General features: G+C 40.1%; 44 protein-coding genes and 1 long non-coding RNA gene across 72 annotated transcripts in view; 32 read left to right on the top strand and 13 right to left on the bottom strand.

Moving 5' to 3' along the window:
- Positions 1 to 49,153, bottom strand: part of pkd1a (polycystic kidney disease 1a) — a 65,253-nt gene extending 16,100 nt beyond the window's left edge. The window contains 35 exon segments of the mRNA XM_063884270.1: positions 15 to 279; positions 461 to 638; positions 1,647 to 1,968; positions 2,176 to 2,264; positions 2,370 to 2,705; positions 2,852 to 2,996; positions 3,136 to 3,288; positions 3,380 to 3,539; positions 4,077 to 4,293; positions 4,525 to 4,843; positions 5,797 to 5,937; positions 8,629 to 8,781; positions 10,219 to 10,369; positions 10,593 to 11,014; positions 11,127 to 11,426; positions 11,516 to 11,713; positions 12,016 to 14,630; positions 14,785 to 14,909; positions 15,971 to 16,146; positions 17,306 to 17,437; positions 18,039 to 18,515; positions 18,684 to 19,043; positions 21,260 to 21,522; positions 22,545 to 22,695; positions 22,780 to 22,901; positions 24,133 to 24,287; positions 25,980 to 26,157; positions 27,501 to 27,669; positions 27,776 to 28,036; positions 28,405 to 28,655; positions 28,912 to 29,075; positions 30,662 to 30,733; positions 31,784 to 31,852; positions 31,973 to 32,044; positions 48,651 to 49,153. Of these exon segments, the coding sequence (XP_063740340.1) occupies positions 15 to 279; positions 461 to 638; positions 1,647 to 1,968; positions 2,176 to 2,264; positions 2,370 to 2,705; positions 2,852 to 2,996; positions 3,136 to 3,288; positions 3,380 to 3,539; positions 4,077 to 4,293; positions 4,525 to 4,843; positions 5,797 to 5,937; positions 8,629 to 8,781; positions 10,219 to 10,369; positions 10,593 to 11,014; positions 11,127 to 11,426; positions 11,516 to 11,713; positions 12,016 to 14,630; positions 14,785 to 14,909; positions 15,971 to 16,146; positions 17,306 to 17,437; positions 18,039 to 18,515; positions 18,684 to 19,043; positions 21,260 to 21,522; positions 22,545 to 22,695; positions 22,780 to 22,901; positions 24,133 to 24,287; positions 25,980 to 26,157; positions 27,501 to 27,669; positions 27,776 to 28,036; positions 28,405 to 28,655; positions 28,912 to 29,075; positions 30,662 to 30,733; positions 31,784 to 31,852; positions 31,973 to 32,044; positions 48,651 to 48,925 (9,636 nt within the window). The 5' untranslated portion in view covers positions 48,926 to 49,153.
- A 10,608-nt stretch (positions 49,154 to 59,761) lies between these two features.
- On the top strand, positions 59,762 to 67,596 carry LOC134864827 (somatostatin-like receptor F_48D10.1). Its single transcript, XM_063884116.1, has 5 exons — positions 59,762 to 60,343; positions 61,961 to 62,101; positions 62,237 to 62,509; positions 63,403 to 63,549; positions 65,565 to 67,596. Exons 1-5 carry the CDS (start codon positions 59,762 to 59,764, stop codon positions 65,796 to 65,798), a joined length of 1,377 nt encoding a protein of 458 aa, XP_063740186.1. The 3' UTR covers positions 65,799 to 67,596.
- A 10,390-nt stretch (positions 67,597 to 77,986) lies between these two features.
- Positions 77,987 to 82,811, top strand: LOC134865250 (LITAF domain-containing protein-like). Of its 2 annotated transcripts, none has more exons than XM_063884731.1 (5): positions 77,987 to 78,087; positions 80,459 to 80,578; positions 80,720 to 80,773; positions 80,896 to 81,043; positions 81,934 to 82,811. In XM_063884731.1, the coding sequence occupies exons 2-5, from the start codon at positions 80,467 to 80,469 to the stop codon at positions 82,037 to 82,039; spliced, it is 420 nt and encodes a 139-aa protein (XP_063740801.1). In that variant the 5' UTR covers positions 77,987 to 78,087; positions 80,459 to 80,466; the 3' UTR covers positions 82,040 to 82,811. The 2 variants fall into 2 exon arrangements, with proteins under 2 accessions (XP_063740801.1, XP_063740802.1); XM_063884732.1 differs by having other exon boundaries at positions 77,992 to 78,087; positions 80,462 to 80,578.
- Positions 82,812 to 85,846: 3,035 nt separating this feature from the next.
- On the top strand, positions 85,847 to 93,247 carry gprc5bb (G protein-coupled receptor, class C, group 5, member Bb). The gene is made up of 4 exons (XM_063883112.1): positions 85,847 to 86,616; positions 87,333 to 88,428; positions 91,170 to 91,282; positions 91,393 to 93,247. Exons 2-4 carry the CDS (start codon positions 87,333 to 87,335, stop codon positions 91,435 to 91,437), a joined length of 1,254 nt encoding a protein of 417 aa, XP_063739182.1. The 5' UTR covers positions 85,847 to 86,616; the 3' UTR covers positions 91,438 to 93,247.
- Positions 93,248 to 95,125: 1,878 nt separating this feature from the next.
- Positions 95,126 to 99,476, top strand: knop1 (lysine-rich nucleolar protein 1). Its single transcript, XM_063883997.1, is given in 9 exon segments — positions 95,126 to 95,233; positions 95,792 to 95,855; positions 95,945 to 96,995; positions 96,998 to 97,122; positions 97,214 to 97,256; positions 97,259 to 97,287; positions 97,452 to 97,514; positions 98,143 to 98,395; positions 98,398 to 99,476. Coding segments are annotated over 7 exon segments (1,614 nt in total). The 5' UTR covers positions 95,126 to 95,233; positions 95,792 to 95,855; the 3' UTR covers positions 98,448 to 99,476.
- exosc1 (exosome component 1) lies at positions 98,962 to 103,532 on the bottom strand. The gene is made up of 8 exons (XM_063883999.1): positions 103,375 to 103,532; positions 102,157 to 102,272; positions 101,862 to 101,936; positions 101,658 to 101,746; positions 100,967 to 101,000; positions 100,817 to 100,867; positions 100,415 to 100,499; positions 98,962 to 99,660 (listed from the first exon to the last, which is right to left on the bottom strand). The coding sequence occupies exons 1-8, from the start codon at positions 103,400 to 103,402 to the stop codon at positions 99,554 to 99,556; spliced, it is 585 nt and encodes a 194-aa protein (XP_063740069.1). The 5' UTR covers positions 103,403 to 103,532; the 3' UTR covers positions 98,962 to 99,553.
- A 630-nt stretch (positions 103,533 to 104,162) lies between these two features.
- Positions 104,163 to 107,622, bottom strand: pgam1b (phosphoglycerate mutase 1b). Its single transcript, XM_063883262.1, has 4 exons — positions 107,239 to 107,622; positions 105,968 to 106,242; positions 105,693 to 105,873; positions 104,163 to 104,806 (listed from the first exon to the last, which is right to left on the bottom strand). Exons 1-4 carry the CDS (start codon positions 107,375 to 107,377, stop codon positions 104,637 to 104,639), a joined length of 765 nt encoding a protein of 254 aa, XP_063739332.1. The 5' UTR covers positions 107,378 to 107,622; the 3' UTR covers positions 104,163 to 104,636.
- A 1,208-nt stretch (positions 107,623 to 108,830) lies between these two features.
- Positions 108,831 to 119,420, top strand: pi4k2a (phosphatidylinositol 4-kinase type 2 alpha). Of its 4 annotated transcripts, none has more exons than XR_010165829.1 (11): positions 108,831 to 109,405; positions 111,010 to 111,210; positions 111,303 to 111,434; positions 111,674 to 111,831; positions 112,033 to 112,090; positions 112,195 to 112,294; positions 112,560 to 112,693; positions 112,855 to 112,914; positions 113,320 to 113,811; positions 118,880 to 119,094; positions 119,211 to 119,420. XR_010165829.1 is itself a non-coding variant. In XM_063883261.1 (9 exons), the coding sequence occupies exons 1-9, from the start codon at positions 109,073 to 109,075 to the stop codon at positions 113,479 to 113,481; spliced, it is 1,338 nt and encodes a 445-aa protein (XP_063739331.1). In that variant the 5' UTR covers positions 108,847 to 109,072; the 3' UTR covers positions 113,482 to 114,509. The 4 variants fall into 4 exon arrangements, 1 of the variants encoding a protein (XP_063739331.1); XR_010165827.1 differs by having other exon boundaries at positions 108,847 to 109,405; positions 111,674 to 111,827; positions 112,029 to 112,090; XR_010165828.1 differs by having other exon boundaries at positions 108,847 to 109,405; positions 111,674 to 111,827; positions 112,029 to 112,090; positions 118,821 to 119,094.
- Positions 119,421 to 146,410: 26,990 nt separating this feature from the next.
- LOC134864262 (zinc finger protein 853-like) lies at positions 146,411 to 150,657 on the top strand. Its single transcript, XM_063883101.1, has 3 exons — positions 146,411 to 147,103; positions 147,677 to 147,997; positions 148,528 to 150,657. Exons 1-3 carry the CDS (start codon positions 146,533 to 146,535, stop codon positions 149,046 to 149,048), a joined length of 1,413 nt encoding a protein of 470 aa, XP_063739171.1. The 5' UTR covers positions 146,411 to 146,532; the 3' UTR covers positions 149,049 to 150,657.
- A 1,204-nt stretch (positions 150,658 to 151,861) lies between these two features.
- On the top strand, positions 151,862 to 154,096 carry LOC134864455 (piggyBac transposable element-derived protein 4-like). Its single transcript, XM_063883432.1, has 2 exons — positions 151,862 to 153,763; positions 154,079 to 154,096. Exons 1-2 carry the CDS (start codon positions 151,862 to 151,864, stop codon positions 154,094 to 154,096), a joined length of 1,920 nt encoding a protein of 639 aa, XP_063739502.1.
- Positions 154,097 to 154,512: 416 nt separating this feature from the next.
- zfyve27 (zinc finger, FYVE domain containing 27) lies at positions 154,513 to 164,764 on the top strand. Of its 6 annotated transcripts, none has more exons than XM_063884189.1 (14): positions 154,513 to 154,784; positions 156,577 to 156,803; positions 156,901 to 156,971; positions 157,080 to 157,266; positions 157,841 to 157,936; positions 159,741 to 159,853; positions 159,934 to 160,046; positions 160,305 to 160,376; positions 160,855 to 160,875; positions 161,099 to 161,119; positions 162,392 to 162,533; positions 162,654 to 162,700; positions 162,804 to 162,885; positions 163,031 to 164,764. In XM_063884189.1, exons 2-14 carry the CDS (start codon positions 156,580 to 156,582, stop codon positions 163,099 to 163,101), a joined length of 1,260 nt encoding a protein of 419 aa, XP_063740259.1. In that variant the 5' UTR covers positions 154,513 to 154,784; positions 156,577 to 156,579; the 3' UTR covers positions 163,102 to 164,764. The 6 variants fall into 6 exon arrangements, with proteins under 6 accessions (XP_063740259.1, XP_063740258.1, XP_063740261.1 ...); XM_063884188.1 differs by having other exon boundaries at positions 162,804 to 162,900; XM_063884191.1 differs by lacking the exon at positions 161,099 to 161,119.
- A 735-nt stretch (positions 164,765 to 165,499) lies between these two features.
- On the top strand, positions 165,500 to 169,805 carry golga7ba (golgin A7 family, member Ba). The gene is made up of 5 exons (XM_063883489.1): positions 165,500 to 165,640; positions 166,691 to 166,816; positions 167,038 to 167,190; positions 167,356 to 167,457; positions 168,739 to 169,805. Exons 1-5 carry the CDS (start codon positions 165,629 to 165,631, stop codon positions 168,820 to 168,822), a joined length of 477 nt encoding a protein of 158 aa, XP_063739559.1. The 5' UTR covers positions 165,500 to 165,628; the 3' UTR covers positions 168,823 to 169,805.
- A 2,274-nt stretch (positions 169,806 to 172,079) lies between these two features.
- On the bottom strand, positions 172,080 to 177,303 carry crtac1a (cartilage acidic protein 1a). The gene is made up of 13 exons (XM_063883485.1): positions 177,096 to 177,303; positions 176,811 to 177,007; positions 176,572 to 176,708; positions 176,328 to 176,484; positions 176,104 to 176,238; positions 175,444 to 175,580; positions 175,232 to 175,368; positions 175,059 to 175,141; positions 174,754 to 174,854; positions 174,504 to 174,672; positions 172,585 to 172,730; positions 172,342 to 172,381; positions 172,080 to 172,253 (listed from the first exon to the last, which is right to left on the bottom strand). Exons 1-13 carry the CDS (start codon positions 177,290 to 177,292, stop codon positions 172,246 to 172,248), a joined length of 1,644 nt encoding a protein of 547 aa, XP_063739555.1. The 5' UTR covers positions 177,293 to 177,303; the 3' UTR covers positions 172,080 to 172,245.
- Positions 177,304 to 178,086: 783 nt separating this feature from the next.
- On the top strand, positions 178,087 to 183,607 carry r3hcc1l (R3H domain and coiled-coil containing 1-like). Of its 3 annotated transcripts, none has more exons than XR_010165841.1 (8): positions 178,087 to 178,330; positions 178,742 to 179,233; positions 179,419 to 179,606; positions 180,616 to 180,686; positions 181,528 to 181,623; positions 181,717 to 181,857; positions 182,328 to 182,444; positions 183,040 to 183,607. XR_010165841.1 is itself a non-coding variant. In XM_063883488.1 (7 exons), the coding sequence occupies exons 2-7, from the start codon at positions 178,763 to 178,765 to the stop codon at positions 183,090 to 183,092; spliced, it is 1,020 nt and encodes a 339-aa protein (XP_063739558.1). In that variant the 5' UTR covers positions 178,092 to 178,330; positions 178,742 to 178,762; the 3' UTR covers positions 183,093 to 183,607. The 3 variants fall into 3 exon arrangements, 1 of the variants encoding a protein (XP_063739558.1); XR_010165842.1 differs by having other exon boundaries at positions 178,329 to 178,497; XM_063883488.1 differs by lacking the exon at positions 182,328 to 182,444 and having other exon boundaries at positions 178,092 to 178,330.
- Positions 183,608 to 187,529: 3,922 nt separating this feature from the next.
- On the bottom strand, positions 187,530 to 205,928 carry LOC134864013 (lysyl oxidase homolog 4-like). Its single transcript, XM_063882739.1, has 15 exons — positions 205,825 to 205,928; positions 204,656 to 204,924; positions 203,962 to 204,560; positions 203,174 to 203,385; positions 198,043 to 198,081; positions 197,729 to 197,936; positions 196,640 to 196,820; positions 194,786 to 194,940; positions 194,193 to 194,360; positions 193,534 to 193,696; positions 192,726 to 192,969; positions 191,827 to 191,942; positions 191,291 to 191,427; positions 188,594 to 188,705; positions 187,530 to 188,491 (listed from the first exon to the last, which is right to left on the bottom strand). Exons 2-15 carry the CDS (start codon positions 204,921 to 204,923, stop codon positions 188,421 to 188,423), a joined length of 2,673 nt encoding a protein of 890 aa, XP_063738809.1. The 5' UTR covers position 204,924; positions 205,825 to 205,928; the 3' UTR covers positions 187,530 to 188,420.
- Positions 205,929 to 207,533: 1,605 nt separating this feature from the next.
- On the bottom strand, positions 207,534 to 210,270 carry tekt4 (tektin 4). The gene is made up of 7 exons (XM_063884492.1): positions 209,641 to 210,270; positions 209,216 to 209,286; positions 208,943 to 209,086; positions 208,746 to 208,832; positions 208,350 to 208,485; positions 208,118 to 208,272; positions 207,534 to 208,028 (listed from the first exon to the last, which is right to left on the bottom strand). Exons 1-7 carry the CDS (start codon positions 210,166 to 210,168, stop codon positions 207,815 to 207,817), a joined length of 1,335 nt encoding a protein of 444 aa, XP_063740562.1. The 5' UTR covers positions 210,169 to 210,270; the 3' UTR covers positions 207,534 to 207,814.
- Positions 210,271 to 221,479: 11,209 nt separating this feature from the next.
- Positions 221,480 to 226,495, bottom strand: metrnlb (meteorin like, glial cell differentiation regulator b). 2 transcript variants are annotated; one of them, XM_063884336.1, is made up of 5 exons: positions 226,126 to 226,493; positions 224,616 to 224,799; positions 224,304 to 224,529; positions 222,908 to 222,967; positions 221,480 to 222,282 (listed from the first exon to the last, which is right to left on the bottom strand). In XM_063884336.1, the coding sequence occupies exons 1-5, from the start codon at positions 226,218 to 226,220 to the stop codon at positions 221,966 to 221,968; spliced, it is 882 nt and encodes a 293-aa protein (XP_063740406.1). In that variant the 5' UTR covers positions 226,221 to 226,493; the 3' UTR covers positions 221,480 to 221,965. The 2 variants fall into 2 exon arrangements, with proteins under 2 accessions (XP_063740406.1, XP_063740407.1); XM_063884337.1 differs by lacking the exon at positions 222,908 to 222,967 and having other exon boundaries at positions 226,126 to 226,495.
- A 5,274-nt stretch (positions 226,496 to 231,769) lies between these two features.
- On the bottom strand, positions 231,770 to 249,795 carry b3gntl1 (UDP-GlcNAc:betaGal beta-1,3-N-acetylglucosaminyltransferase-like 1). 2 transcript variants are annotated; one of them, XM_063884851.1, is made up of 13 exons: positions 249,739 to 249,795; positions 249,349 to 249,492; positions 248,921 to 249,037; positions 248,721 to 248,820; positions 247,439 to 247,503; positions 245,627 to 245,692; positions 244,644 to 244,739; positions 237,014 to 237,109; positions 236,819 to 236,943; positions 234,558 to 234,693; positions 234,343 to 234,411; positions 234,081 to 234,155; positions 231,770 to 233,107 (listed from the first exon to the last, which is right to left on the bottom strand). In XM_063884851.1, the coding sequence occupies exons 2-13, from the start codon at positions 249,436 to 249,438 to the stop codon at positions 233,027 to 233,029; spliced, it is 1,116 nt and encodes a 371-aa protein (XP_063740921.1). In that variant the 5' UTR covers positions 249,439 to 249,492; positions 249,739 to 249,795; the 3' UTR covers positions 231,770 to 233,026. The 2 variants fall into 2 exon arrangements, with proteins under 2 accessions (XP_063740921.1, XP_063740920.1); XM_063884850.1 differs by having other exon boundaries at positions 249,349 to 249,760.
- A 2,884-nt stretch (positions 249,796 to 252,679) lies between these two features.
- Positions 252,680 to 276,042, bottom strand: epn3b (epsin 3b). Of its 6 annotated transcripts, XM_063884171.1 has the most exons (15): positions 275,778 to 276,042; positions 274,661 to 274,715; positions 273,435 to 273,466; positions 273,180 to 273,283; positions 271,136 to 271,368; positions 270,705 to 270,863; positions 269,698 to 269,781; positions 268,869 to 269,166; positions 267,575 to 267,693; positions 266,338 to 266,424; positions 256,710 to 256,833; positions 256,447 to 256,617; positions 256,254 to 256,352; positions 254,966 to 255,259; positions 252,680 to 254,571 (listed from the first exon to the last, which is right to left on the bottom strand). In XM_063884171.1, exons 5-15 carry the CDS (start codon positions 271,202 to 271,204, stop codon positions 254,279 to 254,281), a joined length of 1,797 nt encoding a protein of 598 aa, XP_063740241.1. In that variant the 5' UTR covers positions 271,205 to 271,368; positions 273,180 to 273,283; positions 273,435 to 273,466; positions 274,661 to 274,715; positions 275,778 to 276,042; the 3' UTR covers positions 252,680 to 254,278. The 6 variants fall into 6 exon arrangements, with proteins under 6 accessions (XP_063740241.1, XP_063740240.1, XP_063740239.1 ...); XM_063884170.1 differs by having other exon boundaries at positions 273,180 to 273,466; XM_063884169.1 differs by having other exon boundaries at positions 273,180 to 274,715; positions 275,794 to 276,042.
- LOC134864868 (uncharacterized) lies at positions 257,277 to 265,329 on the top strand. The gene is made up of 2 exons (XM_063884167.1): positions 257,277 to 257,601; positions 257,774 to 265,329. The coding sequence occupies exon 2, from the start codon at positions 258,660 to 258,662 to the stop codon at positions 264,636 to 264,638; it is 5,979 nt and encodes a 1,992-aa protein (XP_063740237.1). The 5' UTR covers positions 257,277 to 257,601; positions 257,774 to 258,659; the 3' UTR covers positions 264,639 to 265,329.
- A 198-nt stretch (positions 276,043 to 276,240) lies between the features above and the next one.
- On the bottom strand, positions 276,241 to 289,768 carry mycbpap (mycbp associated protein). The gene is made up of 19 exons (XM_063884434.1): positions 289,655 to 289,768; positions 288,051 to 288,172; positions 287,759 to 287,915; positions 287,509 to 287,615; positions 287,177 to 287,360; positions 286,753 to 286,868; positions 286,504 to 286,654; positions 285,828 to 285,943; positions 283,593 to 283,717; positions 282,688 to 282,796; positions 282,091 to 282,283; positions 281,763 to 281,950; positions 281,065 to 281,211; positions 279,601 to 279,699; positions 279,297 to 279,424; positions 279,033 to 279,160; positions 278,836 to 278,960; positions 277,070 to 277,249; positions 276,241 to 276,466 (listed from the first exon to the last, which is right to left on the bottom strand). The coding sequence occupies exons 2-19, from the start codon at positions 288,078 to 288,080 to the stop codon at positions 276,344 to 276,346; spliced, it is 2,406 nt and encodes an 801-aa protein (XP_063740504.1). The 5' UTR covers positions 288,081 to 288,172; positions 289,655 to 289,768; the 3' UTR covers positions 276,241 to 276,343.
- A 1,015-nt stretch (positions 289,769 to 290,783) lies between these two features.
- rasd2b (RASD family member 2b) lies at positions 290,784 to 292,265 on the top strand. Its single transcript, XM_063884257.1, has 2 exons — positions 290,784 to 291,466; positions 291,631 to 292,265. Exons 1-2 carry the CDS (start codon positions 290,857 to 290,859, stop codon positions 292,167 to 292,169), a joined length of 1,149 nt encoding a protein of 382 aa, XP_063740327.1. The 5' UTR covers positions 290,784 to 290,856; the 3' UTR covers positions 292,170 to 292,265.
- A 2,990-nt stretch (positions 292,266 to 295,255) lies between these two features.
- On the top strand, positions 295,256 to 297,813 carry LOC134865202 (GTPase IMAP family member 9-like). Its single transcript, XM_063884664.1, has 3 exons — positions 295,256 to 295,300; positions 295,465 to 295,582; positions 296,276 to 297,813. Exons 2-3 carry the CDS (start codon positions 295,495 to 295,497, stop codon positions 297,076 to 297,078), a joined length of 891 nt encoding a protein of 296 aa, XP_063740734.1. The 5' UTR covers positions 295,256 to 295,300; positions 295,465 to 295,494; the 3' UTR covers positions 297,079 to 297,813.
- A 1,243-nt stretch (positions 297,814 to 299,056) lies between these two features.
- On the top strand, positions 299,057 to 301,363 carry LOC134865201 (GTPase IMAP family member 4-like). Its single transcript, XM_063884663.1, has 3 exons — positions 299,057 to 299,205; positions 299,403 to 299,474; positions 300,054 to 301,363. The coding sequence occupies exons 1-3, from the start codon at positions 299,097 to 299,099 to the stop codon at positions 300,983 to 300,985; spliced, it is 1,113 nt and encodes a 370-aa protein (XP_063740733.1). The 5' UTR covers positions 299,057 to 299,096; the 3' UTR covers positions 300,986 to 301,363.
- Positions 301,364 to 302,070: 707 nt separating this feature from the next.
- On the bottom strand, positions 302,071 to 306,154 carry LOC134865160 (GTPase IMAP family member 9-like). The gene is made up of 3 exons (XM_063884607.1): positions 305,943 to 306,154; positions 305,482 to 305,829; positions 302,071 to 303,112 (listed from the first exon to the last, which is right to left on the bottom strand). The coding sequence occupies exons 1-3, from the start codon at positions 305,962 to 305,964 to the stop codon at positions 302,313 to 302,315; spliced, it is 1,170 nt and encodes a 389-aa protein (XP_063740677.1). The 5' UTR covers positions 305,965 to 306,154; the 3' UTR covers positions 302,071 to 302,312.
- A 776-nt stretch (positions 306,155 to 306,930) lies between these two features.
- Positions 306,931 to 309,506, top strand: LOC134864046 (claudin-9-like). Its single transcript, XM_063882788.1, has 2 exons — positions 306,931 to 307,060; positions 307,647 to 309,506. The coding sequence occupies exon 2, from the start codon at positions 307,854 to 307,856 to the stop codon at positions 308,520 to 308,522; it is 669 nt and encodes a 222-aa protein (XP_063738858.1). The 5' UTR covers positions 306,931 to 307,060; positions 307,647 to 307,853; the 3' UTR covers positions 308,523 to 309,506.
- A 2,003-nt stretch (positions 309,507 to 311,509) lies between these two features.
- slc25a10b (solute carrier family 25 member 10b) lies at positions 311,510 to 323,921 on the top strand. Its single transcript, XM_063883598.1, has 11 exons — positions 311,510 to 312,051; positions 315,940 to 316,059; positions 318,197 to 318,311; positions 318,454 to 318,502; positions 318,977 to 319,018; positions 319,107 to 319,150; positions 319,231 to 319,301; positions 320,751 to 320,843; positions 320,929 to 321,006; positions 321,129 to 321,185; positions 322,079 to 323,921. The coding sequence occupies exons 1-11, from the start codon at positions 311,962 to 311,964 to the stop codon at positions 322,178 to 322,180; spliced, it is 861 nt and encodes a 286-aa protein (XP_063739668.1). The 5' UTR covers positions 311,510 to 311,961; the 3' UTR covers positions 322,181 to 323,921.
- Positions 323,922 to 333,965: 10,044 nt separating this feature from the next.
- On the top strand, positions 333,966 to 398,398 carry gcgrb (glucagon receptor b). Its single transcript, XM_063884471.1, has 14 exons — positions 333,966 to 334,275; positions 372,453 to 372,600; positions 372,732 to 372,828; positions 372,935 to 373,042; positions 384,828 to 384,916; positions 385,246 to 385,352; positions 386,387 to 386,543; positions 387,908 to 388,067; positions 391,879 to 391,939; positions 392,165 to 392,234; positions 395,156 to 395,244; positions 395,330 to 395,474; positions 396,188 to 396,229; positions 396,561 to 398,398. The coding sequence occupies exons 2-14, from the start codon at positions 372,547 to 372,549 to the stop codon at positions 396,969 to 396,971; spliced, it is 1,590 nt and encodes a 529-aa protein (XP_063740541.1). The 5' UTR covers positions 333,966 to 334,275; positions 372,453 to 372,546; the 3' UTR covers positions 396,972 to 398,398.
- On the top strand, positions 375,732 to 378,601 carry LOC134865072 (uncharacterized). The gene is made up of 5 exons (XM_063884472.1): positions 375,732 to 377,588; positions 377,672 to 377,842; positions 377,960 to 378,135; positions 378,228 to 378,395; positions 378,488 to 378,601. The coding sequence occupies exons 1-5, from the start codon at positions 377,381 to 377,383 to the stop codon at positions 378,599 to 378,601; spliced, it is 837 nt and encodes a 278-aa protein (XP_063740542.1). The 5' UTR covers positions 375,732 to 377,380.
- Positions 398,399 to 422,474: 24,076 nt separating the features above from the next.
- zgc:65894 (uncharacterized protein LOC335798 homolog) lies at positions 422,475 to 425,802 on the top strand. Its single transcript, XM_063884123.1, has 5 exons — positions 422,475 to 422,718; positions 423,759 to 423,867; positions 423,959 to 424,069; positions 424,254 to 424,498; positions 424,583 to 425,802. Exons 1-5 carry the CDS (start codon positions 422,662 to 422,664, stop codon positions 425,393 to 425,395), a joined length of 1,335 nt encoding a protein of 444 aa, XP_063740193.1. The 5' UTR covers positions 422,475 to 422,661; the 3' UTR covers positions 425,396 to 425,802.
- Positions 425,803 to 426,632: 830 nt separating this feature from the next.
- Positions 426,633 to 436,451, top strand: dennd1c (DENN domain containing 1C). The gene is given in 25 exon segments (XM_063883570.1): positions 426,633 to 426,802; positions 427,407 to 427,471; positions 428,084 to 428,127; positions 428,656 to 428,705; positions 428,782 to 428,901; positions 429,013 to 429,082; positions 429,181 to 429,261; positions 429,351 to 429,416; positions 429,856 to 429,909; positions 430,014 to 430,124; positions 430,272 to 430,372; positions 431,273 to 431,318; positions 431,417 to 431,518; positions 432,131 to 432,256; positions 432,473 to 432,574; positions 432,814 to 432,904; positions 433,304 to 433,344; positions 433,430 to 433,480; positions 433,566 to 433,613; positions 433,702 to 433,809; positions 434,262 to 434,344; positions 434,461 to 434,674; positions 434,927 to 435,152; positions 435,155 to 435,558; positions 435,561 to 436,451. Coding segments are annotated over 25 exon segments (2,745 nt in total). The 5' UTR covers positions 426,633 to 426,785; the 3' UTR covers positions 435,885 to 436,451.
- A 4,891-nt stretch (positions 436,452 to 441,342) lies between these two features.
- LOC134864524 (complement C3-like) lies at positions 441,343 to 461,170 on the top strand. Its single transcript, XM_063883566.1, has 43 exons — positions 441,343 to 441,542; positions 442,423 to 442,618; positions 442,752 to 442,914; positions 443,778 to 443,872; positions 444,238 to 444,326; positions 445,477 to 445,559; positions 445,667 to 445,754; positions 445,936 to 446,038; positions 446,676 to 446,796; positions 446,998 to 447,113; positions 447,518 to 447,658; positions 447,968 to 448,067; positions 448,514 to 448,608; positions 448,734 to 448,925; positions 449,069 to 449,224; positions 449,377 to 449,506; positions 449,946 to 450,014; positions 451,012 to 451,209; positions 451,294 to 451,411; positions 451,527 to 451,615; positions 451,745 to 451,884; positions 452,600 to 452,812; positions 453,252 to 453,315; positions 453,421 to 453,510; positions 453,717 to 453,923; positions 454,052 to 454,127; positions 454,216 to 454,375; positions 454,580 to 454,675; positions 455,344 to 455,494; positions 455,913 to 455,998; positions 456,263 to 456,340; positions 456,438 to 456,593; positions 457,182 to 457,244; positions 457,391 to 457,472; positions 457,591 to 457,639; positions 457,815 to 457,905; positions 458,033 to 458,122; positions 458,208 to 458,310; positions 458,467 to 458,556; positions 459,545 to 459,637; positions 459,788 to 459,871; positions 460,533 to 460,677; positions 460,889 to 461,170. Exons 1-43 carry the CDS (start codon positions 441,466 to 441,468, stop codon positions 461,028 to 461,030), a joined length of 4,968 nt encoding a protein of 1,655 aa, XP_063739636.1. The 5' UTR covers positions 441,343 to 441,465; the 3' UTR covers positions 461,031 to 461,170.
- Positions 461,171 to 462,555: 1,385 nt separating this feature from the next.
- asf1bb (anti-silencing function 1Bb histone chaperone) lies at positions 462,556 to 466,164 on the top strand. The gene is made up of 4 exons (XM_063883569.1): positions 462,556 to 462,926; positions 463,622 to 463,737; positions 463,946 to 464,122; positions 465,098 to 466,164. The coding sequence occupies exons 1-4, from the start codon at positions 462,818 to 462,820 to the stop codon at positions 465,293 to 465,295; spliced, it is 600 nt and encodes a 199-aa protein (XP_063739639.1). The 5' UTR covers positions 462,556 to 462,817; the 3' UTR covers positions 465,296 to 466,164.
- A 1,285-nt stretch (positions 466,165 to 467,449) lies between these two features.
- On the top strand, positions 467,450 to 482,757 carry prkacab (protein kinase, cAMP-dependent, catalytic, alpha, genome duplicate b). Its single transcript, XM_063883567.1, is given in 13 exon segments — positions 467,450 to 468,397; positions 469,903 to 469,964; positions 470,731 to 470,859; positions 472,944 to 473,042; positions 474,347 to 474,429; positions 474,764 to 474,890; positions 477,042 to 477,063; positions 477,066 to 477,111; positions 477,113 to 477,137; positions 477,625 to 477,747; positions 479,133 to 479,192; positions 479,303 to 479,407; positions 479,491 to 482,757. Coding segments are annotated over 13 exon segments (1,053 nt in total). The 5' UTR covers positions 467,450 to 468,351; the 3' UTR covers positions 479,617 to 482,757.
- A 503-nt stretch (positions 482,758 to 483,260) lies between these two features.
- On the top strand, positions 483,261 to 492,647 carry samd1b (sterile alpha motif domain containing 1b). The gene is given in 8 exon segments (XM_063883055.1): positions 483,261 to 483,682; positions 483,685 to 484,502; positions 486,077 to 486,314; positions 486,678 to 486,808; positions 488,349 to 488,385; positions 488,484 to 488,601; positions 489,915 to 490,029; positions 490,155 to 492,647. Coding segments are annotated over 8 exon segments (1,902 nt in total). The 5' UTR covers positions 483,261 to 483,381; the 3' UTR covers positions 490,299 to 492,647.
- A 442-nt stretch (positions 492,648 to 493,089) lies between these two features.
- On the top strand, positions 493,090 to 501,884 carry zgc:136908 (Transitional endoplasmic reticulum ATPase). Its single transcript, XM_063882747.1, has 18 exons — positions 493,090 to 493,335; positions 493,671 to 493,803; positions 493,879 to 494,051; positions 494,808 to 494,950; positions 495,071 to 495,201; positions 495,789 to 495,920; positions 496,024 to 496,126; positions 496,223 to 496,356; positions 496,610 to 496,745; positions 496,860 to 496,972; positions 497,786 to 497,950; positions 498,880 to 499,002; positions 499,103 to 499,315; positions 499,395 to 499,573; positions 499,653 to 499,782; positions 500,114 to 500,272; positions 501,165 to 501,316; positions 501,416 to 501,884. The coding sequence occupies exons 1-18, from the start codon at positions 493,313 to 493,315 to the stop codon at positions 501,516 to 501,518; spliced, it is 2,445 nt and encodes an 814-aa protein (XP_063738817.1). The 5' UTR covers positions 493,090 to 493,312; the 3' UTR covers positions 501,519 to 501,884.
- A 2,493-nt stretch (positions 501,885 to 504,377) lies between these two features.
- Positions 504,378 to 506,765, top strand: ndufb7 (NADH:ubiquinone oxidoreductase subunit B7). Its single transcript, XM_063882767.1, has 4 exons — positions 504,378 to 504,505; positions 504,596 to 504,728; positions 506,131 to 506,299; positions 506,603 to 506,765. The coding sequence occupies exons 1-4, from the start codon at positions 504,431 to 504,433 to the stop codon at positions 506,688 to 506,690; spliced, it is 465 nt and encodes a 154-aa protein (XP_063738837.1). The 5' UTR covers positions 504,378 to 504,430; the 3' UTR covers positions 506,691 to 506,765.
- Positions 506,766 to 507,898: 1,133 nt separating this feature from the next.
- Positions 507,899 to 519,052, bottom strand: tecrb (trans-2,3-enoyl-CoA reductase b). Of its 4 annotated transcripts, none has more exons than XM_063884121.1 (12): positions 518,942 to 519,052; positions 515,390 to 515,440; positions 512,168 to 512,219; positions 511,988 to 512,032; positions 511,207 to 511,310; positions 510,812 to 510,927; positions 509,927 to 510,032; positions 509,713 to 509,785; positions 509,590 to 509,633; positions 509,290 to 509,368; positions 508,756 to 508,844; positions 507,899 to 508,538 (listed from the first exon to the last, which is right to left on the bottom strand). In XM_063884121.1, exons 1-12 carry the CDS (start codon positions 519,035 to 519,037, stop codon positions 508,365 to 508,367), a joined length of 1,029 nt encoding a protein of 342 aa, XP_063740191.1. In that variant the 5' UTR covers positions 519,038 to 519,052; the 3' UTR covers positions 507,899 to 508,364. The 4 variants fall into 4 exon arrangements, with proteins under 4 accessions (XP_063740191.1, XP_063740192.1, XP_063740189.1 ...); XM_063884122.1 differs by having other exon boundaries at positions 509,311 to 509,368; positions 518,942 to 519,032; XM_063884119.1 differs by lacking the exon at positions 518,942 to 519,052 and having other exon boundaries at positions 515,390 to 516,143.
- Positions 519,053 to 521,029: 1,977 nt separating this feature from the next.
- On the top strand, positions 521,030 to 524,860 carry dnajb1b (DnaJ heat shock protein family (Hsp40) member B1b). Its single transcript, XM_063884733.1, has 3 exons — positions 521,030 to 521,344; positions 523,450 to 524,072; positions 524,174 to 524,860. The coding sequence occupies exons 1-3, from the start codon at positions 521,125 to 521,127 to the stop codon at positions 524,405 to 524,407; spliced, it is 1,077 nt and encodes a 358-aa protein (XP_063740803.1). The 5' UTR covers positions 521,030 to 521,124; the 3' UTR covers positions 524,408 to 524,860.
- A 240-nt stretch (positions 524,861 to 525,100) lies between these two features.
- Positions 525,101 to 532,864, top strand: LOC134865255 (hepatitis A virus cellular receptor 1-like). Of its 3 annotated transcripts, none has more exons than XM_063884739.1 (6): positions 525,101 to 526,513; positions 527,437 to 527,775; positions 528,761 to 528,928; positions 529,975 to 530,070; positions 530,530 to 530,549; positions 530,693 to 532,864. In XM_063884739.1, the coding sequence occupies exons 1-6, from the start codon at positions 526,477 to 526,479 to the stop codon at positions 530,693 to 530,695; spliced, it is 663 nt and encodes a 220-aa protein (XP_063740809.1). In that variant the 5' UTR covers positions 525,101 to 526,476; the 3' UTR covers positions 530,696 to 532,864. The 3 variants fall into 3 exon arrangements, with proteins under 3 accessions (XP_063740809.1, XP_063740807.1, XP_063740808.1); XM_063884737.1 differs by having other exon boundaries at positions 530,644 to 532,864; XM_063884738.1 differs by lacking the exon at positions 529,975 to 530,070 and having other exon boundaries at positions 530,644 to 532,864.
- A 205-nt stretch (positions 532,865 to 533,069) lies between these two features.
- LOC134865253 (uncharacterized) lies at positions 533,070 to 536,020 on the top strand. The gene is made up of 6 exons (XM_063884734.1): positions 533,070 to 533,417; positions 533,506 to 533,826; positions 534,105 to 534,230; positions 534,316 to 534,357; positions 534,439 to 534,587; positions 534,991 to 536,020. Exons 1-6 carry the CDS (start codon positions 533,381 to 533,383, stop codon positions 535,384 to 535,386), a joined length of 1,071 nt encoding a protein of 356 aa, XP_063740804.1. The 5' UTR covers positions 533,070 to 533,380; the 3' UTR covers positions 535,387 to 536,020.
- A 2,041-nt stretch (positions 536,021 to 538,061) lies between these two features.
- On the top strand, positions 538,062 to 540,633 carry LOC134865254 (CMRF35-like molecule 8). Its single transcript, XM_063884735.1, has 5 exons — positions 538,062 to 538,236; positions 538,356 to 538,664; positions 539,269 to 539,310; positions 539,405 to 539,532; positions 539,703 to 540,633. The coding sequence occupies exons 1-5, from the start codon at positions 538,170 to 538,172 to the stop codon at positions 540,018 to 540,020; spliced, it is 864 nt and encodes a 287-aa protein (XP_063740805.1). The 5' UTR covers positions 538,062 to 538,169; the 3' UTR covers positions 540,021 to 540,633.
- Positions 540,634 to 541,988: 1,355 nt separating this feature from the next.
- Positions 541,989 to 544,453, top strand: LOC134865110 (uncharacterized). Its single transcript, XR_010165896.1, has 5 exons — positions 541,989 to 542,200; positions 542,867 to 542,905; positions 543,299 to 543,412; positions 543,716 to 543,774; positions 543,980 to 544,453. It is a non-coding gene; the product is annotated as an uncharacterized LOC134865110 (long non-coding RNA).
- A 1,337-nt stretch (positions 544,454 to 545,790) lies between these two features.
- Positions 545,791 to 563,516, top strand: dnm2b (dynamin 2b). Of its 5 annotated transcripts, none has more exons than XM_063884676.1 (20): positions 545,791 to 546,186; positions 549,420 to 549,493; positions 549,922 to 550,071; positions 550,241 to 550,444; positions 551,268 to 551,366; positions 551,797 to 551,957; positions 552,159 to 552,301; positions 552,451 to 552,586; positions 553,049 to 553,116; positions 553,478 to 553,616; positions 555,985 to 556,071; positions 556,153 to 556,223; positions 556,715 to 556,769; positions 558,526 to 558,636; positions 558,873 to 558,982; positions 559,072 to 559,183; positions 560,096 to 560,263; positions 560,391 to 560,617; positions 561,189 to 561,434; positions 563,099 to 563,516. In XM_063884676.1, the coding sequence occupies exons 1-20, from the start codon at positions 546,026 to 546,028 to the stop codon at positions 563,136 to 563,138; spliced, it is 2,562 nt and encodes an 853-aa protein (XP_063740746.1). In that variant the 5' UTR covers positions 545,791 to 546,025; the 3' UTR covers positions 563,139 to 563,516. The 5 variants fall into 5 exon arrangements, with proteins under 5 accessions (XP_063740746.1, XP_063740745.1, XP_063740743.1 ...); XM_063884675.1 differs by lacking the exons at positions 553,478 to 553,616; positions 563,099 to 563,516 and adding exons at positions 554,605 to 554,743; positions 561,719 to 562,644; XM_063884673.1 differs by lacking the exons at positions 553,478 to 553,616; positions 563,099 to 563,516 and adding exons at positions 554,605 to 554,743; positions 561,716 to 562,644.
- A 549-nt stretch (positions 563,517 to 564,065) lies between these two features.
- tmed1b (transmembrane p24 trafficking protein 1b) lies at positions 564,066 to 569,517 on the bottom strand. The gene is made up of 5 exons (XM_063884678.1): positions 569,188 to 569,517; positions 567,397 to 567,494; positions 567,113 to 567,302; positions 565,946 to 566,113; positions 564,066 to 565,140 (listed from the first exon to the last, which is right to left on the bottom strand). The coding sequence occupies exons 1-5, from the start codon at positions 569,500 to 569,502 to the stop codon at positions 565,090 to 565,092; spliced, it is 822 nt and encodes a 273-aa protein (XP_063740748.1). The 5' UTR covers positions 569,503 to 569,517; the 3' UTR covers positions 564,066 to 565,089.
- Between the last annotated feature and the right edge of the window lie 472 nt (positions 569,518 to 569,989).

Here is a 569,989-nt window from a genome sequence, read left to right as displayed (position 1 = left end):
TCCCTGATACTGACTGGCACTTGAAAGCTGATGGCGTTGGCCGGGACAAACAGGCCTGCGGCGAAGGCTGTGAGGTGCCTGGTGCGACAAACTGCTCTGCTGGCAGTGGTCTCTGCCAGAGGCACCATGCCATCTGTCCGCCACTGCTTCTCGCTCTCACTGAAGTACTGACAAAGGGAGGCAAACACCCCGACCTCCAGGCGAACACCCTCAGGCTGCAGGCCGTTGCTGCAGGCCATGCTCACGTTGATAAAATAATCGAGAGTGGTGTCGTACGACCTGAAAACACAAGACACAAGAGGGATTTGGTTTTAATCAAATTGTCCAAAGTCAAAATCCCAAATTAATTGCTTGGTAACCTGTGAGCTCGACCATAAAAGCCCTTGTTTGCTGCCCTAGTTGCCACAAACATAATCAAATAGTATAAAGTCATATAACACGGCAGGGGATGAACTCTTACTCAGGCGACAGGAAGAAGGTGTACTTCCTGTGGTCCAGATCGGGCCCCCTGGTCATGCTGAGTGTGATGCGTTTGCTGTCCGTGCAGTTCAACTGGTTGGGTCTCTCGTGTGAATGAAGGTAGGCTGTGATGTACGGCTCCTTCGCGTTCTCTTCTCTTCTATACCTCTCTCTTGCATCTGGAGATGAAAAAGAAAACCTGGATTTGCGTTTGTTAAGAAATCAAAATGCTGTTTTCCCACTGCCAAACTAAAAATACACTTTCCCCTAAAACAAAATCAAGGATTTGACTACATAACAATATCAAAAGTGTACAACACTACTTTTAGGAACCATGTTGTGCCACAAACCAGGCAGTTATACAATTCATAGAGTGAGTTAAATGATTAGTTTATTTAGTATGTAATTTCCATATTTGTCCAGTACAAAGGCTTTATATTGGAAGGCCCATTGAAAACTCACACAGCCTCTCACTTGCTCTTGCCAAAATGACACAGAGTTATTGATCCCTGAGAGAAAATTGCAGCAGCACAGCTTCGTGAAGTCGATACAATGAAAGGAAACAACACGAGGCCCATCTCTTTCAAGGCCAGCCCAAAAAAACATTAAAGAATGCCATTAAAGCTTTTAAATACCGCATTCTTGTTGTTGTTGCTACTTATATTTTTTATTGAAAGTTTAATTCAATTTATTTTGTAAATATTGAAACCATACACTTTTTTAAGCAACACGTTTATGTATTTTTGCAAATATACCAGCAAAAATTGGAGGAAAAAGTACTCAGGAAAAACAACAAGCATCCCTACAAAGGAGAAAAAAGGGACAAAAATACTTTTAAAGATTTTAAGGAACATCACGATCCTTCATTTCCTTTATATCGCAATAGCAGGGGAATTATTTACTGTATTATTTACAACCCTTAGAAGAAACGTATTGGTTCAAAGGGACTTAAGTTTTGTATTTAATTAGCCCTATATGGTTTCTGCTTACTTGCTGCTTAAATAATAAATCCTCAGTTACATAAATATCCTTCAAAGCTTTTCTACAGCCAATATTGTTTAAACGTTATATAGTGTCTAACTAAAATGTGCAGGTTGTTGTTAACCCTCTTTACACCTATCAATGGGTGTGGTTTCTTTGTTGAATACATTATATAAAGCATTTGTGTGGTGAACGGGAGGACCCACCCTCCTGAGAGGTGAAGTTGAGCTGAACAAACAGCCCCGCCTGTCGGTTGGTGTTTCCCGTGCTGACCCTGACGATGACGGAGTCGCAGTGGCTGATGTTAACAGCCGCAGCTGTGGGTAGGACCCCTCCGCCACCAGAGCCCTCGGGACCCGATTCTGCTCCGCTGCTCCCGTTGTTAACAGCGACGGTGATGGCCAGGCTATCGTCCAGTCCTGAGATGGGAATCTGGGTTCCATTTTCAGTGCGGAACTCCATGGATGCCACCTCGGTGGAGACGGTGTAGTTCGCCACGTAGTTGAAGGGGAAGGGGTTGGAATCCACCTTGTGAGGAGAGAAAGGAAGAGAAAAGGAGAGGTTTGTAATGGAGAGAGTTAGATCTGACGAACCACTTCAGACAACTTGAGTTTCTTTGAGTGTGTTTTGATAAGAGACTCTGGCACCTGCAGCTGTCATGCTGCCAAGTTTTCAAGCAGCAATCCAGAGAAACACAGAATGTTTTAGTCGACTAAGTGGTTTCCCTCCTGTTACCTGAAACAGAAGCTGCATTATGCCGTTTCCTGCAGCAGCTCGGCGCAGACTGTAGTTGAACGCTCTGGGGATGGAGAAGCGCTGGCACTCTGGAAACACAATAGTGGGTTTAAGCACTGGTATTTACTACTATAGTCACCACTTACAGAAACACTTACAGTTTACATAATGATACACCAGATACACAAACCCACCTGGAAAGTTGTTGCCATGGTAGCAGAGCAGACTCTGGGGGTCCGCCAGTTTTCCGGTGGCAATGATCTCTGCTCCCCTCAGCACGAGCGGCTCCTCGTTGAGCACGCGGGCGTGCATGAGAATCCGCATGAGGACCGAGGACAGGCTGTAAGCCTTGGCCGCCACTCGCAGAGGGTGCTGCTCCACTGAGGAGGGGGAGGTTTCCAACGGAGGGCCATTCTGCTCCTCAGAGGAGGAGTGGAAGGGGGAGCTGGAGGGGGTTGAGGGGGAATCCAGGTAGGCAGGCTGGAGGTAAGACTGTGATGTTGACTGGCCGACCTGATGGATCAGATCACCTGGAGGGGGGGCAAAAGATCAGGTTAATGGGACCTATTATGCTTTTGGGTATTTTCCACTTAGCAAAACACATGCATGAATAAAGACTTGTTGCTGGATCCTCATTAATGTTACAGTTGACTTTCATCCAAACATTCTCTCTTACCCATGATGTTCAGAATGTTGTCGGCTATCTCAGTGGGAGTGACGGTGCCCTGCTTGGTGTCAGTTTGCAGGATCTCAAGCATGGACTCCAACTTGTTCAGAGTGCTGTTCTGACACTCCTCGCAAATGAACTCCCGACTCACCGCCTGGAAAACACACATTTGTTTCATGATTTTTTACCGTGATTCTTAACTTTTCAAATTGCCGTTCACCCTTAATTTCCTTTTTAATTTCCTCCCCTTCCCTCTTTCCTTTCCCCTCTAGCCTCCATCTCATCCCGCTCACCGTGCACTGGGCCAGAGCAGCGGAAGTCTGCTGGATGTCGTTTACGGTGGTCAGGTCGAGAGACGTCAGCGCTCTGGTGATGTTGCTGCGGACTCTGACTCGGTAACCGCGCTCGGCGGGGGAAACCCGCACCCCCTCCCTGGACTGCTCATACTGTAACAAGGCAAATACAGGTATGCTGCATCTGATGCACAATTGGATGATGATTCCAATCATCATTGCTGTGTGTCGGGGACTCTCCTACCTCATTCAGAACTGTGATAAGAGCCAATGATAACTCTCGGACTCTCTGGGAGTCTCCCTGCTCCAACAGCTTTTTGAGTCTGATGTCTGACAGCTCATATAGCCAATGGGGAAGGCTTTTGTAGTCAGAGGGCGGGTCTGGCAACACGACTTCGATGGACCTGGAACCAAACAGAAAAAGTTATTTGTGTTTCCAGCGGTGTGATATTTCTCTTTCACTAAACTTGGTGCTTTCGTGATCAAGTTTATCTGTAGATGTTTTATAGTTAGCTAATTTGGCTAATTTTTTTTAGCACTTCTTTGTTTTTTTGTTTTCCACGTACCTTTTATATACAGTATAGGATGTATTGTAATCCCACTGCATCATAATAATCTACATATTTTTCTAGTTCTGCGACTACAACAATCTTTTGCAGGAGCTTACGCAATAAGCCCATCATAACTAAGAAAGTCTAAGAGGGGGTCAATTTATTCTTCACATACTTTTACAGAAACTCCCTACCTGAAAGACAGCACAGATCTAAACTTTAATAAGCTTTGTTGTGAAATAAGAAAGAAAAGTCAGAAGTCAGCAGCACACCAGGGACAATTCTACCTCTAAGAAACCCTTCAGTCATACACAGGCTAAGCGAGCTATGGTAGTGAAGCTGAAGGACTTTTTTAATTGGTCTCACTGCTTCTCAGTAAGATGTAGTTACTTGTTGAGTGCAATGATGGCAGCTCCCTGGTGGTCCTCCACTGTGATGGATACATTCACATGGTGGCGGGCTGAGCCGAATCCTGGGGGCAGGAAGGCCGAGTGCTCAGGGCTGCTGCCTTTGTACACGCAGAAGTCCTCGCAGTAATCCTCTCTGCAGCGCGTCACCAGTAAACTGTAGAGCAGTGGAGTCTCTGAGACCCCGAGATCACTGTAACCTGGAGGCCAGAAAAGACATGAACTTTTTTCTTGATGTATATATCTGTATTTGTAGTGTATTTTAACCCATCAAAAATAGTAAAGGGTTCATGTGTTCTAGAAAAACCAATGAGGTATATGGTAAATTTGGACTAGGAAAAAAGGGAGAAACAGATGATCAATAAATCTTAAAGTATAAAAAGTAATGTTACAAGTTTGGGATTCAGGTGTGTGAGGCCACAACCTCCTACCTGAGCAGCTGAAGTGAACTCGGTCCAACAGCGTGCGTATCGTCCAGCCTGCGCTGTCTTCGTCCCCGTACGCCACACCATCTTCCCCTCCCCCGCTCAGGCGACACTCCCCACCACCCGGGGGATTGTTGTGGTGCAGAGTGATGGACGCGGCGCCCTCTCCGTCTAAACTGCTGTCGGTCACGTGCAGGGTGAAGTTGTAGGAGCAAAGTTGCAGGACGCCCTGCCGCAGCACCAGATTCATGCCGTCACTTCCTGTGGTGGTGGAGGAGGAGTCCAGGACAAGAGTCTCGTTCTGCAGCGTCATGGCACTCCAGCGCTGAAAGCAGAGAGAGATATAGGCATTAATGCATTCATTGAGCAAGATAACGCATCCTAAATGCTTTCAAATAAAAGGAAGGGACAAATTATTTTTCTTTTTGATAATTAGTTTTGAGATTTGCCTTAATGGGTTCATCACGGTGCCAATAATTAGCTTAATTCTTGGCATGTTATGAATGATTAATTTGGTTGAGGAGGACTCTGAGAGGCACAATATGCTTAATAATCAGTTCTAAATTGTTTTATTTTCTGGGTTTATTGCTCAAAATTTATTTTGCTTGGGAATCTTTATATGATTTGCCAGCTGAAAAAAATCAAATCATATTCATGTTCATATACAGAAATAAAACTGGCGGACGCCCAGAGTCTGCTCTGCTACCATGGCAACAACTTTCCAGGTGGGGTTGTGTATCTGGTGTATCATTAAGTAAACGGTGAGTGTTTCTGTAAGTGGTGACTATAGTAGTAAGTACCAGAGCTTAAACCCACTTTTATGTTTCCAGAATGTGAGAACTACATGAAGATAGATGTATGATATATGCAGAGACCCAAACTAAAATCAGAAGTAAAGTACAATTGAAAAAAGTAACCTGGTTTAGAACAGAGCTGAGTCATATGATATGTGCAGTTTGAGGCTCAGGGACTCAATAAGTGTTATGTCTTTCAAGATGTTTCCCTGTGTTAGCAAGGACCAAACATATTGGCCCTAGCTCAAGTTGTATATACAATGACTTCATTCTCATGACCACACAACTGCCTGCATAACAAATCCCAGACAGAGAAAGAAAGTCTGAATAAAGGAAAGATGTGGAGACCAAGGACGAGAAATGATCACGGATGAGGATTTTGCTTTTGCTTCTGCAGTGAGGTCATTCTTTTTGTTAAACATCATACAGGTATGGATTTTGAGTGTGCTTATGCCTATGATTGAGTGTGTTTGTGTGTGTTTACCCCATGGTAAACGCCTTGGCAGTTGGTGCAGGTTCCTCTGAGGTAGACGTACGAGTTTGGGCTGACCTCGTAGATGGACTGGGCCTTACAAGAAACGCACTCCAAGGACACCATGGGGATATGGCCACTCTGGACAAGCACCTGTCATATACACACGAATCATACATGGCAGTCAGTAAATAGCATGTCTTTATCATAGGTATACCTCAACTATGAGGGACAAAATGAGAAAACAAATCCAGAAAATCACATTGTAGGATTTTTAAAGAATTTATTTTCCAATTATTGTGGAAAATAAGTGTTTGGTCAATAAAAAAAGTTCATCTCAATACTTTGTTATATACCCTTTGTTGGCAATGACAGAGGTCTTCACAAGGTTTTCACACACTGTTGCTGGTATTTTGGCCCATTCCTCCATGCAGATCTCCTCTAAAGCAGTGATGTTTTGGGGCTGTCGCTGGGCAACACGGACTTTCAACTCCCTCCAAAGATTTTCTATGGGGTTGAGATCTGGAGACTGGCTAGGCCACTCCAGGACCTTGAAATGCTTCTTACGAAGCCACTCCTTCGTTGCCCTGGTGGTGTGTTTGGGATCATTGTCATGCTGAAAGACCCAGCCACGCTTCATCTTCAGTGCCCTTGCTGATGGAAGGAGGTTTTCACTCAAAATCTCACGATACATGGCCCCATTCATTCTTTCCTTTACACGGATCAGTCGTCCTGGTCCCTTTGCAGAAAAACAGCCCCAAAGCATGATGTTTCCACCCCCATGCTTCACAGTAGGTATGGTGTTCTTTGGATGCAACTCTGCATTCTTTCTCCTCCAAACACGACGAGTTGAGTTTTTACCAAAAAGTTCTATTTTGGTTTCATCTGACCATATGACATTCTCCCAATCCTCTTCTGGATCATCCAAATGCCCTCTAGCAAACTTCAGACGGGCCTGGACATGTACTGGCTTAAGCAGGGGGACACGTCTGGAACTGCAGGATTTAAGTCCCTGGTGGCGTAGTGTGTTACTGATGGTAGCCTCTGTTACTTTGGTCCCAGCTCTCTGCAGGTCATTCACTAGGTCCCCCCGTGTGGTTCTGGGATTTTTGCTCACCATTCTTGTGATCATTTTGACCCCACGGGGTGAGATCTTGCGTGGAGCCCCAGATCGAGGGAGATTAGCAGTGGTCTTGTATGTCTTCCATTTTCTAATAATTGCTCCCACAGTTGATTTCTTCACACCAAGCTGCTTACCTATTGCAGATTCAGTTTTCCCAGCCTGGTGCAGGTCTACAATGTTGTCTCTGGTCTCCTTTGACAGCTCTTTGGTCTTGGCCATAGTGGAGTTTGGAGTATGACTGTTTGAGGTTGTGGACAGGTGTCTTTTATACTGATAACGAGTTCAAAAAGGTGCCATTAATACAGGTAACGAGTGGAGGACAGAGGAGCCTCTTAAAGAAGAAGTTACAGGTCTGTGAGAGCCAGAAATCTTGCTTGTTTGTAGGTGACCAAATACTTATTTTACCGAGGAATTTACCAATTAATTCATTAAAAATCCTACAATGTGATTTCCTGGATTTATTTTCTCATTTTGTCTCTCATAGTTGAGGTATACCTATGATAAAAATTACAGGCATCTCTCATCTTTTTAAATGGGAGAACTTGCACAATTGGTGGCTGACTAAATACTTTTTTGCCCCACTGTATGTCTTTGTAGTTCTATATACTATACTTTACTGATACATCCAGATACAATGCATTATGTGTAATGCCATATTTATATCCAAACACTACTTTGTCTTTATCTATTAATCTTTATTGGTAAATTCTTGTATTTTATCTAGGGCTGAACGATTAATTGCATTTGCGATAATATCGCGATATGACAAAACGAGATTTTCCAACCGCAAAGGCTGCGATTTGACTGGTCACGTGATCTGGTCACATGACTTGCGAGCGAGCCGAGTAGAGCCGAGCGAAGCCGAGCAGGCAGGGAAAGAAGTCAACGCTGCGCTTGAACCTGTTGCACAATGGCCTCAGGCTCGTCAGAAGAGTGCACAGCTGGAAGTTTGGTACCAAAGAGGGGCGGCACGTCAGTTGTGTGGAATTATTTTGGCTTTAAAAAAGAAGATGCTGCGCAACGTCAGGTATTGTGCAGAACGTGCCTCGCTACTGTTGCTACCTCACGAGGTTCACGATTGTAATCACGATTGATTTATTGCTTGTGTTTGTTGAAAAATACATGAGAAGAGGACCTTGAAAAAATAATCGCATATTAAATCGCAATTGCAATATTGAGGAAAAAAATCGCAATTAGATTATTTTCAAAAATCGTTCAGCCCTAATTTTATGTTTTTATTAATGTGTTTTAATAGCAGCAGCTGATCCTGGTTGTTCGACTGCTGATCAAAAAACAAGTTGTGTCATCATTCAATAGACTGGTTGTAAAAATGATGGTGAATTATGTCATTGAGAGTGAAAAAAACCGATGAATGATCTACAGAAACAACAAGTGAAACCTGTTAAATGAGTGTTTAAACTACATCTTCCACAGAGCCACTGTTCTGACAGCATAGTCGCTCCTAGTAGAAGGCAGAGTCAGACAGTAAGAAATCATAGATAAGGAACATAACATTACCCTCTGTGTTACAGTATGTAACAGAGACAAATATAGCAGCTAAAGCTGTTGCCACTTGTTTAAACTAACCATAATTAGGTGTGTATATCCAAGTTAGACAGATAAATAAACCACTTACGATCGTCTTCAGAATTGTTTTGTGTCCCTACGGACTTTGCCACCAACGCCCTAATTAAAGTGTGTAGCAGAGTGTGTGCACTTACAGTCTGTGTGGTGGACTCTGGTGCCATGCAGTCTTTGCAGATGGTCAGTCTGAAGGTGTATTCGACGCCCGCCTCCAGCTCCGAGCCGGAAATTCCCAGCACCGGGCCGTTGGTGCCCAGGCCGAAGGTCAGACTGGAGCAGTGCTGCGTGCCCTGCAAGCAGACGGATGGGAGGAAGAGGTCGGGATTTCAACTGTTTTATACAAGCATGGTATATTTACAAACAGTAAAAAACAGGGTTATGCATAAAACAGCATTGCTGATATTTGAGTAAAGGTAGGCAATATATTGATAGAAGTGGGTTTAGCTGTGAGCTGCATGTCAATACATTACATGTAGAAAAATACACATAAAAGGCCAAGTCAAAACTCTTGTTTGTACAAGCCCTACATAACCTAGCTCCTTCATATGTCTGTTATTTCAGACTTGTCTGTCATATTACAAGAAATGTGGTGAGGCTCTAATAGTAATATTAATGAAATGAATCAAAAAGCCTTCCGATTGTTCACTATAATAACATTGCTAAAGATTTTAAATCTTAAAACCTTGAAAAGATAAAAAAGGTTAGTCATCGACCACTGCTGTGATATTAGCCTTAGTCTACTTCCAAAGAAGCCAAAAGTTAACATTGTATAAGATTGAATGTAATTCTTCTCTATTTTAAGCCTACTCCATCTTCTCAGAAAGTATTTGTATCCAAGGTCATGACAGCGTTAATCATAACTACCAGAGTGCTCTTTTCTCTTTATCAGCAGCGCTACACAGCTGAGAGTGTGTGTGCATGTTGTTTATGTGAGTACTGTAATTGTCAGGGTGGGGCGCAAAGCACCAGCTGTGGAATGCTGAATTATCTCTAAACAGTTACATAAACCTTTAAAAACCTTAGATGCGCACACGCACACACACCCCCCCCCCCCCCCCCCCCCCCCCCCCCCCATTGGGTCAAATAGTGTGGTCTTTTGCTGTACTGGCAGATTGTGTTCCCGCCCAGCAAAGGAAGCGGTGAGTTTGTTAGACGCTGAACAAATTCACACTCGCATACACGTATTCAAGATACACACTCACTCACAAACTGTCCTGAGCTGAGTTCTCCTCCTCACATCGACGCTGCCAAGCTTTTCCGAAGGCCGCTACAGTACTCGGGACCAGATGACTGTTACATAATTTTTCCACAGTCGTCTTTGCAGGATCAAGTCTGTGCTCCAAACTCTTGTCTTGTGAACTCACCATTTAAAATGAGCCAATAAAATGCCTGAGAGTAAAGTTTGGCTTTAACAATTCTCCACTCTGCTATTTCTATTAGACTCAAGCCCCATATAAGGAATATAGCATTATCGAACCACAGAAGCCAAAGCAGAATAGAAAAGAAATGCACCTAAAAACACCACTTATACCTCTGTGTTGGCAAATTAAGAGAGGCCTCTAGGCCATTTTGCTACTGTTTTGTGTCCATTTGTTGTCAGTTTGTCTCTTTCTAGTTTTTTTATTTCTCTTTGTAATCATTGCGTGTCTACCAATTAAACCAGCAAAGCGCCTCTTTACTTCAGGTCTAGTGTGTTAACGGGACTTTTGTCTCATGTCTGCCCTTACCTTCGAAGTGCTTTGACACTCCCAGTTGTAGTTGAGTCTTGACTGGTTCTTTGGGTCCATGTTGGGATCGTAGGACTGCTCCGCACTGAGCCTCAGGTCCTGCGTCCTGGACCACACCCTATAGGTGCCCCCCTCTATGATGGGCATCAGCCTGCCGAGAGAAAAGGGGGAACAAATTAACATAGAGAAAGACAAAGTAGTGCAAATAAAAAATGCAAATTGAATAAAGAGTTTGGGTGAAATGAAATATTGTGTGGACTTCATTGTGCATTGCACTCTGTATCACTCATCGGAGACATGATTAAGAAATTAGAAACAATAAATAAAAGGAGTAAATTTGTGATAGAGAATGAAAATGTAGTTTCTCCACTGACCGGGCAGCCATGACACTGATCTGCAGACAGGCGGCCTTCCTTAGCGGCACGCCCTCGTAGGACATAGAAAACACCAAGGTGTAGTTCCCTGCTGCCAGTGTCATCTTAGGCAACGACAGCTGCAGCCTCCTCACATCCACCTCCATCGGCAGGCGAATTACTGGCACAAGCGAAGACTGAAAAGGAATCTGGTCGTTATCATTATCACAGGAGGGGGTGGAGAGTATCTGCCAGAGGTACTGCGCTCCATAGCGTACACAGCCTTTCAGGTTCACACTGGCTTCCACCAAAGTGGACTGGTAGCGCCAGATTGCCAGGCGGGGAGCTTGAACCACCTGCACCTCTGGCTCCTCGCATTCTAACACGCTGATGTTTACCTCCACCGTAGCCGGCACCCAGCTCACCAGGTTACTGCATTTGACCTGGCAGGGAGAAAAACAAGCTGGTGAAATATCCAAACTGGGAAGCTATCAACAACATTTCACAGATCAACAAACGAATAACAGATCTTTTAGAGTGTTCAAGGTAACTTACTTGCACCAGGTAGTGCCCGGGATGTCTGTACTTGTAACCTGCAGTAGTTTTGTTTGTGTGAACTTGAGACGAGCCGTCGCCAAAGTCCCATAAGCATTCCACATCATTAGATCTGGGTGTGACAATGGCGTTCAGCTTCACCATCTTGTTGATGAAAGTGTCGATGGGCGCTGCGTGTAGGACGGCCTTTTTCAGCAGGTTCTGCACCAGGATTTCCTTGGTGATGTTCTGTTTATGCAGTGCGTTTAAGGCAATCAGGTAGATGGTCAATAAACCTGGTTCTTCTGGCGTGTAGGACACCTGTGAGATTCAATGAGACACATCATCATTTAACAGCCGTTTGCCATACATATGATGTTTACTTATTATTCAAGGTGAACTGATCTGACCTCTTTTCCAATACACGACACCTTGTGGAGGCGGTGCAGATCAAAAGTCCACAGGAAAGATACAGGATTGCCTGTTAGGATGTTGGCGGTAAACATTTTCGTATCGCCTACTGGGATTGCTGTAGCGATCCCCTGGATAGAAAGTCCGCTCACCGGCTGCATCACCTCGACCTGGAGGTGCATCCTCTTAGAACTCACCTGGTTTATCATATTGGCACAAAAAATGTTTAATGCATTAGTTTGATTAAATCATAATTGCTTTAACACCAGCGTTAAAGCCAAAAAAGAGAAATCAAGTTATGATTAAACGCAAAAGTTGTTGTAAATACAATGTAATAAATATTTCTGACGTTCCACAGACTTTACATTTGGAGTGAGCAACTTTTGTCCCCCCCCTCTGGCAGTGACAGTCAGTAATTACCATATGGTAATCAGATACTGTCCGGAGTTCTTATTAGAAAACATCTTTAATGTATGATATGAATCTTCTTTGACTTTACCTGGTTGTGCCCAGTGAGATTCACCATGTACGTATCCACCCTGGTGAATGTGTGGACGTAGGTTTGGCTGAGTTGAGGGTGACGAGTTGTATCTCCGCTGATGCTGAGGATGAGCTGAACGTCTGAACCTGCTGCCATAGAGAATGTGAACTCCACCTTCTCATTGAGAGCTGCGATGGTTTTACTTGCCCTCAGCTCCAACCCCTGAATCTTATCCTGAACAAAGAAATCTCTGGAAATCACTTCCATGCTCACGTCGTTGGTTGCATTCAGAGTAACGGTGGCTGTTTTTGCCTCCTGGAAAATCACAGAAGTGTTCCTTCCTGTTTCTGTTTTTCCTTTCAACAGCCATGTCCACGTCACATTGGTCCCCGTCAGTACCTTGCCCTTGAGCGCCACACTGGCGCCAGTCGCTACGAAACTCTGCTGTGTCACATTGGTTACTGTGAATCCCAGCCCAGAGATGACTTCCTGGACACTGACATTCTTTGACTCAACCTCAAAGCTAACTTCATTGTAGACCTCCACGGTAACCAGCTTCAGGCCAGGAGTGTTGAAAAAGTGGGTCTTCCAGTGCGATTTCCACTTCAAAGGCTCCCCATTCACAAACCAGCGGTACTGCAGGTCCGTGCCTCCAGCACTCAGAACTGTCAGGTTACTTTGAGTATTGACTGCAACTGGGTTTTTGCTGATCTGCAGCTCCACCCCTCCCACTGGCTCCTGGAATTGGATGGTTCTGTTGACGGACAGCTGGCCCAGCAGGTTGGCTGCTCTGAGATAGATGTGACACGGGCCGGGTGTAGAGAAATTCACCTCCACCGCCTTACCGCTAATATTGAAGCTAGAGACGAGGGGTTCTAGGTCTTTAATAATATTCCAAGTGAACGTCATGTTGGTTCCTTCCTTTAATCCTGCGTGAAGGTGGAGAATGCGATTGGTGGCGAAGTAGCCCCCCTCCAATCCTGCTTCTCCTGTCTCCTCCTCTGTTAATATCTGCAGGCCTTCCAGCTCGCGTTGGACGTACAGGAAGATGCTCGCTTGTGCCGTTCCTACGTCGTTCTCCGCTGTCACGATGATGTTGAATGTGGCCACGGAGCGGAAGGTGTAGAACATGGTGTGTGTGCCTGGGATTGGAGTGCAGCGGTCACACAAGATCCAAGAGAAGCGGACATCATCTCCTTCCTCCTTTTGGGCCTCGAAGTGGACGGAGGCATTGAGAGGGACATTTACCAAACTGGCATTGACGGTCAACCCGCGGATTGGCGTGAGCACAGAGACAGGTAAGATAGTGCGATTCCTGCTAACTGTGTTGGCCGCTGTCAGTGAGATATTGTAGTTTGCTGAGATGTTGAACGTGTAGAGGATATTCTGGCCTGTTAGCACATTTCCGTCCCCAAAGTTCCAGACGTAAGTGACATTGGAAGCCATGGAAGAGGTTGTGAAAGCGTAAGGTGCTTTAAGTGTTAAGTTATTGGTCTTTGTTCCATTATGTTGAATAACAACCGGACCCACGGGCATCAGAACCTCAATCACAACACTGGTGTTACTGGCGGAGATGTTATTGAAGACAACCACTGACACATTGTAATGCCCTGGGTGTTTATACATATGCACAGTATTCCCAGAATTCATGATGGGCATGAGCTCTTCCCCTTTACCAAAATCCCACTGGTAGCTGTAGTTAGATTCTGGCTCGGCTCTGGCCTGAAACGAGATTTTCTCCCCAACAGCGTAGTGGGATTTCTCAAGACTGAGGCTGATGTTGGTAAGAGCTGGCTGCACACACACCCAGTTGAAGAAGTTGGCCTTGGTGGCCTTGTTTACCCCGCTGGAAAGATGCAGAAAGAGGCGGTACTTCCCACTCGTCCAGTAGGTGTGGGAGACCGCGGGGTTGCCCTGGTGAGTCTCGTTTGGGCTCCCGTCCCCAAAGCTCCATTCATAAAGATGAGTTGATGCGTTACCAGACACCCAGGCCTGAAAGTTAACCAGGGTCCGCTCTTGGACACACCCTGACGGCTCCATCCTCACAACCTGGAAGACAAACACCTGCACTGCTTCTAGCGTCCAGCCAGAGCTCACAGCGTTGGCAGCCGTCACATTTACTGTGTAGTTGCCCTCTTTGATGTATTTGTGTGACACGTGAGGTGTCGATGTCGTGTAGATTTCCCCGTCTCCCATGGAGAACGTCCATGTGATGTTATTACCAGACCCGAGACGTGCCTGTACTGCGGTGGGACTGTGAAGCTCTGTAGGAGAGGAGCTCTTAGCCGTCAAATCATCAATCTCCTCGTACACAAACACCTTGGCACAAGCCTCCATAGAACTGATGGTGTTGTTTACCGATACGCAGACATTAAAGACGCCGCTCTTAGCGTAGGTGTGTGCCACGCGGCGACCTTGCATCGGGGCCGAAGAGTCTCCAAAACGCCAGTCGTAGTGAATGCCATAGGGCGAGGGCAGAGGGTGAGCCTCGAAATCGGCTGATTTGTCAGTGAGGAGGAGTTGTGGCTCCGTTTGTATATCGACACGAGTGAGGATGCTGTAGACGCTCATGTTGATGCTCTGACTGATGTTCTCATATCGGTTGGACACTGATACCAGCGCTGTGTATATCCCTGTGCAGAAGAAGAAGGGATAAGAAAAAGAGATATGTTAATTGTCATTATCTTGCAGCTTAAAACATTTTGATGTTCTCTAAATTGAAACAAAGTCATCATTGAATTGGCTCCATTGGTCATGCTGCTAATAGGGGGACGGGCGAGGGCTTACCTGGTTGAGAGTAAATATAGGTAACGTTGTTGCTTAGAAGGACCTGAGAGTCTGGACAGCGAAGGGAGGTGGCGTAGGGAGGCTTATATTCAAATTCCTCATATCCTCCATCACCAAAAGACCATCTGCAGTAAAACAGAGACAATTTATAACCATTAAATAAGGAACTTCAGAAAATATATGGGACTGCGAGGAATAAATGCCCGATAACCATTTCCACATGCACACATACACACACACTGGAAATCTTCTGTGACGACGAAATAGAGGGTTTTTGGACAAGGAGAAGTGGAAACTCAAGACTCAAGAAGCCTCTCTGGACAAAGAATGGTGAGTGTGGAGGGAAACTAAGTCAAAGAGTGCGCCATAACTGGGAGGGTGGGAATGTGAAAGAAGGAGGGAGAGAAAAGAGTAAAGGAGAAAGAGTTGAAGAAAAAGTGGGAGAAAAAAGTAGAGGAGAAACAGCCGAGCAGAAGGGAAAATTCTTGTCAGCAATCTGCTCTAACCACACAGTTATAAATCCAACGGCTCTGCATGATTTGCCTGCTGCTGTGCTATTATGGTGCACGGGAAGACGAAACACAGAGGAAGCAGAAAATAAAAAGAACAGATAGAGGAGAAGAAAGGAGCTAAAAACACAAACAGATGCACTGTTCTCACTCAGCCTTAACAAAAAATACAAGTGACAGGAAAGTTTGTGAGTTTTTTTTATTATATTTTTGGTAACAAAACTAAGTACAGATGATAGATCTATCTATCTGTTGTAATATATAGTCCTGCATTGCAAATGTTACTCAAGTATAAGTACAAAAGTATTGGCATCAAAATATACTTACATTACCGAAAGTATTCATACTGTAGATTGGCCTATTTCATTATTATCAATTATTAAGTTAGTTTTAATGACTTTGTATACTGCAGGGTATTTTTTGAATTCACTCCAAGTGTAACTAAAGTCTTATTTAAGTGTTGATTTCATATCATTAATCCAAATCTGTGCGGTAATAAATAAAAGTAGTGGAGTAAAAGTACACAAATTACCTCTGAATTGAAGTGGAATAGAAGTACAAAAGTAGCAAATAATGTTAATTGTGCCATTAAAATCTCTCAAAATGTACTGAAGTACAGTGCTTGAGTAAATCTACTATCAATCATGACTGTCTACCTATCCCCCCTCTGTTCATACCGGAAGGTGGCGGCCACAGACATGTCGACGAGCACAGAGGTAGTGAGAGTCTGGGTGGAGCCCTGAGGGACCACGTCGGGCACTCCCTTCACTGTGAGGTTGGCCATGGGCTGCAGCCGGTCCACGGTCACGTTAAAATGCTCTGTGAGGGAGCTGACATGGTTCAAGGCCGTCACCTGGGAGAGATGCCACATGGAGACAGATGGTAACAATTTTGAAGTCTTGTGTAACATCCCCAGTACGTGAGCTTTAATTGTGAGGCAACACAATAACAATGGAGTGCACTGTTGCCTGTGTAGTGGAGCTGAAACCATTAGTGTATTAATCAATAAGTCTGTCCACCCAAAAATAATCTGCCACTACTTTCATCGTTAGTTAATCCTACGTGCCATTTTTTCAAAGGGCTGCAGTCATTTAAAAATGAACACCTTTAGTTATTGCCTAGGCTAAAATACTAAAAACAGTACTGGTTCTGGCTTTGTGTCTATCATAAGAAGCTGAATTTATTTGGCTTATTGAACTACAAGATGTTTGAGGACCTTTAAGACCTTGAGCTCCTTTCAAAGGCATTTAAAGACCAATAATTATATGAAAAATTACCTGATTACATTATTGACAGTGAAAGTAATTGGTGGATGAACACTTAAGGGACAAATTCACAAATGATTGCTCTGCTTTTGCGGTCGATCTACTTGCAGACACAAAGAAAGTGTTTGTGAGCCAAAGCCCCCGCTACAGCACTGCCAAGCAAGTATGGTCTCTGTACTTCTGTGCTATTTTCGCATATTTAAATAGGGTAATATGAATACACTCGCAGGCTCGAAATGTGCCTATTTTTATGTAAATGAGCCTTCACAAAGATCGCAACACAGAGCTACTCTTCAGAGGGAGTTCTCTCTGTCACATTTTCATGTATTGCCTGAAGCTTTGAGGAAGCCCTTTTCAGCTCTTCAATCAGGACCTGCAGCTTGCAGTCTGAAAATGTTCTCTTTCTTTTCTTTCTCTCTGCCCTTATTCTGACTACTGTGCCCTCCTCCATGCCCTAATGCAACTAGACGCAAAAAAGGGCAAATTGCTGTACATTTTTCCAGGCATGTTTGCGCTGTAATGGACAGGCAGATTCACAGCCTGCTGCTGTCAGTGATGTGCAATTAATGGTACTATTACAGGCTGCTATGCTTATGGCAGGTTTCATAGGGGTTATATATTTTCCACAGGATGATTGTGTGAGGCTGTGAAACTGTCAGGTCAGTAACAGTGTAAGGCACAGAATAAAAGGTTACCTTCCAATCACAAACAGTTCATTAGCATGCATCGATGGCAACAGAAACTCACTGTGAGCTTGTAGATGGCGGCGTGCTGGTAGATGACATTGAGCACAGTGTTGTAGTAGGTGAAGTACGGCTTGTCATCCACTGTCCATTTGAATGTGGGATTGGAGCCTTCAAGCACTGATGCTGTGTAGCTCTGAAACACACAATACATATTAAAGGTTACCTATTATAGAAAATCCGCCTTTTCATTTATATCTTATGTTATCTTATACGTAACTATGTGCCCCCTTGGTATTAAGAAATTCTGAAAGTTTCAGGAAAAAAGATTCTCTCTCTTTTAGTCCTGATCCATCTATATAAAACACTGTCTGAAAATGAGCTGATCAGATTTTGGCCGCTTTGTGATGTCACAACATGTTTTTGGGTTGCGCAACCATTAGCCAATAACCAACCAAGGAAACACCCGCCCACCTATCACCTGAATCTCCTCGTAGAGCACCAATGTGTTTTTAAACCAAACTCTATGCAGCAGCAGCAGCAGCAGCAGCTCATTAGCATTTAAAGCTACGGACACAGAATCAGCACTTTGGAAAACAGGGCTGAAACAGAGGGGTTTATGGTATGCTACAATGCATGATCTGTTTGGTATTTTGAGCCACACACTTGACATGTCTTGTATATATCAGAGACCTAATATATATTGTGGAAAAAGAGAATAATAAGGGACCTTTAAGACGTGATAAAAAGACAAAACTGTCAATGTTTAAACTTGTCAAAAGTCACCACACACTCACCACGACTGACTCCATCAGCACTCTGTGTTCAGGGTCCGGCTGCACCATCAGTCCTCTCAGGGGCTCCTCCAGGTGGATGACTACAGACAGGCTGGCCTCCGTTACATTATTTTGGGCTTCTAGCTCCACCTGCACTGTACTGTGCTGCTCATATATCCCCAGGCTCAGATCAAGCACTGCGTACAGGCTGGGCTCTGCGACCTCCCCCCCAGACTCTGAGCCAGGCTCGGGACGACAGAGCGCAGCGTTAGAGGAAAACTCTTTGGGACAATCGGGCTGGAAAGTCACGCTGCGATTACTGTTGCGCCGAAAGGCCTTTGTTAGGTAGCTGGACCGGACACGGAGCAGCAGCCGGGTGTCGTTGGGCTTCAGGTAGAGTGTGCCATTCTGGGGAGGGGGGTGGAGGATCGTCAAGCCCAGAGGAGGCACCACACGCAACGGGCATGATGCCGAGTATGACGGCTCAACGGAAGTCACCTGAAGTTGATAAAATTCAAAAAGGACTCAAATTAGTGTTCACAGTAAAAAAAATATATTTAAAAAAAGGGAGGACATTTGTACAGGTTAATAAAACTAGAATGTATTCATTAGAATGTGTCAGAATCTGTCTAATGCGTGCTGGGCTTAAGAGTTTTAATGTCTTACCAGCAGGTTGTAAAGTCCGGGCTGAGGGAGACTTGCAGACAGCTGTGTCTCACTGTGCCCCACAGAGAGCACTCTTACGGGGCAAACAACCTCCTCCAACCAGCCTCCCTCTCCGTCCTCCACCAGCGCCCTCAGATCCAGCTCTGGGTCCGGCAGAGGGTCTCCGTCGGCTGAGGTGCCTGTTGACCGTCCGGTGTTGTTGATCCAGAACCACTCTGATTGGTTGAGGGCTAAGACAGGATGCTGCCACAGTGAGAGGGGGGATGATTGGCAGCGGAGAAGGGATGCGGGGCCAGCGTCGTGCTGCAGGGCGATGACGTCACCACGGGAAACCAAGAGGTCCTCCAGCTGCTCTTGAACCTGTGAACAACCGTGATCAGGACGGTATTAGATAGAACTTGTACAACAGAAGCCCAAAAAGTAGAACATATAGCTTTTTTGTGTTAAAATGTCTAAAAATGACTAAACATATGTTAAACCTTTGTTGAGTTGTCTTAAATTATCTCAAATGTATTGAATGATTTTCAAACTTTTCGGAAGGGGTAAGAAAAGGGTCTGTTATGCTTCCTGCTTAAAGTTCTAATTATTCACTTTTTAGACAACGTATTTTTCTATAAACCTTTTAGATGAAAGGTTTAAATCTTCCAAGATCTGCATGTATAGTTTTCTGAGAAACAAGCTGAATAATGCAAGTGCCATCCTTTCAGTGTGAATAAATGCTTTATTTTTTATTTTAGAGAATAGGAGAGCTGCTGGTATACAGTGGGGCAAAAAAGTATTTAGTCAGCCACCAATTGTGCAGGTTCTCCCATTTAAAAAGATGAGAGATGCCTGTAATTTTCATCATAGGTACACGTTAACTATGAGAGACAAAATGAGAAAAAAAATCCAGGAAATCACATTGTAGGATTTTTCATGAATTAATTGGTCAATTCCTCCGTAAAATAAGTATTTGGTCACCTACAAACAAGCAAGATTTCTGGCTCTCACAGACCTGTAACTTCTTCTTTAAGAGGCTCCTCTGTCCTCCACTCGTTACCTGTATTAATGGCACCTTTTTGAACTCGTTATCAGTATAACAGACACCTGTCCACAACCTCAAACAGTCATACTCCAAACTCCACTATGGCCAAGACCAAAGAGCTGTCAAAGGAGACCTGAGACAAAATTGTAGACCTGCACCAGGCTGGGAAAACTGAATCTGCAATAGGTAAGCAGCTTGGTGTGAAGAAATCAACTGTGGGAGCAATTATTAGAAAATGGAAGACATACAAGACCACTGCTAATCTCCCTCGATCTGGGGCTCCACGCAAGATCTCACCCCGTGGGGTCAAAATTATCACAAGAAAGGTGAGCAAAAATCCCAGAACCACACGGGGGGACCTAGTGAATGACCTGCAGAGAGCTGGGACCAAAGTAACAGAGGCTACCATCAGTAACACACTACGCCGCCAGGGACTTAAATCCTGCAGTTCCAGACGTGTCCCCCTGCTTAAGACAGTACATGTCCAGGCCCTTCTGAAGTTTGCTAGAGGGCATTTGGATGATCCAGAAGAGGATTGGGAGAATGTCATATGGTCAGAAGAAACCAAAATAGAACTTTTTGGTAAAAACTCAACTCGTCGTGTTTGGAGGAGAAAGAATGCAGAGTTGCATCCAAAGAACACCATACCTACTGTGAAGCATGGGGGTGGAAACATCATGCTTTGGGGCTGTTTTTCTGCAAAGGGACCAGGACGACTGATCCGTGTAAAGGAAAGAATGAATGGAGCCATGTATCGTGAGATTTTGAGTGAAAACCTCCTTCCATCAGCAAGGGCACTGAAGATGAAGCGTGGCTGGGTCTTTCCGCATGACAATGATCCCAAAAACACCGCCAGGGCAACGAAGGAGTGGCTTCGTAAGAAGCATTTCAAGGTCCTGGAGTGGCCTAGCCAGTCTCCAGATCTCAACCCCATAGAAAATCTTTGGAGGGAGTTGAAAGTCCGTGTTGCCCAGCGACAGCCCCAAAACATCACTGCTTTAGAGGAGATCTGCATGGAGGAATGGGCCAAAATACCAGCAACAGTGTGTGAAACCTTGTGAAGACTTACAGAAAACGTTTGACCTCTGTCATTGCCAACAAAGGGTATATAACAAAGTATTGAGATGAACTTTTGTTATTGACCAAATACTTATTTTCCACAATCATTTGAAAATGAATTCATTAAAAATCCTACAATGTGATTTCTGGATTTCTTTTCTCATTCTGTCTCTCATAGTTGAGGTATACCTATGATAAAAATTACAGGCCTCTCTCATCTTTTGAAATGGGAGAACTTGCACAATTGGTGGCTGACTAAATACTTTTTTGCCCCACTGTAAAAACTCCTGTAGGATGGACACTTAAAGAAATCCTAACCAGGAGAAGCCGACTCCCATGCCTCCATGCTTCTTCAGGCCTTAACCAATCTCTGTCTTTTGATAGAGGGTCACCATAGCGACAAAAATGTACAAATTCAGTTTTTCACTGAAAACAACCTGAAATTAAAAAGCTCTGTTTAAATATGTTTGGAGGCAAAAGTAAATCCTCTCACCTGAACGTGTGCAGCTGGTCCTGCCGGTAGGTTGAAGACCACCTCATTCTGCAGGGTGTATCTGGGCCTCAGCGCCCCAGGGGGCAGGTGGTGAGCCGCGGTACAGTTCAGACACAAGGAAGACGGGCAGGGACTGGCTAGGGGCAGGCAGCGCCGCTGGAAGGGGCACCACTGCTCTAATCGGGGGCAGGGGGGAGAATCGTCAACCCTCGTATCATTGGGAACGCAGATGGCCACTGGGGAACACGCCGGACCTCCACAGCCTGAGACAAAAGATGAATCACTTGCTTTTAATTAAAGTTTAGACACAATACAATTAAAATGTCTTTCAAATATTATACAATGAATTGAACACTTCTATAAATTCTGAGATTTAACTATAACTGGTCAAATAAATATTCTAAAGTATTGTAATGTACTAAAAAACCTTCCTGAAATGTTCTAAAGTTAAACTACAGTCTGCAGTTACAAGAAATGGAAATACTCAATTTATTCTACTAAAGTCATGCTAATTCTTTTCTTTGTTAAATAACAATGGTTTCATTCAAGGAGAAAGTAAACCTAAAGCTGGTTTCCGGTTGTCACTTTTAACCAAACAACCATTATGGAGCAGTTAAAACAATGAATTACTGAATCAAACAAGTAGAATTATCTCTCCAACACAAGCCAAAAAGTCTGAATGTGAATGTGTGTTTAATTGTAATGGGAATGTAATGAGCTGAGCTGGTCTTGGAGAAAGGGAGAGTAAACTTTCTTTCTGTCAACTAATAATCCAGCAATCTCATTATCTCTATTGTCTGCTCCTCAGCGGTTGCGTTCAAATGAAAGAAAAGACAATTGTATCGTGCCTTTAACAAGCCAACTCCTCTCTGTGGAATTCTGTCATCCGCTCCGTCTGTCCCTTCTCTATTGAACCACTCCGCTGCTAGGTCTCAGCGGACACGTTAAAAAAACAACACAAAAAGCATCTCCGATTTTTGTGCATTGTGCCACGCGGTGTAGCAGCTAAGCGTGTGCTCAGGAGCGACCTGACTTTGATTGATCTCGTCTACTTCTTCTCCTGTTTTGTCCCACTTTCTTTCTCAATCCAAACTTTACTTTCATAGTGACCTCCCTTACAACCTCAGACAAAGTGTATGCGAGGATGTTTCTGTGTGACTGGAGGGGTGAGTACAGGCAGAGGTGGCTTATGAGTTTTTTAACACCTGGTGAAAATCTCTACCAATGTGCGGATGGTTTTAGGTGTCAGGTTACAGGGGTGTGTGTGTTTCAGAGCTCGGCTCACCGGGTAGCAGCAGGTGCAGGCCGGGGTAATGACAGTGAGGTCTGTAGATCTGGAATCGGACTTGGATTTGTGAGCCCAGCTGCTGAGTGAGAAACTCCAGGGAGGACAGACGTCCTGCTTGAACAAAGCTCAGAGTCGGGAACAACAGCACCTGAGCATAAAATAAAAGAGACGACTTATTAATAGAATGATTGAGGTATGATACATGAGTAAACAAGCTCAGATTCCTCCTCACCTCTATGCCACCTGTGGGAGGTTGTGGTGCCGAGAGCGGAGAGGGCAGGGCATGGTGCAAGGGATCGTGGGAGGGAAACACAGCCAGACCCAAAGCGTAAATCCCTGCATCTGGAACACGCACTGCAGAGGTAGAAAGAGAATACATGTGACAAAAGACGAGGCAGGTTTGCGGGGTTAGAAAAATATTTTGAGGAGTCAATTTATAAGAAAAAGTGGCGCAACTGAGGTCCAGACACTTTAAATAGCTTTTACAAAGGTGGGGAGAGAAGAAACCTCGGAAGACTAAACAAAACTATCGTTCAAGATGTTAAAAGAAGAGCGCTTCAGTGCACAAACACTGAGGCAGAATCAAAGGTACACTGGAGCCAAGAAACACCAGACAGTCTGGCAGACACACACTCTGACTTTAAGATTGATTTTGAAGCATTTTGCATTTAATTGTTGTACATTTATCAAGAGGACTTCAGTCTCTTTAGGTGTCTTCCTGTGGAGCAAACAAAAATCTACTCCTGCTCAAGCTACGTCCACACTATGTTACATTATGTAAAGCTTTACCGATTTGACACCTACACCCTGAGTTTTACAGCACAACATTTTCTATTTCAAGATAATGACTGGATCAGAAGGTTTTCTACTCAGAGACTCCGCAAAAGGTGACATACAAAAGTAAAATTGTCTCTCATCTCACTGTTGAGTGTCTTTGCTGGGGTAAACACTTGAAAATGGCTCTATTTTCATCAGGTATAGATATCCAGGTGGCACATCTTCCAAAGACCTGTTTATTTACTGCCGTTTTCAGGTTTTTTAAGGTCTGTATATTTTTACATAAATATATTGTCATATTCCTATTCCTATATGTCATAGTCGGGAACATAACTCTGCCATTTATCCTCATGTTTGATCATTGTTTCTGCTATTCCTAACAAGCACAACACTGAACAGCATTTAGAAGTATAGAGATGCTTCTCAATAATATCATGATGCATCATTTAACCTGAAAATGATGGAGAACGTTCTCTGGATGCTCCTCACACAAGAAGCAATTTGTATCAATGCTAAGAGCCCTCAAATAGAATACAAAAGGTGCTTCATGGAGCTTGTGATTTGTCATGAAGGAGACTGTTTGCTTTTACCTTCTACGCTTGTCCGTGCCACAATTTAAATAACATAAATTGATAGTGTGGAAGGTTAAAAGTGTTTGCTTTTTGCCGCAACCACTAAGGCTGCAGAGGGATTTTGGGAAATTGAATTTGAATTGAATTTGTGCTTTTTTGATCAAACTCAAGGGTTTTCAAAAACAAGGGTCTTCAAACGACCTGTATTTTGGTTTGTGTGAATGTTGGCAGCCTACCTTGTGGGCTATACTGGCAAACATAAGCCCCCTTGGCATTGAATTGGTGTGAACTAGTCTGAGCACGTTGATCGTGGGACCCCTCCTGGGCCTCGGAGCTGTTAACCCAGCGCAACTTCGCTGGAGAGTCGACATCCAGACCTGCACCTCGCTCCCTGGGAAAGAAATGGAAAGGTTACACAGAGACTAACACCGTGCCAGCTTGACATCTAGCCAAGTGGCAGATGACAGCTGGAAGATTGACTCGAACACAGAAAGATGCACATACATGATCAAAAAAGGAAAAAGTCTGCAGGAAACGAATCATAGCTGCAGACTGAATTATGAAAAATGTCATATATTTTGTTATGAATGTGAAAGTGAAGTCAGATGGAAAAGTACAAGAAAAGAATCAATAAGTGGGCTCAATGAGTGACATTAACGGGTTATATTGCTTTCAGCAAACAATGATTCACAAGACAGAGAAAAACAACATGTCTTTGAAAACAACATCTAAAAAGTAGTGGACAGGGGTTGTAAATATACAAGCAGAGAGGGAACAAGAAAAAAAGGCTCTTTGAGGCAAAAAAAAAACAGGCCTCCTTATATAAGTGAGGGGGTGGAGGAACAAGCTCCATCTGCAGCAGGTTTTTTTTTCTCTCATCCACTTCGGACGACAAGGGCAGGGCCTCTACCCTCACACACACACACACACACACACACACACACACACACACACACACACACACACACACACACACACACACACACACACACACACACACACACACACACACACACACACACACACACACACACACACACACACACACACACACACACACACACACACACACACACACACACACACTACTACTCCTCCTCCTCCTCCTCCTCCTCCTCCCTTGGAGTAACAATGCAGCTGTGCTTTTACAGATGTGTTTTTCCGCGACCCTCTTCGACCTAAACACGAGCCCAAAACGTTTTCAAGGAAGTAAGACAAATCCATAGCACACATGACGTAAAGTAGAGAAAGTAAACAGCTATAGTCTATTTTTGTAGAAACAACATGACTAATCCTGAGGTCACTTCTCATCTGTATTTAGTTATACCATGTGGGAAAAAACAACAATGAAAGTATTTAAGGCAGCCACGAAACAAATCAAATTAATGAGTACATGTGAAAGAAAACAAGGACAGCTTCAAGGCATTAGTTTGTAAAAAGGTAAGTATTGAAAAATGTAAAATAACTGCCGGTGAAACACACACAAAGAGACACATTTAACTAAAACCCACAGACAGGAGAGGGAAAATCTTTAAAAAAACACTTTTAATTTAAACCTTGTACTTAGAGTGCAATGTGAGGAAGAGGAGGTATTTTTTATTTTACATGTTCAGATGTTTGTGGTTTTATTATTTTTATGGTTTTAGATTAAAACTTGGGTTTAATAAAATGAATAATCTGCTCTAAAAAAATTTTAAATGTTAAGAATTTGGGATAACTTGAGCTGCTCTATACAGCAGTGCCACGGGAAACTGACTCTGTGGATGAAGGGAAGTCATTCAAGCCATAGCGGGAAGTTGTTCATGGCTTATAAGAAAGTGTAGAGGAAACCCTAAATGGTTTGTTTACAGAAGAAGAAACAAAGCAAGAGGAGGAAGCTTCACTTCACTTTTAATTTAAACCTTGTACTTAGAGTGCAATGTCTGTTTTCTGTGTCTATCACAATGATTCTGCTGCGAACTGCAACATGGTGAGGAATATTGAAATGGTCAGGGATGACACTTTGTGTTGCAGAGCCGGCAGTTTCTCTGTTCAGTAACTGACAGTTCTATAGTTCTGCAGCACATCAGACAGAAACACTCACTGTGGGACTTTGGGCGACAGCAGGGTACGCAGCGCATTGGATCGGACTGAGGCCAGATCCCCGCCACGTTCTGAACACTGCTGTCGAGCATCTGTCCAGCTCAACTCCCCTGGAACGATCTGGAAACAGCGAGAGGGTTCAGCGTGGTAACTCCCATCCTTTGGGCAGTGAGGGGAGGCTGGAAATAGACAGAAACATTCACATGATTTCCCAGATTTTAGGAGATCCCAAAGAAAACATCACAGAAAAATACAGAATCTTTATTTTATTGCTAAAAAGATTATATTTGTTAAAGATATCAAAAGTAAGGATACATTCCTGCTTTAACCTTGTGGTACAAATTAATATTGTGTACTTGCCTGGCAAACCAGACCTACATCTTCACACACAATTGGCAGGGCACAATCCGAGGGGCGGGATAAACGGTTGTCTATAAAATTCCCTCTGCACGCAATAGGATAGCGCTACAACCAATCAGAGCAACGAAGAAGGTGAGGTAGTCAGAGCGACGGAAAACAGTCCATGGGCAACTGTTCCGCGTATGGTGTGTTGTGTATGGTGCCGATTCGAAAAACTGCTGGACAGGATGTGATTGGCCAAACCAGAGGTAGGGTTTTGCAGCTCGCGAGCTAACGAGGAGTTTCTAGGCTGAACCCTGGCTGCAAATTAAATTTGCTATCGCTAGGGTAGGCCTACGCCTAGTTTTCTAGGCGGCCAAATGCGGCTATAATGGAATATGGCCCACAAATTAAACTTTTGCTTGTCTTATATTGTACTTCTCAAATATATATGTTAAAATATATGAATATTAAATATATGATAGTGATTAATTTCTGTGGGAAAACATGGGCTGTATGGTGCATGTCTTCTATACACTGTTACATTTTTTGATAAAACCTTGAAATGGACTGAGGTTGAGCTTCTAAAAATATATGGCAAACACAGACTAGACTAGGAGACAGAAAAAAAGATGATAAATAAAAGGAAGCAAAACCAAAAACTTAAAAGACACTTAAAGAGTGGCCTCACATACTGGCTGTACAAGGACACAAATACTCAAAGCCAGACAGAGGAATGTTTTATCTTTCCTATTCCTGATGTTAGTCAAATGATTGAGTCCCTCTCTTTCGGCTAAAGCTAGTCTGCATATTTTTGGCACGCAAATCATATATAATATTAAGATAAAATCATCAAAATCCACATATGAACAAATTCTTATGGCTTATATAAGACATGGTATGAAGGAGGGGTTCTCGAAGATTAATTAAGGAAGGTATTCTGTGTGTGTTTGTTTTTTTATGAGTGTGTTTTATTTAAAACAAGACATTTATCCTGTTTTTGACCATGTTATTTTTCCACATAAAACTGATGAAGACCCCAAGAACTAATGTGGATATTTACAGCAGCAGCAGAGCCTAAAGTAAAGGTTTTCACTATCAAGAACTTTAGAGTCAAACTCAAATTATTGACCGTTGATTAGCAACATTAGCTGCTTTTATCTTGTGTGTTGGTGTATTCTACCTTTGGCAACTTGGACACCATCTTTGGAAATCTTCCAGTCCACATCCACGCCGACAGCCCCCCAACTGACAAGTGTGAACTCTAGGCTCTTATTGGCCACAGCCAGAGGAGGACAGTGCAGCTCTAGCTTGGGAGGAAGTGTCACGGTTACTTCTCCACGTGCAGAGACCTAACAAAAAGTAAACATAAAACACAAAATATTAAAATACATGTCATTGTGTTGACAACAAGGTTTAAAAAGAAATTGCTGTTCTTTGATATCCTTTCTCTCTCACCTCCTTGTGTCCAGCCGAGGCCGTCAAACTGATCACATATTGTCCTGGAAGTCCGTATTTGTGAGTTGCTGCTGTGCCCCCTGTCCCTGATGTTTCCATACGAGAAGAATGGTCACCAAAGTCCCAGGACAGCGTCACTGGAGTGACGGAGGACGCAGCGAAGAAACTGATGCGGTCGTGCACACTTTGCAGTGGGAGAGACTTCAGTGAGACGGTGAAGTCCACCGCAAACACATCATGAGCCAGAGTCCACCCGCATTCCTGCGCAGAGAGGAAACCATGTGAGGAAGAGGAGGTATTTTTTATTTTACATGTTCAGATGTTTGTGGTTTTATTATTTTTATGGTTTTAGATTAAAACTTGGGTTTAATAAAATGAATAATCTGCTCTAAAAAAAATTTAAATGTTAAGAATTTGGGATAACTTGAGCTGCTCTATACAGCAGTGCCACGGGAAACTGACTCTGTGGATGAAGGGAAGTCATTCAAGCCATAGCGGGAAGTTGTTCATGGCTTATAAGAAAGTGTAGAGGAAACCCTAAATGGTTTGTTTACAGAAGAAGAAACAAAGCAAGAGGAGGAAGCTTCACTTCCTTAGTGTTTAATCATGACTCTCTGTGTGCTGGATACCTTCATTACGTGGGGGTTTGTACAGGCAGCAGAACACTGAGACTCGCTGATGAAGTTCGGCTCCGAGTTTGTGCTGCAGAGGCACTCATGCCTCGCCCCCAAGCCCCCGTAGCGGTGGGATGCAGCAAAACACACACTGTTACACTGTTCACGTGTGAAGTTTCCGGGTGTGGATGAAGAGAAGATAACAAGCTCGCTCCGTCCCCCTCCTCCACTGCTGCTGTCCTCAAGACAAGCTGCATAGTTCAGACCTGGAGGAGAAGGAAAGGGTTTCAGCCTACAAAGTAAACATATATTTAGTCTAATGATCAATTATAATCTGTCCAAACCAGCAAACAACAATCAAAAAGCTCAACTAATGAAACAGTTGAACTACTCGATGTCCGTATTTCTCGCAGAAAATGTATTATTAAGTAGCATTTGCATGGATTTCTTTTTTACTTTATTTCCTCGAGAGACTTTATTGTAGGTATAGTTAATGTAGCATCTCTGCAATTTGTTTCGTACCACAGGTGAGCAGGCTGACGTTTAACAGGGGTTGGTGCCGCAGCTCAGGAGGATGGTTGCAGAGCATTGCGTCCGGGCGTCGAACCCGCACCCCTTTCTCCTGGAGCCAGCTGACCAGCCGAAACAGCTTACAGTCACAATCAAAGGGGTTACTGCTCAGGTCACTGGGGGAGAGGAGGATGGGGAGGAAGAGGATCAGTTATGGTGAAACATGAGACGTTTATGTGTTAAGAAAACTGAACGGTATCGGCTCATGGTAAAAATAAAGAGCAATCAAGCTGAAATCCATTCATTCAAATTAATTTTGAATAAGCTACAACAAAGATGGTAGAACATTAGGAGTCTTCTAATGCGATTAGCTAACTAATTAGGCAGTGGGATTTTCAATAATTGGTTACAAAAGTTATATGCTAGTGTTAGCATTACTTGTATAAGAAACAACTTAAAAAAATACAAAAGGTACACAAAATAGTTACACATATGCTTTTGCATTACAATAATAATCCCAGATTTAGAAAATTCACTGGCTTTCTGAATTTATGAAGTTACATGACAAAAGTAATATCACTAAGCTAATGGTTAGCACAACAGCTATCTTATGCTAAAAGCTAAATGAATAAATGTATCTTTTTAACCGTTGCTTCCCGTATGCTGGTACATAAGCCGTTAAAACATTTTGTTCAGAGAAAAGAAAGCCACAACTTCACCATAAGAAAAGGATTTCTGAAAGCTATGCTACTCCTTTCCAAGCTATCTTTCAGCTATCAGTAGCACTTAATGCTAACTATTATTTAAACCATAATAATGACAATATTACACGTTAAAGTTTAGTTAAAAATGCAATATTTCGAGAAATAACGGAAAACATTGGGCCCAGCTAAGAAGCTTTTGTTCCTTTGCTAACAGAAATGGCCGACATTTTGGCATTTAAAGCAGAGATAGCATGAGAGAGTGACACGTGTTTCTAACAACACATACAGTATCTTCGCCCTGCTCTATTGATGTGTTCCCACAAGACATAGCATTTAGTCAGGTTTCACAACACCAACGACCTTGGACATATCAGAATGTCTGCTATCTAAAAGCTGAATACTTTTTAAAAAGAAAACACAATTGAGAATTAATTTAATATGGATAAAAAAAAGCAAATGCTGTAGCTTGTTGTAGGTACTCGAGGCCTTTGTTGTATCAACTGAAATACCCCGGAACCAAGTAGTTTTCAAACTTCAGTCAAAAGATATCTCAATCATCACAACTTATTTTAAACGACATCCAGCCCTTGTATAAAGAGACATCATGGGATTCAAAGAGAAAAGTAAGATGAGAAAGACAGGTGAGAAGGAAAGAAATATTGGGGAGACCAGGGTAAATACATGGAGCAATCGATGGAAGTAGGAGAGAAACAAGAATAAAACAATGAGATTATATAAGTCTATTACCGACTAGTCCATTTGGCTGTGCTGAAATACAATGTGCACAAAAAGGAAACCTATGTCTCTTCTAGGAGTAATTACTACTCACTACCTCCCACTGCAGTCTGAAATAAAGCTTCATTCATCTTGAGCGTAGGCGAGTTAACTGGAAACGTGCTGCTTATTTAAGCATGTGTGATCAGAGGCGTTTGTAAAATAATGCTTTAATACATTAGGTCTAATTATATTTGATTGATCGTCTCATTTTTTTTGTTTTTGGGAAAGACAAGAGAAAGAGATACAGACAAAGAAAGGAAAAAGTAATTGTGATTACTTACATTTGAGTTAAATTGCAAAGATTGTCACATATTCTTTCTTCTATGGTGGTGATGACATTGTTGCTCAAATCGCTGATGGAAGACACAAAGCAGAATTTACATTCAAACAAGTCTTTAGTCACTTATACTGACTTTTTAATTGGTGGCAGTTAATATGGTACTGTCATTATGTGATAAATGATTGGGGTGTGGAGTCTGTCATTGACAAACAAAATAGGGTCATTGGATGATTGAAGATGTGAAACTGCTTCTTCTATGTTATCATCTGATCGTTGCAATCACACAAAATGACTTTTCAGTACGTCGATCAACAAAGAGGGCATTTTCACATCTTCTTTATAAAAAATGCATCTAATATATAACGCCATACAAAACTGATGAAAAATAAACTAAATCCAAAACAACTTTGATGTTTCCATACTTCTCTCTTTCTTTTTCTTAACTCCCTCCCTCTCTTCTCTATCCAGTAGGCTACATAATGGGGCCGTTGTGTGGCGGTTTTGGAAGGAACTGATGGAAACCACCAGTCCTCTCTCAATACACAAACACACACACACACACACACACACACACACACACACACACACACACACACACACACACACACACACACACACACACACACACACACACACACACACACACACACACACACACACACACACACACACACACACACACACACACACACACACACACACACACACACACACACACACACACACACACACACACACACACACACACACACACACACTTAAATGGCCATCCAGTGGGTGGAAGAAATAAGGTAATGGTTGGAGGGAGAGGGAAAAATGAGGCGGGGGATGGTTGGAAGGAGGTAGTAGCAGCCTGGAGCAGTAAGCTGTAATTGAACTTAATCGGGCCTTGATTGTGTGTGTGCGTATATATTTGGGTATGTGTGTTTGCAGTATACAGTGTGTGTATTTTTGTGTGATTGCTCTCCGGTCCAGATAGCTTACTCAAGGGATTTCTGCCTACTTAAATCCAGACTAAACCAGACCTTTCTCCCAACTGCTTTGCTTTACATCTTCCTCATCCTACTCTACTCTCAACCTTGGGTTTGCAAAGGTCCTCATCTTTTCTGGACTTTGTACTCACAGGATTGACAGCGGTCCGCAGCAGAATACTCCCCTCGGGAGAACATTGATCCTGTTCCCTTGGAGATACCTAAAAGATATATATATATATATATATATATATATATATATAGAGAGAGTTAGATATATCAACAGAGAGCAGATATATTGGGTGAAACTATATGACTATTTAAATGCATTGCATACTCACAGCTCTCGGAGGCCAGTGAGACGATCTAGCAGGCTGGTATCAAGGGAGGAGATGTGGTTCCTGGAAAGGTCTCTGCGGGAACAAACCAACATGTCCACATTTAAAATGCATGACAGGGCAAGATGATTGCAGGCACACACAATCCGAAACTCATCTTCAGGCGATACAATTTATTTACCATATAATGTGGCTGTGCATGTGCTGGGAAATTACATTTTAAGATTGCCAAAAAGAAAAATACAGCAGTATATCAGTCTGTAGGGACTCGTCTTCATAACCCGAGGGTTACCAGTTTAAGTCCCAATCAGACTCAACTAATACAGAGTGTAGCCTGGAAAGGTGCCACTTCCATAATGCATGTGCATATGTTGATCTATACATGTATTCCAATGCATGTGTGTATTTATGCTGTACTCTGTGTGTGTGTGTGTGTGTGTGTGTGTGTGTGTGTGTGTGTGTGTGTGTGTGTGTGTGTGTGTGTGTGTGTGTGTGTGTTGATCCCACATATATACAGCTCTGAAAAAAACTAAGAGAACACTGCAAAATTCTCAGTTTCTCTGTTTCACATATGTGTTTGAGTAAAAATGATTTTGTTTTTATATTGTATTCTATTTACTAATGACAACATTTCTCTGTGTTGGAACTCAACAGACAGGAATGGAATAGCTCCAATATATGTAGAGATTGAGATTCAAGAAAAATGTGGAGTGGTCAAACTGAATTTCCCCAAAATCTTTATCTTAGATAACAAACACACTAAATAAAATGTAAAGTACAAATGCTGAAGGACACAATACTATGAACAAGGGGTGTATACCAGTACTGTGAAAAAAAAATATTGGTAGGTTTATAATACACAAGGTATTTATTTAAATATTTCCTGTTGTGCAGTGAATATTAGAGAATTCAGATCCACCTACCAACACTTGGATTTGGATTTTAATTGTTTCGTCAATAAAGAAACAAAACACACAATATGTAAGTCAAAGTCAAGATTTACTGATAGCATTCATATATATATATATATATATATATATATATGAATATATATATAGCATGAGATACCCCAGATACCATGAGAGCCCTACAACAACAATGCAACATTTCTTATGTTTTATTGCACTGCCATCACAATACAGCTTTCACAGATGTCACATATCACTATCTTTCTTTTTGATAAATCAACAAAAAAACGTAGTATTCTTTGATATTGACGACCGTTACGATTTTCAGTTCATATTTAATTTTTATTCATAAAGTAGCACGTACAGTATTTTCCAGCGACTGACAGAAATATTGACCCCAGAACTGGGGTCATGATGGTTGCAAAATAAATAATGTAATTCTTTAGAATCAAACAGGGCACTCTTTTATCAAGTTGGAGGACTCCAAAAAGATTAATTTAAACAATATATATATCAACATCAAAGAAGCTGTTTACACCATGAAGATGCCATGTTTTAAACCTGATATTATTTGCATCTTTATAATAACGTGATTACTGGGTTCGTTTGGCTAATTTATGCTGTGAGTGACGGGAAATCACTTTAATTATTCAGTAGGAAATAAATCCCTGTGAGTCGGGATGTTAAGGCAGCTAAGATGGCAAATGACAATGTAAATGTCACTCTCCCACATACATGTAGCACTTTATTAAACTTCCTTTTTTGTCTCTACTCTTAAACACGTAACAAGATAGTGAAACATTTGTCCTTTTTATCTCCTTTAATTTTGTGTTAGTAGGTAGAATTATTAATATGCACAGTCTTTACAGCAATAAAAAAGGAGGGAAAGTGAGAGAGGAGCAGATCAGTGAGAACCAGCACCACGGGGTTCACTTAGTACTTCACATAGTAAGGAATTCGATGAAAACATTGACATATGTTTATTGTGAATAAAGAATTAAATGCAGAAAAGGCATAGTAAAAATTCCATTTCAGGACAATTGCAAGTGGACATATTCCCTTCTTCTAATGTGGATGGAAATTTCATTTACTTCTATTTTATTTTTTAAAACTTTTATTGAGAAACCTGAGTGAAAGTAGACTGATATCAATAATATATATTTAAATACTGATATACTGCTATTATTTGAGCAGAACGTAAATAAATATACTTGAATAAGAATCATTGGTTATTGAAAGATGTTGACCAACACTGAGACATTTTACAGTTGGAATGCATACAGATCAAATTCTCCATATCATGTATGCATAGTAATTCTGTGTTACTAATCGGCCAAACTATGCAACAATAGCAAAGCAGTACATTTGCGGGCCATTATACGGGCCAATATACTACAAGCCTGGCTGATTTATTTCTCCAGCAAGTATACATGTACATACTGTACTTTGCAGTACATGTACAGTACACAGTAAGAAAACACTACCATACTGATCACTGAGACAGGGGGACACAGGCAGATAGAAGAGTCAGGAAATGAGGAGTTGCCGAGACAAGGGGAGCAGATGAGGAAGCAGGACAGAGTCAAGCGTAGTTAAGTGGCTTCGGTCTCCTGTGTGCCTTCGCAGGAAAGCCTCAGCTGCACTTCAGAATGAGACAGAAGTGAGAGAAGAAAACAAGGAAACAAGAGGTTGAAGGAGGACAAAACGCTTTGTGTGTGAGACGACAAGAAAACACCAGCCTGGAGTGTCTTCAGTGCAATCAATTTCACAGCAACGATTCAAAATCAAAGTCTAAGACAGGAAAATGTGTTTGAGTGTATGGGAAATACACCCCTTTCTCCTCGTTTTCTGTCTTTCTATGTGTGTGTGTGAACAGAGCAGGACGCCCATTCCCAAAAGGAAACATCTGTACATTCCAGACACGCTGTGTAAGAAAGATGGAGACAGAGAGGGAGAGAGAGGGAGAGAGATCTCCTCTGCTAAACCCATCAGCAGATGAAACAGGACAACATTGAGACGCTCCGCCCACAAGCTGATCATTCACACATTAGGCTGACACCTCGCCTTATGTGATGCTCTCTACCTTTTGTGTGTGTGTGTGTGTGTGTGTGTGTGTGTGTGTGTGTGTGTGTGTGTGTGTGTGTGTGTGTGTGTGTGTGTGTGTGTGTGTGTGTGTGTGTGTTTGTGTCTAACATGACCATATAATGTGACCTTCACAATGTCTATTAGCAACAGGCTCCCGTTCTCTCGGCTACCTCTGGACACACATGGTTTTACTTGTTTTTACTTGGTTTGTCACACACACACACACACACACACACACACACACACACACACACACACACACACACACACACACACACATATGGTTCTGTTTTACTAACGGTGTGGCCAATGATCTAACCATTCCTTATAAGGCCTGTCTGGTGCCACTTATTCTGAGCCGGAGGAACACACACACACACACACACACACACACACACACACACACACACACACACACACACACACACACACACACACACACACACACACACACACACACACACACACACACACACACACACACACACACACACACACACACACACACACACACACACACACAGTCCTTATTGAGTACTTTGTGCTCGGGCAGAGGGAATGACAGAGGTGGAGTGGGTATGAGCTCTTGAGAGGCAAAAATAAATCTGAGGTGGGATGGAGGAAATGAAAAAGACAAAAAGAAAGCCACTGAAGTAGATTAGTATCCACTTGACTTCCTTCGGCACAAAAATGAGTTTGGCGATGAAAACTGTGAGGTAGGTCATATCGTGGGACGAATCGGTATCTGCTGCATGGCGCTGGCAGAGTGGTCCAAGTCCCCGTAAGTGAAGGCCAGCGCTCCACTAACCCACTAAACACAGACTGCTCTGTGGTCGCTTTCATCCCCCTCAGCCTCCCTGCCCGATTCCTCCCTCCCTTCCCAAGTCACTTCTCACAATTTCTTTCCCCCTTTATTTTCCTCCCTCTGCTGCTGTGTTTATGTTCAAAAGCTGGGCAGACAGTCTGACGTGAGGGAAAGCAGGACAAAAGCTAAAGATGATGGAGTTGGAAAAGGCAGGTGGTAAAGGTAAGCAGACGATAAAGTGGGAGACCAGCATTGAGCGACAAATGCCAGGTATGGAGAACAATCGCCCCTACTGTGGGCTGCATGTCCCTTGGGCGCCGGTCTTACTGCCTCCATACTACTTAATGTGAGAGTTGCCAGCATGGGTCACAAGTAAGAGCTTACTTTCCCTATACTGCAGGAGGAGAGGGACCATGAAACCAGAGGAATGAGCCAAGGAGTCAGGGAGACGGGGATGTTAAAAGGGGACCATCCACTAAAAAAAGTGTTTCCCTGTTGTTTTTGACATAAGATAGGTCAATATGAGTTTGTGAACTATGGTAGGTTTGAAAACTATGGAACTTGTCTGCTGTATGCAATAGCCAATTAAAGACAATAGGCGGAAGATATGGGCCAATCTGAAGTCTCCGTCAGTGTGTCGTGGCAAAGCTTAATTATTATTCATGGCTCCGCCCACTTGGTTTGTAACCGCCCATAGAATTTTTGACAGAACCAGGCAGAACGAAATCCGGTGACGAGCAGACCGGCTTTTCAGACGCAGATGAATTGTGGAGCTGTTGTGGGAGTTGAGCCGCACAGTTGAGCACACTGCTTGCCTCGGCAAAGCAGCAAGCTAACGCTATAAACGCTACGCTACCAAGCTTTCAGGCTGTATGCCCACCAACTTTACCTGAACTGTGCAGAAACACGGCGATGGTTTTTCATCACAACACGTTAACCTCTTAAACCCAGACGCAGCAACTTGTAAGAAACAGCGTCTCAGGGCATGTTAACATTTAACAATCTATTAATGTGGCATACCCACTTAACGGGAAGAAACTCAGCTACCAGACCATATTAACCATTTTTACCAAAACGAAACATAATTCTAACACCAAGCGTCTAAATCAGCACTGGACGAAAACGAGCTAACGCTACATAGCACCGAGTGAGCTACGGCGATTTTTTTACTTCATGCTATCTGCACAAACCACATATCATATGCAGCCTGAGATTCCACGGATTCCATTGGTATTAGTCTCATCACTGTATGAACACAACTCACTGAACTAGCACCAAGAAAGAGCAAGACTGCTTGACAGAGCCATAGCTATAAACAGTCTTTGCTGTTTGTGATCAAAAGTTGTGTTCAAGGTCATACAGACGCAGCTGAAGGTTAATCTGATGTCTCTGTGTCACTTTGAAATGATCACTGATAATCTATCATTATTTATTTGTAATAAACTGGTACGGCGCAAGAAGCGATGCCATTTTTTCAGTTTTTTTCAGGGGCGGGACATTTGACAAACCTCTAAGCGGTTGACCAATCACAACAGAGTCACCAGCTAACCAATCAGAGCAGAGTGCGCTTCTGCAAAGGTGGGGGCATGGGCTTTTCAGACGGAGTGAAAAGTGGTCATTTATGTACAGGCAGTGTGAGGAAAATAAAGCGCTTTTTCAACATTGAAGCATGAAAACATGTCATAGTGGAGCAACAAAATACACATATGGACCTGAAAAGGAGCATAATAGCGGACCTTTAAATGAACAGGTTTGGTCTAAAAAAACGTTTTGCTTCTTGGACTCTGACTGGGTCACAAACACTCTCCTCTTTAGAACATTCTGTCCATTTTTCCAGCTGCTGCTGCCTGGGTCGTCTGGTGTCCAGCTGGCAAAAGAAGGGCAGCTGTGTGCAGCGGTTTAACACACACAGACAGACACATACACACTATTACATGCTGTCAATGAATGCAGGAAAAACAAAACTCCTGTAACACTGTCTTGCGCTCATTGCTCACTCTTTTTCTGGTAAATGAAACAGTGCGAGTCCAACCTTTCTTGAAGTCATAAAATGTGGGCTTGAAACAGAAATGGTGCTCCGGTCTGCAGTGTTTCTGGTTTGTGAATACGACAGAAAGAAGAAAAAAGCAACTACTTATTATTTTCAACTGTATTTTATTGACATCAACCCATAACTCAAAATCAAATACAAAAGTCCAGTTGGATTTTCTTCTCTTTTAGTTTTTTGTCATTTGGAAACCAAAAGGGAAAAAAATGAATGACGATGCCAGAAATGACAAAACATTTACTAATATTGTTTTTTTCCGACTAACATTTACTTTGTTAGTATAGACCCACCTTCCCCACATGGCTGCAATTTACATGTGTTTAAATGTGTCACCAAATAAATGCAAGAACTTGTCATTGTTATCGATTTCTCTATCATCCATATCTAAACAAAGGATCATTGGAACTTAAGTCAGAAACAAAAATGAAAAGTGAAACAGCAGTGTAAAAATCACATTTACTAAAAATGGATAACATGGATAGAGTAACGATGGATATTGGCTTTTTTTGGTCCCTCACTCCAATCTGAATAATCATAAGGCTGAAATTATGCATTTGTTTGTATATAAAGTCATGACATATGCTCGGTTTTTCCTGAAATTGCATTATTTATTAATCTGACCGCCCGTCTGTTTTGAATTCTAATCAATTGAAATTAGAAAGTGGCTTGAAACTGCATTTGAACTTTGGCAGGATGTATGAAAGGCCAAGATATGTGCTAATTAAAGGTTAGTCGCAATTATAATTCCTTTTAAGTAACATCTTTAGTGACTACATTAATAAAATGCTGTTTCAAATAATGGTTTTCTTTGTCCTTTACTTCATAAGATGGACTCATCAGAAGTAAGAATAATCAATGTTCCACCTAAAGGCAGCACAATTCATGTGTTCATTTCCATAATGGGGACCATTGTAATGCTAATGAGTCTATCCATCAATTCATGTGCTTCCAATAAGACATACATGATAAAGCTCACATTTAGTTTTTACATTTTTTAAAATAATGTATAGCACTTGCAATGCTTGGATGTTGGAAACGTGTGTACAATCACCTCCTCCCGTCGTTCATTACTTACATTACATTACATAAATCCCCCTGTTAATGATAAGTTCATTTAATTTGAGTTTTTAAGAATCAGCAACATTTTGCAAAATGAAGAGCATTGAATTGAAGGATTGTTGTGTTCCATTGTCCAATTTTTGAATGCACTTTACAGAAATCACTCACTCCAATCTGAATAATCATAAGGCTGAAATTATGCATTTGTTTGTATATAAAGTCATGACATATGCTCGGTTTTTCCTGAAATTGCATTATTTATTAATCTGACCGCCCGTCTGTTTTGAATTCTAATCAATTGAAATTAGAAAGTGGCTTGAAACTGCATTTGAACTTTGGCAGGATGTATGAAAGGCCAAGATATGTGCTAATTAAAGGTTAGTCGCAATTATAATTCCTTTTAAGTAACATCTTTAGTGACTACATAAATAAAATGCTGTTTCAAATAATGGTTTTCTTTGTCCTTTACTTCATAAGATGGACTCATCAGAAGTAAGAATAATCAATGTTCCACCTAAAGGCAGCACAATTCATGTGTTCATTTCCATAATGGGGACCATTGTAATGCTAATGAGTCTATCCATCAATTCATGTGCTTCCAATAAGACATACATGATAAAGCTCACATTTAGTTTTTACATTTTTTAAAATAATGTATAGCACTTGCAATGCTTGGATGTTGGAAACGTGTGTACAATCACCTCCTCCCGTCGTTCATTACTTACATTACATTACATAAATCCCCCTGTTAATGATTAGTTCATTTAATTTGAGTTTTTAAGAATCAGCAACATTTTGCAAAATGAAGAGCATTGAATTGAAGGATTGTTGTGTTCCATTGTCCAATTTTTGAATGCACTTTACAGAAATGTCATTATTATCATTATCATTATTATTATTATTATTATTATTATTTGAACGTAAAATGACTTAACCATTTTAGATTTTGCTATTGACATTCACAAAACTTGTTCAGCAAAAATAAAGCAAACAACTTAAAGTCTTCTCAGTATGTTTGTATGAATGACTTTTGAAATGCTAAACAGACATTGTAATGGTCTACTTTTCCTGGTGGTTCTTTTCATTGAAAGGTCTACAGTTCGGGAGATGTGGCAATAGTGCAAACAGCAGATAGGACAAATCTGAGACCTGCATACATTCTTTATGGAAATAAGGCTTAGCACATTGTCCTATTTATATTTGAGATACATTAAACATCTGTATTCTTGCAAGCACTGCTGTGTACACTGACATGAAGAGTAAATATGCATATTTCCATCCTTTGTCCACAATGCATGCATTTGCCCCAAGGTTATTGGGCTGTGTATGCAGCAGGACTGAAGCTTAATTTATTCTATGTGTGTAATAAGAGGGAAAGCTCCACATAAATAGATGCAACAAGTGGAACAGCAAGAGCAGCGTGCATGATAATAAAGCATGTCAAAAGTCCTAACAGCTCAGTGTCGGCATCATTTCCTCCCTATATTAATTCTGATCACAGTGCTATTTCTGATTGTTATGCTTATTGCATCAGTTTCCTATGTGGCTTCCAGAAGCACTGGAATGAAATCAAAAAAAGACTCGAATCAGAGGATGCTTTTGCATAACATTCTTTCACTTGAAAATGAAATTGCCAAACGAGCTTTTCTTGTCAATTTGAATGCTGTGTGGACATTGAATGAAAACAAAACACACTGCAAGCAGCCTGTTATTCTGAGTTATCTTTATCTCTGTCACTCTCTGCGCCCAGTGTGAGCAGACTACAAACAAATAGTGTGTTATCACCAGTGTTGGATGTAACGTGTTACAAAAGTAATGGAGTTACAGTGATGTATTACTTTTTGCTGTATCGCAGTAATATAACGCATTACTTCTGAAATTTGGGTAATATAATACGTTACAATTCTCAGTAACGCAGTTACAACACATTTTAACCCGAAATGATGTGGCGTTTTGTTTTTAAGAAATCACAAACATCGCGAGACATTCTGACACCAGAAAAATAATTGTGCATGTAGAATAGTAACTCAGTAAGCCTGTTTACTATTGGTTAAGAGGGCTGCAGAAACAGAATCGCGATTGAGAGCTGCTTCCTCACAATACAGAGCTGCAGCCTCACAATACAGAGCTGCAGGCTCACAATACAGAGCTGCAGGCTCACAATGCAGAGCTGCAGGCTCGGAGAAAAGAAAAGAAAAAGACAGGAGTGCACGCAGGCCAAAGCACCAGAAGGTAACTTTCTCTGGGTCTGCTATGCTGGTTGAACCCGAGAAGTTCAGAGACTCGTGGCAGAGTGTTGAAGATATGCAGTCTCTGCCCTCTGTGGAATCGCCGGCTTTTAGAAAAAGCTTGTCAGCCAAATCCCCGTTAACACACCAATGACAAGGTGAGCTAACGTTGCCATAGAGACTCGTTCATATACAGCAGGTTACAGGGCCGTGCAGAGGCTCCACTAACATGTTATTAATAACAAACAGCAACGTCATGTTACCGGTATCAAATATTATTCAGCCCACTTAAAATGGAGCATACGTTTAATTTCGGCTTACTGCCATAGATAGATAGCTTTAATTAATGAGCTGCAATAAACTACATTTTAGCATAAAGCCATACTTTTGCGGTTATTTTTCGTGAAAGTAACTCAAAGTAACACAAAAGTAGTGTAACGCATTACAGTTCAGAGACAGTAATAATGTAATGTAACTTATTACTTTAAAAAGACAGTAATAAGTAACATGTACTGTATTACATTTTGGAAGTAACTTGCCCATCACTGGTTTTCACACACTACACACAAACGCACACCAACAGTCACTTTTGCCTTAGGTTTTCAGGTTTGAATGCAGGGAGCAAAATCCAATTATTACTCCACTTCTTCCTGCAGGTGAAGAAGGAGAAAACAGGTCAAGTGCTTTATGAGCTGAAGCAAGAGTCAAATGGTTGACTTCAAAGTAATCACACTATGGCAGGTGTTCACCACAGCAGAGGGCTGTGGTGAACACCTGCCTTAGTGTGATTTCAATTCCCTCCGTGGCACGACCCAATCCAAAGGTAAATTGGATGCATGGATACGGCCTTTGTCTCAATGAGCAATAAATGAATCTCAAATCTTGGTATGTTCTTATTACCATCAACCCTAAAAGACATGACTTTGAGCACAGGCAAATAAAACAGCCATAATGAATTACTTTAAAGAGGCCCTATAATGCTCATTTGGAGTTTCCCTTTCCTGTAGTGTGTTATTTAGGTTTGTGTGCATTTAAATGGTCTACTAAGGGTAAAATCTCAAAGGTCCCTCCAGAGGGAGTTTCTCTCCTACACAATATTGAAGCACTATTACCTCATAATAATCACAGGTTTATGATCAATGGTATGATGCACATACGTTTGTTTAGCCACATATTTATAACCATTTCTACAAATCAAGCATTAAATGTAGTGCCGATTGTTAGACTATGCTGCCAGTGTGATCTGAGCAGGTTCAATGGATATTTTTAACATCGCTGAATGCACTGAACCAGAATTAATGATAGCTTGGATACACAGCTGCTGATTTTTGGCAATGGGCAAATAACAAACATTTTTACAGCCAGTCCACACCAAACCTTTTAAATGGAGTGTTATTTTAAAGAACACAAGTTTATTTTTTAGATCAGTTATCCTATCTTTTAAATTGCAGTGGTTGAGCAATGTAATTGATTTGGCTAAACATTTCATGAGCTAATTGAAGGGCATTTTAACATTTAGTCAATTTCTCAGTGTTTAAAAGAAACTTAGATATACACAATGTGTAATTTCATAACATAACGGATGGGAAATAGTAAACTCAAAGATGACAAGGCCCAAATTATCTGGTGTCTTTCTAGCACAAAACAACTGTTACCCAGTGAGTTTCCAGTCTGTATATCTGTTTCTTTTTCAGGCTTTTTGTCTGTGAACACAACACATCTGGCAGGGATTCAGCGGAAGATTTACAGCCAACTATGTGAGTGATGCCAAGATGTGCACAAGAGGGTTTATGACAAAGCAGTTTATTTTTTGCTAGCTGTCAAATGTGTGGAAAGGTTTGAGGAAGAGGAAAGTGTTTCCGTGCCACAAACTTACAAAGAATAAAGAAAAGGATCAAGACAAACACAAACACAACCCGGACTTCTTGCAAAATGGGTTCCTTCTTCAGTTTATCGAGTAACAACCAGCTTCACAGCTTGAATTAGTTAATAATGAACCAAGACATTTCTGTTACCAACAGTTAAAAATGATTAAGCTCATGGACACACACAGACAGAGGTGGAGAGCATGGGAGCCGCCTCGCCTTCTTCTTCTCTCCCTGTTTCTATCCCTTCGGAATGTCTGTGCTTCTGCGGGTGATGTCATTGGTTACTATTGCCATGGTAACAAAACAAATTCTTCCTCACATATGGCCACTAGATTCAATCTTTCCTTTCCCACTTCATTAAAGCCAGTATGTGTATATCTGTGTCTGGTGTTTAGATGGTTGTATGGATGATAGGAGCAGAGATAGAAAACCCAAGGAAAAGTGGGAGAATTTCAGATTGAGTCTTGTCTCTCTGACAGCTGCGAAGCCTCAGGACTGCAAAAGCCAAAATTGCTCCCTGTAACTACGCTTGTCTCAAAAGAGAATCTCCACCCCTGAAATGTGTCTTTGTGCATCTCAATGCTATGGTGACGCCACACAACCCTCCTGACCTGGAAAGGGTGCACTTGAGAAACAATAAAAAATGGAATAGTTTCGAAACCAGATAAGATACTTAACTTTGCTACTCGCCCTACATACTTCTCAACTCATCTGTTTACAGTGCAACTGCATTTTCCACTCCCGACCAGTGAGTGGAAAAACACTTTATGTAGAAAACAGCATACAACACAAGACATAGGGAAATATTGACCAAATTTAAAGTGGTGTACACATTTCTTTATTGCCCTTCCAACAGCATGGCTACAGCAACTTCCAACCTCACATATTACAGATCACACATCTTGACATCCCAGGTGAATTGGTAACATTAACGAGAGCATATAAAATAATAGTGTGCTAACAAGCCAGTGTTACGGTACACACTAAAGTGCTAGTATATTAAGATGCTGTACAGCTTGTGAAACATTAATTGAGTGTCCCAAAACATCAACGGATGGCAACCAGCGCATATCATCAAAAAAGTAACGTGCTAGCACATATAAGCTACATGCTAGCACATACAGTATATGCTGCATCCAATGCAAGGTCTAAGCATCGTTAGGCATGTTTGCATGGTATCATTGACACTGTTATTGACACAGAGGCCAGACCAACATTAGCATTGGAAAGGTTATGCTAACATGCTAACATATCATCAAAGTTTGTCCTGGAGGGTCATGTTTTTGGCTTCATGCGCCACTGAGAAACTTTCATGGGAATGAACAGTGGCCCATCTCTAACACTGTTTCCAGTTCTCTTAAAACATCCATAACATTAACACGCTATTCTTTCCATTATAATTCAAAGTGTGTTAGCACTAACATTCACATTAAAGCACATCTGCAGTACCTTAAGGTTCAGCGAGACTGTTGGCAGACTCAAGCCAAGTTAAGCCAAACAAATATAGCACATGTTTTGTTCAATGAGCATTTAAAAAAACAAAAAGGACTTCCTGTTAAATGTTTGTTTACCAGCAATTGCAACGAATGTGTGGATGTCTCTTTGCCCTTATGTTAGTATCTTTTTCTCAGCGTGTAGTGTAATGTCAACTTGCATTGGATGACAGCCTTCATCTCTGACATGGCCACTGGATTATTTTCTATTAGGACTGACTGAACTGACTTTAATATAGAAGGTGCTGTACTGTATGTGCGGTACAATGGGTCATATGATACAGCAGATAAAACAAGTCCAATATCGTACGTAGCCTATCCTACACTAAGAAAACTATTGACCAAGGAGCAAAAGCCTTTAAGAGAAAAATAGCAGCATTAAAATGGAAGCTCGAAATACTTAGCAATACATTTAATTGACGGTTGCCAAATAAATGTGTAAAGATGAGTTACAACCAACTCTCGTCTATCACTGTAAACTGATCAGGTTTAATAAACTAAGTATGTTCTGACACATGAGACTGAATTTTTTATATGCTTTCATTTTCTCTTGTCCCAGGGCAGACACAGCTCGGCGATAAAAATGTGTTACAGCAATCTGCATACTCAACGAAGGCTATAGAGACTTTAAAAAGCCGAGAGTAATCCACAATCATTTCCCAGAAGTGACTTCAGAGCTGCATAAACCGTCTCTATGAAGTGCTAAGATATGTGTTGTGTGTGTGGGCAGGAACAGATGGACTGGTGTGTAATGGGAATGCTTTCCTTCAAATACACTCTGCAGTATGTGATGTTAAAATAGTTCGGTACCGATGTATCATTTATCTTATCTTCTCCGTTTTAATATTATTATTTTAATTTGGGGCACAGAGGAGACAAAAAGAAACTGAAGTGCTTCTGCTTTATATTTACGTCCAGTCTCATTGGTGTTCTTGTTTCAGTTATTTATTGCTGTCTGACCTTGAATTTGTAAGATAAAAAATCTGTTGCCTCTCATGAAGGAAAAACTGTGTAAAAGTAGTATTCTGGGTTTGTGACATATCAACATGTGAACGGACTATTTGAATGTACTTCTATAATTGGGAAGCAGAATTTGTATTATAGAAATAATAATTACGAGTGTAATTTAACTTCTAATGAAAGCAATAAGATTACTCTCTTTCTTTGAGCATTGTTGAGAAAAATAATAGTTTCTGGCTAAATAACTACTGCTGTGGTCGCCTTATGCAACTACAAAGCTCATGAAAAATTCAGCCATTAACTTCATCATGCCTTTTCAATTCTTGCACTCTCCACCTCTGTCACACACATTAACAATCAGCAGACATTTGAAAGTCACCTTTCAGACCTGCTTTGTTAGAACTAAATCGTTTTACCACAGTAAAAGCCTCTGAAATTTTAATAAAAACATGCGTGAGCCTCTCCTTAAATTGCCAAGTGCTAGCCCCTGTCTAGCTAATACTTGAACTTAGGTGCAGACCAGAGTGGGTCATCAAAGCAGGTAGCTTTATTCACTACCTGGCCTTCATCAGGATGGTGTTGTATTGTCTATTTATCACCATAGAGAAAAACAAAATATTCTAATCATTGTCTTAAAAAAAATAGTATTGTTCACCATATCCAATAACTAACTGAAGAGTCAACAAATGGATGACGTACCTACAAAATACAAGAAACAAATAGCAGATCAATATATTTATCAGTCAACAGAAAACTAATTGAGCCAATATGTTTCGTAGTCAAATTCTCATTTAAGTCATTTCAAATAAAAAATGCCAACATTCTTTTACATGTGTGATTACTTTTGTGTTTAATTATGACGATGATGGTAAATATGACATCTTTGAGTTCAGTTTTTCAAGTAGGTCACTTTTGGCATAGTAAAAATTGTTGCGGTACTTTTGACTGTAATTTGCTGCTACTTTTGGAAGTTTTAATCACGATTAATGAAAAAATAATCAATATATTAAATTGATAATGAGTTGTAACTTTACGGTGTAAATATGTGCTCAATCTCCCGTTGCTTTCAGCGGTATAATGTAAATACTGACATTGTGAATGAAAACAGGAGTAGCTTAGTGTGGATAAAAAAGGTTGCAGTGGGCTTTGCACATGGCATGCACAGCCATATTGACACACACAGTTTTTTTTTACTGTAATTCATTTATATACTTTTTTGATGAGTAAACTTAGAGAATGAACCACGTGCACATCCAGAGTTTGTTTACCGCTCCAAGGTCTCAATTCAATTCCTAAAGAAAAAGGGCTATACATAAAATACTTTTTTTTCAGGTTCTTGCAGATATTTCAACCCTTGTCTCATTGCTTATGTTGCTTATGTAACTGCTTGACTGTAAACATTTATTTTAGTTTTATCTGCGATGCTGTACAATTGCAGTTGAGCAAGGAAGTCATTCTTAGCAAAGTGGCTTGAATGTTCTGTTTTGATCAGCTTAGTAAAATGAATCAATGCAAACTGTAGCTACCTTTCTGTAGTTTTTGAGAAAATTATTCTCTGCCTTGGATTATGGCAAGTAACTTGACAAGTCCCTGAGAGAAAGTGACCTTTTTATGCAGAAATAGTGAGTGAATATCTTTCACATACCAAGGAGTGTCTACAGCATCATAAAATAAAAATCTTATCCCTCTGCCATTATCGGCCATGAAATCGGAGCTAATGAGAAGATCTGATTTTAATTTCATGCTCCTGCATATACTGTAGGGAGGTGAGCAGCTGTCAAGGGGCCAAATTAGCAAGGACAGTAATGTTCAGTCAGTCACCTACCCATATGGCCTCTGCTGGTATAAGATGAAGGTGGTGTGTATTGGCCGATGCAATTAACACTCCGATAGAGTCTGACATGATTACACACAGATCTTGCAGAAGGGTCTGCCTCTCATTAACGCAGCACCTAACAGAGCACTCTTCCTGTCTCTCACGCAAATACTAACATTAAAAGTCAAGCGTTATTGAGGACGCCATGAAGAGAAAGGTTTAAATCCATTCAAATTAAGCACAGTATGCACACTGCCATAGATGAGAAGATCTTCAGTTGAAACACACTTGCCTCCAAGAACTAATTTAAATTATATGATTATATGCTTTTTTTTAATAGAGCCTCTTGCATATGTTCCTGTACATTGATTACATCCCTGGTATAAAGGTTAACTATCTTAAATATATGAAGGAAGTGTGAGGGGAAATAAATAATTGATAACATATGTCTTCAGTCGGCGCAGAACAGAATGTTCTCGCTGCAGCAGCACAAGAGGCTGAAGACTGATCTGCACCATAAACACCAAGTTCACTTCTCTGGTGACCAACTCCATTTATACTACCTACTAGAGAGACACACAGTGTCACAAGAGGTTGGGCCTTCAATAGAAGCCTGCGTCAGACCAAATAATGTCACCTTTAAGCATATCAAGTTCTGCTTATTTTAAATTATACTTCTGTTTATCCAATGTTGCATGTTTTTTTTGAAACGTTATTAATACATTTCTTTTTTTAACAACCAACATGAGTGAATAGTGTACTATTTTCAAGGCCACATTAATCCAACCACAACATCTGTCAGATTGAATCAAGTGGCTCCAGCTGCAACAAATGATTATTTACTATATTCTCCAATCTGCCAATTATCTTCCCTATAATTTTACTTCTCAAGAAAATTGCCAAAAAAGCAATCAAAAACACAACGATGATACACAGTACAGAAAATATGTAAATACACCAATTTAAGAAGCTGGAACCAGCCAAATGTCTCACTTTTTTGCGTCTCACTAGTGACTTGAATGATAAATCAATTATCAAAAGAGGTGAAGATACGTTGGTCGATTAACGGATCGATAATCGACCAATTATTTTTGGCTTCATGCATTACAACAACAAAAATAACAGCACAAATAAAATGAATAAATCCTTTAGTAGTTTCACAATTCAGGATGATGCAAGACAGTAGTGTGGCGTAAACAAAAACATGGTAAACTAGCCTTTGACCCTAGCTACGGTCACTACATGGCAAACAACCATCAATATACCGAACAAAATTAATTGTGTTGTCAGATAAATTCAAATATAGTTGCAAAATTAAATACAAAGTAACGTAAGACTTTCTTCCTATGTTCAATCTCCCACTTTCCTCCACTGTACATCCCTGTCAACCCCCCAATCTCTGCAGCACTTACAGCACGGTGGTGGCCAGCGGGATGTCAGCCGCTGCTGGGGCCCTCTCCAGCCCGAGGTTGGAGCAGTTGACGACGCAGGACGGCTGGGGCCCCGCCGACGTGCAGCTGCAGTTGACGGGACAGGGGCTGCAGCTCCTGCCGCCGTCCCCTGGAGGCCCGGAGCCCCATGCCCCCAAGCAGCAGAGCGCCACAAGCAGACTGGAAAAGAAGCTAAACCTCGGGACGCAGACGCCATGTTTTCGCTTGGTTAAAGTCTGTCCATTTCCACAAGGCATAGCTCACTCACATCTCATCGCCTCTGATGGTGTAAGTCCTCTCAGTCTAGGAAGGAACAAAAATACTCAGGACAAAGGCTAACACACGCGTCCCTGTTCGCGGCTCTCATGTGAGGGGACAACACGAGAAGAAGGGATTCACTTTTAGACACCGTTAGCTCCACTGCGTTTTTTTCTTTTCTTTTGGTCGGATCCCCCTTCTTCTGAAAATCTAACGGAGCTTCTCAACAATTCTTTCAGGGGAAAAAAAGTTTGGGAGAACTTCCTCTCTCCTCCTCCTTCCACTTGACGCAGTACCCTGAGCCACCGCTGCACCCTGCTTGGTGCCCCCTCATTACTTTCTCAATGTGGAAGCCAAATTCTACTCCAAGACTTGCATTGAACACAATTTATAAAGTCGAAAGAAAATATACATAAATCATTTTCACATTTAAAATGATGTATAGTCTTCTTTCTATTAGCATGGTCATTATTGTTTTAACCTGACAGTGACAAACCAGCCTTTTTGTCAACACTTAATGTGACAATTGTAAATGCAATATAAATGTGTGACAATGACATTTCTATATTATATAGGCTTTGTGCTTCATTGGTAACAGAGACTGCACATCGTCAAAGTAGGTTTTTTTCCTCTTTTCTACAGTAACCAGATATCGTATCTGGGAATATTCACAATTCAATTAAGAATAACACTTTGTATCATATACTTTTGGGAGTTTTCAGTTTTTTCTCTTTCCCTTTCCTGTCCTCAAAAGTTCTTTGGATGTTTTTCAGCTGCCAAATCTCTCCATGTTTTTTAAGATATAAAAGTCAGTCTCTGGGCATGCAGTACCAATAAAAACTCAGCATTACGTTGAGCAAAGCGAAGGTAAAATCAATTCAAATACAGTTCAATCAATAAATGACTTTACACTTGCCAAAACAGCATTAGTTTTGTGCATCATGAGGGTCTGTATGTCATTATCTCTGCAGAAGAAGAGCTGCAGGTGGGTTGATGAAGTTGTACCCCCTATTGTTAAAATCAAAGTATAAATGCATGACTTTTTTAGCACCTCGATGTAGCCACTCTGCATTCCTTCATTTCTAGAGATATGACTGCTGATGACATGGCCTCCATCACCCACTGAGATGTGAAGATTTTTGTCACTGAAGTGTAAAATGTACACCACTCTTCTGTGATTTCATTATGAAAGGATATTTGCAAAACCTCTTTAGAGACATGCGAACCTCCATGTCTCTCTCTGCAGTATTAACTGTAGCAGTGGAGGGCACGTGTTGGAGGTGTTACCTGGGGCCGAGCCATCCTCCCTGCATGCATCTGTTGCTCTGTACAAGGAAAGGAAGAGCCCGCCAATAACTCTCATGCTCTCTTATCCTCATTGGCAGTATTTCACTGCAGACTTCATACTTGAGAAACAAAACATTTCTAAATGTAAGAGTGGGAGGGCCAAAGGTTTTTAGGCCAAAAGTCCTTTAAGAGTGTTGAAATATAAAAGTATAATTTTCCTATCGAAGAAGCAACATTGCTAAGCTCCTGAACCCCAGGTGTATTGTTGAAGTGCATCATCTCTGAAAGAGCTGTTTACACATGGGGAGCCTCCGTTTGCTTTTACAGTGAAGAGGAACAAGGAGGGAGGAAATGACACAAAGGTTGATACAATCATTGTAAACTTTAATTGCCTGACCCATAATTACAGTCACAGTCTACAAGGGCTTCGCAAGCCCACATTATATAAAGACAGAAAATGACTGTCATCACAATCAAGCACAGAGAAAATCCTAGGGTGTTAGGCCGTAGACCAATGAGTGACCAGAGCGATCTGTGAAGAGAATACTCATATGTTCAGGTCGATTAGCTTTTGTTAAAATGAATCAAATAATCTGCAAATGATGTTATTCATTTACAGAATGTGCTCCTAACTGTTAAAGTTGGATTGACACATTGCAATAAACAAACACAGCAGCTATCTGAGGCCATATATTAAAGCTTACATGGTAACAATAACAATGTTAACATGCTCAATTTGCAGATTTTTAGCAGCTACTCATACTGTAATGTAAATGATGTATGTTGCATTTTCCATGTCCACCTTCTTGATAAACCACAAGTGGTATACATAGTAGCCTATATCATAAATAAAGTTTCCTGAAATAACTTCAGTTTCTGACCATAAACCAAAGTATTGGATACATTACACATGTCTTAATGACGCTGCTACATGAAAAGTGAATGGAGTTTTCAGAATCAGAATACCTTTATTCGTCCCACTGAGGGGTACATTTACAATTGTTACAGCAAAGAGCCAAAGATAGCTTAATATTAGTGATGGCGAGATGAAGCCTTATGAATCTTTGAAGCTTTCCAGCCAATTGGTTCACAAAAGGGTTCATCTCATGAGGCTTAAATTGCACACAAACCCCCCTGTTGGTCAAAGTTTGTAAAACAGGCAGATATGACATCTCCACCGTGTGATATCTTTATGCAGAGTTCCCAATGAGGGAAGCTTTAACAATAACCCTTAAAAATGAACATGAAATCATATTTTTTCATGTAATCAATTCGTATTAATATAGTATATATTCCTGTTGAAAGGTTGTGATTGAAAAGCCTAAGGAGGCTGGTAACTTATCCATGTTATAGCTTCAGAAAAGGTAAACAACATCAAAGTATACATTTATTAACTACATTATGACATTAAACTTACGCTTTTATAAACAAAGTAAATATGTATGATCCGGTCGTTGATCCTGCGACCCTACAGTTGATAGTCAGCTGCTTTCCAGCTGAGCCACAGCCTACATGTTGAAATACTCTGTACTCTCACTCGTCGTATCCCGTCTGTAGAGGTCTTCAATAGGGATGTGTCATTTGGTGCAAAACCTTTATTCAAAACCAGGAAAGATAAGCAGGTTAGGAAATCAAACTCAATTATGTGTTGTGACTATCTAGTTCGCCGCGCTTCGCTTCAGCTCCAAAACTGCACATACACCCCCAGCCCGACAAAGTACATTAATAAGTGAAACAAACAATCCTCACAGAGGTTTCAGTGAGGGTTTGAGTCCTCCTAATCCCATCGGCGCACTGGGGCCGGGTACAGGAGGGGGACTATGAGTGTTATAAAACTGTAAAGTGTCACTGGTTCAACCGATCTGAAGCACTATCTGAAGCATTCACGTGGTATTGACGGGCAGCGAGGCTTCGTTTGTCATGACTTCACTGGCCTCAAACGATACAAGCACGCGCTTCACAAAAAACTTCCTGCATTAGTCGACACACGCTCCAAACCCTCGACGCAGTAGGTAACATCACTAGGCCTACTTAATATCTCTCAAGGAGCATGCATAAAAATATTAAAGATAAGATTAAAAAAAACTAGAAATAACACAATTTACAAGATAAACATCCATTACCAATAGCAGTTTAGTAGATATAGCAGCCAGGTGAAAGTATGAAAGGTGATAGAATAAATTGCACAGCTGTTTACGGTATGTACTGTATATATATTGCACATAAGTATTGCACAACAGGAGTGTTATGGTCTTTATTATATGTGTGTGAGGTCTACCAGGGGCCGTGGTGGTTTTAAAGTCTGAACGTGTTAACATTATCATACATTTATTAACACATTTTCTTCACATGATTGTGTGGAACTGATCTATCCATTATTTGTTTAGATATTTCAGTGTGGAACAAAGTATTACTACGACTTTATATAACTGACAAAAAGTGGTTGCATTTTAAATATGGATTTATTATCCATATAATGATAGTAATTGATACGTGTAAAATACTCTTTACTTAGGGATATGGATTTTAGTTAGTTCATCCTAATATGACATATATCAAGCAGTGAGTCCTGCAGATATTCGGCTGAACATTACAGACGAGGGGAGCTGCCCTGCTGAACGACTCCATCCAAACGTATGAAATGTAGTATTTTGTATTTTTCTGGTCCAGTCTGGGCTGGGTGAAGGTAAAACGAGCTTGGCTCCTGTTTGGTTATGGGGAGGGTCCTCTAGCCCGGCCAGGAAAACAGCACTTACTGAGGCCTCTGTCTGTGTTATTGTAGGGCTACAGGAAGAGAGGGGGAGAGTGGGTAGGGCCGGGGAACGGTGAGGGAGTTAGAGGCACGTGGGGGAGTGGAAATGAAAGATTTGGTTTCCAAGGCTCAAATGAGGATGAGAAAGAACACAGAGGATAAAATGTGTTTTTAATAACTATCATCCTTTTTTCACATCATTTTTGCTTGGTTTCTATGGAACCAGGTTAGGGCTGGAAAAAGAAGCCAGCATAGTGACTCATAAGAGATATATGCAGAGAGAATATTAAGAAAATACAATATATGCTGCTGGGTTGCATGTGCATTTTTCCAACGAATCAATCAAGTATTTGAGTATCTTTATACATAAAATGATATCACGTCTTTTCTTCATTACCTTGTTGCACTGTTAATCTAATTCTGCTTAGCTACAAAATGTATCACATAACGGAGGCGGAGATAAGGTACACTACTTAAATTAATACAATAGATGTAGAAAGTAGCAGAACATGAAAATAATCAAGTAAAATATAGATCAAAATTGTACAGGGCTTGAGTAAATGGACCACTGAATGGATTGCATTTTATGAACTGTATTCCAGGCTTTTATCATAAACTAAATAACATATGTTTATCTATTAATAGCAATGAGTGAGTGGATAGAGGGAGAAAGGGTTGATAGCACTTCTCGCAACATACCTGCAAGGGCTCCAATTGCATTCAATCACCTCCACCTCAAATCTAATTCATGTTCTCTTTGGGTGGAAAATGTATCCTCATTATAAGTTCTCCATCTATGACGAGCCAAATGAACGCTATTCATGCTTTTTTTATACTGCGTGTTCACATTTTAGAGTGTTCTCCTTTTCTGTTTTCTTTGCTGCTTTTATTCATATAAGAAATATCTTCTTTTTTTTTTACAACTTCAGTTTTTCAACACATTATTTCGAACATTGATGCCAAACAGTTGTAGACCCCCCAAATCCCCCCCACCCCCTCTAGGTGGCATTCCCCAATGGATAAACAAACATAAGACAGAAAGAAAAACAAATAAATGGTCATACAAATAAAATATACAAATATATATAAATAAAACAAATAGGGAATACACCAAAATAAATACATACAACAAAATAATGATGATAATAGACAGTATACAACTAAATACTCAGACATAATAAAACATCCACACATAACCCAAACAAAACATTTTAGCTTATACTATTCTGATAGCCAGCCTTCTAAACCTTTAGTGTGACAAGTTAGGTTATCCAAGATTGTAAAAGTTGCACCGTGAATCAGGTGAGGGATAAGTCTCAAACATGGGTAATAAATAGCGACCAAGTTTTGTCGTATTTGTGAACTAAACCACGCACTGCATATCTCAATTTTTCCAAGTCCAGGGAAGGAAGGGGGATTCTTTCCTTTCCATTTCAGGAGTATGAGATGGCGGGCATGTAAGGACGCATAGGCAATGGTTGGAACAACACTGGGAAAAATCGTATCTAGTCGGTCGTCGGACTAGTGTAGTCGGTGTACTATCTTAAATTGCATATAATAACTATCTTAAATGTAATGTAATCGAGATTCAGATTTGAGAACATGTGTACAAATTGCATGGTATGGAGTACAAACAGCACAATAAAACAATTCACTATATGACTTAATTTACATTAACTGTTTTTTTGTAAATCACTCAACAGTTTATCTTGGCACTTTAACACAATCAGCATACAGCTAGCCTCAAAATCAAATACACATGTTTTTCCTTTCACCTGTAGTGCTCTTTGTCTAAATTATTTTGGTGTGGGCTGCCATATATTGGAAATATCAAACACAGAGATGTCTGCCTAAAGGAACAAGACGGCCCCTCAGCTGGTGGTGTTCAAAAGGCCAAAAAGTTAAAGTTAATGTACTGTACTTTGGCAAATGCTAATATTTTTATAGACTAAGCTTGCATTCTTCATGAATATAATGCTCATCACCCAGACCCTCTGATTGCGTTCCTCTATCTCCTTTTATTAATTACAACAAGCAGGCTGTGATTGAGATAATTTTCTCCTGTCTTAATTACGATCTATTTTACTAATCAACACAGACACCATTCATATGTGTGCCTGGCAATCAATTCAGTGTTGTCATTTGTCTGAGCAGTAGTAGTGATGCTGAAAACCTTTATGATCTAAACTAAGATGGTTTGATGATTGTAAAATACATTCACTGAACAGAAAATGATTTGTAGGCAGAGCCCTGAAATCGCTTTCCATTTTATTATTGTGATTCCAGTGTCAATGACCTTCTAGTTTAGAATAGCACCCATTTAAAACTCATGATTTGGAGTAATGGAACACTTGAGTCTCCATTTTCGATCATTTGTGTTATTTAACTGTATGTATAAGACTTTTGTCAGTTTACAGTTTACTGCTTTCATCCTATAATTACTGCTGTGTTTTAACACTCCATGTGAGTCACAGAAGGAAATGTTATTTTGAAATATTAAATAATCAAAGAAATCTTTCAAACACAGACATTAATCTGATGTCTTTGTGGACTTTAAATGTAATCTCAAAATCTCCTCTAATGGACTTATCTTAGAATTAACTGTAAAAGTAGTCACCACTACCCAATAGTGAACATACAGAAAAAAAGCAAAAGCAACTGCAATCTGAGGCAACAATCCAAATTTGGAGAAACACGATCTGCTTAAGTACAGCCACGAGAAATATTAAATAAATAGTCCAAGCCAGGAAGCACTCAGAGAGCACATACCTTTGACAATGCTGCACAATCACTTAAATGTGTTAATTTAATAATAGAAAAAGATTTAAGATCTGCACCTGCATCCAAAATGTGAAGCAAAACACACAAAGTGATAAATAAGCACGCAGAATGGTTGATGACAAAGGTCAAATTTAAAATGGGGAAAGTGACGTGTAAGAGAGGTCATTTTCTTGTTTTTTTTTTTGTTATGAACCAAAGAAAGAGAGCAAGCAAACTTACTAGAAGATCTTTTTTTTGACACTGTGTCTATTATTGCCAAGGTAACACCAGCCCCGACCCTCTCTTGATATCATATTGTGGGGCATTTTAATGAGGACGTGCCAAAAAACCATCTAAAGTTTTTCCAACCTGCCTGCTTTTTTCAATCACTTGACGATTTAAATAGCAGTAATAATTAGCTAGACATTTTTTGTTTCATAAAGGCTTTCACACTATGGCTGCACTTGACATCGTATGGTCCCATACTAACACACCGCATACTGCATACTCTACCTGTCTGTACTGCACACTGCGTACTAAATTAGAGGCTATTATATTCTTACTGTTCATCACGATGTTAGTGGCTCAAGAAAATGCAGATTTGAAGTTAAGTTGAGGTTTCTTCATTTCAACATTTATAGATGCAAGTCAGGATATTTAAATCAGCCACAGCCAATGTTATCATTGATTTCCTTGACTTGCAATCAGCTCTCATCAGAAATGTAACATTTCTCTCATTTGTAAATATTTGAAACAGGAGAGGAAAGCTGCTCCCCTTCTGTGTTTCAAAAGACAATTCTCATTCCCCTTTTTTCTCTGGTCAGCCATGTTTTCCAGCTTTTCTTTTATGTTTCTCACATACAGACTGCCCACAGGACAATAATGTCCTGTGACAGGCTGGTAAGGTCAACCCTCGGGTTGTGTGATAGTTTCACTCCAGGGGATTGTTGTGGAGATGGGCATAGACCTTCCCCTCTTTTACACACCTGACACTCAGATATTTACTAAATGCTGTGTGTGTGTGTGTGTGTGTGTGTGTGTGTGTTTGTGTGTTTGTGTGTGTGTGTGTGTGTGTGTGTGTGTGTGTGTGTGTGTGTGTGTGTGTGTGTGTGTGTGTGAGCGGCAGGTGGGGGGCAGGATCGTCTTTCTACCACAGTGTTTTCCATAGAGAAGAAATGAGAAAGAAAAGAGGTAACATGGTAACACAAGTCAAGGATTATTGTTATGATCATGGAAGCATATGAGCATCGTGTATCTGACTATCTGCTGCCACAGTGCTCTACTGTGTGTGTGTGTGTGTGTGTGTGTGTGTGTGTGTGTGTGTGTGTGTGTGTGTGTGTGTGTGTGTGTGTGTGCAAGTCTAACATAAAAATAGTCTGTTTGACATTTTCAAATGACTAACATTTAAAGATGCACATGATGAGACATGCTTGCTTTCATACTCAAAACAAATAGATACTGTGACAAGCAGAAAATGTTTTAAATCCAGAAATTACCTTTATAGAATGCAACAGATATGAATTGGAATATATGACAATGATAAACTGATTATCATGTTCAATGTTCTCTTGTTTGTTTAAGAGCGTGTGTAAGAGAGGCTGGGGACTGAACACTTTCACCTGTTATGAAAGCTGTGTTTCCAGGACTGACTGACTGAGTGCATAGTAAATGTTTTTTATTATTCCTGACCCATCAATCAATGCAAATCTAAGACACCCCAACACCAATTAACTCTTTCGTAGCTTTGAACTGCAAACACTTTATCAAAGTGCTTTACATGCCCACAAATGGACACAGGATAACACAAGAAAAGTTAGCAACCTGTTGCATCACCTAATCCTCCCTGGCAGGGTTTCAGTTTTATGTGACAGTGGGAGTCCTTTGTTATGCCTGAACTGATTTTCTTCTCACTTTGGTTACAACAAACCATAATAGTGCTATGAGACCTTACCAAGCGAAATGAACGAGCTGCTGGAGTGATTTGTTGTTCTCATTTAAGTGTAAAGTCTGTCAGAATGGCCTTTTATTCTAACCAACACAATTTCCATGATTTGTTTCTAAACAAGCCTAGTTTAGTTGTCTCTGCTAATGATTTATTTTTAAAACAGCAATCAAAAACATTTTGAAAAAGACTACTGCATACTAAGATAAATGTATTTAAATGTCATCTAAGATGGCAAACATCCAAACAGGATATCAACAGCAAAATAATTAAGTAAAACATGTATTTGTTAAAATAAAGTGTATTGGTGCTTAGATATCTACCATGTACATTAAAATGTCTGTATTGAACAAATTGAATAAGTAGCTTTTTCAGCGGCTGGAGTCCAAGCTGGAGTCCCAGATTCAGTTATATCTGTTTAATACTTACTGATATATTGTGTGTGATTGGAATGAACCAGCTGTTGTTTCATCTGAAGATGTACTGTATCTTTAGAAAAAGGCTAACCTTGTACTCAAATTACACTTTTCTTTCCAGCAAAGTGCACTGGCCTTTAGTTGGTTTTCAAATAATATATGATGTCATTGGAGTAAACAAAGGAGTCTAACCCAAACAAGCAAACAAACAAACCTATATAACACACTACAGGAGAGTGTATACCCCAAACAGCATAATAGGGTCTCTTTCAGGAACGCTGTGGAGGTTTTCGACCACAAGTAGAGCTTTGGATCAATATTGCTGTGAGTCCCTGTATTGTTGGTTTTCTTCCATGCGTGTTCAAGCTCAGTAAGTGTCACTGAATCTATGAGGCTTTGTTTATAAGAAAGAGAACACCTTATCCCTTTAAATAAGCGTATGTTTAGTGTCTTAGTGTAAAGCACTGCATCATCATTTATACAATGTCAATTGTGAATTTAATATTTTGTATGAATATCGCCGCTATTGCTGAAGCAAACAGAGAAAATCCTATTAGGCTACCTGATGTTGTTAGGACATTTTGACGGGTGACAGCTGGAAATAACTACACCTTGTCGGTCAATGTGATTGAACGCCACATGCCCTCCCCCTCTCTCACTCTCTCAGCAGAGAGATGTGCGGAAAGAAAGTAGAAGAAGGAGCTGCTGCTGACACATTCTGCTCAGCACCACGGACAGCGGACGATTAGGAGCCTGGGCACCAGCTATCCATCGATATTTTTTGAGAATCAGAAGACTGAATGGACAATGAGGAGTTTGGTTTGGGGATTTGCTGATTTTGATTGATCTCAAAAGTATTTTGTGCTGCTTGGCTAATTAAGCGTGTTGATGCGTGAGTTAAAAACGTTGCTTCGCTTGGCAGTAAAAGTCGTTAAGCAAAGTTTAGTTCAGATACCATTCAGGCATAACTTACACCGAAAGTATACCCTAAATTAATTAAGCAGGTGTTATTATATAGCTCTTGGCAGGTCTGCGGTGCGTAAAAGCCGTGCCACTGTTACCAGCGATACTCCCGCTTGACTCGTGTGGCCGCAGATGGATTGCGTGCGTTTGCAGTGTCATGTTGAAAGTCAGTGCTTTGAAAACCGCGAACACCGGTGAGTAATTACGGATATTACTCCTTGTTAAAATACACTGTTGAATGTAAGATACAAGGCAACATGTTAGTGTTTGGATTTGGCTCATGACGCATGGTAAGCATTACAAGGAAATGAAAACACACACTTGATCATTCCAATAAGAGAGTAACAGTTGTCAGTACACGTACATGCTATGGGTCATTTTCCCCATCAGATGCCTACTGAGAGAGTAGGCTAAAGCTATTCCAATAGCAACTTTCCCTTTTAAATTAACATACAAAAATAGGAAAAAGTACAAAAACAAGAAAAACGTCAGCGGAAACAAAACTTGAAATTATACAAAAATGACAAACACTCAATATCTCGATGTGAGACAAGGCTCTGCATTTAAAGGCTTCTACACACTGTGATTTGTTTCTGTTCCAAAGTATACATGGAAACTTACATAGCCAAAGTAATGACATTCTTGTAAATCAGTAAAAGACCTGAGAAAACAAATCTACATCTGGACTTTGGCATCTTCCTCTTTGAAACCTACCATGGAGCCCCTTGAGCAAAGCAACTGGTTTCCCCTGGCATCAGACCTCAACTCCTCCTCTGCAGCCCCCCCATTGCCTTTCCTCTTCTCCAACTTCCACCTCTCCAACATCTCCTCCAATATGTCCACTCAGAGTGTCCCCTTCCAGGGCAGCAGCACCCTGATGACCGCACTCATCTCCCTCACAGTCTTCATGGTGGGTCTGACCGGCAATACTCTGGCCATCTACGTGGTGCTGCGCTACGCAAAAATGAAGACAGTCACCAACATCTACATCTTAAACCTGGCTGTGGCTGATGAGCTCTACATCATCGGGCTCCCCTTCCTCACCACGCAGAACGTGCTCTCTTATTGGCCATTTGGCACGTTCCTGTGCCGCGTGGTCATGACAGCAGACTCCATGAACCAGTTCACATCTATTTTCTGCCTGACAGTAATGTCCATCGACCGTTATCTGGCTGTGGTTCATCCAATCCGCAGCACCAAGTGGAGACACCCCCGCGTGGCCAAGGTGGTGAGCGCAGCTGTGTGGGCCGTGTCCTTTGTGGTGGTCCTGCCTGTGGTCATCTTCTCTGATGTTCAGGTATAAACTTCAGTCCTACATCGGCTCCCCTTTTTCTGTTTAGCTTCAACTAAAGTGTAGGGTCCTTTGAAATCGTTACGGAGAGAGGGTCCCAAAATCCTCCAAGTTGCACCACCATTTTTCTACAGTAGCTTAGAATGGACAAACCAAACTTTGGCTCTAGAGAGAGGCAGTTGAAAGATTGAAAGATTCAGTTTGTGTTTACTAAAGGCCATCACAGGTTATCCAACTTGGTTTGAAAAGGAGGGGTGAAAGTACTGGTTTTCAGTTGGTTTTGAAGTGCAACCTCACAGCTAGAGAGCAGAAACTCATACAGACTTGAACTTTAATAGCTCCCTCTGACAAAAAAAAATCCTTAATGTTCTAGTCTAGTTTAAAGCTCATATAGATTTAGAAAACATAGTTGGGTCATCCCTGCTGTTCCATCCCAAATTGATTTTAAAAGAGGGAATCGATTAAATATTCATAGTCATGTAGTTCAATATTATGTATTACGTTTTTAGATTGATCAAGTTGAATTGAAGCTTTTTATTATCTAGCTAGGCTTATTTTTCTCATACTGCCGGAGCTGCAGCACCTCTTTTAACCCTCTGTCCAATGGAGGCGTTTCAGGCAGGGGGGAGAAAATGCTTGGGAATTTAGCCTTTGCAGACCATTTACTAGCACAAAAACATATATAACACACTACAGGAAAGGGAAAACCCAAAAACGCATAATAGGGCCTCTTTAAGATCATCTCAAGAAATCTCTTACAATATAAGAAAGAACAACCAAAATGATAACATATGATCAAGATCAGACTGCAAGGGATAGTTTGATTTCTGCAAAATACACTGAACTCACTTTCTTTTTGAGAGAAATACAAGGAGATTGATTCCACATTTGTGTCTGTTAGGTTAAATGTGGAGCTACTGTAAGGGCATCACAGACCTGGCCTAGTATTAAAGCTGGACATTATAATATATATGTTCTTGTATATGATAAATACAACTGGACTGAAACATTTGCTGATGGCTAAATCATAGTGGAACATTTCCTGTAGCAGCCAGATATTTCATTAAGGCATAGGTGGAGACCAAAAACAGAGCTAAAAGAGAATGAATGTTAAAAGAACATGGTGACAAGAAATTCAACTCCAACTGAGTAATATGTCTCCTTAGACTTCATTGGAAGAATGCTTTTGTTTTCTTGAACCTTTTGAATATTCAAACTATATACAAGACGTGCTTTGATGGAAAGAACACTAAATTAGTTTTTGAACTAACTTAATATCTGAAGGTATTATATGAAAAAATAATAATGAAGCAAAACTTTTAAACATAAAGGTGGATGGAGAATGTACTGCTGAAGGCTGTTGGTTTGATAACAAAAGTTACTTGCAATGTCGTTTCTGTAAGAAAACACGATATGTAACACAATAAAGTCTGGAATTCTGGAATTCAAGATAGCAGAAAATGTATTTGAATTTCTGCAAACATCGCTTTATGCCTAAAGTATAAGCTTTATAGTTTCACTTGAAGTCTATTGTTATCTTCGCATTTGGCTCCCGGTCTGACTGAGCAGATAATTGCTTAAGTTTGATTTGTTTTACTTAGGTGAATTTAATTTCCCTTATAGGACACATTTAATTCCTGCAACATGAACTGGCCAGAGCCAAAGAACGCTTGGTCAACGGCCTTCATCCTCTACACCGCCACAGTGGGCTTCTTTGGACCCCTGCTCATCATTTGCCTCTGCTACCTGCTTATCGTTATCAAGGTGTGTTAAAATGTGTGTTAGAATGTGCGTTAAAATGTGTGTGGTCTTGTTCTGTTATAAAATATTGATAAATTCAATCATACTCAACATCCTAACCACATTTGTATCCCTTCAATCACCATTATATGGGTGCAGATGAAGTCATCAGGGCTGCGGGCGGGCTTTACCAAGCGTCGGCGTTCGGAGCGCAAGGTGACGCGGATGGTGGTGGTGATCGTGGTGGTGTTTGTGCTATGCTGGCTGCCATTCTTCATCATCAACATAGTCAATCTGGTGGTCATCATCCCAGAGTCCAGCATCACTGCCGGCATCTATTTCTTTGCTGTCATCCTGTCCTACGCCAACTCCTGTGCCAACCCGGTGCTCTACGGTTTCCTGTCGGACAACTTCAGGCAGAGCTTTAGAAAGGTAGGTTAAATATCCTCAAGGCAAGGGTTGACACTTTAGAAAATAGACATATTTGCTTTCTTGCAGAGAGTTGGATGGAAGATACCACTGTCATGTCTTTTCATTTAAATGAAGCTAAAGGAAGTAGCCCAATAGCTTAGCTTAGCATAATGACTGAGAACAGGTGGCAACAACTAGCAGTACTTTCTAAATGCAAAATAATCTTCCTAGGGTTACCTGACATTGACTGGTGGTGCATCAACATGCAAAGTAAACTTCAAAGCAAAATCATTTTTACTACTACATTTGCTTACGATTCTTTCGACTTGGCTACACCGCCTACCTCAGCAGCACATGTGCGTTGTGGAATCTCTTGCTGTTTCAAATTAAAAGCCTTTTTCAATTAAAAACATAAGGCTTTTATTGTGAAATATTTGCAGGAGCTACTTTTGGAATAATGAATTGACTTGCGAGGTTCCATTATTTAGTAGTACAGGATTTGAATTGTTGAATAACGTTATTCATAGGAGAAACCTTTAATCAAAGGTAAACTCAATAGAACTGACAATACCTGGTATATAAGGGTTGGGTTGAAGAGCTTGACATGTTACTGTTTATTTTACTTTCTGTCGACCCAGCTATCAACAACATATTCTTTTAGGGTACCTTAAAGTCATTTTGTGTGGTATTTGTGAGGTGTTTACTTTGGCGCAGTCTGCTCTTAGTATCAAGACTGAGAGCATTACACGGTGCTTTATCAAAGAGATTATGACCCAAGGATCTCATAGATGACACCAAATTTCAATGCAATTGTCAAATAGTTTTAAAAGCCAAAATAGAACAATATGAACGATGCTAAAAGAAAACTATCTTTGAAAATTATGAATTGAATTTCTGTTGTCGTGGTTCTGCAGGTTCTGTGCGTGGGGAGTGTGAGGTGCAAGACCAACGGTGTGGATGACGGCGACCCAAGCGCTCCTCGCACGGAGAAAACCACAGCACACGACTGCGTCCTTTTCTCCCAACGTAACCAGGCCTACCACGACCCCCAGAACAGCCAGGTACTTTGTGCGTTTGTGTGTGAATTTCTTGTTGTTGTTGTGTGTATATATATGTGTTTGTAGGCACATTTTTGGGGAAACAAAATGAGAATTCAAGTGATTAGAAAAAAAAAAAGGAAGACTGGAAGGTTTTGGTATCTAGTCACAATGACATGTTCACACAGCAAAGCATCATTGTCAGTATGTAATGTTGTCCTTGATCTCTTTTGAGTTGTACTAACTCTTCACTAAGTGACTGACTCTGACTCTATACCCACACTCACACTCACCACCAATTAGTGTGATGCATCAGGCTTGGCAGGAATACTTATGCAGGTTTAAACACCATTAAATTAATCAGCAGGTGTGTGTGTGTGTGTGTGTGTGTGTGTGTGTGTGTGTGTGTGTGTGTGTGTGTGTGTGTGTGTGTGTGTGTGTGTGTGTGTGTGTGTGTGTGTGTGTGTGTGTGTGTGTGTGAGTGTGTGTGTGTGAGTACATCAGGGAGAGAGGTTGGGAAGGGAAACAATTTCAACTCCCTGGAGCACTGCACTTGTCCAATTAGATGACTTTTGAGAGTGCTCTGGATATTTTCAGAAATATAGGTTCAATTATGTGGAGAAATGTAGACACTAAGCAGATTGCATTTAGAATATTAGTTTACTTAAACAGTGTCTAGATCAGCGGTTCCCAACCTTTTTCGACTCAGGGCCTACTTAAGAATCAAAAAAATTTCCACAGCCCATGTTCAACCATTAACAATAGGGAAGCTAAATAAAGTTCTCAAACTCTCTATTTCATTTATAAAAGGAGCTGCCCATCAGTAATTATCAGAAACAAGAAACTGAAAAGTGAGGGGCTGTCTGCGGTAGGCAAATTAATAATATAGAAATGCATTCTTATACATAACAATTGCACATATGTTACACGCATCAGATGTAGTGAGGTAAATCACACATACAACGGTGCAGAAAAAACCCAAACATCAAAACTAGCCAAAACAAGTGCATTAAATAAATAGGCCTAAAAAATGCTGTAAATGCAGCATGTAGGCCCAGCCAGAAGCAAGAGATGGCTTCGCGTCGGGCTCCCTGATCAGCCGGTGTTTTTTTCCCCATAATGACCGCCTCGCTGCACATTATCCCTTACTTATACACTTGGATAGTTTTAGCTGTGGATGTTTGTTTGTTTTTACCAATACCGACCAATCAGGTGCATTATCAATGTGGTTCCTGCTATCAACTTTCAATTTAAGTTTTGGAAAAAAAATTACTTAAAATGTTAATGTTTTGCAAATTATTTGGCGACCCACTTGTAATTCCTTTGCGGCCCACAGGTTGGGAACAGCTGGTCTAGATAAGAGAAACTCCATGGATTTCCAAATAACATGAATAACTGACAAAGCAACTTAGACTAACCAAAGACAACTAACTACCCAAACTAATAACTATCCCACCTATTACATAGTATTTTACTAAAGAAATCAATAATTATGGATTCAAAAAATATTTTGTTGCCTTTTCCAGAGCCTGTAATCTGATTGTATTCCATAAACCTTCTTCTGCTTTTATATGCAGTAATTGAACAATCAAAATTGAGTATTTAACAAAGCTGTATATTAACAATGAGATAAATAATACTGGAATACATGCATTGCTGCATTGTTACGAGCGAAACTTTCATGTGGGTGACCTTAATATACACCATGTTATAATGAATGTACATTCAACCCGGCTATTTCCCACAATTCCATTGTGTGTAGTTATATTTCTGCTGCTAAATGCTTAAAGGTGGGGAAAATGGCTTGTCCTGCACACACATACAATCAGGATATTTTCATTGATAGATTCAAATGATCAAGTAATGATCAAAGCCTGCGGCAGGTTCAAAGTAATCATTGCAAAATGGCATGTTATTATTCACATTTATCTTCCTTTCTCTGCCCTAACATAATGAAACCAGATAATCCAAACGTGAATTATCTGACTTCCCACTGCTTTTGCCGCCCTTTTCCTTTATTTCTCTTCCTCTGCCTCCAGATCTCTCCTCACCCTCCAGGTTCGCCTACCTCCCACACAGCAGCAGACCTGCACCGCTCCACCGCGACACCTCAACCTTTCTCCTCTTGCCCAGGAGTCGGACCCCCCACTCTCCCGGTAAACTCCCCAGCGGCCTCCATGGTAACCTCCATGGTAACCCCGGCTGATCTTCCCACCATCACTGCCCTGACTTCGCCGTCCTCCCCCTCATCCATAGCTCTTCCGCAACAGTAGCCAGCAGTCGATGGATATCAGGTGTTGTAGGAAGTGAAAAGAAAGAGGAGGAAATATATAACATGATGTCACATACAGTAAGTGGAAGCATGGGGTGAGAAAGAAACTGAAGAAGTGAATGCTTGAATGCATTTCCAACCTAAAAGGCATTTCCGGGACTATATTCTGACATAAAAACTCCCTCTATGTGCATTTCAACATTTTTGATCCATTACGGTGAACAATATCATCATCATTTACGAGCTACGGTGAATGTCCACCTGTATGAATCGCCCGGCTGTTCAACTTCTTTCCATCTGACACAAGTGCCTTTTCAGACTGCTTTCAGCTATCATCACAGCTCCTAAACAGACAGGAACATTACATCTACAGTATGTTCTTTCACTTTCTGTATATCTGTCACATAACCTGTTAAAAGGTAATTACTTATTAGGAGCAAAAAATGCCTTCAAGGACATATTTCAATGCAGCGGAGTAGATTACCCGCAGGTATATTAAATGCTTATTTAGGGAAACCGGGTATTACAAAGTTCTCTTTTTGCAAACCATATGTTGTGATTAACAATAGTATTATAAAATAAAGCTTTAATGAAACAGCTAAAGTACTAATTTAGTGTTGAGTTTTTCTGTTTTATTGTAAAGATGCATTGTTTCCGTTCTGTTTCAAGCTTCTTCTTACTTTGGTCTCCTCACTTAAAGAAGATGAACACCTAAATTCAAACAGCATTATCTTATTTCAATGGTGCAAAAAAGTTACATCAGTACAATTGTGAACATTAGCTACTCTCTCTCCAAACCAGCTGTCAAATCTGTGACTTCATCAGGTTGAAGTCTGGAGCAGCTCCATGGAAAATGAATTATTGTTTTATTTATTCAAATACCCAAACAGCTTTTTTCCATTGAGGTGTTCTCAGCCCTGAAACAGAACATGTATCCATTTATTTAGACGATTCCCCTGAGCGCTGTGTGTCTCACCTGTAACTCTGCTTTATCGTCTATGGAGCAGTTTTAGACTTTACACTTTGACAATCACAAATTTGAGTTGGAGCAAACGTCGATTTTGGAGAAAACTGTTAATGTTTACAGCACCACAGGAGTAACGCGTATAAGAAGAAGTTTGTACTAAAGTGTCTGTTTGAATTCAAATGAAAATGTGGATAGCTTCGTGTTAAAAAGTCTGCTGTAACACTTTCTGTGACTATTTTTCATAAGATGGCTTGCTTGCTTGCACAGGAAACGTGACTCTATGCCTGCTAAGTGTTTTTCTGTACACGTTGCCAGCATTGAACACAAAACCTCTTACCTCTCTGTAAATATTGTATACCACCTAATGTGTGTCCCTGTGCATTTGCGTGTCATGTACGTGTGTGTGTGTACATTCATTTTGCACATCTAAATTCAAGCTTTCTTTCTGCAGAACATGTGACGCTGGTACATCCAGGGTTGATATAAGCATTACAGTATTGTAGCAAGTGTTATTGTGTGACCATGTTTTGCTCAGCGCCTTGTTAACTGTACAATATATTTTATATATATATATCTATATATACAAACAAAGTGGCTATTTTTGATCAGTCCCACAGCACAGTGGCCTGCAATATTGTAAAAGTGTCTGCCCTTAAGCTTTTATTATGAACATTCTGTGTCGTTTCTTAGACAGATTGGAAAGGATTAAAGGATAAAAGCTGGTCTAACATATAGGAATAAGGATGAGTTCAAGAATTCACAATGATAGATGTTTTTCAGGTATCTTCCCTCCTCATTTAAGAAAACTAATCAAGGGCACACGTTGAAGACAATGGAGGGTGATCAGAATGTAGGGCAAATTGAGACAAATTGTATATATTATCATATTGTGTAAGTTATTGTTCAGATGCTTCAGTGCAGTATGTTTGTTGTGTTTCTCTGTAATAAAATGCTGTGATAAAAAATAGACACTTTTGCACCTAATGTGTCTATATTTCAGCAGGTGATGGTTGATTATTTTACAACCAACATGTCAACAACTCGCAGGGCAACAAGCCTCTCATATCTTTTATTGAGGTGATTTATATGCAAAGATGATCATATCCATAGCAACCAGTTGTCATTCTTGACAGGGAGTCACACACACACACACACACACACACACACACACACACACACACACACACACACACACACACACACACACACACACACACACACACACACACACACTCAAATAAATACTCTAAGATACACTTCAAGGTTAACAGCAAATCTCCATGCTTAAATGATACTTGAATCCTAAATTTATGAATGAATACTTTTCCTCAGAGAAGGCATGAATCAGATCCTTTCTGACTCTTTCTCCTTTTCTCAGAAAGGTCTTTAAAGACGGTCCTTCTCTGTAATGAAGTCAGCCTGGGTGACTCCATTACTTATGTAGCTGCTGCTCAGAGAAACACAGGCAAATGTGCAGGCTCTTACTGTAACAGCATTATAATATTGAATGAAATGTTTTATTATTCAGTCTTTCAAGAATGGCACCACAGATATGCATGTCTGTATGCATGTGCACACTTTCAGATTAGAGGATTCATTTTTTTTGTACACTTCATTATCTCAAACACAGAGCTGTGAGAAGAGAGCAATGAAAGGAAGACGAGCAGCAGGCAACAATCTTTATTCATAAACCTAAGCAAGTATAATGCAAAAACATCCCTGATAATTGGTTTGTTTTACATTCTGTTTTCTTTAAGGTTTTCTTAAACAACACAAAAGATACATATATAAAGACCTACATATACAGAACCATGCTTTAATGTTCAAAAAGCTCTTTATTTTTCTCATACTGCATGTGCTGCAGCACCCCTTTTCACCCTCTGTCTGAAACCCGAGCCCAGTCTGCTCTGATTGGTTAACCGGTGATGTCCGAATCCTTGATCTATCACGCACAATGTGTTGGATAGCTAGCCAATAGAAGCGCTAGTGTTATGTAGTGTTGCCATATGTTACAGAAGTAAACAAAGGAGTCCAATCGAGGCGTTTCAGGAGTGTGGGAGAGAAACTCCGTCTGAAGGAAACACAGGGATTTTAGCCTTTGCAGACCCGATAAAAGGGCCCCTTAAAGTACTGAGCAAACATGTTGCTAGGTGACATTCAAAACATTTTATAAATTGTCAGTGTTTTTCCCTTCGGGGCGTAATTCTGTTTTTCCTTGACTGAACATTGGGAAAGACTTTTAAACCAAAGCTTAAAGTGACCTCTTTATCTGTAATGACAATCTTAATTCACGTGGAAGTAGTCCAGGTATGAATACCAATGGGCAGACAGGCAACCCAATCGAGATCTTTTCAGGTAGAGTTCCCAAGATTTTATTTTTGTGCAGTTGAAAAGGCAGTGGAATAATGCACCGTCTTAAAGGCTACAGTTTATTAAAGGCAGAAGTTTATGCAAAATGTTGTGTTTTTATTTATTACCTGATAAATTTGTTTTTCTATTTTGCACATGACCTTCAGTACGACGCTCTTGTTTCTTCCCTGTAAGACTATGATTCACATAAAATACATGCCCTTCAAAGCTTGCTATATGGTCCCCTGCAGTATAAAGCATTAAGGAAGACTTGAGGTTAATCAATTGGGGTCTGGGCTTCCAGACTGTTTGCTACGCTGAAATGGAGCTTGAGATGCATATATAGCAGGACATTTTTTATGAAATGCAAATTCATTTTGAAGCTTTGAAGCTTTTAGCTCCCAGGGATTTGCAATTAAAATGTTAAGGTGTTGCAACTCAAATGTTCACCCAGCAAAGGTTGGAACTTCATCATGTCCTTTTCATCTAATTGCTTATCCCTACATCTATCCAATAAAATCAGCAATGATTATGTACGAATCATTTCAAATAGGATACTTTTAATATACAGATACTTGTATACAAAAAAACAATATATTTACTATGAATAAAATCAGTCCTAGCACAATGAACTAAAGATATATGTTAAGTTAAAAAAATACTATGAAAAAATTAAAAGTTTACTTTAATTAAATGTATTATGTCAACTCATTTCACATAAACTAACTGGGTTAGTTGAAAGCAATAATATTACATTTAAATAAAAAATATTAGGTTCATCTTAATATTATTTCTTTAAACTAACCCAATACTGTGAAATGTGTTGACATAATACATTTCATTAAAGTCAACGTTTCAGAATTTTCTGAATACAATTTTGATTCAATATTATATAGATTAAATATTTTAAAAATGGCTTGAATAGAGTGCCATTCGAATGCCAGTCGATCTGAACATGTTCAAGGTCTGGCGCTACTTTGATTAAACCAGGGAAATCTGAGACACCTTTTGTAACGTGAAAGTAGCAGGTTCAGAGACTTCGTCCTCCATGCTAACGCTTCGTCATGTAAGTGCACCAAGAATAATCTCAAGGATAGCTATGAAGTGGACTTTGCAGTTATTCTTTCGTTGTTGTGTTCAGGGTTAACAATGACGTTTGTATCTCGTTTCTGAAGCCTCTAAGATACATTTAAACATTGAAAATACTGGGCAAACACCATCTAGTCATGAGTATTGTGCATGCGATGCGATTGAAAGGTCCTGAACAGCTACTAAATGGACCTCCTGGTGACACCATCTTGCCAAAAAAATACCTTAGTGTTTTTCTAAAATGAAGAAACCATTGACAGCATTCAAGCATTGGGCAACTACTGCAAATCAAGCGCTTTCAGTTTGGCAGTTTGTAAAAGCTCCTGAGATAAATACAGCATGGTGTGCACATATGACTTCACACAAAGAAAAGTGCTCATGTAGGAGAGGTAGGTGTGGGAACTGTTCTGTAATGGAGTATTAATAACTTTTGCTATGGATCAACTTTAACCCACTAAAGCCTGTTCTGTTTCTATCTTATATTGTCAATCATTTATCAAGCCACAACCTAACAATGTGTAAAGCTGCAGATTGCATGTTCACACACACTGCTGTGCTATGATGAATTCAAGAAGTTACACATTGTTGGTTGAAAATGTATTTTCTTCCAAGCCGACCAGCAGGCAAGATAAAAGCCTGATATTCAGTTGTTTTGTGGGCTTTATGTTTTGTTTTTAACTAACAAGCTTAAACACCCACACCACAGGAAGAGAAGGCATGCTACACTCGGAGAGCACTACCTCGCTCCATACTTCTCACAGCGCCGCCATAAGTGAGGCTGCATGATGACATGTGGTGACAGATGGACTGAAAGAGAAGGAAAACTGTGAGAGGAATTAGGAGAAGGAGGCTGAACATTTAGATTTTAATATATAAACATGGTGGGACTAATCTTTTTGAACCATGGGTGAAGCAACGCACTGAGAGACCATTAGTCCTGAGCTGATTGCTGGCTGGGAAGATAGACCATTAGTCCTTAGGTGATTGCTGGCTGGGAAGATAGACCATTAGTCCTTAGCTGATTGCTGGCTGGGAAGACAATGACACACAATATAAGATGAACCGACCCAGGCAGGTGCATCTTGAAGAAGAACTTTGTCTTCATATGCACAGTAGCTGCCATGTAGTAATGGCTCCTCTAACAATGCAGCATAAGTTATAAAACAATAAAACACATTTAAAAAACAATTACATGGTGCTAGAAGAAACAGAGTAGGATAAATTAGTGCAACCAATGCAGATGAACTAAACTATATTGTCAAATAATAAGGTAAATGTGGCAGAGATGTGTTGCATGTAAATGCAGGCATCTATACACATGTAAATAAAATAAGATGTACAAGAAAATAACTTAAAATCAAATACTGTACGGTGAAATGAAAAACTGTTTATTGTAGTAATAAAGACAATGTAAGATGCAGACAGATGATAGGCTATGAAGGCACTTGGTAGCTAGTACTGCTTGCTGACTGTCTGAAAGCTTGCAGCTATAGAGCTCGCATTAACCCAATCCAATATCTTCTTTTTGAATCACATTATATTAAACTGAGAAAATAAAATGCCAGGGGGGAGTAAACAGCCCTCTTCATAGAAAATGAGGGATTGAAGAGCTGAAGAGAAGCTTCAAAGAGCCACAGAGGGAAAGTGACACCAATATAATTTCAGTTTTAATCACCTATTCATCATTAGAGCAGTCTTTGCTGCTTCGAGGAGCAACGGAGTGGACCTGAAGGCTCCTAAGAAATCAATCCAGATTGTGTGTGTGTGTGTGTGTGTGTGTGTGTGTGTGTGTGTGTGTGTGTGTGTGTGTGTGTGTGTGTGTGTGTGTGTGTGTGTGTGTGTGTGTGTGTGTGTGTGTGTGTGTGTGTGTGTGTGTGTGATCAGGCAGAATCATGCTGTTTGAAAGGCTGCGGACCCCCTGGCAAGGTTGTGAGATTTTTTGTTTTGGACAGTGAGGTTGGCCCGTGAACGGAATGAGGAGAAGGAGTGTCGAAATATAAAAGGCCACGCTGTTGGAGGTCTCTTTTTAGTGCAGCTCCACAGCACCAGCCTCCATCTTTGTCTCTCCTCTTAACACTCTCTGCTGGTTCCCCCTCTCATCTCCTCACCCCTCTCCTTGGCCTTCTCCGCTGCACTTAGCATCAAACTGCTGCTCTTTTCCTCCTCCTTCATTTAATTGCAAAATCAGTGTGTCCTGCCCTCAATTCCACCATGTAAAAATATCTTAACTTAAGAAGACGTTTATTTCTTATTGTTTTGCTATACAGTTATATACAAATACACTCAGCTAGTTATACAGTAATATGCATACATGCACATGCATTAGGATTATCCAGAGTGGAGAGGCAGCCAGTCTAGCCAGTCTGGCTCCTCTCCAGTACAAGTCCACACTCCGTATTTCTTTGATCCGATTAGGACGTGAACCGGCGACTCTACGGTCCAAAGTCTAATTGATGAAATTAATAAAAACTAGTAACTCAAAGTGGAATGAGTACTATGATCTTTTACTTCAATACTACAGTGTCAAATACTCTGTTAAATAAATGTTTATTTAACAAATTACATAAGTAAGAGTACAAATGTATTTGCTTCAGCATATCCAAATTCATTAGTCAAAGTCCATTTTTAATGACAACATGACTCTTCAGAGAAACTAGTAACTAAAGTTGTCAAATACATTTAGTGAGACAAAAAGTACTTGAGTAAATACTGTTAAATCCTCGTCAAAACTGGTATATGACACTCTGAAACAAACAAAATAACACAAATAACCATCCCCTTTCCACCCAAATGTACAACATAAACTGTAATTTAAAAGAGTCTCAACTGGATATTCTAATTTAAATACTGACTTTTAAGGTTTCTTGAGTTACTTTGAGGTTATTGTACTCTCTCTGAGATTGTTCGTATCAAAATAGCTACATCCACTGTCATTCTGACATCATGGCCTTGAATATAAGCTGAGTCATCGCTTCAGCTCACACATATTTTGTACACCATCATTGTGTGGTCTGAAGAATGCTTTGCATCAATTTCATTGTCTGTAACTTCAGTGTTTAACTTTTTTCTTACTTTCTTTTCCTAGAGCTGATTTAATTTTTTCGCACCCAGAAGACATTTTGATGTAGAAAAGCTCTTGATTCACAAGTTCCCCCTTCACACTCTTTCCACAACGATATGAACTGCAAATTACTTTAATCAGAATAGTGTTCTTTCTCATTTCTGACATAAATAGATCCTGATAACAGATGTCCTCAATCCTGCTCCTTCAGACACTCACTGATTACATGACTTTAAGCTAGATGTTTTATTTAATGTCTTATTATAATACATGTACCTAAACAGGCTGTTCTCATACACTGTTTGTAGCTATACCTAAGAAAAGAAATGCACTGTAAATCATATATATTCCACTGAAACAAAGCAATAGAGAGAGATTACAGGTAACTCCAGACAAACATTCAAAATAATGTTTTATTCGACATTAAAGGTTCCCTATTATACAGTATCTCAACAATATAAGGTCTCAGATTTATACAAAACATGTCTCTGAAGAGTTTGGCTTGAAATATTAAACAGATCGAGCATTGTAGCATGCCATAAACCCGTCGGTTTCAGCCCTGTTTCATAAGTGGTGATTCTGTGTCTGCAGCTTTAAATGCTGCTGGCCACGCCCCTCCGAGAGATGACTGGTTTGAAGAAACCCAATGTTGCTCTAGGACAGGGGTGTCCAAACTTTTTTCACCGAGGGCCACATGCAGAAAAATACACGGAGAGCTGGGCCACTTATAGAGGTGAATATTGCCTCATAAATTAAGTTACAAGTTAGCAAAACAAATCAAATGTAGGCGAATAATGCGCGATAATTTCAAATGGTTTAAGGAAAAAACAGCCTACATCCCATCTCACTTAAGGGTTTCATTAATTTTCCTTAAAACGTGAGAACCAGAGGCGGCTGGCCCATAGGGGGCGCTGGGGCTCTGCCCCACCAGCTGTTGAGGGGAAAAAATATTTTTTGCATATTTTTTTTTAAATCAATGTCAGTTTTACTTAATAATGTGTGTGCCTACATGCAATTTAAATCATTTAAACAACATTTCCACCAACTAACACTCATTAAACAGTGAATTTCCACTGACAGACAGTGTATCATTCTCTCATGGGGCGATCGGCAAAGTGCCCCTGACCGGCAGCTAAACAGCCAATCCGGTTATGGTTGCTAGGGGGAAATTATGAATAATTGGCCTATCAACGTCGCCAAATTTAACGCCGGTGGGGCGCTGGAAATTTAGCCCCAACTGCTACGTAAAATGCGTGAAGGTTTAGGATTGCTGTAGCTACATAAGGAGCCAGCGATAGTTTTTTTTCGTAGTGCGACTCCCAGACTCTGTCCTACGCTGCGTGGGGAAAAAATACGCGCGACGACGCTTTGTTGTTTCTCTCAGGCTGTGACATGCAATGACATGCTGTTTTCTCCAAGTAAATGCATTTTTCCTTGAGAGAGGGTATTAAAATAATCTGTTTATGTAAAAAAAAATTGAAAATAACTTGGTTCTAAATTCTTTGTATATGTTACATTTTAATAGGAAAGTTCTGTTTCATTCTCTCTTCTCAACCCACACTCACTCATTCACTCACTCACTCACTGTTGATTTGTATAGATACAGCTGACATCATACCCTTGTTGTTAATTTATCCCTTGATTGTATTGTATAGTATTTGATAGCATAAAGTCTAATATAGCTGTAAATTGTTACTTTTTCTGTGAAGCTGGAAACTGTGAAATTACATTATTATTGTGGAACTGTAGTCATTTTCCGACTGTTCATTTGAATGCTTATGCTAGATTAGGCAGGGAAATCTGTTGGCACACTAGCCCCACCAAGATTTTTTTTCACCAGCCGCCACTGGTGAGAACCCTCAGATTGTTTATAATAAGAGTAAATGTGAAGGTTAAATTTCAAGCTTGTTATGGAAATAAGTTATTGGGCTTTTTTTTTATCAACTAAGATTTGTTAGAAAATGTTTTACATTCTAAATGACTGAATTTATTTGTAATTTGGCTCATTAATATATGTTAACATATATATTTGAGAAGTACAATATAAGACAAGCAAAAGTTTAATTTGTGGGCCATATTCCATTATACTTTCAGAATTTGCTGAGGGCCAATTCAAAATGGCCTGCGGGCCGCATTTGGCCCCCGGGCCGTAGTTTACACACCCCTGGTCTAGAGGGAGATTCAGGTGATAAGGGGGGTGGGTGTTACCTTGGTTGGTTATTGGCTAGTGGTTGCACAACCCAAAAAAACATTGTGACATCACAAAATGGCCAAAATCTGATCAGCTCATTTTCAGCTCATTTTTTAAAATATAAATGGATCAGGACAAAAAGAGAGAGAATCCTTTCTCCTGAAACTTTCTGAATCCCTTTACACAGAGGGGACACATTGTTATGTATAGATAGCATGAAAGTGGGTGTACAGGTGTGTCTGTTTATATATAGATATATGTATATCTTATTTTTAATAAACAGAGGAAACAGTATTTGGATATCTCTTTCTGTACACACAAACTGAAAGATTGACAATAGTTGACTTTGACTTAAGTTCCCTTTAAAATGTTGTTTTGTTCCAGTTTTGAGAAGTTGATATAACAAGATTTGAATAGTTTTGTGATTAAGTGCTGAACAAATATTGAAATTACTTAATTGGAGAAACAAAACACCTTTGTTTTTGTAATCAGTAGTTGTGAAATTGATTAGTTTCTTTTTGAAAACATAGTTTTAGATTGAGAAAAGGGTTTCTTCTTTTTGGTAACAATAAGTATAAATCTCCTCTTTCTTTCAACTAAGATCAGGTTAGCAATATGCAATGTTGCATTACTGATTTTTGCTGATTTACTAATATTTGTTATCCTCAAATCTATAGAAAGAACCAGGAAAACCAAAAACTACATAGAAAAAGATAACAATTTATTAAATGAGATGACAATATTTGTTATCTTCAGTGTCGATAATCATTATAATGTCTAATGTCCGTTCTTCTCTCTCTTTAAATCCCCCATTTATGTTTTATCCTGTAATCAATGGCTAAAGATGGGATTCACCATGGCAAGGTGTTGGGCAGTATCACAAGACCTGCAAGTCTTTATTCGATTGAAGGAAACTCACAGAGTAATTTTAGGACATAAGCCAGTTAAATGCAAAAGCCACAGATCGAAATCCTTTAGCGAAGGATCATCTTACTGAAACAAATAGAAAGTACTGACTCATGTTGGGTAAAGTGGTTTAGAGTGGTTGCAGAAAAGATCTCTTAAAGATGGATGTCACAGAGGCCACATTTGTCATAAGGAGGTGACTTATTAAAATGAGCCACATTAATTCAAAAGGTGTTTCTCTTGGTAATCTTGGTTGACTAGCTTTTAAATGATGAGGGGAAATAATCATAAAATAACAACATGATTGGAGACAAAACATTCTGTAATGAAAGTGACTTAAAGCTAATATTTATGTGACACACACAAACTGTAAAACATAAGGATTTTAACTGACAACATGAGCCGTAGTCATCTTCAGAAGAGTCTGATAAAGACCTCTAAACCAAAACACACACTTCTTGTTTATTACACTGTCACACTGCCTCCTCTGCTGGTGCCGTTTTGCCGTTACACGTCTCCAAATGTTGTGAATATGTGAATATAGCAGCTTATTAAGGACATTCACAATGTAAAACTGACATGTTTTTCCATTACAATGAACCTGGACATTTTAATTTATGTCAGTTCATCCCACAGACACTCTCCTGCTGCTTCAAATACTCGATAAAGTCCCAAATGTGTATTCATTCACAGTATTACTCTTGTTTGAGTAAGGTTCGGTTTTAAACCCAAGTGCCTAGCAGTTTAAGGATTTTTAAAATCCTTTAAAGAAGTAAATATATATTTGTGACCAATTCTTAGAAATATACACATCCTGAGAAATTATGTCAATATATTTAACTAACAGTTACTATATCATTTACATTTTAAATTTTGTATTATTATTTAAATGTTGAATTGTTATATTTTTAGGTTTTACCTTGTGTGAATCTGTACGGTCCTGTTTTTCGCCCAATCCCTGTTGCTGCTTTAAACTCCTGAATTTCACCATGGAGACGAATAAAGTCTTATCTTATCTTTTTTAATCCTTTCCTAAATAATAAAACATTTCTCCCAAAGTCCAAATGTCCACTCTTGGATTTGCCAACCAGCTGCAATATCAGAAGACAAAATGCTGTTTACTGTATGCAAATTGACACATTTAATAAATGCCCCATATTAACATCTAAAAGGAAGTGGAAATTTTCTTTAATAAATTCCTAGGATCACAGTAAAAGAAAACGGGCCTTTATAGCGTTGGACATGGCACACTTAAACATGTCTGACAGTATAGACAGAATACACCTTTAATATAAACTGTAGCTATAATTATTGACCACTAAGTTGTTTTTGACTTGCTTTTCGTTAGGTTGTTTTATTCTCCCTCTTAAACAATGTCTGTGTTTTATGATGAAAGTGGTACTTATTCTTTATCAAATCTGTGCTGTTCTACTGTGTAAAGACTTATCTTCCACTATAACACAAAATACACAAATAAATACAACAATATAATACTGTCTCTCTAAAAAGTGGCGTTGGAGTTGTTAAGACACTACAGAAACTAGAGAGAATAACATTTATAAAAATAGACTCAAAACCTACAATGACTGCGCCTTTTCACAATATTGCCCCACCTGGTCTTTGACAGAATACAGCCACATCTGTTGGTAGTGTTTTCTCAGTTGCTCGGTCATATCAGAGGAGGAAGCAGTGCTAGGCTCAAACACCCTCCAAACGTCTTTATCAAGGTAAGCAGAATCACATTTGCCCTTAAAATGTATGCACAGGCTCAGAGTGAGGAGAAATACTATCAATAGCGGTATCTGAAAGTTTTTCAGATTTAGTTTTGACTAAACAAATCTGTTCTTTAAAATCAAAGGAGAGCAACTTGAGATCAAATTGAAAATGAGCTCTATGCTTTATTTGTGTTGAATAAAAAGTAAATATTTAAAAACGTTTTATAATGAAGGTCTTGTTCTTTGTGGTGAGGTGAAAAAAATACAGTAAATGTCTTTGAGTTTTGGAATTTGTGTGCTTTGCTTTTTTTTAAATGTGTGTATAAGTTATCAATCAATCAATCAAAGTTTATATATATATATAGCCCAATATCACACATGTTACATGTGTCTCAGGGGACTTTACAGTTTGTACAGAATATGAATACGAATACATTAAAATGTGCGTCAGGTAATTTCATAACCAAGACTCTCAATGCAACAGTATTCATGTGGGGTGTTACTTCCATTTGTTTGATAAGTGGATTGGCAACAATATGTGCCAATCCCTTTTATTTCCAGTAACTCAACTATCAGATTTTGTAGGCCAAGAGAGCTTGTGTCAGGCAGCTTTTGAAAAACGAATGGAAAAAAATAAAACACATTTACATATAGTGTGCAGCATTTTTTTTAAAAGCAAACAATTCACTAACACATTCTGTCAATATATACAAATGCTATACATATGCAGAAACCACACGTTTAGCATGAATCTTCACGAGCCCAACCAAAGAGATTTATACTCAATTTGATGTTCACCACAGTCATTTGTTTTTGCATTGGCAGAGGAGAAACCCATTACATTTATGAGGGATGCAAATCACCAGACAGATCCTTGCATTATTTTAGTCTTTTGTTCACATTGTCTTTAACATTGCAAGATATGTTCTTTGGAGGTCTTTGAGTGGCTTCTAGTTATAAACAATAACAAAATAACACATTCAAAGTCAAAGGATTTTTGAAAATATTGGCTACAATACAGCTTGTTGTATTACTGCCGTGCTACTGTGATACATTTTGAGCGTCCCACAGAAACTTTACTGATGTTATCCACAGCGGGGATTTGACACAGTAGGGAAAGCACAGGTGTTACCGATATCATTAACGATGGTGGCTGCCGGCCACTGAGCTGTCGTTAACACAAATTGCTTTCACCTGTGCTTTCTATGCCAGCTAAAATTACGAACAGCTTTTAGTCTGGCTCAACATTTGAGATGACTGATGCATTGTGGGACATTTTGGTATGTGCTGCAAAATTATATTGTTATTAAAGGTCAGTAGAACCATTTTACATACTTGCACCAGAGGAAAAGCTTATGGAAAACGTATTTGCATGTGTGCTTTCTTAACGCATGGTCTTTTGGTTACACACACACACACACACACACACACACACACACACACACACACACACACACACACACACACACACACACACACACACACACACACACACACACACACACACACATAAATATTCTTGAAGGTTAGGGTAACTTCAATACCTTATATACTCAAAGGTTAAAAGTCAATCTCCATGCTTAATTGGTACTTGTTGCATACTCATCCTCACTTTATGAATTAACAATTTTCCTCAGAGAAGGCAGAAATCAGATGACACACACACACACACACACACACACACACACACACACACACACACACACACACACACACACACACACACACACACACACACACACACATTACATAAGCCTACTTTCACCGTGTTCGTGCATAGAACATATCTAGTTTTCCTAGCATTTCTCTATTGTGAGAAAGAATTGCCACCAAACCAGTTTGCTTGCTTATGGAGAGACAAATGGCCATTCACTGCTTTAAAATGCTCTGAAACTTAATAGCAAGCATTTCAAAAGTAGATAGTTGACATAACAGATTCTATTCTGGATCCAAGTATGCAGCACATTTCAACAACCGAAACTGCCCTGTTTAACACCTTCCCTTTGGCTCATTCAGTCACGACTGATTGTCAGGTTAAGGGCATTACTGAATGGACCAAGGAGCCCAAAGGGTCTGGGAGGCCCCAACCTTCAGCTACAAACTGTTACTCAAAGAGACACATATACTAAGCAGGAAGAGACTCAACACCACAAAGACACAATAATACCTGCCAGAAAAACTCAAAAGAATCACAAAATGAAGCTATACAAACGGGCAAAACTACTTAAAAGAGATAACTATAAAGAAAAGGCAAAACAACTACCGCCAAAAATATACATATAAAGAGACACTAAATCACCACAAAGAGACACAAAAAACACTGATTATAAAGATAACTCCAATTTCATTCTCTTGCTAACAGGCTTTCTGCTTGCTCTTTTAGCAGATATCATGGAAAAGGGTCAGCCACCTTATCCAGCAATGCCAGTAATGCCAGCACCGCCGTACCCTGGTCCTGCGGACATGAACACGGGTTACCAAAGTCAGCCTATGCAACAACCCAGTAAGAGAGAGGCGATTTTCATTTGTGTCATATCACCATTGTTCTTCTCATTTCAGTTCACGTAGTAGGAGCCTTTTGGCAGCTTGTTCATCATTCTGTAATCAACGTTTCACTAGCTAAATGTCTCCTTCTCATATCCAGTTCAACAGCCTGTTTACCAGTACAGCCAACAACCTCCTCAGATGTTTAGTCCTGGTGAGTGTTGGTGTCAGTTTTACAAGAAATAATGACAGCAAAAAAAGAGAGCTTGTAGGTTTAGTGACGGGTTGGTGAGGATTGTGGGTGTCAGTGGGTGATACAGGGTGTCTCCCTCATAGGGAACCAGGTGGTGGTGGTGCAGCAGCTGCCTAGTGACGTTCCTGGACAGATGATGTGCCCGCGCTGCCGATCCAACGTTGTCACTAAAGTGGACTACAAAAATGGCATGCTCACCTGGCTGATCTGTGGCGTACTAGGCGTCTTCCTGTGAGTACAGGAAGTTTACATAATCAACCACCTTTCTTTTTGAATAGTTTCATTAAATCTGACTTCATTCTGCATAGAATGTGTAGGAGCCAAAATGCATGTTTGCTGTAGTTTATTATTTATATTATTATCTTCATTTCAGTCTAACCACGTTTCATTCGCATTGGTTATCTAGGATTTAGGAGAGAGGGTGAATTTGCTTGGACACTTTCTGTTGACCATGTGGTCCGGAGTAAGTGTCTGAGCAAATTCACCCTCTCTCCTCTGTCATCCACCAAAACCGGAATCAAACAGGTGACCTAAATACCAATAACACATACCCATGTGACAATTACCGGAGGTGATAACTAATAGGAATGAAACGTTGGTTAAACTGAAATTCTGAAGTGGTCTTACAATAAGAACAAGACATTCTGCAACTGGTACACTCCGTTCTTTGTCATGACTTGGTTAATTTGGTCTTGACTACAACAATACTGTTGACAGTCCAAAGTCACCTGCCCTTATAAGAAAAAGGTGACAGTATTACATAAATCTGTACAAATCGATGAAAAAAGTCCTTTCACACAAACACACACACATTTTTGACACACTGAATAGTTACTGGCCTTTTAACCGCTTTGAAAACAAATGAAGTATTGACAGAAAGTCTGAATCGTATTGGCACTTATTATTTGTGTTAATGAGTGTAGCAATATGAATACATTATGGTAATATGAATTCTTTGATAATACACTAATGATGTAGAATTCATTAATAGTGTTACCAGCCAAATTTAACTGAACTTTCCTAGGTTTAGTTAAGTCACATTTTATGGCAGCCTGGGAGCTTTTTAACCTAAAGTGAATAATGAAGTATTATTTTGACTTAATTCTGATACTCCACACCAGGTGCTGGCCTTGCTGTTTAATCCCCTTCTGCGTGGATGCATGCAAGGATGTTGAGCACTCCTGCCCCTCCTGTAACAACGTCTTGCACATCCATAAACGCAGGTGAAACAGCAGTACTGTGTCAACCCCGCTGAAGAGGCCAACTGTGACTAAATAAACACCAGGTCGGGAGCCAAACCCATATGCAAACAAGTCAGACGCCATCTTAATAATAAAATCTGTGGAGTGAAACATGGGGTTGTACAAACATTGTTCTGTAAGGTACATATATTATATAAGAGCTATGATATCTTCCTTTCTTTCTGACGATGATTGTAAATGTGCAATCATGTTAAAAGTAATGTGAAATCTAATGAAACCTAATGATTTTGATATATTTTATTTGATCTGAGTGATGTTCTCTCTATAACATATACCTGTGTTACATTTGAACAATGAAGGATGGTAAATATGCCACTTGCATTTAATGTCCTGTGGATTATTTCTTGTAAAAGCTGATAGTAAAGTCATTTATATGTCAAATTATTTGTAAAGCACATATAATATTAATTTCCTTTTGATTAAATGTTGAATGTTGTTTTGATAAGTTTTGATAAGAAATGATTAGTTTTTTGTTTTTACTGAAGAAAACATATTTTTAAAATAACCAGAGATGTACAATTTGTGGAAACATTTTACTACAGAAAAAAAAAAATCTGCAACATTTAATTTAAATAACATGATGCCAAATGAATATACAGTATGTCCCCGAAACACTGACATAAGAAATTATTGGGTGACCATTAATATCTCAAATTAACTCAGCCTTTTATTGCAATACTAATTTAACAAATTAATCTCTTGAAATGATTCAAATAAATAAATTAATGACGTCTGAATTGTAGCTTTTGTGGTTTGTTTTATGTGTGTGTGTGTGTGTGTGTGTGTGTGTGTGTGTGTGTGTGTGTGTGTGTGTGTGTGTGTGTGTGTGTGTGTGTGTGTGTGTGTGTGTGTGTGTGTGTGTGTGTGTGTGTGTGTGGTGTGTGTGTGTTTAGACAAACGTTACACAGTTAGCATACAGTATATTCACAGGCCAGGTTTAACCTACTACAGAAGATCCCTGTCTACACTATAAAATATAAGCCCATAATGTTAACAGCAGGGGTGTCCAAACTTTTGTCACTGAGGGCCACATACTGAAAAATATACGTAGTTTGGACACCGCTGGTTTAAAGCAACTTTTGGTACTTTTTTTGTAGGATTGTGAAAATTGGGACTTAGAGATATACAAACTTCTCAAAGATAATACAGTATAGGTTCTAAAGTTGAATTACAGTGAAGTAATGGTGACATGTGGTAGAGGGGTAGACTCATTAGTTTGCACAGTGCGATTTCCTCCTGGAATGAAAGGGGTGGGATAAAGTATTACAGAGTAAACGTTTCTCCCCTGTTATAATGACGACTGCACACCAGTTAATGGGCCTGCTGGCTCATAGGCTGGGTTAACTGGAATACCTGATTAGAGCAAAGCTATAATTAACCTCCATTGTAATATTACAAACGGTCTGCTGTGAATAATGTTATTCTGAATTATGTCTGCCTTTATTTTAATGTCATGTTGTAACTATTGGGAAGGCAAGGGAAAGAGAGGCCTTTAAATCTTGGTGCTGTCGTTTAGTAGAACATGTGTAAATGTGTATGTTGTTGTGGCCAAACACCTATCAAAGTAAAGTTGCTGTCTTCTCTATGCTGTTTGTCAAGTTGACTAAGGAAAAAGCTGAACTATGCTCTGTTAAATGTGACCTCAGACTTACTGCCATTCTCAAAGTAGACAGTAGATAGAGCCAACTGACTGTGAGCTGAAGCTCTTTATTTGACGCACCCCCACTTACACTTGAAAATTCCTACAGTGCCCTGTTTTATACTTGGACTGAATGAAAATAGGAATAGTGTCTTTTCCTAACCTCTTTTCCTTTACCCAAATGGAAAATGTCCATCTTTGAGGTCAACGTAAGATGAGAAGGAGAATTTATAGGGAGGACTTATTAAAAGAGAATCTAAATGCTCTTACACTAGGGAACGTAATTATGCAGCAGTGGATATAACATTTAGTAAATAAGTATCGTGACTAACTAAGTGATTAAAAAATAATTTCTGTCAAAAAACAATCACACCTCTCTCAGAGTCATGCTTTCAATTTAAGTGGACAGTAAATAAACAGTAAAAGCGCATTTTGTTGACGTCCAAATGGTAGGTAATTTACGATTATGCTACCCTAAAGGAATAAAGGGAAGGCATTTACTCCTTTTTTTATATACCGTATAAGGATGGTCCAGTTTACACTACACTAAGAGACAACAAAGGAAGCATTAAAGCACCTTTCCTTAGCATTGAGTGATTTCAACCAGCTCTTACCATGGCTGCCTCTTAGACACTTTCCTAAGACTATTCGATCTCGAGCAGTAAAAAAAAGTTCAAAAAGACCCTTGCTCTATCCCAAATGAACATCAGCTAACTGTTCAACCATGCGCCTGTATTGACGACCAACAAGCAAGGCACTATCAACAGGAGAAAACTGAGGATCTCCAACAGTGTATGTCTTTACTGTGTGAAGTAGTGTTGCAGAGTCATGACGTGTAGATAGAGCCTCTGTTTGTGCCCTCTGTGGGATCTGTATGAAGAGATGAGGTGGGATAAGGGTGGGATTATGGGATGGGCCATACTTAACAAGGCCCTATTAGACTGTGACCAGAGTAACCACTGGATTACACAGATTAGGAATGATTTCCTGAGTTAGTCAGCACTTCTCTGCCCTGTTGTCTCCCTCCTCCGTCTTCTCAGAGGACACAAACACAACACAGGAAAAAAAACTAGGACAAAAGTACGCCAGACACAAAACTCCAGCTGAGAAGAATCCCCAATTAAAAAAAAACAGTGACAGAGTTCTGCTTCATCAATACCCGAGGTGGGCAGGGATTACATAGATGAATGTCTTTCATTAATCTCTCTTTCTAATACCCAGGTCTATTAAAAAGCCTTGGCCCCTGGGGCCCCACTGTGACCCCATTCCATCTGGCGTCCATTTAAGGTTCTGGAAAGTGAAGCCAATACATAAGTGACTTAAAAAGGTCAGATGTATAGAAGTCTATAAGACACTGACCTACTTTTCACTTAAATTATGATCTCAGTAAACATTTTCCTAATACAGTTATGGTCTCAATTTCTAGTTTCAAGTCTTTTTCAAAACAGTATGATGCTCTTTTTTGTCAATTATGATCCCATGTAGATTGAAATAGATTTGGGCTTGGCTACATTGTGAAGGTTCGCTACCACGCATTTTTTAAAGTTGGGTTGTTGTCCATGCTTTTTTCGTCTGATAACGTTAATCATTTCTAAGTCTTACGGGTTCATAAAAGTTAATTATAACATTTGAGTTGCCTAAAACTATAGTCCACTAATAAAGCGGTGGCGTAAGGATCTACATCCACCTCTTACGTAAAGTCTGCTGTTATCTGTGACGGACAATGGTGAAATGATATCTTTGGTTTGAAGTACAATGCATCATGTCATGTGTTGTATGAGTGATGTATCTACTGTAAACCCATTCATTAAGTAATTCATCTGCTATGACCGACAAAACACTCACTATCACTTACTGTCACACTGTTTCTGTCAGTTTATTTGTGTCACAAAAAACAGCTTTGGCCTTTTTCTGTCACTGAGCCCACTACTGTCTGTCAGCATCAATCTCTCTCACACTGATCCAATGGTTTTTCTTGCATCGTGTCACCAGCATGAAGCCATCTCCAGGGGAGGAGATTACGCCACTCTAAAGAGACTTGGCTGAATCATGTCTTCAAGGGTATTATGTAACACCTCTACAAGGACAGCCATGTGGCCACAGGGCTCACCTGTGTTTAGATTGACCATCTGCCCCACTTCTTCCAAAGCCTTCTTTCCTTCTCCTTCACTCACCATACACAGATATCCCCCTGAAGAGTCCTCCATTGATTTTGGTCCAATCTGCTGGTTAAAGATGAATCTCCAGCTCTGGGTGTGAGGAAGAATTGAATAATGAGGAAGACGTGGGAGCCAGTAGGCAGGAAGTAACACTCTAACATGCTGGTGACTCACACTGGATTGGCTGTGAATTACCACAGTTATGTACTGTACTTATTTCACATTTTCCTTCCTGTTTGGACAGGTGCATCAGCAAATCATATTCCCCATGTGTGGGTGAGCAGGAGTAAAGCTGGGATTGCGTCTCTGTTGACACCTCCGCAGATTCAGCATGAAGCAGGGAGCGAGAAAAGAGACATGCAGACAGAATGACTAGAAAGAGGGGGACAGAGGCAGCGAGAGAGAAGAGTGAAAGAGACACACAAGATATATTTGACTCCGTGGGTGTGTGAAGTATCACGGCATGCATCACAATTGTAGATCTTTCTCGGAGCAGCCGGACGTAACAGTGCAGCAGCAGGACATTATTGATCTCGCTCAAAGTGTGCTTGTTTTTTTACTTTAAAAACAGAGGGAGCTGAGAGAGACATAAGAGACAAAATGGAAACCGTTTTGTTTTTGCTGCCTCAAGGATTTAATTAACTGGGATAATAAAACAAAAATCCTCTCTGGGATGCAGACTGGAAAACAATAATGCCCCCTCACTGTCAATAATCAACATTTCAAGGCAAGAATTTATCTGAGGTGAGTTCTATTAAAGAGTTTTATCATTTGTGTCGTATTTAGTATGTACGTATGTGTGTTTATTTGTGTGTGTGTTTGGATACTTATCCCCTTGTCAGGAGCAGGTTAAGTTTCAGAAATTGACAGTAAAGGATATTATGGGATCACTCATTCACTGGTTGAGGGATAAAACTTACATGAAGATTACAATTACGAATATTATGTATGAGAGTGTGTGCGTGTGTGTATGCGTGTGTGTGCATGCATATTCGTTCATTTCTCTGTGATTTTGGTTACTGAAACTCGACTTCTCAAAAGCCCAGTGTGCAATGTAGTCAGCCCACGCTGTTTCCCGTTCCCATGGAAACTATTGCCCGGTGCTAAAAGCAGTTCTATTCTGTGCTGTGAGTGTGTGTGTGTGTGTGTGTGTGTGTGTGTGTGTGTGTGTGTGTGTGTGTGTGTGTGTGTGTGTGTGTGTGTGTGTGTGTGTGTGTGTGTGTGTGTGTGTGAGAACAACATCTAATCTCTGATGTATAACAGGCTTACTGGGTCTTAATAAATGTTGTCTGCTGTTTCTTCTGAATATTGTGACTCATGAAGAGACAGTATTTATTAAATAGTTATTCATCACGACATTCACCTTCGTGCCCCCCTCCTCTCTGTATCTTCCTCCACAGTATCACTCCTCTACACCTTTCTCCCCATTACTTCACATTTTCTGTTTCTTTATCTCTAAGATGGCCGTCAGCCCAATCATCATCTGCCTCCTGTCCCTGATCGGCTACGGCTCATCCCACCCCTCTCCTCCTCCTCCCCGGGGATGCGGTGTGGATGTGGACACTCCGTACAGAGTGCTGTGCGACCTGGAGGCCGTCTGGGGTGTGGTACTGGAGGCGGTGGCCTGCAGCGGCGGCCTCGCCTCCCTGGTCCTCGCTGTGCTACTGCTAGTCAAGCTGCGCTCCATTTCTGACCCTGCCAGGCGCTCCGGCATGGGACCTCTGCTCCTGCTCCTGGGTACGCTCCTAGGGATTTTCTCCATCTCCCTGGCGTTCCTGGTGGGGAAGAATCAGGCGCTCTGTGTGGTCCGCCGGGCCTTCTGGGGTCCCCTTTTCGCCCTCTGCTTCTCCAGCTTGCTAGTGCAGGGTGTGAGGCTCCGACGGCTGGTGGCCGGCAAGACCAGTCCAACGGGCAGCTCCCTTGCGGCGCTGGGCCTTGCGTTGGCTTTGGTTCAGGGGATCATCTCTGCTGAATGGGTCCTGCTGACTGTCGTTAGAGAGGGTCACCCAGCCTGCGAATACCCGCCTTTAGACTTTGCTCTGACATGCAGCTACACACTGGGGCTGCTCCTCATAGCTATGGGGCTCTCTCTGGGGGTGGTGCTGTGTGGAGGAGAGTTCGGGGCAGAGAGTGAAGAAGATAGAGAAGGAGAGAGTGAAAAGCGGAGATGGAAGTGTAATGCCGTCTGGCTCTTCCTGTCTAGCCTGGCATCAGCATTGCTATGGGTGGCTTGGCTGGGGTTTTATCTTTATGGCAGCCAGGTGAAGGGAAAGGGGAAAGGGGAGCGTTTTGGGGGAGCAGGGAAGAAGGATGTGAGGGTGTTGGATGAGCCTGCACTGGCGGTTGCCCTGGTCATTCAGGGCTGGATCCTGCTGTTGTTTCACGCTATTCCTGAGGCGCACTTGTGTCTCCGGAACCCCCCGCAGTCCATCACGCAAGACTTCTTCGACACCACTCACACATCCCCTCCTCCACACTTTGGAGATGAGCTCCCGGCACACTCACACCGACCCTTCCCTGAGAACCAGGCCTTTTCTATGGAGGAGCATGGTGAAAGTAGGCTTATGTAATGTGTGTGTGTGTGTGTGTGTGTGTGTGTGTGTGTGTGTGTGTGTGTGTGTGTGTGTGTGTGTGTGTGTGTGTGTGTGTGTGTGTGTGTGTGTGTGTGTGTGTGTGTGTGTGTGTGTGTGTGTTTGTGTCCTTGTTCATGTTATTTGGATGGAGATGAAATAATCTAGGTTTTTAATACCACTTTTTTTGTTTTTTCAACCTGGGTCCAATGCTGCCTTCAAATGGGCCTCATTAGGTTGCATTTTCAACATGTAAAGGTTACCAGTGCATAAGTGCATAAGTGCACAGAGTACAAATGTGTTTGGTTTAATGGTAAGTCATGACAAAGCCATAAAAACACTGTTGCCAGGCAACTATCAACAAAAAATGGATGTTGCCACATCTCCTCTTCAGAAACTAAACAAAAAACAACTTTCACCATTTAATGTCATGCTGAGGAATAAAAAAAGAGTATACAACAAAACTAATTAGCTTTAATGGAGTCTGACCTTTTTAAATACATATTGACATCATGTCCCACGGACTTCATTCCACAGTGATTGTTTGACATTGAACTGGTTTGTGTCGGTGAATCAATGAAATATACATTCATATAAAGGAGCATGCAAAGGAACTAGATTGGATAATAAAACCTTGAATACAATTGAATTGACTTAAAATGAGATTAATGGCATTTTCCAAGGTGTCCAGTCTGCCATCTGTCCTCTACAGTGTTATTGGATTCATTTGACTTGTAGGTTGGCTAATTTCATTGTCAGTAACTCGCAAGTCATCCAAATGTGCTTTGAACACTGTGGTATTGTTGCATTTTGCAATGAGGAAGATTTTGACAATACTAGGAGTTTTTAAGTCTTTAGACATTTCTGCTGTTTCTTTAAGCTTACATCTGTGGTTTGAAAAAGGCCTCAGTTCTCTCAGTGGAAAAAATACATCTATAAAAAATATAATAACAAATAAAACATCTCAAACCACTCCTGCAGCATCATAACAAATCCAATTGAACCCTATGAAATGGCTGAGTATCTAACAGGTTACAAGTATGAGTCATTTCACTTTGGTTGCTGTCCATATTTATCTGAAGCCAGATGCACAGATGAAGAGCTAAACCACCATGAACCAGGATAAACAAAGAATGGAGGCAGTGGAAAAATGCAGTCTGTTGTAAGAAAGCACAAAGTGTGACAGCAGTCCAACTTTTCAAAATGGCAGAGTCATGCAGAGAGTTAGTTAAGAAAACATAGAGGGAGGCAAAATAACAAGGAGTCAACAAGTCTCCAGAAGAGTTCATTCTGGTTGAAAGGATGATGAGGTTAAGTCTTTTGTTACCTTCCCTAATGGACACTACACAGACAAATAAGACCCAGGTTGAAAGAAACGATGTTTCCTTTTTTAGTGGGACTTTCGTTAGATATAGTATTGTGTCTATAGGCAGTACCAAATAAAAAAGGCTGAGGACGCTAAATAGGGGAAAATGAACACTTTGAGAAAGTCAAACAACGCTTCACTCCTTCCGTTTCAGGCAAAAAGACAATACATCCAATTACCAATAACCCTAAGTGTGATGATGAAAATTGTTGTAGGACTGCGGAAGAAAATTGCGGTCAACAGAATGTTTGGCCTCCCCTCTCACCCCCTCGCTTTCCATACAAAACCAAACTGAGCAGCTGAGTGCAGCCAGGTTAAACAACCACATACTCTGCCCAAAACCCCAATGCACACCCACCACCAATAATATGCAAAAAGTAACACACAATAAATAAAAACACATAAACTTTACATTTGGCTCCTACAAATAGGATAAACAACATACTAGTGTTTTTTATTGGCTAATTTGAGCAAAGATAAGATAGATATACCTGACTCTATAACTGTCTGTCACATTTAACTGACTTTGGCATAAACAATACAAAGTTAGCACACCTTATCAGAAGAATCCCTTTTGCTTATGACTAAATAGTGTAATCTTTTATTGTACGCCATTGAAGCTGCATTTTCCAAGTTCCGAGAAAAGTATTTGCTAGATAGTGTCCTAAAATCTACCCAAGATGGAGCAAAAAAAGAGAAGCGTCCATGGCTTGTAGGCATCCTTATGCTAACAATCCCCCAAATGAAGTCCTACACATGTAATATGTTTTGTCTGTGTCAAATCAGTAGCACTGTCATCTACTGTATGTCTGTTCTGATTTTCCACTGCATGGTACGGCTCTGCTCAAATCAGCATTTTTGATTCGGCTTATTTAGTTTTTCTCTGGGAATAGTACCCCCTAAGTGTAGGTGGGATGATCAGGTGATTGACGTAGCAACGCTGCATCAGTTGCGCAGCATATTGTGCATTTTAGTTTACACAGTTACAATCTTTTAAAATATTTGGATAGAGCAAATAAAGAAAGGTTGAGGTTTGCGCAAGATAATCCGCTGGTGAATACTCTCATTGATTATTCATTAGTTATAAGTGTCTTAACTTCACCTTCTAGTTTATGCATAGCTTGGTAAGAACTTCCACTGAGATAGTATAAAAACAGCACCAGGTACCATCCACACATTTTGCTAAAGGAAGGCACAAAAGTGTAGAGCCGTGACATAACAAGCAGTGCAAATATGCCATCTAATAGTAGGTAAGCTACCCTTGAAACTGGAGCCATTATGGTCTAGTAGATGTAACATTTGTTAGGATGACAGTCATAACTTGTACCTGTGTATGTTCTTTACCTTTCCTGGTCGGTCAGCACTCCGAACTGGAACATACCACAGCAGCCACGGGAGTATGCGTCCTGGCATTGCCTTCAGAGGTCACGTTTACCAACCCACTGAGATGGCTCTGGTCATGAATGGTGGAACGGTAAGTATGAAAGAAACACACATTGTGAATTGTTGTCTCATCTACATAAAAATAACCAACCATAACAATAGTAAACTTGATTACAACATGATTTTGTTTCTTTCGTCTAGATGCCTACAGCCCCAGTTAACTACACTGGACGACGGTTATGGTAATATGTGACAAGACTTGAAGAAGAAACGCTGGTGTAACACTGGTGTGTGATTATAGAATTTCCTGTTGCCTAAGGAGAAGAAGGAGATGAAAAACAACGCCTATCATACAGGATGGATGTGATAGAACCTTAAAAATGCACCATGCAATGTATCGTACATGTATGAATTTGACATTTTAACAATTAATCCTGATAGTATTGTTGCTCTCCTATTGCGTTCCTTTTTTTTAGCGGACTGGACAGAAAATCACAAAAGAGAGGGTCGAAGGGACTCAGCTTCCATAGCTTAGGAGATATTGTCATAAGTCAACAGGTGTAATGGAGCATTATTCAGGCACAGGTGGTTTTAATTGTAATATGTAAATAAATACATAAACAAGGAGTGCATCATGAGGGCGAATGTAATTAGGCTAATAGCGAACACTAGTGGTATTAACCATAATAAAGTTACGATTAAAGTATGATTTGATTGTATAGAAGTACACATGGTGTGTGAGCTGCTCTACATGATTGCTGTAACTATCTAAAGCCAGCTCATCAGTGATGTTAGCTTCATAAAAACAACACTTTCCTTCTCTTTGTATCTGGTGTAAGAGTACATCTCAGAAAAAAACAAGCCTGTAGGATGTCTATTTAAACGTACGCCCACAGAGCTGGCATGGCCTCTGCATTACATGCTGGGAAGACCCAAAGCACTATCAGGGTTTTTCTCTCCATGTCTCCATTTTATTATCAGTGCTATTGGACATTTCATACACATAACTGTCATGCAGTAACAGAGCTGGTGTAAAGTTCTGAATAATAATCGGATGATTTAAAAGGCTAAAATGAGTCTACAGCGGATGGATTAGTCGTTTTTAATTAGCCTATGATTAAAGCCATTTAATACTGCAATGCTGCAGTGTATACAGTAACGTTTACTGTTTGAGGTTGTGATTTTGCACTATATTATACCTGGGCATTGTGATATTTGAGATGTCTGATCATTTGAGATGCATGTAAAAGCGCAATTTAGAGGTAATGTATTTTGTCAAAATGTATTTTAAATGTTTTATAGAATTTTTATATACATATAGAAAAGAAATACCAGGTTTATTGCAAAGCTTGTTCTTGAAAATGGAAACAGCGGTTGACAAATCCACTTAAAGTGCTCAAAGGAAGAACATGTTGTACAACTGAAGGCTCTGGAATAGCTACCAAATGGACATTGAGGTTGGACTGTTTTCTCAACCAGTTTCATTCATGTTTTCCGAAGCTCACCCTGGGTTCCATTAGGCTATATTGATCATAGAAATTGTATTGCAACTGTCATTTTGTCCCTTCAAATTTAATCTAGAGCAAACATTAACTCATCCATCACTGTGAATATAACTGGAACCGACTTACACACATGTACACAGTTTTTATTAGTAGAAGGGCAAAGTTTGGCACCAAGTCAGATTTCTAATAAGCAGTAGTTTTCATTTCCTTAGAAACAGTCAATTCAACCCAGGACAATTCATCAAGCTATAATTCAATTCACTATGACTATTTTATGACGTTTTCTCTTTGTTATAAAACTAAACTAAAGAATTTGCCTTTCTGTGAGCTCAGATATTGTACAATGCAAATATAACCATTACAAGATCTGTATGTATTAACCCTATATACCTGAGTTTTAATTGTGTAAATAATCCAAATGTTAAAATGGTATTTTCCTTTTTAAAATGCTCTTATAGTGATAGCCCTGTCACTGTCTTATGGCAGCGTAACATGAATGTCTGTAATGTGGTTTGCACAAAGTGGCTAATACATCAGTGCATATATCTGTTAATTATTGTCTGGTCATTGAGCTGGTCTTTTGTCTTTCTCTATGAGTCACTTTCTAGAGATGCAGCTACAGTATACAATCAGCTATAAACACATATGATGAGAGGCATATGCAGTGACAGAGAAAACATATCATGCTCACAAATTTCACAGCACACAAAAAGCTGTGAATAAATCAACAATTAATTAAATAGAATCATGAAATGTAAGGTTTCCAGTTGATACTTCGAACTCATTTTTATATGTGATTCTGAATTTTATTTAAAAAAATCACAAGTGCATCTTTAACACATTAGAAAAGTATTTATTTGTATACACAGTATAGAATGAGGTTGATCTAGTTTTTTATCTCTAGAAATAAGAAGATTTCTGAATGATTTTACCAAGTATATAAAGCTTGCATGAAGTTTTACCCCTGTGCGGTCGGAATCAGAATCAGAAATCCTTTATTCCACAGCGGAGAAATGTACAGTGTTACAGCAAAAAGCGGCATAGCAGTTAAAAAGAAAAGGCATGAAATAATAAAGAGTAAGCTAACTTATTAAACATAGAGAAGAAAAACATGCATTAGTTATACTAGAACAAAAATTAAAGACAAATAAGTACACATCCATAGCTAAAAATGGTGAGCAGCAACTTAGTGACATAGGTAATGTTAGGTGTTAAGACATTATAAAAACTGTTGGGACATTGATTTCAATGTACAGTAGGTTGTGTGTTGAATTGAGACCCAGTACATACAGTATCTCTATTCATCAAGAATAGTAACAAAGCCGATCTAATAATAAATAAAATTTAGGAGTGTTTAAAAAGTGACCTCAAGTCACTGCCCCCTAATGCTTTGGATATTAGAGGCTGCATATAATGGATGGGACTGCAGCTTGCCCAGATTCTATGTTAAAGTCCTCAAGGCAGCTAGAGATAAATGATTGGGAAGTAGCTGGCATAGACGTGGGTGGTATTTAAGCTAGAAGTAGTAGGCAGCGGATGAGGTCTTAAGTGGATAGATACGACTCACCTCCAAAAGCTTTAGTTGTAAGACTCTAAATAGGAGACCATCAAGGTGATTGCTAGATCTTCACTGGCTGGACACCAGGTGATGCAGCAGGATTTTGGGGCAGCAGGTGACTAGAAGTACTGTAGTTGCATATGCAAGCTAGAGCCAATGTTATTCAATAGGCATTCTGGTCAACTGGCCCTTTGGCTTCTGGAGCTGAATGTGAGGCAGATGTTGGGTTTAGTTTAAAGGCAAAATTGTAAGGGTAGAGCAGGCTTGAAACAAACTAGTTTGAAACAGTGTTCTCTGACCACGCCTTAAAACAAAATTGTTCAGAATACTTTTGTGGTTTTGCTTAGGGCAGTCACACTGGGATGCCTTCTTTTCGATTGTATTAGGGATACTGTTGCAAACTATCAGACCATCTCTTCTCATTCATTCATGATTTTGTACTTGTATGTACATACACAAAGTGACAGAAGACGTTATGTGAATAATGAAAAGGGACAGTAGTCAAAACCCTGCCTACCTTCTAAGATAATACACTTTAACCATATTTCATTGTTGTTTATTTACGTTTTTTCCTGTTAATTTCGGTTTGATTTTTTATACTTATTAGTATTATTTATAACTGGGCCATGCCTAGGCCTTTTGCTGACTGACTACAGCAGTATCTTACATTTGTAATAAATACGTAAATATGTTGGTTTGATAAAAGGGCCAAACAACTAACACTGTTTGGACTGGCCGAGCTAGCTTTATTTTGTATCTTATCTAAGTGTTATCTACATAAATGAACATACACACGTTCAGGAGTAACTCACATCATTTATTAAATAGTATATGGTAGTCAGGCTAACATACCTGTTGAATTTAGTAGTGGGCTCTCGTTGCTACGGAAGCCTTGCTCGTCGCTAAGAGGAAACAATGGGAACTACTTCCGGGTGAATAAAGGAAAGCGGTATCCACGTGAATTATCAAAGAGTGCAAAGTAAGTTTACAGATCATCAGCTTAACATTTCAAAACTAACTGTTCAGCTTAAATAAATAGTCTTAACAGCTTGCTGACTCTTTAGTTTGTTTCTTTATTGGTTTAACCTTTTAACTACTTTTAACAAGTACACGTTAGCTGCCGCTGTTAGCTGCCAGCTAACATGGTGTACCAAGAGAGTGCTAAAAATAAACGTGGGCATCTTATTCAAAAAATGAAAGTTGTGTTTTTGCAATGTTATTATTCTAGATTTGTTAAATCGTAACTTGATGTCATGCATCCATTACTGATGTTGTTGACATCGATGTGTTCACTCACTGAAAGCATGTTCATTTCATTGGAGGGCAAAACAGATAAAAACACAACGACCTGTCCATGTTTTACACAACCGGAGAAGTGTACATGGATAAGTAGAACCTGCAAAAAAAGTTGCTCATGTGCAGTGTTTGAATGATCTGCACATACTGACACAAAAATGAGTTTGCTGATAAGTAAGAGTAGTAGTTGTTGTTGCATTCAAATTATAAACCTTTTAACACAATTCCCCTCTGTATCCAGCAGGTAAAGTGACTGGCCCTGCAAAAAGACATTGGGCAGCAGTTCCAGCTCAGCCAAACCCTTGGTTGGTATTTATTTCGCTGTTAGTCACACATAGAGCCTAATGTAAAATCTAAAGGTATTGTCTTACCGTATTTTTGTTTCTTTCACTAGATGAGCAAGTGGTCTGCTGTAGTGGAGTGGAAAGGGGGGAAAATGAAGATGAAGAAAGAGCAGAGTGAGGAGAAATGTGTAAAGGAGAAGAAACACAAGAAAGTAAAAGCCTCTCTGCTGGAAAACAACAACATAACTAATGAAAATGGGAGCCAAGTTGTTATAAAAAAAGAAAAGAAGGAGAAGAGGAGTGCAAAAGTAGATATTGTTATAGATTCAGAAAAGCAGTCTTCGGATGGAGCTGGTGACAAGGTAGAGAAGAAGAAAAAAAAGAAGAAAACTGCTTCTGAATCTCTAAATGGTGTCAATGGTTCTGATGCCAAGAAAGGAAATGACAATCAAATCAGTAAAAAGAAGAAGAACAAGCAGGTGGAAATGGAAGAATTCAGTTCAGTGAAAGAAGACGAAGAAGCAGAAAAGAAACAGAAGAAAAAGAACAAAGCAAAAAACAAGTCTGATCAAATTAAATCAGTAGATGGGGAGGAGGAGGAGGAGGAAGAAAAGCCTGGTGTAAAGGATGGTTTGCAGAAGAAAGCCAAGAAACGAAAAAACACTTTAGTAGAAAGCACAGAGGAGGTTGAGGTGAAAGTTAAAGGGAAGAAAAAGAAAACCATTGAACCTGTAGATGGTGACACAAAAAAGTCGAAAGTGGAAAAGAATGGAGTGATGTTAAAAACACCAGAGGTAAAAGATGTGAAGGTGAAAAATAGAAAGAAGTCAGCTGATAGTAAAAAAGATGGAAGTGAATTAGAAACAATCAAAATCAAATGCAACGCCAAAAAGAGCAAAGAAGCAACAGAAGAAAATATGCTCAAAAAAAAGAAAAAGAAATCTGCAGAGAGTGAGATCAATGTTATAGAGGAGGAAGAAAAGGAGCCAAAGACAAAAGGAAAAATAGAAAAGCGTAAACAAACTTCTGTGGAGGTTAGTGAACTAGAGGACACAGAGCCAAAGAAGAAGAAGAAGAAAAGGGGAAAGGGAGAGGAGAAAGAAGCATCAGAACTCAAATGTGATGAAGTTCAGGAGCAAAGTAGTGAAACTGCTGGCAAGAAGAACAAAAGAAGAAGGAGAAAAATTCCACTGAGGAGGAGAAACCGGTGGAGACTGTTAGGTCTGTAACTGTTGCCAAAAAGAAGAAGAAAGAGAAGAAGATTAAAGAAGAAGTGGAAGACCAACTTGTGAGTGTTTGTTGTTAGAAATGATCAACGCCATGCTTTAATGTTTTATGCTTTTTACATCGGAAGTGAACCTGTTTTTGTCATGTTTCAGGAATCACACAACGTCCTTGACGTGGTCTTCCAGTCGGAGAAAACAGAAACAGTGATGAGGTCAACATCAACCAGGTAAACAGGGTTCTCATGAGTCTGTGTGTTGATATTTATTGCTGTGGATAGAATTTCTGTAAATACTCATATTCAATTTCTTGCTTTTTTTAAATGAACGTGTTAACTACTTGATGCGTCATTTACACATAAAGCTTAATAAAGCGCGTGGTTGTTTGTCACAGGAAAGAAGACAGGCTTTACAAATGGAAGTCGACAGGGCCTCGCAGCCTCCGGCCAAACCAATGGTCAGTATTATTGCTTTTTCTATAGGAATTCAAATCTTGGATTTCCCTTTTTAGATGGATTTCTTTTAAAAGGGTACTCCAGTGTTTTAGGGTTATACATAATAAGGTTTAGGGACCTAAAAAAACCATCCTACTTTGCAAAGTTGGATAGTCCTCATCACACCACAGAGGATGCCACTTGTCGTGGATGACCTAATCACATTATTCTTTGAAAACAGATTTAACAATGATGGAACACTTGAGATTTTAGGCTATAATCACCCACATTTTCATAAGCATCCAGACCTGGAGAAGCCAATTTCGTGGGTCTGGTGGATTTGGAAAAAAAAACATTACTGATTTGGATGAGAAAGGATATCTTATATTATTTAAAGTCCCAACTAAACGTGTGGTTGTGGCCTGTGCTATCATTAGGTTGATTCCGTTTTTTATTCTCCGAGTAAAGTCACTTTTTTTCTTGTGAGTTTCTGAAATTTAACCAATTGAATCTCTTAGAATAACTGAACACAACCAGGGTTATTTTATCAGACTATGGAAAACTCCTGACAAACAATTAAGTGTAAAACCAGCAGAGAACTCCTTAGCACTTTAATTTTTAATATTTACCCCCAATATCTTTCTTTCTCAGGGCCTTGGCCAGTGGAGCACCGCAGAGTTCAACAGCTCTGAGAAGCAGCAGAAGTTCCTTCGGTTGATGGGCGGCTTCAAAAAGGGTTTCCAGCCGGCTACGGGCAGCGGCGGGACAGCAAACATGGCCCTGGGGAAGGGTGGACAGGAACAGTTGCAGCAAGGGCTTCTGGGAGAGTTTGAACGTGCACAGTCACGTCGGATGGACTTCAATAACAGGGGCACAGGACTCGGGTTTACTCCGGCTTCCAATAAGAGTTCTCCATTGACATCAATTCAAGTCGATCGATTCGTTTTGATGATTGATCCAAATGTGTTTGTGTGTCGATGGGTATGATCTTGAAATCATGTGCGTATGGTTGTGAAAACGTTTTCAAAATGCCGGACTATTATTCTTATTGTAGCTGGGCAACAGTTGGACTTAAGAGTTGATGCAATTTCAGTGGGTCACAACAACAGTTAGTATGAATGTTTAAAATATGTTTACCTTAAAAGGTGTTTTTGACAAATGTAATTTGCTTTTTAACTTCCATGAATAGTTCTGTGATTTTTTTTCTGTTATTTGGCATATAGTTTGATTACAAAGTACAAAACATCCTTTGCATCAGTGTGGGTAAAAAGAGGAAACTCGCATCAATGGCTTTTTATTTTGCAAACTTCAAGACAGAATGTAAATATGTCTGCTTATATATTGTCGGCTCATTCATTTAGTTTGGACAAAACATGAGGCTCTCTCAATCATATCACCGCCCTCTTAAACTGCTGCGGACAACACTTTGCAGAAGTGGGAAAGGTGTAAGGACAAATAAGCCTGAGGAAATGGATGTTTTTGTTACTTTATTGTACAAAATAAAAGTTGACAATACATTTCAAAGTGCAGCATTTTTGGTCAAATCAGTTTACTTTCAGACCAATAACAGCCACTTTAAATCATTTCTGGTTACAAATCTGTGTTTGCACCAACTGCTTCATCCTCAGAGTCACCTGATCATCGGCCATAATACTTGCAAAACTGAGTCAATGCTGCCTTTGTGAAACAGAACTTTCTTACACTTTTCAACATAGTGGACACTCACAAAATTGCGCAGCTACAATGTAACTTACTAAGTCAGCCAGGGTTGCCATCAAGCAATTGAAAGGCAACTTTAATAACTAATGTTGCTGATGCGTGCACTGAGCTAAAAATGCCTCTTACAACAGACACTACATTGTTTAGAATATGCCTGACGCTGATTCAGTGTATTCTAGCTGGACCAATCAAATCATGTCCAGAGAGCTATGAAAAAATAGAATTAGCCGACAGTACTCACTAATAAAATCTTTCAGAAAGCAAAACTTGTGAGGCTTTTTGTTCAGTGAGTGAAAGAGAGAGGTGAAGCTGTGTGTTCCTTGTGGAGAAATATGTTGTCTCATCATGCCTGTAGAAACTCCGGCTGCACTCGCGCAACTTTGCGGAATTCTTTGCTGTGCGTCTGCGGGCACTGCATCTCACACCAGCTGATGGGAACCATCTGGGCACCTGATCCACAAAACCAAAACGTGTTAAAATAAGAGACAATATAACTCAACACTGACTATGTTCTGTCACCTGACACTGTTCAATGCATTTAAATGATGGGTTCATACACCTTTTTAAACATCAAATTCAGAACTTTCCAGGCCCAATTGAATCCTTGAATCAAATTTCTCTGTCTTTAGTAGCTGTCTGACAGGCAACACTTCAGTAGATTAAAATGTTTTCAATTCGTTGGAATGAAAGCTCTTCGTCATGTACATTTCTTTCCTACCATTTCTACACAAAACTATAACTGGTTACTATAACGTAAAAAAAATCTTCTGCCAAACTGTAACAGCAAATGCTTGATAAATACGACTCACTTTCCTAATATCTGTCTCAAGGTTATCACACACATAATAACAAAGTCTATAACACCCCTGTTGTGCAATACAACTTATGTGCAATATATATTTACCGTTAATAGCTGTAAAAGAAATACTTCCACCTTTAATATTTTTACCTGGCTGCTATAATTTAAAAACTGATACTGGATGTGTATTTTTTAAATTGTGTAATTTCTAGTTTTCTGTTTACATACTTTTTATGCATGCTTCTTGAGAGATATTAAGCTGTCTTTGACTCTTTACCCCTCTGTGGGAATATAGGTGATTCTGAATCTAATCAGGGCAGTTGTCCTGCACCACCTGGTGTTCAATAGGGCACTTCAATCTGTGCAGTGCTGTGTTGTGTGTTTTGAGTTGTTTCGGAAAGTTACCTGCTTCACTGTGTGCCACCACCACCCCCAGTTCGTTCTCTGCCGTTGTCAACAGGTAGTTAGACTGCACGTCTCCGAGAGAAATCTTACACAGGTCAAGGGTTATCAACAAAGATAGTAAACAGCACACGTCAGAACTAATGCATTGCTCTTTTAACTTGCCTCAGTGAAAATCCAAAGTCACTTTTGATGAGTTTTTAAAAGTAACAAGTAAAAATGTGCATGTGTCACGCCCCCAGAGAGAGCAATAACAGATAACAGGAATTCTTTGTTCACTATCTCGGAGTCATTCAGAGTATAAAGGAATAACACAAAAGGCAAGCTGAATACTTTCCATAGCTGATAAATAGTTTTCATTCTTGAGATTGTTACTTATGCATTTTAAACCCGAGAGAAGGATACAACTTTGGCCAAGACTATGTCGCCAGGTCGGAAGCTTTTGTACGTCTCCACCTGTAACAATAACAACATAAGTTTAGCACTAAGCATCTTGTCTTTAGTTAAATAAGTAAACGTCTAATGATCTGATTCAAATCATGGATTCAAACACACCTTGTCTTTCTCTGTCGCGCGCACATCTTCTTTCCTGTAGAGTCAGAAAGAATTGGCTCAGTTTGGAGAATGACACAGAGAGAAATACAGTCTGATATCTTTAACCTTATTTTGCTAAGTAGACAATTCCAGAATTCCGAATGAGTCAAATAGTAGGTTTTCACACACTAGAAATGTGCAAAGGAAATATAAAAATACAAATAATAAAATATAATAAGTATGCCAAAATACTGTTGAAACATTTTTATAGTATTTCTGAATTAAAAGCCAGAGTCGATAGTCAGAGCAATGTTCAAAGGTTCACTGTTCAAAGTATGAGAAAGGTAGCATAGATTATCTTAAAGAGGCCCAATTATGCTTTCCCTTTCCTGTAGTGCGTTTTTATAGGTTTTTGTGCATGCAAATGGTCTGCAGAGATTAAACTCCCAAAGAACCCTTCAGAGAAAGTTTCTTTCTTTTTGAACATTAAAGCCAGGAAACATGTTTCAGTAGAGGCACAAAATACAAATATGAACCTGAAAATAAGCATACTAGAGCCCCATTAAGGTAACACACAGTGTCAGCGGGAGGAGAAAAGACTGTGTCAGTGAGTGTCCTGGACTTGTTGATGAGGACAGTAGCTGGCTTTGAGAAATTGTTTCTTTAACGTGAGGTTTCGATCGCAGCTTTATGCTATAGAGGGGTAGTTTACCTGATTGTTCCTCTGAAGCGGTCCTTCAGCGGTGTGGAGCCTACATAAAGGATATGGACTTTTGCGAACCTGGGGTTAATGCTGGTCACCTGTCCAAGCAAAAAACAGTTAAGCTTGAGACAAACAACAGATCTTTATCCAAACTATGCATGATCCCAATCAGATCATAATGGTAGCGAAAAAGTATCAGATTCCACTGCATACCTTACAGGTGACTATTGCTCCTACATCTGGTAGTAGTTGTGTTTCTGTTTCCCGCACAACCGAGATCACTGGTAACTTCAAAAGAGACACATTGAAAACAGCATTTCAGTTATTGTTGAAGTGAAAAAACAGCCGGAGGAATAAACCTGTCATTCTAAATATAGTGTATATTTCACCACATGCACTGAACAAACATATTTCTCTTCATTCACATTCATAAATGTTGTGCAACACAACAGCACTCCTCCATGGCTCATTGCTTCTGGAACTTTCACTAACACACACACACACACACCTCCTCGCCTTCGTTTTTCTTAAGCACATAGCCTGTGAGTGAGGAGTAAATGCAGCCGTGTCGCAGATATACTCCTGTGCCGGGAATACAGTCTTCTGTGCTGCAGAGCTTGTCACCTAGGGACAAACAAATAAAGGGGAAAAAGTGTTAGAGAAAAGGTCTTACATACTGTATTTCAGTTTCCTTAAAGTGCAGGTGGAACATTTCTGCTAGAATCTGAATAGGGAGTGAAATACCAAAGAAATGCTTTCACAAAGCAAATACCCAGACTAAAATGAGTGTGGCCTTTATGTAGTATGTTATTTTCTATATAGGCATCAGGATATTGTGTGTATTCCTACTTCAGTATATACATATTCTGCATTCCCAGCCTTCATGCAGATATATATTGGGGATACTTTTAATTCGTGGAACAACAACAACATCGATATTAGGAATAAAAGTAAAAGAAGTCAAGAAACAAAACAAAGTCCTGTCTGCACAGAAAATATGATTTACCTTGTACAACAATATGTCCAAAACAGTCCTTCATCTAAAAAGAAGGACAATTATTCATTTCTAAAAAAAACGTAGGCCTATCTTGTCCCTTTGAGTAACTCCACCTTGGCATAAACATGACATGAAATCCTGTGGGACTGACAACACCACATGCAGCTACTTTATATTTCTGGTGTTCATACGCAAGCTTAAAGCGTCAATAAGGTCAGACCTCAAATAATTGCTGGGTTTGAAACATTTTTGACATTTCCTACTGCACAATACAACTCAGCATGTTACATGGGTGAGTCAAAACAAGTGTGAGAAGGAATGCTGCTGTATGCCCGGGGCGATGGGCAGGGCAGGAGATGAAACGCTGTAGAAAGTAAAAGTCAAGAGCTGACAGATCTGAGCCAGAACAACGGTACATACTGAAATATATTTTCTTAAATATTAGAACCCAATTGACAATATCCGTCTGGTATTCACACGACAAAAAGAGCCACATATTTACAAGTAACTTAAAGTAAGATCACGGTGCTGAATCCAAAACCCAACCAACTCATGGTAGCTGGGAATAATTAACTGAGTTTAACACTGCCAGACTGCATGGTTGACTTTATTTTCTAGGACTATAGCGAAGTTAACTGAAGGCACCATTGACACAGGAGGACACAATGGTCAATAGTTTGGTTTAACTACACCCTAAGTGTTAGTAAAACATACATTTACGGGACTCACCTGGAACACACAGCTTCATGGGCGACATGTTTTCGAGAAGAGCAAATCCTCCAGTCGATTGGCTGTAACGAAGAGCTTGAGTCGATTCTGATTGGTCTGTGTCACGCTGAGCGGAAGAAGAAGCAAGACGGCCCAATCGGCCATTTTTGTTGAGGCAAACATGAGCACATGTCATTGCAAGACATGCAGCAAAGCAGAAACATCCACACATTTCATATATTACATAAGAACTGTTAACTACTTCTACGGCAACAGTTTTGTAACATTATGAATACTAATAATTATAATAAAAAGGAACACCATTGCTTAAACCACTGCATTTCCCCATGGGGATTAATAAAGGTACATTTTATCTTATCTTAAAATTAAAAATACATAGTTTTAGTTACATAAAGTACTGTCTTTTTAATGACAATTGTGAAAGCAATAGCAATATTCTAATTGGGTTGGTTTTATTTATTAATGTGGGGCATGTACTGATGGGGGATTAGGAATAAAACTATTTTAGAGGGAGAAGCATGGTGAAGAACAGCGACAGTTTCAAAAAAGTCTACCCATAACAAAAGGTGAATTTAGCATTTCTCCTAATAGGGGTCTCTAGTACCCTTAATATTAAAAACCATTGCATGTATTACATAAGTAACGTGGTCTTCCTTTAAAACAAAACCCATTGACTATTATTTTTTGAGGGACAAAACCCAACCAACGTCTCTTTAACTATACGATTCATGAAAACATAGGGGACATTTATGCAAGAAGATCATGTTCAACACAGATTAAACATCAAATTATGGTTCACAACATTTATTTATTTTTTCACAATGCCACAGCAAAAACATAACAGCAGTGCAGATCATATCAACCTGCCCTTTTAACAACAGCCAGTGTTTCAATAGGTTATACTGCTCCATCTGAGCTTCACCTACACGGATCAGAAATATGACTGATTACACGGGATGACTCTGCAGGATTAGTCTTTGTTTGTTTATAATTGCTGGTCCCGAAATATGCTTTTTGGTCAATACTTAAACCATATATATATATATATATATATATATATATATATATATATATATACATATATATATATATGTTTCAGTACTTCACAAAGTAAAGACTATTTAGTGTGCCAAAGCTGGGTTTCATCAAAATAAAGTGCACAATGTGTGTTTATGTTGATGGTAACAGTAATTGACCTGGTAATAATTTAATAACTGACACATGATTGATCTGTACTCTATCTCATCCAGAGGAAAGGGGGTCTATTTCTTGGCTTTGCCCTGAGCAGCCACAGCCTCCATGGCCTTCTTGACGGTCTCCTCATCTCCCAGGAACTGCATGGGTCCTAAAGGCTTCAGGTTCTTGTCCAACTCGTACACGATGGGGATACCTGTGGGCAGGTTCAGCTCCATGATGGCCTCCTCTGACATACCTTGGAAGGTAAAAAGTAACAGATATGGAGAGTTTATTATTTAATTGCATTGATATGCATTTTATAAATCTTATCAGACTTAATCATAGATCTATTTCAAGCAGTTGATCCGGTGCTCATGAGTTGAGATTAGCAAAGTACTAATATAGGTTATCTAATTATGAAACCCACTTTTACGCACATCTCTTGCGCATTATTCCTATAGTTTCACTGGTCTGAAGAAGGTTAACGTGATCATTCTTCAATGACCATTAAAAAATTACTGCAACTCAATATCTGTTAAATTCACATTGAAGCATATTTGAATCACTTTACCTTATATTTTGTTATTTTTTTGTTGCATCACAGATAGGTTGCACATCATTTGAAGTGTACATTCTATTTAGTTAAATACAAACAATGAAGCACCCGTACATTAGTTTATCATAAACCTTATGCGCAGTGCTGCCGCTGGCCAAATTGGGGCTCTAATCCATTTTGTCATGAGGCCCCTCTCGCATTTGCGCATAAGATGAGGCCGCCAGCGTAATATGAAGCCCTACGCACTGCGTTTGTACTGCGTATAGGAAGGGGCGGCCCTGACCTTAAGGTTTTCCTGTATAAGTTTGGATTAAAAAACATTTAAAAAAAAACCTTTTTCAATTGTAACATTTTTCAGGAGACAAATTTATTCAATGTTAGATCATTTTAAAGGTATCTTTATGTCTTTGGAATATTGTATGTTCCACTGTTGGAGGAGCCTGGGACTTCCAGTAAGATTTTTAATACCAACAACTACGCTGTAGCTATTGTGGCAAACGATAAGAACTTTGATGCTTGACTTTAACATAGGGTATAAAGTAATTGCACTGGAAAGTGGCTTAAAAGTATCCACTCTGTCTCTTACCCTCAAGGTGCTTGACAATGCCTCGGAGACTGTTGCCATGGGCAGCAATCAGCACCCTCTTTCCTTCTTTGATCTGAGGAACAATCTCTTCGTTCCAGAAAGGCAGAGCCCGGGCGATGGTGTCCTTGAGACTTTCACAGCTGGGAAGCTGGTCCTCTGTCAGGTCAGAGTAACGGCGGTCCTACAACAGAAGAATGTTGTCAAATGTGTTGCCTTACACTGACGGGATAAAGATGTCTGCATGTAAGACAGCACATGTTTTCTGGTGCTCCTACCTTGCTTATGGTCTGATAGAAGTCATGCCCCTCATCCATGGATGGGGGAGGAATGTCAAAGGAGCGCCTCCAGATCTTGACCTGCGCCTCTCCATGTATGGCTGCTGTTTCAGCCTTGTTCAGACCAGTTAGGCCACCGTAGTGGCGCTCATTCAGGCGCCAGGTCCGGTGGACGGGCAGCCACATCTGATCGATGCTGTCCAGAACAAACCACAGGGTGCGGATGGCCCTCTTTAGGACAGAGGTGTAGCAAATATCGAATTCATAGCCGGCGTCTGCAGTGATCAGAGACAAGACAAGAAAAAGAGAGAGGCTTCATTTAAATGTAAGAGCAGGGCAGCATACAAATAAAATATGTCTTTTAACACAAAGGAAACCTCAGCATTGTTTATTGCTTCTCTTGCAACATCTTTTGCTTTTGCTTAGTCAGGGGCAGGGCCACACCAGAGGACACTGGTAGGCTGTGGGCTCTGCAGGATGTGCCTGCAGAGGATCTTAGGGTCATACAAAATGAAATACATTAAATAAAACAGAGTGAAGCTCAGTTAATGGCAAAATGTCACTAAGTAAACAGCAGAAATCTATACTGATAGCAAAGGCTCTGTTGCTCTGCAGTCTGGCATTTTGCTCAATGTTTCCTTAGATCTTAGTGACCGATCTGAAGCAATAATCCTGGTGTCATCAAATGACAACATTTAGATTTGGTTAACATAAATCATTAACACCAATCATTAGAATACATTATTTAGTGAATCTGCTGGCTTGCTCACTTTTCACTCAAGAAATCGAAGACATTATATCCAAATGATGTCTAGGGGCTGTAATTTGAAAATGTACCTAATGTCCAAGTTAAATCATTGAGGATATTTCTCAATAGATGGATGGCATCATGACCTCCCCATGCTTACTTTAAATTCACCACACAGTGGATATTATGCAATTCCTAAAAACTATTGCAAAGGTCTGAGGTACCCTACGAGAAACATAAAGACTCATAAAGTGAGTGTCAGAATGTCTGATCATGCCATTTTGCAGCATCTACTTTCTGTAGTTTGTTATTACTTCAAAGACTAACCATACTGTACAACCAAATCATCACAGCGGTTTGGTCACTATACTCGGTCCCTCTTGCTGCTGGCTAGTCCTTTGTCGCAGTGGGCCCTGCTACCTGTTGTCTCCCTATTCAGCACAGTTGCATAACAAGCCCTGTCTTAATCCAATGACCGAGAGAAAAAGCCCGATTAGGCCCCGTGTCATTTATTATCTGGTACCTTTCAGGGCTTGCCCTCCTCTCTTTGCCTCGTGTTCTCCGGTGTCACTCAGGTCCGCGTCGAACCAGCCGCAGAAGCGGTTCTCCTGGTTCCAGCAGCTCTCTCCATGGCGGATCAACACCAGCTTGTAGGCAGCCATCCTCACACCGATGCCCTCTGCGCTGTATTTCCGGGAAATGTGACTCTGCTTAAGATGAGGCAGCAACGCCCGCAGATGTGTCCTGATTTCGCCGCAACCCAAAAGACGGCGACAAAGAAGAGAGTGCAGTATTTGTGTGTCTAAAGGGATTTTCTGTTGGAATTTAGTGTGAAGAGTATGCTGATCTGTCCGAATTTGACAGATCTCACGACACGAGCGCTCTTCCTGCCGGTTTCCACCAATCAGAAGGCGAGCTGTGTGCGCCGGAGGAGGAGGAGGAGGGAGGAGGATGCGCACAGAAGCACGTCCACACACGCCCAGCACTGCATCCTGCAGGCCGGGAAACTGCCTTCTGTGGTTGTAACCAGTTAGGTTGTAGCAATACTAGAGCAGAATTACTTTTATGGAAATAGCTTCCCTGCATTCATAATGTTACCTAAGAAAAAATACAATATTATCACCAAAGTATAGGATTTGTTAAGATCAAGTAGTAAAACAAATTCAAATAATAACAGGGTGATAATTAGTGATGTTATAATGTGTTTGTCACTTCAATGTTACTGTTGCCAATTTGTAAAGGTTGAGCTAATTTTGTATTACTTCATACCGCCTACACCGTAGGTTAAACAATAATAATACATCCTCCTTAAGTAGTTGACTTATATTTATAGACCCAAACATAGCAAAAGACAATCTAAACAGCTTTGAAAAGAATGTTTTTAATTGTAGTGTAATTTTACGGTATTGTGCAGAGACCTGAATTAATATTTACTCTTAATTTGCAATTTGCTCATGTGACTTTATGAGGACATAATGGACATATGACATGAACTTCCCCAGCTATGACAAACACTGACTGAATTGCTCATTGATTTCCCAAATACGTAGTGTGGTTGAAATATCCTTCAACAACTCTTCCTTCAAACCAGAATCAAAGGGGCAAATCAGTTTGACACTACATTTAGAGATATTGAGATATTAACATTGGTGACACTGGACATTTCAATATGTGTAATTCATGTTTGCCAATTTAATGTGCATTTATCATTTGTGTTTCTCATGAAGAAAGCTGCTCTTGAACATATGATGTAATTGTCCAGGGACACAGACAGAATACAGTTAAAACAATTGAGTTGAGTACTGACCAACCTTCAAAGAAAGTCATAATATCTTTCCATTATAGACTATTAGAATTATTTAAGTTTTTGTATGTAGTGTGTCAACATACTTTGGAATGTAATGTGGCTTTTTAAATGACATCAGGCCAACATAGTTTGTCTAGATTCATCTTAAAAATGGAAAAACAAATATTATTTCTCAACACCATAAAGTCACGGGGATGCATTTTTCACCAATGCTTTTTATTTTTATTGAGGAAATTGATTGAATTAAATGTGATCTCACGTGCCTTCCGTGGGTTGAACGATTGTGACCAATCAGCGGAAGAGAATTGGTTGTTGACAGGACATTCTAAATGATGATTGGTTAAAAATCAAAATACTCAACAGGTCCCGCCTCTCCCCGGAAGCTGACAGTCACCTGACTTTTCTTTTTCTCTCGGTGTTTCCTTGTTAGCCAGCTTCAGAGAGGCCAACAAAACAACGGTCACACTTTCTTGTTCCACTTCTATTTAGTCCTGTTTAATCTTTATCGTCCTTCTCCACGTGTTTAAACTTGTTATCTACCTCCAACATCATGGACGAGACGAGTCCGCTCGTCTCTCCGCTCCGTGACTCGGGTGATTTCAGCTACTGTCCCACAGAGCCCACCAGCCCCCGGGGCGCGTTTGGAAGCACCCCGGGCTCGGTGGTCCGTATCCCGGCAGGCAGTCCGGGGCGCAGCCGGGAGAGACAGCCACTCCTGGACCGGGGCAGCTCGCCGCGAGAGCCGCACAGGAACGAGTTCCCGGAGGATCCCGAGTTTAGAGAGATCATCCGAAAGGCCGAGAGAGCCATAGAGGAGGGCATCTATCCGGAGAGGATCTACCAAGGATCCAGTGGGAGCTATTTTGTCAAAGACTCACAGGGGGTAAGAGGAGAAGCTGCTAGCCTGCGTCAACCGATCACCCACTGTTGCTGTCATGTTAACGGTCCCTGTTGCTGTCTTATGACTGCTTTAAAGTGTGTGTGTGTGTGTGTGTGTGTGTGTGTGTGTGTGTGTGTGTGTGTGTGTGTGTGTGTGTGTGTGTGTGTGTGTGTGTGTGTGTGTGTGTGTGTGTGTGTGTGTGTGTGTGTGTGCTGCATGGCGGCAGGACTGTTTTGAAAAAACTGTTGGCCGCTTCTAGGAAAGGCAAAGGCCTCTTCCAACTAGCCTGGGATGACATGGCAAATAGGCTGTAAACTTGCCAACTTTATATATAAAGCCTGTGATGCCAACTCAAGATTAACCTTTACTACCAAACGACCAATTCTTATAAAAAGTGTATTTATTTCTAAGGGTATTACAACACTTAAAGTATTCAGTTACAATATACCATGTCAAAATAAGCTAAATGAATTGCCTAAAAAATGAGCAAACCAGTTGGATAAATGTATTCTTTGTTGTCAAACTCATCTTGTGTGCTTCAACATGAGTTTGACAACAGAGAACCACAGTTTAGGGTGTGTATACTCTCCAGGTGATGCACATCTTTTTGGAAACATAATCATCATCACATTTGAGTATTCTTTTACTTCCTAATCCTGTTACTTGGCTTCCCTTGAACATATCTTATCATCAACACAACTGTGGCTTTGCTGTTCAGGTCCTTCATGCTAAGGCAAGTAGTATTTTAGTGAAGGTCCACCAGCTGTCACTATGATGTGTCAATAATAGCTCACAGATAAGATGTAGCCTAAGTCTTGCAGGTCTGGACAAAGAGCAAAGTCTTGAGTATCTAATCAAAAATAAGATGCTGATCACAAATGTCTGCTTTGTCTCAGCTCTTATAATAAAGTGTTTCACAAACCGCTTCACGTTTAGGAAGAATTCATTGAATTAACTAATGGAAAACTATAGAGCCTTTCTTTTTTGCTTTTCTTTCTAAGTATTAAGAGTATTCTAGGCTGTGTGGGAGCTTTTTGTTCAATGACCCATGTCCCTTGCCCCTCCCACCTCTTTGGATTTCTTTCTTTAGTCACCAGTGTGCTAAGTAGTCATGTGCTTCTTCTCTGTGAGGATATAATTCTCTTCAATGAACAAGTTTAATGTTGAAATCGAAGTAAGTGTGTGTGTCATAGTAGCGTAATGAAACGTGATTTCTGTGTACATTTTTAAAGTGACACCACAACACAAATCGGTCTAACAATCCTTTGTAGGCTTTAAAGAAAGTTTCTAGCTTCTCTTTTGGCTTGGACAACGTCTATTCATGTCAGCTATATGGACAAGGTTTCACTTTTCAAGAAGTCTAATTTGAAACAACTTTCTGATAAATAATCCACCTATTCAGTGTCCTTCTTGGAACTTTGTATGTTTTACATGTGTTTTCAAGTTTGCAGAGGAGAATGATGACAAGGAATTTAAATATTTAGTTGTTTAATCCCCGACCAAACTTATCTCTAAACTTTCCCTATCTTAATTCTCTTTGGATAGTGATTCTTTGTCGTCTCTCCTGGTTTTCCGTCTCATTGTCCCCACTCTGCCTCCCTCCACAGAAAATCATTGGTGTGTTCAAACCTAAAAATGAAGAGCCCTATGGCCAGCTGAATCCAAAGTGGACCAAGTGGCTCCAGAAACTGTGTTGTCCCTGCTGTTTTGGCCGTGACTGTTTGGTCCTGAACCAGGGTTACCTCTCGGAGGCCGGGGCCAGCCTTGTTGACCAGAAACTGGAACTCAACATAGTTCCAAGGACCAAGGTACGGACACACACAGTGCTGCCTCTGCGTCACCATAACAATTAACCATTTGGAAAAAGACTGCCTCTCTTTATCAATCTTTTGCGGTCTAGGTGGTCTACTTGGCTAGTGAAACATTCAACTACAGTGCCATAGACAGGGTGAAGTCAAGAGGAAAGAGGCTAGCCCTGGAGAAGGTGCCTAAAGTGGGCCAACGTTTCCACAGAATTGGACTACCACCCAAGGTAATATGATAACATGTTGTATTACAAAGGTGATAAGTTATTTATTTATTTGGAGTGTTGTGATTGGTTGGCCTGCTCCGCATGAAAGTGTATTTGTCAGCCTTACATCATCTTTAACATGCTTTTCTCTGCAAGTCCTACATTGACAGATACAGATTGTCCTTGCCCCCATTCACATATGCAGAAAATGTGTGAATGGGACTCACTATTTAATCCATGATCTTTTGCTTTCCCACCAGGTCGGCTCCTTCCAGCTCTTCGTCGACGGATACAAGGATGCAGATTTCTGGCTGCGGAGGTTTGAAGCAGAGCCTCTGCCTGAAAACACCAACCGTCAACTGCAGCTGCAGTTTGAGCGTCTCGTAGTCCTTGATTACATCATCAGAAACACAGGCATGTAGTCACCCTGTGCAGTGCTGTCTGGGCTCTTTCACCATAACAGGCAATGCACTCAGCAAAGTGAACATGTGTTTGAATGGGTTAGTTATTAAGATGTTGTCATACAGAGTCAATTACAGTCTTGAATGTATCCCTGGCTTTTAATATGGTAATTTGGGTTGTTCAAATTTGAATTATTCTTTTTGTGCATTCTAGACAGGGGAAATGATAACTGGCTGCTGAAGTATGACTGTCCCATGGACACTGTTGGGAATAAGGTAAGGACGCACAGAAACAGCTATAGTCTTGACATTCTTTTTTCTACAATGCTGTTGGCCCTAATGACTGAATATGTGTTTGTTTTATACATTTTTCTCTGTAGGACACAGACTGGGTGGTAGTAAAGGATCCCATCATCAAGCTGGCAGCTATAGACAATGGCCTCGCCTTCCCCCTCAAACACCCAGACTCCTGGAGAGCCTGTAAGCACCTACATAGTGATTGTTTTTAACCAATCACTGCTCACCCTCGGCAGGGTGATGAATTCGAACAAACTATCTTTTTAACAGTGTGTCCAGAGAAGGAATTTTATGTACTTGTCACTATTAATATCTTCTTACTGCTCCTTTTTTTTCCATCATACTTTGATTGCAGTTAAAGTTCCTTTTAAGCTATTCCGTCACTGTATCATTAACTCTCCAGCTGGTTCATGATCATTAAGACACAGTTTAATTTTCCAATCACCAGACCCGTTCTACTGGGCGTGGCTATCCCAGGCCAAAGTTCCTTTCTCCCAAGAAATCAGAGAACTGGTCCTGCCCAAGCTCTCTGACCCAAATTTCATCAAAGACCTGGAAGAGGATTTGTACGAGCTTTTTAAGGTATGAAGGGACTCGAATGCCTGTCAGCTTTTTTGCGTAGCATGATGTTAAAATAATCAGAGCGAATGCAGTGTAAGATGCAAGATGGAGAAGAAGATGACACAGTTCTTTGGCTGTAAAATATTATGAATAACATGTTTATTGTCTAATGTGTCTTACAGAAAGACCCTGGTTTCGACAGGGGACAGTTTCACAAACAAGTAGCCGTAATGAGGGGGCAGGTGAGTTTTCTCCTCCCTGTAGGAATCTCACCAGGCATAAATGAGAGATGATATGTTTTAGAAATGTTTTACACCTTGTTTCTACACAGTTCTGTATGTTTCCTTAATCCTGCATAGTAGTACACACCTTTAGTGTTTTTAAAAAAGGGAAATGCATCTCAATAACGGATGGATAAAAACGCCCCAGCAGAGATGGGAGAAAATGTTGTTCAATTGTGGTTTGTTTTTTCGTACCTATTTTTCTTTACGTGGCATGGGCTATGTACATGATTTTAGTTAAAATTACCGATGTCGTTGAATTAGCTTAACTAGTTTATTTTACAGTAAAACAATTACATAAAGATACAATTACCATATTGAAATGTGGCTTTAAACATACTCTTTCCGTCTCTTTTTTATCCCAAGATCCTGAACCTGTGCCAAGCCCTGAAGGACGGTAAAACCCCCCTGCAGTTGGTCCAGATGCCCCCAGTAATCGTTGAAACAGCCAGAGCACCTCAAAGAGCCAACAGTGAGTCGTACACACAGAGTTTCCAGAGCAGAAGACCCTTCTTCACCTGGTGGTAGAAGTGAAAAAGTGTAAATGATGAGGAAGAAAAAAGCGGGGAGCAGGAGCGAGGGAAGGAAGGAGCAAAAAAACTGTCAACGTAATACAGAGCAAATTCTGATCCTGAAAATGGAAATAATGATCGACCGGCCCTCCTCCGATGAGTGAGTGGGTGGAGAGATGAGGCCAAAAGAGGAAGAATTTCACAACATATCTTTCCTGTTTGCCTTGTCTTGTGCCTTGCGTGGATGTCAATGAAGGGTAACGCCTAAATGATAGAGATTCTGTAGATTTCTGCGAGAAAATACCTATTTTCAGTGCGGTGTCAGACTTTTCTTTTGGACTCCTGAGTAAGTGCAAGTAAAGTTTACCCACACACATGCACGCCATTCAGTAGCCTCTCATGCTTTCCTTTTGGATGGGAGGTGTTGCATTCCATGTTGGTTTTGTCTTCATACCTTCGCCTTTTTAATATTCACCTGCATATATCCTCCCACACAGTTAAAAGCCCTGGGCTGGCAGAAGCATGGCTGAGGATTTTTTTAACAAATACGAGAAGTGTTCCTTTTGTTCTAAACATTTAAGGAACTGGGCTTTCAGTGGTGTGCTATGTCTTTACACAATGAACAGTCATGGCTTCACAGTTACTCGTTGCACCTCCTAACTGTTCAGATTGGGATCTGCAAGTCATCTGGAGTGATGTTACAAAGCAGAGGCCCTTTTTGGTGAAAAACAAAAACTGTTTAAGCTAAGATAACTGTGACCTTCTTTCCACCACCTACGCTTGACATAATTTGTGAAAATGAGAAAATGATCCCGTCTGTAAGAGGGAGAATGTGGAGGGGGGGTCGGTGATTCTCTGTCCACAAACTCCTTTTTTAGGACATGTTCATTTTTTGCTAATTTTCTGATTCTAAGAGTGGACCTCAACAACGTAGGTAACTTTCTGCTGTACAGAACTGACATGAAATGTATTGTGACAATGCACTGTATAATTTGTATGTAATATTTAATGATAGATTATAATTAAACATATTCCGCTAATTCAGATGACGTGTGTTTGTGGATAAGAAGAGTTTACAGTCTCACAAATCAAATATGAAAAATACATCTAGACCATACAGATCACCAGTGCTTAATTGTTGATACATGAACTGTTGATATTACAATGGAAATGGTCACATTCGCTGGTCATGGTATCATTTGCTGATGGTTGATGGCTCATGTTTGTGTTAATTTACAGTTTTATATCAACAGCTTATATAAAGACTGTTAAAGGAGTCACTAACTGGGTTTCCAAAACATACTTCCTGAATTTTGAGAAAGGAACAATGTTCGGTATTTCCTCTCAGGCTTTGTGTTTTTATATGGAAATGAGCAAAAGAGTTGAACCCAAAATAATTAGTACTGGACCCAGTTCCCTCCAGCTTATTGTTTTGGTTTAATAGCGAGCAACTTTTCTATTTTGGTCTAGTTTAGCGTTTATCATTACAATTTGCCCTGTTTTTCTGAATTACCAAGACGTCTCAAAATCCAAAGAGAAGCTTTCAAGTAAATGTAAGAGCTGATATAAAGGAAGCAAACGTATACTGTTTAGTTTCATCCAAGTGGCCTCTTACTAGGTGAGTGCAACCTGTGCACAATTGCCTGGTTCTCTCTTGAGTCAACATAGGCAGCCCGAATGCATTTCAGATGAGTCATCTTAAAGCCATGTTCGATGCAACATCAGTTCACATGATCCTGGAGAAACGTTATGTTAACAGTCTGTGGGAGAAACACATTGTCCAGAGGATCAAAAGGGCTTTAAACTAATAAAGTGTCACCAAAGTTATCCTGAAGGGGACTTCAAAGTTAAAGGATTCATAACCCATCTAATAACTGCTAAGATATTTCAGACTGGACCACAGAGTTGTGGGAGACAGAGCCACATTGCAATCTGTATCGCGAAGAAGAAGACATAGTTTATTGATCCCTTACAGGAAAATGTCTTTCCCCACTCTGTTGTGTTTACACACACAGGGAGGATATAGATGCACAAACACAGAGGATATACAGGATATCATGAATCTAATTTGGCAAACAAATAGTTGCACTGCACCATTTTGTTATAGCCACAATGCCCTGTAGACTTGCACCACCATTTTGACACTCTGTGGCACTTCATTTCTCCTCCAACAAATCTAATCACATCTCACTGAGGAATGTTGAAAGCATGACAGTGTGTGTAGGTGGAAAAGGAGAGTCTTGTGAGGTCATGCTGAGTTTGTTAGAACATGACAATTAACACACTGCATTTCATGACATAAAAGGAGTCTGGAATCAATTTACACAGGGCCTGAAACACTATTCAGTTCAACTGGTTGTTTATATAAATGAAAGATGATTAATAAAAATAGAGAACAAAGAGATTGAAAGACTGCATGTCTCCTCCATTTAACTCCTCATCTACCTCTCACTTTTCACATCCTTTCTTTACTTTCCCTGGCCTTGTGCCATTTCACACTGTCGCTAACCTGAGATATGCTGATGGTTTGAGCCCCTTGTTTTCTCTTTTTCTCTCTGAACTGATACCTGCTTCATTCCTTGCTCAAACTCGGAGCCACACCAAGGCCTGGGCAAGCCCTAACTCTTCCCCACCTTCCTCCCTGTCCTTCTCTTTGCTTCCTCTCCCCTCTAAAAATCAGCATCCAACCCTCGCCAAACCAGCTTTAAGGATGTTCGAGCATCCAGACTTCCTGCTTCACCTCAGAGAAGGTGCATGCTCGGCCATGCTGCAAATATGGAGAGCTTCCAGGCCTGATTCTTATTTAAGAACAGGTGGATGTGGTTGAGGTAGGTGAGCTGAAGAGGGGAAGGAGAGACATGAATTTGCTCAAACTAATAAGATCACAGACACAAGCACAGATCAAGCCTTCAACCAGAAGACACATTTCCATGGCTGCAACCAAAGACAATAGTTAGTTTTTTGTCTGAAAAAGTGAGATCTCATTATTACGTTTCTTTAGGTGGTCACACACAACTAAAAAGGTAAGATTTGAGAAGCTTAGCTTTTTGGAGATACTGACAATCATGGAAAAGGGACACCAGATTGTTTCTCTAGCTTATATTGCATACAAGTGGATAGCTATAGAATACATAAGTATGCTAGGCTAAGTAAACCACAAGAAGGGTCATATGGTTTTGCTAATTGTTGGTTTTTATTTGTTATCTAATTTCCTTTTAACATCTCCTTTAATTAACTTTTTTCCCTGAGTCCCAACTATTTTACTTTTTTTTAAACAGTTTTGTATCTTTATCTTTATCTTTATGTAGCCTACCATAGCAAGTCCTATATACATTCATATATATATATTACTTCAAAGTAAACACCTGTACAAATATTTTAAACATCATTAGTGATGATAGCACAAGTGCTTCCCTTCCCTTCTTTCGTTACTTATGAGACAATGTACCACCAGCAGAAAAACAGACATTAAGAACGTCATCAATGCAGCATCCAGGTTATAACCTTCACACGTGCTAATGCTGAGTCGACCCACTTTCAACAGTCACTGGCAAGCGGAGCCGGGTGGAAATGGGAAAGAATAAGTAATCCAAGTAATCCATTGATGACGTCAGTGTTCGCCACATACAAAGTGCCAGTTTGAAAAGACATTAAATATACACAATTAGACATTACTTTCTTGGTTTCTGATATTTTTGTTTTAAGTTTCTACAAAAACTGCGTACTACTGTGTGCCTAACATATGATCAGTGCTGACAACTTTATTTATCCTAAAGAAAAATATGTGGCTTTGAAAACACACAATAAAGATAGCCTTTGTGATAAATAGTATACTGTGTAACAATAGGCCACCAAGAGGTGGTGCCATTTTTACACTCCACTGTTATAGTGATGCCCATGTGTTTCATTTTGGAAGTTGGCTACTCAGACTCCAGCCTGCACGCTGAATATGAATATATTCAAGGCACATGGTGTATTAACAAGTTAAAAATAAATAGTTAAAGGACCCCTATTATTCTACTTTTCAGGTCCATATGTGTATTTTGTTGCTCCATTATGACATGTTTTCATGCTTCAATGTTGAAAAAGCGCTTTATTTTCCTCACACTGCCTGTACATAAATGACCACCTTTGCAGAAGCGCACTCTGCTCTGATTGGTTAGCTGGTGACTCTGTTGTGATTGGTCAACGCTTAGGAGTTTGTCAAATGCCCGCCCCTGAAAAAACTGAAAAAATAGCATCGCTTCTTGTGCCGTACCAGTTTATTACAAATAAATAATGATAGATTATCAGTGATCATTTCAAAGTGACACAGAGACATCAGATTAACCTTCAGCTGCGTTTGTATGACCTTGAACACAACTTTTGATCACAAACAGCAAAGACTGTTTATAGCTATGGCTCTGTGAAGCAGTCTTGCTCTTTCTTGGTGATAGTTCAGTGAGTTGTGTTCATACAGTGGTGAGACTAATACCAATGGAATCCGTGGAATCTCAGGCTGCATATGATATGTGGTTTGTGCAGATAGCATGAAGTAAAAAAATCGCCGTAGCTCACTCGGTGCTATGTAGCGTTAGCTCGTTTCAGTGCTGATTTAGACGCTTGGTGTTAGAATTATGTTTCGTTTTGGTAAAAATGGTTAGGTCTGGTAGCTGAGTTTCTTCCCGTTAAGTGGGTATGGCACATTAATAGGTTGTTAAATGTTAACATGCCCTGAGACGCTGTTTCTTACAAGTTGCTGCGTCTGGGTTTAAGAGGTTAACGTGTTGTGATGAAAAACCATCGCCGTGTTTCTGCACAGTTCAGGTAAAGAGCCGCAAGCAGTGTGCTTGCGGCTCAACTCCCACAACAGCTCCACAATTCATCTGCGTCTGAAAAGCGGGTCTGCTAGTCACCGGATTTCGTTCTGCCTGGTTCTGTCAAAAATTCTATGGGCGGTTACAAGCCAAGTGGGCGGAGCCATGAATAATAATTAAGCTTTGCCACGACACACTGACGGAGACTTCAGATTGGCCCATATCTTCCGCCTATTTTCTTTAATTAGCTATTGCATACAGCAGACAAGTTCCGTAGTTTTCAAACCTACCATGGTTCACAAACTCATATTGACCTATCTTATGTAAAAAACAACAGGGAAACACTTTTTTTTAGTGGAAGGTCCCCTTTAAAAGTGTAGAGGGAGTGTCAGACGTATTTGTATAAAAAATAAAGGTGTAAAGGAAAATAAAGGTGTAAAGGTAGCTTAGCACAAGTATGTTCTTTGTATACAGGCTGTTAAGAAATTGTTGTAAGAACAAGAACCATTTCTGTCACACCCTGAACTTATCATTTATTTTTTCTGTTTTATTCTTATAGAGCCTGAACGCAACCTAATTAAAATCAGACGGTTAACAGGTGTGTATTTGCTACTTCAGGTGCACGTGGACGATTTCTCTTAAAACGTCCAACGGTGGTTTATTTGGTGTCAGAAGCAGAAACAGGCCTGTGTCTTTAAAAGCCAAACATGAGTGGGCTTTTTGCTGGACTACTGCGCACTCGACGGACTCTTGCTAACCGAGCAGGTGTGATGATGAAACAACGAGCAACTTATATCAACTCCAAACCACCTAAAGATAAGATTGGAGCTGCGGTAAGTTTTCAAAATGAGCTCTGGTACGTTTTCCAGCAACATATGAGCTAACTGTCCTCGCTTTAACGTGTTGCTGACTAGACAGTTCTGGAAGTAAAATGGCTCTTTTCTCGCAGGAATCTATGTTCGTGCTGACAGTGATGACTGCGACCATCCTCGGACCTTCTGGTTGGATACTTGCGCATTTGGACTATTATAGAAGCAGGGGCTGATGGACGAAGCCATGAACGCAGCGTTTACCTGTGTTAAAGCCAGACTGCCTGGTGTCAAAAAGGCTATTAACTATTTCTGACATTTTGTGAACATAATAAACTTTAGTTTCTCAATTTCACTTTGTCAGTTTCTATTTTTGTCATTACCTGGCAGCAGAAATGGGAAAAGTACTCCGATCTTGTACTTGAGCAAGAGTAGAAACACTCAGTGTAGGAATACTCTGTTACAAGTAAAAGTCCTGCATATCAAACTTGTACGTAGTTACTTCCCACCTCTGGCTGGCAGGGGTGTAACCCCAACCAGCACATGGTGAAGAGTAGGCTACTTCACTTAAAGTTATTACCCTGAAACTTCCTTAATTGAACCTCTACAGGAAGACCTACCTTTTTTGATGGTAAGTATTTCATTTGTTGAAATGTAAGCTAAGGGCTGTCTGATAGCTCATTGGTTAGAAATGGTGGCCCAAATCTGTCTTGTAAGCCAGTTCAAATCCCGATCTGGCCATTAAAGGCAATGCAGGGGTATCCAAAATATGGGGGCAACTGCAGCTCGTTGTCTATTTTGAATTGGCCCTATGGAAATTCCAAAAGTATAATTGAGTAAATATGGCCCACACCTGAAACTTTCTTTTCTTCTTTTGTACTTTTTAAATAGATTTATGTAAACATACAGACACGGATAAAAGTGTTGGTACCCTTCCATAAAATAAAGAAAAATCCACAATGGTCACTGAAATAACTTGAAACTGACAAAAATAAGAAATACAAATGTATTGAAAAATAACAAATGAAAATCAGAGATTGCTTTTGAATTGTGGTTCAACAGAATCATTTAAAAAAACAAAATAATGAAACTGGCCGGACAAAAATGATGATACCCCTAGAAAAGACTGAAAATAATTTGACCACAGGGTCATGTTACACTAAGGTGTGTCCTGTAATTAGCATCACAGGTGTCTTCAGACTTGTAATCAGTCATTCTGCCTATTTAAAGGGTTGTACCACACTGAACATGGAGCACAGAAAGCTAAGGAGTGAGTTGTCTAGACAAGCATGTTAAAGGTAAAGGCTATAGCCCTTACGCAACAGAAATATATTTCTCAATACATTACGTGACAATATATTTCACATGTATTCATATATTGTGAAATTTAGATGGTAATATATTGTGATGTATTATATAACAATATATTATATCTGTTAGCAATATATTGTGGCATATATGAAAATATGGCAATTATTGCCGTTTTCATATATTGAATAATTACATTGTTATATTATTGAATATACTGTTATATATATTGAAATATATCACACATATGAGATTAAATATTGGAATACATGTGAATATATGTCAAAATGTATTATAAAATATATTTAAAAAATATATGTAGATATATTATGACACATATGTAAAAATATTTGATAAAATATATGTAAAAACCCAGCCTGCCTGCATTGAGCACACTTCAGCTGCCTTTGTTAGTTTGTTTCGAGATGGAAGAACCAGAAACACCACCTTTAACTTCGAGTGATAGTGGTGGTGAGAAAGGTGACCACCCCTGGCCCTACTTAGAGGGTTTTCTTTTGTGGGAGTAAAAGACCATTCATATACATGTAGAATTAAGGGCCTACTCTGCCTCCCGAAAGATTGCGAAATAATGCTGCTACAATCAAAGGGAATTGTGAGTGTCCTTTAGGCGAAACATTGGAAATCATATACACAATGATATTCAAACTTTTGACTGCTGTCTTTAATAACCACATAACAATACTTTTACTCAAGTTTTGGTCTCTAGTACTTTACATGTTAGCAGGCTACAAAATAAAAAATGTTTTCAACATTTGTATGTAATCCAATACATGGAAAAAAAACTATATATGAAAAAAACAGAAAACAATCTTTATTGTTATAAAAACAGAACAATCCCTGAGTGGAAAAAAACAAAACATATCAAGAATCCTTAAGTGCACACATGCCAATTTATCAAGGCCCTGTGCCAGTCCTTCAGCTGTCCATGGACTTCTTCTGCTGGTGCCTTAATTCACAGATGCTTTTGTTTATGGCTGTTCTTATGCAGTGGTGGAAAGTAACGGAGTATTTTTACTTCGTTACTTTACTTAAGTACATTTTTCCGTATTTGTACTTTACTTAAGTAAAAATAATAATGCATACTTTCGACTTTTACTCCATTACATTTTGCAGCTATTATCTATACTTTCTACTCCACTACATTTCTACAATATGTGTTGTTACTCGTTACATTTTATAAATGCAGTTTCTCGCCATAACGTTGCCAATGCCTACACAAAAATATGTTTAAACCAATCAGGTGGCGTGGCTCTGTCAGCTTCGATGATAGCAAAGCGCGCGGTAGACTTGCCTCCTCTGTCATTCAAAGGACAGCCTGACAAACTATCATTCGACATCATGGATCCAGAGCCAACGTTGACTGAAACATCTGCAGTGAGCCGCCACCCTTGGCCATATTTAAAAGACCTTTTTGAATTCAGAGGGCCCAAGGATGATTCCTGGAGGTTTGTGTGCCTTTCCTGTCGGCCTCTGAAAAAGGAGTTGCTTGCCTTCAAAAATTCACCATCAAATTTGAAGAAGCATATCGAGGTAAGCAGAGTTCTTGCTATGCTAAGTTAATGTCTGTGACTTTCGCATATTGTTATATATATTTAATTTGGTTACTGACTTGACATTGTAATGTTGTCTAGCTAAATGCATGTTGACACACAGCAATAGCATCAAAATAATATGATAGTACCGTAGTTATTTATTTAACGTAGCCTAGTGGTTAGATAAAGCTGGTAGATTAGCTATGTCAAGCTAGCGTGCTAGCTTGACATAGCTAATGATTGATGGATTACATCAAGAGATACATGCAGGATGAGCCAGTCCCATCATGTGTTATCCATTCCGGGTCAGAGGAGGAGGACTACTTTGGCCTGATGAAGGGAAATGTCCAGGAAACCACTAAACAACTGGATGCCTACCTGGCAAACTCGGTTACCTCCATGGATGCCCTCAAGTCAGTGCCCACAGTTGCCAATTTGTCCCTCAAGATCAACACGCCGTTGCCTGCCTCTGCGGCATGTGAACGGCTCTTTAGTACGGCAGGGCACATTTTTTCTGCCAAAAGAGGCAGACTAGGCTCAACAAACTTTGAAAACCAGCTCTTGATGAAATTAAACAAAAAGTTCTGTTAATGCAAATTTGGTTCTGTATGGCACTTATACGGCCATGCTCTTGTGACAGCCTTACATTTGTCTGCCTGGCAAATTAGTAACATGCAAGTTTAACATGTTGTTTATGATTGTTGTTGTTTATGATTGTTGTTGTTTATGATTGTTGTTGTTTATGATTGTTTTTTTTATGTGCCAAGAAACTACAGAAAATAGGCAATCAGTTAAATAAATGATTTAAAGGTATATTATGTTGTCTTTATGGGTTTGTCTTAATGGTATTATCTTTGCAGATCATATCCCTGGTAGATAACTTGTAATCAGAAAATTGTTAGTTATAGTGTGAACAGTATTGTAGATGGTGAGCAGCACAGAGGGTATTATAGAGGGTAAGCACAATCAGTACACCAACCTTTCCAATGAACAAATGTTGCTTATAGTTATTACTAACTGACTTCTGTAGAGGCTTAAGTATTACCTGTAGCTATACCTGCATTCTTCATCAAAATGGCCTAGACATTGAAAAACAACCAATAGCGTGAGTACTTTTACTTTTAATACTTAAAGTAAATTTAAAAGTCAGTACTTATGACTTTTACTTAAGTAGGATTTTTGATGCAGTACTTCTACTTTTACTTAAGTATATATTTTGCTGGGTATTTATACTTTTACTTAAGTACTACACTTCAGTACTTCCTCCACCACTGTTCTTATGTCAGGAAGCTTCGCCCCTGGGAGGTGCTGAACAACTGCATCTGTAAAAGATAATAAAATAAGACATCCACAATGTTAGCCACAGATTGTTGCAATAGGAAAAATTAGGTGGATCCTAATCGTGTATGCCTAGTCCTCCTCAGTGGGTTACCTATAAATACTGTAGTTGAGTCTGAAATCAGAATTGGCTTCTCAAGGAACCAAGGAAGTTAGAGTTACAAAGGTTGTCCAAGGGGCTTCAGAGCGAGGAGGTTATAGGTAGGTATTCACTTTGTTTTTCAAGAAGTATTGTGGTCAGTGAGAGCAACTTTAGGTCCAGAAAGACCCCGTCCATCTGCACTGGTATGAACAGGTGATTGTACGCGATAGGGGTGTGTACCGACACATCCGGCAATCCCAAATTCTTTTTTATTTGATCCAAAATCTTCAGGGAATTTCTGAGAATGAAGTTATGACCAAATAATTTATAGGAAGCCTGTGCTCTGGAAAAGAGCAGCACTGGGAGAGAGGTTTCTGTAACTGACATGGATTCGATCTTCAACCAGAGTGGGGAGACAGCACGCCTGTCATCACCAGGGGAACCCCATTGCCAGAAGGAGAGAGCCCTCGCATTTGCAGCCCAGTAATAATGCCTAAATACAGGGAGGCCGAGGCCACCCCTGTTTACAGTCTTCTGTAAGTGTGCTTTAGAGATGCGAGGGGGTTTATTCGCCCAGACAAACGAAAGGATAGCTGAATCCAGTTGTTTAAAGAAATACAATGGTAGATAAATAGGAAGGTTTTGGAAAAGGTACAAAAACCTTGGAAGTGCAACCATTTTTACCACATTGATGCAGCCAATCATTGAGAGGGGGAGCAACTTCCAGTTCCTGATGTTAGCTTTTAATTTGTCTACCATATCCAAGAAATTCAATTTCAGTAAAAGTTTGGGTTTTTTTGAAATCTTAAGTCCAAGATAGGTAATGTGGGTAGTGACCAATTTGAATGGCAGAGATTTCAAGAATGCAGGGCTCAGATCATTTGACAGAGGCATGAATTCACTTTTATCCCAGTTAATTGTATACCCTGACAGTCCACTAAACGATTTAATGTAGCTCAGGAGGTTTGGAACTGAAACTAATGGATCAGACAAACAAATCTGTAAATCATCAGCATATAAATTCACAAGGCTCTCAATATCACCACATTTTACACTATGGATACCTGGGTGGCTCCTGATTCCCATTGCAAGAGGCTCTAAAGCAATATCAAAAAGGAGGGGGGAAAGGGGATCACCCTGCCTCACGCCCCTTTGCAAATCAAAAGATTGAGATTTGTCTGAATTAGTGAGAATAGAAGACACTGGGCCGGAGTAAATTATTTTGATCCAGTCTATTAAAGTCCATCCCAAACCCAAATCGTTTCAGAGTCTCAAACATATAAGGCCATTCGATCTGATTGAATGCCTTTTGGGCATCAAGAGATAGGATGGCAGCTTGTGTGTCCTCTTCATGAACTGAATACAACGTATTTAGGAGCAGACGAACATTACTAAATCAGAACCTTCCAGGGATTAATCCGGTCTGATCGGGATGCACAATTTTTGAGATATGATTAGCCAACTTTGTGACCAGGACTTTAGTTATTACCTTCTGATCACAATTTAGAAGTGCAATAGGCCTGTAACTTGCAGGGTCGGTCTCTTCCTTTCCCTTTTTTAGAAGCAGGCAATTATTCGCATCGTAGAGCGAGCCGGGGAGTCTATTCTTCATTGAATCATTCACCATCCTTAACATGAGAGGGACTATTCTTTCATGAAATGCCTTGTAGAATTCACAGCCAAAGCCATCTAGGACTGCTGCTTTTCCAGAGGGGAAAGCTCGAATAGCATCCAAAAGGTCAGTCTTAGAGATTGGGGTGTCAATATCATCTCTCGAGGTGCCATCTAATTGGGGAATATTTAGGTTAGCAAAAAAGTTATCAAAATCTACTTCAGAGGCTTTTACTTTACTGGAATATAATTCCTTTTAGAAGTCCCTGAAACAAGCATTAATCCCCTTTGGGTCTGTAACCAAATTACCTGAGTTAGATATCATCGTATGGATGGCTTGATTAGCCTGCTCACCTCTGAGTTAACTTGCTAATAACTTCTCTGGTTTATCTCCGAGTTCAAAATATTTTCGTTTGAGTTTCAGTAACAGGCTGCTGACGCGTTTGCTGAGGATAGTGTTATATTCATACTTCAGTTTTAAGATCTTATTGTAGTCGGGCTGTAAGAGGGAGGATCTATAGGCCTCTTCAAGTAGCGGAAGTATTTTTTCAATATCCATAAGACGACCATTAAGTTCCCTTTTTTTAGATGCTTCAAATGAAATAATGTGGCCCCTCGTCACAACCTTAAAGGCCTCCCACAGCGTAGAGTCAGAGACCTCCCCATTATCATTAGTGTTAAGAAACTCATCTATACGTTCAGTCATATACTCAATGAAAGAGTGGTCTTCAAGGAGGAGAGGGTTAAAGCGCCAGCTGTACTTTTGTTTAGACAGGATATTCTTAAACTGAAGAGAGATCGGGCTATGGTCAGATATCAAAATATTATGATAGGTAGAGTTGGTAATGCAGGGTAGTAATTCAGAAGATATCAGGAAATAGTCGATCCTTGTGTAAGAGTTATGAACATGAGAGTAGAAAGAGAAATCTTTGTCGGTAGGATGCTGCAGTCGCCAGATATCAACCATATTCCTTGTTTTAATTAAATCATTCAGAGTTTGCACTGAGGCTAAAGCAGGAGGTGGTTTTGTTGAGAGCCTGTCTAAGATCGGATCCAAATAGCAATTGAAGTCGCCCCCAATGATAACATTATGGCTGGAAGCCGGTGTTCCAGTTTAACTGGATTCCAGTTCAACTGGTGGCGTTTGTTTACCTTTGCCGCCAGATACTGTGGTTGCCAGGTTCGTAATTTTCACTAACTTGTGTGTCTGAAGTGTGACCAGACAATGTAGAAAACCTCGGCGAAACAACGTTAACATCACCAGTTCATGTAAAATGTGCATGTCGAGATCACCTACAGACAACAGAAAATATGCTGGCCAAAAAATAAAAATGAAAATAAACAATATTCATACTCTAGTGACAGAATTCGAACCCGTACATTTGGGTAATATATGTCAACCATGAATGTTACTCATTACGCGACCGACCGGCTCAAACAATGCCCTGCTTGAACCATACAAGTGTTGTCAACTCTTGTCAGCTGTTTACAAATCACCGTTTAACATGGATGAAATAAACCCCACCCATGTTAACTGATGATATTCACAATATGACACAGGCAGACACTGCCAACGCAAGCCTCAAAAATGAATGCAAAAGCCATGTGTTATGGACAATAGACAAGCATGGCCATCTGAAAGGATATTGCTTTGTTTTTTTGCCAAAAAAAATGCACATAGTGACCATTACAAAGCACATATCAAACGCTATGAAAATAACCGCTGTGAGATACGAACCCAGTCATGCTTTCAAAAGGTAATATTCCACCGCCTTACCGCTAATGGCCTGAGCTACTGTTCAGACCGTTGAAAAAGCAAGTTGAATATTTATTATTGACAAACTACTTGTAGCCGTTCCCAACAATTGGAAAAACAGTAACAATGACATTGAAATTGATCACTGGATGAAGTCAATTAGCTAATTAGGTGGCAAAGGATATATATATATATATATATATATATATAGCTGTTCAGACACTTTTGACTTGTAGCGAGTTTGGTGATTCAGAGAGAGAGCTAGATAGAGAGAGAGTGAGCTAGAGATAGATAGAGAGAGACAGAGAGAGTGAGAGTGTGTTGTGTGCTGTGAGAGTGTGTTGTGAGGTGAGGAGAGGTGAGGTAAGGAGAGGTGAGGTAAGTGAAGTTAAGAGTAGTGAAAGGTTTTTGAAATGGACCCACGATTGGTGATGGAGGTAGAAGACTTCCTGAGGCATAATGCCTATCCTGTGGGCACCACGTCCAAGGAGCGCTTTGTTATAAAGACAAGATGCGAGAATTACCGCATTAAGGGTAAGTGATAGGGCTTGTCATTTCAAACTATACTTCACTCATTTAGATTTACTAATACAAAGGGCCCATCAGGTGGGCTGCTTCACTACATATGCCATAGAAGGAAGCAGGGTGACTGTCTCGCCAAAGTAGTCACCTCGCCAGAGGAGGCAAACCAGGTGTTTGTGGGTTTCCATGCTAGTGAGCATGGAGGCCATTGTGGCATGGAAAAAACAGTTGATGCCATTGCCTCACAGTACTACTGGCCTGGGATGGAAAAGGTCATAAGAAAATGGGTGAGCTTTACCTGAATTTGTAAGTGATCTCTGTGCATGATTTACTTTCACAACGATTATATGCATCTTCATATGTACTGTTGACTCCTTTGTTTAGATATCTGAGTGTCCCGAATGCAAGGCCAGAAGGAATGTCTTGAAAATTAAAAAGGCCTACATCCCAATTGAGGTGACTGAATAAAAATATATATTTTTTTCGCCCAAGAGTGAGGACATATTTCCATATAACATGCCCTCTTTCCTTAGATAAATGAGCTTGTGGGGATGGATTTGGTGGGGAAACTGACCCCAACAGCAAAGGGCCACCAGTACATCTGCGTGATGATTGATTATTTTACGAAGTGGACAGAGGCTTATCCACTGCAGAGTAAAAATGCCAATGAGGTCACTGAATGTATTCTAGACTTTTTTTACCAAATTCGGTGCACCCAAAAAGATTTTGACCGACAATGGACGAGAATTTGTCAATCAGGTAAGCACACCTTTTCATGCCATCTGTGTCTTCATTCTCATGGGGTCTATATTCACGTTTCAACCTTTTCTGTCAGATCAACTATCAAATATGTGACAAACTGGGGATCAAAAGGAGTTTGTGCTCGCCCTACCACCCCCAGACGAATGGTTTGGTCGAGAAGATGAATGGGACTATTTAAAGGTATTGTAAATGTATGTGTTTTGTTTTTTTTATACACTTTCCAATCCTATAAGTGACTTTGTTGTGTATGTATGACCTTACAGGACCTTGACAAAGTTGGTGGCGGAGAACCCTAATAGTTGGGACAGCCACCTCCCGGCCACACTCTTTGCACTCAGAACTAAAAAGCAGCTGACTACAAGGTTCTCACCTTACTTTCTGATGTTTGGTCGGGAGGCCAGGTATCCCACTGAGGTTCCCAAAGCGTACAAAGTGTGTAGTAAAGTGCTCCATATATGTGTTGTGTGTATGAGATTATGAAGTTTGACTGCATGGATGCCCATCTGATGTGCTGAAATTGTGCCATGTGTATTCGTTGTTGCCACAGATAACTGATGAGCATTTGGAACACCTTGCTGGTCAGGAATCCCTGTCACCAGGTGTTCAAAACCTACCTGGGCAGAGAACACAGAAAAGGTAAGGGCGAAAGTGAAGCGGAAGAGGGAGGAGCAGGGCCATGATGACTACTTCAAAGTTGGCGATAAAGTGTTGCGGCAAAATATAAGGCAGGAACAACGAAAGGGCGGGAAGATGGAGTCGTCAATGCTTGGGCCGTTTATAATCGTCAGCATGGATGGAAAAAGTGCTGACATAATGTCAAAGAAGGGCAAGACCTTGCAACTCGGCAGATACATAGAGCCAACACCACGTATGCCGCACAAATGGCAAACTGGTTCCCCATCCACAATTACTGACCCATCCCCACCTCAGTCCCCGTCCCCACCTCAGTCCCCGTCCCCACCTCACTCCAGCCCTACATTTCCACAAATACAAGAAATACAAGCAGACACTCTGGAAACTGGTAATTATGGACTTATTTTGTTGATTGATTTTTTATTACTGCAAGTCATTTGCCAACATTTCTCACCACAGTGGTCCATATCATTTGGACTGGGGAAAAGGAGGACATTTTGTGGAGCAAGATAGGCCCATATAAATTTTTCTCCCGAAACCTGCGGGAGCACGTTGGTCCTGGGACCCTTGTGGAAAGTGAGGTGAGCAAAAGTTTGGTGTTTGGAAATTGGCATTTCCCATATCGAACATTTAACATTAAATTTCATTACAGATCATAAATGCGTACCTCACCACAACGGTGAGGGATTTGAACAGATCAGGCAAACGGGCATATTTAATAGACTCATTCCAAATGAGTGCCAACTCATTGGCAAAGAAAATACAAAGGCCTGAGGAGGGTAAGTGATAATAAATGTCGTCACACTGTGGACAATAAGGAGGTAGTCAGTGTCATTGCACTATATTGCGTAATTGCAGGTGGACCCCATGGATTATGATGTCATGGTGGGAGCGGTTTGTGATGAGAACCACTGGACACTCACAGTAAGGGGCCTTGGCTATATTTAGATTAGATTACACATAACTCATGTTGATGTAATTGTTCCTTATACATCTGTTGCTATTGTCTAGGCCATCTATCCGCAAGAGAAACGCTCCCTCTATGTTGATCCATTTGGGGCTCAGTCTCAGGCACTGAAGAGATGCACAGAAGTCAGCAGGTATACGTGAGGGACACGGTGTGGGGAGGGTCCATTTATTTTGGGTGAAGGGTTAGTCACTTTGGGTGTTTAGTCATTCATGAGCCCTCTACTAAACAGGGCTTTCATGAGGCAGCGTGGCCTTAACGTCTCCCGCTGGTCATGTGAAAGCATCACGCACCCACTCCAGCAAGATGCTACAGCATGTGGCGTTATGTGTGTAAAGTAAGCGAATTTGCCTTTCATCTTCCATCAATTCAGAGAAATGCATTACTGGATTTGTTAAGCTTCCATGTATCCTCAACGTATTTCTTGTTAAAGTTGGCAGACATGATTTTAAAACAGAAACTGGTGGCCGGTCCCTTTGATGAGCAGGAGATCAGCCATCTGCGAATGGACATAGCCCAACAGCTCATCACGGAAACGGGTTTGTTTCTAATTTGTTTTCAGTTGTTATGCAAGTGCTATTTATTCCAGCCAATAACATGGCTATCTGTAATCAACAGATGATTTGTCTGAGCTATGTCGGTTTGTGGCGAACATGACACCCATGACGAATGGGTAAGGCAAGTTTGGAGCACTTGAATTTGATTACTGTAATGTTTTTGTTATACAACTGTCCTAAAGCATATCTTTTTTTTTGTCCTGTTCTTCCAGACGGAGTGCACGCTTTGTAAAAGCTGGTATCACAGCCTTTGTGTGGGGGAACCACCTGTGGACAAAGATTATTACTGTCCTGCATGTATTTGACGGCTAAAAAATAAAGTCCCTTGCCAAACCATGCCTCTATTTGAATGTATCCAGTGATGAAGTTGTAGCCAATTATGACAGTTTTTCTCAATTGGGAAAAGCTACAAGCAATTTGTCAATATGAAATATTCAGCTTGTTGCTTCAAGGTCTGAACAGTAGCTCAGGCCATTAGCGGTAAGGCGGTGGAATATTACCTTTTGAAAGCATGACTGGGTTCGTATCTCACAGCGGCTATTTTCATAGCGTTTGATATGTGCTTTGTAATGGTCACTATATGCATTTTTTTAGGCTAAAAAACAAAGCAATATCCTTTCAGATGGCCATGCTTGTCTATTGTCCGTAACACATGGCTTTTGCGTTCGTTTTTGAGGCTTGCGTTGGCAGTGTCTGCCTGTGTCATATTGTGAATATCATCAGTTAACATGGTGGGGTTTATTTCATCCATGTTAAACGGTGATTTGTAAACAGCTGACAAGAGCTGACAAGATGTATATGGCTCAAGCACGGCATTGCTTGAGCCGGTCGGTGGTGTTATGAGCAACTATCATTGCTGAGACTTATATTTTCAGATTTACAGGTTTGAATCCCGTCAGTGGAGTTGGAATATTGTATATATATTTTCTATTTCTTGGCCAGCATATTTTGTGTTGTTGTCTGTAGGTGATCTCCACATGCGCATTTACAACTGGTGATGCTTTTTTTATATTGTCTGGTCACAATTCAGACACACAAGTAAGGTGAAAATGACGAACCTGGCAACCACATATGATTCGGCTTGTACAGCGTCATATGACGCTCAAGGAGTGGAAAACGTAAACAAACGCCACCAGTTGAACCGGAATCCAGTTAAACTGGAACACCGGTATCATATCATAAGCCTTAAGAAAGAAGTCAGGATTGTCAACTTTCGGGCCATAAATATTGAGCATTGTTATCGGAAAGGAATTTATATGACCTGAAATCATTATGTATCTGCCATATGGGTCAGCCGTCATAGAGTCAAGGCGAAATGGGATATTTTTGTGAAAAAGAATAGCAATACCTCTGGCCTTGCGCGTAAGAGGGGCTTGGGAGACCTGAGAAATCCAATTTGCTCTCAGTCTGGGCTGTTCACTTGCACCAATATGCGTTTCCTGGAGAAAAATTACGTCCGGTTTCAACGATTTGAGATGGGCGAAAACACGGCCCCTTTTAATTACATGACCGAGACCCCTCACATTCTATGAGACCAATGTTAGGTTATTACTAATGCTGCTGCGGTGGGGAGAACAACTATTTGATACACTGCCGATTTTGCAGGTTTTCCCACTTACAAAGCATGTAGAGGTCTGTAATTTTTATCATAGGTACTCTTCAACTGTGAGAGACGGAATGTAAACAAAAATCCAGAAAACCATATTGTATGATTTTTAAATAATTAATTTGCATTTTATTGCATGACATAAGTATTTGATCACCTACCAACCAGTAAGAATTCCGGCTCTCACAGACCTGTTAGTGTTTCTTTAAGAAGCCCTCCTGCTCTCCACTCATTACTTGTATTAACTGCACCGGTTTGAACTCGTTACCTGTATAAAAGAGACCTGTCCACACACTCAATCAAACAGACTCCAACCTCTCCACAATGACCAAGACCAGAGAGCTGTGTAAGGACATCAGGGATAAAATTGTAGACCTGCACAAGGCTGGGATGGGCTACAGGACAATAGGCAAGCAGCTTGGTGAGAAGGCAACAACTGTTGGCGCAATTATTAGAAAATGGAAGAAGTTCAAGATGATGGTCAATCTCCCTCGGTCTGGGGCTCCATGCAAGATCTCACCTCGTGGGGCATCAATGATCATGAGGAAGGTGAGGGATCAGCCCAGAACTACACGGCAGGACCTGGTCAGAATACGCCGCCATGGATTAAAATCCTGCAGCGCACGCAAGGTCCCCCTGCTCAAGCCAGCGCATGTCCTGGCCCCTCTGAAGTTTGTCAATGACTATCTTGATGATCAAGAGGAGGAATGGGAGAAGGTCATATGGCCTGATGAGACAAAAATAGAGCTTTTTGGTCTAAACTCCACTCGCCGTGTTTGGAGGACGAAGAAGGATGAGTACAACCCCAAGAACGCCATCCCAACCGTGAAGCATGGAGGTGGAAACATTATTCTTTGGGGATGCTTTTCTGCAAAGGGGACAGGACGACTGCACCGTATTGAGGGGAGGATGGATGGGGCCATGTATCGCGAGATCTTGGCCAACAACCTCCTTCCCTCAGTAAGAGCATTGAAGATGGGTCGTGGCTGGGTCTTCCAGCATGACAACGACCCAAAACACACAGCCAGGGCAACTAAGGAGTGGCTCCGTAAGAAGCATCTCAAGGTCCTGGAGTGGCCTAGCCAGTCTCCAGACCTGAACCCAATAGAAAATCTTTGGAGGGAGCTGAAAGTCCGTATTGCCAAGTGACAGCCCCGAAACCTGAAGTCTCTGGAGAAGATCTGTATGGAGGAGTGGGCCAAAATCCCTGCTGCAGTTTGTGCAAACCTGGTCAAGAACTACAGGAAACGTCTGCTCTCTGTTATTGCAAACAAAGGTTTCTGTACCAAATATTAAGTTCTGTTTTTCTGATGTAGCAAATACTTATGTTATGCAATAAAATGCAAATTAATGACTTAAAAATCATACAATGTGGTTTTCTGGATTTTTGTTTAGATTCCGTCACTCACAGTTGAAGAGTACCTATGATACAAATTACAGACCTCTACATGCTTTGTAAGTGGGAAAACCTGCACAATCGGCAGTGTATCAAATACTTGTTCTCGCCACTGTATGTGCAGTGTTATCAGCTACTGACATTATCCCTGAGATGAAGACAAACTGGCATCCACCCACAATAACACAAAACATAGTAAAACACAAGACATAAAAAACATACACTGTGGTGCATAACAGCACACATAAACAAACCCACGAACATGTTCCCTATCCGCCCTCAGAGCGCTTCCCCAAACGAAGCACAGGTTTCCCTCTAAGCCCGGGACCACTAAACGCACGTCTAGTAACTAGCTCCCAGAAGAGCGATGACTAACTAGAAAGCTACAAGGAGCTAGCTCAACTCCGCTGCCAAACATGGCTGATAAAACAATAAAACAAATTGAGTCTCTCACGATATCAAACTGGATTATCAAAATAGTATCATTAACCCTCTGTGTGAACACACAAAGTGGCATCAAAGTTCTTAGGATACGTTCTTTAAGTCAGTGTTCAGAAATGACATTGCCTCACTCGATGTATTGAAAACCTTGAACTGGCCCCTGTGTTTGATCCGGAGCCTCGCCGGGAAGAGGGGGCTGAGCCCACCCCCCACATTAAATCTGTCTGGTATTGGGGAAATTCCAGGGGCTAATAAAATGAGATATGTACGGAGCCCCTAAGGTGACATGAAAAAAAAAAAAAAAAAGTTTAGTTTCACGTGCTCACGTGAAACTATCAATAGATTGATGTAGCCTGGCCCATAGGGCTACTGGTACGGAGCGTATACTGGAGACAGTCAGTGAAAGAAATGACTACAGTACAGGAGTTAGTTGCGCTATATTTCAATCTCGGTCTTTATTATAAGGACATTGCTGCTTTGCTCGCAAGTCGTCACCATTTTCACGTGCGTCACCAGTTTCACGTGCGCACGTGAAAGTTTCACGTGCGCACGTGATAGTTTCACGTGAGCACGTGATAGTTTCACGTGAGCACGTGAAACTAAACTTTTTTTTTTTTTTTTTTTCATGTCACCTTAGGGGCTCCGTAGTACTGTCAAAATATTGATTTTAAAGCTTGGCATGGAGGAGCATCTGAAAGCATGTCTACTCCATGTGCTGCTCACTAGCGCCCCCTTTATCCTTCCCTTTTGACCAGCTCACCAGTGCAAACTTAATTTTCTCCTCTCACCGCTGAGGCCCGCACAGTCGTGACCCGGCTCGTGGAGTCAAAGGCTAAATTGACACCCCTCGACCAGAAGGGCGACGCGGTTAAGGCGGAGATCTGCGGAGCTGTATTTGCAGCCCGCTTAAAGGGGTACGTACTGAAACATGGGCGGTTGGAAGTGGAAAGGTGGTACCACTTTGTCGACAGCCAGACTGTGTTGGGTGCCATCCAGCGGGAGAGCTACGGATTTCAAACCTTCTTTGCTAATTGCGTTGGTGAGATCCAGGAGACCGGGCTTGTGGGTGACTGGTGGTGGATTCCCGGTCAGTACAACGTGGCCAATCTTTCTAACGAGAGGCCAATCGGTGCCAGAGCTCATGTTCAGGAGGAGTCTGTGGACGTTGTGACACCAAATTGCTGTTGGGTCGGGTGGGGCCCATAGGTGACACCTTGGGTTTTGAATTCCATACCTATCCATTCAGTCGTTTACGAGCAGTCCAGGTGGAGGTGGACAAGTTTTGGAAGCGTTGGAGCCAGTTGGCAGGACCTCACCTGTTTGTTCGGCAGAAGTGGCATGCCCAGGCCAGGAATGTCTCCGTTGGGCGGTTCAGGCTGGGTCGAGTCGAAGAGGCGTGTCCAGATGAGAAGGGTGTTGTCCGGAACGTCAAAGTGAGGACTTGTCATAGTCTTCCCATCGGCTTGTCTCAGGCAAGGGATGATAAGGAGCCGTGTCCTTCCGTCGTCCTGCGCAGGGACGTTAGGAGGCTGGTGGTGTTGCTGCCAGTGGAGGAGCAGGAGGGGGCTTCCCTTGCTCCCCCAAGTACCTAAGGGATGCTGAAACTGTAGACATTTGTATGTGTGTACTCAGACCAAAACTGTTTCTGTGATCATTTACATGCTGTTTCTTTAAATTTTCACCTCAGGGATTTTGCGTGTTCTGTGCATTATTTTTGTGTGCTAATAATAGTATTGTGGCCTACTTGGTCAATGACAAGTAGCCCAAGTGGGAGGTGTTGAGTTTTCACAAAGTTTTCCAAATATGGGCAGATGTAGACCGGATGTGGTCCCATCTGCGCATGCGTTAATTTACCGGTTGGTAGGATCAGTTTTTTGACTGGGGAAGCTGAGCTGTTGTTTACCTAGCATGTGTAATGTATGTTCGAGTGCTTGGTGAAATAAAACGTGTAAAAGACAGATCGGATTCCAGTGCTTGAGTAGGACACTGTTTCACCAGTAGAAAACCCCCTTTTGCGGTGGGAAGTATTAGATTAAAGTAGTTAATTTAATAAAACCGTACAATGTGCACATGCACTAACCCCCACCCACTCCCACAACCATGTTGTCGGTGATTGGCTGGAACGTGGTTTGTTATATTTTGGGGCACAGCCTGTGCCCCTAGTGTTTGTTTGCCATTTGTGACGCCTGTGTTACACCGCGTTTTTTCATAGTGTATTCAGGGGGCAGGCAGCTAGCGGATCAAGGGGAGATGCCTACGATTTGAGACAAAATAAAATCGCGCTGAAACCATGCAGGAATGCATAGTGCACCTTTAACTGTATTTTCCCATTACAGAGCCTGCACGCAGACCCTGAATCCGATGAACTACCACCAAATTTGAGCCAAACAAGAGAGTCATCAATCTTCAGTTTGGAGGACAGTGTTGATTTTGGTGTGTTTGAACCACTATGGCAGTCTTTTACTGACTCTGAATCCAATGGTAGTGGAGAAGAATTTCCCATGGAAGACAGCACTGATAAGTCAGTAAATGAAGAAACACATTTGGGAGTAGGTGATAATGAAAGGTTTCTTCCAGTAAATGATGAGCCACTTTACACAGGCTCACAACTGACCAAGGCTCAGAGTTTTTTACTTATACTTTCATATGCTTTGAGACACTCACTTACTGGTGTGACCCTGTCTGATCTTTTAGATTTGATTAATATCCACTGTCCAGAAAATGTTCTAACTTCAAAGCATCTGTTCTTAAAAGAGCTTAAACCAATACAAGGTAACCTAGAATGTCACATATATTGTCCCAACTGCGAATATTACATCGGTGACCAAGTCACTGATGGGAAGTGTTCTGTATGTTACTCTACATGGGATAGAAACAGCTCATTGAAGAATGGCAATTTCTTCCTGTACTTACCCATCCAAACACAACTGGAACATCTTCTTCAAAGAGAAGATATTGCATGTTGTCTTAAGTCAGGAAATGGCACATGTAATTCAGAAAATTATGATGATATATGTTGTGGTACAATGTATCATAATCTGAGCAAAGATAGTCCTCATGCATTCTCCTTAACATTAAATTGTGATGGAGTTCCAGTATTCAAATCATCCCAGTATGGAATTTGGCCATTACAAGGAATGGTTAAAGAGCTTCCTTATCATGTCCGTAAAGGACATGTTTTACTTTTTGGCCTATGGTTTGGTACTAAAAAACCAAATGTTAATACATTTTTAAAGCCATTCACACAATAGTGTCAGTCATTATCAACTGTTGGCTTCAAGTTACACAGAAACAAAACTGCAAAACATGACCCAATTTAATGATCATTATGGGTGCAGCCTCTGCCTACATCCAGGTGAACAAGTTCCAAAGGGAAATGGAACTGTTAGGGTTTATCCATACACAGATGTTCCAAAAAGGGATCATGCTTCAACTCTAACTGACGCAAGGGAGGCCTTGCGTACCACACAGTCTGTGAGAGGCATTAAAGGGCCCACATGTCTTGTCAACATCCCACACTTTGATATCATATCTGGAATGCCTCCTGACCATATGCATAATGTACATCTTGGAGTTGTTCGGCAAATGACAAACATGTGGCTGGATAGTGAACACCATGAGGAGCCATACTAAATTGGTAAACGTTTTCCTGAGCTCGACCAACAACTCTTAAGAATTAAACCACCTTGCAATATCACAAGAGTGCCCCTGCTCTTTTCATCAAAGGAAGTTTTGGAAAGCTAGTGAATGGCAGAACTGGTCACTTTTTTATAGCATCTTTGTGCTAAAGGGAATACTACCCAATGCATTCTACCAGCACTGGTTAATCCTTGTCACCTTCATGTTCTTGCTGTGTAAGGACACTGTCACATCAGAGGGGTTACAAAAATGTGAACAACTGGTTGTTGAGTTTGTCAAACAGTTTGAGACACTGTACGGAAAGGAAAATGTGTCATTTAACGTACATTTATGTCTTGATTTGCCGGACTCTGTGAGAAATTGGGGACCTTTGTGGGCACATTCAGGATATATTTTTGAGTCTTTTAATGGGAAGATACTGAAGATGTTTCATGGCACCCAGTGTGTTCGCTTACACATAATGAAACAATTCACATATAGACAAGTGTTGCCTCTCTTGAAAAACAATGCACTGAGAAATGCTGTGCCTAGATGTAAACAGCTGTATAACAACTTGACTGGTGTAAAAAAGAGTGTTACAGGGCAGGAAACAGGTTTTTGATGTGATAAAATTCAACAGGAAATATATGTTAGTTGATCTGCCACATTATGACAACCTTTATGCATGTATACCTCCACGTTCCAGTGTGGAGGATTGAAATGTCATGTTGAGGATGAAATGTAATGTGTAGGAATAAAATGTTGAGGATGAAATGTCATGTGTTTTGTTTCATAAGCGTGGACCATTTCCAAGCAGCTTGATGTTCCTGTGACTACAGTTGCACATATTATTCAGAAGTTTAAGGTCAAAACGTTGGACTATTCTGAAGTGGCCTTCTATGATCCCTGAGCTAAACCCTATTGAACATCTGTGGAAGGAGCTGAAACATGCAGTCTGGAGAAGGCCCCCTTCAAACCTGAGACAGCTGGAGCAGTTTGTTAATGAGGAGTGGGCCAAAATACCTGTCGACAGGTGCAGAAGTCTCATTGAGAGTTACAAAAATTGCTTGATTGCAGTGATTGACTCAAAAGATTGTGCAACAAAATATTAACTTAAGGGTGCCATCATTTTTGTCCAGGCCAGTTTCATTATTTTGTTTTATAAAATGATTCTGTTGAACCACAATTCAAAAGCAATGTTTGATTTTCATTCATTATTTCTCAATACATTTTTATTTATTATTACTTTTGTCAGTTTCAAGTTATTTCAGTGACCATTGTGGGTATTTCTTTCTTTAACAGAAGGGTACCAACAATATTGTCCACGTCTGTATATAACACAGTAGCATTTATGTGTTAATAGTAATAATCACTGTACTGTCCTCACTAAGGTGTGGGAACCCAGCTAGACAGTGAGCTAAACTTTCCTTTATCCGTGATGAAGTCTTTATTGAAATTCTTCACAAAATCACAAAGTCAGGAAAGTGAAACTAAAAATAAAACAATGAGAAATATAATTAGGTTCTACTTGGTTGGAAAGTTAACATACATCAACTAGACAAGCTAAGCTAATGACCTTGACATTCACTGTTGACTGCAGTGCCTAAACTGACCTGTAGCTAACATTTAGCTAACATCTTCAAAAAATCGTTTTTAAACCATTTACTTTTATAACTGCTTTTTAACAACATGAATTCGACATAAACTATGAAATTATAAATTACAACAAAGTTTAACAACATTAAGAAAGGAATACATACAAGTGATGCCTCTGCTGGGGCAAATGAGTCCGCGTTTCGTGAGAAGGAGCCCTTTCACAGCATGTTAACATTAGCTAACCTTGCTCCAACTAACTTCCAACTCCCTACTTCCTGTTTCTAACACTGTGACGTTATGTCAAAATAAAAGTATTCCTGCTAAATGAATTTCACATTAAATAAAAGTCCCAAAATGTTTTATATCTGCCTGAAGGCAGCACACTCCCCGTCTGACCTTAAAGGTCACTATTAACCAATAAATGTCACTGGCCTAAAGTTTCAGTCTTTCGGCAGCAGAAGAACTAATTCTGACGCCGACCTTCCTTACTCTGCCGTCCCTGCCAGGGACGACCGCTGTAATCCTTGCCATGGGCCACGCATTGCGTGCGACTTGACTGTCCTTCAGGAGCACAATGTCCCCTTCCCTCACATCCCGTCGTGTCTCCCTCCACTTCCGCCGGGGTTGCAGAGTGGGAAGGTACTCCTGCCGCCAGCGACGCCAGAAACAATCTGCAAGGGCTTGCACCTGTCTCCATTGTCTGCTGAGAAGATCCTTTCCCGTGAAGTCCCGTGTGGTGGCGGAACTCCCACCTTCTGGGTGAGAATCATAGCAGGGGACAGCACGAAGGGTGACTCTGGATCAGTAGAGACTGGAACGAGGGGTCTGGCGTTGAGTATTGCAGCTACCTCTGCCATGAGAGTGTTTAAGATGTCGTGGGTGAGCTGGACATTCTCCTGCAGCAGGATGGCATCCAGGATCCTTCTTGAGAGGCCTATTAAACGTTCCCATGATCCTCCCATGTGGGATGAGTGAGGTAGGTTGAACACCCATGAACATCCTCGCTGGCTCAAGAACTGCTGGACTGAGGTGTTCTGACTCAAGTCCCAAGCTGCGTTGCACAGGCGTAGCTTCGCCGCTGAAGTCAAGGTCCTTCACGACTGCCCTGTCTTCTGGAGCGAAGGCTTGCAGGACGACGTCGCTGTTTGAAGCGAACTTGTGCAGCCTCAGGTTTGATTCACTGAGGGACGCCTGTGTTCTACGCAGGAGGCTGATGGCTTCAGCATCGGTGGGTAGGCTAATGCCGTCATCAACGTAGAAATGACGTTCCACGAACTGGGCTGTGTCTGCTCCGTGTCTGTGCGCACCTTCTTGGATGGCCCTCCTGAGACCGTAGATGGCCACAGATGGGGACGGACTGTTGCCGAAAACATGGACCCTCATCCTATAGTCGATGATGTCCTTGGACATGTCATTGTCCCTGTACCACAAGAACCGCAGATAGTTCCTATAGTCGCTACGAACAAGGAAGCAGTGGAACATCTGCTGTATGTCGGCGATCACTGCAACCTGTTCCTTCCGAAAGCGGATCAGCACCCCAATGAGTGAGTTATTGAGGTCCGGTCCTGTGAGAAGAACGTCGTTCAGAGATGTTCCTGAATACTTGGCGCTTGAATCGAAGACCACGCGAATGTTCCCAGGCTTTTGTGGGTGGTAGACTCCGAAGGTTGGCAGATACCAACACTCTTCCTTGTCTTCTAGTGGCGGAGCCACTTCTGCGTGTTTCTTTTCAAATATTTTCTTCATGAATTCCAGAAACTGGTCTTTCATCTCCGGTTTCCTTCGTAGTGTCTTCTCCAGCGCAGCGAAGCGAGGGTATACTTGTTCGCGGTTGTTGGATAAACGCTGTCGAGGGACCCTAAAAGGTAACGGAGCGACCCAGTTGTTTGACCTGTCTCTGTAGACTTCTCGGTCCATGATCTCCAGGAAGATTGTGTCCTCGATGGACGGGGCAGGTCTGTTGTCATACTCGGTCTCGTTGAACACTTTCTGTCCAAGGGCGTCCAGTGATGGTTTTGTGGACTTACTGTTCTGCTCCCTGACATGAGACACGGTCTGAGTCAGCTTTATGGAGCTTTTACAGGGTGTGAGGAGAGAGGGACGGCCATTCTCCAGCACATTTGTCTTGAATGTCCCCACGACTGGTCTATGTGCACTGCCTAAACACACATCCCCGACAAGCACCCATCCTAGTTCCAATTTTTGTGCGAAAGGAGCGTCTGGAGGTCCGCTCACTTGCTGCCGGACTTTATGGACTCTCAGTCCCGGCGTCACGGGGGGGCGTTGCCCCCTCACGCGGCCTGTCCGCCCCCTCAATCAAAATAGTATTTTTTTAATGTATTTTTTATTGTTTTTAGTTTTATTACAACAGTTTATGATGTGTTAAAAACAACAGAAAACTCCACTGACAAACCAAAATGAACAGCATGGGTAAATAAAAAAACAGCTTTGCAATTTACGCAGTTTAGGCTACGTCAAATTGACGGTTAGCCTACTGACGGTCAGTGCGTCATCCCGATTCCCGCCATAAAACAAAAACAAACGAAGCAACGTAGCAGCTATTTTAATTCAAGCGGACATTCAGAATATTTTATACATCTCTGTCTATGGACAGAATGGATATTCGCAAATGGCTGAAAAAGCCAGAAACAACCACACCGTCGGCGGCATCACCGCCGCCTGGCAGCAGCAGCAGCAGGAGCACCGGAGAGGACGAGGAACACCTGCCGAGGGAGGAGCCGCGGGTTCAGCCTCGCAGTGAGGAGAGTGAGCTGGGTTCACTGGGACCGGAGAGCCCGCTGTCGCACTCACAGCATGGTTTAGGCCTACCAGAGGACCTCGGAGTTGACAAGCCAGCTCAGGTTCATCTCAGGCAGTTTCCAAAGAAGCAACAGCATAATAATGACTGTAAACGGTCATTTTCGGCTAATTGGTACAACGAGAGAGACTGGCTTGAATATTCGCAGCAATTGGATGCAGCCTTTTGTTTTCCCTGCAGGAAATTTGGAGGGAGTGACTCCGTTTTCACAAGAACTGGATATACTAATTGGAAGCATGCTAATGATAAGGCAAAGGGATTTAGCAGGCACAGTAACAGCAAAGAGCATCAAGCATGCAATGGTAGCTGGAAAGAGAAGGAAATGCGATGCAACACAGGCAGTGAAATTTCAACCATGGTTAACTCTCATCAGCTTGCGCGAAACCGACTGTATGTGTCTGCAATTGTTGACATAATTGAATTTCTTGTCTCAAACGAACTGCCACTGAGGGGTGAAGTGGATTCAGTCAATAGCAGAGATGAACTGGGAAGCGGAATGTTTCTCTCCCTGTTTGGTTACACGCTGAGGCAAAACCAAGAGCTTGCAAAGGCTTTCAGTACAATTCCAAAAAACGCAACTTACACATCACATGATATTCAAAATCACATCATTGAACTGATGAGCACGATCGTAACAGAGCAAATTGTTAAAGATGTCGGGGAGTCATGGTTTACACTCAAGGTGGATGGAACTAAAGACCCGACAGGCAGTGAAAATGTATCTATAGTTGTGCGTTATATGGACAAGGACTACAAAATGCAAGAGAGGCTGTTATCAATGCAGACAACGGACAAATGTGATGCCCAGTCACTCACTAATGTTGTGCTTGATGAACTGTCAAATGCTGGCCTTGACGCAAACAAAATTCTTAGTCAGTGTTATGACGGAGCCAGCGTCATGTCGGGACGAGAGGGAGGCATGCAGAAGCTTATTCAAAATAAGTTAAACAGAGAAGTGCCTTACATCCATTGTTTCAACCACCAATTACATTTGGTGATCGTGCATGCTATTTCCTCAGAGAGTGCAGTTGGGGATTTTTTTGAAGTGTGCAATTCCCTTTATAAATTTATGAAAAAGCCCACTGTAGCCGCACAGTACAAAGGAGAGAAGCTTAAAAGGCTGTTAGAGCAGCGATGGACCGGACACCTTGACACGGTGTCTGTGGCGCTGAAGTCACACACTGCACTGGTGGACTTCCTGAAAGAGATCGGAACCATGGGAGCAAGTGCTGATGTGAAAATTGAATCTGTTGGACTTCACAAGGCCATTACAGAACGGAGCTTCACATTTCTCACCGGTGTGATGCACAAACTATTGGGGCTGATGGACCCAGCCAATCGGATGCTGCAAGCCGAAGAAACAGATCTAATCATTGCAGTCCAGCTCATTCAAAGTGCCTCTTCTTGCATAGAGGAACATTAGTGTCTTTGAGAATGCTCTTCCTCTCCTCAAGCAGCTTTCCTCTGAATGTTCTGCATTTCCACAGCGCGTGTGGTTTGTTGTGAATGGGGCAATTTTTCTCTGGCCCTTCGGCTTTTTTCTCAGGTATATCTGTAGGCGGATCTTTACCTGAAGAAACCCCTGTCTTCTGAACGGATATCTTGCTTCCAAAGTTGCGTGAAGTTGTTTTGTCTGATTTCCAGCTGGTGCTGTTGCTAGATGGTAGGACGAAGCTGGGATCGTTCCTTCTTCGTGCTTCGTGACAGATGAAATCAGAAAAGACATCAAATGGAGGGAAATAGCCTTTGTTCTTTTCTTTAAACTTTGATCCAATTGCGAGCCTTTTCTCCTGAAGCCCATAGGGGAGTTTTTCAACGATGGGCCCTATTCCCCTGGCTGTATCCAAGTATGCCAGTCCTGTGAGGTAACCTTCTTCTCTAGTACCTTGCAGTTCCATTAGGAGATCACCTAGGTCTCTCAGTTTCTCGTAATCTTTTGTAGATATTTTTGGGAATTCGTCCAGTCGTTTAAACAGAGACTTCTCCATGACTTCAGGCGCAGCATAACATTGCTGGAGGCGCTCCCAGGCCTTTTGTAGTGCTACATCTGGGTGCCTTACATGCACAGAGCGTATGCGTTTAATGTGCTTGACAGACTCTGGCCCAAGCCACTTAATGAGCAGATCCAATGATTCAGTGTATGTGAGCCCCAGGCCTGCAGTGGCATTATCGAATGATGACTGCCACGCCATGTAATTTTCGGGTTTGTCATCGAATTGGTAGAGGCTGGTACTCACTAGATCGCGGCGAGCCAGGTAGCGTGCCAGGTGTTCTGTTTCAGGTGCCACGCGTGAGGTTGGTGGGACATAACTGGGAAAATATGGCGGCGTCATTGCGTTAAGTGCTGGTTTCTGAGGGAAATGCGCTTTCTTGGGCACTTCGGGGCGTCCACTATCTTGATTTGGAATTGTTTGGTTTCCAGTATGAGGCGCACTCTGACTCAATGGCTTGCTGTGGCCAGGTGGTCTGCTAGGGGCCTCGCCCTGTTCGTGTACATCATCCTCGTTCGGGCCTATCGCTGACAAAGGATGCCATGTAATGTAACTCTCTTCAGACATTGCTGCATCATGTGCTGGGTCAGGGTGGGACACTGGAATGCTTGCTCGGTGCAGTTCAGTTTGTGCTGCAACATACTCTTTTGTGCGTGTTACAATTTCCTCTTGGAGGACCTCATGTGAAGATGAACCAGACTTAACTGAATTCTCTCGATATTCAGCCGCTTCTAATGCTTCAGCTTGTGCTTCAGCTGTGGCTGCCTCTTTTTGTTGTTCAAGTGCGCTTAATTCAGCTTCCAGCTTTGCCTTTCCCAACTGTAGCTCTGCCTCTTTTTCAGCCTTTTCAACTTTAAGCCTTGCTTCTTTCACTGCAAACTCAGCCCGTACCTTTGCAGCTTGTGCTGCTGCGCGCGCCTTGACTGCGGCGCTGGATGAAGATAAGCGAGAGGTCCTTGACTTGTGTGATACATTCTCAGCCTTCTCACTCATTCTTTCTGCCATTTTCCTTGTTAGATTTTCCTTTTTGCTACTTGAGATGTTGCGTTCCAGCTGAATCACACTTTTTCACTGTACTGTCCTCACTAAGGTGTGGGAACCCAGCTAGACAGTGAGCTAAACTTTCCTTTATCCGTGATGCAGTCTTTATTGAAATTCTTCACAAAATCACAGTCAGGAAAGTGAAACTAAAAATAAAACAATGAGAAATATAATTAGGTTCTACTTGGTTGGAAAGTTAACATACATCAACTAGACAAGCTAAGCTAATGACCTTGACATTCACTGTTGACTGCAGTGCCTAAACTGACCTGTAGCTAACATTTAGCTAACATCTTCAAAAAAATCGTTTTTAAACCATTTACTTTTATAACTGCTTTTTAACAACATGAATTCGACATAAACTATGAAATTATAAATAACAACAAAGTTTAACAACATTAAGAAAGGAATACATACAAGTGATGCCTCTGCTGGGGCAAATGAGTCCGCGTTTCGTGAGAAGGAGCCCTTTCACAGCATGTTAACGTTAGCTAACCTTGCTCCAACTAACTTCCAGCTCCCTACTTCCTGTTTCTAACACTGTGACGTTATGTCAAAATAAAAGTATTCCTGCTAAATGAATTTCACATTAAATAAAAGTCCCAAAATGTTTTATATCTGCCTGAAGGCAGCACAATCACACTTTTCCAACAAATTCAGTCAACTAAAGTTGAACACTTTCTTCCAAATCTTAGTAGGTAAAAAAAAAAAGCCCAATAACTTATTTGCAAAACAACCTTGAAATATACCCTTCCTATCTTCCCTTATTATAAGCAATCTCAGACTTCTGTTCTAAGGAATGAGCTGCCAACACTTTTTGTTACAAAATAATTTAAACCCTATGGAGAGTTGACGTAGGCAGTTTTTTTCTTAAAGCTTACCTACATTTGATTGATTTTGCTAACTTATAACTTAACTTAAGAAGCCATATACCTTACCTCTAGTGAGGGGCCCAGTCCTTCTTATGATTTTCTGTATGTGGCCCTCCATTAAGGCCTCTGAGGTGTGTGTGTGTGTGTGTGTGTGTGTGTGTGTGTGTGTGTGTGTGTGTGTGTGTGTGTGTGTGTGTGTGTGTGTGTGTGTGTGTGTGTGTGTGTATGTGTGTGTGTGGGGGCATGAGCACCTGCCCTTTTGAGATTGTACTTCAATTTACAAATCAATTAAATTATCTAACATAAAGCAAAAACAAAGCCTGTGTCTTAAACACATTATCTAAAGCGTACCTGTTGCTTTTATAATTTAGAGCCTTATTATGACAAGATATATGAATGTATGTATATTTAACATATCTGTAGGCAAACAGTAATAGTAACTTAGCCGTATAAAATCTGCATTCTCTTATTGCCCGTTATTTCTGAGGCATAATATGAATTTAGAAGGTGGTGCACTTCATTTCTTCATGTTTGTAGCATTAATTAACTCTTGTGTAGCAGTATTTGAACCACCATCCTACTTAGCTTTGTTTGGAATACATGTTAATATGCATTAAAACTGTCACAAAAGCTATTCCAGGAATAGATTTATATAGAAGTAACAGAAATCATTACTTTAATCTTTATTGAATTTGGGCCCCTGCCCCTATAACATCCTCTTCGTGTGTGTGTGTGTGTGTGTGTGTGTGTGTGTGTGTGTGTGTGTGTGTGTGTGTGTGTGTGTGTGTGTGTGTGTGTGTGTGTGTGTGTGTGTGTGTGTGGTGCAGTTGAGTATCTGCACCAGTAGGTGTCAGAAGCTGTCGGCGGAAGTGGGTGCCCACAAACAGGAGGTATCGCCACAAGCATCTACAGCTGAGAAATGCAGTGATCCGAAAGCAGTTTTTCTTAATATATCAACATCACTGCACCGTGTTAAACTGCCTTTGAATGCACCATGAAGCCGCAGCTGGTAGGGGCCAAGAAGCGCCTGAAAGCAGCCGGATCCGAAGCTGCTCTGTCTCTGCAACAGGAGCTTGTTGCAGCTATACATGGCGCGTTTGAAGTGGCTGTGGAAATCGCAGTTCGAGAGGTGACAAACCTCGTAGGTCAGGCCACAGGAGAAGCCTATGCAGAGATAAAACGAGAGAACGAGTCCCTCAAACAAAGACTGCAGAGAGCTGAGGCTAAGCTGGAGAAAAGGGGTGGCAGCAGCTCTCCTCGTACCAAGCAGCTCCCGAACGCCACAGCCCTCACAGATCAACAACCTCACCTGGAACGCCACCAGAAAAGCCCTAATCCCAAAGTGCTTTGTGGCACTGGGGTCAAATATCAGGCTCTTGTTGTAGGTCAGACTCACAGCCGTGCACACCAGCTCCCTGACCCCCAGTCAACACTAGAGGAGCAGAGATCACGTGATGCAAACACTCAGCATGTCAGCGATGCAAACACTCAGCATGTCAGTGATGCAGCCTCAGAGAAAGCAGATGATGAAGGAACCGTTGCCTGCCTCCTTGCCTTTACTGAAGGTAGGTAGCCGCTTTATTTTCCTTTGATATACATTTCCTACCACTGTACCTGTGTACGTAATGTAGAATATGATTGTTGAAAATGATTCGACACAAAAAATAATTTTAAGAAAAAAGATTTTATGCTGACTGTTTTCGCATATTTTGCAGTATCACATGAGCATGCCCCATTATAATCAATGAAAAATGAATAAGAAAAAAGTGCTAAATGAAGTAAGTGTATCAAGTAAAGCAGCTGGCATTATTAGGAATACACTTATTTATACATGTAATACTTAGTACAAGTTTGAAAATACATGGACCACTTCTATCTTTTACATTTATTAACTCAGTTTTAAACCAGATTGGAAATTATACTCTCAGCACTTTGTTACCAAGAGAATGCAGCTTCCAAGCAATGTTCTCGGATGCCTTTCACACAAAATGTAAATATCAAAAATCTGTAATCTATAAAAATGCAACCGTTCTTAGACCATTTTAAGAATCTGCAAACTATGCTCAAGTAAATAACACAGTAACATGTTTAATGTTATTTTACTCACTGGTTGTACCCTGTGATATTTTCGTTTACAGAAGTCAGTGAAGAGATCTCCCGTCTGGTAAGGGTAGAAAGTATCAACCAGCCTTGCCGAGAACAAGCAGCTCAAGGCTCACCATTACTTCCCAGTGTGGATGAAGAGTCTACATTAAACAATATGACAATAAAGCAGGAGATACTAGAAGAGGGGGAAGATGATTCAGGCTTCTGTTTGGATTCGATCAAAGTGGAGGATTTTAGCCTGGACTTCATGTCACCGATCCAGGCTGAAATGTTGGTGGAGTGTAAACCAGAAGTGCTGGATGTTCAGATCCAAGAATCAAACGCTCCTCTGTCGTGCGCCAGACTGGCCCAGGGTATGAATGAATATGATCTGAGATATGCTTTGTAATGTTAATATTCTGTTTCTATAAATCTTTTGTTTCCCCTCTCAAACAGCATTTAGACTTTAATGGCACTTAAAATAAAAGATACCCATACTTATGTTTAATTTGATGTCCATTTAGAACACTGCCTTATTGCCTTAGTGTTTATGGCCTTTGTAGAATGGATAAGTTCTGCAAACATCAGCAAGTTTGTGAGAATTCCGACTGCTTCCTCTCTATACAATAAATTGATAAAGGTGAGCATTTAGACTTCAAATTTGACCGCCAATCACTAATTTATTCTCATAAGTTTGAATACTGTCAAAACATCAATATGAAACGTTTTTAAATAAACACAGTGGCTATTACAGACTCAAACATGCATTTAAGTATAAAGTGGACACTTAATTATAATATTTTCTGTGATTGGAAAAGTTTGTTTTTAAATATAAATGGCATTAAGGTGAAGAAAAATGTTTGAAATTCATACGACCACTAATCACTTCCTTCTCTCTCCTCAGACTTGCCAAACATCTTCCCTCTGGCAGAACCAGCTCATATCCCAGAAGCCCCCCCCCAGGTTTATGTCCACGTGAGGACTAGTCGCAACATCAGCCACTCAGTCAGCAACCACTTTGCCTGCAAGTCCTGCAGCCAGACGTTTCCCCTGCCCAGCCTGCTGCGGCGGCACAACAGCCAGTGCCAGCAGAGGCTCCAGCAGTGTTATCAGCCAGTAGATGGAAACATGAGGCCCAAACTGCAGCTTTTTCCCCCGGGCCGCAGCCCGTTCCGCTGCACAGAATGCAACCGAGAGTTCAACCGCCTGGAGAACCTCAAGACTCACCTCCGCATCCACACTGGAGAGATGCCTTACAAATGCTCGGTTTGTTCAAAGTGTTTCCGTCACTCTGGGGCGTTAACCCGGCACTTCCGCATCCACACAGGAGAGAAGCCTTACATCTGTGGACAGTGTGGGAAGTCCTTCAGGAACTGTGGGGGGCTTAAATTCCACCAGCGTTCCCATAGCAAGCAACTACAGTAGCCACACTTGTTTTTAAATTCATGCATAATGAACAAAGCTATGTTTAAGTGTTTGAATACATTTTGGTGTGAAAGTGAAAAGTAGGGTAATATTTTATCAGATACTTTACATATATAGCACACATATTTAGTCTTAACTTAAACCTTGGTGACATTTGTTATTATTTTGTTTCATCATTAGACAAAACTTTACAGGTCTTACCTTTGAGATCCAATTTTTTTGAAGAGCTCTCAACCAGGAAGTAGTATCAGTTTAATTGATAAAAACTGTCAAGTGCATCATATTGAGGTCTGTAATGGAAACTTCTGGAGCACAGAGTCGAAATACGATGAGAACACGGGAGAGCTGGAACTTGATGGCAAACACTGAAGGTTTGTTATGAAGTTACGGCAGGAGAATTGTCAAAGCCATTTGCTGCAGCCACGAGTTGACGCAGCGCTTGCCTCACCATTTCTGAAGATTTCTCACCGCAGTCCCATGTATTTAGCTGGTTCTGAGAGAATAATCAACATTTTGCATAACAAGATAAAACAGGGCAAAGCACTATAACTCATCTATCAGCTGACCGCAACACGCAGGAATAAGGAGACAAATCACAGAGAGCCCAGCACTCCAAGGTCGCAGGCCTGTGCTCAGTGAGGGAAGTAAAAACGGATAAACTAGGTGAAGTTATGGGCCTAAGAAAATATTTTCCCCAACAATGTCAAACCATAGATTATCTTTTTAATGAAACAAATACGATTAGCTGTATTTTCAGTGATGTTCAATAAATCAGTGTCTTCTCATTTGTAGAAAAGAACAAGTAGAAATTCAATATATTGAAACTGTTAGCAGTGCAATCAGCCACAACTGCATATGAAGGCTCAGTAGACACTCATTGATGAAGTGAGTGGAACCTTTCAGTGTTACTCTAAGTGCCATTTTGTTACAACTTGTTTGTTTCATGAGAGTTATTAAAGAAAATGTTTGTTATTTAATAAGTATTATTTTTAAAGTTGTTTTTGGTCACTCATTTCTCCTGATATAATTTCATGGAAACTATGGACGCTTATTAAATTTTAAGATTACATTCTAAGTAGAGGAAGAAAGTGTATTCAAGCCACGAATGACATGAGATGTACCAAGGTCAAGATCAGAAATAGCATCTGTGTAGTCCTCATCTACCTGAAAAAGTAATCTGCTGTCAATTGACTTCTCATAGTCAGACTGCAGGCCTGTTTTTTTTTATTTCTGACTTTTTCTCTAAATTTTGACTTTTAAAAATGTCCCACTATTTTCTCATTATTTTAACTCCATATTCATGTGGCCTTGATCATCTTCTTTTTAAAATTCACACTTTGTCTCCAAATGTATTTTCCTTTTGATTACCTTTTCAAACATCTGATTTTATTTTCTCCTAATTTCGACTTTTTTGAATTTCTGATAATTTTTTCAAAATTTTGACAGTCAAATGCTTCATTTTGTTAGAATGACAGGTGACACTTAACAGTTCTGTTCAGTTTTACTTCCAGTCCGCGTACTGTAAATAATTTGTCATTTTTGCTCAGTAATGGGGTCTAGATTGTTATCTCAACTGTTTATTACAAATAAACTGTCAGCGTCAAAGTCAGGTGAATTATTTTCTGCTGTGTTGGAATGTGTTTCTCTCCCTCAATGAAAACACTCCTCTCTCTGCCCGGCTGAATTGTCCTAAAGCTGTGCTACTCTGTAACTGCCTTACTGCTAAAGGCAGTATATTACTATAGGTAATAAATTAAGTCTACTTCTGCTCAGAAAGGGGATTTGCTCTTTATTACTTCCCAGTTTCTCTGTGCTCACATTCAATTTGGGTTAAAGGTACTAAACTAAAAACTAAAAAGCAAATCATTGTCCAATAGGCAACTTGATTTTGAAACTGCAGTATAAAGGGACATATATGGGAAGAGGGGACATTTTAGGTCCAATAGTTAAACTTTTGAAATTGAACAAACGTTTGCATATTACTACTTCTGGCTTATGGAGTATAGCCTAATTTTAATTAAAAAAACAAAACAAAACGATATCAGAGACATGCAGCTTACCTTCATATCAATTGTTTCCTTCTTTCTAAATTGCCATAGGCCAGAAAAAAAACAACTGATATGAAACTACACTATAATTAGATAGCCATTTTGATTTATTTTCCAACATAAACTTTATTCACGTGCTGCCCACTAAAAGGAGCTTACACACTGTGTGATTTTAATAAAGCTCACACCCGTTAATCTTATAGGTAACCTACCGTCTATAGTTAAAACAGATGTTTTAGTAAATAAACCCTTGTGTGATGTTCGGGTCTGTGGGACACGTTTTCATTTTTTATTAAAAGAAAAATTATACAATTAATTAATTTTTCAAACTCAGACTCACTGGCTTTGGCTCATTTTCTGTGAAGAACTTATATCAGAATACATTTTTAATGACCACACACCGTACACCCCCCCTACACATTTGTATTACATATAAGATGTCCGGGTCCACTGGACCCAGGGCTAATAGAAGTGTGGAAACTGATGTTCTGTGTACCTGTGTGTGTGTGTGTGTGTGTGTGTGTGAGTGATAGAGAGTGACAGAGAGAGAGAGAAAGAGTGACTGTAAATGTTAGGGTTCCCACACAAGGTTGCAATATTGTTGCAAAATTCAAGCATCAACACTGTCTACTCTTGTTTTCCCGCACATTTGACCCTCTTTCTTGCGGGAATCTTTATTTTCTCACACTCTATCTGCTACAAATTGGAGGCGGGACACTATAAATATAGCTTTGCCAGTGTGGTTTCTTATCCCAACCGATCAAGATGGCTAAAAGGATCTCTGCGCAGAGGGCCCTGGAAATGATTTTGGAAGAGAGAGAAGTTTTTGATGATGATGTAGAGGCAGAGGATTCAGAAGAAGAGGTTTCAGAATTTGAGGATCACATTTCTGAAAATTCAGAGTCTGACAGTGACTTTGAAGAAGATGATGAGATTGAGCATCAGCCAGTTCCAAAACGAAGACGAGCCACAGGACCAGGCCGTCAGCAGCCAGCCACAGGACCAGGCCGTCAGCAGCCAGCTACAGGACCAGGCCGTGAGCAGCCAGCCACAGGACGAGGCCGTCAGCAGCCAGCCCCAGGACCAGACCGTGAGCAGCCAGCCACAGGACGAGGCCATCAGCAGTCAGCCCCAGGACCAAGCTGTCAGCAGCCAGCGCCAGGACCAAGCCTTCAGCAGCCAGCCCCAGGACCAGGGCGTCAGCAGCCAGCCACAGGACAAGGCCGTCAGCAGCCAGCCACAGGACCAGGCCAAGACAGTCAGCATGGAGCAAGTGAGGAAATATGGATGTCAAAAAATCCTGAAATTGAATGCTCTTCTCGCCCAAGAAAAGAGCCACCCCGCAAGGCTGCCAATGTGATAAGGATGCAACCAGGGCCAACACGAATGGCAGTTACTCACACACAGGACATCAAGTCTTCTTTTGAGCTTTTCACAGATTCCATCCAGAAAATTATTCTTGACTGCACTAATTTAGAAGGAAGACGTGTTTTTGGAGAGAGGTGGAAGGAAATGGACCAAACCCATTTACATGTCTACTTTGGGGTTCTTATCCTTGCTGGAGTTTTCAGGTCGAAAGGGGAATCCGCAGAATCCCTGTGGGATGCAGAAACTGGCCGAGAAATTTTCCGTGCAACAATGTCTCTGGAAAACTTTCACATAATTTCCAGGATTATCCACTTTGACAACCGAGATGACAGACCAGCTCGACGGCAGAGAGACAAACTAGCTGCCATCAGGACAGTGTGGGACAAGTGGGTGAGCCGCCTCCCCCTGCTGTACAACCCTGGGCCAAATGTCACCATTGATGAACAGCTGATGCCATTTAGGGGCCGCTGCCCCTTTCGGCAGTATATACCATCTAAACCTACAAAGTATGGTATAAAGATCTGGGCTGCCTGTGATGCCACTTCCTCATATGCTTGGAACTTACAAGTCTACATAGGGAAAGCTGATGGAGGAGCCCCCGAGAAAAACCAAGGAATGAGAGTTGTCCTGGACATGTCTCAGGGACTCAGTGGACACAACATCACATGCGACAATTTTTTTACCTCGCACAAGCTGGGACAGGAGCTCCTAAAGAGGAAGCTGACCATGGTGGGAACAATACGGAAAAACAAGTCAGAGCTCCCACCTCAACTGCTGACTTCAAAGAACAGGCCTGTCAAGTCTTCCAAGTTTGCCTACACGGCTGACACATCCCTGGTATCCTATGTGCCAAAGAAAGGCAGGAATGTGGTACTCATGAGTACACTGCACGGGGATGGAAGAATCTGTGACCAGGAACATCACAAACCAGAGATCATCATGGATTATAATGCCACAAAAGGAGGGGTAGACAACATGGACAAGCTGGTGACGGCCTACAGCTGCAAATGGAGGACTCTACGCTGGCCACTGGTGATATTCTTTGACATGTTGGACATCTCAGCAAACAACGCCTTTGTCATTTGGATGGCACTGAACCCAGAGTGGAACAGAGGGAAGCTCCAGAAGAGACGCCTCTTTCTTGAGGATCTGGGAAAGGCATTGGTGAGACCACAAATCGAGGAAAGACAACATGTCCCCAGAACCCCAGCCTCTGCAGCCATCGTGAGGAGGATTCAGGAGGAGAATGCTGGTGCCCTATCCACCCAACCTAAAGAACCACAATCTGCAGAAGCTGAAGTAAGTGTGTGATGCTGTTGCAGTACATGTCTGGCACTCAGGTCTTGTGAGAGAGAGAGAGGTGTTAGAAAATTCCTGATCTTTTCATTATTCTAGGTTGTGAACACCAGCAACAAGAAGAAGCGGTGCGATGTGTGCGGACCCAAGATGGACAGGAAAACACAATATACATGCATCAAGTGCAAAAAGTATATCTGCAACACACACACAGTAAAACTCTGCCCCTCATGTGTTGTATAGGCTAGTGGCTAAAGGCCATGTGTTCAATGGGGCTGATGTGTTGTCTTCACTGATATGTTTACTCTATGTGTTCAGCTTGTGTTGTGCACCTGAATGGGTTACATTTCTTGAGTTCAAAGAAATAAAAGTCAATTGTTTTGAAAAACCTTGCTTCACTTGTACATTTGTTTCCACTCATACCTTGATTTTAATTGATTTTCTTTATTATGTTTTAAATAATAAGTTATAAATGTGATCTAACAAAGGTAAAGGGCAAATATTAACCATATATACTGTTTATACTGCTTGTAATTGGGATTAAGTAAACATCTGTTGAGTATTTTAACATAAAAGTGCTTGATTGTGAGGCATTAAAAACCACAAAATGCTACGGGTCCACCAGACCCACAAACACTGGCTGAGTAACAACAATATGAACACCACACAAGGGTTAAGATCATTTTACTCTGTGATCGATTGCTTTGCACATAGGAGTAATCTCTTCTGTCGATTACTCTGGCCTGGATTAAACAAGGAAGCGGACGTACTAAGGTAACAGGAAGGAGATAACAAAGCCAGCTAGGATAAGCAGCAAAACAAACAACCTGCGTTACCCGTCAACGGGACAGTTAAACTATCCACCTCGTTTTGACGGGTTAATGTTCATGCAGGAGGACAGGCTGCTGTCATGTTGACCGTGGAAGAGCTTCCTTCCTGCAGGCTGAAGATGTCGGTGGGACTCGCTAGTTCCGCCTGAGCTCAGCTGCTGCTTCACAAGCTGCTGTCGGACACTCAGCCCGGGGTATGTCCTTGTTTTTGTTTTTTTATCGGGTTATACTTTTAGCTGCTTAAATGGGTTGGGCTTAACAATAATATGTCTATAATTATTCCGTCAGTGAGCCAACTTAACTTTCCAGTCTGACAGCATCTGACAGGCCACAGCAGCGCTGAGAGCTGACTGCAAACTGTCACCTTTTAATAGTTTGATTATAACCAAAGAAGAGATGGCTAGGGATGGATCGCAATTTACAATATAAATATATGTTGATTATGTATACATGTATGTTGAAACAGGTTTTGATTACTTGTGTTGAATCCAAAAACAGATAACATTAGCCTTTATTGATCCCAAAGGCGACTGCAGCACAAAATCAGTACAAAGTTGAAAATTAACATGAATACATTTACAGTTTAATGATTTGTCTCCAAGCTGACACATAAAAGCTGTGAAAAAATGTATCGACAGAACCTCCAACCTTTGCTGCTGTTAGATCATTATCTTCATTTAACATAATTCCTACTGCAGAGTGTGCTGCATGCATGTATCCGAACATGTCTCTATAGCCTTGCTGTTGTATAATGAGCAGTATGCCACCAAGGCCTGTTGCACCTGTAGCCCTACAACACACCTTGGATTACACTCCAACATCACTGCTACAACATTCTGTTCAAGGGGAAAAGTGCCACCTCTTGGGTGGTTGTACAATCAGTGTTGATGGTAAATATAGCGTAGTGAAGCAATACATTCCTCAGTATGTGCTATATTAAAGGGGAAAGATGAGTGTGAAGCTGGAAAATCTGTTGTTTTCCCATTAGCCACTGCAGTTATTAGAATTAGAATCGGAGGATCAAACCCTCTTTATTATGTCACACATGCACACGGCACAGTGCACACACAGTGACATTTGACCTCTGCATTTAACCCATCCTAGTACTAAGAGAAATGGGCAGCTATTGTACAGCGCCCGGGGATCAATAGGTAGTGGGGGTTTGGGGTGTCCAGGGACTTGACCTACCATGGAAGGGCCCAGGAAATGAACTGGGACCTCTCCAAGTATCAGTCCACACTCCATATTTTAGGTCTGTTCAGGGACGATTCCCAGTCAAAGCCCCTACTGACTATTTGACTTGACATTAACGTAGTTGGAGACAAGAAAAAACTACAGGCTATTTCAGCTTGGATTTGGGGTCTCTACCAAAGGTTAGTCAGGGGGCTTGCTCCAATTTAAGCTTCAAAACAGAACTTCCAAAAACCTGTTTTAAGTTTGCTTGTATTGTTACTGAATAGGGAGCCACAGCGAAAATTACATCCTAAAATATCAGTGTGCTGGACAATGATACCATTTGCACGTCAGAAGCTTGCACACAATGCAACCTGGTACATAAAGGCACTGCCAGCACGGCTCTGTGGACAGGACAACGTTATCACTCAAGTTAGCACACACTGAGCCATGATTACATTTATCATCAATACAGAGTGGACATTCAAATGAAAGGTGGCAAATCTTCCTTAAAAGTTGTTTTTTATTCAGGCTATAAAATGTTTAAGTCTCAACGACCTGATGATAATCCAAATTGACCTGTTCCTTGAGACGTCTGTAAACAGGGCTTAATGCTTCCACACTCCTTCCCAAAGAAAAAGCAGTTTCAATCTCTACTTTTCTCTTCTGTTGTCATTGGGCAAGAACAGTGAACATGGTTTGTGTATATCTCTTCATCAGGCTGTGACATTAGTTATCCAGGAATTTTGTTGCCTATTCCCTGTCAACTCACCCTCTGAACTCTGCCTGCCTTCTTTTTCTCACTGTGTACAGAGGATGCAGGGCGTGTCTCAGGACCCCTCACGTGGTGCAGGGGAAGTGGGGGAGCTGGCACACACATTATCCAAAGAGACCCCCGGGTCTCCAGATGCCTCTGAGTTGGGGAGCCCACGGTGCACACAAAACTTTGACCTCCTCAACATGGTTGTGTCCTATAAGAGGATGGCTCTGTTTCTAGAACCAGCTGCAGATGTTGTGGAGGTGACCCGCTTCCTGCTCGGGTGTGTATGCGTGTTTGTTTGTAGCTATTTTGAGCATTATACGAATGAAATTCTTTAGAAATAGTTATAATATCTGCCTTTTTTTTTTATCCCTCAGATGGAAGATGCCCCTTTGCTCTCTTTTTGTCTGTTTGTTCCTAAATGTCTTCTTCTGCACTATCACTGAAGGTAAGATGAGGCATTCAGTGCTAATATTGATGAAGCCTTTGTTTGGTGTTTTAAAAGACTTGTGAATGATTTATTAACCCACTGTTTTGTCTGCCTCTCTGTCATCAGTGGGTTGGATCACAGTGGGCGTGGTGTCGGTGGCGTTGCCTGCTGCCCTGGGTTACCTGCAGGACAGGTGTGGGGGCAGAGCTTCAGATTCAGAGCTTCACAAGATGCGCTATCACGCCGTGCACCGCAGGGACCTGCAGACGGTGCATCTCACCAAACAGGAGGCCATGCTGGAAGTCAAAGACCTGTAAGACTGTCACTGCAGGGGGGGGGGGGGGTATCTTCTGCAAGGCTAATCACTAAGGATTATATTCATCACAGATTCATCTTCTAATCTTTTCTTGAGTTTTCTTTTTCTTAGATGTTAGCAACCTAAAACCAACAAATATTCAGTTAACTAACGCATATTACTAAACTACCTATTAGTTTATCATACATTTTCCCAATTATTTTTTACAATAATGTTAATAAACCATAAAATGCACTGACCAGTTCAGCTTGTTTTTTTTTATAGCTTTACAAATGCTTAGGTACTCCTTGTAAACTACTTTTTTTCCCCAAATTCTACTTTTTTACACAATAATAATAATAATATAGATTATCCTTGAGGTCTTACACATTAGGGTTTATCCTTGTCTTACCTTAAAGAACATTTGCAAAGCGGTTCAATTAACATTTTTCTACTGTTTCTTTGGAAAAAACTTTGGCTTGTACTACATTTACATCACATGACCATGGGGCATTTGTACAAAGTGTTTCTTTACGTTTAATTTGATCTGACTACTGTTTTTGTGAGTGCTCATGTTTTCTGTCTATTCCAGGTTGAAGCACTTGGATGACATGCTGTCCTCTGCCTGCCTGTCAGCAGAAACCTTTTACAGAGTCCTGTACTGGGACGATCACACTACGTCATCAAGGTCTACATCCAAACACACACACATACACACAACACACAACACACACACAGTATTGTCTGTGGTTGAGTAGACATTACTCAACAAGGAAGTCATTGATCATTACTACTCTTCTGCTCATGGATGGTTTAACAATAGATTGGCAAATCTTTTGTTTGTGTGTTGATCAGTGTTGGGCAAGTTACTTCCAAAATGTAATACAGTACATGTTACATATTACTGTCTTTTTAAAGTAATATGTTACATTACATTATTACTGTCTTTTTAAAGTAATAAGGTAAATTACATTATTATTGTCTCTGTAATGCGTTACACTACTTTTGTGTTACTTTGAGTTACTTTCACCAAAAATAACCGCAAAAGTTTGACTTTATGCTAAAATGTAGTTTATTGCAGCTCATTAATTAAAGCTATCTATCTATGGCAGTATGCTGAAATTAAACTCATGCTCCATTTAAGTGGGCTAAATAATATGTGATACCGGTAACATGACGTTGCTGTTTGTCATTAATAACATGTTAGTGGAGCCTCTGCACCGCCCTGTAACCTGCTGTATATGAACGAGTCTCTATGGCAACGTTAGCTCACCTTGTCATTGGTGAGTTTACGGGGATTTTTGCTGACAAGCTTTCTAAAAGCCGGCGATTCCACAGAGGACGGTGGCTGCAGATCTTCAACACTCCGCCACGGGTCTCTGAACTTCTCGGGGTTCAAGCAGCAGACCCAGAGAAAGTTACCTTCTGTTGCTTTGGCCTGCGTGCACTCCTGTCTTTTTCATTTCTTTTCTCCGAGCCTGCAGCTCTGCATTGTGAGCCTGCAGCTCTGTATTGTGAGCCTGCAGCTCTGCATTGTGAGCCTGCAGCTCTGTATTGTGAGGCTGCAGCTCTGTATTGTGAGCCTGCAGCTCTGCATAGCGAATCTGTTTCTGCAGCCCTGTTAATCAATGGTAAACAGGCTTACTGAGTTACTATTCTACCTGCATAATTATTTCTCTGGTGTTGGAATGTCTCGCTATGTTTGTGATTTCTTACAAAACAAAACACCACATCATTTTGGGTTTAAATGTGTTGTAACTCCATTACTGAGAATTGTAACAGGTATTATATTACCCACATTTCAGAAGTAATGCGTTATATTACTGCGTTACAGCAAAAAGTAATACATTACTGTAACCCCTTACTGTTACTTTTGTAACGCGTTACACCCAACTCTGGCATTGATGTTGTCAAAGGTCACATTTACATAGACTTACCTACAGAGACTAAGGCTGGCAAGTGCCTAGCATAAAATATCAGAAACATTGAGACGAAGAGTACACAAAAACACAGCCGAAAGTAAAGTCATTTAAGAGCAAAGAGACTAGTCAATTAAATGATATAAAGGATAAGCATGGGTGGACATTAGAGAATAGATATTTTTAGTTGCTGTTGTTGTTATGGTTTTAAATATTTAAAGGGAAATTGTAAATTGTATTGCATGAGTTACCACAATTTGCATACAAAGTACAAACATATCCTAATAATAGAGCTATATATGTATATACCAAAATATAGTTGTAATAATATATATATGAGATATAAAAGACCAAATATGTCCATTATGATACATAAAAAAAATCAAAGCAGGGGAATAAAGTGTAAGTTCTTTAAAATAACTGTCTTAATTAAGCGCCTAAAATTGTATGGTGTGTAGATGAATACTTCTGACATTAGCTGCTTACAATGTTCAATCTTCTCGCATGTAAGGCTTTTCTGGCACTTTTATGTTTGTCTGAGTGTGACCTGACATTAGTGATGTCTCCATCCAGGTTCTATGGAGCGATGTTGATGTTGGCGTGCCTGCTGTACGCGGCTCCCCTGGGCTGGGTGCTCGCTGGGCTCAACAGCGCCATCTTCCTGTGGAACAGAGACTTCTGCAGAGGTCAGTTCATCCCGTATGGATCGAGCAACGCTGAACACATCCTTGAATAGATTAAAGCTAAAGTGTTTTTTATCCCGCAGTGTTGTTGGACATCAGAAAACTGCTCTGCTTGGGCCAGGCCTCAGAGGGAAAGTGTGAAGAACAAGAACACGGTAACTTGTTGGATCGGACCCCCACACCAACTACTCTGGAGGTGAGAGCGGCGGAGAAATGTGTATGTTAGTTTGTGTACTGAAGGATTTAGCGGTTGTGATGTACATTAAAACCGAGCATGGCTCTAAGCTCCTTATGTAGTTCATCCCATGCTCTCAATGTATTTATCTCGTATGAGTAATGCAAATCCTTCAGTAATAGCACGACCTCTGTCCAAGGTGCTGATCCCGGGATCAGCCAAGTATTTATATATTTATTTATGCTTAGTGTGTGTGTGTGTGTGTTTGTGTGTTGACAGGACCTGACTCCTGGCAGTGTGGAGGAAGCTGAGGAAGCAGAGCCTGATGATGAGTTTAAGGATGCCATTGAGGTAAATTCTACTCTCAACTTCATTTTCTCTCACATTTTATCATGTCACAGTTTGGTATATCCCCTAAATAAGTTGCTTTAGCAATGATATTCACCTGGCTACTTTTAATTCTTTCATACAAGTTGAGATGGCGAAATAGAAAATTGCATAGACTTAACTGGTAGACTTAAATCACGGCGTAGAAATGCCAGGCAATCAGGATGCATCCGGAGTGCCTTGGCAGAGTTTTAATAATAGTGTAAAGTAGAGGATTCATTTTTAATTTTGATCAGGAAATTCATATTTTAATATTATAAATAACTGGGGTTCAACTTGTTATGAAGGAAACATGGCTGGTAAATTGAGGTAAAAACAACTGGTAAAAACTGATTGATATTTGAATCAGAATTGTTGGAGCTTCCCATGATTGTGTGAAAAATCCTCCTTCTGACGCATATCCTGTTACTTCCTGTTTCTTTCTGCTGTCCTCTGAACTCAGGAACACTCAGTTTCCCTGCAGGTGAGTGTTTAGTGTGCCCCCCCCTCTCTTTAGTAGAGGCTAATGCTCTGCTTCCCAGAAAAGCTGCCCTAAAAAACTACTTCACACATGAATGACTTCATGTGTGGTTGTGTGAGGTGACCTTGTGGTGTAGTTCTTGCATTTTAAGCATGGTTTTGGGTATGGTATATAGCAGTGTCTGTGGGTAACATTGTTCTCATGTGTTGTTCTGCTTCCTGAAAAGGAAACCCCTCTGGTCTTAGTGGTAAGTGGATTTCCCAGTGTCTCCCATCCATCCATATGTTCACGTGTTTGTGCCCATGGCCTTAGTTACAATAGTGACAGTAGAATTATCATTAACAGGCCAATAATTATTGACTCCAATAATCCCATCATACCGGGTGCTCATTTATTCCTAGTCATTCATGATTGGAATTTTATGAGACATACTGTATTAGTGAAATCAGCTTTTCACTCCTCATTCCAGTGTTAAACGGGCCCTATTGTGCTTTTGGGGGTTTTTCCTTTCCTGTAGTGTGTTATATAGGTTCTTGTGCATGTAAATGGTCTCTGAGGCTCAAATTCCCCACTCCCCCCTGCCTGAAATGACTCCATGGGACACCTTTGTTTACTTCAGTAACATAGTCACATCACTATCTAACACTTGCGCTTCTATTGGCTAGCGCACAAACACATGATTAGCTAAGAGGCGGGATATCTCTAAGCCGTTGACTAATCACAAGAGAGCCGGCCAGCTAACCAATCAGAGCAGACCAGGCTCTGGTTTCAGTCAGAGGGTGAAAAGAGGTGCTGCAGCACAGCCAGTAGGAGAAAAATAAAGACCTTTTGAACATTAAATCATGGAAACATGTCACAGTAGCGGCACCAAATACAAATATGAACATTAACATTTGCATATAAGGGCCCCTTTAATGTGTTAAAAGCTGTTTCCTTTTTTTGAAATTTGTCTTTAGGGTTTCTTACAAAATCTGTCTAGGGATTACAGATGAGAAATAGCCTCTTGGCTAATACTGGCACATTTACATAAATGTTAATTAGTGTGCACTGTCCCTGTGTTAATAAATAAATGTATAAAAGCATGTTTTTAGGAGGGATTTAAAAGGTAATGTCTGTGCTGATGGTATATTTAATACAAAAAAGTCAGCTTTAAAACGACATAATGATGCAATTAGGGCTCCCTAGGGTGTCTGGTGTCCTTATGTTTGGCAGATTGTACATTCATACATTTATTTTATTTGTTTATTTTTGTATGTAAATCCAAGTATTTACCAACTTTTGTGAATCTCAATCGTTGCACTACGACTTCCCATCAGCTTGCTCAGTTATTTGCCAAATGTCCATTACTGAAACGGATAAAATTCACAACATAATCACATTGAATTTGATCCAGCTTAGCCTTACTGCTGAGTTTGGCTCTGTTTCTTGCCAAGGGTTTCATTTTTCAAAAGACTTAACTTCAGATAACACAGTATGTGACTGCATTTTTCTTTGTCCGCCCCCTCCCTCTCTCCCTCAGGAGGATGATGACGGGCCTCTGGGAGCTCCAGAGTATGACACCATCTCTGAAAATGGTCTCTTGAGCCGCAACGAGCCAATACGCAGCAAGGTGTCTAAACTGACTGAGAAACTGCGCAAACGCTACCCCACCACCTGCACAGGTCAGTCTGACTCATGCACTTTTTTTTATATCCTCTTCATACCCATCAGTAATAAAATGGAAGAATCCGTCCTAAAAGACACATTCTATGTAATTTCTCTCTCTGTCTTTTTCTCCAAAGGCAACTGTTCTAGCTGCAATGCTGTCTTCTCTGTGCTGAAGAAAAGGGTGAGAGTTGTGGCAATGATGAAGATATTTTTAGGCGTCTCGTCATCATCACATTTATTTACTCTTATTCTGCAATTGTCACAATTGCCTCTTTGTATTACAGAGGAGCTGTAGTAACTGTGGCAACAGCTTCTGTTCCCGTTGCTGTTCCTTCAAGGTGCTGAGATCTTGCATGGGAGCTACAGGTGAGAAGGGAAAATGTAAACACATTTTTATAATACTAACATTCTATTTTTAATCAGACTGTTCAAATTGCATGACTTTTGCATCATGTCACATCCATCTGTCCTGACTCATTATCTCATTCTACCATTATCTTCTCTTCTGCAGCTCCAGAGGCCCAGAGAGAGACTGTGTTTGTTTGTGCTGCCTGTAATTCCTCTCTCATCAAGTTACAATGAGATGTCAGTCTCCCAGTGGTCGGCTGGAAGCCATGCACTGTTTGCCCCCCCCCCCGAGCCCTCCTCCAAGTTACTGAAACCCTAATGCCTTTATTTTCAAGTTAAGGCACTCATATTTGTCAAGGAACCCCCTTTTGCCCATCAGCAGTTCCACCCCTTCTTAGCTGCTTGTGTTGCTTATGGGACATTTTCTGTAATATGTTGTAAAATGTTCACTGTAAATGGCAAACTGGACCTTTATGAATCAATGAAACTTGCTACAGAGCACAATGGCTGCAAAATCAAATGACGCTTCCCTTTGCTGAGCAGAGGGAAGTGCAGAGCGGAGGCCAGAATTGGGCTAGTGGTGTAGGGTTGATAGGCTGATAATGGGTTCGCTTTTAGATGCTTTGCCTCGCCACAGAGTTACTTCCACTCGAATGTTGATATCTTCAGCCCTTTGTAGCAGTTTAACTTTACTGTAATTATGGGGGAGACTTTTCTCTATGAACAAGGCTAAGGCTAGCGGGATGCATGTGTCAGTGTGAGCAAAGTCTGAATGTGGTCTGTTCAGATGAACAAAATAATGGGCTGTACGAGCAAATGAAGCTCAATATTTGGTTTTAATTGTGTGTGCTGTCCATCAATGCACTTTCACTTTCATCAACATAGTCATGGGATTATTTTCTTGGTATCAGTTAGAGGAGCTTACAACACATACAAGGAATAAATATGGCATGCCATAAAACTAAGGCTGGATGACAATTGTATATCACAGTATTTTTGACCAAATAACTATAAATATTGTGATGATATTATAGGATTAACCATCAATGCTCTCACAAAATGTTTAAACAATGAGCATATTGATCAATAATCATCAGTAATGTTAATTTAATGACCAAGTGGGCAAAGGCAAATAAAAAAAACTAGTTGGTAAATTCAGATCATTAGATCAGATCAGCTGTAATGCAACCTTTAAAAAGGGAAATGACAAAGCTCTAATTAATATGTATTAATATATTGCCCAGCCTGACATACAATAATGGTCAATCTATGGTGGTAAACTGAAATTGCATGGCCTGCAGGAGTGAATCACATAACTTTGGTGACAAGTTGCCAGTGACTAGGTTGTGATGTTGTTAAGTGGTCCAGCTTGGTCTACTTGTAACGATTGAATTGGAGCTTCATTTTGGTCATCATTTTCGCTGCAATGTCATGTCAGATTTTGGGGGTATAGCAGCATCCTTTAAGTCAAAACTGCTCGAAGATCCATTAACCTTGGGCTTTTCCTCCAACCGGATAAAAGTCGACCCAACTGGATTGAAGTTGAATAAACGGACTGAGCAGCCAGCTGAAATCATCGTGAGGCCTCACACTCTTGAAAGCGGGACTTAAAAGAATTGATGTGGAGGCGTTATTACCCAAAATGCAGATTGTGGTTAAAAATGTTTTAATCATGATGCAGACACAGATGATTGTAAGAGTTTGCTTTGCTTTTATTGTAATCATAAAAATTGTTACTATACATTGTTCTACTATATCTAATATATATTTAATTTAAAGCTCCAGAAAGTGCAAGTTATTATTTGACCTAATGATTAAGTATGTATATATTGCCCTTATTTTATGGATGAGATGTCATTATTAAAAAATAAAGTCTGTGATGATTTCAATAAGGTAAAGTAAAAATGTTCTTTTTGACTTGGAGATTTCTGGCAGAAGTATTGACTCAAAAGGAAATACTGGCTATTATTAAAACCCAGAAATCAAATGAATACCTTATTGTCGGACCTAAAGAGTAGTGTTGAAAATCAAATTCCACAAACTCCATAGAATTGGAATATTTGAGGATTTGCAGTTTGAAATCAATTTGAATTATCTTTTGATCTTACATACCACATTTGCTCCCTTACAATAGGCAAGTTTCCCATTCAAGGTTTTGAAAGTGAATTTTACATTGTCATGGTCCTGGTATTGTTCATGTTGCCATACTGTAACACAGTCATTGATTATTTGGGACACTTGAAAAGATCAGTGGTCTTTATTATTTTTAGTAACACTGAAAAACTAGTTCCAATTTGTCAGTTAAGCAGTGTCCAAACTCACGGCAGAAAGTGAAAAAGCTGAATTAATATGACCTAAACCAGAGTTGGCAATGCATTTGGGAGTGCAGTTGAAGGTCGAACCAACACACTGAACTCAATTCTGCTCAATATCAATTGATTGTACGGTTTTGAGTATGAAAATTGAGTTATAAAAAGGTGATTGTAACAAAGCCAACGTTGAATCACCATTTACATGTTGAACAACATTCACAAAAACAAGTGTTTACAGTTTAGGTCCTTAACACTGTACTTTCGTTAGCCCCGCCCCTATCTCTCCTCCCCCCGCCCTTCCACCCTGCCCCCCTCCCTCCCTCCCTCCCTCCCTCGCTCCCTCCTTCCCTCCCTCCCTCTACTCCTCCAATCTGTCCCCGTGCGTGTCCCACTAAAGCGATTTCCGCGCATGCAGGCAGGGACTCGTCCCCACGGCGGCGGATGGCAACATGGCGACAGAGGTAAGTCTGTCATATTATCTCTTCACCATTCCTGTCGAGGTTTGGCTGAAACACCACACACCGTTTGATCAACACAGGTGCCGTTACCGTGGTGAACGAGGGCATTGTAGGCTGAAACTGCCACACTGTGAGGCTCACTTGAAGTACTGACGGCTGTTTGTGTGTGTGTGTGTGTGTGTGTGTGTGTGTGTGTGTGTGTGTGTGTGTGTGTGTGTGTGTGTGTGTCCTACATTAAAATGCCAGTGTCGTCCGAGCCGATGCTGCTGCTTTTTTTTCCTCTTAGGAAGAACGTGTTTTGGCGGTTTAACACGGAAAGCTATAACCGGGAAATGTCAAAGTCAGCTGCGCTTAATGGACACTGAAATAGGGCAGACAGAGGGGATCACTTCCCCAGCGATGTTAAGCTGTTTTGGTGTTTTTGTCTTGTTGAGACGCCCTGTTAATCCTGTGACCACACACACACACACACACACACACACACACACACACACACACACACACACACACACACACACACACACACACACACACACACACACACACACACACTGTTCAGCACCATGGACAGAAGCCGCCCTGACCTTCCTCTATGCTTTTCCAGCCTGCATCTGTGCTCTCAGATTAAATAAAATCAAGTGCTATCACATGTTTTAATCCAACTTGCACTTTAATGTTATCATCCTGGCATTACCCCAAGATATTCCAAGAGTTTGGATGGGCCTTCATCAGTGTGCCTCATCTCTTGTTCCGCCTGATCGATCTGTTGTGAGTTGTAGTGAAATGTTGTCCCGTCTTCTGCTAGCTCTGCTCCCCGTGTGTCCGATGCCGGGCTCTGCTCCAACAGACAACAAGGCAGAAATGAGGGCAGACATTGAGCCGCAGAGTGATTGATCACATCTTGTCTGCCTATCGTCTATCATCCTGCACTTCCAAACCGGCCATTGTTATTACACATTGCGTGGTGGACAGGTCCTCTGGGGACTCATTAAAGACGTACTCTATCAAACCTTGCTATATGTGCTGTGTGTGTGTATGATGTTTCTTCCTCAGTTCCACAATCTGCAAGAGTTGAGGCACAGTGCATCTCTGGCGAATAAGGTCTTCATCCAGAGGGACTACAGCGAAGGGACCACCTGCAAGTTTCAGAGCAAGTTCCCCTCTGAGCTGGAGAGCAGGGTGAGGACCTGTTACTTTGGAATAAATATAAAAAGTGTTCATGTTGGGTTGTAATTTTATCCTAGGTAACCTTTCAAATCATATTAGGGATTTGAATGGTTATCCGGGGCCACCATTTTGTTCTTTCTGTATCTCCTCTTTTACTTTCAAACAAACTTGAAATGCCCAAAAATGATCCTTACCAGTTCCTACCCTTCTGCTCATGACTTGGTTTTTCACAGATCGAGCGGAAACTGTTCGAGGACACTGTGAAGACACTGAATAATTACTACGCAGAGGCAGAGAAGATTGGAGGCCAGTCCTACCTGGAGGGATGTCTGGCCTGCTCCACAGCATACCTCATCTTCCTCTGCATGGAGACACGCTATGAGAAGGTCAGACTGCCGCTGACACATTATTATTATTATTATTATCTAGGACGATGTTTAAAGGGTTATTTCTGATGTTTTGAAGTTGGGCTTCATGTACTTATCTGTAGTTAGTGTATTACATATAGTATTGCACTTGAAACTATCCCTTCTTCTGTCTGGGTGCTAAAGGTGTTAAAGAAGATAGCAAAGTACATTCAGGAGCAGAACGAGAAGATCTTTGCTCCCAGAGGACTGCTCATCACAGACCCCATAGAAAGGGGAATGCGTGTCGTATCCTTACTGAATGTTTGTGGGTGTAAGTGCATGAAAGCATTTCAGTCAGACAACTCACGTGTTCCTTTGATATGTTTATTAAAAGCAGTGTATAGTTTGAGTTTGGTGTCAAGGCTTGGGCCTCATCACTCCACAGATTGACATAAAACATTGAGTGATGATTAAAAAACTATCCTCCTGAGCCTACATCTGGGGTAGTGGTGGGGGAGTAGAGCAGCATTAAGAATGGAGAATTAGGAGTTTGGTTGGCTTTAAGATTTGGCCTGCTCAGGAAAAAGGGGATACTTTTTATCAGATGTTTTATTTGTTGCTTTACCACATCGCTCGATGGAGGCTCGATCAACTGTTACAAACTTAACATGCTGAGGCTCCCTGGTGCCATTAGAAAAAAAGGCAATTCCTACATTAAAACATGAAAACAATTCAAACATGTAGATTACGCTAAATTATATATAAATATTTAATTTGACAAAAGATAATAATTGTGCTGCAAGAAGTTCAACTCTGTAACTGTAATTACTGTACTAATAGGAACAAGGTTTCATGCAAATTCATGTTTCTATTTGTGTGATCAAGGACCATGCATACAAATACATTAACCTCAGGAAGAGAAGAGATGACTCGTGCCAGATTTAGCTAATAACTCATTTCCACCTGCAGTCCTTGGGCAGGTACATAACAAATAAACAAACAATTAAAAAATTGCATAATCTATCACACAAACAATTAATATACAGGTTAAATTACAGGTCATTAAAAAAGTACATAGTGCAGTTAAAATACAATATTACAAAACATTTAAATTGAAAAACTCATTACAGTGTAATTAATGTTGGCATGACTGGTTGCTTAATATCAATTGTTTTGCACCAGAGAAAATCAGTGCAGCTTCTAAGATCAGCAGGAAGAATATTCCAGTGTTTGAAATCAATGTTAGCTTTCACGTTAGGCATTAATCCTAGCTGTAGAATGCACATGCAAGTTGCTCTCCAAGAAGGAGGGACGTTAAAATTGCCATTTTAGGGGGTGATTGAGAGCTATTTGATATTTTTTATAATCTTTGAATCCACTTTTTCTACAACCTTTTAAAAAAAAAACGTTTTTACAAGTATATTTAACACAAGCGCATGTTTTTAGCATTTTGGATGCATGGATTATTTGAAATTATTTAATGTGGGACAGAAGATGTCCTCCAATTCTGGAATGACTCTTATACCTGCTGTTTAACTAACCACTCTCCCCTGCAAACTCTTGGTCCTTAACTCCCCCACCTCTCAGATAGAGATTTCCATCTATGAAGACCGGGGATCCAGTGGCTCCAGCTCGGGGAGCAGCTCCGTGTCTGGCAGCACCGCTCGATGACCGGATACTTCGTGTCTAACCATGTCCACCCTGATCACTCACAGCCCTGGAGGCGAACTAAGGACAATGATGCTTCTTCTGATCCAACACTCACATCCCAAAGCTACGCTCACACAAAGCATTCTATAGCTTTTAAGATTTCCCATGCAAAGGTGGTGAAGCTTTAAAAACACGCACTGTAGAAGTTTCTTTCGCATGTGTCGACTCAGCTGTGGTACTGTAATGTCTCAATGCAAAGAAGAAAACATTTGCTAAATATACTTTGTGTGATCGTACCATTACCTCCCTTCCTGTCCTGTTTGAAAGAAGGCAGGACAACAGGCCTCACCAAACGTCATACCTCAGCTGCACCACACCGGACCAAACTGGACTGAAACCAACATTAACCCTGCACACCAGACACTGGCTTAGAAATATTTTTATCCGTAGCTTCCAGATTTTAGCAATTGTAGGTAAGACGTACAGGTATTTGAAGACATCACAAAGTTTCGCCCCCGAGATTTATTGTGCAAAAAAACCCTCCTTCACCTATGACGTAAATCACGCTGTGTGGTAGCAGATGAATGTGTCTCAGCCCGTCTATGTATTTTATGTAGCAGATCTTCCATATTTCTCACTTGAAGCCTATGTTTTTGTCACACAAACAGACAAGCGCAGTACTAACTTCTTGGTTTTAATGAGTTAGACTATTCCTAAATTTTGATTATGCAAAAACATACTGTGCATTAAATGCGATAGTAAGTAAACAAAGAGTGGGTCAAAAAGTCTTCCTGAATTTTCAAAATGTGTTTTAATACCAATCCTTCGATTTCCAAAACAAACTTCCAAAGATCCAAAGCTGCCAAAAAACTTGCTCACATATGTGAATGTGTGTTTTATTTTTGGTGACATTTTGTTCAAGAACAAACTTTCGTACTGCTTGTTGTTTGATATGTGGCAATGAGGTATGTATGACTGCGTCGAATAAAAACTGTTTCATCACAGCTGCTAGTCGTTATTAATTCATTGTACATTTACAAAATAGTCCTTTTACTATGGTACAAGTTGACTGGTCACAGTAGGAGGAGCTGTGTGTGTGCAATAACATTAACATTAACAATGGTCTTATTGGATTAAGGTATGTCAATTAATCATCATCGTTACCCAGCATACACCGGTGCAGGGGTCATTACTTAGGCTCTGCTAATCAACTTTTATTTTAAGTAATGGATCAAAATCAGATATATTTTCCCCTCCCTCTTTTGTGTTAACAACTGTTTTCAGTGAACTGGCTCCACTGTGTGCTACCTGTCCAGCACCATACAGAGAGCAGTCACACAGAGTTAGCAACTAGCTTGTGTACATTGAGAGGCAAGATGGTTTGGAAGGAAATTGGAGGTGACATGTCTAAAGTAGATAACTATTTGGTCAAATTTGTCAGGTGCTCTGACACAGAAACATCACAACTGTTACAACTGGTGATTGTTTAACAACATATCAATGTTTTGGTAACCAAAATGAATGTAGTTTTCCTTGCATGCTAGCAGAGGGAACAAATCATTTGTAAACATATAAAAGTGTTAATGAATTGAAGAAGAACAAAATACCACTGTGAACAACCAACCACACAACTTGTGAACCATGATGTCATTTATTTTGTCTTGTTATAAATAATATATGCATACCTCAAACCATAGTATTAGATACACTTCAGAATCTTAACAACAAATTTGTGTTTAGGAATTTGTGAGCAAAACATAACTTCAACAGGACTTTTTCCCGATGTTTTGTTCATCGTGGAGGTATATGATAAAAACTACATGGGTGAGTCGTTAAATACAAATGGTCATTTTGTGGGTTAAGTTCTCCTTTAATGTTGTAAAGTACAGCTTTGTTCAACAATGCTTTGTCACATTTAAAGCCTGCTCAGTATTTAATTCAAGTATTGATTTAACATATATTTTTACCTGGAAAACTATAAGTCAGTGAAACGCACAATGATATTTGAATTTTTTGCACATCTCTAAAACGATGGAAAAGCCCACTCATGTACCGGTGTCGGGGTCCTGACATTACACATGCTGTCTCACATGACTGACAAGGACATTCAGTCAATAGTGCTTTTTCTGCTATGACAATTAAAAATGTTGCTGTAGAAATGGTCTGTAGTACATATTAGCGACCATGGTTTTAACATGCTGCATGCACCAACAACTTTAAAACAGCCCTATTAAGCTTTTATGTGTTTTCCCTTTCCTGTTACATAGGTTTTAGTGGAAGTTAATGGTCTACAAAGGCTATAATCTCAAAGTTGATGCCGGAGACACTTTCCCTGCCTGGCCTCCATTGGACTCCTTTGTTTACATCTGTAACATAGTTAGAGCCGCCAACTAACCAATCGGAGCAGACTGGGCTCTGGTTTCATCCAGAAGGTGAAAAGAGGTGCTGCAGCCCAGGCAGTATGAGAAAAATAAAGAGCTTTTTGAACATTAAAACTTGTTAACATGTCACAGTAGAGGCACAAAATAGAAATATGAACCTGAAGATTAGCATACTATATCCTCTTTAAACCCATGCTAATTATATGTACCAAGTTTCTGTCAGGAACATTCACAGGATCAACTGGATATGCTCCACTGCCCTCCTTTCAGCTGAGTAAGGTGCATGATACTGACCTCAGTTTTAATTCTTCACTTACAGCATTTAGAGACTTCTGTAGCACACCAGAGCAAACAGGAAAAGCCCGGATTGCTGGATATCCAGATTCTAGGATATGCATACTGATAAAACAGATTCGCTGTTACTGCATGTCACAGGAAGTCTTTGAGGAAATGCTTAGTCCAGGGTGTTGTACTGTATCATCATTACTCTGAAGATTACCATCCTCTGAGATCTGACAGAGCAGAGAGCACAATGACACACTGTAGGAAAACTGTTTCGAAACAGGAGGCTTCAAACGTGGAGACAGAGGTAGATCGGAAACCATCGTAAAATGGAGCCAATGCTGCATGGGTGGAGAGACAGAACAGGATGGGCAGAACAAAATGGTAGAACAAACAAAGGCAGACATCAGATTATGAAAACACTGAAAAGACAAAGGTTGTACAATGAAGGAGATGTGAAACAGAAAGCAGAGGAGAGCTGCACACAGGAGAAACATGTAATATCTTTCCTTTAAAAAGCTAAACTTATGTTGTATGAATTCAAAAAGCCCATTTATTAAATGTAGGGTATTCGAACCCTTCCCCACACAAAACATAAATGATAGTTTGACCATATTGATGTGAAGTAATTTATTTAGGAAGTGTACCATTGCACATAAAAATTAACAAGCACAACCATGTTGTAACAGTTAAAGAGAAAAATAAGAAAATATTTAAACTACTCAGAGTTAAGGAAACCACAAGGCCCTTTTTAAGAGACTGGCATTTCATGTGATTATCCTCACACACCTGTAAAACATAAACATGAAAGGAAATTTTAAAAGAGGTCATTTAAAACACTAAATTTAAAGGACAGATGAAATTATTTATTTCTTACCTGCACAGCGGCCATTCTGGACAGAAAAGTCTTTCCCACACTGAACAAGAGAAGAAACACATTAATTGGTTTTCCAAAAAAACATGTTTATTAATTAATTTTGTAGACAAATTATTTTAGCAAATGGGAGACTTTGTGTTGTCTTCTGTAGTTAGTGGTGAAAACTTTTTTTGGGTGTCTACCACAGAGTGTATGGAACATTACCCGTGGTTATAATTCATGCCGTGGATCCGATCTGCGTACCTGCGTGTCATTGGCAAGCAGAGACGTTTCCCCTTCTTTTGGAAAAGCTACTTCCACCACTGAGTTCATTTCTCCAGGCTGAAGGGTCCGAGTGATGGAGCTGCCGTCGGGCCAGGAGACCTCCAGTACCGTCACCTCATCAGTTCCTGGGATTCACAGGTAAAAAGGTAGGACACTGAGCGTCACTCAAGAGCAAAATTAACGTTGGTGTATCCAACATGGGATAACTTCTTGAAGGAATAGTGTATAAATATATGTTGTCTCGCTGAGAGTTCGATGGAAAGATCGATACCACTGAAGCTGAAGCTAAGCTTAGCATAAAGACTTGAAGCAGAGTAAACAGCTACTGCGAATCCCTCCATAGTTAACACAGACTCTTATCTTCTTGAGGTTGTCAGGTAACAAGCATACAGTATTGTGTAAGTTCTAGAGCAATTGTTAATATGTTGACTTTGAAATTGATGAAATTGTTTTCCTGAAAACCAAATAATATAAATCATGTAAATGATTGGCTTTAGGGGTTCATATAGGTGCATTTTTTTCTTTGGACATACCCAGGCCAGGCCTGCACTGGTAACAGAGTAACCAGTGAAAAAATTATGTTACAGGTTGAAAAATTTATTTATATAAACTCACAGGCAAAGACAAACATCTAAATCCCCAAATAGTGTCAAGCATTAACACCTGCCATGACTTTTTTATATTGAAAACCCGAGAATGTGCTTGTTATCTCGTGAGTTGGATCCAAATCTGAATCAAGAATAGGAACTCCACTTAAACCAGGATAAAATTAAAGAGCTTCACATTGACTGTCTATGTAAGTCTGGGAGTTTAAACATGGGTTGGAGTCAGAGCTCGGTACCGGTTCTGGCAGGGTTTGAAAAACTGAATCCATGCAAGACTCTGACACAAACTAAGATGAATAATATGAACTTCCTCTTCCCAAGAAAGCTGTGCTAATAAAAACAAAGTGTAAATCAAGTTTGATATATCCAATAAAAGGAATTTGTGTATGAGATATATTTGACTGTCTCATTGTCTTCAGAGTCTGTGGGTTATAAAGTATTAAAGGAGGTTACCTAAACCAAAGTGTGCGACTGGCTCCATCTCACACAGGTACCCTGATCCTCCGTCAATGATGCGTGTGTGAGCTCCACTCTGATGGGTGAAGGCTGTCACCTTGGCTCCCCGCGCAAAAGACCCAAACTGGGTGCGAGGGATGACCCGCAGCCAGTTGTTAGACGAGCCCTGATGAAGTATGACAGTTCAGGTTGAGGATATTTCAGGCTCAGCAACAACAACCAAACACACACTTACACAGATACACACCTGCATGACCTTGAAGACAGAGATTGGTTGCTGGGCACTCTCTCCATGTGCCAGCAGCAGGTCCAGCAGGCCAGGCCTGCACTGGTAACAGAGTAACCAGTGAAAAAATTATGTTACAGGTTGAAAAATTTATTTATATAAACTCACAGGCAAAGACAAACATCTAAATCCCCAAATAGTGTCAAGCATTAACACCTGCCATGACTTTTTTATATTGAAAACCCGAGAATGTGCTTGTTATCTCGTGAGTTGGATCCAAATCTGAATCAAGAATAGGAACTCCACTTAAACCAGGATAAAATTAAAGAGCTTCACATTGACTGTCTATGTAAGTCTGGGAGTTTAAACATGGGTTGGAGTCAGAGCTCGGTACCGGTTCTGGCAGGGTTTGAAAAACTGAATCCATGCAAGACTCTGACACAAACTAAGATGAATAATATGAACTTCCTCTTCCCAAGAAAGCTGTGCTAATAAAAACAAAGTGTAAATCAAGTTTGATATATCCAATAAAAGGAATTTGTGTATGAGATATATTTGACTGTCTCATTGTCTTCAGAGTCTGTGGGTTATAAAGTATTAAAGGAGGTTACCTAAACCAAAGTGTGCGACTGGCTCCATCTCACACAGGTACCCTGATCCTCCGTCAATGATGCGTGTGTGAGCTCCACTCTGATGGGTGAAGGCTGTCACCTTGGCTCCCCGCGCAAAAGACCCAAACTGGGTGCGAGGGATGACCCGCAGCCAGTTGTTAGACGAGCCCTGATGAAGTATGACAGTTCAGGTTGAGGATATTTCAGGCTCAGCAACAACAACCAAACACACACTTACACAGATACACACCTGCATGACCTTGAAGACAGAGATTGGTTGCTGGGCACTCTCTCCATGTGCCAGCAGCAGGTCCAGCTGTCCGTCCCCATCCAAGTCTGTGACGGTGCCACCTGTCCAAAACAAACAGAGTCTGTACTGCGCTGACCTAGATAACAACCCCACTGTGACGTTTAACTGACAGCTGTGTCTCTGTAAATCTCATCCAAACAGAGAGGTAGCAGAGGTGTGTTTTTTACTTTAGGTTATGACATTCTGAGAATAAAACAAAATGAAAATATGTAGTCCAAAGTCCTCTGTTCTTAGGTCCAGCTGACCTGTTCCCCGGCCCTGTGGCTCTGCAGCATCTCCCACATTAAGCTCCGAGATCAAAGGGTCTGCATCGGCTCTCCTTGACACTCTGCATGGAAACACAAAATGTATTTAAGATTTTGAAATTGTGTATGCTTCTTTATTGGACTTGGGGTTCACGCAAATACTGAATAGTTACCTGAACAGCCTGTTAGGGGCGTTGCCTCTATAAGCAATATTGTTGAAAAACACCTCCAGCTCCTTGTCGTTGTCAAAGTCTGCGGCGATGACTGTGCGAATAGGCGAGGGAGCTGCAAATCCTCCAGAGGCTATATTCTGAACAAAAAAACATTTGTTCAAGTTTGTCTTTATCAAACTTCTTTTTAAATCACCCTTTCTCTCCTTCATTACCCTGAATGTAGAGTCGCTGCCCTGCAGGTAAAGTCTGTGTGGGCCGTTCCAGTTACCATACACGATGTCCGTCTTGCCATCTCCATTGAAGTCAGCTAGTGCTACTCCCCTGCCATGCTGGCTACGGTCTTCCACACCTTCAGAGGTTGACAAACAATTGAAAGCCTTATTGCTGGGAAATACTGCCTCAACCCCAAATAAGGGCCCAAAGTGAGAGATTTTGAAATGATCCAAATTGGCGACCCCTAGTGTTAGTTCTAAAGAAGACACTCTGGCAGACAGTATTATAGCCATGTTTGTTGCTCTGTGTAGCTGTAGTTAGGTATAGCAGTGCTTTGGTCTAAACACTCACATGCTAACAGGTACAATGTCTACCATGGACACCATCTTATTTAGTTAATCAAATTTGCTAATTAGAAAAAACTGCAAAAAAACCTGAGGCTGATTGGAAGTGCATTGGTATTTCAAATATTTTGTTTATTTATTTATATAGTAATCAACATGCCCTTTCCTCAATTTCCCTCGGGATAAATAAAGCTTCTTGAATCCTGAATCTTGTATGGTAATCCATAAAAAATGGATATCAAGCCAAGAGAGACTGATACTTCAACCCCTACAGCATGCTGTACCCTACTGTACCCCTTACTGTGTAATACTCACCTGCCTGTCTGGCCATATTTACAAAAGTCCCGTCTCCCTTATTCTTAAACAGGAAGTTGGGTCCGTTCTCGTTGTCACAGAACACGTCCGACTTCGACTGGCTCAGGATTGGTCCGACCACCACACCACGCCCACCTGCGTAATGAGCAAAAAAGGAATGTTTCAGTTGATTCAGCACAAAAAAACATCACAGACTTCACCTCTCTAACCTGACTCCTCCTGACCTGTGAGCTTGTTGACCCCGGCCTCTGCGGCCACATCAGACAGAGCGATGATGCCCTTGGAGACATCACTGGCAGCCTCGTCCATCTCTAAGAGAGAGTGGGGACCGATGTTGCCACTTGCGTAGTTGGCCACGTAGATTGAGTAACGACCTGTTCCCTGCAGAGAAAAAACATGAGGTATTACGAAAGCATTTGTGAAAAAAAAAGGGTCAGATTGAGGGACTTCTTAAAGTCATTTACCAACCTTTCTGTCTACACATGCAACGGAACGTCCTGCCATGTGTTTAGCGACACCACGACGCACATTGAGATCGTCCCCTAGAAGATCCTCAAAGCGACCATTCCGAAATTTGAACAGTTTATCTGAATACGTTGCCCGTCCTGCATTTAAAAAAATGACAGTTATCACGAGGAGTCTTTGAGATACTGGTAATCACCTGCTGGATATATGTTGAGGACACATTATAAAAATGCAAGATTTACCAGAGTAGGCATTGTTTGTGTTGAGGAAGTAGATCTCCTCACGCCCATCGCCATCCACATCACAGGCTGTAACTCCAATAGCATTTCCTGCTCGGTCCCTCAGGGCGTAGTAGGGAGAGCTGCTGTCATCAATAGCAATGTTTACCAGCTTGTTTAGAGTGCGATCGTACTTCAGCACCAGGTTGGGCCCATTGTACCTGAGGGAAAACATCACACACAATTGATATGTACATATAAGAATGTCTATGCAGTGTAAGGAACTTATGAAACCATTTTCACACTCACCCTGCAACAACCACCTCCAGGTCGCCACCACCGTCCACATCTGTAACAGCCATTCCATAGTTGAGTTGTGTGGGATTGTGCAGACTGTCAGGAGGAAGCATCGTCTGTGTAACAACCTGCAGCATGGGCTCAGAGCTCTGGGAGTGGCACTGATGCCAGAATCCGACCAGGAGGAGCAACACACCTGAAACCCACATCTCTGCAACAGGAAGACAGATTGTGCATTTCCCTTTATGATGCATGCAAACGATGAACAAGTCTTATGTTTAAAGCAGGACAGCAATACTGATGATGAGCTAATATAATGCTCAGAAAAAATAAGAATAAGGGTTAAACAATTTTATAATACATATCTCATTTTGAGTCGAGTTTGAATATCAGTTTTAACTCGAAAGCCGTGATATAAGATACATGTAGTATTAGATGTTTCTCTGCAAATCTTCCAGTAAACACAACTTTTTTTGACGAAAGTACTCCCCATACATTTAAACGTGAGTCGAATATTATACACTTGCATACTCTTCATAAAATCGACACTTTTGTCACAGAGAATCTGCACAGGTATATTAACGCTCTATTCCTATTGACATTTGTGTGTTAATCATACTTTCTTGATTGTTGTTAAAAATCCTGCAGGATGCTGAGCAGAGTGGCTTGCAGAACCTTTGTCACAGCAAAGACCGTCTTACCTGCACTGTCTGTGTGAAGAGATGGATGTTATCAGACTCCGCAACAGCGACGTGAGTACACTAGGCACTGTTTATTATATCATGTGTTATCAAATGTTTAATTTCCACCTTACACAACGTTTGCTTATAAAACGTAAGAAACAGCTTGTGTAACGTAACAAAGATTGACCAATCAGCGAAGACTTCTGGTCCTTATTAGAAATATTGACCAATAGCTGATCAGTGTTTCTGTGAGCGTGTATGTGAAAGGCGGAAGTCCACTGTGTTTGTAGGCGCTGTTAAACCAAAACATTACAGTTCCTTACAGAAAGAAAACGTTCAACTGACTGCACGTTATCATTTATTTTATGTGGATAAGTCTCGATATATAAAAACAATGCATGTTCTGATTTTAAAACAAATACGATAGTAAACAAACCTGATCGCCTTCAGTGTGTTTTAACTGCAGTGGCAGCAAAATGACACTATATCCCAAAATCCTTTGCGTTGTCCTACGCTTACGTCACTTGTGCGACGAAAATCTGAAGCTAAACAAACCAAACCCGGGTAAGACAAATGAGCAACACTTATTATAACAATTCTGCCAGGAATGTATTTAATAAAAATAAATCAACACATGCAATTTTAATGTAGGCTGATAGTAACTGAGTGGTTGTTCCCTCAGTGAACAAATATTACTACCTCAGCGAGTGGAAGATTAGTAAGCTAAAGCGGTAAGCTAAATAGCTAATAGCATTGTCACGTTTTAAATGCGTTCAGCCCGATTTGACACTATTTTCCGGGGGGAGTTAACTAGTTCACGTAGGTGGGATAATTATATAATTATAGATATTAATATTGTTACTAAACTCATTCAAGAGTAGTTTAACATTGTGACGGGTAACGCAGATTCATTGACGCCTTCATCCCTTATTTTCACTGCATTGCCTCTTCTCCTCTTTCCTTTGATTATCCAAGTGTTTTTAACGTAATTCTATAATGGAGTTGGAACAAGCAAATGAAGACTCTACTGCAGCCCAGCCAACACCCACACCTCCGTCTCAGTCTAAGAAGCCAGGCCAAGTCCCCAAGCAACGACTCCCTGGAGCCAAAGATAAGGCACAGGCTCAGGGAGGTGAAGTAAAACCAAGACCCAGGCCCCGCTACACAGACAAGGCAAGGAAAAACGCCAAGAATAAGAAGGACAAGGCTGGAGCAGATAAGGGAGCTCCTGTCCAGGGAGAAGGTGAAGGAGAGGCACAGAATGGTGATCCTGATGCAGAGAAGCTACAGGATACAGATGTGGAGGTAAATGGGCAGCTTGACTCAACCAATGTGGAGGCCGAACTTAACTCACGGCTGGAAGCAGCGGCCATTGAAGAAGAGGAAGAGGAGGAAGGGGAGGAGGAGAGTTGGGACACCTTGTTCAATGATGAAGGAGATTGTCTGGATCCGCATCTTTCAGAAGAGGTAAGAGCTTGGGCCAGGTGATTCAAATAAGCAAAAGTTATAATAACCAGAAGAACCTTCCCAACAATTTACAAACACACATTTTCCAGTTTATTCAGCTCAAATGAGTGCATTACTTTTTATCATACACTTGTTGTTTCCCTCTTCTCTGCCCTATTCTCATCTCATTCTTCTCACTTCTCCAGCTGGCAGTGAAGGAAGGTAGAAAGAAGAAGTCCGTCCAGGAGGCCAGGTTTGATTACTACAACATGGACAAAGATGCCGAAGACGACATCGACCTCACAGAGGACGAACTTGCTCACATTGTAGAGATCTACGAGTTCCCTGCTGAGTTTCGGACGGAGGACCTTCTCAAGTTATTTCAGGCCTACCAGTATGTATCATTCTTATACCAATTGCTGAGAAAGTTAAGATTCTATGTGTTGCATGCTGCATTAAAACATAGTGTAGCCAAGAGACCCCTATTTTATGCAGGTAATTCCAAAAATAGTAATGAAAACTATATAGTCTGGTCATGTTTAAACCAATACGACAACCACTTTTTATTAAGTGGATGCAAAATAAAGGACTCCAGCACACGTCCTTGTAAAGTTCATGCATAGTAACAACACGTGGGCTCTCGGTCTGCAACACCATCCAACAAAAACTGCACACCGCAGCTTAGGTTCTGGGTGTGATCGTTACCATCTAGCTGCTCCACAGAATCGACCTCACTCCGCTGCAAATGGCAAAAATTCCACCTTGAATGAAAACTACGTCACTGTCAAAAGAAAATGGTGGATGCAGGAAGAACATCGGCAACACGCACTAAAGAACATAAAAGCTGTAACATAGCTTGAATCTACTACATTCCACTTTAAACACTGATAAGGCATCCAGCAGTGACTCAGTCAGTAGGGGCTTGGACTGGGAATCGTAGGGTCGCCGGTTCAAGTCCCCAAACAGACTTGAAAAAAATATGGAAAGTGGACTGCTACTCGGAGAGGTCCCAGTTCACCCCCTAGGCGCTGCTGTGGTGCCCTTGAGCAAGGCACCGGACACCTCCAATCCCCCCTCCCCATTGTTCCCCGGGCGCTGCACAATAGCTGCCCACTGCTCCTAGTACTAGGATGGGTTAAATGCAGAGGACAAATTTCACTGTGTGTGCTCTGCTGTGTGCATGTATGTGACAAATAAAGAGGGTTTCATCATCCGATTCTATCTAATGTCCACATCCACATGAAACGTGTCAATGTTCTATTTAAACACTAACATTGAAAGTGGGACTAAACCACTAAATGGACTCTCATTAAATGTGGCTTCCCTGCTATATGTGTTTTTAATCTTCCTTTGTTTTTTTTAACAGTCTATGTTGTCTGACCTTTTCTTACTGTGTTTTTCAGACAAAGAGGTTTTGAAATCAAGTGGATTGATGAATCAAGTGCTCTTGGCCTCTTCTCAAGCCCTATAGCAGGTTAGTGAAGCATTGCGTCTCAAGACAATTGAGGAGGGGGAGTACCTAAAATAAACAATCCTCTGCAGTAATTGTTATTGTTGTGAGGCTTTTCCCAATAGGAGAAAATATGCTCAATTAAGTGGACCCTGATGGAATCACTTAACATTGTTTACATTAATAATAAGTATTTAATAACTGTGTTCTGCAGCCGTAAGCCAGCTACCATTCCAGCCAACATTAGATGATAACTAACGTTAACTAAACACAGCTGTCTAGCCGCTAGTAGCTAGCTAAGTTAACGTTAGCTACTAACCAAGCACGAACAAACTGCACGGAGAGCTAAGATAGTTAGCTAGCACCACCGAAGTGCACAGAGCTCAAGCTACACAACACACTAAACAAATGTGAAATTAATTTAACCAAAGTTAGTACTTACTTATTATTGTTCCCTCCACGAGAGACAATGGGGTGCCTCCGCTTCAGATGCTCCAACATCGCTGTTGTGCTGGTGTGGTATGCCAACTCCATTTGGCAAAGACCGCAAATAACGAAACCTTATCGTTTGGGACTAAATTTGAAGTATTCCCATACCTTCGATGATTTAGGGCGAGCTGTTTTTTTGGGGCTTTTTGCAAGGTTTTGTTGGGCATCCTGTGGGGAGGTTGGAGTTTCGGTCTCCATTCTGCAAAGTGCAAACTCTGGCAATGTTTTGTTTGGATCACTTTGTCGACGTCGACGCGTCGCTACAGGCCTAATAAACAGTATTGTGGCTCCAGGAGGTAAGACGGTTGAATAGCTGAATCATATGATAAATGTGCTTTTTTAAAATGTGTGTGATTTTGTTCTTCTCAACTTTCAGCTGGTGAAGCTTTAAGAACCAAACATCCATTGATGAAGTTGCGACCTCTCTCCAAATGCTCCCCTGCCATAAAAGCCAAAGCTCGTAGCTGCTCAGGTACTAAAAGCCTCTCCAGTTCAGCTCAGATTATCCCCTGTAGCTCACATGTTTAGATGGACCTCATTATTCTTCATTCTTGCCATCCCTCAGACTACCTCCTGCCTGCTAAAGAGAGACCTCAGACAAGTGCGGCACTGGCGCGAAGGCTTGTGATCGGTGCCCTTGGTGTTAAGAGCAACCTGACCGATGAGAAGCGCGAGGCGGAGAGGAAGAAGCTCCAGGAGGCCAAAGGTGCAATATTTACAGCGATAGAGATGTATTTTAAGGGAAGATCTACTGTGGTCAGCATTGCTTTTAAAGGACTGTTCTCTATAGATTAGAGCAACACATCCTGTATTTTCACTCTACATCATGGCCCTGACCTTTTTTGGGTGAAAACACTCAGTCATTTGACTGGCCGTAAATACAGATTCATTTCTTCACCAATCACATCAAAACATTTAGAAAACAGTCCATCTTTTTATTTACAATTTAAGATTACAATTTCTGGTCAGGCAAACAATTACACATGTTATTGATGATCGATGATCGGTCCTCTCTGTGGAGGCCAGAAGATATTTTATTTAACCATAGTTTTATTGAAGTAAAAGTTGTAACTTTGGATCTGTTTTGTTGTTTGACGTGCAATACATGACACAGCAGCTTTTAGGGATAATGATGCTATTGATTTCCGCTTGGCACCCATGCCTTGTTTTCACCAGAAAGTGGGCTGGCTGCAACTTTGCCAGGAAGTGACGCAGCGCTGCTGTCATCTATAGTAGACTAGATGATCCTCATCCTGGGAGGGCTGTCGGTAACGTGAAAAATAGGTTTAATATGTGAGTATGAAGCAGGGTGTCAGTAACAAAGAACCTTGGTTCCCAGTCAGTCTATGAACAGATAAACTGTCCTTACCTAACTGACCTAGTCTTTGCATCACAAGATTTCGACCACAAGTGGGAGCTGTTTTCATACATTGCTGAAGGAAATGGAGATCGTTGCCAAGAGAAGTTGCTCTCGGCCCACTGCTGTGCTCATCATAACAAGTCTATAATCAGAACAGCAGCCATTTCCCTTCTCCGCGGGAACATAAGTATATAGGCCCAGCAAACCACAAATGTCCAGTAAGGAAGTATAGAAACAAAAAAAAAGCATCTTTTGTTCCTCCTATTCTATACTCTTTATGTAAATTGCAGCAGGCACAGTGAATGTCAGACGTGCATCATGTGCTGAACATTGTGTCCTTGGAAAAGATGCCACGTATGGTCCTATTCAGAGATTAATTTACAGCCGGCTCCTCAGCCCGCCTCACTTCTCTGCATGTGGTGAAGACATTGATACAAATATAGAGCAACAAATAAACAAAGTCTTGTTTAGGTAAGAGCTTCTGCTGATTGATGTGTTGAACTGTGTCTCTGTGATTTATCTTTTCAGAACAAAAGCGCCTGGCAGCCAAGCAGAAGGAAGATGCCTGGGAGGGGAAGTGATTGGATGGAAAACTACTGTTTTATTTTTGTTTTGTTTTTGATTCCTTGATACAGCAGGGAGTTAAGTCTTCTCTGTTTCTTCTCCGGCTCTGTTTTCGTCAACTGGCAACTCCTTCCCACCACCACACTTTCCAGAAATGGATTCCCACCATTTTTTTGTTCTTTCTGCCTTTAGTCCTTTAAAAAACCAAACATCTCATCATCCTCTATCCGTTTGCCTGCAGTGTTACATCAGCCTTTATGTTCATTCTTTGTTCATGCTGGGACAGTTGCCTCAGTGCCATGGCCGGGGCTACCACAAATAACACCTTTTTTTTCATCATATTTCTTTACATTGTAACCAAAGTCTGTAGTGAACCATCAAGTCTAATTCAATTTAATAATGTTTGTTTTAATATAGAGTTATGGTAATTTTTTTTTAAAGATGAACCAAGTAAATTAACTTGAACTTGTAAATGTGAGGGAAACAAATGCAGTTTAAAGATCCTGTAATAATAAAGTGAAAGTAGACAACATTATTGCTTCAACTCATCTTTGTGACTCAAAAAACAACGGATCAGGACTACAAGAGAGAATCTTTTTTCCTGAAACTTTCTGAATATATTAACAGGGGGGAGGGGGGGACCTATTTATGTAAAGAAGACATGAGAAAGTGGATATTGCATAAAAGGGGACATTTAAAACACAATGTTATGGCCGAAGGATAATGCCACAACAAACAATAGATTTTGCCAACAGAACAATCAGAGTCCACATTCACGTACAGAAATCTACTTGACAAAAGAGCCTTGTAGACAGAGGAGGTAACAGGCGCAAAAGTCAGGTTGATGTTGTTTCTACTAAGCTAGATAATTTAGTAAAAAATCTGCTAACTTATACAAACTATTCAATGTTTTTACTCTGCCTTTATTATAGCACTGAGACCAGGATTTCTAGTTCCCAAACACAAATTGCTAGGGATAGCCATGTTGCTAACGACATATAAAACAAGTTGGTCGGTATTGTTCATATCAAATTCAAATGATAAATAATGTATCATCATAGTCTCTGTGTTGAATATCTCTATGGTCAATCCTGAGGATACTGTATATCACTGTTTGAATATATTGTTGAGAATAGACTGTAAAAACCTATGTTTAGGACCTGTTAGCTTGTCTTATCAAACATTTTCTAAGAAGTGGAAAGCCTCCAACGAAGCAGCTATTCTCTTCCAGTTTCATGGCTACTTACAGGTTTGTTTTAATACATTTTCAACAAGCAGAACTAATGATGCTTTTCAATAATTCTGAAGAACAAATTCAAAGATGATTTGCTGACAGACATTCTGTCTTCATCTCAGTCTGAAGTTAAAATTAAGAAAAGGGTTTTTGGTTTGTGTTTGGATGTAAAAGCTTTGAGTGTTCAGACTTTCCAGGAGTCGCACCATGTTTAATGTGTTTTTTAATGTGCATGTAATTTAAGCAAGATTTTTGATGTGCGAAAATTGGCCATTTAACACGTATTTTCTTTTCTACGTATTGGTTGTTTCTTGCGGCAGATTCTGTCATATTTTTGCTCCAGTTGTAGATGAAAAGATCTTTTAGTTACTCTGTTACTGTAAAATTACGGTTTATAATAACTCCATCAAATTGCTTTAGATGAAAAAGTAGTTGTCAAGCACATTATTCTATTCAGAAAGTTGAGATATGGACTTTTTACTCGTGAGAGACAATGTTACCTAATTCAGAGTTGGCTTTCATAACTCGGCTTCCTGAAACACACACATTCAGGCTCAGGAGACTTGTGCGACAGCTGGAGGCAGCGGCCTCCTCCGAGGCTTTACCCAGCCAACCACAAACCACGTGACACTCCTCCTTTTTTACCTCAGCCAATATTTAACTCTTACTCTCTTTTTTGGGGAGAAAGAGCTGTACATTTGCCATTTGTTCTACTGCACAATTTTTCTACTTTATATCAACTTCAAAATAAAATCTGTTGACATCACATTTTCACATAGTAATACAACACATTGTTAGGTATAGGATCATTTTTGTTAAAAATGTTTTGGCTGCACTCTTATTTTTGCACATCGATGCCGTTCATTGCACTTTACTGCTGTAAAGGACCCTGTTTGTGTATTGGTTGAGATTGTAAACTGAGGATGACTACGTGCCACGTGGCTCATACAGGGCTAATTAAAGTGGAAGAGGCACAGGCTCAGTTCTTGGGTACTTTTCTTTTTTTTCAGTTCACAATGAGCATAACAAATAAACATGAATGCAAGTTAAATACAACCTTTGCAAAGATGAATCTCTTGGTTTTTTCTTGTTTTTCTCCCTTGTTTCCAAAGATGTATAGTAGAAGCATTAGAAGTGATGGATTTATGTTGCACATCACATTATCATGCACTGTTAGGATTGATAATTCAAATATTGTTTTTAAGTGTTTATATTAAGTGCTCTTTCTCTAGTGTTGTGATATATTAGATGCGGTTTTGCTTTTTTTAAGCCTTGAAGTCTCAGCTGGTCGCAGTGCACACATAACTTCAAGTTTGGAATAAAACCAAGTGTGAACAAATTTTCATAGCGAGTTTGCCAGAACAGAAGTGGACCTCCTTGCGCTGTGTTGTTCTTGCAGCTGAGCTACATATACAGATTGTAGCTGCTCTTTACCATCATCGTGTGAGATCTGAGCCCCTGCCTATAATCTCCTGCTTTACTGTGGCTTCACGAGGGGGTGATGTACCGCAGAGCAGCCTGCTGGGTGCCTTGCACACAATCATTAGATTAAACACAACCCACAACTGAGCAAGTAACAACGCTGCCCTGGAACATGCTGTATGTCATGGATCAAATCAAATGTGTGTCATGGTCAAAATGTAGAAATAATTTGATTTCCCATCACAATAGAGGACAATGGTGGTGGGTTTTCCAGCATTAAACACTTACTGAACACATTTCAGATCACCACGTCTTCTTCAAATTAAGAGCTTTCCTACTAATGACACTCACATTGATCACAACCTGAGTAGTTGTAGTGATAGCATGATTGGCATTATTGCATTCACATACATTAATCTCATCCAAAGAACAGATGTACTTCTGTCAAGTTAATGAATACACACTCAAAGCAATACACAGTTTTCCTCTTACATATGGAATCTCAGTTAAACACTACTGTCGGAGAAAGTCTTAAAAGGCTATACTTGGTTTGGTCGGACCAAGCCTCTAGGAAGAGCGCCAGTGTTTGAAGCCAGTTTTCAGCAACACTCTGGAAATATGACTTCCTGGTCTTTCAAGGGATGCCATTGGGCCCAAAGAGCATTTTCTACATTGACTTAGATTCAAAAGATGTCAGCAGGTATTTTATTTAGGTAAATCTACTCAACCTTTCACAATCTTGAATAGCACACATTTAAATAATTATGTTTTTAAAGTTTTAAACTGACTTATAACCAAATTCAGTTAAGTTATTGTTGTGCTCCCATATGTGCCCGTGCCTGAGTTGCTGGGAAGTGAGGTTAAAGTAAATGCTAGTGCGCTTGCTCTTGGCCAAATTGATGTGGAAGACCCGGGTATTTTTAACACTTGGCTTCACGCGCCACTGAGCCACTTTTATAGGAATGAACAGGGTTTTGCCTACAACACTGCATCCAGTTCTCTTTATATATTTAAATATGACCAGCACCTTATGATAGCTAATATTAGCTAAGTTCGGATATGTTTCCGTATAAAGACCATTAATATGGTTTGCTTACTTTGTGAGTGCTCTCCATATGTGCTTCTGTTACAAAAGCAAAGCATTTTAGCTAAATGTAAAAGCATAGCATGTGAGACAGTAATTTAGCATTATCCCATAACGGCCAATAATTCATTGTCATAGTCATCACCTTAATGCTTCAAATGTTACTAAAAGTGCTCTTTTTAAAAACTTTCTTCAAGTACTTTGTCTAACTTATTTGATTCTAATATGTGCTTTTACTGATATAAAGGGAAAGTTACATCCTACTCCAATTCATAAAAGTGGAGTAACACATATAAAGTATAGCCTATGTAATGGTACAATGGGCAGCTGGGAGAGTTTCCACAGTGTTTGTATGTGTTCATCAGTGGGAAAGAGGTTGGAAACAGCCATAAAATACGGGTTAGCACAGGCTTCTTGGGAAAAGATGTGAAACACAGTCATTGTTGAAGGTTCAAACTTTTTACTGAAGATCTTTTTTGTTTGTGTGCTGAATAAAGCAAAAGATTACATGCTGTTGGGATCCGACTTTTAACTTGCATAAAGCTCTGAAACCTGCTGAACTGCTGCCAGGGACAAGGTGTGATCATTCTTTACCATTTAGTCAGTAGAATAAGGGAATCTATTTAGCAAATTTCTATAATGTTCTGCAGAAACTGTAACATTAACTAGTATCTCTGTTCTGTAAACTCTGTAGTCAAATAACCATGCCTCGAATAACCAGTTTGTCAATTTGATGTTTATTCTTTCACTACCATTATCAAGTACTGTACGGTTAAAGGCGCAATACTGTGGAAATCTGATGTAACCGATGTTAAACAGGTAAAAAACAAACAATTGAAAATATTCGTCCTGGTAATATGACATTTACAAAACACTTCCACACAGGGACAAGTTTAAGCTCAAGTACATTAAATTCTGCATAAATTAGAGACCTAAAGAACAATATTCCAAAGAAGTAATATAAAACTGTACATGACAATACATTTGCAATACATTACAATATTTATTCAAATAAGGCAAAATAGCACCATGAAATTAAAAAAATCATTAAAAAACCAAGAACCACACAGTTGTGACAGTAAATACTGCATTAGTAATGTGAACAGTGAAAGCACAGGAAGCATGTACAGAGTTTTGTCGTTACCTGATTTGATATTATATAAAGGACAGCCTGGCAGTTTACTGTAAAAGTTATGGATGTGTTCTCATATGGCTTGATGTCATACCTTTCTAAACTGTGGTTATGTTTTGATCAAGGTAATTCAACTTTTTACAAAATTCAAACAAATTGTAAACTAGTCTAAGTTTTTCATGGTGAGATGGTTCTTGTGCCTTCTTTGGTCTTTTTCTACTTTTGTTCTTTTCCTCTTTCTATATTTCTCCTTTCATTTCATTGAGCTTCAAACAGGAATAGATGACAATCAGAAACAGGATTCTTATTGGTCATTTAAGTCTCTCCCGTGAAATCCCAGTTTCCCACCCTCCACTCTTTAACCCATATCTTTGTATTAACTGGCATGTCATTGTCATTTCACCTACTTTCCCTGACATGTTGAGGTGTGGTTAGTACTGTTATTCTGTACTTAAATATGCTCATTCCTTAATTCACAGGAAGTTGTTGGAGATCTGACGTTGATGGTCAAACAAGTCCTCCACCTCGGCGCTGTAAGCATCGCCTGATGAAGACACACAGAGAGAAGTTGAGTGTATAGCAACACATATGGAAAGTATTGATATGTTGACATGGAAAGCATATGTGCGCTGTCTTCACACCGTACCTGCATGGCATCCAAACATGAAAACTCGAGCTCCGTCGTACTTGCACCGACAGCGCATCACATTGTTCTGGAAATCAGACTCAGCCATGTCTAAGGATGGGTTAACCTCCACCTGTAGAAGAAAATATAGTAGAGATAAGCTCCTGCATGATTCAGTCTGTCATCCTACTCGTAATACTGTACCTGTACCAAACTACTAAGTACATTTTTCAACAGACAACATGCAAATGAACAACGCACAGAGGCAGTAACAGCATCACAGATGTGTTGTATTTTCCTCTAAACTGACGATACCTGGTTATATAAGTATCTTCAAAGCATATTATTATGGTACTATATTTTGAAGGCATCTCTACATACAGCTCTGAAAAAAATCGAGACCACTCCAAATTGTTCTTAAATCTCAATCTCTACATGTATGGCAGCCTTTCCGGTGTCTATTGAATTCCAACACAGAGAAAGGTTTTCAGTAGTTTATAGAATACAATTTAATAAAAGAAATAATGTAACTCAAAGACATACCTTTAAATAGTAAAACCGGAGAAACTGATAATGCTGCAGTGGTCTCTTGATTTTTTTTAGAGCTATATACTATAATGGTCAGAATCCAAACAATTTCCCCTCAATACAGCAGACAAAAGCATAAACCTTCCATCTCAATTGACCAACAATGATTCCTTCACCCATCAGGGGGAAGAAATTCACCCAACTACAGAGAAAACTAGACCATGAACATTTTTAAACAATTTTTACAAAACTATTTCTAGTATCAACATCCATCTGTTGAGACTTCATCTACCATAAAGTCAAATATTTTACCATGCATTCATTCCCTATAAATCTACCTTTTTTTAAAAGCTATGTTGTAATCCAGACTTGGCTATTTGTCTCCTAAAATAACAATATACAACATATCAGTTTTTTGGTAAATTTGCTTATTTACTCTTTTAGGAAGATCATCGACATTCCAATTTCTTTATGTTGAATATTAAGAAATAGTAAGACACTGTTAGCTTAGTGTAGCATGAAGACTGTTGTCTAACCTTTCTATCTAACTGTAAACACTCAAAAAAACAAAGTTCACTTTATTCAGAGTTTTTTTTTTTTCATGTGGCCAACTGCAAAGCCACAGGATTATTGTTCTGTTCTTTTTCTATATGGCTCATGATGTATAAATTACGGGTTCAAGTGATGCATGACATCACTTTCCACTGTTATCTCCATGCAGAGATGCACATGACAGTTTTGGGTTTGGATTTAAGAAGCAGCCTATCATTAGGCTGTAGCCATGGTTCGTTGCTATGGTTTGTTGTTTTCCACCCTGTCTGCCTGCCTGCCGTATATAAGAAAAGCACCCAAATGAACTTTCCTGAAGCACACATCAAACAGATAACATGACCACAAATTTAAAAAAGCAACCCTGTCTCATTTTTTTATGTACAGTTAAAATGTTGTGGCTCCAATTATATATTCACAGACAAAGATTTAAGATGTATAGATATTCATGATGACAATTATTTTTAATTACATTTTCAGCCTTATTTCCCACCAAGGAGTGCATATATTTATTAATATGGCATGTAGAGAGCAGCTAATCATTTCAGCATATAATTTGTATTCCTGAAGTAAAATTTACTGTGTGGCAGTTGATGCCCTTTTAAAAGCCCTTGTAATAATGCAAAACAAAGGACCCGCGGCCTGTTTTACACAACAATGAAAGTCAATGCCATGAAAAAGACTGTGAGGTTGTGCAGCTGATTTTTAAATGACGGAGCAATCAGGAGCAATCTTTCTGAGGTGGACGTGACTCATCGTAATGTATGGTCCTAAAAATGTCAATTCTTGGTAGTCTCAAAGAAACACCCAGCTGCATCTCACTTCTTACACAAATTTATGAGAAACTGAACTACTGTTGAACCGCGATCCCAACCTCAAAGGGCTGCTGGGCCACGTCGTCGTGACAACAGTGAATCTCTGCTTTATGACATGCGTGTGGTTTTATCTCTCAAGACGGGCTCGTCACATGTATAGAGATGGACCCCTCCTGCATGTAATTTACACATACATGTAAGTCACACGTAAACATCTTGATTTTATGCAAACACATAATAAGGGACTGTAAACATCACTTTGCTGCAACCTGAGCTGCCGTGAAAAAATAGAACAAATGACAGAGACAGGGGACAGATGAGTAGGTCACCGCAGCGGATTGGATGTCTCTCTCAAAAACAGACGACACATGTAACAAACTTCGCTTTCAAGCAGAAAACAGGTTCTATATAAATGTAAAAGTGCTGACAGAGCAGTCCCACTGGGAATAGGCCTAATAGCAGGTCTACTTTCTATATAAATCCAGACTAAATTCACTTTCCCTAAATAGGCACACACCCTTAAAACTACATACATACCATACACCTGAATGGCACAGCAGCCAAGAGCCATTTATCCCAAATTATAGTCTTTTATCAGAGCTTTTATCTCATGTGCGCCAACTCTGCTTTTTTTCTCCACTTTCACGCCCGACCTTAGAGGTTGTGTAAGCTACTGAAATGATGTGATTTCACCATGAAGATTGAAAGGGGGAATCTTTCTTTCTCTGCAATTTTATTGGATAACAATTTCCTAAAATAATTAAGTGAATCTTATGTGTCGATGATGTTCCTTTATTTGTAAAAAAAAACAAACAAGCTTTCTTACCTGGAAGATGTATTCACCAGGTCGTATGTCTGTGATGTCGATCCACTGGCAGTCGATATCGTGGCGGTATGTGTCCCAGCAGCCAACTGAGATACCCTGCTGTCCCATGTTATAGCAGGAGTACCGCTTATGTAAACCTTGTAGGAAAAAAAGTGAAAAAAATTAGGGGAGATAGAAAGAGAACACTATGTGGTGTAAATCTCCTTTGCTGTCAGTGGCTGTGGATTTTAAATTTCCACCGCGAGCCTGAAATTAAAACAAAATGATTTCAAAACTAGATCTTTTTTGGGCACAATGAATAGAAAAGCTCTTAGCTGCGTAAAGCTGCTGGGCTTTGTGAAGCCAAGATCATTTTGGGCTTGGCTTCTGGTCTTATAGCTTGTTGCTTATTTTGAACGCTTATTATGGGATTTCAGCGTTTCACTTTTATGTATTCTTGATTCTTTCGTTTGTCACGTTCCTGGTTTCTTTTGTTACCAGATTGTCTCGGGAGGCAGATTTACAGATTGTAACATTAATCTGTAATTATGTCTCACCTTCAGGGCAGTATGTGTCCTCCAGACAGAAGCTGGCTTTGTGACCTTCAGCGACCTTGGTCCCGTTGAGCGTCAGCAAGTCATAGTGGGTGAACACCTCAATGCTGTGGTAGTGCCTGAGGAATTGGATCAGGGTGAAAAGATTGAAAGGAAATGTGTTAATAAGTTTCTGTTTTCGTTTACACCCTGGGAAAACAAACCCTGAGTTTTATCTAAAAATGGAGCAGTCATAAATCCTTTCACGTTGTTGTGAAAGCGTCAAACAGACACGAGCAACAATTGTAAAAACACAAGTGGGATAAGAGATATCGGTGTGGCTCTCATTACAAAACCATTCCCAGAACAGACTTTACCAAAAGTCAAACCATGTGTTTGCTGGTGGTCGAGGTAGTGATTGGGCTGTGGCGGGGACAGACACCGAGCAGTGCCTCTTGTTTTTGGGACACAGAACCACAACCACTGAGATAAGGAGCAAGGCACCTCTGAGCGCAGCAGCTGTGTGACCGGGTGAGGAGGATGCTTTCAGGGGATAAAAGATGGTCTTTTGCTGTATTTAATCATACTTTTACACTTGTCTGGTCATTTATAGTAAAAAATGTCACTGTGCTTGGTGCAGAATCTTCCATTTCCATTCAGATTTCACTGCAATCATTACATGTTTTGACATCTGGTAGCGTCTTTTTTCTTGTGCCACCTTATAATAGTGTTCAGTCCTGTGCCCATGGAGGAGGTTATGTAGCCTTTGATGTCGAACCAAACCCTGCAGCAGCTAAAATCACAACATAGTCCCTCCCTATCTGTAAAATGAGCAGCTCTTGGTTTAAATGGAGATCTTAAAAGCTCCTCTAAATAACACAGTGGCTTGGAACAAAATGTGTAAATGTCAGCTTCACTTTTACCTGTGACACTGGTGCCATGTCCAGCTTTCTCTGGTGGCCTTGGGCCGGAAGTCGGCACGGCCCATGTTCATGATGCGGGAGGAGAAGCGCAGCAGGCGGCGGTGTCCGTAGGGCCAGGTCATTCTGGCGGCAGAGGACGACAGGCAGTTCTCCTCATTAGCGCAGGTCAACAGGTGGAGGGGGCGGTCCTCCAGGTAGGCCGACTCCTGGACAAGCTGAGCATCCAGGACGAGGTCGGGAGCAGCTGCAGATCAAAGGTCACAGTTTATTTTTATCTTTTACTCCATCCTTCTTCCTTGTCAAAAGCTGCCCACAATGCAACTCATATTGCAGACTCTAAAAAATACAGCCTTACTTCACCCCCAAAATGACTATTTGCATATCAATTACTCAAACATTATTACCTTTAATTCTTGAACAAACTTGAATCAACTTGATGAATTGAATACACTTTGGACTCATTCTGACAAGAAGTGCTAGCATTTGTGTGGAAGTATTTTAGGTAAGTGATATAGAAATTAAAAGTTTTCCTTTAGGTAGAGATGATAATTGGGCTACAAATGTCTGATGAGTTCACCTTTCTCTAACTTGACACAGATTATTTTTTCATTTTAATACTTTTAATCTTTAGCCCCAACATATGCTGACTTAAGTGGCATAATTAGAGGCAATTGATTAGATTTCAAACAGCTCCCTCTGGAACCATTAAAGGCTATATACAACTTGTTTTTACAGACCAGTATAGTTTTCCTGTATAACATCGCACAACAAATGCAAAAGTTCCTGTGTTTGCTTATTCTGGACTCACTTTCTACACATGTGACTCCTGCGGCCCTGCCGTCTCCTCCTCTGGGACAGTAGACATTTGTGTTCCTGCGACACTGCTGGATGGACATCTCAGTGCCGATGCAGTGAGTTCCACTCAGAGTCACCTCGCTGGCATCTGCAGAGCCAGGCCAGTACCAGGTCTCCTGCACACAGACAGAAAAGAGAAGAAATTCACACATAAACTCATTAGATCTTTGCTGGAATAACAACAAGAAGAAAATAGCAGCCTCCGCTATAAACAAAGAAACCCAATAACAACTATCAGTGCACATTATCACATTTTCCACTCTTTTAAATAATTTTTAAACTGCCTGTTAAATGTTCCCGGCAGCCCCCCTCAAAACACACTCATGCTGCCCTTTCCATTCAGTTCTATTTTCACTCTGTTTGCTCGGTAAATTTCTCCCGGATTTCTTTTGGCCCCACTTTCCCTCTTTTATTTTCAGTGCGCGGGAAGTGGACGTTTGAGAAGCCTGTAATTACCTCAGGCCTCAGTAATAACACAGCACAGTCACAAACAGCAGGATGCAGAGAGAGAAAGAGAGAGGGAAAATGGAGTATAGGAGCACAGAGAACAAAAGCTTAGAGGTTGAAAGAGGATGAAGAAAAAACATCAACATGTTTATTTCTGTTGTTTACCTGATGAGCAGTGGAAGCGAAGCCCAGGCCGAGCTGTCGACAGACCACCATGGCCTCGTTGATGCCCCAGTTTTCACTGCAGATGGAGCCCCAGCGCTTCACTCCTCCAACCTCCATCAGCACCTCTACACGGCCTTCAGATGGCTCTCTGCCTCCTGCCAGACGCACCTGAAGGTGATGAGGAGAAAAAGTGTTCTTGTCAGTCTGTAAACACTGCTAAATGTCTGTCAGTGTTTATGCCTGTATATGGTGGGCAAAGTACTCAAAATATTAATACCACATTGTAGAAATACACTGTTACAAGTAAAGTCTGCACTTAATATTGCACTTAAGTAGGATATAAACATTTTAGAATCAAAATGTACTGAAATGGAGTACTACAAGTACTAATTCTGAGTAATGGCCATTTCAGAGTTATATAAAATATATTCTTGAATTATAGTTATCAACGCAAAGAACGGAAACCATATATATTGCTGGGTAGCTTTCACATTTCAACAAGGGATCAATACACTTGTATTTTTTTTAATAATACATGATACATTATTTTTCAGGGAATGGAAATACTCAAATTGTTTTAGTGTGTTTCTTACCGAGGCCTGCATGCCAGTGTTAGGCACGTTGCAGCGTACCGCTACATCCTGATTGTGTTTGCAACTGTAGAGAGGCACCTCTCTGTAGGTACACTCAGAAATGGACTTCTCCCTGCCTGTACACTGCACACTGTTCATGTGGATTGGGCCAGTACCTACAGAAGAAGGGCGTGGAGTTAATTCATTCACATCTTTCTCACCAACCATCGGCCACATGCAAGAAGACAGGCTACACACACACACATTCACACACACACACACACACACACACACACACACACACACACACACACACACACACACACACACACACACACACACACACACACACACACACACACACACACACACACACACACACACACACACACAGGGTACATAAAAGACTATAAACCTGATTGCTCTGTACCCACAGATGTCCACAGAGAGGGATTAAAAGCCCAGACATGATGGGGTCCTCTGATGTGGCTCTGAAACTGAGCATAACCAGAGAGTTCTCTGTTTAAATTACTGTACTGTGCGTTGCACACTGCACAGCACGGCCACACTTTACACACCAAAATAGATGCCAAAAAAGGCAAAATATAGGAAAAACTTTGATCGCATCTATGTTTGCGTAGGTGTGTGAGGCCCAGGGTAAAGACCTATAATTTGGCCTCAAATAGCTAATGATGTCATTTATTATAACTTAAAGTCTTTCTCCTCTAAGTCAGCTGCCCATGAGCATTACAGTCGCTTCTGCAACAACCTCATAAGTTTGTGTTAACCACAGACTTTTTTTCAGGCATGTAACCAAAACCCAATTTAAAAAATCCAAAAAACGTTGGGACGCAGGAACCTAAAACGCCAATGTTGACTAAGTTCCGTGTCATTGGACTCATTCCTGAAGCACTCTAATGGCCAAGCCAAAAAATGCAAAAGTGCTACATCATTTAACCATGTTCATTATTCAGACACAACTGTACCATAGCACCTACTTTAATAGAGCCCTTAAATTACCTCAAATGAATTTCCATGAATTACTTCATTAAATAAAGCAGAGAGAAGGAAATGCACCCACCATTATAGACATGCTATGTGCTCGTTTAGGCAGAAAGATAATGGGAGGAAATGAACATGATTACAGAGTTACTGCAGAGGTATGGCAAGGAGGAAAAAAGGGACAATAACTGAGTGTGTGAAATTGGGGTCTATTTCCTAGCAAAATGTTTGACTTTATTATTGCCTGACAATTTAATTGCTATATTCTCCTGCCCACAACAAAAGCAGTGCTAGAGTAATCACAGTATTCCTGAATTTTTTTGGTCCTGCTCAGTGCTGATTGCCTGACATCCTGGTTTCAAAGCTGCGCTATCTTTTCACATACAACAGGATTATTTTGACATCAAAACATGCCATTGTTTTGGTCGCTAGAGCTCATAGCATAGTTTACACTCTTGTAATTGGTCATGGGTAGAGTTCCTCAACAATGAGCTTCAGCGACAGAAGTAGAAGTCAGGCTATAAACATTTTCTCTTGGTTTATTTGTCTATTCAGCCCCATAGTTCTTGGATAGCTGCGTTTAGCAACAGACAATTTAGGCTGAGAAGTGTTTAGTCTAAAGGATCTGTGAGCTCAACTGATCCTGCTCAGAGTGCATGATGAATTCAGGCACTGATTCAAAGTCGGCTACATTCAACAGAGGTTATCAGATCTGTAGCTGGGACTCCTTTTGATATCAAATAAATACCCAGTTATGGTCTTGTTTAAACATACACACGTATCCCACCATGACTTCACAAGACATGGTGAGTAAATGAATCACCAGAAAGACTTGAAAGTACACTATATGTACAGTGTGTGTGGCAATTTTACCCTGTCCAAGCTGCGCCCTGTTGAGTGCCTCTTTGGCCGTCCCGAAGCCCAGCTCCCTGCAGACCACGCTGGCTGCAGCGATGTTCCACAGGTGGTCACACACGGTGCCCCACTTGCCCTCCTTGAGCACCTCAACGCGGCCTTCTCCAATACGGGGCCCTGCCTTCAGACGCACCATGGGCTGGAAGGAGAAAAAGAGATTCAGATGCAAATTATTAAAGTTTTTGAAATGATCTGAAAATCTTAAACTCAGCTAATCTTTTTGAGGGTTTAAAAAGAAAAAAACATTTATTTCTAGATTTCAGCCTGATTATAGTATTTGGTCTACTTTTTTGAGCTTATTTCCTCAATTAACCATTAAACTCTTCCTGCTCCCTCCACATTAGTTCATCTTTGTTTGTCTCCAATCCTGCAATACCTATGGTTTGATAGACTGCTTGATGAAAAGTAGCAGAAGTTTTTTACTTTTAAAGGAGTAGTTTTGAGTAAATAATGTACTTGTTGATAGTTAAAGTCATTGAAACCACTGCCATGAGATGGTTGGCAAATCTTAACACAAAGACTGGACAAAGGAAAACAGCAACTTGGATCCGTCCTTAGTAAATAACACAGCTAAAAAAAACATTTCAGTTGTTTTTATTATCTTTTTTGTTTTGTTTTGTTATCTAATTTGTTACTTCATGAGCTAAGAGGTTCTGGTAGGCAGATTTTGCGACCCTGATAAAACGCTGGCTAGCTGTTTACTGCTTTTAAGCTAACCAGTTGATGGTTGCTTTGTTTTCTTACTTAATTGAAGTAATTATTGACCTTTCACTATGAACTGATTGTCTAGAGTTTTAAAAGTAAGATAAGATATGGTAAGTCGTTGGCTAAAAGTACTTTGGACAGAGCCATGCTAATGTTAGCTGCTTTCTCCTACTTCCAGGAATTATGCTAGGCTATGCTATCTCTCTCCATGTGTTTGACATTTAGTGGTAGGATAGGCAGGTAATTTGGATCTTATATTCAATGTTGAATGATCAAACTAGTCCATACATTTAATTAACAAATGTGTTATCTATATTTCTTAACTTCCACCTCCATACTGACCGACACGGCGGGTGGTGCAGGTGCTCTGCCATTGCGGGTAAACTGAGATCCTGGGACACAGCGGACTACAGCATGCATGCCATTGTTGCATGGGACATCATTCCTGGGGAGGGACAGCTGGGCCTGACACTGAGACAGAGAGACCTCCACACCCTGACACTGCAGCTTCTCCACCCAGTAGGCCTTCTTACTGATCAGTGTTCTCAGCCTGGGATGGGAAAAGGAGAAGGTGGTGGAGAGAGACAGGTATGTTTGTGATTTGACACACTATTATTAATGGTAAAACAAGACTTTTAAGCCAATGTTGATCTTACCTGGAGGATGGATCAGCTACCTTGGAGTCCCAGAGTTTCCTGAAAAGAGGGAGACATCACACTGGAGTTACAAGTATGCCTCTTTACATCCAGTAGACTAAACAACCAGCTGTCCTATACCGCACATTCCCGCAGTCTGCTCCTGTGCCCACTCGCATCTCCTCAATCATCATTTCTTCTCTTTCTTAATGTACCTACTCTTCCCTTATGTCTATCAACCCTGAAATAAACAAACTGAGAGCTTTGAAGGAGACACAACATGCTGGGAAGGGCGTGTGTGTCTTTGGTTAAACATAGTCCTCATCTTAGTAACAGGGAGGGAGAAAGAGAGAGGGAGATTTACAATAACGGATCACATAACTCTTCTTTTCTTCCTCCAAAACCACCTCCTACTAGTCATAACTTTTTATAGATCTTTCATTTCTACAGTCATGGGTATTTCTGTTTCCGTGTTTGTCTATATGTCTACAGTGAATGTCTGGTGTGGAGCGTCCATGTGGAAAGAAAAACTATTAATATAAATAAGCCGCTATACATTAATCCCTTTCAAGAAGCCTTATTGAGGTCTGCCAACTCCAACAGGGTTTTCTAAACTATGTGTCCTGTTTTATGGACTTTACCTTAAACTAGAGTCAAATTATAAAGGGACACTTTGTGTACACAAATAAGGCCCCCCTATGCCTGTGCTGCACAATCCATGCTCAAGGTAAAAAAAAAAAGAAAGCAGTCAATGAAAAAGGAAAGATTCACAAACCAGACTGTCTGGGAAGTGTCCCTCGTCCCTCTATGACACACACACACACACACACACACACACACACACACACACACACACACACACACACACACACACACACACACACACACACACACACACACACACACACACACACACACACACACACACACACACACATACACACACACAAACACACACACTAGAGCTGGCCACTTGCATCTACCAGTGCGACCACAGACAGGTGCAGTGTGACTGACGCCCCTTCATGAATGTGCTTGAATTAAATGAGTCACCACACCAAGTATAACGTTGACTTTATAACCAGATTCATGATGTAATTTGGCAACCGAAAACAGGATTTGTTTCCGCTCCAGGAGAACCCCAGTATACTGGTAATCCACAAGTTATTAAAGTACCAATATCATATGAAAAGTGTGTTGGAGACTGGAGCGGCCTTCAAGGAAACCCATAATAAAACCCAGAGCCAGACAATCTGCTGTATGTAACAAAACATAGCGCTCTTCCGCCTAATGCTCAACCATCTTCACCGGCTTTGTTAAAAGAGTTTAAACAGCGCAGACGACTGATTTATCAGACAAAATGTAAAAATATATATTGTTTCTAGTAATATTAAAACATCGATCAGTGCAACTTTAATAAAAACATTTGGAAAAAATATTATACTTTTTACCCCATGGATTGAATACGATGGTGTGTATTTGCTTGTGTCTATCTGCTTGTGTAATTATAAGCCTATCTGTGTGTGTCTGCACGGTTTTAAATGTTTTATAACTCGGTGCTAAATCAAAATGAGAGAGACGGCTGTAAGGGGGTGTTAGTTCATGGTTTGGAGAAAGGGGAGGAGGGGGGGGGGAGTGCTACCCATATAATTGCCTGCTCTGCTTGGCAGTGTCTGCTGTGCGGTCGAGCAGTAGCATGTTGGTTCACACACACCAGACATGGAAATATGCACGTACATATCAACTTTCCCTGCCTTGCCTCTGTAGAAATGAAGCTCTTTAAAACTGCAGCGTTGTTACCCAACCTTATGAATGCACTCTGGGAAACAAGGAGCGAGTGATGTAAGTCTCTATGAACTGGATCACTTTTATGTGCATTGTCTAACTTCACAGGAGGAGAAAAACCATGTTCTTTTGGTTTTCACATAATGCACATTTCAGTTTTCTGCTGAGAGCCAAAAACATAGTGGTGATAACACACACGTTTGAGCTGAGTCGAGGCTCTTCTCCACCTTTTAAGGAGATGGTGAGGTAGGGAAGTGAACAACAGCATCAAGCCTCAGGCACAGAAAACAGGTTGGGACTGCAGCACTGCTGAATCACTTTAATCGGGAGAACACTTTCATACGGTTCAGGATGACCACACAATACCATAAGCCACACTGGATAGGGTATCTTACTGTCAGGAAAACAGAGATAACCTATTATTATACTGCATGAATGCAAAGCTTCCTGACGGGAATAAATCGGCCCATTGAGGAGAGAGGATCCAAATATATTTCAGCCTCTAGACTGTCCCATCAACCTCCATGGAACCAAAACTCAAAGGGGTCATATTGATCTACTTTCCATGAATTGTGGCTTTTCAGCATAATTGCCACAAAAGCATGAAAAGTGCTAAAAAACGGCCTTAACTGAGGAGGGGCATTCACGTTCCCATACAACAAAACTATACTATCGATATGTTTTGAGGGAACACATTTTCTCCTGGATTCTGTTAATCTTTAACGTATAACAAATATGTTTGTAAGAAATGTTTTGTCTAATTGTCTGTGAAGAGTGAGTTGGGAGAGTGGATAGGTAGGTAAACTAAACACAGACCTGTCACCCTGGAGACCACTGTTGTTTTAATTTACAACATTAGCCATGTGTTTCAAGCTGCGATTGTTATGCAGTTTAGTTGTTGGAACGTAATTTTATAGGAGACACGATTGGGTGGGCTGAAGGAGCAGTGGGTTCAGGCAAATTAGAATAACTGAAGTTACTGTCAGCCTCAAAGAGAGTATAGATGTGATGAAACAAGTGAGCTTGAAATTGGCTTTAGTGCTTGCCTTTTGTAAGCACAGCAAAATAGAGGCGTATTTAAGCAGCTGTAAAAAGGAGCTGGGCAACTTAACAGGCTGAGACAAATGCAGTCACACCAAAAAAAAAAAGAAACAACCACATGCTCTTAGAGGGAAGTGCTGACACAGCAAAGGGTTTACAGCAGGTTCAGTTAAGAGCAGAAAATATTCTACAGCATCTCTCAAACCATAATTATAGCTGTGGACACAAAGCCTGAGAAGCGCAGGCATGGACCACTGACAGCAAAGTGGGTAGCACCAGGAAGACAGGATGTGACTGTTATCACATCCTATCTTCCTTGGATACATATCAAACTAAATCTACTAAGTGTTAACCTCATTGTGATACTGAAATAAAAGTCAGGGAGTGACCAAAAGTGCCTTATCCACAGAGAACCAATAATGCTAAATGTTCTGGTCATCCATGCCATGTTTTTCTCCAAAATGTTGTCTAGACCTAACTACAGGAATGGGCGAATGACATTGCCATCCCAATAACCATGATATCAGTGTGAAAACAGAATGGCTTTTGTTTCTAAATGGATAAGAAACAAATAACTTGTTCTATCGTTGTTTTTTTTACTGTCCAACACAAAAATGGCTGCCCCATTCGACTCCCAAATCAAAGGGATGATGTAGACAAAAAACAAACAACATTTTCCTGCCTGGTCCACTCTTTACACAAGCGACTGGTCAAATTCTTGGCACAGTTATATGATGTTTCTCCACCCCAAGATGTTTTTCAGTATCGTTGTCCATATTTAAAAGTTTGCACGGGGAACATGCTGACCACCTTGGAGTTGAAAAGTCTTCTTCACCAAAATGAAGCACCTATCTGATAGAATTGAGGTTTAGTTTTTCTCACACTCATTTAGCATTAATTACTAAGCTGTGGTTGTTGTGGTTAACAGGGCAGCTGAGGAGAGGCAGGCTGTGTCGTGCTGCTGTGCACAGCAGAGTTGGACACAAGGAGTAATTATTGGCAACATGTCGAGACAGCTGGTGCAGGGCAGGCCAGCGGTCAGTACAGTGGTGCTGTTAGCCATGCCATAAAAAGATCTCTGTGGGCAGACATACAGACCCACATAGGGTTGTGTTTGGTGTGCACAATCGTGTGTGTGTGTGTGTGTGTGTGTGTGTGTGTGTGTGTGTGTGTGTGTGTTTGTGTGTGTATTTGTGTGTTTATTCATTTGTGAAATGCGTACATGGATTTTGGACAGGTCTTGTAAGATGGGCGGAGGCATGGATGTATTTTAATGTGTGTGTAAGTGAGGTGTTGGGTTTTTCTATGGCACATGTGTAAAGGCTTTGAAAATTTGTGTAGTTGCTGAAGCGGGTATTGATGGCTAAAGGTAGACGATTTATGTTCAAGGGACAATAAAAGACTTATACAACAAATACAAACCTGAAGTTATCCCTAACTAGCCTCTGTACTAGCTTTTATTAATGTCATTATTAACAATCTTTTAATGTTAACATTTTGAATGAAGCTTGAATCTTAAAAAGATTTGATAGTGACATCCTGTACGTGCGATATAAATTGTATTAATGAGCTTACTGAAAGATTGATACTCCAAAGCTCATATTAGTGGCATCTCCTCCACCTCTAAACAAGCCTGCAATATTTCCCCTCAGATTCATTATCCAAAAGACACGGTTTGTATTGACTGTTGTTGTAAAAAAATCACTTTTTGAAAGCATCGCTAATTAACTGATTACTTGAATTGCAAATGAGCATGTGATGTTACTCAACAGTTTTTAGAGCTGGAGATAAAGAGAGATCAACTTGCATCAATGATAAATCTACTGAGGTTGAATAAAAGTTTGTTTTCAGACTTCAGAAATGCCTTCCTGCTTTGGAAAATGCTCCTGCAAACAGTTTTAACTGAAGGTTTCTTAATTGTATGAGATTAGAAACCATGTAAGGGAGGGTTCAAGTAAAGACACACACCATGATGACGATGATGATGATGATGATAATCTTTTCGTCTGGATCTGACATTAATAACATACTGTCTAAGACTATTTTAAAGGTCTGTGCAGAGGCCTCCTCAGCCAATGGGCAGACAGGCCGGGTTCGGCTAATGCCACAGTGGACATGCATGCCGACTGTGGTTGTTCTAATGACAGCAGTTGAGGTTAACCTCTACTACAGGGGGAAGGAACAGCAGTCCAGGCACGGGGCCGCCTAATCCGTGACGGGATGTGTAGTCCACCGCACTTTTCCATCCCTTTCACAGCCACACACACATGCACACACTTTTTCTGGCGCCCTCATCCTCGTCACTCTGCTGGGTCCACACTCTCACCTGTAGGCGTATTGGTCAAATGCTTCTGCCGCAGGGAATCCTAACATGCCACAGACGACCCGGCTGCTGCTGAGGTCCCAGCCATGGTTGCACACATGACGCCACTTCCCAGCATGCTTCACTTCCAGCACTCCTTCCGTCACCAGACCGCCATGGTTGTTGGACAGCACAGGCCGAAGACGAGCCTCCTCTAAATGAACCCTTTCAGATCCCTGCAATTTGAGATGATTGATGATTAATAGTTGAGTAGTGCCTAACCCTAACCCTTGCAAACATGACGTAGTCTTTATTCAAACATGTTTGAAATATCTGCAGTAAACGCGCAATCGAGGAAAGAATAACATAGGATGACATGCTACGTCTTTAATCATCACACTCTCTAATCATCCATATAACAGGCAGCAGGAAGGAAACCAACAGAAAAACAGAGAATTTGCTTAAAGTGTCGTGATGATTACAAAATGGTCAGGAAAGTGTAAACTCTGCAAGTTCAAAAGGAAAGAAAGCCAAACACAAGTGATAAATGTCTTGCAATTTCCTATGGTCTGAGTTTCTTGCATGTTTGAAGAGAGGGGCTGTTGAGCTTCTGGTGGTTGAGTCCTAAACTAAAGGCTGCGAAAAAGCTGGATCTGAAAAAGTTCTGGTTTAAAGTTTGTCTCTAATTAAACATGTCCACTGGCCTGTGGCTCCACAAATGACATTTATCTATGGAAGTCTGAAGAAAGCTAGATTTGACTACTTCTTTGCAGTGTACTAGAATCTTTGTGTGTTTGTCAGTGTGTTTTTACCTGTGTATAGTGCGCATCAGTCTCCAGTCCAACGTCAGGATAAACAGGCTCTGCTTCGACATGGTTCCCACTGAGCTGCCGGTTTGCCTGGCCCTCTGCTCGTTGCCTCACGGCTGCAGGGCTGTTCCCTTCTGTCTCCTGTCTCTGCCTGTAGGATGCACCGTTTATCAGACGTGAAGGCAGCTGGTGCCCTTGTGGCATGGCTTGTTGGTTTGCTCTGGAACCGCCTCGATTCCTACGGAGGATCTGGATCTCATGGCCATTTTCCTGTGGTGACAGGTTGCTTCGACGAGAAGACGTAGGGTTACGATGAAGGGCAATCTCATGACCCCTTCCAGGAGATGAAGAGATGAGGGCTGGGGGAGGATATGACTGTTGTGGTGGTCGGTTTCTCTGTCTTGGCTGGTTTTGCTGCCGCCTGGAGGATGGAGGAGCCTCCTCCACTGTGACGGCAGGGGAGCCAGGTCTCCTGTCTGGGCTGCAAATGACCCCCAGGTCCTCAGTGTGGGTGCAGTCGTTGATGCCCCAACCATTGGAGGGACAGTCTGCAATAGAGAGCTCTGTGCCTGTGCAGTGGACATTGTCCAACCAGATCAAACCTAGCAGCAATAAAGAGCGGTAAGTTAGAGATTTAAAATATATAACAACTGAAGTAGTTAGGGGTTCCAAACTAAACACAATTAGGTGGACATACCTTGTCCTTCGCCAAACTTGGCACTGTGCGCCCAGGTCAGCCCGCGTTGATAGCCCAGCTGTCGGCACACCACATTGGCCAGGTTAAGGTCCACCTCGTCGTCACACACTGTGCCCCATGCACCATTGTAGAACACCTCCACACGCCCCTCGTTTGCATTGCGCCGACCTATGCCTGCCAGACGTACAAGCACCTCCTGGCCAGACAGCGCAGGGGGGTAGAGCAGAAGTAGGAGGAGAAGTGTGGACAGTGAGCTGAGGCACAGCATCCTGGAGGGAAAAACAGGAGGAGAGATGAGACCTGATCATGGGAATGAAAATGGAAGAGGTGTGATGTGAGGTAAAGACAAGTCAAACAGAACAGAGAACAGAGAAGATGCATGTAAAGCAGGAGCTCCTAAATATATATGCACATGTTACCACAAAAATTCCCCCAAATCACACAAGGCCATGGTACTCACATTCCATACTCTGACTAAACATATAATTTAAAGCTTCTCCTCTAACCCTATTGGGACATTTCACAGTAAAATGAAAGATTGAAATAATCACTCATTTAAAGGACAGTAAGGGACTTGAGGAACATTGTGGAAGTGTAGCACTCAGTCTGAACCAGTCAGGGTAAATGGAGCAATAACCAAAGCTAAAAGTAGCCTCTCTGTCCAGCCAACGGAAACTTTGGCTCTCCGCAAACCCTCAACCTTAGCTGCATGCATTTAGCCAACAGACACAAATGCAAATAAACACAATCATAAAAATGTTCTCACACATAAATAACGCAGCAGGTCGGCATTTGTGAGAGACATTTTAGTCAATGAGCAATGATTAATTTACCCTTGGAACAACCCTATACATTTTTTCTTCTAATAGATGGGAAGAAACTGGTGAGATAAGGGGCAAGAAGAGAATTGATTTTGAGGATGAAAAAATACCTAAATACCTAAATTCATCCATCCAGGGCTCAGTGAAATTCTGCTTTCAACAAAACTTCATGCAAAAGTGCAAGAAAATACGAGTTGAAGCAAATATAAGGGCATAATTAAGGTTGTTAAAGGAAGATGAAACGTGGGTGAGTTCATGCAGGTGCAGGGATGAAATCTTTTATAATTAAGTTTAAGTAGAGTTTGGCAATAGGTGAAGTAAAGAGAAAAATGCTGGAGCCAAACTCACCTATCTGTTGATCTCAGCCTGGAGTCACGAGAGAAGAAGGGAGAGAGCTCTGGAGGAAAGGAAGGCAGTGAGTTTGGTCCTGCTGTCTCTGTTTTCTCCTCTTCTCCCTCCCTCCCTCTTTCTTTTTCTGTCACTCCCTCTGATCTGCTACTTCATCCATCCCTCCCATTTTCTTTATTTATGCAACTATTTTTTTTTTCTCCTTTTCATAGGGTCACGTTTGTCCTATCCATCACATAAGTCCATTTAACCATGGATATCAATCACAACACAACGGAAATACAATCTGAAAATTATAAATAAACATCTGGTTACAGTCAAATCAGACATAGGTAATGTTATAATTGATGCACCCTAACGCAGATTTGTGAACACTTGCTTTACCTACTTACATTATACTGCTACTCTATTGAAATCCAGCCAACCACTTTCTCACAGGCTGTTCACATGGTCAAAATTCATGGGACACCTACGCTCAACTTATAAAACAACATTTTATAAGGATTTTCTCTCCCAAAAACATGAAAGATATCCTAAAATGCACGGTAACAGAATATTAGTTGTATTGTTTGTGTCTTGAATGGTGCGTATCAAAGTCTTGCCCAATCCTCATTGAAACTCTACATTATAAAATAAATCACTTTCCCCTATGATGTCTGAAAAAGTGAAAGGGCGTGCATTTTCATGCCCCACAATGGTAAAGTCACATGCTCACACACACACACACACACACACACACACACACACACACACACACACACACACACACACACACACACACACACACACACACACACACACACACACACACACACACACACACACACACACACACACACCACAGTGCTGGCACCGTCCCATGCCCACAGTTGGTGGTGTCATGACATAAATACTATGTGCTGTGCAGTAAGGACGGAGCTGCCTGTCTGAACCCTTCTTTCTCTTTGCAAAAAGTTCAGTTTCGTAACATCCTCAGTCGTGGCACCTCCTCACAGGGAGGAAGCTCTCTCTAAGAATAGAGATGGATGCTGGCTCCATATTCCAAAAAAGGAACAGCACGTATTCCTTAAGATGACCTGAAGCTTGAACGATAAATAAACTGAACCTAAAACTAAATATACAATCAAAATACAATTCAAGAGTGATTCATTCAATTTGGAGAAATTGCAGAATTGAGATTCTTCTTCTTTCCAATTGTTCTTTTGTTAGATGGCTTTAGTAAGTTTTACGTTCTTCAATTTTAGATTTGAGTGCAGGTTAGCATAGAGAAAACACTTCTTATACACATATCAATACCTGTGCTACAAATGTTATACATATCGTTACATCTTAATCTGTGTGATTAAAGGTTTTAACATGAACCTTTTTTGAACATGTAAAATAAACCTACAGTAGATCTTTATGCTGCCTTGTTGTTAAAGACACCTCACATAATGAAATGTGACAGGAGACAAAATATTGAGGCTCAAGTGCTCCCTCTAGTGGAGTGGATATTTTGTATAAATGTTACAAGAGTCATTTATAAGAATAAAGACATTGTCTGAGTGCATCTTTAACAACTGCCTTTTACCCTGTTTTGTATGTTCAGCTTTAAACTTTAAATGGACTGTAAATCCTTCTGCCCTTTACACTGTGACTGTATCTGTATTATATTTAGTAAATAAATATTTGTAAGGAATGCAGTAACACTTAGTTCTCATCGGTACAATATTTTATTTTGAGATCAGTAAGTAAAGCTGCAGTATGTTTTTCCTTATAAGATAGAGTGGGTTGTATAAAGTATTTCAGCACATCGTTGGTAGTTGTTAGTATTTGTTATTTGGTGTTGTTGAGATATTTGAAATGTGTTATTTAATCATTTGTTTTTAGGCTTTCTTGATTAAAAAATGTTCCACACAACACAGAACAAGAAACAGACAATTCAATCTAGGATGGTCAAATTTGAACAACAACAAACTAAATTTCACAAAAACACTCTGAGTTGTTGCTTTCAATATCCTAACAGTTTTGAGGCCGCGGGGTATCGTTTTCGATGGGTCATGCACTTGTCTCTCTCGATGAACAGTGAGTGGGTTTTACAGTTAATGTCCTTCTCGAGGGTGATGCGTGACTCTTCCAGGTGGGACAGGGAGTGTCTGGCCTCACTCAGCTGCTGCTGGAGAGACGCCACAGTGGCATCAATCTGCCTCACCTCCCCTTCCAAACTGCAAACACAGGGGCAAACCAAATCAAGACGGAGAAAGAGGATAAAAGCATGATGAGATTGTGCATATGTGTGTGTTTGAGTGTGTACCTGAACTGGGGCTGATCTCTGCAGAGCTCCATGTTGGGTCTGAGGGAGCGGAGGTAAAGTCTGGACTGGGCTACTCTCAGGGGAGCCTCTTTTTTGTGGATGGCTTGCTGCAGCATCACAATGTTCCTCTCCTGGGCCCCAATCTGCTCCAGGACCTACACACACCATTACAAAATAGATAGTCAATCAATCAATCAGTCACACTTTCAGTCTGTGTGTTCTGTTTGTCTACCTGTGCAAGCTTCGTCTCCATCTGGGTCTTGGCCTCTATCAGCTCCTGAACGCGCTGGCTGAAGGCTCGGTCCACACTGGAGCACTGGAATCCGAGATCGTCAGTGGTGTCCTGCAGCACCTGCTCCACCAGCAGTCTGTCACACACAACAGCATCACTGTATTTACCTTCAATCATTTGTAACAATGAGCCTACTGCTGAAAATATTTATTTACAAACAAATGTCTTATTTTTGCTTGCATCTAATACTTTGTTTAAGTATCCTCCAGATTTCTGGGATTAACCAGTTGTTCTTATTTTTGCTATTTTCTTCTAACATAAACTTTTACGAGTGGTCAACAGTATTCTTACATGGTGATTGTCTGACACAAGGAAACACAAAAGCTTAAACCCAACCTGAGACTGTGAGTAGTTTGTTCTTCCTGCTGGGCCTTGTTCAGGTTGTCCTGTGTAAACTTTGTCCACAATGTGCTATTACACACCCTGCAGAAGACCATGTGACACATTGCATTAAAGTTATTCATATTGTTTGTCATTGTATGTGTTCCTAAGATGTGATGATGATGCGCAGTCATAAGCAAGCAAGGACTCACTGGTCCTGCAAGGTGGCTGAGCTTGGGTGGTGCCGTGTGTCTGGGCTCATGTTACTGTGTCTTCCACTGTGGTCATCAAAGTTGTATGCCTGGTACTTGTCAGACCAATCCAACTCCAACGTCTGCTTTGCATCACGGTTCATCCTGACGCACACAGAGACACAAACCCAGGGATAACTCAGTTTTAGGTGAGCAATTAAGCTAAAGCTTTTAAATGTAGATTTTTTTGAAGTCAGGTTGTTTAACTTTCAGGAATCAAATTCTGACACTCACTTGATCTGACTGACAACTTGAGCAGTTGTTCTTTTCAGTAGAGCTTGGACACTTCTGATCAAGTCCACTTCCTGAAAAAACACAGTTTACACATGCTTATCCTAGTGAGCCCTCTGCTGGTACTGTTTTCCTCTTACACCAAATTCACTAATACACACTCAGACACCAGAGAGTACTACTGTGGTGCACAACTGAGCCAGCATGTTATTGGTGCTCTGCAGATTATGTTCTCATTGGTCGATCAATCATTTGATACAAATATTCAATGAGTATAATTTAGCCAAGTATTATTTTACGCTTAATGAAAGTATTGCTTGAAATGAGTGATTTTGTATTAATGCAATAACCCATTTATCCTGTGTCATTGTCACATAAAGCTTTTACAGCAGCCAGCACATACACTTTACCAAAAAGCCATTGATCACCTTTACTAGCTCCTCTTCCACAGTGTCTCGCACCAGGTCTGGTCCCAGTCTCCTGGCCCTGCAGCTTAGATTATCGGTGGCGATGGCATACGGAGTCTCGGTGGCGTCCAGCGCCTTCTCTAGCCTCGTCTTCAGCGCCAGCAGGGACTCCGTGTCGGCCAGCAGCTGCTCGATGTGCCGCTGCAGCTCAGACTTCCAACTGTGGATCTCATGCAGTCTCTCCCCCAGGAGACGCGTCCCCTCGGCCTGCGTCTTGAAAGTGCCTGTCTCGGTGTCCTGGTGCAAAGCTTTGGACTCTCGTTGGATGTTCCGGGCAGCGTGGCTCTCGGTTCCGGCCTGCTGGAGGATGCTGTGGTAGTTGGAGAACCATTCAGCAGGGCAGTATTTAGCGGAGCGGTATCCCACTGTGGCTGAGCCCGAAGACGGCTGCGGGACACCCGGCTTTACAGAGGGGTCTTTCTCCTGGACTCCCTGAGCCACAGCTCTGCTGTCAAAGTGGGGCCTTGACACTAAGACCTCGGAGCTCATTTTTAGCCAATTAAATTACAGCTACAAAATATACGTAAAATGGATCAGGTGAATTAAGCAGATGTTGTTATATACTGTAAAGGCAGTATCAGTAAGTGTCCACAGTTTTCAGGCAGACCAAGCTATGGGTTTGTTTGGTGTTGCCTGGTTACTCATCTTGGCAGGAGCAGCTTTGGCTCAGGTGACTAGTTACTTAGTAAATAGCAACTCCTGTCACTAATTAAGTGTTACATACACAGTAGGGTATACAGTAATGGAACATGAAGAATACAAATATGTAGGGTCCACTCAAACTTGAATTAGTGTTGAGTAGTTGTAGTTTGCTTTACTTCTAGGTAATGTATTTCGTTCTAAACCTGTGAACTTACAGGTCATCTACATCCTCTTCATTACAGGTGACTATTTTCACAGTAACTGCAACATTCAAGTTAAAACTTGTCATGAGAAATGTCATAAAAAGTAGAAGTGATTTTAGAGTTTGTGATAAAAAAATGACACAAATAAAAGTAATGTGATAAAAAATACACACGCTACTCAATAATATACATTTCTAAACATATTCACAGTTTCCAGCTGATAGGACCTTTTTGATGACCCACAATGATCAGTTAACATACTTAAATTCCAGGTATGCACTCCGCAGAGCTATTAGCAGTACGAAAAGACAATACAGGGACATGGTGGAGTCTAACTACAAGGACTCCAACGCCAGAAGCATGTGGTCTGGACTGAAAACAATAACAGACTACAAAAGGACAACAAGTGGTGCTGAGGAAGTGTCTGCATCTCTCCCAGATGAACTGAACACATTTTATGCACGCTTTGAGAAGCCCCCGGCTATGGAGGCACAGAAGGCCCAGGATCCCTGCTCACTGGTTTTAACCAGTGCAGATGTGTGTAGATCTCTGAAAATGATCAACACACACAGGGCTCCTGGAACTGATGGCATCCCTGGCCGTACTCTCAAGGTGTGTGCAGTTCAGCTGGCAGATGTGTTCACAGACATTTTCAATAGGTCACTGCTCCAGTCTGTAGTCCCCACATGTTTTAAAGAGTCCATCATTGTCCCTGTCCCCAAAAAGACAAAACCCATCTGCCTCAATGACTACCGCCCAGGTGCACTCATCCCCATCATCATGAAGTGCTTTGAGCGGTTAGTCAAAATTTTTATCACCTCCTCCCTCCCTGACTCACTGGACCCCCTGCAGTTTGCCTACAGGGCAAACAGGTCCACGGATGATGCCATCTCCCTCACCCTCCACACTGCCCTCTCCCACCTGGACTGGAGAAACACTTATGTGAGAAGGCTGTTCATTGACTACAGTTCAGCATTCAACACCATTGTGCCCTCCAAGCTCATCATTAAACTCAGGGACCTTGGGCTCAACAGTGCCCTCTGTGACTGGGTCCTGAGCTTCCTGACGGGCAGATCCCAGGCAGTGCGGATGGGGAACATCACATCCTCCACCTTGACCCTCAACACCGGAACCCCTCAGGGTTGTGTGCTCAGCCCTCTCCTCTACTCCCTGTTCACGCATGACTGCGTGGCCACACACAGCTCCAACACCATCATCAAGTTTGCTGGTGACACGACCGTCATCGGACTGATCACAGACGGCGACTAGACAGAGTGGGGGTGCCTTTTGGTGCCAAGACAACAACCTCCATCTCAACTTCAGCAAAACAAAGGAGCTGATTGTGGACTACAGGAAGAGGCAGAGAGAGTCACACACACCCATCACCATCGACGGGACTCCTGTGGAGAGAGTCAGCAGCTTCAGGTTCCCTGGGGTAAACATCAGTGAGGATTTTTTGCACTATTTTATTTATCTTATTTGCACTGTGTATTGTGAGTTGTTGGAGGAGCCTGGGATATAAGATTTTCATTGCCAATATACGCTGTATCTGCTGTGCATATGTCAAATAAAACCTTTGAACTTTTAAGTTTAAGTCATCACCCCCCATCAAATCTTTGTTACATTTCAGAACATGCTGACTTCATTCCTGTCAACAACACACTGTATTTCAGACACAATTATTTTTGTATCACTGTGTGTGTTTGAGCATGATGTGTGTAATGCACTCTTCATTCTGCATTTATTAATTATGACCCAAACAACTGCCACTATCAGGAATACAGCAGTTACAATAAAAAAGATTTAAGAACAAAAAAATACAGAATAAAGTGCACTTCCTCAAAAGTCACACAAATTGCACACTCTTCACACATGTATTCTCACACACATCCAAGCAGAAGTGGCACCCACACTGAGTCAGCAGCTTTTGTTTCATGTTCCTTTTTCATTTGAAACAAGGTAATTGTCCCACTATTGGTTCATAACCAAAGTCATGCAGGTTAGGCCCGATATTGTAAACTGAATTGTAACCCCAGATTTATTATACTTTTATTTACCGTGGATAATCTAACCCCTAACTAATTAAAGCTAACTCAACGGATTACAGAGATGAGCTCATAAATTCCTTGGAAAAAAGGCATGCAAAATGAAAGAATAATTTAAATCTTAGTCCATTCAGGTGGAAATAATGAATGTGTCAAATAAAAGGAGACATTTTTGGTTTTTGAATATATGCATATGCACATAATGAAAGTACAAAACCAATAACCTAGTGATGTAGTGTTTCGACATAGACTGGATTTTCTTGGTTTTGTTTATTTATCCATTGTTTTCATATTATCACACTTAATAATAACAATAACAATAATAATAATTACTTACATTTATATAGTGCCTTTCATATACCAAAGGATGCTAAACGTACATATTGTAAGGTAAGCTACGTTTATTTATATAACACATTTTCAGACACAAAGGCACTTCAAAGTGCTTTACATCACTATTAACACACAATAGTTAAGAAAGAAAAAAAATGAAGAAACGAAACACGATAAATATATATGACGGTAACTTACATACGTAATATTTAGTTTAAATGGTTATTCACAGGTTCTTGTTGGAAGTGCAGGTCTGTTAAACAGTTGGTTTAATAACAACATGGCTTCATATTGAACATAGGCCAAAAGCAAAAGTTTGAAAGTAAAGTTTAAGCAAATAATCAAGCAATGAATAATAATAATAATAATAATAATAATAATAATAATAATAATAATAATAATAACTAAGATGGTAATTATTGATCAAATACATGTCTTGCTCCTGAAAACATCATAAGTGCATCATTGGTTACAAAATTGACCCAGAAATGAAAGGATGATAATGCGGTTCATCTCCTATTGCTAACTATATATCTAAACGTCATTGCAGTAGATATTGTCTGTTGCGGCGAAGTTGCTGTACACAGAGTCTTGTTTGTCTTCAACTTCATAACCATTGTGTTGACAGGGACGCCGCTGTTTGGAGGGCACCGCTTTTGAGAACACCACCTCCTGGTTTGCATAAATCTGAAAAAGAATCAACAAATATAAAAAGACAAGTTAGACTCTGATGAAAATTCACATTATTATGCAAGGCAAGGCAAGTTTATTTATATAGGACCTTTCAACACAAGGCAATTCAAAGTGCTTTACCAACATGAAAGACATTAAGAGCAGTAAAAAATAGTGCAGTATAACACATTATAAAAGGGCATTTAAAAAAAGTCATTTAACAGCAAAGATAATGAAATAAACACAACAGGTATAACATACATGAATAAAAGTTGCAGTGCAATGTCAGATAAGAACAGTTCAATTAAAAGAAGCGGCAAAAGAAATGTTTTCAGCCTGGCACATGAAAATAGGTCCTTTAAATGTTATCAGTAATTCAAGAATTCCTTATATAGGTTTGATTGAAGTGAAATGTGACCTAAGTATTCATTGGCTGATGAAAATAATTACTAAGAATTTTGATGACCCCGGGTCTCATCTGCTACCATGATTATGACACAAGAAGGCGAATCTACCCTAATGCTCACCGTGCTTTAAACTAAATGCTAACATCAGCCTGCTAACATGATCAATGACAATACTGACATGCTACAACATTTGCTCATTAGAACTTAACACCAAGTTGAGGCCAGTATTTAACCTCAGTATTGGACAAATTAATATTCTGACCCTTCATGGAGAAATCCTTTTTATGAGTTTGGTGACTTCCTGACCTTTGCCATCACCAAACCACAATGTCCACTTCCAAATATCAAAATCAACGGGTATCCTATTTTCAAATTCTCAAACCATAATCATGCTCTCATGAGGACGAACCCCTTGTTGTAGATATTATATTTAAGTTTTCTTACATCTGCTTCAACCATCACTTCCTCATTTGCTGCTTCATTGGTTTTGTCTCTGTCATCATTGGCCCTTGTTTCTGGAAACAAATAGCATAAGAAATGGTTTCACAGCTTGTCTGCCTGCAGACTCGATGTGATTTCCTGTGTGAACTTTCTGCTTCCTTCCGTATGCTAAACATACCTCTCTGTTTTTTCATTTTGCATTTACAAACTATGACCAGAGCGATTGTCAGTGTGAGCAGCAGAGCAGGGATGATGTAGACCACTGGGTGAAAGGGAACTGCTTCAGAGGAAAAAAGCAGAAGAGAGTAAAAAAATACCCTACCAAAAACACATCTGCCTCACATTTACATGCGTACCATTGAAGGGGTTTCCAGTGGTATTTGTAGGTTCTGATCCAACAGTGCTGGTAGAGACCATAGCCATGGTCCGAGGTGTAGAGACTGTAAAAGAACATTTTCTTCGTAACACTTAGCAAATATTCTTATTTGTAGAACCTGTTGCTGTGGCACTCCAGAGATTGCAACCTTTGTGGGTCCCCTACTTGATCTGGGTCAAAATATCTCAACAGTTATTTAAATAATTGACATGGAATGTGATAAATACCTGATGTCAGCATGCTGACATGCTAACAAGATGTGCCAGACTCAATATCACCGAGGCTACACGTGGGCATTGTAATCAAACTAAGGTCCTGACATTTAAATATAATGCATTAATAGCTTTATACAGTAGATTGGCCTATTTTCAGAAACCTGACCATTTTTATTTCATGCCAGTTTCAGAAATCCAGGAGAAGGGAAATAATTAAAACCAGTTCTATTTGAAGCTGCAGTAGACCCAATTGACTGGTGTTTTCCCATTAAACGATCGCTTAAGTACTACCTGCTGATAGTTGAATCTTGACGTAGTTTTCAGCTTGCCACTGTGAGTCGGATCCACACCAGTATGTCCCAGCATCCTCTGCTCTCAGCTCTGTGATCATCACAGAAAAAGAGCTGGAGGAAACATCATGTTGCAGCGTGAACCTGCTTTGAGTCTTCACCATGTCTCTACAGTTTTTGCGGTTGTCTCCCTTACAGAGAAACTTCCTGTTATCCCTGTGTTGTGACGGGTAGGGGCACTGCATGGTTAGTGGATGTCCCACAATGCCTCTCAGTGTGTTTGTCTTCACACAGCACCACTCTGAAACAGAAGGAGGTTTGAGGCTTTAGCTCAGAAAAGAAATTAATGAACAAATCATAAACTTACTTAATTTAAAAGCTTACATAACACAAGTAACGGTTGAGGAGGATGTCTCACCTTTGACATTTAGCTCAAAAGCCACAAACAGATGCAGATTGTTGTTTCTATGGACACCACAAAGGTACGAGCCAGCATCCTGTTTGGTCAAACTGGTGATTGTCAATGTGAACTTCCTTGACGCCTTGTCATCTGTGAGTCTGAACCGTCCGTTTTGTTGGTGAGGAGACGTGATTAATGCATTCTGCAAACACATAGAGGGCGGATTTCCCTTGCAGAAGTATTTCACACTGTTGAGGTTCTCCGGCTCATACGTACAGCTGAATGATGCTGAACTCTCCTCATTACTCTCAACTGTGATGGTTGTGTCACAGCTGTCTGTTGGTGAAATAAGTCTCACAATATTACCAGCACAACACCAACGTAATATATTTTTTAACTGTATCAATTTTATAGGATGATCATATGTTTTTGTATATAACAACATTCTGCATTTTTCTTTCAGTTAAATGTATTACGGTGAAAGATACAATAATGCCCCTGATATATAAGTGAAGAGAAAAGGAGACACTCAAGTAAAGCTCAATCATAGTGTAAACTGCTTATGGTGATTACGTTAACACCCATAAAGCACTTACATATGGATCCAAAAGGTTGGTTAAGAATAATTAAAATGCTGTAAAATAATAAGCTTGGGATGTAGTAATCAAAAAAAATTCATACATACCAACACGTGAAAATGTTTTAAAACAATAAAAGTTTAATTATATATTCCATGACACTGTATTTCAATAAATGCTTTTGTTTTCTAAGTAAACCAGCAGCACTGTGTTATTGTGTATTTGACAAAAAATTTGATTAGTATGGTTATTTAAAAAATGTTTGAAAAAGCTTTACTGTTCTTTGAAACAGTCAGTAAAGTAATATAACAATGATGCTGTATGTGTTATTAACTTATATTAACACACAAATGTCAGTGAGATGGAGAAAATAACACATTTTGTTGGAAATTAATAACCATCCGCTTGTAACTACTCATTTCACCCTGAAGAATTTGGGCACAATTACGATATAATTATACATAAGAAAACATGTTTATGCCCAGATTGATTAATTCCACCTCTGTAAATGTAATAAAGGTGTGGACATGAGGTGGAATAAAGAATTACATTTAAATTCAGCACTTGTTTAAACCTTTTTTTTGCCTTACCATTAACTACATCCAGCTTCACTTCAATGTAGATATCCTTTCCACTCCTGGTCACCCCACACCAGTATTTCCCAGCATCCATAAAATTCAGATCAGAGATGGTCGCTGTGAGGACTCCTGTCTGTACGTCATCACGGGTGGAGTACTTGGGCTTGTTTGCTTCTGTTGTCCTAATAAGTACATCATCGTCGTTGTGGCACTCATTCTTGCACAGGTACTTCTCATAAGATTCATAACCCTTTCCATAGGGACAAGATACTACCGCCTGACTTCCTTTGTATCCAAACACATGGATCAACCCTGCTGCACTCCTCACACAGATCAGAGCAACTGAAAAGAAAAAAACATAAAATAAAAAAACCCTGGAAATCTTCTTTAACTTCAACTTTTAATTAGAAGTTAATTTTGTTTCCTATGAATCTCCTAAATGTCAATTATATAATGTTTCTCATCTCATTATGTAGTTAAAAATGCAAGCTGTGTAATGACTGTATCTAAGAAAAAGGACTTTATTTAACTTACTGCTCAGAGCGAAAAGCGGGTTCTCAAGGCTCCACATCCTCATGTTATTGTGTTGCAGTTTCTATGAAAAAGAAACAAAAGAAATAAGTCTGAAAATGTCCCACCCAAAATGTTGGCCCAATGATGGCATGACATTCAACCTGTTTCACTTCCTCATTCAAAGCAGCAAAGCTTATCTATCTTAGAAAATCTGAGTTACAAGAAAATCATTTCCTGTCTTGTGAAGTGTTGTTATTATTTACTGTATTGACTGACAGATGAAACTAGGAAACAACCTCAGCATGATGAGGAAATTAAACACATTAGTGTGAAGTCTAAATGGTTCCCTTTGGTTAATTTTTAATGTAGTTTAAAGGCACATTTGTAAGAGAAGTTCAATCAAAACTTCACATTGAAGCCACAAAGGGGCACTCTATACTAGCTTGGACTTCAAAATAAAGACAAGGTTCATGGTACTGTAGAGTAAAGGGTCTTTTATGTTCATCTAAAATGAATCATGTTGTGAAATCTGATTTTTAATAGGAAGTTAATTTACTCAAGAACAGTACTTAAGTACACTTTTGAGATACTTGTACTTTACTTGAGTATTTCCATTTTATGATATTTTTTAATTTTACTCCACCCACATTTATTTAATACCTTTAGTTACTTTGCAGATATGGATAAATAATGTGAAGTATAATCAACTCTTTAGTTACACCTGGAGAAAATTCACAAGCTACCCTGCAGCATACAGAGGAATTAAAACTAGCTGCCCCTTTACTAGCTTTGATAACACAATTATAGATCTCAGATACGTACAAAACATGTCTACGAAGTGTTTGGCTCGAAATACCAATCGTATCGAGCACTGTAGCATCCCATAAACCCCTCTGTTTCAGCCCTGTTTCATCAGTGCTGATTCTGTGTCTGTAGCTTCAAATGCTAATGAGCTGCTGCTGGCCGTGCCCCTCTGAGAGATCATTTGTTCAAAAAAACACAGTCGTGCTCTAGGAAGGGGGTTCATGTGATAAGGTGGGCGGGTGTTATTTTGGTTGGCTATTGGCTAATGGTTGCTCAACCCAAAATCTGATCAACACATTTTTAGACAGGTGTTTATTTAGATGGATCAGGACAAAAAGAGAGGGAATCTTTTTCCCAGAAAATTTCTAAATCTCTTCAAGGCTCAAAGGTTCAAAAGGGTCAAAGGTTTTATTTGTCATATGCAAAGCAGATACAGTATATGTTGGCAATGAAAATTTTATATCCCAGGCTCCTCCAACAACTCAACATATATAGTGCAAATAAGATAAATAAAATAGTGCAAAAATAGAAAATACAATAAAAACACTAAGGATGTAAAGATGTAAAATATATCCATATGTAGAATAAATACAAATTATTTAAAAACACTGTACAGTAATTTAAACACTTTACACTGTTGTATGAGGAGGTATAGACAGATGCATATATTACATATTAACCGATATTTATGGCAGATGTGTATAATATATAGATATGTGTACTATAAACTCTTAACACAGAGGGGACATTTATGTAAAGAAGATATAAAAAATGGATTTTGCATGAAAGGTGACTTTTAAGTCTTGCATCCGTGTCAAAGGAGACAGCATCATTAAATGTATACTTGGGACCCCCTGCAGAAACCAGACATACATTAACCTAAAATATTGTGCAACCATTTTAAAACCACTGACCCCACCGTGTCCAGCACATTATAAAATGCCAGTGGTGGTAAATGTGGGTGTAGTATGTGGGTGTAAGCATGTGTGTATTTTCCCTGGACTCCAGCTGACCGCTCAGCTGTGCCCCACGCATACTGCAGCACACACTGTTTCCATATCTCAGGCTCGCTCACGCTGAAAGGTTAACATTAAGACCCCGTGAGGGAGGGATAAGTGTGTCCCGAATTAGCGAGGATGCCAAGGCGAGCTGGGCCCCTTGCCAGCTTGGGTTGCCAAGGAGTATTGGGTGTTGCTACAGTGGGTTGGGTTTCTGCTGTGTGCTATGTTTGCATGTCTGCAGCGTGCAGGACGCGTGCGTTGTGGTCTTCTCAAATTACCCAAGACAGACAGACACACACACACACACACACACACACACACAGGTGTAAAAATCCCCTCACCCCCCTCCCGAGGTCTGCTGGATGTCGTTGACGGTGGTCAGGTTAAGCGACGTCAGCGCTCTGACTAAATTGTCACAGACAGGACCTGGCTTTAAGGCCAATTTGATAGTGGCCAAACCACCGAAATACAACTTCTTGGTTTGTGTCTTGATACCACTGGGCACAAAAAGACATGCTATTGACTCATATTGGGACACAGACATCTTTTTTTAGGTGAATTAACTTTACATTATGATTATTAGAATAGCCTTTATTTCATTTTTGGCTTTGTTGGGTCCCAACACTGTGTCCAACAGGTATTAATGTCCAGAATCTCCACCATTTCGCAATAATTTCCCTCCAGTCTTTTGCTTCTTGTCTCCGTACATTCATAGAGAAGATTCATAAACATACATTTTCTTGTAGTGACTTGTCATATACAACATAGTCTATATACATTTAAAATCTAAATCTAAATCTATATATATATATATAAAATGTATCTTATTTGCACCATGTATGTTGAGTTGTTGGAGGAGCATGGGATATAAGATTTTCATTGCCAACATATATGCTGTACATATGACCAATAAAACCTTGAAACCCAATTTACACCACTGGTCAAGTTTGGCATTACAAAAATGTACAGGACGGTAGTTGAGTTAAAAACAAAGGATGAGTTTGAAGATGGATGTGGTTTTAGAAAGCTAGGAAGTGAGGAAACCACCCACTTTCCCTCACTGCTTTACGGCTCAATTTTGCATCATCACTTCTGTTACACCTCTCAATTTGTGTGTGTTTTTCTCACTCTGTTCTTCACTGTGTACTTGAGTGATGCTTGTCAGGTATAAAGAAGGATTGTTTTTACTCTGTGGTACAGCACACAGGGTTTGTCTCAGCAGAGGAAGTGTGTGTGTGTGTGTGTGTGTGTGTGTGTGTGTGTGTGTGTGTGTGTGTGTGTGTGTGTGTGTGTGTGTGTCTGTGTGTGTGTGTGTGTGTGTGAGTGTGTGAGTTTGAGTGTGTGTGTGTGTGGGTGGGGACATTCCATTCATTCTTTCTCTTCCTGAGGAAAGAAAGAAATCATCACGCACGCACAAAACTGCCAACTGCAAGGAGAGGTGCAGATACACACCTCTAAGGTCATTCACACATCTGCCCCTTCTTTTACCATTCCACCCATTAACCCACACATCAATCAACCCATCCGTCAGACTGCAGTTTCATTCTGACAGCTGTACATGACTCTGTGTGAAAGACAGGAGGCATGTAGCATTAGCACTTATTGTTTAAGCTTGTGCGATCATTTAGGCCGCAGGAGTCTGCCTTAATGAGGGGGAAAAAACGTTACCACATTAGTTATTTAGCAATTTGCTTCTCTCTCTCAGCTGTGAACGCATGAACACATACACACACACAAAACACACACACACACACACACACACACACACACACACACACACACACACACACACACACACACACACACACACACACACACACACACACACACACACACACACACACACACACACACACACACACACACACACACACACACACACACACACACACACACACACACACACACACACACACACACAAAGAAGCAAGGAGGATGCCAACCAGAACAGTGGCTCCTCAAAGCTCCACAGGGGTAGCAATGGCAGCACTGACGCACGGCTGCTCTGCTGCCAGCTAACGGTCACTGAACACTCATAATGGTTGTTTCTTCTAGGTAGATGGGTGGATAATATCTCTTTGTCTTCATCAGAGAGAATGGTAACATTTGCTCCTTTATATTTTGGTCCTTCTATTAACTTCACTCACCATCTGGTTTTATTATCTGCACCTCAACCACACTCTGCCTCAGTGTGCCAAACAGTGTGTGACACACAGAGTGCCGGTAGTGTTCAAAACGGTATTGCAGGGTCCTTATGTAAGGACATACTGGCTCAGTCACAATAATGGAAATGGGGGTCATCTTACATCTTTCAACGGCTTTTTATTTTTTGTAAATATATAGAAACCCTTTGAATTCATTAGCAAAACACACACGCACACACTTAAAGACTCACAGAGCTGCATACTGTACACTTCTGTCAGAAGATTCCTAAATTTTACAGAAAGCTTTTTACAAAGCAAACAAACATTTCAAGAAGGATCACACAAGCAGTATCGTCGTCAGGAGAATAAAAAACAGTCAAATGGAACAGTTTGGTTCCTGCAGCACGGTGGCTACGAAAATGTTCAAACTGTCCAATTGTCTTTTCTGAAGCAAAGCTGCATTTAGTCTGCAGACTTAGCTTTTAAGATGGCAGGGCATTCGTACTTCTGTGTATCACCGCTCAAACTCATGCTCATACTGTCTCTACATCCTCAAAATCTCAAGCCTGTTCCTCTTTGCGTCTTCCTCATTGACTCTTTTGAGATGCACACTGTTTCAGCCAGGACCAAGAACAGATTTTGTCTCAGTTTGTGTCTATTTCACAGGGGTTTGTTCCCGCTCTCTGTGCCCTGACGTACAGCCTCAGGAAGTCCTTGTAGCGAGGTGCGCAGCCAAGCCAGGCTTCGCCAAAATGAACGGAGCCAGTCAAAAGGTACTCGTCCCCTCCAGGGTGCCCAATGCACTGTGCGGGGACATTGATGCGTCCACCCCAGCCCCGCTTCCTGGCTCTGCCCCGAACAAACACCTTGCTCTTCTGGCGGAACAGCCGACTCAGAGTCACCGCAGAAGGAGAGTGGTTTTTAGTACCTGATCCCACGCCTCGAAAGATGCCACTGCCAGCTACAGATTCAGGAACAGGAGAAACAGATTAAATGAAGAATCAAACGTAGTAACAATTAAAGTGTGTGACTTATAGTGGGGCAATGTAGCTGTCAAAATCAATTTTCCGCTTACAAATTCTAAATTTAAATGAAAAGAAAGGCAATAAAACATACTCTTACGCAATTCTTTAAACGCATAGATACAGCTACGGTAGCTAACGTTAGCTATCGCAACTTTAGATTGATAGTGTGCAATAAAGTGAGTTTGCTGCTACATTTAAGCTTATTCACATCACACAAGATAGATGTATTTGAGGAAACATACTCCAAAAATCCAATGGAGTAATATTCTGTCGTTGCCCTGATGACCACTGTTAAGTAAAAGTGCATTAGCTTGGATAGAATTAGCTTAGCTTAGCATAACAACAGCTGGTAACTTCCAAGATACAACGTGCTAATTTATGAGCTTATGTTGGATGGTTTAGTTTCCTTTAGACAGCTGCTGGCTGTAGCTTCATATTTTACCATACAGACATGAAAGTCGATTTATCTTCTTGTCTAACTTTGCAAAAAAAAGAGATTAAGCGCATTTATACAAACTATTCCTATAATATGTACGTTTGTGTGTGTGTGCATATGTTTACCAAAGTCACTCGTACACACTGCCATAAGGACCTCTTCATCTGAACAGGGCTTACAGGGAACTATAATGGGAAAACATTAAATACTTAATACAATACATAAAAAAAAACACAAGTTCTTCATTTTTTTAACTTAACATTTGTATCCTCCTGTGAGTTTCTTCCCCTTTGTCTGTTTCCCGTTCTCTCTTTGTTGGTGGGTGTTCACGAGACAAAAGCGACATCAGGAGAGAGTGTGTGAATGTGAATGAGAACAGCAGGTGAGGGAAGAGACGTAATCACTGAATTGCCCCTTGACCCCGTCAGCTATAAAAACAGCTATAAAAGGTCCAGACAGACAGACAGACAGACAGGCGAGGACAGGCTTTCTTCTGTCGCATTAGGAAGGCAGTCCGGCCTTCCTCTCCACCCTCCGTAAGACCGCTTTTACTCATACGGGTGGGCTACCCAAAATCCCCTGCTTTAGGGGCGGCGGTCTGCTCTTGATTGACAGTTGAGAGACGACTGGCTGACCTTTGTGCTTGACCCTAAAGTGCCCGTTTGATTGGCCTGCTTGTTTTCATAAGTCTGGCTGAGACAAGAGGGTGTGGGAGTGAGGAAGTGGGGGGGGGGGAAGCAGCATATAGGTCAGAGAGGAGCAGCATATAGGTGAGATGAAGAAACGGGGGTGAAGCAGTAACATGGCCTTCTGTCAACTTCATTTTATGTCAGTAAGACGGCCTGTGTAAGGTATGAGGAGTTTAAGTTTAAGAGTACTGACACCTACTTGAGATATATTGCCTTAAATATTTAGACTTCAATTTTAAATCAAACCCTAGCTTATACCGCAGAAGGTATGTGAACAGATGTTTTTGGATAGTTTTGCTGTTGTTAAAAGCAGCCCCTAAAACCCTAATTCATCAAGAGTCTCTGTCAGTTTAGGGTTTCTTTGTTCACCGTTGAAGCATATGAAAAAAATTAATAGATATAAATGTTAATTTAGGGGCTGAAGTCATCTTCAAAAGTGTCAAAAATGCAGAACGGTTCTATTGATATTAAAATATATACCATTAGATAATGATTTGTTTTAGGTATTAACATGCAAGAAGTACTTTTGTCAATGTAGTTGATCATTCAGAAGCTCATTTTATCGACTTCATAAACCGTTGAGTAGTTTAGTCTAAGCTGATCATCTTTGTAAACTCTTAATCTAAAAGGTAACTATAGTTGACAACTTAATTGTGTGGTGTAAAAACAATGTTTGCTTTGAAATGTAGTGGTGGCACAGAAGTATTATCAGCGTAAAATGGAAATACAAAATGTTAAAGTTGTATATCAATAAAATCCTTGAGAAAATTCACATAAATATTTTCATCATACATGTTAGAACCATGAAGAATGGGTTCTTGCATTCCCTTACCTAAACCAGGGTGCAGGTACGGGTACATGTGTGCCCCGGGACCCTGACTGGGCACCAGCTCATATTGGAAAGCCGTAATCCTCCGGCTGATGTCTGCCTGGGGGACGGACTCCACAAAGAGAGCCCCCTCTGCCAGGCTGAAGCAGGTCACTGTGTCCTGAGCCTGGTCCTTCTCTGCCAGCAGCATCCTCAGATCCCCGTTATTCTCCAGATACACATGAGAGCCCTGCACACGGAGGGAGGACACGCGTGAGCACCACCCATCTGATCACATCAGACTGCAACGGTAATATTCTGGTGTCATGCTCTCACCTGGGAGTGAGGGTGGGGTTTGATGCACACATGGAGACCTGCCATGTGTCCCGATGAGGGCTCTGTGTTTGGCCGCAGGTTGATAATGATGGCTCCTGTGGGGTAGAGCCACTCCAGAGAGCCCTGAGAGCAGCGCAGGTAGACCTGCTCCACATCCCTGCGGTGAGACTCGTGGCTCAAACCACTGCAGATGAGAAGACACATTTACTTTTAATATGTTTTAGCCATGTGGTCTCGTCTCTGATCCAGAGTGAGAGACACAATCAAATGCCTGTCAAAAGGACAGATAGAGGAGAACATTCCTACCTACTGCAATAACGCTTTATAACAATTCACCTTTGGCAGACAGATCGCTCTCTGCTCCGTACCTTCACTGTGATAACTGGACTTAAACCACACTGCACATTCTACAGTTATATTCTATTTAATATTCCATACATGTTCCGACATGTTTATTTTTTACTTTCCTTTTAAATGCTATTTTATTTCTATTGTAATGTACAATGCCTTGTCTTTATGTTGCTGCAACGCATACATTTCCCAAATTGGGATCAATAAAGTACTTCATAAATAGTTAATTAAGATCCAAGTGCAGCTGTCTGCTGACTAATCTGTCGCTGTCCTCTGATGTGCATAAGTTACCTCAAAACGTGGAACTGATTGGGCTATTAAGTCGTAAGAAGTTTGCGGCTGGTAAACTTTACAACTCAGAGGGTGCTGAGGACCTGCTTTCATATTTTATGACTTGCAGACTTGGAGAAGTGATCAAAGGGGCCATATAGCTGTATTTACTTAAGATAGGAACTGAAGCAGAGACATTGCTGTGTAAGAGACTTGTGATAGGTTTCAAAGTCAAATCAAAGCACTTTGTTTCCACGTATAATGGGTTTAAGCAATCCCTTGAATGTAAATTTCCTCGGAGAAGCGTGATTGTGTAAAAATATTTAAATGCTTTTTCTAAAATATGAAAAAGATCTGCCTGTGAAGTAACCACCAGTAAGGGCACAAAGCATGACAAAAAAACATCGTTTCCATTCCATCAGAATATGAAACTTTTTTTTTTAGTCTGACCTTCCAATGGCCTTCCTGGAGATTACATTAAATCTTAATCAAACATACATGAGTCTAATTACTCCTTTGAACCCGCTGGAATCCACAGAAGAGCCACTTCAAAGACACAACCTCCCTCTCAAACACCACTGCAGTCCCTCTTATGACTACCCTCCATTTACAGAATGTCATTTCAATGGATTTAAGTCAAAACACACATGATAGCTGAAGATCAAAAACGTAGTATACCTTCTTTTGAAATTTAAGAAGGTCTATAACTACCTGACAACCTTCCAGAGAAACACTATGCTTACATTAAAAACAAAAACTAATCTGGGATAAATACATTCATCTGGAATGAGTACATCCAATTGTATTTGTCTTTGTTGAAACCGTACGTTGCTTGCCAGTTGAGAATAATATCCAAACTGAGATGCCATTTCTCCAGGTTTTTCCTCACCTTCCTCGCCAGCTGCACTGGTCGCTGGAGTACTGTGCCCCCGCCCGGCACAGTAGCACAGCCGTGATCCAGAGAGCAGCCCCCGGCCAGAGCATAATGGCCTGTCCGCCCCGGCGCTCCCTGAGTCCCGCACAGCAGACCTCAGAGCAGCGCGAACCGCAAGATCCCTTATAACAAGTCCCACAGAGTTCCGTTCAGCGCGAGCACGTACGCTACATGGCGGGTTCAGTCGAGGCTTAGGTCGCGAGTGTGAATGAAAAACATTTTAACTAGAAGTGTGTTAAAGAAGTATACAGGAGAGCACGCGCAGCAGGACTACAGACTTGTTTAAAAACTTCTACTCTGTGGAGCGCATGCCAGCTACTGAGTCCACTTGAGCGACACGCGAGTGCTCGCTCCAAACCACGCCCACACAACCACGGGGACTTGTGTGTGGAGAAAGCCCTCGAGAACTCGCTTGAAATACCAACAAACTTTTATAACATTTAAATTGGACAGTTTGCACCTACCATGAAGACCAAATACTAGAAATCGTCACACTGGTTATACGTTTTTACCATATATGTTTGAACTGTAGCATAAGGTAATAAAAAACGTTCCCAACAAATTACCAATGCACAAATAAAATTCGATTTGAATAAAAGAAAAATCGGTAAACGGCCATAAAAACAATCACAACATGGCTGCTTTTAAAGCATTTCATTCTATCCTTTTAGCCAATGCCCCGTTTATTTGCCAAACTTTTCTAGGGGAAGTTTGGCAGCTGCTTTTAAAGTCCTACAGGTCTTGAGATGCCAAAGAGAACAAAACTGTGTGAGTGGGTTGGCGGTATAAACAGATGGATCATATTATCGCAGTGAAAATTAGAGCAGCATGTCTCTCAAACATGCACACAAACCTCTTTTACAAAGATTATTTGTTTATTTAATTTGCCATCTTCCCTGACATAAATCTGGTTGCGATTAAGGGGTGTCTTTTTGTGTAGCCTGTATTAATGTAGATATAATATGGCTGTATCATGATATTTCAGGAGCTTCTTAGGAAAAAAGGCCCTGACGTAACGTGAAGTCGCACATGTGCTCTAAACGCCTGTTTGGATTTCGGAAGGTTTTCCCGTGAGAAAACAGTCGGAACAGCAAGCATGTTACTGACTCGTCACATTCCCCCACACTGCCAGAGCTATGTAACGCATTTCGAGAAATACCGAAGCAACCCCCCTTCTCTCTTTTACACACACACACACACACACACACACACACACACACACACACACACACACACACACACACACACACTCACACTCACACTCACACTCACACTCACACTCACACTCACACTCACACTCACACTCACACTCACACTCACACTCACACTCACACTCACACTCACTCACACACACACACACACACACACACACACACACACACACACACACACACACACACACACACACACACACACACACACACACACACACACACCACACTAACACCCACACACACAGTCGGCCATTATAGCTCTGTGGAAAAGTGATTTTCCAATACTGCTATAGTGCTGTTATTCGTGTATTATGATCAATTTATTTCAAGAATTCAAATTAAACTTCATACATTTTCACTTCCCTTTTCGTTGCTGTTGAGGATGCTGTGGGCTAAATAAAAGCAACCACTAAAGGCTTAACTTTAAAACAACCACACAAATTATTACAAGGAAACTGGATCACAGACTCAAATTCATTTCCCTAAATGGGTTCATAGATTGCTATTTGTACATGGCCAGTAAATAACTCAGTATGCTTTATAGATCTATTATGGGCCAATAATGAGGTCTACATTGTGGATAAAGAGTTTCGGAAAATCGCTTTGACTTATTGGACCATAAGAGCACTTTTAAAGCTTTTTTTCAAATTGGTAGACATTTCTGAAAAGGTTACCCTCATTTAAAACTGAAACACTACCAGAGCAAGCATGAAAAACAAAGAGCAGGACATTTGTCATAACCATAGAGCCCAAAATGTGTTATTTTTAACTGCTACTTAAATATATGCATTATGTAAAACATTGCCATTTGATTCATTTCCCAACAATACACCATTATTCCATTATAAACCACTTTTAAAATCGTGGGTACCACTTTTAAAAAATGGTAATGTTTAATGGTTTATTTATATATATTTTTCTTAAATTAGTATCGCCAAATAAGGTATCACTGGTATCACATCACTGACTGATGAAAGTTTTTCGTCTTGGCACTTTTACGAACTAGGTATCTATATGGGGACATTCCTGGGAAAAATCACAAGTGTCAATCTCGAGAAACTGAGATCCAAAAACAAACGTGCAGTTACCACTTAATGCCATAGATGCCGCCATAGAGGGCAATAATCAACATTTTCAAACATACGGCAATGAATCGTAAATGAGTGTTAAAGGTATAACAATTGTTTGACTGATGACACAATTCATGTTTGCCGACAAATACAATAAAACACTGGACTGAAGGACCACTTTACTAGCCCAGTTGTGCTGAAAATCCTCCTACTGATAATCCAACAAGTAGGGCGATGTTTTACACTTTACTTACCTCTTTCTTTGAATAAAACGTAACTGTATCATTATCCCATTGAACACATACCCCTCCAGTCAAAGGATTTGAAAAACATGGTGTAACATTTATTTCACCATAAACACGACTGGGGCCTAAAGCTGTGTAGGCTGCAGAGGGATTCTGACCCAGGTCTAATCCTGTCCCCGCAGCAGAGGAAGTCTGAGTTGCTGATGTGCAGTTTGACCTCATGCGCTCTTCACCATTTGAAGTATTTACAGAGCAGCAGCGCCTCTGACCTGCTTCCCTCACCCCCCTGCTGTCACCTGGCTCCTCTCAAGCGGCCTGACAGGAGGAACGCTGTCACACACTTTTCACTGTCTCTGATTGCAATCTTCTTGACCTTTCTTTCTTCATTACCTGCACACAGCACACTCCTCTTTCTATTTCTTAGCATCTTTATTTACCAATGGGGGTAAACTAAGTCACTGGATCTTTTAGCGGCTTCAGTGCCTTGCTCAATATGACAGTTCAACAGGAATAGCTCACAGCAATGACAACTTCATACTGGAGAACAAAGACGAATGCATTAACTACAGAAGCAGATTAACTGAGAAAACTAGTTAACAGTTTTCAAGCTGACGGCTTACTGCATATAGAAAAAAGAATAATAATATTAAACCTAAAATTGAACCAACATAAGACCTAAACAAATGCATTACGTTTATAGACAGACACAAAAATACCCTCTCTAGACGTATTGACATATTGTATACTGCCAATATCTCCAACAATTGGCAATATTTTCAATTTTGCGCTGAACTGTCCTTTCAAGTCCATTTAGCTAGCTATAGCAGCTGAATCTCACTAGCTAGCTTTAACCTGATACACGTTAGCTCTACATCCTAACCTGTCTATCTCTCTGTTACGTTTGTATGTGAAATTATAGATTTCTATGGCATAATATTTGATAGAACAGATGCGGAGAAGCAGCATTCTGGTTTTAACTACATACTGTAAGTGATATTCACTTTTTGTACGCCAGCTGAGTCCAATGACTAACAGGTTGGAAGTCTGTGTGTCTCTCCTCTAAGTGACCCACACACACATCTTACTCCCATACAGAGAGATGCTGAAACAAAGGAATGTGGTAAAGTTCCAGGTAACAAAAAGCCTTCAGTGTCTGACTTCTGTGAGCTCTCTTCACCCAAACACACCCAAGCCTTTCTCTTATCAGCTGCACTGCCAGAGGACATGCAGCTCTGTAAGTGCATATGGGTGTGTGTGTGTGTGTGTGTGTGTGTGTGTGTGTGTGTGTGTGTGTGTGTGTGTGTGTGTGTGTGTGTGTGTGTGTGTGTGTGTGTGTGCATTTTTCCACAGACATTCAGGTTTATTTGACCAGCGAGGGCAAGCAGGCTCCAGGGTCAGGGTCATTCATTGTGTGTGTGTTATCAGGTCTGATGTCTGCAGAGAGACAGAGTGTAAACACTGAGTAAAGCTCTGTTTACTCTATATCTGAGCTTCTTTCATAGATTCTCCATTAGAGCACACTCTCATCTATCAAGTGCTTCATCATGAGGGCAGAGAGGGTGAATGAGACAGGATGTATTTAAAGAGACAGTGGTCCAATTTAAACAAATTATTGTGGTTTGTTATAGTTTAAAATATACAGCCGCGAAAAAAATTAAGAGACTTCTCCAATTTTTTCTTAAATCTTTATCTCTAAATGTACGGCAGCCATTCCAGTGTCTGTTGAATTCCAACACAGAAAAAATGCCAGTAGTTTATAGAATACAATAAAAAGCAAAACAAACATTTAACTCAAAAGACGTACCTATAAAAAATTAAACAAGAGAAACTGATAATGCTGAAGTGGTCTCTTCATTTTTTACTGACGGACAGACTTTTATGTAATGATGATACGTTACCTGCGAACTAACTGCGCGCCAGATGATTAGTCAACTTATTAATTTGCTGATGAAATAGAAAATGACTCTATTGTTGAGGTCATTATTTTAAGCATAATGCAGATGATTTCTTTTTGTTTTAAGCCATTTATTAAGCAAAATCTTGATGTTCTTCTTTGTTGTGTGGCATTAAACTAAAGAACTTTTGGTTTAAAACTATTGGTAAGATAACTCAAGCTTTTTAAAAATGTCACCTTGGGTTTTGTAAAAATGTAATGGCATATACTATTGCTAAAAATGGTCTTACTGTAGTAAAATAAACAATGAATCGCAAAACTAATCATCAGACTAATGAAGTCATCATTACTTGTATCCCTACTGTAAACACTCCCATCTCTGAAGAAGACACCTTCCTGTTTAAGTGTTTGTGTGCACAAACAGAGAGGGAAAAGGGGTCTTAATGGAGACTGAGTGCTAAGTGGAAGTGATGTTTTTCTCAGCCCCAATACTGCAGTGTACCAGGGATGGCAGAGACCTCGGGTTTCCCTCCCAAACTTAAGGTTGGATCAGGTCCAAACAGTCCCGCAGTTTATCAAACACAATGACTCTGAGCCTAACCTCTAATACGGCACACTGTTCAACTCTATGTTCAGTTTATAACAAACAAACTTAGTGAAAATAAAAGTTTAGCAGAGTCAAAGAACCTCTCGTTTTTTTTCCTGCCACTGTTGCCTGCCTGCAATCTGTTGCGGCCATATTTACAGTAAGGCAGACCACGTCCCTGACCCAGGAAACACTGGGGGAGATTTTGTGGGAAAAGGTCTGTTTACCTTTGGGCAGAAAAACTCCACACTCTGTGAGGTAAAATAAACTATTTATGCATGTTTATGTATCTGAACTGTGCTCTCTTAAAGAGGTTATTGTTCTTTAGATTTCATAAGAGACCCCGGGAAAGAAAAACAAATACGTGCAGTATCCATGTTTGTACATTTGCAGCAGCTGTGTGCGTGTATCTGATTTTGCATGGTTGCATCAGCGAAGGCTATTGAGAAATCAGAGTGATTCAGGTCATAAAACATCCCACCCTTTATAAGTTAAACCTTCTGTGTTGGAGCTGACTCAAATGGATTCCTCTAACTTCAACATTAGTTCAAGCGTACAGGTTGGCAAATATCAATCAGGGCACACAGAGATAGAAAACATAGAAAACGTTTTATTCCTACAACAACGGCAATAGTAATATCCTCTGGCATGAGAAATAGATCCTTCTTTTGGCATGAAAACCAAAGTTCAAGCTTTTTAATTAAATAGTTTGGTATTTGGGGGAATACACAGACTTACTTTCTTCCCTGTTCTTTCTCCTTTCAATGTAATTGGTTGGTTGAATGAAGCCACAGCCCGGATGGTAAGCTTAGCTTAGCACAAAGTTTGATTGATTCATACCAACATTTGTAAAGTAAAACAAGGATAAAAAAACTGGTTTGAACAACAACATTTCTTGGTTATACAGTACACCCCATTCTTATTTTCAGTATGAATGAAACAAACAGGATATGATGTGTTTATTCCTAGTTTCTCCTTCAGGGTTCAGCTAAACTCAACAGGACTCAACCACTTTTGGTACCTGTTGCATTTCTCTTTATGGTTTTCCACTGTGTATAGTACTCTGTCAATGTAGGTGGGTGTCTTACCAGACTGTCATAGTGACGTTAGGTAGCGTAACATCATCTTAAACTCAACACAGCGCACATTATTCCATCCTTTCATCCTATACCCAACAGAGGAACAGCTGCAGATCTCTCACTGACCATGACAGGGTTTTGCCTGTGTTATTTTTTAAAATCTTGGTCCTGTAATTAAGAAATATAGCTTGGCTTATCAAGAATAGCCGGTTGGAGCAGGATGTCGCAGTGTTGTGAGTTCCCTCTGACCAACCAGTGGTCTGCACTGCACAACTAAAAAAAATAACCAGTACCATAGACAACTTTTCCTAATTAGTATATTAAAAACAAGGGTCTCATTCATGTCGTGCTGAAGCGTACGTAATGTTGGCCTTAAGGTGCTTTGAAGGTGCAAGGCTAGCTCTTTCCCACTGTTTCCAGTTTTGTCCCCTGGCTGTAATATATATTTAATGAACAGACGTGAGAGTAGAATCGGTGTTCTCATCTAACAACAACAGCTATCTCAGTATTGTCATCCAGATGTGAGGTGGAGGGAACAGGGCTGGGATAAAACTGTTTTGCATCAGTGGTCGCCTCAAATTTGACCCACACAAATAATCTCTTAAAGCTCCAAACATACCTTATAACTTACTCTTTCCCTGGTTTGGTAGAGTTATTGTGCCAGTGTTTGGTTCACACTTTTCCTATCACCTGCCTATCCCTCAGTCTGTGTTCAATCCTCTTCTAAAGCCACAGGCCTCCTCTTCACGTCTCAATAACTCTGAGCTGTCAGTTGAAATGGTAGTAATCAGTTCCTTCCTTTAGTTGCAAGGAGTTGAGGTTTTCCTCCAGAACGCCTCCTGTCATGTCCTACGATGAAAGAACAAAAACATAAAACATTGTAGAAGGGGAAAAAACACAAAGGTATTAAATGATTGTTTGCCCTTGAACTCTTCCATGCTTTGTCTCTTTGATGAAAGTCCTTGTTGTGTTCAGTGTTTTAACTGCACTGAGTTAAAGTCAAAGGTTATGTACAGGCTAAAGACATCGAGTGTCACAGTAACTTAATCATGAGAAATTTTGAAAGCTCAAATGAATTGTATATTTGCTAATTATAGCTATTTAACATCTGGATATAAAAAAATAGTTAGATTTAGTCCAGGTGTTTAACTGTGTGTGTGCTTGGTGTGCGTGTGTGAGTGTGTGTGTGTGTGTGTGTGTGTGTGTGTGTGTGTGTGTGTGTGTGTGTGTGGTGTGTGTGTGTGTGTGTGTGTGTGTGTGTGTGTGTGTGTGTGTGTGTGTGTGTGTGTGTGTGTGTGTGTGTGTGTGTGCCAAATGAGAGGGAGAATGATAGAGTCCAGGTCTCTTTTTCTTCTGCCTATGATTACTTCTCCCAATTCCCATAATTGAGCAATTAGTAGCCCCCACAGGTGGGGTCACACTAGATTTGACGTCTGAATCTGGCAAGTTGATAAATAGGCAATTAGGGATTTGGCTGCCAGACCAGCAGAATGTGTGTGTGTGTGTGTGTGTGTGTGTGTGTGTGTGTGTGTATTTATGGTAAAGTTAGTAACAAATATTGAAAGGATTTGGGAGCACACTATGTACAAAAATTAACATTGGCAAAGTCATCAGTTGTTTGTATAAGTGCCATGTGATCAAAGATCAGGCTGCTGTCTCTACCCATTTCCTGACTGCCCCCTCTGTGTGTGTGTGTGTGTGTGTGTTATGTCCTGTGCCGGGCACACGCCCTTGATCATTATGTCGTTAACTCAGATTACAGACCTGAGGGACAGGCGGTCAGAAACAGCAAACACACAACACACACACGCTTTCTGCTCACCAGTTTTACACAGATAATGAAGGGGGCCGAGGCGTCTTTGTAGTGCAGAACAGGGACTTTTGGCTTGGGTCTTTGCTGGAATCATATCAAAAGAAAGACACAGAAAACCACAAATTAGACATCATCACATCTTTATAATAATCTAAACTACTGGAATAAAGTTGTCGGATGATCATTCATTTGAATCAAAACTTATAATTGGCCATGCTTACAATAAATCACAACAAACCTTCTACTTAGTATCAACAGTAGCTGATCTCACCTTAGAATCCTCGTATGTGTAAAAGCCTTTCTGGATCTTGTTCTCATCGACATCACAGAAAGCCTTCACCTTATGAGTAAAGCAGAATTGTTGGATTGAAAGCTGACGCACACTCACATCTCAAACATTTCCACTAGATAGAATGACTTATAGAGCTAACTTAAAGTAACTTGGCTAGTGTCTTACACCCATCTGCATAGCCAGAGGTAGCATACCTTCTTCTGATTGGTCGGGTTCAGGCTTCGGTACAGCTTCCGGCCCTGTTTCCCAGCGTTCCATATGGTGAAGCTCTCCCATTGGCTGAGAACTCTCTCCTGCAGGAAGTCCACGCGCAGCTTCCAAATGGTTTCCCTGGAAACAGCCGTGAGGAGTGACGATCAACGGATGAACATAGAAGCAGGTAGCTCATTAGCTTAATGCTACATTGTGAAAAGATGAGATGGTGTCTTTAAAACCAAGACTGTTGAATTTGGTGTGAAATTGTTTCATTTAGCCTGAAAAGGGAAACACTGATAGATTGACCACATGTGCTCTTTATAAAGGTATACCATGCAATGATACCCAGATCATATTATGATAATGGATGTTCAGTTAAATCAGGTAAGACTTATTTGGAAGAAAACGGAACCCCCAAAAAATAAAACATTTACTCAACTGTCAATAGTCATTATCAGTGGTTGTTCTTTGCATCATATCTGATGATCTGATTCATTTGAATTTGCTTTATTTAATTAGCCAATATCCCCAAACTCAGCAACTACTGTAAAGAATAAAATGCAATCACAGCTGAAAGGAAGGAAGAAATAACCACAAAAACACATAAAATATCAAATCTGAAACCTCCTTTCTGTATCAAATCATTATCATCTTATAGAATATATTTCCTTAAAGCGTTCACTGCATTACATTAAACTATGACTTATAAACAGCAGTCGGATTTTTTTTGGTAGATGGAAAAAAAAATGGGCCTGTTTTAAATGAGCTAGTTTTCTTGTTGCCTTGCACTTTGACTGATTTACATAGCTGTGCACGTGTCTCACACCCACACAAAAAACCCACTCGCACACACACGCGCACACACACACACACACACACACTGATGTGAGTAATTATACGGACACATTCGCAGGACGTGCTCTGCTCTCATCTTTTGAAGTGAGCGTCTCACTGGGTCTAACAGTGGGCCTCATATGACAAACAAACCCACCACCATCGGGGAGCGCGGGTGGTCTGCGCAGATCACTTTACTGTTCATTTGCTTTGATTCCGAGACATGGCAGTAACATGGCAGAGTTTACTATAAACTGTATGTGTATACACATACTGAAGCCTTCATCCCCCTAATACCCTGCAGATCAAAAGGCACACACTTTCGTGCACTCCAGCACAAAAGGGGACGGGTACACACACTCTCATTTATAAACACAGCCTTTCAGTGATAAGAAGCCTCTCATCTCAGTTACTCTTTTGAAACATCTTAACCTTTTAAAAACATACTTCTCACTTCATGGAAAGAGCTTTTATTATCATATGATGTGTGTGTGTGTGTGTGTGGGTTTGCATGTTTGATAGAAAAAGGAAGAGGGTTTCCTTTGACTAAAGAGAGGAAGTAAGCAAATGGTGGAGGGGAAGGGGTGACAAGAATTAGGGGAGAGTGGAAAGTAGGCAAGGCCCAGTTTAAAATAGGCGTCCGTAAATAGACCGATGATAGATGAAGACAGAGAGGAGGATGATGGGTGAAGACGTGCGTCAACAGGGGAAGATATACGAGAAGTTGACAGACGAAGAAGAGAAAGGAAGGAAGGCAGGAAGGAAAGAAGGAAAGAAGGAGGAAAGGAAGGTGGGGACGAAAGGGAGTGAGGTGTGGAGAGGGGAGAGGAATGACCTTCTTCTTTGGTGTGTTTTACCATTTGAGGCACTCACACGCACCTGCAGACATTACATGGCCTTGCTGAAGCACAGGCAACAGCAGGAGTGTGAGATCCTTCAGAACACACACACACACACACACACACACACACACACACACACACACACACACACACACACACACACACACACACACACACACACACACACACACACACACACACACACACACACACACACACACACACACACACACACACACACACACAGCATGATAAACATGGTTGTACATAAAAATATCTGATTCCTTCTGGAAGATGCCCGACATTCCACAGAGTGAGAAAACTGGTTAAAATTCCTATGTGATATGCTGGGAAAGTTTCAGGAATTCCTAAAACATTCTGAAAATCTCAAGATTAGGAAAACATGCGTCTATGTGCCTGTGCATATACAGTATGTGTGTAGGAGTTTTGAGTCCTGAGAAATTTTTGGATGCCAGCGGGCAGCTGGGAGTATGTGGAGGATCAACACTGTGTCAAGTGTGTGTGTGTTTGTGTGTGTGTGTGTGTTGCTGAGTAGGGGGATAGGAAGTGTGAGTGATACTGACTCTGTTACAGAGTGTGTGGTGGCCTTCTCGTGGTAACGGTACACCAGCAGGCACTGGTCGACCCTGACCACGCCCCCTCCTTGACGAAGACTCTGGTAGAAGAAGATCAAGTCCTCCGGGACGCCCTGGGAGGGGAGGAAGTGAGAGTGTGAAACAGAGTGAGGAGGCTCTGGAATACTTTGGTTGAACTCTCACCTTGCCTCCCTCATTGAACGGTCCAACCTTCAGGTACCAGTTCCTCGAGCAGAACCATGTTGGCATGACAACTGTTGGCCCATGAGACGTGTACACCTGAAACACAAATTCAGACTATAACATTAAGACACCAGAAATCTCTTTATATAATATCATAGGGTTCCAGACACACTGCAAGTGTACATACTGGTCACTGTGAACAACACTTTTAAGAACTTTGTTTAAAAGCTTAAATTAAATTTGAAGCGAATAGAGGGGATGAGTAACATTAAACCAACAAGATCAGTTTAAAAAAATACACAACTAATCTGATATTGATGATGGCATGTGTCAATTTGACATGAATGAAGCATCCAGCTTGACAGGCCAGAGGTATGATGCCTCTTTTCAGCCTCAAGGGCTCTCCCTGCCCATAGGTGGCAAGACCTCAGAGACCTAAAGTTTTGTATCGCCCTTGGACCACAGATGACATCCGGCAGGCATCTAAACACCTACCTGGCAGTCGTTATTCAGCAGAAACATATGCCGTGCAGCTGCGAACCCTTTGCAGTGAGTTTCGCCCCACCACAGCTGAGCTGCACAGGCTGCTCACACTGACTTTGTCACCATTTGACCAGGTAAAAATCAGTCCTGTCCCCCCAACCAATAAAGTTCAAGCAGTTCTGAGTAAATGGAATGCCAACCAAAACGCCAGTTATCGGGATGATGTAAACAATGTTGCCGCTGCGATCGTCACAGCATTTCCCGCCAGAGTGGAGATGTCTAAAGTGTGGGAGACTCATTTCTCTAATGCATTTATTGCCGGACTGAAACATATGTCAGAACTGCTGTCCCAGTCTCCTGTGAGGTGCCCAGACGTGCCTCACGTGCTTATGCACAGTTGCAGATAAAGAACACTGTTAAGATGTTAAGAGGGACAAGCAAACCAATGACCATGCTGCAATCCACTCAGTTTGGCCCATCTAATAATCTGGCTGCACGGAAAAGAGGACGTGGAAGCCCCAGACCAAGCGGCTACAAGTGTTACCATTGTGGACAACCAGGACATTGGACACGTGAATGCCCTAACCACCAGCGGGAGCAGCAACCACCTACATCTGACTGAACTGAAAGGAGGTGGGATGACAGGGAAGGGCCGGTGATGTCTTCTGTCGACACACAAAGGAGAGGTGACACACACACATACACACACTGCAGCTACACGCAATGAAGAGTTGCTTTTGCCTACACGAACATCAGAGTTAGAGAAAGATTAGCAGCTTGACAGAAGAATAAAAAAAAAACAGAGACAGAAAGGGACCTACTAATTCTGTGTTAAAAACCTCCATGCTTTCTCCCCCTCCTAAACTTAGTGGTCACCTTGTTCATTCTGTGGGGGCTTCAGGGATGACAGTTAAAGAACATTTTACTTCCCCAATCTCCTGCACTGACAAAGACAGCATGCACGTTAAACACTCCTTCTTGTTATCTCCACACTATCCTGTAAATCCTTTAGGCAGAGATTTGATGCTAACGTTTAATTTGTCATTAGTGTCTACCCCTAAAAGTGCTTATGATTGACCAAAAACATACATTGTTCACATCCCCTACTTCTCAATCTTGTCTGTAGGCTTTTCAGTGACATCTCTGCTGCCCTGAGATTGTTGACACATTGAAGAGGGAGGGTAGGAAAGCATTGAGCGTGCATGCGATGACTTTTATGGCTAAGTGACTTACATTGTACAGCTCATGTGAGCAAGACCTGACTATGATTTTGGAGCTGACTGGTGTACTCGGACTGATAATCAATTGTTGCATTTTACTTTCTGACATTTTTTTTTTGTGTGGACTCAGATCATTGTGCTGCAGATGTAATGCTTGATGAAAAGATGACTTTGTTTTTTGACGCAGATAATTCAGTTACTTACATCTCTTTGGCAAAAACAGACGTATATGTCAGTGGTAAGGCTTTTGTTAATACACTACAGTGCTTCTATAAAGTTCCTATAGGACAGAATTTTCAACAGTAATCGGTGGAGCCAGATCTGTAGAAATAACACGCACGCACAAACTCACAGGCTACAGGAGCATGCCTGACCTTCACTACACACATATTATAGGGAAAAGACAAACACTTTAAATGGAAACTTTTAAATCAGAAAAGCGGAAATATGGGCATTTGTTTTTGGAGCTGATTTTGATCCATAGTCTCATTAGAATTAGTTGATCCCAAATCACACAATACTAATATGACCAACAAAATGAAGAGTTTCTTTTGACTGATAGTATGTAGGTGTGTATGTTTACATGTGTATGTTTGTATATGTATTTGTAAATTGAAGCTAATTTCAAATTACAGGAAGTGCACTCCTGTAGGACCTTATGATTTGATGTTTGATTTGATATTCGTCTAAACTGCAGTTTGTTCAGCAATAAGTGACTTTTATGGGAAATGTGATCACAGCAGAGGGCAGATCCCTCTCTCCAAAATAATTAAAGTAGTTCAAAATATTCCAAAACCAGTCACTGTAAAATTAGGTTAATCATAGTTGGGCATGTGTTCACATTACAGGATATTTATTCCTAAATATACATCCATGGAAGCCCCATTGAGCGTATTCGCACATGGGCAAGGCCTTTCGTTTCACGTGGACTGACTGCGAACAAGCTTTTACTGACTTAAAGCTAGCACTTCAGACTAAACGGACATTAGAGTTACCTGACCCGGACTGATCCTGACTGACATGTGACATTTTTGATGCTGACTTAACATTATTGGTTCCCCACTCTGTTTCCATGATATTTATTTAACAACAAACTCTTATTTCTCCACAGCCATGTGTAAGATATAATACTGTATTCTGGTTATCTTGCCTAACACTATTTTGAAAGATGATTGTGTTTGTTTAGGGAGCTTTTTCTTCCCACATCTCAGGAAGGAAAAGAAGGCTCTAACAAAGCTAACCCTATTTTTCTAGCTAACTTTTAAGCAAAACGAGTTGCAAAGCAAGGAGTGGGATGATTCACATTCTTTCACACCCTCAGCAGACTTACAGGAGATACAGCCGCAACCACATAGGCAGGGAATGCTCTCTGGGGGAGATGCTGCCGTGTTCCTGCTGGTGTGTGATATGGTCCTGCAGACTTGTTTTGCCATTCTAGATGACAAGTCTCTACAATATGATAAAGTGACTCATGGATTAGACAATTTGTCAAAAGGGGGAATATTAGGGTTGTAAAACTAATAATTTAGAATGTCTATGTTCTACAAAAACAGCTAAATGCTTTCTCATATTTTACACAATGATGACCCAGACGAAATGTATTCATTTCTGTTGATGATCCGGTGAAATATTTAGATTTTACTGATGTGATCAGTAGATGATTACAAGAGTGGAATTGTAATGGTAAAATATTATACTCACTTACTTTATTAATATCATTGTGTGATTCTTATTTTCTAATGTTTATCTCTATTTACTTCTTTGCTAAGCTTAGGAAAGTTCCTTATTAAGAAGATTTGTTGCGATGTTGTTAGCTACACTCTCCGTGCACCAAAAGTATGACCTTCAACTTCTGTTGAACTGAGAACATCCTGATACGGCCTCCCTACCTCCTTAAAACTTACTGAATGCTCCTTTCATTATCACCAAGCTTGACCCCCCCTTTCTCCTCTCTGTGTTTAAATATGAAACCCAAACCCTATTCTTCGTCTTTCACTCTGCAGACAGTCTGCTCTCTGTATGACTGACTGCTCTTTCTTGCAAGAAATAAAATACCTAAAAGACAGCTGAATGGTTTGATTCTTTTTCCACATTTGATGAATAAATTGCCACAACAATATTGAATAAAAGTCAACATGTGATCCTAAAGCACATTTTGTACACAGTGGATTAAGTCTAAAATATATATAAAATATAGGGGGAGAAAAAGGGAATTTAACCATGGATCAGTGCACCTGGATACATAGTTATAGCTGGGAGTATAAGAATACATCTTTTGAATTTTGATATCATTTCATATAAATATCTCTTGGTGTTAGATGTGAACAATAAGTTTGAACTCAGGCTTTAATAATCAAAACTGGCAAGAGTTATCATGGTATATAAATAGAACCACCACCTGCAGGTTGTCTCTCAACACATGGTGCAGGAAACAGCATTTAGTTTCAGCTCCACTTTATAAATAAAATAACTTTGTGTCGTGGTTTGAAAACCTAACATTACATCAGCTAGAACCCGACCAGGATTTGGCAGACACCTCTGGGAAATTTCACATTTGTTTTTCAGGAGCAGTACAAGACTTTGCAGTCCTGCAAACAAAACCGGTGTGCTCTCTCGAGTGTGTGCTTCCTGAAGTATGCAGGGGAAAGATACACACCTCCATCCTCTGGCACATGATCTTTTACCAAAGACTTAGTTTGGGCCTCTTTTTCTCTTTCTAACCCAACTAAACTAGGAACACATGAACTATATTTCTCTCTCTTTCCATCCATAGCTCATTCTTTCCAGTTCTGCACACCCCCTGTCTCCAGACCCCCACCTTTACTCGCACCTCCTTTCCTCTGCATGTGTGTGTGTTTGTCGATTAGTTTTGTTGTGTTTTGAATCAGAGGGTCATTCCAGGTTGAGATGTTTCTGACTCCAACTATGTCACTATGAGTGTTCTTGGTTGAAGTTGAATACTGATGCAAAAGTTAAATGAAACACAGATGAAGAAAATGGGGGAAAACATCTGGATCCAGCCAGACTAACAGCTGGACAGAATCTAGAAAGTGTGTGTGTGTGTGTGTGTGTGTGTGTGTGTGTGTGTGTGTGTGTGTGTGTGTGTGTGTGTGTGTGTGTGTGTGTCAGCATGCATACAACTCCTCTCCCTTCTGTTGTAATATTGCAACATTTTGCAGATATAAGCTGTGGCCAAAAGCATGAATAAGAGGAATAAGAATGAGTTCTGGGAAACCAGGGGACAGAGACAGAGAGTTGGTGTAGATGAGTGAGTCAGTGTCAGAAGTCAAAGGGGTAGGGGAGGTTTGTGATAACCATATCTAATGTCCTACAGATGAACACTCAGGTTCCACCTCTGGATCAAGTTAAACGAGCCCCACTCCAAGTAAATCTCTGGTTTAGGATTCTATTTCCTTACCCAGAGACTAGGAGTAAAGGCAGATAGAGTGAAGAAAGGAGAAGTGAGGAGTTGCTTTCAAGCCTGCAGAATCAATGCATGAGCTAATTCTCATGCTCCATGAAACTTAATATCACATAAATATCCAGGAATGCCTGCTAAGGAGTTATGCAGACTGTGTGTTAGTGTGTGTGTCCAGGTTGTGTTGTATCCTTGGTGACGGTGTGTTTTGTTCAGACAGCAACAGTAGAGTTCCATAAATAGTGTCCCATCATGTAGGGCTGCACGATTATGGCCAAAATGATAATCACGATTCTTTTAATCAATATTGAGATCACGATTAATTATCACGATAATTTGTTAAATTTTAACCAAAACATTTTTTATTGACAGAGAGTCTCATTATTACTGCTTTCACATCCAGGTGCTACATTCCTGCTAATGTATACATTTGTGCATCAAAATAAAATAGGTCTATATCTCGTCCACACTACTGCGTTTTAAAACGAAAACGTGACCATTCACGCATACTGGGCATGCGCGTGCCGGTTGCAGTTGCAGCATTATAAAATGCAGAATTTACCTGCACAACAACTGCTACCACAGACAACAAGGTAAACAGCGCTTTTACTTCGTTATCCATGTTTACCACTGGTAGTCAAGACTGATCCGACCCGATACCCAGCTGATCTGACCCGATACCCAGCTGATTTGAATTTTTCCGGGTAAGGAAGGGTCACATGGTAGGAGCGTGACGAATCAGAGAAGGATACTCGTGATCGATAAGACCCAATCAGAAAGCGCTCATGGGCTCCTACGTTAGCGTTTCCAAAAGTCTGCGTTTCTGCCTGTCCACACTAATCAGCAGCCCCGGGGACAGCAGCGTTTCCAAAAGCCTCCGTTTTAAAACGAAAACCCAGTATTGTGTATTGTGTTGTATACGAGGTTTGTTTTCTCCATCACTCGCTAGAAGCGCTAGATTGGCTTTGGGAAAAAACGTTGATACTGAGCGTTCTATGAACCGAATGACACATTTAAAATATCGCTCGATCACGTGATTTTGATCGTGGGAAGCCAACATCGTGATCGACATTAAAATTCTATTACTTGTGCAGCCCTACCATCATGTATCATTTAGTGATTAATGTCCCTTTTTGTTAGGGTGTGTGAAGTGAAAGTATTAATTATTCTCAGATTTTCACCGCTGAAAAGACAAATAAAACTGAGCTGTCAAAGCAGTTTAAAGGCAAAAGTATGTTTTAAATCCATGCTACAGCACCAGAGTAAACAATTTTGCTCAAAAGGTAGAAAACCTAAAACAACCAGCATGCATTGTTTGTGGGTGTTGCACCACTATCCTCTCCAGCTCGCTAGGCTCGACTCTGCTGTGGTGTGCTTGTCTTCCCTCCATACAACATAATTCGTCCACACTGCACATTTCGGCACACAGTGATAAGCCCCAAATAATATATTCCAGCAATACCCCTTTAAAATAGACGAGCACACAAAAACTATAGAAGCACAATTTGTAGTTAAAAAAAAAGCTCTAACGCAGGCATGCGCTTCATCTGGCAGACTTTGGTTGGCAATGGGTAGAACGTTTTGGGAGCTGGCAACATGAAGGGAACTTTAACATTGTCAATTAGCATTTAATACCCACATTATATAATATGATAAACAGCCGGTTAAAAAACAGCAAAATGTTCCTTTAATTAGCCAATGCCCTGCCAGGTAATAACCGGGTTCGCTTATGTGTGTAATGTCAATACTAGTGTTACCAAACGCATTGTGGCACGAGAGTCTAAACACCGTATATTATTATAGTATCCAGTTAGCAGGCCAACACCTTGCCAGTGTGGGGTCGTGTTATCAGCTTGGTTTGCTTATGCTGGGTCATGTTTCCATTCTTTCCAGATGAGTGTGATTAGGCGAGTCATAAATGCTTTATGTGACTTGGCTGTGAGGCTTGGCTCGTGACCATTCAAATCTTTTCCATCCTTTTGCATTTCACCATCTGCCACAGCATGAAGCTCTGGCTCCACCTGCTCTGGAGGAACAGCGGTCAGTTTTAAAAGGCATAAAACTATTTCTTATCTTATTAAATCCAATGTGGCAGAGTGCAGAAGCAAATGATGAGCGTTTAAACAGTATGTAATTATGTTATTTGGTAGCGACCTTGACAGAGCGCTGCAGTACAATAAGCAATACGTTCAGCAGCTGATCCAAAAACTATCTTGCAGTACTTATTTCTGAAAAAAAATCTTTCCCAATTCAAGCAGTTTCCACTATTGACTCCCTCAGCAGTGTGACCGGTTTCCTCTGATGGGAACGGGACGGACAGAGAGGTCAGGAGTGACGCTGCGTCCTCGGCCTAGTCAACTGCCACATTTCCGTGGAAACAGCGAGCGGCAGGTACGTATCCTGTTGCTATCTGACCTGGTTGCAGCCTGGCACGTGACCTTTCACATACACAAAAACACACACATTCAGAGGCATAGTAGTGCCCAAACAACATGCTGCGGGTATTTACCTGTGTGAGGAGCTGATCCTGAGAGATCATGTTGATCCAGCGAGCGTAACGCTCCGTAGATCCCTCAGGGACCCTCTGAACTTTACAGCCAATCAGCTAACATAAAAACACAATCACACGTAAAATAAACAATGTTTCATTTGTAAGCTTTCCCAATAAAGGTACATTTAAGCTTCCACAGAGTAAAAACCACACAGACACAACATGGTTTGAATTGTTGTTCAGATTTTAGAAACATTTGTATGAAGATTAAATAATTAATGGACTGATCCGATCATTCATCAGGCAAAATGATGTGATCGTTCCACATTGCGAAAGGGACATTTTCAGATTTTCTGTGTCTTATAATATTAATCAATATTTTCCTTACAAAATATGACCTCTTTAAAATGTCACACTTAGCTAGGGCAATTTCTGATGCACAGTTTTCTATAATCTTTGTAGGTTAAATTCTTTGAATAAACAACAAAACAAATGGCAAAATAAGCTTTTTCGAGCAAAAACGGCCAAATCTCAGCAGGGAGATCAATAAAAAGTAAAGCAGGGTTTACATAAAGGAGTAATAGTTCATACAAAACAGGAAAAAAACAAACATATTATCAAAGAAGAACGGTAAAATTTGGCAGCCATGACAGAAATAGGCATGTTGTTTGTGCAGGGCAGCAAGCCTGCTGTCTCCATGCTGTCTCCCTCACTTCCCTCACACACACGACCTTTGACCTCTGACCTGGCAGGCCACAGAAAGCATCAACACCGGATACTCACACTGTGCTGCATGCCAACTGCAGGGAATCACACTCGCACACACCCAAGCTAACAACAGTATATTTTTGGGAGGGATTGGTCAGATGATCAGAGAGAGAGAGAGAGAGAGAGAGAGAGGAAGGGAAGGGGAGGGAGAGAAGTGAGGAGAAAGGGAGGGAGAAGGGGGGGGGGGAGCCAGGAAAGGAAGTGAGTAAGCAAATACTTGAGGGAGGACTTACAGAGTTTGGGTGGAGGACAGAGGCTTCATACTGCAGAGCAACTCTTTGGGGAAACATAACATCATCCTGGAGTAAAACAAAAAACGAATTCAAACAGAAACCGCGTTTACATTATTCAGATTACTCAGCATGTGACAACAAGTACACACTGGGTTACTTTATGAGAAAAATAATGATATCTGTTTCATTTGGCTTTTACTCTGTCTTCTTGTACTTATTGTGTGTGTAACCTCTGTTTTTGCCTTAAGTGTTTTTCTTTAAGATTAGGACACACACACACACACACACACACACACACACACACACACACACACACACACACACACACACACACACACACACACACACACACACACACACACACACACACACACACACACACACACACACACACACACACAGGTTATTTCTCAATTTCATTTGCTTTACCATGGGTTATTTATAATATTCTATATTGTAATATAAGCGTTATTGAGATATGGATTAAAGTACACTGCCCGGCTGAAAAAAAGGTCACAAGCCTGTGGGGGCAGTGCTATGATCTGGGGTTGCTGCAGTTGGTCTGGTCTAGGTTCAGCAACGTTATGTGCCCGAAGAATGAGGTCAGCTGACTACCTGAATATACTGAATGACCAGGTTATTCCATTAATGGATTTTTTCTTCCCTGATGGCACGGGCATGTTCCAAGATGACAATGCCAGGATCTATCGGTCTCAAATTGTGAAAGAGTGGTTCAGGGAGCCACGAGACATCATTTTCACACATGGATTGGCCACCACAGAGTCCAGACCTGAACCCGATTGAGAATCTTTGGGATGTGCTGGAGAAGACTTTGCGCAGTGGTCTGAATCTCCCGTCATCAATAAAAGATCTTGGCGAAATTAATGCAAGACAGAAATAAATGTTGTGACATTGCAGAGGCTTGTGGAAACGATGCCACAGCGAATGCGTGCCGTAATCAAAGCTTAAGGCAGTCCAACGAATATAAGAGTGTGTGACCGTTTTTTTGGCCGGGCAGTGTAAATTGGGTACAAGATTTTTGTCTAATATCCCAGCCTTGATAGAACAGACCAGTGGCTAGCTTTGTAGCTAGATAGAGATGCTAAAAAGGGAATTGTGCTGTTATAGCAGCTACTTCAAATACATCTCAAAAGAAAAAAGGAGTACAATTACAATCCCTATTTGCATATAGTACCAAAAACAAAAATAATAAAATAGATCGAAGAAACAGAGAATGATTTTAGACAATATTTCCCTGATATTTTTGTGCAAAGAAAACATGCTGAGGGATAAAGATAACTGTTTGATTTGAAGTTTTTTAAGGAAAAAGAGGAAAAACCAGTATAAACAGTGTCAACCAGTACAAATTAAACAAATACAAGACAGCCCATAGACGTTTTCAGAGAAAGCTATCTTAATGTCGTTGGATATTGTATTTAACTAAAATAAAATAATATTTGATATTCTGTATGACACAAGCAGTTAAGAAATAAATCTGATTTGTAGATCTAACCACACAGCCTTCAGATCAGTGACCAAAAAAGCACTGTTTCAAAAAAAGAGCTGCCACTCATATAAACATCAATACATAAAACACACATAAATGAAACGCTGCTCTCCACTCATTAGTCATGTGCTCTGACGGGTCTGTCAAACAGTCACTGAGGTCCGTGTGTAAACGGCTCAATGTAGAGCGTGTATATTTTGACAGAACAATAAGATCTTATTAGTTATGACACACTACTGTATGTGTTATCAAAGACATCTGGACAGTGAAGTGAACCATACTTTGTCCGACACACACACACTCACCGCATCCTGAAAGCACAAGTATTGCCCACAGCTCTGAGACACGGCCTTGTTCTTCGCATATCCCACTGAAAGACAAAAGAGCTGTATGTTTGTGTGTGTTTGCTTTTTCTTTGTCTTCTAACAATTTCCATCTTGCCATGTGAAATTAATTATCATGTATTTGCTTCAAACATGGGACTTTTTGACAACGCTACAGTATAAGGTCATAAAGTCACAATCATTAGAACGACAGTGTGTCAAAGTCAGGGGTTAAATTAGGCCAGGGCTGTCCTCGGCTCAGTCCCGGCACATAGGACGATGCTCTGATGTCATCACCCTCGCACATTTGTCAAATGTTTACATAAAATGATATATATGTTAAAACTTTTCTTGTTCTTAACATTAAGAGGCCACTGCAGCGTTATCAGTTTCTCTGGTTTTATTATTTATAGGTTTGTCTTTGAGTTATATTATTTGATTAATTTTGTTATTGTATTCCCTAAACTACTGACAATTTTTTTTCTGCATTGGAATTCAACAGACACATGTACAGATAACGATTTAAGAAACATTTGGAGTGGTCTTGGAGTGGTTTTCCGGAGCTGTATATTCAGGGCTCTTAATAATACAGTGGTGGATATTTGTTGACTTTATTTTTGAAGAGCAAATTTCCCCGACCTATTACAGTTTGTCTGCTTAGTGAACGTGTGTCTCTGCTCATGAGCTTTACACTCACCACCCGCCTGGACTCCACTAGGGGTTTCTCCGTGCCAAGAGTCTGTGGCGGTGCCACCAAACAAACCGACCCCGGCGACCAATCTTGTTACACAGAGCCCATTTCTTAATCCATGCTAAATGAATGTGTGTTCATAAAGCTGAGTTATTATCGGTCATAATAACAGCAAATGTGGTTATGATTCAATTGTTTACCCTGAGAACAGCATACTTTTGACCATAATTGCGCAGCCCTACAAATGAACTGAAATTTCCACACACATATTTTAAGCAATTCTAGTACACCCCGACCAATACAAAGCACGGTTTTAAGGATAGGATAATGTCGCTACTCATGTGGTTGCTTTTTACTGTTCTTTAGTAAATGTGCAGAGCAATGTTGACTTGAAATGGCAATTTGAAAGTTGGATATTTGTGAAAATGTTTTGTGTACACAGAATCCCAATTTATCCCCTGGTCAAAGTGACCAACATGCTGAAGTACATGTCAATAATCACTGATTGCTGTCAACAGAAGTTTATAAAACAAAAGTATATACTTTCGTTTAATATACTCAAAGTCCACTGACCTCCTCTGGGTTGGGCGGAGGTGTGGCCGGAAATCACCACTGAGATGCCCCTCGCCTCCAGCCTCTGCCTCCAGCCCTCCACCACTGTCCTGGAGTCATCCTAAAGGACACACACAGAGAGTTTAAACTTCAACTGAGGTCTCATATTGTGTGACGAATGACATATTTGTGTGAAAACATGCAATCAAAAATGAACATACAGTGCTTGCGTCATCAAAGACAGAGAGCTCCACGGTGCCAGTGTAGTCTTGATTTAATATGGCCTGCAGACATTCATCCAGCCAACAGGATGCATTGTACATCGGCATGACAATACTCTGAAAACACAGACACAGAACAGTCAAGACAACTAGGTTATGCATGCAAGCATCAATGAATATATTCAGAACTTTCATATTTCATGTTGTTTTTCACCGTTGTATCCTTCACTTATTTATACACACTTTTTTCTACTTTCTAATGAGTAATCTATGTACGTGTATATTTCAAATGTATTAATGGGAGCAATGTAACGTCGCCCAATGTCAATTACCCCCAAAGCACAAACATGCCAGCGTGCTGTATATTGTGTTTTAGCTCAGTATATCAATGTTAGCTGTTTATTTAAAGTTGAAGGTCTATCATCTACCACATCCACTGCCCTGTCCTCCTCCTCCTGCCCTCCTGTCGGGGTTTCTGCTTCATCTTCTGTGGTGCGGAGCCTCTTCGGGGGGTTCATGTCCACCTCTGAGCCCGCAGAGCAAGCAACTTATCTGGGAAGAGACACAAGAGCCTAACCAAGATTTAGATGAATAAATATGTTATAAAGGCCGAAAACGAAGTTATTTATCACAGTTGAGTCTACAACGAAGAGTGACCCACGAGGGCTACACGTGCAATAAAAACGTAAATGATCACTATGTCATTTCTCTTCTGTAAGTTAAATGTGTCGTCATTGACAAATGTCATCTCTCGAAAGGTAGTTTGTAAATTCTGCGACGCTTAAAGCATTACTTTTAGCAAAACATTAAGTCCAAACCTGCAGTGCGGGTAAAGGCTAAACAACTTCCGCAAACAATGATTAACTGACGCTGATTGGCTCGTGTAAAACACGGACCGACACCGGATTCGCTGAACATCTCAGTTAATCACATGACTTGTGACGTTACCGGCAGAGTATAAATCAGCTCTAAAAGGCCTCGTTTATTTCTATTTGCAGCCTAAACGCTATTTTGCTTTTAACTTAAAATGATAACCTTATTTCCAAATTAAAACTCTGGCTTAAGTTTTCATTTTTTGTTGAGCTTATTGTTTAAAATCATGCAATGGAGCAGCCCTCAGAACAGCTTTCCTGCATAATGTTGACTGTAGCGAACCAGATCAGGGTGGTGTTTTTTTATGTTAACGTTGGCAGCTGCAGCATGGTTTGTCTTGGTTGGCAGACAGAAAAACAGGATGGGCTGAAATATTGTTTCTGACTATCGTTTTAATTTGCTCTCAGATAGGAGAGCACATGGCTGAGAGAGAGGAAGAGAAAGATAGAGCAGACTCAGTGTATGAGTGTTAACATTATGAAGATCAATATTTTGTATATTATTTAACCGTCACTGTAAAAACAAAAATAATAAAAATCCCAGCACTCAGCTGGAGCAGGGAGGATCAAACAGTTCATGATTTGAGACAGGAATCAAACCACATTAGTCTTGGATACGGTATATCCCAACTCTGGCGCCCATTACATGGAGTAGGCCTACTTTCATAGTACATTTTTTCACCCATTATCATCTTCATTTCCATCCTCCTTTTCTATTTGTGTCATGATAGCAATTTGTGAGCAATAAAAAGCCTAAGCTTCTTATCTTCTTTATTATTTTTAATAAAGTCCTGAATTGTATTGCACACAGACATGCACTCCTCTTCAATTGGGACACCAATCAGACAGGATGTGGTTTAGAGATTACACTGGAAAATAATTGTTCCCACATTGCATGCAGCAGCATTTCGGATCGGACAAAAAACACTATTTCTTACTTCTTCCAATTGAAAAAATGCCTAATTGCCGGCAAGGAACAACAGCTCCAGGGAGGCAACAGAGAAGGAAATATTCTTTCATGCTTGAGTGCATGATATATGGGATCAAGAGAAACTTGGCCTGACTGTGCAACACACCTGCTAAGGGTAGTTTCAATAAAAAGCTTAAATGCTGGTATGATGTAATGAAAGTAGCAAAGAAATTATATTATTGTGGTTTTTTTTCTTCAAATACTAATTATGGTTGGATAATAGACATGCACGATTTACTTTGGATTATACATCTTAATGCTTTTAGTCCTTTAGGCTCAGGGTGAGGTTATGAGTCCCTCTGAGTCTGCACTGTGGGTCCACACCTCTGATATTATTTTGAAACAGTAAAAATGGTGTGCTCATTCCGACAACTAATCTCCCATCCATTTAATCCTTTCCTTCACCAAATCAACACCACATGTTATGTTGAGGTTGCAAATCAAATGGTGGAGGCAGCAGCTGTTTAGATCTGTTATCTGGCTGCACTTGAGTTTGTTTGGACAAACAGGCCAGACATTAAAGAGAAGGGAAGTGTGTGAGAGTGTGTCTGTGGGTAACAGGATGATTGGATTTCCTCGATTCAGTTAGTTTTCGGGAACTGTGCATAGTTGAGAGAATTTGTGGTTGTTTTAAATTATCTTGTTAAACATCTCATGCAGACAAACACAGGGAAAAAGTGCTTACCTGCCCAACAGCAGGGCCTAAAGAAGACAGTATCAGTGTTTCTTTGATTTCATATATATATATATAAGGGCAAGATATTTTCGCAGCAACTACCAACCCATTACTGCTTTAGTCGAGGATGATATATACACATGTGTACACACATACACTTCGCCTTGCTTTAGTGCACCAGTACTATTACTTCTAAAACATCTATATTTACTCAATAGTAACAACTGCTGCTGTTTACTGCTTAATCAAATAGTTGCTTCACTAACAGATATGTAATTGTATCCATGTTGTTTCCCAGGAGTAAACTAATGAAGGAAAACCTGCAGGGTGCAGAAACAGCTGGGTCAATATTACCATCTAGTGGTCGAAACGTGAAAGGAATAATACCAACTCCTTGTTCTCTTTATTATCAAAATAAAAATGAAATCTCCGATGTTAGTGCAGGTGTGTGTTCGGTTTTGAGTGTGACTTTACTGATGAATGGTGGACAATCAGACCATTGAATAGCAATTTAAATATATGTAACCTGCTGTGCTGTGTTTGCTGTTTTTTTTAACCTAAAGAAACAGCTCCCTAGGCTTTGCACTGTATGGCCTGCACTTTAACAGTTCAGGTTCACCCTCACAGCTCTCACAGTATTGTTTTTGGCCACAGTCGGCAGCTGTTTTCAGATTTAAATTTAAGAAAGCTCTTAAAACCCACTGGCCACTACTGACTGACATGGATGGTGTACCTTGAATTTAACTTTTTATATACTTGTTATCAACTTAATAGGTGACTTTAATGTTGTTTTCACAACGTATCACTTATTACTAATGCCCCCAATACTTTTTCTGTGCTTGTAGATACAGGCCGCATATACATTATACATACTAAACTGCAGCGACCATTTGAGTACTTCCAATGACAGCTTGAGAACCATGGATGTATAAAGACAAATGGCAACAGCATTGGAGGCATTCCTCTGTTGGTTCCTGGGAATGTTGCTCAGGGGCTAAATTCTAATTAAATTGATATATTCAGTATGTCTTTGCAGTAACAAATGAAGGAGGTAGAAGGACCCCGGAGAGAGCAGACCTCCTGCCAAGGGTAGTTTCCATAAGTGAATAATAATGTGTGTATCAGCCTCGTGATGCAGATCCCCTACAAAAAGTAATGAGTTTTTCCTTAGCTCAAGCTGCACTCTTACACCAATAGACGTTCAGAAAAGTCAGACCGTAGTTTTTCCCTAATCGTTCTGACATGCACACCATCAAACTGAACCAAAATCGTAACTTCCGTGGCAGAGTTAGAGTAACTCATCAATCAACCATATAAATCCAGCGCGTATAATGCAAACACCATTCATTTATTGGTATAATATTTCATAATTTTTTATAGGTATCATTCTGTTAAATACATATGTGCTAAGCCTGCGTGTATCTATAGACAGGCATTTCACATTCAAGTCCAGGTTCAGTGCAGTGATGATCAAACATCCTTTCTAGTCTGATTCATTTGTTCCAACAGTGAGCACGGAGCAGAAGAAAGGAGGAGACACTGGTCAATACATCAATTCATCATCTGTAATTATTTGATCTTATTTTCTCCCTTTTACTCCTCCTTCCTACTTCATCCCTCCTCTTCATCTTAAATCATTGTTCTCCCTGTAGTTGTACCTCTACTAATGTCTTTAACTAAGGGTGAGTTTCACTGGAGGAGGGACAGAGCGGTCTCCCTGAGGCCCTGCTTTATGGCGCTAATATGAACCGGCCGGGAATGCATTGTGGGTAATCTGCAGAGACAGGCACACGGGTCTGACAGGGTACAATCAGTGTAGGTCCAGATTGTGACAGGTGGGATTAGTTTTGGGGGTTTTATGAAAATAATTGCCTATTTTTCTAAGTTTATGTGCAAAAACAAAGCAAAAAATCTGTGTTCAGCCTCTTAAATGTGGATATTTCCCGCTTTCTTTCCGTCTGTTTTATATCATAACTGAATATCTTTTGGTTTTGGACAAAACAAGACACTACTTTGGACTTTGAGAAACTGGGATGGACATTTTTCCCCATTTTCTGACATTTGTAGACCAAACAAAAATCGAGAAAATTAACTGGCAGATTTATAATGACAATAATCATAAGTGCAGTCCTACTGTGTATGTAGGGAGGAATACAAATTATTTTTTGAACGGTGATAGACCTAACAGTAACACTCTTTTGTACTTTCTCCAGTGTTTTATTTGTGCCAACAAGCTCAATATATTGGACTCATCAGAAAAAGAGAAGTTATTTGAAGAACTTGTCTCAGGTGTTCAGCAGAGTAAAATAGTTTGGCGTCTTCTGGGGTGGGGGGCATTCATGCTTTCGTCGGTGAAGCAGCAGCGGTAAGGATCCTGGTGAATCTCGGTGGACAATCAAAGTGTGTGGCTTCATTTTGATCTTATTGAGGAACAGTTTTGGGCTCTGTGGTTAACGTGTGCTTGGGGTCGTAACTGTGGATGGGGAAAAGGCATCGAAGGGACTGTTTAGATACACCCTGTTAGTTTGGTGGTGTGTGCAAGTGTGTGTATGCACCTTTAAGTGCGCCTGAGTGCCTGTGTGTGAGTGTTTTGTGTGTGTGTGTGTGTGTTTGCTTTTTCTTCAAGAGTTCAGGTTGTATAGCAGCTGATATGTCTTCAGACAGACACAAATACAATCTGAGTTTTATCCGCTTCAAGTGTTCACGATGACATCAGACCAGGATCCGTGGTCCAGTTCAGACTCATTTGTCTCGTTGTAGTCGGCATAGATTAATCCAAAATAAAGAGTCCATTCTGTCGTCTCCCTCTGCAGACCAGAGCTCAGAAGCTGCAGGGGGTCTCAGAGGAAGGGGTTGTGGCTGTGTGTCTGTGATTGAGTGCGCTGCGCCCGTCGTGGAGAGAGCGGCAACAGGGGCTGCGGGAGGTTAGAGGGGAGGTCCAGGAGTCCGGCGTGAGGTTGTGTGAGGGAGGAGGGGAGGATGGAGGGCTGGTGGTGCAGCGGGAGGGGCAGCGACGGACTGTAGGAGAGCATGTGGGGGGGCAGTGGGGATGTGGAGCATGGTCGCATTTGGTTGAGTGTGAGGCGAGGCTGGTCGCAGTGGAACGGGTTGGTGGGAGAAGGAGCGCTCAGACCTGAGAAGACAGGATGAAGCAAGTTGAAATAGTATTGCTGGAAGTACAGTTAGGGATGAGAATGAATCTTATTTTTCAAAAAACAATGTTATTATTGATCCTGTATATTGGTCAGATTATTCATTATTATTTAGGCACACTTAAGTTCCAAGCTTCAAGCTGTTCTTTTATCTCCATGTCTGAAGTGTAGGGCTTTAACCTGATACATTTAAGCAAGTTAAAATACTTTACATTTCACAGACATTACAAGCAGCATTGTGTCATCTTTCTCTGTAAAATGAAGCCACAATTTGTACTGACTTATCAACAAATTCGGTATGGTTCTTAACTGGAACCAAATCTTGATTCCCATTCCTAAATACAGTTTGTGGGCTCCTCAAATGTGGTTTGTTACCTAAGAGGAAGGGGTTGTTGTGCATCTTGCTGGCGGGGTTGGAGGGTATAAGTGCGTCTAAATTGACCAGCGAGGCCCCCGTAGGTCCCAGGAAGGCCTCTGGGGTTCGACACAACCGTGAAGCAGGGGCACTGAGGGGGGGTGCTAGCCGGGACAGGTCAAAGATCTCCGGGCTAGCCGATTCTCGTCCGTTTATCAAAGGTTTCACAGGAGGGTCGCTCCCAAACGGATCGGGGTTAAAATCTGCTCCAGCAAATGGGTCCGAGTCTGCCTTTACTCCAAACAGCTCGTCATCTGCACCAGGAACAGAAATATTATGAGTTTTACCAAGGAAACGCAGAAATTTGTTACAGCATCAATGTATAAGACTACATTATATTGTACTCTGTCCATCCAGGAGTTATTATCATAAGCAGTGTAAAATAACTGAAAGTACATTTAAAAAAAAGCCTTGACGTAAAACTAAAACTAAACTAGGTCAATGCTGCCCAGATTTGGACTAATAATGTGAAATACAATCAACACTTAAATCAGACTTTAGTTCCACCTGGAGTAAATTCTTAAACTACCCTTCAGTATACAGTCATTGAAACTAGCTGCACCTTTACCAGCTTTGAAAACACTTCAATGATCAATAATTATAATCAGAACGTATCATACATATTATTCTGAAATTGACCAATCTGCACAATGACTCATTTTACTTTTGGTACGTTTTGATGATAATTATTTTTCTAATTTTGCTTGAGTAACATGAATGCAGGACTTTTACTTGTGACAGAGAATTTCTACACTCTGGTACTTCTACTTTTACTCAAGTACAAGATCTGAGTACTTTTTCCACCTATATTTCAAAGGGAAAAAGGGGAGACAGCATGAAATGGTACAGGCTTTACATGCCACAAGATGGTGCTATACTGAAACTGCTAACCATTCATTGTTTTTCACATTCAGTTTAATCCTGTATAATTTACAGCATGCATTGGGTAAAAGTAAGCTTAGCTAAGGCCACATTTAAAACTTGACTAAAGCTAATTAAAAGTTAAAAACTATCACAAGCTCTGGAACATTTTGTGCAATGCAGTAAAGTACATGTGAAAAAAATAAACACAACAGCAGGCCTCCTCTTGTCTAAATATACTGGGTATCTACATAAACTTATTTTGTGCTTACTATGAGTGTATTTGCTGTCCATAGGCTCATGCTGGACTGATAATTACTGCTTCTTTAAGATCCAAATGTACAGACTGTCCAGTAGCCTACTTCTGGCTGCCTTGTACTACAATACCTGTGGGACTAGCAGGTTGAGGGGAGGACAGCTGAGGAACTTCCTGTTTAGGATTCTCCTCTTCCTGTGCATCGAACACATCTTCCCCATCACCATCTGCTTGTCAAATAAAAAAAAGTGTCAGGCAAAGGGTACTGTCTGAAAACTACAACATATATGCATTTTGATGATGCTTGGTACTTCTGGAAGGTACCTATGTCTGTTGGGCTGTCCCACGCATGATTGACAGGACTGGAGGAGATGGGCGGTGCTTCCCAGGGGTCTGGGTGTGGCTCTGCACATGGAGCCCAAGGATTGGATGCATTGGAGGAAGAGGGAGGGGCCGTCCAAGGGCTACCAATCACAGGAGGGCTGGATTGGATCGCTGTAATGAGAGACAGGCAAAAAAACACATTGTGAAGCATAAAAAAAAAAAAAACTCTCAGCATCTGTGTGTGTGTGCGATGAGCCACCCACCTACAGAGTCCCAGGGGTCCGACGAGACCTCGTCACTGGGTTGGGTAGAGTTCCAAGGGTCATGAGGCGGAGGTGGGGCCTCGGATGACTGGCCAAATATGTCCACCAGGTCCAGCATGGCTGACTACAGAGGGAGACAAAACTATTAATATGAGCCGGACGAGAGTCAACTCTGGGGATCTGTGGAGGCGAGTTTGGGAAATGACACTGTTGTTGTATAATATGACAATTCCTATTTATAAATTCAGCTTGGCAGATCTTTGTTAATTTAGATATAAGAAATTGTGTTGTGTTTCGGCTCAGGTTATTTTATGTGCATTTACATTTTTGCCATGAAATTTATAGCCATATAAACAATCTAAGAGAGAAAATTGAGAAAGCTCTTACAGTAAGGAATGTGTTTTAATTTCGCTTTTTTTGCTCTTAATGTCTAAAATATTGACAATTTTTTTTGCATTCCACCATTTGCGTGATAGAGGTACTGTATATCTGGGAAGATGCAAAGAGTAGAAACAGGTGATCATTCATGAAAGTAGTCAGAACTTAAATGGCAAGGCTGTAGCTGTCGCTGAAAAGGTGTGCCAATTTATTTGTTGCATTAATATTTTTGTATATTATTGTCATGCAATATTTTTGGTTTAAGGTAGTTTTATGTTCTTATTCTTTCTCTATTTCATATATAATTAGGTTAAGGTTAAATGTGAATTAATAATTTGATGCGTAATAATGACGTAATGACGTGCACAGGAAGTCTTGTGATACACGTAGTAAGTAGTTGGGAAGACGTGCTTTCAGTCTTTTGGACCTGCGCTGCTCAAGGAGCAACATGTGTGCAACAGTGTGTCCGTAAAGCCTTAGCAGCTCCTGATTTTCCGGTCAGAAGGCGCACACGGTATGAAAACTGTTTTTTCTGTACATTTTATATTTAAATAGTCTGTAAGATTTAATATTTAAGTTTCATGAAGGCCACATGGATATTCACGGACTGTAAAAGATATTGGCCTAAGATATTCATTTGTTTGGAAGATGACGATGTTAAGACTGTTATATTTATTTCATTTCAGTTTTTCACGGTGTTTGGTGTTGGTGTTTGGTGTACTTTGTGTCTGAAGACATTAAATCATTGGAAAAAATAAACATCACTCTCATTAAGCATCAGTCGATGCGTGGTTTAATTCTGACCAGAAGAAGAGCGTCAGGGGCAGCTACAGTGAAAAACGTATTCTCCGAGGGGAGTGAGAAACATATCCTTCGAGGGAAGTGAAACTGTCTGCATAAAGTGAAGAATACGTCGAGGAGAGGTGTCTCGACCGAGTGAAACGCAGCATACACCCGACAAGAGCGTGCTCCTGCAGAAACTTCGAGGTGCAGCGTTCGATGGATGGAGGAAGATTTTGCATGGTGACTGCGAGACCGTCGATGGAAGGAGGACAGCGTAAACACCCGCGAGAGGGAACAACAGCCGTCGGAACAACAGCCGAGGTGCATCAGCTTTCCTGTGAAACTCCGAGGGCCTGCGTCTCCAGAGCGTTGGCTTGACGTGGTAGGCCAGCGCGTGGTCCTGCCTACTCACTCTGGCATCTGTTCAGCGAGGCTGCGCGAGCTGCAAACCAGCGCAAGAAGACGGTGCACAGGGACAATTCAGCTGACGAGTAAGCCTACCTTTGCAACGGATAACAGGTCAGATTGTATATTTCCAACTTGATTTAGTTCATTGAACTGGACAGATTGAACTGAATATTTCGTGCTCCTTTGTTGGGGAAAGAAAGAAAAAAAAAGAGAGAAAAGAAAAATGTTGCATTTTGACAGTTTGTAAATTGAACAGTATGTAACTTGTTTTCTATTTGTGAATGTGTAATTTCATGACGGGTCCATAGTTATGGTTCAGTAGTTTACATTACATTTAAAGATTTAATATTACACTAAGTTGCATGCTAAGTGTTGAACAAAATGGCAGAGGGCAAAACAGATACAAGTGTACTAGAAGGAGTAATTGAAGCTCTGGTAAAAGAGAAGACAGACTTAGAGGCAAAATTAAACACTGAACTTGAAGAATCAGAAAGACAGGGCATTGAAGAGCGCATAGCTGAAATTAATGCAGATCTTCAAATTCATAACATAGGGCTCGAACCAACACTTCAGTCTGAACAACAATTGAGGCGATCTGAAAGAGAGAAGCATCCAACTGAAAAATGGGTTCAATACTTAAAAGAGGAGAGTTCCAAAAGGGAAAAGAAGTTCATGTATGCTTATGTTAACTTTAAGGCTGAGGTTCAGTTTATCAGGACCAAATTAAAGCAAGAGTGCACTAAAAAGGAACTAGGCGACATGATTCAATCCTTAGGTGTATATGAACCAATATTAAAGCAAGAATATGATAGCTTGCGCACCATGACCACACCATCTCCGGACATTAGGAGAAAAATGGATAGCTGCTCTTCTGTGACAACAGAAATAGTCAAACTTCTCAATACACGCTATGCAGAAGCAGATAAAGAGTTTGACCCCGACACAGTGAAAGAATCACTCTTGAAATTGCTCGAAAGAGATGACGCCAAGTCAATATACGGCTCAACAGTGTCGAGAGCTGCAGGGGGCAGTCTGCCTGGTAGTCAGGTGTCCCAAAAGAAGGTAGAGGTGGCAGCGCGATTGGCTTCAAAGCGTGCTGAAATTACAAGGGAAAAAGAAATATCCGAACAAAGGAAAGAGGTGATAGCCCAACAAGAGAGGTTAAAAATGATGGAAGATAAGAGGGATATTGAGGCCATGGAGGCTGAATACACTGTATATGCTGAAGAGGAATTCAAGTTAAATGCTGAAATAGGAGAAAGAGAAATAATCACATTGCCTCCACGTCAGCTTCCCACGCAGCATAACAGCACTCCACCCATTCAGGTGCCCCAAAATCTCTCAGGCTTGCCTAGCTCTGAAAGCAAAGTAGCCCCAACTTCACATGAAACCTTGCTGGTTGAAGCCTTAAAACAGTCCCTGGTAATGACTAGACTACCAGCACCAGAACCATTCATGTTTACAGGAGACCCACTCAAATTTACAGAGTGGCGCACTAGTTTCAAGGCGTTAATTGAAACAAGTTGCACAAACTCAGCGCACAGGCTCTTCTACTTGAAAAAATACATTAGTGGAGAAGCACTTTGTGTATTAGAAGGCACATTCTATCGGAGTGACGAAGAAGCTTACACCCAGGCATGGGAAGCCCTGAATAAACGTTATGGCCATCCCTTCGTTATTCAAAGAGCATTCCGGGGGAAGTTGAGCAGCTGGCCTAAAATTGGACCCAAGGAGTCTCTGAAGTTGAGAGAACTTAGTGATTTCCTCATCTCTTGCAAGAATGCAATGCCACATGTTGCTGGTCTAACGGTGCTAGATGATTGTGAAGAAAACCAGAAATTGCTGCAGAAGCTGCCTGACTGGTTAACTACCCGCTGGAATCGGCTTGTGAGTAAAGCATTGGATGAAGGAAAACCATATCCTAACTTCGAGGAGTTTTCAAGCTTTGTGGCAAAAGAAGCATGTATTGCGTGCAACCCAGTCTCATCCCTTCATGCACTGAAACAAATGGATGAGAAAACTGATAAAGAGCAGAAGCGTCCTAAGGCCAACACCTTGGTGATGACAGCAAGGATGCCAAGGGAAACCTCCTCTCAGAAGGGTTCAAGCTCCACAGAGGGTTCTACAGCCAGTCTGCCTGTAACTCAACCAAAAAGGCCCTTAGAATGTGTCTGCTGCAAAGAAAATCATTTTATCTACAGGTGTGAAAAATTCGCAGCCATGCCTCTTGAAGACAGGAAAAAGTTTGTTATCAGCAACAACATGTGCTTTGGGTGTCTTAGAGTCGGCCATGTTGCCAAAAAATGCCGAAAGAGAGCAACTTGTAACATTTGCAAGCGGAATCACCCAACTCCACTCCACGAGGATTTTCCTCAAGGTAAGAAGCAAGAGGTACCATCGCAAGATGAAAGTTCTTCCACAAGCTTGTGCAATGTGAGAATGGACAGCGGTGACCGTACTTCCATGATTGTCCCAGTTTGGCTTTCCAGTGCGGCAAAGAATAGCCCAGAACTCTTAGTCTATGCATTATTGGACACACAAAGTAGCAGTACGTTCATAGATCAGGATGTCTGCCAGAAAATTCAAGCTCACACAGAACCTGTGAAGTTGAAACTGTCAACAATGACTGACAAGAGTTCTATTGTGAACTGCCACAGAGCTGTTGGACTTAGGGTGAGAGGGTATCACTCACAAGAGAGCATTGAGCTACCACCAACGTATACACAGGAATATATTCCGTTGGAGAGGAATAGTATTCCAACAAGTGAAACAGCAAAGAGGTGGGCTCATCTTCACAGCGTGATTGAAGAGATGCCAAGCTTGTTGAACTGTCCAGTTGGACTCCTGGTTGGCTATGACTGTGCAAGGGCTCTGAAACCACAGGAAGTGGTATCTGGAGAAGAACATGAACCCTATGCAGTCAAGACGGCATTAGGCTGGAGCATAGTTGGAGCCACGGTGCCTTGCTCTAGCACAAACAATGAGACCAGATTCTGCCACCGTGTCTCTGTGAAGGAGCTTCCGCCCATCACACCGGCCTCAGTGATTAAAGCACTGGAGACTGACTTTCTTGACACAAACCCAAAAGAAAAGACAATATCACAGGAAGACATTCAATTTCTACACATGTTGAATGACAAGGTCAGGCACAACGACGCTGGACATCTGGAGATGCCACTACCATTTAGGGCGCGTCCTCAGTTGCCAAACAATAGGCAGCTTGCTACAGGGCGCCTGAAACATTTAAAAAGAAAAATGGAGAAGAATCCTAAATACAAAGAGGATTACATCAAGTTCATGGACTGTGTGTTTAAAGATGGGGATGCAGAAGAAGCAAGTGTGGACCCCAAAGAAGGCAGCACATGGTACATTCCGCACCATGGGGTGTATCATCCCAGGAAGCCTGAAAAGATTAGGGTCGTATTTGACTGCTCCGCCAAATTTGAAGGCACTTCCTTGAACGACCATCTGCTCACAGGCCCAGACTTAACGAACACTCTGACTGGAGTCCTGTGCAGATTTCGCCAATACAAGATTGCAATCAACTGCGATGTGGAAAAAATGTTTCATCGTTTCCACGTCAGCCCAGAGGATCGTGAATACCTGCGATTCCTTTGGTGGGACAATGGAAATACAGAAAGCGACCCTAAGGAGTACCACATGCGTGTCCACATATTCGGCGCTGCATCATCGCCGGGATGTGCTAACTATGGCATGAAACACCTTGCCACTGAATATGAGGAAGACTTACCACTGGCAGCGACCTTCCTTCGCAAGAATTTTTATGTGGACGATGGGCTGGTCAGCGTCACGTCTGTTGAAATGGCCATCCAGCTTGTCAGTGAAGCGCGACAGATCTGCAGCAGGGGACAGCTGCGTTTACACAAATTCGTCTCCAACAACAGAGAAGTTTTGGATGCAATACCAGAGAGTGAACGTGCCAGTGCTGTCCAAGATGTAGACCTGAATTACAGTGAGCTTCCGACACAGAGTGTACTTGGCATAAGATGGAACATTGAGCTGGATACATTTGCATTCAATGTCGTCCTCACAGAAAAGGCAGCCACACGGAGGGGAATCTTATCAACAGTAGCCAGTGTTTACGACCCACTGGGATTTCTAGCTCCCTACCTCTTGAACGGTAAAAGAGTGCTGCAAGAGATGTGCAGACAGGGCGTGGGATGGGATGAACCCATTCCCCCTGAACTGAAGCCAAAATGGGAAGCATGGCTCCAAGACTTACAGAGTCTTCAAAAAATTGAAATTCCAAGATGCTTCATCCCTGAAACCCTCGGCACAGTCAGAAAAATTGAGCTGCATCATTTCTCAGATGCCAGCACTAATGGCTATGGCCAATGCTCATACATTAGAGTTGTTGCAGATGAGAAAGTGCACTGTGCATTAGTCATGGGTAAGGCCAGAGTGGCACCCATAAGGGTTACCAGCATTCCCCGCCTTGAGCTCACAGCAGCAACAGTCTCTGCTGCTGTTAGTAACACCCTCAGAGAAGAGCTGGAGCTGGAAATAGATCGAGAGTTTTTCTGGACCGATTCACAGGTAGTGCTCGGTTACATAAAAAACGAAGCCAGACGCTTCCATGTATTTGTAGCCAACCGCGTTCAGAAGATAAGAGACACAACTGATCCTAGTCAATGGTTCTATGTTGAGACGGGTAAGAATCCAGCAGACCATGCGTCACGGGGACTCAAGGTGGCAGAGCTGCTAGACTCAAGTTGGCTGAGAGGACCAGATTTCTTGTGGCAACAAGAACTTGTCACAGACCAAAGAACACCAGAACTTCTTGTGGGCGACCCTGAGGTGAAGGTCTTGAGAACTGACGTGGTTGAACAAGAAAACTTCCTGAAAAGAATCTCAAGGTTCTCAGATTGGAACACAGCTCTCAACGTGACTGTGCGAATCCAAAGACTGGCACATAAAGACAGAACCGGTCCCATCAGTGTTGAGGAACGAAGAAAAGCTGGTCTTGTGCTAGTCAGAGCAGCACAGAGAGAGGCCTTTGAAGAAGAACTCAAATGGTTCAGCCAAGGGTCATCAATATTGCCAAAGACTCACAAGATGCATCAACTTGATCCAATATTTCAAGATGGATTGCTCAGGGTAGGAGGCAGACTAAGAATGTCTTCTGCATCCCTGGAGTTGAAGCATCCAGTGATCTTACCTAGGGAAGGCATTGTCACCCAGCTCATTCTTGACCACTGTCACAAGAAGACGCAGCACCAAGGCCGAGGTCAGACGTTGAATGAGCTCAGAGCCAATGGTTATTGGATATTAGGTGCTAGCAAGATAGTGGCCAAGCATATCAAATACTGTGTCACTTGCAGAAAGGTGCGTGGTTCGGCAGAGCAACAACGTATGGCGGACCTACCCAGTGACCGAGTCGATCCCTCGCCTCCGTTTTCATACACAGGGATTGATTGCTTCGGCCCTTTTTATACCAAACAGGGTCGTAAAGAATTCAAGAGATACGGTCTATTGATTACCTGCTTGAGCTCCAGAGCCATCCACATAGAAATGTTGGAGGATCTCTCAACAGACGCGTTCTTGAATGCTTTGAGGTGCTTCATAGCTCTTAGAGGAGCAGTAAGACAGATCCGCTCTGATCAGGGGACCAATTTCCTTGGAGCTAAGAACGAATTGAAGAAGGGTCTGAAGGATCTAGACAAAGAGAGGATTGCAACTTACCTTGCAAGAAAGCAGTGTGATTTCCTCATGAACGTTCCTGATGCAAGCCACATGGGTGGGATTTGGGAACGCCAAATTCGGACTGTCAGGAGCGTCATGAGCACTGTTTTGGCACAAGCCAAGGGAAGACTTGATGACACGTCATTGAGGACATTTTTCTATGAGGCTATGTCAATCGTAAACAGTCGTCCGCTCACCACGAATACCATCAGTGATCCGAAGAGTCTTGAACCTCTAACTCCGAATCAGTTGCTCACCATGAAAGCTGTTGTGCCACTCCCACCACCAGGCAGTTTTGTGAGAGAAGACTTGTATGCCAGGAAAAGGTGGAGGAGAGTGCAATACCTAACGGAGCAATTCTGGAGTAGGTGGCAAAAAGAGTACCTGTCTAACCTAAGCCTCAGACAACAATGGCATGTGCCCAGAAGAAATGTGAAAGTGGGGGACGTTGTCATTGTCAAGGAGGATAATGTTCCGAGAAATGAATGGAGACTTGCCAGAGTTGTGGAAGCAAGACAGGAGGATGATGGTCTGGTGCGCAAGGTTAAAATCCAGATAGCACAAAGTAAATTAGGAAAGCGAGGTGAACGCTTAACTCAACCAACCTTTCTAGAAAGACCAGTTCAAAAACTAGTAGTACTAGTTGAACATTATTAGACAAGTATCAAAAAGCACTTTAAGCATGCTGATCTTTAGTGTTTAAGATCTTACACAAGAATAAGTGGGAAAGTGGTTTTCTTATCTTAGGGAAAATTCCGAGATTTAATTCCAAGTTTCAAAAATGAGTAACATAAATCTCTGGATTTTGGTGGCAGTGTAGCTGTCGCTGAAAAGGTGTGCCAATTTATTTGTTGCATTAATATTTTTGTATATTATTGTCATGCAATATTTTTGGTTTAAGGTAGTTTTATGTTCTTATTCTTTCTCTATTTCATATATAATTAGGTTAAGGTTAAATGTGAATTAATAATTTGATGCGTAATAATGACGTAATGACGTGCACAGGAAGTCTTGTGATACACGTAGTAAGTAGTTGGGAAGACGTGCTTTCAGTCTTTTGGACCTGCGCTGCTCAAGGAGCAACATGTGTGCAACAGTGTGTCCGTAAAGCCTTAGCAGCTCCTGATTTTCCGGTCAGAAGGCGCACACGGTATGAAAACTGTTTTTTCTGTACATTTTATATTTAAATAGTCTGTAAGATTTAATATTTAAGTTTCATGAAGGCCACATGGATATTCACGGACTGTAAAAGATATTGGCCTAAGATATTCATTTGTTTGGAAGATGACGATGTTAAGACTGTTATATTTATTTCATTTCAGTTTTTCACGGTGTTTGGTGTTGGTGTTTGGTGTACTTGTGTCTGAAGACATTAAATCATTGGAAAAAATAAACATCACTCTCATTAAGCATCAGTCGATGCGTGGTTTAATTCTGACCAGAAGAAGAGCGTCAGGGGCAGCTACAAAGGCGTTTCAATAATCCTCAAATGCATCAAGTCAAGGAGGTTTCATTGGATTTGGCCATTTCTATACAGCTTTTCTGATACATTACTTCAAAAAACATGTGAACATGTAAAAAAAGACTACCTGCTACTTTTTCACTATCCAATGAAAACCATTTTTCTCGAACATGTAAACAATTGAATTTACCAGATTCCCAGTTACCCTGGAGGACACCATACTCATTATTTCTAAACCTAATAAACCATCCCAAACCAGCCCATCACCGTGGCGCGCCCTAGATTATGGCCGCTGTGCGCAATGTAGGCGTAGTTTCAAATATCATTAATAGTTATTCTAAGGGATGCACCCTTAGAATTTGCCTATACTGCTTATTCCCAGGGCCGGCCCGGATTTTACAGCCTGATTTATATACTAAAAAGCAGAAATACAAATATGCTTTGGTACAATATGTATATAAAATTACCTCCAATTCTACGAAAAACAACATTACATGACCGAATAGAAGGCCTGGAGACCTTTACATAAGACAGATGGCGACTCTGATTGGCTTGTTGACGGGGAACGAGGTAAAGGAGCTGGTATGCTTGAAGATAAGGAATATGTTTTCAGGGAAATGTCATGCTGAGCTCAAGGTTAGATGAGACAAAGCCATTATCATTCAGAAGGCATGTTGTTCTCCTCTCTCAGCTCTCTCAAACCTCCCTCATTATGCTGATCTATGTCTTTATGTTTAGTTACCCTTAGCTATCTCACAGTCCGCACTGTAAACTCCACTTCATTCTCTTAATGCCTGCCAAAGAAACAACCTACAAATGCACCCGTTCACCCTCGTGTAGCACGAATGCACCCACACACATGCTGTACAGAGTGCACGCGTTTTTAAAACTCACCTCCTGTGTACCCGACTCACTCTCTCTCCTGCTCTCATCCAGGGCCTTCTGTAACAGAGACTCGTCTCCTTGGCGACAGCACTGCTCCTGCAGGGGCGGCATCGTGACATCATCAACATCATCACCGCGGTTATGAGCGTGGACACACACAAACACACGCATGTACACACACACACACACACACACACACACACACACACACACACACACACACACACACACACACACACACACACACACACACACACACACACACACACACTCCAGCGTTAGGGGAACAGAGGCAGCGCTGGTGGCTTTTTTGTGCTAATGAAATATTTAGTTGACATGAGCAGAGGATGTTTTAGATGGAGAAGATTCAATATTACTTGTGCGAAGAAAGAGGGATTTCTGTTTGATATAGCGGCAAGAATAAGACGATTAATTAGTTGATTGAGGGAAATATAACCGCCTTCTATTTGATGAAGTAATTTTATGATAAAAAATGGCAGAATGGGCTATTATGAATATTTCCTGCTTTTCTCCATTTTTATATGATATTCAACTCAATTACTGAAGGTTCATTATGATCTATACACATTTAATTTGATGTTGGAAACAGCGATGGAAATTTTCATTTGTTTTCAACAATTTTGACGATGAAAGAAAATATTCCACATGCAAAGCTGTGATAAAAACGTTGATAGCAGCCCTAGTATTTGAGAGCCAGTAAATATGGAAAGGAGTGAGCTGGCTAGAAAAAAAAAGAAGAAATTGCTGGATGGCAACAAATAAGCAGATAGTTAGTATGAGTCCATCACACACAAGAATAGAGGGTAAATAAATGCTGACACTGAACGGTGAAGAGTTATGTAGTGAAGTGTGTTTCTGTGTGTGTATCTGCTCATGCTACTTTTGGAGAAGGCTGAGAGCAATCTGTTGTTGTTTGTCTTCATCCATCTCTATGGTAACAGGGAAAGGAAGGGCTAGCAATATTAAAGGGGGTGTATGTTCGGGACATTTCTACCAAAATTGTCATTTTGGAATCATGAAGAGGCAATGAGACCTGTATGACTGCAGAGGAAGGTCTGTGTGTGGAGGGAGAGCATGCTGTCACACTACAGGAGTTGAAGGAGATTACACAATCTTGTAATGTATGTGAGTGTGTGAGTGTGTGTGTGTGTGTGTGTGTGTGTGTGTGTGTGTGTGTGTGTGTGTGTGTGTGTGTGTGTGTGTGTGTGTGTGTGTGTTGTGTTACCTTCTGATTCTCCTCTCTGCTCATGGCTAAAGCTAACTGGAGCTGCAGCTCCTCCTCGCCGCTGGTCTGAGGTCGAGCCTGCTCCAGGTCTGAGGCGGCGCGAGGGGACGAGGACGAGGCTGCAGAGGGAACAAGTGAAGGAGTTTGAGTGAGGAAGCAATGAGTGTGTATGATGAGAAATGGTCAGATTGACGTGGGGTTGAATGACGCACCGAGGCATAGAGCACAGGAAGTGGGGGGCTCATTTGAATATTTTCATGCCCACGCTGCAGTATCGATAATCCATGTGGCGGATTTTCCAAAATGCTGGGCTTCAGCACAAAATGCATTTCATTGGGCATCAGCGTGAATAAAAGTGAGAATTCTTAACACTTCATCCACTGACTTCCCAACACGTAAAGTAAGCTGTTCCGTGCTCTAGATGTAGCAAAAAAAAATCAAATGAGCTGATAGTGATTTACCAATGATAATTATCAAAGTATGTAGCTCCCCTAAGCCTTACAGAGCTTTATATTGTGGGTCAGCTCATTGTTCAGCTGGCTGGCAACGCTACTGTTGTGATCCATTTTCACATCATTCATAGTGTGATTTTCAGTCGCAGCAGGCAGACCTTTTCAGCAAAAGAAGTAAAAAAATGCAAGTCTCGTACAGTACATGAGAGACAGTCCAGGAAAGTCCCATACAGAAGCTGGATGTACATTTGCCTATTTAATTCTTAAAGCTGTAAGACGTTTTGTTAACACGTCAAGCTTTCTTAACAATGTTAAAAAGTGTATTTTTAGCTTTTCATCCTCAGGTCGAAGTAAAGAGCAAATTACAGCTTAGAATACCAAGAGGACGACATGCTGGGCGCTATCATGGAAAAGCAGCAATTAAGGGAGATTAGAAATGTTTTCAATCTGTGTTTGTTTTCGGTTTTGTGGTTTCAAAATGTTCCTACTCAGTTGATGAGCTGGTCAAAATGTTGCTTTAAAAACCTACTGTATACTATCTGCTAACCAACACACAGCTTACAAAGTTAGTGACTAGCTAGTGAACACAGCAGAGTATTTATCAACTTTAGAGTCGGATATTTTCCTCAAAATTGATGGAGACAAAACACATCTCAAAGACATTGAAGAATACACATACTTTGGGCATGTTGGCTGAAACATAACTTTTTACTAAATGTAAATGTTGCTCCGTAAACTTAAAAGGCGATGATATGTCAATGCTGTGTTCACAAATAGTTTTTGCTGCCCCTAAGTGGCCCAGAAAAATAATTATTGCAGTTTTAAATATCCTCAGGACTCACAGTTAAATGAAGATGGAGAGCCTCGGGAGCGACTGAACTCCTCCCCGTAAAGCACAGCCATGCTGGGCTGACTTGTCCGCCTGCCTGGGTGGTAAGACGGTGGTATACCTCCATACACACCCCCGCCCCCTCCACTGCCCCCTCCAGCCATTCGCTCCTTAGTCTTCAGGGCCTGACTTCTCTCCTGGCGAAGCCGCTCCTCGTCCCGAAGGAGACACACCAGTTGGCGGGCCTTTTCCCTCACGTTGGCTCCCTGATCTCTGCCGTCGCGGTCCATGTATTGGAAGTCACGTAGCGTCTGAACCACACAAAATACATTTTAATTCTAATTTAGGGATGACATTTACTTGACTTTTTTTTTATTCAAGTTGTGGTAAAGAAGATGTGGGAAACCACAAACTTTGTAAATCTCAGGAATTTAATGAAATTCTGATTTGATCACAAAGGAAAACAGCAAATTATATATGAGGAAATTATGGTTTGTTCATTTTCCTTGGTAAAGGATAATATCGTTTTTTATAGTTTCCAAATCGTTATACAGTATTGACCTGGAAAACAAGGATTCTTTGACTTTTTGAATTGAGATAATATCTTTAAGGGTTTATTGTTCTATTCTATTGTGTGTGTATTGTTCTTTTCAATGTTTGAAAGTAATTTCAGCCACAACAGTATATAGTCTAATATGTGCTGATCATACTCCTTTTTTTATTATATGCCCCCCCGAAAAGATTAGTGATTGCCAAGTTTGAAAGTAATTACAAACCAATAAACAATAAAGCAGCTCTGTTCCTCAGATTGATGAGGTTCTTCTCCTGTTGCAGTCCAGTACCTGAATAGTGAATGCGTTCTCGCGGCACTGTTGGGCCACTCTCTCTGATCCTGTCTTCAGCAGGTAATCCAACAGAGTCAGCGCCTGGAGTCAAAAGCTGATTAATACACTGATAGTACATTAATATCATACAAAAGTCTGCTGTATAGGGTTATGTGCAATGCCGTGTTAGCAAATGTGTGAGGTGTACAGGTAAAGTAACGGCTTAGGCTAATGCTAGGATTTTTATGTTTAGCAGTTATCATGTTTGGCGCTTTGACTGTTTAGTTTGCTAGCATGCCAACATTGGCTGGCTTGTATCTTATGGAGCAAAACTGTCCGTGTGGAGACGCTAAAGTGGTGGGATGCATGGGTGCAATAAGTCCCTGAATCTATCAACTATAAACTGATGTCCTTTTAGCTTAACATGAGCTTAGAATTTGCTCTCAAATAGCTACTTCAGAAAAACTCTGTTATAGACCTAGTTTCTCAACTCCAATTCCTTTCAAACTTAATACCTCTGAAGTTGCAAATTGTACTATAAACAACAACATTTCAAAAAAAGGAAGTGTTGACCTGATATCCATAAGCTACAGGAAGCTAATGGGTTTTAAGATTGAGCTCATTGTGTCTCAAGTAGAAAGTCAGCAATTGATAATATTCTTTCCAATTTTGGGCCAGTTCATGGGGTAGATATTTCAAAATTTGTCAGGATAAGTGAAAAATGTAACCTACTGGCTTCACTAGAGTATCAGTACAGCTGTGGGATATGTTGTCTAATATCTGTCAAAATCTATTACAGTTAGAAAGGTGTTTAATTCCAAATGACAGATGTCAACCTCAATCAATCATTAAATATGGGAAAGGTGAAGGGCGGGAAATGGTGGTGAGAAGCCAGCAGTCATAAGTAGGCTGAAGAAATAGCTGTAGCCTTAGTACGCGAGAAGTAGGAAGTGAAACATGTACACAGAGAGGATTTATTATTAATCTGAGCATCCAAATCTGACAGAAATCTCTCTTGAGGTCACCTTGTAAACGTGTCGCCAGTTTTTGCCGCTGTCGTTGAGGCGTTTCCACACCATGCCCATGACCTCAGCAAACGCCACCACATTGAAGGTCAAGTCAGCGATCTCTGACATGAGAGACGATGAGGGGCCCCATGGATCGTTTGAAGTGGCTTCTCGAACCTGCACGTGACCAGCAGAAGAACAATTATGTCCTTTTTTTCCTCATATGTTTATTCATATAATTTTCTTTCTCATCCAAAGTAATGGTATCATACATGATGAGAAATCGCAGAGGTCAAAGCATGTTTATAGTTAGATAAAGTTGTGTCTGGAAATGTATTGATCTGATATGACTCGACACTGATGTTGATTTAAAGGCGTTTACCCTTTACCAAGTCTAAACACATGAACACTAAATCACAATGACGCACAGCTGGTTTTTAATAGGCTACCTTGATCTCCGCTTCTGAATAGTTGTGCACAATATTCTTCACCTGCCGGCGCAGGGCTGAGGTTGTCATGGTGACAGGTTATGGAGGATGTGGAAGGATAGAAAAATGTAAAAAAACAAACACTTAACGGATAAAGACACGGGTTGAAAGGGGGAACATGGACAAGGGGAGGGGAGGAGAGGTAGCTATGGCAATGAAGGCTCCTCTTCTCTGTCCGGAGTTATAGGACGCCCCTGTAAGAAAGATAAACAAATATTGTATGACCAAAAGTAAACTCTAGAAATAACTTCAAGTCATTTTAAATCTTTTTTAGGATTGATCTAATTAGCAAAATATTGGTTTTTTTTATTAGTGCAAGGGGTAGCACATAAACACATAGCAATAGACTGGTATCTGAACTCAGACAAAATTATACAAAGCAAAACAAAGATCCATGTAATACAATTATTATTAATATGAACTTCAAATAGTAGACAAAACAGTTGTTATCAATGATGGTTGTGGCCATGTTATGTAGGGCGACGTGTATCAGTGTGTGTTGTTAATAACATCAATGAGCACAATGAGGAATACACACAACAACTGGTGATAGTGACTGAGTGAGTGGCTCAACACTGGTTCCCTGTACAGGAAGTAGGTCATACAGAAGCTCTGGCACTCAGGTGCCTGATGAAGCTTCTTTGCAGCTTAATTTATTCAGGCCAACACACACATGTAGCTGCCTGTTTGCACACAGACACACACATAACCCACATTTCTCATCTGAGTTCATAATTCAGATAGGACGGAGGGGAATCGATCTTTAAGGTTTCCTGTCACACTTTTTCTCCTGTGATACTTCTCCCTTTCCTCTGATACAACTCCCTGTGACTGAACACACTGTGCTCACCAAAATAAACTAAACCAAACTTCTTCCCTTCAGTCATCAGCTAACACACAAAGTTACATTTTTAAATGGCAATATAGAGCTGATGTGTTTAAATCAGGGATGTCCAAACTACGGCCCTGGGGCCAACTGTGGCCGGTGATCCACTTGTAATTGGCCCACGGAAAAATTCAGGAATTGTTTACTGAGTAACGCCCACACATGAAACTTGTGCTTGTCTTATATTGTACTTCTTACATATATATATTGTACTTCTTACATATTTACTGTGTAATTTATATATATTTCAAGTTTGAAATATACCCTTTCTACACACACACTTTATACAGGGCTGTAAAGGGAGAACACCAGCTTCTGTTTGAAGGAATGAACTGCCAACCCTATAAATGGAAAGCTTTGATATAGGCTTTTTTTTTCTTAAGCGTATTCAACTATGAATATTAATTTCATAACATTTCATTGATTTTGTTAACTTACAACTTAACTTATGAGGCATATACCTAACCTTTAGCAATGGGCCCAGTCCTTTGTATATTTTACTGTATGTGGCCCTCAGTGAAAAAATGTGACACCCCTGGTTTGAATTCTTTTCATTATCTATGTTGGGGCATAAAAACATCTGACTTGTTGAAGTAACTTGTTTAAGCCATTACAATTATTTCCAACAGTATGTTTTAATGCTACTGACAAGAGTCTACAACAGTTCATGACACTGGCCAAGGCATGTGAATCTGTTTAGAAACGTTGCACTTTTTAGTTATAGGCCACTTCTATTACCACTCACCATAACGGCATAACGACAAACACACTCCCACACACTTGACCCCCATGCCAAATTCCAGCCTTTGAGAAAAGAAACTGTGTCCCTGTAGCAACCTATAGAGCTGTGGGTTAAAGCTAAAAAAAAACAACAACAATGGATTGGACTCAGTATACAGATTCTTGATTTAAAGAATTGGAATCAGACCCAAAGAACTGTGATCGGCGCTCCCTTTGTTTGACAGAACCCTTTGACCGTGTATCCACTTAAAGGCTCTGGCTAATGGACCCCCTGAATTAACAGGCCTTTGAACTAGTGCAGTAGTGGAATATTATTAACTGCTACTGCTTTAATCATGGGGCGACTAACAATCACCATTATATTACGCAATAACTGACCTTTATAAGTCTCTCTTTATGTAATTGATCTCATGTTCATGTCACTGTCCACTGCTGCTCCACACACAAATGCTGTCAGTGAAAACAGTCACAGGAACCTCGTCCTGTCGATAAAGCAAACATCAGCAGAAGTGCAGAGGAACTGAGACGCACAGCAGGGACACTGACAGAAAACTCCCAGAGTGTTTGTGTGCATGTGCAGGAGAGGGAGAGAATGAAGGGCACAGAGAAGAAAGTGAAGCTCAGCAACTTTACCCAGTATCACCTTTCTGCGAAATCATCTTCATCTTTGTGTTCGGACATAGACAAACACACACAAAGGTTAGCAAAGGCAGATGCTGTCTACTGCACGAGGTGTTTGAAACTACATTAACCCATTATCTGATCCTTATAATGTTTTAGTAATATTATTTTTTGAGTACATCTCAGCCCTAAAAGGGAAAGAGATCTGGGGTCAATCGACAGTAAGTGTGTTAGAGGGTAGATTTATGTGCAGCAATTAAATCCCAAATTCAAAATCTACTCCAAAATTGTTCTCAGGAATTCATCATTCATGATCCCTGGACCAATCTTCAGACTGCTAAAAGTCCCCATTTGAGAGTGGTGAAAGAAATAATACTTTCATCAAGAACTTACTTGAAGTCTCAAAAGCAAACCTATTCATTATGAAGATAAAATAACATAAGATTTACTTTATTATTAAATTGGGAAATGTTTTCGTTGTAGCTTAACAAGTATTGCACATAATAAGAAATAGAAAAAGAGAAGAAAATAAACAATTTTACAATATAAACATCTAAAAATAGAAGATAACCCAGAACTAAAAGACTGAAAATATAAGAGTTGGCTGTGAGAAAAATATGGAAATATGTAAACTATCTGACAAATAAAACACTATTGAAGGACTAAATTACAGATAACACAATATAGAAGTGGGATTTTATTTACATTTAATATTTACAATGACATATTAAATTCAATATGGATGTAAGTTAGAAGTTATAAGCTATATGACTTGAAGCCCATACACTCCACTATCTTCCATCTGTCCTAATAAAATTCAACCAGTCCAAACCACATCCCATCAGTTAGAAATGAAACAAAATTAATTTTAAAGAGATTTAAGCCAAATGGCTGTTTAATAATATATTAAATAGTCTGAGTGCAACATTAAATATGCACAGTTCCACAAACATCAACATGTGCTATTAAACCAAAAGTAAAAGTATAAAAGATATCCTTAAGTGACATTTCTGAAGTGTGTATTTGATCAAGTGTCATCCAGAGACAAACTGTGGGGCTGCTCTGCCTGAGAGTATTGCAACAACTCCTTGGACACAATGACAGCACCCATTGTGGCTTGATATTTTCTGACTCACAGATTTGAGCTCTATTTAAATGAATCATCTGGTGGTGTAATAACTAATTCAATCTGTGCTACTGTCACTACGTCAAGATGTAACAGCTCAGAGAAAAATCACCTGATGAAGTCGAGTTTTGATTTTCAACTGCAGGGAGACAGCTGTCTGTAAATCCCTGAGGGAGGAAATATTCAGATTGTTAACCTAAGTAGTAGCACTAATACAACGCTTTAGTAATATTGTGTAATTACATATATTGTATAGAAAATTACAGTAACTAGGAACCAGTGGTTGAAAAAGAACCTGGCTAAGTAGAATTACTATGGTTATAAAATACTCCATTACTTTAATTAGTAAAAACCTTGAATTTAAACTATTAGTGAAGCAGTTGTACGGAAATATTAGTCAAATAAAATGTAAAAATCTGTAAAATGTACTCTTTTCTTTTGACAGTGTGGTAGAATAATATTATTGTGTTTTTATCAGTTTGTCAAGCCAATTCTAGAATAAAGACAATGCATCACATCATATGTTTTCTTACGCCAAAGTAGCTAGCAGCTATGAGTGTGTAATAAATGTAGTACAGTAAAAGTGTATTTGAAAGTACAGTTATGTAAAATTAGTACTTAAGTACAATACTTGCACCACTGTAGGAACTAAAGCCTTCACACAATATAGGGAAATGAAATGTATTTTCTTCCCTCTGATGTAGACTCAAGTGACTAAGTAAGTAAGTAAGTAAGTAAGTAAGTAAGAGTGATACAGTTTATAAAGTGACATGGCCTGGCATGATGCGTCAACAAGCTCACAACAGAAAGAACTTACGTCACCCTGTGCCCATGCGTGCTGGCAAAGCAGGTGTCCTGTACATTTCAGGTGACAATGGATAGGAGGATGCCCGGTGGGTCTGCATAATGCAATACCCAACCTCCCCACCACACACACACACACACACACACACACACACACACACACACACACACACACACACACACACACACACACACACACACACACACACACACACACACACACACACACACACACACACACACACACACTGTTGCGGCGGATTCCCTATGCGGGCTGTCATGTGTAGCACACATTCCTATGCAAGGCCAAGTGGGGTTGTCTGATCGGCTGCACGGCTCAATACAGATTCAATGATAGCATGTTTATTTAGCCACTTATACTTATTAGCCAAGAGCTAACCTGGTCATTTCAACATGCCGCTTACCTTGCCCATTGCTCACCTCTCGCCTTGAGCATCCTCTCCTCTCCAAGTCCCGGTAACAACCCCTCCGCCGGGATCGGTCAAGAAAGGCAGTTTCTACCCTTCTATCCGCTCCTATATCCGGTAAACATGAAAGTGGAGCCGATCACACAGCGTTCCCTTTAATAGTCTATATACCCCTGCCTGCGGTTGATGATGATCCGCTCGGGCAAGCAGTCAACGGTGAAATCCGCATAGGACAAGGATAAGCCACAGCACGTTGCTCACTCACTCCCTCTCTCACTCAGGCATACACACACACACGCATACGGCACCGGCAGGCCACGCACGCACAGCAAACACAATCACAACGGACGAGCGTAAGAGAGAGGCAGGCACAGGGGGCGTCGTTTGCAGAGTCAGCGGTACTATCATCATGATGTGTGTGTGTGACAGTGAGTGACATGGAATGAATGTTACGCCACAGTTATGTCAGAGGAATGAAAATGTATTTATTTTTACAACAGTATTTGGTACAAAACAGAGATTCATGGGTAGTACTAGGCCTACTTATTACATTCCGTATAGGATTATGTATTCAGAGGGCTCCTTTGCCTGTCTCTCGTGGTGATAGTGTCAGGTTCATCTCCCTCGTTAAGATCATCCATCCGGTCACACAGGTTGTCCACCAGGTCTTCCATCAGTGCATACACCTGTCAGATAGAAAAATATCAATCAATGTGGAATGCAATCTTAAAAGGGCAAGTGTTGCACTCTCATGAAGTCATGAAAGAACGTTTTACACCCTGACTTTTATGGATCCACAGCAGGAATACAAAATCTTCCATAATGCTACTGGGTAGTGTCATTCATTAGACAGCTCCCTTCTATATGCCATTTTCTTTGAAAAACCACATGGATTCATTTTTAAACGATTTAAATACATGTAATATATCTTAAATAATGTTACACCAAACTTTAATACTAGCTAGCTAACTATCTTTTAATTATATTGCAATGTTGGAGGAGCTTCATTGCCATTTCAACACCGTAGCTTCTGTGCATATGACAATAAAGCCTTTGAATCTTGAATCTTAACATTAGAAAACACATTATTTAAACTTCTAACCTATGATGATTCAGTATTGAATTTAAACTTGCATTTAAGGTGGTTTAACTTTAAAAAGGCTGTGTTTTTGAGATAATTTGAACAAAAACAAATCTAAGTTTCTCGAGGAAGCTTAATGGACAGATTGAAAGTGCTGAACTTCATTTGGTTGCTCCTTTACAATACTGTAAGATAGGTCAAAACGTGCCTTTGTATGCAGGAGCCTTTTGTAATTGTCAATCTCGTGTGTCTCTACGTGTGGGTCATCGAGACCTTCTTCACTGATGCTTTGTGAGGCGGTCTCAGTCAGTGAGTCCGACTCCTTCCCTTGTTTTTCCTTAGTGCGTTTCCCCACTTCTTCTCTTCTTTTGCCTTTCTTTTTGATGTCCTGTACACAAAACAGATAGAACAGACATCAGTTAATGAATAAAGAAAAAATCCAACTTCCAAATCGAGTTGGCTGGTTCATAGTTGGCCATATCTCACATCATGAAAAACAACCACCGACATTTTCTGTGGTGTTTAAACTGTTGGATGTCTTGTTCTGTACCAGGTAGCGTATAGCTGAACGTTCACCACAGATGGCTTGGTCTGGTCCAGGGGCTATTAATTCAAACCCTGCTACACAGTTGGAGAGCAGGTGCACGTTTTCACACAGTGTCCTGTTACCATGGTACCCTGTGAGCAATAGACTGTACCTTACCTATGACTCAACCATCATGCAGGGTAGAGAACACTCAGCAGAATACACACACACACACACACACACACACACACACACACACACACACACACACACACACACACACACACACACACACACACACACACACACACACACACACACACACACACACACACACACAGAAAAGACTGTTTGTCTGTTTCAAAATGTAACACTACTTACATATTGTTCTACCTTAGATGGCTGACATGGAGACACATTATTCAGAAATGCCGTGCACATACACATGTGAAACACTCTCAGTTGCCCAACGCAGGATGGGAAGAAGAACGATAGCTGACCGTCCAGGGTGTCCCCACTTGCAGTTCCAACAGTCGGTTGCAGCCCGGTTGTGGCCACGTTTGATAGCATTCTAATATTCTCAGCTGAGGCCAGGATATTATTTAACAACTGCTGAGCAGACATGATGGAACAAGCAAACGGACAGACGAAACATATTGTTCTCGCAGTTCTTCGCTGTTTTTTAAAAACGCCTTCCGTTTCAACTGAAATCGCTATCACACAACATACTGAAATCGCATTTCATGTGTGTGTGTGTGTGTGTGTGTGTGTGTGTGAGAGTGCTTTTCACATGTGTAGCTAAATGAGAGCATTTCACATGTATATGTGAATAACTTTGGATTTCTTATGTGTGTATGAGAGCGTTTCATTTGTGTGTGTGAGAGTGTTTCACATGTGTATGTGAACGGTATTTCTGAATAATATCCCTAACGGCCCCTGATAGACATGGATCATTCAAAGACGGATGTTACTAGGCAGATTCACACAGAGAAATGTGTTTATGTGACGACTATCTGAATCACCAGGACGCAGCATCATCAAAGTTGCTAAAACTCAGAGAGAGAAGAGTGATTATTACAACAACGGTTACACAGTTGTTTTTGCTCCTCTTAGAAATTAAACGAACCCTTGAGTGTTATGATGAGACACATGACATATAAACATTGTTTCAGAGAACCAGGCAGCAGGTGGCCTAATGTGTGGCAGCAGTCTGTAGTAACAAGGAAATGGGAGTCGTTGAATGGCAGATGAATGAATGATGAACTGACAGCTTAAAACTGTGAAAATGACTCACAGTTGGGTCAGCTGGAAGTCAGCTGAAGTGATGTGGCTTCATACTTAATTCATCATTATGAAAATGCTTGGATCTGCTGCCACTCAGTGGCAAAAGGTGTTATAGCAGCCCATTTCTGAATGGCAGCCACACATACACCTTCATCTTTACTCACTTTCACTGATTTTTCAGTTGTTGCTGACTTGGACTCCCCTTTGTTGGACTTCACTCCACTTTTCTCTTCTTTAGCAGCCGCTACTCCCTTTTTCTCACTCTTCTCATCTTTGGTATTAGCCATATCTGTGATGAAATAACACAGTTAGCGTCAGGAATCTCCATCAATCTATGTCGTATTGAAAGTCTGAGTCTCACCAGCATTAGAGATTGGGGATTCCTCCTTTTCATCGATCCATGTGTCTCTCTCTGGAAGGCCTAGCAGGTCTCTGAGCCACATGGCCTCACCAGCCATCTTGTTGAGGAGTTCCCTCCACAGCTGCTGCCTGCGGGGGGCAGCACATACCACCATAACCCTGTAGGCTTACTGCACTATGTACAAGTGTGGATCGTGTGTGGAGGCAGAGCCTAGACGCTATGATAGAGAAGGTACATGATTCATTGCTTGTGTTTATGAGTTACCCAATAGTTCCCGCAGTTAGCTGGTGTTGCTTGAGATGAGACGATTCAGAGAGCTGCAGAATCAGAGCATTGATCTGGGCCAGGCTCTGTTCCTGAGCGGACTCATGCTTAGGCAGGGACAGCACAACCTTAGGTAGAGAGCCAATGAATGGACAAATATGTTATGTTTTTAATGCATCATCATGGTACATAAATGACAATAAAGCGTACATTGCATTCAAAGAGGCCCATGAGACCATTACATTGGTTCAACCGGCTACATGTCCTAACCAAGGGTTACCTTAACATTAAATAATGTCTTTACCTGTCGGAGTGTATCCACAGAGAGGTCCCAGACGCTTCCTGGTTTCAGTTCTTGCCACAGTCTCTTTAGATCCTCCACTGGCTGATAATTGTACTTCAACTAATAAAAAAAAAATGTAGTAGTCATTCATACAAGCACTATGAACCATATATCAAAACACTATAGCTACATGTCAATCCCACGCCCTAAACTACACCATGCTTTAGAATCAATTATACAATCCTTCGGACAATACTATACAAAAATGAACATCATGCTGCACTAAAGAAGACTTTGATTACCCATTGAGACCATAACTTTATTAGGAAAAAGTTTACTAAAGCGATAAATCAAGTGAGAAGTTAGGTCATTTTCTCATAGACTTCTGTGTAATCTTTTTTTCAATCGGTAGAGACGCCCCCTGCTGGTCTTTCGAAATATTGCAGATTTAAAGCCACTTCAGCATTGACCTTACTTTTAACTGGGGGTTGATGACCCTTGGTATCTTTAGGTCCTCTATTGGCTGATAAAATAACTAAAACAGTGTATGGAAGACATGTAATGTTGCCTAATGGTTTGTGGACTACAGTTTGAAGCCTTACATTTGGAATTAAAATTCACTTTAATGACCTGAAAACACTCAAACTCCCATGAAGAGAAATGTCTGTCACCCGGGATGATATAGCCACTGGTAGTTATCCTTCTCTAACAAATATGATCCAAAGTAAGAGATGAAATGTGTGCCACTCTTTGTGGTGATAAAGGTGGCCACATGAAAAGATAAGAGAGCTCCACTCATCACAATATTTGGTAATGACGGTATGACTTTTGAAAGAAAAGTCTTCCATTTATCCTAATTAGTGTAGACAGCCTGTCAAAAGAGATAATAGATCCTCTTAATGTGTTGTTACACTTTCATATGTTGTTTTCAATCCTTAGCTGCCATGTCAATTGATGTTGCCTATTAAAGCTAAGTGGGCCTTTAGTACAGCCATGCTTTATATTCACTGTACCAGTCTAATTAGCTAAATCAGCCTCATAATCAACCCAGTTATAGCCAGGTTACTGTTACACTACCATGGCAACATGACCTATTTTGTGCAGTGTAGTGGCAACAGTGACAGTTGAAGTTATATTATGAGTGTGATAACGGATGGATATACAGTATTTCAGTTTGTTAAGCTAGAATTGGCAGATCACACCCTTGTCTTCAGTTAAAATGTCAAGGAGAACAACACAATGGGTGATTGGTGGATCACCTAACACCATGCAATGGTGTGAGTAAGATTCAGAGGGAACAAAAATACACATGTCTGGTATATCACTGATACAAAACACATGGCCACGTATGATAAGCAATGTGTCTCAAAATAACATTTAAAATGACCAGTTTATCCGATCATTCTCTGCAGGCCACGCTTAGTCGTCACACCAAAAAAAACTAAAGTGTGAGATGATTCAAAGACTTCCACTCGCAGTATTTACCTTGGGGTTTTGGCGTAAAAACGTTTGCTCTTCGGTGACGTAGAGTTCTGCAGGAGAGCTTGGTCTCTCTGGGGTGCGGACCCCCTGCAGCATGTCATACACAATGGACCGACACAGTTTCTCCTTCACTATCTTTTCCAGCTTCGTCTGCTCGTGCATACACAACAGAAACAGTTAAAAAAACACTGATGGGCTTCAAGAAAAATCACAGTGCCATCTGTGCTTGCAATTTTCAGTCTTACGTTCAGATAGGATTGCATCTAACAACAATTTTAATTGCCTTCCCAATATTAAATAAAATGGCTTTTATTTTTTTCAGACTGATGAGAAAGACCGTGTCACAAAACAGTTAACATAATAACTTAAACTTATATAGCGCCTTTCATGGTACCCAAGGTCGCTTTACAAATAGGGAGGAGAAAAGGGGAGTGGGGGTTAGGGATCAAAAGGACTTAGTGCAGAGAAATGTTTTGAGGTGCCATTCCTATTTCCTTAAGTCTAAAGGATGTCTTAAACTGTTGTTTTGTCAGTCCAAAACACAAATATATATTTTGTTATAGATCAAATAAACAATTGCATCTCCATATTTAAGAAGCTAAAAATAGTACATTAAAAATCACTTTTACGATTAATTGATCATCAAAATTGTTCAACAGTTGCAGCTCTACTTTAAGAAACACACTGTAATTGTACCCCACCTGTAAGAAAAGCCTCTGGTCTGCAGTTTTGTCCTGGTGCAGAGCCACTCCTCTCAGAGTGACCTGCATGGAGGCTCCTCGCAGCAGCACAGGGTGGGTGTTGAGCTGCCAAATCTCAGTTTTGATGCCTGGCTCCTCTGACTTAAATATAAACTCAACCCATTGGGTGACGCCTGGACGAATCACGCCTGGAAGGGAGTGGAAGCATAGTTAAAAACTGGTTGACGTGCATTGAGTACAGGCTGAAAGATAAACTATAATGGGCTGAAAATGGGTCAAAGAGTGTGTGACTAGGTCTTAACAGGTGTCTGGTTTTGTGTGTGTGTACCACTTGAGGAGTTGAAGTAGAAGTGCAGACTCTGTGTGCGTGATCGCAGGTTTGGGAGGTAGCATGGCACCGGAAGCTGCTGCCAGCTGTAGAACATGGCCGTGCTGCCCTCGTTGTGCAGCTCCAGGTGGGATGATGCTATTTCTCCAGTCAGGGCCTCAAAAATAATTGTGGCACCGATTCCTACTTGTCCCTGATCAGTGAGAGGTAGAGAGTGGAAAAGTGTATTAAGATGTTGTACCTGTCACCAATTACACGAAGCAGGCACAAATACAGGCAAACAGCAGGTAGAAAAACATGGATGAAAGGTTTCTAAAGCTTCCTGATCTTTTATTCTCTAAAATGTGAAGCCTGTCTATAATAAGACCTCTGCAGGGAACTTTAAAATAAAATAAATCAGGAAAAATGTTGATTAATGGTAGCTTAACATCGTTCAGGAATGTTATAATGACTATATCAACACTTTCAAATGGGGAAATGGGAACAAAAAGCATTTCCATACAATGTGTTTATCTCGGGTAAGATATAACATTTGGTATATCATGGTTTGAAACTCATTGGTGCCGACTAAGCATCTGTGTAAAGGCCGCTCTGTACGTGGTTGATGGGAGAGTTTCCAGTCCAGCCAGCAAGCTGACCACCGAACCTCAAGGCAGGAATGAGCAGAGCGTCGGTCCAAACATCATCGTACTGTGCCAGAGGATCCCTGTGGAAGACAACAAGACAGCAGTAGTGCCACATGGCCAACAAGATAGAAACTAGGCTGAATCTTGACTTCTGATACCAGATAATAATGGATTTATTGAATTGGTTTTGATGTGATTTCAATCTTTAGTACTGTTGAGTTTTTAATGCTGTAACGCTGGGATGCAGATCTTTCCTCTGCACAAAGCATCTACGCATGGGTACTAATAAAAAAATGGACCAGCTCCTAAAAGGAGAGCTATTGAAGGGAATGATGCATTCAAACATTTCTTGTCCAACTTTACATTTGTTTGCTTAGCATCAGGAAGCTAACCTAAAATGAGCGACAAAGTGTGAAGAGCAGTGGTTGTAGTTCATGTTGGGACATACTCTTCAACATTATGGGTAACTGAGATAAAAATGTATAGGAAATCAAATTTCATAAATATGCACTTTCCTCTTAAAGTCAGAGAAAATAAGTGTTTTAACTCTTATAATTATCTGGGCATTTTGCTCCATAACTCACTCATATTCAAGCCACATGCAGTACCTGTAAAAAAAACAAAACTGAAAAAAACAGGGTTTTCATTTTAAAAACAAGTTTTACATAAATAAAAAAGATTTACTAGTGGCTTTATGACCTGGTTTCCTTTCATTCCATAACAATTAAAATGACATATTAAGCACATAATGTGGCATTAAATCAATGATTTTTTGAAATATTGAAAATATTGAAATACGCCTGATTTTGACATATTTAACTAAGTTTTGTTAAGACAGAATGGCAAATCTCTAAAAATAACTGAAGCCCAGCTTACAGGTCCTCTTTCGTCATTCTCTTGTGCTCTGTCTCCTCTTCCAGCTTCTCCAGTAAGGGACCACGACACACTCTGACGGAAGTGACAGGCGTGCTAGAGCCAATAACCTCCAGTCCACGGATCTCCTGTAACAAAGGCCACACAGTGGGTGTGTGTTGTGAAGGAGGCAGGTAGCTTTTTATGCTTGTCAACATTATGTCAGCGGGCATTGAAACATGAAACCCAAAGTTCTTTTCAGGGTACGTCCTATGTTCTGTCAGCTCACATCCAGAAAGTGCCGCCAGAGTGTACAAAATGAGGTGTCTGCAGAAATCTGAAGGACGAGGTGTTGTGGAACACACTGTCGGGTTGTCAATGGCTGAATTAAACACTATGAATGTCCACATACACTATCCTTAAAACTCTTCCCAGGCAAATGTGAAACATTTATATGTATGTCTGTTAAAAGAAGCAGGGAAAATATTTAATTCAAGTAACTGTCATCACTACATGGTCTTTCCAGTATTTATTTTATTTTGATCATATGAATTGTTCAGCTAGGTGTTTGGTCAGATTTCTCTAAAAAGTTACATTTTAGGGATCCAAATGTGACCCGATCAGCCATAACATTATGACCACCTGCCTAAAAATGATTGTGTAAGTCCCCACTTTGCGGCCAAAACAGGCCTGACCCATCGAGGCATGGACTCTGCTAGTCCTCTGAAGGTGTGCTGTGGTGTCTGGCACCAGGACGTTAGCAGCAGAACCTTTAGGTCCTGTAAGTTGCGAGGTGGGGCCTCCATGGAGCAACAATTTGGCCCTAATCAAAGTCCCTCATGTCCTTACGCTTGCCCAATTTTCCTGCTTCAAACACATCAACTTTGAGGACAAAGTGTTCACCTTCTGCCTAACATACAGGTGCCACTGTATAAAGATATTCAGTGTTCTTCACTTCACCTGTCAGTGGTCATAATGTTATGGCTGATTGGTGTATTTTTGATGCACTTTTATTTATGTTGTTACAAAAATAGCCATTATCTTTAAAAGAAATTCTTTCAGAAATCCCCTGAAAGTGTTGATTCATTTTCTTTAGCTCCACTGAATAATCAACATTTTCACGCTTGCCCAAAAAAAGTATTGGGAAACTGGGGCTGACTGCTGGAGGAAATGTGGTGACATCAATGCTAACCACTTCTATCTATTTTGGGAATGTCCATCCATAATCCCTCATGGTAAAAATACTCCAAATAAAGGTACCATTTACATTTGAAGTGATGTACTTAGGAAAAATAGATATAAGGGATAACGACTATAAGTACATTTTTAACATTTAAAGGGTGGCTCCCCTTTTACGTACCTCTTTCTCTGTTCTTCTCTCTCCTAACAGCCCCTACCTCTCCCTATTATAGCTCTCCTGTATGTCATGTATCCACAGACAAGTCAGCTGCTGACAGGACAGTCTGTCTCTGCTTGTGTGTTTGTCAAGAGGTACTTCAGACCCCTCCCCATCACCACATTAGCCACCAGCCCGACAGAACACACTGCTACCATTTTCTCTAATGTCAGGGACACGATGGTGTTACCCTGCACATCTTTTCAGTGCTACTATATGACACGTTCCAGATTTCATATCGGACTTAATGTGAAGCTGAGTGTTCATGGAAGGGGCTCCAGTTCCTCGTTAATCTCATCATGCATCGGTGTACTAAGTTTTACAGGTAATAAGATACATCGGCACATCATTTCTCAACAGTATGTTAACTGTTCTGTGTGCGTGTGTTCATGCCGGTTGCCTGCATGCAGCAATTTGCATTAAACATCTGACCTTTTTTCAGAGTGGTGCATACATTTTTTAGGTTAACTTCAGAGGATATCAGTTTGACATCATCAATGTCCGGCTCAAACCAAAGATCCAAGTTGCAGTTTGAATACAAATGTCATCAATTTTCATCATTAAAAACTCACCTGTTCACCATGGCCTTTGACCCCTTACCCATCACAGTCCCCCTGCTTCCACTGCTACTGCTACTTATTTATTTTCTTACTTTAGTATTTGCCGTATTTGTTTGTTTTTAAGTCTGTCCTTACCTCATGCAAAGCAGCCATGAGTCCTTTGAAAGGCATTATATAAATGAAATCTATTATTATTTTTATTAAGTCACCCTCTATCCTATTAGATATGTTTTGAAAGTGAAAAACTGAAATAATGCCTGATGGATTTAAACATCTGTTGCAATTGTGTGTGTGTTGTGTTACCGGCTTTTTGACATCCATGTCCTGCAGAAGCTCCTCGGGCTCCTGGCACTGGTGCTGCAGGTATGTGCTCTGGTCCCAAGTCCGGGACGCTGGACGAGTCTCAGAAGAAATAATTCCTAGAGAATCAAACATCACTCATCTGTACCTGGTATACATCAGTGGCTCCAGTTGCAGTGGCGGAATGTTTTCAAGTTATCTGTCTCTATCGCTCTTAACGTGGAATTAAATGAACGCCTGGAGGGATTTGTTTGTACACTTTTTGCACAACTCTCCCCTTGGACTCAAGGATACACTGATCAGATTAAGGGGGTCAAGGGTCACATTCACTCTGACCTCACAAAACACATTTTTGACCAAAACTCAACAATACATATGCAAATCATGACAATTTCCCACTCAAGTCATGGCTTTTGGGACAGGTATGGATGACTTGACTGGTTGTCAGAGGCAAAACAACCACAAGGGATTTTTGTATTTTTATTTTCTTTACTTTGGTGAGCATTCTTTTTTTATGATGTTTTGGGATTATCCTTAATGTGTGTTTTTCAAAATGAATTTGTTTTCAGAGGGAGTATTGGACAGCTTGAATGGATGTTCCAGATGAATGCACAATGAGAATAAACAGTTTTAAGAAAAGCTGAGGGAGATTGGACAGAGTGGAAGTTTCTGTGTGTACCTGCTTCCCGGCGTACGCTGCTCGGTTGTCCTACGCGTGTGACAGGTTTACATCTGCCCTGCTCCGTCTGAGTCAGAGTGGCTGCAATGCCACTCATTTCGTCTCCAAACCGCTGTGGGAGGCTCCAAAACTCACTGCCCACACGGTAACCCTAAGACATAGAAGTAAACACGGGAATCAAGAAGCTGCAGAGAAAATTTATGAGATAGGATTCTGACAGACGAATCTTAAAGCAAATGTGTGTCATACATATCTAGAGTGGATGAGAGGCATGGCTTGGTTTGGAAACTCCCTCTGCTCCTGAGTTTCTCTGAAACGGTTATCCTGGTTCATCAGTAAGCTTTCTACCGGCCTGTCGAGCATGTCTTGAAAGAGTTGAAAAGAGCAGCAGATGAATAAAGACATGGATAAACAGGGATAAAAAGTATTTTGGAAATCAAATATTAATTGTAAATTATCAAATATCTTTCATTTGCTTTAAATTAAAGCATGCATCCGGGAGATGTATTCATTTCTAAACTCCATATTCTGGTTCATGTATGTTTCCTTTAATAATATATTGCCTCTTGTTAATGCTAATAAAAATGCATCCAAGCGAGATTTTTCTGGGTTGTATGCAGCGGGAATGATGATGCAAATTTGACGTATTTCAGGTGCAGGTTGCTCCGCTCACCAGATAAGAGATCCTGCTGCCGTCTGCGCTGCGTCATATGTGCCTGCCAGTGCTGCAGGGCATTGCTCTGAATATTTCTGTTGCCTGAAGGTATACCACGCCTATCCTCCACAGCCTCTGATCGATGTCTCCCTGGGGCCTCAGGTGAGGTATATTTCCTGGACTTTGCTATTCGCTTCACCAACTGGATGGTGGAGGAAGGATAGATGGAACCAGAGGTGGCTTACACAGTCAATGTTTTCGATTTGATGTTATCAGTTTACAGAACGACACCTGCAGTTGGTTGCCAGATTTGAAATTAAAATTTAGTTTTCCTATTATTATACAAGTACCTCTGTCTCCCCTTTGGCTTCCAGATAACTTCTGAAATCCTCTAGAGTACCCAGAATACTATGTGGAAGAACCATATCTTGGTCATCAAAGTGAAGCTCTTCTGATGCTGAAAAGAGCAGTATGGGAACAGAAAAAGCATTCATTTTATCCTTATGGATACAATATTAAGAACAGGTTAACACTTCTTTTCTAGCTACAGTAAACTGTGCAGTATGTTATTGTTTTTGAGGACAATTGAAGATGACCAACCTGTGCAGTCTGGGGGTGGAGAGTCAGGGTCCAGATTCACTGGATGTGTCACTGGCCCTCCCGTGGCATAGTTAGCTTGTTCAGTTGGCTTTGTCTTCTGCACACAAGCCATGAGAGCTGGTTTTGGGCGGCCCTTCGGAGCTTTAGGTATATGAATCTACAGACATAATTATATTGTCAGTTAGATATTCAAATGCTTTGAAATGGCCTTGATGCCACACAAACATGATTTGTATTTTTGCAGGAGCAAAGTACATTTCAAACTAATAGTAAATACTGTATATTGGTTTACTTTAGTGATGTCCTGTGACTGAAAGGCCATGGCCTGGATATCCCAGCGTTTAAGAGAACAGATCTCGGGCTGCTCATAACCAAAGATGTGCAACTCCTCTGATGGTTCCAGCTTCTGGTTCTCTAGTGGAGAGAGTTAAGATATAGTATGTCAAATGTGTGTGTGTGTGTCTCTGTATGTGTGAGTAGTGTATTTTATGTCAATCTGAGTGCTCTAACCCAAAATACTCTTGGTCATCTCTCCACTCATATACTTATCCCTAATTCTAACATTTCAAAAAGTGAAAAGAGGCTCTACTTAATTTGTGCTCACAAAGTCACAGCTATCGCCCTGGAACACTGACATGGTTATGCAATTCTGATCATTTCTCTTTATCCAACACTGCCTGAATATAGTTTCCATGGCCACAACAACAGTGAATAATCCTTGGCTTTTGTAAGTGTTTTGCTTCCTCCATGTTTTCAGTCTCAAACTCAGTGCAGTTTTTCATACAAGTGCTTTGATTTGCTGAGGCAAAGCCCTTTGCCCTTGACTAAAGAAATTGCTGCTTCACTTTTATATGTTTTTGAAGAAGAATCTGTGTTGAAAGCCAATGAATCTCTTTTTTTTTTTTTTTTGGCCATGGCCTTATGTATTTCTTTCTCCCTAATTGCTACCAAAGTAAGTGTCCATATGATATTTCCACATTTATGCTACATTTTACTTCAACTACAGTACATTTTAGTTGAAAATATCCTCCTTTTTTCCACTAATACTATTAGATCATTTTAATAGTTACCTTGCAGAACAATATATTTAGAAAAATACATAAACAACAAGTACATTTTATGTCGTCATAGGTTAGGTTGGTTTAGATAAAACGTCAATAGTTTGTCCAATAAAAATCATAAAATATGTCCAGCCTTTCATCAAAAATATGTTATCTTAACTCTTACAAAGAGTTAAAATAATGTAGTACCTTTAGTTACAGTACTTTGCAGATTTGGATTAATGATGTGAAATATAATCAACACTTAAAGATGTTAGTACCTGGATTACATTCACACCTGCAGTATACACAGTCATTACAACTAGCTGCACATTTACCAGCTTTGATTCACACATTTATGCATCAATAATTATAATCAAAACATATAATATTCTGAAATGGGCCAATTTGCATAATTTGTACTTTTACTTTTGGTATTCTGAAGCTGATACTTTTGTGCTTCCACTTGAGTAACAGAATGCAGGACTTTTACTTGTAACAAAGTATTCATATACTCTGGTATTTCTACTTTTACTTAAATCCAAGATCTGGGTAGGCATACTTCTTCCACCTCTGGTTAGTGTACATTGTTGAAGGCAACACTTTTACTTACGAAGGATTAAGTTATCTACATTGTGGCATCGCTACTTTAACAAAAGTAAAAGGTCTGAGTATATTTTCCAACATCATGAACACAGTTTCATTCTCGCTTTTGTAGAGTTTGCAATTTATTGACTTCAGTGAAGCCCCTTGGCAGGTGGAGAGGTCACAGTGCTGCAAACGCTTAGCTAGAATACAGTCACAGAGACACAGACAGGGCTAAAAGAAAGACAGATAACTGTGTGACTAAGCCTACCTGCGACACTTAGAAGTCTGACCCCCTTATTCGTTGACTCAGCGGGGTTCACTACCGTGAAAGTTACGTGAAACTAATGTGGCGTTTATTATCTAGCGGTGCTAACCAGCTAGCGCCTCAGCGTCAAGGTGCTCTGGTAACCATGGTAACTATGACGCTTCAAAACAAAGGACCAACGGAGAAGTTTGTTTTACACAAGATGGGAGTTTTCTCTGAAAGTATTGCACAGGTCTAATCCAGTTTATCCAGTAATTGTAACATAAAGGAACCTCTTAGTTTCTATCACCATCCAGATTTAACCTTAATCAGCCTGTTTGTGACTACCTTTTGTCAGATGACCTTCAATTATAATTTATTTCATTCTATTTGGTTGTTTTGATAATGACAACAATCTTATTGTTTTGTATGCAAAATTCCATGTTGGCTACATACTAGCACATTTGCCTGTCCTGTTTAAAATCCTACCTGGACACACTAAATACTTCACAAACTCTAAAGCTTTGAAAATAGAGCCTAATGTAATTAATCTGATTTGTAATTAATTTTAATTATGTTTTATTTTGTTTTTTTCTTTTGGTTTTTGTGGCTTTTTTCGGTTCTGTGTCCAAAGTTTGATTGGGATTAATGGATTATTAACGTTTTAAAAAGTATTTTATTTCCTTAGATAAATGTTTTTCTTTCTTTCTTTCTTTCTTAGACAATACAATACCAAAACAATGTAACATGAAAGGGAAAAACAAAATAAAAAGGCTCATATGTCTGCATGTTTTAAGGAGGAAAAAAAAAAACGAGCCAGGCATAAATCAAAATAAACATATTGATTTTTGATAAATTATTCATTATTAATAAGCTAATACTGCAGTAATAACAATACTCAAAAAGTAATCTGATTTAATAATAATAATGCTTACATTATCGTATTGGAACCACCCTTAAAGTTATAGGTGTTTCAGAAACATGCCAAGTGTATGTCCTATGATGTGTTCTACGCCATTATGTTTCCTTAACACACGGTGTTCTCCTGAAGAACACAACAACCCTCTCCATGAGCATGACGCATGAATCACGGGGTGGAGGATGGCTTATATAAAGACAACCGACATCAGCCTCTGCACAGGAGACAAGCTTGAGCAGGCCTATGAAACGTCAGATCACACCATTGCCCACATTGATGAGCAACGGGCCGGAACTATATTAAAACGATGGAAAGAGGCAGTATCTCCACCGTCGCACAGACCATCCCTATGCCTGTTGTGCACCAGCTCAGCTGCTCCATAGATGGTCCCCAATGTCATGGTAATATGGACGGACAGGGGACCGGGACTTCCAAAGTCTTTCTGGCTTACAAAAACGCTTCACAGCATCTGAGTTCATCGGGAATCAAAGCAGGCTTGGGGATACTTAAAGTGGCTTCGTCTCAGTGGAAACAGGAGAAGAAGACGCGCTCTGTGGCACCTGTTAGGCAACTTTCCACCACCAACAGCAGCCACCCATGCAAGAGATCCCCCCTGGATCAGCTGGCAGCTCTGGTTCTGCACGGTAAAAACCGGCAGCGCCAGATTGGCCACGAGCAAGCACCGACCAAGCCACAGAACTGTAAGCGCATTGTGGTTCTTGGTGCGCCAAGGGTTGGCAAGACCTCCATCGTTAGAAGATACCTTCGAGAAGGATTCATAGAGGAGTACAATCCGACCTCCGAGGATTTCCTCCGTAAAATGTTTCGCATTCGTGGAGAGAGCTACCAAATTGACGTTCTGGACGCGTCCAGGGAAAGGGATTTCCCAGCCAAGCGGCGGCTATCTATCCTCACTGGTGGGGGTTATAATCGCTGTACAGCCAAAAGTTTACATTTCTTTTCAGTTTCTATGTTTTTCACAACAGGCGAAACATTGCAGTTTTCTTGTGCATGCGTAATTCTATCTCTGGCATCCATAATTATTATCCAACTAATTAATTGTTTACTTTCTTTAATGCAGGAGACATTTTTCTTCTTGTATTCAGTCTCGATGACCGGAGCTCTTTCGAAGAGTTGTGTGCCCTACGAAAGGAGATTCTGGCCGCTAAATCCAAGCTCAACTCTGTGCCAGAGCATTGCGCACAGCCGCAGATTCCTCTGGTGGTCTGCGCCAACAAGGTGGATCTCCTGGAGTCAGAGAGAGGAATATCTAGGGAAGAGGTGCTCAAAGCCCTCGGTGATGAATGTGCATATTTTGAAACGTCTGCAAAAGAAAGCACGAATCTGGAGAAAGTGTTTGAGACTTTGGCAAAGCGAGGCGGGCTTCCTACTGAAACTGGCCCATCTCAGCACCGCAAACTGTCCATGCGTTCGTATCAGGCAATTCGGACAGGCCGTGTGCCCGGTAGGGTCAGCAAGAGTCTGGCGCGAGATGATGCCTGCGGCGCCCTGTATCCTCTGGCCCGTCGGCCCAGTTTTACCACCGATCTCAAACAAGTCATTGGGCCTCTTACTGCAACAAAGCCAGGAAAAGCACTGGAGAAGTGTCCGATTCAGTGAGAGACAATTAGAGAAGGAGACGAAGTGTATAGAACGGATAAATACAACACATTAAGCACTGATATTCTTTAAATACAAGCCATTATTCCTGTCTATAATCACAAATAAAATGTTGTTTTCAAAATAAAATATGTTTTAATAGCACAATGGCTTGCCTATTAATACACTTACATTGTCTATCTATCTATCTATCTATCTATCTATCTATCTATCTATCTATCTATCTATCTATCTATCTATCTATCTATCTATCTATCTATCTATCTATCTATCTATCTATCTATCTATCTATCTGTCTATCTGTCTATCTGTCTATCTGTCTGTCTGTCTGTCTGTCTGTCTGTCTGTCTGTCTGTCTGTCTGTCTGTCTGTCTGTCTGTCTGTCTGTCTGTCTGTCTGTCTGTCTGTCTATCTATCTATCTATCTATCTATCTATCTATCTATCTATGGTATGAAGGAGAAGGTGGGAGGATGTTGAGTCAGGAAGTTGATTTTTATTGTATGATTATTGCATAACATATATTCAAAAGTGTGTGTCTCTGTGTGTGTGTGTGTGTGTGTGTGTGTGTGTGTGTGTGTGTGTGTGTGTGTGTGTGTGTGTGTGTGTGTGTGTGTGTGTGTGTGTGTGTGTGTGTGGGTGTGTTAACCTTGAGTCATGATTACCAGAAGTTCTCCTCTGGAGTCCCACACATCCTGAAAAATCTGATTTCCACTGCTCTAAATTCATACAGGGATTTTGTATTTTAACAGCATCCCCATTAGCTAATGCAGAACATCAGCTTCTTTTTTCTGGGGTCAACATAAAACATGACTACACAAAAAATACTTACATGCAAAACGACCAAATGACATTTAAATTAAGAAAAAGTTCCTGTATTCAGAACTTCGCATGTTCTTATTCATATACATTAATATTGATGTTAACTCAAACCACAACATGACAACTATAGAATGCTCTCCATTCACTTCACATCAAATATTGTGTGAGAAATCAAAGTTAAAAAGTTCCCTTTTAATGATTGTCACCAGAATATGGCTTAGTGCTATTAAAAGGGCAGCATTCACACATCTAATTTAGTTGTCAACTATGATGTTTCTGTGTGTGTGTGTGTGTCAGTTAATGAAGGTTGCCTGCAGGTACATACATTTTTATTGCCATTGCTTTACATTTACAACAGACCTTATTCCAACCTCTGTTTGAAAAACAGAGTTGCACGGTTTGTTAACACAACATGGACCCGGGTCCCCTAAAAGAAATAATAAAATAAAATAAAAAATCTAAAAAAAAACCTCTCAAAAAAACATGAGAGTGGTTTTTCCATTCAGAGAGCTCTAGCTGGGTGCCGTTATAAAGCAATGTGATATGAAAATGTGAGTCATTATAACAGAAAGCTGCAAAACAACGCCCGCACCATGAGGCAGAGGCTTAGAGAGATTTAGGGATGACAAATGAAACCAATTTTTGGGAGTCAATACAGAACTGTTTGTAGGTACATTATGCATTCAATAACACCTGGAAGGACTTATCATGCTTTCCAGTAAAGGTAATGTTTACTGGATAATGAAATGTTTGAATCAGCCATTTAAGGGACGAGTGGGAGAATTGGTACTTCATACCTGCCGAAGCAACACAGTCTCACTTACTGTGCTGGCTGAAATGCTCATATCAATCAGCTCCATTACAAGTACTTCTAGCAAACATTCATCTGTGTGTTTTATCATCCTTTCCTAAAACTCACCGATGTGTGAAAAGTAAAAGAATTTAATGGAAATAATTTCGTAAAATAAATGATTTAATGTAACGCGGTGTGGCTAATATAAACGGCTGCTTGCTTATATTACTATAGGTGGCTGCTGTCACATGCCAGAAAATTCACATTGCAGGTAAGAGGAGGCCATTATCACCACACACACACACACACACACACACACACACACACACACACACACACACACACACACACACACACACACACACACACACACACACACACACACACACACACACACACACACACACACACACACACACACACACACACACACACACACACACACACACACACACACACTCACACACTCACACACACAAATAGAAATATTGTACATGTGTATACTCTGTGCCCACAGAGAGGATAATAGCTTTGCTTCTGAAACTTCATTCGTTTTTTCTACTTGTCCTTCACTGGAAAATGTGTTGTTCTGCCAAGGCCGCTCACAATCAGAAGCACCCTGTTCTACAAACACAAGGTGTTGATTTTTTTTGTGGATTTTGTAGATGCCATCTAAGTTGGTCAGTGAGCAGAGTTTTGCTCAGGGGGAGGATAAACAGCTTTGTATTCAGCTTATTTAAATGTGCAATAACCTACTTGTTTCTCTAATCTTCTCTTTCACTGATTTAATTTTTTGATTAAATCTTGGACTGGGTTCTAAAGTGATGTTAAAGTAGCCCGCTGAGACACATTGGACTATAGAATAAACTTGAATTGTGTGGCTAGGATGTTTAGATTTTCACGTGAGATAAGGCTAATGAGTCAGAACATCCACTACTGCTTTCATCACATCTTTTTGGACTTACAGCAGGGAATATGAGTGTACACTTTGGAGAGTTCTGTCCGTCAACAGTACAATCAGTGGCTTTTTCACAGCAGCTGCGGTAAAATCATGCAAAGTAGATAAAGACTGAAGGAGGCAGGTGGCTTGTCACGCAGTTAGATGACAGAGAAATGAAACAATATGGTACAAGAACACACGCACAAGCACCTGCCACCAGTTCTGGCTTTTCTTGTTTGTCCTGTTCAGTGGATTGAGGCTATATGCACTGTGTATATGCGCCCTCCACTTTTTGAAATGGCCAATTTTGTCCCCAGCACTTTTTAAAAGTATAATTTATAAATGTTCTGATAATAGAAAATAGCATGCACAAAGAGATGCTATAAACAAGAAAACTGGTTTAGTCTCAATATGTGCAGTTTGGACATGTTAGTAAACTTTTAATAGAACATTTAAAAATTAACATTGCTCCTGCTTGAATGTAAATATTTGACTGTTGGGTGTGTTTATTATTGTTAGGCTATAAAAGGATCTCTCTGCCTGCAAACATACGAGACAGCTGAGAAACACTTGTACAGGTACGTTTATATATGTTTAACTGTGAGTGGAGGGCTTTATCTTCATTGTTTTATTATATAACTGCACACATTATCCATCGTTTATCTGAACATTTATTTTTGAAATATTCAATTGCTACCTGATTTGAAACAATTCATTTTGCGATTTGTTTTTGTTTTGTTAGATTTTCTCCAGAGGTCACTGTAACGAAGAGATGTTGGGAGGAAAAGCTTTCGTTACAGGCCTGCTTGTGCTGGTTACTTTATGTGGTCAAACTGCTCACTGCAAAAATCCATCCAAAGGTACGTGATCTTAAAGGCAACAGTGTGGCAGGTGTGGTATGAGAAGAGGGTCAACATATGGAGCTGTAAAACTGATACAATACTGTATGGTATAGGTGGTCAGACACCACAAATAACAGTGGCTGAATCCGAGTGTAAGAAACTGCATCCAATACTTAAACTTGTGTTCTTTCTTATTACCAACAGGAAGCAAAGACACTGTATGCAAAAAGAAGTCAGACTCTAAAGAAAGTCTATGAGAATATGACTCTAGTTCTCAATATATTACCTAAGTGAACCTTTTCCTGACATGGTTATGGTCTCTATTACTAGTTTCAATTCATTTTCAATAGAGCATGACGTTCATTTTGTATGTCATGGGACCATTTTGAATACAATATACAAAGCAGTATGCTTCAGGGAGTGGCTACCTTGTGATTCACAGGTTAATACCACACAATGTTTACTTGGTTGGGTGCTCTCCGTGTTTTCACACGTATTTCAGCATACAATTGTATTGAGTTCGACTGTCTGATGGCCTTTCTGGTTTACAAAAAACAATATGGCAACAGCCAAATGCCAAATTAGAAGATTCCAAACTGTATTCCACAAACCAATGCATGACAACTTCCACTTACAGTCGATGAGCCTTCAACAAAAAACGTACTTTAACTTACTGTTTTTTCACACTTAAATTTTCTTAATTGTCCACAGGTTCAACACAACTGGAAGACCTGAGAATTGTTCTTGTTGGAAAAACTGGATCAGGAAAAAGTGCTTCTGGAAACACCATCCTTGGAAATCCAAATGCCTTTAAAAAGGATATGTCTCCTGAGTCTGTTACTAACGGCTGTCACAAAGAAGAGTCTAATGATGGTGAGAGGAAAATTGTTGTCATCGACAGTCCAGGACTTTTTGATACTCAGAAAACAGAAGCCGTTGTGAAAGGAATAATTGAAGGTTGTATTGAGCAGTCAGTTCCTGGACCCCATGCTTTTCTGTTAGTGATCAGTCTGAAGGCTAGATTCACTGATGAGGAGAAGGCAACTGTGAAATGGATCCAGGATAATTTTGGTTCAGATTCTTGTATGTATACCATAGTTCTGTTTACACACGCTGACTTGCTAGAGGATAAATCAGTGGACCAATATGTCTCAGAGAGCATACATCTAAAAAGACTGATAGACCAGTGTGGAGGAAGGTATCATTCAGTCATGAATAACAAAATAGGAAACAGAATCCAGGTCAAAACACTACTAGAGAAGATAAACAAAATGGTGGAGTTTAATGGAGGAAAGCACTATGACAACGAGATGTACCAGAAAGCCCAGGCGAAACTTCATGAGGAGGAAAGGAAAAGAAAGGAAGAAAGGATATATGCGTGCGCAAAGCTGACTCTTCTTTCCTTGATACCTATTGCGTTAGGACCTTTCTTACCCACAGTGGCTCTCCAGTATGGGGCTGGTATTGTAAGTACAGTACTTGGATCATATGCAGCCTATAATTGCACTACATAAAGTTAAGGAGCCCTTGGGGAGCCTGTGATGAATACAAATATGGAAAAAGCTACGAATAATGGACAAGCCTCTACTTAAAATTCTGTTACATTCATTTTGAACTGAAAATTCAGGCTGCATGCTTTGCTTATGAGTGGAATTAGGAATATGCTGTCGCACTCATTAGTCTGTCTAAATATTATTTTGGCTATGTAAGACGGACAAGAGACATGCAACAAATCTGGACTAGGAGGAAGTTGCCTGGCAACAGAGGCTCTAGGAAGTTAGTGTTTCCAGCTAATGTCTTCCTCAACAGGCTTTATGTCGACTATATATTTATAGGCGGTGGTGGCGAAGTCCATAGGGGCTTGGCCTGGGAACTGGAAGGTCACCAGTTCAAGTCCCCGAAAGACCAAGTGCCACCGTGGTGTCCCTGAGCAAGACACTGGTTACCTACACTGCTCCCCGGGCGCCGTACATAATGGCAGCCCACTGCTCCTAACACTAGGATGGGTCAAATGCAGAGACCGCATTTCGTTGTCCTAGTACTTGTACTCTGTGCAATGACAATAAAGTTTAATCTTATTATCTTATCTTATCTTATATCTACAACTAAAAATGTTCTTACAGTAAATGTATAGTGTTCACTACACATGTATAGTTTCTATTTGTTTTTGAGATCAATGATTGATTTGGTTTTTTTTTGAGAAAGTGTGTATGGCAAAAGGAACCAAATAAAGCCCTGCTTTGACTTTATTGTTTTTTATATATTTGTTTTCTTTATTGGTTTCGTTATGTAATCTGACACACACACACACACACACACACACACACACACACACACACACACACACACACACACACACACACACACACACACACACACACACACACACACACACACACACACACGCACACACAAGCACACTTTTCTGTGACATGACCCTATATGCTGTTCCTCTTGCCACCAGTGGATGGCTCCCTTCTCCTTTATCCTTGTAGGTGGATGCACACTTTTAGTGCACTAAAGAAAAACAATATGGGGGCAGAAGAAGTAATAATTGCTAAGCATTAAACTCGTACAGTAATTGCTTTTACTAATAATCATTTTAACAAAATCTCAAGATGAAATGCATGCTTTATATTGTGATTTTAATCATTCTTTAATAAAGTCTGAAATGATGCTTATACTTCCCCCGGCATTCACTGTTGATTTGATATCAGGTTTCATTTAGACCCAGGAAACCAAATACCAAACTATTCGTGTCTTTTATGTATTATTGATAACTGAGATTTGAAAAGGTTATCATCTTCTGGTAGCTTGTATATATTTTTGATGGGGGAAAATGAACAGTAGAAGAATTGATTGTCTGGTGTTCTCTTAAGTTCTTTACTTTTAAACAACCAGATCTCATTAGGGGTGGTTTACCCATACATTTATTAGTAAATATATCTTCAATGCTGTTCTTTTTTAGTAGTAAAACCTTCCAAAATAACTAACTATAATGTAACTAAATACATATACTCAAGTAGTGGGATACTTGTACATTAAATGAGTGTTTCCGTTTTCTGCTACGTCATTCTTCTATCCTACTAAATCTCAGAGGGAAATATCTGACTTTTGCTGAACTACATTTATCTGCCAGCTTTACGTAAAAAATGCACAATATAATGCAGTTCTTTTTTAATAGCTTTGAATCATTAAAATGCTCTGATATGTTTTCAATATTGATAAAAGTTAAATACATTTTGCCAATTACAACACTATTCTTTTACTTTAATATTATTTTTAAACCAGGACTTTACCTGTAATGGTGTATTTTTAGGCTATGGAATTTGTACTTAAGGAAAGGATCTGAGTACTTCTTCCACCACTGTCTAAAACATACCCAAACACAAACTGCTCAGTGTATTCACAGAGCCGTAGACAGCCTATTTGGGGATGCACTTTTTCAGATGTAAACTGAAGACAATAGAAGGAAATAGGAAGCCCCCTGTGCAAAAGGCAGGCTTGCTTACAGAAGTTTCCCAGAAAATCAATGTCTGAAGTCAAACCAAGGAGCTTGTCTCAGTTCACAACTCAGGCCTGGAACAACACATTTGGCCACCTGGGAACTGGAAAAAGTGAATTTGAAGTGATGGCTGAAGGTAAGACAACATATCTGACCTATGTTAAAAAGAAACAACATTGATATTTGATCACTGTAAGATGTAACACTGACTGTGATACTGTGGATCTGGAAAGAGTACAAAAGGGAAATCGTAAAAACTTAGACCTTGATAATGATGTCAGTGACTAAAAGCGGAATTTGTTTTTGTCTCAATGGTATAATTTCCTATCACAGCAATACCACTGCGAGAAAAGAAGCAGAAAACCCTTCCTCGAGCTGATGGGTGTGGTCTGAACAGCTTTGAAGGTATGCTCATTCATTGTCTTGTTTTGTTCTGTCTGAGAGGATTCATTTTAGCTGCAGTATCACAATTAGCCAAATACGGAAAAGTGGGGTTCAGAAATCTTGTTAACATTGAGACCAGCTTAGAGCATTTTATTGTCCAGTTCCTCATTTATTTTACTGTTTTTAATGGTTAACAACTTCTTCTGTCATTTGGAATTACATTTTTTGCCCATTGATAGCTCAAATCCAGCTCTTTTACCATAGTTTAAAACCGTGTTTGCTAGCTTGCAGCATTCATTTCCCTAATGTTGCTGGCCCGTATGCTTGAGTATTTTGCAAATTGATGGAGCCCAAATGTCAATCTATAAGGTACAGGTTATGTGCGACCTCACGTGCATCCACAATACTAAAAACGTTGTGGTCCTAGGGGCCAAATCTTTACTATACTAGAGGGAGATGCACCTCATTCAAAGAGGTCATTCACAACCATTGTAACCCAAATTGTGCCCAATAACCAAAACACTCATGCTGACTAATGTGCCAGGTAAACACATAAACTAAACATTTTCAATTGGCTAAACATAAATTCTGCTGTTCCAGCTCTGGAACTTTCTGGAGGATTGCGGATTGTCCTGGTGGGCAAGACTGGATCGGGCAAGAGTGCGACAGGAAACACCATCCTTGGGAGAGCTGCCTTCAAAGAAGACCCGAGCCCTGTATCAGTGACCAAACACTGCGAGACACAGAGCGGGGAAGTGGATGGGACTGTGGTCCAGGTGATTGACACTCCAGGTCTGTTTGATACAGGCATCTCAGAGGAAGAATTAAAAACCAGAATAGAGGAATGCGTCACGATGTCAGTGCCCGGCCCTCATGCCTTCCTACTTGTGATCAGGCTGGGAGTAAGGTTCACCGAGGAGGAACGAAACGCTGTGAAGTGGATCCAAGACAACTTTGGGGACGATGCCTCCATGTACACTATCATGATGTTTACATGCAAAGATCAGGCCAAAGCTGACAATGCTCTAAAGGAGTGCAAAGAGCTGCGGAGACTCTCTATTACGTTTGGACGCCGGTACCATGCCTTTAACAACAAAGACCCGCAGGACCAAGTACAGGTCATAGAGCTGATTACCATGATCAAGGAAATGATCCAAGAAAATGGGGGGAAACACTACACCAATGAGATGTATGAGAAAGCCCAGAGGAAGCTGAGGGAGGAGGAGGAGCGGAAGATACAAGAGGAGGAAGAGAAGAAGGAGGAGGAGAGGAAAATATGGGATGCAGAGAGGGAGGAGGAAGAGAAACAGAGAGAAAAGGAGAAGAAGGTTAAAAGGAAGAATATACGCGTGGCCTCGGCTGCTGCTGTTGTGCTGGTGTTAGCGGGGGCGGTTATAGCCGTGGGAGCCGAAACCACGGTGGCTTTGGCTCTCGGCGCTCCTGTGCTCCTGCTGGGAGTGTTATGTGGTTTAGCTGCTTTTTGTATCTGGAAGGGCATAAAATGCAAAGCTAAAGCAAATGTTCCGGTATAGGTTAGTGACATCTACTCTAGGTGACATACAGAAGAAGTATACTGCACTCATAACTGTTAAAACTAATCTGTGAATGGTGTTATGGTATTTTTCTGCATTCCTCTTCTAGGATTATCAAGTTTGGACACAACATTGCTATAAGAGAAGTATGTGAATTTAATGCTGGCAGTAAACAAACGGTATGACATGCAATACTTGTTTTCTTCTCTCTGTTTTCTTTCCTCTCATTTATCGTTTGGAGCTTATATATGTCCAAAGTTATACTTGAACAACTTTAATAAATATGTTTGAATGTTTTGACGTGTTCTCTATAGATCTCATAACGTTTGTAAGTACATTGTGCATGATTTCATAACTTATGGGATAATAAAATGTTCATGCAGGTAAATAATTGTTACTTATTTAAAGTGTGATGTGCCGTGTCCATTGTTTTATTATTATTAACATTATGAGCTCACTTCCCTGAAGGAAATGAGAGACAATGGTCAACATCCGCTGGCCGATCACATTTCACTGAGGGAGCATTCTTAACAGAAACAGCTCTGACAATAACATACCAACAACATGGTGAATTTAGACTGTTCAACCCTTGTCTGCATCAAATGAGGGTGTTGTGTCATTTACCATGTATGAGGAAGATAATGGATGCACATAACAGGTAACACAATTCAGGATGACAAATCTTTATCTAGATTTGTTTTACAGGTTCCAGCAAGGAATTTACAAAAAATATTTTCGCAAGTTTATTTGTCCAAGTTGAGTAGTGCATTTGGTTTGTCTATTTTTATTGTTTAATCTTTTTTTACCCAATACATGATCTTTGTGCTGCCGTATCAAAGACAAACACATTTCCTCTTTTTTCTTTGGCTAATAAAAGCCATGTTTTGAAAGATGCAAAATCAGTGAAAGTAATGAGGTTTAACTCATTCCTGTACTTTCCATTATATCGTTACCAAAACACACAACATTCAAATTGTGTGACAATGGTATTTTCAATTTTTTTAAACACTAAAGCCGATGAAAAATCACTGAAAATAATGCATATGAAACTAACATTTTCAAAATAGCAATCAAAAAGAGTGACATTATTTTTCTTTAAGTGATGTTTATTAATATTACTGATTTATACATGTAAACTTTACATTTGATCATGTGTAAAATATGGAGCTGTTGCATTATTACATGATAATACATGATATCATTTATAGGTTAGACACCCACAATATACAATGAATGTGAAAAAGTGGTTACTGATTATATATACTGACATAATATATATAGTTTTTCGTATTTTCTCAACAATGACCTTACAAGTTTGCTTGAAGGATCATGGCTTGACATCTGTTGTTTTAGGTTTCATCCACCACCCAATGGCTTTAGAAATTCCTGCAGCTGCTGCTAAAGGAGCAGCGGCTCCGTGGGCATTGACAGCAGTGGTGACTACTGCTCCCACAATCAACTTATGACTCAAAGTGTCCATAGTATTTGCCCACTTGCTCCACCATTCCTTGGAATTCTTCTTTCTCTGGGCCTCTTCGTACATGCTCATGGTATAAGGCTGGTAACCATTCAACTGCACCAACTTGTCTATCTTTTCAAACAGATCAGCCACCTGGGTCAGATTTTCCATGCATTTATTTTCGAACACACTGTACCAAGGTGTACAGACACTGATGCACTCTTTTAGCTCAGGGTTTTGGTTTATATAAGTCTCAATGGAGTTCTCCTTTAAATCATCCCCCCTGGTGAAAAGCACCAGTGTGTGTTTGGAGGCTTCCTCACCAAAGTTGTCTCTGAACCACTTGATGGCAGACTTCTCCTCTTCTGTGAACCTCACATCCAGTCTGAGCACCAGCAGGAACACATGTGGTCCTGGCTCAGTCAGTGTGAGACTTTCTTCTATTTCACTTTTAAACTGCTCTTCGTTAATCGATTTGTCCAAGACACCAGGAGTGTCCACCACAGTCACGGTTCTTTTATCAAAGAAGCCAGACACTTTTTTAGATGTCTGGGTCACAGAGGATGGAGAAGCCTCTGAGGGGAACACATCTTTTTCCAGGATGGTATTCCCAGATGCACTCTTTCCTGATCCAGTCTTCCCCAGCAGGACGATCCTTAGGTCAGGTTCTGGGGAAAAAAACAAAAAGAGGCAGTTTGAATTTTGAGTTTTGATTTAGAATAAGGAGTACAACAGCTTGCATATGCCTAGACACAAGTAAAGACACTTACCTTCACTTGACATTAAACCCATCTTGTTGTATAGAGGCTGAAAAACCACCCAGAATCAACATTTATACCAACATATCTACCAGTGTTGTCCAGCCTTTATTTTCAGACAACAAGCTGCATTGCTGTGTGTTAGTCATTGCTCCCTCCCTCTCCCCTATCTCCCTCCCTCTCCCTCCCTTAGTAGTTTCCAGTGAAGTAAACTCTCTGCCTAACTTTCTCTACCATACGGTTTCCCTGGAAAGTGAAACTTTCAGAAATCGGTTGGTGTTAAAACATTTTAAAATAGTTTAGACATCTTAAATGCTAAAGCATGTTACACCCTAATCTGAGTTTTGTCACCACCTCTTAAAGGACACGTGGCATTGTCTCATTCACATTCTGGATTTCATGAGTAGTGTACCCTTCATTGAAAAAAGTGTAGCAACTTTTTTGGTTACAACTTCCTGGTTAAAAATCAACACAAAAAGCGGTTTAATGTTCCTTGGAACTACTTGGTACTCAAGAAAAAGCATATGAAAGAGTTGAGATTGACCTTGGGGGATTACAATGAAAGAATGAGCAGCAGAGAGTGGTATGCCTGTATTCAAGTATTACCAGTTTTTCCACTTTGAGATTTGTTTTTAACATGGCTTTGGTTCTGTTCACAGTAATATCTTTCCAAAACAAATATTGAATGTTGTAGTGTTTACATTGATCAACTTTAATAAAACCATAACAAATCTTAAAAGCATTTTGGCAGCTCTTAACACACTTTTAATTGTGCTTACAGAGTAAGAGAATGTTCAAAAAACCTTGTGACCTTTCATTTAAAACAAACCAGGTAGATCATCATATAACTTGTAATGGTTAATGAGTGTTCTCTTAATATCACCTGGACCTTGGCCTTGAGACTGATGGGTAATAAATGCGGTTTTATGTACACTGAAGTTCATGTTTTTCAGTTAGCATTGTCCCATAAGAGATTTGAGGGTTTTTTTACATACAGTAAGACCCAAAGTGAGTCAGTTTCTTATCCAATCACCCAGACTTGGTTTATGGAAAATAAACAACAGTGTGGAGCCCTGGAAAATGTTGTGAGAATGTTTGTTTACACAATGGGGAATTATTTGGAAGAAAGATGTTTTTTTTTTTTACAAAATCAAACAACAGTTTCAAAAGTTAAACCCACATTGTTTTATTTCATTAATAATAGTAAAACATTCACAAGGAAGAATAGTGTTTTCAATGCAAAAACATTTTCAGGATAAGAGTGTACAGGATCAATATGAGATCGATCATTCACGGTTTTTATATCGTTCAACGCAGGTTGTGTTTAATATTTATGATTGTACATTAATAATAATAATAATAATAGTAAAGCTTTATTTATATAGCAATTGTCATACAGCACATGCAGCCCAAAGTGTTTAAGAATATGGCACACATCACAAGTTAAAAACTGTTTAAAATTGTATTAGGCAATGCAAGTTTTGCTCACTAATTAAATAAGGCATTAAATGGAATGACTTCACAAGGTTGCTTAAAGCTACTGCAGTACGAGGTAAAGCTATTTTGTGTTGCTCTGACTGCAGTTTGAAGGTGGCAGCACAGCTGGTTCTGGTACCTGTATGAAATCCCCTGCCTCAGCCCAAATCAAACCCGTATGCACCAATGACAAGCATTCAGAATAATAATAATTGATGGTCTTGTTTACTATGTGGGTCATATAGAGGCATCATCTATGGTATTACACAAAGACCAGTTCAAAGTTCCTCGTAGTAACTTTAAAGGATCATGGCTTGACATGACTCAGTTGTCTTTTTTAGGTTTCACCCACCACCCAAGGCCTTTGAATATTGCTGAACCTGCGCCAAATAACACTGGTTTTGTGGCTTCAACTATGATTTCCTCTGCAAACGCAGCACCACCAGCAGCAGGAACTGCTGTCAATGTTGCTGCGGCTAACAAATTATTACCACAATTGTTTAAACGGTTTCCCCACTTGCTCCACCATTCCTCTGAATTTTTCTTTCTCTGGGCCTCTTTGTACATGCTCATGGTATAAGGCTGGTAACCATTCAACTGCACCATCTTGTCTATCTTTTCAAACAGATCCGCCACTTGAGTGCGATTATCCATGCATTTATTTTCGAACACACTGTACCAAGGTGTAAACCCAATGCACTTTTTGAGTTCAGGCCCCTCGAATAAAAAAGTCTCAATGGACTTCTCCTTTAAATCATCCCCCCTGGTGAAAAGCACCAGTGTGTGTTTGGAGGCTTCCTCACCAAAGTTGTCTCTGAACCACCTGATGGCAGATTTATCCTCTTCTGTGAACCTCACATCCAGTCTGAGCACCAGCAGAAACACATGTGGTCCTGGCTCAGTCAGTGTGAGACTTTCTTCTATTTCACTTTTAAACTGCTCTTCGTTCATCGATTTGTCCAAGACACCAGGAGTGTCCACCACAGACACGGTTCTTTTATCAAAGAAGCCAGATGCTTTTTTAGATGTCTGGGTCACAGAGGATGGAGAAGCCTCTGAGGTGAACACATCTTTTTTTTCCAGGATGGTATTCCCAGATGCACTCTTTCCTGATCCAGTTTTCCCCAGCAGGACGATCCTTAGGTCAGGTTCTGGGGAAAAAATCAAAAAGAGGCAGTTGCTTTGAATTCTTTGGTTTTACACCAGCTCACATACGGAGCACAAAAGCCTGCATATATGCTTAAACACAAGTAAAGACACTCACCCTCTAATGAGCTTGAATCCATCTTGTTGTAGTGGAAGAAAACACAGCTGGAAACTGACTTTGCCTTTCTCAATCTTCGTTTCCTGATCAGTGTGCCTGTACTTATTTGTGCTGGGTTACTCCTACTTCCTCCCTCTCTTTAACTCTTTAATGATTTCCCAGTAAGTGAAACTTAAACTGCCAGAAAACTTAGATGGTGACTGCATGCCAAAGGAACAATCCCCTCATTAGCATGCACTCTTAAAGGAGTTATGTTTTTGTCCCTCCATGCTTCATAATGAAATATCTTTAAATCAGACAAAGATTTTAAACTACAATAGAATCAGCCAGTGTTACATTTTTGTGAGGCCAAAGGGGAAAGACAAATACAATTTGACCCAGACATTGCTGCCTGCTTGATGTATGGTCAGGTATTTTATTGCACAGCTAATCAACAACCTCTTTCAGCAATAGACAAAATGCTAATAATAGGCACTCTGCACCCAAGCGCCTGGAAGGGAGGGATGTAAAGGCAGGAGTCTGAGTTGTAGCAGTCTCTCTAATGCCATCTAGTGTCTCTATATAGCAAGTTTTCATTTACCCACCTGCATGAAATCAACAACCAAAGTGCTAGTTAATAAAGTCATGAGGGTAAATACATGTTCTTCAGTATTATTGATAGTTTTGTACAATAAACAAACATTGTTTTTTTCCATGTTCTGCTTGTCGGGTCTCCGATCTCTTCCTCGGCTCCCTCCATCGCTTCAATATGGCCCCTCCAACTCCAAGATATGACAACATGTTAGCAATCAACAGTGTCTGTAACAAAGTGTCCTTGTGCGGTCCCTTTTTTTGCATAATTAGCTGTGTGTGTTCAGTGTGTGAGTGTGTGTGTGTGTGTGTGTGTGTGTGTGTGTGTGTGTGTGTGTGTGTGTGTGTGTGTGTGTGTGTGGTTAGTATGCAGTATTACACACTGCTGCCCTCCCACACCCCTGTGTATGAGATCCACAGAGACAAGCTGGCCAGTCATAACAGAAGAAAGAAACAACTACTCACATCACACGACTTTACCAGCCAAGAACGACGAAGAATCAACCTGCCCTCTGTGGACATCTGATTGTGTGATTATTGATTGAAAGGTAAGATTTACAGAGTTTAATTTAGCTGTAATTGGGGAAATGAAAAAGACTGATTCAGATGGAGCAAGTTCAATTGTGTTATTCTTAATTACTTTACTGTGACATTCCATAATTATACGTTAATTAAAAAGACAAAAAAAATATCATGCCATTAGTTCAGATCTATAATGACTTGACGGAATACTTCAACCAAACCATAATAATTTGTGTATCAATTACTGACCCTCTGTTAGCTTGAATTTCTGATATAAACTGACGACATACGAAGAATAAAAAAACAACCCATTTTTCAGAAATTCTTGATGAATTGAAGCAAATTGGGGCTGCAAAACTAAATTGTAACATTTGTTGACAAACTCTCTCCAGTTATGTTTTTTTTGCTTTTCAATTCCACTATACATTTAATTTAAAACACTCCAACTCCCCATAGAGACAGGAGTAAAACCATCTTTATAAATTCAAGGTTGCATACACATTTATATAGAAATTATCCTTTTTTTTGGGGGGGGGGGGTATTCCTTTAATGTGTTCATTTAAAATGTGCTTCCATGAATTTAATGTATTGAAAACTGTCATCTAAAAACAGGTGTTGAACAAGAAACTGAGGAGAAGAAGGGGCTCATTCCAACAACTCACAGTCACTGGACATTTCACTGATTGAATAAACTCTGTGAAGACTTGACTTTCCTCTACTGAGTGCTCAGCAGCATTGTAGTAAGAAACACTGGACTGAAATTATTCGAAGGAACATTTTTCTTACATTGAAAGCACATTCAAGTGTCTTGCAGCCGCCATGGCATCAACAGGTCTTCAGCTGCTGGGCTTGGTGTTGGCAGTACTGGGCTGGGTCTGCGGGGCATTGGTGTGTGCGGCTCCTCTGTGGCGCGTGTCAGCCTTCGTGGGTGGAGAGCTGGTGATTGCACAGGTGGTGTGGGAGGGACTGTGGATGAACTGCCTGTCTCAATCCACAGGCCAGATCCAGTGCAAGACCTATGACTCCACCCTGGCCCTGCCTGTGACTGCCCAAGCCGCCCGGGGCCTCACTGTTCTCTCCCTGCTCCTCTGCCTCCTGGCCCTCATGCTCGGGGTGGCAGGGGCAAAGTGCACTCACTGCATGGGCGAAGGTAACCAGGCCTCCAAAGTTCGGCTGGGTAAGATAGCAGGGGTGCTCTTCCTGGTGGCTGGCTTGGCGTTCTTGATACCAATCTGTTGGACCGCCCATGCAACCATCCGGGACTTCTACGATCCAAATATCGCAGCGCCTTTTAAGAGAGAGCTGGGCCCGGCACTGTACCTGGGCTGGGGTGCCGGCCTGCTACTCCTGGTGGGGGGCTCTCTGCTGCATTTGGGATCCTCTCAGCAAAGCAGAGGAAGACTGCCTGCTTTTGCTGGACTTCTGAAGGACAACCCAGGTACAAGTGCAGCAGGGGAGGGGAAGCCACAGGAAAAATCTTTTGTATGAGATGGTTTTATTGGACAAGTGAGATACCTTGTCACATGAGATTCAAGAAATGACAAGGTCACCGTCTATTGGAGGGTATTCACCCTGTATAGGCTTTTATATCTTATTAAGCAGTTAAAATGTGAATGTTATTAGTCATTTATTCACTCATTTACATGGAACAAAACAAAGGGTTTCTAGTATAATTTACATTATTCAACAACTTTCTCTGAGGGTAGGAGTTGACATGCATTGTGGGAGTATTTAAATGTTTAGAGCTTTACTAATGTGTGTGACTCACATTTCTTAAATTCCACTCTGCCTCTGTGTGTGTGTGTGTGTGTGTGTGTGTGTGTGTGTGTGTGTGTGTGTGTGTGTGTGTTGTGTATGTGTGGGTGGTCCGTGTACAGAAGGCCAGTGTACACTGTATATCTGCATATGTTGGTGTGTTTACTGAACATACTGTATGTGTAGGCAATGATAGTTATTTACTTTTTATGATTGTTTCTGAGCATTTGGCATTTCTGAGACAAATTTACTTGTCTTGTTTTTATTTTGTATTTAAATGTATTTTATTGTTTAAGTTTATATTCATTTTAACTGGGTTTTGTATAAGTATTTTCACAGTACTCTGTTTTTGATATCAGTTACAACACAGCAATTTTCCTGTATACGTTTAAAAGTTTTTATCAAAACTTGAAATTAGAAATAATTATCAAGTGTTTGTAAAAGTATACAGCATTAGTAGTTTTGTTAACTTAGTTAACTTAAAAATGTGTTTCTGATGTTTAATATCTGGACTTGATGTAGTTTACACATTTTCACCATTATAGCCATGTCTTACATATATTTCAGAGATGTTGCAGGTCTTATAATGTGTAAAGCTTCTACCAGTTGACATAATGATTATTATGTACATGTACTGTGACATTGCATTTTCCAGCCTAATTCTTTGTATTGACTTTAAAACTACTTATGTACAATAAATATAAATGTTTGCTTTTCCCTATGTGGCTTTTCCCATTAGAAGTATATTCACCCTGTCAAGTTGTCAAGGAGTTCTTCTTCTTCTTCGAACTTTATGGTGCCAGAGGAAGGAGACAGAAACATTTCTGCCGAAAGTTTTTCCCTGTCATATTAAAAAAATGTAATACCTATTGTCCAAGTGGAAAAAGGCAAAAGATGCAAAATAGGATCCGCATTTCCCTTAATGAAAATCTAAAATTTATCAGATTATAAAAAACAAAAAAGCAGCATATTAATCATTTATATTTACTATAATTATCTGCTGGGCCAAATCCGGATTTATGGTGGTCCTACTATGGCCCTCAGGCGCCTTCTTTGTGCAGCCTGGTCAAAAACAATGAGCAAATGCAGGTTGGTTTTGGGTGCAGGAATTTTGGAAATAATGTCTACATACTCACTATAATCCCACATGTATTTTGAAAACATTATATCCAAAATAGAGCCCAAACCATTATTTTACCTCCATGGGTTGTGACAGCATATATAGTACACTAGAGGGCAGTACACACACAGTAACTCTTGCATAAACAGCCATTGAACAAGACAACGTAAACCTAAATACTCCTATTAAGTTTACAATAGAAAACAAGTCGGAGAAACCATATGGGTGCTAGTTTGCAGATTTTATCAACCTCTTGTCTATGTGATATTTGATATACAATTAATATATTGCCAGTTTCTTTTTCTGCTCAAATATGTTGCGGTGATTGTTTAAGAGCAAGAAATGTCATGTCACCTGTTTACACTTTGGGCAGGGCTGAGTTTGACCCTGAGTGGACTCTTATTAGGCAACTTAAATGTAGCATGTGGCACGAGATTGGAATTTATTGCTTTATAGTACAGTATAGAGAGAAGCTGCAATTGATTTGTGAGACAACTTTATTGGAGACATTATATCAGCATGGTGCCAACAGTCATCCAAAAAAGGAACAGAAATTCAACAGTGACTGTCTGTAGTTCATGTGCTGACTTGCTAACTCTGGGTAACAGAGGAGAACGGATTTGTTTTAGGGGATAGGGCAAAAGGACTGCATGCACCTGTCTGGAGTGTGCTAAAAGTTCCTCTTTATTTAAAAAAACAAACAAACAAACAAGTCTGTATTATTATTATTATTATTATTATTATTATTATTATTATTATTATTATTATTATTATTAGTATGTGTATATTCTTGTACCCTTTGCTCAAGCAAGACAACCCATTTGTGATTTACTGCATAGCTCTTCTATTATCTTTCTGTTATCTTTCCAATGGAGAACTTTTCCTTTGTTCATAATAATTCATATGTACAATGCTGCATTGATTTGGAGTCATGAGGGTACAGGACATGGAAGCCATAGAAAGGTTATTAGACTTTTCATGTGTTTAAAATAGAAAAAGCACTGAAATCCTAAATAAAGAGGTGGGTCTTACTTGTCTAGTATAGTAAAACAATTCTTAGATTTAATTTAAAAAACTGCTGATTTAAAATAATCACACAAGATAGAAAGTGAAGAGAAGACTTCTACTGATTTAGCCCAAGTATGCTGTATTAAATTAAAGTCAAGGTTTTTTTCTTCTTAACACTAAATGAACTGCAGATTTTTCATAGCACTATTTATACAAATGGAAAAAAACCAACAAAAAAAACCACTTAAATCCAAAATAAGAGAGGTGTGTTTTGTTACCAGTGTGGTAACACAAGTCTGCATTGCTTTTAAATCATAAGGCCACGTGACATAAAGGTATGGAAATTAATCCAAGAGTTTTCTTTAAAAAAAAATCAATCTTGGCCAAAATGCAAACTCATTGTAGGAACACCATAGTGTGCGTGACCCCTCCTGCGAGGTCATATGTGAATAATCATAGACCAACGGTCTTTCAAGTTTCTGCCTGGTTGAGAATGCTATTCTCCTCTTCCTCTTAAAGGGACAGGGTCTATATTTCGTGTATATTTCGCCTCTCTACAGCTGCAGGAAGCATGCGTATCTCTTTAAAACCCGCATGACTGTTTGTGGAGAGGAACGTGGGCTGTGTGTGAGTCGGTGCTGTTTGGGTCTTTAGCATTCTCATACCCCGCTGTCGACCTTTGAATCTCGGGGCCCGGTAGGTAGGCAGCTCCGCCGTCCACGGTCCCAATTGGCTGAGATCTTTTCCGCTGCACACAGCTGCTTCCTGCTGCATCTGGTAGCCCAAACAGTGTACACACACAGACTTACAGAGTGTTTTTCTACACGCACTTTGAGAGTGTGCACGATGTTGCTAGAGCCCAAAGTCCCTCAGTGAGTGGCGCGGTCTGTTATCGTAATGTTTGAAGATTAACGAGGTTATCGGTGTCCTGTAAAACACATCTACTGCAAGCTGTCAATCGGGAAGCGGGCAGAGGAGGCGGACTGACTAGGAGAAAGGAAGCTCCCGCTGTAGCTGCATCGGACAACTGCATAGCACGGTGCCATGGCCGAGAAGCGGATGTCACGCTGGTACTTCGGTGGGCTGGCGTCCTGCGGGGCCGCCTGCTGCACGCATCCTCTGGATCTACTGAAGGTAACCCTTCGCTGCTATGTGCAGAATAGCAGGCCTGAACACCAGATGTTTACAAAACTTACAACACTACATTACAGACTACTACTAGGTGAACTTACAGTTATTCAACTCCTGACGATTATCATATTACTGTGTGAGTGCTATTGCCGAATGAGCTTCTCGTGCCATACTCTGAGGGATCACATATCTCTGCTATGGCATCAATCTCTATCAGACCGAGCAAGGCTGCTCAAATATAGGGCACAGGTTAGGACGTGGTAGCGGGTTAGCCTGAATGACCTTAACTGCTATTAATGTAGCAAACATAATATAAAGACATAGATTCATATTAAATTTATCAGAATGGCTTAATGTAGCCTAGATTTCAGATACATATTAGGGCAGTTTCTGAACATATATAAAATATAATAGTCGACTCACACTCCACAAATGTACTGACTACTCAGTTTAGTCGACAGAGCTTTACATCAGTTTCTCCATATAAATCAGCTAAAGCATGGCTTTGAATATTGTGTTTACCAGAAATGTGCTCCCAACTTTCTTGGGAATATGTTGTATTAAAAAAAACATACATGGCAAAATAAATCTTTGTCTACCAAAACCATTAATTGGTTGACATATCTACCAATTTATATATAATAAGGTTAATTCTAAAAGGCAGGAATGTCTGTGTGTGAGAGGGTTTTTCTTGGGTCATGCATGTTCACTCTTGTTAATCGTTGGCTTGCTGTGCTGCACATGAGTAAGCCCGTTTATCGCAACCTAATGCCAAAATGCTTCCCGCTTTATTTGCGCCTCTCCTTTGGTTGTAGTGCAGTGTGCCCCACATGACCCTCAGAATGTGAAATGCCCCTCAGGCAGTTTTGAGATGTCTAACCCTAACCTTAAACTCTAATTATGTCTGCTGTATGCCCTCGAAGGTGCTTCAAAACTGCCCTAACTTGCTTTGTTGTTTGGTGAGGCCAGATACATTTAAGGTATAATTAAACCACGAATATATTTTTCTGTTGGGTGCTGTAGTTGCAGTACTAAGCTAGCTAACTAAGCAAGTGAATTCCACCATAAACTTTTACAAAAATGAAGAAGAAATTCAACAATAATAGGATAGAATAATGGATGGTAAGGATATTAGCTCCCCCCAAATCTAAGTAATTTCTCATTTTCAATCCAAATAATTGATGCTTACAAAACGACATACCGGTAATAACCAACACAGTTAGCGAAATCTGTTCCCACCAGTTTAAAAATTCTCGAGTGTGACACAAGGCTTTTTATGAGAGCTAAATTGCCAGATTGAGTGCACATGATCTGGGTCAATGGGTGGGAGTTAAATGCAAAGAACTATTGTGTGTTTTTTAGTAAGTAAGACTTTAGAGTGTGGACTCCTCTATAATCTATAAATCCAATTAACTTTTAGAGAGCATTTCATACATATTTGTGTTGTTGGTAGCTTTTGAATCTTGATTTCTTAAAGTGTAGTTATGGTGAAGGGTTCTACCAGAACTGTTACATTAGCAACCCTGACGAAATTTAAGAGATTTCACCAGAGAGGCAAATGGTGACAATGTAGTTAACAAAGCTTAGAGAGTTGCTTCATAATGCTGCACAGTTACCATATTCCTGTGAAAGCTTACAGAACGGCCTCTAAATTTAGAAAGCCTAACATGTAATTTGAAAGAGGGAATAATTATGTTAGTGTGGTTTACAGCAGGGAAGTAGGGCTTTACCAAACACAGATATTACATTGCAAAGATTGCTTAGTCATGGTGTAGGGATTTCTTTTTCACTGATAACCCAGATATCCATTACACTCCAAGACTGCCCTATTGTTGTTATCCATCGACAGGTTTTGTTTGACCTCAACTAAAAAGACAATCTTTCAGCCAGACACTTGTCAACTAATCTATCTGGTTGTAATATTTCACCACTGTGTGCGCGTGTTCCTCTACACATTCGCTTGCTGATGGCTTAACGCGTTTGCACAACAGATTTTGGTTCCTTTTTATCAGAGCTTTAAGGATTATACCAGAGTTTTTACTCAATATGTCTAGATTAAATTCCCTGAAATCTTGTAGTATTTTAAGTTTTTATTCTAATGAAGCCTTGCTCATAAAAGATTGTGCCCTGTTATCTGAGAGAATTGAAGATTTCACTTTGTAACACCATCTAATGGAAAATGGAAATGTTTTTTTGGCGGTCCAACATTTTGAACCAGATTTGAATATATCATCAACTTTTGGATTGATTTTGCTCCTGAGAGGGATCCTACTGACTTTTTTACGGATAGTTTTAAGCTTGAAAGCGTCATTCATAAGGTCTGCACAGATAAATATGAAGCTACACTAATATTATTATTTTACTTTTACATATTGTAGAATTAGATCTTAGTGGTGTCTGGGTAGGATTGTTTCCTCACTAGTAAAATCTAAAGGTTACCAATAATTCCAGAGCATTGTAAAGTCCATAAAACAAGATGTATTGACAAATGATAGATGTCATTATGAACATTTATTAATCTAACACAAAGTTGCGCATCAATTCCGATTTGTTGGGATTTTGCCGTTTAACCTTTAACACTGTTACAAATATCTTATGATCAATGAATCTCAGTAAGAAATAATATATATATATATATTTATGTTTAAAGGTTAGTGATGAGATGCTAAAACATTGTTTTTTGAAGATGTCCTTAATGGCCTTCAAACTGAGTTACTGATTAGAACAGAGGACAAAGGCTACGTTATAGAGTTGCGAAGGCGTCTGACAAGGACCACACACACACACACACACACACACACACACACACACACACACACACACACACACACACACACACACACACACCTTAAAAAATAGGTAAACTTGTGAATGGGTCATAACCTATGCCCGTGTGACATTACTCTCTTCCTCCTCACTGTGGTCAGTTTTACTCTGCTTGTGAAATTCCTTTTTGTCTGTGAAGCATTTTCAAATCAGAGTAAATACAATTCACAGTGATGTCATTAAGGGTCAAATCTATTTATCAGTAAGCCTGCGTTACAAAATGGAAGTGTGGAGTCTGAAGTCATGGATGTTTACCAGACAGCAAAGGGTCTAATTAAAAAGGGTTTTGAGTTGCATAATGGGATGTCTAGGATCCAGTGATTTTTGGACTGTTAACCAAACTAAATAAATATGTCTGGATATCTTGCTCTGCTCAGACTAGTTGTTTTTAGTTGATTTTTTAAAAATGTTTTTCTATCAAGTCTCCCAATATCATGGAAGTGCTGAAATACCATTTTAAGAGTTGACACGTTGACACATCGAGTTGAGATTACATTAAACTACATAGCATTTAGCTGATGCTTTTTTCCAAGCGACATACAATAAGTACAATAAACCATAAAGATACATATTAAGGACAACAAAAACAGTGCTGACATCTTTACTTCAAACAATATCATTGTAATGTAAGTGCTGGTGCTTCAGTAAAATTCTTTAGTGCGTTTTTGATTAATCGCCAAGGTACAAGCGAACAAGTGGGTTTTCAGTTTGCAAGGAGGCTCTCCACGGTCCTAATATCAGTGGGAAACTCTTCCACCATTTTGGAGCCAGTATAGCAAAAAGGAGTGTCTTTGTTAAGGTGTACCTGGTTCCCCTTTGCAGTGAGGAAGTAGCAAGCCGATTGGAAGATGCAGAGCGAAGTTGACCAAATATATTTGAAGGGAGGTCTCACATTACCCCCCAAAAAGTGATGTTGCTGTGTCAGCCCCAACAGAACCACAAAGTCTCATGTTTATCGATGTGCTGTGTCTGTGTTCTGTCAAACCGTTTCTTTATTATTTATGTCACTTCAGTGCCACATTTGTATTGTAAATAACCCCAATGCAAACATGACTGTATTTCCAGGTACACCTGCAGACGCAGCAGGAGGTGAAGAAGAGGATGATGGGGATGGCCATTCATGTGGTGAAGAGCGATGGTGTGCTGGCTCTTTATAGTGGCCTCTCTGCCTCCCTTTGTAGACAGGTATGTCAGTTTGCATGCCTAATGTTCATCTGCCTTTGTTTTTGACATGTTTGAGATTAGTTGTTTTTTCACCTGTATCTGACCCGGTAAGTGTCACGGAGGGTGGCATCCTCTTTTGTGAGCGAGACTTGACCAAGATGGTATCAATATAAAACCAGGCAACAGATTTTTTGTTGGATTTTTTCATCTTTTGTTTTTCTGACAGAAATTTGAGTAAACAATAATGTAGTCATGGTTTTGGTTGCAGTGAGAGAATTTTGACTGATGACATACAGTGGGGCAAAAAAGTATTTAGTCACAGCCACCAATTGTGCAAGTTCTCCCATTTAAAAAGATGAGAGAGGCCTGTAATTTTCATCATAGGTATACCTCAACTATGAGAGACAAAATGAGAAAAAAAATCCAGGAAATCACATTGTAGGATTTTAAAAGAATTAATTGGTAAATTCCTCGGTAAAATAAGTATTTGGTCACCTACAAACAAGCAAGATTTCTGGCTCTCACAGACCTGTAACTTCTTCTTTAAGAGGCTCCTCTGTCCTCCACTCGTTATCAGTATAAAAGACACCTGTCCACAACCTCAAACAGTCATACTCCAAACTCCACTATGGCCAAGACCAAAGAGCTGTCAAAGGAGACCAGAGACAAAATTGTAGACCTGCACCAGGCTGGGAAAACTGAATCTGCAATAGGTAAGCAGCTTGGTGTGAAGAAATCAACTGTGGGAGCAATTATTAGAAAATGGAAGACATACAAGACCACTGCTAATCTCCCTCGATCTGGGGCGCCACGCAAGATCTCACCCTGTGGGGTCAAAATGATCACAAGAACGGTGAGCAAAAATCCCAGAACCACACGGGGGGACCTAGTGAATGACCTGCAGAGAGCTGGGACCAAAGTAACAGAGGCTACCATCAGTAACACACTACGCCGCCAGGGACTTACATCCTGCAGTTCCAGACGTGTCCCCCTGCTTAAGCCAGTACATGTCCAGGCCCGTCTGAAGTTTGCTAGAGGGCATTTGGATGATCCAGAAGAGGATTGGGAGAATGTCATATGGTCAGATGAAACCAAAATAGAACTTTTTGGTAAAAACTCAACTCGTCGTGTTTGGAGGAGAAAGAATGCAGAGTTGCATCCAAAGAACACCATACCTACTGTGAAGCATGGGGGTGGAAACATCATGCTTTGGGGCTGTTTTTCTGCAAAGGGACCAGGACGACTGATCCGTGTAAAGGAAAGAATGAATGGGGCCATGTATCGTGAGATTTTGAGTGAAAACCTCCTTCCATCAGCAAGGGCACTGAAGATGAAGCGTGGCTGGGTCTTTCAGCATGACAATGATCCCAAACACACCGCCAGGGCAACGAAGGAGTGGCTTCGTAAGAAGCATTTCAAGGTCCTGGAGTGGCCTAGCCAGTCTCCAGATCTCAACCCCATAGAAAATCTTTGGAGGGAGTTGAAAGTCCGTGTTGCCCAGCGACAGCCCCAAAACATCACTGCTTTAGAGGAGATCTGCATGGAGGAATGGGCCAAAATACCAGCAACAGTGTGTGGAAACCTTGTGAAGACTTACAGAAAACGTTTGACCTCTGTCATTGCCAACAAAGGGTATATAACAAAGTATTGAGATGAACTTTTGTTATTGACCAAATACTTATTTTCCACAATAATTTGAAAATAAATTCTTTAAAAATCCTACAATGTGATTTTCTGGATTTTTTTTTTTCTCATTTTGTCTCTCATAGTTGAGGTATACCTATGATAAAAATTACAGGCCTCTCTCATCTTTTTAAATGGGAGAACTTGCACAATTGGTGGCTGACTAAATACTTTTTTGCCCCACTGTAGGAACAGGTTTGTGGTTACTTTTATAATGAGATTTGAATACATTCATATGTTGCTGCCTCAGTGTGATGGCTGATTTAGAATGTGGAAATATTGACATGGGAAATTTTCATTCTATTGTTACCAAAATGTTAGTTTTTGGGTTAGTTTTAGAAAAGTTTGAATCACAGCTAAAACATTTAAATGGTTGTGTTGCCAAAGGCGCCTCCTAGTGATTGAAGAAATTACTTTTTAAAATGGTGAAAACAGTGAGAGATACTCATTCTTTTTTCCTCTCCTCTCCTCCCAGATGTCCTATTCACTCACTCGATTCGCCATCTATGAGACGGTGAGGGACATGATGGGCAGCACAAGCCAGGGTCCCATGCCCTTTTACCAGAAGGTCCTGCTGGGAGCCTTCGGAGGTAGGAACACACATATTCTGCCTCCCTTCTCCACACACACACACACACACACACACACACACACACACACACACACACACACACACACACTTGCAGTGTAATCCATACCAGATTGTGTGCCAACCTTTTTTTCTGCCAACAGGTTTTACTGGAGGATTTGTAGGCACGCCTGCAGACATGGTGAATGTCAGGTAACATTACATTACCATCCAAACAATGATTTATATACTGATTATTTAACGGGAAAGCACCGCTGCTGTCAAAACTGTTTTCCTTCTGTCATTTCACCGGACATACGAGACCTTTTCTTCTGGATTTGTATGCTCCACTTCTGGGTTGCTAGGAAGTGTATATGCTCTTCTTAAGCTCAAACACAGAACTTCCTAAACCTGTTCCATTGTGCAAAGCAAAGTCTCTTTGCTTGTATTACAAAAGTTAACACTAAAATGGCATCCAAAAATATGAGTGCAGATCACGTTCTGGACAAGAATACCATTTGCTACTGTTGGGCTAACTTGGGTATTCAGATGTATTTTTTTTACAAAATGAGGAGATGCTTCAACTGTCTAAATGTACCACTCACACTGGTTGGACTTTCTCAACTATCTAAATTATGCGTTTCTCCCCTGTAACAAAAATCAATTACTTTCTTTAATTTAATATAGGATGCAGAATGACATGAAACTACCACCAGAGCTGAGGAGGAAGTGAGTGTTGTAACTTGCTATAGATTAAAAAAAGTTTAGATCCTCTAAATCTCTTTTTGTATTTAAACCCTGCATAATTCCCTTTCAGCTACAAACATGCCATCGATGGGCTCTTCAGAGTCTTCAGAGAAGGTAAATCCTTGAGCAATGTGTGACTTTGTGTAAAGCAAACTGTTGGATCATGTCTGACCTCTGACTGTCTGGTCCCGCAGAGGGTCTGAGGAGACTGTTCTCTGGAGCCACCATGGCCTCCAGCAGAGGAGCCATGGTCACTGTCGGACAGGCAAGTCACATACTGTATATTAAAGCCTTTTTAAATTCCCTGCAGGTGTTAAACGGACCCGAGTGATGTTCAGGCTAGTGAAGAGGAACTGTCTGTTTCTATAATCACAATTTAGATAAAGTTTTCTCTTAAATACACTAAGCAGGCTTTTTATGATCATGTTAAATGCTATGTCCATTTCAGAATCCATAATCAATCAGAATCTCCTTTCATTTAGCTAATGGTATCAATTGAGTTAAAGTAGAGGTATCTCAATTATTAATGCTGAACCAATTTAACAAATTATTCCTGTCAAACAATGCATAATGCATGACTCCATATAACCTCAGCCTCAGTTAGCTTTGTGAAGTCGGTGTTGGAGAGCAAGCCCAGAGGTTCTAAACTTTTTATTAGTTGAAAAAAGTCAAGAGTTTTTGTATGGATTAATTGTTGAAAAGCCAATAAGGTACACCATGAAGTGTAAGGTATGTTTTTTGAAAGCTGCCTGGAGGGAGCTGAATGTATTACAGAATTTCTCCTCATCATGATAAGGAGCATCCTATGATTCCATAGTTACAATGCAAGTGGAATAAAGCAGTTAGTTTTTCTTCATTATGTTCATTACTAGACTTTAATGATACATAGCTGCAGATATACAGATGCTTTTTTAGTCTGTTACACAGCACAAATAAAGTGTTGGAGGAGAATGTGCTTAACTGTCTGACACAAAGTAAAACCAAAGCGTTACCATCAACTAACCCCGCCGACCGATCCATATGTTCAGTGTCTCTTATTCAAATTAGATCAGATTCATGATTCAAAGATTCATTGTCATTTCATATACACAACTACGGTGTTGTCATACAAAGACTCACTTGGGTCACAGGTTTCTCAACAGGGCAATTACAAGAAATACATTTTTAAAAATATAAAATAAACAAGTATAAAAAAACGCTTAGTACCCAACATCTTCAGGAAGTTTTAGCCAAATTTGCTGCCGCACCAAACGACTCGGTATCAGATAAAACGATAACATGTTTGTTGTATTTCTTCAGCTTTTTTTTTGTGATTAACAAACTTATCATGTTATACCTTACTACCTTGTATCGTCATAATGTGTTGTACTTACTGGGTTGAAACATGCTGAGATTCAGTTTTTTTTGTTCTGTGGATGATATTCCAATGATACTGGCATATGAGCTAAAATTCACAAGAGTTTGGGGTACTCTTAAATCATAAATAAAGTTGTTAAGGGTTGGTGAGTCTTTGTTTATTATCATGACATGATTTTCACACAGGTGATATAACTCAGTCTCAGAAGTCACCTCATGCTTTATATTTTGTGGCTCATTGTTCAGTTATTTGAAAGTGGAGCTGTAGTGAAACATTAGCAATGTGTGTTCAGTTAGCTTCAGGTAGTAAAGAAATGCATCATTGAAATGGCACAGTTTATTTTTTCCCCACCTTCAGTTGGCGTGTTACGACCAGGCCAAGCAGCTGGTGCTGGGCACAGGCATGATGGGGGATAACATACTCACACACTTTCTCTCCAGCTTCATCGCTGTGAGTATCAGGTGTTGTTCTTGTGTTGTGTGGCTCAGTGTAAAGTTTACACGACCCTTTAAACTAATGATCTGTTTCCCCGCAGGGAGGCTGTGCTACATTCTTGTGTCAGCCTCTGGACGTACTAAAGACGAGGCTCATGAGCTCGAAGGGCGAGTACACAGTAAGTGCACGCCCCCCCCCCCCCCTCACCCTTCATCACTGTCTCCTGTAATCCCTTTCCCTTTGTCCATCCCCCCCTCATTCCTCAGCTTTTATTCTCATCCAGTGTGTCTTTCTCTTTAGGGGGTGAGGCATTGCATACGAGAAACTGCCAAGCTTGGTCCCATGGCATTTTACAAGGTAAAATCTACACAATATAAGAACACAAGACTTTTTAAATCAACGGTTAAAAACAGCAATATATCTAATTAGCATGCGTTAATCAAACTCTATAGAATCGAGTCCAACAAACTGTTGCATGTTGTCTTTTTGCCAACTGTAAAACATACTATTGATAATATTAGTATTGGTTGATGGTCTTTGATGAAGTCACAAGACAACAACTCCCCTTTAGCCTTTCAGCTAACGTCCCTCTTATTTACAAATATTGACCCATTTCTCTTATTTTGTTAGCTTGAAAGCTGCCAGTAAGCTGTAGCATCAGAAGCGGTTCAACACTGTACCTGCACTTATCAAATTTGGATGCTTTTGTGAAGCTAAGCACCCGTTACTGCATGTGTGCTATGGTTTTGGTGCACCTTTTGTTTACATTGTCTCAAAATGCCTCAAATGCATATAGACCCTTTAATGTGTGAGGCAGCATGTTTGATGCAGCTCCAAATGACTTAATTCTTATTTTAAACAAAAAGTAATGCCACCCCGTCTCTCCCCCCCCATTTCAATTCTGTCCCTACAATAAAGGCTCTGGTTGCCATAACAAAAATGTTAAAAAACTAAACGAAAAGCAAAACATCACATCAATATGATTATGACGGCAAAAGCTGCACTTGATATTAAAAGCATACTACCTGCATGTTAAATGTGAGATAAATGACCTCCATTTACAGAAGAGGACAGTTTTTTCACTGCACTGAAAAAGTTGTGTATTTTCTGTTGGACAAAATCATGTTTTGAAGAAAGGATTTTTTTTTCAACGGATTTAGAACAAAAAAATACAATAGGGTATCTTAAAATTGATAGATGTAAATGGGACAAAACTACAAATCATAATTTATTTCCATTTATTGTTACAGGGTCTCGTCCCCGCAGGGATCCGCTTGATTCCTCACACAGTGCTCACCTTCATCTTCCTCGAGCAGCTCAAGCAAAACTTCGGCATTCGCATCATCTCCTGAGTACGCTCTACGACCCTGAACCCCAAACAGCCACACCCCCCTCCCGTCATCGCTATACTCTTGGCATTATAGGCAAAAAAGGAAGAAAGGGAGTGGTGCACAGCTTATTTAATGTGCTTGTGCATATTCCCCTTCTCTTCTTGCTCTACCTCTATCTCACGACTAATAATGATGTTGATTTTTATGGGCACCAACTTCTAGAAGGTACAATTACAGTAACTATGGTTTTCTCTATCAGCATAGATGTTAAGAAAAAAACATGCTTATTGTAAAATTGCTTCAAATTTGGAATTAGAATGACCTGGCAAATGTAGAAAGAAGATTATAATTAGCTCGAGCAGATGTCCAGTATAATTTCAGGTGGGGTTAGTTTGGGACAGGATTACATGTATTACTGTATGTGATCATTTAAGGAGCTATTAATCTGTCAAGACAGACACTAAATGTTGACTTTTAACTATTTCCAGTTCAGATGTTATGTTTTAATTTCAGCAGTTTCACCAGTGGTGTACAAAGCCTTCGGAGCTAACACAAGTGTAATCCCCAGTTGTTGCTTAAAAAGTGCCAATAATGTGTCTCCCACTAATACTTTATTAGTGTCCAGTTATCATATAGCAGAAATCCAACATGCTTACTAACGCAGTGTAGTCCTGTAGTGCCATTCTTTCAAATCTATAGTTCCCAGAAGCCATTACTGAAACACGACTGAATGCTGTTGTATGTCATTACATAGTAATCATTCCCAACAGTGGTGACCAAATGAGATGCAACCTGGATTTCACAGTTCACTGAATTGATGTTTTATAACTGGAACTACTATCAGGTTAAAATGTCCTCAACTTTTGACCCAATTCTCCTTTTCTTCATTCCTCTGTCATCATTTCACTCTGAAATGTTTTAGAGAAGAGGACCAAGCTTGTTTGTCTTGTGTTTTTAAGTAAGTCAGGCGTGTGTGGAGGAAACTGTGAAGCGAAAGAGAGCAGGCTGGTTAAATCCTGGTGAAGTTAGCTTTTTCTTTCCAGACCCAGTGAAATACTGTACAACCACTTGATCTCTTAAAAAGTTCTTACTGTTTGAGTAGAGATGCCTGTAGAGGACCACTGGACTGTAAAAGTGTAGATGTAGCATTTCCATCCGTTAAATAACTGTTTCGTTTAGCTGAATGCCTGTCAGACTTTATGACTCAGGATGCTACTGTTTTATAAGGCACTTTATTAAAATCCCTGGACTTGTACTTACTAACTGCTGCGTAGAAACACATGCTGCATACTGTAACAGGTTCATGTTTTGAATCTACAATGTTAATGCCAATCTTAACTGTTACTCTTCATAGTACGATATGTTTGGCCTTTTCGATTCAATGCTTTTCCTGCGCTGTGCCTGCTCTGTTGACAGAGACCTCGTCGAGTCATGTTGCCCTAAAATCTGTCCTCCAGAGGGCAGTGTAGGAACGTGTAAACAATACCATTGCCAACAACTTAAATGAATCCTGAAAAACCTTTAACCATGGATGAGTTTAACAAATAAATAAAACAACCTCTGACTGTAATTATGCAGGTTCTTATGTTCAGGCGTCCCTCAATAATGTGAGGCACTGATCAGCCATAGTAATCAATGTTAACCCCAGCTTTATTTATATGCACAGAAATTAAACTGGAGGGACCCTCAGTGCTGGGTGTTGTAAATGTATATGTTGTAGATCACTTACTAATGATTTTGGAATTAAAATACTAATGGCAAATATATTTATTTTTTTGTTATTTTCCACCATTTACCTTAAAGCACTTTGTCAGGTATAAACTTTGATTTTGCTAGGAAACCAGATTGGATGTTAATCGTACTAGATTCGTATTTGAAAATGATTATTTTTTAATTTCATAAATCTGCTTTATGGTCAGTTTAGATCCATGTCATTATCAAACTGGAATATCTTTGTGTCGCTGCCAATGGCTGATTATAATGCCTGCAGTGACTGTGAATCGAGCTTTATCCTGTAGGATTTCTAGCTTCGAGCTAGTTTTGTCACAGAGACCTGGGGACCAGGGTTCCTCAAAAAAAGGCATCAGCTATGAGCTTGGAGATGCAGCTAGTTCCCAGGCAAGAGAAAATATTGGACCTTAAATTCATCAGATCAAGACGAACATGCCTCCAAGTTATTGCTAATGTTGATTTGTATCTATTGGACATGTGCATTGGACAAAAGCCAACAGCTGTACCAACTTTAAAGCAGATTATACTGTGTGTCAGTGGGAACATGGGGATCAAAATGTGGGTGTGGGAAGGTTAGAAAAAGTAGTTTTTGTGTGATATGAGACATTAAATAAAATCAATGACTAGAAAAAATAATTGAGTGAAACAGATCAGTGTTATGCAAACAACAATGGGAGATTACTTGAGATCTTCAGTGCGTCAATAACACACACATTCATCACATTGATGTGCATGCTCACCTGCGTCCACCAGATTGTCTGTTACACTTCAGGCATAATGATCCTGTTGTTTCCAGCTGCCATCAGCCACACAAAGTGAAGACCAGGTGTCGGATGATTTAAAGTGCTCTGATTGAAAGGCTCACTTCAAAGTTCACACGCTGCATCCTAATGAAGGAGGTCCTGTTGAGGCGGGAAAACACAAAGTCAAAATCTACATGTGAATGAAAAATGTAAATCATCTATCAGCTTTTTTATTAGACGTGTCATATACATTAAATTGCCGTACAGGCCACACTCGGTGTAGCAAGGAGCGATTGTTTTTGAAATGTAAGTGTAAGATGGCTCAGGAGGCTGTGCTCATGCCGGCAAGAACCAGGTCTTTCAGCTCGCTCGGATCATTGATGAAACAACCAGACAATTGATTCTAGGACGTACAACTAGAATTCAATTGAAATCCTAGCTGTAGCTGTTCTTCCTTTTCTTTAAATCACTTTTTATTGTTGAATGTAGTTGAATCATGGCTTTAAAATAAATGGATCGCTTGTGTTGCTGCAATCAATCTTGCTGTACCATAAGAATGAAAACACTGATTTCCATAATTTTATGGACCATTAAATTGAACTCTGAATTTAACACTCTGTTAAAGGGATCAGATGTGCTTGTCAAACGCCTGGTTGAATTTGATTACACATTTTGTTGTCATAAATATGGCTTATATTGGCTGAAAATAGGACATCTACTGGCACGTGTCAGTGAGGGACCACTTGTAATCAAATGTCTAATCCCAGCTGTAGATACAAATAAACATGCCAGACATTTATTTTGTTTCCATAAACAAAAAGTAATGAAATGGTTTCATTCATACTACAATTGAGTAACCGTGTTGGTCTGGAGTTCCACTGATCAGAACTCTATTCCAGTTGGTTCCATTACAGTTTGGCTGTCTTTGCATTCCTTCAAAGACAAATGTGTATGGGCATCTGTGGCTCAGTGAGTGTTTTATATTAGATTTAAGTCACTTTGGATAAAAGTGTTGACCAAATGACACGCAATGTCGGCAATGACCGTAATATTCAATTAAGGTCCAATCTTAATAGCAAATCTCTATAAACATCCCTTTTGCAAAACAATGTTCTTTCTTCATTTTGGCAAACAATTTAGAGGTGCATACTGTACGTCACCAACTGGACTTCAGTTTGGAAAAATACAGGAGTCTAGTGTAGGCACGCAGTCTGCGCTGTCACAAGTCTTTGGGCTGCACGTACACCCTCGACATGGGGGACCCTTGCAGACAAGCAGACGCAAACTTAATTGGCCTTTAAACCTCTGTAGTTGAGTTATGTTAACAATTGAGTAAACACTTGCATGCTTGTCCTTTGAAACAGCACATTGACAAAGCATGAAACATTCAGCACCACTATTAAATTAAATCTACAAATATGTTCCACTGTTGCTAAACATTTTAGCAACACATTTCATCCATTTATATTGTTAAGATAGAGGACTGAAATACAGCCCCGGAAAATTAAGAGACCACTTCAACATTATCATTTTCTCTTGTTTTATGATTTAAAGGTATGTCTTTGAGGTTTTTTTTCTATCGTATTCTATAAACTACTGTATTGAAATTCAACAGGTAATGGCTGCATTACATGTAGAGATAAAGACGTAAGAAACATTTGGAGTGTCTCTTATTTTTTTCCGGAGCTGTATGTCCTTCACTCTACACAGACAGAGGAAGGAAACTAAATAACAGACACATCTGGAACAGAGAAGGAGTATTGGTATTTCTCGTTAGGAAAGAGTATTTTAAATGCTAGGGGGCAGTGTGTCTATTTCTCTCTTACACACAAACCAGAACACATATTTCAGCACTACTATTAAGACTGATCCCTCTACAAAAATGAGGGTTATAAATTTGGTGTGTAACAGGGGAAAGAACCTCTCTCTGACACCCACATTACATTTCTGCTGGGAGGAATATGTGAGTGATCATAACTTACACTGTGGCTGGCAGTGGGACAAACAGCAAGGAGCTGCAAATGTTGCTGTGTGCAGGGTGTGTGGTCGTTAGCGTGGATCAGAATGAGTTTTCCTCTGATGAGCGGTGTTAAGAAAAAAAGCAGGCTTTGTGATTTATGACCCAGGAGATAATCCCTCCTGACCTGCAACCTCACACACTGATTGCTCTTCTTCTACTAAATCAAAAACAACTGAGGTATCAGAGACAAGGAGCCTCTGAGTGGTTTAACTACCTGTTTCCTCTTTTGTTACAAGTCTCTGTTTGTTGTAGGGGTTATTGAGGGAGAGGCAGGATGATGGGGGTTGGAATTTAATACGAATAGAGCAAATGTATGTCGTTGTGGGTGTGTTGTATGTATATGTGCACTCACGCCTTATTTGTCTGAAAGGACTGATCTATGAGTTCAAGCTGACTTCAATTTAGTTTCCGTCTTAAGTGTGATTGAAGGGATGTGTGTCTGTGAACCTTCCATTAATAACCCAATGATCTTGTGTCTCCGCTTTCCCTTCCCTTGCTCCGATTGACGCACAGTTTCTCTACTTTTACAATTTCACTTTTACAATTGTTCAGAATGATTTACTTCCAGGGTAAAATAATTCGAGGCTTGAATTGTGCAATTTAATTATTTGTAGATTTCCTCATCTGCTCACTTTCAGGGTCATCGCCTCATGGTCTGGATGTGCGTGCATGCTCTTACTTGCAGATTGTTGTGGCAGTGTCTCAGAGGGCATTAAAGCAATACAGGGAATAGCTATTAAAACCATATGTCTTAGAAATGTGAGGAGAGAAAAACATACACCAGCTCATATCATTTGCATATGCATATTCCTATTCATGTTCATGTTTTGTTTCCAGATTTAGATGCTTAACATTCAAGGCAGAACTAATTATTGAATCTGGTATATAACACTGCATAGCAACACACTGAAATGTGAGGGGGTTTAAAAACATCATTTCATGTCTACAGAGGGATACTTAGGTTGTGTTATGCTCGACTCATTTTCAAGGTTTTTTCAATAATTATTTATTCATATATCCAGAAAAAGATTTGACAGATCACAGTCAAGGCGTTTAATACCCCTGCACCTTTTACTACATTCATTGTCCCTACTGGACAAATAACTGAATGAATGCAAAATATATTAAATCAATTTCCAGATGCCCTGCTCTATACTATACTCTATACTCTATACCTGCTCTATACGAAAAATATACTGTACCTCCTCACTTCCTATCAATCTACAAGCAAAGCGTTTGAATTCAACCCTTTGACCACACTAAGAGGGGGCTGTTTTACTATGCAAACACCATCAATTATCTGACATACTCTAAGTTGAGTGAGACTCTTGAAAGAGTGTAATGATTCTCAACCTTTGGCCCTTACCTTTACATTAATGAAGACATCGGAGACAATGTGTCGACTTCTGGCCCTAACCTTTTCATTAATGAGGAGAGAATCCTGTTTGACATGTTCTCTCAAGACAGAGACTGAACCCATACTAGTTTGCACTTACTGCTCTTCAAAATGCAACAGTTGGAATTTAATCCACATCTCCTCCACTGTGGCGCTCCACAAGTTAGCTTTTCGACTTTTACACCATCTGATCTGAATGCTAAATACCCTCTACTCAGAACAGAGAAGAGACTACAAGTATTGCTCTGGTTTAAAATCTCTCTCAAACCTATAAGGTAAACATAATAATTCCAATACCTTGGGGTGAACATAGACAAATAACTGTCCTCTACCCTCCACGTGGACTTTATCTGCAGTAGTTCAACAGAGGTAAGATAAGGTCATTCAGAGCTAGTGAGGAAATCTTCAATCGAATATTCTGCTCCACCATTAAGGGGGCTCAGTCTGCCTGACATCTCAGTCTAGGATCTGGTCCAATACGGAGGGTCCGTCTGTGGAGAACTCCTTTCGAAACAGCTGCAAAAAGGGTACCCTCAAGCTGGCTGACAACATTGCCCTGGGACACTTTAGGGTGCCAGGAAAGAAATGCATGTGTCTGTTTACATGAACCTTGCACAAGGCTACAATGGCAAGCATTTTTGGATGTAGGATGTGTGTGTTTGTATGTGTAAATGAAGAGGACTAGGTGTGTTTTTGTGGGATGTTGCTTCTATTGTATCGTATCTTTTTGACGGTCACTGGAGGATGACCATATACATTTTCCTAATGTTGATTTATTTTATTCTGTCGAATGTGTTTAGCATCTTATCCTAACAAAAACATTGCCATTAAATGCCAGACATAAAAAAAATCTAAATACAAAATAATTCTAAGCTAAAACCTTCAGGAAAACATCACTTCATGGTGAGTGAGCAGCTCCACATGCTTTGGTCATTGTCTCCTCACTTTTTTTAAATGTAACTTTTGAGGACAGGCTCTCTGTTCCTATGAAGAACTTGGAACAAAAGGAACCCACACAACCAGCATACTCACGACTGAAGTAGTGGTTCGATCCCAGCCCCTGCAGTAAACAGGTCGATGTGTCCTTGGGAAAAAGCTTCACCCTTAATGGCCCCCAACAGCAGGGCCAATGAAGAGAATGCAGTTCATCTATACAAGAACCCCACGCCTTTAGAGAGACTAGCAACCATTTAGAGACAAATAGAATACAGGAAATCCACAGAGTCAAAGACATCATCTAGTAGTTTAATCTATAAGGCAATTCAAAGTATCTAGTTTCAAGGTAGCTTGCAGTTCATACTATTTAAAAGCTAAACATTTACAGACACTTGTGGATTGAATGCTGTACAAACAAAAGTGAAAGCAAGAACATTCTGTGTGCCTTGTCACTCCATACTCATCTCTATCAAGGGTTTTCCCTCAAAACAACATCTGTTTACAGCTGAACAACAACACTTCCATATATGCACACATAATACAAAAAATAACTTGATAATGATAATAACACTTTTAAGATGTTCTGCTGTGAATGTTGAGGAAAAAAAGGGTATTAAGATATTAAGTTGTTTAGATCTTATTTTTACTTCATTTGGAGAAGGTTTCAGAGACATACAGCATAAAATTACAGACAGAGAACTCTGGGTAATGATCCCCTCAGCACAGAGAGTGGATTATATGTTGATGTCACTGACCATCAGGGAGGTAAACTGAAAATAGTGGAAGTGGAAAAATACATAAATGAAAAGCAAAAGGAGGGATTTTTGAGTGCTTGATGGTACCAGTTGAGTGGTGGCGGAAATCAAAAGGCGCCGAGGAAAAAGAGACCTCATGGTGATGCTGATAATGACCGTGGGGGCGAGTTCATTGTTGTCCTTCTTCTTTTTTAATCAGAAATGAAAGGTTTGTGGGTAACGATGGAGTGAGTGTACTGCAGCGATACATTTTATTTCCTTTACGGTATTGGGAACCTCATAGATGTACTTTATACACATAAATAACTGAAATTTAGCATGCATCAAATGTGTAACTTGAGTGGTGATGCGACACATCCATCGGTTAACACTTAAACAATATTGGGAGTCTGACTAACGTGACACTTCATTTTTCTTTTTTAATTCTCTCTCTCTCACACACACACACACACACACACACACACACACACACACACACACACACACACACACACACACACACACACACACACACACACACACACACACAAACAGATGAAAATTGAAGGAAGCTTCGTCACAACTGGCGAGGGAAATTAAGAATAAATCAAACAAATTGAGCAGATGGTAACAAAGAGTCCTATTATGCTGAAGATCTGCCATCTGCACAATGTTTACAAGTTAATAGCCCAGATACATCTTTATGAACCTCAGATCAGCGCTGTCAGTATATTCACAACCGTAGCATCAAATGACTCAGATAGTTTTGCAGTGATCACTTTAGGGAATAAGAAAAACTTGATATGTATTCCAAGCGGAAAAAAAGTTGCTTTTCTTCATAGACATCAGCTCTGATCACAATGGACCTTTGGTTTGTCTCCTCATCGAGACTCGTGAAGTCAATCGTAAGAAAATGCTAGTTATATAACACAACATATTTGAAATATTTAAACTGCGTGTGGGTTGGGTTTTTGTGTATGTGTATGTTTTTGTGTTTAAGTGTGTGTGTAGGTGGGAAAGAGAGAGGCTTAAGTAAATTCATTATTTGTTCATCCAATAAAATATTGCCAGATCACAGAAAAATTTGAATATATTTTCTGATTTTTACAGCTTTTGAGTCTCCCTGGAACTGAAATGGATCCTGGTTGCACTGCTTGAATCTCAGTTTATCCATCACAGTGAATAGATAAATCACACAGAATTAAAAGTGTAAATAGACTTCAAAATTATACATGGTTGTGTATGTTTGCACATGTGAAGGTTAACTTAATGACGGGGGATGGGTAAATGTTGGTGCTGTGTTTCTGTGCTGTACTGTAGTTTATACATCTGAGCATAATCTGCTAAAGGTCCTGGTCTGTGTTAAGCACATACAGGCTGCAACAGCTCCAGTTCAGAGGTCATTATGATATTAAATTGCATTTTTCATAAAGTACCATCCACATTATGACAGAGGGTGAGGCAGAGGTAAAATGGCAATAACACATAGAAATGAGATCATTCATAATTTGACCAGAGGACTGCACTATCTAAAAGCACTGAGCCCGGACTTAGATTAATGCATTATCATTTACATATCCAGGAATGAGCAAAAATTAAATTCAGAATATCCTGAAGCCTTTTGTTCTTCTTATTCAAAGGCCATGGCAGCCATGATGGCCCATTCAGCCTACATTCTTGCTGGATTCAAGGGGAAAATGCCTCACTACTTACAAGCTTTTCAGAATGAGGTATAAGTCAGTAAAATGGCTCAATGTCAATCTAAGAATTTGGCAGACTGTGAAGCTTTTGCACTGGAATGCCTTTCACGTGACCAAGCATTGTTTGTCATGAATGAGACGTTTCTTTTAAAGTTAAGGAATGTTTATAAGCACAACTGTTTATAAAGGTTTGAAGCTACTGCACACAGGAAGGGGTGCAAGATTTACAATATGTCATTTTTAGGGCATAACACTCCATACAGTTGTTTGCCCAGTCCCAATGTTCACACTGTAAAAGCGGTGCAGCTGTTTGCAGCCTAAATTTGACTTTATAATTTTGTTTTGCAAAGATTCACTCAAGACGACTGCTTGTAGAATCAGCGAGGTCATGCTGATAATTAATGGGCACTGACCCTGAATGAAGTCTCTCTGGAAAATGATGAACCACATTGTCTTGTTATTATTGTAGAGTAGCATACACATGTAAATAATTGTCTGAAAGGGGCACGTAAATAAGAACTCAACCCCTTCATCACATTGAAAACTGACTGCAGCCAAGACATATGAAAATGGGTTATGTAACACAAAAACCCTTTTCATTTTTTATTTTTTTGATTGCTGTCTTTAAGTCCAGGAATGCAAATCATGTATGACTAAAAATGGAAATGAAAATAAAACTAAACAAAACAGTCAAAAAGTCAGTTGAGATTTAACTTGCCAGTACATTTCAATATATGTCACAACATTTGTTTTACTATTTTGTTCACAAAAATGGCAGGTTCTGTTTGATTGATTTCACTGTAAACTTGGCGCCCTGGAACTTCAGGTTACCTTATTTTCCCTTTTATTTTGGCTGAGCATCTTATTATGTGATGCAGCTAGTCTTAAGAGCTGGAAGTCATGTGACTATAGTCAGAGAGGAGATAACAAACAGGGTCTCCACTATCGTTTCCCTCACGAGTCTCATCAATCGCCATGTGCCTCACGGAAGTGTACGATTCAACAGGACTGAGGATCCAAATGCAGAAGGACACAGAGCAGGTCAAGCAGTGTACAGGTGGGAAATGGTAGGTCCGGAAAGATCCTCAGAAATAAATGGGCCCTGAGGAAGGTGCTGTCGGGACAGAGGGGCAGTCTAATCAAAATTCTGAAGCAGCTTTCACTTTGCTTTCAGTCTCTTCCTGTTGAATGCCGCCCACACCTTTGACTGTAACCTTTCAATGCCCCCCTGCAATGTCTCCCACCTTTGCATCTTTCCCCGCTGCATGGTGTCCCTTTTCTATCTATTTTTTGAAACACTACAGCATATCTAAAATAAAACCCTTCACTACGATCACAACCTAAAGTCCTTCTTCCATGAGTCAGAAAATATAAATATATTCAATGACTGATGGATCATTCAATTAGAGGCCAGCCAGGAACCAACCTGGATAAAGCTGACTATATTTAGGAACACACTTACCGAAAGTTTAATGAATGGTATTTCAAAATAAAGGCACACAAGCATAATAACTAATAAACATGATCATTTCATACTTCATACATACATGTTTTATTCTTTAGAGTGTGTCAAGGAGCTAGGGACATTATTTCCAATACAACAGACGAGATGCAATTTTTCTAACTTCATCTTCCTTCATTGTGTGACTTTTACAGAAAAGAAGGAAATCCTGGAAATCTAAAGAGTTAATTGTTGCAGCCTTGGAACAAATTAACCATCCACCTCTACCTTTAAGCCAACTTCACAACTGTTTTAGGATTTTTACATTCCTGTGCTCTGGACTCATCTGATCAGCATCTGCATGTTACTGTTATATACTCATTCATTAAAACATGCACTATAACAATAATAATGCCTCAATTATGGTGACCAATTCAATGACAGAAACAAACTTTAACTTAAACCAGCATGTCTATGTCCAGGTACATTGTGTAGATTTGACAGATTGAAGAAAGCCCTTGTGTTTCATCAAGTAATTCTACTGTCTCGGTAGGAAGCTTATCAACTACATAAGCATGCACACCCATGACTGACTCACAATAAATGACAATGAAACACAAGAAATTCCTTGAGAGCATGAGAGCAGATGTGCAACGCTTCATTTAAAAAGTCAAACTGTTGTTGACAATTATTAAAATAAATATTGTATCAATAAAAACGTTTTCTTTTACGCTTTCTCTTATTTTGCAGGTTTTCAAGATCTATTTATGTTTGGTTATAGGATGACATATTCTCATAGGTTAGCTTGAGCACATTTTTGGATTTACTATCAAACTATTTTCCCTACATTTTTGAAGGCCTTCATCTGCTGCTTTAAAAAAACACATTTAAATGGCAATATGGCCCTTTTTTGCTACAGGAACTTTTAAAGGAATGACCCAAAATAACTAAGAATGCCTATAAACATTGTCATTTTGTTGTTTCAACTAGTTACTCTTTTGAGTTTTATTCTGAAACTCTTTACCGGAAATACCCCTCTATATTCTGGCTGGTTTGCCGAAAATCTGGAGCGCAGAGCACCAGCAGCGGACCGTACAGCCTTGTTCAGTCAGACGCACTTCAGTCCACTGTAAGAGAAGCGAGATTTCAATTAGGAAAGTGGTTTATAGGAATTTACTGAGAGAAGTGAGCTAGTAAGAAGCTTAGCAGGACAAAGGGAAAAGTTGAGAACTCTCAAGTCTTTCTTCCTGTTTCATTTATTTTGAACCTCAAGAGTTATTTTTCAAATCTCCTCTTTGGGACACGGTGATGTGCTGCGCTCTCCGGACAGTACCTGCGCTGATGGGCCGGGCCGGGAGATGAGCAGCGGGCGGTGTGGGGGTGCCAGGGGCGCACGAGGAGGTCTGGACGCTTAGGTAAACACTATTTGTGTTATTGTTTGCTCTGCTCATCTAAACTCTAGCTATTTCTTTCAAAGCTTTAAGGAGCATGGTTGTCGAATGATGTAGCCTATATGAGTTTATTGTGTTGTTGTTGTCCTTGTGGTCTAAACAATACTTTATTCTGAAACTTTTGAGGTGCTCTAGAAGCTATGGTGTGTGTGTGTGTGTGTGTGTGTGTGTGTGTGTGTGTGTGTGTGTGTGTGTGTGTGTTTTATGTGTGTTGGATGATGGAATTACAGAATTTAGATTAAAAGAAAGAGGAAAAGAAGACGTTTCCTCTTTCAAAAGGCAACTGCTCTGTCTTATTTGTATTTGTATGAACAGCAAACCAGGATCTGTGATCATGTTCTTCTTGTTCTCTTTATACCATGGCAATCCATAACGTATTATCATTCACCATCTAAATCACCTGCCATTGTGTAACATAAATAATGCACATTTTCTACGGTATTCTATTCTATTTTATTTTTTACTATTTGTAGTTTGCTTTCTGGAGCTAGGCAGAAAACAAAATCAATACCTTTTACTGTGTATGATAGTATGTGATGAATCAATTAGGTATTTTTGCTTGTTGGTGTTGATACATCCAATAAGGTGATATAAAGGCAGAGCACAGAATATGAATCCACGGATATTGTATTGGATGTTAAAGGCATACCTATAAGATCACTTTGGAGTAACGGTAAATAAGTGTTGTTTTTCCCCACATTATCCCTCATTGTGTTCTCTTTTTCTCTTCCTCTCCCTCTCTCTATGGCTTATGTTTTCCTGCAAAGTCATTAATATGCAAACGCTTATTAAAATTGGATTATTTTGGTTCGGGCTGTGAGATATGAAGTGCTGCATAAAGCTGGTTACATGATGAGTGTACATGTGTTATTTAGTTTGATTCCAATGTGACTGCTGCACACAACACACATTCAGAAACTGTATGAGAAGTGTGTGTTACCTCCACTCACTACATTTCCTTTAATGAACCCTAAATGTCTTGTTATCACTGCTGAAAGACACGCCAGAATGCGCTGGGCAATCATCTAGAATCTGAAGACATTAGACAATCCCTGCCGGTTGTTTAGCTGCCGACATTTGATATTTGCACAGAAGAATTATTACAACCTAATGCAGCTGCAAACAGGGTCCCTGTAATCTGCCCTTAGGGGCCGAGAGTGGCCCTGTCGTGATCATCAGTTAGTTTACAGTAGCCTGAAGAGGCCACATCAGGCATAAATCAGTGTTATATCCCTATAAGGGTCTAATTGTGAGCATATGCTGTAATAAGGAAAATCTCATTACAGCCAGATCATACAATTATTGTTCTGTGATCACAAAGCTGCAACAATTAGTCCATAAATTAACACATTATTTTGCAGAAAATTCATAAAAAAAGATATATATACTATTATCTTAGTAATTTGTTCAAGCTTAAATGTGTAAAAAGTATTCACAGGTTCTACATTTGCAAATGTCCTGATTGGCGTCTTTGTAATACATGGCATAAATGGAATATTTTGGACAAAAAAATCCTGCAAACTGAACAGATTTCATGGGCTGTGGGAAACAATTAATCAGGGAAACAATCAGCAGATTAATAATGAATAAAAGTACTTGAAACCCTATGTAAAAATGTACACATGCCATCTGTTGAATGTCGTAATCTTGAGTGGTGCATGAAGTACATTTATAAAAAACAATGTCCTGCCGCCTCGATTGTCTGCACCTCACTGACAGGTTTGTCCTTGGAGAAGTTGACCTGGACTCTCATGAAAATTGTCTTCAGCTTTGGGATGAGAGATGATGTGATTGTCCATAGTGAAGCCTGTCCAAAGAACAATTTATCATCCCATCGGTCTTCATTTGCAGATTGCGCCCCGGTACACCTGATTTGCAAAAACTGCCCCAAGTTTTCACTTGTATGCTTCAAAGCCCTTCTTCTCCCTATACCTCCTTTCCCTTCTCACAGAAGTAATATCCTAAGTTGTCCTGCCTGAGGTCTCCGTGGTTTCTCAGACATCAGACCACTCTTTTGTAATGGTATGATGGCCAGAGATTAGATTTGGTCTAGAGCGGTACGCGCACATTTACAAAGGACAGATATTGATTCACAGACGGTTCGTGGATTTTGGTTTGGCTGAAATTAGCTAATGTCTTTTTATATTATCCTGTTCCCCCTAAAACTATTGTCAGAAAGCTTGAGGTTTCACTGCTTTTTAAAATAAGCACACAGACAAAGATGGAGGGTTGTTGTGAAGACGGGATGGTTCTCAATCACAAGAGCTGTGACTGGAGCCTGTGGGGGGCATTGTTTGAAGAGAGTGATTGATTTGACCTCTGAACGTTTGCTGATAATGGGAGCAAAACATGAGGCTTGAAATTTAAAAGATATACATTACAGTATATCAGACTTCCATTCCACTTCCACTGCAGATAGTACATGCACTGGTAATGGCTCACTGCTCCTTCCTGTCTCTTACGATATTTATTAAGACAAAATAAGATTTTGAAGGTTAATATTCAGTGGAGGCTGTTGCAGATCAACAGGTCAGTCACTACACTGATGCATGTCGACCTGACGAGTAGGAACACTTTGAAAAAAGATGTTTACACTACAAGAAAACCTACAAGAAAATGTAGATAGAGAAAAAATATGTGCATTGCTCAAAAAAGTAATGTAAGCCAAATAAACCCCAACTTTTCTTATTTTAAAATGCATGAGCATGATCAGTAACTTACTCTGTGAAAGGTGTGTACTGATAGCTGTTATTTGTTGTGTTCAATGTGCATATTTGTTTATGTCAAGCTTGTAATAGCCTTTGTCGAGCCCCTTATGAGAGGTTATATTTGTCCTATATTTAACTACTCCAAACTCATACATTACATACTGTATATGTAAAAGACTACTACTGTATGCAAAAGCCATACTATGTACCCAATAATGGGGTCATTGGCGCCCATCAAATGATGTGGTGCTGAGCGATGTATTCAGTATGAGATTGATTTGGTCCTTGTAATAAAAACAGAGCGTACAGGGACATTTGGTTACATACATTGCTGATTGCTATCATGTTGTCTTCTTATGTAGTTGGGTATTGAATCAATGAAGGAGTAGGTGAATGCTGATTGAAGCCTACTTGAGAGACAGGGCAAGCATTGACTGCTGTGAGAACTGGAAATAGCCTCTCAAATCTCAAGAGTCTGCAAAATGCTTTCAGCTATCTGATGAAATTAAAGCGGGGCTTTGAGATAAATGCTCTCAACCTGCTGATGTTACGAGGTGTTATGTTTACCATCCTCGCAACCTTTACTTATGCTGATATTTGTTAAGAACACAAAATACAGAGACAAAATAGAAATAAAACAGTACTTCTTTGTCTAATTGTCGGATTCAAAGGGCAGAGTTTTTTCTTTGACACATAATGTCACATTCAGATAATGGCACTTAAAAGAAATTCAAAGGAAAACATAATTCACAATATGCTACGTTAAAACCAAGTACTCGATGGTGAGGGTGGAATCAATGTGTGCTGAGCAGCAAGCTGGTTAAAAAACATATTTCAAAAACAGCTGAAGTTGATGGAAATGTTCAAAATATATATCTTTGGGGGTACATAAATGTCTGTTTCAGTTTCTACAGTTTTAGTAAAAGGTATACCTTGTGGAGATATTGAGCACTATGTATGAAGCCGTATTTTTACCTCAAATCAGAGCCACACACAATAATACTTTGTCACAATTCCTGGCCAGATCTACCGTGAAAGAAGTGCATAATGACAGAATGAAACCACTTAGCGAGAGAGATTTGCACGTGCAAAAACAGAGGTCGTATAAAACAAATTGTTGATAAGATGGTTTGTGTTAGGGACTGTTGCTAAGAAGCTCAAAGAGAGGAAGAGGGTAATGTAAAAGAAGGTCCTGAATATTTCATGCACTTTATTTCTTTTGTACACTCATCCATTGGATCTCTCTGATATGTATTCATCAGGGTGCGTTGAGGAACGGATTACACAAGCGCACCCACTTTAGTCTCTGCGTGCTCACATCACCAACAAAAACATTTTGCATGAACATACAGGAACTGTGCACACATTCATCTGGATGTTAAATATATCTGTTGAAATATTCCCTCCCTGATTCTGTTGTTGATATTTTATGTTGGGTTGGTGTTTGAGGTTTTGAAATTTGACTTTATTCCATTGTAAAAGGCTGCAGTAACCCGTCTCTATGTCACGAGGGACAACAACGAAGTGGTGTGACAGCGTAGCAAGTTAAAGGCTTCTGTGTGTATATGTTTCATGCATGCGTGTTGAAAGAAGGTCTGCTCTATAAACACAATTGTTTATTTAATCAACATTGACCCAGACTGGTTTCTGACGCACGGACACACACACACACACACACACACACACACACACACACACACACACACACACACACACACACACACACACACACACACACACACACACACACACACACACACACACTCAGAGCACATTAGAGGTAGATTGCTCCTGCCTGGTTAGACATTTCATGCTATCACCTAAATGAATCTTGATCTGATGCTGATGTCTTAAATGAGATACCCCTGTGGTTAATTAATACTTATTAATATAGGAAATGATTGCAGTGTTTCTCATCCTATAGTTGTTTTAAATGTCTGAGCTTTATCTACAGACATGGAGGTAAAAGTGAAGTGAAGGAAGTTTGTGTTAATTGTGGTCCATGACATGCAGAGAATCACAAATGTGATTAAGGGATTATCCCCATGTTTTCACTCCCTCTAACTCTTTAGAGACTGTGTGTAAGGGAGAAAAGACCCAATGTCAGAACACAATATATACAATAAATGTATGTACCATTTATATGGGTAGTCAAGAAAGATAGTATCCACAATCTTTACATTCCTGTTTTTCATGTTTGCCGTGTCTAACCTTGGTGTGGTTTATTGTCTTTTTCACTCTAACTGGGGCAGTTTTTTACTGAATGAACATAATGCTGTAATGAAGAAGATTTGAAAGGTCAATTTGAGACCATGGACAGGTAAGGAATACATTTACTAAAGTAATAAATCAAGTGAGAAGAAAACACATTTTTTCGTAGACTTCTATACATCAGAATCAGAATCCCTTTATTCGTCCCACAGAGGGGAAATAAAAATGTGCTACAGCAGCAACCGAGCCAAAGACAGCTTAACAAAAGAAAATATGCAATTAAAGAAAAAACATATATAAAGAAAAACACACAATTTACAAATACACAACCTGTAGGAGATATAGCAGTAATGTTGCACATTTATTGATAATGGCATGTTTATATATTACACATAAATTGTTATTGCACAACTAGTCAGTTTTTTTTTTTTTTGTATATACAGTGGTATGCAAAAGTTTGGGCACCCCTCTGAGATTTCATGACAATTTGCTTTTCCTTTATAATAGAAGATCACAGCAACAACATTTGTTTTCCTACAAAGATGTAGACGTTTTAGTGTTTTCCAGACCAAAATTCTTAGGGTAGCATTACATAGTTTTATTATAATAAAATAAAATGCAAAAAATGGGATGTGCAAAAGTTTGGGCACCCTTATAAATAGCATTCATTTCAACACCTGTACGGATTTATAGCTGACAGGTTGCTGCACAAAATTGCTTTGATTAGCTCATTAGACCTTCAATTACAAAGACAGGTGGAACCAATCATGAAAAAGGCTATTTAACATAGGTAATAGCTGGCTGTGCCTGGCCTAGGTTCTTTCTTAGGGAGTGGCAAGATGGGGACCTCAAAACAACTCTCCACTGACCTGAAAGCTAAGATAATCCAACATTATAAATTAGGAGAAGGGTACAAAAAATTATCTGACAGGTTTAAACTGTCTGTCTCCACAGTCAGAAACGTAGTTGTGAAATGGAAGGCCACAGGAACAGTCCGTGTGAAGGAAAGATGTGGTAGGCCGACAAAAATAGGGGAAAGGCACAGGCGAAGGATGGTGAAAATGGTCACAGAGAAGCCACAGACCACCTCCAGAGAACTACAACAACATCTGGCTGCTGATGGTGTAGTTGTTCACCGTTCCACAATCCAGCGTACTTTGCACCAGGAAGAGCTCATTGGAAGGGTGATGTGCAAAAAGCCTTTCCTGAGTGTTAATCACAAGAAGAGTCGCATGAGGTATGCAAAAGCACATCTGGACAAGCCAGAAGCATTTTGGAACAAAATACTGTGGTCAGATGAGACCAAGATTGAGTTATTTGGTCATAACATGAACAGGTATGCATGGCGAAAAAAACACACTGCATTCAATGAAAAGAACTTGTTGCCCACTGTAAAATTTGGTGGAGGATCTATCATGTTATGGGGCTGTGTGGCTAGCACAGGTACTGGAAAACTTGTTAAAGTTGAGGGCCACATGAATTCCTTACAGTACCAGGAGATTCTTGACAAGAATGTTCTAGAGTCAGTCACAAAGTTGAAGCTACGCCGGGGTTGGATTTTTCAGCAGGACAATGATCCTAAGCACCGATCAAAATCCACCAAGGAATTCATGCAGAAGCACAGGTACAATGTTCTGGAATGGCCATCCCAGTCCCCAGACCTTAACATCATTGAAAATGTATGGATTTATTTGAAGAAGGCTGTCCATGCACGGAGGCCAAGAAACCTGACTGAACTGGAGACGTTTTGTGTGGAAGAATGGGCCAAAATACCACCTGCCAGGCTTAAGGGACTTGTCTGTGGCTACAGGAGGCGTCTACAGGCCGTTATTGCAGCAAAAGGAGGCAATACTAAATATTAATGGAATTATTTCTTAGGGGTGCCCAAATTTATGCACATGCCTATTTTTGTTTGAATGCACATAAACATGTTTCTGTTTGACCAATAAAAGTTATTTCACTACTGAGATGTTTCTGTTACCATAAGGTATAACATATGTTAAAATGAAGTTGCTGCTTCAAAAGCTCAGCAAGTGACAAACTGATGCAGTGGTTTTCCTAAGGGGTGCTCAAACTTTTGCATACCACTGTATGAGGGGTCTACCAGGGGCCATGCTGGATGTAAAGTCTGATGGCTGTAGGAAGGAAGGACCTGCGGTATATCTGATATTGTTGCAACCAGCCGAGTCGCCTCCTGCCTAGAGTTGCTGCTTGGATGAGGTTGAAACTGAACAGTAAAGTTTTAGGACATATGCCTAACAAGCTTAAACTCTCTATTAAGCTCCGTAATACAAAATAACTTTGTAAGTTCGTCACTGCTAGCAAGTTCAGATTGTTTATACATTTTCAGCCTGTGATTCTTGAAAATAAACAGTTGTTAAGGCAATGGTTAGGGAACTTGTGTAAGGTTAGCAAAATGGTTGTCGCAATTAATCATCAGAAAACATGAAAGCAGCACCATATTTCTTTAAGATGTGCTGTTAAAAAATAAGTATGCATAGAGTCGCTGAAGAGTGGAGCGAGCAGCGTCAATGTTACCTGTCTGTCATCTGATCTCCGTGGTACAGACATACATATGGCAATCTGCTTGTTAACTTGCAGCCATAAAGAGCAAAACAATCATTTCAAATGGGACTGCAGCAATTAGCTCTCATACATCCATACGGTGACGTCCATGCATGTGCCTGCAGTGTGTGTGTGTGTGTGTGTGTGTGTGTGTGTGTGTGTGTGTGTGTGTGTGTGTGTGTGTGTGTGTGTGTGTGTGTGTACGTTAACGACTATCTATGAATCTAATCTCCACCCTGCTCTGTGAGTTTCTCTGACGGACAGTGAAATTGAAAACTATGAATCAGTCCATCTCATTCATTAGGTACCTGCGTCATCCATGACTCCACTACTCCCTCTTTCATTCTATGACTTTTAGTAAACCTGCCCCGCATCTCAATCAATTAGCTCACCCATTTCACCCATTAAAGGTAATAATACTTCCTTTACGCAGTCTGATAAGTGAGTCGGTTAAATACACTCCCTTTGTTTTCATGCTGTATGTCATTACCCCTCCTTTCCTTTTCCTTCTATTTATTTCATCCCCTCAAACTGTAGATAAATCATCCTTGTATGCGCCACTACATTTCTCCCCGCTCCAGTCCTCCTGAAATGCTCGCTCTCAAATTACCCCAGTCTGACTCCCCTTTTATTTTCTCACACTCTTTCTTGAAGCGTAAAATTGAACCTCTCCCACCTCTGCCCATCAGTAATCTGTTCAGTATGTGTGTGTCGGTCGGTATGTGTGTGCTTAAGTATGGGTGTGATCAGCTGAACAATTCTTCCTCACCCACACCCTTGACTTTCATTTGACTCCCCCTCTTGGAAGCTTCACAGCGTTCAGGTATTTTTTTTGGACAAATTCTGTCTACACTAAATGACAAATTATGTCTGGTGAGCTACATTAGCAATAAAATAAAGTGTGAAGAGAAAGGAGAATGATAAAACCGAAAAAGAGAAGAGGAACAGACTATAACAAAAGTCCTGGAAAAAAATAATAGCCAGAGAAAAAGAGTTTGATATAGTTTGACATTGACTTTCTCAAGAAACAAGTTTTCTTGAGTGATTATTCCCCAGATCTTTTAAGGGGGCCCGATTATGCTTTTGGGGTTTTCCCTTTCCTGAAGTGTGTATAGGTTTTTGTGCATGTCAATGGTCTGCAAAGGCTAAAATCTCATAGTCCCACTCTCCCCCCCTGCTTGAAACACCTCCATTGCAGTCCTTTCTTTACATCCGTTTCATAATGACATGACTATGTAACACCGGTTATTCTATTGGCTAGTGCTTGTACACATTGTATATGATAGGGGCGGGACATCTCTAAGTGTTGGTCCAATCACAACAGAGCCGGCTAGCTTACCAATCAGAGCGGACTGGGCTCTGGTGTCAGACAGAGGGTCAAAAGAGCACTGCAGTATGAGAGGAATAAAGACCTTTTTGAACACTGAAGTGTTTAAGCAGTTATTTAAAAAATGGAAGCGCAAAAATAAACCAAAGAACATAATAAAAACGGTCTGAAGGCTTCTCTGCTAGCCTTTGTAGCTCTGTATTTATTCTACCGCAATTGTTTCAGCACCAACAATGTGTGGATGGGAAAAGTCAAACTCAGCACGTGTGTTGTCGAGATATTAAAATCAAGCACTTCATGTTAGAACTGTTTTTGCTGGTTGACACATAAGGAAACCTCTTACATTTTGTCATGGTTAACATAATGTTCGCCATTTATTAACTACAGTCTTCTGTAGGTAGGCCAATTTAAAATGTCTGAAGAATAGTATTCTAAAGTGCATATTTATTTTATTTTACTCAAGCCTTCGAAAGAGGAGAAAAAGGTTTTTACTCTCTGAATGTGTGTGATGGACAGCTTTTCTGCACAGTACTGTAGGTTTGTACTAAGTGCCGCAAATGGACCAGAGATAGGCTTGGAGCAAAGCAAAGAAAAGCCGGTGAGAGATCCGCTGCCTCTAAGCTGATCCATTATACATGAAGCGCTAATAGATAATGGGATCTACTGTACACAGCTGCGAGGAAGGACAGAGACAGAGGCGGGAGGAAGCGATGCAATGTAGATAGAGTTTGTCTGTGATGTCTGTGAGTCAAACGAGACATTTTGACACCGTGAACACAGATCTGCTGTTTTGCTTATGCAGACAAATCCCAACTGACACTTGTTACTCCACTGACTCATGCAGTACTCTACTTAAATGGACGGTAACAAATTGCAGATGGATTTAACTTTACATGTTTTTCAAACCTGTTTTCAAAGTTGGCTCTACAATGTAATTAATGGACGACATTTCAGTGGGGATGTCCTCCTGAGCTTCACTGTAAGAATTGCTGTCTCGCTCTCGAGTATGTTCATGTGTGTGTGTGTTTTGGTGTGTGTGTTAGTGTGTGTGTGTGTGTGTGTGTGTGTGTGTGTGTGTGTGTGTGTGTGTGCTGTTATGTGGAAGACAGTGTTTATAATTAGACAGGTGAACATTTGCCCTCTAGAATATCACTTACCCCGCTATGTCTTTCACCAACTCCCAACTAATGTTTTAGTCATGCTGCTCGTCTGTCGTCATGACTCCCGTTGTTGGGGCAACCGTTATACTATAGCTGCTCTCTACGGGAAACTCATCCAGATTTCCGTCCACTCAAGGGTCAATGAGCTTATGTTGGAAGTGACAAATGAATGGTGAATTAAGAATTAATTAAAGAGCTGCAAAGTTGAACAACTATCAGCACACTCAGCTGGGAATTGAGGAAAGAAAGAACCAACGGACAGACAAACAACGATGATGTGGAAAAATCATTCAGAACTTTTATTTAGATTTAATTGGCTGCGTTTTGCTGAGTAGCTAACAATGATGAGACTTGTACACTTTCTTGACAACAAAAAAAACACACAGTAAGGAACCATGTATATGCAGCAAGTAGAAATGATACATTTTTACTTTGAAGTCAGTCTCAAAGCACTACTCATTGGATGGCAAATAGGAGCAGTTTTCCTGAATCGGAAAACCTGTCCTGTTTGTCTGGAAGTAGAGTTTTTAGTTATTGCCTAATAAAACTTTAGGGAAGGCCACAGGAATGCAACATGAGGTTCTGGACCGTAAGTCATCCAAATTAAAAACAAATACAGTATTTGTAATTGTCCTCCAGAATGATTTTCTGTGGCTGGTGAATTCAGCATTAAGGAAACGTGTTTCAAGTTATAGCTTTACTTGAGATTTACGGTATGTGTGCTTTGGAGTGGAAATCTCGTAACATAGTCACAGATGTCACTTTTTCTTCGGGCAGCACCTTCCTGCTTGTACTTTTACTCTGAAAAGGCATATCCATGTTCTCTGGGAGACATATGGCATAGTATTTGAAACAAACAAAAATGTATGCCTGTTTTCTGTGCCGGATTTTGTTTGATTAAATCATTTTCTGTGAGTGAAACTTGCAGGATGTCAGTCTCGTATGCTGATCAGGCGCAATCACTGCCAGATCGTTTCTCAACCTCTAATCATTTATATGTGTATTTTCTGATTAAACAACAAGCAGGGTATTAAATGCAGACTGCCATCACTGTGATTCATTCATCAGAGCAGGAGAGGGAGGCCGAGTGTGCAGGCCTCTGACACTACAGGAAATGTATGAATGATTTCTCAGTTACTGACAGAGGAGCCATAAGTATCTAATTGGTTGAACACAGAGAGACCTAAAGGCTTATTATATTCATTAGGGTATACTGTATGAGGGAGGATGTCATCTTACTTAGCAAAATGAACAAATGCATGCTCCTTGTTAACCTGCCATCCCCCCTCTTCTTCCCTGAGGAGCAGAGAGAGTGCAGGGGCAGAGGGGCTATTAATAGTTGAATATATTAGTCAAGTAAACCTGATTTATTGATTCATAATCTCACTGAGGTTCCGGCAAGTAGGAATGCGTGGCCCTGACCCCGGCTCTGAAACATCAGTAGCCTATGTAAGTAAGCTGTGGAAAATCCATTGCATGTTCGTGCTGAAATAGCAAACATTGCAACATTTTCTCAGTTTACCATCCTTCTGTCAGTTCTGTCTAGTTGTTTTGCTTGTTAGGGCTGATCAAAACACAACAGGTTCTACTAAAGATGGCCTATACAGTTTTGTTCTAGTTTCAATAGAAGGATAAACGGGTGTTGAATCAATAACACATCAATACACATTTGAAAATCACTGTAATCTAAATTAGAGAAATTGTAGAGGGCGATTTCACCAGTTTTACACTTTAAATGTGGTTTGAAGGTCTTGGGGAGTAATAAATAAATGAATAAAAACCTCAAGGGATGTCATTTAAATCAGTGTTGACCAGGTCTGAAAACTATAGGTTCGAAAAAACAAAACAAAAAACTACAGTTTATGCTACTGGCATAACACTGCCATGGGGAACAGAAAAAAATAAAGGTTATAAATTGGGTTGTTCATTTATTTTTTATTCTCTTTTGTACCTGTTCGTTCCAGACCAAAGACATCACTTAGATCTGTATACATGTTTATATTGCATAGTCACTGTCCATTTTAAGTCTGTTTTCTTGATCCAGTCTCTATAAAATTCAATAAGATTTTTAAACTATACTCTCTTTAGCTATAATTTAATTTATTTGAACATGATCTAGCCTTTGTTTTGTAATGCTGAGGGTTTCCAGGATTACTCAACTGTGCCCAAACAAGAACAGGGAGTTGGAAAAAGGATTATTTAATATTAGCTGGAGGAAGTGGATTATATTTGGTTTCCTATGAATTTGGGGAAAAAGTGTACAGAAATGTATTGTTTGCTACAAAAGCTTTACAGCACATTCAATTGTCATCCTCACTGCAGCTGCTGCCGCGTGCGCATGTTAAAGCAAAGACTCAGGTCACCGATCCTGGTTCATAGCACACATTCAGGGATACTAGAGCAGCGAGGATATCGATCCATGAAAAACAAGTCATCTTATTACAAACCTTAATCCCACTTGAGGTCCATTTTGATTTACTCGTGTGGATTTAACTTGCTCGGTCACATCCTAAGGAACAATCTCAACAAGATCAGCGGAACGATCAGCCTCTGCCGGACAGCTGACGTCAGTGTGTGGAGCGCCTGCCAAACACAGATCAATATGTTGTAGATCTTAATCATCATAGATTAAGAGGCTGATTACATTCTTAAAGGGTCTTGGTTGATCCCACAGGGTTTCCGTGCATTCACCTCTACTGTCACTACAACCACAATGCAAAAACACCATAAAATGAGAACACGGTGTCCCGAGAAATTCATCCCTCAGTTTTATTGTCTTACTAAATATCGACAACATAACACCAAACAATTAATCGACTCCTTTTGAGGTCATAGGCAAGGCAAGGCAAGATTATTTATATAGTACCTTTCAACACAAGGCAATTCAAAGTGCTTTACAAAAATGAAAGACATTAAGAGCATTTAAAAGTAGTGCAGTATAAACACGTTATAAAAAGGCATTTAAAAACTGTCATTTAAGAGCAAAGATAATAAAATAAACACAACAGGTATAAAATACATGAATACAAGTTACAGTGCAGAATAAAAGTTACAGTGCAATGTCAGATAAGAACAGTTCAATTAAAAGAAGCAGCAAAAATAAATGTTTTCAGCCTGGATTTAGAAGTAAGAGTTGCAGCGGACCTGCAGGGTTCTGGCAGTTTGTTCCAGATATTTGGAGCAAAATAACCATAAATAAAGTTACTAACAAATCCTGCAGAGGAGTTATGGAGAGAAAATAATTGATGCCCCCGAAGTTCATGCACATAAATGACTTATTAGCGCTATTGATTCAATATCATATTAAAGATGAAAAGGACATTTATGAAATGCTTTAGAAGTTCTTGGAACTGGATAATATCTGCAGTATCATTGAGGTTTAAGTACATCAAAGGGATGTAAGAGATACATATCTCAGTGCAATTATAAATGGAACCATATTCCATAGTGAGTGTTTAAAGGGTGCTGACAAGACAATTAACATTAAGATAAAAATTGCGCACAATTCTTTCACGATACCACTAAGGCTCATTATATCTGACAATACATTTCTTATCGCCGACATGCAAAGCAGAAATGTGCGGTATTTGTTATGATTACTCTTCAAATCCTGCCCTTTCACAAGTCAGACAGTTTTAACTGATTGCTTTTTGTGCTCTTAGTCTGCAGAAACAGTGAAACATTTCTGAAGCGGGGGCGAGCCTCACCACAGTGTAGAACACATGGTCAGCATTAAGCTGTGAGAATAAACAATGATACTTTGCCAGAAGTAGGTTTAAAAAACATCTTCTAGCCACAGCAATTAATGGAATGCCCCAAACCATACAGGGATGTTTTAAGCGAGGAGAGCTGAAAAAGTTTAGGAAGGTTCTTGTTGCTTCAGGAAAGGCTGGTTTGAGTAATAGATTCATGAGTTTGCAGGCTTATCAGAAGCCTGCACACTCCTCTGTGATTTATACCACTGTGAAGAAGGATTTAACAACCTTTTATTTATCACACTCACGCAGCGATCACAACCTGAACTCTATTAATACAACGCTTATCAAGTTTGATTTATCAGGACCGGGAACTTACAGATATTTGGGTGGCCCAACACAGAACCTTGCTGGGTGTCGTCGCGCTGTGTTGCCCCAGACTCTGAGTCAGTACCTTAACTGTAACATGATGACCTATTTCAAATGAATGAGGATGCTGTGTTCGGCATTTTTTTTTCTGAAAGCAGATACAAATATCAAGCTGATTGTTAGTCACACTGTGTGTGACTTTGACACACAGTTTGAGTGTCTTTAAGAAGTATTTTTATCTTGGTAGATTTTTATCACAGTGCAGTGATCATTCATGATACAGACAGCAGTGACTGGAAAAGAATAAATTAAAATCTACTTTTCTTTTTTTTATAGTTATAATTGGATAATGAGGGTCATTTAGACAGTCACTGATTTGGAGGTAAAACTGTTAATCCGAACTATCCAATACTTTCCAATATCCTAACATTTAGCAGCCAACCACAATGTACAACCTTTAATCTAAAGCACAAAAACACACAGCACTAACACAAAAGTATTGTTTATTTTAAGTCCTTTAATAACTTGCTTTTTTCAGATGATCAAAGTGTAAAATAATCAAAATCATTTAGATACTTCTTGTGTAAAATAAGGAAATACTAAACTGTTTAGTAGAGTAAACTGTTTGTGTTAAGGCCTCCGCTGCCTCTCTTCACTTTGTCATTCGTTTTATGTGCACACTCATCAACCTGTCTTATTATAATACATGTGTGTATCCACTCTCCTTGCCATAATTGATTTTCCTTCAGATGTTCTTGCTTCTTAATCTCCTGACAGAGAGCACCTGAGGCTGGATTGATGGTTGAGGCTTCATGTTGATATCTTAATTAAGCCACTTGTCTCAGCTCTTGTGTTCTGACACTGACGCTGTGATGTTATGAATGACATCTAAACAGCGTGCCAACCGGTCCCCGTGGAGCTCTCCAGTCTTGTTTCTTTTTCAAATTCAAATTCATTCACCTTTGTATTTCCTTTCCTTTCCGTCATATTGCTTTGAAGCATATGAACAGCGAGGTTGAGTGCTGTCAATCACACCTCCCAGTTGTCATTCTCTATCAGTAACACACATTTTCTGCTGACTTTTACATATCCTTCCTCCACTCTCACACACTGTCATATGCTTGTGAGGTGTCAGCAGTTATTTTCATTTCCTACTGATTGGTGTTTTAGACAAAGAAATATTTATATTCAAGGCTGAATTATGGGGCAGTCTTGTAGGACAGGAAGCTAATGGGATCACTTCGAGTTCAAGCAGTTGCTAAGCAAACACAACACGAGAAGAGATATAATCAGCGAAATGAGTAAAAAACCCTGTTTGTGTGGAGCACTGTAATTAATGTCTGAATGTACTTTATTGAATAGCACTTCAAACCGTCCTTAGTAATGTATCCTTTCACCATTTTCCTATTTACTGTCAAAAATTGTATACTTCTACAAAGAAGAAAGTTGTAGAAACAAATATGTAAATCTTCTGTACACAAAACCATTCAAGAGGCTGAATTAACAGACAGTGAGCCTGGAAAGCACCTCTTCAGGACATTCAGCTGTGGGTCATGTGACATGCAATAAGCCTTAACATCCACACCATTGCTGTATAATGACACATACAGGCAAAATGATCCAGTATAATCGGCCCTCAATATCTTGTAATCTCATATCCAACAGTTTAGATTCACAGATATCCCCATAAAGCTTCCGCAATAACATTAAGATGGTTATTTTTAGTTTTACACATTTTATTCTTTCATAATTCTTGTTTCATTTTGTCGAACCATTAGTGGTAATGGTTTTTACAAAGGGAGTTTTGAATATCTTATTTAGAAATATGATGTTGTATAAATCAGGATATGAATGACATATAAGCTGTAGCTTTCCAATGAATGAAGCCTTAGCTTGACGCTCGTAACAATTTCCCTCGTCGTAATCCACATCAAAAAAATCCACAGGACAACTCGGTAAATTCAACCGTTTACTTCGATTCAAGAAAAAATAAGCACAGAAAATAATGTCTTTTTACAAAGTTATAAAGTTATTCCAAAGATCGAGAGAGAGTGAGAGAGGTCAAAAAACTGTGTGGCTCCACTCTTGCATTTCCTGACTGAACCCAGATTAACCCCGAAAACTGCTCCCATGAGTGTATCAAAAAAAATAAATTAAAAGGCACAGTTACCAAGATGCCACAATCAAAGTACCCATTTTCAAATATTACAGAAGTAATATAAATGAGACATTATGCATGTAAATTATTCACACACCTTTGTAACATGAATAAGTAATTAACTTAACACATTACTGTCAATATGAACTGTAACAACTTAAACCTGTAAATATTGTAAATATTCCTTCTTATTCCTTCTAACTCAATGACACAGTTATTCATTACTGTCATTTTGAATATGAACTGAATTATTGAAGTCAAAACATCAACAAACTGCATTTAGGCTCCTACATTACCGGCCCCTAATTGTAATCAATGCCCTTGAAGACAATTACTCAAACTTTTAACTTAAATTAAAGGAGCCTACATGCTATGTTACTTTTACTGTAGTTAAAGAACAACAATATAAACAAATCTTATTCTTGTTCATCGCCCTGTCCAAACGGGTCCTTCAAAACAGTTCATCAATTATCCTCTGATTCTTGCAGAAGACATAGCTTTGTTATTGGACGACAAAGCTCATTGGTCTTGGTCTTGACTTTCACCTGACGAACCAGGCCTTTCTTGTCGGGAAAGGTTTCCACAATTCTTCCAAGTGGCCATGAATTTCTGGGTGTCGTCTACAATCAGCACCACGTCACCGACGCAGAAGTTTCTTCCAGGCGTGAACCATCGTTGACGTTCTTGAAGCTGCATGAGGTATTCCTTGCACCAGCGTTTCCAGAACACGTCCGCGAGGTACTGGACCTGTCTCCATCTACGATTAGCATACTGGTCGTCCTTGTTGAATACCCCTGGTGGTAATTCAGGTTTGATCTTGAGCAACACCAGGTGGTTGGGTGTTAAAGCCTCTAAATCATTGAGGTCTGAAGATGACTTTGTGATGGGCCTGCTGTTTATGACAGCCTCAGCTTCACACAGCAAGGTATGGAGACCTTCTTCATCCAAAAGTTGTTCCTTCACTGTGATGTTCAGAATCTTCCTCACTGAGCGGATCAGCCGCTCCCAGCTTCCTCCGTGGTGAGAACCTGTGGGAGGATTGAAGTGCCATTGGACGCCCTTCTGTTGCAACTGTTTTGCGATCTTTTTAGTGTTCCACTCTTGGATCGATTTCTTCAACTCACTGTCGGCAGACCGGAAGTTGGTGCCATTATCTGAGTACATCTCTTTGACTTGGCCTCTTCTGGCAAGGAATCTTGTAATTGCGTTGAGGCACGCGTCCGTGTCAAGTGAAGAGGCAACTTCTAGATGTACGGCTCGTATGGCGAGACACGTGAAGATGACGCCGTATCTCTTTACTTGCCCTCTTCCTCTTTTCACCAGGAACGGGCCGAAGTAGTCGACACCGACTCTTGTGAATGGGGGATCATCGGGCAGGACCCTGCATTTTGGTAGATCCGCCATGAGTTGTTTGCCAGCAGTTCCGTGTAATTTTTTACAGGTGATGAACTTGGACAAAAACCTTCTGATGGTTCCATTTGCTCCAGGGATCCAGAATCGTTGTCGCAGTTGAGCTAACATGTGATTCCTTCCGGCTTGAGCTGTTATCTCATGAGTATGTCTCAGCACCAGCCTTGTGATGTGCGAATCTTTTGGCAAGATGACTTGCTGTTTGGAATCATCCAGCATTGCTGCTCGGCTCAACCTTCCGCCGACTCTCATGACTCCGTCTTGAAGTACTGGATTCAGCTTATGAAGTGAGCTGCCTTTCTTTACCCTTTGATGCTCCTTCAGGGTTGCCAAGTCTTCTTTGAAACTTTTCTTTTGACAGTACTTCACAATTTCTTTTTCTGCTTCAGTCAAACCTTCACAGGTTAGGTGTGTTCCTTTAAAAGTTTTCTTAAACTGATTCACTCTGCTTTCTCCACTTAAAGTGTTTGGTTCTTTTCTCTTTGCTTTCAGTTCCTTGAGCAAGTCTTTCAGTTTCAGAAACCAGGCAACAGCACGTTTAAGCTTTGTCCAGGATGAGTAGTGAGTCATCCAATAGTCCATTGTATCTTTGGGCTCTTGAGCCTGAATGACATGTACTTGAGCTACTCTTTTGACCTCTGGGTCGTTGACGTCCAGCGTTCCAGGATCTGGATTCTTGGGCCACTGATCTTGTGAGCAAAGCAAGAAATTTGGTCCTGAAAGCCAGCTTTCACATTTCAGGAATGCTTCAACAGTCTGTCCTCTCGAGACATGATCAGCGGGATTCAGAGTGGTGTTGACGTATCTCCACTGCGAAGTCTGAGAATGCTCCAGGATTGCTGAGATTCTATTAACGACAAAAGTCTTGAACCTTGTGCTTTCACTGTTCAAGTACTTTAACACAGCCGTGCTATCTGTCCAAAAGATGGAGTCGTGAAGTTCCAGTTCGAGCTCTTTCTTCAGAAGCTTGTCCATTTTGATTGCAACTGTGGCTGCAGTCAGTTCAATTCTTGGTATGGTTGGGGACTTCAAGGGCGCGACCCTTGCCTTTGCCATCATCAGGGTGGATTGAGCTTCCCCAGCTGCAGTGCGCAGCAGTAGGTAGCTTGTTGTTCCGTAGGCGTCTTCACTCGCGTCAGCGAAGTGATGTAGCTGAGCGAAAACTGGTGCACCAAACTGCTTTGTCTTGACGCATCTGTCGACTCCAAAGTACTCAAGCAGTTGTAGACCTGAAATCCACTTTTTCCAGCTCTTAATGACGTTGTCCGGCAGCTCTTCATCCCAGCTGTACTTCTGCCGGCATAAATCTTGCAGGATTCGTTTTGCGGGCAGCACCACTGGAGCAAGAAAGCCCAACGGATCAAAGATGGAACTGACGAGGGAAAGCAGGCCTCTCCTAGTGTGTTCTTGAACTTGAACCGATCTGATTCGGCACACCACTGGATTCCTAATGCTCTCTCCATCGGCAAGTTATCTTCGTCCAAATCCAGATCTTGAAACCCTTGAGCCTTTTCCTCTTCAGGTATTGAGTTGAGCAACTTCCGGCTGTTGCTTGACCATTTTGTTAGTCGAAATCCACCTTTTGCCAACATGTTCCTCAGGTCGGCGCAAAGGGTGATTGCTGTGTCTTCATCAGTAGTTGACTTAAGACAGTCATCTACGTAGAAATTTTTCTTGACTGTTCTGGCAGCTTCCTGACAGAATTCTTCCTCAAAATCTGTTGCACATTTCTGAAGCGCAAAGGTTGCCACACTTGGCGATGATGTTGCGCATAAGCCAACCATTCTGTAAAAACTTTAATAACAGGGATGGTACTGCATGGTTTGTTGTTTTTAAGTTCTACTGAAGTGGACATTTGGACAGGAAATAAACTGTCCTTCAGCTATGTATTGTAAAATTGCGGGGGAAAAAATATGATTCCCCTTTAGTGTCTCGCCTTCAGAACATCAAATGGTGCCTTACATCCCCGAGGGGGAGCAAAACCAAACCGTCTTAAAGAATTGTAGTTCTTCTATGCATGTTAAATTTGCATTTGTCCATTAGGCGAGGAAAGTTTAGCAAATAAGTTGTATTGAATGAAAATTAATGTAGATAGGGTTCACACACGTTAGTGAACTGGGCCCAGTTTCCTCCATAAGTGATCTCATTTCCATTTCCAACATTATGGCTCATCCAACAGAAACAAATGCGTCGTCTTCTGCGCTCCATACCAACTGTTACTTTTAGATGAACAGCTCTGTGTCAGGGTTTGGGGAAATAGGACCCAAGTGCAGCAATAAAGGGAGGCAGGTATGGGTACGAACAAAAGGCGAGCTTTATTCCAAAAGCTGTTTTACAAAAATACGAAGTTTGGGAAAAATCCAGGACATGAAAAACACTTGACTTGAACACATGAAAGACGATAGGGAAATCCAAGACATGAAAAATGCTTGACTTGATACATGAAAGACGACAACCCAGGGCATGAAAAACGCTTGACTTGAACACACGAAAGACGCTAACGAACTGACAGAGAACACAAGGGAAAGCAGGACTAAATACAAAGACACTAATCACAACACAAGTCACAGCTGGGGAGGGGAGGCAGAAACAGAGGGCAACAGGTGACAACAATGAAACAATCAAGGAAGGAAGGAAAACCAAAAGACAGGAAGTAAAACTACACATGACACAACAGAGGGAAAACATTTCAAAATAAAACAGGAAACAGACAGAAAACAAGGATCATGACACTCTGACGTCTGGTCTAATGCCACAAGCTGTGTCATGAGTGGTCTTGAATCTAAAAGTAGAAACTATACAGTTCATTTGAATTTTAAAACAGCGTCTTCCCACCCACAGGCGAAATCGGCTGATGCTCTCGAGGCTGCTAATGTGAGGTGTTGGATGATATGGTGTCACCAAAGAGAGTCACATCGTTCTTACTGTGTAGCCAACTGTTCATATTTGTTCATGTAGTATTTAATTTTCCTAATCAACATCAGTAATGCATAGTGTAGGCCCGCAGACCAGGGCCACAAAAGCACACAACCGCACACTCCCATAATTTCCTCCAGGCCCCTTCAGTCATGCTTTGTAGATAAAAATGTAACCATGCATGCAACATAGAAATTACCAACCCGACACACAAATAAAAACACAAACCACACTTATCATGTATGGGTTTTTGTTCTGATGAAATTCAGCATTGTAATTCAATGCATACACACATACATGCTGAAGGGGACAGAGAGTGGAGAGCTGGGAATTGTGGGCATAATACGTAGCATATAGTTGCAGGTTTTTGACTCACTGTTTAAAAGTAATTTGGTATTTTGAGCGGTAAATCTGGTGCCATTATCAAAAAATATGAATGCAGTGCTAATATAAAAACCTTGACATGTGTAGCAACAGTAACTAGGGTGACAGTCAATAATGTGCCTCTGCATCAGTGTTTCAATCGAAATTATTTTCCAGCCAACTGTGCTGTTTACACCCATATGATCGGGAGTCCCGGTCCCTGCAGAGACACAGTCCATGTAACCCGAGTGTCAGAGCCTCTATGTTCAACCCAACCTTTCCTTCCATAATCCCTGTCTGCAGCTCGGTGCTCCTGTCCAAGCTCCATCCCACTCTTCATTATTAATGGAGCCCAGCTTGCCAGACAAACCTGCTGCTACACACAAATATTTACACTCAACAGGCTTAGTATGTGTCTGCACGCGTGAATGACCTGCCTCCAACACCTTAAGAAACAAGATTTAGTTTTGTGCCTGATTTATAAAATGTTACAATTCTAAAGAAGAATCCAAAACTCCCTTAGGAAATACCATTAATGTGTCAACAAAATGAAACAACGCAGAAAAAATAACCATCTTAATGTAATTGTGGAAGTTTTATGGGGATATCTGTTAATCTAAAACTGTTGGATATGAGATTAAAAGATGTCATGGGCAGGAATAAGTTCATTTTCGTGTGGTCTATCGCTAGGTGAGTGGTATTTTCCAGATTATCACGATTGTCTGAAACCCCTACTGAAACCGCAATAGTTTTATCTAAATTGTCACTTTCCTTCTTCTTTTTAAACCCGAAGTGCTCCCACACATCTGCTTTTAAGCGCGGAGGTGCTGGGTTAATGTCAGCCGCCATTCTCCTGAACCGCTTCGCACTCACCGCGAGAAGAAGACACACTAGATCTGTGTATCTAGAAATGCTCTACAGCGACACTAGCGGCTGGCTGACGTAATGGGCAGCGAGCAGAGTGCCAGGCGGAACACGGGGGATTTGAATGGGACTTAATGTATCGATACTTGCGGCTGAAATATCGATACTTTCTCGGGAAACAAAATATCGATATATATCGCAGGATCGATTAAATTGCACAGCCCTAGCAGCAGTGTGGGATGCAGTCGAGAGCACTCTTCACATTGAACTTTCTCTTTGCAGCTGCTACTCATGTGACCGTGTTTCAAATATGCAAAACACAAACCTTTGCGTCTCAAGAAGTCAATCTTCTCTTTGTGTGGCTTGCCCTTGAGTTTTCTGCAGACTGTGAGGCTGTGTTGCTCTCCTTTGCAATAAACACAAGGCTTGCTGTTTGCGTCCACTGTGACAGGTTGTGTTTTTAAAGTTGCTTGCTTGTCGTTTTCCATCTTGACTTTGTTTTCGATTCCGGTGGGAACAACGGCTGTTGTGAATACCTTCTTGGGTTTGAATGTCTCGGCATATTGTGGTTTTGGTCGGACTGGGTCTTTCATGCCTGTGGTGGTTTCTTTTATGTTTCCATAGAGTGGGTGTAACATATATCTAACCTGCTTGTTGACAAAGTTGACGAAATCCTTGAGCTTCGCTCTTTTCTTTGTTTTTTCTTGTAGGTCGCAGGCAGACTTTCTCCAGGTTTCTTTGAGTCTGTATGCAAGCTTGTTAGCCAATGCCTTTATGTTTGAGCATCCAGTGAGGAATAATGCGAAGGACTGTAGTGCGGTGCCATCTTCTGGCTTAATTGTCTGCCAATCCAAAGCCTCCTTTATGTAAGCTTCTGCTATCTTGTAGTCGTCGCCGAAAAACTCCTTCAGCATTTGTTTTGCTTTAGCATAACCTGTTGAGGGTTCCTAGTGGATGCAGCTCTTAACTAAGTTGTGCGGTTGTCCACTTGTGTACTGCAGCAAAAATTGTAGGCAATCACGATTGTCACCAGTGCGGCCTTCAACTCCATGTTCAATAGATCTGATAAAGGATTTATATTCAAGCGGGTCACCCTTGAATATTGGAATAGTGAGATCGGGAAGTAATGAAGCGTTGTGATTCTTCACCAGATACTCTGTCACATTGACTTGCTGAGAGATGGCCTTGCATAGACTATCAAGCCCAGGTCCACTATTGAGTTCCATGTCTTTTGCAGTTGAGGCTCTTTGAGGCATTGCTGGCTGAAGAATGGGTTTAACGTCGGGATTAGTTATGACGTGCTGTGATGGTAGTTGAAAAGTAGTTTTTACCTCTGTTTCGCCAACCTGTTCATCAATGTCAATGATGCTCGTGCCTGCTTGTGTGTATTCATATTTTTGCAAAAACTTCCATTTTTGCATCTGACTCAGCAAGAGCAGTCTGCATTTCATGCATTTCTTTTCTAGCCTTTATGGCGGCTTCTATTCTTTTGTGCTCTGCTTCTCTGTATCCCTTTTCTGCTTGCCAATCTGCTTCTTCCTTTTCTATGGCCAACTTCTCCCTTAAAGCAGCAGCCTTTGCATTTAAAGATGCACACTCCATTTCTGCCTTTATTCTGACTGAGGAAGAAGCTGACAACTCGCTTCCAAATAGTGATCCGCGTCTACTTGTACGTTTAGTAGTCGATTTTGATGATGTAGACCTGCTATCTGTGTGTGTTACTTGTTCCATCACACTCTTCAGCCTGCACTGAGCGTTTCATGACCTCTTTCATCCATTCCTCACATTTCCAGAAGAAATCATCCATTGATTTATCTTTAGGATCAAACCAATTCTTTTGATTATCAGCATATTCGTCCTCATCCATGAATTGTTGCAAACCAGAATTTAGGTTGGACAACTCTTGATGCAAACTACTAAAGTCTACACGCAATTTATTTTTTACAGTGTCGACATTTGCATCATCTTCCATTAATTGTTCAATTTGCTTTATCATGCTAGTTAGCTGGGACAGCTTGCATTTGCATGCTTGGATTTGTCTAGCCTTGCGTTCTTCTACAGCCTTCTCAGTCATTTTTACTGTTTGTTTTCCACTGTCTTGTTCATCCATAACAAGCTGAATTTTCCACACTTACTTGGTAAAAATGTCGAAGCACTGCAGAGTGAGCGTTACGCTTGAAATCCGTTCCACTTCGTCATTCAGCCGAACAACGGGCACGGCACGCGCATGCACTTCACTGCCGTCCTCGTAGAGTAGCCTCAATTAGCGATCCGCGGCAGAGCAAAGGCAGATCAAATTTACGGCTTGTTGAATTATCTTCTCAATACCACCGTGAAGTCAGTGCAAAGTTCCTTCTTTCGTTATCCGTTTCGAGTCAAGCCGTTCCAAATTCCAGTAGCATTAATCCATGCAGAGCTAGTTTTTTGACTAATGTAGCTTTCCAATGAATGAAGCCTTAGTTTGACGCTCGTAACAATTTCCCTCGTCGTAATCCACATCAAAAAATCCACAGGACAACTCGGTAAATTCAATCGTTTACTTCGATTCAAGAAAAAATGAGCACAGAAAATAATGTCTTTTTACAAAGTTATAAAGTTATTCCAAAGATCGAGAGAGAGTGAGAGAGGTCCAAAAACTGTGTGGCTCCACTCTTGCATTTCCTGACTGAACCCAGATTAACCCCAAAAACTCCTCCCATGAGTGTATCAAAAAAAATAAATTAAAAGGCACAGTTACCAAGATGCCACAATCAAAGTACCCATTTCCAAATATTACAGAAGTAATATAAATGAGACATTATGCATGTAAATTATTCACACACCTTTGTAACATGAATAAGTAATTAACTTAACACATTACTGTAAATATGAACTGTAACAACTAAAACCTGTAAATATTGTAAATATTCCTTCTTATTCCTTCTAACTCAATGACACAGTTATTCATTACTGTCATTTTGAATATGAACTGAATTATTGAAGTCAAAACATCAACAAACTGCATTTAGGCTCCTACATAAGCCAACCATTCTGTAAAAACTTTAATAACAGGGATGGTACTGCATGGTTTGTTGTTTTTAAGTTCTACTGAAGTGGACATTTGGACAGGAAATAAACTGTCCTTCAGCTATGTATTGTAAAATTGCGGGGGAAAAAATATGATTCCCCTTTAGTGTCTCGCCTTCAGAACATCAAATGGTGCCTTACATCCCCGAGGGGGAGCAAAACCAAACCGTCTTAAAGAATTGTAGTTCTTCTATGCATGTTAAATTTGCATTTGTCCATTAGGCGAGGAAAGTTTAGCAAATAAGTTGTATTGAATGAAAATTAATGTAGATAGGGTTCACACACGTTAGTGAACTGGGCCCAGTTTCCTCCATAAGTGATCTCATTTCCATTTCCAACATTATGGCTCATCCAACAGAAACAAATGCGTCGTCTTCTGCGCTCCATACCAACTGTTACTTTTAGATGAACAGCTCTGTGTCAGGGTTTGGGGAAATAGGACCCAAGTGCAGCAATAAAGGGAGGCAGGTATGGGTACGAACAAAAGGCGAGCTTTATTCCAAAAGCTGTTTTACAAAAATACGAAGTTTGGGAAAAATCCAGGACATGAAAAACACTTGACTTGAACACATGAAAGACGATAGGGAAATCCAAGACATGAAAAATGCTTGACTTGATACATGAAAGACGACAACCCAGGGCATGAAAAACGCTTGACTTGAACACACGAAAGACGCTAACGAACTGACAGAGAACACAAGGGAAAGCAGGACTAAATACAAAGACACTAATCACAACACAAGTCACAGCTGGGGAGGGGAGGCAGAAACAGAGGGCAACAGGTGACAACAATGAAACAATCAAGGAAGGAAGGAAAACCAAAAGACAGGAAGTAAAACTACACATGACACAACAGAGGGAAAACATTTCAAAATAAAACAGGAAACAGACAGAAAACAAGGATCATGACACTCTGACGTCTGGTCTAATGCCACAAGCTGTGTCATGAGTGGTCTTGAATCTAAAAGTAGAAACTATACAGTTCATTTGAATTTTAAAACAGCGTCTTCCCACCCACAGGCGAAATCGGCTGATGCTCTCGAGGCTGCTAATGTGAGGTGTTGGATGATATGGTGTCACCAAAGAGAGTCACATCGTTCTTACTGTGTAGCCAACTGTTCATATTTGTTCATGTAGTATTTAATTTTCCTAATCAACATCAGTAATGCATAGTGTAGGCCCGCAGACCAGGGCCACAAAAGCACACAACCGCACACTCCCATAATTTCCTCCAGGCCCCTTCAGTCATGCTTTGTAGATAAAAATGTAACCATGCATGCAACATAGAAATTACCAACCCGACACACAAATAAAAACACAAACCACACTTATCATGTATGGGTTTTTGTTCTGATGAAATTCAGCATTGTAATTCAATGCATACACACATACATGCTGAAGGGGACAGAGAGTGGAGAGCTGGGAATTGTGGGCATAATACGTAGCATATAGTTGCAGGTTTTTGACTCACTGTTTAAAAGTAATTTGGTATTTTGAGCGGTAAATCTGGTGCCATTATCAAAAAATATGAATGCAGTGCTAATATAAAAACCTTGACATGTGTAGCAACAGTAACTAGGGTGACAGTCAATAATGTGCCTCTGCATCAGTGTTTCAATCGAAATTATTTTCCAGCCAACTGTGCTGTTTACACCCATATGATCGGGGAGTCCCGGTCCCTGCAGAGACACAGTCCATGTAACCCGAGTGTCAGAGCCTCTATGTTCAACCCAACCTTTCCTTCCATAATCCCTGTCTGCAGCTCGGTGCTCCTGTCCAAGCTCCATCCCACTCTTCATTATTAATGGAGCCCAGCTTGCCAGACAAACCTGCTGCTACACACAAATATTTACACTCAACAGGCTTAGTATGTGTCTGCACGCGTGAATGACCTGCCTCCAACACCTTAAGAAACAAGATTTAGTTTTGTGCCTGATTTATAAAATGTTACAATTCTAAAGAAGAATCCAAAACTCCCTTAGGAAATACCATTAATGTGTCAACAAAATGAAACAACGCAGAAAAAATAACCATCTTAATGTAATTGTGGAAGTTTTATGGGGATATCTGTTAATCTAAAACTGTTGGATATGAGATTAAAAGATGTCATGGGCAGGATATACAGGATCATTTTGCCTGTGTGTGTCATTATACAGCAATAGTGTGGATGTTGAGGCTTATTGCATGCCGCATTACGCACAGCTGAATGTCCTGTAAAGCCACTCACTATCTGTTAATTCAGCCTCTTAAATGGTTTTGTGACAGAACATTTACATATTTGTTTCTACAATTTCTTTCGTCTTTGTAGAACTATACAATTCCCTTTGCAAGATGTCACCTTAACCTTTAAGACCCTTTGTTAGCACTTGACAGTACATAGGAAAATGGTGAACGAATCCAACACTGAACATGGTTCGAAGTACTATTCAACAAAAATACATTCAGACTTTAATTATACAGTAATGCGTATAATTGGGCTTTTCACTCATTTTGCTGATTCTTCTCCTACTGTTTCATTGACCACTGCTTGGACTCCAGGGGATCACATTAGCCCCTTGTCCTACAAGATTGCCCCCCATTCAGCCTTGAATAACGCAATGCAATGTCATGTTTTAGACGTGGGTAATGATTTAGTATTAAGGAGCAGAATCATTGACTGTAAACGACACTGAAGGGGATGCTCCAGTTTGTGTTTAACGTACAAAACAAGATGATAATGAAATAATGACGGCTCCATTACCAAAGATTGCATCAATGTTTTGATAGCAACTGCGCAAGGAAGAGTTGAATAAAAGTAAACTCTGATTTTCCTCTAATTGCAGTGAATGGGAGTTAATTTTCACGGGACAAAAGTTAAATAAGACTCTATCTTTACAACGTGTTGGCTTTTTTTTTCACGGCCGACATTTAGACAGGATGAGCACAGGTGTGACTAATAATGCTAATTGCGGCTGCAGTCCACCAGTTGTATCACACTATTAATGTGATCAGCAACACCTGTGCTTCTCTTTTTATGACAATAAAAAAATGACTGCTGTGATAAAAGGTACACTCCTCAGCAAACTCCCAGCACAGCTCAACCCAATTTAGCTCTGATCAGCCAGGATAATTAAAAACGCCTGTGTTGGTGCGCAGGGACTTTAACTTAGTTAAGATTTGATTTCGTCCAACCCTGGGAAGTCCTGAAACTAACGCCACCACACCGAGCAGGATTCTACCTGCCTCCAAATCTGAGAAGTCGACTGATTATTTTCCACTGGAATCTTTCACGCATGCATTTCATTAAAGCTCTTAACTGAAAAAGCCTATTGAAGCTGAAGATGTACATTTGAAGGAATTAAAGGACCACTTCATGGACGTGAATGAATGAATAAAAATCACTTGCACTTAAACTGATTTTACACTCAATTCATCCAGTCCCCCCGTCCAGCCCATAAAGCAGCTGAACATATTGACCTCTGACCCTGACAAATGTCCTTTATTAACCATTTTTGGGGAGTTCATGAAAGACAAAAATGAAGGCACGTGCTCAGTCTTCAGTCCGTCAGTAATTTTACATTTAATATGTTTTGCACAGAAAAATTGTTTGCAGGAGACCCATTTAGCCTTTAAATGAGTGGCTGTTTGGAATTTAACAGGACCGTCAGTTGAGTTTTTGATGTTTTAAGACTTTGAGCATTCTCTGACGACAACATTATAAATTAAATTATCTTTAATACAATTTAAAGGGAGTGAGGCCTCAGCCAAATACTCTGAGTTGAGTTACGAGCCAGACCCTTCAGCGCACACACACACACACACACACACACACACACACACACACACACACACACACACACACACACACACACACACACACACACACACACACACACACACACACACACACACACACACTTATCTCTTTGTGTCTATTTCACTCACAAAGCGAGAAAGATAGAGCTTGTTTAGAGGCATCTGGCACATATGGGTCTATTTAGCTTATTTAATTATGTTTCTTCACTAAATCTGAAATATTATCATCGGAAAGAGAAGAATGGATCCCACATTCTCTCTCTCTGCTTTACTTTGCTCACTTTTCATACTCAAACAGATTCCCTGTTACAAATAATGCCCATTAGGCAGGAATGAGAGAATTGAGTTCCCGTTCATCTTTTTAATGTGAAACTTCAGTGTGTCTTCTTGTTGTTCCCTCTTTGTATAACAGTTTGTTCCCTGGTGAAAATATTTGTTGTATGTAACATTTTAAATAAATGATTTACATTTGAGAATATTGACTTATTATGCGTCTTTTTAAATGTAAATGACAGGAGCTTGTCATGGGAAAAATTTTTTTAAAATCTAATCTTTACAAATCCAGACTATATTAATGGCATTGGTCTAAGTGTTGGTAAGGACGTCAAAATTGATGATAGATGTGTGTATTTGGAGCACGTAGACATTAAAATGATTGCCAATAATCATGATTAAGTATTAAAGGTCTCTGCGCTCTTATGACTGTTGAAATCAGAAAGCAGTATTTGTATTCATCAGCACATTCAGTTGGAAATCTGAGCGCATGATTAATCACAATGATGGCCCTCATAATGAACTATAGGTGTGGTCTTTATAGAAACTGTTGTCAAAATGTTGAAGTGGAAGGAAAACAATGGCATGAACACTCAAATACTGTTAAAAGTACTTCATAACTTAAAATGGAAAGAGTTGTGAGATTAAATAACACTTTATTTGACAGGATCAGCACAGAATACCATTTGTAAACATCTGAATTTCTGGACAAAAAACATCCTTGTATCTTTCAATTTGCACTTTTGTATCTGTACCTCCCTGCTAATAAAGATGCCCATCTCGGATAATAACATGAATTGAAAAGTTGTATTCAATCAGGAGATGTTGGGTGTGAGGCAATCTCATTCACTGCTGTCATGGTAACTTAGGCGTACTCACTAGATTTCAAGGCTAATTTCAATAGAAATTTCTTTCACATTTCCTTGAGTTGTAATGCATTGTGCTCAAGTCTTCCTGGTGAAAAAAGTCATACTTGTGAATGTAGGAGGGATATGGAGCTCTAAAGGAAAGTGTCCCACTGCTTTACCCTTGAAACTATTCTGTATGACTTCATGGCTTCTGAAGAATACCATGGGCCTTTTACTAGCTCTTGTGCTTTTGAAGTGAAATTGAATTTTCTTCAGTGTAGATAATGATCATAATGAGAGCATCAGGTAGTGTGTTTGATGTGTGGGTTGATTGCATTTTACAGTTTGCATTTTGTGTAATTAATGACTGATGTGCTTCGATTTTCAACCAATTTCCAACTTACTGTTTTACAAATCTCATCTTTTCATCTCAGATTTCAAAATTCATAGAACTAGCACAACATTTAAAGAGTTATATCCCTGGCAGGCATTCCTATAAAAAGGAATAATGAAAAGCTATTTTGTGGGAACTTTCTATACAGATACACTTTTCTAAGAGTTAGCTCTTCGGACACTCTTCTGTTTGCCCACCACCCACCCTCTTGCGTGTGTTTTCATGAAGGCTACTGGGATCACAATGTTGATGCCATGATTGTCCTTCAAACAGCAAACATGCAGGTATGTATGCAGGTGCTGAACACATGCACACTTAACAGAGTTGTTAACAGGAACAGTGGCACAGGACTGTCAGCTTCTTGCTGCTAGCTTGTTATGTTTTTCTATTAGCTTTAGTGCATTATGAAGCCCATGAGAATAGCTGCTGATTTACATTTATTTTAGTATATCAGGTTGCCAGAGACCGGTTTGTCTCCCCTCATGTTGGTGTTTGTCACAGGTTTGACGGTGTGTGTCGGGATGTGTTTAGCAGACGCACATGACAGTCAGGTTTGGTTTTGGTTTGGATATGACACACACCAACACACTTGCTTGTGACATTTCTCTCAACTGGAAACTGGGCTTAGGAGACACGATGGATCAGCCCTGGTTCATCTGTCCTTTGAATGTGTACATGTCAACTACCAGTGTTGTGCATAGTGACACACTGCTGAAATGGGATTCCTTTTTTTTTTCTTTTCTCATTTATAGGTGACATTTTGTCAGTTAATGCTGGCAGTTAATGCTGTGTTACTAGTTTGGTCGAAGGGTTCATCAGTTTTTGTGTTTTCGGTATAGGCTGATAGGGTGTGGGTTTGCTTGGTTTACCGGATGCAGGTATGGAGAGTTGTTTAGCTGGATTTAAGTGATGTTTTCCTGTGTATGTGATGGCTTCTATGGCTCAACGTCCCTTAGTCTCTAATGTTTGACCGGAGTTGGACCAGAATAGCTGTGTTCAGTAACTTGGGCTACGCTAGCTGTTTATACAGTAGGCTACCATCAAACTGTTGCTTGTTTACTAATTTTGCATTGTTTTTTACTCTTGTTCTTTCCTACTGACAGTTACTGACTGATATCACTCCTATGTCTATACGGCAGCAGAGACAGCTAGCCAACATCTGTACAAACTCTAAATACATTATGCTAAGCTAAGCTAACCGATAAATGGCCTAATTTAAGAAGCACTTTATAAGGTTTTTTGCTCATTCATGGATAAAAGCACACACTGATGGCAGGGAGCTTTGTGAGCCATACTAGGAAAAAAATGATGTTCTTTCCAGTTTTTATTTAATCAATATTAGGTGAAAAGATATTGGTGAACGTTTTCTTAGAAAAAAGTATTAATATTACAAGTCATATTCTTACTCAGGGGGCAACTGTTTGAGTTAAGAAAAATAATAGGAACATATTTTTAAATAATAGCTATGGAGCTGCCAATGTTAACAGTGGTTTATGTGCATTTGACAAAAATGATTGATATATATTTTGAAAATTATAAAACATTAAAGAAACTTTTAAGAGTAAAATTTATGAACTGAATTTAAGTTTAGTGTTGCACCCTGAGGGGGGCTTGTTATCATGCCCCTCTGACCCTGTGATCAGCAGACCACCAGCTCTGCCTCCTGAGCCGCAGCTGCCCCACGTGAGAGTGGCAGCAGTTTTCCTAACTCTCTGCACAAACATACTTTATTTCCAAAAATGTAAAAACTTTTCCTATATCTTATTGATATTTGCCTTCTTGGTAGTGGTACAGTTTGGTATAAATTGAGGCAAAACGTAAAAAAATAATTCACCTTATATTTTCGCATTTCTCACGTCGACAGCTGAATAAACCCACAGCAGGTAATGTGGGGTAGTTTACTGCATCTTTTACTTATTAACTTGTTTATGAGTGTGTTGGCATGGGAATGTGCTGTCATTTGTTTCCATAGGAGTGAGGGTGTAAGTGGGAGCAATGCGAGCCTGAAGGACAATATATAGTGAACAGTGGTATAAGTAAAACATTTTTATGGAGGAGTCTGGGGAGCAAATGGCTGAGGATTTAGGGTCTGGCTCTTGGCATTCTCCACGGGACACTGAGAATGGTATGTACTGGGCAAGCCTTCCTCTTCCCATGTGCTCTGTCTTCCTCTCCCCTTCTTTCGCACACCCATCACATTCACACACAACTTTTACGACGCTCATGTGGGTTCATCCACAATCGCTACTGGACACTTCAGATGCAATGTTTGCTATTATGAAATTTTAACAGTGCATGACTTTGCTAATGTGTCAGCTCGAAGCGGCCCTGACCATCTGCCAGAGGATCGGCAGCATTCGAAAGTCTCTCTATCCCAGATGTCTCTAAGTGGAAGGAGTATGATTTTAGTGTGATATCAGTGTTGGGAGCCAAACTATTCCCACTATTTTAATATGAGAACCATGAAGCCGCTGTGTTTTTCTAGTTTCTACATGCACTCCTCTAAATAAACATATACTATGGGATGTGACAGGCTGATATAGTACCAAACAGTGCAGGTAATTGAGTTCTTTAGCATTGGGCTAATGTGTTTATTAGAACTATTAGAACGACTTTTGAACAGCTATTGTTTAAATTGAAGTGCTTATAGAAGACATGGGACTGGTGTTTGTCTCTGTCAAACCCATCTGCTATCTCTGTGTCCCACTAAACTGATCTCCCATATGAGGCAGGAAACAAGATGGTCAGACAATTCTCCCCTGAGGAAGGCAACAATAAAATTAGAAGAAGAAAAAGACAATTTCTGAAAAGACAGATTGCTTTTGAACGGTTTCAAAGTTATAAAGAACAAGAGTTGGGGAAGGATAAGGAGAATCAAGAACACGACAAACAAGACAAGGCAAAAAAAAGATGAACAGAAAGAAAAAATAGATGGCACAGCTCTGTTTGTGAAGCGTGACATGTGCTGAAGGTGCAGATACAGGGTCACCTCCATCAGCTATACCTCAGTTAATCATAACACAACGCTTTCCACGCTTGCATGCACAGTCACACAAATACACACTTACAAAATAAGGTATCTTAGAAAAGAAAGCAATTGAGTGAACATGAAACACAATTTGATGAATAATAGACCAAACGAAAGGTTATTTACACAAATTACCACAAGTGGCAAGTGATGAATCATGTCCTATTTTGTCACCTTGGTGAAGTCAACCTTTGAAATTGTAATTATGTCCTAATAACATGTAGTTAAAAGCTTCGGACAGGGTAGATTAAGTGAACAAAGAGAGGAAAAATCATGATATTGGAGCTCCTGAGCAGTTGGCTGTCAGCTCACAGCGACAGAAACAACATAATTAGAGCTCTGTTTAACTCCGTTACAGCCACTGCACTCCTGTCTGTTGCCGCCTACATACCCTCCATACTGCCTAATTACAGAGGGTTATTGATTTAAAAAACATAATTGGGGGGCGCTCATTTAGTAGAAAGTAGCATGGACAGTATAACCTTAATGATAACCTTAATAGTAATGGGGAGAGGTCTGTTTTCCAGATTGATTTCATTATCGGTCATTGGATCGTTCGAGGTCCTTGATGTGTGATAAGTAGTTGTATTAGATTTAACAATGATTTGCTGTCACACATTTCCACCCCACTTCCTTCTGATTCTCCTTCCTGCTCCGTTTGTGTGTTTTTCCCCAGGACAAACATACATATTGTGCACTTGGATGGAAATGTGTGAGAGGAGAGGCTCTGACTTACTTTTGACACATGGATATGGACTGAGAAAGAAAGAAAAAGAAGTACACTGTGGTCTTATGATGATGATGATGATGATGACCCATATGAATAAAAGGGATTGACAAACTGACATTTGTCATGCACTCTGCAATGAAATTAATCAGATCAAAAGAAAAGTGCAGTATTGTTGTCAGGAATGTTTAATTAAACTGCAGATGGAGGAGAGCAGAAGGACACAGCGGCCTCATCTGCTGATGATTTGCATTATGAGCTAATAGTGCCAACTCCTTTTCCCTAGAGAAATGTATGTGTGGGTTTGACAAATAAACAATGTAAACTAAGTGTGTTTAAGCAAATGTCACTTTTTCAATAACCATACACTCAAACACACACATTGAAAGGGATGCAGAGTGAGTGCCAGTCCTTTCGATCACAATATTGTGGAATTTTCCAAAGCAATAAATCATTGTCATACAAATCAGTGAGCAGTGGTGTGCAGATATATATTGCTTGCTTGCTTAAATGTACACCTATCTCTGGCTTTTTCTTCCTCCTTGATAACACAGACAAACAAACATATGATTACAGGGACGTCATGTAAAAACAGAGCGGTTATTCAGAAGAGGGATGCGAGTATTGGCTCAGTAATGGCTCAAAGTTCAAGGAAAGGTTTCTCTGACTGAAGGAAAATAAATGTAATTCATTGTTCAAACCAAAGCCTAAAAAGCATCCAAAGATCCAGCATTACTGTTGGATAAAAAACAACTCCAATAGGAGGGTGCCCATGTCGTCACTGTAGACCAAGATCACTGGTGCTATGCCAGAGTTCAGCTTTAATGGTGCGAATATACAAGAATATGTTAGAATGGGAAAGAGTTGTTGTTGTTGTGGGATTGACTAAATGAATAAATTGAGGCACAAATTCAGAACATTTTTTTCATAAACTCTCAAAGGCTTAAAAAAATAGAAGCAATTCACAGAAACGACCGGACTACCGAGAACTAAACGTGGATTTGCGGTTGCTGTTTATCTTTAGGTCTGTTGGATTTTTGGGTGAAATCTTTCCACACTTTATTGACAGCCACAAATGTAATAGTTATCCTCTTTTCTTGTACTCAGTGTACATGTCATGCATTAGTCATGTCAAGCTAGCTCACAGTTTCACAGCTCACTCAGGTGTTGGGTTAAAAAATAAGAAGTATGTGTTAAATCCTTTCCACATATCAAAAGTCACGTCAAGTAAAATGTTATGTCAATCATGTGTGTGAGATACTGACAGGGAGATTGAAATGCTTCTACATATGACCAGAATATCCATTGATGTCTTTGTTACTAACAATGCCCAAACAAATTCTGCCTTTGACTTCCAGGCTTAAGTACTTCTTCCGGCTTCCATTTGTGTTTTATACCGGTACAAAAAACAGTTCCAATAACCGTTTTTTTTTTTGGGCAATCTCTTTTGAGTCTGACTGCCTTTAATTCAAACAGTTTGTTTAACTCACAGTTGGGCAATTTGCCATTCAAACAACAGCCATGTTGCAGGATGCTTTTTTATCCCCTTTTGCCACTCAATCCGTCTGGAAAGTGGCATCAGTGCATACTCTCTATGTAAAGATTTCTTATCTTTTTACTTACACCGCCTTTTTCATTCTCTACAAACCCCTCTGAAAGAAAGGAACCCAAAAATGCCCCCCAATCAAAAGGCAACACGGGTTTTTCTTCCCTCCTGGAGGAGGGTCAACAGTTGGAGATACAAAGACTGAATCTAACAACACGGATAGATTCATCCAAAAGTAGCAGCAGTCCTCTGCAACACGGGATTAAATTGCAGGTTTTAGCAACCCGAGGTGCTACCCTCACAGGCTGCAAAAGGCATTAGGACATCTTCATTCCACAGCATGCTGGAGTGAGTGATTGTGTGTGCATGTGTGTCTGTAATGTAAAACCTGCCTGAGAGGTCGATAAGGCTATCAGTTTTAGACGATCCTGTGATTATGCACTGTCCTCTTCTCGGTAATGTGGTTAACACAAAGCAGACATACAGGCGCTGCTAGCAGCACACACACACACACACACACACACACACACACACACACACACACACACACACACACACACACACACACACACACACACACACACACACACACACACACACGCCCAGCTACCATGAAAATCAAGTAAATATCTGCATGTGACTCTTCATATCAGAGAGGTTATGAGATGAACCGAAATATCCGAAATATGCATTGGGACAGAAAATGACCAGACTTAAAATTGATTGTTTTGTATTCACAAGCCTGCATCCTTTATATTTTAACAGAGAATAAATGTTCCTGTAACAATGACAGTTTTCCTTGAGAACATCTAATTTAAGGCTACTTAATAAATATTTATAACAACATAAACAAGAAAGGCACTCAGAGAGGAGACCTCCAGCAGCCCCATTCCTTAGTTCACAATACGAACAAAAGTGATATGTAATGTGTATATTTGTCCGTTGTTTGGATCCACTCAAAGTGTAAGAGGTTTCTCTTCACTATCCAAGTTTAATGAAAATCGGCTGAGCAGTTCTTCTGTATCATTGCTAAACAGACAAACAAATAAAAAGTCAAACAAGCCAAACTACTAAATACTACCTCTTTGATAAAGTAATAATATTTCACAGCTTTCTCTCAGTGACCAGGAAACTAGAAACAAAATCTTCTACAGATTCTTGTAAGAGCAGCACTATGCCCAGACTTTATTATTCTAATGAACACCATGAAGGATACTACTGCCCATATTATCAAAGAATAAAACATCAGTCAGTCTCCCAATACTCTCTGACATCTCCAGCCCTTCTGCAGCTTTCAGCACCAAGTCCATTTCCTTCTGCTTTATTTATTTCTTTAGTGTCACCCCTCAACATGCAAAGTAATTCAGTCAAACAGAAGAACATAATGGATGAATACATTGCCGGCTCTAGTGAGTATTTACATTAGCCGTACATTCTGTGAGCGATTGACTCTAACTAAACAGTGTATGTTTTAATCATAATGAATGTCACCTAGTCAAACAATATGGCTCATTGATGGGTTTTGTTGTTGTACAACAATAGAGGTTCATTTAATGGCGCAATATGGTTTATCAGGCGTTAGAGGACAGACACTACTCATTAGTAAAGCAGGTTTTAGTCATTTTATGGGATTTTTTTACAATGAGAATAAAAAAGGACAGAACAGCTGTTGTTGTGTGCCCTGTTAAATTAATTATAACCTGAGTCAAAGCTGCCCTAAATATGACTCTATCTCATAATCTATGTTCATATTTATATCAGTGACAGATAAAATCCTCAGCATATTTCATTTGAAATATATTTCACCATGAACATTTTTCATCCTGGTACAGTTTAATCTCATAAATTGTGTACCAAACATATAGACAACATTATACGCCCACAGGAGCACGTAAAGATTCTGTCTGCCTTCAGTCAATAAGAGCTTCATGTGTTGGTAAAGAAGTAGGTTTTTACTGTAACACCACAAGATACAAGGTTTGTTACAGAAATGGAAAAACAGCCACAGCTCTGGCTCGTTGTTCTGTTTCCAAATAAAGGTGCTTATCTGCTGTGCTAACACAACAGGCTATCGATGTTTGGCTTAGATCTCAGTCAGGTACAGCAGTTGGATGGACTGGACACACACACACACACACACACACACAGACACACACACAAAATCACACAAACAGCTTCCTTACGGCACTCCAACAGAGGCACCGAGACTGGAACAGAGTGGAATTTGAAACGTTTTAGCCAAAAATGTTTCCATGGACAAGGTGTTTTTTGCAGAAACGTTTCAGATTTCGTTTTGTTCTCCAACTTCATGGATGAATACGGCCTACAGGAAATGTGGCAGCTCAACACACAAACACAAACCTTTTTAGATGTAATTTGACGCTATTGATTTCCTGACTCTATATATGAGGTATAAATGCGATCCATTCACCCTTGCTGTCCAATCCCATTTTTCTATATGTTAATCATCCATGCTTGATGCTTTTTGCTGACCAATGATGATGTTGTGTTCACAAGATCTTTGTTCATGAAAAGCTTGTATTGTGAAGGAACGTGCATGTGAGATGGAAGTAGTCGGTATATCACCGATTGTAGCTTTTTTTCTGTTCATTGATTCCCGATATCTTCATCATTTCACTCCAGTGTGTACACACACACACACACACACACACACACACACACTCTCCACTAACAAGCTCCTCCATGTTGTGGGTGTAGGCCACACGGAGAGACAGGGCTGAGACCGCCTCATGTGTCGGGTCTCCTCTGTGTTCTGGTCCCCACCCACCCCCATCCTCCCAGCGCCAGTGGGATGTCCCAGGTGTGTCTTCTCTTGGCCTTGCTTTTGCTCTGCAGCTGCAAAAAGGTACGACTCATAGTGTCTCTTTTTTTTTTTCACATACTACCATGAGATGTGTCTTTGATCTAAATAAAGGTGTAGAACATGTGATGATGCTAAAACCTTGCAAAGCTTCATGACATTTGCTCTTCCTACAGGTCTTCTCTACAAACTCCCTGGAGCTTGTGAAGGAGAACTGGAGCGGCTACAAAGACCAGTGTCTGGACTACCTCAACGCCACACCTCCCGCCTCAGGTGAGCCCTCTCCTCCCAGCATGTGCTTGTGTCTGCAGTAGAATTAAAAAGCATGATCTACTGTGAGCCACGAGCCAACATTTCACATATCTGCTCTCCGCTGCAGTGCTGGTGTGTAACAGGACCTTTGACCTGTACGCCTGCTGGCCTGATGGACTCCCAGGAACCACTGTCAATGTGTCCTGCCCATGGTTCCTGCCATGGTACCGCAAAGGTATGTGTGTTAACAGAATAGGCCTACAGCTAAGGTGAACAAAGGCTCAAAATACAAGAAAAATTGCAAAACTTAATCTCCATGATCAGTGTGTCACAGTTGACAGAGTTTATATAGCCACAATGTACCTACATTTGCAAGACTTTCTCTGTTTTTGGATTTTTTACTGGGGAGGAATGTAAAAAAACTATGGTGTTAGTAGTTGTGAGGTTGAGTACTCATTTAGATATAGATGAAAAAGTAGAGATGAACTTTATTTTGCCTGCAGGAAATAGTTGCGCAGTAGTGGCAGCGTGGGAAAGAGTGCAAATATATCTATTAAGAATACACAAAATATATCAGTTAAGTCCCATATGCAACGATGTAATAAATGTCACCAGGTTAACATATAACGTCAGAAATATAACTGAAATAATATTGTAGTTAATCAAAGAAATAAAATAGAAAAACTGAACTTATACTAAAACTGCCACTGGGGCATCAGAAAGCGAATCTTATGCAGGGAATAATTGTCAGGATTGGGGAAAGGACCCAAGCGCAAAACCAATAGAGGAGGCAGGGGTACAGACGTATAACAAAGGGTGAGCGTTATTTATAAAAAAGCTGATAACAAACTGCTGGAAAAAGTACAACAAAGGAAAAGTATCAAAAATGAAAATGCAGACAAACCGGTGGAAAAGGGAGGGCTGACAAAGGAGATCCAAATCGTTTCAGGGAACAGGCAAACAACGACGACGAGACAAAGAACACAAAGGAAAGACCAGACTAAATACAGAGGAGGGTAATCACAAGACAAGACACAGCTGTGAAGGGGGAGGTGAAACAAAGGGGCAACAGGTGAGCACGATCAGACAATCAGACAGGAGGGAAACTTAAGACAGGAAGTAAACTAGACAAGACAGGAAGTGAACAAAACAAGACAGGAAGTGACAAAACAAGACAGGAAGTGACAAAACAAGACAGGAAGTGAACAGAGCCATTTAAAAATAAAACTGTAAACTATAAAACAGAAACTGAGATCCTAACAATAATGTCCAATCTCCAGGCAGAATATCCTTCCATCCGTTTGTTGATGTATATTATACATGGAACAATTATTTGTACCTATCTTCCTTTCTGGTTGTTTCTCCGGGTCAAAAACCATAGCTCATCTGGTGCGCCAATCCCACCACCACCTGTCTGAAATATATACACTGCCCGGCTGAAAAAAAGGTCACAAGCCTGTGGGGGCAGTGCTATGATCTGGGGTTGCTGCAGTTGGTCTGGTCTAGGTTCAGCAACGCTATGTGCCCAAAGAATGAGGTCAGCTGACTAGCTGAATATACTGAATGGTCAGGTTATTCCATCAATGGAGTTTTTCGTCCCTGATGGCACGGGCATGTTCCAAGATGACAATGCCAGGATCCATCGGGCTCAAATTGTGAAAGAGTGGTTCAGGGAGCACGAGACATCATTTTCACACATGGATTGGCCACCACAGAGTCCAGACCTGAACCCGATTGAGAATCTTTGGGATGTGCTGGAGAAGACTTTGCGCAGTGGTCTGAATCTCCCGTCATCAATAAAAGATCTTGGCGAAAAATGAATGCAAGACAGAAATAAATGTTGTGACATTGCAGAAGCTTGTGGAAACGATGCCACAGCGAATGCGTGCCGTAATCAAAGCTAAAGGCGGTCCAACGAATATAAGAGTGTGTGACCTTTTTTTGGCCAGGCAGTGTACTGGTCACCAGGGGCCGGATTCACAAAAGTGCTCTTAAGATAAAACATAAGTAAATTCTTAAGAAAAAAAAGAAAGATGTTCCTAACAATGTTCTTAAACGCTATTCCCCATTTTTTTTCTTAAGAATTGTCGTATGTCTTAGGAATTTCTTAGTTTTCTCACTTGACACGTTCTTAAATTTTGAACTTAAGATCACTAGCGTGACTACTACGTGACCAGACACACACAGACACACAGAGGACATGATCTCCGTTCAGCAGGAGCTTTTACACGAAATCAATATGCTGAGGCTTGTCCAAGAGCAGCTCCTGCAGGTGGAGAGGGAGAAGCTGCTCATCGAGATGTAGAAGCTACATCTTGCCAGAGCAAAGTTCAATTTTTTTTAAAAGAATTTTGAAACCATAAGAAAATACAAATTGCTCACATAGGTTTTCACGTTTTGTTTATGATGTTTACATGAATCTCCTCCTTATGGGGTCTTGTCTGACTTGTATGCCAGAATTACATGGGGCAGGGACTTGGCCTGGGATATGTCCCCAGGGTCATGTCATCTGGGATGTGAGGAAGTGGCAAGCGGTACATACAAATGTTGTGTGAGGATGAACGTAACAGTGATGATTTTACACGCCTTTTCAGGAGTGTATTGGAGTACTCCACCAGAACAGTCAATGTATCTGAATCACGAGTTTTACTACCCCAATGCACCTCTCCCAAACCCCGGGTTTTGCATGGCTGTGTAGCGTCTTGGCTTGTTGTGGAGGATTTGGGTCATAGCATGCCTTAGGCGTGCACTCTCATATAGTAGTTGGAAAGAAGTTGGCAATATCAGGTATGCTTGGGTCTAGCAAGTAAATTCTATGATAGTACTCACTAAAAACATCCTCAGGATTTTCATATCATGTATCCTGTGTGTAATGTGAAGTACGAACTGTTTAACTGCACTTTGAATAAGGTCTTAAGATTGATGGAGTGAAAGTTTTTCCGGTTCACAAAGCCGTCCTCCTCATCACTTGGTGCCTATGGAATAAAGATTAATAAATTAAACCAATATTTGTTTTTGTTTGAACATGTAATTTATTGATTTTCAGATGTTTGTAGAAATCGACAATCCACAATGGTACATTATAGCAAAAAGTTAAACATCAACATTAATAATGTAAATCCCCCCTCCCCCTCCCTAAGGGAAAATAAACAGAACTAACAAAGGAAGATAGATTAAAATTAATTAAATAATAATAATTTAAATAAAATAAAAAATGCAACGCACATACAGGCTTATAACATTACATAAAAGACATAAGATAGGTGCTGGACACAATATGGTTGTATGTAGACATCAAAGTTATTACACATTCAGTATTCACTATGGATATACCACTCTCAAGTCTCCAAAACTTCCCCAAGATCACAATTCTCTAGGAATGTAAGAAAGGGAGTCCAAACCTCATAGAATTTGGCTGATTTCTTTTTCACTGTGTATGTTAATTTTTCAAGGACAAGGCATGCGGACAACTCTTTAAGCCAGCGGCCAACAGAAGGGCTCTTTACATCCTTCCAACAGAGAGAGATCAAACGTCTTGCTTGTAATAGACATAAATCTGTCATTTTCTTCTCTTTGCTGTTTAACAAACAGTCCTCTGGGTACAGATTCAGAATACAAAGTTTAGGGCAATTGGGGATTGGATTTAAGGTAATTTTAGAAATCATTCTTATGATTTCATTCCAGAACTTTTGTATCTCAGGACAACTCCACTGGCAGTGAAATAAAGTGCCTTTTTCTAAATTGCATTTGACACAGATATCGGGAATATTTGGATTCATCTTATTCAGTCTAACTGGAGTAATGTAAACCCTCATAATCCAGTTGTACTGAATCAGTTTGAGATGAGTATTTATTGTTAGGAGATGAGCACTTGAACATACCTCACCCCATTCCCCCTCAGAGATATCTTCTTGCAAGTCTCCTATCCATTGAGCTCCAGGGTTTCCCACAGCGCTTTCCTGTTAAGGCGGCCGCCTTAACAACACGGGGTTGCCGCCTTGACTAACGTCACGTCTCCAGAAAAAAAAAAAATATTATATAGATATAGGCCTATAGCGATATTCGCCGTTTTACTCTTTCATGTTTTCTACCTTTCATTCCAAACCGTGACTGACAGTCTATCTTCTCTGCAGAACGCATTTTAAAATAAAAAACAAAAAACAAATAAAAGAAACGTTTTAAAATGTGGGGCTATGCCTCCAAATATGCCTCTGAATCGCGTGATGCGTCCGAACAGCGGCATCTAGTGGTATATGTCATTGTGCTATCATCGTTCGACCAACATCCTTCAAAACCAGCATTTTTCGGAAAGACTACTATTTGGATAGCTGACAACCTGTCGAATCTACTATTTGGATGGCTGACAACCTGTCGTATCAAGGTAAGATTATTATTGAATTCTATACTAGTCTAATAATAGTCTGTCAACTGTTCACTAGTAGGCTACCTGGATAAGCGTAATGTTTTCTTATCAAGGCTAATTGTGTTTAACGTTTACACGTGGCTATATTATTATAGCCTAGCCTGCCTTTGACATTTGCACGTAATTTTCTCTCGCAATGTTCACAGCCAAATGGATCAAAAAACTCAGCCCAAAATCGCCGGCTTCTTCATGCGACGTAGCCGGCCGACTTCACCCTCCGCATCGTCTCCCCCCCCCCCACCACCAGCACCTCCATCGCCGGATCCCCGGCAACCCAACAAACACAGAGGCAGTGGGTGGAACCCGGAGTGGGCTATGGATCCTAAATATGCAGGTTGGCTTTACCACACAGAACACGGTGAGTAGAGCATTATTTATTTTATGTTATATGTGAAAAGTGTAGACTAAGCTATATTAAGTGAGTTATTGTATTATTCCTAGGAATGTTTTGTAGAATCTGCAGGATGCACCGACAAAAGGCATCTCGTGGCCCCTCTCAAAGGCCTTTCATAGAGCTACCTTGTACCAACTACAGGCGCGATGCCTTGGACCAGCACTTGGGCTCAACGAATCATATTTCATGTGTGGGCATTACAGCCCAATCAAGCCGAAGTTAGTATTTCTGAGTGGTTCAGGAATAATAATAATAATAACTTTTTTTTTAAATGGTGATTAAATTATGTTTATTACATTTGAATTAACAGTGACAGCTGAATGTTTGTGTATTAGGTCTGCCCATCAATGAGGCATTTCAGCCCATTTTGAATTTGGAGCATGAGGCCATAATTGGTGGCTTTAAATGTCTATACTGGCTGGTAAAACATGAAATTGCGCACCATACAAATTACCCGGCATTGCTGGATCTGGCAGACCTCCTAGGCTGCGAATATTTTGCCAAACTGAAGGTAAAAAAATATTTCATTACAGTGTACATTTGCTGTCATGGGTTTCTAGTAGAATTAACTATAATTTAAGGATATATTATTTTCCTTCTGAGGAGGCAGAATTAAAAAAGGACCCTGTGGCACGGGGGTTGTACACCTACTGTGCAACTTACAGATTCGTTGCAGCTGTCCACCTGCAATCGGACATCCTGCCCTACCTGGCGCAGCTTTCAAAATTGTTCCAGAAGGAAGATATCAATTTCATGGCAATCAAGAACCATGTAAGTTGTGATGTCACATTGATCTTTATTTAATGCATGTCAGTTTTCCTTTGCAAATGTAAAATAATGTTTAATTTGCATGTCTATAATAGGTTCCTGTTACCATTGAGACATTGAGAATAATTAAAGCAGCAGGTGAACGGCAACCCGAGGGCTCCTTTCTAGCTCAGGTTGAAGAGAAGGTGGCCAATCTGAACATATTGTAAGAGATAAGACATTGTATTATTTTGTTGTTTAATGTTTAATAAATAGTTGTTCTCAAAGTTGTAATCAAAGTCTGCATTTTATTCCCCTCGGTGATGTGCTTGCGACGCAACGGTGATCACAGTTGGAAGCACCAGCTCTAATCTTCTAGCCATGACTTTAGCGATAATTTTAGTATCTGTATTAAGCAGAGAAATAGGCCGAAATGATGTACAATTGGTGGGAGATTTATTAGGTTTCAAAATAAGTCTTATTAGTGCACTCCTCAGGGATTCTGGGAGACAACCTTGTTGAAAGGCCTCTTCATACATGGCCAAAAGAGGTCCCAGTAGTTTATCTTTGAATATCTTGTAAATATCAACTGGGAGTCCATCAGGACCCGCGGCTTTACCTCCCCTCATATTGATAATGGCATTGGAGATTTCTGAAAGAGTTCATTTTTCGTCCAAATGTGCTTTAGAATCATCGGCTATAGTAGGAATACAAAGTTTATCCAGGAAATCATTCTGTTTTCCTAAGTTTTCAGGAGTTTCAGATGTATACAGTGTTTTGTAAAAAGAGGCAAAGGTTTTATTGATCTCCTGGGGGTCTGCTGATATTGTCCCACTTTGGGTTTGGATCGCATTAATTGCCCTATCTGCATCCAATTTCTTAATACGCCAAGTCAACAATCTCCCAGATTTTTGACCGTTTTCATAGAAACTCTGTTTCAGACGGATTAGACTGTTTCTGCTTTTGTTATGGACATTTTTTCATACTGGGTTTTAAGAGACATCAATCCTTGTTTTATCTTTTTTTGGAGTCATCGTAGAAAGCCTCTCCTTCCAACTGTCTGATTCTACGGTCAAGTTCATTCATTTCCAGTTTAAGTTTGTTTGTTTTTGAGCTGGTATAGGATATGATCATACCTCTGATGTACGCTTTAAAGGCCTCCCATCTGACAATAGCAGAGGTCTCATTTGTATTTGTGTTAAAATAAATCTCAATTTGGGCTTTTAAAAAAGCAGGAAGTTTGAATCAGAAAGCCATCTTGGATGAAATCTCGGGACGTTGTATATAAGTGAAGTAGGAGAGTGGTCTGACAGCAGTATACTATTATAATTACAATCTACCACAGAGAAGAGCATAGAGCTTGATACTAAAAAATAATCTATGCGGGAGTAAGATTTAAAAGAGGAAGAAAAACAGGAAAATTCTAATTTGTCAGGGTTTAAACTTCTCCAAGGATCACACAGGTTTAGATCATTTACATATTGCAACAGCTTCTTCCTACTCTGTGTGTGAGAGGAGTCTACTCCAGAAGAGCGGTCCAATTTGGGATCTAAAGTGCAGTTAAAGTCACCTGCCATGAGAACCCTCCCTGGGAGTGAGGCAATTATCAAAAATAAATTTTCAAAGAATTTGGGGTTATCATCGTTTGGGGCGTATACGTTAATCATATTTATCTTTTCGTCTAGCAATGTACCCTGAACAATCAAAAATCTACCCCCTATATCACGAATTATATTGTCTACCTTGAAGGGGACAGATCTGTGAATAAGGATCATCACCCCACGGGTATGAGATACGTAAGAGGCTGACATTACTTGCCCTGGCCATCTCCTTTTTATCTTTATGACTTCATCTGACAGCAAGTGGGTTTCCTGAATATACACTACTGATGATTTTAGATGCTTAAGCCAACTTATTACTTGCTTCGCTTTAACCAGTCTAACCAAGCCTCTAACATTCCAGGACGTGAACTTTAAATTTAAATTAGAAGTCATATTTAACGTAATCCAGTATGAGTGGTACAAGCCCCGTCATAGACGGGATGGAAATAAACACTGATGTGCCTGTTTTTAATAGAACGCATGTGGTTATCTGATGTCTTGGAAAATAATGTAACGTTACATTTATAACCCTTAAATTAATCCCCGAGTCGTCTCCCCAAACGAGACGACGAGTCTTCCCTCGCAACATTGGGAGCTCACTAGGAGCTCACTGATCCACTAATAAAGAGGAGCAGACAAGAACCGGCGTGTCACAAAATAAACCAGCCCTCCGGATACAATCGGTAGGCTATAAGGCGATAAACGAACAATAAAGTGTGCATGTGTATCTGGCTGTTGTGTGGGTATAAGACCACGTTAGTTTACAGTGACTCAGAGGGGGATACAGTTAAGGCTGCGACCCGGTGATCACCGGCACCGCCTTTCGCACGGAGCCAGGTGTAACATGATTTAAATTATTGTAAATATATGTACAAGTCTCCGACAATAAAAGAAAAGTAATCGGGAGGCAACCCGCCATCATAACAAACAAAAACACCGGCAAAAGCCATAGGAAAGCAGCGTTACAGCCTACATAAAACAAAGTACTTTACCTTCCCTTATTTATGATAGCTGCAAATCAATGTTCAGTTCAGGTCGAGTGTCCACATACTCTACTGTTCATCACACACAAGGTGACCAGCCAGCTATGTGTCCAGCTTCTTTATAAACGAGTCCACGCTTGAAGGGTCAGCGAACAGGTGGGGTTTACCCTCGTGAAACACTCTGAATTTGGCGGGGTAGATAAATCCGTAATCGATCTTCAGAGCTCTCAGGCGTTGTTTAACATCATCGAAGAGCCTCCTTTTCTTGTGAAGATCTGTAGACAGGCCTTGAAAAAGCATGACATGGTGGTCTTCGTACATGATCCTGCCCTTGTTCCTGGCGGCCTGCATGACTCGGATCTTGTCTTGAAAGTTTAACAACTTCATTATCATGACTCGCGGAGCGGAGGAGCGCGGCGCGCCCGGTAGCCTGTGAGCCCTTTCAATAATCAGCGGAGTCGGAAAAGTGCCCGGGCCCAGGGCTTCAGGTAGCCACTTTTCCAGAAAAGCAACTGGGTTGCCCTTTTCAACTTTCTCCGGGAGATTCACCAGCCTGAGATTTGAGCGGCGGTTCCTATTTTCCAGGTCATCCATTTTGTAGGTGAGTTCAGACACCTGTTTCTCCAGCGCGGCTATTTTAGTATTATGGACAGCGATATCGTCTTCTACCTCACCAATCCGATCTTCTGCCTATCCCAGTCTCCCTGAGAAGTCTTTGATATCCGATTTGATCCCGTTTATTGCAGTCATAACCCCGTCAAATTTGGTGCCGAAGTCGTCCTTCAGAGCTGCGATAGCTTCCAGAATGTCCGCCGCCTCCAGAGTTTGAGTAGCTAGCTTGTTAGCATCATCCTCTGTTTCTTCAGGTCGGTCGGCCTTGTTCTGAGACTTTTTCTGGTGGCCCGAGGCTGTTTTAGGTTGTCTGGTCAGCATATCACGGTCTAAGATACACTTAACTTGGGTTAATAAAGACGTTTGTTCGCTTTTTACACAGGATACTGGTCAATTTAACCGATTTTTACGGAGAGAGAATATATGCGACCGCTCAGCTCTGCGCCATAGCCACGCCCCATTAAACCAACATTTAAGTTAACACTTTAAACACCACGTAAAATGTGTTTTGATTCAAGCTGACACTTTTATAAACAACATAAAAAAACACGATAGATTTGCAAAGAGGAATAGGATTGTGTACATGATCTTACTTTGATTGCAATATGTGTCCCATCAGCTGCCCCCAACACATTAGGAAATCCTGCTATGTCAAAGAATTGCTGCTTGGTTCTAATGCATTCTGCATTTGTTACTGGAAACTTAATGAACTGCCTTGCTCTTCTACAGAGTGCATTTGACACATCTCTGACCACTCGGCTATTAGAGGACTGGCTCGCACACAGTGTACCCCCCACCGCTGTTTGAAAAGACCCCCCCATAATCTGCAACACCACGCGAAGAGGGGTCGACCGCCTTGTTTCCCTTTTCAGATCATCTGTCAAATGATCAGCCAGAAAAACAATTGCGGGCCTAGGGAGCCTATATTGTCTAATTAAGACATGATCAGGGAGTGTGAGTGGATCCATTCTGTCTCTCAGAGGCCTTGGTGGATTTTCCTCCCTAGCTGCTACCCAAAGAACTTCCATCTAAAAGAAATAATAGTAAGGACATGGTTTCAGTTACTTGGCCTACTTAAATAACATGTTCAAAATGATTAATTAAGTAGTGTACATCAAATACAACAACTGCCTCCTTGATTTACTTTCTGAATTCATTGTAGTGTAATCTAGGAATAGGCCTACATGTGACCCAGGCTGAAAGGCCCATTTCAGTTATATCTCAACTGTCAAAACATGCTTTATGTGATAGGCTACATTCACACAAGAGTACTCTGACCAACTTAAATCAACAACATTTGTTAACACATTGTCTAGAGCTAAACTAAATATTAATGAAATCAAATACATGTAATTCAAAATTGTTCAAGTAAGACTTACCTTTTCACTGCAGCTGTTTTAAGACTGGTGAGAGCTTCTCCTAAAGTTGTGAAGAAATTTGAGAAGAAATCAATGAACATTGTTTTCGAGTTCTCATTTGTTCTTAAGTTCTATCTTAGGAAAAAACGTAAGAAGAAAGTTAAGAAAAAACTAAAGAAAAGATAAGAATTTCTTCATGAATACCAAATCTTCTTACATTTTGTCTTAAGAGCAAAGTTAAGAAAAAAGTAGCACTTAAAAAGCATTTTTTTCTTAAGAACGCTTTGTGAATCCGGCCCCTGGGGTGCCCAAAACCTCCTTCAAAATATAAGCATACAGAACTGATGAAACTAAAGTAACTATGATAAATAATGTTCCATTTAATTACAAACAAGCAATTCCAGTAAGCAGAAATGTTCCCCCTTTCGAGAAAATACAAAGACGCAATGAGGGGTATGAGAACACAAAAAGCTCTTTAAAATCCTCTTATTGAAGTCATTCAGTCAGTTTAACTCATATGTATGTCCTTGTCATTTAGTAAGATAAAAGAATCCTTCTGATGAGTGAATGCTGTAGTGAATAGAGAGGATACGTCACCATCCGGTCTGATACGTATCAGTCAGCTACCACTCTCATTACCAACCTGAAAGTGGTGTCAAAGCTTCAAACAGTGTCTCTTGTGATTAATTTTCCCTCAGCGTTCATGCTGTCACATACTGAAGATAACAGTGTTGATACATAGCATGAAGCTCTATGATTTGATCTGCAGCTCTTCCTGCATAGAATCATTCATTTTCATGAATAGGTTTCCCTCAGGTAGCAGGCATTGCATAGGTGTGAGGGGAAGATAATACCTGTTATGTCCTGTGGCATAGCAGCAGGGATTTGTGTAGACAGTCAAACCACCTTTTTCAATTCCTTTTCTTTTTCTTCTTTAGGTAAAGGGAATATCTTTGGATGTTGAACTGTTGATTTGTGAAAACAAAACATTTAAAGATCACCGTGGGATCTGGGAGTCTGAGATGGACAATATTTCTTTACAGTTGTATATACAAATTAGTTAAGCCATGCAAATTAATCGATAATAAAAACCAGTAGCAGCAACACATGCAACACCTGGCAACTAACTGTCACTAACTGATAACCGGAGGACCTTTTGTTGGACCCAATGAAACAATTATATCTCTATGCTTGTAAATGCACAAATGCTACTCAGAAAAAAACATTTGTTTGTTAAGACAAAAACCTTGAAATAATAGTTTAACATTTTGAGAAATATCTCAACTTGGGTTCCTGCTAAGAGTTGAGTTAGATGAGATTGATACCACTCTCATGTTTGTATTGAAACATGAAGCTACAGTCTGCTAGCTTAGCTCAGCGAAAAGGCTGGAAATAGCTTTGCCCTAAGGTAATACAATCGACCTACAATCCACCTTCTAAGACTTCTAAAGCTCAATTAGTATCTCAAGGTCTAAACACTTTGAGTGGTTGTTTGACAGGGGATAATGTGTTAGACAATTGCATGACATATCAGTTGCCAGGCAACCAGCAGCTACTCAAGGAAGTAGAACACCACCTATTTATTTTTTAATGTGTTCAACAATGGACATATGACATGTTAGTAGTAGTTTTTTACCTTCAGAAGGAGCAAGGCTAACTTTTTTCCTGTTTCTGCTCTTACTGCTTAGCTGGCTTTAGGTTCATTTTAACCATATGAACAAAACACAAGTATTAATCGGCTAATCCAAGTTGTTAAAGTTAAATAATAAGGAGTGACAATTCATCTTTGTTTCAGATACAATAAATCTAAATGAAATAATTATGAGGGCATTTAGACACTTCTGAATGGTGGGAGCTCCACATGACAGCCCTATGTAAAATGTAATGTAAAATGTCTCACAGTTCAGCAGGGTCTGGTCTACAGAGTCTGCAGTGAAGATGGTCAGTGGGCGCGAAAGAATACCAGCGAGTGTGAGGACGACCCTGGTGAGGTGTGTGTATACAGTGTCTTTGTGTGTGCATGGATGTGGTTATACAGTAGTGTTAACATGAAACTTTAACTTGACACGATCTGATGTGACTCAGCGTGTGAAAATCCCCCCATCTGTTCAAATACTCCCAAAAACCTTTTTTTGCATATTTTGTGTCAGAAATAATCAGCAATGTGTGTGTGTGTGTGTGTGTGTGTGTGTGTGTGTGTGTGTGTGTGTGTGTGTGTGTGTGTGTGTGTGTGTGTGTGTGTGTGTGTGTGTGTGGGTGGGTGGGCGAGTATGAGGGATGCGTGGAAGCAACTGATTCTGTCTTTCCTTTTCTTCTGCAGCAGCATTATGGCCGCATCCTCAGTCAGTTACGCATCATGTATACAGTGGGCTACTCGCTCTCCCTGGGGGCTCTGCTACTGGCCCTTGGTATCCTCATCACCTTCAGGTACAACATGTTCGAGCAGTTTACAGGGGAGGGAGGAGGAGGAGAAAGAGACAAGGAGGAAGATGAAATAGGAAGAGGAACGAGAAGACAAAAGACAAGGAATCAATAATGGTTTTGAAAAACGACAATAATAAAGGGACAGTGGAAACCAACGGAAGAAGAAAGGAAGGCAGGAAAAAACAAAAAAGAGATAAAAGTGATGACAGGGCAAGAATAATAGAAACAAAATAAGCGATTAATAATATTAGGGAAAATCTCACACTTTTTTCTTTTGTTCTATGTAAGAAAGAAAGGGTAAAGTAATCAATAGAAAAATACAAATACATGAAGGTGTAAGAAGTAAAGAGACAAAGCAAACTCAGAAAAGAAGGAAAGGCACGGATGAATAAAGGAAGTAAGAGTGGAAAATAAGAACAGACAGGACAAAGGAAAAGAAAAAAAAACAATAGAAGAAAGATGCAGGGAAAAGTAAGTTGAGAAAAACAAAGGAGGGTACCAGGGAATAAAAACACAAGGAATGAACGAGATGTTTTATTATCATATATACAAATAACAGTCACTTGTTCTATCAAATTCTTACAAATAGCTCTACATACCGTAATATTAAGAAACATAACATACAAACAAGATAAAAACTAGCATATAAGAACATTTTGAAATATAAGCTGACATATATTTTTTAAAACCTTTCCCAAAATGAAAGGGCATGATGCGCTGCATGATAAACATACAATTAAGGAAGATATATAAACTGCAGGGTGGATGTGGTGTATTAATATATACATATGCAGACAAACATATAGAGATAACATATAAATGAATATCAACAGGATGGTTATGTTACATTGTGTAAAACAACATGACAGTGTCCGTGCTGTTGAAAGGGTTAGGAACAGATGTAAAGACAAAAAGTATGAAGTAAAATGTTGGAAGAATGTTTCAGAGTCGTGTTCCTGCATGCATTACACTAGTGATATAATATGATACAACATATCAAAGTCAAAATATTTCCCACACTGTCAACTCTGCACCAGGAAGCTCCACTGCATGAGGAACAACATTCACATGAACCTGTTCGCATCGTTCATCCTGAGAGCCGTGTCCATCCTGGTCAAAGACGCCCTACTGACCCTCACTCTGGACCCCAGGAGCGGCGGGGACACCCGGACACAAGCCTGGGTCAACATACCGGTCAGAGCCGAAAAGACCACCCCCGCCTCACCTGCTATTCATGTGTTGATGTGCAGCTGCATGAGAGGAATACCTAGGACAATTATACCACTGCTCTGTTACTGCGGCAAACATTGTAAATGTACTTAGAATAGTGAGAATATATATAATAAGGGTTGCGGCATTTTCAAGGTCTAGGCTACTACATTTTTCTTGAATATGTGCATTTACATCCTCTTGGACATCCAATTGACTGATTGAAATTCTACAGCTATGAGAGACATAACCTAATATGGTGCTGATGAGAAAAAATGAGCTCTTCTACCAAACAATAAACGTTGAGTCGTCCTACAAGTGATTGATGTATAAAAGTGTAATCTCCTAGGGAACATCTGAATCACATTATTTGTATTTTAAATGTCAGACATCATCATCAATTCATAAAGTTTACATCTAAACTTGTGAGTGTTTAATATCAGGGAGGAAGACAAAGCCCAGAAACTCCATCACATGCTGATCACTCAAATTCCTCTTGCTCCTTTCTTGCTAAGCTGCTCTGCATTTGCATCGGAGGATTATGCAATATATCTCATTGAAAATGGTATAAACGGCCTCGCATAAATCCATATTAAGATTGGCAAAATGGCCAATAAAACAAACGGGATTTCCTGGAATAGTGCCGAAGTACAAGCGGCATCCGAAATCTATTTTTTACGTGTCTCACTGAGAAAAAATATTAAAACGACATATTTGTTTTCACATTCATTTCTCAGGACAGCTTTTAATGCACTCAAAAAGTGATTTCCTCTCAAATGATGTGCACATATTGGTTCAAATTCCTGTGAGTGAGCAGTTTGCCAAGATAATCCATCCACTTCACATTAGTGTGACTAATGTATTTGTTTCTCAAGATAAAATTGCACATTTTCGAGTGTTGATACAAATGACCAGCTTTAGGCACACCTGTGTAATATTCATGCTCTTTAATCTGCATCAACATATGCCTGAGCTGCCAGGTGGAAGGATTACCATAGGGAGGAGAAGTGCTCATTTACACAGATTTTAACAAATGTCTGTGATTAAAAAAAAGAGCTATTTACAGAAAGTATTTTATTATTCTTGAGAAACAGGAGCACACATTTTGTGTATTGAATTTTCGACTGGGAAGGATTGTGAGGATAGAAACATACTGTATATGTGTGTGTATGAGTTAGAAATCAAGCACTTCATGTGAAGGACAGGGACAAGGACTCGGAATTTATTTCTTAAGCCAAGATTTGAGCATTGTATTTTCGCTGCACAATTTTCAACTTGTATACAATAAGACAAGGTCTCTCCTTGGCTTACTGTTTTTTCCCACTGCCCCCTCCTGTGTCTTTTTTCAGGCTGTTACGTGGTGTCGTGGTGCCATGGTGATGATGCAGTACAGCGTGATGGCGAACAACTATTGGCTGCTGGTAGAGGGTATCTACCTGCACAGCCTGCTAGTCATCACCGTGTTCAGCGAAAGGAAGTACTTCTACATATATCTGGCCATTGGCTGGGGTAAGAAAAACTGCTCACCTGCTGAGTGTTATCGGCAATTTGATTTGTCAATCATCAATCATCCAACTTTATATAAAGCACTTTTCATGGACAAGGGAAACTCAAAGTGCTTCACAAACCAACGCAATTCATTAAAAATAAAACAATCCAGTCCAAAAAACACTTAATAATAATGCAGGACTGAATGAAACAAGTATTATAACAAATAAAATACACATACAAATACCAAAAAATACAAATAATTTAAAGTAATAAAATAAGACTGAAAATAGACTAAAACAAAATTCAGATAAAAGCCAAATTAAAAAGGTGGTAATTGGGTTTGCTCTTAAAAGTTTGACGGCTCTCTGCCATATCAGTTCTTATCACTCCAATTATAATGCAGCAGGGGGGCAAACATATGCAAAACCTGCACTAACCTTGATGTTGAGAAAGGGATAGACAAACTGTAGCAGTTTTACAATATTCAGTGTGTGGTATAGCTTGTCAATGATTTGGGTTTTAGTTTAACAAGGGATCAAAAAAACAATCTCCTGGGTGGAAATCTTGTGTCAATTTGACTCTTCCACCCACCTCAACCTCCTTCTCGAGTAGGTCTATCAGTGGAACACAATAGCTGTGCTCACGGAAGTCAAAGGTCCCCTATTATACTCTTATTCAACAATATATTATAGGTCTCAGATGTATACAAAACATGTGTCTGAAGTGTTTGACTCAAAATACAAATCAGATCTATTGTAGCATCCTATAAACCCCTCTGTTTCAGCTCTGTTCCACAAGTGCTGATTCTGTGTCTGTAGCTTTAAATGCTAATGAGCTACTGCTGGCCACGCCCCTCTGAGAGATGTTGGATTTAAAAAAACAAAAGTGTGCTCTAGGAGGAGATTCAGGTGATAAGGTAGATGGATGTTACCTTGGTTGGTTATTCTCTAATGGTTGCACAACATTGTGACATCACAAAATGGACAAAATCTGATCAGCTCATTATCAGACAGGTTTTTATATAAATGGATCTGGACAAAAAGGCAGAAAATCTTTTTTCCTGAAACTTTCTGAATCTCTTAACACAGAGGGGACACATATGTATGTATAAAAGAAATGAAGAAGTGGATTTTAACTAGTAGGTGAGCTTTAAGTTTCAGGGGGTAGATATCCGGTATCAAAGTGGACAGTCTGCAAGACAGCAATTGGGTCTTTCTTGACTGTTGCTCTTTGCAGTATTTCTCTCTCTTCATATTTATAACAGCCATAAGAGGTTTTGTTGTTTAATTAAAAAAGAACCACTCGAGAGCAGAATTTTAGATTTTTTTACTCAATACATACTTCCTCTTCAATACCTGGTGCCTTTGTTACCCATAAGGCACCTTGACAACCAATCTATTTGTGTGTGTTAAGTCTCAACCGGAGATAAGGAGCCAATAAAAATAAAAGGAGAGATGAGGAACGGGCCACAGAGGTCTGGTTATCTGCACACTCTCACATTTATTTAATTTTCCAATTTGTATTTGACAGACCAAACCAATGCTGACTCAAGTGCTTTAGATTTCCCTTTGGATCATCGAAAGGCTTTCTATTTTTTCTTTTACTTTGTGCTAATACTGCCGAAGACTGAGGGATATCATATATGTTAAGACTGTTAAAAGAGGGTTTACATCTTAGAAATTCAAATATTTTTATCTAAAAAGTCTCCGCCCTCTATGTTAGAGGCGGAGCTGGAGTATGAAGGGAGATCAACTCCAATCTCACGGGGGGAAGTCACTGAGATAGTCAAACAGCTCCACAATGGCAAAGCCCAGGGGGTGGATGAGATCCGCCCAGAAATGCTGAAGGCTCTGGGAGGGACTGTCATGGTTGACACGTCTCATCAACATTGCGTGGAAGTCGGAAACAGTACCGAAGGAGTGGCAGACCGGGGTGGTGGTTCCTCTTTTTAAAAAGGGGGATCAGAGGGTGTGTGCCAATTACAGAGGCATCACATTACTCAGCCTCCCCGGGAAAGTTTACCCTAAAGTGCTGGAAAGCATCAGATTGAAAAGGAACAATGCGGTTTTCGTCCTGGTCGTGGAACGACGGACCAGCTTTTCACTCTCGCAAGGATCCTGGAGGGGGCGTGGAAGTACGCTCATCCGGTCTACATGTGCTTTGTGGATTTGGAGAAGGTGTATGACCGGGTTCCCAGGAAGATACTGTGGGAGGTGCTGCGGGAGTATGGGGTGAGGGGGTCTCTACTCAGGGCCATCCAATCTCTGTACTCGCAAAGCGAGAGCTGTGTCAGTGGTGTTTTCGGTAGCACGTCGGACCGATTTCCGGTGAGGGTTGGCTTCCGCCAGGGCTGCGCTTTGTCACCAATCTTGCTTGTGATATTCATGGACAGGATTTCGAGGCGTAGTCGTGGGGGAGGGGTCTGCAGTTCGGTGGGCTAAGGATTGCCCCACTGCTTTTTGCAGATGATGTGGTCCTAATGGCTTCATCGGTCTGTGACCTTCAGCACTCACTGGATCGGTTCACGGCCGAGTGTGAAGCGGCGGGGATGAGGATCAGCACCTCCAAATCTGAGACCATGGTTCTCAGCAGGAAACCGATGGACTGTCCACTCCAGGTAGGGAATGAGGCCTTACCCCAAGTGAAGGAGTTCAAGTATCTCGGGGTCTTGTTCTCGAGTGAGGGAACAATGGAGCATGAGATGGGCCGGAGAATCGGAGCAGCGGGAGCTGTACTGCAGTCGCTTTACCGCACCGTTGTGACGAAAAGAGAGCTGAGCCAGAAGGCAAAGCTCTCTGTCTACCGGGCCATTTTCATTCCTATGCTCACCTATGGTCATGAAAGATGGGTCATGACCGAAAGAACGAGATCGCGGATACAAGCGGCCGAAATGGGATTTCTCCACAGGGTGGCTGGCATCTCCCTTAGGGATAAGGTGAGAAGTTCAGTCATCCAGGAGGGACTTGGAGTAGAACCGCTGCTCCTTCGCGTTGAAAGGAGCCAGTTGAGGTGGTTCGGGCACCTAGTGAGGATGCCACCTGGGCGCCTACCTAGGGAGGTGTTCCAGGCAAGTCCAGCTGGGAAGAGACCGAGGGGTAGACCTAGGACCAGGTGGAGGGATTATATCTCTTCGCTGGCCTGGGAGCACCTTGGAACCCCCAGTCAGAGCTGGCTAATGTGGCCAGGGAAAGAGAAGTTTGGGGCTCTCTGCTGGAGCTGTTACCTCCGCAACCCTGACGGATAAGCGGGAGAAGATGGATGGATAAAAAGTCTGAATTGTCAGGACACATAACAGTTTATAATTAAACAGGCGTACTTTCATTGCAACAAAAGAAATGATTTTTTTGATGCTTATATTCAGTTTGCAGCTTGAGATAACAAATCATGTTCTCACTAAGATATTCACTGAATTGTCCAAATGTTAGTGAGTCATAGTCACCCAACCAGACGATCCGAAGAAGAGACACTCTTCAAGAGCAGATTCAATATAGCTTTGCAGAGGCAGTCAGACACTTTCATACTTTAAGACCTTTCATGTCCTCATTGGGGAAACAAGAATTATTAGTCTTGAGATAATTAGCTTAAACCCATCAGCATGTGTAATAATGAACAATAAAATGAAATATCGTTATCATGATAACCGGGTGAAAAGATAAATAAAGCACAAACTGAAATCTGTTTCACGCATTAGCTGTGTGCAATAAAAAATGAAGTTCTGTATCAAATAATCTACCAGGAGCACAATTTCCATTAAATCATCAGTAATCTGTGTCTCAACTTCATGTCTTTTACAACGTTCACTCTCACATTGTGCCTCTGCTGTTCTCAGGTGCACCGCTTATATTCGTTTTGCCGTGGATCACAGTGAAATATCTTTATGAGAATGAAGAGTAAGTCACTTTTCATTCAGTAATTATATCCAATAATACTATTGCCACATAAAATGAAAGGCAGTTTACATGTAACAGCTTTTATTTGTGAATTTCTACCACAGTATATGATTATATTTTTAATGGTTTTTGGATACAGTGAAAAGTCAGTCACAAAGAAACAGCAATGATTTACAATGTATAATGTGTGTGTGTGTGTGTGTGTGTGTGTGTGTGTGTATGTAGGTGCTGGGAGAGGAATATTAACATGGGATATTGGTGGATTATCCGTTCCCCTATACTATTTGCTTATCTGGTAAGTCTGTCTGTTTGTTCGGTGCCCAATTACTTTCTGTCTCTCACTATATATTTGACCAATGGGATGAGTTAAATTCAAGTACAGAGTTTGCTGGCATGTGATGGATCTAGACATGCATGCAAAAACACACAAACACAAATGGACACACACAGCAGCTGACGTTCAAGAAGTGTGTCTTGGCAGATGTTGCTGTAAATAGAGATACTCTCATATACCGGGCTGCACAGCCATGATAAAAGAGAATAACAAAGAGACAAAACATCATGCAAAAGTCTAATATTTGTACCAAGGAAGAGAAAAAAGGTTTGATCATTTTGCTGATGACCCTGACAACAGCCAGCAGCATTCACTGCAAATTTGACCTGTCCTAATAGGACGAACACACATTAAGTATTAGCGTTTGAATGAGCCACAAGAGCAGGACCCAGCTAAGTTAAATGAAATGATAAAAAAAAAAGCTTGCTTTGTGTGCTTCTATGAAAGTATGCATTTTAGGAAGTTGATAGAAGTAGGGTTGCAAAGAAAAACTCCCCTTAGAATGACACCTAATTTTGCAGTTCCCCCCGCATCCATCCATCTTGTACATCAGTGCCACTACTTTAGATAAAATCGACAGAATGCCTCTCTGTGCAGTCGGGGAGTAGCTTCTTACTATGATTTTATGGAGTAAAAATGAATAAAATCAGTCAGATGTTCATTCATATGTTTGGGTGAATTTAAGATCTCCTGGCGGCGACAAACTCTGACTAGACTCAGGCATTCACTGAACAGTGCACCATGCAAAATGTAGCAAAAAATGACTCACAATTTTAGTCCAGCAAAATATCAAATAAAAATGGTGGGCAAAAAAAAAGAAAAAGATTCCTCTTTTGTGAAACATGTTTTATCTTTTTAATTTGTGGCACATATTCAGGTTTATTTACCAGGTAAAGTCTGAGGATATTACACTCCTAAAAATTCAGTCATAAAAAGGTGAGGCATATTGCCTCATAAGGTAAATAATAACTTATAAGTTAGCTAAATCAATAAAATGTAGATAAATGATGCTTGTTACTTGAATATGCTTTAAGAAAACTGCCTTCATCACAGCTTTCCATAGGTTTCTATTTATCTTGTTACCAGAGTTGGGTGTAACGTGTTACAAAAGTAACGGAGTTACAGTAATGTATTACTTTTCTGTAACGCAGTAATATAACGTATTACTTCTGAAATTTGGGTAATATAATACCCCTTACAATACTCAGTAACGCAGTTACAACACATTTTAAACTGAAATGATGTGGCGTTTTGTTTCTAAGAATTCACAAACATCACAAGACATTCTGACACCAGAGAAACAATTGTGCATGTAGAATAGTAACTCAGTAAGCCTGTTTACTATTGGTTAACAGGGCTGCAGAAACAGAATCGCGACTGAGAGCTACAGGCTCACAATGCAGAGCTGCAGGCTCACAATACAGAGCTGCAGGCTCACAATACAGAGCTGCAGGCTCACAATACAGAGCTGCAGGCTCACAATGCAGAGCTGCAGGCTCGGAGAAAAGAAAAGAAAAAGACAGGAGTGCACACAGGCCAAAGCACCAGAAGGTAACTTTCTCTCGGTCTGCTATGCTGGTTGAACTCCGAGAAGTTCAGAGAATCGAGGCAGAGTGTTGAAGATATGCAGCCACTGCCCTCTGTGGAATCGCCGGTTTTAGAAAGCTAAAATCCCCGTTAACACACCAATGACAAGGTGAGCTAACGTTGCCATAGAGACTCGTTCATATACAGCTTTACTTTATAAAGACAGTAATAAGTAATGTACTGTATTACATTTTGGAAGTAACTTGCCTAACACTGCTTGTTACAGAAAATGTTGGCAGCTCAGTCCTTAAAACAAAGGCATCAGATTGCTTATAATAAGCGGAAATATGAAGGGTATATTTCAAGTTTGTTGCTTTTTTTCTCAATTAAGATTTGCTTTTCAACTTTATTTGACTGAGTTTATTTAAAAAGCGGGCTTATTAAAACATGAATACAGTGTAATTCAAGAAGTACAATATAAGACAAGCACAAGTTTCATGTGTGGGCTGTATTCCTTTATACATTTTTAATTGACCCTCAGCAAATTCAAAATGGACAACGAGATGCATTTGGCCCCCGGGCTGTAGTTTGGACACCCTTGTCTTACACATTGATGTATACACACGCACACACACACATGTTCACAAACAGAAATGAGTAGTGGTATTCCACTTGTGTGTTTCCTGCCTCTTGTTCCCATAGAGACAAATAACATTATGGATGGACACACTTAAGAGAACAAGTGCACATTCACAGCAACCTTTATGAACTCATGCAAAAGCGTACGTGTGCTCACACACAGGCCGAAGTATGCAGACATTTGTAAGTGTCATGCACTGTGTAAGTCACACAGTTTGAGCTCTGTGGAAAAACTCTCTTTATTGTAATCTCTGAATTTGTTGCCGTATGGTTGTGTGTGTCATCCTCCAGCAATCCCAAACACAACTCCAAAGTTCACACACACATATTCACACCTAAATAAACCACGTTTGTCTGCACTCACAAATTTTTGGACCAACACATCTGTTGAGACAACATACGTATGATACCAAATTTGGAGCGCTAATATCTTGAGTGCTGCAATAATTAATGTCCTCTGTCATTGAAGAGGGTCTGCACTACATCACAGTGTATTTGTGAGGGCTTGTGTGTGTGTGTGTGTGTGTGTGTGTGTGTGTGTGTGTGTGTGTGTGTGTGTGTGTGTGTAGTGTGTGTTGCCAGCTGAAATCCCACAGAGCACAGAAATACTCAGAAAGGCTTTTTCAACGAATGTATGTCTAACCCATTATGTCATGTAAAAATCTACAGAATGCATTTATTTGCATCATTTCGATCCCCGCTTTTTCTTATTTCAGATTAACTTCTTCATATTCATACGGATCATCAAAATCCTGATGTCTAAGCTCAGAGCTCATCAGATGAGATACACTGACTACAAGTTCAGGTGAGTCCTGTCTGAATCTTGACACCTGATGAAAGTTGTAACAAAGCAAAATGAGCGTCGTCTAACATGTCTCCCTCTGTTCCAGATTAGCAAAGTCCACTCTGACTCTCATTCCTCTCCTTGGGATACACGCTATCCTCTTCACCTTTGTCATCGATGAGTCCGTCCCTAAAGGCTCTATGCTGCGCCTCATCCGCCTCTTCTGCGACCTGCTGTTCAACTCTTTCCAGGTCAGAGCTCTCCTCCACGTGAATCTCAAATATTTTCGGTGTGTTTATCTAGTTCTCTCTGGTAGGCTTTTTCTATTTTCTGTTGCATACAAAATAATTCCTAAGCCTTTTGTAATTTCTCTAAATGCATATCACTCTAATATTAGGTATTCATTTTAGATTCTTCTGTAATAAATAGTCTACCTTAAAGGTCCCCTATTATGCTCTTTTTCAACAGTATATTAAAGGTCTCATATATACAAAACATGGCGGCTGTTACCCTGTTTGGTATTGGTTATTGGCTAATGGTTGCACAACACAAAAAAACCTTGTCAGAGTGGCCATAATCTAATCAGCACATTTTCGGACAGGTTTTTATAAAGATGGATCAGGATTAAAACCTTTTTTGTAAAATACTGTAGAAATTGATGAATTATGGATTAAAGGATTAATATTTAAAGATGCCCTGTGGAGTTTTTCTAAATAACCTTGTTTCTGTTTTAAAAACAGTGTCACTCAACCAAATGAATTGTGTTTTTCCTCCAGGTCTAACAAGTACACTCTATTCCTTCCTTATAAAACACTTACTTGCTGTTATTGATATTCTTCCATGTGTTTGTTGTTGCATTGCTGAGTTTCTTGGTGCATTACAGCAACCTGTGGATCAGCATCCAAAAGAGTATATACTACTAAGTATTGTAGTATATACTCATTATATCCACTTTGTGTTTCAGGGCCTGCTGGTTGCCATTCTTTACTGCTTCGTCAACAAAGAGGTGAGACAGATGTACTTTCACGTCAAGCAGCACCTTATTTTAATCTCTGCCATTGCTGCAGTTCCTTCCTTTCCCTTTTTAGAGACCATAAACTACCCATTTTTCATCATCAGCGTTTCTGTTGCCAGCCTTTATCGTTCCTTGGTGTATCTCTAAATCTTCAAGATCCACTTTATCCTTTTGTCTACAACGTGCGACAGACACAACCTCTTCTATCATCTCTACGTCTTTAGATGTAATGCTTGGCAAGAAAAATCCATCTGATGAAGTGCTTGCTGTCTTATTTAATCTTCATCACAAAAGTTTCATTTGTGTCCTGCTGTTCCCGCAGGTGCAGTCAGAGATGCTAAAAAAGTGGAAGAGGTGGAAGCTGGGTAAGGACATCGACGAGGAGTACCGCCACACCCACAGCCACACGCCGCACATCAAGAGTGGCAGCATCGCCACCGGCAACCTGCCCTATCTCAACGACAACAACGCCAGCGACCCAAGTGGCGACTCGCCTCGACTCAACAAAGCTGAGCCCTCCTGCTCAGCCGCACCCGAGGAGAACCGCCAACTAGTGGTTTCCTACAGCAACGGCATGGGGAAATGCAGGACCACCAAGAGCAGACACACCCTGCAGTTCTCTTTCCTGCCACACCGAGGCACCAGCAGTCACGTGAGCACAGCCACAGAGGAGGCGCGTCTGGAGGAGAAATTGCACACAAACACTGTTGAAGGGGAGGAGACTAATGTCTGAGGGCGCCCTGCTCTAAAGAACTCGTCACAAAGACTAACACTGTGCTTAGAGATGTTTCGGATCAGTGTTTAACACGCGCAAACAAGACAGCCTGAGTGGGAAGAGAATGATGACATAACCCCAAAAAGGTCACGATGTTTTAACCGGCCTGCTGCAAATTAATAGTTAATTGTTTTTGGGACCTTAAGCTAATATGTACGATTCACTTCAGACATCGGGAGTGATTCAATACGCTCAAAAGAAGCTCTCATAATGGTGTGTGTGTGTGTGTGTGTGTGTGTGTGTGTGTGTGTGTGTGATATTGAGGACTCCTATTAGGACCCTTCTCACATCCCCCATGTGTCATGACTCATGAGTCAAGTGTACCGCTGTGGCCACACTTGTGTTGTGTGACAGATTCTAGCATGGATGCTCATTTGTGGTACTCTTATACAAAAAAAATCTCAAAAGTGCCAAAAAAAAAAGCTATTTATGTTGTTCTTTTGGTTTCCTGATACTGAATGTGACTTCAGCATGCATGACTCGTGATGTTTTGTTTGTAACAGGATGAAGACAGAACTATTCGGACATTCTTCATGTGTTGAGGAAGAAGATGCTTTGCTCTTCAGAGAGACTATAATATTTAAGTTATTCTGGTTTTAAATGACCATGCCAAACAAGAAAATAATAATACGTCTTTTTACATCAATTGGGTAAAGCAGGTATCCACTCCTTCATGCACATTCCTGTCCTCCCTTCTTTGTTTATAATAACCCCTTTTCTTTCTTTTTAAACTGAATTTTGTGGTTGAATGTATAATGACAATGGAGAAATATGGGTGGTATTTAAGTGTATATAGGTAATTTAAAAACATGCCCACAAGACCTACTTTTCAGTAAAACTGTATTCTGTTGAATTGAGGCAAACACAGAACATTAAGTGCTTTTTTACACAATGGGTTTTCCATTTCAAAATCCACATTAACAACACAGGACCCACTTGAAATGTTCTTTATTCTTGGAATTGGGTCTGGATTTAATTCTTGGTATTACGTTTTCAGTCATCAAAAGCCATCAATGATTTTCACAAAGATAGTATACAAACACTCAATTGAAGTGTAAGTGAGAGAACTGTACATATTAAACTAAACTAACTTTAATAAAAGTGAATACTGGTATTATAGAGTCAAGGACGTGTTGGTGGAGGGATGTGTTGTTGTTCAGTGCTTTCGCTTGCAATCCAGGTGACAGAAAAGAATAAACATGACTTATTACCTTGAGAAAGACACAAAACATGATTGTACCTGTCCTTTACTTTCAATGTTGCAATTGGCAGGATGGGGTCCAAAGCAAAAAAATGTCAAAAGTTTCATAAATAAGCCAAATTGTTGTGTCTGATATGTATTTGTGGATCCAATTAAACTGAATTCTGTCAGCAAAAAAAGTGTCAGGAGGTGTTGTCAATTCAGCTTATCATAGAGACTCACGAGTTTCATTCCTTCACAGTTATGCAGCTTGTCTGCCAGTCACCTTATGATGTAATTTTGACAACAGAAACCGACATGTTTCCCAACTGTATTTCCACATCGGTAGAAAGATTAAATAAATAAATCAACCTGTGTGCGCATGCATATCATAGGGCAGTTATTCCCCATCATTGTTGACTGCAAAGCCAATCAGTGGACTTACTATCAATCGACATCGGTGATGCATTGGAGATGACTGCAACATGAAATTATAATGACTGCTCAGCGTGTTATTGCACAGAGGGTAACAAGTTGTCAGCGGATGAATTATGTATTGGTTGCACATAGATGTCCAATAATGTGCGTGTGTGTACGGGTGTTCTTGTGTGTGATTGATGTAGTAATCTATCTGATAACGCCTCCCTCCTTCCCCATGCCTGTATTAACATATAACAGAGAACATAAACCACTGGAGGCGGCTCTCTGTGTGGCTGGAAAATAAGCCAGCAGAGGATATTGCATGATTATCATATCACAATGTCTCTCATGGGAATCAACTGCATTTCACTATATGTAAGTAAAGACTACATAATGAGAATGCATGGGAGGATTTTGAAAGGCTTGGCTTTGGCTCTGGATGTATTTCACATTTTCTTTTCTTAAAAACACCCATTGCCTTTTAGAAATAAGGATGTGTTTTATATGAATAAAATCATTCAAGATTCATGATAGATTATTTATAACGTTAAGCTTGGATTCAATTATGGAGTCCTCTCTATCATTCATTCTCTTTTGTGTTATGGCCCATTGCCTTCACAGAACTAAATGGGAAATGAAATATAGATAGTTAGGATAAATAAACACACGGATGAAAAATGAATAAAACAATACTGCCTTTATTTATCGGTCAGTATTGAGAGAGAGATCAGATTTTCTCTCAATACTGAATTGAACAGCATTCCAGATATATGATAATTATCCTGTTTGTAAAATAACTTTATCCTCTTTAAGATGTATGATTAATAAAGCCCAACAAAATGTTCTGACTATTTTGCGGCACAAGCTGTCAGGAGGATTAGAGCAGACAGACAACAGTTAAAACGAAAAAAATATCTTTATTAAGTTAGCGCAGGGCAAGTACTTAACCCACTTCCACATAAGACATACGAGGATCGACAACTACCAACGAAAAACCACAACTTAAATACAAAGACTAATCACAAGGACAAGACACAGCTGATAAGGGAGGGAAAAACACAAAGGCACCAGGTGAACACACAGAGACAGAAAGTTAAAACAGACACAGGGGGTGAAGAATTTTCAAAATAAAACAGGAATCTGGTGTGATGGATCGTGACACAAACAATTTGAAGTTGATTAAACTATGTACTCTATCATCTTAATGAATTACCGTATAAGATGTATTCTTCCGTGTTCATGCATCTCTTCTTATGACACCTCTTTCCAGCTAATCCTGCTGGGGTGTGATGTTGAAGATTGTGAGCTCAACTGCCGTTCTATTTATTTGAAGCAGATTTGGACAAAAGCTAGCATTAAGCGATGTAGGTACATTTGTATTAAAGTTAAAAAGTTGCAACTAACCCCCTGGTAGCATGACTCAAACACATTTTTGTCCTGTTAATTAAAAATTGTACGCCTCTTGTATGACAACAGAATTTAAGCTATCTTGAGTAAAGGAGTCTTTTGACTGCTCATATCATCGTGTTCTTATGTGTGACTTTTATTAATGACCTAAATGCATATTTCTAACGATCCCTAGTTAGTAAGTATTTCAAAGTATTGAGTAAATCTTCCTAAGCATAAAAATGTTGACCAACCTTCTATTAGAAGAAGTCTGCTTTTACTAAAACCTTGTTGATATTTTCCCAACCTCACAAAGAAGATTTATTACCAAAAGAGAAACAATCTTTTACTTATTGCTTAATGAGCAACCAGAGGCTCATTTCCTAAAACTCAGAACAAAAAAAGACTCAACCAACCCAGCTACAAAAACAGATCAAATAGTTGCTTTGTGTTGACTCCTCCCTTGCAGGAAACTATCTATTTTAGGGACTGTCATATTTGTCTAACTACTGGGACCAGCCAAATCTCCAGATGGGCAGTTGAGATGTTGCAAGTCTACAGGGAGGAATGTGGAAAATACACTATGTAAACAGGGGGTCATTGAAAACATATGACAGTGGGCAAAAACATCTTCCATCCCCTGATCCCCTCTCTCGGGATCAATCTGCTAAAGCCATCTGTGAGTAGTGGATTTGGCTAATTGAGGAAACACTTCACAGCAATGTTGTGATGTGAATTTCAGACCACACCACCAGCCCAAAGGGATTTTATTTGTGTGAAAAATCTTAAATCCAATCAAAAATCGAAACAAATGATACAATTCTGCTTTATCCTTGTGATCCGTCCAGGGGGGGCTCACAACCTGATTCTCTTCGGTCCGTAAATGTGTGAGGAGGGTAAAGGTGTGGTTGAAACTAGATGGAACAAATTCTAATTACCGAGTGCTACAATCAAAACAAAGGCCACTATGATGACTGAATTAATGATTTAATGTATTATTTAAATTGTAATGAATAAATATTTAACGGCTAAATTCATTTTTTCGCAATGATTCATTGACCTCTAGTGACTGGAATTTTGTTTGGAATGACAAGCTCCATCATTAAGTGTGTGTGTGTGTGTGTGTGTGTGTGTGTGTGTGTGTGTGTGTGTGTGTGTGTGTGTGTGTGTGTGTGTGTGTGTGTGTGTGTGTGTGTGTATGTGTGTGTGTGTGTGTGTGTGTGTGTGTGTGTGTGTGTGTGTGTGTGTGTGTGTGTGTGTGTGTGTGTGTGTGTGTGTGTGTGTGTAATTGTGAATGTGTGTTTCTATCTCTTTCTGTCGCTGTAAATCCCAACCTCCTGTGAGTCATAAATGAATAGGAAGTTGTATACACGGGCCACACGAAGCCAGGAGATGTTATTTTGGGTTCAGGACAAAAACAACTTAGAACAATGACACACAGTAGCAATCACAAACAAAATGAATCACTTGTGACAGGTCTATTGTGGAAAGCACTTGAGTCAAAGAACAGGCTAAGTCTGGGTGAGGCTTAACAGTCCAACAGAAGGGGGAAAATCACTGCTCACATCTGTATGAGATGTTAATGAGAGTGTGTTGGTGTGCATGAGGTATTGATAGTGCATAACAAATCTCATGAGAACAATGCTATTTGGTCTATGATACAAATCAAATATTTTTCCCACCACAATTCTTCACTTCTTCATTACCAACTCGAAAAGTTTGCCAGGACTCGCTTTTGTTGCTGCTTAAGGTTGATCGCCACAACTTTAAAGGTGCCACAGAATGCATCTATGTGATATTGTAAATTGTTCTCTGCAAAGAAGGTATATAACTTTGGTTCGTCCAAAAGATGTCCAGATGCGGTTTTACAGGCCCATTTACAACCCTATGATTTGCTCCTAGAATGAAACAAGCTGAATTGCCTTTTTTGGGGGCTCATTTAAATAATTATGACGAGTTCTGCTCTGATTGGCTGGTTTACAAGGAGCAATCCATGGCTGCCTCAGAGCCCACAGAAGTAAGTGAAGTTTGCGAAACTGTGAGAGATGAACCATGGAGGCTATTGGCATCCAACCTTACATGTTTGAGCCTTTATCGGAGGAGGAAACTGATGAATTTGAAGAACAGCCAGTTGGTCGGAGATTGGACAGCAACATTACAGAGTGGTAAGTGTTAGCGTTAGTGTTTGCAGCAGCTGGTGTATGCAAATGTTGGGGCTGGTCTACCGTGTGTGACGTCACACACAGGGATTGTTGTAATTCACCCGTTTTACCGCTGTGATATGCATATTCATGAATTGCACGTGAAGGAGGAAACAATGGTGTTTGAGGTTCACGGTATGTCAGTTCAATGTACCGAACTCTCCGTATTCAACTATGCCAAGGTAAATACAGTTTTCCATTTTGTGGCACCTTTAAAGCAGAAATAGACAAACCTTTTTTCCCCCTAGTGTTTCAAGATAGTAATATTCATGCTGCCAGTGTTGGATCACATTCTGTTTTATTTCTACGGAAACATAGGAAATGTTTCCTTTATTACCAAACAAACTGGGAACGGGGACGTTGATACCATATTTTGTGTCTGTTGATTTGTATTAGAAGAGGAATATCCACCTACAGTACATATTTCGTTAGCAGCATGGCTAATACTAGCAGCCTAGCTAACATACCAGTTAAAAAAATGAAGAATCCGAAAGACCCAATCCCAATCTCATAGCTAGGGTAAATGCAGAGAAAAACACTCAAAAGTACTTATACTGTTACTATGCAGATTTTGTTACTTACTGATCTAGCTTTAGATAGAATGTCTTTCTTCTTCCTTTGTAATATTTGCCTCCGCAATCCTTTGCGAGTAAGAGTTTCCCCAGTTTTCCAATTGTTCAACACTTGGGAACTACTGTAAGCTATTTTGATTTGCATTTTAGTACAATACTTTCAGCATCATTTCAAAAAGTATTGTTCTGGAGCTTTTATTGTGAAAGGAAGATCTCTACCCAGAGACAGGCATAATTTCATACTGAAAACGAGTCTTATAGGGAACCAATTTAAATGCTAATGGTGTCTTTTCTTCCTCATCCATTACATTGTGCAATGAACATGTACTTCATTATGATCAGTTCTCTATAGCCACTTCAAATGCAATCACATGTATATTTCTAAGTGCTTTCATTTTGAGATTCTTACGTACAAATGACGGTATATTGAATATATTTCTGCGCCCAGTGTGGAACAAGACTAAAACCTTCTGAGGGATGAAGAGGGACAAATCTGCTTTCATCAGCTGTCATGTAGTCAAGTCTGTATTTGTGTCTGTTCATTTGTAAAACTTGGACTGTTTTTTGGCTGCTCTGACTGAACTTTTTGAAATCTCTGTTTTGAGTCTGGAGATTTCTGAAGAGCTATCTCACAGAACGTCATTCTATTTTGACAACACTGGTCCTACAGGCCAAGCCACTGATATAAAATGCATTAGACTGATGGCTCAATAAGTCTTAATACATGTAAAAGCAATAGAAGCAGACAGAAATGGATGCTGATTTCTTCCACACTTGGCTTGGACTTCAATAACTGGTAATGACTATTCAGTTCATCTGCCAGAGAAGTGTGCTCCGCTGCACCTCTTGCCAGTCAAATTATTTCTACTAGACCCAGCGCCACATTCTTCTATCATTGTAACTGCAGTCTCGTCCCTTATCTTACTGGATGAGCTGCACATCTTTCTACATATATGCTGAAAAACAGAGCTTGAATTTCAAGTAGCTGTAGTTAAGTGATTGGCATTTAAACTCAAATAAGATATTGAAACATTGATTAATATGACGACCCAAATGACATACTTATGTAAAGGGCAGAACATGCTTGAAAGAGCAAATTAATAACATAGATTAAACAGCACTTTTTTCACAGCTCCTAGGATAACCATTTTGTTGCTATAGCTTCTGTTTCTGACATTTGAGCAAAAGTAAGTAAAGTAGAGTGAATGCCATTGAAAACACCAAAATCTGACAACACTGGGGTAGCAACCTGTCCATCAGAAAGTTGCACACCGTTAAGCTTACCCCGCCCTTTATTGCATTTCACTTTAAATGGAAGCAGAATGTTACAATGTAACATCACGCTGTTATGAAAAACCCCTGTAACTTGCAAATGAGACCATAAACTCAAAAGGAAAATGTTAGCTTAGGCAATAAACCAAGTGAGAAGTAGGGTGATTTTTTTCATAGGTTTCTACACAATCAGACTCCTTTTTGTAACCAGTGAAGTTGCCGCCTGCTGGATATAAAAGAAAATAGAAGTTAAAAACCAAATCAATGAAGGCGTTTTTATACTGCTTTGTTCTACACATTGGTATAAACCCCCATTCAGAAGAAGCTGAAACTATCTGAAAATTGAACCAGTTAACCGCTCTAACTCTCTGGGTAAAGCTGTGACTCACAAATCATCCTACTAGACAACTCCATTACATTTCATTTAGCTGACACTTTTATCCATAGCAGCTTACGACAAGCGATTGTATTGCTCAGAGCACTCGAAACAACTCGGTGATATCTGCTTCCTCAAAGTTAAAGAAAGTCAAACATCATGTGTGTATCAGCCTAGTGATGCAGAACCATTTCATAAGTTAATTGTTTCTTTCTTGGCCCTTACTATACCCTTCATGTCAGGTTTCATGACAATCAGTCCAGTAGTTTTTCTGTAATACTGCTGACAGGCAGACAAACTTAGCCAGAAACACAACCTCCTTGGCAGAGGTAATTGTACAAAAGAATATAAGAGATAAATACACAGATTACAACTCATTACACCACACCCTAAACTTGACGTCTTGACACTTGACCACATGCCTCTTTTTTTTGTCAGAATTTTACTAATCCACCAATGTTTTCTATACATACGTATCAATATGGAAAGGTCTAACAAACAGATTGTATTATATTGCTTTATTTGCTTAGCAACAAGTGATCAATTAGGATTCTTTCTTGATATTAATCATTCAGTTTTCCAGTTGTTCCTTTAATGTTTGTTCAGATGCCTTGAAAGTGGGACAAACACATAGATCACTTTCAAAACGTACTTTCAAAAACAAAATTATGACCGCCTGCAATAATTCACACTGCCGAATCAGAGTCAAAACAGAAAGCTCTGAGCTTCAAAGACCTTATCTGATGACGTATAAATTAAACTCAAACCTTCTGTATTGGCAGTCATTGGTTCCTCCCGGGGTTCTGCTGTTTAATAACTTTCCTTATCTCCTCTCTCAGGCTGGGGCCTGTATAAACAGTAGCACATTTTGGGAGAAATGTGTCCACAGAGACTCCCCAGTGTTTGTTCAAGGTTTCATTAATGACAAACAGTTCGGTCAGTTTATGGTCACCCAAATCTTTAATCACACTGCTGTGTGTGTGTGTGTGTGTGTGTGTGTGTGTGTGTGTGTGTGTGTGTGTGTGTGTGTGTGTGTGTGTGTGTGTGTGTGTGTGTGTGTGTGTGTGTGTGTGTGTGTGCGTGTGTGTGTGTGTGTGTGTGTTTGCATGTGTGTGTGTAAGTCACGTTTTGGCCGAGACATGAAGAGTCCAGCTTTGGGGACTGAATGTAAACATTGGAAACTACGCACAAGCTTAGTAAGATATGTTTGTACTCGTCTCGTGGTTTTGAGATTATCACTGAAATATATTCCTTCATATTTGGAAATAGAGGACATTCCATACTTTGAAATGGAAAGCCATGTTTGGAACGTATGGGATCTGAATTTCAAAGAGTAACATACTGAGCTCAGATTCCCACAGGGACCATTTGGAGGCATCAAAGCTGCCCAGCCTTCTAACCTTATCCGGTTTTATTGAAGAAGGCAAAGACAGACCAGAGAACAGTGTGAGAAACACCGGTACATTTTGAGGAGTAGCAAAAAGCTGAAGAAAGCATCTGACAGGCCCTGTAAATAGAATGGAAACATGAGGGTCAAAGCAGCCTGAGTCTGTTACAAAATCCACCAAAATGCATTTTTTAAATATGTTTAACAACAATATCTAACATTAACACACTAGAAGTTCTCAACAATCACAGGTTAAACTTCGAGTCCATAAGCAACTGTGTACTGGATCCGATCTTTCTGTAATAGCAGCATGAAAGCAGACAAAGACAGTATGAAAAATAACTAAAAGATACTGAATGTAAATATTATGGATGTATAACAGATACCGTATGTCAAGTTTACCCGTGCAACACTTAGAACCACTTTAGAGATACAACCTGCTATTTAGTGAGTTATGGATGAGCCTAAAGGTATGTTTTATTACCTCTGGACAGCATCGGGCTAGCTGTTTACCAGCAGTCTTTATGCTACTCTAAGCTTACCAGCTGCTTGCTGTAGCTTCATATTTTCATATATGACAAATGTATCAATGGTCCAAAATAACAATTAGCAAGGAAGCAAATGAGTAAACTATTCCTTTAATTATATATGTTCTCCTCCCTGCTTATTACATGCACCTGAATTCATTTGCGCACCTGCTTTCATTTCAGAGACAGAAATGTCTGTAATTTGGCATACAAGGAAACATAGTGTGTTCAGTGTGTATGAGTGGGATTTGTGCTGCTCAGTGTATATGTGGGAGGTTGAGTTATGAAGCTCATCATCATGTGTAAACATTCATTAATGAAGGTCACCGTAATAGACTGAGTAAGGTGTGCATGTGACCTCAGTGTGCACGCCTCTAAAATAATCCTCCTCTCAATGTTGCTCCTCAGTGCAACAGCTCCATACAGGATTGTTTCCTGGGCTTTTTAGCTATCGAGGAATACTGTCAGCTGTAATTATCATGTCTAATAAATTAAAATGTGCACATTTGATACAGAACTTTGATCAATATTGTTGAAATGTTCATAAATATGATTATTTTATTGAGGCTCCAAGGTCAGCTTACATGTGAAAAGAAAGATACAAAGAGAACAGAAGTCGTTGGAGAATTGAGACTGTCAATTAGCCGAATCAACATGAATTTCCCGCAGCTGCCACGTCACCCACGCCATATCCCTCCTCTTTGTACCTTTGTTCCTTCTCTGTTTTCCTCTCCTACATCTGTTGCTTTTACATTTATTCCTCACGCCTCCATTTCTCAATCGTTTTTTTGAACTCTTTCCCTCTCTCAGCATCCGAGGGGAACTGCTGACGCATGAGTTTGGGAGGGAGCCTGGAGCGATTTCTGTTGGCATATCTGTATCCTCCTCCTCATCATCACCTCTGTGTTTCCATCAATGAGGTTACATATCACCCTCTGCTCACCTTCCTTGGCTATCTCACCACCTCCTCTCAACATCTCTCGAAGGAGAAACATGCTCATTAGGCAGCAGGACTTGATTAATGGGCGGATTGAATTTAACATGCTGTATGTAAATGAAACCTGGGTTGTGCGCATATATTTTGTGTGTAAGACAATATAAGAGGTTTGTTATGGACAATAAAGCCTCAAAGGAAGCATGAATCTCCCTTTGTATTTTCTCAATGGGTCTGTGTTTGTTATTAACAAAAAAAATGTCTTGCTTCCTCACCCACTGCAAACTGAGGTATACACACATCAACCAACACACTCACACGTCATTGCTCCCTCTAGGTAGTTCTTTGTATATATATTGTGTAGGAGATGGAAAATTGAGCTATGGGCTTTGACAAAGAGTTCTCCTGCTCTCCTTCATCCATCTCCTGTTCAATGGGTAAATGAGGGCTCTTTTATCTACTACTTTGTTATACTCAGACAAAGTAAAATACATTTCTAATCAAGTCTTCATGTGTTCAGCTATTGTAAAATACATGTTAGATTTAATTTTTTTACATCATAATCACCCATATTCCTCCCATTTTCTTTTTCCCTCTCATTAGTTCCATACTTCTTTCTCTCAATGATCCATAAACAGCTGCGATGAGCAGTGCTTGGGTTAATGGATCATGGTTAATGTGGGGTAAGTCAAAGACAGGAGGAAAAGGCAAATGTTAAACTTAAATCCTGGTGGTCGTTCACATGGGATGGTTCGCTGTAAGCCTCATTATGTCTGGAACAAGCATAGCATTTCTTGGCAATTAAAATGGATGTTTCTCAACTTCAGAGAAACATATTTAAACTCTTCATTAGATTTGATGAACTTACTGTAATGTCCTAACAATTTCTATTTATGTCAAACAGATTGTTTCTTTGAACAGAAACAAGGACAAACCACAATCCAATGAGTAATGCCAATTCCTGGTAGAGCTGTCAAACCGGCTTGGCTTTAATTTTGAAAAATGCTTTTAACTTTAGATTCCAGATATTATGCCACATCAGATAATACATGACAAACAACTTAGGGCACTCAGGTCACACGGAGCAAAGCCAACATGAATGAATTTAAAACAGAAGAAAAGAAAGATTGATAAGAAAGAATAGGAAGTGTGTACATCATAAGGACACTTGGTGATAATGCCCAATACTCTCCATACTTGGAACATTTTAACTTTCACAAATGACATTGGCTATTTGTTTTAATGATATATTGACTGTTCCCCCGCTGTTATTTTTAGTCCTCTTGGAATCTGTGAAAGTGGTTGCTGAACACAGTTAACAAGTAAACAATTTGTTTCGTACATTGACCGAGATGCTACTGGTATGCTAGTGATACGGTACTTGAGAGTAATGATCACTTCAGCATGCTCACCTACTTATTAGCATTTTTTAATGTTTACCATGTTACCATTGATGGTGTAGCGAGTTAGCATGCTAACATCCCTCTCAACAGAGCTGAGATTGACAGGAATCGTGAAAAAATTGGCTAGTGGTAATAAACAAAAAGTAGTAAGATCGCCAAAGTCTCTTTTCATACCCTTGTTGGTGTAGCAAGTTAGCCTGCTAACATTTGCTAATAACCATGAAAAGAATGCATCAACTTGATGAGCCACAACTTGGTGGCTGAGCATAAAGGCTAAACACCATCCCATACTGCGAGCCCTCATTTTTCTGATGGACGTAGTTGAGATAAAATTGACAGGATACGTGACCAAATTGGCTAGTGGTGAAAGACAAAGAGTAGTAAGATCACCAAAATCTCTAGTCATCCACTTTTCTAGGCAGCAGCACTGACAAAATAATTCTGAGAGAATTATTCTTTGGATAACGTTGACGTCAGAGCCAATATTTAATTGAAGTGCGAACTGCACGGCTCATTTTTCGGCTGTGTATCCTTCCTTTGTCGTTGTTTCTGATGAGCTCGATTTGATTAACTAAAAAACAGAAGCTCTTTAATGACGTGAATCACTAAACACCTACAGAAATCTCTCCAGGTGATGTGAGATGATGCATCAGATGAATTGCTTGAAGACTCTGAGTTAGGGAAAATCAGTAATGTGCTCCAAAAAACGAAAGTTAATAATAATAACAGAGTATATAGCCCTTTTCATTTCTCAAATTTCCGCCTCCTCAACTATTCGACTCCTTGGTAGTGACCCATAAATCGGTTTCAGTGCGCCATCTTGAAAGACATTTAATTCCTCTAAATGCACATCGAGTATCAATCATCGAAGACGCTCTCTAGAGGAGCTCAAACCGAGGATACACTAATGTATCCTTCGGTGATGTATTTCAGCCAACAGTGATGTTTAAGAGAGGCGTGATGCACAGCTGGACTCACTTCAACCAAACGGCTCTGCAATCTGTTCCTGTTGTGATTATACATTATTGAAGATGATCAGATTATGATGTGACTGCTCTGATAATTGTTTGATTCTGAAATTGTATATTTATGTCATTATTTAGCAGGTCTACTGGATATTCCATTGTTAAATCCATTCATTTCATTTTATGAAAAGTATTTCCTCCTCAGTCAAGTCATACCAGCGCCTGTTCGCATCTATAGCCTGTTATTTTTATTGTTACTCTCTCCTCGGTTCTCCTCCTCGACTCCTCCACCCGCATCTCCTGTGGGCGGGACTAAGACGTGAGGCGAGGAGTCGAGGAGTCGAGAAATTAGAAATGGCTCTTCATGATTCATGAAGAGCGTCCGATTGTTGTTTCACGCATCAATTTTTTTTTCATTTCAGTCTATTACTTCATTTCAAGCAAATAATGCAAAGAGCAAATATTATTCAATAAAGCGACTCCAAAATCTTGAAGTACATTAGCAACTGTTAGTGTTAGGGTTCAGGAAAAAATCCTTGTTTGGGCGGGAAGAAAACGTGTAGCTCTTTATGTTACATCCCCTGACTTCGTCCATCACTCTAGTTACAAAGGCCACTTGTGGAACCCTAGACGTGCTTAACTGGCACTGGAGGATTACCTGCGTCAAAGTTTGATATGTTGGTGCCTAAAGTTCACTCTTTGAAAAGTGAAGACATGTTTGAATTATTTCATTTGTTTCACACTAAGATGGCTCCTGTCTCTTTCTTACTGTGTATACTTCCTCAATCTCCATCCTCAGGGATATGCAAGGTCCTGTTAAGAACTCGACCAAGGATAATAAGTGGAAAGGAGGAGGAGGGAAGAAGTAATAAAATAGATGGAGAGAGACCTTTTTCTTCTTTATTGAAAAACTTAATTTAAAAGCCTCTTAACAAAGTGTTTGAGAAAGAGAGAAGTGAGAGAAGGGGGGAGGTGAATAAAAGAGAGGAAGTGCTGAGATCTGAATACAAACTGCTCCTTTGAGACATATTTCATAATATAATTAATTTAGATGGTTTATTTAAATGCTAATTTCATTGTTTTTGATCCTAAAGGGGGTAATTATTATAATTTGCAGTTTGTTATAAATATTCTTAATGTGAATTTCACTTGTGATTCAGGGTTTTGGTTTCTTCTCTCAGTAACTCGACTGATTTGAAAAACCCTGTATCTCAAAGCGCAGGCAGAGAAACTGATTTCTTAACGCATATGGGATTGCTTTGTCTGTGTAATGCTGTAGAAAGTGGAGTTGTGTGTTGTAAGAAGAGAAACAGACAGGGAAGAATATAAACAATTAGTTTAGTGATATCAGTGAACAACATGCAATGGCATTAACAAAGAAAGTTCCAAAATAATTTTAGCACTAATTCTCTTGGTACTTCTCCTTGATGAAGTAAGAGTGGTGAGCCACAAATTACGATTGGCTTACCAAGGCTCAAACAACTTCCAGAATAACAAACAGGTGGTCAATAGATAAACAGAAAACCCATTAGGTAATAATGGCAGCATGGTGGCTGAGTGGTTTAAAGGCCTATCAGCACTGGAATTGATAATGAGGGTTGTGCATATGTTTATTGTTCCTCTCAGGTGCTCCGCTTTCCTCTCATGAAGCAATAACACAGGGAATTCTTAAAAAGTACAAGAATCAAGCAATTGCTAGAAAACTCAGGCATGGTCACTGTCTCCAAAACAGCAAAGGATTTGAACGTTTTGCTAATTGAAAAAGGTTGGGCATCTCCCTTTAAAGTAGCCCATGTACCACAAAAAAAGTATAGTGTTTGTGTGTCAAGTGAAGTTACAGAAATCGCACAACCTTGTTTAGTTTAGTCAGTATTTAATGGGTTCATTTAATTTAGTCAAGCCTTGGATGTTGTTGTTTTGACAGCTTGATTAAGGTAAGTGCAAACAGGTGTGCCTAATGATGTCCTCTGAGCAGGTAGGGTCTGGACACTGTTAAGGTATAAGAAAATAGGTAAGATAGTTCTGCTGTAAATGGCATTACATTGTAATTGGTGTGCAGTAATATCAAAAGTAACTTAAAGATCCTGTATTTATGGTATTTTCATTATTCTGTGTGATGTGGTGCTTTGTTTTATTAAACCTATTGTTAATAAATGCCACCTGTTTGGCATTACTCCAGCTTATCAACCTTGTCCATCGGCATCACCATGAGATTGCAGCACTGCTCTCGTCAAGCACAGTATGCTATACCTGAATAGGCTTTGGAGTATTCACTCACCATAAAAAGAAAGTCAGAAGGCAATCATTTATACATTACAATCCCAACTTTGTGTAACTGGCTCGATTTGGAGCTGCTGCTAATCCCATTGCAAGATACATTTTTTATGTTTAAGTATACAGTATGCATATAAAAAACAACGTAGTCTACATGTGACCCATTAGAATTTATCTTCAAACTAAATCAACTCATTTATCAGAGTTCACAAGAAACAGGACTTTAGTATATGTTATTCTATATTGCAAATCAAAATGTATTAGAAAGATAGGAAAATATGTTTCAGGCTAAAACTCATGACATACATGCCTTAAAAAACAATTGCACATCTCATTACTGATAAAAGAAATCTTTAAAAAATCTGATATTGCCAGAAAGCAGCGCTTCTCATTAATGTGCATTGTTTTCCCCCAATGGCCAAAAACATCTCAAGATATAAAAGGGAAGGTAACTTTGATATCAACTGTACTAAAAAATGTAATCACAAAGTACATATCATCATATGAAATTCAATAAATAAAAAGTGAAACAGTCATTCATTCTCTTTTGTCATATTTTTGATACTTATATTTTCTGAAGGATATTCTGTGACAGATATGTGAGCTAAATTTGTGGTTACTTTTTTTCATTTTCTTGGATGAAAAACAAGAAGGCTCATTATGTAAAGATGGAGAGGAAATCTTCCCTAAGACATGTGCATGCAGCACAGTTATCTTTCCTTCTTCCAACTTCCTCAGTCTTTGCCTAAACCCTCATATTGATTAGCAACAATGGCCAACAGCCAAAATCATCACTTCCCCTGTTCCTATCCTTCTCAGTTATATACACTGTAAATTGAGAGATTTTTGCAGGCTTTTACTCCCCTAATTCATTCCTCACTTAACTTGTATTCACCTTCTGTAACAGCAACGGATCAATAAATCAGTCCAATAAAACTTAGTTGCATGAAGTTTTGATGGTTTTGATACCTCTCAGAAACATAATACATTAGCTAATCAGGTTGTCCTTATTTCTGCCCTTCCAGTCTTCAGTTTTGTCAGTTTTTTAACAGATTTTTACTTTTTCCTCAGTGTGTGTGTGTGTGTGTGTGTGTGTGTGTGTGTGTGTGTGTGTGTGTGTGTGTGTGTGTGTGTGTGTGTGTGTGTGTGTGTGTGTGTGTGTGTGTGTGTGTGTGTGTCCTTCCAAAGTGCTGATCACCCTCCTCAGTGATCTTGGTGTTTCCGTCAGGCCGGGTGGTTTTTATGACCCTCATTAATGAGGGGCAATGTATCTGCCAGCTCTTGCATAAAATGACAAACTGCTGGTAACGTGTTCAACTCAGTGTAACATATTTTAAATAACCATGATATTTATGAGCAGTGAGAAATCATAAGGAAGTGTGCGTATGTGTGTGTGGTTTCGATGGTGACATTTACTGTAACGAAGCACACTGAGTGAAAATGGTTGGAAGGGTGGACAGATGTATAGCAGGCGATGCACAGACGATGGTCACAGCAGTGATGTGGGAGGCTGAGAGAGTAAGCAGTTTGACACTATAGGGGGATGTGACCTGAGGCGTTGTGGGTTTAATAGAGCGTTTTGAATATATGACATCCGGATATGTACTTAAAGAAGGATAATATGCTCTGCACACTTCATATCCTCCCAGGGAAAATGATGAGGTAATCTCAGTAGCAGAGTGAAGTGTGTGTGTGTGTGTGTGTGTGTGTGTGTGTGTGTGTGTGTGTGTGTGTGTGTGTGTGTGTGTGTGTGTGTGTGTGTGTGTGTGTGTGTGTGGAGATTTTTAATTGCTCCACTGTCCTCCTCAGGCATTGGAAATCCATAAATGTATTCCTTCTAAAAAATATGTAATTTAGATATGTTATTATTGAAAATTGAGATAAAAGGGACATCCAGAGGTTGCAGTTTTCATCAGCATATTTTAAAGGTAAAGCAGCCAAAGAGTTTTTTTCCTTATGTGATCCCAATTATTTCTCGGAATGGTTAATTATCCACAGAGCAAATTGAAGGAATGGCAGTAAGATATATTGAGATGCAAACCTGTGGTCATGTCTAGCTTTAAAGGTCACCTATCATGCAAAATGCACTTTTTGATGTCTTTTATACACAAATATGTGTCCCCGGTGTGTAAGAGGCTCACAAAGTGGGTCTCTCACCTCGCTCTTGAGCAGTTCACACATAGCGATCAAACACTGACTTTAAGCGCTGATTTAATGCCGATTCGTCCCCTAGCTCCAAAATGGGAGCGGCCGATTGGATAAAAATTGTGTAGTGTGCACTTGGCATAAGGCAGTCAAACGTTGTGCTGTTGTTGGCTGCAACAATCGGGACAAGGTGATGCATGCAATCCCATCTTCGGAAAAAATCAAGCATCAGTGGCTAGATTCATTTTAAGTACAAGTATGAAAATAGGTAAATAGTGACAAAAGTGTGTCAACTAACCATTCAGAAATGTCCTGCTGCAACTAAAATGTTTGTACTTCCACCAAAACCTCGTCTTCTTCAGTGTCATAGTCAGGATCATGTTCATAATAAGCTTGAACAGCTGCATTTGTGTGGGCAGACATGTCTCCTTTTCTCCTCTCGTATTCACCGTAAGCATGGTAACATGACGCTCGTGCGGGTTGGCCATGCCGGGGAAGCGGAGAGTCACAAACACTTCCTCAGACGGCCGTGGCCAGCAGCAGCTCATTAGCATTTAAAGCTACAGACAGAATCAGCACTTTCGAAAACACGGCTGAAACAGAGGTATCTGGGGCATGCAAAAATGCTTGATCTGTTTGGTATTTTGAGCAAAACACTTCGGGGACATGTTTTTTCCATATCTGAGACCTATAATTTATGCCTAAGAAAGAGTATAATTGCAGACATTTCAAATGTAATTACTTTAATGGTTTTTTTTCTGTACTTCGCTGTATTCTCTATAACCTTCTCTAATCTCATGGTTTCATTAAGGCCCTTCTAGGAACTGTCAGGGATATAAATATAAAATAAATAAATAAATATATGATCTAAGAAGCCACACAATATACCCACTTGTAATATGTAAGACATGTTATATGTTTTATTTTATTTATATATTTATTTATTTTCATCAGAATACTGTATAGCCATTTGTTATCAAAGCTGGTAAAGGTGCAGCTAGTTTTATTGATTTTGTATACTGCAGGGTAGCTTTGTGAAGTTACTCCAGGTGTCTAAAGTCTGATTTAAGAGTTGATTATATTTCACATCTTTAATCCAAATCTGCAAAGTAACTAAATATATTAAATAAATGGTGTGCTGTAAAAGTACCTCTGAATTGTAGTGGGGTAAAAGTACAAAGTAGCAACACATTTAAATACTTTGAGTAATTAATAATTGAAATGTTTGTTTAATTGAATATTGTGAGAATTTGTCAATTTCAACAGACATGCCACCATTCAAATAAAGCACTTTATGCTGATATGTGGAATGATTTATTTCTCATTGTAACTTTTAACACCAGTTTGTTGTACATCATAATACCAATACACTACATTTGACACTAGATTAGTATTCATTTTGAACTCCCAGAGGGTTGAGGCTAATGCAAAATGCAACACCAGTATAATGTGCATTCAACACTAGCTCAGTGTACATTTCTAATTCTTAAAGGTGTTAGATGGGAGAACATGAATCACTACTGTAGTTTTACTCTACACCAGGACAGTGTAAAATCAAAGCTTTAGCCAACACTGTTAGTGTTGTTCTTACTGGTGTTGGTGTTCAGTGTTGGTGTTCACATCTTACACTCTTAGTGTTGGTAGTAGTATTGTCAACACTTTAGAAAGTGTTAATTTAACACATTGCTGGTGGTTTCCACATGAACTCTTTCATAGTGATATAATTAACTATATGGGTGTTGAATTTTAGATCTCAAATTTGCTGTGTACTTAAGTACAATACTTTGTTACTTTACACCTCTGGCTATATGTTGTGATAAAAAATATAACTAGTAGCGCAATCACACAGGATTTCATTTTACAGGCGATATTGGGACTTGCAATGTATAATTATAATTTGCATGAAGTTATAATAATAATATATTATATAATATATATATAATAATTTGATAGTATTCTTCATGGAGCAAGTAAAGCTACCAGGGACAATAATGGTAGGATAGAAGATCTCTATCGCCCTTCAGTGGAGAGCAGGTATTGCTACAGTGATCATGGCTGGAGTACTGTTAGGCTATCTACTAAGTGGCCGCTGTTGGCCACCATCCCAGCAATCCCAATCTGTCTTTCTTTCTTTCTTTGGAAATATTACAGAAACCATTCAGAAATATAGGCTTTGATTCCATATGAACACAATAAGAATGAAGTAAATCTAGACTATAAAACCGATACATATTTACTTCCCATTACCATTACTACAGATTTAAAATATAAGCCAACCTGGCCCTCTGCATTTGGCCAAGAACTCTCAACATCAATTTTTGTTTTGCAATACGCATGGGAAACATCTTTTTACATTCCTGATTCTACTCTGGACCAATCTTTTGCAGATGTGTCCAGACAGTCAGCATTTACTGCGTCCAAGATGTTGATCATGTGGACATTGGTCATAAACCTTTCCACCATCATGAGGGAAAAAAATCCTCTTGTGTGTTGGAAGAGATGTAAGTTGGAAGGATAATTGACACTGTCCTGCGATTGGCTGTAAACCACTGGGTTTCATGTCACCTGCCCCCATTCCTTACCTGGAGCACGATTTCCGTAGAAGATGTAAACGTGGCAAAATTAAACACATTTTAGATAAGATAATTTAAATAAATAAGACTCATGTGTTTCAGTTTGTACATTTTACAGTTTTGACAATAGTATTTAGATGTGACACCACCAAGTTGGAGTGTAAATATACTGGTAGTGGAGTTTGATTGAGAAAACACTTGATTGTGAAAGATGTAGTCGCTAAGTGTATAATGTGTCAAAGCAATGAAAAGCGACAGTTCAATCCACATTAAACTGATGATAATAGGCTCTGCTGCATGTGGGTCATGTACAAACTCCACACACAACTCAGCATCAAGCCTTGATCAGGGGGTCAAACAGATCTCATGGACCAGCGGCCATTTAAAATCAACCAATAGAAATGTTCCACTTAGACACGCTGTGGTGACCTCCTGACCTGAAGAGGGTGCATGAAATAGCCAGTAGATGGCATCATTTAGGCCCACAATATGTTAAAGCTGGATTGAAGGGCAACCTAGTACATGTTTTAGTTTACCCCTTGCAATACTGTGGCCAAAAAAACAAAAAAAAATCAATGATGCTATAACATTTCAAAGAAACTTCAAAGGCAGCTCAAAGGCTCAAATGATATCTTTTCAGAAGGCACTTCAATACCTTCAACATATTGTGCCAACTCAAAAATTGCTTAAAAAAAAGGCACAATGTTACTTCCGTGGCACTTTAAGATCACTGTATGTGTGTTCTATTAATGATGGCACACCACCTCTCCCCTTTTTATTTATTTTGAGAATGAAAAACAGGTCAGGCTTGTGACTTAACACCTCCAGACAGATAACTATTGGCTCAGTGTCAACAAATTCCAGGGGCTGGCTGCAGAACAGACTGGATACTGTGCAGTTATTGACCGGATATAACCCAAGGTCATGTGAGGTAAGGTGAAGATAGTAATAGATCATGAATCCAGATGCTGTGTATCTAGACTATTTCAGGTTTAGGCTTATAAACAACTGCTGTTCAGTAAGTGATCACTTGTGGTTGGATTTCCCCTCCTTACTACTTTTTTTTGGGACGGCTGCAAGAAAGTAAGGGAATGCCATCTTCTTTGCGTCTATCTCATTGTTCTTCATTCCTCACTTCCTTCCAGTCTCTGTTTTCACACTCCGGTCTCTATGGGCAACAGTACACAACAAACAACAAGTTGCTTCCTGAGGTCATTTGTTTTTCTCGCAACAAGCATAAGATGTCAGCCTTTAGATTATAACTGCAATGATTAGTCTTCAAGTAAATGAGTTCATCAACAGAAAGAATTCTGCAAAATCTATTTTGATAATCTATGATTCCTTAAAGTAATTTTATATGAAAATATGGCAGATAAAAGCAAGATTCAGCCTCTCAGATATAGAAACGATCTGCATTTGTTTCTGTTTGATCATGATAAACTGAAAACCTTAAGGATTTGGACAAACAACCCAAAACATGACAAGACATTAACTTTGACTTTCAGAAACCTATTTTATAACATTTTATGGACCAAAAAGTGAATCTAGGAAATAATCCGTAGACAGTATCACATCTGAATGTGTTTTCGTTTACATAAGCATATAATAAGTTTAAACAAAGTGTGATGATAACAAAGCGTTGGAGCAGTGATTTAAACTGATAGAAACTCCTCAACTCAGCTAGTAATAAAAAAAAAGTAATAATCTAATAGATTAATCAATAGATTGACTGAAAGATAAGCAGTGTCTGTCTCCCTCTACTGGCTGAGACAGGACATTGCACTCCAACAGAATCTGCAACAGGACTCGAAAACATCCTAAAATGTTGTGTGTGTGTGTGTGTGTGTGTGTGTGTGTGTGTGTGTGTGTGTGTGTGTGTGTGTGTGTGTGTGTGTGTGTGTGTGTGTGTGTGTGTGTGTGTGTGTGTGTGTGTGTGTGTGTGAAACACATTTCAGGTTGTTTTTTTAGTCCTGTTACAGTTCTGTCGACTATCGGGGAGTAAAACAGAATTCTCTGGATTACTCTTAATATTGTTTTATGTTGCTGCTATACGTTTCTCCAATTTTTTTACGCCTGTAACCCTTAAATATAATAATTTTCACAAGACATTGAGGACTAGACCTGTTAGCCCATTGATCGCAGTCGTCCTTGCTCAGGACCAATTTCATTTGACAAATACTGATCATGGACATGCGCATTAACAGAGGACATTGGGAGGGGTTGGAAATGTGCCCAACAGCACATTTCTGAGCCACAGCCACAATGAAGAGCTCTAACTCGGCCAAACGTTGCATCCCAAACATGATGTTATATTAGTTTTCTGTAATAGCCAAATATTCCTGAGTTTATTTATACAAAAACTTTTTTTAGAAGCCTAAATCCTTATTTTTTTTCATTTGTACATTGTTGGTACCTGTTAATAATTTAAAAAAGCAGATATAAAATACATGAGTGTTGCATAGCATGACATTTTTTAAAATATTTTTTTAATTTTAATTTGATATTGATAAATAGAGATGAGACAGATCTTCTGTTCAGGGTGAAATTGACCCATTGACTTAAATTCAGGCCAAATAAGTCATAAGTATTTTTATTGAAAGTAAGCTTTCCAGAGATATGTGTGTGTCCGTATCTACACAGCACAGAAGGCACATGTTGTCACTGTGTGCTTGTGGATAAGTATATTGCAAATGACACACATGTCGTGCTAGTCTTGGTGCCATCAGACGGCTCACACACCTGGCAGATCTTCCTCTTCCTTTTTTCCCACAGCAGCAACCTAGAAAGATGATGATAATGATGCTGTGTTTTTGCTGATCTAAGTGCATACTAAGAACCATTTACATGGAGATGTAGGAACGATCTTTATTCATTGCTACGAAGACAGGCGCTGCTCACAATGAATAAAGATTGTTCCTACATCTCCCAGCTCCTCTAGGAACAGGCTCCTTTTGTAGAGCTTATTACTGTTCCACTCAGTGAAGATGTCCGTGAAGATGAAATAGGCATTGTAGGCTTATACAGCCGTGGAAAAAGTTAAGAGACCACTTCAGCATTATCATTTTCTTTTGTTTATTATTTATAGGTATGTTTTTGAGTTAAACATTTTTTTAAATTGTATTCTATAAACTACTGACATTTTTTGCCTGTGTTGAAATTCAATAGACACTGAAATGACTGCCATACATGAGATAAAGATTTAAGAAAAATTTGGAGTGGTCTCTTAATTTTTTCCGGAGCTGTATATCAATCATGTTATAAAATGGTGCTGATTTCATTACACTTATGGAGACTGCTCATGAGCAATACATTTTTTCCTTTTTTTCGGGGCAGTAAGACGCTAGGGTTGTGGTGTCTATGACAAGAAACTTGGAAGATTGAGGGGCCCTGTTCTTGATCACTGGCAATTCAGTCAGGTTCAGTTCTGCTCTTTCAGACAGTTCCAACCATTGTGAGCTTTTTCTTTAGGAGCTCCTGACCCAGGTTGTAGGGTGTAAGGAAATGATCACGGGTTATGTTGAGACCCCTGTGCAATGTCGAGCACAACCCTCATGCCCTGATTCCTCTTTGGGGCTCCTCCAACCGGCTTTCCAGTGTAAACCTGAAGGTTCAGTGCATAGCTGGAGTTTGCATCACATGCTGCTCATATTTTTATACCATATTTTGCTGGTTTGGAAGGCATGTATTGCTTAAACGGGCAGGGACCTCTGAATGCCACCAGCCTATCGTCCCTGTGACGTTAGATGCTGGGTTATAGAGTAGTGGAAGCCGCTCTTCCCACTTGTCCCACACTGTCCTAATAGCTGCCAGTTTGTCTCTCTTACGTCTGCCATCTCTTGTTTCATGACTTTAAAATCGGATTACTCTGGAGAAAATGTGAAAGGTCCCCAGAGGTTTCAAGGTTTCAAGGTTTCAAGGTTTCAAGGTTTTATTTGTCATATGCACAGCAGATACAGCGTATATGTTGGCAATGAAAATCTTATGTCGCGTGCTCCTCCAACAACTCCACATACATGGTGCAAATAAGATAAATAAAATAGTGCAAAAAGAGAGAAGAATATTTACAGTAACAACAATAAAGATTTGAGGATGTGAAATATATACATATGTGGAATACATTGAAAGTAATTAAACACTTTTGTTTAAGACATTTTGGCTTGAAATATGTTCCAGTCTGTGTCTGTATCCCTCAGGCTGGCTGTTGAAACATCCTTGGACTTGTAGACCCCAGTCAGGAGGAGGGGACCCAATTACGCTTGTAAATGCATTTCGTCCACTTCCTTTCATTCCTCCCCAGACACACGTCCCCCTTCCAGATTCCAGATATCTAAAAGGATATTCTGTACTGAATTGGGAATGATCAGCTCAAAAGCAGACTTGATGTCTGTGACATAAGTCACTGCCATCCTGGTGGGCCCTGGCACTGCCTGGCGTTTATGGGGGATAAGGACGACGGTATTTTACATTTTTTTGACATGAATGTCTAATTTGGAGGAATAGCAGTTTCAGAATCTTCACTATCAGAATTAACCTTAAGATGGTCATCATCATTAGACACGTTCTCCTCTATTTCACTGTCATGGTCATAATCAAGGATGGGTTCCAGATATCCCAGGGCTGTTCTCCTTTCACTTGTGTCTGCTCTGAGAGTGAGTATACTGCACATGCAAGCAGAGTGTGATGTTGTACTCCCAGTGTGAGAGGAGTTTTCCCATGTCTCACATTTGAACTTCCGTGTGTGTTTGTGTGTGTGAGTGTGTGTGTGTGTGTGTGTGTGTGTGTGTGTGTGTGTGTGTGTGTGTGTGTGTGTGTGTGTGTGTGTGTGTGTGTGTGTGTGTGTATCACATTTGCACTTCTGACCCAATTTAGCCTCCACTTTCCAATTGACCCAAATACAATCTCTGTGATATAGACATGGAGGGGGGGTTGCAAACATGAACCATTTTCATTCTTAATGTTTATTGCACTTATTAAGGCAAGCAGAAGAAGTCTAATAAAAAGTATTTTTCCTAGGGTCCTAGTTTGACCCTGATTGTCACAGGAGGGTCAAACCATTGATTGAGTTTGTTTGACGAATACAAAACATGGACATGTGCAATTCACAGAGGACATCAGGAGGGTTTGGAAATGGGCCCAACAGCACATTTTTGAGCCACAGCCACAATGACAGAGCAAGTTTTTTTCTATCATACGTGCAAACGTTGCATCACAAATATGATTCTACAAAAGCCATAGTTGGACTTGTGGTATACCATGTGTGCATGTAAATGTGTCTTATCATCTGATACTCATAAAATAAGATAATATTGGACTTCCTGATTGAAATCCTCAGGACAAGTTCATATTCACAGCAGAAAGCAGTAGAAAACACATACGCTATCTAATATAGTATGGCAAATAACAAATAGGGCATAAAATGAATGTCTTTGATACATGGGTTGACATCAGCTATGCACGTCTCTGCAATCTGAAGTGCATCCATCTCATGCCAAAAGGATTTATTCTTCTCAAGGAAATGGCACAGCAGTGCTCAGGTCGTGCGATAAAGACAATGCAACCTGCAAAAATGAGATATTATCTTGATAAAATTGCATGTTTGCAGAAGATTTACAATAATGGCCTACCATCACACTCAGTGCCATTATAACACCACTTGACATGCTGGTGTGAGCAGCAGACAGTTAACCTGGTGAATCCAGCTCTAAGAACAAAGTTAATCTCGGGTGTTTATCCTTCCAGTTTTATCTCACATCCATGCCAATCCCACGTGCAGGCCGGTCTCCAGCACGGGAAGAGGCAGATTTTCTGGTCGGCTCCGGTTCCCGTTGCCATGGAGATGACGTCATGCTGCAGCACCGGGATGATGTGCGCAAGCGCGGACGAAAAGAAGGGCGAGACTGAGAGTCCACTACGCAGTCATTCAGCTAGAGACAGTCGACTGCACCGGGAGGACCAGCACCGAACAGAACAAGAACCGGAGCATCTTCATCCCCTCTTTCTCCGTGAGACCCCCTCACACACCGCAGCCACAACATGCGTGAGATCGTGCACCTGCAAGCCGGCCAGTGCGGCAACCAGATTGGTGCAAAGGTATGAAAACGCGCACATTCGTCTCCGTTATATCTACCTGTTAACTGGTCTGGTTTTCTAATGTGATTCAAGTCAGGCTTTACATGTTATCTTATGTCATGGCTGTTATGGGGCCATGTTGTCTAAATAGGTCAACACAGGGGAGGAGAAAGGGTTGTATAAGGCTGAACGAAGCGCACAATAGCATCCTTTTGGATCCATGGGCGGTGGCAGGCAGAGACATACCCTGCTGTCCCTGATCCCCTTTGAGTAAATCACAGACACCAAAATGCGTGTGCGTGTGCGTGTGTCAGTGTCAGAGAGATAAGGTGTGGCTCAGACATTAAATGCACCAAGAGGACTGGCAGTTTTTAACACACACATAATTATATAGGTCATGTTGTATTGCAACGTAACACCCCTGTATCCAAAAATAGGTTTAGCCTCATTTCAAATCTAAAACATCTTATTTTCTGAAGGTATCTGTGAACCAGAGATTAATTCGAGGTTGATTAATTTCCAAAAATATCAAATAATATTCAGAGACTGTATTTCACAAGTGTCATTCGTTTGTTAATGAATCTGTTTGTCTTTTAATTAAAGGAGAAATATACGATTTAGTTTGATGCATTAAATGTAATATTCCAAGGGTATAATCACCTTGTACTAAAAAACATTGTGCTTTGAGTAAGCTTGTCATAGTGTCTCTTCTTCATCAAGTGCGCAATGTTGCGTCGTCATGTTTTCTCAGAAGCTCAGAACAGACAATCCAGGCTCTGGAGAAGGAATTTTGCATTTTTCGCATCACCTTAAGGCCCGAGATGCTACTTAATCCTACCTTGGTCCTTCAATAGTTGGATCATTTGGTCTATGAATTGTTTTGCTTTACAAATGACTTAACTCAATGAAATTGTCTATTCATTTCCTGTCAAGCAAATGTTTACAGTGGGTTGTTAAATGCAATATAAATGTAGGTTATTCCACTACCATATTTAAAGATATTGAAATACCAGTACTGCATCATGTAAGCTTTTCTGTCTAATCCATCCCATTGCCTGTAGTTCTGGGAGGTGATCAGTGATGAGCATGGCATCGACCCAACAGGAACTTACCATGGAGACAGTGACCTGCAGCTGGACAGGATCAATGTCTACTATAATGAGGCTTCAGGTCAGGACCCTTTAAAACAATTTGGTGTTCTTATAGTCAGTCCTATCTTTTCTGATACATTTTTTTTGTAACACATGCATTTGTGATCTAGGTGGGAAGTACGTGCCTAGGGCCATCTTAGTGGATCTGGAGCCAGGCACTATGGACTCTGTCCGCTCAGGCCCCTTCGGACAGATCTTCAGACCCGACAACTTTGTCTTCGGTATATGATCAGCCACAAACAAATATGTTGGTTAGAACAAACTGAAAGCTCATTTTAATTGGAAGCATATTAGAGAGAGTTGTTGTCTTCATTAAAGATGACTATTTCAAGTTTAAATGATGACCTTTTAGCAGGAGAAATATGGCTGCATATTCAAAGCGTGGATCAACCTTTTTCTTTCCAGGTCAGAGTGGAGCCGGTAACAACTGGGCAAAGGGCCACTACACAGAGGGGGCCGAGCTGGTGGACTCAGTCATGGACGTGGTGAGGAAAGAGGCTGAGAGCTGCGACTGCCTGCAGGGTTTCCAGCTCACACACTCCCTGGGTGGTGGTACCGGCTCTGGCATGGGAACTCTGCTCATCAGCAAGATCCGTGAGGAGTACCCGGACCGTATCATGAACACCTTCAGCGTGGTGCCCTCTCCTAAGGTACAAAATGTGTTGCTTATTGGAGGTTTCTTTACTCTTCTATGTTTTTGTTCCCTCCCTGACCTTTGAGCTTTGTGCCTACAGGTGTCAGACACAGTGGTGGAGCCCTACAATGCCACCCTGTCAGTCCACCAGTTGGTTGAGAATACAGACGAGACTTACTGTATTGACAACGAGGCCCTCTATGACATCTGCTTCCGCACCCTTAAACTCACCACACCCACTTACGGAGACCTCAATCACCTGGTGTCTGCCACCATGAGCGGGGTAACAACTTGCCTACGTTTCCCAGGCCAGCTCAACGCCGACCTCCGCAAACTAGCTGTCAACATGGTGCCCTTCCCACGTCTGCACTTCTTCATGCCCGGCTTCGCCCCCCTCACCAGCAGAGGCAGCCAGCAGTACAGAGCCCTCTCTGTGCCCGAACTCACACAGCAGATGTTCGACGCCAAGAACATGATGGCGGCCTGCGACCCACGTCACGGCCGCTACCTCACCGTTGCTGCCGTGTTCCGCGGCCGCATGTCCATGAAGGAGGTGGACGAGCAGATGCTGAACGTGCAGAACAAGAACAGCAGCTACTTCGTGGAATGGATCCCCAACAACGTCAAGACAGCCGTGTGCGACATCCCACCCCGCGGGCTCAAGATGGCTGCCACCTTCATCGGGAACAGCACGGCCATCCAGGAGCTGTTCAAGCGCATTTCCGAGCAGTTCACCGCCATGTTCCGCCGCAAGGCCTTCCTCCACTGGTACACCGGAGAGGGCATGGACGAGATGGAGTTCACTGAGGCGGAGAGCAACATGAACGACTTGGTGTCCGAGTACCAGCAGTACCAGGACGCCACCGCTGAGGAGGGAGAGTTTGAGGAGGAGGGAGAGGAAGAAGCGACCTAAAGCGAAAAGTCACCCATCATTTCTCAACTGCACTCTTCATAATTCCATCCAACCATCCAAATATGAATTCACTCTAACTGCTCTGAGGGAGTCACAGTACTATTTTCCTTTTCTCTTTTTCCTGTTATCCTTCTGTTCCCTTTTCTCTCTGCCTCTCCTCTTTCCTCCTCTCAGAGTAGGACTCACAAGGCTAAATTGACTCCCCAACCTCTTAGTTCATATAGAGGAAACTAACACAGCTGTGCTTGTGGTATTTTGTCAGTAGCTTTCTGTTCATGCTCTTTCATCACCATCAGCCAAACCGTACCTGGGCCAAGTATTCAATGAAACTGTTCAACTTTCAATGTTCAATTTGATCACTTGTCTAGATTGGCATTGATTGAAATAAATGTTTTATTCCTGTTAAATGTGTTTGATGTTCTTCTGTGTGATACATTTTGGATTTCAATGCATTTTTAGATACAATATAAAGAGTAAATATATGTTGTAGATTGATAAAGTCCTGCTGACAAACAATAATAAAAATAGATCCCTTTTGACTAAAATAGACCAAAGAGAATATCAAGTTAAACTCTAGATGACACAGTAGGAACCAAAATGGACCCCTGCATTATCTAATGATAAGGCAGTTTTGCTTGAACACCACTAGGAGGAAGTAAAGAGATCTATGAGTTTAGAGCCTCTCTTAGCAGGATGAGGATATGAAACCTGTATCTCCAAATTACTTCAGAAATGCTAAATCTAAAAATACATATCTTTTTTAATTTATCCAGGAAGTCACATTGAGGTCTCTTGACAAGAAGGTAACTCATTAAAGAGGAGACGACTCACTGCACTACTACAACAACTAGAAAAGCAAGATTTAAATGTACATACAATGTTAGTTAGAAATGAACTTAAAAAAGAAAACAGAAATAAAAGTTCAGCAGAACCTCTAATTTCTTTTATTTTTTATTTCCCAATTCATACCAGTGTGTGAAGTTTAAAGTCGACTCAAATACTGTACACTGTAACATGATTATTTCTCAAGCCGCTTATGAGGGTTTGTTTTATTAAAGACTTGCTTTACACCTGATGGCTGCCTTTTTAAAATGATCAACCAACTCTAATAGGAAATAGAGGGTGAACAAACCTCAAAGGTTTAATAATGGAAGTGTATGAGAGAGCTTAGAGAGGTGGCCTTATAACAGACGTCATCAACACACACTGACATATATCAGGAAGTGTTCTGTCTCTTCTATTGCGCTGATCGTGCAGAGGGCTGCTACCACCGGTGTGCTTCTCCGTTTGCACCACTGCTCCATCAGAGGTATGGCGAACATCTGAGACTCCTGCTGAAGATATCGGCCCCTCTGGGACAAACACATGGACACAGACACATCACGACAGCATGGGGTCCAGACTGAAGTGAGTGGTCATGTCTTTCTTTGCCTGACTTCCATCACCACTGCCTGCCATTCTGTTCTTGTGGTTTTTATGACTTCCTCTCACAGGAAGTTTCCTACTGCAACTCTTTGCCCTTTATGAGTTGCCATAAACTTTACAGCAGAAACTTTTCTTGTTAAAAGCTATTTGTTCCATATGAACAACTTTTTAGAGTCTTAAAGTAATCCCACTTTGGTGGAGGAAGTATTCAAGTATTTGACATGAGTAAAATAAGCAATGATATAAATACTACCGTACAAGTAAAAGTATAGCATTTAAAATGTTATTTAAGTTGAACTACAAAAGTATAGGCAACAAAAAACAGAATATACCAAAGGTGACAGTAGACAATAAATAAATTGAATAATTTCCCATTTAAGAATAATATATATACTAAATATCCTATTTATAATTATTATTGATGCATTAATGTGTTTATCTGTTTAATGTTGTAGCTGGTAAATTAAGAACAGATTTTGTCCATTTTTATGTTGGGTTTATCTATCATAATAGATCACCGTTTATGAGTTGCTTCTACACTGTAAGGATAATCTTAAAAATGTGCTGTAAATGTATTTCCTGACAGACAAAACCCTGAGCGAACCTTTTACTGGTTCTTTGAAGCAACTTGCCCCGTAGCCAGAGACAAAGGTGAGTCTTCTGTCTTTATTCTGTGCAGCACACCAGTGCCAAAGTAGTAATGTGATTACTGTGAATCTGTGTATCAGCCTCTATATAGGTATAGAAGAACCATTTCTATGTGCAAAGTTATTTGTCAGCAAAAGAGAAGTTGTTTAAAATTGTTCCTCAAACTCTTCCCTGTGACTTTGTTTACCATCTTCTGTTACAACATTCTGACTGTTAAGTACAATCTGAAATGTGTGTGACATAGAAAACGCATATGAATGATCAGATAATAATGCTCGATGAACATAAAGGTGTTTTTGCTGAACTTAGAGTTGCTCATACTTCCTGTCATGTGATCAGAAAAAACCACAAAGTCAGTCAAGTCACACTAGACGAGATGAAGCATGTTGTGTTTATCTCACAGACTGAGCAGCTGGGTTAAACAAAAACGTTTTATTGACATGCAAACATTTTTAAACTGCCCATCTCAAATAATTTGTCACCACACGTGTATCATCTTTCTATTACACACAGTATTGCATTGTATACAACACTGCAATACAACTTCTTTGTAGCTGCATTTTCTTGTGGAATATAAGCCATGTGGTTCATTTTACAAATGTTTGTATGTCCTAGATCCCGGAGTACTGTTTCAGTTCCCAGAGGACTTCAGCGATGAGGTAGCCACTCATGTCTCCTGCTCCTGGAATATTTTAATATGTGTTGATGTATTGTTGTGAAGAGGCTTGTTTTTAGCCATGCTACTGTCATGCCTCTGTTAGGATGGCAATGTCAGTCACTCTGTGGGTTCATCAATCCTGTGACTTTTTTTGTAGCACCACCATAAGGTTTAAACATTGTTATGTAAACTAGTATTTCTGCAGCTGTTGGATGGATTGGCATGACATATTGTACATGCATTAATTTGCCATTTCGATGATGTTCAATGCAACGTAATATTCTGATCAAATTTCTAACCTGTCCAATACTTATGACCGAATACTTACAAAACACTCACCTTCCCATCAGCCTCAGCTTTACATTGTGGTTGATGCTAATTGGATGTTTACCTGGCAGTGTCTTTGTGAATGTGTTAGCAGTGATGGCTAAGTACAGCCTCACAGAGCCGTTAGCATTGCTTTAAACTTTCAATTTGTCATGTGATTTTTCACTGTTCATGTAAAACACACAATTCTATCCCTGTCCAGGAGTCCTGTCAAACGTTACCCCGGTTCTGCTTCCCGTATGATATACAAAGGTGAGTATAAACTGTTGTTACTCCTGGTTACACTGTTTTCCTATATGTCAACCTCTCACCACATTTATCTGCACAGAGCGAGGGAGGGGACGGCCGTGCAGCACTTTACTTTTGTTTTGACTGACCTTGAAGGATGTCAGCGGTTTGGCTTCTGCCGCCTCACCAACCACACACATACCTGCCTCTGTATGCTCAGGTACATCCATTTGAGACTGTATGGAATGTGGGTGAAAGGGGATTATAAAAGAGTTGTTCTAATGATTCTAAAATTGTGATGAAACCCATTGTTCTATCAATTTGATTATAGCTATCTTCCATGGTTTGAGGTGTTTTACAAACTTCTCAACAACTTGGCTGATTACATCTCAAAAGGACAGGTGAGTTTCCGTTGCTTGAGTGAAATCTTTCTGCTCCTCTATTTGCCTCAAATAGACACACACTTATATGAGTATCCTTAACACCTTGTTCTCAACAGACCAATGAGATGAAAGCTCTGCTGGCTGCACTCTACAAGCAGCCCTTACCACTGGGAGCTGGATCTGTCACTCTGCAGATGGTAAATCTCTAAATACCTAATATGGTGTCACACTAGTCTTATTTGGCCGTTTACCTGTCAGTGGTTGGCGTGTTGTGTTTTTTTCTGAGGGAGAGCAGCTATTGGTCAGCACAGAGGTGTCCCATGCTGATGGACACAAAGAGGGAAAACAGGGGGTGAGTCCCACAGGGCTTCATGTGGTCCGGAAGAACTGGATACAGACTAACTCCTGGAAAACTCTAGCTGTCTGTGCTTGATGGCTAAACCTTGTGTGTGTAGACTAAAACTTTGTCTTTTGTCTCTCTAATTGAATGTTTAAGCCAAACCTAACAAGATTTGCACTAATGTCCGCATGACCTTTGTGAACTCTTGAACAGTTGTATGTATCCTAACCCATCAATAACCCTTGATTTTACCGTATCCACAATAAGTGTATGGACTTTTTTTCATTCCAAAATAAGGCATCCTTTAATGGATACGGAACTTTGGAAGGAAACCCTAAACCTGTTACCTTTTGTGCATGCATGTCATATGATTTGGAAGCCAGCTGAAAGCAGCTGAATTTGCATTAAATTCCTGATTTTAATTATGTTATGTTCAATTTGTTATTACCAGATTCCATACTTCATTGCTCCAGACCCGAGAACTCTCCCTTCAATCCCTGAAAATGTAAAAAGGATTACATTTAACTCACAGTTTGTATCTTATACAGCAGGTAGGAGTTTAGACACCTAGCCCATTCAAACTGAATTGCATGTGTTTGTGTTTTCCAGAGGAACCTGACAGAGCTGATAGTGGCAGTAGATGTGGGGAACCTGCTCCAGCTCTACGCCAGCATGCTGTTTGAGAGACGCATCCTCATCTTTGCCAGCAAACTTAGCACTGTAAGACACAAATGTTTGATCTTGCATTGTTGAAAGAATGTCTCCGGCAGCTTCTCAAAGCCACTTTTGTGCAACCAAACTCCAAGAAGTTGAGTTTTAACAGTGTGTTATTTTCTGAACCAATTATACATTTTGTGTTGTGTCTAGTTGACGTCCTGCGTGCATGCACTCACTGCTGTGTTATACCCCATGTACTGGCAACACATCTTCATTCCTGTCCTGCCACCCCATCTGCTGGACTACTGCTGGTAAGAACTGCACCTACCTACCTACCTACCTACCTACCTACCTACCTACCTACCTACCTACCTACCTACCTACCTACCTACCTACCTACCTACCTACCTACCTACCTACCTACCTACCTACCTACCTACCTACCTACCTACCTACCTACCTACCTACCTACCTACCTACCTACCTACCTACCTACCTACCTACCTACCTACCTACCTACCTACCTACCTACCTACCTACCTACCTACCTACCTACCTACCTACCTACCTACCTACCTACCTACCTACCTACCTACCTACCTACCTACCTACCTACCTACCTACCTACCTACCTACTACCTACCTACCTACCTACCTACCTACCTACCTACCTACCTACCTACCTACCTACCTACCTACCTACCTACCTACCTACCTACCTACCTACCTACCTACCTACCTACCTACCTACCTACCTACCTACCTACCTACCTACCTACCTACCTACCTACCTACCTACCTACCTACCTACATACCTACCTACCTACTATCCTACCTTCCCACCTACTTACCAACTTACCTACCTACCTACCTACCTACTATCCTACCTTCCCACCTACTTACCAACTTACCTACCTACCTACCTACCTACCTACCTACCTACCTACCTACCTACCTACCTACCTACCTACCTACCTACCTACCTACCTACCTACCTACCTACCTACCTACCTACCTACCTACCTACCTACCTACCTACCTACCTACCTACCTACCTACCTACCTACCTACCTACCTACCTACCTACCTACCTACCTACCTACCTACCTACCTACCTACCTACCTACCTACCTACCTACCTACCTACCTACCTACCTATCTATCTAACTACCTTCGAATAATTTAATTTACTCTTTTTTGGGGGGTTTCAGTGCACCTATGCCCTACCTAATAGGGGTCCACACCAGTCTATCTGAGGTAAACTCCTATTTAAAGTTGTCTATAGTCACTCAAATATTTCCTTATTGTGAGCCACAAACTGCAGCTCAAAGTGTGTCTGTGTGTCTGGCTGACAGAGGGTGAGGAGTCGGGGCTTGGAAGAGGTGGTTATTCTGAATGTGGACACAAACACTCTGGAAAATCCATTTGATGACCTGAAAAGGATACCTTCAGATGTGGTAATAAATACTCTCTGTATATGTTTGTTTGTTTTGTTCAAATTCAAGGATTTTGGTTGTTTCTTGTCTCACAATGAACTGTTTCTAAGAAAGGAATGCATGACTGGGATGTTATCTACAAAGTGAAGTATCTACTACAGAATCAAGCTTTTATCCGAATGATTTCTATACATTTTCGAGAAACTGGTTATACATGTTGCATAATTTGCAAAGCATCTTTTAATACATTTTATGTATCTTTGATTGGAATTATAACAGGTGTAGAACCACAGGAACTCAAATGAGCAAATAAACTGGGATGTAAAAGTCCCTATTGCGCTTTCCTGTTTGCACACCACCTAGATTCTTTTGATGGAAATAGAGCGGGGTTCTTTATTTTTTTTATATCATGGTTACTGAAAAGTTCACGCAGTTCATTGAATGATATGAACACACGCTCTAGCCCAACCATAATTATCTTTCTATGTTTCTGTCACTCTACACAATCTATGATCTAACAAAGTCAAAAACGAAAGCTTTTGCACTTCTTCTTTTAGTCATATTCTTAATCATTATTATTGAGTAGCAGTATAAGCAAATGGTCTTGAAAAGAATATGTGATTATTCTTCCAGATGACCGGGCTGAAAGTGTGTTTGAAGCGTCAGGCGGTGTCTCCTGGCTGCGGTGTCTCCAGGGCCTTCCTCAAAGCTCAGGCTCTGCTGTTTGGAGGCTACAGGGATGCACTGCAGGGTGAAAAGGTCAACCATTCAAAAGGCATACTAGTTTCATTAGGAGCATTTATTAAACACAAACACTAAAAGTGCAGTTAAGGTTTAAATACTTAAAATTTGTTTGTATGTTTTTTTTTTAAATCTGCATTTCTGTTAGTTTTTTCTAAGGGCAGCTCTTTATTCCTATGTGTATTTTGGGGTCACATCTCTTTTGTTGTTTCAATCACACTCTACTTTCTACAGGGGGGTGAGGTGTGGTTCAGTGAGGAACTGTTTGTAGATCACAAGTCTTCCAGTATGAGGGGCTTCCTAGAGAGTGCCATTCATCTACAGTCCTTCAAACAGGTTAGTGTAAGCCTCTTGTGCTTTACTGCCCTCTGCTGGACAAGAAGATACTGGCAGAGAAATTAAATGAAATGCTGCAGCTGGTTCATAATGCTTCTGACATCGTTTGATGAAGATTTGTACAGTAATGGACGGGTTGTTGCTACATCAAATCACTTGGACTAAGTCATTAGTGTATTAAACTTATTGAGTAAACATTTAATCTAATTTAGAAAAATTATATCAATGTGTTTTTGTAGTTCATTGATGGTCGCCTGGATATTCTGAACAAAGGGAAAGAAGCAAATGATCTCTTTGAGGAGGAGATCTTAAAGTGTGAAGCAACTGCAGGTATGTGTGTGTGTGTGTGTGTGTGTGTGTGTGTGTGTGTGTGTGTGTGTGTGTGTGTGTGTGTGTGTATATATGTGTGTGTGTGTATGTGTGTGTGTGTGTGTGTGTGTGTGTGTGTTGTGTGTGTGTGTGTGTGTGTGTGTGTGTGTGTGTGTGTGTGTGTGTGTGTGTATGTGTGTGTGTGTGTGTGTGTGTGTGTGTGTGTGTGTGTGTGTGTGTGTGTGTGTGTGTTTGTGTGTGTATGTCACACTAAATGGAAAGAGAAGAGTGAGTGTGTGTGTGTACACACACACACACACACACACACACACACACACACACACACACACACACACACACACACACACACACACACACACACTCACTCTTCTCTTTCCATTTTTTCTTGTGTACTCATAGGGAGAAGCAAATCCTATCAACAGTTAGTTGGTAATTTAAAGGTAGGTTATTTGTATTATTATTGAAGTAGTTTAAAGTTCATTCTTGTTACAAAGTGCCACACATATGCACTTGCAATTCTGACAGAAAGGGGGAGGAGCGCTGATCCTTAACATGAAGTCCAAAGCAAACATGAGGGTGAGTGAAAGTAAAACTTTTTCAAGTATTGGCAAGTGAATTCAGTCATACAAAACATATCTCTCATGATTTTAATCTCTCCCAGGCCAAAGGTCTCACAAAGTCTGGTTTGAAAAACTTGCTGTTGCACAAGGTGGGTCAGCGTTTATTTGTTGTGTATGTGTACGGAGTTCAATCAAATTCGGCTTTTAAAACGTCTTTGTTGTGTTTGTGTAATGTAGACCCAAAATGAAGAAAACAACCTTCACAGGGGAGGATCTGTGATGCACCGCCGTGCCCAATCCGACTGCTTGCAGAACCGCCTGCCAATCACTCAGCACTTTGGGAGGGTGAGAGCTCATCAATAATCCAATATTCATTTAAAAAATGTTTTTGTTTAGAAGCATATTCAAAGATAACAAAACGTGATGTTGCTGTGCTACTTTCTTTTAACAAACATAACATTATAATAAGATACAGTAACTACACGAATGAATGAAAATGTAATAAATTGATAACAACTAATATTAATGGCCAAGGTTTTTTGCAGTGATTAGTCCATGAGCCAGAAAGCAGAAAGTGTAGTGATTTAGTTTCCCTACAAGATACCTTCCATATGTATCCTCCTTATTAACTAATGTTGTTATTCTACTGTCCTGCTCTGCTTCTTTGCATTGTGTTGCGTTGTTTTTGCTCCGTTTCTATTGCTTTAATGTGGTCCGCCCCAACATGTGTCACCTCTGTTGTGGAAATGCTGTGTTGCAATCACTTCGCTTCGATACTCCATGTTGCCTCCTGTTAGTCACGTCCCCGTCGGCCTGTTTACAAACATAGGCCCCCTGGAGATGAGGAAGACGTGCAGGACACTGGGGACACATGGGATGGGTGAGAGTTGGAGAGAAACTGAGAGATGAAGGAAAGTGGGAAAACCCTGAGATATACATTTGAATTTTTTTTTTTTATTGTTTGTGTCATTCCCGTTTGTCATATATGTGCATCAGAGCTGGATCTGGGCATCTGGTCGAGCTGGAGTCTGAGCTGCAGAAGGATGACGAAGAGGGGGAAGATCAACTGCTGTGTGACCCAGAGGAAATGGATCTGCTGGGGGAGATCTTCGACACACTTAGCTCTCGGAGCTCCAACGAGCGCGGCCTCCTGTATGGCACACGCAGCCTGGATCTATTTGGACCGGACAGCCATGACTATATCAGGAAGGTAAGAAGATGAGATGGCCAATGTTTTGGAGGTAGTGGGCTAGCCAACATGTCGAAGTGTCCTTGGGCAAGTGATATTGTATCTAATGGCATGGCCAACAGTGTGTGAATGTTGGTCTACCCTGAGAAGGTTGTACCTTGAATAATCTCTGCCTCTGCATGTGAATATCAAGTGCTTTAACCTTCATCTGACTGGATGAGGGTGAGATAAATGCTTGAGGATCTAATACACTTATGCCATTATGTTTTCTAGGTTGGTTTTCCAGCCAACCCGAGCCAAGAAAGCCTGTCTCTGTCCATCAGTGGCAGTGGCAGCCTGCACAGCTGGAATCTGGAAACCACGGAGGAGCGGTCAGACCTGACAGAGGATTCAGATTGGCTGGGCCTGGACACCAGCGTACCAGACGAGGATGGGACAGAGAGTCCGCTGGCAGTGTGTGAAACGGTGCAGCAGCAAGGTATACAACATGAAGAAGTGAAGGCACAATAAATGGGAACAAAGAACAATATGTAGACGGTGGAAGTACATTCAAGGAAGTCAAATTAGAGGACGAGACAAAAAAAGTGGGTCAGGAAAAGAGAGTGAGTTTAGGAGAGGAGTGTTTGATAGGAATGGCTGAGAATCGAGAGGATGAAGGGTTGAAAGAAGAGAGAGAAGGCGAGCAAAGACAGAGTGACGAGGTTGCTGAAAAGCAAGAATTAAAAGAAGTAACAGCTGAAGCAAAAGAAGAAGAGGGACAAGAGCAGGAGAAAGATAGAGAGGTGAATTCAAACAAACTGAATCTACATCCTAACGCTGCAGAGGAGCAGCAAGAACTGGAGGGCAATCTGGAACCCACATCTGCTCCTGGGCTTCAGAGTCTCACTGTGGACCCTAAACCTCAGCAGGTCCTGGAAATGGTAGAGAAGAAGCAGAAAAGAAAGAGGAGCAAGAGACAAGGCAGACCCACTCTCCTACTAAAGTGCTATCTGCTGCAACACGTTTCCAGTCTAAGGCGCAAAGCCACGGCTCTCAGGTGAAGTCCAGGATCCAGGAACTGTCTGAACCTGCGAGACCCTGCAACATGCTTTGGAGCGGGGAGAACGCACAGAATCACCTGCCATGTGACTCAAATAAATCAGAAAAAAAAAATGTCTCAAAGGATGAGCATGAGGAGGACGAACCACCTCTGATCAAAGTGTCTGAGCTTAAGAAGAGATTTGAAGCCTAAACGAGATGAAAAACACCAAAATGAGCAATGTGCAAGTGATGACGGATTTCTCCTGCATATCTGTGAAATACTATTTCTCGCTTTAAAAATTGGACATATATAGTTTCATGTTATTTAAAAAGGACTCAGTTATCCTAAGAAAGGATTGTAGCTTAGGAAAGTATTACACAGACTTGAATAGGTAATGCATTTGTTCTGGATTATTGGGGATCGGGTCAAAACAAAAGGGACAGTGGCTCAGTGGTGTGTTTTTAATCATTTTTGGCATTTCAAATTTGTTGTCAAGAAAATCTTATGAAGGAACTTACCAAATATTAACAGATGTGTTAAAGTTAGACTGGGGATTTGTAATATTAGGAAATGTAGATGAAACTAAAGAAATACATTAATGTTTTGCATTTCTACAACTGTATGAAGGCCCCAATTGTTATTGTTAAATGAATATTTTTTATAAAAGGTGTGTGAGAAAGTGATGAAATGCTAAAACTGACAGTGAGGATAGCATTTTTGGTCTTCACACACAATATGAATAACTTAAAGCATAATAAACAAACTGTTTTCAAAGTCTTACGTCCCGTTGCTTTCAATGTCCAAAGACTGGGGTTAGAAAAGGTGTGCACATACCTGGTTTATTAACAGAACACCGTGTGTACATTACATACTGATTTAGAGAAATTTAGCTTCTTAGAGCTTGACATAAAAGTGCATCACAGTCATCCTTTTGATCAATATCCTTCATAACTGGAAATAGTGTAAAACACAACATGTTTCAGATATAAATACACAGAACACACAGTACAGTAAAAATATACTAATCTCTGTACAATACAAAACATACTTCAGCTCATGTTTCTTATATGGAGAAATGAAGGGAGTGAGGGATTTTTATGAAGCGATACAACAGGATCTGGATGACACATATTTTCTCTTCGCATGCGGTGAGTCGGGTGATTAAATTGAAAGTCTGATCAATGTATTTGTTGTCTCCGAGAAGAAAAACGTGCAGCACAAAACTACTTTTTTTTTTCTGAAGATATTTCTGGTGGCGGAGAGCAGCACAGAGACGTCTGAAAACATGAGGAATGGATCTATAGGTTACACTTTGACGGAGGGTGGGTCCATCTCCAAACGTCTATCATATGAGGCGTTCTTCTTTAGGCAACGGGAGAGGCAGGCTGGGTTTTTCAGACCCCCCCGAGCCTGTCTGTTTCCTCTCCTCTGCACTGGGCCTGTATGTTCCCTCCATCCTCCTTTTCTTCCTGATGACACACAGCAGTAGCAGCAGAGCCAGGCTGAGCAGCGACAGCACGGCGGAAACCAGGACGGACACAGCTGGGGCAAGCAACACCTGCATCACCATGGTGACAGAAAGCTGGGGAGGGAATCACACTGGTCAGTTAATGTATAACAGCAGATAAAACTATTGATTGGTTACACCCAGCACGTCAAATAAAGAGTACTTAAAGATTTGGTGCAATATCCAAACCATTTCCTGGAGAGAACTTTGAATTGTGGTTCTAAATATGTGAGGAGTTTTCAATTGGTAACAACCAATTAAAGCATAACCTTTATTTGTGTTATTTAGTAGGTCAACTGAAGAAGTATTGATGTGTAATCTGTCTACAAGAAGACAAATGGAAAGATTTTAAAATGTCACAATTGTTTATACTGTTAAATCATCAAAATAAATAATTAAATAGCAATATTGCAGGAGTCTTGCTCTACATAATTAATGTTTAAAAGCAAGTTGTATTTTTCACTTCCATGATACTGAACTAGACAGTTTTTTATTTTTTTAATGAAATTTATGATTATCTACAGAATGGAAATTAATCACCTGTCCAAACCTATTTTTATCATGATCCATAACGAAAAATAGGTATCATTCCTACACTTAAGTATTAAAATGCAATATGTTTAAAGACTAAAGCCTTGTTAATTAATACTTTTATTGGTTCAAACTTATTTTTCTTATAGTTAGTACAATAATACATTACTCCTTCCCAAGAAACCTCATGGGAAATAACCAACCATTTAAATAAAGTGAATTACATATCTTCAAACAGGTACACATGGATAGGGCCATCTAACACTGTGGAGTCCTAAAAAAAACCTACCTGGTGATGAGGAAGTACTGATAAGGTTTGTGAGGCCTGTGTCCTTACATCTGGACCAACACTGTTAAGCTCGAAACTATACAGGGGAATCTGAAAAATATGACAGAAATCTAAATCAGACGTTGAGAACAAATATGTATCATCACAGCCCCCACGTTTATGCACAAGAGGAAAAAAACAATGATCATTAAGTTAGTTCTCATTCACTAACAGTAAGTCTATGTCAAATCGTGTTTTATTTACACACATTGTGAAAAGAAAAAGCATGTGATGACATCAGAAGGGGATAGACCATCATCTCAGGTGCACACATTGACTTTCTTTTAGGTGTGAAGCACACAGTTAAAGCTCAGAGAAAGAGTAAAAAATACAGTAAAGAAAAAAATCAGTAAATAACTGTAAAGAAATATTATTTTTCCAGGTCGCTTTTATAAAACCGACTGCAAGACAGCTACATGTTAAAGGGGAGAAAATATGTGACGCAACAACTTGCAGGAACAAGGAACATCCTTTAATATTATTTAGTCCAATAAAAGAATTCCAGGAAGTAAAGACTTGAAACCCCAGCAGGTGAACACCTCTCTACTACAACACGCAATAAAGTTAATGTTTCACAGGCAGTATATGCAGCAATCCCATTGGATTGAATTACATTACATTCCTTAGAGCTGTTGTAGTTTCTGTTCAGCAGGTGTATTGCCTACAATATGCTAACCAAACGTCCTACCATTAAGGTTAGAATGGGTCGAAAGAAATGTGGATTTAGAATATGCATTGCAGCTGAAACCATTAGTCCATTAACCTTTACAGATAATACATGTAACTATTTCAAAAACCAATTAACTGTTGGGGTCACTTAATGCACAAAAAAAGAAATTGCACAGTAAGTCAAATGTGATGCTTCTTTTCCACGTAAACAAAACATTACATTTTGAGGCACTTCACAACTAAATAAAGTGTCAGTCTCTGTAGAGCTGTAATTATTATTCCTCTGTTTTTCAGAGTTTTCATAGACCAAAGAATACAGAATATTATCATTAAATAAATATTTAATAAAACTGTTAGCCTACTTGCAAACCTAGTAAGCAAAAAATAGTACACCTTTAATGTGCCTGAACTAAAAATAGCCTCAACCTTCACAATTAAAATGTAGCCTGCATGGTAAATGTGCAGAGAAAACTTAAACTACAGAAAACATCCTGATCAGAAGAACAAAGATACAAATAAAAAAAATAAATACTGATGCAGTTTAAATTCACCAAAAATCATCCTTTCACGTTACAGACACAGGACCTTTTTCACGTAGGAACACTACTATGAAACTATGAAAAGGTCAATTTCCTCCCTAATCCTTGATAAACTAAACACACAGATACACCCACTGAGGTTTAATATTGCTACAGGCGGAATGCAGGAGGTCCTGCTGCACCTGTTTAACCGGTGCTCTCAGCACAGGTAAACCTGCGGCTGTGAAAGTGTTGAAAGGTAAAGATATAGGGCAGTCCCTTAAGGCTCTGTTACTGTAGAAAAGGCTCGGAACATGTTTTGGTTGGGCTCGACTCGTAGGTTAAGTGTTGTCAGTTTTAAGGGGATATTTAACGAATTCAGAGGGAGTTACCTTCCGGTTATTGAGCGTCCTGGTGAGACGACCGACGGCCTGTTGTGACTACTGGTTCAAAGAAAGATGTTCCGGCAAAACGACAGGACTCTTAATTCCGTCTGGAGCTGGTGTGTTCGCGACATAGCTCAAACTATTTTCTCCCACGCTCACCTGCCTATCCATATGTAAATGAGCCCAGTCACCTGTCCCATTTCCTCCAATCAGGGACAGCTCCTTATCGCTCATTTCTTTCTCTATGCATGTCTGTATGTTTTTTTATCTCTTCTTTTTTTGTTGCTTTGTTATGTTGTTTTCAGACCTATTGAATTATTCTGTTAATTTCTTTATATATTTTATTGTTTACAACACAAACTGCTTTTCTCTGTAGTTTCCTGGATTGATTTTGTTTGCCAAAGCATCATTCACTCTGATACCCTGAAGGTTTAATAATTACAGAGGAAGGCCTTCTGCGAGATTAGATCTGCTGTTGGTCAGCAAGGACAATTTGCTCTCTGGCGTGGCCTGGTTTCATTATTACTAATCAAACAACATTGTTTGTTTCCAAATAGTAGGACTCCTGACATGCAGAACAAAGACTGTGGCTCTATAGTGGTATTGGGCTTATCAAGAATGAATGGTAAGCTAAAGACTTCATGTCAAAATGCAAGTCACAGACAGAGAGATGAGCTTACTCTAGTGTAGCAGTTGTAGACAGAGTAATTTACTTCTTACTTTCTTGTTAGGTGTAAGCTCATGAGACCAAACAATCTTAAATGGACACAAGATGGTGAATAGACTTTAAAGGTGCCAAAACAACATTTGAAGTCAGCTTTGAACTTTTGATAGGCTGTAAATCTGGCCAATTGATGAGCGTCAAATAAAAAACATGTGCCATTTCAATGAATGTGATTTAAAATGTGTATAAGTATCTTTGAATTTAACTAAATAAACAATCAAAATGTGCAGAGACCCTGTCACTCCAACATGATGGACAATCCCTCGGGAAGCTTTCTTTATTTATTCTCTCTTGTTGACAGAAGGCAGATAGATTCTCAGTTCCTTTGGATCGGACTTGCTAATGCCAGTCAGCTTTTTATTATGTCAATAAATCCTTGAACTATCTCGATATCTCTTTTGTCAGTGCTCAAGTCCTCCTCCCACCACTGCCAAAATTCAGAGGAGTTCAACCCCTTTGCCATCCAAACAACAGTCTGGTTTTATAAGCAGTATGTAACTGGCCCATTTCTTCTCATTACCAGCCTGAATGTATTCTTATGCCTTACCGTATGGCACTCATTTTTATGATAACTGAGCCATGAAAGGATTTGAATATCCTTCAAACTACAACTTATTTTCTTCAGACTTTCATTTATGAAAATTCCCCGCTGTTGAAACTCCAAAACTCCCTACCCAGTTACTCAACAGTTTCTACCTTAGTGTGCATGTTCAATGATATTCAATGATTTGTGTGTACGGATTCAGCAGGTTCAGAATTAAACATTAGTAACATTTCCCAAACAAGAAAAGAAGAACATTTATCTCATTAACAGTTATCTCATTTAAAAACAAGATAAATGCAGAATAGTTATTTGACAGTAATTTTGAACTGGCCATTCAACTTTATGCTCCAAAGTTAGTCAAACATGTAAACCCATTATTGATTTTTTACTGTTTATCTTTTTCCTCAAAGTGGACGTAATGTTTATCAGTTTCTCAACTGCTGCTGGGAAATGGTGTGTATGTGGTTGTGTTTGTACGTGTGTACAGAAAGACAAAGTGAGGTGGTCGTGGGGCACTGAGTGGATAAAAGGAGGGTGCTGCACATCGACATTTCATTTACAGCGGATCAGGATCAGGTAGGAGGATGAGGAAGACCCTGCTGTGGATGCTGGCCTCTCTGGCCTTCGTCTCCCTGACTTCTCTTGCTGATGGAGCTCCATTGTAAGTAGACATGGCGTACCTTTATTAACTCCAGCTTGGCTTGAATTATTGCTCAGAAAACATAGATATTTTGAGTATATTTGAGAAAAAGCTTTTGGATTTACTTTAACTTGTGTCTTTCATAATGAGTAGCTACACTCCAGTCTGTGTTACAAAATTCAAGTTCATGTGGTGTTTCAAATGATGCCAATAAGTTGGTCTAATTTTTGTTTAGAGTTTGCACAACGATGCAAAACTCCAGACAGAGCAAGGGTCTCGAGACATGATGAAATACTGTGTTGATCCAGTGCTGGATATTTGTCAATGTAATCAATAGATTACTTAATGTGTGTGCAGTCCATACTGGAGCTCATGATCCTCATCTTTCAAAATAGATTGGGTTTTTTTTCCAGTTTGGGGAATTGAAACTTAAAGAGAATATTCTAGACCCGCTCACTTTTACCTTTAATTATCTTCTTACAAATTGGGTTTATTTATTTTACCGCTTTAAGTCCATACACACAACTCATGAAGTATCCCATATATTTATTTGTATGCTCACTATTTCCCAAACACTTTACTATTTGAAACGCTTTGGACTCATCCTGCGCAAGCGTGAGTAAGTATTTGAAATTGTGAGATTCAGCCAGATAAATGAGACCTGAATTATATTATAGTAGTGTACAGTACATCATACTTTTTTTGTTTGATAATTGGCAACAAACCATAGAGGCATCATTAATTCAAGGTGAGTAATCAATAAGAACAATGATCATTTTGTGTGAAGTATTATTTTAAATACATTTTTTTCAGCACATCCAAAACAGCATGCGGTTCTTTCTTCTCAGTGACACCACATTCACATTAATATATATCTTCTTCTCTGCCCACTGCTTTGCAGGGAGGTGATGTCTGCCCCTAACTTGTTGAGGGTAGGAACAGCAGAAAACATTTTTGTGGAGTGCCAAGACTGCACTGGTGCAAATATAAATGTGGAAGTCCATGTGATGAACCACCCAACCAAAAACAAAAGGCTGGCAACTGCAGCTGTGACACTCACCAGTGAACATAAATTCCAGGAGCTGGTAGAGATAATGGTAAATGATCTGATGTAACTTAGCTGCATTTTCTTAGATGATCACAATGAATCTGGTATTTAATTCAAAAATGCACATCATGTACAAACCCTGCTCCTAATGCACTGTTTGTGGTTGTTCAAACTGATTTCAGATCCCTACTGGAGACTTCAGTAAGGATCCCAGCTTGAAGCAGTATGTGTATCTGCAAGCTCAGTTCCCTGACCGACTGCTTGAGAAGGTTGTCCTGGTCTCCTTTCAGTCTGGGTATATCTTCATCCAAACTGACAAGACCATCTACACCCCCAACAGCAGAGGTGAGTTAATTCATCAATCAATAAATCAAGCAATATTTTTTCATAAAGCCCCATATCACAAATTACTAACGGGCTGAGGCTGATTAGGAAAATCACTCTTAAAACCTTTAAGCAATCAGTGAAAAATGAAGACTCTAAAGATATGACTTTAAGGTCACCTATTGTGCAAAAGCTACTTTTTCATATATTTTATACATCAATATGTGTCCCCTCTGCGTAAAAAGATTCAGAAAGCTTCAGGAAATCTGTCACAGATGTCAAAAGTTCTTGTTGGGTTGTGCAACCATTAGCCAATAACCAATCAAGGTAACAACTGCCCACCTTATCACCTGAATCTGTTCCGAGAGCAACATTGGGTCTTTTAAACAACAACGAATCAGCACTTTGAAACAGGGCTGAAACAGAGGTGTTTATGGCATGCTACACTTCATGATCTGTTTGGTATTTCGAGCCAAACACTTCAGAGACCTGTTTTGTATACATCTGAGACCTTTAATATATTGTTGAAAAAGAGTATAATAGGGAACCTTTAAAACATAGTAGTAGCAGAGGACCTCAATCAGGACAACTGCACCAGGTTCAGCCACAATCCAAGAGGAAGGGGCATCTTTTAAGATCAAATGACGATCAAACGATTAAATGTGGCTTTCTGCAAGAGGAGAGATTCCGAAAAATCTGGGGATTCCAAATTATTACCATGCATGTATTGGACATTAGTACATAAACATAGAGAGGAAGAGGAAAAGAGATGCAGTCTGAGCTTATAGCAGCATGACTAGGGGCCGGCACAAAGCAAGCCTGAGACAGCCCTATAAGCTTTTATCAAAAAGTAAAGTCTTAGGTCCAGTCTTTTTCTATGTCAGTTCATTACAGGATGTTTGCTGTGACGCCCCGTATGGAGCCCGTGGAGAGGGATGACGAAAACCAAAAGGATGCATCTATTGCCATTGAGATTGTGGTATTCTTTTCTGATCTTTCATAAGCACATATACCAAGCCTCTTTGGTAATTCTCAACAGTAGATACTTTTCCAGAAAATTACAAAAATTTAAATCAAAAAATGGCCAACCCCGTGAGTTTATGGTTGTGTTACTTTAGGAACACCTGTCCTATCACCTGCTACCCTCTAGTGGTGTATCTGCATATTAAACATAGCCACTTCCTTTAGTGGTATATAGAGACATTTTAGGAGTAGCTGGAAAGCCTCATTGGAGACAATGACCAAGCTCATGGAGAAACGCATAACATACCATATAGCGTGGATTTACAACATTAACTTGTTTCTGTAAATGTTTTTTTCTTTTTTTATATTGCTCATTTTTAGACCCCTGAAGGCATCATTTTACCACTTGATCCAGTCTCTTTGAAATCAGGGATCCACTCAGGAGGTTACCAACTCGCTGAAATTGTCAGGTTAGTAGTTCATCTTGTCTATGTTTGGTTCTCTAAAATGAATTTCAATGTTGGGAAAATAACTAAACTAAAAGTGATATATTGTATGAAATCTGGAAACGCAATGACGTCTCAAAAAAACACTGGATCAGAACGACATAAAATTGAAAAGATAGGGTTGTGAGTATTAATATTTGCTAAGTCAAAAGAAGTAGTGGAGTTTGACTTTCTGAATCAGAAATATATTTTCAACTTGGTTGGTACAGTCATTCCTGGGCTTTATTACATCTTACGGCACTTCATCTGTATTTTAAAACTGGGAAGAGTGTCATGGTTAATGTTAGCTGAAGAAACATTGCTATGTTTTATTTTATCCATCTCATTCATCAAGGATAATGCCTATTAATATACATATTTTGTTATTATTTAAAGAGGCTAATTTAATGTGCCTATCCACGTGTGAAATGACCTATAATCAGTCGAATATAGTATTTAGTTTTTTTCCCAGACTGTATCTGTTACATATATATAAATACTGGTAAACCAACAAGTTGGGATTTCAAATTACTTCATAATGTGACTACATGATAAGACGGACTAACAGGATAAACTAGATTGCAAAAAGTGTCATTTTTGCTTTGACTCTAAATATACTGACTTTTAAATTCAACATCTGAATGTACTAAAGTGGCATGTTAGCTTTCTGGGTGAAATGATTATGGATTGATAACACAGTCTTCTTTTGGTAATTATATTGTCACCTCACTCTCAAAGAAATGGTTAATTTATTCATTTCTTTATCTATTACAATTGTAAATAGACAGATTCAACAGAAGTAGGCCAACATTTAACCCCTACGAACTGTACAGTAAAAATAATCAGCGCGAAAATACAAACAATAAAAGTAATAATACTCTTACTCCCTACTACGCTGCTAACCTGAAAACATTTCCTTTTAGACCTCAGAAATGTTTCTGTGGTGAGTGCATCCAAGGAACTAATAATTATTTTCAGCAGCTAATTTTTATATAATTCATTTGTGAATTAACAAGATATAAAAACCTTCACAGAGTCTGAGGCCTGATTCCTGTATTACTTTGCTACCTCTCTAAATGAGTATTTAAACGTGTTACATGAATATATGTGCATTTTTGTCTGTTTTTATGATTAGTACGGGTCTTTGGAAGATCGTCACGAAGTTCCACAGCAACCCACAGCAGAGCTTTTATTCAGAGTTTGAGGTCAAAGAATATGGTGAGTGTCCCATCACCTGCACTTTCATTTAAAACCAAAATCAACTCACAACATTCACTAATCTTTTACTGGATTAGTCAAACCATAAATGTCATTTCATTTTACAGTGCTTCCCAGTTTTGAAGTTAAACTGAATCCTTCGAGCGCTTTCTTCTACGTGGACGACCAAGAGCTCACCGTCAACATCAAAGCTACGTAAGGGAAGGTTCTTGTTTTGTGGCTTTAGAGACTGTTTGGTTGATTTTGGGAGTGAGTAAAGGCTGTTGTTTAGAGGTTGATTTGGCACTCCTGCTCTTTTAGTCTCTTAGTCATTTGTTTTTACTTTGTTCAAAAATGACCCTGTTTTGATTCATACATGTCACTCTCGTGGATTTAGATATTTGTTTGGTCAAGAGGTGGATGGGATGGCCTACGTTGTGTTTGGGGTCATAAATGAAGGCCAAAAGAAGAGCTTTCCAAGTTCTCTTCAGAGAGTGCAGGTAAGCATATCCTGTACTTACTGTATTTAACATGTGTTTTAGAAGAGTCTCATTAGTACATTGTTCATTTACTCAAGTAATGTACTTAAGTGCAATTTTGAAATACTTTGTACTTCTACTCCAATACAATTCAGAGGTAATTATGTAGTTTTACTCCACTACATTTATTTTAATAACCTTTATTTACTTTCAGATTTGGATTAATGATGTGAAATATAATCACACTTAAATCTGCATAATGAGTACTTTTACTTTTGGTACTCTTAAGTATATTTTGATGCTAATACTTTTGTACTTTTATTTGAGTATCATTTTGAATGCAGGACATTTACTTCTAACAGAGTATTCCTAAACTCTGGTAATTCTACTTTTACTTAAGTACAAGATCTGAATACTTCTCCCACCTCAGGATATTGTATATTTAGCATGTTTAACATTTACCACAATGACCACAGTAGTGGTGACAAAATACTGTCTTTTGTTATTGTTTTAATTGACCCTGAGCAGCAGAAAATTACATTTTGTACATTTTTTTGTAAATTCATCTTTTGTATTGATTTACAAGTTTAGTAAAGTACTACCAACTGTTCACTGTAACAATATACAACACTTTAAGACACATTTTGAAACCTGTTAGATTGAGAGAGGTGCTGGAGCTGTCATTCTGAAAAGAGAGCACATCACAAGGACCTTCGAGAACATTGACGAACTGGAGACGAAATCCATATTTGTAGCTGTCAGTGTGCTGACTGAGGATGGTAAGAAAGAAACTGAGACTATTCCCAAAAAAAACAAATGGGGGGGGGGGAACATAAATATATTAAGATAGGATACGTGTTTCTGTATTCACTAGAAAGTGACCAAATGTAAAAAATATAAATTACATTATAAACAAAATAAGCTTGTCATCTGTTTTGTTTTGTTTTGATTTGATACGATGTTTATGCATCTGTTAACAGGTGGTGAAATGGTGGAGGCTGAGTTGAGAAATATTCAGATTGTCAAATCACCTTACACCATCCACTTCAAGAAAACTCCCAAATATTTTAAACCAGGAATGTCCTTCGATGTTGCGGTAAAGTTCTTTGCTTTAACTATTTTTTAAATACTATAAAAAAGTAAAAAAGTAGTAAGTTAAATAACATTAGCAAAAGTATAGCTATATTTTTTATGTATTAAGGACTGCCATCACAGAAAAGGTTTCAGTTGCTGAAAAACAGTTTTACTTCTCTCTTGCTATATTATAAAACAATGATAGATCACAGCAATTTTTTTATCCTGGATTTGAATTATGATGTAAACACAGATTTTTTACTTTTAGGTAAGATTCCAGAGAAATTGAGAAATGTACCCGATAAAGTTTGTGTCACTATAAAGACATAATACTTAGTGAACAGCGCTGGTTATTAGTACTGAGTTTTGACCTTTTATAAGATGCGAGGTGAGACAGTAAAACTTGAACTGTTTTTGTCTGTGTAGGTAGAAGTTTTGAATCCTGACAACACTCCAGCACAAGGTGTTGCTGTTGTGGTTGACCCAGGCCAGGTGAATGGCTTCACCGCAGACAATGGCATGGCAAGGCTTACCATCAATACAAGGGACCCACAACTGAGAATCAATGTAAGTCTCTTAAAAATCCATACAGGTAACAATGGCCGCTTTACAAATGTAAACTTAAACCTACTATTAATGAATAATCATCATAAACATTTTTTATATTCATTTTTAAAGGTGAATTCAAGCAGAGCTATCAGCAGATTCTTTTGCTTCATTATAGCTCATCGCTTCACTTTTAACATTTAGTTTAAAGTATGTGAATGGAAAAGTGTAATCGTAGCCAGGATAAAGATGGAATAGGAATGACTCTGGACTTTTCAAGTCATATTTATCCAACCATGTGTATAATGATCTGTGTTTCTTTAATTTCAGGCAAGGACGAATGATCAGCGTATTTCACAGAACAGACAAGCATCAGCCACCATGCAAGCCCTCCCATATATTACCAAAAGCAAAAACTATATCCACATAGGTAAGAAACGAGGGGTGGGAATCTTTATGTATCCCACTATAAAATTGTTCATCTTTGGGTCACGGTTTGCTCTTAATTTGATCCTCAATTCATTACATAGGGGAGCTCATTTAGGCATAGACTCCAATCTGCTTCGCGCTTATCATGGCCTTATGGCAAATTATGCGTGAAAGCAGAGTAACGCGTGTATAAAATTATGGAACAAAGTTTACAAGAATTGGGCGGTATTGAGCCAAATAACTTTATAATCATTCATCTGGAAAACATGCTTTTGTTCCTACATTTTTCGCTTTTATATAATAAGTTACTCTGAAACACTCTTGCGCCATAATGACTGTCTATCAGAAGAAATGTATAATATAATTATTTTATGGGGAAAAATGTACTACAATGCTCTACTTTAGAAATACTTGAAATACTGCAATCACAACATGTCATATTTGCAGGTGTGGATTCGGCTGAAGTACAAATAGGAAATAACCTGAAAATCAACCTCAACCTCAACAGGCAAGAAAATCATGACACTGAAATCACATACCTGGTGAGAGATGTTTAAAATCTGTGCATGTGTGTATATACTATCCTTTTTGTTGCATCCATCAAGTTGTGTAGTGCAGCATACACGCTCAGTGCAATAAATGCTGATATGAAAGTCTGTGTCCCTAGATCATGAGCAGAGGTCAGCTTGTGCAAAAAGGCCGATACGAGACAAGAGGTCAAGTACTGATCTCCCTGATAATTCCCATTACCAAAGAAATGCTGCCATCGTTCCGCATCATAGCCTATTACCACACAAATGGGAATGAAGTTGTATCAGACTCTGTTTGGGTGGATGTCAAAGACTCCTGCATGGGCTCGGTGAGATCCGCAATACAAAACACACACAAATTGATTTATTTAGTATATTATTAGTGTATTCATCTGACATTTTTTATGTAAGCAACTTGTTCAACAAATCCAAAACTGCATGTCTAATTAATTGACCTCACCTTCACATTTAGCTGAAGCTGGAATCAACGAGACCTTCTCCATCCTATGAACCCCGCAAGATGTTTAGCCTGAGGGTTACAGGAGACCCAGGGGCCATAGTGGGAATGGTGGCAGTTGACAAAGGTGTCTATGTGCTTAACAACAAGCACCGCCTCACACAGAAAAAGGTCATTTATTTATATCATATTTTTTTCATTCATTGCATGAATAAATGTCTAATGTCATATCAGAACTTTAATCTGGGTTTCCAGATACGTCTAAGTCTTGTCTTTAAGTCTTGTTTATTTATTTGTGTGTGAATGACTTTCACTATGCTCAGGTGTGGGACATTGTAGAGAAATATGACACAGGTTGCACACCAGGTGGAGGGAAGGACGGTATGAGTGTGTTCTACGACGCTGGGCTGCTGTTTGAAACCAACACGGCTTCTGGGACTCCCTACAGACAAGGTGACCCTTCTTAGCTCTCCCCTTCCCTGAACAAACATGCAAGAATCTCAAATACGGATACCTTAAACATGGAATCAATAAACTCATACGGTCAGATACTTCTTGGGGTATTTCTTCGTAGGAAAATGTGTCTTTGGTTGAATTTACCCTTTGAGGCATTTCCAAGTTTGTATTGACCATGGTGACCCATGAGCTGAATTGTACTTGTTGTTAGGTGATTTTAAAAACCACCTTTAGCACTTAAACACATTTATACAATTGATTATCGTTTACACAAATCAGACGTATTACATTTTCTAACCCCCACACCCTGTTCACGTGTCCTACCAGAGAAATTACCTCACTCTGATTTTAAAAGTACCACATCAATTATGCAATACTAAAAGTAGTTTGAATATTGATGAGTTTTGTAAAAGATGTTGTCGTGTTGCTTTTTCAGAATTGAAATGTCCGGCACCGAGCAGGAGGAAACGAGAAACTACAATCATGGAAGTCAGAACCAGCTTACGTAAGAACCAAACCTCTACACAAACCAATAACCTAATTTCCTGTTATCTTCTGTCTGAGGGGAAACGTTCAGGTCTTAAAAGGATAAACCAACACATAATTGCCTTAAACCTACATCTCATATACAACAGTGTTCGATTTTTTGGAAGTATTTGAAAAAAGCCCAGACTTTTAACCACATATTTTACCTCAGTAAACATTTTCTGACAAGTTTATGTTCTCAATCCCTAGGTTCCCATTTAGAGTAAAATACATTCAAAATCAGGGTATGGTTTTGGTTGCGGCTATCTTTTGATTGTCAAGTAGTTACTACGCATTTCCTTTGGTTTGATCTCCTACTTTGGGTTGACCTTATGTTTTTGCTTGAATTTCGATTTAAACTTTATAGTCTCTTTGAAATCCAGTTGTCACTGTTCCAATTAACAGATGGCAACTGCCAATATGCCTTACCCTAGCTTTTAAGTTGTAGTAACTGCCGATGGCCGACATCATGGTAACTACATCTACTACTTATATACAGTCTGTGCTTCCGTTACACAGTTCATGCAGTAGTGGTTCTTCACTGTGATCTCATTCAGCCCACCATAGTCGAATGCACGACCGCAAGAACTTGTCTTTATTCTGTACTAAGAAGAAGCCAGCATAGGCAGGTGAGGAGGAGGGACGAATGAGGCCCGCTGGCAGAGAGTAATTCATATATGTCTCTCATGAGCAGACAGGGAGTACAGACAACCCCTGGGAGGGGTCATAATGGGCTGCAGGTCAGTAGCACAGTAATATGGGTAGAGGCAGAAAGGTTGCCTTGATTTAACTGAATACCTCTTTGAAGTCATCTAGGTTAGAGTCTTTTTACTTTATTCTTCATTGAGTTAATATGTAAATGTACTACATACATACTACGTTTTTTCATAAAAATAGTTTATTGTTTCCAGTTTGTCCTTCTTGCACACAGCTATTTTTTTCTCTAATCTCTTCTTCAAAACCCTTTTTTTTAATAGTGAGTCAATATAAAGAAAAGCTGCAACGGGACTGTTGTTTGGATGGCATGAGGGACACCCTCCTCTCTTACACCTGTGAAAGGCGTGCAGAGTACATTGTTGATGGTGAAGCCTGTGCAGCAGCCTTCCTGCACTGTTGCAAGGACATGGTTAACCAACGAGCTGAGAGCAAGGTGGAGAGCCTTCAACTAGCTCGCAGTAAGAGACCACGACAAGGGATATTTTTTTTGCCATGGTAGTAGTAACAAAACATTCTAAATGAAAAAATGTTTGACACTCTAGGTGAAGACGATGACAACAGTTACATGGACAGCAATGACATTGTTTCTCGCACCAAGTTCCCTGAAAGCTGGCTGTGGTCAGATATCAAACTACCTGCTTGCCCTGGACAGAACCCATGGTAAGTCAACTGACATACAGTATACACACAAAAAACACACTTACTTCAATAATGACGCCACTAAGATTTAAGTCTACCTACACCTCACAAAGATTTAACATTTTCTTTGTTTCAGTGATACCACATCAGTGACTAAAAATATTCCACTGCAAGACTCAATCACCACCTGGCAGTTTACTGGCATTAGTCTATCAACAACTCACGGTGAGGATTCAGTTACCGAAAGCTATATTTTTCGAGATAGGAATCTAACCTTGAACTTTTTCTATCCCTTAAAAATGTTCACTCTCTTTCTCAATTAAATCCCTTTTTTTGTTCCCTCTCATCTTAAAGGAATCTGTGTTGGTGATCCGTTAGAGGTAATTGTGCGGAAGGAATTCTTCATTGATCTCAGGCTGCCATACTCTGCTGTCCGGGGAGAGCAGCTGGAAGTTAAGGCAATCCTACACAACTACAGCCCTGATCCTGCAACTGTAAGTCTGTGTTACATACAGTATAAGAGGCAAGAGAACATTTTAGACTAAAGGGCAAAATCAACACTAAATATTCAACTGACAAACCGTATCAAAAAGGAGAGGGTATGACCTTCCTACTCTAGACTTTGATAAGTGTACTACCTACTCACATGGTGGTTGGCCTGCGTCTATCATTTTTCCAACCCCGTTTAGATTTAATTATTACGCCTACCTGCATGACGAAAGCATGACGTAGCTTTCTACGGATGTGTCATGTTATAGTAATACAATGTCTAGCTTGGGGAAAAAACTATAGGGGCTGCTTAATCTGATCAATATAGCGTTTATCAGAACGCAAAGAAGTATTTGAAAATCACTATTTTCATCAATCTACATTGAAAAATATGCTCTATGTAGCTGCTGTAGCTGCCAAATTCATATTTCGTGGTATGAAAACGCCACAGGTGATGCTCTGACGTTCCATCCTGCGGTAGTGGACATGGCCAAATCTACACTCATGGATGTATAATGAGTTCTGGATACAGCGGCAGAGGCGGGGCACTGTTATCTGAACTGGGATGGAAAAATGATAGATGCGATTGACCTCAGTAGCGGGAAAACTTACTTCAATATTTAGCGTATAATAATCCTATTATTTCCTCAATAATAGTCTTTATCTTTGTACAACCTCACATTCTCCATTCTTTTTGTCCATCTTTGTCCTGTTCTCAAGGTGCGGGTGGATCTGATTGAGGAGGATAATGTGTGCAGTTCAGCTTCTAAGCGTGGAAAATATCGCCAGGAGGTCCGAATTGGGGCTCTAACTACACGATCTGTGCCCTTCGTCATTATTCCCATGAAAGAAGGAGAATTCCAAATTGAGGTCAAAGCTGCTGTTAAAGATTCCTCACTTAATGATGGAATTATGAAGATTCTGCGGGTGGTGGTAAGAAAAAGACTACATGTGTTGTTTGGTTTTTTTTTCCTACGCCATTTAGAATTGTTCTGTTTTTGCAGTAAAATGTTTGCACTGTCATAAAAAAAAATAGTCATCTGAGGTCTGGTTAATTATGGATGCAATATTCTTGTTACTACCACTGCTTTCAAGCCACAAGCCGTTTCCAAATCCTTACACATCACAGTTTAAATAGTGTCTGTTTAATAATGTGACGAAGCTACAGTTACAGGTTATGAGATATATATAGTCTGGTAAAGTTAGATTTGATAAACTGCCATGTTTATGAAATGCATCTTATTGAATATGAATATCTTAATGAAATGCTGACCATATTTGACTTTGTTAAACAACAGCAAACAATGATTACTTCAAAAGTAATACAAATAATTGTGGTTACTAATATTTGCCCTAACTGTTGTTTTTCCAGCCTGAAGGTGTACTGGTAAAATCTCCTCAGACTGTAATTCTAGACCCCACTAAAAAAGGTGTAGGTGAGTTACAACTGACATGGCTGCATTATACAGTATAGTAGTTTATCAACGTTTTTTATCTTTTGCTAATTGATACTCCAACTTGCCCATGGTTTCTCCCTTTAGATGGTGAACAAGTAGAAACTCTCAACAGTGGAATTCCTAAGAAAGATTTGGTTCCAAACACACCGACTAGCACACAGATCTCTGTGACAGGTGGGGCAGAATGTCATATTTGGGAATAATATGTGATACAGTTCATGTACAATGGAAACTATTTATACAGTTGTTATACATTTGTACTGTTATTACTGGGAAATATTTACCTCACTGGTCGTTGGGCACTTTTAAATTTGCTTAATGGTTTCTTATTGTTGATTTATAAAGTTTGTGTTATTTTCTGTCTGTCTTTGTGAATTCAGGGAGAGAACAAGTTTCTGGACTCGTGGAGAACGCCGTTAGCGGGAACTCCATGGGTACTCTGATCATACAGCCCATAGGTTGTGGAGAGCAGACCATGATCCGCATGACCCTACCTGTCATTGCAGCCACATATTTAGACAAAACCAATCAGTGGGAAGCTGTGGGTTTTCATAAACGTAATGAAGCCCTCGAACACATCAAGACTGGTAGGCTCACTGATACATTCAGTACAGATAGCAGAATTGTATTAATGCCATTGTGAGCGGGATTTTAAATTAATGGACATTGCAGAAGAAGTTTGCAAAAGAAAATCAATCCAATTGTTTGTGTACAGGCTACAATAGAGAGCTGAATTACCGGAAAGCTGATGGGTCTTTTGCTGTGTGGACAACTCACCCAAGTAGCTCCTGGTGAGGCCTTTAAACATCTTTGAACTCACACTGATGTATGTCACGTATGAATAAAACTAAACTATTATACCTTCTTTTCTCCTCTAAGGTTGACATCCTATGTTGCCAAGGTATTTGCCATGGCAAACAATCTGGTGGCAGTGCAAAGCGCACATATCTGTGAGGCCATCAAGTATCTAATTCTCAACGCACAGCAACCTGATGGCTTATTTACAGAAATTGGACGGGTGATCCATGGAGAGATGATGGTGCGTTCATTGGTTTATAGAAATCTGTTTTTCATCTAGGTGCTACAAAATAGCAAATCAATTTGAAAAAACATGTCAACGACTTAAATCTAAAAGGAAAACATAAATGTGTGTGTGTGTGTGTGTGTGTGTGTGTGTGTGTGTGTGTGTGTGTGTGTGTGTGTGTGTGTGTGTGTGTGTGTGTGTGTGTGTGTGTGTGTCTAGGGTGATGTGCGCGGCGCAGATTCAGATGCCTCCATGACAGCCTTCAGCCTCATTGCTATGCAGGAGTCACGAACGCTATGTACTGCCAGTGTTAGTGTGAGTACTTTACATCCATACAATGTTTTCTCTTTTTCCCTCATCTCTTTATTTACCGTTTGCACACAGAGGATGTGCAAAACAAAGGTTTTGAAGCACTAAACCACTCAAAAGCATCTCAGATAAGCAAAGCTGCAAAGCCCTGTTCTACAGCCAGCTGCTGCTCCCGTCCAAGCTACAACTTCCAGGTCTAAAAGGTGAAGCCAATCAGGATGTGCCTTAAAGCGGCATGTAATATCCAGCAGGGGGTGATTCCAATGGTTGCAGAATCAAGTCAGATTGTATAGAAGAATATATATATATAGAGAAAGAAAATAACCCAACTTCTCACTTGATTTATTAGCTCAGTAAAGGTTTTCCAAATGAGTTAATGGTCGCAATTGCTAGATTTGAGTCTTCTTTATTGCCGAATGATGTTCATTGTGTAAATGATGTTCTTATTTAGAGTAAAATAGACGACTAATCAGTGTTTGCTTTATGGCGTGGCTACCTTGAGATTGAATAGTAACCAAAATGGTGTTCCGGTTAGGATGTTGTCCACATTTTCGTTTTAGACTCTCTAATAGTGTCTTTTCAGTTCATGAAAGGTCATTTTTTGCTTTGGTTGCCTAAAAATGTCTATCTGACTGTTCTCAGCTTATTCTCTTTGCTCCCTTACTTTTCTACAGAGTCTACCAGGTAGTATAGACAAAGCTGTGGCATATCTGCAACAGCGTCTGCCCAGCCTCACCAACCCATATGCTGTTGCCATGACGTCATATGCCATGGCCAATGAAAACAAAATGAACCGCGAGATCCTCTACAAGTTTGCTTCTCCAGGTGCTGTTATAATATTCTTAAACTAGTATTTGAAAACATTGTCTATGTTGTAGTGTTAGATTCAAAAGGATTTCTCATCTACAACTAATTAGAGCCTGACACACACATTGGTATCATGGGATGATTTTTGCTCAGTACAGAAATGTCAAATGTTTGAGCTAATTTAGAAACAGTCTCTATTTGACATAAATAGTCTTCCAGCCATACGATGTCCTACTCACAACAAATATCGGTAACACTTTTGGAAAAACAGATATATGAGTATTAGTTCAAATTCTTAAGAGCGAGAACATTTTAATATTTCCTAATCTATTTTATTTCCATATATTTTCTAAAATGAGTTATTCTGGATTTATAAGTAAATACAGCTTGTTTGATGTATAGCAAAGTAATATGAAGATATGTGTGTTGTCCTTAGAGTTAAACCACTGGCCGACACCTAAGGGACATGTCTACACACTAGAGGCTACAGCTTATGCACTTCTCGCTCTTGTCAAGGCCCAGGTGAGCATGTCACATTTGTGTGTGTTGCTGTCATGCTACAAAAAATTCCACCACTTAGTCGTTTAGTCTCTAAGTAATGTCACAGCCTCAAAATATAAGTGACATTTTACCCTATTAAGTAACCAATATTTTAAGTATTACAATGTATAAGTAACTGATTTGATCGTCAAGATTATTTTTATATTTTAAAGGTTTTTTTTATCATTTCAATGTGTAGTGAATGACAGAAATGTTAAACCATTTACTTGTTTAATCTTAATAAAGGCTTTTGAAGATGCCAGACCTGTTGTGAGATGGTTCAACAAACAGCAGAAGGTGGGCGGAGGCTATGGATCGACTCAGGTAACAAAGACTCCTCTCTCCATATTGATACCTCCATCCTGTTTTAGATTATAACTTGTTTTTTTTCTCATTCTTTTTTCTTTCTTTTTCTCTTAAGGCCACCATTATGGTGTACCAGGCTATATCAGAGTACTGGTCCAGTGCTAAAGAACCAGAGTATGATCTGAACGTGGACATTTTGTTGCCGGGCAGAGCAAAGCCTGACAAGTTCAACTTCAACAGGGAAAACCACTTTGCCACAAGAACATCTAAGGTAAGACACACACACCACACACACACTCACGCACGCACGCACGCACGCACGCACGCACGCACGCACGCACGCACGCACGCACACACACACACACACACACACACACACACACACACACACAGTTGCTCATCCATGTGGCATAGGTTTGTCTCAATACAATTTGTGTGAACAGATTGAAATTCTGCATGTGTGTTGTGTGAAGTCTTCTACTAAAACAAAAACGATCTGTAAACAATAAAACATTTCAAATATAAAGGTGATCTGAAAATAAAACTGCACAAATTAAAAATTAATTTACAAATAAAAGAAGCACATTTGTAAAGCTATCTTCCTAACATATGTAACGTTTGAACATTTGTGAATCTAGTTTTATTTATGAAGTCTAAAGTCACTTGTGGATCTCAATTCTTCCCTTGTAGATTTGCTAGATATGTCAGATTTTTTATTTGCAGAAGTAGTTTTAAATTTACACATTGCACATTTACACACCGATTGTTGATTTTTTCACACAGATAATATTGAGACAATACTTTAATATCTGCTTATCCTTGACTGTGTTTTTTTGTCTTCATATTTAAATTCTTACAGATCAATGATATAAACCAGGATGTGAAGGTAACTGCCAAGGGATCAGGAGAAGCAAAAGTGACAGTGAGTACAACATGTTTTAATATTTAATACTCACATTTGTATTATCTGTTGACTGATGTGTCTTTTTTTCAAATTAAGATTTGACTTAATACCGTTTTAACCTTGTGAAGACTTATATCACATATTGCACCTTTTCTGTGTGACAGATGGTGTCGCTGTACTACGCTCTGCCTAAACAAAAGGAAAGTGATTGTCAGAAGTTTGACCTGTCAGTGGAGCTCATCCCAGGTGATTTAGTGCCTTCTGTTTTCTTTTCTTTTTTGTTTAATTTATTCCATCTGTTTGTCAAACCTTAATCTTGAGAAACAACTTAACTGAACACAAATACCATATTTTGCTCCTGCAGACAAAATGGATGTGGACGAGAACATATACAAGCTGAGGATAGAGGTTTTGTAAGTACAACCAAGTCAACACACTGGCACATGGCTTTATTCATAACATTTTTGTAACCAGCTATTTACAATATTATTATATTTTACAATCTGCATTAAATGCTCTGTTTCTGTTCATTATCCTTTTTCATCTCTTCTTAAAACTTAAATTTCCTTCAATCTATCCTGTGTACAGGTATAAGGACAAGGAAAGAGATGCAACAATGTCAGTCTTGGATATTGGCTTGCTAACTGGCTTCACCGCTAACACAAAGGACCTGGACTTAGTAAGAACTTTTACAGATACACATTAACCCACAAGAAATGCACTAGGCAGGGTTTTTGTCTGGAGAAAAACTATGTGTTTTATGATTAGCTGTCTGATTGTGTGTGTGTGTGTTTGTTTGTGTGTAGTTATCCAAAGGACGTGCACGCTCTATTGCAAAATATGAGATGGACAAAGTCCTGTCAGACAGAGGCTCCCTTATCCTCTACCTGGACAAGGTAAGATGTCGCTGTTTCCTTCCTCTATACTTTTCCTCTCTGCCTTTCTTATGTGTATTTATCTCAATTTCATCTTTGTCTACAGGTTTCTCACACACTACCAGAAGAAATCATTTTTAGGGTCCATCAGAAGATGAAAGTAGGCATCTTACAACCAGCGACTGTGTCTGTCTATGAATACTATGAGCGTGAGTCTCAGAGAAACCTCCATGTCCTTTGCTCCCAATAGATGTCAGAGAATATAACACTGTCAATAATCAGGCATTAACATATGTTCAAGTATTTCATGTATATTTTATAAGTAGCGTAAATACCTGTTTACATTTCTTTCTTTTCTATTGCAGAAACACATTGTGTGCAGTTTTACCATCCAGAGAGGAAAGGTGGACAGCTACTGCGGCTCTGCAGAGGTGATGAATGCACATGTGCTGAAGGTAAATGGGTCAAACCGACCTTATCCATCCACTGTAAACTGCTATTTGTTTATTTAAAATTCTAAATAACACAACACTAAAATTGTCCTTTGTGGGGGTAAACTTTGTGGTGATTGCAGCTATCCATTACTGCACTTTAAAAAAGAAAGGGCGGAGAGAAGATCAAACAAAGATTCAGAGGCTACAGCAATGCTAGTAACTCTGAGAGTCTTACCTATGGACAGAAACACTTTTAGCTAAATGCTCTTCCCATCATGCTAACATGTTCTGAATGACAATGCTAACATGCAATGTCTTTACAGATAAACAGGTTATTGTTGTTTTCGTCTTAGTTTGGCATGTTAGCATGCTAATGGAAAAGGCGTTTGTTGTGTAGGTGTTTGCATGAACTATCATATAAAAGTTAATTGCAACTTTTTAGAAGTAAGAGCATATGAAAAATGAAAACTATGTACTTTCATCAATGAATAGTAAAGATGTGTTGCTAAAAGGCAAAGTATGAACCTAAAGGTGGAACTGTAGGAGAATTTAGTGAAGGTGAAAGTATTAGAATTCATCATTTGGGCACCAAAGTTATCTTTTTTTGATTTTAAGGAAATCAATCATGATTGTTGAGTTACTTCATTCTGGACCCAAGTGTTGGAGCCACTGAACGACAATGTCCCCATGAAAGCCACACTGCAAGCACCAAACCATAATGGCATCACCAGGATTCTTTCTCAGATTTACAACATAAAGTCTGTTTTCTCAGACTGATTTGTACACCTTGTGAGAAAAATGCTTAGTTTCCCATCTGGTAAAGGAAACGTTTATAAAACGTAGTTTACAGTAAATCACCAGATTAAATCTTAAGCACCTGCAGTCTAAAATAAATCTCACTAATAATCTAAATTGTGATGTAAATACAGCTGCCGTAATCCACACTCATGTACTAATGTAAACGGTTGATTGGATGTGTTTTAACTTTATGCCAATTGTGTATTTCCAGAGAACTGCAGTATGCAGAAGAAGGAAGAAATCAGCAATGATCAGCGCACAGCTAAGGCTTGTGAGAGTACAGAAACCAGCAAAATAGATTTTGGTAAGAGAGAACAAATGGATTTCATTTACTCAATATAGCACTTTTAAACCCCAAAAATTAATGTGTTTGTTTGTGTGAGTTTATGAGATTGGGAGAACAAGTGAGGAATAAAACAGATGAGCTAACAATATGCATTGTGTCTGTCCTCAGTGTACAAAATTAAACTGGAAGCGTTTGAAGATGGTGTATCCACAGACATTTACACAATGCGTATACTGGAAGTCATCAAAGAAGGTGGGTTTCTAACTCAACTGCCTAAAATGGAATACCCCCTGATGTTTCCAGGGTGCCTTTAAGGACTTAACAATTGGTTAACCTCCTTTTAAAAAAATGTCTGTGCACATTTAATCCCCTAAAACAATATGCGTTTTATGTCAGGCAGTTACATGTTCGACTAGTTTTTGTACTATTTTTACAGATTGCACCAACAAAATGTAAGGCTCAAGTAGGAGGACCATGCAACCTTTAGACAGAGCCAGGTTAATTGTTTGCATACTGAGCAGAGTTAGTAGATGTTGGCTGCATAATTACTATACAATCATGAGAGTGGGATCAATTTAAAGGGGCCCTTTTATGATGCATTTTGGTATTAGGGTTACCGATTTTATCGTTCAAAAAGTGCTTTACGTTTATACTCAGACTGCCTTTGCTACAGCACCACTTTTCACCCTCTGTCTGATTGAACACACTGTAGGAAAGGAAAAACCCCAAAAAGCATAACAGGGCCCCTTTTAATTTTGGCAAGAAGGCGAATAAATGTGTTTCCAGAAACATCTGTTCCTTTTTAGAATGATTCCAGTGGAATATTTGAGAATAAGTATTTTGTGTTGTGATTTAATCTTTAGCTACTCATTGATCCTTACCCTTTCTTTGTTCTCCTAATTTTAAATTACAGGAACGTTTGATGTGGGTCCTCTGAATAAAGTTCGCACATTCCTCAGTTATCCGCACTGCAGGGAGTCCTTAGATTTGGCTGTGGGCAAGACGTACCTTATCATGGGGACATCAGACGATATTCACAGAGATGACAATATTCAATCGTAAGTTTGTGTGAATCTGATTGTGTGGTGTGGGAATTTAAGATCTTTCTGTTTCACTGCTTTGTATACTAAATCAAGTCAAGATGTGTTGTATTCCCCTTCTGTTGCTATTGATAGAGTAATACAGTATCCAGAACGAGCAAGGAGGCTTCCTGTTACAGATAGATGGTCACATGAAGGCATAATGTGTTCTTCACTCTGCTCTCCTTAGGTATCAGTATGTACTTGGAGAAAGAACCTGGATCGAGTACTGGCCCACAGAAGCTGAGTGTCAAGCTGATGAACACAGACCTACCTGTTTGGGCATGGAAGAGATGGTCCAGCAGTACCAACTCTTTGGATGTCAGCAGTAGGGAAACTCAAGAAAATAAATGTGTCTTGGAATTGTTTATATTTTTACATTATTCCCATCTTGTACAGCTCTCACTGCTATGAGATGTATGGGCTTAAAATGTTGCAGTGGTTTGATTAAAATAAAATGATCTTAATCTTATTCGCTGTGTTTTATATTTATATTAACTTTTAGTTGATGTAGATTCTTGTTTTTGCTATGTGGCCGTTATTATTTTATTCCTGTTTATTTTTTGATCCTCCCTTTTTATTTTTATTTTTACTGATTGCATTCTTTGTGAACTGAGCTGGTTTTTTTTGTTTTGTTTTTAAATAATTAATTTCTCTTTAGAGCACTTTTGTCTGGAGGTTTTAAAGTGCTTTATTGTATGATCAGTTGTTTAGGGTTAGGGTTTGGGTGGACAAGGGATGAACAAATGAAGAAATATGGAATGGAGGCCTTAGGGTTTACCAGGACCACCCCAGTGAGTAGCGTTCCACCTTGGCTATTCCCAGAAGTAAAGATCGATATGAGTATTCTGGAAAAGAAAAGACAATGGCAAATGAATGAAGTAGGGGTTAAAACAAGTATTTACCTGAGGAGCAACTACTACAGTTATCTCAAAATATATACAGATGGTTCTAAGAACAAACAGGAGTGTGTGGGAATTGGTATGTATGTCCCTGAGTTCCAAATAGCTATTTCCAAAAGATTATCTGATCAGTTATCAGTGTATACAGCCGAAATAGTGGCAGTCATTATTAGGTTACAGTGGGTGGAAGAGGTCAGACCAGATAGGGTGGTGGTATGCACAGATTCAATGGCCGTGTTGGAAAGCATGCAGTCACCAAAATCTGTCAGAGAAGATTTAATCATTGAACTGTACCATAGTTTGCTAAGACTTCACAGAGGTGGCATGGATGTACAGTTCTGTTGGGTACCAGCGCATGAGGGGCTGAAAGGGAATGAGTGTGCTGATAAACTAGCAAAAGGGGCACTACAAAAGGAAATAACAGTACCAGTTCCACTCTGAAAAGGAGAAGGAAAAGCAGTGATTAAGAAGAAAGGAATGGAGATATGTCAGAAAAGGTGGGAGGAAGACCATAAAGGAAAGGGGTACCATACAATACAAAAGTCAGTGATAACAAAGAACTACAAAGAAAGGAACAGAAGGGAGGAAATCATCATAACAAGACTCAGATTGGATCACACAGGTTTAAATGGCATCATGTTTGTACTGAGGGAAAGGAATAGTGACAAATGTGGGAACTGTGGAGTGAAAGAAAAGGTTGAACATATCATATTTCCCTGTGCCATGTATGCAGTAGAAAGAGAAAGGTTACATGATAAAGTCCAAGAGGCGGGGAGGGACTGGGATTTAATGGGGATACTGCGAACAGAGGGAGAGGGGGTAAGAGTCACCAGGAAGGCTCTCTTTACTTTTTTAAATAACACAAGGCTGGTGAGTACAATTTAAGAAAGGGTAAATGACATAATGTTACACACTCTTGTACAGTAGGTGGCGGTATGCACCTTAAAGTTGGTTGCGATCCGCCATTAAACCCAAAGAAGAAGAAGAATACAGGCGCAGAAGAAGAAGAAGAAGAAAGTGACGTACTTCCGTTAGCCCGGCCGCCTTTGGGTTTTGTTGGTGTTCTCGGAGAAGAAAAGTCATAACTTTAACGATAGGCAACGTCAAAACGTACGAGTCAACGAACAAAGCGATAGTCAATGCCGAGGGTCTCGTTAAACTTTATTCAGCAAAGCTAAGTTAGTTTTCCAGATCGAGGTGCCTCAGAAGATACCGTTATGGCCAAAGTACAAGTGTTAAATGTTGCTGTGTTGGACAACCCGAGCCGATTTGGAAATCCCTTTCAGTTTGAAATAACGTTTGAGTGCATGGAGGATTTGCCGGAAGGTAGGTATTGTTTTCAGCTAACAGTTTTCTTATTCTTTGTGGTATGTTGGCTAAAGTATTAGCTAAGTCGCTGGTTGCCTTCTGCTTTACTTATAACTACTACACCAAAGGTAGATGGACGAATCGTAGGTTGTTGATAAGAACGTTGTGTTTTTTGACCGTGAATCACGATTAGTTGTCGTTGGGGCTAAACAGCGAGGTATCATTTGACAAGTTATTGAAAATTGGCGCTGGCGCGATTGTGCTCATGGCCCCGCCTCCCGCATGCAGTGATTGGCTCGGGGACGTTCCGAGGAGTGTTTCCCGAGAAGCTGATTGGTTGTTCCCGTTACGTTACTGTAGCAACAGGCGAACTCAACGAGTTGCCGCGAACTGAGAGCAGAGACAACGGAAGCAGTTGCATGTAGACGCATTTGTCAGTTTATTAGGTACAAAAAACGAATTCAGCATAAATACAACAGTGATGCACACAATGTAACCTCAATGTATGGTAGAACCGACTCCTATACCTTAATGTTAGGTTCGATAGATAATACAAATGTGCCACAAGTTCTGTATTTAATGCATATTTTTTAATTTGTTCAGCTTTCAATGGCTCTATTACACACAAAGGTCTGCAGGGAGAAGCGTTGTTAATACACTGCAGATGTTATTCTGTTCACCTTTGTAAGTCTAATTGTTGTGTATGGTTTCAGATCTTGAGTGGAAGATCATCTATGTGGGTTCAGCTGAGAGCGAGGAATACGACCAGGTTCTGGACTCTGTTCTAGTCGGCCCGGTACCGGCTGGCAGACACATGTTTGTGTTTCAGGTAAGTCGGCTTTGGTCACGTGTTACCTCTCATCTCATACAACTAGACCACAGAGAATAATTGAACTTCTCTCCAAAGAAATGTGGGTAAATGTGTTGGATTTCCCTAGTTTGGTTCCTAATTTTGACCCTTGCTGCATTAAAAGGATAATTACTTTGATTTACTTTAATGACTCTTTTTTTTTTTTATGTTCCTCTCGTACCGCCAGGCTGATGCTCCTAACACAGGGCTGATTCCAGAGACTGATGCTGTAGGAGTGACTGTTGTCCTTATAACCTGCACGTACCGTGGACAGGAGTTCATCCGCATCGGTTACTATGTCAACAATGAATACACAGATCCTGAACTAAGGGAAAACCCACCTCTGAAACCAGACTACGCTCAGGTACCCCACGCGTACACTCAGCAAAGACATACAGTACAGTGATGGGCCATGCTTGTGGACAGGGTCTTTTAAACACACACACGGTTTTTACTGCTCTCTGCTGTTATGAAAATGGATATTACAGGATACAGTGGCATCAAGAGTATAACATGAACTTTTAATATATAATGTATATAGTTCTTTTTTTATTGTCTGTAGTTTTCACTTTATTCTAAAGCAGGAAACTAAATCTCTTGTGGTTTTTCTGTTGGTTCAACAACATTTAGTCAAGGACAACAATTTATGCCTCTCTGAGATTATAATGTGCATTCTGCTACTTTCATCTCTGAACATTTAAAGTTTTGACGAATGATTGATTAATTATACAAATAAATAGTTGAATTGATGTGAAAATTAATCCCAGTTGAATAAGCCCTACACTGCTCAATGCAGGTTAGAGTTAGTTAAACATAAGTCAGTATCTAATATCAGGGATAGAAGTATAGATGATACATATTTTGCTTATTGCTTATAATATATACCTGCAAACTCCAGTACCTTCCTATACTCAGCCTGATGAAGTGGAGCCCTGATAGCTCAGAGAGAAATCAGTTGCATCAATGCCAGTGGAACAGAAGCTTACTCAAAACTGGCCATGACTCTCTGAAGTATGCTCTGTGTAACTTGTACTGTATATGGAAAAGGAACCTTTTTCTATTCACCTGACAGGGATCTCATTTTAAAAATTGTTGCTTATGAGGTGTATTTTTCTTTTCTGTCATGGTAAGCTATCAAGGTTACATCAGTTTTAGCTAGAAGTCCACAATCCTGCAGTCATTGCATGTTTACCAGGCAGATGGGGACCAATGAAAGATGGTGGTTAGTTCCATTAAGAAAAGTGTTGAAACTTGACCTATATTTGGGAATTAAAGTGAGGATATCTCCAGCATTAATAGTCAATCTGTAATTTCACGAATGTCTCTTTGGTTCTCTCAGCTCCTGAGGAACATTTTAGCCTCAAACCCCCGTGTCACCCGTTTCCATATCAACTGGGAGGGCTCAGCAGACAAGATGGAGGATGGCGAAAATGTTGACCCGTCTCCTAACATCAGCGGCATGCTCCCTCCGTCCTGTTTACCAGGAAAGATGCCACCTATTGGACTGATGCCGGAGAACTCCATGGACTGCATGTAAGAATCATCAGATTAAGATAATGGACAATAAGCTCTTTTTTCAATACACTCAACCACAGTGAAAACACACATTTGGACAAAGAGGTCATGGATCTTTCAAGACAACATGTGGACATTTACAGGAAGCGGGGATATGACAGCAGGAACGTTATTTTTATACAGCACACACAAATGGGATGGATCTGGGAGCTGTTTTTGTCTCTTGTGCATTTCAACACACAGGCCTGCACAACCAACATTGCCTTATTTTACTGTTTTAAGATAATGTCAAAGCTGAGCCAGACAAAGTTTAGAGGCCTCAAGTTTGGGTGATCTTAAGACCACAAAATCTTCACAGCAAGTCATACTCATACTGTGCTGCTCATATTGCCCTCTGGAGCACTGATTAAATATATGGGCAGTACTCAATATGTCAGAATAGATGTAGCACTAGCTGTTTATAATAAAGAATGGTATTGTTCTGAAAGGTTTGTCTCATCTGATTTAGATATCGTGTATTGGGTTTAAAATATGGGCCGTGTTCAGGGGCCTGTTGCAAGAAGTAGCTTTTATTTGTTATATGCTGTTTAATTACTCTGTAAACCTGCCTCTTCAAACAGGCCCCAGGTCAGATAATGTTCTTTAAAATGTTACAAAAAACTGTCTGTAATCATGCACAAACCATTTAGGTAAAGGAAACGAAGGAGAAATGGTTTCCGTGTTGCAGTCATGTTGTTCGGATGGTTTAGGCTTACTGTAAATAATGTTTTCTCAGCGCTTATTTTGTCTTCAGGAAGTGAAGGCATGTTTACTTTTTTGTACTTACTTTGAATTCTCTGCCTCATTATTTGTAACAGTGATGGGATTAATAAAGTTTGTTTTGTGAACCTAGTGCTGCTTTCTGTTAATCACATCGTACTTACATGGCTGCTTTCCACATAGACTAGTGAGGAAAGAAGAGCACAGCAACAGCAATGTGTGTGTGTCGCCCACTCATTCCCCTCCCCTCTCTGGCGCCCTTTACTTTTTCCAATTTCATTCATAAAGTGTAGCAGCCTCACTCCACCATTTTCACTCTAGCCTCATGTTGCCAGGCAACTGCAGCACAAAAGGGAGGGGGGCTGTCTGCTCACTGATTTTATCACTTCTGAGGTGAAAGGACTGGCTCCTCTGCCTTCATCGGTTACTTCTGTCCTTTTACTGTTCTCATATTTTCACGGTTTAGCAAGATGGTGTACATAGCTGCTGGTAAGATCTAAACAATCTTAAACAAACCCATAATGAGTATTCTTGCATGTAAAATGGTGCATAAACAAGTTATTATTAAATAAGAACTTATTTATGCACCATTTTTTTCTTCTGGTACTTATTTGCTGTGTTGTTGGTTCTATTTTCCCACGTTTTTACCAACATTCTGTTTTGTTTTTTTAATGACAATGTAACACCTTGGTTGCAGCTTTTATACATACAGTCTCTGGTTCCAGCCCACCACTGAATTTCTGAGGGGCCAGTGAAATCATTCGATTAACTATATGTTCGACAGATAATAATTAAAAGCTTTTATTATAATAATCAAAACACACTGAGATGTGACATGAATGTAGTGGCTGCAGAGCCATACTATGATGGTGTCAGACCCTGCAGTAGCTGTAGGGATGTCTTATTTATAGCTTGGGTGTTTGTTCATGGGTCTTTTTAAATGCAGGCTGCTAATACAGACTCAAGTAAATATTCAAATGTAATATTAAGATGCAGATCTATGTGAAATGTAGGCTTTTCAGGAACATGATAATATGGGGCCTTTGGGCATCTGCAACACCGGAAGGTGCGGATGACACCGACAGAGATGCTGTTGGAGGAGTCTGACTGTAACGTCGATGGTCCACAGAGTCAGTGTGAGGCTCTGCGTGTTCTCATCCAACACTGATTGTAAAATCGGTTTATTGCTGTGATTCACTTCCTACCAGATAAACTCTTCCCTCCATGCACGACCGTCTGCGTTCTGTTCAGAAGTCATGCCAGCCAGACCGCGCGGCGCGTGCGTTAAATCCTGACCAACATTTCTATAAATAGCTCGCTGTTGACGTCACTCAGCCAAACGTGTATCAGTCGCTCCGCGGCTGGGTGTATGAGAGCAAGGGGAGGGAAGTTTTATTTGGAAGAGGGGGGGGGGGGGGCATTCCTGTCAACCACTGAATACAGCCAATAGATATCCACGCATTCACCGAGATTCCCACGGTTCGACCACGCCAAGCCAATGGAAGGGAGCAACCGGAGAAAGTCGGCACGTAAATCGTCGGGAGGAAAATAATCGCTGACGTTCCAGTCGCTTGCTATTTGTATGGCGGCGGTACGCTACAGTTGGTGATGGATTTCGAAGGACCAATTATAACGCTCCGTGGGACAGAGCCGTATAGAGGTAGCCAATCAGTTGGCTAGCACCAGCTGTCTTTCAATCCCGATTCTGGCGGGTAGGCGGGACGTTTGCTCGGCTGTAGTTCCGTCATCGCGCTTGTCTCCGAGGCTACAGGGGGCCAATGTTGATTTGGGCGAATTCCCTTCGTTGTCGGACCCCGCCGAGGAACCATTTTTAAAAGCTGGGTTCAGTAACGAAAGGTGGAAGGCTTTTGATTGATTATACTGCCGCCCCGCCGTCGGTATAGCTGTTTTTTTCTGGGCTGGGGGGAGAGGTGGGGAGCCGGGGGGCCTCGTTCGGAGGGGGCTGCAAGGAGGGACAGGAGAAGACTGGATCTTCCGTGTTCAGGCCAACTGCGCCGAGGTCGGCCTGGCAGTGAAGCCCCAGCGACCGAGACACCACACCGATAGCTCCCCGTGGATTTAAAGTCGATTCCGGTCGCCGGCGGAGGATGACCGTGGAGTGAGTCCACTGCACCGTCTCTCCGTGGCACCGCATCAGCAGCTGTAAGACTATTAAGGGGCAAAACCTCAGAGTCTACGCTTGCTAACTATAACAGCTGGATTTAAGGAGCACCATTCAGACCTAATCGAGCTTTGACCGGCTTGCCAAGGCGTAGGGTGGCCAAAAAGCCACGGATCGCCCGTTGACAAGTTGTCATCATGGGCAACGCGCCCACGGCCAGGAAGGGCAGCGAGATGGAAAGCGGTGGGTACAATACACAGTACTCCTGAGCAAACACCTGCTCTGTCACAGCCTCATGAAATGATAATAGACGTTGATAATAGACGTTGTATGTTATACAGCAGGCTATGTTAGCTTTACATAACAAGCCATACACTGTCAATAGAGGCCTATATCCTAGCTTTCCCATTCATTAAGAACCATTCGTCCATGACAAGTACTCGGTGCTGTGTGATACAGAGCAGGGGCATTGCATGTAGACGAAGAGGGAATCTCTCTTCAAATGAGGAGCAGGCTAACCGTTAACGTTTCGACTTTTATGTAATTTATGTATATGCTAAGGTAGGACCAAGCTGGATTCTGCGCTGTTTCCATAGCCAAATCTATGTGTGAGCTGAAAAACTGCCAACTGCAGTTGTAATCTTGGAATACGGAATGTGCTGAAATATTGGCAATATCATAACGCTCTTGAGTTTCAGATATTTCCCAAACACTAGGCCTGTTTCTTCACACATTTGGAAAGAGATACTGCTTTAACTGTGGGTGGGTGAGCTGAATATATTCTCTGAGAGTCCAAAAAAGTCTGCAGGTTTAGCTGAGTTTGTCTCAGTGTGTCTGATGTACTGTAAATCCAAGGGAAGATAACTGGTATTTCATTAGTTTCTACCACGGTTTTTACCATGATACGTCAACTAAAGCATACTATTTACATTTATATTTGCAGTGATGCATAATTAATGCAGATATGTGTGTATCCCGTACTCAAGCCAGTCTGAGCACTGGCTAGCTGAATAGCATGCTACAGCCATGCATCACTATTAAGACGGTGTCCTTTCAACCAGATATGTTTTTCCAATAAACAACTTACACTGAAGATAAAGACATTCCATGAAATTTGATTTAGGAAGTGTTTGCTGTAGCGTTACGAGTTCACTTAATCCTACCCAGCAGGTTATAACCCTTGATGTGTTTTCAGGTTTCAATGTTTGATTCAAATTTGTGCACATTAGTTTTGTTATATTCTCCATAAAGGGGCAGGCTACTCCACTGATTTAGTATTACACTTCCAAATAGCTGGGGTACTCACAAGAGATTGATGAAGCAGCAAAAACACAGATTGTCTTTTCTTTAACACCTCTATACATTTCCCATGATTCAACCTAAAATAATATTCCTTGACTGCCTGTAAAACGCCCTTGTCTTTCATATCCCTTAGACTTTTGATATCTACCATTGGAACTACAACAGTTGTACTATGACAAGTAACAACACCAAAACTCAAAGTTTAATCTGAAGCGATATAGCTGAGTTTTTCTTGTAAGTTGAGAATCATGCCATGTAACCATGTGTGTTTCAAAGCAGTTTGGCTCCTGTTGCACGCCATCTTATCATTTGTTCCTCTTTTCATGTTAACTGGGCTGTATAAAGTAGACGGGCTGTGTACAACTTATCATCATCATCATCAAACACCAGATTCTATTTATTTTCTGTTATATCAAGATCTTTTCTTGTGATTTTGTCCTTTACAGTCAAGGAGTTCCTTGTTAAAGCCAAAGAGGACTTTCTTAAGAAGTGGGAGACCCCTGCACAGGTCAGTGTTCACCTTAATGACAGGATTGTTACTTCTACGATCTCCCGCTAAGATTCCTTCTTTTCAATTTAAAATTGTGTTGTACATTTCTATATACCTGGAAGAAGTGGCTCGTAAAACATGTTGGGAGATGTTTTATCATTCATTGATTTAGATCAAAATGATATTGTCTTATTTTCTTTAAAACTGCTTTTGTGTTTTTTTGTATGTGACGAGTTAGGACACATTTAATGAGAGCATTGCATTGAACAATATATAGCTTGTTTACATGCATCTTTTACAAACTTTTTCTTCTGCAGGGATTTTAGAAAAATATAATAATTGTTAACACTTTGGTTTCAATTTCAAATGTACAATGAAAACAATGGATGTTCTGTGGGCTGCTATGCAACCAAGCTTTAAGACAGATTTTACTGACACTTTGATAATTTTTCATAATTTTTGTATATTTACCTTTCTCTCTTAAACAAGTAGTTAGGAAAAATACCACACTCACATGTGAGAATGTGACCGCTTTCTTTTTAATATACAAACTTTATGATCTCAATCAGGACATATAATCCATTTATGCCATGCTTGATACATATTATTTACTCTGTGATTATACTTGGTCATTGGTAACCTGTACAAAAACATACATCAATTATTTTAGAAATTGAATGTGAGCCTTGGACACATTAGCAAATGAAACTTCACTTTCCACGCCACAACACCCGCCCAAGCAGTTTCCCAAAGATCCACTAACCCTTAGGTTATGTTTGTTCAGAACACTGCTGGCCTGGAGCAGTTTGAGAGGTTGAAAACTCTCGGCACGGGCTCATTTGGCCGTGTGATGCTGGTGAAACACAAAGAAACGGGACAGCATTATGCCATGAAGATCCTCAACAAGCAGAAGGTCAGTCGGGTTCCGGAGGGTCATGTCGGGAGGGAGGTTGTTAACTTGCATTTAGGGACACTTGCAGTATGGTCATAGAAAAAACATGGAAATTTCACTTGCCAGCCTTGAAATATTTGTGGATATCGAAACAAATCCTCTCTATATGCTGGTGCAAAGATGCTGAGACTCTCCTACAGGTGCAAACCTTTATTCCCTTTTCTCCCTTTGAACCTCTTTGAACCCGCTTGTGCATCAGCTTGAGTGGCTGAGTCGTGGTTGTCTTTATGCAAATCACATCGAGTAGCGCCATTTTGATTCCCAATTTAGAATTAAATTGTGTCTGCTCCGATCCCCCTTTAATGACCTAATATTTATAGATAGGCTCAATATTTTTGTAGATAAAATATGCGCATGGAAATGTCTGATTTGCCAAGTGGCTTAGGTTTTTTTACCACATTAATACAGTCAAAAGACATGCAGGTTAACAGAATAGGTCTCCAAATAGTGAGAGCAAATGTTTTTTGAATACATTTTGTATATGCTGGAAACTTGGCTAATGGTCTGACCAAATGCATGCTGGGCCAGGTTCCTAGCAGGTATAGAAATGAAGAGATGAATAAATTTTCTGATGTATTTAGGTTTCTGTGTAGTCTCATTGAGAGTTCCTTATATTATATAACAAACATCCTTGTTTTACTTCCTGTCTCTGCATCTGGAGAGAGACAGTCCTCCTTTAAAGGATACAAGCAGCTGATGTAATTGGCCAATTTGATGCCACCTGCTTAGACTATATTTCTCCTGCTTATAGTATGTTCATCCTATTCAGGCCTGTATTTCAAAGTGTCATTTTTTACTATAATTAGTGTATGTTTCGGTGTCTGAACACCAAAAGTGTTGAGAAAAGAGCCAGCACACTCCTCTGTCTCAGCATCTCGATGTTATTGATATAACCAACGTTTTAGTCACCCCCTTGATCTTCATCTAAGATTACTTTGAAATTGAAATACTCTTAGGAAAAGTACATTTATAAGGTTTTAGTGATACTGTCCAAATGATAGTATTGTCATTCCTTCTTGGACCATTTCATGTTACCTTGAAAGAGAAAACCACACTATCATCCCTTGCAAATGTATGCGTCTTGAAAGCAAATGTTGGAGTGTAATTGTAAAAATGATTGAACTTTTTTTCAGCCAATTATTTAAAATAACTGGAAGTGTGAATGTGTCGCTTGACTAACAAAAGTTGAACAAAAATTTTGTATGCAGCCAATGATAAAGATAAGATATACTTTGTTGATCCCAGATTGGGAAATATTTTTGTTATAGCAGCATGTTAAAACAAAGACATTGCACATCATTTGAAAAATAAAAAGAGTAGAAAATAAATAGAAACATCCCAAAATAGAAACATGTCTAAACAGTGAAATATATACAAGGTTACTGTGAAAGATATAAGTCTTTAGCCTGACAAATAAACACTATAAAGGGACAAATTCAAGATCAAAAGCAAAGGAAAATAGAAAAATAGATCGATAGTCAGCTGTTGGTCAGTGAGTGTACTAGTCTGTAAGTATATAAAGCATTTTGAGCGTAAAATATGCAGACTGTACGCAGTAAAGATTATGATGTAAGTAATGCAAGTACTCTTTTCAATATATATATATATATATATAATAATACAATATTTAATAGAACTCAAATAAGAACATTATCATATAAATTATTTGAGTACACAATCATTTATTCTTTAGAAATAAAAAAAGTTATAATGCACACAGAATTTTAAATAATTCTCATTGTAAAACATATCAGAGGTTAGAGATATAGCTTAATATCACTTTTTTTTTTACAACTATTGCCTTTTGTCCTTAGTTGCGTTTTTCTTTCTGAGCTATAACAATTTAATGTTTTATCTAAAGAATTACTTGTGCATGGCTCACAGTGTTTTATGGTGTTTGTTTTGGGTGGAAGCACAAAACATAGGTATCAGGCGAGTGGCCGTTGTTTATTGTTGTTGAAACTTATTACTCATTACTCATTTATTGCTATTTTATAATAGAATCTGAACTCTCCTTTTTCCATCCCTATTTTTTGCCTTTTTAGGTGGTGAAGCTCAAACAAATAGAGCACACTCTGAATGAGAAGAGGATCCTTCAGGCTGTCAGCTTTCCTTTTCTGGTGCGACTAGAGTACTCATTCAAGGTACAGAGAATCTTAGAGGAATGTGTTTGTGTGTGTACGAGCCTGTCTGTGTTTAGTCTTTTACTTATATCCCATTCTGTATAATGGGAGACTCATGTTAAAGAGTGTCGCCCTGTCTGCTGAAGACTAGTTGTCTATTTATATATTAGCGCTTCCTTTTACCTGTAGTGGCATCCAAACTTTCCAAGAAGCCACTTTAGAGCCGGGTTGACGACACGCAATCCAAAATAATAAGCAGCCACAGATTAATTCAGAAAATATATAATACACAAAAAAATCTCGACTTGAAACAACTCTTAAAATGACTTCATTCATATTTCGGGCATTATACTTTCCTAATTTTTGATACATTCTTCATATAGTTGCCTGGATGAACAAAGGCACAGTAAACACAACACATTTTCCATTTAAAATTAAACATAAACATTAATCTACACATCTTTAAAATAACATGTTAACAGGCTGTTAATGTTAATCATTTTTTCACCATCAAGTATTCATCTAAATATTAGCTTTGAGTTCATTAATGCTTTCATATTAGTTTTTATCTGCAGAGCCTTTTTCAAATAAGGCCCAAAATACTATGTGAAGTTTATACCTTAAAACGTATTACTTAATTTAAAAAAGAGCATTTCAGAAATGTCTGTGGCGCACTTGGGTTATTGTCGCTAGATAATAAATACAGTTATTTATTATTTATCATCTGTCTGTGGAGAGTTAGCTGTATTTTATGGATCCTACTAGTTTATTATTATGTTTCATTTTCATGTAAAGCGCATTGTGTTGCCTCTTATTATGGATGAAATGTGCTTTATTAATAAAGGTCAATTAAATACATTGTAGAAGCTTTTAATCTACCTGAAATCGTTTGATTTTAATTATATGATTACACAATTGGATCAACATAGTCCAGCAACTGAGTGAAATGAAGCAGCCCGTTAGCTAATTTGCTAACTTCATAGGCAGACGGAGGTTCACATAGGAATGAGTGAACTTGCATTGACTAGCCTACATACACAGAGCTATTCAGAATCAAGGACTAAAGAACCTATGAATTTCAAATGTGTTTTTGGAAATATAGCACATCTAAGTGAATGTTTAAGATACACAGTGACTGGCACTTTTTCTTTATGGCATTTTGTGGTTGTTACAAAAAAGGTCAGTGGATTCCTTTATGTTGACCCACAAAATAGTGTTTCCATGTTGTGCTGTTGCCCATCCTGTACGTTTGTGTGTCTGTTTTTCAAAATGTGTGTGTATATAAGTTCATGTCACTAACAGGGCATCTGTCTTGCCTTCCCCAGGACAACACTAACCTCTACATGGTGATGGAATATGTACCTGGTGGAGAGATGTTCTCCCATCTACGGAGAATTGGCAGATTTAGGTGAGTTTTGAAGGAGTTTGCAGGCGGAAGCATTTTATGGGCACATGCAGTGGGAAATTAAGGAGCTGTGTCCTCTCAATGTAGCTTCGGTCTCCTGGATTTTATTCTCTCTACTTTACAGCTTTGTTCTCTCATGTGTGTTTTAGCTCTGCGCGGTTATATTGAGCTATTTCACCTCTGTTTTTGTTCTTCACTTAACTGTGTGTGTGTGTGTGTGTGTGTGTGTGTGTGTGTGTGTGTGTGTGTGTGTGTGTGTGTGTGTGTGTGTGTGTGTGTGTGTGTGTGTGTGTGTGTGTGTGTGTGTGCATGTGCGTGTGTGCACGTGCTTGTGCAGTGAACCTCATGCTCGGTTCTACGCTGCTCAGATCGTCCTAACCTTCGAGTATCTGCACGCTTTGGACCTGATCTACAGAGACCTGAAACCAGAAAACCTGCTCATAGACCAACAGGGATACATACAGGTAAATAAGACCAGAGGATCATATATTACTTACTTGGCAGGTTGTTGTTTTTACTGTATGTATTCTGGCATGTATTCATATGCTTTTCTGCACTAAATGCGTCATGATACATTATTGGGAGTTCACAAGTGATGATAATGCTAGCCTTGTGGTGTCACAGTGGCCGTTGAGATTTCAGGCTTTTTTTACACTGCAAACTTTAATGATAGATGGGTGGACAGACAGACAGACAGACAGACAGACAGACAGACAGACAGACAGACAGACAGACAGACAGACAGACAGACAGACAGACAGACAGACAGACAGACAGACAGACAGACAGACAGACAGACAGACAGACAGACAGACAGACAGACAGACAGACGTACTTTATTGATCCCAATTTAGGACATCTTTTCATTGCAGCAGCATAAAAACAAGGTAATGTAATTACAATAAAATAAAATAGCATTTAAAAAGAAAGTACAAAATATACATTTGGGACAAAAAATGTGCACAAAATATAAGGCTGGATATTATATGTACAATAAGTCTGAAAGGTGTGGAATATTAAATAGAATAAATATAGAATGTACAGTATGGAAATTAATTCAACTGCAACTGTGATTATTTTCCTTAGTATCTCCTTCCATTTTTTCCTCAACTAACTGATTCCTTGTATGCTCTTTAAATGATCTAAAAGGTGTCAATTCTTAAATGTGTCACATATTTTGTATTGTGTGACCAAGACAGAGACAATCAGCAAATAGATCAGACTAGTTGCAGGCTTATTTTCTGTATCACTAAATGGATTACTCTAGTGTTTGAGCGCTGACTTTCAAGTTGTTTATCGTATTGTACAGGGAGGAAGTAAACAGGTAAAGCTTTATAGTTTTTCTCCAATTTGTAAGACTTAAAATTGCCCTTTGCACATAATTTAGTAAACGTCTAGCTTGTGTAGCAGCATAATATTTCTAAACTCTGGACAATGCCATTCTTTTCACTCAAATAGCAATTTTAAATCACGTCTTTGTCCACAAAGAACTGCACTCGGTTGGTCAACTTAACGGTTGACTGTAATAGACTGACTGTGCACTGATTTCACAATTAAATTCCCAAAAATACGGTGAACACATCATTTCTCATGTCATTTATCAGTGCAATTACAATGAATTTTCCCAAAAAAGATAGAGTTTAATCAAAGTTGAGCATATCTTATAATACAACTAATGCTGTATTAATAATACTCTTTTGGAGATATTCCTCTAGCTGTGTGTATCACTTCGTTGGAAAGAATCCATTTCATAAAAAGAGAAAAACGGTTTTGAGTGCAGCGTTTAATTTCCCAAGAGATTTGTGGAGTTAGGGGAAAAAAATCTCAATTATTTTCAGTTTTGAGTATTGAATAATTAACCATAGTTACAGGAAATGTGTTGAAATAAATGTAAACATTGAGTGACATCGCCCCGGCTGAGGAGTCCACTGTTTAGTGAGTAAGGGGCAGATATGAAATGTTCTCTTGGACATTAATTATTTTTCCCTCTGCAACAAGAGTATCTCTGTATAACTGTAGTCATTACAAACAGTAATATTAGACACAGGTAAAAGTTAGGTGCATACAGCGCGTCATAGAGGGGCACTAGTTGCATAAAAAAGACCAACCTGGATTTGTTTTATTTATTTGTTGACTATCATTGTAATTCGAATTTAAAGAGCCCTTAGAGAGCCATAGAGTAAAAGGACAACGCAAGTGGGCAAGTGGGTTCAGGTTTGTGATTCCGTACAACTTGTTGCATGCAGCTCTACAGTGCATCACCTGAACACAACACAGATTTTAAAAAACAGAACATTTATGACTGCATTGGTGCATGTTTGTTTAAATTGAATGAATATAGCACCATCTTATCTAAAAAAAAATTGTAAATTATTAATCATACAAAATAATCCCTGAAAAAGAAACTTATAAAATGAATTGTGAAATTACTGTTTCATCCTTTTTGTCATCTATTGGTTTTTACTGTATTTTAACATGTGTACACCCTCTAGTGGTCGATAGACAAATAACAACTGGTGAAAAAATCCATTGCTCTACTCTCCTCCCTCCCTCTCTTTGTCCCTGTCTCACCTTCCTAAAACTTTCAATATTTGTCATTGCCTTTCCTCTCGTAGGTGACAGATTTTGGCTTTGCCAAACGTGTAAAGGGCCGGACCTGGACACTGTGTGGCACTCCAGAATATCTGGCCCCCGAGATAATTCTCAGCAAGGTGAGCCAACCATGTCATTTTATATATTTTTAACGGTCGCCTGTATCCCCCTTAAAACAAGATACTCTACATTTAAACGAGCAATGATACCAACTTGTTGTGCAAACACGTGTCAGTTTGTTACTGAATAGTTGTTCATTTGACTCATTAGATATGAAACGCATGGTTACAATAACATTGATTCAAAACCTGTAGGGATGTTGATGATCATCTGTAGAGGAACACATGACAGCAATCATCATGTCACTTTTATTCATTGCTCTCAGTAAGGTGCCTTAAATAGCTCGTGATTAATATAATAATCACAGGAATATTTGGGAGGAAGTGGCAATGATACCTCTTACATCTAAGCCTTTAGATGAGATGCAAAGTTTAACTGGAGTATATGTTACTTTAGGTTTAATAAGCGAAACCTATTTTCTTGATTCTCCCTCTATAATGATTTATTTTTGTCTCCTCTTCCCTCCTTCCTTGTTATATCCACCAGGGGTATAACAAGGCTGTAGACTGGTGGGCGCTGGGCGTACTGGTCTATGAGATGGCAGCAGGGTACCCGCCTTTCTTTGCTGACCAGCCCATTCAGATATATGAAAAGATCGTATCAGGGAAGGTGAGTCTGACTCTGATTACCATTCTGTGCTACAGTCAGTATCAGGGATGAACTGATTGTGAAATTCTGGACTGATACACAGATGTTTGAAACAACCATTGGCTGTTGTTGCTTTTATTTTGATATTTATCCCCCTTTTGTGCCAAGTAATCTTCATAATTTAAATGTTTGAATTAAGTTCACCAACTGAATACAGATGCAATACTTTTTTATTCATCAAGATACTTCTATTGCCTGTCAGGGTCAAATGTAACACACACAAGGCCTTTGAGACTGAGGGTAAAGTTTGAGTTTCAGTTCAGCCATGTTGGATCCAGCTAGTCACACAAATCAGGACTTCTTGTTCTGATTATTTTCAATGCTGATGTGGTGCTTGGAGGTATACTGTTTCATTCCAAATACAGTGAACTTCATACTATTATTATCATATACCTCAATACCGTTGAAAAAAGCTTGAGCGGTGCTTAGGAGCGCCGCTGAACTGCATGCTGAGGTCCAGCGCCAAGCATAGTAGCATAACATGGGAAGCTAAATGTAAAGATGGACACTGAAGTAAAGGAGACGGGAGATGGAGATCTATATGACACACAAGAAGAACTTGTGCCGAGTAGAGGAGCTTTGTCTGTCGTTTGGAGGTTTTTTTATTGCAAATTGTCAAACTAAACTTGTTGCCCGAGGAGGTAACACTAGTCATTTACTCTACTACTACCTTAACAAAAGGACTTATTTGAGTACGAAGAATGTATGAAGATACGATCTGCTTCAACAAGCAACGCTGGTGTAATGTTTTTCCAAAATTTAGCAGTCGTTTTATGCATTCTGATTCTTTCACCATTCATGAGGGATCCCTGATTAGGTGTTTTTTTCTGGGGACAAAACGTATAAATGTAAATACATTTCCAATCATTGAAAAATAATTAAATACATTGATATACGTTTCTTGTCATACCGCTCAGCCCTATGCAGAAATGTAAAACACATCACTTCTTCAGGCCACCATATGCCCAAAGGTAAGAGAAGCGGGCTTGGCAGCGTTCCAAATCTCATATTTTGGCTTTTTACTCTAGTACGTAGTGCAGCTGCACTCACTTAGTTAGTACTGTAGTAACTACTTTGTCGTAATGTTGCACCTTAAACTTTGACACTCTTTTTTATACATCCCCTGCGCAGAGGTCTTTTGGTCAGAATAGTCAGTATTTATTTTCTTACTTTTTCTCTGCATGAGGATGTTACCAGGGAAATAACCTTTATGGCTTTTTCAAACACAACTACAATGGAGTTTGTGAAGTAGACATGACCAAAACTTGTAGTTGAATAGATTTTTGTTCATACTTTAATTAAAAATGGTCCCTCTGCTTCCGTCTTCTTCCTGTCTTCCGTCTCAGGTGCGTTTCCCATCTCACTTCAGCTCTGACCTGAAGGACCTCCTGAGGAACCTGTTACAGGTGAGGGCAAATATCTTGGTCCTTCTGGTGTTAGGCTACATTTACTTTGCTGTGTGTCGTGAATGTATTATAATGTGAAATTGAGGAAAACGTATCGATTCAATCCCCAGGTGGATTTAACAAAACGTTACGGAAACCTCAAGAACGGCGTCAACGACATCAAGGGACACAAATGGTTTGCAACCACTGACTGGATTGCGATCTACCAGAAAAAGGTATGTGAGCGGGCACTTTGTATAAACGTTGACTTACTTTCTATGAAATTCTCTTTTCAAACGGTGCCTTTTGTTGTCTTTAGGTGGAAGCTCCCTTTGTCCCCAAGTTCAAAGGACCAGGCGACACCAGCAACTTTGACGACTACGAGGAGGAGGAGATCCGTGTCTCCTTTAATGAGAAATGTGCCAAGGAGTTTGCGGAGTTCTAGAGTTAGAAAGGGAGAGAGGAAGAAAAAGGGAGTAGGGAGAGTAAAAGGTAAGCTGGTCAAGTGGGAGACATAAGGAGGAAGTACTGTCTCCTGTCCAATCACAAGCACCAGCTACAAAAAGAGGGGGGCGAAATCGGATAGAGAAGGGAAAAAGAGCAAGGAGACTGATAACCAGCAGTGTTGCCTTTTCTGTTGTATTTAATTTATTATTCTGTCTTATTTATGGATCCCTTTATAATGAAGGTGTGCTTCAGATTCATGGGTGTCGAGAAGCCCAGTTATTTAGAGTTGCCTCTACGCATTTTAACACAAGATCTTCCCAGCTCTTCTATTCTTTCATTTACCATTTATTCACTTTTGGGCCACATCACAGAGAAAGTCGGTTCTATTCTCCTGCAGGTTACATGAAGTGTGGTGCAAGTCGAGGTCTCAGTCTGCACAAAAGTTTCTTAAATTTAAATGAAAACCTTCTTGTTCTTTCGTTAGCAAGATGAGCAATTAGAGGTGCATTAAAAGGAATCAATCTCATGCACTTTTCAATGTTTTCTAGTCTTTTTTTCCTTTTATCTTCAAAACTCTACCGTTTCATATCATACACAGCATATATCGAGTCAAACTTGGCCATAAGAAAAACATAAAGTTGACGCATTGCATGCTCAGACAGGTTTCCGTCAGATACAGGTGACACTTGTGGATGAGTCACTAAAGTTTACTGTGTAACTCCATCTATACTTCTTATCGTTATAAGCATAGCCAGGCTTTGTGCACTCCATGTGGCTGAAATGTGGCTGCCACTATCTGTCGCTAACCAACATGGACATTTGAATGGTAATATCTCAGTTTTAATGGTGTAGTGACGGAACATTATAACATAATGGTATCTCAGGTTTGAACATATCACTTAATAAGACATTTTATCAACAGAAAGCGTTAGGATTAGCAGGTAAAAGAAGATGTGTGAGACACTTGCTTATGATTGGGATTTGGTAATATACAGTTCTGGTTAGCGCTTAAAGGAACATAAGGGAATATTAAGACTTTTGGTTTGAGTTTTCAACTTTTTCCTCCAATAAGATTTGGTTTTAAAAACGTGATGAATTTGTTTAAAAATAACTCTCTGTTTCTGCTCAGAGCTTGCCTACTAGTCAAGTTGTTGCAGCATTTTGAATCAACCATTAGGACCTCCCACTGATAGAGACCGTCTGAGGCAAATGACCTTAAAGCTGCGTCTGGATTATCATTTAATTATGTCCGGATAGTGTACGTAATTTGTTTATGTTCCACCCTATCCTCTTATCACTTGCTAAGGCTTACATTTGACAGAACTCTTTTCCCTTCTCTCTGTTTACATGCTCAATGCTTAATTTTGTTTTCCATGCAAATATGACTCCATTAAACAAGTCAGGAGAAAGTAGAGCACCTGGAGTTTAAGAGAGCTCGGACGATACAAAAAACATCTCATGCACAGGATACAAGCTCCCTGTTTAAAGTGCAAATAGCTCTTCAGGTGCTCAATGCCTCCTTAGCTCTTGAGTTATTATGGCAAATTACTGAAGTGATGCGACAAAATGGTGATCTTGGATTTCCGAGTTTATAAAAGAAAACAAAGTGACATTAGTGTCTGTTTGAAACATTCAAATGCCTTCTTCATAGCTGTGTTATAATGTGCCACTGAAATTAAGATGTTCCCTTTTGGTTCAAAGAGGTGCTCTGGTTCTTGTCTGATTGCTTTAAAATCCAGATACATTCGATTCCCCAGAGTCCTTCCTGTCCAAAACAAAAATTACACATTTAAAAGTTAACATTGGTGTCAAGTTCAAGGTGGGCTAAATGAGATGTGTTAGGTCTATGTATCCCATATATTTCAGGGCCGATTTTCCAGCTGGCCCCTTTTAACCCATCCTCCCTCTCTCTGTACATTAGACAGTATCACTCTGCTGGAATATGACATGGCCCCAGGTTTACTGTGCTGTAACATGACTTAAACGATGTTTTGTGAATACGCATCATGTAAGCACATCATTAGCAGAATTAATGAAGGTCTTAAAGGGCAAGTGATTCTGTGATGCACTTGAATAACTTTTCAACACTTTCAAAATACTTGCAGCAGAGGCTTGGATTTATTTAACTGTCACATCATATGGGACTGCCTATAGAGTGGGGAAAGATTCTTATGTCGACTTGTGACAACATCTGACAACTTTTATAGTCAATTTTTTGGGGCAAGTAAAGAAGCAGGATCTATCTGAAGTCACTTCATAGTGTCAGTTAAAGTTGTGTTTCAGTAATGTGTTGTTTCATTAAGTTGCATTACTACAAACCAACTCATACAGTGAACCTGGGGCGGTTGGGGGCTTTGGGCAGTTGCATTTTTAGTTGGTAGCCTCAACAGTGTCCATTTAAAAAAAAAAAAGGATTTGGTTTGTTTTCATTGAAATGAGTCAAAGTACAAGGCAACCAACTTGTCACCGAAAGGGTATCTCTCTCTCTCTCTCTCCCCCCCCCCCCTCCCCCATACCACTACTTTTCATATTGTTCTTTCTGATTGAGAGTTGAAACAGCTGAAAAACATTTCATTGATCAATCTTCAGTGAAAAATTATATAGGCAGATTAATGGTGGAAAGAGCTGCAAAGTTGACACGCGGCTACGTTTCAGCCGGCTTATTGGTTATTATGGACTAATTTAAGTTTTATTTTTATTATTATTATGACATTGTTGTGAACCAATTGTTGAGATTTCACACTCGCTGTATTTCCTCCATGTCAAGTTTAATGTTGACTATTTCATCATGGACAAAATGTTTGAAGTTCTAATATTATTCCGTGTCTCCTCGATGTTTTTTGCAGTGATACTTCCTCTTGATGCAGGCACAATGCTGGTACATACTGTCGCACTTTTTAGGGAAATGAGACCCCCATGTAAACCATTTTAACCCACTCCCCCCGCACCCATACACACACACACACACACACACACACACACACACACACACACACACACACACACACACACACACACACACACACACACACTGCAAAGGGAAGCGTCTAAAGTCACGGGAACAGTGACATAAAAACACGAAGTGTAATATTTTGCAACATGAGTATCATTCCAATAAAGTTTTACTTGTAAAATTCTACTGAACGTGTGTATGTTTCCTGAATGTTTGTGTGATGGTGGAGCTCCTGTGAGTTTGGTAAACAGTGAATTGTAGATTGTGACATAATTCAAATTTAGCGTGAGTGTTTTAGCCTGGAGTTCAGACATCTATCACTGCCGTCTGATGCGGAAAGCAGCCTTCATCTACCCATCTGTTGACCGCCCGCTTCAGTCTGATTCACCATAACATAACATAACATAACATAACATAACATAACATAACATAACATAACATAACATGCTTCGAAACACGGCTCCCCCCTCACTGTTTCTACCGCCCAATTGTGTTTCTTTGTGTCAAATCAGATGTTATACACCTCGGTTTGATCAGATCTGGACTGCGAACAAAGACTCCAATGCCTCCAAACCCAATTCCACCTTAAATGCCGTTTACGTTTTGTGCTGGAGACCTAGGCGCCATCTTCGGTCCACCTTAAGCGCACATTGTGGCCAACGAACGAAAGCGTACCAGCAAGGCTTCCGTCCTCATTCGCCAGCTGGGGATCGCACTCTCTTCCCTGCTTTGACACAGCGTCACTTGTGAAACATAAGGGGGAAGGAAGAAAATACACACTCGGGCCAAACCCCATCCGCACAGGAGAAGATGCCTGAGCCCAATAAGTACCGAGAGTGGATCCTGGAAACAATCGACTCTCTCCGCTCGAGGAAAGCCCGTCCCGATCTGGACAGGATTTGTCGAATGGTCCGAAGACGACACGGGTCAGACCCGGACCGAACCAGGACAGAACTGGAAAAACTGATCCAAGAGCATACGGTGCTTAAAGTTAGCTACAAGGGCTCCATATCGTACCGGAATGCGGCGAAAGTGCAAAGGAAAAGCCGAAAGAAGAGTGAGTTTACGGCCGCGGGCAGCAGTGGTGCGGAGGCAGCGAGGGAGCAGACCAAACACCACCATCCAACAACAGTGCGCACAGCTTCACCGACCAGGAGGAAGAAGAAGAGGACTCGGAGCCCAGCCCAGATCCCCACACTCAAACATCAGCCACAGACGAGAAGCCCAAGCATGCCTCCAGCCCGAGTAGCGGAAACGGGTTCATGAGCTGTGGCGCAACATCAGGCTGCACAGTCGGGAGCGGCTGTGAAGAGGAGAAAGCAAGTGCACCGAGAGACAAGGGATTAGGACAGCCGGGAGTGGGGGACTGTAACATAACACACGCACACGAAGGCGGTGGCGATGGCAGCAGGATAACGCCGAGCAAATCTGATGCAGTTGGCGGAGAAAAGGAGCGGTGTTTGTCCCGAGATGACACCCAGAACAAAACTTGCTCCGGGAGCCTCGGCAACCTCCCGCAGCAACAGAGACAGGCTGCGCCCCTCAAACCCAAACTTCGAGTCGAAGGAGGAGGGGGCACCAAAACAGCTGGGGACCACACCAACTCCGACCTGGGTGACAGACTGGTGGCTTCTGTTCGCCGCCTGTCCGAAAAGAGCATCCGAGGGGGCTCTGCCAGCGCCACCAGAGGCCACATGAAGCCGCTAGGGCTGAATGACATCCTGGGCTACCTGAGCAGCCAGGAGCAACTGTCGGAGGAGAAACTGACTCGAGGCAAAGTCAAAGTGGTCATGGAGAGAGAGGTGGCGAAGGGCCGGCTGCGCAGGACCCGCTGCGGGAACATCACTCTGCCTCTGAGGGTGGTTGTGACTGAGGAGCCGAAGACCGCGGACAGACTTGTGAAGAGCGCACTGCAGGACACGTTGACAAAGGTGGGCTCCGATAACTTAATATTTCCAACACGTCCCGACTGTACGGGGCGCCGAACGATGGCATGTTGATAGCTCACTAATACATTAATGATGTCAAAACCGAACACAATTAAGCCACCAGGACGCGCTCGGCTTCCCTCGCCTCGTTTCTTGTTTTACGTCGATGATTGAAATGTAAAAGTGTTTGGGGCATATTTCCCACATTTAGGGGGATTCATCTTTCCACCGTGCCTGTTTGTCCTCTGCCGCCTCGCTTAGTGTGTGTGTGTGTGTGTGTGTGTGTGTGTGTGTGTGTGTGTGTGTGTGTGTGTGTGTGTGTGTGTGTGTGTGTGTGTGTGTGTGTGTGTGTGTGTGTGTGTGTGTGTGTGTGTGTGTGTGTGTGTGTGTGTGTGTGTGTGTGTCCTGCACAAAAGGTGCGGGTTTACATGCTGGCGCTCCGGAGCGGCTTCCCCGGCTGTGCGCGCGCACTGTGAAGAGCGTCTTTACACGGTGCAAGCACGAGCCGCTCGTGGTGTCGTCTTCACAACATTCTTGGGGTTCTTTACGTTTCGCATCTCGCTCTCTCGAACTTTGGCTGCAGACTGTCTGGGCCTGCTGCGCGGTAGGCGGTGTCTGTCTAAACTTGAGACGTGCGGCTGCTGCTCTGTGTCGCGCGGGCTGCTCTGTGTCACGCAGGCCGACCTGCGGAGGACCAAACATGTAACATCGATATGTAAATTTGTGAGGCGCGTTTCTATCCGCGTAATTTTGTTCTCTTCCGTTGTATGCCTCATTAAATCCTTCGTATTTTTTCTGAGAGCATGCTCTCCCCTCCGCGGTGCAGACTCGAGTTGAAGGAGGCTATCGTTATTTCTGATATGTGCGTCAGTGGTTGAAGTATTCAGATGCGTTACTTCAGTAGAAGTACCACATTATTGTCAAGATACTCCATACAAGTTAAAAGTCCTGCATTCAATATCTTACTTAAGTGAAATTACAAAAGTATTATCAGCAAAGTATAGAAAAAGTAATCATATGCAGAACAATTGCCTTTATGTGTATATCATTATATACACTGAAAACAAATGTAATCTGAAAAAGATAAAAGTGCACATTTGAGAGTGTTTATATCTTTGTTAGTGTGTCACATTTCTAGATAATATTGTTGCATAGCATTATTATGTTTTAATCAAACTTTTTGTAAAATATTTAAATAATTTGACCCTTTTTGTGACAGTTAGTCTACTAGTTTTAAGAGATGCATTTTATTAGTAGCTAAATCTTTTTAATACATATAGTGGAGCATAATTAAATGGAGTAAGTGGAGTAGAAGTATAGAGTAACATAAAATGGAAATAAAAGTAGAGTACAAGTACCTCAAAATTGTACTTGACACAGTACTTGAGTAAATGTACTTGGTTACTTCCCACTTCTGGGAGTGGGAGTGTTTGTCTACAAGCTCCCCTCAGGGTCCAATGAATAAGAACTTTGCTCAAACTCAAGTGTCACCCCTTTAACCTCAGAAAACAAATGCTTCATCTCCAGTTTGTTCTTAATGGAGACATTTTTTTGTGTTACTTTCTCTGTCAATGCAGCTGCCGTCCCCCTCTCCCAGGGAGAATGAGCCGATGGAAACAGCCAGTGAAGAAAAGGAACAGGAAGAGAATGGGGGAGAGGAGGAAGATCCCCGGAGCTCCGACGAGGAGGAAGGTCTATCCCCCGTAGCCATGACAACCGATCCAGAGCTCATTGAGAAAACCTTAGAAGATGCTCCTGAGATCCAGACGGCACCAAAGCCCGAAAGCTCCCAGCAGCAGCAGCACGAGGGTAAAGGTATGTCCGCGTGCATGTTGATGTGCGTCCTGGAAAGACCCCATTAATCATCCCTTATGTAAATTAGTAAGCCTAATACAAACATTTAGTTTAGACCCTTTATTATGGCTATTTAATGCCATTTTTCTTTATTTCGTACCTTGTTTTCCCTGTAAGACTCACTTTTTTGTCGCCCAGTTTTGTGAATTTACTGTATAAATAAAATATTATTACGTAAGAATGTTTATATCAATACGCAGTTACCATTGCAACAACTATCACTCAATGTTAATTTGACTACATAACTATAATAATAAGACAATTATAAGCTTGTCTGATCTTTTCACTTTCCTCTTTTCCTCTGGGTTTGCTTGCTGGTCTCAGGGATGGGCGGGTCTGATTCCCTCACCAGCACGCAGCTTCCACCTGTTCAACGAGCTTCCCTGTGCCCATGTAACAGTGCACACTTAGAAGAGAGAGCTGTCGGTCCTGATAAGCTACATAAGGAGGCACATGTGAGTGCAAGCTTGTGCTTTTTTTCATTTCATGATTATCAAAACCGATCAAAATGACTATAACGGCAACCTTAAATACAACATTCTTTGATGAATCTCTTTACTTACTTACATCTTTAAAAAAAAAGGATAAAATTCCCCAAGAATATGCCAAAACATTTACTACTTCTCAATTCCTTCCCTAGGTATTGAAGTATATTGAGATTCTCTGATACTGATACTGTATGTTTGCTATTATTTAAAAATACCTTGAAGTATTGCTTGAGAAAAAGAACAGACATATTATTTTAATCAGCACAATATTTGTCAGTCATAAAAGTAAAAGCACCAATGAAGAAAACCCAGTTTAGTGTACTGCATGCTTTATAATTGGAGTGTCATTTTTTTACTTTATTTCCTGGATTGTAGTGAGATAGGAGTTTAAAGTAACATGATGAAATATATAGAAATACTTAAAAAGCCCTAGTTTGTATTATTCTTTAGTACCAAATGCTCACCTTGTTACATAACAAACCTTGTTAAGACACAACAGTTTTGAGATACACCCCTCCCACGCACACTCACAACAAGATAATACACACATATCAGATGAAAAAGGATATTTGACATAAAATAACCTAAAGCATTGACATTTAAATATCTAAATGTGACTGAAAAATGAGATGGTGAGATGTTATCTGTGTAAATGTCTTGATTTGTTTAAGTGCTCTTCATCATTACTTGAAACACACTTTCAATGGTAGACTTGGACTTGCTTTAACCAGAATCAGAGAGTTCAGTATGTAGTGAGAGCAAACACAGACACCATGCTGAACCTCATCCAGCTGCACTTTTTGAAAACTGAATCAATAATCACAGAGCTGGTGGTGAATGTTTGAAAACTCACAAAATTAAAAAAACATGAAAAATAATTAACCAGATTAGCACATGTGCTTGCTATCCGATTTTACAAGATATTTCTCCAAGGTATCATGTCATGTATCTTATTGCTGTACTTTTAGTAACTGTCCTTTGTGTTGTTCCCTTTTCTCTGGTGCGGTAGTCAGGAGAAAAATAAAATGGAGTGTAAAGGACTCGCATACAGACAACAAAAAAGAGATTCAGATTACAGGTTTTTTTTGTATCTTTCTATTTGATATAGAAAAGCTGCACAGACAGTGTTCATACAGTGCAAAAGTGAGAACCTTTCATAATCTTTACTTCCGCAATGATTTTGGGAGAAAAATGTATTCCATTAAGAAAAATCCATCCATGAATATTGACACAGACAGACAGACAGACACACACACACACACACACACACAAACACACACACACACACACACACACACACACACACACACACACACACACACACACACACACACACACACACACACACACACACACACACACACACAGAAATATTACTTAAAACTGTACCCAAGAATAGCACTGATGCTATTAACATGATTTTCCCGCTGTCTCAGATATCCTCTTTTGTCATGCTTATAATTTATCTGCATCATAGTTTGACCCCCTCTCTTTCCTCCACATACAGGAGGACAGAATCAACCACACCTCCTCAGGCTTTAACAGTGAGTTGTGCTTTACAAATAATCTTTAAATAAGTGTATGCGTTTGGTTGCTTGCATTGGCAACAGATGATCAGACTGCACTTTTTTTCCCATCGTAGGCCTGGAGTGTAAGACAGAGGTTGGCGTGTCGTCCTGCCTGCTCACACCCACTGCCTCCCCGAGAGACTCCGGCATGTCTGAGGAGCAAGGGATGAAAGGAGGAGTTGGCGGTGGAGGGTGAGTAGAGCAGATATACGGGAGACACTGAAGACTGAATTCCAATTTTACTTAGGGCTCGTTCTCACTCAACTGTAGTCGGACTCTGTGAGGTTAAATCCCATTTCAGTTGCCAATAAATTACCATGTTCTTTCCTTCGTGCAGTCCAAGTTGACTCTTTCCCTCTTTTCCCTTTGGCCACATGAGGGAAGCATAAACACACTGGGAGAGCAAGATCATTTAAATTGATGTGGCAAATTAGTTTGCAAGTAATTGCTTAGTCACATATCCAGAATGTATATAACAACGTTATTATTATTTTCAGAGTTGTGTTTCTCTCCCGCTGAGGAATGTTAGTTCAAGATCCACTTTTTTTTTACCTCTATATTTGGTTTCCACCAACTTATGAGGGAAATATCTGTCTCTTTAGCTGCTTAACGCTACACTTTGTTCACCAGCCAGTCTATAACTGCTTTATCTATTTGCTTGACGCTGAGCCAGCAGTGTAACGAGTGTTTTTAGAATTTGTGTCTGGTAAGATTGAACAACAACAGTAAAGTAGCCGGACAGTTAAAAAACAATGTAAACAATGAGCTACACCTCAATATAAAGCCCTGTAAGGCCAAGTATCAAAAATATTGACTATAGCCAGGGGTCAAGCCATTTCATATTAATCAGAACATAACATATAATTCTCCTGTTTGCACTAAATATACACAGTGAAGTGTCAATCATAAAGCATCAATTCATTTAATAGTAAAAACATGGAAATAACAATGCTAATCGTATTTATATAGTGATTTACCCAGGGATCAAAGACGCATGCTAATTCTCCCATTCTAATAGCTTAAACAATTGTTAACATAATATATATACAGTATATAATTTATTTAATTAGGAAGACACATAGAGATCCAGTTCTCTTAGCAACACAGACCTAAGTACAGATGGTAATAACATAAAATATAGCAAAAAAATAGCAACATTTAAATAAATAAATAAATAAATATATATTTATATTTAAATAAATAAAAATCTATCTATATATATACTGTTTACAGACAATATATATATTTTATGTAAGCCTATCTCAATAACAGATAGATCTAATGTCTACAAAGGCACACAAGTGACAATAAAAAAGGGGGTAGTCTGATAAGTAATCATTTTTTCCTTCATAAATCTGAACATAGGGAATACACACCTTTTAAACCCTTTAAAAAAAGACAAAAATACATTCCTGATTTAAACCGTCTTAATTCAATGAGTTTACGATTTCCACATCTCCTTCAGGTTTTTAATGGGCCAACCACCATCTTCCTTATCTTTCTAGGTTTATAAAGTCTGAGGGGACCATTGGGAGCCCGATGGACTGGACAGTGTCTGATGTGGTCAGTTATTTCCTGGAAGCAGGTTTCCCTGAGCAGGCAGCTGCCTTCGGGACCCAGGTGAGCCTGGAATTCCCATTACCAGCCACTAGAGGCCACCAGAGACAGAATTAATGTCTGTACTTGAACCTCTCACAGCTGTAACATACATCTACCTCCCCACATTGCTTTGCTCTCTTCATTAGGAAATCGATGGCAAGTCTCTTCTCCTGATGCAACGTAACGATGTTTTGACCGGCCTGTCGATCAGACTCGGCCCGGCTCTCAAGATCTACGAGCGTCATGTAAAGGTTCTGCAGAAAACACACTTTGACGAAGAGGAGTGTTAACAACAGAAATACACACAGACTATTGTGTCTGTATCTACATATAGCTCAAGTTATCAAATACTATACAACTGTATGCATGATATACAATAGACTTTTCATCTCATGTGCAACAGCACACACACACACACACACACACACACACACACACACACACACACACACACACACACACACACACACACACACACACACACACAAACACAAACACTGTGAATGCTCTGTCCCAGAAACAACACATAAAGGTGGGACTGGATTTTTCTACCAAACGGAGCACAAATGTTGGAGTGAGAAAGTAGACTTCAAATTTAGGTACGAAAAAAGTAATGCAATTTGTCTTTTTTAATTTTCAATGATCAAGCACTTTGAAATGTTATCGACCAAACTGTGCAAAATGTTTTTGTTTCTTTTAAATGTTAGTTTGTTCTGACCTTTATGCACACTTGGAAAGAGGTCAGGTCTATTCAGTGTCAAAGTTATAGAGAAATGTTAGGCCCTGATGAAAGGGTTACTTGCTTGTAGGTGTGTGTTTTGTACACATACTTTATGTGGAGGCATGAGAGAGTAGGTTGACCAGATTAAAAACATTCCCGGAAACTTTAATGGTTGGCACGCTGACCCATCAGTCGTCCTATATGTCAGGATAAAATTTACAAGGTCCTTGGACAAAGCAATAAACTGATGATCCCCCCTAGATATTTGAGAGGTTGTTGAATCTTGTCAGCTTGGCAGTCGGCAGGGAGTTGATTTTGTGTATCTTAACGTCTCAGATACCAAACTCTTTGACGTCATATTTTAGCAGAACTAGATGTGATCTGTTCTGTCATATGTATCAGCACATCAGGAGCCAGTTTTCCAAATACAGACTGTGGCTTGGATCTGCACAAAGCTTTTGAGTTCTTTTGGAACTCTCTTAAGTAAGGACTTGTTTGCAATAAAATGGCTAATATAAGAACTTTCAAATTAGATTGTTTGCATTCTGGAAGAATTAAAAGCAACAACAACATTTCTTCTTGGAAAATTCAGCAAAGGGTGTAACAATAATAACAATTTACAAAACTTCTCTCCTGTATATTTCCTTAACACATCATGCAGTCATATTAATTGCATAACTGATCACGAATCAAGAGCCATGTTTCCCCTTTATATAGTTGTTTTGCTGCCACTGGTCACCATTGTTTCCAGGTGATTGTAGTTATGGAAACATAGCTCCTAGTTCAGAGTTAGCGTTGGGGTACTTATATCTTCGTAAAACTGGCCTCAAAAATGTTGATCCAACACGCCAGCTCACTGAACTGAAAACAGCAGAACAATCGGATCTCAATTAGCTGTAATAGAGTGTAAAGATATATTTAAAAAATAGGTCCATTGAATACATCAGCCTCCATTTGTTAGTAACTGAGAAACAAGTATCTAACTGAAAGATGTCATGGCAGGGTAAAGCTGAGTCAATCAATCAACTAATCTCATAACACCAGCATTTTTCAACAGTTTTTACCGGTCAAACCTTAGAAAACAAATGCTGCCAAATGATCACACGTCTCATTCCCACCGCCACTTTAACGACCAATATTCCAGGTTTGGCATCTCTGTTTTAACAAAATTATGTTACATTTTTTCTCAGATTTGTATGTTTATCATTCTGTTTTTTCTTTTAGCATAATGGTGTCATGTTAATAATGTTTTCAGTCCATTCTCCACACACCTATGGTTAATTCAAAACCTCCTCTACCTCTCTCCCCTTCACTTTCACTTACTTTGTATATCCAGTAACACAACAAGTAGGCCTGTCACGATCATTTTGTTGTTTTGTTGGAGGATATATTGCCCCAGAAATAATGCACTTCTAATTCTTAAGTATTTTCAGCATGGGAATGTGAAAGAAATATTGAAATATCACAAAAAACATACCACACAACCAAAACATAAATCAAATAGATTGTGGTCTCTGTTAACAAAAATGCAATGCCCAAGTCTTATAATGGTAGTAAAAACACTGCTGTTTATTTTGAAATCACATTGGCTAAAGTGTTGGTGACATTTTTATGTTAACAAACATGCATGGAAATCAATGCATAAAATACAGAGGTTAATAATGAGGTCAGCAAAAGTGATCGAGGTCACTTCCATATATTGTAGGTTAAATCAAGGCCTCATTTTGAGGTTATTCCACTTATGTGAAGATGTATTTTACTTTGTTTGTTGTCACTGTTCTCAATCAAATCAATGTATTGTCATTAGTTGAACCTGTTGGAGAGGACGGCTGTGTCTGAGTCCAGATCCTCATGAGGGGAATGTACAATGTGTCTCAAGTTATTTGTTAAAGGAAAATTTGAGTATTAAAAGTTTGAATTAAAACACCGAAATGTGTCCATTCTGAGTGTTCCTTGACACACGTGCTAATGTATGAGGAAGGGAATCCAACAACAGCAGCTCCTTTCAGTCACAACAACAACAACAAGTCAAAGACCATGCTGTGATTGAAACTCACCAGTACAAAACACACTAAAAATGATGTTCTTTTGGAAATATGCTCTATACCCATTTGTTATGACCCATCAATATTTGAGAGAAAGTCAGGAAGTGTTCACCATGACAAGCTAGTTTCTGCATTTTCTGGTGGAGAAGCAAGGGGAGGAAGAAATATCACGCAGCTATATCTGTCCTGGGACTCTCTGCAAGGTAAGTGCTTGGAGTCTGTGTGGGCGAATGAGTGCAAGTCATTGGTTTACAAATAAAACAGGGAGGCATATTAATACCTCCACTGACGTATCCCACACACATGTTGATTCAAGGCGACATAGAAAACAGAAAAGACTGAAATCCTCTACTTGAAAATAAATCAAGACCACACCAGGGCAGTTCAGATCCGGCAGAACCTGAAACCTTTGGCACTGATCTCAGCCGAAATTGGGTCATACAAGATCAACTCCCACAGTAAACAACTGCAGACAGCAGAGAAGGAGCAGATCTGAGTTGAGATTTGAAGATATCAGACCAAACTAAGGAGAGCAGTCATGCCTAGCTCAGGAGGAGCAGAGTGAGTAAAACTGCTGCTTGTATGCATATATTAACAACTTCTTATATATTTATGTTTTTGTTAACATCAAAACATGTTGTAACTTATAAGATTTGTGCAGATTGTATGTGCAGTTTGATCACATTTTATACAGTATAGAGTCATTTTACTTTAAACTTAAAGCTATTGATAATCTATTGGGATACTTTCCTATGTTTACAGACTATATACTGTAGTTGCTACGTGCAGAGCCAAAGAGAGTCTAAATTCAGCTCAGTGTCACATGAGGAAATAAGAGCTACAAGTATAGAGCCTGCGTGATGTGTGAGAGTCATAATGTGTCTCTTGTTTGAAAGCCCAAAAGGAGAGGATTTCTCCACTGCCATCCTGAAGCAGAAACACAGGCCCAACAGACTCATTGTGGACGAAGTTCTCACTGATCTCAACAAAGCTCACAATGAAGACAGCAGCATTGTTAGCCTGACACAGGTCTGTGTTTTGGGCTGTGAATCTATATCAGGTACACATTTGCATTTTGTTGAGATTTATTTGTTTGTGCACTAGGATAAGATGGAGGAGCTGCAGCTGTTCCGGGGGGACACGGTGGTGTTGAAAGGGAAGAAGCGTCGCCAAACGGTGTGCATTGTCCTGACTGATAACACCTGTGGGCAAGAACGGGTCCGCATGAACCGTGTGACACGCAACAATCTGCGTGTCCGGCTCGGTGATGTCATCAGGTATATCTCATACACTGTCTTTGTGTATGGGTCAAGGTCCACTATACAAAGTGTCAGGGGCCCCTCTTGTCGTCTAGTCTTCAACCACAAAATGTCCACAAAATGACACTTAAAGACACCAAGTACCAACCAAGAAGAGACTTAAAATGACCACAAAAAAACATAAAACAAGTTCAAAGAAAAACCAAAAGACAAAAAACAGACAAAAACAAATTACCAAAAGATTCAAAACAGCTGCATAGTAATCTTAACAAAACCAACCAAAAAAAGCTACAAAGACACTCAAACCTACTGCAAAGATACTCAAAAAACAACAAGACACAAACCAACAATATATAGACTAAATAACCACAATAGGGCCACTAAAATCACAGAAATGTCTAAAAGGAAAATACCAATAATACAAAAATAACTAAAAAGAGACACATAAGTTCCAAAGATGTGTTGTAGAAGATATTTAAACCATATACAAATAGACTTCAAAAACTAGAAACCAACTACAAAAAAAACCATAACAAGTGTAAAAACTAAAACTAAATTAATGACTTAGAAAGACCACAATAATAACAAAACATAAAGAGGTTCCCCAACTATAATCTCTGTGTGTTTCGCTTCTATGACAAGTTGGTGGGGCCTTTTGCATGTCTGTACCCAGGCCAACATTGTGTCATAATCCACCCCTGGCATGGAGTTACATGTGAGGTTTGACAACAGCATATGAAGTGACTAGGATGTTGATGTGTTTTTTCATAACAGTATTCATGCCTGCCCTGACATCAAGTATGGGAAAAGGATCCACCTCCTCCCAATTGATGACACCATCGAGGGCCTGTCTGGAAACCTCTTTGACGTATTCCTCAAACCGTACTTCCTGGAGTCTTACCGGCCCATCCATCAAGGTACTGCAACTCCTCTGCTTCTGCTGATGCCACAGTCAAACAGCTCTGGTTAAAACAGGATCCTGATACCCTGATCATCCCCTGTCCCTGTATGTGATTACTTTTTACCTGTGTTTTCAGGTGACATCTTCTTGGTGAGGGGGAGCATGAGGGGGGTGGAGTTCAAGGTGGTGGAGACTGACCCCAGCCCTCACTGCATCGTAGCCCCGGACACTGTCATCTACTGCGAGGGTGACCCAATCAAAAGAGAGGTCTGTGACCCATCCAGCCTCTTCACCAGCTCTGTACTGTGATCAGAATATAACTTAATACATTAACTGTAGTACTTTAGCACATTTAAGTACATTTGTGAATGTTTTCATTTCCAGCCAGCAAATATTGTACTTTTGACTTACTGCATTTATTGGCTAACTTTATTTCTTTGTGTTTGTTGCTTTGCAGGTAAGAAATTGTACTACATACAACATTAAATATAACTAACAAATATTATGATTAAGTAGTTCAAGCTTTTCTGCAGATTGTTCTGCTTTCCTTTGTCTTATGTGGTGGTAAAAAAGTAACATATTAGTCACTTAGAATAATGCTTTAACAAAATAAACAATTTTGACATATGACTTTGGGTTTTGGAAAGTTGGAAAAGGGTTTTCTGTCAGTAAATGCACCGGATCTGATTGGCAGATCAATGGATTAAAACCAACAGAATCTTTAGCAAAGCTGGGAAAGTCATCCAGTCTGTATGGTTTCATGTAACCTTATCTGCATCAGGAGCCGGGCCACTGAGATCATAAAAACAAATAAACTCAAGCAGATCTGAATCTTGCGTATCACCCTGTGACAGGATGAGGAGGAGAGCCTTAACGACATTGGCTACGACGACATCGGAGGCTGTCGGAAGCAGCTGGCTCAGATCAAAGAGATGGTGGAGCTTCCTCTCAGACACCCGGGCCTCTTCAAGGCTATAGGAGTGAAGGTGACGTACACATAAATCCTGACCCAATATCTCTGTTCCCTTTTTTGTTTTAACATTATTATCTGTTTATTAACTCAAATGTTTCTTCTGTCCTCTCTCTCAGCCCCCCAGAGGGATCCTTCTGTACGGCCCTGCAGGCACAGGGAAGACCCTGGTGGCCCGGGCTGTGGCCAACGAAACTGGGGCTTTCTTCTTCCTCATCAATGGTGAGGAAAAATATGAAAGTACCTTACCCTTTTGTTTTGTATAGCTCTGTGTAGAAGGAGATGTGTTTAACATGCCATGCATTATTCTGTGACAAGGTCCGGAGATCATGAGTAAGTTGGCAGGAGAGTCAGAGAGCAACCTAAGAAAGGCGTTTGAGGAGGCGGAGAAGAACGCTCCGGCCATCATCTTTATTGATGAGCTGGACGCCATCGCTCCTAAGAGAGAGAAGGTGAACATATAGAAAGATAGAAAGTGGCTGTGTCTGCTGTCAGTGTACAGCGCTGTAGTGCAGAAACTCTCTAACAAGTGCAACACCAAAAAAAATTATTCAAATAAAACCTGTACCTTCTTTTTGGATGTGTGTGTGTGTGTGTGTGTGTGTGTGTGTGTGTGTGTGTGTGTGTGTGTGTGTGTGTGTGTGTGTGTGTGTGTGTGTGTGTGTGTGTGTGTGTGTGTGTGTGTGTGTGTGTGTGTGTGTGTAGACCCATGGTGAAGTGGAGAGGCGTATAGTCTCACAGCTCCTGACCCTGATGGATGGCCTAAAGCAAAGAGCTCATGTAGTTGTCATGGCAGCCACAAACCGACCAAACAGTGTGGACCCTGCTCTGAGACGCTTTGGTCAGGACAGCAACATAAACATAAACATACACACACTCACACACAAACACACACACACACACACACACACACACACACACAAATGCATTTACAAATGGTGACATTTCTTTCCAGGCAGGTTTGACCGGGAGATTGACATTGGAATCCCTGATTCCATCGGCAGACTGGAGATCCTGCAGATTCACACCAAAAACATGAAGCTCGGTGACGACATCGACCTGGAGAGGGTGAGAAAGAGTAGCAGCCCAGGCCATAACACTGTTTTTTAAGCTGAGAAATTAGTTATTATTTTAATAATGTATTTTGAGGATCAAAGTTTCAAAGAAAAGTGATTTTTGTGTAAACCTGGTTTTACCATTCAGATGATTTGCTGCTTTTCTTTTTTTATGTGACAGTCATTTGAGTGTCTTTAGGACTGTTATTAAATTGATGACATCACTTTGGGTTTTATGCAATAACAAGAAAGTACTTAGTGATAAAATGTTTTGTAAAATCCTCATGTTACAGAATGAAAATTTGGCCCCAGACTCATTTGACCAGAATGTTATTATTTTAGTATATTATAAATTGTTTCTTGGGTAATTACATGACACATTTTAAAATCAAACAATATTTGTTCAGATAAAAAATCTTGGAGTACATTTTTTTTACTTAATTCAATTCAATGTCAATTAATTAGATGTTAAAAGAACCTCAGCTTAACAACAAATCCAGTGCACTTCTGTAACATTCACATTATATTCGTAAACATTTAACCTTATAACCTAAATTATAAAGAAGTTTTGAGAGAATAAAACTACAGTATAACCTGAGAAAAGGGAAAATGGAGTTGTGACTTTTTCTATAAATATGGTCTCATTAATGAACCTTCAAATGTTAACTTTTTGCAATAACAGATTAAATTGAGTTCAGACATCAAATGTTTGTCAGAGTTAAAAAGGAGCACTAAACCAAAGTGTTACCCTTAATAACACACCACCTTCTGAATAATAAATGTGTTCAATTCATGTGAACTTCCCTTACTATTTAACCTTTCTCAGATCGCCAAAGAGACCCATGGTCATGTAGGCGCAGACATGGCTGCTCTGTGCTCTGAAGCTGCTCTGCAAGCTATCCGCAAGAAGATGATCCTCATAGACCTGGAGGATGATACCATCGATGCAGACCTGCTCAACTCACTGGCTGTCACCATGGACGACTTTCAGGTACACATACAATTTACACCAACACCCACACAGACTTGCTCATATACATAAATGTAATGAGGGTTTATTTAAGATCCCATATTGTAAAAAGTGATATTTCCACTAATTATAAAGCAGATGTTGGTGCTGTAAACGTATCAAAACTTAAATGCACGCAGCACTACTCAGAAACTTAACAAGCTCTATACAGAAAGTGTGAAATAATACAATATTGAAATTATTTTGACTGATATTTCAAATAAGAAATGGTTTGAGATATTACAGGAGTTTAAAATATATATGTTTGTATTTAAAACAATAGTAAAATGATTACAGTGTAATTTTCCAGGGATCTCTACCAGTCAAATGTGTATTACTTAGTCTATAGAATATGATGAGAAGACCAGAACACATCTCCAGCCCGACAGTATTAAGGATGATATGTTGACACCGATTTCACCCATAACACATTTTGGACCTCCTGTGATTTGAAAGTTGATGTGGTGATTTTGATTAATTAGAATTAAGTGTTTAACTTTAGTATAAGTTCTGCTACAGTGCTGTTACAGTCATTCCTGCCAAGAGGGCAGATGTTGAGGACCTTAAAGATGCTGACCAATCAGAGCAGACTAGTCTTTTTCAGATGAAGTGCTTAAAGAGACAGGCGCAAAAACAGATTGTTTCAGACACAGGATAAATACAGATACACCAGACAGATAATATGAGAAAAATAATGTTTTTTTTTAAACATTAAGGCAGATAAACATGCTTTTTGTTTAAACATGAATACAACTAAATTAAAACGTGCATACTTTTAATTTAATACCTCAAATCACGCATCTCAGCTTCATGTCCTTTGTGCGTACCCTTTACGTGAATATTTTGTTTACGATAAATAAATAACCAGTGATACACATTTTTTCCCTGATCCATATTATGTGATCTCTCAGTGGGCGCTGAGTCAGAGCAACCCCTCGGCTCTGAGAGAGACTGTTGCAGAGGTGCCTCAGGTCAACTGGGAGGACGTCGGAGGACTGGACGAGGTCAAGAGAGAATTGCAAGAGCTTGTTCAGGTGAGAGAAGCACTCACACACTCACATCAGTATGCTGTGTGCATACCTACAAACGTAAGCCCCATCGACAGTCCTACGATCTCCATGTTGCTCTCCTCAGTACCCTGTGGAGTATCCAGACAAGTTCCTGAAGTTTGGTATGACTCCTTCTCGGGGAGTGTTGTTCTACGGTCCTCCAGGCTGCGGGAAAACTTTGCTGGCTAAGGCCATCGCCCACGAGTGCCAAGCTAACTTCATCTCCATCAAAGGTCCTGAGATGCTCACTATGTGGTTTGGAGAATCTGAGGCCAATGTCAGAGACGTGTTTGATAAGGTGAGAGCAGAGAAAGGAAAATAAGTAATTTTAGGATCAATCATTTCACACTGTAACCTGTATCCTCCTCCGCCCACAGGCCAGACAAGCCGCCCCCTGCATCTTGTTTTTTGATGAGTTAGACTCCATTGCTAAATCCAGAGGAGGTGGAGCAGGGGATGGAAGTGGTGCAGCTGACAGAGTCATTAACCAGATCCTGACGGAGATGGATGGCATGTCGGACAAGAAGAATGTTTTCATTATTGGAGCCACAAACAGGTGCACATGTGGAAATGTGTGTTCAGTAATTGTTAGCAAACAGAAAGGCATGATCTCACTTCTGTACTCCTCCCACCAGGCCAGACATCATTGATGCTGCCATCCTGCGGCCGGGCCGTTTGGACCAGCTCATCTACATCCCGCTCCCGGACAAAGCGTCTCGCACAGCAATCCTGATAGCCAACCTACGCAAGTCTCCTATTGCAAAAGTTAGTGATACACATAGAGATTTATTACTCTGTACTTTCTTATCTACACAACATGGAAGTACAATCTACGTTCAGCCAATAGGAATGATTTCTATTTGAACTGTCCTGTGTTTGGTCAAGGACATGGGCTAGATTTTCTTAGGCCTGAAAAACAAAGCCAAGAGGAGTTGAAGAAGTTAAATGTGTCTCCAAAATTGCTTGAATAACAACATGTTGAGAAGTTATCGTGAGTTTTTGGCCCAATTATGCCATAAACTATCTGCCTTTAAGTATCACAAGGTGTGACGTTCCTATTCTGCATTTTTCTCTCTTTTTTCTCTCTTTCCTGCAGGATGTGAACCTGGACTTCCTGTCTAGCATCACTGAGGGTTTCTCTGGAGCAGACCTGACAGAGATCTGCCAGCGGGCCTGTAAGATGGCCATCCGTGAGGCCATCGAGGCCGAGATCAAGGCTGAGCGTGAGAGGCAGAACAGACCCGGCATCCCCATGGTCAGACTGTCAGGCTGCTACTGCTCCATGCTGCATGCTTGATCTTTTACACCACACTATAATATCAGGAGAACAATAACTGGGTTCTGTGACTTTGGTAACACTTTCTATGACGCCCACGTCTGTAATGCTCTATAAACTCAGAATGCCTTATAATCTGCTCAAAGCAGTGTGTAATTATAGTTGTAATCACTCACATATATTCATAATTCTTTATAAAAACAATCATAATAACATACTATAATGTGCGATTATAACTACTTATGAGTTCAAATTTCATAAAACGTTCTAACTGATGGTCACTGCAAGGATCATTGTTTGCTTTAAGTGAAGTAAACATTAATTGTCTAGAGTGTATTGTTATTGTACAGAATTAAGGATATCTTGTTCACTTTATTTTAAGTAAACCATGACCAGGGTAACTTATTATCACATTATAAAGCCTTATAACATTGATACAAATACTGTATACTATATAGTATTACAACAATTTTAATACAATTGTTGTAATAAAGCATAATGAGTGTTTATGAGTGATACGAGTTATAACTATACAGTCCTAAAAGAAGATAATAATGTGTGATAAGTATGTTTATTGTAGAATCAGGTGTCATAGAAAGTATAACCGTGACTTAAATTAAACACTTACATGCTCCACTCCTCATCACAGTATCACGCTGTGTGTGCTCGTTGTAGAGAGGGACTGTGGAATACAAAAAAGTTCCCTAAAGGGCGGCTATGGATTTTGTTACTACTTTCAGCCTTTGGAATAGGCACACACACACGCACACGCACACGCACACGCACACGCACACACACACACACACACACACACACACACACACACACACACACACACACAGTCCTCATTGCGTGTTTTCTCTAACTGTAGGATGAAGACATTGATCCAGTCCCAGAGATCAGGAAGGACCACTTTGAAGAGGCGATGCGATTCGCTCGGCGCTCTGTCAGTGACAATGACATCCGCAAATACGAAATGTTTTCTCAAACTCTGCAGCAAAGCCGAGGTTTTGGAAACTTCAGGTACATTTGTAAAAGTACAACACATTTGCCACATGATCAAATGTATTCCTTGATTCTTCTTGAGGTATTTGACGTATTTATTTTCATCGCCCCTTCTAGGTTCCCCTCCGCGGGTACCCGGTCTGGAGGTCAGGGGTCAGACTCTGGATCAGGGAGGCAGGGCCCACAAAGTGAAGAAATCAATGATGATCTCTATCAGTGACAACAACTCCTCATGTGTTTGAACTGCATAGTTTTTTCGTAATTACAAGATACAAAGGGGAACATGTGGACGATAATAGTAATAATAGTTATAAAGATTTTCTTAAAGACTAAAAAAAACAAAACATAATCAAACAAAAAAATATCACATGAAAAAAGGTCTTACCAGAAAATGTTGCTGTAACATTCAATGTAGAACAACCATATACTTGTAAGACAGTTGTCTGAGATAAAATTATAAATGTTTTAAGCAAAATAACTTCAAAGCTTTCGGTATTCACACTGTAATCTGTTTGCACTATGGAGGTTGGGGAAGTTTTGTGTATGTGTGTGTTTAAAATGTGATGAATAAATATATACATAATAACATTTTTCTCCACTCTATTAAGTTTTTGAAGGTAAGTCTTTATGATAAACTGAAGAAATAAGTATTCCTTTATGGGTGGAGAAAATGTACTTCGTACTATGGCCTGTGACAGGGAATTCATGATAGTCTTTAATATAACTTGTTTTCTGATTTGTATTACACACTAAACTATGACCTTTTATGACATATTTTATGGCAGAATCCCAAGACCGTTTTAATGATTTTTATCACATGCGATAATATTGTGTTTTATAATTTGTATTTAATATAATACTTCAATTGTTTTATCTTATACAAAACAAATGATGTGATTCTTATGACATGCTATACTATGACCTTTTATGATTTTTCTAACCTACACTTTTATTTACTATTTACTATCATGACATTTTCCCTTGAGCCCACAAACTTCTGTATCAGATGTCATTATGAATCAAATAGATAAATAGAAGCCTTTATTGTCATTACATATACAAATCGTATATATAATGACAATTTTATTGCAAGCACCTAACAGCTGTGCTTAAATCATACGCACAAACTTATACAGTGGGGCAAAAAAGTATTTAGTCAGCCACCAATTGTGCAAGTTCTCCCATTTAAAAAGATGAGAGAGGCCTGTAATTTTTATCATAGGTACACTTCAACTATGAGACACAGAATGAGAAAAAAAAATCCAGAAAATCACATTGTAGGATTTTTAATGAATTAATTGGTAAATTCCTCGGTAAAATAAGTATTTGGTCACCTACAAACAAGCAAGATTTCTGGCTCTCACAGACCTGTAACTTCTTCTTTGAGAGGCTCCTCTGTCCTCCACTCGTTACCTGTATTAATGGTACCTTTTTGAACTCGTTATCAGTATAAAAGACAACTGTCCACAACCTCAAACAGTCATACTCCAAACTCCACTATGGCCAAGACCAAAGAGCTGTCAAAGGAGACCAGAGACAAAATTGTAGACCTGCACCAGCCTGGGAAAACTGAATCTGCAATAGGTAAGCAGCTTGGTGTGAAGAAATCAACTGTGGGAGCAATTATTAGAAAATGGAAGGCATACAAGACCACTGCTAATCTCCCTCGATCTGGGGCTCCACGCAAGATCTCACCCCGTGGGGTCAAAATGATCACAAGAACGGTGAGCAAAAATCTCAGAACCACACGGGGGGACCTAGTGAATGACCTGCAGAGAGCTGGGACCAAAGTAACAGAGGCTACCATCAGTAACACACTACGCCGCCAGGGACTTAAATCCTGCAGTTCCAGAGGTGTCCCCCTGCTTAAGCCAGTACATGTCCAGGCCCGTCTGAAGTTTGCTAGAGGGCATTTGGATGATCCAGAAGAGGATTGGGAGAATGTCATATGGTCAGATGAAACCAAAATAGAACTTTTTGGTAAAAACTCAACTGGTCGTGTTTGGAGGAGAAAGAATGCAGAGTTGCCTCCAAAGAACACCATACCTACTGTGAAGCATGGGGGTGGAAACATCATGCTTTGGGGCTGTTTCTCTGCAAAGGGACCAGGACGACTGATCCGTGTAAAGGAAAGAATGAATGGGGCCATGTATCGTGAGATTTTGAGTGAAAACCTCCTTCCATCAGCAATGGCACTGAAGATGAAGCGTGGCTGGGTCTTTCAGCATGACAATGATCCCAAACACACCGCCAGGGCAACGAAGGAGTGGCTTCGTAAGAAGCATTTCAAGGTCCTGGAGTGGCCTAGCCAGTCTCCAGATCTCAACCCCATAGAAAATCTTTGGAGGGAGTTGAAGGTCCGTGTTGCCCAGCAACAGCCCCACAACATCACTGCTTTAGAGGAGATCTGCATGGAGGAATGGGCCAAAATACCAGCAACAGTGTGTGAACACCTTGTGAAGACTTACAGAAAACGTTTGACCTCTGTCATTGCCAACAAAGGGTATATAACAAAGTATTGAGATGAACTTTTGTTATTGACCAAATACTTATTTTCCACAATCATTTGAAAATTAATTCTTTAAAAATCCTACAATGTGATTTCCTGGATTCTTTTTTCTCATTCTGTCTCTCATAGTTGAGGTATACCTATGATAAAAATTACAGGCCTCTCTCATCTTTTTAAATGGGAGAACTTGCACAATTGGTGGCTGACTAAATACTTTTTTGCCCCACTGTATATATAAAGAGGACAAGAAATGATTATTTTTGCGTTCTGAGATCCAAGTCAGAATTCTGACTTTAACCTCAGAACTAAAACAAATATATACATATTTGTTATATCCCCCCAAAAATTGTCATATGGTGCTTATCCTCAAATGATTTAGTGGATAAATAAAGCAGTACTACAATACAACTAATAAGGCAGTAGTGGTATAAAAATAGATGTATTAAAATGACCAATGGTTTTGAGCTCATTATGTGGATTGCAGAGCATGAGCATGGTTTGATAATTGTTTTACTTCTTCTATTTAGATGTTGCATTAGTACTGAGCACCAGTTTAAAAAACAAGTTCATACAAACACCACCAGCCCCCTGCCAGCGGAACCTTTGTCTCTTGGCCAGAGGGGATGTGTTTCCGGGAGGGACCGCTCGGCTGTTTATTTCCGGTGAAAGGCGGAGTTGGCAACAGGGGGCTTGTGGAGGTGACCGAATGGCAGACAGCTGAATATTTTTTAAATATAATATTAACGCAGAGCAGAAGTAAACTAAATATATCATTTTTTTGTTGGCAGTGTATAATCATCGTCGTTGCCATGGGAGCTCACCTGGTGAAACGGTATGTCACCGAGACGGACACCGAGCCGGACCCGACCAAGAAGTACGAGTTCGAACCCCAGTTCGGCTTTGAGGAGAGGGAAGCGAGAGGTTTGTCACCTTAATGCACTACACAGCGTGTTTATAAACAACTGGAGATAAACAGTCCTTTGTCGTGCTATTTCAGCTCGTCCTATGTTAGCCGAGCTAGGTTTGAGCTAACTATAGCATTAGCTTTAGGCTAACTGAGGAGCTCAGTGTCAAGCTGCTGCAGTCTGCCCTGTTCAGTCTGCTGCAGATCTCTGAGCTCACTTTATGCTGCGTATTTTAACCATAGGCTCCTTTTAACATGCATATCTAAAATCACTGTAATGTTATATCAATATTGACGAGATTTTCCAAAGTATGCAATGTATTACATGTCTAATATAATGTAATGTAATATGATGTAAAGCGCTTTGAGCACTTCGAAAAGGGCTCAAATAAATACCATGAATTAGTATTAATTATTATTAGTGTTATTGATACCTTTTTCTGTACTTTAACTCTCAAATCTTTGAGCCTTTATATCTGGCATTCTTCATTATTTCTGACTTTGTGAATGTGTATTTATACATTATCAGTGACCATAGATATCTTAGGAAAACTCAAAGGAGCAGAACATTGAACATGAAGAACGACATGACAAAACAATCCTCAAGTTAAAAAAACACGGTAACACAATTCAGAAAAAACTAAAATAACTCCAACAGCCAAAGACAACAGCTAAATGAACCAAAAAATTGACAAATTCCCTATAAACATGTGACACTGTTCAATAAAACCATAACGTGAATTCTATATTCATATTTACATTAAATGACTTGGCTGTTGCACTAAAAGTGAAAAATTGCTTCCTGGCCCTGGTATTCTAGATATTGAATATAGACCATTGTTATATGAGAACACAAATATATTTATAATGTTGCACATATGATGCAGATCTGTTGTTTTAAAAGTCATACGTAATCAAGAATATGTCAAAATTCATAGTCTATGTTCATTCTAAACTGGCGGCGAAACATCCGTTGTGCAAAGTAAGGTGTATATACAGTAAGTACTACATTTACGGCCTGTGCAGATGCATGCACATGTAATTGTAATTCTTGAAATAAAAAATATTGGAATTTAATATCTCCAGCAAAATATGTCAGAAAGTTTGTGAACCCAACTTCAAAAAATGTCCCCTTTTTTTAAAGGTGAAACATGGAACATTTGCAATCTAGCTTGAGCATATTTCATTAAAATGGCACCATCGCATGAATGTGTTTTAATATTGTCTTGTATTTGTAAATGAGGGTTCTATTAAACCTCAGTATGTAAAAATACTAATATAGAGACGCTTTACCCTGGACTGGATATGTATAACAGACTCTGTATTTGTCCCCAACTTCAGACTCCGAAAATCAATTGTACAGTAACATCACGTCTTTGAATTGTACGGTGACCATGAAAATGTGTATACCTTTGTCAGAGATGGTAGCCTCCCAGGAGCATATGAACTTGGCCCAGCTGCCTCTGGAGCAGAGGGACTACTGTGCCCAGCACCTCCTGAAGCTCATGAAGTGTAAGAGGGACAACTGGCCCAACTTCCTGGCCTGCAAGCATGAGAGACACGACTGGGACTACTGCGAACACCAGGAGTAAGTGTTGTCAACCGAGTAAAGTTATGACATTTAAAAGATCGGGGTGAGGTGCTTTTTGCAGGCTCAACAATAAAACCAATGAAACAGGGCATCTAGATCTAATCCATTCAGCTAATTTCCCTTTTTTGTAAAACGACTAACTACTCAAATTTGCTACCAACACAAATACGTATTTATTATTTATGTTTAAGAGACGCGTACAGACCACTCCTAATCTAGAGCCTTAGTTTCAGTTTTGACAATAACACTCTTGATGATATTGTCCCAGCTTGTCATTAACCTGTGGTTTTCTGTCTCCAGCTACGTGATGCGTATGAAGGAGTACGAGAGAGAGAGGAGGCTCCAGCTGAGAAAGAAAAGGATCGAGTCTCAGGCTGAAGCTGCATGATCACAGCTGATGCTTCTTATTCTCTGTATATATGAGCCGCTGTCCACAATAAACACGATTGTTTAAACTCTACAATCCTCTTTTATTATTGTTAAACATTCAGTAATCCTGTGACTGATGTCACTATAAAATTGTGTGCGATCTTTATTTACCTAAGAGCATTTGGTGGAAGCATTGACCTGATTCAGGAAGTGATGGTTTAAATTTCCAGGATTTAGACTTCTTTGTTCTTTTGTTATGACCCATGTTTCCCAGAACATGAATAACGTCTTGATTATACAAGTAAATATAATTATTGTATTTTCATTTCAATGTGTCAGCTAAAGAGAGACTATTTGTCCATTGTACCGAAATAAATAAATAATAAAAACATTGAACATTGATAGAACTTGGAGACTGATATTGGATGCATTCAGCTTCTAAATAGCCTAAAGATGCTTTTAGATTTTCCTGTAAGACTTGTTCTTAAATTCTGGGAAATCACATTACCTTTAAGTTGATTTAAAAATATCCACCATTTAACTACTGTTGGAGGTCTTGCAGCGTTTTTAGGTGGTATCTCTACACTTTTGGGCATGTGCCAGAGTAACTGCCGTATACAAAACGGTAGAAGTACTCAGATCTTAAGTAGAAGTACCAGAGTATAGGAATATTCTGTTACAAGTCCTGCAGTCAAAAGTAAAAGTTCAAAAGTATTGGCATCAAAATATTTGTTAAAGTACCAAAAGTAAAATGACTAAGTATGCAGATTGGACCATTTCAGAATGATATACATCATTGGTATTGACTTCAATTATTGATGCATACAAGTGTTATCAAGGCTGGTAAAGGTGCAGCTAGTTTCAATTTTCTTTTATACTGCAGGGTAGCTTTTGAATTTTACTCCAGGTGTAACTAAAATGATTTTATATCTTTAAACAAAATCGGCAAAAGTAACTATAGGTATGAAATAAATGTAGTGAAATAAAAAGTACAAAGTAGCAGTACAATGTAAATGTATTTAGTTACTTTTCAACACTGCCTATATCTATAGTGTTAGGGGGTGTAACCTTTGATTTATTATTATGGGATTCTTCATTCAGTCTGGGTTAGAGTAGATAAAGATGGTTAAGGGTCAGGGGTGCATTCTTGTAAACAGCTCAAGGATAACCGCACTGATACAAATACAGAAAGCAACAACTGAATCACAAAACAGAGCAAGACAACAATTAGTTTTCCATTTTTTTTAATAAATTACTTCAAACATCAACAAAATGACATGCTGTTATGATTTCAAATGCAGATGAATGGATATAAAAACTAAGCCATTGAAATTTGACTGAATCTCACCAGGTGCAGATTCAGCCTCAAAACAACAGAATTAGAGGACAGAGTGGAAAGACATCTTTACATTATTTGTCGACAGTATGTCATTCAGTATACACTGGCTCGTTTGAAGGTCAAGAACTGCTCTAGGAGCTCAAACGCACATAAGTCAATTAACCAAACAGAATGGGTTTTGGGGAAATGGAAAAAAAAAAAATGTGTGTTTTACATTTTCACTCAATATTACAGAAAGGAAGCAAAAGAGGGGAAAAGAAAAGGGGACATATTATTTAAGCCAGTCAGTCTACTAATCTCCAGTGTAAAATGGAGAGCACCCTCTCAGTTAGCGGAGAGCAGAGTGGTTGAGCTCTACAGGATGAAGGGCAGGATGGGTGAGCGGAGAGGAGGGTAGTCGCGGAATTCCTTCAGGTAGCTGCGGTGCTTCCCTTTGGCCCACACCGTCATCTGGATGAAACCCACCAAGGTGAAGAAAGCCACCGGAAGGCACTGGGTCATCAGTGTGAAGCCCAGCCAGGAGCCCAGCTGCAGAGGGAGTAGGAAGAGGAGGGGTGTTACACACAGACCCAAACCACAAGAGGGCAGCAGTGCATTTACCTCAGTGTTCCTTTAATGGGAGTCCAATACAAATAGCTAAAGGAGGGACAATGTAATCCAATGGACTTATTTCCATTTTCAAGCAAGAAATAATAGTTTTATGCAGAAAAAACGTATCAGTAATCACAAGAAAAGATCATTTTACCTCATAAGTGTAGTTGGGGCAGGAGACCAGCACGAAGATCCAGGTGAAGGGGTTCTTGGTTGGATAGGGAATCTTCCTGGTCTTAGAGCCTGGATGAAGGTAGCAAAAAAAGGAAATGTCAACCTAATAGGACTTTTTATTTCATGTTACTAGCATACTTTACCATGGCATGTTTAGCTCCGCCATGAGGGTCATGTTCTTGGCTTATTCTTTTGTCAAAAGGGATTACAGGGGAGTTGCTGGCCTGATTTTCGTAAAACTTGGGCAAAAGGTGAAGCCAGAACCCATTATATTAAAATTATTAAAAGCTCATGAACGCATCGAAGACCTGAGAACTACTTTCTGATTCTGGAAAGAGGCCCTTGGCAGATGTCTACCCTCTCAGAGTGTAGAACTAGAAAGTTAGCCAAGTTCTCCCTGGCTTTAAACGTTGAGGCTTACCTATAGAAAACATGATGTCACCAACCTTCATTTGAACAATATTTGAGTGCAGGCATGTGTATGTATGTGTGAGTGTGAGAGTGCGTGACGTACAGGTGTTACAGTTGTTTGTACCTGGTGGACGGAGGTTCCGCAGAGCGATGTGGATGGAGAAGTTGCCGATCTGACAGAACTGAGAAAGAAAAAATACACAAAAGGAATTTAATAGAGAGCCAGGAGCAAAAGAGAGAAACACATTTATTCATTTTCTGTCGCCAAAATAATGTTGGAAAGAAAATAGTTTAAAATGCCCCAAAAAAAAGAGAAAAAATTCAATTTGAAGGAAGTAAATAACACATAATGGTCTTCATTTTTTGTCAAATCAAACGATGGTTGATAAGTGTCAATCCTTACCAAGAATAAGATGAGGGCCAGTCTGATTTGTTGCTCCCCATATACTGCAACAATAATGGTGAAAAAGAGTTATAATAACACATTGGAATATGTGGGAGTTAAGTACGGTGTATTTATACTCACTGGGTGGTGTGTACAGTGGGTGGTTGATGTAGTAGGCCATCCATGCTGCAAAGCCCCAGTAGTACGTGCAGTTCTGAAACAGTATTATTGCCATGTTCAGACTATGTAGTGGTGGTAGAAATGCACTTCTCACTCTGCTCATTATTCATATTTTACTCCTTGTGTGTTAATATTAATGTACAGCAGGATGGGATGGTAGTAGAATGCATCTCACCTTGAAGATGTTGCGTAGCGGCATTGTACCATGAGAGAAGCGATGCACAAACAGCGTCTCCAGAAGCCTCTTCAGGAAGTGGAAGGAGTGACACATACAGGCGAGACTGCAAAAGGTCAAACACTTGCTTTAGCTCTACGGTAGTTATCAAAAAGAGGATGCTGCTGGTGTCGATATTGAAAGAGCACAGCTTAAAAAAGGAATAGTTTTAGGAATTCTATAGTAACATAAAAACACTCTTGTGGCTGCAAATGTAACATAAAGTAAGGCAATAGCCAGCAGCTGGTTGGCTCAGCTTAGCTAAAGATTAGAATTTGGGGGTGTCTGGCCATTTTTATCCAACTATTTATTGAATTTAAACCAAAACTGCCGCGATTTAGTTGCCACATTTGTATCAAGTCATTTTACATTATGCTACTTGAAATTTTCGTTTCTTTGTTGAAGTAAAATTATAAACACTTTGAAGCAAATGTATTTGTTTGAGTATTTAAAAAAAGAAAAAGGTTGAAATTATCATAGTTTCTATTGCAGAAGCTTGCCTCATCCTTTCTTCTTTCAGGCTAACAACACAAGTGTCTAAATAACTTTTGAACAATACATATGACTTTGAAAACTATTTTCAAAAGTGCTGCGGATAAAACTACACATGTTAACTAGTCAAATGCTGTTTCTACGGTGACTCATGTTATACTGGTGGACAGGTGCACTCAGTGAAATCAGCTTGCATGTGTTGGAGTCTGGGTGTCAAATAAATGCTTGTTTATTAGTGACGGAGAATGTGGTTTTGAAGTGAGAGTGAATTTATCTTTGGTGGAACTTACGAGGACATGCTTGCTACACGCTACTTAATTATAAAGTGTGTGAAGATATGATGAAGACACTTACTGTACGACCCAGTGTTTACTGGTGGAAAAGTCATATTTGGAAGCGTAGATCAAGGGAACTCTGAAGTAGAACATCAGATAGAGGACCAGAGGGCCGGTGTACTCGGTGAGAAACACCTGAAGGAAAGAGGGACAGGAGTCAGAACCTTTTGAGTCTTCGTTAAAGTGTAGCCTTAATGTCATAATATTGATATTCTGTTTTGTTGCTGTGTGAGAAAGATAAATATAGCTCTGTCCCTCTCCTGGCAGAGCCAATTTAACTACAACACACACACGCCCTTTTTACCCAGAGGGAATTCTCAATATAGCTCTGCCTGATCCCAGTCTGATGTATGTGAGCTTGTCAGGATTGTTTTTTTTGTGACAGCACAACGTGTTCAACGTGGTGCTACTCACTGTGACCCAGCTGATCTGGGCTCCCAGGTCTCTGAAGTAGAAGGTTGCCGTGGTTCCCACAGGGAGATGCTGCAGGACGTCCTCATCCTTCAGAGACTTCCCCTCTGAAACACAGACAGGTTTACTTAAGGAGATGTACAGAGAAGTAGGAGTTGATTACAGAGAGAATAGGACTAACAGAAAAAGTACTTTCCGTCTAGTTGTACTAGAATAAAACTCCATCCCAGGAACTTTTATAGAATTATAGAACATGTTATAAATAAACCCCATTCAGTTTATTTGGAACTCATTAAAGACATGGTTAATAAGTACTCAGCTCAGCCGGCCTTCAAGGGGCCCTATTATGCTCTTTGGGGTTTTCCCTTTCCTGCAGAATGAGTTTTTGTGCATGTAAATTAAATCCTCCAATACACTACTTTGTTTCCATAGTGACATCACTACGTAACACTGCCTCTTTTATTTTGCCAATCACAACAGAGCCGGCAAGCTAACCAATCAGAGCGGACCGGTCTCTGGTTCCAGACAGTGGGTAAGAAGGTGCTGCAGCACAGGCAGGATGTTTATTTCTTCTAAATACTAATGTGTTAGCTAATTCTGTATTATTGCATGCCATCTTTTTTACCTGCAATGCCACTTTTGTGTCTATGCCACTTTTGCTGTAGCAAATGTACACTTCTTTGCTGTATGACTAACAAGGGATTTCTGATTCTGATGGCATTACCCCTTAAATCAACCAAAAATGTAATTTAAAAAAAAGGAAACCACACTTCGGCTGACTTACTGGCGTCGAGGCGAATGGACTGTCGGGCTGGGTACCACTGAGGATCTGAAACAGACAACAATATGTCACAAACATCTTAGGACAGGACATAAATGTAATATTTGTGTCTGCAGCGTGAGGAATAGCTTGAAGATAAATCAGATTTATGATGCTTTAGTGGCCTGCAGAGATGGCACTCACGGCTCTTGTGGAACATAGACTTGATCTCTCCGATGGTGGCATTTGGCTCGACCTGCAAATAACACCACAGTAAATTAGTAGAGGGACACGTACACACACACAAAAGGAACGGATAATAACCCTGTTTTCCATTCATGAAGGGGGTAAATTTAGCTCCCATACCCCGTGGATGTGGTTCATTTAACAGCTGGTATTAGGGTTTCAGAGAGCTCATGCACACAGCCAAAGTACACGACCTTGTGCCAGGCTGCCAGAAATTGCCCATCTAGCCCAGATATAAACCCAATGACTTCAAAACAGAAACATGAAGGGCTCACAGAGGCAGATCCGGACACACAGTTGTTACAGGATGGTCTGAGGACATCACCACATTCCCAACATGTGATCAAATGGCAAATCTGTGTTATCTGAGGAGCTTTCACACTACAAACTGCTGCCAGAGACTCCTCTTATGGACGAATGAAGATCCTTGTTGTAAAAGAGATAGTATCACTCGATCCTACTGGTTTAATTAAAATGTTGTACCTCTGAGCCCTGGGATCTGCCATAATACTGAGCGCTGAGCTGCTTTTGTTTACAGCCAACAATACGTATACAGTAAGGCTTTAACAGATGTTTATTATTATATGTTTTAGATTATATTTAGTTATGGGTCTATAAAATGTCATACAATTATGAAAAATGTCTTAACGAAGCCCAAGATGACATCCACAACTTTAATTTATCAGCATAGAGGAGCAAAACAAACGCCACACGTTAGTAAAGACTAAATATGAATTATAAATATGACTGCCTGTCTGAATGCTTTTATCGTTTGTTTATAATTAGCTTTATTACTGTGCTGTTTCACCAATTATGCTTGCATTTACTCTAAAGCATGTTTGACTTTCCTAACCCGTATGAAATGTCCTCTCTAAATCAGGATTGGCTTCTTAAGCATTACTGTTCTTATTTGTAAATGCCAATTTTTAATGCCATAACGGATATCCATTAATTTGCGGGTAGTAAAACAAACCAACACAGTCACAAACATGCTTGAGATAGGTGCATATTAACCCTTTTCTCATTATTTTGTTGTGGCCGAGAGTTTGTCCTATATTCGTTTCAATACACAGAGTTATTAAACTTTTAAGACATTTTTTATTGGTATGAAAACAAACTCAGCAATGCACATTACATCCTAATAACATCTCAGGCATCCACATCCAATTTCTGTCTGGCCTCTGACATTTATGAAGTTGGTGACAGGTTTCTCTAAACATTTTAGCAGTAAGCCTATATGACCCTGCTGGCCGTGCCCTCCCTGTGCTAAGACGCTTCTGTGAAATGTAAACCCCCCATTCAGCCCGTCACATTGACCTAGCAAAGGTGTGAAGACCAACACAAGAAAATATAAAATGACATGTTCATTAAAACTACAATTTCAAATTACCATCAGGCCTTCAAAGAGTTAAACCACAAGGACACGGATCAATCACATGTTAATGTTTGTCAGAAAGCACCGACTGTACTATCAACGTATGGCCAAGACCTCATCAGACTACCAAGGCAAGCATGTCCAGTATAGACAGTGTGGTGGTACTAGATTAATTTAGCTCTTATGTTCAGGTGAAATGCCAAAAAAGTTTAGTTTTTATGGTATTTAAGGACCTCTGAACATTGAACACCAATAGGTTTTTTCCTTGAGACCAAGTGTGACCGGTCTGAAACTATTTGGTATGCTGCTGAAATAAATGTGGCTTCTGTTCACAGCATCCAGAGGACCCCAGGCCATTTTCAGCATGATGACATCACTGAGCAACCACCTCTCTATGACCCTTGGCCCCCACCACCTCCCTCTCTTTCAACAGGCTTCATTCAGTATTACTATAAACTCTGACCCAGACATGATACAGGATTTTATTTCCAACTCTGTGTGAGCCAACTTCAGGAAACCAGTCCCATCGCTGAGCTTTCTGCCCGGACGCAGATCTATATCTGTCAGACTTTCCCTCCAAAAGGTGTTAATATTGTGCATGATATCACCATGGGAACTCTGCTAAGCCGACAACAGGGTATAATCCAAGAAGGATAGCCCTTTATACTTGGTGGTCTTGAAGAGCAGCTTTTGATAGGTGGAGTCTGGCCCGGCTAACAGACTAACACCACTGCAAACTTGACTAAGTCGCACACCAACAGTACACTAAACTCTCCTAATGCAGCAGCACTGACTTACAGGCCATGTGCGAGGTACTGTTAATATACCCGCTAAAACAATGAGCTAAAACATCCTACAACACTGATACTCTCAAATCCAGTTAGTCCATCAGTCTAAATGTGTTGTGTAAAATCTTTAATGACATTTGACGGATGACATTTACACTTCACAAGAACATGGTACAGCCTCAATGAAAGCCGAGAGCCTCCAGTCTCAACAAATTCACTTATGTACTCCCTTATGAAGGTCTTCTACGCAAACTGCTTCAAGAAACACACTTTTTGGAGTTAACAATTCAATATGTGCAGACCAACTTGCTTTTTCCAGTGTGTTGCACTTTTCTGCCCTTGTATTCAAAGGGATTGATTCTTTGCCCAAAATATAAATCTGCTCATGCTAAAAGCATTTCGAAAAAACAGATTGTCTATTTTTCTCTTAGTTCTTTGTGTCTATTTTCATACAATTATCTTCCTTTTTATAAGCGGTTTTCAAATTAAGTTGTTTTGTGCTTTTAGCTTCTGTCTAACAATGTAGACAGAAGACCTATTCTGACCAACTATCAACTCAAGGCCATATCGAAGAAAAAAATAGAGGCACACCAAAAGTCCTTTTATCATTTATCAGTTGGTGTAGAGAAGTTAGTTTTATTGGTATAATTTCTGACATCTCAGAAGTTAAAAGGGGCTGTTGTGTTAGTTTGCACAGCTGTACAGTTGTTTACTGATTTGATGTGTGTGTTTGCACAGATAAGCACACACAGACAGCAGTGTTGCTTTGGGGGCTCCAGTCTCATTTACACACACACACTGAGTGACAGCGAGGTCTAAAGCAGCTCAACAATGTTCTAGAAAGCGCCTGACTCACATACACCGAAGCATTTTACAGTTATATAGGAGCAGAAACACTGCACCTATTGCATTAGGAAGCACACAAAAACAGCTACACACAACTTTTAAAATACTTTTTGCAGAGCAGATGTTAGAACAGAAATCCAAATGAAAATAAACACATAAAAATGTTCTCACCTTGTCCAGGAAGCAGAGCTTGTCCTTGGTTTTGCCATCCAGTATCTCCACCTCAAAGAAAACAACAGCTTTTTTAGTTTTTTTAGCAGGCTTGCGTTTGGCTGGGGTTGGAGCCGGCACTGAGGAAGGTGACGGCACACCGTTAACCGGCTTTTTAGTGCTGGTAGCCTCTAGTGCTAGGGCATCCATGTCCACGGTACTCCTCCTGCACTTGCTCTATTCCTTTCTTCCTCACTCTTCCTGGCAGTTCTCTTGTCACTCTTCACCTCTCAACTGTCTCCCCACGCCAGACCATAGAGAGCAGCAGCACTCAGCTGTGGAAATAAATCTGTCTCTACCCTGCTTCTCCACCCCCTACCTCCTCTCTGCCATTCTCTCGCGCTCCCTCCCTCTTTGCCCCACGCTCATTCCTTCACTTCTGCTGTGTTGCTTTATTTAACTGCCAGCCGACCCCTGGAGCGTGGACATATGCCACATGTAGTGTGCACAGTTGCATACACAGGAATGCCCAGTATCCCCCTGGCAAACTATCCGCTGTAGATCATCTGTGTGTCAAGAAGGAAACTTCTAGAGACATGGCTATGTTTCCAGTGACTCAGTTTTGAAATATAACTCTTCCCTTAAAAAAAGGTCACCTGACGACCCGTGACATCTCTCAACCCCTGGTTAAGTGGGAAGATCGAGGAGAGGTATTATGACAAACAGCAACACCCCTTTACCAGTGTGTCCCCACTCTTCCTCTCCCCAGCTAAATATAAACGTCTACTGCTAACGCTGCATGACCAACCCTGTCCCCAAGGACCCCCCACCCGTCTACGCATATGTGATGATGTCATGGGCTAATGGTTTAAGACCCTTCTCAGTCCTGTCCATCTGTCCATCTACAGCCACGATGCAAATCACCAACTTTGGATCAGACACCTAAATGCACCACTCTAAAGGTCATTAAAAAGGTCATTCTCTTGCACGATTTTATTTCATTCTGTTATTTCTTTCACTATTTTGCATTGAGGCAAGGGATTTAAGCTTTTCATTGCCATATCTCCATTGTAGCTACCGTGCACATGACAATAAAGCCTTTGAACCGAGTGTTTTGTACATTCAAACTAAACTGAGTAGCCAGATCTCTCAGTCACTCACACAGGGAGTCACCTTTTCCTACCACCAACGGGTGCTAATACTCGAGACACTCAGGGCTTAGTTGGGGCATTCCCTTTGGAGAAGCCCACCCCACCCCCACCCCACCCTTCCAGTCTCTTATGACCAACAGTTAGAATTTAGTTACCATAAGAAATGTAAGAGATAGCCACAAGGGGCAGCATGGGAGATCAGTCCAGACATTTATCTATGAAAGCTTTTACGTTACATAAAAGTTCACCTTTGCCTCCCTCCCTTTAATCAAACAAACAAATGTGTGTGTGTGTGTGTGTGTGTGTGTATATATATATGTATATATATATATATATATATATATATATATACATATATTCTTTAACATAGCTATCTGATGATTTGGTTTTTGGGCTGGTATCATGGCAAAACATTTCTTTACTTGTTTAAGATTGGCATGTACTTATTTATTTCCACACTGGCTATTCTAGAACTGGAATCAGTGTTATTTGTAATCGATTTGTGGCCCTGCTTACACACAAGCTGCCCGTTTTATTAGGTAAACATTCATGTCTTTTTAAATCAAGCAGGAAACATGACACTGCAGTTAGGACTTCTGAGAAAGACCCCCCATCTCAGTCTTCCCGGTGCCAGGCATACCCAGTGCCACTGAACCTCCCCCATCTCATCTATATAAAGCTACTGGTAGTGAGTCTGTCCTAATGCTCTTTGGGTGAGGGTGAAGCAGGGAGAAATAAACTTTAATTACTACAGGGGATTGTTGCTGTTCTTTGCTGGTTTGCCTGATATCCCAAGGTAAGAGGACACTTTTCAAATCCAGAAAGATAAGGCCTTCGTCTTTTAACAGATTTGCAAACTATCTTGAAAATGTAATGTGCTCCAAAATGTGTTTTTTTTTTCAAAACACACTAGCAGATACTGATATCCATGTAAGAAAGAGAGATCATTTTGGAAGTCATGCAGCCTCGTAGCTTGGGAGCTATCTGGTGACTCATGTCAATCTATTTTATGACTCAAGAGAAAAGAAAATCCCACCGTGTCCCAAGATATTGTGAAGTTAAAAAAAGACAAGACAAGACTTTTAGTTTGTCAAAGAGTGCATGTTTAGAGGGAGAGGGAACTATTAAACTCAAAGAGCACCTGTCTGAACATGTGCACTGGTTATAGTGTCAGTAATAGTTCACAACTAGCAGGGACCACATTTTTATGACTTCAGTAAGCATGCCTGTTGGAGATAATGCTCTTAGCACTCACCTGAGTGACATACTGGGTGTTGTAGTTACAATACTGGCCCTTTATAGGCCTGGGTATCACACACACACACACACACACACACACACACACACACACACACACACACACACACACACACACAGTTTTGAAGGAAATACCTGTTGTAGCTTATGTTGCAATAATGCCCATTCACTGACTTATCATGCAGTTTTAACCGCCATGGCCATAAAAAGGTGAGTCAAGCAAATACATTACAGGTTTTAGGAGTGGACAATTTTTACATATATGGTCAAATAATTTGTCTGGTAATAGATAATAACACGTGCAACCATTTAATGGTAAATGTTGTTGTGAAAATCAAACCCTTCATGATTGTAATGTTTCCCCCCTTACAGTGATACTGTCTCAACAGGAAGGAGGGGAACAGGAGCAGCCACTGGTTGGGTCAGTTTCTGTCAGACTACTGCAGATCCTGTCTGATGGGTTTGATGCTCATGAAACTCCTTTTCCAGCCATTTATGAAATCTTTTAGTGATTGCAATTGTTCACTGTTTATCTACAGCAACATGTTTACATTAATGATAAAGTAGAGGAACAGGCCTGTTTAAAAGTGTGGGTGTTTCTGAGAGACACACGTTGTTTCTGTATTTTGTCTTTCAAAGTAAGTTCAGCTTATGCAACGTGAAACAACATATTACATCGAAGCCTTGAAGTTAATTTCAAGTTTAAGTTTGCGCACTTCACAGTTTATTATTGGGTAATAACAAGATAAGAAGCGCCATTCGCCATTCCAGCCAGAGATGGCGATGATGCAGAGTTTTATCCTAAACAGAAGTCTCTCTGTTGAGCAAACAAAGACATCCCGTATATATATAAAAACCTAGCAAATATGCAACACAACCAAGATTCAATATCACTGTGGGTGCATCTTGACTTTCAAGTAAGATATGAGCCGATATAAACGGTAATTTCCGAGCACGAAAGGCCACAAATCCCCGGTCCTAGCAACCAGCTCATGACAGGCGGTGTTGCAGCATTGTGTGATCCTCGCTGCACATGTTTAACACTCTAAATTTACTGCTATGGCGGAGTTTACCTCCACAGATATCACAGCCATAGTTCAGATCGATCTGATACATTTAATTATGGCCACATTTAGAGGTTTTGAGTTTTAAAATCACTTCTTACCTCGTAGTGCTTCATCTTGGCAGCTAGCACCTCCTTCCTCAATATCCCAGATGAGTGACAGAGACGTCCTCCACTAAACGAAGTAACGTGCAACATGCCTGACCATAGTAGGCGGGAACTTCGTCTGTGTCGCAGCCAATCAAAACCAGCAGCATCAACGCAATTACGTCATCGCGTAGACTATCAGCAACGTAAACCAATGAGATCTGAGCAAACCAAAAGGTCGCGGCTCTGCTAACATAATTGGATTTATCCATGGAGTTTAGGATTTATTTCCCTTTGAGAAACAGCTCTGTCCGTGTGTGGACAGGTGGAGCAGATTGTTTGAACCACCTATCTTAAGCTGTAAAAAGCATGCCGTCGTTTGTTTAATTTGACTCTTGTGATAAGTAACAAGTTCAGTTCCCCTAAGGGTAATCAATCAAATCCTGTGGTGACTTCAAGATCTATTTTCCAGGCTATAAACCATTATTTATTTTGCATTATGTCAAATCTGTATTTGCTTTCTATTGTACAAAGGCATTTACGTGTACATTGTGTTTTCTGTGTGTATTTAATTGTCCTAAATTAATAAAGTTTGTCATTTTTCCCAGTATGTTTTCATTTAATAATCTCAAACTCAAGGCAACACTAATAAGTAAGTACATTTTAAAATAACATGATTTTCTTGGACACACTGAAAACAAAACGAGCACACATCACTGTGAAAAAACACATGTAACAGCATTACAGTTATCTGTGAACCCTGCAGTGATTTTTTAAAATTCAAACTGACAACGCCGCTATCATTCCTGAAAAACAGGTTTTGCCTCACTTGACTCAGACAAGTATCTGTTACAAATGCTGTTGTCACTATCTTTAAAAAAACTTTCTCCAACTCTGCATTAAGTTTACTGATGAACATCCTAAAATCAGGTCATGCAATACAAGTGTCGAACTGCTTCGAGGCTGTAGGCCTAAGAGCACAATAAACAGAGTTATCTCAGTCTATTGTTCCAAGACTACTTTGATCAAAGATGGCAGTTATCTTCTCCTTATGCTTCTTGCTTGTTTTATACCAGATCAAGCAAGCATTTAGAAAACATCTTTAGTAGAAAGATTCATATTCAGAAAGGGGATTTAGAACCCCGAAAGTACTAAAATGTCATGCCCTACATGCTAACATGCCCTTTTAGTAGTCTTGAATCTGGGCCACACCCTGGCATATCAAGCGCTGCTGCCAGCAATGTAGTCAAAGTTTCATTTTGGTACGGAAGGGGTTCAGTGAGGGGAATGTTTTTAAGGCTTACATAACAAGTATAACATTGTTCATGATATCCCTGCTTGGGACATATTTTGTGATATGATTTGCCATGCCAGTCATTTTTACAGAAAATTTATATTCAAGCATTTATACTTTACCATTGTAACATTCAGTGAGAAGAACTGTACTTTGACAATAAGTAGATGTAGTTGCTAATTACTTCTTAGATTAGGATTGTATACTAGAGATGAATGATCAATTTATAACAAACAACATATTGTTAAAGATTTAAACAGGTTTGCTTGTCACTACATTAGCTTGGGGTGGGAAATTGAAATCATACAAAGGAAAGTTGTTCTTAACGTGTATCCTAGTTTTACCAACAGGAGATCATTCATGTGAGGGATTTTGGGTATCACTACATTGTATTATAGTGAAGTTATTAAATATACTACACAAGAAAAATCACCCAAATTGTGCAAAACAATCTTTCTATTTAAAACAACTGTTGTATTTTAACCAGTAGGAGAGCCTTACTGTGGTAATGTGCTTTTGTTAGCACTTGTCTGTTTGACACGGGGAGTTATTACATATTTTTGAATATCGTTTCGGCAGATACAGAGTTCGAATACCTCAGTATCTTTCTAATTTATCTTACCCAGTTTAGTGAGACTGATAAGGCATGGTATGTTAGTGTGCGAAATATTTCCGATAGCCCATGAAGGCCGCACGTCGTGACGTCGCGGTGGGTGTGTCAGGGAAAACACTGTCAGTGTGGAGAAGGCTCGGGCTGTTTATGGAAAACTCTAGAAGTTTCCATGATGTTTATAAAGAACATACCCGGGACCCTGTGGTCTAAGAAGCAACAGAGCACTGACTGAGGACGGGCTACTAGAGATCATAAACAAACAGCTGTAACGTTGACTAAACAGGCCACTGGATGGTCAAAATGGGTAAAGACTACTACGACATTTTGGGAATTAAAAAGGGAGCGTCGGAGGACGACATAAAGAAAGCTTATCGTAAGCAGGCTTTGCGCTTTCATCCAGACAAAAACAAGTCGCCGGGGGCCGAGGACAAATTCAAAGAAATCGCTGAAGCTTACGACGTTTTGAGCGACCCGAAGAAAAAGGACATTTATGATCGTTTTGGTGAAGAAGGTAAGATTTGACATAGTAATCATTAGCCTGTGAGAGTGGGGATAACCATGGGACCAAACAGATTATAGGCCTACATTGTTTTTGAGGCACAGAGGAAAACCCTCACGACATGTTTCTACAAGACCAATTTAAAAAAGTGTAACTGAAGATGTGTGAACATGAGTTCAGCAGCGTACTGTTGACGGCAGGAGGGGGCGGGGCGTAGCGTAGCAGCGTGCTCTTGTATTTGGATGTATGAACGGTGCTGTCAGGGGGGCTTTATAGAATCGAGAGGTGGGGCAGTGACACACACGTACTGAAATACTTTTACCAATACCAGTAGCTAGTATATTTAGGACGATATTTATGATGTCCATAATAAAACAATTCAAATATTTTAATAATTATGCTTTTTCTTATTCGTATTGTATGCTTATTAAATGTATACTCTGTTTGAGTTCATCTCCCTCAAAAAGTAGTCCCGTTTAATTACGATCGATCAAACATCCATTCCGTGTTCCGAATCATTTTTATTTGCAATAAATGTATAACAAACTTATTTAGCCATTATATTTGGACTATTTTAGTTAGATACACTCAAACTCAAATTAATAAATAGCCTATAGGCTATACAAGATAATTAATATTCTTCAGGCGATTCATTTATGTGTATTAAGCTGTGGATTCACGCAGCAATTTCAGGTCAGCCTCAGTGACGTGAGGATGGTGTTTCGCCTTGTCTTGGCCTTTCTTTCGATGGGTTTTAACGATGGATTTGAACCCCCTGTTGCTGGTGGTAAACTCACTGTCCGCATATAAATGTAACCTTGAGAAATGACGGTTCAGTGAGGCTCTGTTGCCACACTGTATGGCTTGACTGCTGCGCTTTGAACTGTAGAATAAAAACTAGTTTTTCGGTGCTGCAGGTGTCCGGGTCAGTTGTCACTGTCAGTCTATCCTTTTGGTGGCTCTTCCACTCGGTGAAAACCTTGATAGCCTCGTCTTTTGCTTTTGTCATTCCGTCGTCCTCGTCGAATTCGTCCATTTTTAAAACGCTGCAGTGTTTAGAACTATGGTGAATAACGTGAGCTCAGCTGTAGCTAATTAGTTTCTATAGCAACCACACAAGGCTGCACCTGGTCCCTACTTTAATACCGTAGTTGCTGCATTGTGTCTCGCTTGCGAAATTATGTATCGACTGACCCTCCGATAGATTTCAGACACATTTTAGAAACTTTTTTAAACAAGGTTTATTTCTACAATGGACCTCATGTTTGAAATTTCTGTGGTAGAAAAAAATACAAGCGGCGTATTGATCTACTATTTGATGACGCTGTGCTCAGTCAGCAGCAAGTACAACCAACAATTCAGTTAATGCCCTCCTCCCAGCCAATCAGAATCAAGCATTCTTAAGCGAAGTAGAATAACAATGTTTGTTTACATCAAAGTTAGCTTCTCATTTAATGGCAACACTAAAAATAAGTGTAATTCAAAGTATGTATCAGATCAAGGCAACACTCAACTCCTCAATACATTCAAAGATATTTCCATATAAGGATCTTGAGCGGTAATACTTCTGCACAAAGCTTGAAAACAACGACAGCCTCTGTAGAACTTTATAGGTTTGTGCCACATTTTTTATGGTAGTGTCTGTACACAAGAAAGCAACATTTTCAGGGTTTTATCCGACGTTTACAAGGCTCTACATATCCACTTGTTCTGACATAGTTTGGCAATTCCTATGCACGGACATTTTTTAGATGTGTTGATAGTGCACCTCACAGTAAAATACTCTGCCTGTGTTGCCAGTTCAAATAGTAAATGTTTTGCTGTTTTCATGACTTCATAGTCTCTGCAATTCATTTATCAAAATGCTTTGCCTCTGGTTTTGCCCTTTACTTTGTAGCTTGTTTGCACAATGAAAACTGAAAAAGAAAAATGAAAAGCTATAACTAACAAGAAAAATATGGGGGAAAGTTCCTCCTTGTGACCTTGATGTAATCCAAATACTTTAACCTATAACATGAATGATGCCATAATGACTCTTGAAATACATTATTTATAACAACATTAAAGTGAATGAAGTTGTCTTGGTAATACATTTCTTTTTGGTTTCTCTCACTCAGGTCTGAAAGGCGGAGGTGCACCAGGTGGTGGTGGTGGTGGCAGCTGCGGTGGGCCTGGCAACTTCAGCTACACCTTCCAGGGCGACCCCCATGCAATTTTTGCAGAGTTCTTCGGTGGACGTAACCCCTTTGATCAGTTCTTTGGTGCTCGCAATGGAGGCCCGGATGAGGACATGGACACTGAAGACCCTTTCGCCCGCTTTGCAATGGGGGGCGGAGGGATGAGCGGTGGGATGGGCGGGTTCCCTCGCTCCTTCAGCTCTGGCATGGGAGGAGTGGGACCTCACAGTAGCATTGTAAAGAAGCCTCAGGACCCCCCTGTGGTTCACAATCTCTGGGTCGCTTTGGAGGATGTTTTGTCGGGTTGCACAAAGAAAATGAAGATCTCCCGTAAAAGGCTGAACCCAGACGGGCGAACAGTAAGGACAGAGGATAAAATCCTGGAGGTTGAGATAAAGAAGGGGTGGAAACAGGGCACTAAAATCACATTTCCCAAAGAGGGGGACCAGACCCCCACAAACATTCCAGCGGACGTGGTTTTCGTGGTAAAGGACAAGGCCCATCCGGTATTCAAACGTGACGGCTCGGACATCGTGTATACAGCAAAGATTTCCCTAAGAGATGTAAGTTTACATATAACATGGACACCTTGTTTAAGTGGTTGAATACAAAGATCATGAAGTTCCCTTATTTCATGTTGTTTTTCTCCCTTTATTCCCATCAGGCCTTGTGTGGCTGCACAGTCAACGCACCCACCCTGGACAACAGAACGGTGACGGTGTCAACAACAGATATTGTACAGCCAGGGATGAAGAGACGAGTGAGCGGCGAGGGTCTGCCTTATCCCAAACGCCCGGATCGTCGAGGCGACCTGTTAGTGGAGTATGAGGTCAAGTTCCCAGACAGGCTCAGCCAGAGCGCCCGGGACACCATCGCTCAGGTCCTCCCGCGATCCTAAGCCACACCATCGGAGATCTGGGACTTTAGGATTATCACACTATGCTGCCAACTATTTTGTCAGTCATTCATGGTGCTTTAAAAATCACTTCACAAAAATAAGGACAGTCTTGTGAGACACATTTGTGAAGGCTGTCAACCATAGTATAGAAAACCATCTTAGGAAAATGCTAATCATAAATGACTGCAGCATTTCACAGGTTATAATGTAAATATGTCCAATATTGTTTGCTGTTTGGTTAACTGAATAAGATTATATTTTGTTGAAAAAAAAAATTATAACATGTACAGTATATGTAGACATTTCTGTTGGAATTGTTTTGTTGGTAACAAAGGTTCTCCCTGAGCAACATGTTGTACGAAATTGCAACATAAAGATGTAATTGTTTTTATAAAGTCAACCCATGTAAAGTTGATGGAGAAAATAAAACATTTTCTGGCCTGAGAAACCTTCTCTTGATGTAAAGAATGTGTCATATTTATTAGCATAACACGCGGCTCACGCGGTAAAAAGCAACAACTCTACATTTAAAAACAATGTGTTGATTGACTGAATTTCCCAGAATCCTTATAAAAGAACAATAAAGGTAAAGAGTTGGAGCTGTAATCAGAGAGGCCATATGGTTCCTCAGTAACATGTGTCACTTCCCCCTGCAGTCACTGCTGACACCAGAGCTCCACGATGGAGGTCTGAAAACATAATTTGTTTTCACTTTCTTGCAATGCATATCAAAGCTGGTAAATGTGCAGCTAGTTTTAATGACTGTATACTGCAGGGGTAACTAAAGGTACTAAATAAATATATTGGAGTAAAAGTACACGCCTCATTTACCTCTGTATTTTAGTGGGGTAGATGTCATAAGTAGCAAATAATTTAAGTAAAGTACAAGACCCTCAAAACTGTACTTAAGTACTGTACTTGAGTAAATCTACTTAGTTACTTTACACTACTGATCTTTATGCTAAGCTAAAAGAATCGGCTGATTGCATTCGTATTGAATGGATAGATATAAGCACTTACAAACTGTTATGATATAAGCCAGAAAGAAAATATATTCGTAATTTTCTAAATGTCAAGCGATTGCATTCAACTCAGGATGTGCAAACAAACTTCTTGTGTTATTCTGCATGTTAAGGTCAGACATCTAGAGTAAACAACAACAAACAAAAATGCATCTTTTCTTATTGGATACTTTAAATAGTACAGGTCAGTATTGCAATGTCAGCCAGAAAATATAACCCTGTCACAGCTAACTTTGTGCTAAGTCAATTCATTATTTTAAAGAAAAACATAGGAACGGTATTAATTTGTCATAAAACAAAACCACAAAATTCAGCCCTTCTCCGACAAATAATTTTTGTACAGTCCCTTAGGAGAAACCACTGAGTCGGATTGTTGATCGTGTGGTCAAGCTAACCCTGAAAAAAACACATAAGTGGAGCGAAAGGTTTCTGTGGCCACTTAAATCTCAAGTCAGAAATACTTTATTTATCCCGGGGGAAATTGGTTTTAGTGACAGTTGCCCCATTTTAGAATGAAATAATATAAAATATGAATATAACAAATATATAGATATAAAAATAGTTTACAAGATGCTAGAGTTGAAATGTGCACACTGTATTACAGTTAAACCTGCTGTAGCCTGATGGCAAAGTGGCCCCCGGGCTCTGATACCCGTGACACAGTCAACAGACAGTTTTATGACTTTGATGCCCTGCAGCTTCATGCGCACTGAGGCAGCAGGGCCATGCTTCCAGAACCCGAACAATAAACATAAAGATTGAAAATAGTTCATACTGTATCACTGTCATGGGCTGGTCCTGCAAAGGGATGGGGGCTGGAGAACAACAGTAAACTGTATAATCCCTGTTTTAAAAAAATCAGAGGCATGGTCAAATGAGAACGACAGCTGCACAATCACAGCCTTGTAGCTGATCTGGATCCCTAAAACAATCATTTTTTATGGCACTGAATCAGATCACTAATAATTTGAAGCGGACCGCTGAGTATTTTCTCTGTCAGCCGGAAAAAAAACCTATCGTTCTCTACGTTTTTAACCTTTCACAATAATGAGGATTCTTCATCTCTTCACTTTTTGCTTCGTGGGTGAGTTTAATTTAATAACATATTTTTTACATCATCAGAATCTTTTATTTGTTCAGGTTTGAATGCGGTATGCATTTATTGATCAGCTTCTCATGCACTGGTGGATTTACTCAAGTTCTACTTAAGTACAATTTTGAGTTTTGTCAGTATTTTATGACGCTACTTCATAATTCTAAGCACTACATTTTAGAAACCAATACTTTTTAACTTCACTACGTTTATTGGACAGCTTTAGTCACTAGCTAATTTTTAGATTTTTAGCTTTAACAAATTATCAATTTATAAATAAACTTTGAAATATAATTTAAGGTTAAACTTTGCAGCAGCTTTATAAAAAGCACTTACAATTTGCTCTTTATTTACCAGCTTTGACAAACACACTAGCACTTCAAAAATCACAATCCTTACACATAACATAACGCATAACTTTTGAAACTTTTACTGCTTAAGTAAGATTAAGAAAGCAATACAATTCAGTATTGCTACGTTTAGTGGTAAAAAACTACGAGTACTTCTTCCACCACTGGGTATAAAGTTTAAAATGGTCTTTATTTAAAAAAATCATTTAGTCTGAACACTACTTAAACCTTGCCATCATAACTTACATTTGCTTGCAAATGAACTTTAACAAGCAAGTAAACTGGATTTGTTTATGATATTGAATTTAGGATTATAATGAATATGTTTAAGTGGTATAATGTGAAAATAGTCAAGTAAGATACAAGGTAAAAGTTAAAAGTACAATGGTGGTAAGCCACAATTCAAATCCACCAAAAAAGGTGTGGCTGTAAAATTAACAAGCAGACATAATATTGTATTTATTTATCTTAATATGCTCCACTGTCAAGCTATTTAATGTCCTCCAACTGTGGATGTGTAGATATCATCATTATGTAACAAAGGCTCTTTGTTTGATAATGCAGTTGTGTGTGCTGAGGCTTCAGGAGTGCTGGAGGTGAGCGGCCATGTTGGAGAAGAGGTCTCCATCCTCTGTTCTGGTACCACCAACAACAGCTCTGAACACTACAACATGTACTTCTGCAAAGGACACTGCGCCAGAGAAAACATCCTGATTCAAACTGAGAGGAAGAGGTCGGCCGTCACCCGACAAGGAAGATACAGCATCGAGGTCAGCAGAGGGGATGGAGCCTTCAACGTGACCATAAAGAGGCTGAAAAGGTTGGACACAGGGACCTATCAATGCAGACTGGAGGAAACGTATAGAATGTTGCACCAGGAGGTCAATCTCAGAGTTGTAGATGGTAAGTTTATGGACAGAAAAAAGTTAGAAAATGGCTTGAGAGACTCATGCTTTTTCATTATACAAAGTGTGACATTCATCCTCATCATACAAATCTATTTAGCACTGTCACACTAAGCCAAATAAAAACTACCACCCTGAAGCCAAATGTTTCCATGTTACCTTAGATCCAACTTACTCTGTGACAAAATCTTTTGAAACCTGAAACTGAAGTTGCATTCAATAAATACAGAGGCTGTAGAGTGGAGGAAACCTATAGCATTTTGCACCAGGAGGTCAACCTCAGAATCGTTGATGTTTATTTTATGGGTGAATACATGGAGTCAGGAGTGGTTATTTTGTATGAAACAAAGGCCACAGTGTAAGCTGTCTTAATATAATATGACACGGTCATCTTGAACCACAACCTATAAAAATGACTGATTCTGTTCGCTGAATAAAACCAACCAACACTTTAAGTATAAATGTTACTGACAGATGGGTCTTGTTTTTAGTGGAAATTAATTATGATATGTACAGTAAGGTGAAACTTGAAGACTATAATACCATGTACGTTTTCTCATACGATTTTTAAATTTTTAAACTGATATGAGTGTACATGTGTGTTTGTGTGTTCATGTGTGTGCGTGAGGTACAAGGTACACACAGCAGCCCTTATAGTATGTTAAATGTTAATATTCATTAGACTTTATTTTGAAAGCTCATCCTCTAGTCATTCTTCATTTCTTAGTTTATTTAATGTGCTAGTGCTGCTAACATGTAAAGTAACATGCTTTGTGGTTACATGCAATTATGTTCTCTTTGCATCTGATGATAATGATAATAATAGCAATACAAATAAAAATAATTATAATAATATTGTGATGCTGTGAAATGGATTATTATGCTGTGAAATTCTCAGAACGTTGCAACCCTAGTTGTGATGCATCATATATCACGAGTTCACAATATTTCTTGCCAGTCATTCTCCTTCTGTTCTCCCACAGCCTCCCCTCTTCCTCTCGGGCCCCCTCCTTCCACCACCACCACCCCTCTGCAGACTGAAGCACAAGCTCTGCCCAAAGGCAGCTCTGCATCCAGCACTGCAGCGTCAGCATCAGCAGCAGCATCAACGCTGCCCACTACAAACCAGCCAACAGCCACCAAACTGAAAGGTATTTAACAGTCTCTGTTTGCAGCTGTTCTCCTATAGTAAGCTTCAAAACAGCATTATACCTTATTGGTCAGTTTATATAACAACTTAAGTCATCTTTCACTCCAAAGTGTGTATTGCTTTGTTTAACTTCACACGCTGAAGTTGGTTTGTTTCTCACCTTAAATGTGTTTCTATATGTATATATAGTGTGTGTCTGTGACCTATTCAAGTTCCAAAATGCAACAAGTGTGATGTGCAAACTTAACAACTTCCAAGCACATCACTACTTCCATGAAGTAGCAGACATCTTGTGTGGAGTAGAATTTGTATCTAGTTTATTTAACTGTTTTAAATGAAAAAACAAAACACATCAGACACTCTGAAAAAAAAACAAAACCTCTGGAACCAAATAAATTGAAATCGATTACCGTCATACTGAAAGATACTGTTTGCACAGCATTTAAACTACAATTTGATAATAGCCTAACAGAAATCTCATTAGTAATCGTAACAAATATATATCTCCTTTTACTGTCAGGAGGTGGCAAACTACTTTTTTTTAGGCATTACCATGCATGTTGCTGCTTTAACTCTTGAATTTCCCCACAGGGCTTAATAAAGGTACATTTTATCTTATGTATTAGAAATGATAAAAAAGGCATATATTGTTGTAACATGCTCCTATCAAGAGATAAAAACATACACAAATGTGTGGAATGTGCATGTGTTGATCCTGTGATGTGCATTTGAAAAATGAGCATGGTTTCCTTTACCATAGGAGGCCGAAAGAGTGTATTTTCAGTAATAAGTGGCTAAACATTTTTCTAAGGAAGACAAACTGATGTTTTACCAAGGGAAAAAAGGGGTGGCTGTTGGTTAATGTTCTTAACCAACAACTGAATGCTAAACATTAAAAAAATAACTTAGTATGATAATTAGATTTCTTGTTCAGAACATTTGTCTGCTGGAATGTAATCTCATTGTTCTGAATATCAAAGACTAAGTTGTCATCCTGTTATTGAATCAGCTGGATTGTCAGTAGCACAAATGACTGTCTGTTTGCAGACGCCACAGTGGTCATCATTGTTTCGGTGAGCCTGGCTCTTCTGGTTTGTGCCATTATACCTCTTATATTCTACGGACACTGCCGGAATAATGAGGGTGAGGAGACATGCTCAGAGACATGCATGCTCACACACACTGCTTACACTCTACAATGTTATCTGAAACCAAAACACAGCATTCACACATGTTTTTAAAGGTAATTTCGCCCATTTTTAAAATTCATAATTGGCTCTGCTTCGTAAATTAATTCTGAAAGATATTATGGATGACCCTGAGGTCACCAAGGAGAATATATTTTTTTCGGACTGAAAACATATTAAAATAAAAAAGGTAACTTAAGGAAAACAAACATTATTTTGGTCTACAAAATGTTCCCATTCAGAGCAGCTGCACACTTCAAGGATGGTGAAAACATTTTAAACATACTTCTCTCTTTTCCGGAATTGAGTAGCTCACATTCAAGATATTGATTGAACTTCCCTAGGCCAAAGAAAAAACATGAAGTATTCCTGAATTTAGGTGTCCCCTATGAATCTTGCTGCTTGTGTGTTTCAGATGGTCTAAATAAGAGTGAGGTAAGTCACCATCTTTTAACTTAAAACTTTTAATTTTGATTACATTTTTCACCTCTCACGGCTTTTCTAATGACTGAATCATATTTACTTATAGTCTGATTACTGTGAGGAAAATACAGATGGTGCTTCTACTCATGCTGCAGTGAGGCTGCAGACTTTAGATGCAGGATCTGATCCAGAGTCCAGTATTCCCGATCCCTCGCAGTATGCTGCTGTCTATCAGTCACTGGATCCAAAAACTCTGGACTGAGCAGGATTTATTCCTTTGAGCTGACAGCGAAACTCAACCGCCTTTGTGTATACAACATCAAATATCATGCAATCATTATGTTCTTGTGGGGGATAATTTCCTGTCAATCAGGCCACGGGGATTTGGCGTTGTGGCCCTCTTAGCTTCCTCCCTCCACTTGCATGACTATCATGACTATCTTCGAACTTGACATTAAGTTTGATCTCAGCTAAATGTATGTAAAGTTTTAGTTGTGCATCTTGCTTCATGGCCACACAAATATCTCAGACAGAAATACAGACATCTGGAAAGGCACTTGAATCAACTTCAGTGTTAGTTCCTTGAGGACTTTTTGCCATGAAGACACACCCAGGCTTAACGAAATAATGCAAATTGCATAGAAAGCACTGCTGGACTTACTACATCTTAGTAGTAACTTTCTGGAAGATTTAGGGGATCCTGTGCTTTATACAATTCAACATAGTGTTTGGTTAAGACCTGCAGAGGGTGCTACAGTACACGCAAGCAATGACTCAACATGTCACCTTTGCCCTTACCTATCACAACCCCCCTCAACAGCTCATTATTCCTTCAGAAACCTTAAATACCTGGTCTTGAACATAACATTTAAAACACTAAAAAAAGCTTGTTGTCCCCCATTTAATTTCTTCTTTGTGATCTCTTTGTGTATTTTTGTTATGGTGTTGTATGCCTCAATGTTATTTTTGTTTCTTCAGTGTAATTAAGATTATTAATTGCATGAAGTTTATTTTGGTAATTTAGACAGATCAAAATTAATAATAATTGTTGATGAAGATATTTAGTTTTCGTCAGATGCACCAGACTTTATGTTTACCTGAACTTTTTTCAGGTTTAAATTGAGACAATGAGTTTCATGTAGTCTTCACACTACTTCCTCCCTTCGCACAAGTCTTCTGAATAGTAATACGTGTAAGTTTCAGAGGGTGGGAGATGGTCTGTTGACCCATTTGTAACCTGTTGTTTTAATACCTCTGGATGTTCATCCTTCAGGATGGTAATTAGCCAGGAAATGTTTGGTTCCAAATAACGATGTCTGAAAATATTGCACATCCTGTATGCAACCACACATATGAAATATCAACTCATTCTTTTTGGGACAGTACCTCCACAGACTTTTTGGTGTGACCTATGTTTTACTGTACACTGAAAGCTAGATCATAAACCCAATCTGGATTTCTTTCTTTTATGTTGGTTGTTTTGATGATGTTATCCCTGTCAATAAAATGTGTCATCAGTTTTATACTTTTATACATACGGAACAGAAACCAAACCCTATCTGTGTTCAGGTGAAGTACATTTAATTTGTAACATGTTTTATTTAATTTGGTTTATGTTTTAATTTTTTTCATTTTGTTTTACATTGTATTTTTATGTTGTGCAAACTGTTCCTGTTGTTGAACATGTAAACATGCTGTTGTAATTTCCATTGTGTAGATAAAGTTTTTTTCAAAACCTTCGCCCACAGACGGAATAACCATCAGACACAAGTCTTACAGCTACACACTTGTTAAAGGTGATTGAACCGCAATGACTCATTAACAGTGTGTAAGGTCACTCTCCTCTATAATGTCTCCACATCTGCCACCTGTTGTTTTTTGCAACTGGAATCACACTTATCCATGCATACTCTATAAATGTTTTGGCTACATGCAATTTAGACAGCATCAAATTATTAATCACTTTTAGATGCCCTCTGACGTTAACACTAAAATGCTTTATTTAAAGTTTGAAGCAATAGTTTGATATTTTCTGGCAGGGAGCTGGTATACTGTAACCAAGGCAATAGCCTAAAGCTTGTAAGCTTAGCATAAAGACAGGAAACAGGGAGAAAAAGTTAACCCTCTGTCCAAAGGTACGAAATTGCACCTAACAGCGCCTTCAGTGCATTATTAATTACATGTATGTTGTTAAATCTTTACAAAGCAAAGGTATACAAAATAAGTTGCCTTCAGACAGAGCAATGTTAGCTATCCCAACATGTTTATGCTTACCTAAGCTAGCTTCTGATTACCTTCATATTAAACGCCAACTGTCAATGTCAAAATTCTTGTCTACTTTTCTTGATAATCACTGTGAAAGTATAAAACCATGGCAATTATTTATTATTATGAGTGAGTCCTTTTATTTTATCATTTGATACAACTCTATAATTAAATGTTTCAGGGATGAACAGTAGCTATGTATTTTATTTTAAATCTTTTGCACTATATTAACCTGTAGTGCTAAATACACATAATTGATAGCGCCTAAATTAAGTCTTGAAATGCATTGGAGAGAAAGGTCCTCTAACATTACCTCAGTCTATGTTTCTCTTCTCTTGGGGGTAGTGTCATGTCTACACCCCCTCATATGTTCTCTAAACAACAGGAAGTAGGTAGAAAATTGAGAGCTCACATACTGTAGATGAAATGTTATTTGCAAAAGGCTGTGCAGTAGTAGAACATGATGCACATTTAACCACTGCTTAGTTTATATTAAAAGTAGACGTCAAATCAATGTCAAGATCCAGGAAGGACTAACCAGAATAAAAAGACAACAGCACTGCCTCTTATCATTCAGAATGAATAACTTTTATGCCTTGTTTTGTCTTCTACATGGTAAGTGTTTTTTATTTCTATCATTCATTTCTGTATCCAAACAATTCAAATATGCTTTAACTGTTGTTGAATGATTTCATTTTGGCAGTTTTTAGGATAGATGGAATACGGATCAATGTAGAGGGAGTCGAGGGGGGAGATGTCTCTTTCCAGTGTTCACACAAACTTGCTTGGAAGAGCGATAAATACCTCTGCAAGGCTTCATGTAATAGAATTGAAGATAGAGTGGTTACTGTACAGTCTGGTGCAAGAGCCGAGTCGGGGAGGATAACTCTTGTGGACTCTGGGGACGGAGCCTTCTCCGTGACCTTCAGACAACTCCAGCTGTCAGACAAGGGGAGATACTGGTGTGCAGTGGACAGGATCGGTTTTGACACATACACTGAAGTACAGCTTACTGTTAAAGAAGGTATGTGTGTTATCTTGTCATTCACGCTGATATATTTCAAAATGTTTGTCCCTGCATTCATAAACACACATTTCTATCATTATGGATGGAATGTAAGAGAAGGTGTGTTTGCTAATTGCTGTACTTACAGAAAGTACAATTATGGTGCACTTGTACTTAACTTAAGTTTGTTACTTTATTCATTAACTTCACCACATCCATTACATTTCAGGAGAGATTATTGTGTGTTTTGCTCTGAATCCTGGGGAATAATACTTGCAACACTATTCTCCATACAGGTGTTACTAATGAGACAAGAACTGTCAAACCTAAACTTTCTCACACATGGACATATGAGAATAGGTCCAACTCAACACGGTTACCATCTGTAATGGAGACCAGCAGCCCTGCAATACTTTCAACAGGTTGGAAAAAAACAATGTGACTTCATACAGGTATGATTCGTATAGAAACATTTTTTTTCAAGTAATATACTGTCTGACCTTACAGCCACAAACAACATTAATGGAGGAGATCAGAACATCAGTTCAGGTGGGTTTCATTCTGAGCTGGAGAAGGATGCTTGTGGAAATGTAAAGTGCTTAGCCATCCATCCTTGTTCTTTTCATTTAGGCACCGTGTTGTACGCTACAGTTGGGCCACTAGGCTTGGTCACTATTGTAATGCTGGGAATGATCGTCAGGAAATGTAGACAGAGCTCAAAACCTCAAACCCGAGATTGCTCCAACTGCACAGACCTCGTCGGTGCAGACAAAAGAAAGGTATGAGATACAAACTTAACACATCAGGATGTTTAATCGCAAAACAACTGTCTTCCTAGAGAAACATGGCAATTTTTCTTGACATTGAGTTAAATAAAACTGACAACGATCAGGTTTCCTTTCCTGATTTCAGTGGTCAATGCACAACCAGGGGTTTTCTAAAATACTTTCTGCGCCATGGCAAGAAACACGCCATCAAAACCTCATACATCTCATACAAGAAAATGGTTCGCTTTTTTGGAGCTTTACAGGAGCTAATGGGTTTCCCCTGCCTTAAGTCTCTAAGCTCACGTGTATATGTTTTACTGAGAACAATTTGTACAGAGACACAGTTCAATTCCCCACAGTAGCATATATTACACAATATGATGATTTTTTAATTAATTTTGCCACTTTTCATCAGGCCACCTATGAGAACAATGAAATTGTTGAGCAAGGGAAGACGTTGAAAAATTCATCTCAGACGGTCTCCTGTACTCAGCACCCAAAGCGGGATCCACCAACATCTGCTTCCACAACACCTGACCTTCATATATATGAGAACATTTGCTGCTCTAAAGGCACTGAACATCCAAGATGCCCTGGGAATAACAATGGAGATGAACAGCATACTAACGCTGTGATTTACATCAAACCGTTACCACCTTTATCGGGAAGAACCGAACAGAGAACAGAAACTACAAATGCCAAATTTACAGAGAACTGTAAAAGCAATGCACACACCTCTCACTCCAGCGCTTCCACAGAAGTAATGCCAAGATCACGTAGGTTTGGTTTGGATTTATCAAAAACAGTGTGAGTTTGAGTATGATTGGTGGGATTTTAAAGTTTGACATTAATAGACAACTGAACTGTACTTTCTAATCTGCTTCTTTAGTGTTAACCCACATTCATCTTTCACTTTAAACTGGTTGTTACATGCCAGGCATGCTGTACTTGAGGTGTGGTTTCCCCTCCTGTTCTTTTCTCTTCTGCCCCTCTCTTCACTGCAGCTAATCAGCAGCTGATCAGTACCTGCTGGTGCACCAGAGACTGATGGCTGATTGGATCCCCTCACCCTGAGCTGGCCAATCAGCAGGCAGGGCTGGTCATAAAGAAATCAGCCAGGATGCTTTCTCTCTCTCTGACCTGGGCCTGCTACTGACACCATAGCCTGCATGACCATTTTTGGTAGTGTCTGATTCTAGAGAGAATCTTGTTTCTGTTTACTGTGAATGTGTGTGTGGTGGGAGGTGGAGGTGTTGGGTAAATTTGGGGTACCCTCTACATCTCATCACGTAGTTAAAACCTGTTAGACACACTAGGTTAGTGTATTGTTGCCACCCCTGTGTTTTGCTTTCCATCCTTAGTAGTGCCGCCTCCTCCTCCTCCTCCTCGGAGAACTTCTGGGAAAATATTCTGTTTTAAAAGGAATAAACCTTTGATAACTATCACTCTGACTCTCTCCGTTATTGGTTGTTGTGTGTTACTGTCCCCTGGTCCCCTAGACCTTGGTTGGGATGTAACACTGGTTCTGTCTTTGTATTATTTGAAAGTCAAGGAAAATATCAAACTAAACAAAAAAATTGCCTTCCATCTTCAGTTTCTTGTCCATTTGCAGCTACTTCAATAAAAAACTAATTTTAGATTACAAGGTGTAACCGTCTGAGTTGAACAAGATTCAAAGGTTACAGAGGAGACAAGTGTATGTTTTTTATGATCTTTTGTTGTAATTACTGCCTTATTCATGGAGCATCATACAGTCACTGAGATGATGGAGCATTGAAAATGTTTTTCAATTACAGGTAACTGAGTAAATAGCTAAGGCTATTTCATTAGCATTACGAAGGTGGACACTGCCGTTAACTGTTTTTATATTTCTTTCAAAGAAGTTGTAATAAAGATTACTTTTCTGTGGTGTTAGAAACTGAGATTCTAGTGAATTCTTGGAAATTACAAACTACATTCTGGCTCTATAGTCCACAGGGCAGTATGCTGTGCCAGTTTTTCTTTGTAGGTCAGCTCAGGATACATCTCAGTGTTAATCAGTGTGTGAGTATGGATAGGGCTGATGCTGACTCCTAGTGGTCATATTTATAAAGACAGTCTGGCTGAACACCAACACAACTCACCAAATTATAATTTCCAGGACATTAATGTTAAAATTTGAAAATTCTGCATGTACTAGTATGGGGCAACATCTTAAGGACGACTTTTTTATAAAGAGGTGAAATGAAAGGACGTTGATGGCTTGCTTTTAGCCAGAATGATACACTATTGAGTATTGTATAGATTTCTGTCTAATCAGCATTTCTGACATCCATTTCATATTGGATGTCATATTGTTATGATTAGACTGAAAGATGTGTTTCTACTTTGGGACTTTTGGTTTAGAACAGGGGTGTTTCCACTGAGGGCCACGTATAGTAAAATATATTAAGTGCGGAGCCCTTCATTAGAGATGAGGTATATTGCCAATCAATCAAATGTAGGAAAATTATGCTTGATACTTGAATATGCTTTAAGAAGAAAAAGAAAACTGCCTACATCAAAGCTTTCCATAGGTTGTCATTTATTTTGTTACAAAAAGTGTTTGCAGCTCAGGCCTTAAAACAGAAGCCTCAGAATATTTATAACAAGGGGAAATAGGAAGCGTCAATTTCAAGCTTGTTATTATATTATTAATAAGTGATTGGACTAAGATTTGTTAGAAAACGTCTTCAAATTTAATTTACTGAATTTATTTGAAAATTGAGCTTATTAACACATGAATACTTTGCAAAATTTGAAGAAGTACAATATAACACAAGCACAAGTTTCATGTGTAGGCCATATTCCATTATACTTTTAGAATTCGGGTCAATTAAAAATGGACCAGGTCGTAGTTTGGACTCCCCTGGTTTAGTGTAATACTTCTTCTAGTCTCCTCCTCCATCAGAATAATAATTAAAGCAAACTCCAAACGCTCGCCTTTCATGGCATTCCTTTTATCTTTAAGTTGCATGGATAGATGGACAGAGTGGGACATTGGTGAACGGATAAATACACAACATGTTTAATAGCGTCAGCCTTGATTTATCTTTCAGCTTTCACAACCTTTTAAACACGTTATCATTAAATACACATCTTCATATCTACATGAACTTGTTAGTGGAATTCAAATAAAAAGTATTGCAGCCTTTTGTTACACAAAATAATGTTAATAATAGTAAATGTTTAGACGAAACCATAACAGGTGCTAGCTTTAAACAAAACACACTTTATGGAAAGGTTTATAAAATGCGAGGGCAACAATCTTCCTCCTGAGACCCGCCTGTCACCGAATATAAACGTTGACATTTATTTTTATCAAAATTATGATTTCTGGGTGACCTTCTGTGGATAAAAGGCCACTCTTTTGATTCACCCAACCCGTCGTGATTTTACATTCATAGGCTGAAGGTTATGTGGTGAAATGTTTTTCACATAAAAGAGGAAGAGGTTTAAACACATGGACATGAAAGCACCGGAGAGATCACACAGACAGTCTTTAGTCCAGGTTGCTGCCTCATTGTGCAGCAAGGGAAGAAGCTGAGCGTGTGGACTGAACATTAACTGGGAGTGATGGGAGCGACCTGTATTTCATGGAGAACAACTACAACCATCATCATCACTCTTCTACAAATCCAAGGTGGGCCGCTTTTCTTTCGGTTGTTCAAAGCTGATGAAAAAGACTATACATTTGTCAAAACATTTTTTAAAAACACTTTTATAGTTATATAGCTAACAACAATTTTGTTTCACTGACAGGACTGATCAGTGTCCAGACTACAGTTACCGGTGTAGAAGGCCAGACGGTTGACATCAAATGTGAATATGAAAATGGCCATAAGCGCAAGGTTAAATCCTTCTCCAATGACAAGGATATGATCCTGATAAAGACTGAAAAACATGCGCAGTGGGTTAGAAATGGAAGTTTCTCTCTTTACGACAACACCACCGGAGCCTTCTTCATCGTCAGGTTGGACCAGCTCACCTCAAGCGACAGCGGGACATACAGGTGTGGGGTGGACCTACCGCCTGATCATATCAGTTTCATACAGCTGAAAGTTCCCCGAGGTACAGTATGGCGTCGTATAGGATAAATATTTTAACTGCTGGTGTGGTCCTAAGTTATGCACATTCAACCATATGCACAACTACCGTTTTATTTTCTAGTGAGTGCTTCATAATTATAGATAGCTAACCAACCCATGTGAGTGGTGTAGTTTCAGTTCAACTGGTGATTTCGATCTGAAATCGTCGGGCCTCATACCATAAATGAGAACTAAGAACTGATACCTTTCTCACGCATGTTCCTTTTTTTTTTTAAAGATCTGTAGTTCTGTTAAACAGACACACACACACACACACACACACACACACACACACACACACACACACACACACACACACACACACACACACACACACACACACACACACACACACACACACACACACACACACACACACACACACAGGTTTGATCTCATAGTCCTTTTAATTTAGGAATATTCGGTTCAAGTCCTGAATTGTAGATTCATAAACTGAAAGAGACAAAAAGTAAAAAAGTAAATAGTGCATTTTCTTCTGAATTGTACTCCAGAAGTTAACTCTATGTACATTATTTGTATTTTTTGTGTATAAGTACTTTTGTGTTCTTTTTATTTGTGTTTTCCAGTTCCTGGATCAACTTTCTTATCAAATCACCTTGATGTGGACAGTGAGTAATGTTTGTGTGTTCATCCGTTCTCATAGTGCATATCCTCGTGTGCGAGTGAATCCTCCAGATAAACTTCAGTTGTTCTCTGCTGCAGAATTCCACCTGCCGCTGTTTGTGACTGCAACGATGTGTTTGGCAGCCATGCTGTTTATATGTCTGTTTACATGTTGTCTTCGGCTGGCTGTTAAACAGCGAAGATCCATCCCACGCCAAAAGAGAGAGGTTTGTCGAAAACTTAAAGAGGTCCTTTTATGATTTTTTGGGTTTACCTTTCCTGTAGTGCGTTATATTGGTTTCTTTGCATGTAAATGGTCTGCAAAGGCTAAAATCCCAATGTTCCCTCCAGAGCGAGTTTCTTTCCTACACCCCCCTGATTTCTGTTTATCCAACAGGAGTCATCTGACTACGAGACAATGACGCCTGGTGTAATAACTGACCCGGAAGTCCGCTTTTCTCCTGCAGATTGCGATGATATTTCAGCTCTTCCACCGCCATCACCTGACCTCTGCTCCCATTTCACCTCAAAGAATCGCGAGTCCACTGTCACTCTCGGCCTTAGTGAGTATGTGGATGTGGATGTACCAAAGCACATCTGCCAGTACCAAGGTCTGGATCTCAGTCGGTTAGAGGATCACGTCTATTACAGCCTTCATGGAAATAGCCATCCTAAAGATGGACCTCTTGGAGTCAAAAATGTGATTAACTCATGATACTGATGAAGGATAATTCAAGGTTGATTACATCTCAAGTTTATTGTAAGTTATTGCTTATTTTTGTTATTTCTAAAGAGGAAATTGGTTGTTAATGGAGAGGGAGTTTAACAAAATGACTCATCAGGAAAGCAAGACAGAAATATGATGGACACCGCAACGCTTCTTACAGCCAATTTGGATAAAGAAACAGACAGCAGTACTACCATCATCTTCAGCTTTTATACCGATCAGCACCAGGACACCAGAAGTGATAACTAAGATAATATTTACACGTCACCGTTTCATAAGACTCTCAGATCCAACTCGAAGGTTTATTACAATGTCTGAACTCAGTGCTGATCGTCTTCACTGTTAAGTTCACTATCTTATACGCTCTAAGAGTTATTAAACCCAGCGCTCACATATTTCTGTAAATTCACAGGTTGTTGTCCACTTATTGTTTGAATAGTTTGGATTGTTTTTGTTCACATTTATGCAAGACGATAACAATATAGGAATAATGTTGTTAACTCCTCTACAAGATTATGTCTTCAAATAATACAGCATTGTCATTAGATAATAGATGTTATGCTAATAAAAAATGCATTGCATGTTGTATGTAATACACATAGTTTATTCGTCATGTACTTTGTTATATTCTGTGAATGTTTTTTTGGTTGACTTAAGAGTTGGTAAAGCTATGAAACATATTCACACACACACACACACACACACACACACACACACACACACACACACACACACACACACACACACACACACACACACACACACACACACACACACACACACACACACACACACACACACACACACACACACACACACACACACACACACACACACACACACACACACATACACACACACAAAGACTGAAACTGAGAAGGTGATGTGAGAAAAGGAAGAGCCTAGGTGGAAAAGTCAAATGGCTCTAACTTAACACTACACACCTTATTATGAACATCATTACTTCCTGGTTCATGTGGGGCTCCAGTTTTGTTTCTTGATGAGAATGAAAGGGGTATTTGACTCCAATTATTCTAGTATCAGTCAAAACAAGTTTATTGGGTGTATGATCTAATGATTGTTGTGCATTACAAAATGCCTCTGCAGGGTTTATCATTGATAATTCTGGGATGATCAATCAACATGGGGAAAACATCTGCATCATCAAAAGCCTGGGTGGAGGGCCTGGAGACCAACACATCGGTGAGGACGTCCATACATACATCGTCAGTCTGCTGCAACACAGAGGCAGCCGCCCAGCCCGAGAGACAACTTAGATCAAGTCAAAAGTCAAAGACAAGTTTATTGTCAATCTTTCAGTTTGTGTGTACAGACAGAGAGATCGAGATACCGTTTCCAACAATCCAGAGGTATAAAAAAGTAAAAGCAAATGTATATAAAACATATATAAAATACGTATATATACATACAAACTTGTACACCCAAATTTATATATATATGTACACACACACTTGAAAAGGCATAAATAAAAGAACAGAAGTCAATATATACAAAATAACAGTTACTTCTAATACTAACACAATATGATGATCATATGTTCATACAGATTTTTTGTTGTTTGAGGTTCATAAGCAAGTTTGAATATTCCATTAAGATGTTATCCCTTGCTTGTGAAATAATACACAGTATCAGGTAGATCACTAAAATACCTGCAGCCTGGGTATTAATAGCTGATATTTTAATAATTGTTAATCCAAAGACAAAAGGGCCATTGTGCAGTTGTTCTCTGAAGCACAGCCTTATTTGTTTTTGCGTGAGAGGAAGAGATCATGGGTTGCAGCAGGTAAAGAATAATTCAGATAACGAGTCAGCGTTCTCCACGTCCATCTCTCTAGCCATCTTTCAGTGTTTCTCTTCTCCCTCCTTTTCCGTTTCTCTATCCCTGCATAAAAAAAACTACAACCTCATTTTGAAATGCAAATGTTTCATGTGTCAGCTTCTCTAAGAGACACATTCATATTTCACAGAGAGACAGTGGATCACTGATGTCATGACAAATGATACCAAAGACATTTACTAAATTTAGCAAAAGTATTTGATAAATGTACCATTACTATTTGATAGTGGTTTTAAACTATAGTAAGGTCGAAAAAACAGGACTGAGATGATGAGGATATCACTGACATTCATTATTTTCTTAATGACAGGTAACTATGTTTTTCTGTTTGTCTTTAATGAGTATGTTTGGCAAAGACCAGTTGACTGTTTCATGATGAAAGAATTTTATTTTCTTCCATTTGTTAAAAAAAAACATAGTGTGAGTAGTGCACAATGAAACAGTATTTCAAACCTGCAAAATAGTTTTTACAAATGTGCAAACTTGTCTGATGTCAAAAATCAAATACCATTTGTGATTATTCTATTGTTATTGTTATTTATTTATTAAGGATTTGTAGATAAGTTTAGAGTAGATTTCAGAAGAAAATGCTCTATTTACTTCTATATATATATATATATATATATATATTTACTTTTACAACCTTTTTGTTACCTTGCAGTTTATGAATCTACAAAAACATACATTTCAGCTTATGATGAAATCTACTATAAACTGAAGGAATTATAGAATGTTAATACATTAAATGTCTGTTGCTGAGTAGAAAGTACAGACCATAAGTATATTTAAAAAAAAGATTTAATTAAATTCCTAAAGATCATAATTTCTTTTAAGTGTGTTATACAACTAAAACAATAATGTGTGTGTGTGTGTGTGTGTGTGTGTGTGTGTGTGTGTGTGTGTGTGTGTGTGTGTGTGTGTGTGTGTGTGTGTGTGTGTGTGTGTGTGTGTGTGTGTGTGTGTACCAATCTATCAGCAACACCACCTCTGTGCACACAAGCCACAAACAAGGAAGGTATTTTACACATTTCTTTACTTTTTGCTATGTACATTTCTTTAAGAAGTCGTTTCTCTTTTGCTTGCCGAAAAATATATTTTCAGTAGGCTAAGCTATACTTTTATTGGAGTTTGATTGTAGATCTACTCTGCTGTACATGCTACACTCTTTGATTTAAGCTGTGAAGGAATTAATCTACACTTATAGGTATTTCTTTTGCTATTTCAAATAAAGGACAGTATAATTAAACCTGGAGCAGACTGAGAAGGACTTTGCTTGTTATTCTATGTAATAATAACAATACACATGCTAATATGTAGAAGAAAGTTACCTTTATGCAGGAATCTTGAACACAAATAAACTCTTCTGAAAGATTCTTAAACATCTTCAACTCTTGTCTCTTTGTTCCAGAAAAAGGAAAAGATGCAACTTCTTTAACAGCTGGCATTGCGGTGGGCTGTGTGGCTTTACTGACAATTGTGCTTGTGCTGATACTATGCAGACACAAACTCCCCAGGACAAAAGGTAAGGGACGGAAAAGTAGCAAATGAAGCACTTACACTATAATCTTTATATGAATTTGTGGTTAAAAAAATATTCTTCTTATAATATATTCTATGTTTATTATTGGCAAAAGGATTGTGGGTAAAGTAAAGTAATGTTAATATATCTACTTACAAAACAGATGCTAATGCTGAATAACAGAAGTATAGGGGCAAACATAAAAAAATGCTTGATCAGGAATATGATTTTGACTCTGATGGCAAATTGATAAAAACATAATCTTGTTATTTGTATTTATTCAAATTAGTTTTGTTTTTTTCTCAGCGTGTTGTGCTGCAGATGAATCATCAGAGCTGAGGACAACTGCTGAACATAACAGAGAGGTGTGTGTGTGTGTGTGTGTGTGTGTGTGTGTGTGTGTGTGTGTGTGTGTGTGTGTGTGTGTGTGTGTGTGTGTGTGTGTGTGTGTGTGTGTGTGTGTGTGTGTGTGTCGGTGTGTGTCGGTGTGTGTCGGTGTGTCGCTGTTTTGTGTTCATGAGTTTGCATATCAGCTCCATCGTTCACGCTGCTCCTCTTCATCCTCTGCAGGAAATCCCTGAAGTTCGACTGTATGAGGAAATACAGATGTCGAACCAGCAGGCAAACTCAGGAAACACTCTGCCATCCGTCTATGCCACCATTAATCCTCCGGCTGACCCGCTCCACTATGCAAGCGTCAATTTTAAGACAGACTCTGACTTGGCATTGACAGACAAGAATACTGACACAAATAAGAACGGAACCTTGGCCAGCGACTACTCCTCTATAAGTCCATTTCAGGGTCTCACTCAACCTCCTCCATTAACAGAGCAGACTCTTTACTCTACAATCAGAAAGTCTGAGCAATAATGAGACAGACTTTCACCTGTTACTGTTGAAGGGACATTTCACCCCAGAAACTAAATATATATATACTTATTCCCCATACCTGTAGTGCTGTTTGGGTCATTCCAGAAGTGGAGGACATTTAGCCTCATGGCTAAGTAGTTATTTAATGAGACGTATATGTGAATATTAATCTTACTATGCTCAAAATATGATAAATAAAATCTTGTTTGAGGAAACTGCTCTTTCATTCTTTTCATTTCAATTTTTCATTTATTGATTATTTTCCAAACCTCTTCCAGCTACTTACAATTCAACACTGAGCAATACACTTGCCATTGTTACTCAAGTTGCAACGTTTTGCACAAACATCTGCTGATTTTTTCATACAACTATTCATATAAAATAGAAGGTGTACTAAAATCCAACAAAAGGGCCGTCTTGTTCTGTGTAGTAATACAATTCTTCATCGATATGGAGCCATTTGGTCATATGATCTGGAGGTTACTGAAAAAAAATCTAAAATGTTAAACAAAAATTGCAACATTTCCATAAAGAATAATTGAAAATGTATTTAGAGCTGATAAAATGTAATCAGTGTAGTTTGCTAACATATAGTGTTATGTTACTTTGAATGAGCACTAAACCTAAAAGCCTGCATTGTTTTTATTACAATACCAAAAGTACCGTTAAAGAGTTTTAAAGAACTAACAGAGCAAAAAAAACAACAACAAAAAGACAGGCCTTTTATTTGTATAATACACAATACAACATAAAAAGTGATGCTTTAAAAAACAAACAAAACAACAGGAGTAATAACAGAAAATGATTTGGAATAGTGGTGTTTTGTTGCATTGTTGACTTTCCATAATATCTACATTATTTTACCTTGTTTTGCAGTGCCCTCATCTGGTTTAGCAGGTGATCAGCAGGGGATTGTCCTGTGTGAGGACTCTCAAGCCCCAGCTCGCAATTAAGTACAATGTTTTTCTATTAGTGCTTATGAGGATTCTTCAATTTTGACTCATACTTACTCTAATCGTCTAACCAAGACTGATGCTGCACATTTTGAAGTCTGAACAGATTATTGAAAAAAAAGGGAGAACGGTTGATTTTGTCCTACATCACTTACATTGAAAGTTCATTTGAAATACAAAAGGCTAGTAGGAATATGAACGATTATTACAGCTAGCAAAGTCTGCTTAAGTTATGACATGTGTTCAATTATTGTTGATGAGGGACATATAACTGCATTTATTCGCAAAACAGATGACCTATTCTAGAAATGAAGACACGCATTTTTTCGCAAAATAACTTTTCAAGGGATTCATAACTTTTTATTGTGACTACAATCACACCTTGTAGTCCCCCTGTTTCAAAGGGCAAATCCAAAAACTGTATTGTTAAAATTAATGACGTAAATGTGTTTATTGACGGACGTCCCATCTGACCAATGACAGAGGAGACTGAGGCTGGAGGTGGAGCCATATTCTCCGGCGGAGGCTGGGTGTCGCCTGACCGGATGATGACAGAAGTTTACAGTTTAATGTGTCTACTTTTATCATGCACTCACCCAGCCATTGCTCTGTCTGCAATTGGGACTTTTCACTCTAACCGTCCTTTTGTGTTCATGAACTAAACTCACCGAAGCATTGACAGACTGGGGTGCTGTCTGGGAACTTTTGTTTTGCACGAAGAGTGACCCTTTGGCTCTTATTTGACCGGGGAGCAGAGTAGGATAGAGCCCGCTGGGCTGACCGAGGTGCCGCTATGGGAAACCGGGGGATGGAAGACCTAATTCCCCTCATCAACAAGCTCCAGGACGCCTTCAGCTCTATCGGCCAGTCCTGCAACTTGGATCTGCCGCAGATAGCTGTCGTCGGCGGCCAAAGCGCAGGGAAGAGCTCCGTGTTGGAAAATTTCGTCGGAAGGTTGTACCTTTTTACAAGGCTCTAGATTTATCTGACATTCTAAACGTGATTTGTTATTTTTCTGAATGTAGTTTGTGACTGCTGCTGTTATTTTACTCCAAACTTTTGCGTAAAAATCGCCAACTAAGCATTTGGTTACGCGCTCTTTGGTGCCTCCCAGTTTTTCCTAACGGATTTTTTTCCTTTTTGGAACTGAGCAATCCAGGGTACACGAACAAAAACAGCTGTTCACAATAACCGATGGGGTGTTTTGTTAGAAGGGTGTTTAACATATATTTTAGGTTAGAGCTATACATCTTACATCTTTCAAAATGCTACTTCCTCAGGAGGAATATAGGCAGAAACTGCCTCTTCATATCAGGCCCATTCTGTCAAACATTTACAAAGGTTGTTTTTCCTTGAGACTGAATGGTGGGTTGTAAATACACCTTTATTATATGCTTCACATTACAAAGGTCAGGTCAATGTTTTATTTAAAAGGGTGAGGCGCAAACAAGTGTTGCAGTTTAGATGAGGTAATGGATCAGATAGAAAAGTTATTACAAGATTCAGTACAAATATACTGACAGTACAAATTAAAATTCTTCCCAGCATGCCTGTGCTGCTGATTTTCTTTGTGAGGTTGATGAATAAGTACAAAGGTATTTGAATGAGCAGTTGTGAGCCCCATTTGGTGACAAATTGCAGCAAACCAACTGTTACACTAATACCATATGTTACTGCTCAGTTAATGAACCATAGGAAAGTCAGAGGAAAATGTCATAGACGGTTTGTTTTTCAGTTATAAAAACAAGCCTTGAAGGAAAATCTGAGGAAAGGGAAGGGGAAGAAGACATGTTGCTGCAGCCGAGACCTAATCTTCTGGGGATATTTGTTGCAGCTATGTGTTTTTATCTCCAAGTGAAGGTGCCCAGAGAAGGGAACACTTCTAGATCTCAGAACGATTTCACTTGTTTTCCAAGAGATTGGGAATGTTGATTAGGCAGCTAAGTCTCCTTTTTTTCCTGTCGCCTTTTGTCTCCGAGTCCCAAGCAGTGGCTGGGCAGACAGTAGGGGCATTGATGAGTCTGTGTTGGGGTCATCAGTGATGTCACCAGCTGCACTGTCATGTGTATATGACACACTGGGTACCAGATACTCACAGAAGGCTACTTAGCTGTCTATGTGTTTGTTAATTAGCTATATTGACAAGCATTTAAGTGTAGCAACCGCTTGTCAGGTCAGTTTACATAATAATTTGTAGTCAGTTAGCTTAAGAATGTAAGGTCTGTTTTCATTATATTGTTTCCCAACCTGTCGTAGGAACGCGTGAAACAGATCACAAGATCATAAAAACATTGAAGCTTAATTTAAGATTTTCTTCCTAATGTTGTTGAGATATCCAAAGTAAAATGTCAGCATGTGACGTGTCCTTAAACTGCAGAATTTCTCATGCCTCTGTTCTTATAATGATGATTGAATTTAATGTAAATTGAAAGCATGTGCCAGTTGATCCCAATTAGTGAAAGTAAACGCCCCACCATTGGCCATACAAGGGCATAAGATTTGATGTGCTGTGTGCACACAGAAAAATGAAAAGAACAATAGGTTTAGAGTTAAGATGAAAGTCTACAAACAAAAATATAAAGAGGCTGAAGAACCCTCAAACTAAGGCTATACGTAAAGCACTTTGAATTGCCTTGTGTTGAAATGTGAAATAGAAATAAACGTGCCTTGCCTTCCTGAAACAATTTCACTAGTTAAGAAGTGAAGGTTCTTATAAAGTGAAAGTCAAACTAGCCGCAGTATTACATGGAAGCATCAGTGTGTAGCACTAAAAAAGATCTTTATTTAAAAAATGTGTATGACTTGTAGAACAATGAAAATAATGATCTAAAAAATATAGTATTAGAAATGAGAAAAATGTAATTTATATATATATCTATAGAATTATATAAAACACAACAGGCAATTATTTTTGAACAAACACGAAAGCACCCAAATGTGCATAAGTGTGCTGTTAAGTGTGCTGTTAAGTGTGCAAATCCCAAATAAGAAAATATTGGTAATTGTCAAAATCTTCATGAATACTGAACAAATTAGAGTTTTGAGGGGACAACACCTGTATTAATCTGTCCATTTAAAAAATATGTCACCTTCACTTCAGTTTATTTTTTTGTCCAATCATCATCCAAAATTAAAATATTCCGTGTGCAATAAAAGAAAACAAACAAAGGCACCAAAGAAGAAGATAAAAGAGGCAGCTCAAACTAGAACATATTTGTTAGGTTAACTTAAACAATGATATAATACTTGCAGATTAGTTTAATCTTTCAATCAATGAATCAACACATTTAACCAAAAAAGCCCATCTCCTCACATTTCACCAACACATGTTTAATGAACACATGGATGAATGACATTAGGATTTCATTGATTTACTGTCTTGTAGGTCATGGTATTATTCATGTTGTGATTCAGAAGTGACAGGAAGGGATCAGGAGGATGTTGTGCAACATCCTCACTGCAAGGTCAGCAATGGACAACAGGCACAGAGAGTGTGTGTGTGTGTGTGTGTGTGTGTGTGTGTGTGTGTGTGTGTGTGTGTGTGTGTGTGTGTGTGTGTGTGTGTGTGTGTGTGTGTGTGTGTGTGTGTGTGTGTGTGTGTGTGGCCTGCTTACGTTACGCTTAAATTCAACTCAGTCTTGCTGCTGACCTGGCAAACACAGAAAGAGAAGAAAAGACAGACAGACAGACAGACAGACATATTTTCATGGCCTGGAGAGTTTGGCAGTCAGTGACCTGGAAATGATCGCAATTATATTGAACACGAGTTTCCATTGGGATGAGCATGTATGTAATGGCAATTGGAAACAAACAGACATGCTTCTTTCTCTATGCACTATTTATAATAGATAAGGTTGTAAAGTAATCCTGCCATGTATAAATAATGCACACATGTACACGCGTAGACACTGAGGATTGATTTTAGAGCTTGTAAGCTTTTCATTTGGGTAGAAGCTGACACATATTCATTACTTCAACATGGGACGTTTGAAAACAAAATGCTTATTGGCAGTTTAGAAACGGAGGGCAAAGCATCATTGTTGAATAATGAATCAGGGATCAATGAAAGTGCCATCGATTGCTCTTGTTCTTACACTTTAATGTTGTGACAAAGACAAAACAGCCATTTGTCTGTCCATATCTTCACGTTTTCAGTGTGTTTTAAAAGTTATCTTTCTCTATTTCAGGGACTTCTTACCCAGAGGATCTGGCATCGTCACCCGTCGTCCTCTCATCCTCCAGCTGGTTAACTCTAAAGCGGGCAAGTACAGAGTCCAACTTTTGGGAAAGAGTTAGCACTCTCAAATCCAGAATTTACAAGACATAAAGTCTGATGTTTGTAGCCAAAAATGTACTAGCTTTTAGAAAATGTATAATTGAAATCACTATTTTTCATGTGCAATGGTCAATAATATGCATTTAGTTATAGACAATGGAGTTGTAAAAAAAACCCATAAGCACACATGAGCGTTATTGTGAAACTGACAGGTTCATACAATCTTTCTCAAAAATGTACAATTAAATCCATACTTCAAATAGCTTATACAACAGGTTTTATCAAACAAATACTGCGCTCCCCATCTTTGTGGCCTGTCTCTCTGCACCATCATATCGTTTCTGTTACTATGTTTATATCCTATCAATTCATTGCCCTCTTTCCTTTCTAAATGTCAAATTTTCTCTGTGTAGAGTATGCTGAGTTCCTGCACTGTAAAGGGCGTAAGTTTGTGGACTTCGATGAGGTCCGTCTGGAGATTGAAGCAGAGACTGAAAGGATCACCGGATCCAACAAGGGCATCTCCTCCATCCCCATCAACCTCCGTGTCTACTCCCCTAATGGTAACACATACACACACACACACACACACACACACACACACACACACACACACACACACACACACACACACACACACACACACACACACACACACACACAAACATAGCCATATTGCTAAAGGTTTTCAGCCTCTAACCTCCTTCCTTATACCCTGTCAACATCTCTCAGTGCTGAACCTGACCCTGATCGACCTGCCAGGGATGACAAAGGTGGCTGTTGGAGATCAGCCTGTGGACATCGAGCACCAGATCATGGACATGCTGATGCAGTTCATCACCAAAGACAGCTGTCTGATCCTGGCTGTCACACCGGCCAATACTGACCTGGCCAACTCCGACGCCCTAAAGATTTCCAAGGAGGTGGACCCTCAGGGTAAGGGGAGCTTGAGGAGTGTGTGTTCATGTGTAGGATCATCTGAATGTCCTTTGATACCTTTTCTCTAGATATTTTTATAAATGTGACCTTTTTTCCTCTAATTCACAAAGCTAATTTCTATATCTTGCAGCCATAATCATTCTTCCTTCTATAAATCTTAACCTCTGTGCAAAAGCAGGCTGCAGACGTAATTAACAGATACATTATTAAAAGACTTCCTGCCAGCATAGATGTATTACATGAGATTAGTAGAGATATAATTAAATTGAATCAGCACAATCTTTGGTCTTCTTTTATTCAACCTAGACAAAGATATTAATGGTGCAGGGTTGTAATTATAGGACATATGATGATAACTACATATTTTCCCTAAAATGTATTCAGCTGTACTTTAGTACTAGTTCTAAGCTGCTCATAAGGTAATGCTAAGGCAATGTTAGTATGCTTACAAACTTAATTAAGATAGGGCATAAGATGGAAAACCTCTCCCTTTCTGAACATAAATGTGTTAGAATTGTCATTGTAACCATGTTAGCATGCTGATAGCAGTTAGCTAATTATAGACCGTAGACCTTGTATGTAAAGGTCCAGACCGACAGCTTGCATGGCTGTAGACATAGCCTATATTATGGATGTTGAGCAGTGTGTGCTGTATGTAGTAAGTTTGCAAAATACTCTTTATATACTGTTGTGCTGTGGGTTTTGTTTTTAGAATTTAAATCCCTAAGTAATAACCTCCAATTTTCAGTTTGAATCCTAAAATCCCATGTGTGAATAGAAGAGCATGATTCGGTATTAGCATTAATGCCCTTGTCCTTAGGACTACGGACCATCGGTGTGATCACCAAGCTGGATCTGATGGACGAAGGGACGGACGCACGAGACATCCTGGAAAACAAACTACTGCCGCTTCGCAGAGGTGAGACTCCCACGCACACAGTTTATTAAATGCTTGATTTGAATCCACTGATTACATTACAAATATGAACAGACTTTATATACTACCCAAAACAGGGTGATTTTTCTGTAGGGGTCAGCCAATCTGAAACTAACCCTAACTATTAACCCTGTCAAATCTGCTTTTCAACCTAAATATGCTTGTCAACATCAGCAGTCAGTGACACAGTGAAATTCCTGACTTTTGCTTTGAAATTAAACAATAACTATGGTGATAAATTGTTTAACAGCTTTATTTGTTTTGTTCCACATCAGCTAAACAGTTCTGCTTAAACACAGCGCTCCAATTGTAGGCGTCATCATAATGTATTACTTGGTTGCAAATGCTTTGGAATCAACGGTGGTCTTTATTTCATAATTCACATTGAACAACTGATATTTTTTTTCTTTAGGTTACATCGGGGTGGTGAACCGCAGTCAGAAGGACATTGATGGAAAGAAAGACATCCGTGCTGCTTTGGCTGCTGAGAGGAAGTTCTTCCTGTCCCACCCGGGGTACAGGCACATTGCAGAACGCATGGGCACACCACACCTGCAGAAGACCCTCAATCAGGTGAGTCACACACACACACACACACACATGCACAGTAGATTATTTTGATTGAATTTAAAATGATAAACTATTCTGATTAAATGGGTATGTTTTAATTGCGATTGAATTTGTATCCGCTTTTCTTCAAGCTGCTTAAAGCACATAAAAATGAGTACACAAAACCACTGTATAACACAATTTATTATTTGTATGTCCTTGCAGCAACTGACCAACCACATCCGTGACACGTTGCCAGGGTTACGCAGTAAGCTGCAAAGCCAGCTGCTATCGTTGGAGAAAGAGGTGGAGGAGTACAAGAACTTCCGCCCCGACGACCCCACGCGCAAGACCAAGGCCTTGCTCCAGTCAGTACATGCACGCACGCACGCACGCACGCACGCACGCACGCACGCACGCACGCACGCATGCACACACACACACACACACACACACACACACACACACACACACACATATAGAAATGTAATCTATAATACTTCCGTATAATCCGTAGGATGGTGCAGCAGTTTGGTGTGGACTTTGAGAAGTGCATCGAGGGTTCTGGGGATCAGGTGGACACCTCCAACCTGTCAGGTGGAGCAAAGATCAACCGCATCTTCCATGAGCGATTTCCCTTCGAGCTGGTGAAGGTGAGCAGTGTTGTGAATTTCAACCTGAATATGTTTTCTAGGTAATTTAGTTTTTTTTGCTAATATGTTTAATGCATTACTGCTATTTATTTCATTTCAGCAGCTTTTTCCTTCAAGTTCTGCATATTTGTCATTTAATTTGGCAAGGAATTGTCTTCTGTCGTCCCGTTAATAGAAAAACAAATATTGAAATATTGTTTTTTCTAGGGTAAAAGAAGTGGCACAAACTGTCATTGTTCAGTTGTTAATGTGCTTTGCCTTCTTAACTGTTTTGTATTTACAATACTAATGCTTAAATCATTTTAAATGTGGATGTCATACTGTAGCTATGTTGCCTAAACTGTCTTTTAACCCAACGGTAAAAAACACAAACTGGCAGGCTAATCCTCCTCTCTCACTTGTCAGTATATACATGGCAAAGGCATGGCAGTTGAAATTGTTTTTTTTTGCCCTGTGTCATAGATGGAGTTTGATGAAAAGGAGCTGAGGAAAGAGATCAGTTACGCCATCAAGAACATCCACGGAGTCAGGCAAGTCTGCAAACAGCACACTGTGTTGCTCACATTACTTCTTTATGTCTTCCAGCCTTTTCCCTTATTTGTGTTCATTAGCTTTATAAAGACCTACTGTGTCTGTCTTAAAGTGTATCTGAAGTCTCCATTTAATGTGCTGTCTCTTCTGTCTGTCTTTGATTTCTTGTTTCTGTGAGTCGATTCTATTTAGTCTCTTTGGCTGCTTGTTAGCCTTATTGCTGTCTTCCACATTTTATTTTTCTACTACACCTCATTTGGTCCTCAGTGTCTTCCTCCATCCCTGTGCCTGTCTCACACTCTCCCTGTGTGTCTATCTACCCTCGTCTCTCCATGTCTATCTTGTCTGTATGTCCTTCAGGACAGGCCTGTTCACCCCAGACTTGGCATTTGAGGCCATAGTGAAAAAGCAGATCATTAAGCTGAAAGAGCCCTGTCTGAAATGCATCGACCTGGTCATCCAGGAGCTCATCAACACAGTCAGACAGTGCACTAATAAGGTATCACTGCATGGTCTCCTGCCTGGCTGCCACACCCCTACACACACCACAGAGAGACCAGCCGACTTAAGAGCTACCGGGCTTATTAAAGCAGCCAATTTAATCATTTTAGCTTTGAGCTTTTGGACATAATTCCATCATTCTGGATTGAAAAATAAAGCTTATGAACTCAAAGGAAAGGTTCAGTTTTCATAGTCCTGCTTTAAAGTCCACTTGCATGAACATTAGTGGGTGTATTTGAATATCCTGGCTGTACTTCACTGGAGTGGTTTCTCTGAGAGGCTGTGTGGTTTGAGACGTGCTGTTCCTTGTTGTTGAAAAGGTTCATTACAAAACAAGCTGCTAGGGTTCAGGCTACAGCTGAAAGATGTTAAACTGTACAGCCATTTTAGTGGCTCTTTGAGGCTGTATTTAGGCACACATGGTGCTTTGAGCTAATTGCTGACATGTTTAACAGCTTACCATCTTTTAGCATGATAACATTTGCTGGTGTTGAAATAACATACCAGACAAGTTGCAATTTTGCCCAGATTGTGGCACTAAAGAAAGTTCAAGTTATCAAAAACACAATATGGATTTGCAGTATGTGAATCATGATCGTCTGTACACAATGTCATGGCGATCTATCCAATAATTGTTCAAATATATTTACTGATTGGCATTGAAATCTATATAGCCATGCACCAAGCTGTGGTCTGACTCTCAACCCACACATGAATGGGAAGCTGTTGCCATTAATACTTTTGAGAACCTGCAGCTTGTTACTGTTCTGTAAATGAATTAGAACTTACTAAAACACTTTTTTTTCTCAATCTTCATTATTCTTTCCCTTTCTTTGGAACTCTTTCTTTTTCCCCAAACTATTCCATTCAACTTGGGATTTCACTTTATTTTTTGCTACCTTTTTTTTATTCCTCATCATGCTACACTGCCTCCTTCCCTCACCTGACATTAAAACTCCAACTCCCATGATGCCTCACCACCACAGGACAGGCCTGTTCACCCCAGACTTGGCGTTTGAGGCCATAGTGAAAAAGCAGGTCATTAAGCTGAAAGACCCCTGTCTGAAATGTGTCGACCTCGTTGTCACCGAGCTTGCCGCCCTGATCAGGAAGTGCACGGAAAAGGTAAACAGGAACAGTGGAGAGACAGATTTAAAAATGATTAATACATAGAGAAAGAAAATCAGTCAGTCAGTGTCCCAGAGCAGTCAAAAAAAGGAAAAGAGAGGAAAATGTAATCAACTAACTTGTCCCTGTCTCTTATTGTTGATCAATTCCCCTTACCGCTGTTATAAAGCTTCACGTCCCACCCGTCTACCCCTTGGTTTCCTCTTTAATGACAAATCTAACAAGCCCTTTCCCTAACAAGACCGTGGACCTCCACCACCACACTTACACCATCCTCACAGTGATTGGTGATTTACATAACACCCCCTCACCTTACCTCACTTATCCAATCAGATCCCCGCTCTCACACTAAGGAGCTGGGCTGTTTATAAATGGTGGCTGTTTCCCTACCTGTCTTGTCAATGGCAATAATCACGTATAACTCCTGTGATACCCCCTCTTCCGCACCATTGACACCAATGACACAACCCCAAACACACACAACTCTCCATCGGACCCTCTCCAATCTTCATCTCCTTCTAAACTTTAACCTGATCTTTTTTTTTTCTACTTCCACCCTGATTTGTTGAGATTCTGTATCAGCTTAAGATATGATGATGCTATGCTAATTAGAGTGGGGAATGAATCTCTCCATGTAAGAATTGTGATTATTATCTTCTAAAATTCTAAATCGATTCACAACTACTAAGAAAAACATTGTTTTAAAACGCTTTTTTCCAAACAAGAAATACTACACATTTCTGCTGATGACAGTAATCCTAAACACCACTTTTAATTCATGTCCAGGATTATTATTAAAATATAAAACACTCCATAATTAATTTTCAACACCACCTTTATTAACTATCAATAGACTGGTGTAGATTATGAAATGAGCAGTCCTTTATACTGAATCAATTCTAAATTAAATAATGCGATACCGGAAGATTTACACCCCGGTCCCTAATGCTGACTGTTTTCTTACACTTGTAACAACTTAACAGCTTTTGCGACATCTAAAGCTGACAAGAAATCTCTAGCTGATACAGATCTCTTTAGTGCATGCCTGCTCAGTCTTTATGTCGAATGCCCTGCCTTATATTTTGTGTTGAAACTCTATATTTACTGTCAGTGTTTGTTGGGTGTTACTGCTTATGAGGAAACACAGTGTTGCAGCGTTGTGTAAGACTACACAGGTGTGTGTCCTGTAATCACGGTGCCTGCAGCAGTGCGTGTGTTTTGTGTGTGTGGCTCTACAGCTGGGATCTTACCCTCGACTGAGAGAAGAGACGGAGAGAATCGTCACCACCTACGTCAGAGAGAGAGACAGCAAGACAAAAGACCAGGTGTGTGTACGGTGTACGGTGTGTGTACGGTGTATGGTGTCCTCTGTTTGTGTACATACCGTGTAATGATTCTCCTTTCAGGTACTGCTGTTGATCGACATTGAACTCTCTTACATCAACACTAATCATGAGGACTTCATTGGATTTGCCAAGTAAGATACTTATTCATTATTACTTATTAATGACTTCTATTAGAAACATAGGTTGGTAGGTCTTTCTTATTCTTTAAAGCAAAGATTTGAAGATTTGTTATGGCATATATGATACTAAATGTATGTGTTTTGGACTGTTGACTGATTATCAAAGCAACTTCAATATCAATTTGGGTGCTGGTAGAAAAATGATGGACATTTTTCACTTTTCCCCATTATGACAGGACAAATGGTTAACTGATTAGTCAATCAAATAGTAAAATAATCATTAATTGCTGCCTAGTATCCTTTAAATCCCAAACAGTCAGTGCAAATCTTGAATCAAATTTGAAAACCCTTATGCTTTCCATCTGAAATGCTTAAATAATCGAAAAGGTAAATTAAACCTTTTAAAAATGGATAGATAGGAAAAAATAACATCATTTTTACTTCAGAAATATCTTGTATGCATTTGTTAGCATGCCCCTCATCCTTCAATGTCTCTCCTGCAGTGCCCAGCAAAGGACTGCTGCTAACATCACCAAGAAGAGAGTCATGCCCAATCAGGTAACTTTGCTGTTTAAAACACTTTAGGCCATATAAAGCTCTCACACCTCTGTAGAATCACAGCAGCTGCTTTCTCCTGCTGTTCCTTTATTTCCTGTTCTCTCTGTCGTTGTCTCAGCCCGTCTCTCCTGTCACGTGTCCCTCTGTTGATTCACATTCACACACTCTTGTCTGTGCCCCTGTTGTCCTTTTTCTTCCCTTTCCTCTTTCTCCTCTTCTGTTCTTCCTTTTCACGGCCCAGGGGGAGATTCTTGTAAGTACCGTGTCCACTGGCTGCACCTCCACATTTCACTTCCTCTTTGGGTGGGTGGGGGAGTCGAGGAGCCAGATTTGTGCTCCTTGATGAAGAAGAGGGAAGTGAAAGAGTTACACTGGATATATCATCATGAGAACCCGATACCCTGTGCCAAGAGTTTCTCACCCAGTGAATAAGCTGAAATAATTGTTTTCTCATTCTGTATTGTTTAGTACTATTTTTTTCATGTGTGGGATATGATAAAACATAAGAGCGCTGTCTGGAGGTCCTTATGTCTTATTCCTGCACAGCGGTGGGAAAAAAACAAAACAAAATTTGGTGTATATTTTGGTAAACCATTGAGTTTATTGTTATTCATAAGAATGGAAATGGATATATTTTTCTTTAACATATGCCTTTATTTTGAAATTCCCAAGGCATGCCTGTCACCACCTGTCCAAGCAGACCACGGTCCTAAATATTTAAACAGCCTTCAAATGTGACAGATGTGGCGCTTTAATATGTCTGGAACAGCCTAACAATACATTTGAAAAATACATAATTAATAATTGGAGTTGATGTAAAAATACTGTACATGATATCATCGTATAGCGATCGAAGACCCCTGAATTGAAGCGATTAAAAATTTTATCGTGGCAGATTCATGATACAGCCAAACAATCATATCGATCTCTAACTGATCCAGCATTGTATCATGTTAAAAGCATACATACTTGAAGGTAGACTGTAAAAAAACAAACACTAGCCCTCTGTGGCACTGAGCTTGCCTACAGCTCCAGGAAAAAATTAAGAGACCACTCCAAATTGTTCTTAAGTCTTTATCTCTACATGTACGGCAGCCATTCCAGTGTCTGTTGAATTCCAACACAAAGAAAAATTGTCAGTAGTTTATAAAATACAATAAAAACATTTTAAAAATAATTTAACTCAAGGACATACCTTTAAATAAAAAAACAAGAGAAAATGATAATGCTGAAATGGTCGCTTAATTTTTTCAGCGGCTGTATATTCAAACCGCCCAGATCATAGTAGAGTGTTATGTAGAAAGGGGGGAATTCTTATTCGAAGCACCACAGCTAGCAACTGGGACAAACTGGTGCCCTGCTGACACCCTGACTCTATATTACACTCATGGTTACACCACCACACAATCCACATGTCCTCTCATTATCCCTGTGTGTGTTCCCTTTGTCTCCTTGTCCGTCAGTCTGACAGAGAGAGGGAAACAGAGAAGGTGACTTTTTATTAGTGCCTGTCATTTATTCTCTGTCTCTGTCTTGGTTGTGAATTTTCCGATAAGACAGTTTGGCCTGACTGCATTGTGCTTCTTCTGTATGCAAAACTTGCACTTGCATGTCTTTTCTGCTTTAATTTGATGCCAATTCTCTGGACATGTGTATGTTTTTTTCTTTCATTTGTTTTTAGAATTCTATTTGTAGATACATATTACTCCTCTCGTGGGGTGTGTAGTTTAGTCAACTTTTGGGCTCTCGTGTGCAGGTGATCCGCAGAGGCTGGCTCACCATCAACATCAGCATCATGAAGGGAGGATCCAAGGACTACTGGTTTGTCCTGACAGCTGAGTCTCTCTCCTGGTACAAAGATGAGGAGGTAAAGCTACTAAGGGACTGTAAATGGACACACAATCGCTTTATTTTTACGTGATGGAGAGGAAGTTGGCTTTTTTCTATGAGAAATATTCTATTATCTTGTTAAGTTATTCTATAAATGTGTACCTGAATAGTAAATCCCACTTTAAAGAAATCACTTAAAGTTGTTCTGGTGAAGAGGTGGTTCATTTGTTATAGTAGGTCTCTTTTATTGTTATCATAACATGTGTTTATCAGGAAAAAGAGAAGAAGTACATGCTGCCTCTGGACAACCTGAAGCTGAGAGATGTGGAGAAGGGCTTCATGTCCAGCAAACAAGTCTTTGCCATCTTTAACACCGAACAGAGGTGCGGCTGCTATGATCCTCTAAAGCAATCATGTTTATGGTGTTTGTCTGTTCCGATCTTTTGTTAATGCGAACATTTGTGTCTTACAGGAATGTGTACAAAGACCTGCGTCAGATTGAGCTGGCGTGTGACACTCAGGAGGACGTGGACAGCTGGAAGGCTTCGTTCCTCAGAGCTGGTGTTTACCCTGAGAAAGATCAGGTAAACTGTGGTGGATTCACTTTTTAGATCTAATAAGCAGTGAACTAACTGTTTTACAAAGGACTGCAGCTTAACTCTAAATGTGGCCTGAGGTTTTTTAAAGATGTAGTGATGAAATCCAAAAGGCAAGTGTCAGCAGATAGACAGTCTATTAATATTTAAAGATAAAGTTCATTTTTGATTTAAATTAAATGTTGCCTGAGTAGATTTATTTTGTAGCCATATCTTCTTCCACAACATGGTGTGTAAATGCTAATTTAATTCACTGCCCTGCTGCTCCAGGAAGCACACTTGGGATCCGAAAGGTAGTGTCACCACAGTGGACCACTGTTTACCTTGCACTCTAATATATTCAGGTCATTTACTTAAGAGATGTTATTGGTGATCAATAATACCGATCTAGTGTGGATGAAAATACAAATGTGCGTTAAACTGTATTTGCGTCACTGTGTTCAATAATTGCACATTGTATAAGTGCACATTGTAATTTGGAAGCCTCTTACACAGCTTTAAATCTATTTGTATTTCTCTATAACATTAAACATAGTATTTAAAGATAAAATATATCTTGAAGTTCTTTTTATTTGATTTAAATTTTAAAAAAACTCAACCTGCCTGCTTCATCATGTCTGTGGGGTTTTGCTTCAAACATATTTGATTGACAGTTGTCATCAGATCCTATTTCAGATATTGCTTCTAAGCTTGCAGACAAAAACACAGAGGCCTATTTCTCCGATCTGTTAGAACTAAAGTGATGTCCCACATTGGCAGACAAACGTATATTCATGTGGCTAAGGTAGTGGTAGTAGAAATCTGAGGGAGAAAACATATTCTCAAGGCCTTTACAGATCCCACTAACAAAAGCATAACATCTCTCCCTCACATCTGCTATCATAACTTTGTGTCTTTCAGCCTACGAGTGAAGATGTGATGAATCCGAGCGACACCGTGTCCATGGACCCACAGCTGGAGCGGCAGGTGGAGACCATCCGCAACCTGGTGGATTCGTACATCGGCATCGTCAACAAGTCCATCAGAGACCTCATGCCCAAGACCATCATGCACCTCATGATCAACAGTGTACGTGTTCTGCTTTATCTCGTTTCCCATTAGTCATGCTCAACAACCAGACAGGTATGAGAAACGAGTTGGGAAGTCATTTATCATGCTTGGAGTGTTAAAGTCCTTTTTGGTCTCCGATCTCCAGGCAAAGGACTTCATTCACTCCGAGCTGCTGGCCTACCTGTACTCGGCGGGGGACCAGGGCAGTTTGATGGAGGAATCCCCGGAGCAGGCCCAGAGAAGAGACGAGATGCTGAGGATGTACCACGCTCTGAAAGAGGCCCTCGTCCTCATAGGAGACATCAGCACCACCACTGTTTCTGTCCCAGTGCCTCCACCTGTAGACGACAACTGGATTGCCAAGGACCCGAGGTAACAAATATTGACAATCTAGGTTTAAGCTGTTTTAGAAACGTGTCACCATTGTATAGTTTGGCCACCAGAGGCCACTGACGTATCAATTTCTCTACTGTACTGAACCGTACTCTACTGTGTTCTAGATGTACATTGGAACAGGATGCATTCCAAGTTGAAGTACCTAAAAAAAATGAATACAAGATTACTGTTTATGTTACATAGAAATCCTCAATGGCCTAAACGTTTCTAGAATCAGTCAGGCTATAGAGGGAAAACACAATAATATGTCGCACTCACTATCATGCAGTCAACATCTAGTAGGCATCACTTTATGCTCCCCTCACACTTCCAAACAGCTTCAGGGCATTGCCACTTGGTGCAAAAAAATAAAATAATATCTACTATGAGATCCACTCAAATAAATGTTCTTGTATTTAATCATAATCTTAAGTATAATCATTATGTTTGCATATTCAGCTCATAAAAATATGCATATCATATCTTAACAAATGATATAAATAAAGGTTTGATTTAGCATTTGTAAATATACCTCTTCTCTCAACTTTGCTCTGTCTCTGTGTCTCAGTCCTCCACCTGCGTCCCGCCCTGCCCCAGCAACAGCGCCCCCTCCCAACCGACCCCCGGCAGTGAGGGGCCCCACCCCAGGTCCTCCGCCCCCTCTCAACCCCTCCCCAGCATTCGGAGCACCTCCCGTGCCATCTCGCCCACCGGGCCAAACAGCCTACGCCGGGGATCCAAACGCTGGAGCTGTGCCTCTTGTTCCTTCCAGGCCGGCCCGTGTGCCTCCTGCTCTTCCGCCAGGGATTCCCAGGTAAAACCGTTCACAAACACACACACACACACACACACACACACACACACACACACACACACACACACACACACACACACACACACACACATTCTGATGACTATTGTGGCTTTGGTATTTGTGGAAGTTGCTGGGGCTGCTGGTGAAGGTTTTGGACTGTATGTTCTGGCTTTTGGTGTTTTCGGAATCTTTTCTGCATGGTTATCTGATGATATTTTTCCTTGCATGTTTTCCCCTCCCCCTCTCTCCCCCAAAACCTTTCCTCCTCTCTCTTCCTGCAGCAGAAGACCCCCGGGTGCTCCCATCCGACCCACTGTCATACGTCCTTCAGAGCCCTCCCTGCTTGATTAGAAACACACACACACACACACACACACACACACACACACACACACACACTTCTTGTTTACACGTTTATATTTCTGTAGATCAGAGGAAGTCAACTTTTTTTTCCATGTATATTCCTATAACTACACACCTACAGTAACCTGTAATCTGATGCTGTTTCAGTCTGTGCATTTCAAAAACATTGTGTATGTACTTTAACTAAATGTGTAGGTAGATTATTTTTCAAGCAACGAATATGATGACGTTTTCTGCATTAAGTGTTATGAAAAGGGATACATTTGATGACTTTATTGACTTAAAGGTTAGAAACCAGCAAGCCATCTTGAATTTCTGTTTTATTTTAAATGAAATGTGTCTTTAAAACAATATATATGACTCATAACTTTTATATAATGGTAAAACAATTGAGAAGTAATCTTTTGTGAGCTGTATACTTGCTAACATTTTGTCAGTAATCTCACACACTAAGCACCTCATTAAGTAAGCTGCACTTTTCGATCAAGTTTCTTTTTTTTCTATATCGTTGGGGGATTTTCAAAGCCTTCAATTGAGCTTATTAAAATTAGACTCAGTAATGGAATTTGTATTTTGGCGTATGACTTCATTAGCATATTTTTCAAGGAAAAATTAATTAAGTGAGGTTTTTGTGTTTCTTTTTTGTGGAACAATTGAAAAGTGAGATACCTACCATTACTGCTCTAAATGTAAGTGAAATTGGAATCCAAGTGCCTTGAGCAAGAGAAAAATGAATGACTTATTACGTTAAAAAAGCCTGAATAAAAATAAACCTCCCAGAGAAAGGGCCTCCTTCTCTGTCAGCCGGTGTATAAAGAGATGGATTAAATAAAGGAATAGAAGAAAAGGTGTGGTGGCTGGTGCGTGTTACTGTTGTGTCTTTTTCTTGAATTGTCATGCACCACCAGGCTCCTGTTTGTTTTGACAGTAAACATGTGGTGCATGTACTTCCTGTCAGAGTGAGTCGTTCAGAGAGAGTGCATGATAGTCCACAGCCATGCAGAGCATGAACGCTTCAATCTTCTATGTGCAGCCTGGCATGAGCTCACTTCCTTTCCGACTTACTGTATGATGGAGCCGTGGGTAACCATGGTGACTGTGGTGACTGTGGTTGCCAGTGGCAACACACAGTAAAGACAGTGTTGCTTATTGCTTTTGGGCAGGAATGAACAAAAGGTATGCAATCCTTCGCTTGCTTTCCGAGATATTTTTCTTCTCCTACAGTATGTTTCTGTCAGAGTCAGTGATCCGCTCGTGATCAGACACTGATCATAACATTTGTTCATGGTTTTCTCACACAGGCGGCCTCCACAAGTCCCCTCCCGTCCAAACCACTGGTGAAGGATCTCAGATGTCCTGCACTCCTATAACCTCCTATGTCCACAGTCTGGAACTGGATATATATTTTTTGTAAATATTTTTAAGGATGGAATTGATGCAGAATTTCGAGCTCAGTTCACAACATAGTGCAGACAGGCATGTTATTATGCTGACACCTAGCGTTTATTATGTCTGTTTCCTCTCAATAAGTGCTGTTGAAATACTTTTTGTTATATTGCTCTCACTTGATAAATTGGATGATGGATATGTCAACTAGGAAATGGAAGAACAATCTGTTTTCCAAATTAGAGACACTATCTTGAAACAAACCTGGCAAAAAAAAAACAAGAAAATCTAATTCCACCAGGATAAAGAATAAAGCTATTTAAACTCCTGCTACATCCTGTGTTCTCATATGGCCGGAAACTGTATAATGCACACTATGATGTATAAATATGACTCCTCACTTCCACTGCGTGATAAAATAGAGATGCTTTAATGAAGTCACTTTGGTCATTTTAACCAATCCAATGATGTTTCAGATATTACTCACTGACAAGTGCAGTTAATTAACCTTTATACCAACTTTAACTTAATGTCAGGGGTGTTTTTGAAAATGTTTTTATAACTTTAAAGGTCAGACATTAGGGGGAGCTACATCAGCAGGGAAAAAAAAGTGCTTCTGTGCATGTTGGGTCTCCAGTGGCTCAAGGGAAAATACTGCACACTGACAAGCATTGCTGTTTAATAGACTATTTTGTATAAAAGATCTGAAATGACCAGTAAATATGGTGCTATATGCTGTCATTAGATCATCATTTGAGGGTTAACAGCACTAACGTCTCAAGATGTAACGGCGCAAAGTGCAAGTCATAAAAGAACACATTAAAAAAATATTACTGTTATTCTTTATCTATTTATCAAAGACAACTCACAACAAACCAAGTATTTCCTGTGTAAAAAATGCATTTATTAATATCAATAACCCCCATGTGAACCTGATTTTTACTATTGAAATGAGTATTAAAAGCCTGTTCTTATTAAAAAACACAGCAACTGAGCAGAATCAAAACGTCACATTCTGTTGACACAAACATACATATCTAAGTAAAAGATAGTTGGAGCGTCTAGAAACAAAACAGAAGACACACAAACACACATCTAACAATCAGTATGTTCATACTGAATAATCCTGATACATGTCTGAACGGACACAAACATACATACTACTTATTCATCTGGAAGCGTACTGACATATTGTACATCATTGGCAATCACACTTAAAATCATCCCGCTTTCTTATTCTACATTCTTATTTGTCAACACGTCAGCATGGACTCGAGCTGAAAAAAAACGCAGTCAGTAACATCTCTATTAAAACGGCTGTAACCAAGGAAACACCTCGTCAGACGGACATATCTCTAAAATAATGGAGAGATCGTAAACTGTCAGGAAGAACTAATACACCGACAACCCTATTGCACATTGTTATCTCTTGTAAACCAACAGCCCAGGAGCTCTGCGAGTCACTTGCTGAGTTGTGTCATTTAACATAGCCTTAACCTTTTATTTAGGATTATGTCACCTTTAACAAAATATTCCCAAAACCTTTAACCAGTTTCAGAAGTGTAAGACAGCAGTTACAGCACAAACAACTGTGTATGTAGGCTGTACCTTTTAAAATGTATTTCCTTATTGGTTTGTGGCATCATTTGACATTAAAGGCACTGCATTTAATTCAAACAACCCACTTCCTCTTCATCTGGTTAACCTTCATGATCTGATAACATGTACTTATTGCTTAAAAACTGATATACAAACAAGATTTTTAGATGTAAAAAGATGTTCTAAAATCGATGTCGAATGCTGCTCTTCATGTAGACCAAATGAAATGTAAGGGACAGTTTGAACGAGGAACCGGCTGAACATCTTGTATTGGATTGTTCTCTTTGATCACTGCAAAATAAGCCCTCTATGTGCAGACCCTCCGCTTATCGTCGAACAGTTTACGGACGGTGTAGACCTGGAAATGGAGAAAATAATACTATTAATATTCGATACATACCAAGAGACAAATTGAAATATGAACTGCACTGTTATGTGTAAAGGTGTACGGAGACACACTGATGTATCTGATCAACCAACAAAATGATCCGTGTTTGATAAAAGACCAGATATGGGGGGGGTCTTTGGTTGAGTTAAAATACGCAACAGTTGTATTTTTTAACCTAATATTCATTTACAATTGTTGCTATTTTAGAGAATAACATTTACATATATATATTATATTAACATCATTATATAAGAAATCAATTCAACACCCTAATACTGTTTTATCTATTCATTGTTTTATCAGGAAACAGAATTTCCCATTAAACATATGGCTGATCAATACGATATGATACATCTTAAACTGATGAATATTGACTAAAAAAAACACTACAATATTCTTGTTTTTTTATGTTTGGAAATTGACAAAATGAACACAGACAGCTTAAAGCTACAGATTATGAGCTACATGTTGTTGCAGCCGTCAGACTGCTGCCTGCTGTGTGCTGCTTACAGAGTACAGACATCACTTGTTAACATTGTGTGGTTAAGAAGAAGGAAAACTAAATTAGAGCCATATGTTATTAAAATAACGGGACGTTTTATCTTGTGGCCACAATGACACGTGTACATTTGAAGAAAAAGCTGCCGCACAGACATGCCAATCATGTGTTTTTTTCACCCTAAATAAAAACTAACATTATCAGGTAGAAGGCAAAAATTTATTTCATTTTCTGAATCTGTGTTCATCCCTCGTGGTGTATCAGCCCTGCATTTACCTGGGTAAGTGCCACACACAGCATCACCAGCACACTGGCGCAGGACCAGAATGAGACCCTCCACAGGTTGTCCTCCAGGAGGTTCCGGTCCCGTGCCTCGAAAGCGCGCAACACCGTCTGCATCTGCCGGCTGCGCTCCAAGCGTTTGTGCAGAGCGTCCATGGACTCCTGGGGACATTTTTGAGATAAGTTTTAGAGGTTTTGAAAAAGTGGTCGCTGCCATGAGGTAGAAGAGTAGAAAGAAACAACAGAAGAAACAGGGAAGATGAAATATAAAAAAAGTACACAGAATTCTTCATTTATGATGACACGTTCTATGTGGTAAATGTGGCTCTTAATTCTATTTTTAACACTTTCGCCAACATGTTTGTTTTCTGTGCTGGTTTTGGTTTTGGCTTAATTTAAGCCGGTCACCTGATGAATCATGTTATTGGGTCATGTCACCATCACTGTGTTGCTCGCAGAGTAGCTAATGTTTTCAGCCGTGTCAGAAGTCACAGGTTGAAGCTGACGTTATTTTATATTTTCCATGTTGTCAGCAGATTCACGATAAACCAAAATGTTTCAATACTTTCCCACTTCCCTTGTCTGTAGTGCTCAGCCTCAAGCGTAATTTGTTCCTGCTGAAGACGAAATGGAGAAAACAGACCAGAAATGCGTTGTTTTCAAATAAAAGAAAAAACCATTTAATAAAAAAGCTGATCTATGTATTTTTTTATAAACGATACCAAAACCGGATTAATAGGTGCATTTGTACAATGGACGTTTCACCCAGGGCGACAATATGGCTTACTTATGTGCTTTTGTGACCATACACACTGTAACTGATCCAGTTGAGTGTTAGTTGTTGTCTTCTCATAAGGTTTGGTGACAATACAATAATATATAATAATACTAGCCTTTTATTTTGAAAATCTAATATATGTGTAGTCGGTTTTGGAACAACAGGAGCAAGGGGATAGATTTTATCCTTAAGAATTTTTTTTTTTTACTATCTATGTTTAATTAAAATGTGAAATATCTGACCTCATTTGCACATTTTCAACAAAAAATCTACTATACTCTACTCTTATTCTCCAGACAGCTGAAGTTTATCTCAGGTCAGCGCCGTGGTAACTGAAATATCCTTTACTGAATCCACTTCTAAAAACCAATCGAACACCTCACCCTGATGTCATCCAGCTTGTACTCGAGAAGACTTCCATCAGGCTCCTCCAACCCTGGCCACTGTTCATCTCCAGTCACATCTCCTGCTTGACCCTCGATGATGATCTCAAAGAAAACCATCTTTTCTGAGAAGCGACTGAAGCTGTTGTCAAAGCAGATTTCGTAGTCTCCCTCCACCGTTGGCTCCACCCTGGAATGATAAACACACAGATCAGACACCATTGCCACAGAAATAAGAATATTTATAAGACCAAGAATTCAGGCCGATGTGAGGCAGCACTCACACATGGACTCCATCGGAGCGTCGGGACTCAAAGATAAGATGGACACCTTCTGGAGAGATGATGGTGAAGTCCACATCCATGCCTGCACCTGATATTACCTATATGCACACAGCAATACATACATACACTCAGCAACAAGCTTGATATACAGCTGTCATGACACCAAGCTAGTTGCAGAAACATGGCCTACCAGGCAAACAGGATGCTAAGACAAACATTTCCAGGAGAGATTAGGTGTGCCTTTAAGGAGAGCGCATTGTCGTATCTTAGATTGAGACTCTCCCACTGAACACACACACTGCTAACTAATGGGACTTTACATTATAAGACATGTTGCTATGTAAATAAGTGACCTTAATGGTGTTGGACAGTTGTATAGCTGCAATATTTAGAGGAAGTGTCAATTAGTCAAAACATAAAAGTACATTTACAACTATTTAAGAAAAACGCTTCATTTTTAAAGTATTTTTTATCAAAGAAAGCCAGAAAATGCTGTTTCAGCCTCTCAAATATGCAGATCTTCAGTTTTTCTCAATGTAATATCATAAAAAACTGTTTATCTTCTGGGTTTAGGAAAACACAGGGATATTTAAAGGACATCCCATTGGATTTCTTGGAACTTGAATGGACATTTTTTACTCACTACTTAAATATTCATAGATCATAAAAGCGTTGGCTGCAACAGTAGACTGGAGTAGGGTTGCAATCAACAATTATTGTCATTGTCCGTTAATCTGTCCAGTATTTTCTTGATAATTCAAATTAGTAGTTGGATCAAAAAAAAGGCCAGAAAATTGTGAACAATGTTCATGTTTTTTCCAAAGTCCAAGACAACATCTTTAAAAATGTTGATTTGCCCACAACTAAAATACATTTTTTACATTTGAGAAGCTGGAAACAGCACCCTTTTATATATTTTCCCCAAAAATAAATCAAACCAAATATGATAATAAGGAATACACAAGTTTACAACCAGTCAGTTAATCTTTGCAGCTCTAGACCGGAGATTTCACCTTGAAAACTTCAGATGCTCATAAGCTCTCATAAGTTATTAACTTAATGGGGCATACTGTAAATCAACACTTTGAAATGACTGACATAAGCTTGTGCTGTTGAACTTTGGATAGCTAACACTGTTGCCTGATTAACAAAATACATTTGAAGTGTTTTATGTTGTTGTTTCTTAGCCGCTCTCTTTACTAAAACTGCCTGTTTTTTGTTGCCTGGACCAGGATGTCCCTACAGGATCAACCTGCTGGTGATCAGAAAATACCAGGATCTGAAGCTTTCACACATACGTATACAGCCTATTATTTACCCAGTGACTCATTAAAATTTACTAAGAGCAATGTGTGAAGGCTAGGAATATATTATCTCGTTTCCTGTGCAGTTATCGCTCACCCTTTTCAGTAAAGCCTTTGTGGTTTTCTGTTTCAGGAAATACTTTTTATTGCAATCTTGCACAACAAGTGCTTTGATTCATAACGTGTGATTTGACATTAAGGCTTTACTTATTTAGCTACGTTCAGTAGTTGTAAGATGTGTCATGTTAACTTCTTAGAGATGGGTATGAGCATCCATTTGCGTGCAGCTCAGTGTAAAACTGGCTTATAGAAAATACTCAAATACAGTAGCAGCATGTCAGCTAGCTAAAGGAATGAGTAACGGTTAGCAATCCAGCTGGTGTTCCTGTATGGCTGCTATTAGCCTTTTAGCTTTTCACAGGGGGCATGTAAATGTAAACACAGTGAGTGATGTGTGTGTCTGCTGACCAAAAACACACACAGTTACCTGATATTCGACCTCCATCGTCCCATTTTTTATTGCTGTTTGAAAGAAACACTCGGATCTTCCGGCTTGCAGCAGAAACGTGAACTCGCTGTCTAGGTTTTGTCCGAAACAGCTCACAGACCCTAAACACCACCCAAACACTACTGCAAGCACGAGCAGTCGCCCTCCGCTGCCCTCATTCCTCCGGAGAAGGTCCATGGTGGAGTTAATCTCAATCACAGGGCTATCTAAATTCAGCCATCTCCTTCGCATCCCTCTTCCGCAGCAGAACTTTGCGTTGTCATGATTGGACAGACGCAACAGGACGAGGACCATGCAGCCGGCCAATCAGTGGGCGAAGAGTAGCAATCCTCCTCCAATCAGTGCATCAGGGCTGAGGTCGTCACTCACAGCTACGGTATGACCCCCTGCTGTGACACCGTACCCTGCTCCAACAAAGACTGGAGACTCACTGTACAAAAATAATGAAAATAGTTAGATAAACTAATGAGGGTGAACTTTCTATAGTGTTTGTCTATTAAGTGACATCATTGACATTTTCTGTTTACGTTGTCTAAATAAATATCCCTAAGAATTGTCATGATCCTTGTTTTGTGTCTGTTTCCTGTTTTATTTTTGAAATGTTTTCCCCTCTTGTGTGATGTGAAGTTTCACTTCCTGTCTGAGTTTCCCTCCTTTCCCTGATTGTGTCATTGTGTTCACCTGGCACCCCTGTGTTTCTTCTCCACTCTCCAGCTGTGTGTTGTTTTGTGATTAGCCTTGTGTATTGAGTCTTGGTTCCCCTTTTGTCTCTTGTTCGGTC

Source organism: Eleginops maclovinus, chromosome 5, assembly GCF_036324505.1.
Source record: "Eleginops maclovinus isolate JMC-PN-2008 ecotype Puerto Natales chromosome 5, JC_Emac_rtc_rv5, whole genome shotgun sequence".
Taxonomy (NCBI): Eukaryota; Metazoa; Chordata; class Actinopteri; order Perciformes; family Eleginopidae; genus Eleginops; species Eleginops maclovinus.
The sequence above is the reverse complement of the archived record's forward strand: the minus strand, read 5'-3'. Positions and strand labels throughout refer to the sequence as shown.

Coding starts and splice junctions, on each gene's coding strand:
- LOC134865160 (XM_063884607.1), bottom strand. CDS start 305,964: ATGGATTCAAGCTCATTAGAGG. Junction 305,830..305,942: donor GGATTCAAGCTCATTAGAGG/GTGAGTGTCTTT, acceptor TTTTTTCCCCAG/AACCTGACCTAAGGATCGTC. Junction 303,113..305,481: donor GTGGTTCAGAGACAACTTTG/GTGAGGAAGCCT, acceptor TTTTTTCCCCAG/AACCTGACCTAAGGATCGTC.
- dnajb1b (XM_063884733.1), top strand. CDS start 521,125: ATGGTCAAAATGGGTAAAGACTACTACGACATTTTGGGAATTAAAAAG. Junction 521,345..523,449: donor TGATCGTTTTGGTGAAGAAG/GTAAGATTTGAC, acceptor TCTCTCACTCAG/GTCTGAAAGGCGGAGGTGCA. Junction 524,073..524,173: donor CAAAGATTTCCCTAAGAGAT/GTAAGTTTACAT, acceptor TATTCCCATCAG/GCCTTGTGTGGCTGCACAGT.
- asf1bb (XM_063883569.1), top strand. CDS start 462,818: ATGGCCAAAGTACAAGTGTTAAATGTTGCTGTGTTGGACAACCCGAGC. Junction 463,738..463,945: donor GACACATGTTTGTGTTTCAG/GTAAGTCGGCTT, acceptor TCGTACCGCCAG/GCTGATGCTCCTAACACAGG. Junction 464,123..465,097: donor TGAAACCAGACTACGCTCAG/GTACCCCACGCG, acceptor TGGTTCTCTCAG/CTCCTGAGGAACATTTTAGC.
- tekt4 (XM_063884492.1), bottom strand. CDS start 210,168: ATGAGCTCCGAGGTCTTAGTGTCAAGGCCCCACTTTGACAGCAGAGCT. Junction 208,486..208,745: donor CAAACTACTCACAGTCTCAG/GTTGGGTTTAAG, acceptor TGTGTGTGACAG/ACTGCTGGTGGAGCAGGTGC. Junction 208,029..208,117: donor AGAGATCAGCCCCAGTTCAG/GTACACACTCAA, acceptor CTGTGTTTGCAG/TTTGGAAGGGGAGGTGAGGC.
- crtac1a (XM_063883485.1), bottom strand. CDS start 177,292: ATGTGGGTTTCAGGTGTGTTGCTCCTCCTGGTCGGATTCTGGCATCAG. Junction 175,581..176,103: donor AAATATGGCCAGACAGGCAG/GTGAGTATTACA, acceptor CAACCTCTGAAG/GTGTGGAAGACCGTAGCCAG. Junction 172,382..172,584: donor TGCTTGCCAATGACACGCAG/GTACGCAGATCG, acceptor TCTCTTGTTCAG/TGTGGGAAAGACTTTTCTGT.
- LOC134865253 (XM_063884734.1), top strand. CDS start 533,381: ATGAATAACTTTTATGCCTTGTTTTGTCTTCTACATG. Junction 533,827..534,104: donor ACAGCTTACTGTTAAAGAAG/GTATGTGTGTTA, acceptor TTCTCCATACAG/GTGTTACTAATGAGACAAGA. Junction 534,358..534,438: donor AGATCAGAACATCAGTTCAG/GTGGGTTTCATT, acceptor CTTTTCATTTAG/GCACCGTGTTGTACGCTACA.
- b3gntl1 (XM_063884851.1), bottom strand. CDS start 249,438: ATGAACCCCCCGAAGAGGCTCCGCACCACAGAAGATGAAGCAGAAACC. Junction 245,693..247,438: donor ACTTGTGCTTTCAGGATGCG/GTGAGTGTGTGT, acceptor GTTTTACTCCAG/GATGATGTTATGTTTCCCCA. Junction 244,740..245,626: donor CTGTCCTCCACCCAAACTCT/GTAAGTCCTCCC, acceptor TTTTTATGTTAG/CTGATTGGCTGTAAAGTTCA.
- rasd2b (XM_063884257.1), top strand. CDS start 290,857: ATGGAAAGAGGCAGTATCTCCACCGTCGCACAGACCATCCCTATGCCT. Junction 291,467..291,630: donor GCGGCTATCTATCCTCACTG/GTGGGGGTTATA, acceptor TCTTTAATGCAG/GAGACATTTTTCTTCTTGTA.
- tmed1b (XM_063884678.1), bottom strand. CDS start 569,502: ATGGTCCTCGTCCTGTTGCGTCTGTCCAATCATGACAACGCAAAGTTC. Junction 567,495..569,187: donor CGATGGAGGTCGAATATCAG/GTAACTGTGTGT, acceptor GTGTGCATATAG/GTAATATCAGGTGCAGGCAT. Junction 567,303..567,396: donor CGCTCCGATGGAGTCCATGT/GTGAGTGCTGCC, acceptor TTATCATTCCAG/GGTGGAGCCAACGGTGGAGG.
- mycbpap (XM_063884434.1), bottom strand. CDS start 288,080: ATGGCCTTTCAGTCACAGGACATCACTAAA. Junction 281,212..281,762: donor ACCAGAGGCTTTTCTTACAG/GTGGGGTACAAT, acceptor ATGCACGAGCAG/ACGAAGCTGGAAAAGATAGT. Junction 279,700..281,064: donor TTTTACGCCAAAACCCCAAG/GTAAATACTGCG, acceptor TTTTTTTATTAG/TTGAAGTACAATTATCAGCC.
- LOC134865072 (XM_063884472.1), top strand. CDS start 377,381: ATGGATCAAAAAACTCAGCCCAAAATCGCCGGCTTCTTCATGCGACGT. Junction 378,136..378,227: donor AATATTTTGCCAAACTGAAG/GTAAAAAAATAT, acceptor TTTCCTTCTGAG/GAGGCAGAATTAAAAAAGGA. Junction 378,396..378,487: donor TCATGGCAATCAAGAACCAT/GTAAGTTGTGAT, acceptor TGTCTATAATAG/GTTCCTGTTACCATTGAGAC.
- LOC134865250 (XM_063884731.1), top strand. CDS start 80,467: ATGGAAAAGGGTCAGCCACCTTATCCAGCAATGCCAGTAATGCCAGCA. Junction 80,579..80,719: donor TCAGCCTATGCAACAACCCA/GTAAGAGAGAGG, acceptor TCTCATATCCAG/TTCAACAGCCTGTTTACCAG. Junction 80,774..80,895: donor TCCTCAGATGTTTAGTCCTG/GTGAGTGTTGGT, acceptor TCTCCCTCATAG/GGAACCAGGTGGTGGTGGTG.
- epn3b (XM_063884170.1), bottom strand. CDS start 271,204: ATGACAACCTCAGCCCTGCGCCGGCAGGTGAAGAATATTGTGCACAAC. Junction 269,782..270,704: donor ACTGGCGACACGTTTACAAG/GTGACCTCAAGA, acceptor TTTTGACTCCAG/GCGCTGACTCTGTTGGATTA. Junction 254,572..254,965: donor CAACAACCCCTTCCTCTTAG/GTAACAAACCAC, acceptor CTGTCTTCTCAG/GTCTGAGCGCTCCTTCTCCC.
- LOC134865254 (XM_063884735.1), top strand. CDS start 538,170: ATGGGAGCGACCTGTATTTCATGGAGAACAACTACAACCATCATCATC. Junction 538,665..539,268: donor ACAGCTGAAAGTTCCCCGAG/GTACAGTATGGC, acceptor TGTGTTTTCCAG/TTCCTGGATCAACTTTCTTA. Junction 539,311..539,404: donor AAATCACCTTGATGTGGACA/GTGAGTAATGTT, acceptor TCTCTGCTGCAG/AATTCCACCTGCCGCTGTTT.
- LOC134864827 (XM_063884116.1), top strand. CDS start 59,762: ATGGAGCCCCTTGAGCAAAGCAACTGGTTTCCCCTGGCATCAGACCTC. Junction 60,344..61,960: donor TCATCTTCTCTGATGTTCAG/GTATAAACTTCA, acceptor TTTCCCTTATAG/GACACATTTAATTCCTGCAA. Junction 62,510..63,402: donor TCAGGCAGAGCTTTAGAAAG/GTAGGTTAAATA, acceptor GTGGTTCTGCAG/GTTCTGTGCGTGGGGAGTGT.
- zgc:65894 (XM_063884123.1), top strand. CDS start 422,662: ATGCGTGAGATCGTGCACCTGCAAGCCGGCCAGTGCGGCAACCAGATT. Junction 422,719..423,758: donor GCAACCAGATTGGTGCAAAG/GTATGAAAACGC, acceptor CATTGCCTGTAG/TTCTGGGAGGTGATCAGTGA. Junction 424,499..424,582: donor GCGTGGTGCCCTCTCCTAAG/GTACAAAATGTG, acceptor TTGTGCCTACAG/GTGTCAGACACAGTGGTGGA.
- LOC134864046 (XM_063882788.1), top strand. CDS start 307,854: ATGGCATCAACAGGTCTTCAGCTGCTGGGCTTGGTGTTGGCAGTACTG.
- ndufb7 (XM_063882767.1), top strand. CDS start 504,431: ATGTGTTTCCGGGAGGGACCGCTCGGCTGTTTATTTCCGGTGAAAGGC. Junction 504,506..504,595: donor GCAACAGGGGGCTTGTGGAG/GTGACCGAATGG, acceptor TTTTGTTGGCAG/TGTATAATCATCGTCGTTGC. Junction 506,300..506,602: donor GACTACTGCGAACACCAGGA/GTAAGTGTTGTC, acceptor TTCTGTCTCCAG/CTACGTGATGCGTATGAAGG.
- metrnlb (XM_063884336.1), bottom strand. CDS start 226,220: ATGCTCTGGCCGGGGGCTGCTCTCTGGATCACGGCTGTGCTACTGTGC. Junction 224,800..226,125: donor CAGTGCAGCTGGCGAGGAAG/GTGAGGAAAAAC, acceptor TCTCATCTGCAG/TGGTTTGAGCCACGAGTCTC. Junction 224,530..224,615: donor AACCCCACCCTCACTCCCAG/GTGAGAGCATGA, acceptor CTCCGTGTGCAG/GGCTCTCATGTGTATCTGGA.
- dnm2b (XM_063884673.1), top strand. CDS start 546,026: ATGGGAAACCGGGGGATGGAAGACCTAATTCCCCTCATCAACAAGCTC. Junction 546,187..549,419: donor TTGGAAAATTTCGTCGGAAG/GTTGTACCTTTT, acceptor TCTCTATTTCAG/GGACTTCTTACCCAGAGGAT. Junction 549,494..549,921: donor GCTGGTTAACTCTAAAGCGG/GCAAGTACAGAG, acceptor TTCTCTGTGTAG/AGTATGCTGAGTTCCTGCAC.
- LOC134864868 (XM_063884167.1), top strand. CDS start 258,660: ATGGCAGAGGGCAAAACAGATACAAGTGTACTAGAAGGAGTAATTGAA.
- tecrb (XM_063884119.1), bottom strand. CDS start 515,578: ATGGATGCCCTAGCACTAGAGGCTACCAGCACTAAAAAGCCGGTTAAC. Junction 512,220..515,389: donor AGCTCTGCTTCCTGGACAAG/GTGAGAACATTT, acceptor TGTTATTTGCAG/GTCGAGCCAAATGCCACCAT. Junction 509,634..509,712: donor CCCACTGTACACACCACCCA/GTGAGTATAAAT, acceptor TTATTGTTGCAG/TATATGGGGAGCAACAAATC.
- gcgrb (XM_063884471.1), top strand. CDS start 372,547: ATGTCCCAGGTGTGTCTTCTCTTGGCCTTGCTTTTGCTCTGCAGCTGC. Junction 372,829..372,934: donor CGCCACACCTCCCGCCTCAG/GTGAGCCCTCTC, acceptor TCTCCGCTGCAG/TGCTGGTGTGTAACAGGACC. Junction 386,544..387,907: donor AAGCCTGGGTCAACATACCG/GTCAGAGCCGAA, acceptor GTCTTTTTTCAG/GCTGTTACGTGGTGTCGTGG.
- zgc:136908 (XM_063882747.1), top strand. CDS start 493,313: ATGCCTAGCTCAGGAGGAGCAGA. Junction 496,357..496,609: donor TCGCTCCTAAGAGAGAGAAG/GTGAACATATAG, acceptor GTGTGTGTGTAG/ACCCATGGTGAAGTGGAGAG. Junction 499,783..500,113: donor GCAAGTCTCCTATTGCAAAA/GTTAGTGATACA, acceptor TCTTTCCTGCAG/GATGTGAACCTGGACTTCCT.
- LOC134864013 (XM_063882739.1), bottom strand. CDS start 204,923: ATGCTGTGCCTCAGCTCACTGTCCACACTTCTCCTCCTACTTCTGCTC. Junction 196,821..197,728: donor CTGCACCACCCGCCGTGTCG/GTCAGTATGGAG, acceptor TTCTCCTTCCAG/CCCATGGTGCGTCTGAAGGC. Junction 194,361..194,785: donor ACACTGGCATGCAGGCCTCG/GTAAGAAACACA, acceptor CATCACCTTCAG/GTGCGTCTGGCAGGAGGCAG.
- zfyve27 (XM_063884188.1), top strand. CDS start 156,580: ATGCAGGGCGTGTCTCAGGACCCCTCACGTGGTGCAGGGGAAGTGGGG. Junction 157,937..159,740: donor GATCACACTACGTCATCAAG/GTCTACATCCAA, acceptor GTCTCCATCCAG/GTTCTATGGAGCGATGTTGA. Junction 162,534..162,653: donor CTACCCCACCACCTGCACAG/GTCAGTCTGACT, acceptor TTTTCTCCAAAG/GCAACTGTTCTAGCTGCAAT.
- slc25a10b (XM_063883598.1), top strand. CDS start 311,962: ATGGCCGAGAAGCGGATGTCACGCTGGTACTTCGGTGGGCTGGCGTCC. Junction 316,060..318,196: donor CTGCCTCCCTTTGTAGACAG/GTATGTCAGTTT, acceptor CTCTCCTCCCAG/ATGTCCTATTCACTCACTCG. Junction 321,007..321,128: donor GCTCGAAGGGCGAGTACACA/GTAAGTGCACGC, acceptor CTTTCTCTTTAG/GGGGTGAGGCATTGCATACG.
- LOC134865201 (XM_063884663.1), top strand. CDS start 299,097: ATGTCTGAAGTCAAACCAAGGAGCTTGTCTCAGTTCACAACTCAGGCC. Junction 299,206..299,402: donor ATTTGAAGTGATGGCTGAAG/GTAAGACAACAT, acceptor TTCCTATCACAG/CAATACCACTGCGAGAAAAG. Junction 299,475..300,053: donor TGGTCTGAACAGCTTTGAAG/GTATGCTCATTC, acceptor CTGCTGTTCCAG/CTCTGGAACTTTCTGGAGGA.
- golga7ba (XM_063883489.1), top strand. Junction 166,817..167,037: donor CCTCTGAGCTGGAGAGCAGG/GTGAGGACCTGT, acceptor GGTTTTTCACAG/ATCGAGCGGAAACTGTTCGA. Junction 167,191..167,355: donor TGGAGACACGCTATGAGAAG/GTCAGACTGCCG, acceptor TGGGTGCTAAAG/GTGTTAAAGAAGATAGCAAA.
- pgam1b (XM_063883262.1), bottom strand. CDS start 107,377: ATGGCTGCCTACAAGCTGGTGTTGATCCGCCATGGAGAGAGCTGCTGG. Junction 106,243..107,238: donor AGGAGGGCAAGCCCTGAAAG/GTACCAGATAAT, acceptor TGATCACTGCAG/ACGCCGGCTATGAATTCGAT. Junction 104,807..105,692: donor CATTGTCAAGCACCTTGAGG/GTAAGAGACAGA, acceptor TTACCTTCCAAG/GTATGTCAGAGGAGGCCATC.
- gprc5bb (XM_063883112.1), top strand. CDS start 87,333: ATGGCCGTCAGCCCAATCATCATCTGCCTCCTGTCCCTGATCGGCTAC. Junction 88,429..91,169: donor TATGGAGGAGCATGGTGAAA/GTAGGCTTATGT, acceptor CTGGTCGGTCAG/CACTCCGAACTGGAACATAC. Junction 91,283..91,392: donor TGGTCATGAATGGTGGAACG/GTAAGTATGAAA, acceptor TCTTTCGTCTAG/ATGCCTACAGCCCCAGTTAA.
- LOC134865255 (XM_063884737.1), top strand. CDS start 526,477: ATGAGGATTCTTCATCTCTTCACTTTTTGCTTCGTGG. Junction 528,929..529,974: donor AACAGCCACCAAACTGAAAG/GTATTTAACAGT, acceptor GTCTGTTTGCAG/ACGCCACAGTGGTCATCATT. Junction 530,550..530,643: donor ATGGTCTAAATAAGAGTGAG/GTAAGTCACCAT, acceptor ATTTACTTATAG/TCTGATTACTGTGAGGAAAA.
- LOC134865202 (XM_063884664.1), top strand. CDS start 295,495: ATGTTGGGAGGAAAAGCTTTCGTTACAGGCCTGCTTGTGCTGGTTACT. Junction 295,583..296,275: donor CTGCAAAAATCCATCCAAAG/GTACGTGATCTT, acceptor AATTGTCCACAG/GTTCAACACAACTGGAAGAC.
- LOC134864262 (XM_063883101.1), top strand. CDS start 146,533: ATGAAGCCGCAGCTGGTAGGGGCCAAGAAGCGCCTGAAAGCAGCCGGA. Junction 147,104..147,676: donor CCTCCTTGCCTTTACTGAAG/GTAGGTAGCCGC, acceptor TTTCGTTTACAG/AAGTCAGTGAAGAGATCTCC. Junction 147,998..148,527: donor GTGCGCCAGACTGGCCCAGG/GTATGAATGAAT, acceptor CTCTCTCCTCAG/ACTTGCCAAACATCTTCCCT.
- LOC134864524 (XM_063883566.1), top strand. CDS start 441,466: ATGAGGAAGACCCTGCTGTGGATGCTGGCCTCTCTGGCCTTCGTCTCC. Junction 453,316..453,420: donor CCCCACTAAAAAAGGTGTAG/GTGAGTTACAAC, acceptor TTCTCCCTTTAG/ATGGTGAACAAGTAGAAACT. Junction 458,557..459,544: donor TGAATGCACATGTGCTGAAG/GTAAATGGGTCA, acceptor GTGTATTTCCAG/AGAACTGCAGTATGCAGAAG.
- LOC134864455 (XM_063883432.1), top strand. CDS start 151,862: ATGGCTAAAAGGATCTCTGCGCAGAGGGCCCTGGAAATGATTTTGGAA.
- r3hcc1l (XM_063883488.1), top strand. CDS start 178,763: ATGGAGTTGGAACAAGCAAATGAAGACTCTACTGCAGCCCAGCCAACA. Junction 179,607..180,615: donor AAGTTATTTCAGGCCTACCA/GTATGTATCATT, acceptor TGTGTTTTTCAG/ACAAAGAGGTTTTGAAATCA. Junction 181,858..183,039: donor GAAGCTCCAGGAGGCCAAAG/GTGCAATATTTA, acceptor TTATCTTTTCAG/AACAAAAGCGCCTGGCAGCC.
- exosc1 (XM_063883999.1), bottom strand. CDS start 103,402: ATGTCGCCCATGAAGCTGTGTGTTCCAG. Junction 101,937..102,156: donor AGAAAAACGAAGGCGAGGAG/GTGTGTGTGTGT, acceptor TCTCTTTTGAAG/TTACCAGTGATCTCGGTTGT. Junction 101,001..101,657: donor CGCTTCAGAGGAACAATCAG/GTAAACTACCCC, acceptor CTGACTCTACAG/GAAAGAAGATGTGCGCGCGA.
- pi4k2a (XM_063883261.1), top strand. CDS start 109,073: ATGGACGAGACGAGTCCGCTCGTCTCTCCGCTCCGTGACTCGGGTGAT. Junction 112,091..112,194: donor TGGACACTGTTGGGAATAAG/GTAAGGACGCAC, acceptor TTTTCTCTGTAG/GACACAGACTGGGTGGTAGT. Junction 112,694..112,854: donor ATTTGTACGAGCTTTTTAAG/GTATGAAGGGAC, acceptor TGTGTCTTACAG/AAAGACCCTGGTTTCGACAG.